We start from the raw sequence: 540,938 nt of genomic DNA, 5'->3' as shown, positions 1-540,938 counted from the left end.
GCTTATTGCTTATTTTTTCGATTACAAGTAGTTCCTGTATATGCATATTTTTCTATTACTGCCTGATTTCTAAGTACGGTACAGGGTTGGTCCTTTAAAATTATTTCTCCATCCATACCCCAGTTAACAGGGATGGAAAGTTTTGCCCAGCTTCACTGCATGAAAATCTTAAGATCACCTCCAACCATTTATTTCCTTTAAGGCACTTTTCCTTTCACTTCCTCCTTAGAGTCGTTCTTGCATAAGGTGACCGCCCAAATAAGGCAGTTCCCTACCATTTTAAGGCAATGCAAGGAAAATATTAAAATGAAATTAATTCAAATCTGTCTAAAACAATGGATGAAATCAGGCATATGACAATGATCCTTTCTCAAAAGAAAAGCTGGTTCATGAATGCTCTAGACCTGAAAATCTGTTTTCACGATTCTTCCAGAACTTCAAATGCTGCATAATCCGAAACAGAACTGAGTATCTTATTTCCATTCTGCCCAGACCGTCTGTCTATTCTGCCCTCTGTGTGCCCTGTTGCCATATCACCAACTTCCTGGTGGAGCAGAGGCAAAGTCAGCCTTCCTCCTTTTCCATATGCCCAAATCCAACTATCAAAGACATTTCCCCTCTGCTGTGTTGATTCATCTGACTTCTTCTTAAATAATAATGATAACCTGATAACCCCCATCTATTCCTTCTTCAGTCCATTCATTTAACTTATGTCTTCGCACCCAGCAAGTTTCATGCACTATGCAAAGAAGTAGAGATCCAACGATAAAGCCATTAAAGGCAATAAGCATTATCTTAAGATGATCGTATTTCTCCCCTGCCCCAAGTCCCTTGAAAGACCTTCTTAACACATAGCATTAAGTTCTGAGTTCTCTAATTCACGTAAAACCCCTTTAGGATTTAAATTCTCTCTGCCTTTCTCTCATAATTTCCCACACCACCACCAGACCTCCTATCTTCAGATGTACTTGATACCAGCACTCTCTTGCCTTCAGGTCTTTGCTGAGGCTGCCTTACTTTTGAATTCTTTTTGCTTATCTCTTCCTGGCAAAATCTTACCCTCAAATTTCAACTACGTCTTCCAAAGAGCCTTCCCAAATCAAATCATGCTATCTAGAATTTCTTTCTCTTCCCTCTGTTCCCATAGCATACTGTTTGTACTTCTAGTCTACTTACTTCCAGATTGTGTGTGTGTGTGTGTGTGTGTGTGTGTGTGAGATACATTCTCCAATATATTGTAAGCTCCAAGAATACAAGGATCTTATCTTTTTCATCTTTGTTTCTTCAGAGATTGGCTCAGTGCTTTGCATGTAGTAAGCTTTGCACTTGGTTGGTGCTCAATAATTTGTTCACTGAACAGATTTGTAGATGAGATTAGACCCTTTTCCAAATCATGGAATTGGCAATATAGAATCACAAAAGAAAGACCTTCACATGCCACATTTGGAACGTGGTAAACTCAGTTTTAAGAAATATGTGAGTTAAAAGGCATACTGGAAAGCAAAGTTACTTGAGCAAGGTAGGTCCTAGGCCTGACGCCTGTTAATTATATAACTTAAAATACGTTATTCTACCCCTTTAAAGTCTCAAGTTCTTCAACTATAAAATAGGATAATTATATATGATCTACTGTACAGATTTATGATGAGGATCAAGAGAGAAAATATAAAGCTCCTAAAAGTAGACATTTCTTTCTTTGAGAATGAAGTGGTGGTACTTAGATGACTAAGTAAAATGAGTATTTCAATAATAAATAGATCTTTGTAAAGCACTTGTCCAGAAGACACTATCCTCAGGTCCAGAACCATTAGGTACGTGGCAGAGAGTAGTGGGTCAAGAAATATGAGTGAATTCTAAACCTACAACTCAGTTTCTTAACTAGTAAACTAAATCAAGAGAAATCCATATGGCTAATCTAGTTAGATGGTTATGTCACTAGAGAATAAACCTTTACATTTAAATGTATTCCAGTTCTGTGTCCACCAAGCAACCACTTGATTTATGACTTAAGCTCAAGTCTGGGAAGACTTGCTCCTGAAAAGGAAGGGTCCTGACTCTAGGTAGCTACATACCTCCAATTGTAAGTGAACTGGATTCTGGCTTACCTACTGGACTTGAGCTTGGTTAATGTAAGTCAGTATCACATGATTGCTGTGTCTTGATAATAGTTCTGGAGAAGTAGATTTGAACCAGAGTGGTGAAGTAAATGGGGTTCTGCTCCAGGCCAGATATTCTTGCTCTGCCATTAACTTGCAGTATAATTTTGGTCAAGTTACTCTTCCCCAGAAGTCTGGTTACTTATAAAATAAAGACATTAAACAGAGGGAGCTCTGATACTCTTTCCACTTCTGTATTGTTGTAGTTCACAAATTACCAAGCAGAGTAACCTCAGCATGGAACTACCCGATTGGGAAGCTCTGTCTGGAATCACAGCAAACCAGCCCCTCAACATGTCTGATCACGGCAGCACTAAGGTCCAAGGAAATGGTATCCACCAACACATGAGAAGTTAGTTTTCTAGAATTTAACATGCAGTGAAGCAGAGCAACACCAAGGGGCAGCTTGGAGTTTTAAGCCCTAAAACCAGGGCTTCTTTCCAGAGGGTGAAGAGTTGACAGTTTAGACAAACACATAACAAAAAAAAAAAAAAATTGACCAATTTAAAGATCAATATGTGTCCTTTTTTTTTCTTATTTTATGATTGCTCTTATGCCTTATTTTTCCAAGTTTTCCGGGAACTACTGATACTTTAGATATAAACTTTTGGATCTGAGATTTCATTTGATTCTATCTACAATATAATAAGTTAGCTTATTACTGTTTTATGGATGTTATTAATAGCAGAAGACAGAAGACTCCTGGAGAGCCGGGCACGGTGGCTCAAACTTGTAATCCCAGCACTTTGGGAGGCTGAGGCAGGTGGATCACGAGGTCAAGAGATTGAGACCATCCTGGCCAACATGGTGAAACCCATGTCTACTAAAAATACAAAAAAATTAGCTGGGCATGGTGGCACATGCCTGTAATCCCAGCTACTCAGGAGGCTGAGGCAGGAGAATTGCCTCAACCCAGGAGGCGGAGGTTATGGTGAGCCGAGATTGCACCATTGCACTCCAAGCCTGGGTAACAAAAGTGAAACTCCGTCACAAAAAAAAAAAAAAAAAAAAAAAAAAAAAAAAAAAAAAAAAAAAAAAGACTCCTGGATCAGATAAAGGACTTTATTACAACACAGCAACCTGAATGAGCATATTTACATAAATTCACCTTGCCCCCAGATCTCATGGGGTGACAGAGAGATCCCAAATTGATGCCTGCACCTGTAATGGGTTGCGTTACAGAGAAAGGCTTAGCTTGAAGACTCTCTGCTTTTTTTTTTTTTTTTTTTTCAGACAGAGTTGCACTCTTGTTGCACAGGCTGGGGTGCAATGGCTCAATCTCGGCTTACTGCAAGCTCCGCCTTCTGTGTTCAAGCAATTCTTCTGCTTCAGCCTCCTGAGCTGGGATTACTAAGCCCAGCTAATTTTTTGTATTTTTAGTAGAGACAGAGTTTCATCATCTAGGCCAGGTTGGTCTCAAACTCCTGACCTCAGGTGATCCACCTGCCGCGGCCTCCCAAAGTGCTAGGATTACAGGCATGAGCCACCACACACAGCAGAATCGTCTACTTTTATAGTAAGCAAAAGCAAGGTTGCTGTTTGTCCCAGATTACCTCAACCCATAAAATGGCTGGCTACAAATCAATTCTGAGCCCAGATAAAGAGTCATCGAGATCTCACATTCTTAGCATGTCCAGCAAGACATGTAGGAACATGAGAAACCATGGAGGAGTGTCTTCCAAAACAAATGTTAGGACTGCTGTCCCTAGTGAATTTTACTTTTAGTGACTTTTATCTCCTCTAAATTCAGAATGACATAAAATATGCACCCTCTTGCCCCTTTGCTTCTTTGTAGCATCAAGTTGTGGGAAGAACATGGGCTTTAGAGTTCGAGAAACTGTTGGAATCCTAGCTTTTCCATTTACTAGCTGTGAACTTGGCTGAGTCATTAACACTCCCTTCCAGAGCCTCAGCTTCCTCATCTGCAAAATAGTAAATATTTCATATGTTGCTGTGAAGACCAGATTAAAAAAAACCGAGGCTGGGCACGGTGGCTCACACCTGTTATCCCAGTACTTTGGGAGGCCAAGGCTGGTGGATCACCTGAGGTCAGGAGTTCGAAACCAGCCTGGCCAATCTGGCAAAACTCCTTCTCTACTGAAAATACAAAAATTAGCCAGGTGTGGTGGTGTGCATCTACAATCCCAGCTACTCAGGAGGTTGAGGCACAAGAATCATTTGAACCCGGGAGGTGGAGGTTGCAGTAAGCCAAGATTGTGCCACTACATTCCAGCCTAGGCAAGATTGAGACTCTATCTCAAAAAAAAAAAAAAAAGTAAAAGAAATGGAAAGAAAATTTTGTAAAAGGCAAACGGCAATCACTAAAAACTGGAAACAATTTGAATCCACCAAAATGCCTTTCATCTGGTGAATGAGTAAGCAAACTATAGTAAATCCACACAATGAATTCAACAAAACAAAGGAATGAACTATTCGTATAGTCAACATCATGGATGTATTGGGAATGCAGTATGTTCACTGAAAGAACCAGACTCAAAAGGCCACATAATACATGGTTCAATTTATAGGACAATCTTGAATAGACAAAGCTGTGGGGACAGGAAATAGATCAGTGATTGCCAGGGAGGAGCTAACTACAAAGGAGAATAGGGAATTTTTTGAAATCATGGAACTGTTCTATATCTTGATTGTGGTGTGGTTATGGGACTGTAGGCATTAATCTACATTCGTAAAACTATTCACTAAAAAAGAGTAAATTTTACTCTATGTAAATTATACCATTATTTTTAAATGACTTTTTAAAAGGGAGGACTATACCAAAATTTGTTCTGTTTCTGCAACTTCTTACACTCTACACACATGCTCTGTGTTATGATTTTTTTTTTCAGTTTTTAAGACCAATGAATGAAATATTTGAGTCAAGATAGAAGAAAATAGCAGCTGAATTGCTACAAGAATGCCTGTGGTAACTTTGCCATAAACACTGCTTACTGGTGCCATATTCCAGAACTATGTTGTAAAGCCCCAAGACATACAGACTACTGACAGAGTTCTATATGCAATCACAGAGGGCCATTGCTCCAAGTGAGGGCATCGGTGGATGATGTTCCCTCCGTGTTTCAGGAGACTATTCTCTATTTAATTCTCTTCTTTTACTACATCAACACCCAAATTACACATTGTAGGGAGAAAATTCAACATACCATGATATAGTCAGTTCCCACTTATCTGCTAATAGAGGAAAATTGCTTTAGATAATATATAGAAATAATCCTGAAATCTCATTTAAGCAATAGTTTCAGCCATGTCATCATTCTACCATTATTTGTCAGAATTCCAAATGCAGTTTATATCTTTTGTCTAATTTTGCCTTTACCTCCTTCCTTGTTCATCTTGTTCATGATTTTTTTGGATGCACCAAGGAGCAATAAAACACTAGACAGGAGTAGATCCATATATAGCCCACAATAGATAAACCCACAAGTACTTAAGAATTTACACTGGTAAGTAGACTTATGAGTTTCAGCACTGCCCTGGACAGATGACTTCATTTCCTCATGAATCTACAATTTCCGCTCCAGTAGAGAAAGTCAGTGCATGATATTCTTTCAGTTACCTTTAAATGCCCACTGCTTAAAGAAAAACATACTCTAGAGATTCTCACAAGCCTGGAATTTTTAAATTTAGTAACCAAGGATGAATTTTCTCTCTTTAACTCTTCATATTGTCTTCACATTCTATGATTGGATATTTGCTAAATGACCACAATGTACTTAGTAATGTGCCAAACATTAAAGCTTTATAATCTAACTTCCGACTTATCAGCTCAGTGCAATTTATTATTGACTTTTTTATCTTTTTTTTTTACCTTTTATATTTATTTTCATTTAGACCCATCAGCAGGAAGCAGCTCAGTGCAATTTATTGGAGCAAGTCTAGGCCAACTTAAGCCCTCACTTTTCCTGTATGACTTTAGGCAAGTTTCCTCATCTGGAAGGATTCAACGACCAATATAGTTCTGAAGTTCTGAGACTAACTCTGTCATATGGGGGGTTCATGAAAGAGGAATAGCCAAGGATTCCAACATAAACCTCAAGAGTTAAAATAAGTCAGAATTGAATAGTATTCTTCAGATTTTCTAAGTACAAAAGAAGTGACTATTACTTCATTATATTTTAGTCTTTTTATTTTATTTAGTCCTTCCTCAATCTTTTTCAAATTGAATCTTTAAAGAAAAGATGCTAGACTATTTGGGGTTCGCATAGACCAGTACACAATAATAGTGGCAGCTTCTAAAAAAAAGTAGTGTCATTTCTTGCAAACAGTGTAGAAAGTATTTGTGTCAGTATATCACTAATACAAACAAAAACAGTTTTGTAGGCAAACTGGAAATACTGTATTATTCATATCTAGAGGGAAAATATTTTGCTTTTTTGTTGATCCAGGTTTTTAACTCTGTTAAAAATGATTATAAGTAAATATATAGAGAGGCACATATGCCATATATATATACACACACACATATGTGCATACATCTGTTGCTGGTGTTAATATTACAGTGAAAAGTGTGACTTTCAAAATAGTTTAGGAATTAGCTCTGATTTTAACAGATGACAGCTAATTTATTGTTTAAATAAATTGGACAATGCCTATAAATATAAATTTAAACTAAAAATCTGCTTCTTTTGGTGCTTCTTAATCATTTCTGCATCCATAAGTAAAATACCAAAATAAGAGTGAAGAGATTCATAATGGTCAAAATGGCTTATTGCAGTTTAATACTAATATTTATTTTGCTTTCTAATTAGTCTGTTTACTATTCTATAACAAAATCCCATAAACGGGGTAGTTTATGAACAACAGAAATTTCTTTCTCACAGATTTAGTGTATGGTGAGGACATTTCCTGATCTTAGATGATGCCTTCTTGCTGCATCCTCCCACGGTGAAAGTGACAAGGGGCCCCTTTTATAAGGGCACTAATCCCATTCATGAGGGCCCCACTCTGTGACCTAATCATCTCTCAGCGGTCCCACCTCCCAATACCATCACCTTGAGGGTTAGGATTTCAACATGTGAATTTTGGGAGAATTTAAACATTCAGAACATAGCACTAATGTAACTTTTATTTCAATACTACTAGAAATATAGTACAGTTAGGAATTTTTTCCGGGCCAGGCACGGTGGCTCACGCCTGTAATCCCAACACTCTGGGAGGCCGAGGCGGGTGGATCACGAGGTCAAGAGATCAAGACCATCCTGGTCAACATGGTGAAACCCCGTCTCTACTAAAAATACTAAAAATTAGCTGGGCATGGTGGCGCATGCCTGTAATCCCAGCTACTCAGGAGGCTGAGGCAGGAGAATTGCCTGAACCCAGGAGGCGGAGGTTGCGGTGAGCTGAGATCGAGCCATTGCACTCCAGCCTGGGTAACAAGAGCTAAACTCCATCTCAAAAAAAAAAAAAAAGAATTTTTTCCTTATATGAACTATTCTCTTCCTACACTCCAGTTTGTTCAAAGGAAAACTGAGACACAATGAAATTTTAAAGAGTTTATTTGAACAAATAGCAATTATTGATTGGGATAATCAATATACCAAATTTCACCTTTGAAAAAGTAAAGGCAGTATTATTATAGAGTCCACTTATTAAAGTCTTTCTTCCTAGCCCATTAGCTATTATGGGCTTATCGTTTGTATTTTGTAGTTGTGTTAGTTGCTTTTTTTTTTTTTTTTTTTTTTCTTTTTTCTTTTTTTTTTTTTTTTTTGAGAAAGAAAAAAAAATAATAAGAGGAAGAATAAAGAAGAGGAAGAAAGAGAAAGAGGAAGAGGGAGAGAGAACGGGGATATTGCTTTATTGCCCGGGCTAGAATGCAATCTAAATATGGGTATGCCTATAATTGTCCTTAATAATGGAGACGTGAAAGAAAATGAGGGAAGAGAATAACAAACAAGGAGCCAACCAACATTTCGTTTAAACTTCTAAGTTGATATGATGTGGTACTGATAGGAGTGTATATTTTGTGTATTTAAAGTGGAGAGTTCTATAAATGTTAATTACGTTTACTTGTTCCAGATCTGAGTTCAAGTCCTGGATATCGTTGTTAATTTTCTGTCTCATCGATCTGTCTAATATTAATGTTGACGTCTCCCACTATTATTGTGTGGGAGTCTAAGTCTCTTTATTAGTCTTGTATGTCTGGGTATTCCTGTATTGGGTGTGTATATATTTAGGATCTTTAGCTCTTCTTGTTGTTGCATTGATCCTTTTATCATTATATAATGTCCTTCTTTGCTTTTGATCTTTGTTGCTTTAACGACTATTTTATCAGAGGAAACAATTGTAACTTCTGCTTTTTATTCATTTATTTTAGCTCTCTGTTCGGTTGGTAAATCTTTCTCCATCCCTTGTTTTGAGTCTTTGTGTATCCTTGAATGTGAGATGGGTCTGGATGCAGCATACTGATGGGTTTTAGTTTTTTATCCAAATTGCCTGTCTGTCTTTGGATTGGGGGATTTAGTCTATTTAAATTTAGAATTAATAATGATATCTGTGAGTTTAATACTGCCATTTAATATTAGCTGGCTATTTTGCCCATTAGTTGATGTAAATTCTTCATTATATTGTGCTCTTTACTTTTTGGTATTTTTTTTTAGAAAGGCTGATACTGTTTGTTCCTTTCTATGTGTAGTGGTTCTTTCAGAAGCTCTTGTAAAGCAGGCCTGGTGGTGATGAAATCTCTGAGTGCTTGCTTGTTCACAAAAAAACTTTATTTCTCCTTCACTTATGAAGCTTAGTTTGGCTGGATGTGAAATTCTTGGTTGAAAGTTCTTTTCTTTAAGGATGTTGAATATTAGTTCCCACTCTCTTCTGGCTTGTAGGGTTTCTTCTGAGAGATCTGCTGTAAGTCTGATAGGCTTCCCTTTGTGGGTAACTTGACCTTTCTCTCTCGCTGCCCTTAGTATTTTCTCCTTCATTTCAACCCTGGTGAATCTGACGATTATGTGCCTTGGAGTTGCTCTTCTTGAGGAACATCTTTGTGGTGTTCTCTGTATTACCTGGAGTTGAATATTATCCTGCCTTACTAGGTTTGGAAATTTTTCCTGAATAATATCCTGAAGCGTCTTTTCCAGCTTGGATTCATTCTCTTCGTCACACTCAGGTACATCTATCAAGCGTAGATTAGGTCTTTTCACGTAGTCCCGTATTTCTTGGAGACTTTGCTCGTTCCTTTTTATCCTTTTTTCTCTAATCTTGTCTTCTTGTTTTATTTCATTGAGTTGGTCTTTGACCTCTGATATCCTTTCTTCTGCTTGGTCAATTCGGCTGTTAAAACTTGTGCATACTTCACGTAGTTCTCGTATTATGTTTTTCAGCTCCATCAATTCACTTATTTTCCTCTCTAAATTGTGTATTCTTGTTAACATTTCGTCAAACCTTTTTTCAAAGTTCTTAGTTTCTTTGGATTGGGTTAGAACAAGTTCTTTTAATTCACAGAAGTTTCTCATTATCCACATTTTGAAGCCTGCTTCTGTAATTGGAACACACTCGTTCTCCATCAAGCCTTGTTTCATTGCTGATGAGGAACTGTGATCCCCTGCTGAGGGAGAGGCGTTCTGATCTTGGGTATTCTCAGCCTTTTTTGGCTGTTTTTTTCCATTCGTTGTAGATTTATCCATCTGTAGTCTTTATAATTACCATCTTTGTAATTGGGTTTCTGAGTGGACGTCCAACTTATTGATTCTCAGCGCCGAAATCTGAGCAACCCACTGTGCCGACTAAATCAGCGGCGTTAAGATTGATGGTGCTTTTCTGACTCTGCACCAAGAACCGATGCTCCGAGGCGCCGGCAAAACTGCCTCGCCAGTCACAAGAGTCGCGCTGGCGACCTGTGTGGCTCCTCCGCTGGGAATCTCCTGGTGCGTGAGCAACAAGAATTCATGTGGAGGTGTGGCGTCCTCTCGTTCTTTGCGCTTTCACTGGGAGCTACAATCCCGAGCTGCTAGTGATCAGCCATCTTGGATCTCTCTCCTAGTTGCTTTTAAGATATCTTTTCATCCTCCAAAATACTCAAAAGATTTGAAAAAGAGTCAACATGTCTGTAAGCATTAATTCCATGGTATCAAAATCCAAAATTAACTCTACAGGCTATACCAATGCATCAATTACCAAAATACTACTTCATTAGACTACATGTAAAAATCCATACATATTCTAAAAGCAAAAACTCACAAACTAACAAAAATTGTATCTTCCAAGTAAAGAATGGTTATGGTGGAGGAGGAAAAGTAATGATTAAAAAGGACCCCCATATAATAAAGAATTGGGGGTTTTAATTTACTGCAAGTTAGTGTGAGTCAATAGGATGATGTTGATCAAGCTACCATGCAAATTTTAGGTTTTATTAATGGAAATGTAATGTCCCAAAAAGATAAATTATTTTTCTTCCTTTGTACTAGACAGACCTTATCTGTAGATATCACACTTGAGTATCATTCTTTACAATGGATATTGAGAATCATCTCCAGAGAAACCTCACAAGTATATTAAAGTTTCTAAAGGTCATGTCAGAAAAAAAAGTATGCTAACTAGAAAGCAAATCTCCCATCCAAGTACTAACCAGGCCCGACCCTGCTTAGCTTCTGAGACCAGATGAAATCAGGCACATTCAATGTGTTATGGCTGTAGACTAGAAAGCAAATCTGAAGAAAAGAAATCCAAGTGTGATTTCTGGGCATCCAAAAACCTGTAACACCATCCTTCTGCACTTTCTCCTCTGCAAAAGAGAAGATACCCCTCCTCCTAAGTTTAATTTCTCCAAGAACTTTACCAGTTTCTCAGGGTCCATGCTGTAGTAGTATCCTCCATCTCTCCTCATCTGCAAACTCTCCCTCTTTTATTGGATTCTTCCAATAAGCATTTAAATGCCTTCAAATCTCCAACTATTGTTCCAAGCTATCCTTTCCACAGCTACGATTCTCAAAAGATTTGTCTCCATGCACAATCTCAATTTCCTAACTTCAGCTCACTCCTCAATCTATTCACCATCACTTCCCCATTACTATCTCCAAAAGGTCTCATTTTTTCATATTGGTGAAAAAGAAATATTGCTCAGGAGAAAAATAATTTTTCTTCCTTTGTATTAGACAGACCCCATCTGTAGATATCACACTTGAGTGTCATACTTTATAATGGATATCAAGAATCTCATCCAGAGAAACATCACAAGTATATTAAAGGAATTCATCATCTGACTTGATGAAAAATAAGATGATGAATTCCTTTAATATACTTCCTCCTTGGAGGAAGCAATATTTGCAATTGTTCACCCCTCCTTCCTGCTTAAAATTTGTTCCATTTTTTTTAAATCAACACTACGCATTCCTGGTTTTCCTCCTTCTCGGTAATCATTACTGGTTTATCCTTCTTGCTTGGCTTTGGAAATGTTTAAGTTTTAAGTGATATGCTGGTAAATCAGTTTTGGGGCACCAGATTAGGTGAAAAGAGGAAGACCTGATTTGAAGCGATTGCCAATTTCTGTGGTGTAAATACTCCTACCATAGTTGATTTCAAACGACCAACATGGTATCACCGAACAGAGTTGAGAATAGAAGAGCCAAATTGGCTCATGGAACGGCGCAAACCAGCTCCAGCTCACCACTAGAGGGCTCTTCTAACACTGCACTCCGTAAGTAATCTCAACCTTGCCCACAGCATCTGTGATCCATACCTAATCCAGACCAGTGGGCTTTCCAGGCACCTCAACCTTCTATCCACACTGAACCTTCCTCCCAAATCTCGGCCTTTAATTTCTTAAGAGATGGGGTTTCACTGACTGTCACCCAGACTGGAGTACAGTGGTGCAATCATAACTACAGCCTCAACCTCAGGCTCAAGCAATTCTCCAAATTTTCCAGACTCTACCTCCCCAAGTGCTGGAATTACAGGCTTGCGACACTGCATCTGGCCATAATGCTTTCTTATGAGCACTTAGTACAATGCCAGACGCGTGGTGTGTGCTTAGTAAATCTATCTTTATCATAGGGGCTTCTTCCATTATAATTTGCATACCCTAAAGCATAACTGCCCAGTTATAACCCAGAAGTATAGCGCAAGCCACACAAGTAATCTTTTCAACTTTCTAGTAGCCACAGTAAGAAAATTAAAAATAAATAGGTAAAATAAATTAAAATAGTATATTTCATTTAACATAATATATGCAAAATATTGTCATTTCCACATATAATCAATATAAAAATATTGAGATACTTTGTTTTTTTGGCATTAGGTCTTCAAAATCCTACATGTGTTCTACATTATAGCAAATCCCAATTTGTACCATCAGCATCTCAAGTGCTCAGTAGCCACATGCAACTATCAGCTACCGTATTATAGGATAATACAGTCCTAGAAAGTTCTAGTAGCTCTTCCACTCCTCTTCCCCAGGTTGTCTAATCTGACCCACACTGACTTCCTATACCTATTGTTCATCCATTGGGTACTATTTCAAGTACTAGAAGTAATTGTTTAGTCCCATTTTTTATTCAATATAGTGGATAATTTCCTTATAAGATTAGTTAAAAGGACAAATTATCAAGGGAGATTGTTAAACCTCTTGGAAATATATAAAAATTCCACAATCGATATATTATGACCTAAGTATGGTGTTCCAAAACAGAATAAATATGAAATTAAATGTATTTCCTTTCTTTCTTTCTTTCTTTTCTTTTCTCTTTCTCTTCCTTCCTTCCTTCCTTTCCTTCTTCCCTTATTTCTTCCTCTCTTTCTTTTTCTTTCTTTCTCTTCCTTCCTTCCTTCCTTCCTTTTCTTCTTCCTTTATTTCTTCCTCTCTTTCTTTCTTTTTCTTTCTTTCTCTCAAGATGGAGTTTCACTCTTGTTGTCCAGGCTGGAGTGCAATGATGCGATCTCTGCTCACTGCAACTCCACCTCCTGGGTTCAAGCAATTCTCCTGCCTCAACCTCCTAGGTAGCTGGGATTACAAGCCCACACCATCATGCCCAGCTAATTTAGTATTTTTAGTAAAGTAGGGGTTTCTCCATGTTGGTCAGGCTGGTCTCCAACTCCCAACCTCAGGTGATCCACACACCTCAGCCTCCCAAAGTGTTGGGATTACAGGTGTGAACCACTGCACCTGGCCAATGTATTTCATTTCTAATGAAATTTTTAATTCCCCATTTTGAAATTTAAAGGCTAGCAGATTGTCTTCTGCTTTGAACACAACCAGGCAGAAATCAGAGTAAACATGTTCATGACAATCAGTTAAAAAACACCACCTTGATTACACCTGATCTTTAGATACTTGGCCTAACCTTCTCCAATAAGGATGCATTTGCACTAAATTAAAACAAACTTTCTTTCCTGAAGGTGGCACTATGAATGTGGAAAGTAATTCACTCTGTTCACTTATTTTATCCAGGATTATGGGACTATTTTATTAGATTTTTAAAAATGCAAATAGGCCAAGCACAGTGGCTCACATGTGTAATCCCAGCACTTTGGGAGGCCAAGGCAGGAGGATGGCTTGAGGCCAGGAGTTCAAGAAGAGCCTGGGCAACAGAGTGTGACATCGCCTCTAAGAAAAATTAAAAGGAAAAAATTAGCCAGGTGCAGTGGCACATGTCTGTAGTCTCGGCTACCTGGGAGGCTGAGGTGAGAGGATCACAACTTTGTCTCAAAAAAAAAAAGAAAAAAACCACATTATGTACATATCAGTTATTCCGATGCCCTTGATGATTTATGTTGCTAGTTTCCTTTCATTTTTATTCTTCTTCCTTCCTTTTTGAGATCAAATATATTGTCTATACTAACTGTGCCCATTGACTTTTTGAACAAGTTTTTATATTAAGGTATTGTTTTCTTTTAAAAAAAAAAAACGTAATTGCTAAAATTTATTGAATACTGTTTTCAACCACAATACTAGGCACTTTAAATACTTTATAGCATTTTTGTACTTCAGTGGCAGAATAAAAACAGGAACTATTTTAAAAGAGTAGTTGAGTCTCACAACTCCAACTGACATGGTTTTTGCTAGGAAAATTTAGTTTATAAACTTGTTTGTCTGCTTTTCTTCTGGGACAGCATATAGGGAGACAAGATATGATGTTCGTCTTTATTAACAGAGACTTGACTAAGAGCTTTTATTTTGTTACCTGCAAGAAGGAGGAGGAGGAGGTGGTAGTGGGGAAGGGAGGAGGAGGAGGAGGGGGAGGCCAGGCTCGGCGGCTCTGGGAGGCCAAACTGGGCGGATCACCTGAGGTCAGGAGTTCAAGACCAGCCTGGCCAACATGGTGAAACCCCCAGCTCTAAATCAACAAAAAGAAGAAAAGGAAAAGAAAGAAATGAAGATCTAATTTGGATATTTTCTCTTTTTTGTTAACAAACACATGCCACCAACCCTCATCAGAATCAGACCTAGTTTAGGAAGGCACAAACCAAGTACAAGATTTTGTCATCAACTGTGGGAAGTTAAGATTCAAACAATCTAAAAGTTTGCAGCGATCGTACCGACCCACAGGCTGAAATCTTACAACATCCCTCAAAAGTAGAGACCACATAATTTGAATACATAAATGTGCATACAAAAGTGTGCTATCATTGTCAACTTTCCTATGGAGATTCTACAACTTTATCACCTAAATGTTGAGTAAAGAGCAACACAAAACAAAATAGAAAACTCGAATCGCATCACTATTATGGAAAACTTACTCAGCAGCTGCACTGCCAAATTGTCAGCTCATCACATTCAAGTGAAACACTTCCAACTGTGCTTACCCAGTAAGCAAACATACCTGTGTAAATACAGAAGCATTTCGCTAACATTTCATACAGTTCCACTTAGCCAGTGGGATGTAATTTCAACACAATTATGTTTACATTTTAGTAATACGATACACAAGGACCTGATTTACTAGAGTAAGACAGTGAGGAAAAGCCCTTAAATTCTTCTTTATGAGAAGAAACAAACAGTAGCATACTAGTAAAATGGATAGAGTCACGTGACTGGCAATTCCTTTAGAAGTTTATAAAAATAGCATGGTGACTACAGGCAGGACTAAACTATCCTGGTCTGCCCTCTCCTCCTTTGAAATGTCATGATTATATTCAACTTTAGCTCAGAAAACATGTATTCCTTAAACGGCACACATGACAGGGGAAATAGATCAATTAGATAACTTCCTCTGGGAGCTCTCAGGCTAGATGGGAAGAGGAGACATATACAATACTGACAGACTGTGAGAGCAATGTCGTGAAAACACAAGGTCCTATAGAATATTCTTTCTCTGTAAATAAATAGAAATGTAGCCATTCGTAAGCTTTCTCTTCTTAAGGTTAAATAATTTCAATTCCTATTTCCCAATGCTTTGTTTACTGTACTTCTCTGAATCCTCAGGTTTCAATATTTATCTTAGATTATAGAACTCAAAACTGTACCACCATTATAAAGGCCCAAAGGCTGAATTTGGGAAGAAGTGCGTTACTTCCTTTAGTTTCCTAGCATTTTATTCACCTTTGAAATAAGTGTAGGAAAAGTTAATGATGAAGTCCATATTTGTTCAATATTCAATCATGACGCATAAACCTAAATTATTTCACATCTATATAATGAAATCAAGTCATTAAAATATTTCCAAAATAAAAATAAAAAATAATTATATAAACTATTAATTAGAAGAAAAAGGAGGCACATAGCAGGTTATAATTCTTATTAAGTATATATTTGTCTGTATATATATATATATATGTGTGTGTGTGTATATATATATATATACACACACACAGAAGAGTCTGGATATTCCCATCAAAGTGGGAGGAATATGGGTGTTTTATGTACATTTTTGCTTGCAGTTGTTGATTTTGTAACAAGGAAAAAAATTAATAAAATACTTCACTTTGTAACATTATCAAAATTAAAGCAAATTTTCGAATCTGGGTTTATGAGCATAAGAGATTTAATCTAATAAATGAAGTATAAATTGGATTTATGAGAGTATTCTTACATTTGTAGGACTTTTTTTTTTTGGAGAGGAAGTCTTGCTCTGTCACCCAAGCTGAAGTACAGTAGTATGATCTCAGCTCACTGCAACCTCCACCTCCCAGGTTCAAGAGATTCTCCTACCTCAGCTTCCCGAGTAGCTGGGACTACAGGCAAGTACAGGTGCACACCACCATGTCCACCTAATTTTTGTATTTTTAGTAGAGACTGGATTTCACTATGTTGGCCAGGCTGGCCTTGAAATCCTCACCCCATGAGTCATTCGAGTTGGCCTCCCAAAGTCCTGGGATTACAGGCATGAGCCACCACACCTGGCCCATTTTTAGGATTTTTATGCTAATTTTAGAAAAAACAACATGTACATGCTAAATCATAGGTTAATCATCACAAAAATCAGAACCTAGTCTATGGAGTAAGAAGGATGGGCCGTCTCCTAAATTATGTGATCGGAGATTTGCCAGTGCTTTCGATTCTACAGACCCTTTTGGTTTCTAAGATTTCTCTTTTAACATGGAAATTTCCTTGGCTGGGTCCCTTTTTAAAGTGTTATTTATTGACAACTTAGCAGAAATTAGGTAAAAGCAAGAATCAAATGGTGATAAACCCTGGGTATGACGGAGTGGAGGAGAGGTAGACTACAGTAACAAACACGAGGAGGGTTTCAAGGGCCAAAAACAAGCTGCTCAAAACCTTCCTGAGGCAAAAGGAATGAAAATTTCCTAAGTACTTGTGTTATCAAGTGAGAAAATGGTGTAAGAGTACTTTAAAAATGTTAGAGCACTCTCCAAATAATAGCTAACATTTATGAAAGTCTACCCATGAATGCTGTGTATGAGCCCATTCACGAATGCAGTTATGCATAAAGCCTATGTACATGTGCCTGTGAATGAAGTAGGTTCTGCCAGTATCTTCATTTTCCAAAGAGGAAACTGAGGCACAGAGAGACAAAATAACATACTCAAATCCCACAGCTAATAGACGGTGGACTTAGCATGAGCACCTCTTAACCACTTGGATATTTTTTATTGAATGCTGCTGTTAACTAGGTTTTCTTGTCGCTTTCCTCAAAGGCACAAGTTTTTTTAAACAGCTTTATTGATATGCAATTCACAAAACATAAAATTCACAATTTTAAAGTGTACATTTCAATGATTTTTAGTATATTCATAGGTATGCAACCACCACCACAATCGACTTCAGAATATTTTGATCACCTCAAAAGGAAACTTCTTACTCTTTACCCTTTCACAGTCACTCTACTTCCTCCCCTCTCCCGATCCCTAGCTAACCACTAATTTATTTTCTGTATCTAAAAGTTTGTCTATTTTACAGTAGTTCACATAAATAAAATTAGGCAATATGTGGTCTTTTGTGACTGACTTCTTTCATTTAGCGTAATGTTTCCAACGTTTATTCATGCTGCAGCCAATACTTCGTTCCTTTTTGTTGCTGAGTAACATTCTACTGCATGGGTATACTACATTTTATTTATCCAACAGCTGATGACAATTTTAGTTGTTTCCACCTTTTGGTTAGTATGAATAATGTTCCTCTGAATATTGTGCAAAGGTTTTTTTGTGGACGTATGTTTTTATTTCTCTCAGCTAGATAAACAGGAGTAAAATGGCTGGTTCCTGTGGTGATTCTGTTCAACCGGTTAAGGAACTGCCAAGCTGTTTTCCAAGGTAGCTCCATCATTTTATCTTCCCACCAGCAGTGGATGAGTACTCTAATTCCCCATATCTTGCCAACACTTGTAATTGTCTCTTTATTATAGCCATTCTAGTAGGTATGAAGTGGTATCTTGTTATGGTTTTGATTTGCATTTTCCCGATATCTAATGATGTTGAGCATCTGCTGTGGTTTAAACATGTCCTCAAAATTCATATGCTGAATACTCAATCCTCAATCAACATTATGGGGAGATGGGGTCTTTTGGGAGTTGTTTAGGGCATGAGGGCTCCACCCTCATGAATGGATTAATGCTGCTTTAAAAAGGGGTTATGGAGGTAGGGGGTGAGCTCTCTCTTTCTCTCTCTTTTCTCTTCTGCCATGTGAGGACACAATGTTCTTCCTCTCTGAAAGGCAGAGAAACAGACTGGCACCTGTGAGCCAGAGACCGAACCTGCTAGCACCTTGATCTTGAACTTCTCCAGCCTCAGAATTGTGAGAGAATAAATTTCTGCTCTTTATAAATTACCCAGTTTATATCCTGTTAACACAGGATAAAATGAATGAAAACAGTATCTTTTTCAAAGACACTACGTTTTGGTTATTTCCAAAACATGGCAAACAAGACTTGAACTGATAATAATATGGGAAAGGGCCAGGCACGGTGGCTCATGCCTGTAATCCCAGCACTTTGGGAGGCCAAGGTGGGCGGATCATGAGGTCAGGAGTTCAAGACCAGCCTGACCAACATGGTGAAACACCCATCTGTACTAAAAATACAAAAATTAGCCGGTTGCGGTGGTGCGCGCCTATAATCCCAGCTACTCAGAAATCTGAGACAGCAAAATCACTTGAATCTGGGAGGCGGAGGTTGCAGTGAGCCAAGATTGCACCACTGCAATCCAGCCTGGGTGACAGAATGAGACTTTGTCTCAAAATAATAATAATAATAATAATAATAATAATATGGGAAAGACCCTAACCTAGGAAAGATCAAGCTCCTGACACTAGGATCCTGGTCTCATTCATCTTGGAGACATTCTCAGCACAAAGCATCATTTGTACACAGTAGTTAGTTATTCCATGTTTGCTGAATTACACCCCTGCTGTTCTTTTGTAAGTCAATTGAACTTTCCTATACGGTTCATTTTATGTAGTACTTAACTTCTGAAATTAGTCCACAAAAGCCTTTTTAACCTATAATATAGCAGAGCCATGGTATTCTTAACACAAGTTTTAAGTCCTATTAACAGAGCAGTGCAGCATAGGAAGAGTGTAGAAGCAGAACTTTTTCCAAACCTCTCCTACTTTGGGCAAAGGGCCAACCCTAGAGGGAAATACTTTAACTTTTTTACTGATGCATAAAATACATAAAGTGCACTAATCTTAAGTGTATAGCCTGGTGAATTTTTCATATGAATACACCTGTGTAATCATCATCCAAATAAAGACATAGAACATTTTCACCACCCCAGAGGGTTTCCTCATTCCCTTTCCCCAGTCACTGCCTCTCACCATAGGTCACGCTACTCTGACCTCAACACCTGGTGAAAACTTTTTATTTATTATTTATCTTTGCCACCCACCCACCTCTGCTTCTGGACCCCTTTCTCTGGTTGTCTTAGGGGATGGCATTGTCATGTTTTTCACAGCTCCGTCCTGACTTGTCCTGTCTCCCAAGTACTTTAGGGACCAAGTGTACTCTCTCCCTTCCCTTTAGTCAAAACTCTCATCCTTTTGGTGATACAGCTTTTCCCAAACAGATTATGAGCTTCTCAGAGCCAGGGGCTCTACTTTCTCTGCCTTTAGGCACAAAGTTGTTTAATGTGCCTATCAAATAAATAAACAAATGCGTATGACCTTGGGTAGGTAGAAGAGGGAGAGCAACCCAGCATATCAAAATTGCACTGAATCCTCAATGCTACACTGTCCTATATTCATCCCAGAAATCACCAAAGAAGCTGCTTATTCATGGGGAGGGCATTCATGTTGAATAAGTGGGACAAAGGAGTCAAATACTGTGGACCGGATGATTATAACTATGAGAAAAATTAAACCAATGGTTATAAAAACAAACAAACAAACAAACAAACAAAAACAGAATAAATCCATCAAAATAGAACAATGGAATATTTGGATGGTAAAACTATAGGCAATTTCTCATTATTTTCTAAAACTGTACTAATTAACAAACACAACTGGTATAATAGGAAAAAAATCATATTGTAAATTAGGCTACTTATTAACCCAAATTACTCTTTGATCAGAGGAAGGTCAGACCACGTATCCAGGTGAAATCAAAACATTTGAGGGAGGGCATAGGAATCAGGCAGAAGACTTCCCTGGCTTGCATCAGCTCTCCTAATCTAATCCTGTTTTTAACAGTTGTTTGTTCAATTCCATTTTTGAATCTGAAAATGACCAAAACGGCCACCCGTTTCTGCACATGAATTCATTTTACAAGTTGAAATGTCCTGAGCTATAGTAATAGTAGAGATGTCCTATACTTTTACTTAAAAGATAAAATTAGGGCCGGGTATGGTGGCTCACGCCTGTAATCCCCACACTTTGGGAGGTTCAAGTGGGTGGATCACATGAGGTCAGGAGTTCAAGACTAGCCTGGCCTACATGGTAACACCTTATCTCTACTAAAAATACAAAAATTAGCTGGGCATGGTGGTGCACGCCTGTAATCCCAGCTACTAGGGAGGCGGAGGCAGGAGAATTGCTTGAACCCAGGAGGCAGAAGTTGTAGTGAACTGAGATCACTCCACTGCACTCCAGGCTTGGTGACACAGCAAGACCGTCTTAAAAAAAAAAAAAAATATATATATATATATATGTATATTTAGAATAAATATATATCTATTTAGAATAAATATATATCTATATTTAGAATAAATATATATCTATATTTAGAATAAATATATATCTATATTTAGAATAAATATATATATATTTAGAATAAATATATATCTATATTTAGAATAAATACGTTAAAATCCATTTTTAATACCTTAGATATTCTCTTTGTATAGAAAGTTAGAGGGATCACTAAAGCAATTTTCAGAATTTTGTACATCAAAAATTGCTTTTACTGAAAACATCCAAAAAACAAATTGCCTCAGTTCTCAATTTCACTTTGCATGCAAAGAAATAGCCTTAGTCTGTTCAATTTTACATTTAACTTTTTATTTCTTAGACAGGGTCTTGCTCTGTTATCCAGGTTAGAGTGCAGGATGCAATCTCAGCTCATTCGAGCCTTGGCCTCCCAGGCTCAGATGATCCTCCCACCTCACTTGCTTCCACCAGTTGTTCTAGCACACAAAAATAAAATTGCCTATTTTGAAAAAATAATAAAGTCTTAAAATAAAACCAAGATAACCACATATTTTCAAACGTCTTTCTACTTACGTACAGTGATCATTAGTTGGCTTTGAAAGAAAAAGAAAATGTTTTCCGGTTTCTAATGACCCTACCCTCTTTTAAATTCATAAGGATTTTCTATGAATTTATCTAAGATCACAGAAGAGGTAAGCCTAGAAGGGCCTAGCCTCCTTTTATCTGTTCAGAGGAAACAAACCCAAAAAAGGAGTTTACTAAAGTACATGATCTCCTAAATAATAAAAAAATAATATTTCAGGTAATGTTGAGCCTGAAAGACCTTGTTTTTCTGAACTAAAGCCAAGGCAATTTATAAAACTTCTTGTCATGCAGCAGCAATAATACACTAGGGACTGTGTTATAGAAGATACGCATAAATATCAATAATCACTTCCAGGTAGAATATAATTAAAGGATTGGGAGGCTGAGGTGGGAGGATCGCCTGAGCCCAGGAGTTCAAGTCTGCAGAGAGTTATGATTGCACCACTGCACTCCAGCCTCGGTGACAGAGCAAGATCCTGCCTCCAAAAAAAAAAAAAAAAAAAAAAAAAAAAAAAAAAAAAAAAAAAATTGACCAATTAATTAAAGGAGGATTACATCACCTAAAAGTCCTACATCATAACAATTTACATAATAGAAAATGAGAACAGAAACAGCCTGCACCATAGATTGTAACTAATGGAGTCTCCGTAGTTGAGATGGAAAGTCTGTATTTTAAAGACTGAACCGGAGAGCAACCGTCCACAGACCAAAAATCCAGCAATTAGCATATCAGTTCAGACACAAATAACTAGTCAAGTTCAAATGATCTATCAGAGAATATGGAAATAGGCCAGGGAATGATACTAACTAAAGTAATGGTTTAAAGAAGAGGATTGATCAAGAGCAGGTGATATTCAGGAAATCTGGTCCAGGGCTTTGTCATCACCCTCACTGGAAATAACTGGTTAAATAACTGCAAATACACACTGAGGCTATTGGTTCTTCTTCATCTGCTGGATTCATGCATCTACTTGTTTGTAAATTACATATGATTTCTTTTACAGAGTGTTATTTTCCAGTCAATCAGCCTTCTTTATAATCTGTCAAGGTAAAAGAATCTCTCCAGATGCTTTTAAGGAGAAGCATTTGAAATGAGTTGACTCAACATATATTCGTAGATACTATCCTGGGCAAGACCTTATGTTCAGCCAAAATCTTCCCACTGTAACTGTACCTCCAGAAATTAATTAACCTAAGCTGACAGACTGTTAGATCTCTTAATAAACCACTAGTTACCTGATTAATTTTAAAAATCACCTGAAAATATTACATAATACAGTAGATTTTATAAACTGGTCGATAAAAATGTGACACCAGTAAATATAATACATTTGTTTGTTTATTTTTTGAGACAGGGTTGCCCTCTGTTGCCAAGGCTGGAGTGCAGTGGCGCAATCATGGCTTACTGCAGCTTTGACATCCCAGACTCAAGCTATCCTCCCACCTCAGGCTCCCAAGTAGCTGGGACCACAGGTACGTGCCACTACACCCAGCTAATTTTAGTATTTTTTGTAGAGAGGGGGCCTCACTGTGTTGCCCAGGCTGGTCTCAAATTCCTGGGCTCAAGTGATCCTCCCACCTTGGCCTCCCAAAGTGCTAGGATTATAGACATGGGTCATTGCACTCAGCAAATGTAATACATTTATTACTAGGATAAGGATGTTATTGTTTATATTACAAAAACTAGTTCACATTTTTACATTTTGACAGTGTGATACTGGTGTTTTATTTTGACATTCTTCTTTGATCTAGCTCCATTTAGTTGATGGCTTTTCAATCTAGCTGTAAGATTTTTACCTAATAAATCTTTCTGGGTGGGGCACGGTGGCTCACACCTAGAATTCCAGCACTTTGGGAGGCCAAGTTGGACAGATCACAAAGTCAGGAGTCGAGACGGGCCTGCCCAACATGGCAAAACCCCATCTCTACTAAAAATATAAAAATTAGCCAGGCGTGGTGGCACCAGCCTGTAATCCCAGCTACTCGGGAGGCTGAGGCAGGAGAATTGCTTGAACCAAGGAGAGGAGGTGTCAGTGAGCCAAGATTGTGCCACTGCACTCCAGCCTGGGCACAAAGCAAGACTCCATCTCGAAAAATACATATATATACATTTCTGTGCCTTCACAGATCTAGTTTTAGGGTACTTTAAATTATTTGTTGAAAAAGATAAAATGTTTCTTGAGTAAATAATTTTCTACACTAAACTCAGATGGAAATGCCATTCTCCTCCTGTTATACATGTAGATTTAGATGTTCAAATTTCTTCATATCACTGTTATATAAAACACTTTTTAAAAATCTAGGCCAGGCTCAGTGGCTTATGGCTGTAATCTTGGAACTTTGGGAGGCTGAGGCAGGCAGATCATTTGAGGTCAGGAGTTAGACACCAGCCTGGCGGATCACTTGAGGTCGGGAGTTCAAGATCAGCCTGGAGGGTCACTTGAGGTCAGGAGTTCGAGACCAGCCTGGTCAACACAGTGAAACGCTGTCTCTACTAAAAATACAAAAATCGGCCAGGTGTGGTGGCATATGCCTGTAATCCCAGCTCCTTAGGAGGCTGAGACTGAAGAATCACTTGAACCCGGGAGGCAGAGGTTGCAGTGAGCCAAGATCAAGATCGTGCCATTGCACTCTAGCCTGAGTGACAAAGCAAGACTCCATGTAAAAAAAAAAAAAAAAAAAAAAAAAAGCTATTTTCACTATTCATTTAACAACTTTGAATTCATTAAAAAATTCCCATAGTAGTAAGTTTAAAACATAGCTCCATTTCTTCAACCTTCCTCTTTACACCAAGCTCCTCTGCCACTGGCACTTTTTTGTCCCTTCTCTCCACAGGCAGAGTAGATAGTCCATTCCTGGTGTTACACCCATTATGGTTAAGCCACTTACTGTGGAGTGTTTACCTTTAAGACTAGGTATCAGCAAAACTTTCCAAATTTAAACGCAAACATGTCTTGCTTTCAATCCAGAGAGAAAAGAACTTAAAGCTAAAGGCTCCCTAAGTACTAACACCTGTAAGTTCTTTATTTGTTGTCAGATTTGTAGTTTCCATTTGCTTTGTGCAATATGGGTGTTCATCTTGCTTCCCAAGTAACATTCTGATTTTACTTTGTAGTTTTTGCTCTTCAGTGGTTTCCTAAGCATTGCAGAAAACCCTAGCTGTAATTTTTCCCCTTCAGTCTAAAGTATGTATAATGCTCATTATTCAAAGACAGGGGAAAGTTTAAACTAGAGATCAAAACCAAGAAACAACTGGAGGGAATATTTTTTCCTAAAAATCTTACAATTTACAAAGAGGTAATTAAATGTAACAAGCCCCAGGGAAGTGGTTTCAAAGCTTAGAATCAATTGCAGAGGCAGCTCATCCACTGATTTGCTTTAAGAACTTAGTGAGGGCTCTTAACCACTTTGTTCCTTCATCTGTAAAACAAGGCTAATGGCACTAGCCTACAGGCTAAACTACTTCCTTATGACTAATAAAAAAAGGATAGAGAATTTTGACATTTTAAGTTCAAGCCAAGTATTAGTCAAAATGAAAGCAAACAAAATGAACATCATTCTGCTTACTTAATAGTGGCATGAAGAAAACACATACCACTTTAGATTTAGAAATAATATTGAACCTTACAGAGCAAGATAATTTTTACTGCTTTAGTTAATCTAAAAAGAAAAGAGTACGGTGGCTCAAGCCTGTAATCCCAGCACTTTGGGAGGCCGAGGCGGGTGGATCACAAGGTCAAGACCAACCTTGGTCAACAAGGTGAAACCCCGTCTCTACTAAAAATACAAAAAATTAGCTGGGCATGGTAGTGCATGCCTGTAATCCCAGCTACTCAGGAGGCTGAGACAGGAGAATTGCCTGAACCCAGGAGGCGGAGGTTGCGGTGAGCCGAGATCGTGCCATTGCACTCCAGCCTGGGTAACAAGAGCGAAACTCCGTCTCAAAAAAAAAAAAAAAAAAGAGTAGATATAGAAAGATGACAAGTACATAGTTAGAAAGCATGAAAATATAAATGTTGTGGGGGATAAGACACAAATTTCCCTTGAAGAATTCCAAATAATTTATGCAGACATTTTGCTCCCCACAAATGCAGGGAGCACATAGTGACTTACTTCCAAAGAGTACAGTATGGGGCTCAGGGAGGAGTATTTTTACAGTGGAAAATCTGACAAATATCAGCCAAGTGATCAATGTCAGCATCAATAATCACAAATCATGTTGATAGAATGTACCCTTGATATGATTGTTTTTGAAAAATATATATAAAATCTCAGTCTAATCATGAGAAAACACATCAGATGAATTTTAACAGGAGGGAATTACTGCAATATACCTGATCAGTACTGTTCAAACTGTCAAGGACAACAACAAAAAAGTGTTAAAAACTCTCAGCCGAGAGGGTCTAAGGAGACATGAAAACTGAATGTAATTGGCATCTCGGGTGAAAACCCAGAATACAAAAGGACATTAGGTAAAAACTGAGGAAATCTGAATAAAGCATGGGCTTCTGTTAATAATGTATTAATACTGTTTCGTTAAGTATACCATACTAATGTAAGAAATGTACTTAGTACATTACTAATGTAATTAATAATATGGGAAACTGTGTGCAGGGGTATATGTGAGAATTCTCTGTGCTTTTTGTCAATTTTTTCATAAATCTAAAACTGCTCTGAAAAATAAACTCTGTTTAAACATATATAAATGTTACATATGTCAATCCAAAATAAATTATGTCAAAATGTCATAGTCCAAATTCTACAGATAATGTCTATCTCTTCAGTTTATTTATGTCTCATTTATGTCTGTATGTAGTTGATACCAAAGTAAAAGAAAATTAAGAAAAGCAAAAGATTATTAAGTTAACCATCTCAGTCAGATGCAGGTTGGGCACTAAACATCTATATGACTGGCTCCTTTTAAAAGTTTTAGGCCAGGTGTGGTGGCTTACACCTGTAATCCCAGAACTTTGGGAGGCTGAGGCAGTTGGATCACAAAGTCAGGAGATTGAGACCATCCTGGCTAACATGGTGAAACCGTGTCTCCACTAAAAATAGTGCCTTTAGTCCCAGCTACTTGGGAGGGTGAGGTAGGAGAATTGCTTGAACCTGGGAGGCGGAGGTTGCAGTGAGCTGAGATTGCACCACTGCACTCTAACCTGGGAAATAGAGTGAGACTCTGTCTCAAAAGAAAAAAAAATTAAAATTTCTGCTCTGTTAAAGATACTGTCTGCAGAATAAAAATACAAGTCACAGATTTGGAGAAAATGTTTAGAAAAGACATATCTGATAAAGAATTGTTATCCAAAATATAGGAAGAACTCTTAAAACTGAACAATATGAAAACAACCCAATTTAAAACTTAGCAGAAGACTTTAACAGACATCTCAGCAAAAAGAAAAAAACAAGGAAACAAAAACACACAGATGGCAAATAAGCCTATAAGAAGATGCTCTATGTCATATGTCATCAGGGAAACACAAATTGAAATAATAATGTGATACAACTGCATACCTTGTAGATTGGCTAAAACCAGAACACTGACAGTACCAAATGCTGGAGATGATGTGGAGCAACAGGAACAACAGGAACACTCATCCATTGCTAGCATGAACGCAAAATTGTAGATCCATTGTGGAAGAGGGCTTGGCACTTTCTTACAAACTGAGTATACTCTTATCATACAATCCAGAAGTCTCATTCCTTCATATACATTCAAAAGAATTGAAAACTTACGTCCACACAGAAACATGCACACAGATATTTATATTAGTTTTATTCAAAATCAAAATTGCCAAACTTGGAAGCAACCGTGATATCCTACAGTGGGTTAATGGATAAACAAGCTGTGATACATCTTAATGGGATACTAGGATATTATTCAGCCCTAAGGAAATGAGCTATCGCGTCATGAAAAGACATGCAGGAAACATAAATGCATATTGCTAAATGAAAGAAGTAGTCTCTATGTATACTGCATGCTGTCTACCTGACATTCTGGAAAGGGCACAATGATGGAGCTAGTAGAAAGGTCAGTGGTTACTAGCGGTTGAGGAGAAAGAAGGCTGGGTAAGTGGAGCACAGAAGATTTGGGGGACAGTGAAAATATTCTATATGATACTATAATGGTGGGCACATGTCATAATACATTTGTCCAAACCCATCAAATGTTCACCACCAAGAGTAAACTCTAAAGTAAACTAAGAACTTCAGGTGATGATGATGTGTCAATAGGGTCATCAACTGTGATAAATGTGCCACTCTGGCAGGGAATGTTGATAATGGGTGAGGCTATGCATGTGTGGGGTCAGGGAATATATGAGAAATTTCTGTACCTTCCACTCAATTTTCCTGTGAACCTAAAATGACTCAAAGTCTATTTTTTAAATTGCAAAATATCTCCAAGCAAAAAGGAATTTGGAAAAAAGGTATAGAAACAATATACAATATGGGGGTGCTTTCCACTCAGAGACGCCTGAGCCATTTCTCATTCTCTTCTCTTCTGCCTATTAAACCTCGGCTCCTAAACTTTTTGTATGGGTCTGTGTCCTAAATTTTCCTGAGGATTTCTAGCCGGGGTTACCCACTGGCGTAATCCCAAGGGTTCTGGACTGACCCCAGCCTCTGACCACCCAATGGGGCGTCAGCAAAAGGATCTCCAACTTTTCTATCATAGTTTCCTCCTTCCTTTTTTTGTCCATGATCATCGAATAAAATTCAGTGCATCCACTGCCAGTCTGCCGGCCCCTCTTTTTCCCTGGGAGACACCTCTATGGAGAGAAAGAGACAGAGAGAGAGAGAGAGAGAGAGAGAGAGAGAGAGAGGTGTTATCTTCCTCTCCTGCCTACTAAACCTCCACTCCTGGCCAGGTGCAGTGGCTCACGCCTATAATCCCAGCACTTTGGGAGGCCGAGGCAGGCAGATCACAAGGTCAGGAGTTCAAGACCATGCTGACTAACCCCGTAAAACCTAGTCTCTACTAAAAATAGCAAAAAATTAGCTGTGTGTGGTGATGCACACTTGTATTCCTAGCTACTCGGGAAGCTGATGCAGGAGAATCGCTTGAACCCTGGAGGCGGAGGTTGCGGTGAGCCAGAATCACCACTGCACTCCAGCCTGGGTGAGAGAGATTCCATCTCAAAAAAAAAAAAAAAAAAAAATCTCTGCTCCTAAGGTCCCTGACTCTTGTAGATTTGTCTTTAGAGGACTTGATACTGTTGGAGTTCCTGACTTTGGGGTAAGTAGAAACTACTGTTGACATTCCCCCAGTGCTTTGAGATCACTGAGGAAGAACTGTTTCACCCAAGTAACAATGCCTTGCCACTCAGTCCTAATCCAAAGATCTTCCTTTTCTTTGTGTTGGGAAAAAGAAGAGGGGCCAGGTACTCCTTTGTTGTTGGAGTTCTTCTGCCCTACACCCTTCCCCACCTGACAAAACGACTGTTCCTTTGCATGTAGTTGCTTCTCTTAGACACATGCAGCTAGCTCTTCGAGGTTCAAAGCTCACTTCCCTGATGATCACTCACCATCTGGAATGCGTCTCCATAGTCCCCGCTCTGAATTACGCTTACCGGCAGTTTTCATCATGTTATCAACTTTTGGATCATCTCCCAGAATTTTGACATTAAAATGACCACAAGTCACTAAACCTCAGTTCTAAGTCAGAATTTTCCCAGGAAAGGGAATTACTAATTGGCTTATCTTGCATTAAGAATCTCCTGGATCCAAAAATCAATGTAATATAATGATAGCATAAAGGACAAAATAACATGATTATCTCAATAGATACAAAGAAAAAAACATTTGGCAAAATCCAACATGCTTTCGTGATTAAAAACAATAAATCAGGGAAAAAAGAATTTCCTTAACCTGATAAAGGGTTTCTATGAGTACCCATTGCTACTCAACATTGCGCTATAGGTATGCACATGGGCAATAAGGCAGAGAGAAGAAAGAAGGAAGAAGGAGGAAGAAGAAGGAGGAGAAGGTGGGGATGAGAAGGAGAAGAAGAAAAAGGAGAAAAAATGGAGGACAAAGAGGAAGAAGAAGAAAGGAGAAAGAGAAGAAGGAGAAGCAGCAGCTATTCAGATTGGAAAGGAATAAGTAAAATTACTTTGTATACAGAAAATCCTAAGGAATTCATTTAAAAAAACTATTAGAATTAATGAACTAATTTAACAAGGTTGAAGGATACAAGATCAATATATAAAAATCGGTTGTATTTCTATGCATGAACAATCTGAAAATGAAACTAAGAACACAATTCCACTTACAATAGCATCAAGAAAAATAAAATGCCTAGATATAAATTCAACAAAAGAAGTGTTAAGACTTCTACACTGAAAACTATACAACAGTGTTGAAAGAAACTAAAGAAAATCTAAATAAAGAGAAAGATATGCCAAATTCACGTATCAGAGGACGGAATATTGTTAAGAAGGCAATATTCCCTGCATTGATCTACAGAGTCAATGCAACTCCTACCAAAATCACAGGTGGCTTTTTTTTTTTTTTTTTTTTTTTTTGCAGAAAATGATAAGCTAATCCTAAAATGTATGTGGCACTATGAAAGACCCAAAATTGCTGAATCAACATTGGAAAAAAAAAGAACAAAGTTGGAGAACTCATACTTCCTAATTTCAAATTTTACTATAAATCTGCAATAATCAAGACAACATGATACTGCTTTAGGGATAGATATGCATATCAATGGAGAATAATTGAGAGTTCAAAAATAAACTCTTAAATTTACATTCTATTGATTTTAAAAATGAGTGTCTGGACAAAATAGTCTTTCCAACAAATAATCCAATGCAAAAAGATCAAGTTGGATATCCCATACTATACACAAAAATTAATTCAAAGTGTAACATAGGCCAGGTGCAGTGGCTCATGCCTGTAATCCCAGCACTTTGAGAGGTCGAGGCGGGTAGATCATTTGAAGCCAAGAGTTCAAGACCAGCCTGGCCAACACGGTGAAACTCTGTCTCTACTAAAAATACAAAAATCAGCCAGGAATGGTGGCAGGTGTCTATAATCCCAGCTACTTGGGAAGCTGAGGCAGGATAATCACTTGAACCCGAGAGACAGAGGTTGCAGTGAGTCAGGATCACACCACTGCACTCTAGCCTGGACGACAAAGTGAGATTTTGTCTCAAAAAAAAAAAAAAAAAAAATGGGGGGGGTAACATAGACCTAAATTAACCAATAAAACTATAACATTCTTAAATGAAAGCATAAGAATAAATATTTATGACTTTAAGTTAGGCAATGATTTCTTAATTATAAGATGAAAGGTACCATTAAAAAAAATAAATAAATTGGACTACATCAACATAAAAACATTTTTGCTGTAAATGATACCATCAAGAAAGTGAAGGACAAACCACAGAAAGGCAGAAAGAACACTTAATCCAACAACGGACAACAACAACAACAACAACAACAACAACAACAACAACAAAAAGATAAATTTAAAAAATTTTAAACAAACACAAAAAAAGAAAAAAGGCAATTCTACAATGAAGAGACAAATAAACTAATTTCTATATGGGCAAAGGATTTGAAAAGACATTTCTCCAAATAAGATCTACAAATGACCGATAAGCACATGAAAAAATATTCAAAACCATTAGTCATTAGGGAAATGGAAATGAAATCACAATAAAATACCACTTCACACCCACTAGCATGGCTATAATCAAAAAGACAGACAGCAACAAATGTTGCCAAGCATGTGGAGAAATTGAAGCGCTCACACACTGCTGGTGAGAATGTAAAATGGTGCAGCTGCTTTAAAAAATAGTTTGGCTCAGCTGGGCATGGTGGTGTGTGCCTGTAATCCCAGCTACTCAAGAGGCTGAGGCAGGAGAATTGCCTGAACCCAAGAGGCGGAGGTTGCAGTGAGCCGAGACCACGCCATTGCACTCCAGCCTGGGTAACAAGAGCGAAACTCCATCTAAAAAAAAAAAAAAAAATAGTTTGGCAGTTCCTTAAAATGTTAAACATAGAGTTACTATGTAATCCAGATAATCCAGTCCTAGGTATGTGAGAGAGGTATTTTGTTTCCAAGAGAAAAATACATGTCTAAATCCTTAACCAGGGGAGAATATGTATATATACACACATATGTTTGTTTGTTGTGTCTATATATATATACATATATGCACACACACAGACCCAAAAAAACTGGTACCAAATGTTCATAGCAGTATTATTCATAATAGTCAAAAAATGGAAACAAACATCCATAAACTGAGGAATTGGTAAATGCAATATGGAATGTCCATAGATGAAATATTATTTGACAATAAAAAGGAATAATGTACTGAAGCATGCTATAACATAAATGAACCTTCAAAACTTCACGGCAAGTGAAAGAAGCTGGCTACAAAAGATCACATATTACATGAGCTCATTTATATAAAATGTCTAGAATAAGGCCGGGCGCAGTAGCTCACGCCTGTAATCTCAGCACTTTGGGAGATCAAGGCAGGCAGATCAGGAGGTCAGGAGATAAAGATCATCCCGGCTAACACAGTGAAACCCTGTCTCTACTAAAAATACAAAAAAATTAGCCGGGCATGGTGGCACGAACCTGTAATCCCAGCTACTTGGGAGGCTGAGGCAAGAGAATTCTTGAACCCAGGAGGTGGAGGTTGCGGTGAGCGGAGATCACACCACTGCACTCCAATCTGGGCGACAGAGACTCTGTCTCAAAAAAAAAAAAAAAAAAAGTCTGGAATAGGCAAATCAATAGAGACAGAAAATAAATAAGTGGTTGCCTAGGGCTAGAGGATGGGGAAGGAGACTGAGAAGTGAATGCTAATGGGTACAGGATTTCTTTCTTGCCTGCCGTTCTTTCTTTCTTTTTTGATAGGGAAGGAGAATGAGAAGTGATTGCTAATGGGTACAGGATTTCTTTCTTCTTTCTCTTTCTTTCTTTTTCCTTTTTCTTTTCTTTCTTTCTTTTTTTTTTTTTTTTGTTTGTTTGTTTGTTTGTTTTGTTTTGTTTTGTTTTGTTTTGATAAGGCCTTACTCTGTCACCCAGCAGCCTGGAGTATAGTGACATGATCATAACTCCCTATGACCACAAACTGGGCTCGATCCTCCCACCTCAGCTTCTCGAATAGCTAGGACTACATCTGGCTAATTTATTTTTTGTTTTTGTAGAAACGGAGTTTCACTATGTTGCCCAGTTTGGTCTCGAACTCCTGGCCTCAAGTGATCCTCCTGCCTCAGCCTCCCAAAGCACCGGGATTACATGCTCACATTATCCCAACCAGCCCAGGTTTTCTTTTAGGGAGGACAAAAAAAAATTCTAAAATAAGATTATGGATAGGGTTGCAAAGCCCTATGCAAATACTAAAAATCCTTGGAGGAAAAAAATTGAATTGTATGCTTTAAATGGGTAAAGTATATAGAATGTGAATTACATTTCAATAAAACTGTTTTAAAAAAGTAATCTGGGGCGGGCGCGTGCGCCCCCGCCACACGTACGCGAGGCGTGGTATAAAGGAGGGCAAGCGACGCACTCTCTCCTAGCTCAGTTCGGTTCGGTGCTTTTGGATCCGTTTCTATCGGTCCTAACAGCTGCTCGTCAGACCCTAGCAGCCAAGATGGTCAAGCAGATCGACAGCAAGGATGCTTTTCAGGAAGCCTTGGATGCTGCAGGTGATAAACCTGTAGTAGTTGAGTTTTCAGCCACGTGGTGTGGGCCTTGCAAAATGATCAAGCCTTTTTTTCATTCCCTCTCTGAAAAATATTCCAATGTGGTATTCCAGTGAAGTAGATGTGGATGACTGTCAGGATGTTGCTTCAGAGTGTGAAGTCAAATGCATGCCAACATTCCAGTTTTTTAAGAAGGGACAAAAGGTGGGTGAATTTTCTGGAGCCAATAAGGAAAAGCTTGAAGCCACCATTAATGAATTAGTCTAATCATGTTTTCTGAAAACGTAACCAGCAGTGGCTATTTAAAACTTGTCCCTTTTTTAATTTACAAAAAACGTAAAGTATAAAGACTATAAATCCAATTGCCATCTGGGTGACAATAAATCATTAATTTTCACACTTAAAAAAAAATTAATCTCCTGGCTGAGAGTGGTAACTCATGCATGTAATCCCAGCACTTTGGCAGGCTGAAGTGGGCAGATCACAAGGTCAGGAGTTCAAGACCAGCCTGGCTAATATGGTGAAACGCTGTCTCTACTAAAAATACAAAAATTAGCCAGGCGTGGTGGCGCACGCCTGTAGTCCCAGCTACTGAAGAGGCTGAGGCAGGAGAATCACTTGAACCCAGGAGGCAGAGACTGCAGTGAGCTGAGATCATGCCATTGCCCTCCAGCCTGGGCAATAGAGGGAGACTCTGTCTCATAAACAATAATAATAATAATAATCTGTCTCAGTCAGCTATTGGTGGTGATGAGAACAATAGGAGGTGGTAAGGCAAAGGAGGGGTGACAAGTCCAAACCAAACAAACACAACCCAGAAATGGGGGAGTCACTGTAAGTTTGGAAGCAACCCCAAGAAGTATCTTCTACATTGAGAACTTTCATTTTAAAGAAATAAATGCAATATAAATCTTGAAACCTTAGGAGCTAGGCATGACCTTATGCAAGTGCTCAAAGCTATTATTATCACCCGCAGAATATGGCATCCGTCTGTATTTGCTTTGAACCATGGCATGGCTTAGAAATAATAGAATTTTCCACATCCTATATCTAAATGCAATTTCTAATTATTACTTGACTGCCCATATAAATCCTAAGTAAATCTGTGGAGTTTCTTTTCCCAGTACAATACAAATAAATGCAAATAACTGTCATGTCTGATTTATCTAGTATTTTATTAACCAGCTAAAGGTAAATATTGAAAATAGTTGTTAGCTACGCAAGTTTGAACAGGTGTTTTCCTAAGGAAGCTTATACATCTTTAAATTTAGGAATGATTGAATCAAAGCAAATTACTACCCTGTCTAACCATGCTGATTTTCTCACTTTTAATAGTACTCATTTTAAATGTTCTGTTTCATGTAAATTTTCATTAAAAATTGTTTCAGTGGCAGTAAAATGAAAACAACTAGATGAAAATAATATACAGAGCCTTGATAAATAAATGAGTGAATATAAGTTCACTCCAGACAAGAATGAGGCACTGAGTGAAGATGACATTCCTTAATATAAGAAAGGAGTTTTCAAAGCAAGACCTGTTAGGTACTTAAGATGGCAATTAAAAAATTATTAAAATTTCCAAATGAGTCAGAAAAAAATATACATCTTTTAAATAATTTTTAATAGGCTGGTGATGACATTATAAGAATGCATTTCAGGCTGGGCATGGTGGCTCATGCTTGTAATCCCAGCCCTTCAGGAGGCCAAGGTGGGTGGATCACTTGAGGTCAGCAGTTCGAGACAAGCCTGGCCAACATGGTGAAACCCCATTTCTACTAAAAACACAAAAAGTATTCGAGCGTGGTGGCAGGTGCCTGTAATCCCAGCTACTCTGGAGGCTGAGGCAGGAGAATCACTAGAACCTGGGAGGCAGAGGTTACAGTGAGCTGAGATCTCACCACTGCACTTCAGCCTAAGCGACAGAGTAAGACTCCATCTTAAAACAAAACAAAACAAAAAGAATGCATTTCTAGGCTGGGCACAGTAGCTCATGCCTGTAATCCCAGCACTTTGGGAGGCTGAGGCAGGCAGATAACCTGAGGTCAGGAGTTTGAGACCAGCCTGACCAACATGGTGAAATCCTGTCTCTACTACAAAAAAAAAAAAAAAAAAAAAAAAAAGGTGCTTTTCTAGGTTTGGTCAGAGTTCAAGACATTGAGATGTGCATAAAATACTCCCTTCCCAGCTCAGTGCACCTTTTCCAAAGGGAAAGTTTTACACAGCATCAAGACCAAGAGACCTCCAAGACCCTGGCATGTTTTCTTCCATAATACAGCCTGAGGTACCTTGAGGCAAGGAATTCCACGAGGAAGTAAGAACTGGATTTACTTCCTTGTTTCTGGTTTTTCTCTCCACAATTGCCTAAGAGTGCAAAACTGTTGTAAATGTCTTCTAGCACTTATAAATAAAGCTACTCTTTGAATTTCCTCCTTCTGACAAGCTCCAGAATAGAGCTGTGGGCAAGGACACCACTATTGTTCTCCAGCTTACCCATGTCCAAACCTTTGACGTTAGACTCAAACCTGTATTTTTAGTTCTTGAGTGATTTTCTCCACTTGGAGGTAAAAGGGAGATATAGCACAAGGGGAAGGAAGTCAGATTCCAGTTGTAAGATTTGACACTGCTGGCTTTGGAATAGAGAGGTCCATGTGCCAAGACCAGAATGATGTCTCTGAGAGTAAAGACAAGCCCTAAGCTTACAACAAGCAAGAAGATGGAGACCTCAGTACTACAACAGCAAGAAACAGGATTCTACCAACCAATGAAGGAGCTTGGAAATGGAGTCTTCCCAGAGCTTCTCAATAAGAGCTCAGCCCACACCTTGATTTCCAAGAAACCCAGAGCAGAGAAACCAGCTGAGTCAACCTAGGCTTCTGATCTACAAAACTGAGATAATACAGCCATCAAAAACGATGAGTTCACGTCCTTTATAGGGACATGGATGAACCTGGAAACCATCATTCTCAGCAAACTGACACAAGAGCAGAAAATCCAACACCGTATATTCTCGCTCATAGGCGGGTGTTGAACAATGAGAACACATGGACACAGGGAGGGGAGCACTACACACTGGGGTCTGTTGGGGGGAAATGGGGGAGGGGCGGGGGGTGGGGAGGTGGGAAGAGATAGCATGGGGAGAAATGACAGATACAGGTGAGGGGACGGAAGGCAGCAAAGCACACTGCCATGTGTGTACCTATGCAACAATCTTGCATGTTCATCACATGTACCCCAAAACCTAAAATGCAATAAAAAAAAAAGAAAAAAAAAAAACTGAGATAATAAATTTGTGTTATTTTATACCAAAAAGTTTATGATAATTTGTTACAGCAGTACTTATAAAGCTGATACAGATAACATGTATTTAGTACCAGATAATGACAGAAAGAATATACACCAAAATGTTCACAGTAGTGTCTTCAGATAGTTTAAAAACAATGTAACAGTTAAAAAAAACAAAACAAAACATTATTACTTTGTTAGTAATAGTGTTTGACCAGACTTTTCTGTTTGAATTATTTTTCCAACGAGCATGTATTGCTTACCTAAAATTTGTATTTCCATTTTTAAAAGTAAAAGATCAAGATGACAATGTATCAAGGAGAATGTAGTTAGGGTGCTCACCATTTCCTACATCTCATTTCCAGGGACTCCAACACTCAAAGACTCTCATCGCATACACAGGCCTCTGGCTCCAGGCTGCAGTACGTGGCTGTGAGTACTTCCTTCCCTCTTGGTCTCCCAGGTCCCCAAGGGAGGCCCAGAACCTACCCTGAGCCTCTCTGAGGATGAAAACCCACCTCACTCCCTGTTGGGGAGGCCAAGCTCTGAGGGAAGTTTCTTGTCTTCTGTACATATTGAGACCACCTAAACCTCTCTGGCAGACACGATTAGTCGAGTAACACAAGCGTGTTTCCCAGTCCCCTTTTCTCTTGCCTGCCTCCTATGGTAATGGCTAAAAAAGTGAGACACTAGATTCCCTGCCTCCCTTGCAGGTAGGGGTAAATATGTAACTCATGAGACTGGGGTGGGTTCACTGGGGGCTTCCTGGGAAAGCATTTTGCTTCCCTAACAAAAGTGACAGAAATAGTGCTCAAAGCTGCTTTCCCCTTTCTTCCTACTTTGAATACAGGAATGAGGTCTGAAGGCACAGCACCAATCTTCTAAATCATGAACCATTAAGCCAGAGGACAAAGGGCTAGCAAGGTGAGGGGATAAAGCAAAAAGATGGAGCCTGGTTCACGGACAGCATCATTAGCAGCTGACTCAAATGTTAGCAACTCGTGTCTCAGTTGCCATTAGACAGGTGTGAAAAATAAGCCCTTGTTGTTCTAAAACGCCAGTAAATACAATTGCCTACATCCATACCTCGACTGTTTGGCACAGAATTGCAGGGTACTGGTGCTCTTTTCTGTGAGATGCGGAGATGAAGGAGGGAAAACAGGGGAGGTGGGAGGAGAAAGAAGTATTTGAGAAAATCGGTTTACATGTGTTTTCCACAGAAAGATGCCCTCACAGCTCTAATTTTGTCATGTCCCATAAAACTCTATACCAAAGCTAAGACATCATCACTTACGACACAGATTTCAGCCCACAGGATGCGCTTCAAGGAGGACACAGTAAGATTAACAAGTCAGATTCAATCATATGGCCTACAGGATCCCCCAAATGATTCTTCTTACATTTTGCTCCAAATAGCTTTTAATTACAATATTTTACCACATTAGTTCTCATGTAGGTAAAAATATCAGAACAAAAGTATCATTAGTTATTATTGCAAACTAACAATATTGTAATTCTTCAACCAAAAATGTTAAGTTTTGTATTTGTTAAGTATTATTATTATTATTATTATTTGAGATGCAGTTTTACTCTGTCGCCCAGGCTGGAGTGCAGTGGTACAATCCTGGCTCACTACAACCTGTGCCTCCTTAGTTCAAGTGATCTCATGCTTCAGTCTTCCAGGTAGCTGAGGTTAGGATGACAGGCACCCTCCACGCCCCTCTGCCCCGGATAATTTTTAAATGTTTTGTAGAGATGGGGTTTCACTATGTTGGCCAGGCTAGTCTTGAACCCCTGATCTCAAGTGATCAGCCTGCCTCAGCTTCCCAAAGTGCTGGGTTTACAGGCGTGAGCCACTGGCCTGGCCTTATTCTTATCTATGACCTTTCAGTGAATGAGAAGAATTAGAACTAGATCCTAATCTCTTTGGCTGCATATAAAGGCCAACTGGATTGGGCTTCCTTAACACATTCCATGAATAATTTTATTCAGATTCTTCACATGTATCTTCACGATCAGTACTTTCATCATCACTGAAGTCCCTATCTGATTTATTTAACATCACTTTCAAAGTACACTATTGTCACTTTCAACTGTTTGAAATAAAGCCCTTTTTCAGATCACCTAAGGTCAGGAGTTAGAGACCAGCCTGGCAAACATGGTGAAACCCTGTCTCTACTAAAAATACAAAAATTAGCCAGGAATAGTAGCGGGCACCTGTAATTCCAACTAGTAGGGAGGCTGAGGCAGGAGAATTTCTTGGACCCAGGAGGTGGAGGTTGCAGTGAACTGAGACAGTGGCATTGCATTTCAGCCTGGGAGACAAGAGCAAAAGTCTGACAAACACACACACACACACACACACACACACGAAATATAGCCCTTTTTGGATCTGGATATCTTTTCAAAACATTAGGTCAGTTGGTTTTTGCTTTAACCTGGTCATTTGTTTGTTTGTTTGACATGAAGTACTGCTCTGACACCCAGGCTGGAGTGCAGTGGCACAATCTCGGCTCACTGCAACCTCCGCCTTCCGGGTTCAAGTGATTCTTGTGCTTCAGCCTCTCCAGTAGCTGGGATTACAGGTGCCCACCACCATGCCCAGCTAATTTTTTGCATTTTTAGTAAAGATGGGATTTCACCATGTTGGCCAGGCTGGCCTCAAGTTTCTGACTCCAGGTGATCCACACACCTCAGCATCCCAAAGTGCTGGGTTACAGGCGTGAGCCACCGTGGCTGGCCTGCTTTAACCTATTAAAAGTAATCTTTAAAAGGCTTCTTTACAACTCTGGGTCTCAAAATGTGGTCCCAGACCCCAGCATCACCTGAGAACTTGTGAGAAATTCACATTCTTAGGCCTGCCTGCAGAATTACTGAATTAGGAAATCTGGGGATAATCCCAGAAAGCTGGGTTTTAATAAGCTCTCCAGGTGATTCTGATACACACAGCAGTTTGAGAGCCATTACTATGCAATAACATCTCACTGTTGCAATTATGAGGCCATATCATTAACAGTAATCTAGTTAAAATGTGTGTACTTTTTTTTTTTTTTTTGTAATGGAGTTTTGCTTTTGTCACCCAGGCTGGAGTGCAAGGGTGCAATCTTGGCTCACTGCAACCTCTGCCTCCTGGGTTCAGGTGATTCTCCTGCCTCAGCCTCTGGAGTAGCTGGGATTACTAGCATGTATCACCACGCCCAGCTAATTTTTGTGTTATTAGTAGAGATGGGTTTTTTACCACGTTGGCCAGGCTGGCCAAAGTGATTAAAATCCCTGGCCTCAGGTGGTTAAATTCCTGACCTCAGGTGATCTACCCGCCTCAGCCTCCCAAAGTGTTGAGATTACAGGTGTCAGCCACCACACCTGGCCACTGTACTTCCTTTTTAAAACTGATTTTACTTTCAGAGAAACTTCTAGAAATACCCCATGTTAGCTAAAACAGTAACTCCTGTCACATCTTGTCTCTATACCCTGCTTTATTTTCTTTAAAATGTGTTAAATATCAGACATCACCTATCTGTTTAGCATCTGCCTTCCCCCACTAGAATACATGCTTCATGAGGCAAGCACTTGGTTTTATTCCTGGTTTTCTTCCCAACAACTAGAACTGTATCTGATCCTATTGGAAATGAAGGAATTATTGAGGTAATTTCAGGATAACACATATTCCTGAACTAAGGTAGACCACATAGGCCCAAAGACTACCTACAATCACACTGAGCTATTTTTATTCACCACACTCTGACACCAAATATTTCGACAGGTTTTCCACATCAACCAGTTCTCCAATTCTCCAGACACAACTGTGTATCCTGTAATTCAATTCAATTCTGACACTACCTGGAGCTAGTGTCAGATTCCACAGGTTTAAGGGCTTAGCCCATAAAACTTCCTTCACTTCAGATGCCAATCAGGCGCCCAGCGTGCCCACACTTCTGACTTGGAAACAAAGTCTAGGGTTTCCATAACACCCCCTTAGATTTAATAATTTGCTAGAATGGCTCACAGAACTCAGGAACTCATTTTCTTACTATTACTTATTACAAAGGACACAACTCATAAATAGCCAAATAGTGGAAATGCACTGGGCAAAGTATGGTGAGGGGGACAGAGCTTCCCTGTCCTCTCTGGACACACCACCCTCCCAGCACCTAGATATCTTTACCAACTTGAAACCTCCCTGAACTTTATCACTTAGGGGACTTTATGGAGGCTTCATTATGTATTGATTAAATACATCATTGGTCATTGGGGTAACTCAATCTCTAGCCCCTCTCCTTTGCCCAGAGGTGAGGGCAAGGAAGCAGGGCTGGAAAGGCTGAGGTCTTTTTTTTTTTTTTTTTTTTTTTCAAATGGAGTCTTGCTCTGTCACCCAGGCTGTTGTACAGTGGCATGATCTTGGCTCACTGCAACTGCCTCCTGGGTTCAAGTGATTCTCCTGCCTCAGCTTCCCAAATAGCCTCAGTGATTCTCCTGTCTCAGCCTCCCGAGTAGCCAGGACTACACTCACCACCATACCCAGCTAATTTCTGTTTTGCTAATTTTTGTCTTTTTAGTAGAGACAGTGTTTTGCCATGTTGGCCAGACTGGTCTCGAACTCATGACCTCAGGTGATCTGCCCACCTTGGCCTCCCAAAGTGCTGGAATGACAGGCGTGAGCCACCACTCCTAGCCATGGCTTGGTCTTTCTAAAGACTAGCCCCATCTTGAAGCTATCTAGGGGCCCTCAGATACCAGACATCTCATTAGCACATACAAGACACTCAGCTGTGTAATGGCTCAAGCCCATAACCCCAGCCACTTGGGAGGCTGAGGCAGGAACAGAGGATTGCTTGAGGCTGGGAGTTCAAGACCACCCTGGGAAACATAGCTACACTATACTCATCACTGGTTAGAGTCCAAGGATTTTAGAAGCCACAAACCAGGAACCAGAGACAAAGACCAAATATATATTCTTCATAATGCCACATGCAGAATTCTCTATCCTTACTCTTTTTCATAGCATGTATATATTGATTTGTTTGGTATTTATGTCTTCCTAAGAGAAAGTAAGATCCACGAAGGCAAGATTTTTGTGTTTTGTTCTTTTGCTATTTTCTTAGTATCTGTATTACTAAGATTCTCAGTAATAATAAATACCTGTTACATGAACAAATGACTCTAATTTGTAAACTCTACTACTGCTAATTTAGTCATTTGCACCATTAGTCCGCAAGATGACTCCCCCAACCCCACCCTCCCACCCCAACCACTGCCTCAGAAGTGAAAGATACTTAAGCAGTTCAAGTTACCAATGGCTAACATGACAATTATAGGGATATAATCTTAAAGGCAGGAAGAAACATAATTTTTAAAACTCTAGTCATAAGAAATACAGAAAAAAACCCTATATATTTTTAAACTTTTTGGTTATTGTAGGTAAAGCATTATAAAAATACTCATAAAGAGGAAAAGACTTGACAAGCGGATTGTTTGAGGGGACAGGTTAAGCGATTGGGGAGAAGTGATTTTTTGTTTTTTCTTATCCCGAACTGTGGTAACTTTATATTTGAGCTGATGAAAAAAAAAATTCTGGACCATCCACTGTACTTTTTAAGAGTCTATTTGTTAGACAAAATATGAGGAAATGTGGTCTGTTTTACCACTTTTTGGTTTCTAAATGGGTATTTAAATACAGATAACAGTACATACATGACAAACTGGAAGAGCAGGTTCTGCCACACTGCCAACTCACCTGTTACCTGATATCTCCTCTCAGACTGGCAGAACCAGCAATGCAGTGTGGTGTAACACAGTTGGAAACGTGCCCAAGCTGAGCCCCCAAGTGCAAGAAGTAGCCCTCATGTTAAGAACTGTGAAGGTCAGGAAAAATCACTACTTGACATATGCCACTCACATCATTTCAGAAACAAGTAGAAAAGAACCCCAGGGGCCCAGCATGGTGGCTCACACCTGTAATCCCAGCACTTTGGGAGGCTGAGGTAGGTGGATCACCTGAGGTCGGGAGTTCAAGAGCAGCTTGACCAACATGGAGAAACCCCATCTCTACTAAAAATACAGCCGGGCGCGGTGGCTCAAGCCTGTAATCCCAGCACTTTGGGAGGCTGAGGCGGGTGGATCACGAGATCGAGAGATCGAGACCATCCTGGTCGACATGGTGAAACCCCGTCTCTACTAAAAATACAAAAAATCAGCTGGGCATGGTGGCGTGTGCCTGTAATCCCAGCTACTCAGGAGGCTGAGGCAGGAGAATTGCCTGAACCCAGGAGGCGGAGGTTGCGGTGAGCCGAGATCGCGCCATTGCACTCCAGCCTGGGTAACAAGAGCAAAACTCGGTCTCAAAAAAAAAAAAAAAAAAAAAAAAAAAAATTAGCTGGGTGTGGTGGTCTGTGGTGGTGCATGCCTGTAATTCCAGCTACTTGGGAGGCTGAGGCAGGAGAATCACTCGAACCTGACAGACAGAGGTTGCAGTGAGCTGAGATTGAACCATTGTACTTCAGCCTGGGCAACAAGAGCAAACCTTGAAAGAGAAAGAGGGGAAAGAAAGAAAGAAAAAGAAAGAGAGAGAGGGAGGGAAAGAAAGAAAGAAAAGAAAAAAGAAAGAAAGAGAGAAAACAAACTTCAGAAACTACAGACAAAAGGGAATAGAAGGAAGTTAAGTCAAAGTGAAGGCACACTGACTTTTTATAGCAAGTTTTTCTTGCAAGTTATATAGATCAAGCCAAGAAATGTAAAATACGACTGTGCACCCCAGTTTTGTCTGTGCTGTGCAAGTAGGTAGTTTTACTTTGATCAAGATTTCCACACTTGATTTCTGGCAAAAAATGGGAACACTTTTTTATGTGGTATATGCTATTTTCTTAAAACAATGTATATTTCTCATTAATAATGTTCGCTTTTTAGGTGGTTATTCAGTTTGCACAAATAGAACTGTACGGATAATGAATATAAACCTTTACCATAAATCTTCTAAATTATGCGAATGATCATTACAAACAAGTGTGTTTAGCATCAATTTTGTTAATAGCCCATCGCCTCTGAGAATCTGCCTTTTCCTAAGACAACTGTTTAGGTTACCTCTCCCAATTTCATATTTTGGCCGCCAAAATAAAAGTTTTCAATAGTAACAAAATTAGCTGTCCTTCTAGGACTGAGGGAAGTTGAGTGATGCATAAAAACATTCACTCAGAAACCAGGCTTCTGGGCCTAGAGTCCTTAAGTGACAAGTGAAAGTGATTGAAATGTTCCAGTGTTTCCCATTGTAGGAAATTACTTAACCTTTTAGAGCCTCCTTTTCCTTCTTATAAAGCTAGGGCATTATATAATTATAGAAGTAGCTATGGTTTCTAAATCCCCCCCGGCTCTAAAAATACATAATTCAAAGCTGCTAAAAATAAATACCTTTAAAATTGGCTGTGACACATGTGACATACGCATATATACACAGTTTCACTGTGACAAGGGGAGGGACTATACAATGTTTTGTGGAAGTTTACAGTGCATCGGTATCAAGATGTTTTTCTTCCCGAAAAATTGTTTCAGGGTGGCATTCAGCCTGAAGGGAGAGTTCTGGGAAACCTTCAGGCACTTTCGTGCAAACACAGGGCAGTGTTTTGGGAGACCACATCACAGCTCAACTGGGGACCCAGCGAAACTTGTAACCCCCGTTGGCTGTTCTGATGGTGAAGGCATTGCCCTGGGGGAAGGCGAGGGTTCGGATGGTGCTGTGGCTGCGGATGGGGGTACTGAAGGAGCCGCCCTCCTCCAGCTCACTGTGGCTCAGGTTCAACGTGCTCCGGCTGCAGTCGGTGCGCAGCCCCCGGAAAGCGCCGTGCAGGTTCCCAGGCCTGCTGTCCATGTTCACGGACTCTGGCTGCAGTCGGGGCCGCTTGGGATCACGGCTGTGCAGGGCTTCATCGCAGCGCTCGGAAATCTCCCTCAGGATGGCATCCACTTCCGCGCAATCCTCCCCCGCGGCGCTGACCAGCTCCTCCAGGCTTCTTTTGGCCTTCGCCTTAAGCAGGAAGGGCTCAGCCGCCGCCTCACAATCCCGGGACTGTGTGATCATCAGCTTCTACGAAAGACGGGGAAGAGCGCCGCCCTGGGGCCTGCCGGACCCGCCGGGGTCGGGGCGCGCGAAAGGTGACCTGGGCGCGCTTTGCACCAGACACCCAGCGGTCCTCTCCTCTCCCGGGTCCCCGCCGGGTCCCAACACTGGGAGCAGAGTCGGGGGCGGGGATGCACTGAACAGTTCAGTTCCGATGTCCTGCAGTTCCCACACGCCCCAGCCCCACTTACATCCAGCACCGAGGCCAGGTGCCGGGTTCGGCTAGCGAGTTCCTTCAGCTGCACATTCCGCTCCTTGAGCGAGGCGATCTCCTCCTGTTTCTGGGTCAGCGTCACGTGCAGCTGCAGGAGGGGACCCAAACATTCAGGGGTAAGCACTGTGCTGGGTCGAGTCTGCGTATCTGGCATGAATCAAACCCAGATCCTGACGTCTCATCAGGAACTGAGGACACGTGGGTATTTACGCTAGTGAAAATAATAATCAATTTCCTTTTTTTTCCCCTTAAAACAAAGCACTTGGACAAAATGTATCTCCATTAATCCTCAGTGTAGCGTGCTGATTAAGAGTACTGACTTGGGCAGGTCTAGGTTCTGTCACTGAAGTTCAACAATCCTATGTCTCGATTTCCTTGTCAAAAGGGGCTAGGAAGAGTATTTAGCTCAATGATTGTGAGAATTGAGAAGAGAAAGCATAAATCGTTAAGTACAGGGCCAGGCACATAGAAAGCCTTCAATAAATATTGGTGTCTCTATACCAAATCTGGCAGGCACTATGCAATATATATATGTAACACAACTGCACTTGTACCTCTAAATCTCCCCAAAATTAAACAATGTTTAAAAATAAATAAAATGGCCTGGTGCAATGGTTAACGCCTGTAATCCCAGCACTTTGGGAGGTCGAGGCAGGCAGATCACCTGAGGTCAGGAGTTCAAGACTAGCCTGGCCAACATGGTGAAACCTTATTTCTACTAAAAATACAAAAATTAGCCAAGTGTGGTAGCACACGCCTGTAATTCCAGCTACTTGGGAGGCTGAGGCACGAGAATCACTTGAGACTGGGAGATGGAGGTTGTAGTGAGCCAAGATTGAGCCGCTGAGCTCCGGCCTGGGCGACAGAGTGAGACTCTGTCTCAAAATAAATAAACAAACAAATCCATCAATCAAAAATTAAATTAATAAAATAAAAATCAGGTGGGGTAGGATTATTCCCACTTAATGAAGCTGGAAAGAGGTGGAGCCACCAGAGCAATGGCAGCTATGCGAACCACCAGCCAGTCTACTGGTTCCGACTCATGGGACCTCATTCTTGCCCTTGCAACCCCCACTGCCACCCTCTATACTCTGTCCCTGCCCCAGGATTCCTGGTCGCCAGGCCAGTGTCCCTACTTGATTGTTCTCAACAAGCGCGTCTCCCAGTGCTCTCTGGTTCTGGTCTGCCACCTCCTTCCAGTACTGCTCAGGCAGGGGCACGTCTGGAGGGTGCAGCGGTGGTGACTGCAAGGCCCGTGGGTCCAGTGGCGGGGAGAGGCAGGGCCCGAATGGTGATATGTCGCAAGGAGAGAAGGGGAAGTCTCCGCTGGCCAGGGTAGGTGACATCATAGAGGATGAATCTGGAGAAGAGCGGGAGCTGGATTTGCAGCCTCAAACTCATGCCCAGCTAGTTACAGCAGCAAAATGCACTCTGGGTGTAGGGTTTATGTAGAGATTTTCTTTTAATTATTAAATTAGGTACCCCTTACTCCTAAACGCCTGATTACCAGGCCCTTCCTGATGGCCTGTACATACACAGCAGGCATCCAAAATATGCCTGTTAAGTTTACAATCAAGAAAACTTCCCTGGGCCTTTAGTCACACAGGCCTTCTATCCTCTGCATGCTCGTCATGCAACCTCCCCAGCCACATCACAGCATAGTGCTCCGTCTCCCAGAACTCACAACGACCCCTGCTATGTTGATCCAACGATTCGACTTATTCACTGGGGGAGAGAAATGTCCTACATATGGAAAAGCCTGACTATTTGATGAGTTGCTGGAGAGTCACTGACAGTTGACTGGGTTTGCCACCGTCAGGACCACGAAATCTGAACTAGTCTGATTTGGGAGTGAGAGACACCTCCGCTGTTATTTAACTGCCAGGAAATTGCACTTGCCTGCAATGAGATCATCCACTGTGTCTCTGAAATCCCGCAGATCGAAGTCCGCTTCCGTTTGGAGGGAATGGTTCTGAAACAAACCAGAGGTGTACACTGGTTAACGAACCTGGCGGGTCCGGAACTCTTCCAAGACCGACAGACCCCGTCCGAGGCTCGGCAGCGGGTCTGCGCGCACTCACGTCGGCAGCCCAGTCTCCTACCCGAAAATTCAAGCCCCCTCGTAGAGAGTGAACCCGACAGACTCACACTGCTGCGGTGGGGAGCGGGACACCGGGGCTGGGGAGGGGGAGCCCCTGCAGGGCGCGGAAACCGAGAGCAGCGGCAGACGTCGGTCCTTCCGCGGGCGGGGCGGGGGCCCAGTGCGGGCTCCGGCAGCCGAGTGGCCCGCCACCCACCAACCCGCCAAGCAGCCGCCTGCGTGCGGCCCGGCGGTTCCCCGTGCACCCGCGAAATTTCAACTCTGATTCATCAGCCACGCGCCACCGAGCCGCCGCTCTAGGAGCAGAACACGGCTTGAACACCGGCTCTTTCCACCCAAGACCTGACAGCTTGCAGGGGCCTCCAGAGCAGTAATTTGAGGCCGCGTTTCCCCGCAAAGGCTCGGCCCCAGCTAACCACCCCACCCCCGCAACCGAGCGGGAAGTAGGCTGTGATTTGCGGGGCCAGAGAAATATGGGAAATGCTTTCTGTTCTGTGCACAGCTGGTGTGGCCTCCATTGCTCTTTTCAGTTTCCCAAAAAGTTGGGATTAGACTTTTCTCATACAGCCAGTGCACCTCCAACATCTTGAACTGTACTCTCGCTGCCTCTTGCAAGGTGTCTGGGTGTGTGAGGGGAAAGGAGACCCCGAGGGGCCGAAGGAGCAGGGACCTTTTTTGTTCCCTTAATTCGTGGACACTTAGAGTTGATTAAAAAAACACTTTTACACAGCCTCTCAGTTCATCCTCACACCAGTGTGGAAGCAGGCGAGGCCTGGAAAGTGATTCCTCTTTGAGGAAGAATCTGAAGCTCAGAGAGCTACCCAGAGTCACTCAGCTCTGAAGTAGTGGAATGGGGTCTCCTGCCTCCATACTTCATTTCTTTCTTTTCTCTCTTTCTTCTTTTCTCCTTCCTTCCTTTCCTTCCTTCCTTCTTTTCTTTCTTTCTTTATCTTTCTTTCTTTGACAGAGTTTCACTCTTGTTGCCCAGGCTGGAGTGCAATGGCGCAATCTCGGCTCACTGCAACCTCCACCTCCCGGGTTCTAGCGATTCTCCTGCTTCAGCCTCCCTAGTAGTTGAGATTACAGGCGCCCGCTACCATGCCCAGCTAATTTTTTGTATTTTTAGTAGAGACGGGGTTTCACTATGTTGGCCGGGCTGGTCTCGAACCCTGACCTCAGGCAATCCACCTGCCTCAGCCTCCCAAAGTGCTGGGATTACAGGAGTGAGCCACTGCACCCAGCTGCTTTTCTCTCTTTTTAGGAAAGCTGGCTTCCACCGAAGACAGCACTGGGAAGGGGACAGGAGTCTCAAGGGCCATGGTATGAGAAGATGCATCCAATAGCCCACCAGAAAGACCTGTCCTACTGAATGCACTGTTGATTCATTCTTTTGTGCTCCTCATACTGTTCTCCCAAAAGAGAGAGTTCTTCTTTACTATTCAAATATTTCTGGGAAGAGGAACTTACTCTGGAACTAACTTCAAAGAATGTATAAGTATCAGTTTTCTTTCTGTTGGGAGGAAAGAGTCAAGTAGGGCGGCCTCTACCACCTCTGTCACTAGTTGAGACTATAAGGGAAAGGAGATGAGAAAGGAAGGGCTGAGGGCCCCACACAAGTCCTGGAGCATGAGTTCTGCCCTGGTTGAAGGGGCTTATTCTTCAAGGACTGGAAGGTCTCCTCCTGAGTAGGGATTTGAGAAAAGTCTCATGGGGAGACTGGAGGCCAATTCAGGAACTGGGGCCCTGGAAATGCTACCTCTTATGCCAATCCAGGCTTTGGCCCATTGTGAACCTCAAACATTTCTAGAGCACTTCCTCTCTCTGTCCACCTTCCCCAGCAGGACAGGAATGGGGGAGATGTGATCTGCGTGTCCCTGGGTTCTCCCTGGGCGTTCCTCCCCAAGGGGCCTCTTTCCTCTGAACCAGCTCTGTCTTCCCTGGAAAAATCCTGGATTTTTTGGGGGTCCACCTGATGTGAGCTCTGTTCTTGAAACTTCGAGGCTGGGTATGGTGGCTCACGCCTGTAATCTCAGCACTTTGAGAGGCTGAGGCTGGCAGATCGTTTGAGCACAGGAGTTCAAGACCAGCCTGGGCAACATGGCAAATCCCCATCTGTACGAAAAATACAAAGAAACAAGAAACTAGCTGGCTGTGGTGGTGTGTGCCTGTAGTCCTGGCTAGTTGGGAGGCTGAGGTGAGAGGATCACCTGAGCCTGGGAGGTCCAGGCTACAGTGAGCCATGATCATGTCACTGTACTCCAGCCTGGGTGACAGAGTGAGACCTTGTCTCAAAAATAGAAAAAGAAAAGAAATGAAACTTTGAATTCTACTGACACAAATAGATAAATCTGGCATTTCTCCAACTACAAGAGCAAGGGAAAAAAATGACTAACAAAGAGCATGATGCCAAATTTAAAATCTATATACTTAAGCAAACATTCAACAAGAGCTGCTTGGGTTTTGTTACTTGCACAATCAACATGTTGGGGTAAGGGAGTAGGTCTCTGGGTCAGCTGGAAGATGCTCAGGCATTATCTTTCCTTATTCGATCATCCAGATCTAAAAACAACAATTAAATGGCCTCGGCAGTGCAATGCCCACTCCCAACTCTTGCCTTAACAATCTCTGCTCTCAGCGGCCACCTACATTGAGTCTCCCTGGGCTCTACCCCAAGGTTCTAAGAGGTCCTTGGAGGAGGACTGAGAAGCTTTGCTCCACTACCATTTCCAGTTCTGGGAGGTGGTCAAGTCTCTGCAGAGTTCTGTACTGGGCCTGTCTGCAGACCCCAGACCTATTGCCAGGAAGCTGGAACTGGCACTCTTCCTGGGAGTTGCATCTGGTTAAGACTCCTGTCCACCTGGGCACTTCACGTCCCACCCATAAGCCCGGCTTCTGGCCTCCCAGACACCAGTGCTGGGAGACTCCTTCCTCTGCTGTCAGCACCGGCAAGTGGTGGAAGTGGGATGGGAGTAAGAAGACAGGTTCTGTGGGAAAGAAAAAAGTCGAGTGCCTTTTTGCCCCATCAAGGCAAGTGACTAGAGCTTTTACGAGGGCTGAACAGGACTTTGAAAAAGTGCCCAACTGCTGAAAGATCATCTCTACAGAGGGGAACATTTTCAGCAAGATTACTTCGAGTCCTTTGTCCTTCTTCCTGCTTCTCCCCACTGTAAATTCTCTTACTCTTTTCCGGTCTTGATAAAGAAGTTATCCATCAACCTCCACTCTTCTTACATACCCACGGAATGATAATGGCCAGGAAGCGGGTGTTGGGAGAACTGACAGGACATGCAACAGGTGCCCAGAGAGCAACTTTGCTCCCACCCACCCGCCTGGTCTCTCAGTGCGCAATCTTGTCACAGATCCGAGGAGTAGATAGGGCGGGGAATAGCAAGGGAGGCCTCCAGGTGAGCCCCACTGTACCAAGTTGGTCAAAACAGCTCCGGTGGATATGTGGCCTTCATAACATGCTAGGAGAGAAGCAGAAGTTCTGATCTGGGAGGCACAGGTGCCTGCACGACGCTTCCCCTCACCAGCTGAACGTGCCTGCGCTCCCAACCCGAGAGGAGCTTTAAGGGAATTAAAACCACCACCCCGAGTAGGGTTTGGGCTGCGTGAAACCGGGAGGCTCCACCAGAGGCGGGAGGTACCTGCGATGCGGCTAGGTCACCACCAGGCGGCGCGTCGGACCCGAGTAGCGAAGAGCAGTCCGCGAGGTCCTGCAGGTCTATGGTGGTGAGGGCTGCGCGGGGAGACCGGGAGACACGCGCCGGGCGGCCCCTGAGCCTCTCCGCCAGGCTCGCTGCTAGGACGTCAAAGCCCGGAGGAGAGAATGTCCTCCGAGCCATGCGCGCCGCACCCTCCCGGCGAGGGAAACCCGAGGGGTAGGCGTGTGCCACGGGGCTCACCTGGCAGCGCAGTGGGCCCGGCGTCTGGGGGATCCTCGTACACGGACACCGGGCTCCCGCCTGTGCATCCCGGGAAGAACTTCCGCGGAGGAGCGAACTGGCCGGGCACACAAACGTTGAACGCGGGTCAGCCCTCGGGGCACGGAGCGCGCAGACCCCGCCCGGCCCGAATCAACCGCCCCACCTTCCTTTCCGGCTTCCCGGTCTTGCAGAGCAGCGCCCGGCCAGGCAGCGCCAGCATCCTGTTGGGGCAGATGCTGTCGAAGGCCCGGCGGCCGGCCGCGCCGCCCCCGCACGCCTGCATCCTGCCTCCTTCCTCCTGCCTCCCAGCGCCGACTGCTCGGAGGCGGCGGTCCGAAGCCGGCCGGAGGTTGGGGCAGGCGCGTGGCTGGGGAGGAGCGGAGTGGCGGCCGAGGAGGTGCGGAGAGAGGGCGGGGGAGGGGAAGGACCGCCGAGCGGGAGGGGTGGCTCGCGCCTGAGCGCCAGAGGTGGCGCCTTCAGCCCGGGACAATCTGCGCGCGGGCGGAGGCGTTAAACCCAACCTGGCAACCCGGCTTCCCCCGGGAGCCGCCAGCGCGGGGCCCGGGCCCGCCAGCGCCCTTTCCGCGAGCGTTGGCGCTGCTGCCTCCCGGCCGCGCCAGGCGGAGACAGAGAGGAGGGGCTGGCGAGCGCCGGTCTCCCTCGCCTTGGGTGCTGTCTTCCCGCTTACCGACAGCGGGAATGGCAAAGTTAACGATTATTTCCTTTTCTTCCCACTCCAGCCACAGGCACAAAATAAACGTGGAATGACACCTGCCAGCGCTAGACTCCGGCCTTTGCGCTCCCTGCAGGATTTAGTAAGGATGTGGAATACCGTCAGGGACGCCCTGGAACAGCCCCCTGATTACAGAAGCCCCTTCCCGCAGACCTGAACAGTGTCCCGGGTCCTGACTCACGGACTTCTACAGGGTCTCTTTTGGCCTGAGGCCAACAGCCCCGGCCCGCTCCCCCAGCCCCGCAATTTTCTCGGCAGTGGCGAGTGAGCACAGCCTTTAAAAGACGGTTCGTTCAGAAAAAGTGACAATACGAACCCTCCTCCACTTTCTGAAAACGCCACAGTGGACAGTCCCGAATCCCCGAAAACCCTGGCCCTGTCCCTCCTAGTGGTTTCAGCGGCACATTGCAACGTTTGGCTGGTCTCTTCGCAGTCGTAGTTGCCATTCCCAACCCGACACCTCTCCAAGGAATGGACATTTTCCTGAGTCCGAGGCATCTCCCAGGGAGGGGCATCCTCAGGTGAAGGGACCTTTCTCAGGACCACTCATATTCATCCAATTTGAAGTCATCTGAACTTGGAATCTTTGTTTACCGACCCCCGCCCCCGTATTTGGGCACCTTGTTTTCCTTTTATACCTAGTAGTAGTGAAAGAGCCTCTTTAACCTGCCATCGTCCTCTTATTTGCACCCAGTATCTGGAGTAAGAAATAAGATCCCCTAACAGCCCAGGAAGGTAACCCAATGGTAGAGCTGGAATAGACTGAGAGACCCTCTGACCCACGTCAGATGCAGAAACTAAAGTGAGGTGAGGTCAACCAGCTAGAGTTGGTGTGGCATGGCTGCTGGTGAGGAGCTCTGGCTTCAGGATCAGAGTGCCCGAGGACCAGGTCGATGAGCCCTGGGTCTTTAGGAGAAAAAAAGTTACACTTGCCTCAATAGAGTTGCTATGAAGATGAGTGAGATTATTTATGTAGAGAAACTGGTGCTTAGTAGGGGTAAATTAGTGATTTTTTGAAAAGCCTTTTCAACTTTATTTCCAGCTTCCCACAGCCTGATCCTAGCTCTGTCTCCTGTTTCTCTGGTTCCTGAGTAGCACAACCACCAGACAGTTCATCTCCATTCCCATCCTCGCTCACTTTCCAGTCTTTAAAATGGGTAGGGATGCTCTTAGCTGAGTTTTGGGGAGATCTCTACACATGCAGGTCATCGCAATATTTCCAGGATAGGCCCATTGTCCAAATATTTGTCAATGAGTTCTAAGTTGTGGTAGAAAAAAAAAAAGGGGCATCGTACATGATCTGTTGTAACAGGAACTGGAATAGCATGATTATATGACTCCTAGTCTGGATGATTCTGGAACCAGTAACCCATAGCAATCTTGGCTGATTAATGGAGCAGATTCTGGCGAAGACAACTCCCTCCAAAGTTACTCTTTTGCCTGGGGGCCAGACCCCAACCCCTTGCAATGAAGCAGAGGGCCTTAATACTTTGTGACTTGAAACAGGTGATATGATCTTCCTCCTCCTTTTTCACCATCACAGAGCATCTTTTACACAAATAGCTTGGGGATCACCACTTCCTTTTTCCAGAGCCAAGGAGGAGGAAGTTCCTAGAGAGCTTAGCCTAGCAATATGTCACAAGAGGCATCCAAGAGGTCTAGAGTAAGGCATCGCTGACTCTGAGAACACTTGAAAGACACTTCGAGAGAAGTGCAAAGAAGTTTCTCTAAATTTCCTATGACTTTGTTTGCTTTTTATTTGTATTTGTCATACATTTTGATTTATTCTAGGTGCAGGGGAACATGCCACATTTTCCCCCAAAAAATTAGGACTTTTTTCAACCATACCAAAAATTTGAAAATACAATGAACAAACCGTATGTTCACCGCCCACCCAAATTGTTACTTTCCCATATTTGTTCTCTGTTGCTTTGCGCCAAGTTTTTCTGCAAAGCTCCTCTCCTCCCATCACTGTGCAGGTTACCACTAGCCTTTATTTCTCAAGGGCTTTCCGTGTGCCAGGACCTGTGCTGGGGGATCAGTAAGGAGTATCTCATTAGAGCTATACTTCCGCCCTACTAAATAGGCGCTATTGCTAGTCCCATTTTTATAGCTGAGACATAGGCATAGATATGTGACTTGCTCAAGGTCACCTGGCAAATTGGATCCAGAGCCCACTTGTTGAATCACTACTTTATACCTCCTCATAACACATAAGCTTAATATCATTTAAGCTTCTCAATCTCATTTAGGCTTACAACAACCTTGGTTTCAATTGTAGAGCTGAGAGAGGATATGAAATTTGCTAGAGGTGACAAGAGTTGAGAGATTTGGTGACTGCATCAGATTCATGACAGTGAGACTGAAGATAATATGACAGCTGTAGAGCTAAAACTCCAGCAAACCTGTCTCATTTCTCAACTCAGTTTTCTCTAAATCTATAAAATGATTCCTGTAACGTGACTGAGGTGTGCACTGTGCTGGCTCTCCAGATATGTTCTCTGTAGGCCCTACTCAATGGGGAGCACTGAGTAAATAACTGTCTGCCACCTATCTCAAGAAGAGCGTTTTGGAGAATTACCAGAAACCTGTACGTTGGGGACATTTAGTAGTGCTGCTAAGAGTGGGACTCTAGACTCAGATCCTGGCTACTCCACTGTTGTTTAATGGCTCTGTGCTCTAGTGTCCTCTGAAAAATGGGATAATAGACTCTGCTTTATAGAGTTGCTGGAAAAATGAAATAAATTCTGAACATAGTACCTAATACGTAGCACTCAATATAGCCATTGTGACTATTATGCCAGTTATCTTGGGCACCATGTGGTAGCATGAACAGTTAAACCATATGATTGCAGGGTAAATGGGTTTGACCTGCAATGGCCATGACCAGTCACAGCCTTGGTTTTCAACATGCTCCAGTTGAACACAGGATTCTCCATGCCTGGATATTGCTTGCTTTCCCCCACCTCTGCTAGTGTGCCTGTGTGGCCCCCAAAGCTTCCCAGCTTCACGTCTGCCTCACTAGCAAGTGCAGTCATTGGACAGCATAGAGGTTCTATTCTGTCTCACACTACACTGCACTCACCGTACCCTTTTGGACTCTGTAGGGCACAGTCCCTAGTCTCTTGACATGAGGGTCACAGGACCCAAGCCATCAGGTGATCCTAACTCCACTAATCTCTGGAATTTAGTATCCAGGACCTCACCTGACCTGGTGTTTCCACAGAGATGCCAACTACAGAGTGGACCCAGAGGGAAGGTAAAATCCCTCAAACAATGCCAACCACCCCATTCCTGAGCTGAATTCACCTTCCCTCCCCACAGACAGACATTTGCAGGATTTAGACAAACCACAACTGTTTATTGGGGAAAGACTCAGCTCCCTCGTGTGCTCGCTGCAAAATAAATAAAATACCAGATGCTACTATCACACACTATTTACAACCTGCAGCTGACCAAGCAGGCCCTGAAGCCTACTCTGTAAACCAATATTACACTCTTCTGAGGCTATGGGAGAGGTCCAGTGACTGGGCCAGGAACTAAAAGGAAACCAAGAGTCTGTTTTATTTCGAGCTCAGGGACAGGCTGCACTTCTCGCAGATCCGAACAGGCAGCATGTGAGTAAGGGAAGTACTGTTTATGGCCACCAGCAGCTGCAGCTTGCCCAGGCAGTCCTGCAGCGCCGCCTCCGGGTGCTCGCCCAGGCGCAAGTCCACCGGACGCGGGACCCGAAGCATGCGGTCGGCCAGCGCCAAGCAGCAGATCGCCAGCAGGGAGGGGGAGTAGCTGGTGAAGGCATAGTCGGCCAGACTCAGCTCGGCCACCCCGCGCGCCAGGGCTTGCGCTTCCAGAGCTTCGGAGACCTCAGCCTGCCCCGCCTCCACACGAGCGTGCGTGAAATGCTCTAGGAAGAAGCTAATGGTGGGCGCACCCAGGCTGAAGTGTAGCTTGTGCAGCACGATGCACTCGAGGTTGCAGAGCTGCTGCCGGGAGAAGGCGCCGCAGCACAGGGCCAGGAGCTGCTTCACGCGCGGCGGGTGCACCTCCACCTGCAACACAGGGCACATTCGACCTACCTTGCGGCTTCCCGGCCCGAGGCCCATCCCAGTCTAAAACCCGGGACTTTCCCCATCCCTTCCAGAGGGACAGCAAGGGCTCCGCCTCTCCATTGCTTCCACCTAAGTGACCTGGGGCGTACTTCCAGCGCAGTTCGTCTAACTACTGTCCAACTAAAGAAAAGCTTGGGAAATTTTGAAGGCTTTTTCGGAGACGAGACTAGAGGTGCCACAAAGAGATGTTTGGGACTGACTACAGCTATTAGTATATTAGACTATTTATCTGGGGGCTGAGTGACAGGATCGTTCGTTTGTGGAGGAATTGAGAAGTTAAGGCTGAAGGATATATGCATATGCAAATATCTGCCAAAATACGTTCGGGAACCCAGCACTAAATTGTGTGTGCGCGCTGGAGAGACGCGTGGCCAGGGAGTGGCGGAGAGTTTGCGTCCCCAGATACCGCGTGGAGGTACCTGTTTGCAAGCGATGAGCAAGGAGGTGACCCCGAGCAGCTGGAAGCAGTCTGCAGCCACCGGCGTGGTGGTGAGGAAGCGGTCCAGAGTGTTCACCGTCAGGCACAGCGACTCGAAGGAGAGGCCGAATTGGCGGTGCACCGGGATCAGCCAGCTGAGCAGCTTACAGCGGGATTCCGCCGTCACCTGCCGGGAGGGAGGGGGAGGCGGGCCCGCTGGGCTTAGGGTGGAGAGGGGCTGCGGAAGGGAAGGGCCAGGAAGAGTCTGGGAGCTTCGCCGGAGAGAGGCAAGATTTCAGAAAGAGAAACGCAATGGAAACCGGGAAACGCGTGGGCAGCGCGGAGCCGGAACGCCGGGCTTAGGACCTGGCGCTGTGCAGAGTGCGTGGTACACATGACCTCGCGCAATGCGCTCAGCAATTCAAAGGGGAGGGGGTCCATTTTGCAGATGAAGAAAGCAGCTTAGAGGGTGTGAAATAACTTGCCCGAGGTCGGTAGGAGTCCAGACTAAACCTGGAAATGAATTCCTCTCACTCTACCGTGCCCCACTAGCCAGATCGAAGACGTGGGGCAAGTCCCTCCAGCCGTCTACGCCCCACTTTTCTTCATCTGTAAAATGAGGTCGGTGACCCGCCCCACCGCGGCCCCTTCTGCTTCGACTGCGGGCGGGAGCCGGGCTGGCGCGGGCCCAGGCGCCCGGAGGGTCAACCCAGCAGGAGAGGAGGCAGCCTGGGACAGGAGGGAGAGCGGCGGCGGGGAGCTGGCTCTACCGGCACCTCACTTGTGGCTGCCGCGCCAGCGCCTCCCGCGGGTGGAAGTGGCTCTCCTGCGCCTTGCGGAAGGCGTAGCAGCTCTGGCCGTAGTCGCGGAAGGTCTGTAGATCTAGCTGGGCCGGAGGCTGGGCCGGGCCGGGCAGGGGGCTACCGCCCCGCGCCGCCGAGGGCGTGTCTGCGCCGTCCGAGCTGGAGCTGGGGGACTCGAACAGGTCGCAAATGCCGGAGTCTCCCGGGAGCGGGCACGGGTTCAGGGGCTGTAGCGGCTGCTTCCTCCGGAGGCGCGGACGCCTGCTCTTCTTCACCGGGGCGCGGAGGTTCTGGTCGTGGTCCCGCCTCCCCCTCCGGGCGGCGGGGCTCGCGGGGCTGGTGGGACAGGGGGTCACCATGGCGCGGCCTCCTGGCCGCTCTGCTACCTCAACGCCCCGGCTGCGGCGGGCAGCAGACGCGACACGGGAAAGCGCGAAGGGGGCTGGGCCCGGCGGCCGGAGCGGCCCTAAGTACCCCGCCGGCTCCTTCTCTCTACCACACCCCCGGCCTCTCACTGGCTGAGCCCAGAGCGGCCCCGGAGCCGCGATTTTCCGGCAGGAGAACCACTCGCCTCAGGGCGCGGGCAGCGCGTCGCCTCCGCGGCCCGCCAGGGGGAGGGGGAGCTGCAGCGCGCGCGGCGCACCCGCCTTTCGCGCCTGCGACCCGCGTTACCCCGGCAACCAGAGCCCGGGTCGCGGCGGGAGCGCGGCGCGCGGAGTGCGAGTGCGGCTGCGGCGGCGGGCCGGGCCGAGCGGCTCCGCCGCGCCGATAAAAGATTCTCCCAGGGGGCATCTCCCTGTCCTTGGCCAGATGGCCTCGACACGTGCGGGCACCTCTAACCCAGGTCGGTAATTTTGTAAAGGTCTGATACTGAGTTCCAAACGGAAGTCGGGCTAGAATTCTGTCAACACAGGAAAAGTTGTCTTCAGTGACCCGAACAAGCGGTAGTGTTGATTCGGTTGCGTTTGTGGGTTTTGTTTCGGTGGGTGCAGGAGCAGCCAGTGCCCTTCCTTCCGCCGGGCTCGGGGAGCGGAGCGTCGGCAGGGCCGTCTGGGCTGCGGAGTAGATGGGCGCTCCACCAGCCAGCCGCGGCGTCCGCCCTTAACACGAAATGGAAAACTGCCGGATGAACCTCAGTCGGCCATCAAGTCTGCAGGCCGTGGAGACTTTCTCCCGCACGTTCCACCCCAAGCCAAGTAAGCTGGGGCTGCAGCGGTTTAAGGACCTTGTTGGAGAGTTGCATTTCTAGTTTGATCGACTTGCTCACAGCATGTTCCGTTTTAGGTCATTAGCTTCTGGCCTTCTGCCCCGCCGGCAGCACAGTCCTTTCTTGGTTGTTCCCTGCTTCCAGCGTCCTCTCCTTCAGGGTGATAAACTCAGGGACATTAAAGCTGGAATGGGGACGCCCAGGCCGACTGGACGTGGCAGTTTTTTCAAAGCGCCTCGGGTTTAGCCCACAGACTGTCGTCCCGGTAGAAGCAGGAGCCCTTCTCTGGCCTGAGTGAATCTTCCTGAGGGTCTCTGACCCTATAGGAGAAGGGGCTCCAGGAGCACAAGTAGCCTCTAATCAACCTCACAGGCACTGCCTTTCAGCAATGGCAGAAAGCCCAGACACCCTCAGCCCCGGTGAGCTTTCCGGAGGCGCTCTAAGAGGCGACGCTACTGGGTGCCAAACCAAGAGCGAGTTCAGCCACCTAACCTCATTCCAGAAGAAAGCTTACAAATCTACCTACTCAAAGTGCAAGTTTCTGTGTCTGAAAATTTAGTACATAGTGGGATGGTGTCTCCTAGAGATGCAGGTGAAAGACAAGGAATGCATTTCGGGTTTTGACCACTGTTACTCCTATTTTCCTTTAACTCTGAGCAAGCTCTCTATTCTCCTGCCCTAAATAATGTCATCTGGGCTGGCTCACGACTGTAATCCCAGCACTTTGGGAGGCTGGAGCAGGTGGGTCACACGAGATCAGCAGTTTGAGACTAGCCTGGCCAACATGGTGAAACCACGTCTCTACTAAAAATACAAAAATCAGCTGGGGGTGATGGCACACACCTGTAATCCCAGCTACTTGGGAGGCTGAGGCAGGAGAATCGCGTGAACCTGGGAGGTGGAGGTTACAGTGAGCCGAGATCATGCCACTGTACTCCAGCCTGGGCAACACAGCAAGACTCTGTCTCAAAAGAAAAATAAACAAATAAAATAAATAAAATCATCTCTAACATGGGAGATGAGTTAAGAAACACTGGGAGTGGTACCAGGCCTTACTGTCTCTCAGTCTATTGTCGGCAATCATTATGGGAGGAGCAGTTGAACCTGTGGAGAGGGCTCAGCTATCAGACTTCTTCCTAGAGAAGCTTTCTGGGTGAGGAGGAAGAAACCAGGAATTCTGAGTTTTTCATATTGGCCTGGGTAGCCAGTGTGGTAAAGTGAAATGAGCATGAAGGCAACTCCTTTTTCTTTCTTTCTTTTTTTAAATCTAATTATGCTTTCATCTATTTTTTTTATCTCTCTTTTTTTTGACAGGAGTCTCAATCTGGGAACAGGCTTAAGTGCAGTGGTGTGATCTTGGCTCATTGCAACTTCTGCCTCCCGGGCTCAAGCGATTCTCCTGCCTCATCCTCCTGAGTAGCTAAGACTACAGGCTCGAGCCACCAAACCCAGTGAATTTTTGTATTTTTTTAGTAGAGACGTGGTGTCACTATGTTGGCCAGGATGGTCTTGATCTCTTCACCTCGTGATCTGCCCCCCTCAGCTTCCGAAAGTACTGGGATTACAGGCCCAGCATTTTTTTTTTAAATCTAATAGTGAAGTCAACTCCTCTAAGAGTCAAAACTGTGGCTCTCTTTTATTGGTTATCTTAGGCAAGACATTTCTCTCTGAGTCTCCATTTCCTCATCTCTTAAATGTGGATATTATTATTTGCCTTGTGGGTCAAGTAAAATAGGTGTGAAAACTCAACATCCTTTTTGGATGTAAAATAATGGTGTCACCTTAAAGCTGTCATTGAGGAGTCAATAGTACCATCACACTGAAGCTATTGTTTGTTTGAGACAGAGTAGTATCTCCCTTTCTCCCAGGCTGGAGTGCAATGGCCGGATCTGGGCTCCCTGCAACCTCTGCCTCCCTGGTTCAAGCGATTCTCCTGCCTCAGGCTCCTGAGTAGCTGGAATTACAGGCATCTGCTATCATGCCCAGCTAATTTTTTGTATTTTTGTAGAGACAGGGTTTCACCATGTTAGGCAGGCTGATCTTGAACTCCTGACCTCAGGTGAGCTGCCTGCCTTGGCCTCAAAAATGCTGCGATTACTGGTGTGAGTCACAGAGCCTAGCTACACTGGAGCTATTCTGAAAAGCAGCGCCATCATTTGGTCCACCTGTGCACATGAGCCTCTTCGCACCATGCTGAAAATGCTTTGCACTCCCAGGAAGTTTGCCTGTAGAGTCAACTCCCAACAGGTGATGCCTGAGCTTTGGTTTGATGGAGTATTCCTCAGTCTTCTGGAATCCCTGCTGTACCAGGTTCTGGGCCTAAAACAAACTGCATGGGCCCTGCCCTCACAGAGGTGCACTCTAGTGGGGAGAATAAAGAACCACTTGTTGCACTTATTTAAATGATTACAGTGTGATAAAGGATTACTGATAGAGGATTTACTGGATTTAGCATTGACAGATAAAACACAGGACACACAGTTAATTCAAATATCAAATAAACAAATGTTTAGCATTGAGTATGTCCCAAATATTGCATGGGACATATTTATAAGAAAAAAACTATTCATTTGTTAGTATATTATTGCAGGGAACATACTTATACTGGAAGATGATTTGTTGTTTATCTGACATCTGGCAGCCCTACTTGTATCCCATAGAAACCCACAGTAGAAGCAATTGGCCTGGCCTGCAAAGTCTTCCCAAAGTAAGTGGTAGTTAAGCTAAGAGAGAAGGAGTTGAGTGGAAAGAAGAGAGGAAAGAGAAAGCATTCCAAGTAGAGTAGCAGGATGTGGGAGGTCTGAAAGCATTATTTCTGGAATGTTATAGGGCCTACTTGATACAGAATGACTAGAACACACGCTCCAGGGGAAGAGATGTAGGATAAATAATAGCTAATATTGATATGAAACTTAGGTGCCAGGAATTTTGTTACGCTGTTCATGTATATTATATTCATTTCATCTTCCCAGTAGCTCTATGAGATCGCTTCTATTTTATTCCCCATTTTATAGAGAGAAAACTGAGGCATAGAGAAGTAATTTTCCCAAAGACACAAAGCTAGTAAATGGCAGAACCAGGATTTAAACTTAGACACCATGCTCCATAATCACCATGCTTCACTAGCAAGATCATGCAGTGCCTTGTAAACTACTTTAAATGCTTAGACTTTACCCAAAGCCACTGAAGAGCCCTGACCAAAGGAAAGAGAGGATTTTTTTTTTTTTTAGATGGAGTTTTGCTTTTGTTGCCCAGGCTGGAGTGTAATGGCGCAATCTTGGCTCACTGCAATCTCCACCTCCCGGGTTCAAGCAATTCTCCTGCCTCAGCCTTCTGAGTAGCTGGGATTACAGGCATGTGCCACCATGCCCGGCTAATTTGTATTTTTAGTAGAGACCAGATTTCTCCATGTTGGTCAGGCTGGTCTCGAACTCCCGCCCTCAGGTGATCCGCCTACCTCAGCCTCCCAAAGTGCTGGGATTACAGGTGTGAACGACAGTTCCTGGCTGAGAGAGAGATTATTTTTTGTTTAAAAAATTACTCTAAGGCTGGGTACCGTGGCTCCTGACTATAATCCCAGCACTTTGGGAGGCCAAGACAGGCAGATTGCTTGTGCTCATGAGTTTGAGACCAGCCTGGGCAGCATGGTGAAACCTTGTCTCTATAAAAATACAAAAATTAACTGGGGATGGTGGCATCTGCCTCTAGTTCCAGCTATTTGGGAGACTCACGTGGGATGGTGGCTTGGGCCTGGGAAGTGGGAGTTGCAGTGAGCCAAGATCATACCACTGTACTCTAGCCTAGGCAATAGAGCCAAACCTTGCCTCAAGAAAAAAAAAAAAAAATCCAAATTACTCTAGCTGATGTGCTATGTGGAAAATAGATTGGAGAGAGCAAGTTTGAAGCCCAGAGGTGCAGTAATTCAGGCAAGAGATGATTGTGGGTAATAAGGATGGAGACAGAAGATTAGATTCTAAAGATTTAGAAAATAGATTACAGAGTGGGCTCCATGTTGAAGGTTAGGCAAATTCAAGAAGCTCTGTGAGTCTGACTATGTATCAGGCAAGTGGGATGGTAGTTAAAACGACGAAACCTCTGTCAGTTTGTTTAAGGTCAAAAAGAAAGTTCCATGTTTCCATTCAATTAAGTCTTTACTGTAAAGATAGAGCTTCATCAGGATGCCAGTACCAAAAGACAGTATTTAAATAATGAACTTAAGTAAATACCAGTGGTTACCTTTTGTTCTTAATTGTCGCTTAGTTAAAACAATATCCTCAAGATTTTGACTGAATTAATTAATGAGAATATTCAATATAAACTTGTACATGGCTCCACCGTGCGTCATGGAATTTGGCAAAACAAACCTTGAAAGGAGCTTTTCTTAGTATAGCATCTCAGTCATAAGCAGTCTTTTAATTCAGGGGATAGTTTTTATGTTTTTTTTCTAACTCTTAATATTGGATAAAACCTCATTTTAATAGATTTAACTTGGATATAAAAGCCTTCTTAAACTTGTCCTCAAAGCTGAGGGCTAGGTTTCATATCTAGGACTCCTGTCTACTGCTTACAAGAAAAGGCATATTTTATCTCCCCTTGATCATCTCTCCTCTATAGATAGAGTAGGAAAGCAAGGAATCTCAGCCTTCACTTCATTAAATGGCCGTCATGACGTTCTTACCTCTTTCCTGTGCCTTCTGACGTTGTAGCAGTGTTTACTTGTAGTCATTTATTAATTTATTCATCAAATATTTTTTGAGTTCCTACTATGTACTAGGCACTTTTCTAGGTGCTGGGAATACCACAGTAAATAAAATAGACCAAAATTCCTGCCCTAGTAAGCTTTATGTTTTAGTTGGAGGAGACAAATAATCAAATAAATGTATGTTTATGTTAGATGGTGAGAAGAACTAAGAAAATAAAGCAGGACATGGGAATGGGAACTTTAGGCCATGGAGTTATAGAAACTTTAAATAGGGAGATCAGGAAAAGCCTCTCTGAGCAATTGACATTTGAGCAAAGACCTGAAGAAGTTGAGAGAGTGAATCATGCTTATTCTGGGGAAAGGGCATTCCAGGCAAAGGGACCAGCATGTTCAAGGGCCCTGAAACAGGAGTGTGCCTGGAGCAGAGTAAGGGGGCAGAGAGTGGGAGATGAAGACAGAGACTGTGACAAGGGGTGCCTAGATTTTTAAAATATATTAATTATTACAATTACTTCATCTATTTCTTTTTAGTTTTAAAAATGTGATTTCTGGGCCAGGCACAATGGCTCATGCCTGTAATCCCAGCACTTTGTGAGGCCAAGGTGGGTGGATCTCTTGAGGCCAGGAGTTTGAGACCAGCCTGCCCAACATGGTGAAACCCTGTCTCTACTAAAAATATAAAAATGAGCCAGGCATGGTGGTACATGCCTGTAACCTCAACCAGGGAGGCTGAGGCATGAGAATTGCTTGTACCAGGAGGTGGAGGTTGGAGTGAGCTGAGATTGTGCCACTGCATGCCAGAGTGGGGGACAGAATGAGAATCTTCCTTAAAAAAATAAAAAGTGATTTCTGGAAAATTTCAATTTACATATGAACAGCCTGGGCAACATAGTAAAATCACATCTCTACTAATTTTTTTTTTTAATGAGGCATGGTAACTCACATCTGTAGTCCCAGCTACTTGGGAGGCTGAAGTGGGAGGATCACTTGAAGCCAGGAGTTTGAGGTTATAGTGAGCTATGATCATGCCACTGCACTCCAAACAAATTTTTTTAAAAATTTACATGTGTGGCTCACATTGTATTTCTGTTACACAACACTATTTTAGAAGGATTAATCAGACTGAGAATACATGTGGGTGACAGGAGAGGGATGCAGGCAAAAACAGAAAACCACTTAAACTGGAAATCACTTAAGAAACTATTAAAATAATTTAGGTGAGAGATGATGGTGCCTTGAACCAGGATAGTAGTGAGGGAATATATTCTCCCACCGGGTCCACGAGGGGGCGTAGTTTTAAGGGCAAGAACTTACCAGGGCCATGCCCCCCTCCCATCTCTCTCCATCTGGGAGATTTAATGGTTTATGTTTAAATTTCACTGGCGCAGGAAGAAACTAAGAGTCAATGGCTCTAGTGGAAGTTCTAAGGAACTCCTTTCATTGGCCCCCGGGGTCTTGGAGAAGGTGGGGGTTCCTCCCAGGTTGAGTCCCTTTCTTCCACACCCCTTCTGACTCCATGTTTGGGTCCCCTTCCACGAACACTCCCTTGGTGGAAGCCATCTTTCTCTCTCTTGGATTTCCCCTCTGGAGCTCCCTTCCACAATCCTTGTGGAAGTTTTCTTTCTTCTTTTTTTTTTTTTTTTTCTCCTTTCTCTATATAAATAAAATCACTTTCTGGAAAAATTGTGTTTGAGGTCTGGTATTTTACGGGCATACAGCGCACCTGCTGTGGTCCCCGCTCTCATTCTTGAGAGGGCAGAGACCAAGAACCTGCAACATTCTCTCTGGGGAACTGTGCCTCCCCAGCACCCCAAAAACCCAGTTATAGTAGGTAGTAGAGATGGTGAGAAGTTATTAGATTCTGGATATGTTTTGAATATAGGCCAACAGAATTTGGTATAAAGATAAATAAGGGTTGGGCACAGTGGCTTACATCTGTAATCCCAGCACTTGGGGAGGCCAAGGTGGGAGGGCTGCTTGAGCCTAAGAGTTCAAGACCTGCCTGAGAGACACTGCCTCTACAACAAATACAAAAATCACAAAATTAGCTGGGCGTGGTAGCTGGTGCCTATAATCCTAGTTACGTGGGAGGCTTGAGCCTAGGAGGTTGAGGCTGCAGTGAGCCATGATCATCCACTGCATTCCAGCCGGGGTAACAGAGTGAGACCCTGTCTCAAAAAAGAGAAGATATAGGGTATGAGAGAAAAGTCAAGGGATGACCCCAGATTTTCTGACTTGAATAATTGAAAATATGAAGTTGTCATTAACTGAGATGGAAAAGATTGAGGGAAGGAAAAGATTTCATGGAGAGGATAAGGAGCTTGAGTGTGTTACACTTGAGACATCTACATCCACTTGGGGATGTAAACAGGTATTCTAATATACAAGTTGAGAGTTCAGGTGTGAGGTCTGGGATGGAGATGTGAATTTGGGTGTTAGCAATGAATAAGGGTAAATAACATAATTGACATTAAACAACGAATTTTGTGTCTCCCTCTATCTCACCACAGTGTTTTTCTAATGTTCCACTTCCCTATCACTGTTGAATGCACTGTTGAAACCCAATTCAATGTAGTTTTAGACAGGACATATAATAAAGTGACATTCCTGCACATCTCTTGATCCCGTGCTCCACCTTCTAGAGATTTTGACTGTCAGAGATATCAGTGCCATGTTTTCCTCTCCTCAGTATTTGTGGTTGGTATGAACAGTTTGGTCCAAGTTAAACGCATTTTTTTCCCTATGAAAAGTCTTTAAAATTAATTTCTGTTTACTAATCTCTCTGGGACCTGGGCCCAATGCACCTCAAATGCACTAGGTAAACCTAAAATACTTTAAAAATGTAAAACCGAATTAAACTCAGGCTTCTACATCAAAAGCCGCTTAACCACGATTTGACCAGTTTGTTTTCAGGTGTGGTTTATAAAATCTGCAAGGCGGTGTTAACATAATGGAACCAGAGGTTTTTAAAATTCCAGTTTGGCACTTCAGCTTGAGACAAAACCCCCACCCTCACTATGTTCCAGCTCTATGATGGGGGCTGAAGTAGGAACAATGCATTTACTGACAGTGCCTTGTTTTAGCAAACAACGTAGGTTACTGCCTAAATTAGAACATTTGCTAGCGCCTTACAATAATGCTTAAACTCAGTTTTGATGTCACTAAAAATGCTAATATTTACTTAAGACTATTTTCTATTAATGTATTTAAGCATCAAAATTGAGACATATTTAAAGTAACTTGAAGTCAGACAAGTTTTGCTGGTATTTAGTACACAAAGGGCAGCATTTCCAGCACATTTTTAAAAAACCCGGACGTTTGACTTACATGTCTAAATGTCCACCTGGGAAAAAGGCTGTCTGTTTGTTACCTGCCTTCCTGGAGTTTTGCCAATCCCCAGTTCATTAAAAGTTCAGTATACACACTCAAGTGCACTGCTTCTCCCCTCATGCATAGATGTGCTTTTTCTCCCAACTCTCCTCAGATTCCCTCCTATCTGTGGCAATCTGCCCAGCACAGACATCACTGTGCAGTAGTTAAGAGCTTTGGCTCTGGAGTTTGACTCCTAGAGTTCAATCCCATCTGCAGTATACTAGCTCTGTGAACCTGGGCAAATTATCCAACTTCTGTTCCTCAGTTTCTAGCTGTTGAAAAAATGGAGTAGTAAGGGTGTCCTATAAGATTGTTATACGATTAATTAAGACATATACATTCATGTACTTTTCAATATGATCAGTTGCTGATATAATTATGGTTTTTTTTCTAGCTAAGGTATAAGGTATGTGTGTTTTTGTCATCCAGGGTGGTTGGAAAATAGTACTTGTTTTTAAGTTTCTTAAACGGTGTGTGTGTGTTTATAGTTGCAAAGAGGCTACTCTTCATATTATAGTTCTACTGGACTTTGAGATCTGAAGCTGGTCTTTGAGTACTGAACTAAAAGTCTAGCCCTCCAAATAAACATCACCTGGTGTAATTTTTGAGAACTTTTACTTCTTTTTCCTTTCTTTTTTTTGAGACAGGGTTATCGGTCTGTTGCCCAGGCTAGAGCAACACCATCAGGGCTCACCACAGCCTCTTCATATGTACCCCCCAACTGGGCTCAAGCAGTCTTCCTGCCTCTGGGGACTATAGGCACATGCCATTATGCCTGGCTAATTTTAGTTTTTTTTTGTTTTGTTTTTTTGGTTTTTTTGTTTTTTTTTTTTTGTAGAGGCTGGGTCTTACCATGTTGCCCAGGCTGGTCTCAAACTCCTGGGCTCAAGTGATCTACTCATCTTAGCCTCCCAAAGTGCTAGGATTACAGGCATGAGCCACTGTGCCCAGCCCAAGAAGTTTTACTTCTGTAAAGGTTAAGTCTCTTCTCTTTGCCATATTCAGATGCAGGGGCGGAAGGTCTCTAGCACATCAAGAACTAAAAGGTAGAAGCACTGCAGCATAATTATGCTTGAAGCCAGCCCAAGTCTCCACTCTGTTATGGTATGGGATACTAAGTGACTTATTTCAGTGGGCCTTCCAAGCATTTTCTCAAACTGTGATGGTAGCCTGATGCTTATTCTACTGGATTCCCTTTAGATGGTATTGTTGCCCATGTAGACATAGGGCTGTCAGGAGCAATGAACCTTCCTGATACTGTGTGTGTAACATTTAGGGTGTTGCAATTTACTTATGATCTGGTCAAGATTTTGTTATACTATCAAACTTGTTTTGAGTATTATGTGGCTTCATTATACCATATACCAGTGTATAGGGAGCAGAATCTTATCTGAAGAATGAGGTTATTTGCTTGGAGAAAAAGTGCTTTCTAGAAAAGAAACCAGAATAGAGGGAAATATGTTGGTAATTTGCAGGAAGGAAATATCCTTCTTGTATTTGCCAGTCTCCTGCACCCCCCTACCCCACCCTGGTATTTGGGTATCCAGGAGATTTGCTCATCATTGTCAATGGTGAGTTTGAAAGTGATATGCTGCAGATTTTGTAATACTCTCAGTATAGGGAAGTATGACACAAAACCAAGAGACTGTAAAAGAAAAAGATTTATCAATTTGATTATGAAAAGTAAAAAAAAAAAGTTGAAACTAGAAAACTACTTTAACTCATATCACAGATATAGGCATAATTTTCTTCACTTAGATCTTAGCCAAAAGGCCAAGAAGCAATTGGCATAATTTTCTTAAAATATAAAAAGCTTTTATAAATCAGTATGAAAAAGACTGACAAGCTAATAAAAAGCAAATATTTTAATAGTTTACAGAAAAATGTCTTATATGAAAAGATGCTGACACTCAGAAAAATCCAAACTTTTATCATAATTGATAAAAATCCAAATGTTTGATAAGATGCTGTAGGTTATCAATATGTTGTTGGTTGTAATGTAAATTACAACCATTTGGAAGACAATTTGGCAAGATCTGTAAACATTTAAAATGCACATAGTCTTTATCTCAGCAGTTCTACTCCTGGATGGTTAGTGTACATCAATGCAAAATGACTTTATACAAATATATTTGTTGCAATATCCGTGTTAGAAGTAAAACACTAATTGTCCTCCATAAGGGACATCCAAAAATAGAATATTATGCAACCATTAAGAAGAATGAGGTCAGCCAGGCACGGTGACTCACGCCTGGAATCGCAGTACTTTGGGAGGTTGAGGTGGGCAGATCACGAGGTCAAGATATCCAAACCATCCTGGCCAACATGGTGAAACCCCGTCTCTACTAAAAATACAAAAATTAGCTGGGCATAGTGGCACGTACCTGTAGTCCCAGCTACTTGGCAGTCTGAGGCAGGGGAATCCTTGAACCCAGGAGGTAGAGGTTGCAATGAGCTGAGATCACACCACTGTACTCCAGCCTGGAGACAGAGAGAGACTCTATCTCAAAAGAAGAAGAAGAAGGGGGAGGGGGAGGCACACGTTCCTGGACTTTTGTTGTTGTTGTTTTTGAGATGGAATCTCACCCTGTAGCCCAGGTTGGAGTGCAGTGGTGTGATCTCAACTCACTGCAACCTCACTGCCTTCTGGCTTCAAATGATTCTTCTGCCTCCAAATGATTCTTCTGCCTCAGGCTTCTAAGTAGCTGGGATTACAGGCGTGCACCACCATAACTGGCTGCTTTTTGTATTTTTAATCAAGATGGGGTTTTGTTATGTTGGCCAGGTTGGTCTCGAACTCCTGACCTCAGGTGATCCACCCGCCTCAGCCTCCCAAAGTGCTGGGATTACAGCCATTTGCCACTGTGCTGGCGGCAGATGTTCAAAATAGAGGATTAAAATAAAGTAAGGTATAAAATAGCATGTTTAATATGTTATCACTTTATAAAAGATATATGTATATATGTGTACATGTACATACACATATGCACACATCCTTATATGTGCATAGAATATCGCTGGACAGATACACAAGTAACTGTTTACATTTGCTGTCTTTGGGGAGAAGATTTGGCAGATTAGGAGACAGAAATAAGAGGAAGAGGGACTTTTTTCTGTGAGCTGTATGGATATGTCATTTGTTTTAAAAATAGCACTATTCATATGCAGCTGGGTGAAAATTAAAGAGCAGGGAGCCTAGGTGAGGCCTTTAAAGTGGTAATAGCTATTATATATGGATATTAGAAAATAGTGGATGGAATAACACAGTGCTTGGGCATCCCAGGAGCAAAACTGTGTAACTTTGTATGTGAGACTGTGGATATAGTTTGGATATTTGTCCCTGCCCAAATACCATGTTGAATTGTAATTCTTAATGATATAGTTGGGGCCTGGTGGGAGATGTTTGGATCATGGGGGCAGATCTTTTGTGGCTTGGGGTGCTTTGTGATAGTGAGTTCTCATGAGATCTGGTCTTTTAAAAGTGTGCGGAACCTCCTCACCTCCCCATCTCTCTCTCTCCCACTCCTTTGCTCCTCCTGTCACCATGCGATGGGCCTGCTCCTCCCCCTTCGCCTTCTGCCATGATTGTAAGCTTCCTGAGGTCCCTCTAGAAGACAAACAGATGCCAGCACCATGCTTCCTGTACAGCCTGCAGAACTATGAGCCGATTAAACCGCATTTCTTTATAAATTATGCTGTCCCAGGTTTTTTTTTTCTAAATAGCAATGCAAGAATAGCTTAATATAAGCTGGTTTTGCTTTTTGTTTTGGAACTTAGATTTTATCAGTGAACAAACATCCCTGCCTTTGTGGAGCTTATATGGGGTGGTAATGCAGGGAAAGACAAACAGTACAGGCTCTGGAGCACTGGGAATGCCAGGTTGTGGTATTGAGGGACTTTGTTAAAGAAACTTATCTTCCTGGGTCCGTGAGGGGCGTGGTTTCAAGTTCTTTGACTGGGTTTCCCCGAGCACTGGCTAGGTAGGGAAAGCCAGGTGGGGCTCCTTTGTCCCAAATATCCCACGGAAAGCTCTGGGAGGGGAGGGCTCTGTAACTCAGGACTGTGGACCAAGTAGCCAATCTGGTATCAAAGTCAAATATCAATCACTCCAGAGGAAGTTTGAAAGAACTCCTCTCATTGGATGAGAACATGAACGGGGAGGGAATAACTCAAGAGTTAAAACTTAAGCTGCTCCTTACCTGAAGGGATAGCCCTCTCTGGATTCCCCTCCCACAACAGCGTGTGATCGGATTCTCTCTGTCTGTCTAATAAATCGCTCTTCCGCAACACTCTTTGGGTCCACAATATTTATTCTAAGGGCAAACTCACCACGCCTCTGTAGCCCCTTTCCCCATTCTTCCTGGTTAGAGAGGTCAACAACCTTTTCGGACCTGGGAGCTGGGTACCTCCCATGGTTACAGTATTAAATGGGCTAGTCAGAAGCAGCTTATTGGAAAGTTAACACGAGCAGAGAGATCCCTTAAGAAGTAGAGTAGTTGGCCATGTGGACATTTGTGGGTATAGTATTCTAGTCAGCAAAACTAGCCAGTGCAAAGGCCCTGAGGCATGGACATTTGGGCCAGTGTGTGGGAGACCAGCAAGGCAGCCAGCGTGGCTGGAGTAGGAGTGAAAACAGTAGCAGATGAGGTCAGAGAGGTAATAGGACAGATCATGTAGGATGCTGTACCATTAACATTTGCTGGGTTCTTTAGCTTATAAAGTTGTGTGTTATATTTTATTGTAGCATTTAATCATTACCTCAACCATATGAGATAGGTACAACTACTGTCCTCATTTTACAGATGAGAGAACAAGTTCAGATTAAGGAGCTTGCTTGAAGATGCAGCTAGTGAGTGGAATATTCGGAATTTAAATCCAAGTGTATGATTCCAGTTTGGACATTCACCCCTGTGCTGTTCTGTATTTATTTATTATTATTATTTTTTGAGATGGAGTTTTGCTCTTGTTACCCAGACTGGAGTGCAATGGCGCGATCTCAGCTCACCGCAACGTCCGCCCCATGGGTTCAAGCAATTCTCTCGCCTCAGCCTCCCAAGTAGCTGGGACTACAGGCACATGCCACCATGCCCAGCTAATTTTTGTATTTTTGGTAGAGACGGGGTTTCACCATGTTGACCAGGATGGTCTCGATCTCTTGACCTCATGATCCACCCACCTCAGCCTCCCAAAGTACTGGGATTATAGGCTTGAGCCACCATGCCCGGCCTGTTCTGTATTTATCAAATGTGAAGGGAGAATTAAGGAAAGGCTTTGAGGCCATTCTCAGGCCACTGCTTTGAAGGAGAGTTTTGCTGAGGGACAGAGACCCCAGAGGGAAGAGAAGCCAGCAGGGTCAGAGCTGGTTGCACTTTCTTGTGACAAATCTGGGAGGCTCTGAGGTATGTTTTAGCAAGACAGGCAGAATCCCCTTGCCCAGGTATGTACCAGCAGGTAAATACTCAGCTAGAATCGGGAATAGAGCAGAAGAAGTAAGGCTTTAAGGCCAAATAAAGCATAAAGCTATCTGGAGTGTGACGACCACAGAGTGCCATCTAATTTCCATGAACCAGTCACCTCTTAGGTGGTGGTCACATAAGGAAGTGACAGTTTACTTCATTTTTCAGGGAGAGCACTGGTGCTGAATAGATGAGTTTAAGTTGGCCAAAGTGTGCAAATTCTTCTATCTGGCAGCCTTGCTGGGAGTGAAGAGAAGGTCTCTGAAAGCAGGCTGGCCTCAGGAGTGAGAGAAGTTTGTGCCTTTGTTCTTGAGCCGTGACTAATAGCCTGCTGAAAAGTACAGCTTATCTTTCCACCTTCCATTCCTGGTACAAACATGTATTTTACATGAAGTAGCAGATCTAAGATAAACCATGAAAGGAAGCTCTTAAAAATAATTCTCCTGTTACTAGAATGTAACTGTACCTGAACACTATAGTTGTCTATCTCTGTTTCCCACAACCAATATTTAATGAGTACCTAAGTACCAGGCATCACTCTAGGTTTGCAGCAGTGGATAAGACTCACAGGACCCCTGCTTGCATAGAGCCAGGAGTGGATAGGCTGAAAGGAAAAAAGTGAGCCATGTCAGACAGGAATACATTCTTAAAATAGATTTAAAAGTGTGGCAGCCTAGAGTGTGAATGGATATCTACTTTAAATTGCATAGCCATGGATGCCTCTTTGAAGAGAGTTCTTGTGTGTTGCTAGTGTTTGCAAGTCAATATGTCAGTCTTTTTTTTTTTTTCAATGTTATGCAAATCTATTCCCTAAGTGAGATTTCTCATAATGTTGCGAATATATTTTCATTTGGGGAGCAACATTTTCTGGTGGGCAGGAATTCTACAAATATTTAGATACTGATAGTTAAGTCCTCTAAAAATAGTTATTTCACGGTAACCTGCAGAAGAATAGGAGTGAGAAGTGGGTTTGCTTACTGTATACAATGAATACCTCCCAGGTAAATGCAAGATAAAGCTCTGTGTTGTTGTTATTGACAATCTTTGTGATGATTTTAAATAATGAGCATCCAGAGATATTCAAGGAGAAAGGACTCATGCCCAATGGGGCATCATATATTAACATAACTGCAGGCTTCTTTGTTATGGACAGAGCAGATCTATCCTGTCTTTTCTTTCTCTACCACACAGAAAACAAAAAGGGCAGCAATTAGTATCTACAGACCATGGCAAGATAAAACCCTGTTCCAAATGTAAAGCAAAGCCTTCCTATTGAAAAGCAACAAAAAGGAAGGCTGAAGGGCACAATGTGTAATATGCCTACTTGGATGTCAAATCATAGGTTACAGATCAAAAGAGAGCAGCTGTTGAGGGCTGCCTAGTCATATGCTGCTTCGCGTTTATAAGAAAAGGCACCAAGTGCCTGCAGTTAACAAAAGCACTTAGTGTATGGCAGATTGGGCTGCTTTGTTGAGAGGTAGGATTTTGTCTCTATGTTTGTTCAGCTACAGAGATTTGAAATAAATGGATGGATGGAGTGGCTAGCTTTTCTTTCTCTGTGGCAGATCTGGATGTTAAATGTATATTCTTCAGGAAAAAATATGTCCCAGTACCTTTGGAGTGACTGAAAAATTCCTAACCTGCATTTCTGTATTATTATATCTGCTGTTTCTGTATCAGCTTACTGGAGTATATGTATGAACCATTTATGGAATGCTATTCTGTTCTGTTAGTCTATATGTCTGTCTTGGTGCTGTACCATACTGTTTTGATTAATGTAGCTTTGTAATATGTTTAAAATCAGGAAATGTGAGGTCACTAGCTTTATTCTTGTTTCTCAAGATTATTTTGGCAGTCTTTTGTGGTTCCATATCCATTTTAGAATTGTTTTTTCTATGTCTGTAGAAAATGCCATTTGGATTTTGATAGGGATTGCATAGAGTCTATAGAGTGCCTCGGGTTGTATAGACAATATTAAGTCTTCTAATTCATGAACATGGGCTATCTTTCTATTTATTTGTGTCTTCTTTAATTTCTTTTGGCAACATTTTGCCAAAGAAATTAAAGTTTTTAATGTATACCTCTCCTTCCTTAAGTTTATTCTCAAGTATTTTACTCTTTTTGATGCTATTATAAATGGGATTGTTTTCTTAATTTCCTTTTTGGATTATTAGTGTATACAAACAACTAATTTTTGTATGTTGGTTTTGTATGCTGCAACTTTGTTGAATGTATTATTTTTTTTATTTTATTTTTTTTTTTGAGACGGAGTTTCACTCTTGTTACCCAGGCTGGAGTGCAATGGTGCGATCTCGGCTCACCACAACCTCCGCCTCTTGGGTTCAAGCAATTCTCCTGCCTCAGCCTCCTGAGTAGCTGGGATTACAGGCACACGCCACCATGCCCAGCTTATTTTTTGTATTTTTAGTAGAGACGGGGTTTCACCATGTTGACCAGGATGGTCTCGATCTCTTGACCTCGTGATCCACCTGCCTCGGCCTCCCAAAGTGCTGGGATTACAGGCTTGAGCCACCGCGCCCAGCCTCTGAATGTATTATTTCTAACAATTTTTTTGTGTGGAATCATTAAAGTTTTCTACATATAAGATCATGTCATCTGTGAACAGAGTTTTACCTCTTCCTTTTAAATTTAGATGCCTTTTTAATTTTTCTTGCCTAATTGCTTTAGCTAGTACTTCCAGTACTAAGTTGAATAGAATGAGAAGAGTGGGTATCCTTGTCTTGGTCCTATTTTACAAAAAAAGCTTTTAGTTTTTCACCAATGAGTATGATATTACCTGAGGGATTTTCATATACTGGTTTTGTTATATTGATGTAATTTCCTTCTCTTCCTAGTTTGCCATTTTTAAATAGGATTGTCTTTTTATTATTGAGTTGTAAGAATTCTTTATATCTTCTGGATGCAAGTCCTGTATCAGGGGTATGATTTGCAAGTATTTTCTCCTGTCTTGTAGGTTGCCTTTTCCCCTCCCATCTCCTCCCCTCCCCTCCACTTCCATTGTCCTGTCCTATCTTGTCTTACTCTGTTGCCCAGGCTGGAGTGCAGTGGTGCAGTCATGGCTTACTGCCATCTCTGCCTCCTGGGTTCAAACGATTCTCATGCCTCGGCCTTCTGAGTAGCTGACACTACAGGTGTGCACCACTATGACTGGCTAATTTTTGTATTTTTAGTAGAGATGGGATTTCGCCATGTTGCCCAGGCTAGTCTTGAACTCCTTACCTCAAGTGATCTCCACCTGCCTCAGCCTCCCAAAGTGCTGGGATTGTCAGAAGCATGTGAACCACAGCAACTCCATCTCGAATAGGAGCTGGGTAAAATGAGGCTGAAACCTACTGGGCTGCATTCCCAGATGGTTAAGGCATTCTAAGTTACGAGTGAAATAGGTGGTTGGCACAAGATAGAGGTCATAAAGATCTTGTTGATAAAAGAGGTTGCAGTAAAAAATCCAGTTTAAATGCACCAAAACAAAGATGGCAATGAAAGGGGCCTCTGGTAGTTCTCACTGCTACACACCCACCAGTGCCATGACAGTTTACAAATGTCATGGCAACATCAGGAAGTTGCCCTAAAAAGGGGAGGCACGAATAATCCACCCCTTCTTTAGCATATCATCCAGAAATAACCATAAAAATGGGCAACCAGCAGCCCTTGGGGCTGCTCTGTCTATGGAGTGCCGCCCTTTTATTCCTTTACTTTCCTAATAAACTTGCTTTCACTTTACTTTGTGGACCTGCCCTAAATTCCTTCTTGTGTGAGATCCAAGAACCCTTTCTTGGAGGTCTAGATCAGGATCCCTTTCCTGTAATAGAATTATAGGCATGAGCCACTTGCCCACCCTCTTTTCACTTTCTTGATAGTGTCCTTTGAAGAACAATTATTTTTATTATATTAATAATTACATTGTCTCCAGCTTTACTGAGGTATAACTGACAAATAAAAATTATATGTAGTCAAGGTGTACAAAGTAATGATATGATCTATGTTTACACTATATAATGATTACCACAATCAGAGTAAAACATTCTTTACCACACATTTAACCTCTTTCATGTATGAGATGAGGCTACTTAAAATCTGCTCTCTCAGCCAATTTCAAGTAAACAATATATTATTAACTGTAGTCACCATGCTGTATACTAGATCCCCAGAACTTATTATTCATTTTGTAACTAAAAGTTTGTACCTTTTGACCAATATTTCCTTATTTCCTCCACCTCCTGGAAACTGTTCAACTCTGCCTGTATGAGTTTGACTTCCTTAGATTCCACATATAATGGGATCCTTCAGTATTGGACAAATAGTTTTAATTTTGATGAAGTACCGCCTTTTTTTCTTTCATTTCTGGTGTTTTTGGTACCACATCTAAGAAATCATTACTTAATCCAAGATCCTAAAGATTTACTACTATATTTTCTTCTAAGAATATTGTAGTTTTAGTTTTTACACTTAACTCTTTTTTGTTTGCTTTTGACGTTGTTCGTTTGAGACGGGGTCTCTCTGTCATCCAGGCTGGAGTGCAGTGGCATGATCTCTGCTCACTGCAACTTCAACTTCCCAGGCTCAAGTGATCTTCCTACCTCAGCCCCCCGAGTGCTTGGTTCTACAGGTGTGTACCACCATACCCTGCTAATTTTTGTATTTTTTTTTTTTTGTAGAGATGGAGTTTTATCATGTTGCCCAGGCTGGTCTCAAACTTCTGGGCTGAAGCAATCCACCTGCCTTGGCCTCCCAAAGTGCGGAGATTACAGGCCTGAGCCACCATGCTCAGGCTACACTTAGCTCTGTAGTACACTTTAATTTCTGTACATAGCATGAGGTAAGGGCCCAAATTCATTTTTTTGCATGTAGCTATCCAGCACCATTTGTTGAAGAGATTATTTCTCCATTGACACCCTTGTTGAAAAGTAGCATCACAGAAACATGGGTTTGTTTCTGGAACTTTCAATTCTATGTACTAATGTTCCTCAATTTACAGTGGGGTTACGCCCTGATAAAGGCATCATCAATTGAAAATACTGTAATAATACTGCATATCGCTAGCCTGGGAAAAGATGAAAACAAAATTTGAAGTACAGTTTCTACTGAATACATTTCACTTTCACACCATTGTGAAGTAAAAAAATTTTAAGCCAAACCATCTTAATTCAGAGACTGTATATGTCTATCCTTATGCCAATGAAATAAACCATAGTAGTTTACACCCCCCAAATACTTTGCTTTTTGAGATGGTGTCTCACTGTCACCCAGACTAGAGTGCAGAGCGGCATGATCTCAGCTCATTGCAATCTCTGCCACACTGGCTCAAGTGGTCCTCCCACCTCAGCCTCCTGAACAGATGGGACTACGGGTGTGCATCACCACACCTGGTTACTTTTTTCTATTTTTGTTGGTGACAGGGTTTTGCCACGTTGCTCAAGCTGGTCTTGAACTCCTGAGTTCAAGTGATCCTCCCACTTCACCCTCGTGAAAGTATTAGAATTACAGGCATGAGCCACCACCCCTGGCTCCCAAATACTTTTTGTCCATATTTCAAGATGGCAATTTGGAGAGGCTGCACACCACAGGGTAATAGCTCTGAAAAACTGTCATTTTGTGGGGGAGATTTGCATCTGTAGAGGAAATCTACATTAGTGAAGTAAACCCCAGATGCAAACAGGCTCTCTCTGAGGCCCCTCCTTATCTGCCTTATCCAGATCTGGGAAAGATTACGTTACAGGAAAAAGAGACTAAAAGTCTGACACTTTTAAAGGTCTGACAAAAAATTTTACATAGGCTACCATCTATTCTTTTCTGAGGGCTGCTACCCTTGAGACTTCATCAATATACAAAATTCAGTCTTTGCTCCCCGGGCCTTCCCTTTCCTCTCCCTCTCATAACCTGTCTTGCCACATTCTAAGCCTCTATTCCTTTGTGCTATACAACCTTCCTCTGGCCCCTCCTCTGAGCCTCCTATTTGGCATAGCTCCCATGTTTATGCACATTAATACATTTTATGCCCTTTTCCCCTATTAATCTCTCTATAGTCCGTTTATTTTAAAGAAATGATTGAACTTTCAGAAGGTGGAGGGAAGAAACTTCCCTTCACCCCTATACCAGCTTAGGTTATTTTATTTTTTATTTTATTTATTTATTTATTTTTGTTTGTTTGTTTGTTTTTGAGACGGAGTTTCGCTCTTGTTACCCAGGCTGGAGTGCAATGGTGCGACCTCGGCTCACCGCAACCTCCGCCTCCTGGGTTCAGGCAATTCTCCTGCCTCAGCCTCCTGAGTAGCTGGGATTACAGGCACGTGCTACCATGCCCAGCTAATTTTTTGTATTTTTAGTAGAGACGGGGTTTCACCATGTTGACCAGGATGGTCTCAATCTCTTGACCTCGTGATCCACCCGCCTCGGCCTCCTAAAGTGCTGGGATTACAGGCTTGAGCCACCGCACCCAGCCTAGGTTATTTTAAAATGATCTTTTGATTTCTTCCCCATTAGCTGAGTGACCTCAGAAATTTCAGCTTCTCAATTTCCTCATTTGTAAATCGAAAATATATTACCATCGTGTTGTGAGGAACCATACAAGAATATAATAAAGCTCTTAGTTCAGTGCTTATCATATAATGCTCAATTTAAAAACTGGAAATATACTTTCCCTTGATAATATTCCCTTTTCTTCCTGCTAATCCTCTCCAATGAAGACTTTTTTTTTTTTTTTTTTTTTTTTTGAGATGGGAGTGTTGCTCTGTCACCCAGGCTGGAGTGCAGTGGCACGATCTCAGCTCACTGTAATCTCCGTCTCCTGGGTTCAAGTGATTCTCCTGCATCAGCCTCCCAAGTAGCTGGGATTACAGGTGCCTGCCAGCACCCCCAGCTAATTTTTGTATTTTTAGTAGAGATGGAGTTTCACCATGTTGACCAGGCTGGTGTTGAACTCCTGACCTCAGGTGATCTGACCCACCCGCTTCGGCCTCCCAAAGTGCTGGGATTACAGGTGTGGGCCACCGCACCCAGCCAACTTTCTGTCTACTTCTAAATGTCTCATGCATAAGAACGGGTTTCATGAAAACGGGCAGGCATATTTATCACCAGGACTCAACAACTTCTTATCTGAAGAGAGTGATTTTCTCATGTGACACTTTATTTTTCGTACCATTGTATGTTAAGTTCCAGGGCACCTACCTCCTTTTCCTAATGACTGCAGCACATGGCCTGGTCCTCTCCATCCTTTTCCTGAATCCACACTGATGAACAAATATGCTGTTCATACTGTCCCGACTTTCAATTCTCCCCACATCCATTTTGCTATCCCTCAGCAGGGGAACTCTTTAGGTTTATTTATTATTGAAATAATTACATCTGAAGATTTTAAATTCTGAAATTCTCTCTCTGACCAGCCTCCCTACCATTCACTTATTCACAATGAATTTGGGATTAGATTCTGACCTCTCCATTTTCCTGGTCCATGTCCTCTGATCTGGACCCATTTGCCTTTAAATAAGCACTTTCAGTCACCCATTGAAATGACACAGTCTATTTCATTCTAAGATCCCATAGTCACTTGAATGCAAAAAAACCCACAAAAGACCAAAAAATCCTATCCACTGTCAACTTTATCAGCTTATCTGAGGCCAGTAAGTAAGCATTGCTGGGGAAAACCAAAAAGCCCTTCCAAGTTGATCCCTATGTTATTCTTTTTTAGTCGTTTGTTGAGCCCTCTCTGATGTTAATATTGCCCTCTTTGCTGGTTATTTCTATTTTTGCCTGCAAATCAGTGAGGGTCTTCAACTTTTTAAGAATATATTCATATTCAACCTATTTTGCTTTCTTTTCCTTTTTCACATCCATAAAGAATACTCTATTGGCTGCCCCACCTTTTCATTTTTGTTCACTCCCTAAAATTATTATTTGTGCCCATGCAGAAAAGAGTTAACATAGCAAGCCAGAGGTCTTTAGAAGAGACTGCTTGTAGAGCTCACCCTTGGCTGGAGCTTGGGAACCTGACTTGTGAAAAGTCCTCTGCTTTTTGGAGGACACTGTTTTGCCTGCTAGGGACACTTAAATACCTGCTTTCCTTCTGGGAGCCTGGAAGTTTGTTATGCCTGGTCTTTGTGCTTGTATGACCTGCCCCTAATAAAAAACCTTGTACTCTTAGTCTGTAGTAGGTTTCCCTGAGCAGAAACTACATAGCACATAGGAAGCCTGTGTATCCATGTGATGTGTCTTTTTCCCTTGCTGACTTCATTGTATATCCTTTCTCTATAAAATCAACTTTAGCCTCTGAGTCTTGCAAGTCCTTCTGGTATATCACTTAATGTGCAGGTGGTTGTGGGACTTCTGAAAGAGTCCTTCCTTTCCACCCTCCATTCAAACTGAGCTCAAAAGGTCGATGTATTCATTAAACCTTAGTAATCTTTCCCTACTCCATAACACCTGTTGACAATATTTATGCTTTAAAAAATCTTCTTCCTTGGCATTCATTAAGATAGCCCTACTCTTGCCCTTCTCATACCTCATTTGGCATTTATTGAATGCCTATATATGCAAGGCATTGTGTTAGGTATGCATCAGTGAGTGAAACAGTCATGGTGCAGCATATGTTCTAGTGAGAGAAGAAAAGCAAATGGTACAAGCTGAGAAAAGCACTGTGTAATAAGTAAAAGGGGATATGCAATTCGGTAGGGTGGCCTGTGCAGAGGGCTTTAAAGCAGGAAAGTCTAGTAAAGAACCAGAAGCAATGTATTATGGCAGGGAACGCCATGTGTAAATGCTTAGAAAAACAACTTGGCTTCTTCTAGGAACTGAAAAGAAGCCTAGGGTGGCTGGAGCACCACGAGACCAAAGTGTGGAGATGAGACTGGAGGGCAGCAAGATCAGTTAGAGAGGTTTGGAGGTCATGTTTAGAACTTTAAATTTTAGGAGCAATGAGAAGCCAAGTGACACAGATACCCTTTAAAAATATCATTCTTTTTGGATTAGAGAGGTATAAAAAGGAGGAGAAAGCCTAGTCAGGAGATTACTACAATGTAGTAATCTACATTGGTGTAGTGAAAGACAGTGGTGACCTAGGTCTGAGTGGGGACTGGGGAGATGGAAGAAGCAAGGGACTTTGAAATACAGAGTTCTGCAAGATTGTAATTTGAATGATCTTCTCACCCCTTTGGTGATTACCTCAACTCCCACATCTTTAAATACATCTCTGTGTGGAAGACTCTAACCCTATGACCTTACCTGAGTCACAGGGTTATGAGTCACTGTTTCACATTTCAAAGGAATAATGATTACATTTCAGAAACCTAAATAGTTCTGGAGCCATAATGCCTCTGTTACTTACAATCAGTGTGATCTCAGACATGTTATTTCACTTCTCAGTTTCCTCATTTGCAAAATACAAATAGTAGGTTAATGCAGTACCTACCTCATAAGTTGTCTATAAATGAGTTAATAGACAACACAATTTGGGGTACTAGCCTCCATTTGTCCCAAGAGGAAATGCCTTCAACACCTAGTCTAGCTCTTTCTCCTGACATACCCATTTCTGTTAATGGCTCTAAAGATTCCAAATCACAGTCACATTTGACTCCTTGTTCTCAATTCCCTTGCCACAATGCAAGTAGAAACCTAAAATTAGAGACTGCTATTAAGTACTGTTTTTACTTCCATCTGCATATAAAAGTTATAGTTTTGTTTGTTCATCAAAAAACATTAAAATCTATACTTGCTATGAGAGCCAAGCAGTTATACTAGGTTCCTATTAAATTCTAATCTTTTGATCTTCAGATGCAATTTTTGCCTTTTAATCTAAAAGGGACTATATCTGAAGTTTATCAACAATCTGTTGATAAATGCAGAGAAATCTCTCTAATAAAAATGGAATTTCAAAAGCAAACAAATAGTAAGCAAAACAAATAGGACCAATGAAAAATATCTAAGCACGCTTTACTATGTCAAAATTACTGACCTTACCAGTTCAACTGTATAGACAAAAAGGGTTCAGGGGCAGGGATATCACAGCTGTAGCTTGAGGAAAACAATGCAAGCTATCCATCCCAAGGCTAACCGGAGTATTAGTTAATTCTGCCTGTCTTCCAGAACTACAGGTTTATGCTTTTTGAAAGTTACTAAAATAATAGGTGGCATCTATTAATAGTGCACTTATTTAGGTTCTGAAATTGAGTATCGAATATTAAATAATTGACTTCTGAAGTTGTTCCTTTTCATGGAAATTTAATGATAATTGGTTTTGGAGATTATTTTCTCTTCTGGGTCTATAGGGTTTAAATTCTGCAGACATCAACAACTGACAGAGGATGAGGCAGCTACATAGAGAATCACAACATTAAGCTACAGATAACCACAGGCACGGGCCTGGCCCTTAAGGCATACAACGATGCACAAAACATGGATGATACCAAAGAATTTATTGTAAATGTAGTGGCAAATACACTGAGAATAATCATCATTAAAAAGGAACTAGAAAATTACACATGTTTAAAGTATGTGCTTTTCCCCCACCACCTTTAAGTTAATGGCTAGTACCAACATTTTTAAGTCATGAAATACTTAATGTGATGGTCCATTTTCAGATAATTTCATGACTCTATCTTCACCTGAATTTTTAAAGTGGTTGACCATGAATTTCAATTTCAGTTATTCTCTGTTTTTATCAATTCCGTAATGATCTGCAGAATCTTGTCATCTGAGTGGAAGAAAAAAAAAATGCCACAAATAAATGCAACATTGTCTAATTTTCCAATGTATACACATGTAAACGAGAGGTATACATCACTAGAAGATTTTTTTTTTACATTAGAATACAGAATTAACAGCAGTAATATTGTCTATAAAATATTTTTTGCCCCACATAGATTTTAATTATTGCTGTAGGTTATGTTATACTTACTTTGACAGAAGTTAACGTTTTGAAAAAAGATAATATTTGTATAGGCTAAAGCCCAAAGAGGTAATATGCTAGGAACTGTTACTTCTTTATAAGGAATTACAAATTTTATTCTATAAAAATTCCTTGAAGGAAGTAAGTTTCTCAGCTTTTTAACTTGGCTGAAATATACGGAAGGCTCTACTGACTCTTCAGCGTTCCTCAGAGTATAGCAGAATTTCCAAAGTATGAGCAAGGAATAAAGAACTGTTACCAGTTTCTCCATGTTTAGTCCAAAGGAAACAAAAAATTCTAACAAGGAAGTGCTCTTGGAGAGGTGTCAATGGGGAAGTGACAGACCTCTCTATACAACAAAGAAATCAAATACCAATTATTTCACAAACAGAGCAACAGGCTGCATTATTTGCTAAAGGGGTTTTGTTAACAACTGCTTCTACTTAATCATTACTCTGAAACTGTGATTTCCTAGGAGCCTCATAACCACTCTTTAGATAGTTGTAATTATCCGGGCTGCAAAACTGAAATTCTACATTTACATTAGATACTCAGAGAATGGGCTGGCTTTCAATGGTTGCAGTGGCATTAGAAACAACAATAACAAAAAAGTTCGAGGGAGGGGAAAAAGAGAAGTCGTCTGTGAAACTGGAACAATGGCAGGTCTAGAAACAATGTTTTTATTTTTTATTTTTTAAGAGATGGGGTCTTAGGCCAGGCACGGTGGCTCACGCCTGCAATCCTAGCACTTTGGGAGGCCGAGGTGGGTGGATCACGAGGTCAGGAGTTCGAGACCAGTCTGGCCAACATAGTGAAACCCCGTCTCTACTAAAAATACAAAAAATTAGCTGGTGTGGTGGTGTGCACCTGCAATCCCAGCTGCTCAGGAGGCTGAGGCAGGAGAATCGCATAAACTTGGGAGGTGGAGGTTGCAGTGAGCTGAGATCACACCACTGCACTCCAGCTGGGGTGACAGTGTGAGATTCCATCTCAGAAAAAAAAAAAAAAGAGAGAGATGGGATTTCACTCTCGCCTAGGCTGGAATGCAGTGGTGTGATCACAGCTTATTGCAGCTCTGAACTCCTGGGCTCAAGTCATCTTCCCATCTCAGCCCTCTGAGTAGCTGGGATTACAGGCGCAAGCCACTATACCTGGCTCTAAGAACCATGATTTTTTTAAATTGAGGAAAACAGAGTAAATAAACTATAAGAGTAAGTTCAGTTACTTCTTTTTCAAATGTTTGGCATTCTATCACAACTTTTCATTATAAATCCAAGAGAGGGCAATAACATATTTCATCCTTCCTCCCAAGTCAAAAGTAAACATTATGCCCAATGGTAAGTTCTGCTCTCTTTTATCGTAAAGGGAAACACTGATATCATTCCAAAAATTCATTTTGCTTAAAAGTTGAGGTTCAATATATACTTTATGAAATGTAATTATTTCTAATGACACAGCTGTAATGCACAAAGCTCCCTCAGAAAAGAGCCCACATGTCTTAATATAATGTTAGGACTTACCTGTTTCCAGCAATATAGGAAAATTAATACATTTTACTGCTTATGCATTCACATTTAGTTATACAAATAAACACAGAGTATGAGGCTTCATGGTAGCAGAACTAGATCAGTAGCTCCCCCAACTTGCCTGACTGTTGAGAATAAACTGGGGATACTCTGTTCAGTACAATCATACTGAAGTCACTGATCAATTCTTTTTTTTTTTTTTTTTTTTTTTTTGAGACGGAGTTTCGCTCTTGTTACCCAGGCTGGAGTGCAATGGTGCGATCTCGGCTCACTGCAACCTCTGCCTCCTGGGTTCAGGCAATTCTCCTGCCTCAGCCTCCTGAGTAGCTGGGATTATAGGCACGCACCACCATGCCCAGCTAATTTTTTTGTATTTTTAGTAGAGACGGGGTTTCACCATGTTGACCAGGTTGGTCTCGATCTCTCGACCTCGTGATCCACCCGCCTCGGCCTCCCAAAGTGCTGGGATTACAGGCTTGAGCCACCGCGCCCGGCCAGTGATCAATTCTTAACATTAAAAGGACAACCAAATTTAAGTGCTCCCTGATGTGATGCAATGGGAAGAATATAGCACCAACTAGAAAGTATTAATTTCCTCAAAACTTGATTCTAATCATACCTCCAAATACAACTACCAGTTTATAGGATATACAGGAAATAGAGTACATGTTAGATCACGAGTATGCAGCTAACCAAACCCTAAATGTGGGACATTCTACCAGAAAAAGAACCCAGTTTATTAAAAATAATTAACTGCATTTAAAAAGGGGATAGTCCTAGAGGGGAAGTGTTACAGAGTAAAAGAATTTAAAAATAATATAGCCACAGGCCTCTCGCACAGAGATCAGTATGTCTAGGGTAGGTCTTTAGACCCTGTATTCTTTGCAACTGCCAGGATGATTTTGATGATTTGGCATGTTTGAGAAACACTGCAGTGGGCAAACTGCAAACTCAGGAGTTCATTTCAGATTTATCTCTTATTTTTTGATATGAAGTCTTGCTCTGTCACCCAGAGTGGAGTATAGATACTTGCCCTAGCCTCCCAAGTAGCTGGGACAACAGGCGCATGCCACCAGGCCTGGCTAATTTTTTTTTTAATTGTTTGTAGAGATGGCGTCTCCCTACGTTACCCAGGTTGGTCTTGAACTCCTGGCCTCAAGTGATCCTCCTGCCTCAGCCTCCCAAAGTGGTGGGCTTACAGGCAGAGTCACCATGCCCAGCTCATTTCAGATTTCTGTTGAAGGAGAATGTATTTATTTTATACAGAGAAACAGCTCTGCATTTGAAAGAAAAACATGGTGGAAAAACCATGCTGAAATAAACCTGACAGAAAGTCCCTAAATCATACACACACATATACAAATACATACATGGGAGTGTGTATATATACATATATTTCTTAGAGATAGAGAAATGTTGTCCAGGCTGGACTTTAACTCCTGGGGCAAGCAATCTTCCCACCTCAGCCTTCCAGGTATAGGCCACCATGCTTGACTTATTAGTTTTTTTTCATAATAGCTATGTCACCAGTTTACTAAAATGTCAATAAGTAGCAAAGTTTATTTTGCTCAGTTTTATTAACCTTTTTTTCTATGAAATGGCTAGAAGTTTAGAAATGAAGTTTAAAAGAGACAGGAATAAACTAAACCTTAGGAGGATAATTAGGTTGTGAATAATCACTAATTGAGGTTGATGGAATTCAGCATAACATAGATGGAATCTTTAAGATTTCAGTATGCTGGCTGGGTGCCGTGACTCACACCTATAATCCTAGCACTTTGGGAGGCTGAGGCCGGTGGATCACGAGGTCAAGAAATCGAGACCATCCTGGCCAATATGGTGAAATCCCATCTCTACTAAAAATACAAAAAATTAGCCGGGCGTGGTGGCACATGCCTGTAATCCCAGCTACCTGAAAGGCTGAGGCAGGAGAATCACTTGAACCCAGGAGGCAGAGGTTGCGGTGAGCTGAGAATGCGCCATTGCATTCCAGCCTGGGCAACAAGAGTAAAACTCTGTCTCAAAAAAAAAAAACAAAACCAAAAACAAAAAAAGATTTCAGTGTGCTTTAGTATATTCCAATGTTACCAAAAAAAAAAAAACAATGATTTGTAGAATATTTCAGATTTTCTCTTAGAAGGTTGTTTTTTTTTTTTGAGGCAGTTTCACTTTTGTGTCCCAGGCTGGAGTGCAATGGCATAATCTCGGCTTACTGTAACCTCTGCTCCCAGGTTCAAGCAATTCTCCTGCCTTAGCCTCCTGAGCAGCTGGGATTACAGGTGCCTGCCATCAGGCCCCAGCTGATTTTTTAAATATATTTAGTAGAGACAGGGTTTCACCATGTTGGCCAGGCTGGTCTTGAACTCCTGACCTCAGGTGATCTGCCTGCCTTGGCCTCCCAAAGTGCTAGTATTATAGGCATGAGCCACCACGCCCGGCCTCTTAGAAAGTTTTTCCATGCATTAATACATAGGTATGTATACCTATGCATGTATGTGTATATGTATGTGAATATATGTACCTATATATGTATGTGTATACTCTTTCACTTACAGTAAAGCAAACACTTACTTTCAAGGGACATCTTTGGATTTTCCAGCTTTTTTCTTAAAACAGAATCAATAAGAACTCTCAGCTGCTTGAAAATGACAGCTATCTTTACAGGGGCCTGTTAAGAGGAGATGAAAAAATGGACAAAATCAATCCAGGGCAGTGTGCATATGTTTAAGTAAATCAAGGTAAGCATATAAACCTTACAGTCTGCCTTAGCACGTCTTGCTTTTAATGGAAAACACAATGGGAAAAATACAAAATTATTTCTGCTAGCTAAGCATGCAAACCTCTCAGTTTCCTTATGAAGTCTGATAATTCTTCCCAAAATAAGGCAACTATTACTCCAATAATTGTTTTCTTCTCTATTTATATCAACTCTGTGGAAGTTAAGACTACAGTTTCCGGGAGGGAAATTTTTTAAACAGCTTTATTGAGACATAACTTACCATAAAAAACTCACTCATTTACACTAATTTCAATAGCTTTTAGTAAATGTATAGAGTTGTGCAACCATCACAATCCAGTTATAAAACATTTCCACCTCCCCAGCTTCTTTGCATAAACTGCATATTATTGTTAGCTGCATTTAAAATTCACCTCTCATTCCTAGACAAACAGCTATCATGGAATAACCTAACAGAATGTAATAAGTTTGCTTCGTTTAAGCTGGTTAATCTTGATGAGAGTACAGAGAGATAGATAAAACTTATTGCCAGAAAGGAGAAGACGGCATCTACAAGCCAAGGAGACAGGCCGCAGATGGAATCAGTCCTGCCAACATCTTGAGCCCAGACTTCTATCCTTCAGAATTTGTTGTTTTAGCTCCCCGCCGCAAAAAAAAAAAAAAAAAAAAAAAAAAAAAAAAAAAAAAACTTACTGCCAGAAATAAGCATGGTTGGTCTAATTTTTCCAGAGAAGAATTCAACAGTATGAATTATAAACTATGAATCTGTTTGGTCTTTTATTCCTTTTTATTCCACAATACAGTGGAATGAGAATAAATTTGGGTATCAAACAGTCCTATATTTGAATCTTGCTCTGTCAATAACAATCCATGTAAATCTTGGGAAAATTATTTAATTTCTCACTGTGTTTGAGTCTTTATTTATATAAAAGAAACTACAGAAATTATCTAACAAGGTTGTTAGGATAGTAATTAGGGAAAAGCCATATAAAGTTACCTACTGAAAATGAGTGAGTTTTTTTATAAAGTTAACTACTGAAGTACCCAACACATAGATAGAAAGCTAGAATTGCTGTTAGTAATAAATAGAATTTGTAATAGCAATATAACTTGATTTTCAAATTTATAGATTTAAAACCACAGAGGCAAGATAAAATAAGGAATTCTTCTACTTTAAGTCATATTTTAGGAAGAAATTATGTGAACTCCAATAAAATTTTAAAAAGTGTACCTCAATGGAACTGGAAGTTGAAAAACTTTAATAATAAAATCAGTTGTACTATGTACCTGAAAATAGATCCAGCCATCAATAGAAAGAAGACGTTCTCGGTGTTGAACTTCTATATCACCACCAAAAAGTAAAACTGGAAAAGGGGTTATTAGGGTAGTTTCTCTCAAATACACTCTGGCATACCTTATCTAGATGGGAAAAAGGGAGGAATAACTTCAAAATACAGAAATAGAAGGAAGTCATTTATCTTTTTCAAGTAAGCATTTTTCTACAATTAGTTTAACACTACATTTTAAGCCAAGAGTTTTTGTAAAGCCATGTTTTCATTTTCTTATGTGTATAATTTATCAATTTTATAATAATTACTGTTACCACCTGTGTATTTATACTATTAAAAGGCATTTTAAATATTATTTCTAAGGCTGAGTTATATACTTTGAACATAAAGGAAACTAGGTACAAGCAATTTTATAATGCTAATGATCTTGAATAATTAATGTTAAAATTATGATTAATTTTCAGTTTCTGGTTCCTAGACCAATATTCAGCTATGGGCACCAACCAGCAATTTCTCATGTTTTGCATTTAAGTTTGATAAATGTTGAGAGTTATTCAAACCAGTGATTGAAATAATGGATCTTTATTACTTTAAAGGTCAAGAAACAAAATGGAGGCACTCTTTGTAAAGGGAGAAGAAATATGTTTCAATTTTTTATGTTCCCTTTTTCTTCTCATACTGCCTTAAAAATGTGTGAATATAAGGTAGGTAACAAAAACCCAAAATATGAAGAGAAAATGCCAACCTAACCTTCACAATATGTTAAAAGATAAGTGGTGGGAGAGGATGTGGAGAAATAGAACACTTTTATACTGTTGGTGGGAGCGTAAATTAGTTCAACCAATGTGGAAGACAGTGTGGTGCTTCCTCAAGGACCTAGAAATAGAAATTCCATTTGACCCAGCAATCCCATTACTGGGTATATTCCCAAAGGATTATAAATCATTCTATTATAAAGACACATGCACACGTATGTTTACTGTGGCACTGTTTACAATAATAGCAAAGACTTGGAACCAACTCAAATGCCCATCAATGAGAGACTAGACAAGGAAAATGTGGCACATATACACCATAGAATACTATGCAGCCATAAAAAAGAATGAGTTCATGTCCCTTGCAGGGACATGGATAAAATAGAAACCATCATTCTGAGGACACTGACACAAGAACAAAAAACCAAACACCTCATGTTCTCACTCATAAGTGGGTGTTGAACAATGAGAACACATGGACACAGGGAGGGGAGCATCACACAATGGGGTCTGTTGGGAGGGTGCCAAGGGAGGGACAGCTAGGGGGGAGGGATAACATGGGGAGAAATGCCAGATGTAGGTGACGGGGGAAGGAGGCAGCAAACCACATTGCCACGGGTGCACCTATGCAACAATCCTGCATGATCTGCACATGTATCCCAGAACCTAAAGTACAATTAAAAAAAAAAAAGAAAATGCAGTGGTCATGCAGCTCCAATTCAAAAGGTTGACTGTTTTCATTGTAATCTATAAATATTTGCTATTAAATAATCTTTGGTGATATTGTGACCAAAACTTGCAAATCATCCACAGTTCTAATACACCATCCAACATCCCTTTATATGGGAACAGCACATACAACTTGTTTTTTATTCCCTTCTGAGACAGCACCTTTTAATGAAATACTCAGGGACTGATACATTATTAAGCAACATCGATTTGCTATTACTGCCTTTACTTCAAGTAAAAGAGATGATAGGCAGAGTAGAAACCTTACTATTTTTTTTTTTTTGAAGAGAAAATAGCATTTTTTATTTGAGAAGCTATGTGCATCTTGATTTCAAATATTAACAAAAATGAATAACTTCAATTTGTGAAGCAAATAAAATACCTGTTAGGGCATCGTAACTTGTTATGAATGACTTCTAGAATAATGTTCTGAATACTGGAATTTAAGCATGAGTACTTTACCTTCTCCTGGTATAAGAGCCATCCATGAGTTTGCAAATCTCGATTTACTGAGGATGGATGTACTTGTGCTTTGCCTTGGGCTGTCTCCACAATGCAGGCCAGTTTTTCTGTAACATCCACTGACTTAGTATAGATTATTTTCCCCACATTGTCATACAGTCCAGCCACCAGTACAGCTTTAAGAAGGGCAATTTCTTGGAAAGAGAGGGTCTGTGAGGCTCTGTTTCCTTCCCAGCTGGTAGAAGTTGTGGAAGATGAAAATCCTGCTGCCTTAACCAACTTTATTAACTCCTGCTTTACATCCTGGATTGGTTTATGTTAAAAACAGAAATAATCAAAGGTGATTAGAGAAATTTCCAAATAACATTGTAATTTATATTACTGCTTCCAATAAAAATTGACAGGATACTAATGATTATTTAGCTAACTATAGCCCAAATTACCTTACGGAAGAAAAAAAAAGATACTGGAAAGTCAAGAACTAAAATCAGCTATTCACTCCACCCTAAGACTTTAGATGTCTTAAAACATAAAAATGTCTAAAATTTGAGCTCAAGAAAAATGTGTCTGAACACATTTTCATTCACAACATCTACTTCCACAGTAGCTCTCCTTTTTCTCTGGAGATTTTTACTCAATGAGGATGGTCAACACAGAAATAATTGACAGAGAAATCTTGATCCTAGACTGCAAAGTACCTTCTTCATTTGTCTCTGGAACTTGAACTACTGGGCTCAAGCAATCTTCCCACCTTGGCTTCCTGCAAAGCTGGGACTACAGGCATGTGTATCATGCTCACTTAATGTTTTTATTTTTGGTAGAGATGGTGTCTCACTATGTTGCCCAGGCTGGTGTCAAACACTTGGCCTGAAGCCAACGTCCTGCTTCTGCCTCTCAAACCACTGAGATTATAGGCATTAGCCACTCTTTTTAATCATTTCTTGAACATATTATGATTATTAAATATTATTTTAAATCACTGTATAATACATACAAGTTACTTGCTGGAAGAAACAAGCAAGTACAATCACAAACATACTAATTCAATAAATGTTTTTTTTTTTTTTTTTGAGACAGAGTTTCACTCTTGTTACCCAGGCTGGAGTGCAATGGCGCGATCTCGGCTCACTGCAACCTCCGCCTCCTGGGTTCAGGCAATTCTCCTGCCTCAACCTCCTGAGTAGCTGGGATTACAGGCATGCGCCACCATGCCCAGCTAATGTTTTGTATTTTTAGTAGAGATGGGGTTTCACCATATTGACCAGGATGGTCTTGATCTCTTGACCTTGTGATCCACCCGCCTCAGCCTCCCAAAGTCCTGGGATTACAGGCTTGAGCCACCGCACCTGGCCAATAAATGTTTATTAAACCCTTACTATGTGTCAAGTATTTTCCTAGGCATTCTTTTTTCCAAAATAAACTTATTATAGTTATCCATGACTCTGAGTGAGAGACCTATGTTAAGAATTACCTCTAGGGTTAACAGTGATGTTCTATTAAGAAAGTTCCTCCGGCAATATGTGATTTCAGAACGATAGCCTCCTTCTTGTCTTGCTTTCTTCCATCTAGATAAATAAAATGTTAATTAATGAATAAAGTTCACCATGTTCTCTTTCCAAACTCTTTTTCTGAGCCAGTAACCAAAGTAAAATTTAATTAAATTATAATTTAAAAAGAAGTGGGATCTTGCTTGTTGTAGCAACCACCAATTATATATAAGAATATTAACATTAACAGATCTGTTAACAGTATTTGAACAGATATTTTCTGTTTAACAGTAAATTACTAAGTTACTTCAAATGTGAGTTAATATACATATGACACCAAATATATTATTCTTAAGTTTTAGGAAGGATTATAAAGCACACGAATCTCTAATGTAATTATACCTTGACAGATGAAATAACTAAAAATAAATTTAAATCTGAGATGCACATTTTAATGAGTCAAAGGTAATATTTTGTAAAGTAAATAACCTCAGGTAATTGGCTTATTGATAACAGCTAGATTATGTGTTTACCCTAGATATGCATTGTAGATCGTCAGGTGGTCTGAATCCGCCACAGCCAAAGCTGATTTTGCAAGATCTGCTTCGTCTTTTCGACCAATTGGTGTGGTAAAAGGAGACTTCTCTGTCATAACTGCAGCTAGTGTTGCCTATCCATAAATGACAAAACAATTTATCATTAAAGAGCTATCCAGTGAAAGTTAACTTATAAAAGAAAGCCAATCATAAAACAATCATACTTTAAGTTGCCCTTTTCAATACTTTTACCATGTTTTACTTTAGCTAACTGTATTTTCATTTTAAATAGTTATTTTTTGTTTCATTTTAAGGAATTTCAAAAATATATCCCTTTACTTTTATGCCCTTTCTGTGAGGTAAGGAGGTAATTATCACCAGAATCAGATTTAAAAAAACTGAACATTTGTATAAATAATTTATAGTCTGTCATACAGTTAGAAGCAATCTTGGAATCATAACTCAGTTATCTTGACTCCAAGACTGCTGAATTTCCACTCTCAGTCTGCAATGATCTTTAAAAATAATCGGGACTACATAACAATCCATTTGTTGTTGTAGGTTTTCAGATAAACTACCATGGGTATTTAATTCTGATAAATATCTATTTTGAATACTAAAGAGAGACTAGAGTAATAAGTCACATTTTCTTCATTCTGTTTTTATTTTTATTTTTGGATTTTTTAGAGACAGGATATTGTTCTGTTGCTTAGGCCGGGGTGCAGTGGCAATCATTAGCTCACTGCCCCTTCCTACTCCTAGGCTCTAGCAATCCTCCTACCTCAGCCTCCTGAATAGCTGGGTCTAAAGGGGTGTACCACCATGGCTGGCTAATTTTTTTATCTTAAATTTTGCAGAATCAAGGTCTCACTAAGTTGCCCAGGCTTCCATTCTGTTTTTAAATAGCCTTTATTGGTAATCCCAGAAAAGGCCATAGCTTGATAAAGTTGCAAAGTTGGAATGGCACAGCAAGCATATGTGCCCAGAGACTCCGAAAGATGCACAGAATTTAATTCTGAGATAATTTGAGAAAAGAGAACTCTGCTAATTATTGGCTCAGAGAGCCCAGAAAAGGGAAGAAAAAAGTTTTTGATTTTACTTTGTTCAAAGTCGGTAGTATTCAAAGCTTCCTAAAAATCATCCACTACATATTCCATTAAATATTTCAAGTGGGTTGAAAACGAAAGTTTAGACAAGCCAAAATCACTCACAAAATAGTACCTACAGTAAACTTAAGTAAATGGATGAACAGATTTTCAAGTATATAAATATAAAAAGTTAAATATTATATTTAAAAATTCTTATCCAACCTGGCCAACATGGAGAAACCCCATCTCTATTAAAAATGCAAAAATTAGCCAGGTGTGGTGGCACGCACCTGTAATACCAGCTACTTGGGAGGCTGAGGCATCAATCCCTTGAACCCAGGAGGTGGAGGTTGCAGTGAGCCTAGATTGCGTCACTGCACTCCAGCCTGGGCAACAGTGCCAGATCCTGTCTCAAAAAAAAAAAAAATTTCTTATCAAGCATTCAGGCCCTCTGGGTTTTAATGTTAGCATAGACATTCTATTTAAAAATTTTTTTTAATTAAAAATTGTTTTTAATTTTTAATTAAACTTGTAATTTCCTAGTCAAAGGATATTTAAAGTAAAGTAGCAGCAGCATTGTTTGATTTACCACTGGGTCAAGGCAGCCAAATATGGCACCAAAAATAAGCATCTTGCCAATCTTGACATTCACAGGTAAAGCTGCAAGGTGTTGGCCCAACGGAGTCAGTTTAGGCTCATTTAGTTCACAGGCTCCAATTCTTCGGAGCAAATTCATTGCATTGCTGATCACTTGGAGCTGAGGAGGATCTAAGGCTTTGGAGAGGAAATCTTCAGGAGAACCAAGATTACATTTCTGCAGATTAAAAAAGTAATAAAATTGGTATGAAATAAAAGAATTAACACTACCCAATGAGATGGTATTGGAACTAGTCTGACTTCAGTAAAATGTGTAAGTAGGGCTATCCTGTTATTTTTCTCACAATGGGGGTCAGAGGAGTGGTGGGGAAGACTGTATGAGTGTATGTGTGTGTTTGGGTGGGGAAGGAATAAGGATTAGGTTTTCCAGTCTACATTTTTAGTTTCTTCATTCCTGATTTTGACAGAGTCAAAAATCTAAGAACTGAAGGATATTATAGGTCTTTCAGTCTAAGAAGACCTTCATCTAGGTCAGGGTTTCTCAGTCTCAGTACTACTGATATTTTGGCCTGAATGATTCTTTGTTTCAGGGAGTTGCCCTGTACACTGTCAGATGTTTAGGCGCATCCCATATCTTTACCTACTAGATACCATTTACCCTCCCTGTCCAACTATGACAACCAAAAATATCTCCTGACATTGCCCAATGTCCCCTGGTAGGCAACAGTGCCCCCAGTTGAGAACTATTAGTCTAGGTTATGAGGCTGTATATTCATCTATAAAGTTTAAGTGTCAGGCAAAATCAAAACACGTGGATTTACTTAGATGGATAAGGGCATGTATTAAGGAAGATTTAAAAAGTTGAAAATCTAAAGCAATATAAGGTAAGTTTACATGTTCATTTTTTTCTTTTCTAGAAAGGGGCAAAGAAAAATCCATCCAAGTTCCCTTGAGATTACCATAATATGAAGGCATAATTCCTCCAAAGGTACACGTAAGATTTCAGGAACAGAATAATCCATAAAGCCTTCAAATCTGAAAAATAAAGTAATACTAAATACCTATTAACAGAAATGTCACAGAGTACAAGCTTATATGTTTTACATTTCCAATGCTATGCCATACCTTTCTCTTGTGTACATTCGGAAGCAGAAGCCATCTCTGACCCGCCCAGCTCTTCCCTGGCGCTGTAAAGCACTGGCTTTACTGACAAACGTCTCAACCAAAGAACTCATCTGACTGCTTTCATGGTACCTGAAGAAATGTTTTAGGAGAGAATATGTAGATAATTGACTTAAGTCAAAATTGGAAAAGCTGAATTTGACTCTTATAATTAAGTTAAACAGGCTTAAAAAGTCCATTAGTGTGGACCAATAGTTCTTAAATTATGCTTCATATTTAAATTATTTAGTAACATTGCATATAAATCTCATACTACAAATTAAAAGTCTGGCAAAAGCTAAACAAATTGTTTAACTTATCCTTTCTCATACTAATCTGATCACAGAATCTTTCTTAAATTTAGAAGAATACTTACACAAGAATTATTTGAAATCTTTTGAGAAGTGTTACTGTGAATATTACAATTCAACATACCTTTCACAATGCAGTTAAACCCTGAAAACATTTTCTCTGAAGGTATAATTCAAAGAATCAAGAATCTACTTTCTATTGACTAGTGACAGTCTCTTGCAAATATTACTATGGTTTCCTAAAACAGGGGATAGTGTATATAGACTACAATAAGCTACTAAAGGTGGTCTGTCCTAGTTATGCAATATAAACATTATTTATATAGTAGTAATCTTTTTGTTGAAGAGTCAGTTACAGTTACCTATTATGTTCCAGTTACTGAACTAGGCACTTTGAGTTATGAAATTTTCATTTTACCCATTTACAAATGAGGAAACTTATGATTAGAGAGCTTATATTACTTGCTCAAGAAATTTAAATTCAGCTCTTACTTCAAAAGCCAAAATGCTTTTTGTTAAATGTTTTACAAATAAAAGAATCTATAAACATTTATGTTCTGAAAATTTTTCTCAGCACTTTTCTAAAAGTAGCAGTATACTGGTATTACTTAAGGGAAAACCCATGACATGAAATTCTGACATTTACTCTCAGATATTTTAAAGTTTCCTATAGTTTCTCTAAGGCTTTTTGCTTTGGACAGAACTAGGACATTTAGGATTTTCCCTGAATGATTTTAGGATTTCTCCCAAGAATTCAAGAGCCCCAAACTCTTTCCAGGTTAGAAATGTTTTGATTTGGGAAATTCAGACTTACTTATTTTCTTTTGTTCTTCCAGTATCAATTACAAATACAACATCTGGAATAGTGATGCCTGTCTCTGCAATATTTGTTGCTAAAACAATCTGAAAATAAATAAAAAGCTTAAAACATTTAGACTACTTTCAGCAATATACCATCATTTAAATTTCTTAAGATAGTTTGAGCTCATGAAATTTAAAAACTGAATTTCAATTTCAGTCACAAAAATTTACATTCTATTTGCTATTATTTTATAATTTTAATTTACCGTAGTTTTGTCAGCTTAGCTTACTAATTCAACTAAATAGAAAATATAAATTTTTATTCCAACAAAAATACCACTCCCCTAATTCTAGTCAATCATCTTAAAAATGACATAAGTAGGGGACCAGGCACAGTGGCTCATGCCTGTAATCCCAGTACTTCGGGAGGCTGAGGTGGGCAGATCACCTGTGGTCAGGAGTTCAAGACCAGCCTGGCCAACATGGCAAAACTAAAACCCTGCCTCCCAAAATCCTATCTCTACTAAAAATACAAAAATCAGCCGGGTATGGTGGCAGATGTATGTAATCCCAGCTATTTGGGAGGCTGGGGCAGAAGAATTGCTGGAACCCAGGAGGCGGAGGTTGCAGTGAGCTGAGATCACACCACTGCACTCCAGCCAGGCCAACAAGAGCAAGAAACTCCATCTCAAAAAAAAAAAAAAAAAGACATAAGTAGAATGGGAAAGTGGACAGAGAATGGAGACAGCTTAGCATAACCCTTCAAAATTATTAGAAAAAAAAAATCATATTAATGTTGTTATCCTGGCTCTGTTAATTATTAGCTTTGTGACCTACCTAATGGTTTATGTACTATAAAAATTATCAGAGAGGATCTGCCTAGAGAACAGTGAGAATACTCTAAGGATTTAAATATCCAGTCTCACATAACGTAAATATTCAAATGCTTGAATTGTAACACTGGGTTCACTTTGATGATGGTAAGCTGCAGAACACTTGGAGTTGGCAATGTGCTATAAGGCACTTAATGTTAACAATTGTCTTTAGTGATAAAAAGTTATACTGCCCTCATGAAATACTCTCAGATAATAACATATAAATTTGCTGTACTAAATTTTACCTTCCTGACTCCTGGAGGAGGAAGTGTGAATGCTGCAGCTTGATCTTGGGTTGAAAGAATAGAATGCAGAGCTATCACTCTATATCTGAAAGTTAAAATCATAGTTCTTAGCAAGAGTTTCTCTTTAGAAGACACTGCAAAGAATAACAAAATTTATTTGCATATAACAAGCAACTTTAAAGATTTTTTATTATGAAAAATTTAAACATATGCAAAAGCTTACAGAATTGTACAATGAAACCCCATATACATGCATCACAGAGAATATAAACAAATTATATGGATAGGATTAAATTTTTTAAAATGTTCTAATGTTGAAGTTTATATGGTTTACTACAGAAGTAATAAACTATATCGGACAGGCGTGGTGGCTCATGCCTGTAATCCCAACACTTTGGGAGGCTAAGGCAGGCAGATCACCTGAGGTCAGAAGTTTGAGACCACCCTGACCAACATGGTGAAACACCCTCTCTACTAAAAAAAATAAAAATAAATAAATATATATATATATATATAAAAATTAGCTGGGCATGGTGGTGGTTGCCTGTAATCCCAGCTACTTGGGAGGCTGAGGCAGGAGAATCACTTGAGCTTGGGAGGCGGAGGTTGCATTGAGGCAAAATTGTGCCAGTGCACTCCAGCCTGGGGGACAGAGCGAGACTCTGTCTCACAAAACAAAAATATATTAAAACATATAGTAAACAGCTGATTAAATATATATGGACATAAACTGCAGGTTTTTTTGGAGTTTTGCATGATTCAGCGGGTTAGCAGAAGAGAGTCACCATCTTACTTTTAACCACAGGATTCCCTCTACTTAATCATATCAAGAAGATGAAGGCGGCCGGACGCGGTGGCTCACGCCTGTAATCCCAGCACTTTGGGAGGCCGAGGTGGGTGGATCATGAGGTCAAGAGATCGAGACCATCCTGGTCAACATGGTGAAACCCCGTCTCTACTAAAAATACAAAAATTATGCCGGGTGTGGTGGCTTAAGCCTGTAATCCCAGCACTTTGGGAGGCCGAGGCGGGTGGATCACAAGGTCGAGTGATCGAGACCAACCTGGTCAACATGGTGAAACCCCGTCTCTACTAAAAATACCAAAAAATTAGCTGGGCATGGTGGCGCGTGCCTGTAATCCCAGCTACTCAGGAGGCTGAGGCAGGAGAATTGCCTGAACCCAGGAGGCGGAGGTTGCGGTGAGCCGAGATCACGCCATTGCACTCCAGCCTGGGTAACAAGAGCGAAACTCCCGTCTCAAAAAAAAAAAAAAAAATACAAAAATTAGCTGGGCATGGTGGCGCGTGCCTCTAATCCCAGCTACTCAGGAGGCTGAGGCAGGAGAACTGCCTGAACCCGGGAGGTGGAGGTTGCGGTGAGTCGAGATCGCGCCATTGCACTCCAGCCTGGGTAACAAGAGCGAAACTCCATCTCAAAAAAAAAAGATGATGAAGGCTACGGGCAGTGGATCACGCCTGTAATCCCAGCACTTTGGGAGGCTGAGGTGAGAAGTTTGCATGAGCCCAAGAGTTTGAGACCAGCCTAGGCAACAGAGGGAGACCCTGTCTCTCTCTACGAAAAAATTTTTTATAATTAGCTGGGCATAGTGGTGCATGCCTGTGGTCTCAGCTGCTCCGATGGCTGAAGTGGGAGGACTGCTTGAGCCCAGGAGCTTGAGGCTGAAGGTGCAATTACACCACTGCACTCCAGCCTGGGCAACAGAGAAAGAATCTGTCTCAAAAATAAAATAAAACAGAACAAATGCAGAATATAGTACCTAAAAATGTTTAGTAGATAATATGTTGTAATGGAAATGTTTAAAGAAAAAAAATCTTACTTCGCCACAGGTAATTTTAACTAAAGGTGAAGACTTTGAAGACTCTGATCAAAGATTTTAACGTACCATATATTTTCCTATTTTAAAACCACCAGGAATATAATGAAAATGTATAGTTACCGTTCAGAATAAAACCTTCTATCATTTGATAGAAGATCATACAACTGCTGAATATGAGCAAGCCCTGGTAAAAAGATCAATACTGCTCCTTCAATATTTCTGAATTGGGGACTTTTATCTGAAATTTAAAAAAAGATATAATATTCAAAATAAGGAGATAAGGAACAGCATATAAAATATTAATAAGACATCTCCAGCTAGTAGAAATATTTTATCAAGTCAAATAGAAATAGAAATTACCTAAATATGCAAGAAGTTCCAAAATGAGATCCAGGTTGATTTTATAAGGATTCATATATAGAATAGCATGCTGAGTACGGCTGCTGTACTTTTGGTAAAATGGATTTAAATCAGCATTTGCTCCAGTCTGAACAGGGATGTATTCCTAAAAGAAATCCAACCAGAGGGAGCTGAATAAAAATATTAAGTATTTTTATAAGACAAAGAAGGAAAAAAGGAGGTATTTTCATTCATTCAAATCTGTATTTTTCTCATTGTCACCATTACTATTTTGTTAAAATATAGGAAGAGTATTATTTTTAATAGTGGTAAGAGTATCAGAAAGTATCATCTTTCTCCTATAATTTAATGTCATCCAGCCCTTAGGTATAGAAAACCTTTTATCTTGGCATATATAAACTAAAAGAATTGTAGAAAAACATATTGTAATCATGTATGCATCAATCTGTGGCAACTAAAAAGCAGTCAGGCCAAGGGAGGCCATAACTTTAATAAGGAGCTTGTACTTGCCTCATTCCTTCTACATTCTACTTTGGCTCCTGAATTCCAATCACATCTTCTGAAATAACTAACTTTTCTAAGGGCTTTTTTTAGTTTGTAATTTTTTACCTCTGGTGTTTTAGGACAAGATTTTAGTTTTTGCTTTCTTGGTCTATCTGCTTAATTAAAAGATAAAGTAACTTTAACTCTGTGTTTTCATCAAATTGAAAACATGCATGAAACACCATGGATATGATGAAAATGCTGGATCTATTACCACTGGCTAAAATGCAAGATAACATTGCTTTTGTGATATTTCTGAAAACACGTAATTGAGACTAACTTCCTAGGAAGAACAATGCCCTAGACAGCTTCACCATCTATCACTATCTACCTATCACTATCTTGCCTCTGCCCTGCTCCTGCCAGGACAAAGGCTAAGAAAACCAATGGCAAGGATCTAGATTTGGGGCTTGCCCTATCCTGACCATCTTTGGTGTTAAGACGAAGTAGGAAAAAATCACTACAAAGATACTCCTCAATAATTGATCACTGTTATGAAATTGTTATAAGAAGTTGCTTCTAACTTGTATGGTCCTTGATTTTGTATGTGTATCTATATGGCCCAGAATAGTATAAGATGACAATCAAAGTATCACAAATCAAAGACTACAGTCTATGAAAAATAAAGATTAAAGAAATGACCTTCAAAATTTGCTCATTCTCAGACATGTTCCTCATCTATGAAATTATACTCAAATTCAGTGTGTTAACCATATGATTTTGAAACTCTTGTGGCAGGTTATGCCCTGGGTTATTATTATCTGTTATCTTTCTGAATAGTTTCTTTTTACCTGATATTTTTTTATTCCCCCTGCCTTGCTTGTAACATTAATGGTTACTTCTTCTTCCTCTTCCAGAAATTTCTGACAGTATTCTGAGTCTTTTTCCAGTACAAAGCCTGTTTCTTCTATTATATCTTCAAGATGAAAAACCTGGATAGAATAAGGCATATAAAAGGGTAAATTCAAATGCATTTCAGTAAATATCATTTTAAAAAGAACAAAGGGATACCACCTTTTGAATGTCACCAAATGCTAATTTAGAATATTATGAAAAAAATTTTTTTAGTATTATTTGGGAATGAAGACTTGGTTGACATAGAGGGATTGTCCCTTACGTCCAAGACAAATTATATTATGAGATGTATCTATATATACATATGAAACAGTTAAGTGTAGACTATATCAGCTGAACTGAAAAGGTAAGAATCAAGACTAGAATATGTAGAAAAGAAGCTTCAAAGACAACCCTAAATTTGAGGGTGGGTGAAAAGGAGTTCCTTACTGCCAGGTAGCCACTCTTTTTTTTTCTCTCTCCCTAGTCACTAGATGACCAGGATGGGTAGCTACTCTTAATCTGAATATAATGATTTTCATGTGAAAATAAAGTTTTATGTACTGTAGCCCTCAGGGCTTGAGTCAAAACCCTCCTTTCTCCTATCCAACCTCAGGCAAGGCAGTAGTAGCCATCTGATTCCTAGGGCTGTGTCTGGATCCTCTGTTGACTCATTGTACCTAGGAATGGTTCTGGGCTAAGACTACAAGGGCCCATCTCCTAGGCAAAGAACCTGGTGGGAACGCAGTTTCCACTTCTACACACATTATAAAGAAAATTTACCTCAACAGGATAACTTCTTCCTGAAATTCTGAGAATGGGGCAATGTGTGAAATATGTAGAAAATTTTTCACTGTCCACAGTGGCACTCATTAGAATCAAGTGTAGATCAGAACGTTTCTGTAAAATTTCTTTCAAGATAATTAGTAGGAAGTCAGACTGGACACTTCTTTCATGAACCTAGTTTTATAAAGGGAATAAAAAAATTCATCATATATTGTATAAATTCTAGTAAGAGGCTTAAACAATCAGACATCCAGATTTACTAAAAGTTATTCAATATTTAAGTACATTCAGTACATATGCAAGGAGGAAGAAGCTATATGTTTTAAATAAAGCAGATCTTCAGAATTGAAAATAAAATCATTCTCTAAAATTGAAGCCACTGAAAATCAGCATATAGTGAACTAGATTCGCTATGACAGCATGACTCTACCCTGGGAGATGGTTTGCAAATCAGATCAGATACAGCTGATAAGGCCGGATGCAACCCTAAATTTGAGGGGTGGGTGAAAAAGGAATTTCTTATTGCCAGTAGCTCATGTCTGTAATCCTAGCACTTTGGGAGACCGAGGCGGGCTGATCACCTAAGGTCAGGAGTTTAAGACCAGCCTGGCCAACATGGTGAAACCCTGTCTTTACTAAAAATACAAAAATTAGCTTGGGGTAGTGGTGTGCACCTGTAATCCCAGCTACCTGGGAGGCTAAGGCAGGAGAGTCACTTGAACGCAGGAGGTGGAGGTTGCAGTGAACCAAAATTGTACCATTGCACTCCAGCCTGGACGAGAGTGAGACTCTCAAAAAAGAGAGAGAGAAAAAAAAGAGCTAATAAGAGTAAGGTATATCCCAAATTTCACTTAGAAGCAAGAGTGACTCCTAAATCTCTGGCACTAATATGAAATTATACTGTCTGTTTTATACTTCTGTATCTTGGGAAGTAAAGAAAATGAATGAATAAATAAAGAAAAAAAGAAAAACTATACTGTCAATATTACAAGACAGATGGTTCATCTACTAGGTAGAAAAAGAGGAATTAACTAGCAGGAATCTGACAGAATCTCTATCACTGTCAGAAAAAAGGGGTTTTACGCTCTTGCAACACATGCATTTTAGGGAAGAGCACAGATGAGGTATACTGTCAGAACTTACAGTATCTGTTGACTGTGCAACAGATATCTATCTCCCAACTTTCTGAACTGTGACTTATTTCTACTTGATTTCATAACAGATTTAGGGTAGCACAAAAGGATAAAGTATATCAAGATAACAAAATAGCCTTTATCATTCATTTGTTTGGAAGGGAGGCAGTGGGGGTTAAGTGTTCAGGCTCTGGAATCAACTGCTTGGGTCCAACTCTTGGCCACTTACAGTGTGACTTAGAGAAAGTCATTTAAATATTCTGGGTCTATTTCTTCTATAAAAGGAGAATACAAATAATACAAACTTCAGAATTGTGACAATCAAATGAGATAATACAAAGCCCTTAGAACAGAGTCTAACAGTAAGTACTCAGCATTGTGCTAGATGCTGGATTTTAAAAAGCAATAGAGTTCTCTTCCTTTAAGAGTTTTGGTGTAGTAAGAAGATATTGTACCCAGCACTTTGGGAGGCCAAGGCGGGTGGATCACGAGGTCAAGAGATCGAGACCATCCTGGTCAACATGGTGAAACCCCGTCTCTACTAGAAATACAAAAAATTAGCTGGGCATGGTGGCACGTGCCTGTAATCCCAGCTACTCAGGAGGCTGAGGCGGGAGAATTGCCTGAACCCAGGACGTGGAGGTTGCGGTAAGCCGAGATCACGCCATTGCACTCCAGCCTGGGTAACAAGAGCAAAACCCCGTCTCAAAAAAAAAAAAAAGAAGATATTGTATAGGATGGTTTGAAATTATATATGAAAGACAGCTAATCCAGTGGTCAAGAAGCCTACTAAGACAAATGCCACTGATGCTGAGGACTGAGGGATGAGTATGAAAAGAAAAAGAGGAGGAAGAAATGGCATAAAAAAACGAGAAAAAAGCATTTATGTCAAGGGACGCAGCGTGTTTAAATACATGGTAGAAAGAAGGATCATACTAACTTTCAGAAACAGGAGAAACAAAAACAATTGACTCGAGCATGGGATGGGAGTTGAGATAAAGCTGTTAAGATACTCAATAAACTGCCCTGTAAGGCCTTGTAAACTGTGTTAAGGAGCTACGACTTTATCCTAGTGAGTTAGGAAGGGCAGTGATTAAAGCATTTTAAGGCAGAAGAATCATGTGGTCTGAGTTTTATTTTGAAAAGGATAATCCTTGCTACAATGTGGAAAATGTAGTGGTGGAGAGCAAAACAAAGCTGGAAGTTTAATTTATTAGAGGCTTTTGTAGTAATTAAAGAGATAATGGTGGCCTCTCCCCAGTAACTCCAATGAATACAGAGAAAAGTAAATGTACTTGAGAAAGGCAAAATAGGACTAGGTGATTGGATTCAGGGGATGTGGGAGAAACAAGGAAAAATCTTAGACGCTCTTTGGTGGTTTGACTAGGTGACTCGGGATCATTCAGAAATTCAGAAGAGAGGAGAAGGGGCAAGTTATAAAAGATTAATAGGGAGGAGAAATGTCGAGTTATGAACTGCTGAGTTTGGAGTTCTCAAGACAAAGTATCTAGAAGGTAGCTAGATATTTAAGTCTGAAGCTCAGGAAAGAAATCTGACGGATGACACAGATCTGGAAAACTTCATCAAATAGATGGTAATTTATACAAATAAGAATTTCTTTGTTTGTTGTTTTGAGACAGGGCCTTGCTCTGTTGCCCAGGCTGGAGTGCAGTGGTGCTATCACAGCTTACTGGAGCCTTGACTTCCAGGCTCAAGCAATCCTCCACCTCAGCCTCGCAAGCAGATGGGACTATAGGTGAGTAGACTGGACTATAGGTAAAAGCCCCCAAACATAGCTTTTTTTTTTTTTTTTTTTGATAGAGGTCTTCCTATATTGCTCAAACTAGTCTCTTGAGCTGTAAATTGCTGGCATTATAGGTGCAAGCCACTGTACCTGGCCAGATTTTTTTTTAAAAGGAAAAAAATAAGGATAGAAAATAAAAAAGAACAAATAAAAGTGCATACTACCAAGTATACTTGGTATAGATGGGCAGAAAATCTGGCTGTAAGCACACTAGCAGCCATCAAGAAAATCTACTCAATTCACATACTGACTACAAACTAAAATCACACAATTCCTAATACTAAGGCCAGAAGGAGCATTGTCCTGTCTTCATAAAGAGGGTCCTGTATAATGTCATAAACTTTGTCCTGACATCTCTTAACAATAAATATTTAACATGATGATGAATTTCACTTCTAGGCTTTTTTTTACTGCTGTAGTGTCTAAGATGTTGATGGTATCACATTGAAGCTCAATTCAGTTAACTGTGTCTACAAATGGCTAATACAAAACCATCAAAGAATACAACTTCCTGAAGTTGGTCTGGTTTTTAGAGTTCATCCTGATCTATATTTACCAAGTAATTTTCTGGTAATAATTTGGGGTTGGACAGAACTTATTGACTGCTATAGATATTTCAACTAATTTAACAGTTAAGCATTTCTCACTATAAATATACTGTAGTTTATTTTAAGAATGGTAATAAGCAAAAGAAAAAAAATAGCATTTTGGTTCATGTTGACCCTTGATGATACTGATTTTAATCTAGGTCTTGGTCATACAAAGCCACAATTGTGACATCTTACCCCTTTTCCCTTGCCACAGGAGCCCATGGGCCAGATAAAGCAGCCATTCAGCCTTTTTCTCTTTGACATCTTAGTGATAAAAGTGAAACCATCCCTATAAACTTTATAAAATTAATCAAGGAAGAAAAACATAAACTAAGCTTGCAGCACACTGAGCATTCATCATTAGGTCTGCTTGTTCTCTGACCTGCTTCTTCATAGTAGTTCACTGACTATTTTCCTAGAATCACACAGACCCTAGATTAAAGTTCCCCTTAGTTGCTCTATAGATAACTTGAATATTATAAAATGCTAAGTTTTTCATTTGAGATATTCCTTCAGGTCCTATGTACCAGTGAAACTACTGACTCAAAGCTAATCTGAAGGACCCCACTGAGGCCAGCTGGTATGAAGGACTCCACAAAGAGGTGACTCCCCAAAGAATGCAGTTTCTACATCCTGATGACTTTATCCTTTTACCCTGACCAATCAATGACCCAAATTTCCAGTCCCTTGCCCTCTAAAATCCCCTTAAAAGCCCCAGGCTTCTCAGGGAGATAGATTGAGGATCTCCTCATCTCTGCTTGGTGCGCGGCAATCATTAAACACTTTCTGTGCTCCAAACTCTGTCTCAGTGCATTAGTCATTTAACTGCACAGCCAGCATACAAACCTGTTGGTTAACAGTACAATGTTCTCTCACATTACGGAATAAACACTCCTTAGATAAAAATTCCTATCATTTATTTATCACCAAAATATTTATTTTAAAATGTCTTTACTTAAACTTATCCAATGAGAGGAAAATAGCTAAATAAATTATGGGTCCACCCCAATCATATATTAATATAAAGCTACTTTTAAAAATCATGTTTTTGTTGACTAATGTGAAAGAATTATCAAATAAATACACATATTAAATATATACATATATAAATATAAATTAAAGGCTAACATTGATTTTTTTCTGGATCATGAAATTATACTTTTTCTTTTCATTTTTCTACCTTTCTATGGTTCTAATAATTTCTAACCAAAAGGGGGGAAAATAACCCAATAAAATAGATAGTCTATTAATCAAAAATCAATGAATGACTCAACCTTCACTATTGCTTTCTGAACTTAGAGAATCAACAGACATTTATAAAAACTTTATATTGGGGGGATTTTTAATTTTGTTTTCTGAATAAAAGGAATGCTATATATCTTATCTGCTCTTGAAAAATTATACACAAGCAAATTTGTTTATATATACTAGGCTACTATGGCATAATTATAATGTCAAACTTTCAGTGTAATTCAATGTAAATGTGCATTCAAATTTGATTCAAGTTATATCTTTGAAAGTGATAATAGTGGTGAAGATTTCTTTTAAGACTTAGAGCAGATTCTTTAACAACTACATGTAATAGTTGAGAGGCAGTATACTGTTAATACAGACTGAAGCTAAATTGCCTGGGTTTGTACCCCTAGCTATGAAATTACTGGCTTATGAAAACTTGAGCAGGCTGTATGACCGCTCTGTACCTCAGTTTAAAATAAGGATATCTGCTTCACTGGGTTACTGGAAGAATTAAATCAATTCACTGCCTATTTGCATGTGTGTGTGTGTGTGTGTGTGTGTGTGTGTGTGTGTGTGCGTATATACATATATTTATATATATATACATATATATCACAAATGGTGAAATCTCGTCTCTACTAAAAATACAAAAATTAGCTGGGTGTGGTGGCATGCGCCTGTAATCCCAGCCACATGGGTGGCTGAGACAGGAGAGTTGCTTGAACCCAGGAAGTGAATGTTGCAGTGAGCCAAGACTATGCCATTTGTGAAATACACACACACACACACACACACACACACACACACACACATTATATATAATCCTTTGAACAGCATTAAGCATACAGCAATTATACAGTATTCATTAAATCAACAGGAGATACATTTGTTACAAGAAATTATTATATGTAAAGTATATAATAATTTAGTAAGAAAGAAAATGTTAGCTAGTATTAGGAGTAATATCTTTTTAATAAAAAAAAAATTTCAAATTTCTGAATACAACTATAGAATCACACACCTCATCTACAATAACATGAGACACATTACTTAGAAGACCATCTTCTTGAAGTTTCCTTAGCAAAACGCCTGTTGTACAATAGAGTAACCTGGTAGATTCACAAGCTCGAGATTCCATCCGGATCTGATATCCACACAAGGAATTCTAAAGGGAGAACATAAGGCCTTGATTAGATTTTCATGAGTAATATGCAAAACAAGCTTCAAAAAGTGAAGCAGATGTGCTGATCTTGCTGCTAAATGAAGCACTGTAAATAATCTAGTATAATTTATTATATTAGTAATTATTAGTTTGTTAATGTATTAGTAGCAAATCTATCTAGTGCAATTTATTATTAAAAGCATTTCCCATGGTCTTCAACTATATAAAGCTATAAAATATATTTTGGCAAATTTGAACAGAAGAACTTTTTTTTTTTTTTTTTTTTGAGATGGAGTTTCACTCTTGTTGCCCAGGCCGGAGTGCAGTGGTGCTATCTTGGCTCACTGCAACCTCTACCTTCTAGGTTTAAGCAGTTCTCCTGTCTCAGCCTCCTATGTGGCTAGGATTACAGGCACATGCCACCACAACTGTCTAGTTTTTACGGTTTTAGTAGAGACGAGATGTCACCATTTTGGCCAGGCTGGTCTTGACCTCCTGACCTCAGGTGATCCCCCTGCCTTGGCCTCCCAAAGTGCTGGGATTAGAGGCTTGAGCCACTGCTCTGGCCCCACAACCTTTTGTTTGAGAAAAAGCTGTTCACCTTCTTTAAATACCATTAATATGATTATGAAAACATTAATAAATGTTGAATTAATTTCTTCCTAAATAATCATGAGGCAAAATATTGAGGTACTCAGGAATGGAATTTTAAGCAGCTTCTATAATTTGGTTTACTTTTAAGACTAGTCAAGTGCAGGAGTGAGAAGGAGGAAAGGGTAGAACAAGGAGTTCGATCTGTAACTGACTGTGAACAATCAACTGAGATAACTCACACCCAGGCTAGAGTGCAGTGGCGTGATTTCGGCTCACAGCAACCTCTGCCTCCCAGGTAATTTGATGCACTTTTCTACCAAGATCTCATCAACCCTGCTGCCATTAAAAAGCAGCTAGTGTAATACTAGTAGTGCCTAGTGGAATTTTAACGTAACATCCCCCATCACATTTTCTTTCTTACTCCCTCAGTCATTCCGTTGTCTTATTTGTGTATATGTCTGTCATTCACTAAGAGCAGAAACTTCCTTTTTTTCCCTCTTCTATTCTATGACAGAAACCCAGACAATTTGCTAAATAGAAAACTTTAAATGAAGGGGTACCCAGTTTAGAGATAAAAATATTATATGCCACCTCTAAAAATAACAATTCAAAGTAAAAATTATCAGAATCATATGAATTTGCAATTTATCATATTTGTTCGAATTAGTTTAATTAATTAAACTAATTCCTATACTTTGCAGTCACTCTGGTTAAGGTTTGGCCAGTTTTGCATATACTTACATGGCAAAATGCATGACAATAGATATTTAAGTATTTTTCTCATTTTTTCTTTTAAATATGAGGTTTGAACATACCAGCAATTTAATCTATACTGTTTTTCCCTTCTGCTCACTGAAAAGAATTAATTAGTGAAAATCATTCAGGAATACATTTCACAGAAAAGGTTGCAAAATCTTGAGATATATTTTAGTGAAATTTGAGTTTGTCTACATTCCTTGGCTGTTCAATTTAGTGTGTAATGTATTTGAATACTCAATTATTATAGTTAATATATTTTTTTCTAAGAGAATTTTAATGACAGAACTACTGATAATCCTTTTCACAGGACAGTGGCATACTATCACATCTATCAAAGAAAATACGAAAAGTGCCTGATATGTGCTACTGATCAACCAGTAACAGTGAAAACTCATATATGGTACAATTCCATTTGGATCACAAAAGCAAAGGTAATGCCACCATTCACTGAGGTGGAGCTGAATGACAGCTTACCCTTCCTCCAGGTCCATTTTCACAGCCCAATTCATCACACACTCTGGTGGCTAAACTCACTGCTGAGATTCTTCGGGGTTGGGTACAGACAATGTTACATTTACTTGCTCCCCACTCATTTAGAAGCAAATCTTCCAGTAGAAAATGTGGTACCTGGGTACTTTTACCACTCCCTGTTTCACCTGCCACAACCACTACCCGGTGCCTTTTAAGAGTTTCAACAATAGAATCCCGATGTTTAAATACAGGTAACCGTTGTCTTTCCTTTAGAAGTCTTTGATACTTGGGTGTGCTTTGCAACTTTCTAAAGAGATTCCTAACAGGTTCCAAATCTTCCACATTTGCTGATTCCAAGGACAGTGCAGAAAAATCCTCATCCGAAACTAAATTTTCCCAAGATTCCTCAGGATCTTCAGAGTTTTCCCTCTTATTTTCAGAATGCTGTTGTTGCTGTTGTTGCTGCTGTTTCAATTTATTTAGAAGTTTGGCAATAAAAAGATCACGTGGTTTATTGGTCTCCATTTTATTTAATTCTTCCCTTTTCTTTTCTGCATCACTCCACTCCAGCCAAACGTCTCGGTAAGTGGGAGGAAGTAACTGATGAACTGACTAAAGGAAAAAGTGGTATGTTATTTTCACTAATTATTCAATATGGAAATTCAACAGATTAGCACTTAAAAGTATAGCTATATTCATCTTAAAATGTAATTTGACTCAAACTATTATTACTTTAATATATGTATGTGTACGATGCAAATTCAAAAATAGGACATCATATTCAGGCTTCTTGACTGACTAGCTGTGTAACCTTGGGCAATGCACTTAACCTCTATGTGTCTCAGCTTCTGCATTTTTAAAATGGGGCTAGTAATTGTACCTCCCTTACAGGCATATTCTGAGGTCAAGTTAGTTAAGACATGTGAGGTGCTTATTCTTGGAACGTGTTAAACTACTGAATAAATGTCTATTATTTATTCCTGCAGTGGCACTACATAAAATATTAATGAACCATAAAGCAGTTCTTTTGAGATTCTGGCAGTTGTATAATGTGACAGATGTCAAAGTATTTTAAATGTACTATACTGGATGGAATCTAAGTTATCTTAATTCTGTGCTATAAAGAACCCACAATTATCTCTCTGACACTGATAGTCTTTTTTTAATCAAACAAATAGTTCATAGTGTCTTACTCTGCAAAATAGTTCATAGTGCCTTATTTTTCAAAGTAAGGGAAATAATGACATTAAGAACTTTTACTGGCAGAAATAGGAAAAGAACTACTGTCCAGAGTTACACTTAATCAGTGTCTAAAATTTTCAATGGTTCTAATTTTTTCTGAATAAACATTTACTGTAAAAAGGAAATTCTGACAATCCAAAAAAAAAAAAAAAAAGAGCATTATGTTCTCTTAAAGAGCTTCCTTCAGTAGCATTTTATTTTAATCTTTCCTGAAACTGCAAATGTATTGTTAATGTAACCTAAAATTGGGAAATGGAAGCAATGTCTATATAATTTTTTTAAGTTGGAGAGACAATATAACATTAAAGGAAAACAAACTTAAAAAATTTTCAGCCTAGGCAATATAGCAAGACCCTGTCTCTATAAAAAATTTTTTTGGATGTGGTAGCATATGCCTGTAGTCCAAGCTACTCAAGAGGCTGAGGCAGGAGGATCACTTGAGGCTGAAGGGAGCTGTGACTCTGCCACTGCACTCCAGCCTGGGCAACATAGCAAGATGCTGTCTCAAACAAAACAAAAATTATCCTTAATTCAACCATGCTAACAACTGCTTTTAGCACAGGTAAATTAGCATAGCTCCAAAAGTCAGATCATCATACCCTCTCTTTCAGACTTCTGGTCTCAGAGGAAAGAAAGATTAAACTGTGTTTAGGGTTGAAAGGAAGCCAAATTAAGAATAATGAGAAATGAGGATTAATCAGAGAAACAGTCAATAAAGAGAAAACTGAATAATTAAATACTGCTCTCTACATGTAGATATAGTTAGGCCTAAAAAATCTTACCTGCCCTTTAACTAAACGATAAAGGGCTAAAGTAGCTCCTAGGTGCTGAGCCTGCATGCCATCCTCTGTTAAGATTGTAGGACACACGACCAGGACATCATCTTCAGACTTGATTACCCTAACCCTACAAAGAAGCAAAAACAATTTTAAAAAATAAAATTGATAAAGTCAGATGAAAAAATTCAGAATTCCATTAACATTAAACTTAAGTTTGTTAATTGTTTAAATATTTCTATGGAAGGCCCATATTAGATAACAGTAATCTATCAGACAATAAACCTGAGATGTAGATTAGAGCGCTTCCTAAATGTCTGCTTAACTCACAGGAAACAAAAAAATTTCCACCTTAAATTTTTCTAAAGTTCACTGAGTTAATTAAAAAAACATACCTACATTTCCAGTATCTACCTACTGGAACTTTTTCAAAGGAAGGATTTGGACTCTTGGGAAGATTCTTCCTGACCCAATCAATCAGAAATTGTTTGGGAGATTTTCCAGTCCAACTTCGAGCAGTATAGTCAAAATTTCTTATATCATGAGGTTCTTTCTTTTTATCTAAAATGGTAAACAAAGATTGGTTCTTTAAAATTGGTCATACAGTAATATACATTCTCTTTTCAGTGATCAAAGTCCTCTCGCTTTGGAAAAGAGCACTTTCAGAAGAGAATAGGGGAAGAAAGGAGAGATAGAAAAGCTTGATTTTCTCTAAGTAACTAAAGGAAATCCTCTTAATGGATAGAACTAGGGAAAATTCTGAATCTTTAAAAATAATTGAGGAACTTATGTATTCTTGTAAAGATACTATCCATGTGATGAACTTAGGACACTACAAATTACAACATTTGGAAGACTACTCTGTAAGTAAAATCATTAAAAAAATAGAAATCGGATGTCATTTCTAGTCTTATCAGCTACCTGCCACCACCATCGGCACCAGCAATACCCTCAGTAGTTTGTTGTTACAGATAAAGTCCAAATTCCTTACTATTCGCTGCCTATCCTTTGCCACTCTTCCCTCTTGTTCATTATGCTACAATCACAATGGCCATCAGTCAGTTCTTCAATGCTCTAAGTATGCCTGTCTCAGAACAGCAGCCATAGCCACATGTGGTTACTTAAATGTAAGTTATTCAGTTCCTTAGTTACATTTCAAATGCTTCATACTCATATTTGGCTAGCAGCTATGACATTAGATAGCAGAGATATCGAACATTTCCATCATTGAAAATACTGTTGAATAGTGCTGCTTTCTTTTTTACCTTTATTTATTTATTTATTTATTTATTTATTTTATTTTTTTTAAGGTGGGGTTTCACCATGATGGCCAGGCTGGTCTTAAACTCCTGACCTCAGGTGATCCACCCACCTCGGCCTCCCAAAGTGCTAGGATTACAGGCATGAGCCACGGCGCCCAGCCTCTTTTTTACCGTTGACTTCCAATGTACCATCTCCTTGGAAGGACTGTTCCACCAACTTGTCACCAGGCTAACACCTAAACATCTGTCAAATCTCAAAGTAAATGTCATTACAGCAAGGTCTTCCCAATCCAAATTAGACCCATTTGTTATCTATATTATTAGAAGCTACTTCCTTTGACAGCACACATCATAATCTGTAATTATGTATTTTACTTGCATATATTTAAAGCTTACCTTTCCTACTATACACTTGAAGTCAAGTCAGAGACTAGGTTTTATTTATTACTTAACACACAACAAATACAGAGGGCGGGTGTGGTGGGTCACTTCTGTAATCCCAACACTCTGGGAGGCCAAGGCGGGTGGATCGCCTGAGGTCAGGAGGTCACCAGCCTAGCCAGCATGATGAAACCCCATCTCTACTAAAAAATACAAAAAATAGCTGGGTGTGGTGGCACACACCTGTAATCCCAGCTACTCAAGAGACTGAAGCAGGAGTATCACTTGAACCTGGGAGGTGGAGGTTGCAGTGAGCCAAGACTGTGCCACTGCTCTCCAGCCTGGGTGACAGAGTGAGACTCTGTCACAAAACCACCCCCACAAAACAGTAAATACTACTCAAGAATGAATAATTTAAAAAACTGACAATTTAGTGTGTGACTAAACTAACTATAATGTAATCTGATAAATACTATACTTGCTATATCAATAATTAACTCAGAAATTTTTTTAAAAAATAATTAACTTAAAAACTTCTACAGTTTTTAGAAGACCATCCAGTCTGGTGATGTGTGGCCAGGCCTGGTGGCTCACACCTGTAATTCCAGCACTTTGGGAGGCTGAGGCAGGCAGATCACCTGCAGTCAGGAGTTTGAGACCAGCCTGGCCAATATGGCAAAACCCTGTCTCTACTAAAAATACAAAGATTAGTTGGGTGTGGTGGCTCGCATCTGTAATCCCAGCTACTGGGGAGCCTGAGGCAGGAGAATTGCTTGAACCCAGGAGGCGGAGGTTGCGGTGAGCCAAGATCATGCTACTGCACTCCAGCCTGGGCAACAACAGCGAGACTCCCTCTCAAAAAAAAAAAAAAAAAAAAAAAAAAGGCCAGGTGCAGTGGCTCATACCTGTAATCCCAGTGGTTTGGGAGGCCAAGGTGGGCAGATTACCTGAGGCCAGGACTTCAAGACCAGCCTGGTCAACATGGTGAAACTCCGTCTCTACTAAAAATACAAAAATTAGCTGGGCATGGTGGTGCACACCTGTAATCCCAACTACTCAGGAGGCTGAGGCAGGAGGATCACTTGAACCTGGGGAGCTGAAGGTTGCAGGGAGCTGAGATTACCCCACTGCACTCCAGCCCTGGCAACAAGAGTAAAACTCCGTCTCAAACAAAACAAAACAAAACAAACCTATAATGCAAATTATAGTATTATGAAAAACAGTATAAATATTATGTGATAAATACTATGCTTGATGGTCTTCTAAAAACTATAATGCAATCTGATAAATACTATATACTATTATACTATAGAATATAATAAATACTATACTGTTTACTATATACTATTACTTTTAAAAATGATTAACTAAAAAACTCCTATAGTTTTTAGAAGACCATCCAATCTGGTCTTCTAAAAACTATAATGCAAATTATAGTATTGTAATTAATAGTATAAATGTTATCTGATAAATACTATAGTCTTTTAAAAACTATGATGCAATCTGATAAATACTGTACTTGCTATATCAATAATTAACTCAAAAAATTTTTAAAAAAATAGTTAACTTGGGAGCACAAAGAAGTACATGATCACTTGTCTGGTGGTATGGAGGGAATTAAGGAGGGCTTAGAGAAGAGGTGCTGTTTGTGTTAAGTCTTGATTGGGAACAGGTTGGCCAAGCAGCGGGTAGCAAAATGAGCAAAGTAATGAAACTATAAAACAGCCAGTGTTTTAGAGTAATGTGGCTGAAGTAATAAGCCAAGGGAATAAGGTAGAAAAGTAGATTGTGGCAGAATGCAAAGGACCCAGAATGCCATGCTAAAAGATTTGGACTTGTTACTGATGTCAGTAGGCTCACAGCTATTAACGGTTTCTGGCAGGAAACGTGCATTTAGATCTGTGTTACAGAAATATAACTCTGGCAGCAGTGTGAGGATGAGACTGAGGCAAGATATTTATTTGTAATAACTAAATGCTGTACATATATGTTATCGTAATCGTTAATACTTTTTCGAGACAGCTTATAAAGTGTAACTTTACTGTCATCTTACGTACTTTGCCAGAATGCAAAGTAACAAATTTTATCATTATATATTCCTTGACATTTTATTATTTATAAATTATACCCTGACCATCTTCCCTTCATTTTACCTTTCTCTTCAGTAGAAGCTGCAGATTTTTCAAATAAATTAAAATTCAATGCACTTTCTCCTTCTGTGGCTACAGGAGGCTTTTTTCTTTCATTTTGTTGATGTGAAATCTTTATGGCTGGGTTAAATACTGGATGGTCTTCTAAAGTTTCCATTTCTGCCCAGAAAAAGATAATGTTTAGTTTCATGGTTTAAAAAAAATTGTATCTTTTATTTATTTACTTTTTTGTCTTTATATACCAGGAGTTTCATGATTTTCATGCCTTATTTTGCAAAATGGTTCAAAAAGTGCATTCTTTCTTTTTCCTTGTAGCTAATTATTTAATAATTTCCTATTAGGAATTTGTGTTACGAGTCAGAGGCAATTTATTAACTTTCACAACATATACAAAAACTTTTAAAATAAATTATTTAATAGGTGTAATACGCCTGGAAAAACAAACATCTTCATTAGAAATAGATACTCCTGGAACTGTATTCACCTTCCTTGAATGACGATGGTATTTTATGGTATAAATCATAGGTTGGCAAACTATGTCTTGTAGGCCAACACTGCCTGTTTTATATGGTTTGCAAGCTAGAATAGTGTTTACATTTTCAAGTGGATATAAGAATATTTGGTGACATGATTCAATTATTTGAAATTTACAGTATCCATAAATAAAGTCTGATTGGAATATAGCCATTCATTTTTGTGTGGTTTATTGCTGCTTTTATGCTATAACAGCAAATTTGAATAGTTGTAACAGAGGCTGTATGGCCCATGAAGTCCACAGTTTTTACTGCTTAGCTTATTATTTAAAAAGTTTGCTAATCCCATGTATAATGTTTGAAAGGGCAGGCATATTAAAAGGAAGCATCATCCATCCCAGTATGGCCAACAAATAGAAGGCAATTACATTTATACATGTAAGTATTTGAAAATGTTTACCTCTTTGAAATTTCCTTATTTTTTCTTGAGCCTCTTTTTGGCCTTGCTTGTTTTTTTCTAGTTTAAAGGTAGCTGCTTGCTCCTTTGCATCCAGCAGTTTTGCTGCAAGATGTAAGTACCTTTCGTTCTGTTCCAAATAAAATAATGAGGAGGGGGGAAAAAAAGAAGAGCACGATTAGTTTATCTATGGTCAACATATTGTATCAAAATCTGTGATATTTTTGCCTTATCCTTTGATCCAGCAAATCTACTTTTAGGAATTTTTCATACAGAAATAAAACAAATGCATAGATTTTCAGGTACATAGATGTCTGGTGAAGCAACAACTGCAAAAGAAAAACTGGAAATCATATATGGCACATCTCTACAGAGAAAACTATTCAGTCATTATAAAATAAAATGAGGTTTGCTTATAGCCATTACTGAAAATGAAAAAAAAGAGAGAAAATAAAATGAGGTTAGCAAAAGAAACGGTGATCCACATGGAAAAATTTCTTTGACCTATTAGTCAATTAAAGCAAACTGCAGAATAAAAAGTATGAGTTCATTTCTATAAAAACTGTTCATAAGTATGCATATTAAAGGATTATTCATACAGTAATAATAATACTCATCTGAAAGTTAACTTCACATAATCTCTATCTTAAGGAAGACAGGAAAAAAATGGCTTCTGAGGAAAATGGATGTCATAACCCTCAAAGACATGATGCAACTCCTGAGCAAAAACTAGGAACTGTTTAAAGTTAAACTCAAATTACTGTTTTTCTCCCTCTTAGGTTAATAAGTGACAGGAGATTAGAAACATAAAACCATGGATTGAAGAATGAAACACAACTTTTAAGAGACGGAAAAAGAGATAATTAAGCAAACATATCTAGCTGAATTCTGGTTCCATTTTTTGTAGAAACAAACATCATTACAGTGTAACAAACAGGAGGGTTAGCTACTGCCTCAAATTCTCCCAAATCATACTTACTCTTTCCATCTTTCCTGTACTTGGCAATGATACCACTATCCCTCCACTTATGCACCTCTTGCCATCTTTGGCACATTTTTCCCCCCATAAAATTTGCCATCTTAACCATGTTTAAGTGTACAGTTTAGTGGTATTAAATACATTCATAATGTTTACAACTATCACCACCATCCATTTCCAGAACCATTTTCATCTGGCAAACGTGAAACTCTATTCCCATTAAATGGTAACTTCCATTCTCCCCTCTCCCACCAGCCCCTGACAACTTCCATTCTACTTTGTCTCTGTGAATTTGACTTAGGGACCTCATATATGTGAAATCATATGGTATCTGTCTTTTTGTGATTGGCATATTTCACTTAGCATAATGGTCTATCCGTGCTGTAGCATACTTCAGAACTTCTTTCTTTTTTAAGGCTGAATACTATTCTATGTGCATGCCACATTTTACCTATCCATTCATCTTACTGGTAGATACTGGATTGCTTCCATGTTTTAGCTATAGTGAATAAAGCTGCTATGAACATAGTATACATATATCTCCTCCAAGACTCTGCTTTCAATTCTTTTGAGTATATACCCAGAAATGGAATTACTGGATCATATGGCAATTTGATTTTTAATTTTTTGAGGAACTACCAAACTATTTCCACAATGGCTGCACCATTTTACATTCCCACTAACAGTACATAGGGTTCTAATTTCTTTATGTCCTTGTCAACATTTATTATTTCCAGTTTTTTTTTTTTTTGACAGTTGACATCCTAATGCAGGTGTCCCCAAACTGCGGCCCACGGGCCGCATGCGGCCCCCTGAAGCCATTTATCTGGCCCCCCGCTGCACTGCTGGAAGGGGCACCTCTTTCACTGGTGGTCAGTGAGAGGAGCACAGTATGTGGCGGCCCTCCAACAGTCTGAGGGACAGTGAACTGGCCCCCTGTGTAAAAAGTTTGGGGACGCCTGTCCTAATGGATGTGAAATGGTATCTTACTGTGGTTTTGATTTGCATTTCCATAACAATTAGTAATATTACGCATTTCTTCATAGACTTACTAGTGATTTGTATATCTTCTCTGAAGAAATGTTCCTTAGCCTTTATATTCAGTAAAGCACCAATTTCTATTGATTCTAGCTTTACAAATGTCTGTCTCCCTTTCCAATTACTGATTTGAGCCTTTATTATATCACACCTGAGCAAGTGCAACAGCTACCATAATGGCCTCCCTACCCTTTCCAAATCACTTTGAACATTATTCAATATTCGAAACTACCTCGAATACTAAGCTTAACCTAAAATGTCAAATCCTTCTTGTCAGTCACCTGCCCCTAAATCTGTGGTGGCTCTTCCCTAAATCTGTAGCGGCTCCCTACTGTCAAAGGAAAAGTATCAAAATCACTTTCTGGATATCAAAATTTTCCAGTCTCCTATCTACCAGTACTCATCTATACATCTTATCTCTATATATACTCATCCATTTTTTTAATACTGAAAGGCTCCTTGTACAATTCCACATCTGTACCCTTGTTCACTCTATTTCACAAATCTGGACCATCTTCCCATCTTTCTTTGCTTGTCTGAACTCTGTGCATCCTTTAGGTCCCATCTTTGCCTGTGTGAACTCTGTGCATCCATAGGCCCTATCTCTTGGACTTAATGACATTAGTCTTGACCTAATGCTATAATTAGAAGAGGCTGCTTCTTTCTCTGAATCTCAAAGTAGACTTGTACTGCCCTAAATGTTTTACTTATATTAGTTTAATACAGAAACATGGTTTAAAAAATCTTGGATATACAGAAGAATATAAAAAAGAATTCTCCATCCCACCCTACCATCTTGGTCCTATCTAATCACCAGGAACAGCTTCTAGTGTCTCTTTCCAGATGTTTTCTTTGCATATGTAAAATGCAAATATGTAGCTATATATATTTTTCCTTTTACACAAATGAATTCATCAGATTACACATGCTGTTCTACAACTTCTACCACTATTTGCCATTTGCCTGTTGACAGACATATGGGCTGTTTGCCTAATATAAATAAAGGTGCTATGAACATTTGTGTACAAGTCTTTGTTTACAGATGTTTTAATTTTTCTTAATACCTAGAAATAAGATTGTTGGGTCACATGTTTAACTTTATGAGAAAGGGCCAGTTTTCCTAAGTGGTTATACCATTTTACACTTCTATTAGCTTTACACTCCCATTAGCAATATGAGGACTCCAGTTGCTCCACATTCTTCCCAACGTTTAGTATCACTGAGCTTTTTTTTTTTTTTTTTTTTTTGAGACGGAGTTTCACTCTTGTTACCCAGGCTGGAGTGCAATGGCACGATCTTGGCTCACCGCAACCTCCGCCTCCTGGGTTCAAGCAATTCTCCTGCTTCAGCTTCCTGAGTAGCTGGGATTACAGGCACACACCACCATGCCCAGCTAATTTTTCGTATTTTTAGTAGAGACGGGGTTTCACCATGTTGACCGGGATGGTCTCGATCTCTTGACCTCGTGATCCACCCGCCTCGGCCTCCCAAAGTGCTGGGATTACAGGCTTGAGCCACTGCGCCCGGCCCACTGAGCTTTTTAGTTTTAGACATTCTGATGGATATACAGCGGTATCTCATTTATGTTTTCATTTCCATTTCTCTAATCTACTTTTGTGAGGTGTCTGCTTTTAAAGGTTCTTTATATAATCATGTACAGAAGTCCTTTGTCAGAAATATGTATTGCAATATTTCCCATACCAATATTTTCCCATACCAAATATTCCCATTGCAATATTTCCCATACTCTTTTGACTTAATAGTATATTTTCTGCCTTATATTTCTATCTTATAATATGATGTCTGTTTTTCTCTCTAGACTGTGAACTTCTGTAAAGGAATGTGCCTTATCTTTTTTATTATCTAAAGGATTTAGCATACTCCTTACTCATAAAAATCATTTAAAAATATCTGATGATTATCTCCTTAAACATGAGAAATGTAATTAAAATCTATTGAGCAGTTAACTTTCTGCTAAGTTTTTACCTAAGTGTTATTTAATCCTCATATCAACCCATTAGAAGCACATTTCCAATTTACAAATGAGCACATTAAGGCTCAGAAAAGTAAATATATCTTGCTTAGGAACATCCAGTTAGAAGCCTAATACAAATTTCTACTCACAGGGTCAAATTTTTCCTCCTCTTCTAAACTTTTAGAATTCTCATTCTTTTCTTCTTCATTTTGTTGTTCAGCATACCGTAAAATCCACTCTTTCATATCTACTTCCATATTATTTTCTTCCTTTTTCGGCTATAAAGAGAAAAAAAATATCTGAAAAACCAAAGTGAGAAAAAGGTATCAAAACTATCTTGTCACTGCTTTTACAATTTCCTCACACTCAAAAACAGTAGACACATAAGCTGTTATTCTTTATTGCTTGGTGAAGGACAAATAAATTGACTTCAACATTAATAAGTTTATGACTGCAGAATCCAAAGAATATGTTTACATAAAGGGGTAAAAAAGAATGCGGGAGAAATGTTAAAAACTAGTGTTATTCCTGAAAAAAATGGTTTTATGAGGAAGATTTTTTTCCATAGATGTTTTATAATATGCAGAGTATTTAAGTGTAACGCCCTAATGAATTACAGTCCCATTATTCACACTCGACTGTAATTTTCTTCCACAGAGACGCTGGGCTTGGTCATGTGACTTGCTTCAGTCATGGAACATTAGCAAGAATGATAAAGCAGTAGCTTGATAAGAATTTGTACATTTTGGCTTATTATCTTAAAATACTCTTGGAAGCCAGATGCTATAAGAACACCTAAGCCACCTAAGACCACTACATTGAGGAAACCCAAGCTAGTCATGTGAAAAAAACATGTAGACAGAGGGATGCCTGGCTAGCCTCCAGCTGAGACATTAGTCAGGCCTCAGGCCACTATATGTGAGGCAACCCAGGCTAATCATGTGGAAAACACTCATAGACAGAGGGATGCCTGGCTGGCCTCCAGCTGACACATTAGTCATGGGAGTAAAGAAGCCACTTTGGATGTTCCAGCCCTGGCAGCTACTTCCTGGAATAGAAGAACCATCTAGCTAAGCCCAGCACAGACTGCAGAATCACAAGAAATAATAGTTGGTTTAAGCCATTACATTTTGGGGTGGTTTGTTATATAATAATAACTAAGATAGTGATAGAAAGGTCTGGAAAACCAATTAGTTATTTGTAAGAAGTAAAAATGTTATAGAAAACTAATATTTATACTCTTTGAACTGTTACATGTGCTCCATTCTGATTTTATAGCACTTCAAATGCTTAATTCTCAAATTACCTTAATCTTAGGGTCTTCTTCATGTTTTTTGGTTTTAGGTTGCAATGGAGGTGAAATAGTGGCTTGTATTTGAGAAGACTGAAATTTCTGCCTGCTTTTAGGTTGTTGCTCTTCAAATTCCTGACTGAATCCTTCAGGCAGTGCATCTTAAAATAAAATAAACTATGTTGAAAATAAACAGGCATATGCTACATAAAACACACAAATATTGGTTAAGCGTACACTTTGTAAACCTTGCCTAGACTTAGAGCACTTAAATTTTCTTCTACTACCTCATCTCCGAAGAGCAGAAATCCTAAGATGAACCTGGTTTTATCTGTCAAACTAGAAGTGGACATACTCATCAGATGATAGCTAGCCCTTTTCTAATTGGCCATTATTTCACCCTCAATGTTATGCTCCTAAATTGTCATAAAAAGATCTTAATCCTTCCCACTCTTTGGCTATCATACCATGTGATAGTATCCTTAGTCGCCACAAGTCATTTGCACTCCAGATTCTTGCCAAAGATTACAATCATGACCCTCTGCTTAAAAAAATACTATATATCCAAGGACAGTCCTAATTTCTAAACCAAAAGCCAGGAGACATAGCTTACTGATAGGTAAACATTGTATTAAGGACATATGAAAATGACAATCAACAACTGAACACAAAACACAAAACAGATTTTCTTGCATAGGCCAAATCTCTAAGGAGATATCTTGAAAAGAACAGAAGGTAAGAACACTTTAAAAGTAAATAATTCTAACAGTGAAAAAATTTAGGCATAAGCCAAAAGGTTGATACAAATACCAAAATGACTTCAAAAGGTTTTAGAAACTGAAATAATTTAATGATATTGTTTACCATCTGAAAGGTTTAAACAGAGCCAATCCAAGGCAGAATGAAGGTCACCTCCATATAAGAGTGTATTGGTCATGGCATCTTCAATGTCCTTAGTCTTAAATGAAAATGCTTGTAAAGCCATGTATAAATCCTATGAAAAGGAAATGTAAAAAAAAGTCACATTTGTCAAAGTACCCTTCCTGTATTACTAATTTTATTATCTCATTCATTTTAAACCAGAAACTTTGACACAAATTATAATTTCAAAACAATCTTTTTTTTCCCCGGTTAAAAATGAAATGTGTTTACTGAACTGAGAATTTAGAAACCAGAGATCTTTCAAAAAGAGAAGTGGGATAAATTATTCATATTCTCACTATCCAAAGATGCTAAATGTAGTACATTTCTTTTCAGTCATTTTTGTAAAAAGAGATTTCATATAACATAGTAACAAAAGCACCTTCCCAAGGTATTAGAAACTCTGCATCATCACTTTGAATAGTTACATAATATTCCACTGGGTAGACATATCCTAATTTAATTTTATATTTTTCTATGGCTGACCACTTGGGATATATATATTTTTTATTACAAGCAGTGCTTCTGTGAACATCTTTACATATAAAGCATTTTAATATATTTTATAAATAATCATTACGCTTGAGCAGAAGTGGGTTCAAATCCAGACCCTGTTTACTAGTAACCTTAGGTTATAACTTAAGTCATCTTTGCAAGCCTCAATTCTTTCACTTGAAAAAAATGGGGCCACATACATCTATCTCATAGGACTGTTGTGTCAGAGAATATGTAAATGAAGTGCCCAGCACAGAGTCTAATATAGTAGGTGCCCAATAATATAATTCTGGAGATATACCTTAATTTTCATGTCACCTTTTTAATGTGTACACTTGTATCTTCTTGATTTAATGTGTGCACAATTCCTTCTCTATTCTTACAGATGGAAATTATCTACATAAAATCTCAATGGAAGTTGTAAACCCCTATTTATCTCACATGAGGAGCTGTCTAAAAATGCTTTACCACAACTAAGGAACTTAACAAAAGTTTGCAAAATACCTGCAATTTCTTGGCAGTAAGTCTTCCAGAAATAATTCCCTTGTCATTATTTTGCTTTTTATGCTCATTGATCACTCCAATAATTCTTTGCTCTAGTTTGTTATTAATTATCACCTGTTGAAGCCAAAAAGGTCATATCATTTAGAAGCTAAATTATTAAAAAATTAGAAGCCAATCATACAGTTTTCTATATTCCTGCCAACCACACCCAAAATTTCAGCTAAAATCAGTAATTATAATTTTTTGGACTATCATTCATTTGACCACATTCCTATCATTTCTATAAGAAAAAATACAGTATGAGAAAAGCAACAAGATAATACATGGCAAGAAAAAATCCTTTTATAAAGCCTCTCAAGGGCAATGTCACAAGACATTGTCCTTGGACCACCCTTGGGTTGTCACAAAGACAGATTCCTAAGCTCTATCCTAAACATAGTGAATCAGAATTCTTGGAGATGGAGCATGGAATCTGCTTTAATGTAAACAGCGCAAGCACACAACCTAAAATGCTACACTAAAAAAGGGGTATAAAAAGTAAAATTGAAAACTGAATATATAGTAATAAAAAGTTACACAAATTCTTTTGGCTTCTAGATTTTGACTTCTACATTTTTCTACTAGCCACTTTATTTTCTGTTCTTTTATTATTTTTAACCTAAGAGTACACAAGCTTCTACTTAAAAAATATCTTCTTCTCTTTATTACTTCTTAACTAAATGCCTACTATAAACTAAGCACAAACATAATTCAGAAATTCAGAGTCTAACCCAGAAAATATATATAAAGAGACAAATTATAACCCAGCATGGCAATTCTTAAAAAAGATACATCAAGTAATAGTAGAACCACCAAGAAAATCCACCTGGTGAATTATAAAGGACTTAATAGACATCACAGAAGTGACAAACGAAAAGGGGAAATGAGGGCACTCTAGACAGGGTACATGAGTAAAAGCTTGAAGTTGTAAAATCACGGATTTAGAAGAACAAATAAGATATTAATGAGATGTCCCATGAACTAAAATATTAAGTAGAGATCAGAGTAATAGGAGAATGAAAAGGTATTCTAAGATAGACCTGAAAAAATGTATATGCCATGCTTAGAAGTTTAGATTTTAACCAGACCTTCCTTCATTTCTTAGTCTCTCAACATATGTGTATGATTTACTTCTTTTTAGTAGAGATTAGCTCTTAGAGTACTATTTACAAAAATTTAAAATACCCCATCTCATTTTCTTACATTTAAGGATATGGGGGAAAATAAATGATGGGGGGAACATTTCCTGAAATGACTCAAAACCTTGGTTACTTACTTTCAAAATAGATTTATCCAGATTTGCAGGACCACCAGAATCATTTGTAGAATTAAAACTATAAATTTTTGGACCTGTAAATAATAGAAACGAATAGACAAGGCAATTTAATGATTAATATCTATTACATTATTTTAAACTCTAAAGAATGCTAAATATTAAATATTTGATTTCAGCTATTTTTCCCCCATACTTCACCAAATAACTCAATCTAGTAGCTAGCAATATCCTCTCTAAATTTTCAACATTTTACCAGTTAACATTCCTCCACGTTAACCAGTTTCTCATAAAATGCAAATCTTTTAGGTTAAATCTATCTTTATCTTCATATCTTTTAATCAGATGCTTTTCTCCTGGCACTTAGCTGAGGCAAGACTTCTCAGAAGATATGACTGTTGGCAGAGAAGATGGGCCATTTTTAAAAGAAAGCACTCCTTCTTAAAGGCGTATGCTAAGTGAAAACGGAGGTGGGAGTTCCTATCATCTTTTCTCCTTGGACTCAAGTCCAGGGTTGAGTATAGTTTCCCAGGGGTGCCCTAACGAATCACCACAAACTTGATGGCTGAATACAACAGAAATGTATTCTCTCACAATACTGGAAGGCAGAAGCCCAAAATCAAGATGTGAGCAGGACCATGCTCTCTCTGAAGGCTCTAGGTAGGAATCTTTCCTTCCCTCTTCCAGCTTCTGGTGGTAGCACAACACCAGTCTCTGCCTCCTCCTTCACACAGCCTTCTTCCCTGTCTCTGTGTCCAAATCTCCCTCTCCTTTCTCTTGACACTAGTTGCTGGATTTAGGGATCACCCTAAATCTAGTATAATTTCATCTCAAGATCCATAGATTTCTAAACAGCTTATTTCCAAATAAGATTGCATTCTGAGGTTCCAAGCGGACATGAATATTTGAGGGGGCACTGCTCACTCAACCCACGATAGTTGCTAAGTCTGTTTCAGTGAACAGAAATGCTATATAGTCTCAGTCCTCTAACAATGAATAACCAGGAAGCAATACATATTATTTTCAAACTTTTGGTCTCATGACCCCTTACTCTCTTAAAAATTACTGAGGATCCAAATAGATTTTCTTTATGTGGGCTATGTCTGTTGATACTTAACATATTATAAATTAAAAGGGAAATTTTAAAATATTCATTAATTCACTAAAAATACGAAATCTGGCCAGATGCAGTGGCTCATGCCTGTAATCCCAGCCCTTTGGGAGGCTGAGGTGGGAGATCGCTTGAGCCCAGGAGTTTGAGACCAGTCTAGGCAACATAGTAAGACTGCCTCTACAAAAGTTATCCAGCTGTGGCAGGCTGCACATGTCTGAAGTCCCAGCTACTTAAGAGGCTGAGGCAGGAAAATTGCTTGAACCCAGGAGTTCAAGGCTGCAGTAGTGGCTGCAGTGAGCTGTGACCGCATCACTGCACTCCAGCCTGGGTGACAAGAGTGAGACCCTGTCAATACTACTACTAATAACAGGCCAGGTACGGAGGCGTATGCCTGTAATCTCAGCACTTTAGGAGGCCGAGGCAGGCAGATGAAATGAGGTCAGGAGTTTGAGACCAGCCTGGCCAACATGGCAAAACCCCATCTCGACTAAAAATACAAAAATTAGCTGGGCATGGTGATACATGCCTGTAATCCCAGCTACTTGGGAAGCTGCAGCAGGAGAATTGCTTGAACTCGGGAGGCGGAGGTTGCGGAAAGCCAAGACCACGCCACTGCACCCCAGCCTGGACGATAGAGGGAGACTCCGTCTCAGAAAAAAACAAACAAAAAAAACCTCAACAAAATAATATTAATAAAAATAAACCTGTTACATTAATATAAATAATGCTTTTGATAAAATGTAACTATATTTTTCAAGACAAAAAAATTTTTCCTTTTTGTAAGTCTCTTTAATGTCTGGTATCTTTTTTTTTTTTTTTTTTGAGACGGAGTTTCGCTCTTGTTACCCAGGCTGCAGTGCAATGGCGCGATCTCGGCTCACCGCAACCTCCGCCTCCTGGGCTCAGGCAATTCTCCTGCCTCAGCCTCCTAAGTATCCGGGATTACAGGCACACGCCACCATGCCCAGCTAGTTTTATTGTATTTTTAGTAGAGACGGGGTTTCACCATGTTGACCAGGATGGTCTCGATCTTTCGACCTCGTGATCCACCCGCCTCGGACTCCCAAAGTGCTGGGATTACAGGCTCGAGCCACCGCGCCCGGCAATGTCTGGTATCTTAGTCTGCTCACACTGCCACAAGAAAATACTACGGAGTGCTGGATGGCTTCACCATCAGAAATTTATTTCTCACAGTTCTGGAGGTTGAAAAGTCTAAGGTTAAGGCACCAGCAAGGTACGTTTCATTCTGAGGCTTCTCCTGGCATGTAGGTGGCCACCATTTGCTCTATGTTCACATGGCTTTTTTTTTTTTTCTGTGCTTACTCAGAGAAACTGAGTGCTCTCAGGTATCTCTAAGGACACTAATCCTGTTAGATCAGGGCCCCATCCCTATGCTTTCATTTAACTTTATGTACTTCCTTAGAGTCCTTACCTCCAAATATAGCCACACTGGGATAAGGGTTTCAACATATGAATTTTTGGAGGACACAAAGATTCAGTTAATAACATCTGGCTTCTGCATTCAGTCTGCTGTAACATGACACATCATGTAGCTGCCGGACAACCTTACTGTATAATCATGAGAAAATGAGCATCAAAAATGGCAAATAACATCTCAGAATTATTACGGAAATAGTTTTCACTTCATGGAGCTCTTGCCAAACAAGTCTCAGGGTTCCTTAGGACCTCTTGAGCACACTTTTGAGAACCACTGCTGTGTAAGAATGATTCCAGGCCAGGTGCAGTGGGTCATGCCTGTAATCCTAGCACTCTGGGAGGCCATCTCTACTAAAAATACAAAATTAGCCAGGCACGGTGGTACAGCTAATCAGGAGGCTGAGACAGGAGAATTGCTTAAACCTGGGAGGCAGAAGGTTACAGCGAGCTGAGATTGTGCCATTGCGCTCCAGCCTGGGCAACAAGAGTGAAACTCCACCTTAAAAAAAAAAAAAAAAAGGAATAATTCCAAAGTATTTTTTTTCTACTTTGAGATTCGTCAACACTAAATTTAAGTGTTCTTATGATTTTAAAGTCAAAGACTTTGGTCTCTGCTGGGTTACATTATGTTCTTCATTTTAAGAGAGTAGTTAATATAATTAGATATTTTTAAAGAACAGAAATTTTGGAGAATAACTACTTGAAATTAACTTGTACATCTCGGCAGTCTGAAAGAGGAACATTTGTGGTTCTCTGAATTACTGCTGTGCTATAGTTATACTGGAGGTACCCGAGACTACCTAGCATATGTAAAAAGATAGTAACAACTCTGGTATTGTATTGTTAGTTTCCTTATCTTCTAGTTTCAGACTTTACCTTAATTCTAGTAATCTCTCTCATAAATTCATGTTAGTGGTCATAAAGGAAAGTATATATTTAGTAGTCTTTAACTATTTCTGGGGGGTCTTCTCAATTATAGTAAGCTTGTGCACAAATTTAGTATGCAGTTTTAGAGATCCCCAAATACATCAAAAGGCCCCGTTACAACCCTTTTAAAAAGTTACAGATAGATGACCCATTCATTACCAAGATTACACTGAGAAACAATTTGAAGTTGATGTGTTAGTGACAAGAGTTAAGACTATAAATTCCTTCCAAAATGCTGTTGGTCCCAGCTGGGGCAACATGGTGAAACCCCGTCTCTACAAAAAATACAAAAAAAATTAGCTGCTGGCCACAGTGGCTCATGCCTGTAATCCTAGCACTTTGCGAGGCTGAGGTGGGCTGATCACCTGAGATCAGGAGTTCAAGACCAGCCTGATCAACATGGAGAAATCTGTCTCTATTAAAAATACGAAATGAGCCGGGTGTGGTGGTGCATGCCTGTAATCCCTGCTATTCTCCTACTGAGGCAGAAGACTTACTTGAACCTGGGAGGCAGAGGTTGCAGCAAGCCAAGATCATGCCATTGCACTCCAGCCTTGGCAACAAGAGTGAAATTCCATCTCAAAAAAAAAAAAAAATTAGCTAGATGTGGTGGCTTGTGCCTGTAATCCCAGCTACTTGGGAGGCTGAGATGGGAGGATTGCTTGGGCCCAGGAGGCGGAGGTTATAGTGAGCCACTGGGCAAGAGTGAGACCGTATGTCAAAAAAAAAAAAGCTGTTTTTTTTTTAATTTACAAATTGAAAAGATTAAATTCTCATTTGTCTCCTCCAAATATTTCACCTAAGTGTTTCAACTGTATAACTTCCTTGAAGTTGGCTTATACTACAAACTTCAGAGGGTAAATAAGGAGCTGAGTTTCTGAAAAATGATCAGACAAATTAAGGAATCCTGCTCAACATTCACTGGGCCACATTCACTTTTTCCAAGTGCATAAGATTTATGACAGCTGCTTTCCCTATTGCTTAGAGACTTTTATGATTTTTGGTTTTGTGTTTCAGATGGTGGAAGTTACTGGAAATCTGACTGGAAGTAAGGATGTTAGTATGCAATATCTCCAAGGCAAAGTATTATGAATTCCAAATTTATCAATGAAAGGTCATGGAACAATGCAATATATGTAGTTGGCTCTCAAAAATATTTGTTACATTAAAGTTGAAGCACAAACTAAGTGATTTCCTCAAAATAACTCAGCTAATTTAAAAAAAATCGCCAGTGCAGTGGCTCACACCTGTAATCCTAGCACTTTGGGAGGCTGAGGCAGGTGGATTACCTGAGGTTGGGAGTTTGAGACCGGCCTGACCAACACAGAGAAACCCTGTCTCTACTAAAATACAAAATTAGCCAGGTGTGGTGGCACATGCCTGTAATTCCAGCTACTTGGGAGGCTAAGGCAGGAGAATCACTTGAACCTGGGAGGTGGAGGTTGCAGTGAGCCAAGATCACACATTTGCACTCCAGTTTGGGGAACAAGAGTGAAACTCCATCTCAAAAATATATATATATATATAAACTAGTATCAGTTTCTTATTGCCCAATTATGCTTTTCTTTCACTACATATTCTTTTTATACTGTATTTTAAAGGAAACAACAATGCTAATGACCCACTATGACTAAGACATTCACTTTGAGTTGTTAGCATTCTGATTCCCTTTTGATCAACAGTGTGTACATCTGCAGAAAGGTTAATCAGGCGAGGGACCCAAACAGGGACCCTGGCAGTAAATAGATCCAGTCCCTGTCCTCATGGGGCTTATATTCTCGAAGAGGAAATAATTAGTAAGCAACTAATTACTCAAATAAGCTATGAAGGGGAAGTGTAGAATGCCAGGAGAATAGATGAGGGTGAATTGATATAATCTGAGCAATTACGGCCTGTGAGGAAGTACACACTGCCAGAGCCACCTGACTAATCATTTTGAAATATAAACCAGCTAAAGTTTCTCCTCTACTTAATACCAACACTGGCCCCCACTTCCCATTGCACTTGCTCTGGTTCCTTCCCAGACCTCCAGCCACATTTTAACACTTCCTTTCTTCACTCCAGCCACACAGAACTATCTTCTTACAACCTGTCAAGCTTGTTTCCACCTTAGGGTCTTTAGGCTTGTTGTTCCCGCTGCTGCAAATACTGTGCGGATCATCTCAGTTTAAATGTTTTCTAAGGGAAACTATTCCTATTCCAAACCAAAATAGACCCCTTCCCCTGTCCTCCATTTAATCTTTACCAAGTCACTATTTTCTGTTCCTCATAGCACTTTTTGTATTTCAGTGACCCTAAAAAAAAATTTTATGATGGCTTCTATAAATTTAGGACATCCATTCTTATTCCCCTCTTAAAACTTTAAGCCTCAACTAGGTTCAAGGATTTTTCAGAATCACAAGCCTCTTGGTTGGAAGAGAAAACTTAAATTACTGAACCTCTTATTTTGGTCTCAGTCATACCATCATAAAGCAGCTTAGCTAATTACAATTAGGCTAAGGAAGTGGCACTTCGAAGGCAAAAGCACAGGAACGGAAAGAAAGAAAGGCAAAGGGGAGGGCAGGGAAAGAAAGATGGGCAAAGGTCTTGCTATTCCTAGAACACTCCAGGCTTGCATTTCAAGGCCTTTCTGTTCCCTCTGCTCAGAAGGCTCTTTACCTAGTCATCTGTGTAACTACTTTACCCACCTCCTTTGCACAAATGTCACCTTCTTATATAATGCCTTCCTTCCCTGATGACCCTATTTAATACTGAACCTCTCTCTCCCTCCTCCCTATTCAGCCTCTTCAAAAATTTTTTGATTAACAGATGAAATGAAAAAAACAAGAGGGGTAAGAATACCCCAAATTGTGCAAGCCATTTAGTGATTTTGTACCTCTGTAATAGAGGACAATTTTGACCAGCTGTGCCATGTACGATTCTTCAAATTGTAAAGATAAGGAGGAACGGAAGTAGAGTAGAACCATTACATCTACATTAAGAACTACACAGAGTACTTTTCCACTTTTTCCTCCAAAATAGGTTTAATATATGTTATATATTAAAAGTAAACCGAAAAGGTACGTACAAATTTAGCAGATAACCTCTAGTTTTTTTCTCTTGATTTCTTGGTCTTAATAATTCCTGTGAACTTTCCTTACCACTTACCCAAGACATTTTCTTCATGACGATATGCACAGCGCTGGAGTAGAAAACTGGGGAGACGTTAATGCACATCATAAAACAGTTCCTAACTCCTGTAACTGTGTAGGATATATAAAATGTGTAATTCTTTACATACTATCAAAAGAATGGTTTAAACAACTATGATACATAAGTTGTGAATAGCAGGAAAAATTCGAAAAGGAGTCGATACCTGAAATGGCTATTTTAAGGTTTTGGTAGATGATGTTAGGGATAGATTGCATTCCATGAAGAAAAAAATGGCAAGAATAAATATGAGGAAGGAGAAAGTCACGAGCGCCATTTGGAGAAATGAAAACACACCAGATTTGTTATAGTTAAATAGAGGAATTAGTAAAAAGGCTAGAAAGAGAGTTTTAGAAGCCAGCTAAATGATGTGGATTTTATTACAAAGTCAGTGAGGATGCCATGGAAGAAGTGGAAAGTGGAAAAAATCTGCTACAACCAAAGCAGATTTCTGGAAGACCTGTCTGATGTTGATATGCAAGACCAACTGGAAGAGGCAAAATAAGCAAAGCTATGGAGTCCATTAAAAGACTGTTGGTATTCCAGGAATTCACGAGTACCTAGACTAGGGTGTAAATCACACAAATGAAAAGGCAAATATCGAAAAACAAAAACAAGGAAGTTGAAGGAAAAGTTAGTTTGGGGAAAGAGGAGTAGTTTAGTACTAGCCCTGCTAAATTTGAGATGCTTGCAAAAAATAGGGTCAAAGGATCCAGGTAAATGTAGAAATTGCAGACTTGAGCTTGGAAGACAGGCCATCTACAAAGGAAAAGACAGAAGTAACGGAAATAGACGAACACTCCTAGAAGGGCTGTAGGAGTGAACTACACTGTCATGGATTGATACCTTGAGAAAGGGTCACATTTTTGGGGCTGGAGGAAGGGAAAGCCAAAGAATACAACAAATGACCACTACAAAGTTCAAATAATTCAGAGGAATGTCAGTAAAAGACATAGGAAAAGTGAAAAAGAGGCTGATCCACAGAGTAAAACTGCCATACTTGTCAAGGAGAAATTCTATGTATTTGTAAGTACAAGCATACTAACTCTGTAGCTACAACAATACAATAAATTGTAGGGCAAAGAACTGTTTCCACCTTCTAGGTAAAGGTCTGGTACCTGCCTACTTTTTTTTTTTTTTTTTTTGAGACAGAGTCTCGCTCCGTCGCCAGGCTGGAGTGCAGTGGCGTGATCTCGGCTCACTGCAACCTCCTCCTCCCAGGTTCAAGCAATTATCCTGCCTCAGCCTCCCAAGTAGCTGGGACTACAGGCGCGCGCCACCACGCCCAGCTAAGTTTTGTATTTTTAGTAGAGACGGGGTTTCACCATGCTGGCCAGGTTGGTCTTGATCTCTTGACCTCGTGATTCGCCCGCCTCAGCCTCCCAAAGTGCTGGGATTACAGGCGTAAGCCACTGCACCCGGCCCACTGCTTACTTTTTAAGTCTCATCTCTTTTCTTTCTTTGGCCATGCTTTATGTTCTATGAATTCCTCAAGAGCCCCAAGCTCTTTCCTGACTCACGATTTTTATACATGATGTTCATTATCTCTGCCTGGAATACTAATTTCTGCCATGCTTCACTCCCTTTTCATCCTCCTGATCTCAGCTTAACTGCTACCTTTCCAGAGATGATACCTGCTCATCCCCAGTAAAAATTAGATTACCCTGTTATACTGTCTTCTCAGGCTTTTCTTTGTGGCACTTATCAATTACAAGGCAATGCATATATGTCTGTCTGGGTTATCTATCAGTTAATGCTCTCTCTGACATTAGACTGGCACGCTCCATGAGGTGATTTCTCTACTTTGCTCATCACAGTCCTCACGTTTTACCAGATACACAGTAAATATTTTCGAATATACACACAAATGCTCAGTAAATATTTCTTTAATATTTCAATAAATACAAGCAAACAACCCGACCAGAACACAACAGAACATAACTATTCATCTTTTGAACTAAACCGTAACAGTGGCCTGCTCATCTGCAGCAGGAATCGGCCATCTACAAGTTCACTTGTCAAACCAATTTGTATAGTAAGCAAAAACGCATGGCTACAGAAACCAGCGCCGACGATTTTACAATAGGTTACACCATGTAACCCGTGTGTAACCACTGTAATATTTATTAAGTACTGATTTTTTCCAGAACGCATGGAAACACTAGATTGTTGCTGAAAATGATATGAAGAACAGACCAAAAATGGGGCTGGCTGGCACCAGGTCAGAACTCCACTCAGCATTCATCTTTGCATTACCCTAGCAGGCTGAGAGGGTGCTCAGGATGGATCCCTGCTGAAACAAGAGCTAACGCAATTGTTTAAAGAGGGGGAAATGTGAGTTCAAAGGGAAATGCCAGGCTGCAAGAGGGCCACTGTCAGAATTTTAGAGGCCCAAAGAGCTTAGACTCATCTAAACCAAAACCACCCGGTGGAGAGCTAGCAGCTCTAGCGTTGGAGATAGAAATTTTGGGCCCGAAGCTCCTCCCGGGTTCTAAGGCCCCTTCTTCAGGACAAGCAGCAAGGTCTCGGGGCAGACAGCCAGGGGCTGGGGGACCCCTCGTACCTTGCTTGACTCGGGGCTCCCTGGCGCTGGCAGCGACGGCGGGGGCCGGCCTGGACACCGGCTTCTTGCTTTGGGCCTCCCCGGCAGTTCCAGCCTCTGCAGATTTAGCTCTGGAAGCAGACACTGCGGCCCGGACCGCCGCGGCCGCCGGAGCCTTATGTTTCTTGTTCTTGCCGCCCATGTTGCAGCTGTGGTAGAAGATCCTTCGCGGCCCAGGGTCCGGCGCTACCACTGCAGTCAGCGGCTGCTCCTTACATTCCCCGGCTCGGGGAAGCCACCCTGCGCTTCGATCCGGGCTTCTCGGCTCCGTCGACCGCTCCCTCGCAATTGGTCTAATTCAGCAGGCTCCGCCTCCTTGAGTCGCCTGCGGGCTGCAGCACGCCGCTCTCGGTCTTTAGCCACTAAGCACTTACCCACTTTAGGTCGGAAAGGAAAGGAAAGCAGAAAACAAGAAACAAAAAACGTCTGTGGAATATTTCGTCGGCCGTGCGACTTTACTACTTTTGTCTCTTGCGGGCCACTGTTGAGCCTTCACGGACGTCACCGTCTGTGTGGTCGCAGGGCATTGTGGGTAGGAGGGAGCGTCACACTCACGGCTCTGAAAGATGGCGGACGCATTCGGAGATGAGCTGTTCAGCGTGTTCGAAGGCGATTCGACCACTACGGAGGGAACCAAAAAAGACAAGGAAAAGGAGAAAGGGAAATGGAAGGGGCCTCCAGGGTCTGCAGACAGGGCAGGGTAAGGAAGATGTTCTAGTTGTTGCTTTTATTTTTTTCCTCCTCGGTGCTTAGGGAAGAAAACACTGCTCTCAGCAAGAGCACGAGAAAGTGAAGTGTACATTGAGTGGCGTTGGGAAGTGAAGGGGTTCCAGAAAAAAGCTGGAGAGGTTGAAATAATGTTGGTTCGGTGAAGCGCGGGTCTTGGCGTTTCCTGGTGTCTGCAGGCAGCGTGAGGGTCTGCTTCCTTCCCTTACGTCGCTGTTACTGATTCCATCCCCTTCTTCGCGATTATCTTCTGGGTTCTGTACCCAGAGCACCAGCACAACACCTGGCACATAGTTGCTAATAAACAAAACGAATGATTAGTTGAGTAAAGGATGGAAAAGTTTAGAAAAAAAATGATTTGAATTGATTTGGAGAGGAAAGGGCAGATAGTAACATGAAAAGGGACATTTAATCTCCAAGATGTAGTTTTCTCTTCCGTAAAATGGAGATAATAGTGCCTACTACTGGTTGTGTTGTGAGGATTAAATGAGATATTCGTGTAAAATGCCTAACGGTGCTTAGCTACCTATCACTAATAAATGCTAGCTCTCGTGAGTTTATTAGAAGAAAAATTATGGACCCTACCCATATGTTCAGACTGATGCATACAGCAACCAGGAAGTGTACAGGACTGTTTAGACATGATGTTCTCAAGGAGTTTTCGGTGTAGGGGAAGAGATAGAACAGGTACATATTAAAAAAAGCTTCATATACCTATAACGCAGTTGAGTTATAGTGATCAATATCAATTCATGATCAATCTATTCCTACATTTTTTTAAAGTAAAATTCAAGTCATCTTTTTTTCTCCCTAAATATTTCAGTATTCATGTCATCCAACAAAACTGACAATAGTATCGTTGAATACTGAATCTACAGTGAGATGTTCCCAGTTGTCTCAAGGGTATTTTTTGATCATTGGTATTTGAATCAGGATTCAGACAAACCCCTACAATGTTTTGGTTGTTATATCCCTTAAGTAACAGCCTCCGTCTTTTTTCCTTCTGCCATTGATTTCTGTTTTGGAGGGGTGAGTGAGGGGAGAAAACAGGTCATCTGTCCTGTGGAGTTTCCCACATCCTGGATTTGCTTTTTTAAGCTGTCATTTAACTTGCTCTTGTATCCTCAAGTACCTTCTGCAAACTGTCCTCATTCCTAGAGCTGCATTTTGTGACATAATAGCCACTATCCTTACATAGCTGTTGAGCACTTAAAATATGATTTTCGGTGAGTGTAAAATGCACACTAGCATTGGAAAAATTAATATGAAAATTGTAAAATATCCCCTTGATTTTAATTTTGATTATAATTGAAATAATATTTTGCATATATTGGGTTCAATGAAAGGTATTCAAATTTATTTACAGTTTCTTTTTACCTTTTAAATGTGTTTATTAGAAAATTTTAAATTACATATGCAGCTTGGAGCTTGTATATGTATGTATATATACTGGACTGCTCTGATCTAGTGGCTTGATTAGATTCAGGTTCAGTTGTTTCAGATAAAAGTACTTCATAGTGTATTTCCTATTTCATTACATCATAATGTCATAATATTCTACTGTTCTCAGATTGACAAGTTGGTGAAAATATTGTTACCTTGATTCCTCAGCAACCTTTCACATGATGGCTTTAGCACCTACCGATAATTACCTAGAACCATTATTTCACTAGTACTTACCAGTGGCGATTTTCTGTTTTTATCATTTCTCTCTGCATTTATTACATGGAATCCACCTATTAAAAAACGCATTGTCTCATCAGCTGTTTCTTTACCTTGAAATACAGTTCATAAAGAAAAGGCAGAATAAATGCTTGATCCTTTATCAGTTTTTAAAGAAATGAGTTGTGCCCTAAGAAAGTTTCAGTGGTGACTAACATGGGTGTATGATTATGTTTAGCTTTTTGGTGAATGAGTGGATTTATATATATTTGATGTTTTACTCTTTTGCACTTATTTTCCTTCCTTCCTTCCTTCCTTCCTGCCCTCTCTTCTTCCTTCTCCCTCCCTCCCTCCCTCCCTCCCTCTTACTGGAGTATAATTGAAGTGCAGTAAACCACCACAATCAAGATAAACATTTCCATCACCCTCAGGAGTCTTTTTGTGACCCTTTTTAATACATCCCAATCTCCACCCTGGCCCCCAGATAATCACTTATCTTTCTGTCACTGTAGATCTTATATTTTCTAGAATTTTGTTTAAATACGATATTTATTCCTTTTATATGGCTTATTTTACTCATTATAGTGCTTCTGAGACTCAGTTGTGATGTGTGTCAGTAGTTTGTTTTTATTGCTGAATAGTATTCCGTTTTATGGATATACCAATTTGTTTATGCCTCCATCTGTTACCGGACATTTGAGTTGTTTCCATTATGTTTTTTGAAACTTGGATTTCCAATCTTAGATCAGTGAGTGCTCTTTAGGTTGGCTCTTTTGTCTTTTTAACAAGACATCATCAGTCTTCGATAGCTTAGGTACTTTCTGGATTTTCTGGACTCACTATACTTTCAGTGCCAGACTTGGAATCAGCCATATCTCTAAGGAGTCTCCAGTTTCTTAGAGTGAAAAATGTTATTTTGTGCCTAGGGTACACGGTGGTACTAGATTTCACTGCTTTTAAGTTTTTACAGTACGAAGAACTAGGAAATCTTTGTTTTTATAAAAAATAGAATTTATATTGACATTTCCAGTACAATTAATATCACAGGGCTTTTATTTAACTTTTTGGATTTTTATATATGTATTGTTTCTGGTTTTTGTTGAAATTTTTCATTTCTAGGCCAGAAACATAGTTCATGCCTGTAATCCCAGCACTTTCGGAGCTTGAGGCAAGTAGATGGCCTGAGCCCAGGAGTTCGGGACCAGCTTGGGCAACATGGTAAGACCTGTCTCTACCAAAAAAAAAAAAAAAAAATTAGCTGGGTCTTGTGGTGTGTGTCTGAAGTCCCTCCTACTCCGAGGAGGCTGAGGTGGGAGGATCACTTTAGCCCTGGGGGGTTGAGGCTGCAGGGAGCTGTGATCATAACACTGTACTGTAGCCTGGCTAACACAAAGAGACATATCTCAAAAAAAGAAAGAAAGAAAGAAAGAAAATTCTCATTCCTCCTGAGAATTACATAATTAAGCTTTTTGTTTAAAAAAATAATTTTGCTTTTAATAAGATATTGAATGCAGTTTGTGGTTCTTTTTTGCCTTTTGCCCTCAGAATATATCATGGTAACAGTGAAAATACTCTGTAATAGTTCTTTTCTCTAAATGTTTATGCTACTAATTTGATATTTATTGTGTTCATTTGTTTCAGTGTACTTAAAGTTTTTAAGAATTGCTGTTTAATTTTTAAGAAGTTGTGCAAAAGATTTTATAGTTCCAAAATCAAAGTTTAAAACAGTACATTGTTGCTTCCATCCTTGCACCTTCTTTATTTCCTCCCTCACCTTTAGTTTTTGCTTTGTCTTACTTCTTTTTCTTTCTTTTCTTTTCTTTTTTTTTTTTTTGAGACGGAGTTTCGCTCTTGTTACCCAGGCTGGAGTGCAATGGCGCGATCTCGGCTCACCGCAACCTCCGCCCCCTGGGTTCAGGCAATTCTCCTGCCTCAGCCTCCTGAGTAGCTGGGATTACAGGCACGCACCGCCATGCCCAGCTAATTTTTTTTTTTTTTTTTTTTGTATTTTCTTTAGTAGAGACGGGGTTTCACCATGTAGACCAGGATGGTCTCGATCTCTTGACCTCGTGATCCACCCACCTCGGCCTCCCAAAGTGCTGGGATTACAGGCTTAAGCCACCGCGCCCGGCCACTTGTTTTTCTTTCTTTCTTTCTTTTTTTTTTTTTTTTTGAGCTGGAGTCTCGCTCTGTCGCCAGGCTGGAGTGCATGCAATGGTGCGATCTTAGCTCACTTCACTGCAACCTCTGCCTCCTGGGTTTAGGTGATTCCCCTGCCTCAGCCTCCCCAATAGCTGGGACTACAGATGTGCGCCCCTGTGCCCAGCTAATTTTTTGTATTTTAGTAGAGACGGGGTGTTCACCCTGTTGGCCAGGCTGGTCTTGATTTCTGGACCTTGTGATGATCCATCCACCTCAGTCTCAAAGTGCTGGGATTACAGGTGTGAGCCACTGCGCCCAGTCGCTTTGTCTCATTTCTTTTTGAAAATATCAAATTGTATGTACATGTGTTTCTATCAGTTTTCCCCATTTTTCACTTTTTGTGCAAAAGGTAGCATTAAAAACGGTTCATCTTTTTTTTACTTAATATTTTGACTAAGCGATCATCTTATGTCAGTATTAGAGATTTTTTTTTTAACAACTGCATAGTTGCAATCCTTTAATTAATGTTCTCTGAGTGGACATGGTATTATTTTCAGTACTTTGCGGTTATAGATGATAGAACAATTTCTGTTTTGTGCAAGTCTGTTTCTTGTTGTTATTTTCCATTTTGTCTTTGGAATAGATTCCTAGAAGTAGAATTACTAGGTCAAAGAGAGTTACTAAGTAGGCATTTTTGCTAGATGTAGTCAAATTCCTCTCCACAGGAGATTGTACCATTTTGTGTTTTCAACAGTGTGGTAGCAATGACAGCCCCCTAGTGATGTCCATGTTCCTATTCCTATAACAATTGAAATTGTTAGGTTACTTGGCAAAGGAGAAAGTTGCAGATGGAGTTAATACTGCTAATCAGTTGACCTTGAGGTGGAGAGAGAATTCTGGATTATCCAGGTGGGCCCAGTGTAATAATAAGGATTCTTAAAAGTGAAAGAACGTAGCTGAAGAGGGAGAACCAGAAAGATAGCAACATTGGAAGGATTCTGGCCGACATTAACGGGTAAGGAAGGGGGTCATAAGCCAGAAAATGTAGATGATCTCTAGAAGTGGAAATGGCAAGGAAATGGATTTTCTCCCAGAGCCTTCATGTAGGAACACAGCCCTGCCAACACATCACCTTAATTTTGGTCTTATAAGACCTATATTGCACTTCTTTCTTACTGACTATAAAATAGTAAATTTGTCCTATTTTAAGCCAACTGTCCCCAACCTTTTTGGCATTAGGGACCAGCTTCATGGAAGACAAATTTTTCACAAACCAGGGGTAGAGGGATGGTTTCGAGATGAAACTCTTCCACCTTAGATCATCAGGCATTAGATTCTCATAAGGAGTGTGCAACCTAGATTCTTTGTATGCACGGTTCAAAATAGGGTTTGAGCTCCCATGAGAATCTAATGCTTTTGCTGATCTGGCTGGACACAGAGCTCAGGCAGTAATGCTTGCTTGCTCACTGCTCACCTCCTGCTATGCAGCCTGGTTCCTAACAGGCTGTGGACTGCGCAGGGGTTGGGGGCCCGCTTTAAGCCACTGGGTTTGTTGTAATTTGTTTTAACAGCAATAAAAAGTTGATACAAACAGTAATGTGTAAGAATACTTTATGGGCTTTTTCACGAAGTGTATTGAACTTGGATTTTTGTCAATGAGATAGATGAGAAATCGTATTTCAATTCGTGTTAATTTATGTTTCTTTCTGTATGAATGAAGCAAAGCATCGTAAGTTCAGAGGCTATTTGATTTTATTTGTGAATTGTTCATGCCCTTTTCATCTTTAAAAAATGAATAGTTGGTCCTTTTCTTAATTTTTAGGACCTCTTTATAGACTAGGGATATTATTCCTGTAATGTAAATTGCAAATATTTTTCTCAATATTTTGTCATTCAGAAAATGTTAATGTAGTCACATTTGCCATTCTTGTTGCTCTTGGATTTTTTTTGTCATGTTTCCTTCAAATACTTATATGGTTTTATTTTTTACAAGTGTATCTGATCCATTTTAGACAAGTGCTTTTCATTGTATTAAACTGACTGCTCAGATATTCTAAAATCATTTTGACAAATATTTGTTGTTACCATTTTTGAGACAGAGACAACAACAACAAAACCCACATTCCATTGCAGCATAGAGCAATAGTTAACCCATTGGGGATTACCATCAGATTAACTTCTTTGCAGTTCTCAGAATAGAACTATTTCTGAATATTTATGTACTTCATATAAATCTCCATCAACTAGGATGGTGGTTGTTCTACTCTCACATTTTAAAAACAGTCTATATTTGTACTTTTGTATAATTGTACAGAGAAATACAAGACTGTGGAGTTGGAGGCAGTGGCTCATGCCTGTAGTCTCAGCTACTAGGGAGTCTGGAGCCACCCTGGGTGATACAACAAAGACCCAACTCAAAAAAAAAAAAAAAAAAAGGAAAAAAACTGTGGAACGAGTACACTATTCTGTTTTATACTCTGGCAGAAATCAAATAAATATAGAAATTACAAAGGAAATATTGCTACTGAACCGACAGAAATAAAAACAACCATCACAAACTATCATGAACACCTATACACATACAAAGTAGAAAACTCACAACAGGTGGATAACTTCTTAGACACATCTTCCCAAGACTGAGCCAGGAAGAAGTTGATTTCCTGAACAGACCAATAGCAAGCTCCAAAATTGAATCAATAATAAATGGCCTACAAACCAAAAAAGGCCCAAGACCTGATGGATTCACAGCAGAATTCTACCAGATGTGCAAAGAAATGCTGGTGGCATTCCTTTAGATACTATTTATAAAAATTGAGGAGGGAAGACTCCTCTCCAACTTATTCTATGAGGCTAGCATCATCTTCATACCAAAAATGGGCAGAGACACAACAGCAACAACACTTTAGGCCATTATCCTTGATGAACATCAACGCAGGAATCCTCAGCAAAATATTTGTAAACCAAATCCAACAGCATATCAAAGAGCTAATCCACCATGATTGAGTAGGCTTCATCCTCAGGATACAAGATTGGTTCAACATACACAAATCAGTAAACATTCATCACGTAAACAGAACTAAAGACAAAAACCACATGACTATCTCAGTAGTTGCAGAAAAGACCTTCAATAAAGTTCAATACCCCTCCATGTTAAAAACTCTTAAAAACCTAGGTATTGAAGGAACATACCTCAAAATAATAAGAACCATTTGTGACAAACCCACAACCAACATACTGAACAGGCAAAAGCTAGAAGTACTCCTCTTGCAAATTGGCACAAGACAAGGCTGCCCCCCTCACCACTTCTATTCAACATAGTATTAGAAGTCCTTGCCAGAGCAGTCAGGCAAAAAAAAGAAATAAAGGGCATCCAAATAGGAAGAGAGGAAGTCAAACTTTCTCTGTTTGCAGACAACATGATTCTGTATCTGGGAAACCCCACAGTCTCAGCCCAGACAGTCCTTCAGCTAACAAACAACTTCAGCAAAGCTACGGGGTACAAAAATAAGTGTACAAATATGAATAACTGGCATTCTTAAACACCACCGACAGTCAAACCAAGAGCCAGATCAGAAAGGCAATCTTATTCATAGTTGCCACACACACACCCCCTAGAAATACAGCTAACCAAGGAGGTGATAGATCTATTGAAGGAGAATTACAAAACACTGTTCAAAGAAATCAGAGAAGACACAAACAAATGGAAAAACACTCCATGCTTATGAATAGGAAGAATCAGTATCATTGAAATGGCTATCATGACTAAAGCAGTTTGCAGATTCAATGCTATTCCTATGAAACTACCAATGACATTTTTTGCAGAACTAGAAAATACTATTTTAAAATTTACATGGAACCAAAAGTAGCCAAGGCAATCCTAAGCAAAAAGAACAAAGTTGGAGGCATCACGTTACCCAACTTGAAGCTATACTACAAGGCTGCAGTAACGAAACGGCATGATACTGGTACAGAAACAGGCACATTGACCAATGGAACAGAACAGAGAGCCAGAAATAAGGCTGCACATGTACAACAATCTGATCTTTAACAAAGCTAACAAAACCAAGCAATGGAGAAAAGACTCCCGATTCAACAAATGGTGCTGGGATAACTGGTTAGCCATATGCAGAAAATTGAAGGTGGACCCCTTTCTTATGCCAGATATAAAAATCAACTCAAGGTGGATTAAAGATAAATATAAAACCCAAAACTATAAAATCCCTGGAAGACAACCTAGGCAGTATCATCCTGGACTTAGAAACGGGCAAAGATTTGATGACAAAGGCACCAAAGGCCATTGCAACAAAAGCAAAAATTGACAAGTGGGACCTGGTTAAACTTACGAGCTTCTGTACAGCAAAAGAAACTTATCAACAGAGTAAACAGGCAACCTACAGAATAGGAGAAAATTTTTTCAAACTCTACAATTAACAAAGGTCTAATATGCAGCATATTTAAGGAACTTAAATTTACAAGAGAAAAATAACCCTACTAAAATGTGGACAAAGAATATGAACAGACATTTCTCAAAAGACATACATGGGGCCAACAAGCATATGAAAAAACACTCAATATCACTAATCTTTAGAGAATTACACATTAAAATCACAATGAGATACCGTCTTAACACCAGTCAGAATGGCTATTACTAAAAAGTAGAAAAATAACAGATGCTGTCAAGGTTCCAGGGAAAGGGGATCACTTATAGATTGTTGGTGAGGTTGTAAATCAGTTCAGCCACTGTGGAAGGCAGTATGGTGATTCATCAAAGAACTAAAAACAGATATACCATTAGACCCAGCAATCCCATTACTGGGTATATACCCAGGGGAATATAAAGCATTCTACCATAAAGACACATGCGTGTGGATGTTCAGTGGAGCACTGTTCACAATAGCAAAGACATGCAATCAACCCAAATGCCCATCAATGACAGATTGGATAAAGAAAATGTAGTACATACACACACACCGTGAAATATTATGCAGCCATGAAAAAGAACAAGATCATATCTTTTGCAGGAATGTGGATGGAGCTGTAGGTTATCATCTTTAGCAAACTAACGCAGGAATGGAAAACCAAATACTACATGTTCTTGCTTCTAAGTGGGAGCTAAAAGATAAGAACTTATGAACACAAAGAAGGAAACAACAGACACTGGGGTCTACTTGGAGGGAGGATGGAAGGAGGGAGAGGAGCAGAAAAGATAACTCTTGGGCACTGGACTTAATACCTAGGTGGTGAAATAGTATGTACAGCAGACACCCATGACGTGTTTACCTGCAGAGCAAACCTTCACATGTACCCCCAAACCTAGAATAAAAGTTAAAAAAAAAAAAAACCCAAATACTTCTGCTTGGCACATGTTCTTCTCTGAGTAAGAGACAGTGGTTGTGCACAACAGTCAGTGCTTAACTTCTGTTACAGGTAGAATTAAATGTCATTTCAGGTAGTGTGAGAACTTAAAAAAAACCTTTTTATTTGACATAATTTCAGACTTAGAGAAAAAAATAAGAATGATACCAAAATTCTTGCACACCTTCATGCAAATATTCTAAATTTTAACATTTTACCATATTTACTTTATCCTCCCTTCCTCCTCTTTCTTTCCATACATGCATATGTATATGTGTATATTTGTGTATATATACTTTTTTCTGAACTGTTAAATTTGCAGATATGTTACCCATTTACCTCTAAGTTCTTAAGTTGCTTAGTGTGTATTTTCTGAAACTAAGAGCATTCTTTTATGTAACCACAGTACAGTTTATAATTATCAAAACTAGGAAATTATGTATTGATACAGTACTGTTATCTACAGACTTATCCAGATTTTGCCAGTGCTTTAATGTCCTTTATAAGAAAATAATTCCATATAGGATTAAATGATTTGGTTGTCATGTCTTTTTTGCCTCATGTAGTGTGTACTAGTCTTTGAATTTCATGACCTTGACATTTTAGAAAGTGTTGCTAGGTGTAGCCAAATTCCTCTGTAGGTTGGAGATTGATTTTTATCCTCTGTAATTACAGGCTGGTTATTCCAGTTTGGCTTTATTGGCCAATAAGTTATCATTAGTTGTTGGCCAACTTTGTTGTTTGGGTCTAATGGCCAATTTAGTGCTCTTTCTTTTTTCTTTTTTTTTTTTTTTTGAGAAAGAAAAAAGAATAATAAGAAAAAGAATAAAGAAGAGGAAGAAAGAGAAAGAGGAAGAGGGAGAGAGAACAAGGGTATTGCTTTATTGCCTGGGCTAGAATGCAGTCTAAATATGGGTATACCTATAATTGTCCTTAATAATGGAGACATAAAAGAAAATGAGGGAAGAGAATAACAAACAAGGAGCCAACCAACATTTCGTTTAAACTTCTAAGGTGATATGATGTGGTACTGATAAGAGTGTATATTTTATGTATTTAAAGTGGAGAGTTCTGTAAATGTTAATTATGTTTCCTTGTTCCAGATCTGAGTTCAAGTCCTGGATATCGTTGTTAATTTTCTGTCTCATTGATCTGTCTAATATTAATGTTGAAGTCTCCCACTATTATTGTGTGGGAGTCTAAGTCTCTTTATTAGTCTTATATGTCTGGATATTCCTATATTGGGTGCATATATATTTAGGATCTTTAGCTCTTCTTGTTTCATTGATCCTTTTATCGTTATATAATGTCCTTCTTTGCTTCTTTTGATCTTCGTTGCCTTAATGACTATTTTATCAAAGGCAAAAATTGTAACTTCTGCTTTTTATTTATTTATTTTAGGTCTCTGTTTGGTTGGTAAATCTTTCTCCATCCCTTGTTTTGAGTCTTTGTGTATCCTTGAATGTGAAATGGGTCTGGATGCAGCATACTGATGGGTTTTAGTTTTTTATCCAAATTGCCGGTCTGTCTTTGGATTGGGGGATTTAGTCAATTTAAATTTAGAATTAATAATGATAAATGTGAGTTTAATACCGCCACTTAATATTAGCTGGCTATTTTGCCCATTCGTTGATGTAAATTCTTCATTATATTGATGCTCTTTACTTTTTGTTATTTTTTAGAAAGGCTGATACTGTTTGTTCCTTTCTATGTGTAGTGGTTCTTTCAGAAGCTCTTGTAAAGCAGGCCTGGTGGTGATGAAATCTCTGAGTGCTTGCTTGTTCACAAAAAACTATTTTTCCTTCACTTATGAAGCTTAGTTTGGCTGGATGTGAAATTCTTGGTTGAAAGCTCTTTTCTTTAAGGATGTTGAATATTGGTCCCCACTCTCTTCTGGCTTGTAGGGTTTCTGCTGAGAGATCTGCTGTAAGTCTGATAGGCTTCCCTTTGTGGGTAACCTGACCTTTCTCTCTGGCTGCCCTTAGTATTTTCTCCTTCATTTCAACCCTGGTGAATCTGACAATTATGTGCCTTGGAGTTGCTCTTCTTGAGGAATATCTTTGTGGTGTTCTCTGTATTACCTGAAGTTGAATATTATCCTGCCTTACCAGGTTGGGAAAATTTTCCTGAATAATATCCTGAAGTGTATTTTCCAGCTTGGATTCATTCTCTTCGTCACACTCAGGTACACTTATCAAGCGTAGATTAGGTCTTTTCACATAATCCTATATTTCTTGGAGACTTTGCTCGTTCCTTTTTATCCTTTTTTCTCTAATCTTGTCTTCTTCTTTTATTTCAATGAGTTGGTCTTTGACCTCTGATATCCTTTCTTCTGCTTGATCAATTCAGCTGTTAAAACTTGTGCATAGTTCACGTAGTTCTTGTATTGTGTTTTTCAGCTCCATCAATTCACTTATTTTCCTCTCTAAATTGTGTATTCTTGTTAACATTTCGTCAAACCTTTTTTCAAAGTTCTTAGTTTCTTTGGATTGGGTTAGAACAAGTTCTTGTAATTCACAGAAGTTTCTTATTATCCACATTTTGAAGCCTGCTTCTGTAATTGGAACACACTCATTCTCCATCAAGCCTTGTTTCATTGCTGATGAGGAACTGTGATCCCCTGCTGAGGGAGAGGCATTCTGATCTTGGGTATTCTCAGCCTTTTTTGGCTGTTTTCTTCCCTTCGTTGTAGATTTATCCATCTGTGGTCTTTATAATTACCATCTTTGTAGTTGGGTTTCTGAGTGGACGTCCAACTTATTGATTCTCAGCGCCGAAATATGAACAACCCACTATGCCGACCAAAACAGCGGCGTTAAGATCGATAGTGCTTTTCTGACTCGCCTCGCCAGTCACAAGAGTCGCGCTGGCGACCTGTGTGGCTCCTCCGCTGGGAATCTCCTGGTGCGTGAGCAACAAGAATTCATGTGAAGGTGTGGCATCCTCTCGTTCTTTGCGCTTTCACTGGGAGCTACAATCCCGAGCTGCTAGTGATCAGCCATCTTGGATCTCTCTCTCTCTTTCTTGTGCTTTATATAGAGCATGCTGCTTTTATGAACTAAGAAGTATAACAGTCTCAGATGATTTCAAGAAATTAAAACCTTATCCTTAAAAAGTAAGCTGGTTATCTGCAAAACTTCATTTCCAGCCTTTCTGGATTACTCAGATGTTTCCATCAAGTGTGTGAAGGTTCCACATGTGACATACATAATAAGCTATGAAAGAAATAAATAACTGGAGTCCCAAAAGTCTGACATGCAATTATTAAAGAATAATATAGCACTTCTGACCAGAAGTGTTCTACTATGAATTTCAGTTTCTCAGTTTTGAGAACTTTGATGTTTCTTTGTTTTATTGACTTTAACCAGCTCCTAATAGAATGTTTTAAATACAGTGGCTTAGTTGTTGCTTACTTACTGAGAGACAGAATACTAGAATGTTACACCTACAAAGGATCTTAGTTATTGTCAAATATCTTTTATTTTACTGAGGCCCAAGGATGTTGATGGCCTGTCCAGAAGAGGTTCACATAAGTAATCAGCAACAAATATGGGTCTAGAATTAACAGCTTTTTCACAAAATTGGGAGTGACAGAATTTGCAAATTTTAGGTTTTGCTGTGTCAAAGAATGGACTTTATTATGAAAAGATTGTTCAAGCATATGGATCAGTATTATTGTGTTTCCCTTTATTAAAAATTCTTTAAATAAAACATAAAAGTGCAGATTGTGGGATGGATTTTTAGAGTCTGTGAACACATCTATGCAGCCACCATTCTGTACAAAAAAATAGAATATTACAGAAACCCACTGTGTCCCTTAAAAAAATGACTGTCCTGATAACAACATGTGTTAGTTTTTTGGTTTGGGACTGTTATGTAAGTGGAATCATTCAAAGTATATTTTTATGTTTGGCTTTGGCTCAACATTGTTTGTACAATTCGTGACTGTAAATGGAGTAGCAGTTCTCAAAGTGTGATTGTTTTGTTAGGGGATCAAAAGGGCAGAGTCACAGTGTTCCAAGAAGTCTTTTAACATACCCTGTCCTTTTTCAACTAGTTTCTGTGTAAGGCTACATTTTTCTTCACATGCTTCGACCAAAAATGTGTCAGAAACAGGTGACGGTCCTGCTCTTTCTGTTAAGCCTGACATGAGAGATTTGCAAAAATATAAAACCTATACCATTCTCATTAAAAGTTTTTTAGAAAAATTTTTTTAACCAAAAATGTTACTCATGTTGCTATATAGTGGTTTTGCTGTTGCCATTTTAAAGTGAATTTTTAGAAAAATTTTTAGTTTTAATATCTAATACTGTAAATATCAGTAGATATAACCACATAAACAAAATTCATTATAGTTTCTCATAACTTTTAAGAATGAGAAAGGATTCTGAAACCAAAAAGTTTGAGCCACTGACCTAGTGTTATCTAATTTACATTTTCATTGTAAGTAATGATGTTGAGCTCCTTTTCATGTGCTTGTTGCCCATATAGATATTCTCTTTTTTAAAGTGCCTGCTAAGTCCTTTGCTCATTTTTTTTATTGTGTTATCTTTTAAAACTTGATTTATAGTCCTCACCCCTAATTTTGTGTCCTGGTTAAGAAGCCCTGAAGATAATTTTCTCATCTTATCTTCTAGATTCTTTGTTGTTTTTGCCTTTTCACAGTTAGATCTAAAATTCACATGGAATTGATTTTTTTATACGATGAAGTAAAGGTCAGGTTGAATTCCCCTATGGATATTCAGTCTACCAAACATCTTTTTTTTTTTTTTTTTGGAGACAAGGTCTCACTCTGGAGTGCAGTGGCGTGATCTTGGCTCACTGCAGCCTCTGCTTTTTTAGTTCAAGCAATTCTTCTGTCTAAGCCTCTGGAGTAGCTGGAACTACAGCCATGCACCATCATACCCAGCTCATTTTTTGTATTTTTAGTGGAAATGCGGGTTCTCCGTGTTGTCCAGGCTGGTTTCGAACTCCAGAACTTCAAGTGATCCACCTGCCTTGGCATCCCAAAATGCTTGGACCCAGTGTGCTCGGCTCCAAACATCGTTTATTGTCACTACTTTTGACCAGCAAATCTAACCACACAAAAAAATTTTCTTCCAAACAGTGTTATGCCTTTAGAGAAAGCATTAAATGTTTGTTATAGGTACTCATGTTAACATCTAATGGTGTTTTAATCTACAGTTTTAAAGAAAATATATGTAATAGTTATATCAATGTGAGTTTTAAAATAATTTTAAGCCTTCAAAGAAAAATGAAATACAAATGCAGTAGTATTCAGTTTTACTAGTTATAAAGTTAAGGTATTCTAGGCTTTAGCCAGTTGTTATTTCTAACATTCATATTTTAAAAACCTTACTTTCTGTTAATGATATGGAGAAGTATTTTATGATGTTGCCCTTAAAGTAAAAGTAGATACTGCAGAATTCATTCTAAACTACTTACTTTTCAGGAAACGTTTTGATGGTAAATTACCATCAGAATCAACTAATAATGGAAATAATAAGAGAGATGCAGATTTCGAAGGTACAGATGAACCCATTTTTGGAAAGAAGCCCAGGATAGAAGAGTCAATAACTGAAGACTTAAGGTAATATTTTCATAGTCCTAAATGTTAGTAACTCATAATTTAGGTGGTTACATGAGATTTTAAAAATTGTTTTCATGTTGATATTTAGATATACATCCATGTTAGAGAAATGAAGATATTCTTTGTATTTTTATACAGTCATGTAAATACAGAACACTTACCTAAGTTTGGGGAATTGGAAAGCAATATAGAAAATACTCATCTTTTAATACTTTAGAATCCAATTTTGAGAAAAAAGCCCTAAAACCTGATTATTTTAAAAAGAAATACATTTTCTTTGTTAATGCCTCAGGAAGAGGATAACTGGAAGAGTGGAATGAAAGGAAAAAATAAAACTGACCCAGTGGAAGTGAGAAGGAACATTAGAGGGAATTAGATTTTCATCGCTGCATGTAGAGTGGCTTCACATCTCCAGACTCCTGCTATGGGTGTCTGTGGCTGGAATCTCTAGTATCTGTCTGATTTTGGAAGCTGGAGCTTTCTAAAAGTTGATACCAGTAGCCTTGGTTGACCTGTTTTCTACTGTGATAATGATCTTTACAACTTTGCTTCTCCCTTCTGTGTGCCATATTCGAACTTGGCACTATTGTTATAGTTAGTAAAATTATTTCCTATAAATGGTGATAGATATGTCCCTGAAATATTTAAGATGCACTGTTTTCCCAAGCTACTATAGTAAGTTACAAAATAATATTTATAGTTTAAAGTCATCGTTACTTGTTGTTTGTAAATTTTGAGTTTGTCCAAAGTAGTAGTATTGACTTAAATATCAAAAGTACAATAACTAAGAGAATAATGAATGTAGCACCAGAAATACATCTATTTTTCTTTAGCTTATCCACAGTTTTGTCTTTTCAGAGTTTAAGCAGAGAACCTAGGTGAGCATAATGTAGGGTTTTGATGAGAATAAGAAACTTTTTTTTTTTTTTTTTGGAGACAGTGTCTCATTCTGTCACCCAGGCTGGAGTACAGTGGTGTGATCATGGCTCATAGCAGCCTCAGGCTCCCCAGGGTCAGGTGATTCTCCTACCTCAACCTTTTGAGTAGCTGGGACTACAGGTGTGTGCCACCACACCCACTAACTTTTGAGTTTTTTGTAGAGTTGAGGTTTTGCCATATTGCCCAAGCTAGTGTTGAACTCCTGGGCTCAAGTGATCCACCCGCCTCAGCCTCCCAAAGTATTGGGATTACTTACAGGAGTGAGCCACTGTGCCTGACCAGGAACACTTCTATAAATAATAGCAACAAATCAATTAGGCTAGTTTATTTTATACTTTCTATTGTGTAATAGTTTATAACCAGCTTATGTTTTGAAGTGGTGACAGTGCTTGGTAGAGGTACTTTTTATTCAAAATAGTTACTGGAACTAAGCTCATATAATTATTTGAATAATCACTTGGCAGTCTATTCTGTATATATGATAAAAGATGTTAACTGGCCATTTTTAATTTTTAGCATATATTTACATAATGTGAAAAAAATTCTATGTATTCTTAATAGCCAAAGTTTTTCCTACTTGGAATACTGATGATTGGACAGTGTTGTTTTCTTTAACAGTGCAGATGGGAGGCTTATGATAAAATTAGAGAAAAGTAATTTATTTTTGTGTAACTTCAAGCAATTTTTTTTTTAAGTTTGGCAGACCTGATGCCTAGAGTCAAGGTACAATCAGTTGAAACTGTTGAAGGGTGTACACATGAGGTAAGCACAAACAGCATACAGAAGGTTAGTGTTATAAATGGGATTTTTCTTTGAACTATATAGTGTGTTACAGCAAACAGTTTAGCCTTGAGGGCCTTGGAAATAGTAAATAGTTTCTATGGGGTACCTAATGAAGAGTTGGGTCTTTGTGTTTAAACTTGGGTTCAGATCCTGCCCTGGCATTTTTTCCTAACGATAATCTTGGGTAAATTTCCTAACCTCTTTGTTTATTAAAAAAAAAACTTTTTTTTTGTTGTTGTTGTTGTTTTTGTTTTTAGTTTTTAAATGGGCAATGAAGGGATCTACCTTGTGGTATGGTTTGAAGATTATATAAGTAAATTAGGTAAAGTACCTAGCACAGAGTAGGTAGATTTTTAGAACATTTAGACTCCTAGAGTCAAGTAACAGTGCTACTTTTGCAGGTTACATGCTATTTCATATCTTGCTCCAGTGACTGATAATTTGCAGTTTCTTTGTTCTGCCACGAGATGGTGGTCAGTGATAGCTTATAGTATTCATTTAGAAGTGAGAATTTATACACATTAGGGACATAATGAAACTATAACAGTGTTTCCTTCTCTTAAACTTTCTATTACAGTATAAACAGAGCAAGTTATTTTTATAGATAATTGGAGAATCTCAGTAAAAATCTATTGAATAAGCAAAGTAATCCAAATTAACAAAAAAGTTTATAATATAGGTTTAGAACCTATTTTTTTAAAAAAAACTTTAGTTTCAGGAGGTACATAGGCAGGTTTTTTTTTTTTTGAGACAGCGTCTTACTGGGTCATCCAGGCCGGAGTCCAGCAGTGCGATCTCCGCTCACTGCAACCTCTGCGTTCCAGGCTCAAGTCATCCTTCTGCCTCAGCCTCCCAAGTAGCTGGAATTAAGGTTTTTTTTGTTTTTTTTGTTTTTGTATTTTTATTAGAGATGGGATTTCACTGTGTTGGCCAGGCTGGTCTCAAACTCCTGACTTCAAGTGATCCACCCATCTCTCCCAAAGTTTTGGGATTACAGGCGTGAGGCACCGCGCCTAGTCATGTGAAGTTTTGTTAGGTGGTTATATTGCATGATGCTGAGGTTTGGGCTTCAACTGAACTTGTCACCCAAATGGTGAACATACTACCCAATAGGTATTAAATAGTTTTTCAATCCTTTCCTACCCCTCTTCCTGCTTCTGGAGTCCTCAGTGTCTGTTGTTCCCATCTTTATGTCCATGTGTACCCTATGTTTAGCTCCAATTAAACATAGCGAGAATATGCTGTGTTTGGTTTTCTGCTTCTGCCTTAAATCATTTACGATGGCCTCTAGCTGCATCCCTGTTACTGTGAAGGACATGATTTCTAGAAATTTATCTTTTGAAATACTTATTTTTCAACTGAAAGTCTTTTATGTTTCTTTAGAAATAGCACATAGTGTCTGATAGGTATGATGTCCATTTGATCATTCATTCAAGATATGTTAGACCCTATTCAGTTGTCTGCGCTTATAAAAGTTGGAAAAACAAACACTGCTGGTTGTGGTGGCTCACGCCTGTAATCCTAGCACTTTAGGAGGCCGAGGTAGGTGGATCATGAAGTCAGGAGTTGGAGACCAGTCTGGCCAACAGGGTGAAACCGCTTCTCTACTAAAAATACAAGAAAAATTAGCTGGGTATGGTGGTGTGCACCTGTAATCCTAGCTACGTGGGAGGCTGAGGCAGGGGAATTGCTCGAACCAGGGAGGTGGAGGTTGCAGTGAGCTGAGATTGCACCACTGCACTCCAGCCTGGACAACAGAGCAAGACTCTGTCTCAAAAAAAACAAACATAAATACAAACCCTGTCCTCAAGAGGTCAAAAGCCCTTTCTGTGCTCCACAGTTATCTTTAAGCCCACCATTCTGTCACTTCTCACTTTCTGAGCAGGGTGACTTTTCCTCTTCACAAGCTTGAGGATATCAAGTTGAAATGTCCTCTGATTATAACCTCCGTCACCAAGCCTGTTTGCACCTGTCACATTCCCCTTCCAAAGTAAGGATGATTGTTCTGCCAGTGTTCTTGGCTGTATCTTATCCTGTCTCCACAAAGACTTTATTAATTTCCTTTTCCCTTAACTATTTCTAGAGTCTCCTTTTTTCTAACTGCCATTCCTTGTCAGCATATGAGCATTAGAAAGTTTCTCTTTTTGTTCTATGTTGTTTTCTATCCACTGTGTTGTTATTCTCTGTTGTAGTCATTTAAACCTTAATAAACACACGGTTTCTTCTGGGAAATAAACATCAGTTTTCAGTTGTTACCCTTAAACAAATGTGAGTAGATGTCATTTTTGAGTTATTTTCCAAACCATCATTTATTATGAAATGCTCAACACATAAGTTCTCAAATAGTTGGTGAGGTTTTTTTGTTTCTTTTTTACTTTTTTATCAGGTTGCACTTCCTGCAGATGAAGATTATTTACCACTTAAACCTCGAGTTGGAAAAGCTGCTAAGGTCTGTACTTTGGATGATACAGTTTATATAGTTTTGTGAGACTCTCTTTTTCTTAAAATTCTTAAGCTGTTTCAAGTGAGATTTTTATATTTCCCAGAACATATGTATGTATGTATTAAGAACAAGCCAACTAAAGACAGATACAGTGAGAACTGAATCAGAAAACAACCATGCTGGAAACTAGCCATGATGTGAAGAAACTTTAAAATATTAAAATTGTGATTCTCAGCCTTTTAAAAGAATGTAATGAAAGTTATTAATTTTCCATATATTATTATTTCTTCAGAAAAAAATACGTAAATACTAGTTTTTGCCTATGGTTTTAGGGTTTTAGCAAGCTTCTAATGAAACCCAAACTCTGCTTTATTAGATGGATTTTGAAGGCCTGATAGACCTTAAAAGGCCAAGAATTTTTTTTGTGTGTGATGAAGTCTTGCTCTGTCACCACGCTGGAGTGAAGTGGCGTGATTTCAGCTCACTGACCTCCACCTCCAGGAAGTGATTCTACTGCCTCAGTGCCCCAGGTACCTGGGATTACAGGCTTGCACCACCACGCCCAGCCAATTTTGTATGTTTAGTAGAGACGGGGTTTCATCATGTTGACCAGGATGATCTTGATCTTCTGACCTTGTGATCCGCCCACCTTGGACTCCCAAAGTGCTGGGATTACAGGTGTGAGCCACCATGCCTTGCCTAAAAGGTCAATAAATTTTTAAGGTTAAATTTTCCAATTAATCTTCCAAGTAATTTTCTGTAAATAAAAAAGGCAATATGGTAGAAGGTGCATAAACTCTTAAAGTCTAATCGATGTAATATTCTGCCTCTTCAGAGTGAACTTAATTGAGAGATGTAACTTTTCAGCCTCAGAGTTTCTCCCTATGAAAGGAAATAGTCCAGGTGCAGTGGCTTATGCCTGTAATCCCAGCACTTTGGGAGGCCGAGGTGGGGAGATCACCAGGTGTCAGGAGTTCAAGACCAGCATGGCTAACATGATGAAACCCTTTAACTACTAAAAATATAAAAATTAGCCGGGCGTAGTTGTGCATTCCTGTAATCCCAGGTACTCAGGAGGCTGAGGCAGGAGAATTGCTTGAACCTGGAAGGCAGAGGTTGCAGTGAGCCAAGATCTTGCCATTGGACTCCAGCCTGGGGGACAAGAGTGAGACTTTGTCTCCAAAAAAAAAAAAAGAGAGAGGAAGGAAATAATAATGTATGGTGGGGGCTGTTGTGAAAATTAGTAATAATATATAGAAAATGTGTTACAAAGTGCCTGGCCACAGAGCTTGTTTCCAATAAGTGGTAGTAATTATCTTGTTACTAATATATACCAATATAATGTAATAATGGAAACGTTAGAAAGCAGAATTCTCTTCTCTGCTGTTTTGGGCAAAAATGTGGTTTACTCTTCCTTATTTTCACTAGTGCATAGTATATTTTCTAAATAGAATAATAAAGGAATACTTTGAGAATGTTTTTGGGGGTAGCCTGCTTGTGTTTTGATTTTAAGTATACTGTGATATGTCTAGATGTTTTTACGCAGATATTAATATTTTGTTTTTATAGGAATACCCATTCATTCTTGATGCTTTTCAAAGAGAAGCCATTCAGTGTGTTGACAATAATCAGTCTGTTCTAGTATCTGCACATACATCAGCAGGAAAAACAGTATGCGCTGAGTGAGTAGCTTTCTTTTTAAAATCACTTTGTTTCTTATTTCACTCTTTAAAACTTTTTGTTTGATTTCTGCAAGTGAAGATGGTTTTACTTGTCCCTTTTGAACAATTTCTTTTTCTTGTCTTATTGAATCTCTACTGCAATGTTTAATTGAAGTGATAAAAGAGGCCTCTTATATTGTTCCTCATATTAGAAGGAAAACATTCAGGCTTTCATCATTAAGCATGATATTACCTGTTGGTTTTTTCATAGATGCTTTTTATTTATCACTTTGAGGAACTTCTGTTCCTACTTTGCAGAGATTTTGTCTGCGTGTATATGTATATGTCTGTGTTTATAAAGTATTTAGATACTGGATTTTGTCAAGTGCTTTTTTGCATCTATTGACGTGATTTTTTTCTTCTGCACAGTCATGACTCACTGCAGCCTTGACCTCCTGGGCTCAGGCGATCCTCCTGCCTCCCTAGTAGGTGGGACTACAAGCATGTACCATCACACCTGGCTAATTTTTTATTTCTTTTTTAGAGACAACTCAGGGTCTCACTGTGTTGCTCAGACTGATGTCAAACTCCTGGGCTCAAGCAGTCCTTCCATCTTGGTCTCCAAAATTGCTGGGATTACAGGCATGAGCTACCACGCCTGGCCATGTTTTTGATATGTTTCTTAAATAATTTCACATGTCTGATAAGCTGTGTTTGATCTTGTTTTCTGTACAGCATCATTTCCCTTCTGTCTGAAGAAATTCCTTTAGCATTTATTATAGTGCAATTCCGCTGATGGGAAAATCTTTTAACTTTTGTATGTCTGAAAATCTTACTTATTTTTGAAAGATATTTTCCTTTGTTACAGAATTGTATTTTAATAATGCCTTTGGACTTGCACTGGCAATGTCTAGTATAACGTTGGATAGTAGTGAGAGTGCCTTATTTCTGATACGAGGAGAAAAATGTTCAGTCTTTCACCATTAAGTATGATGTTAGCTGCTTTTTTGCAGGTTGCTCTTTATGAGAATGAAGTTGTTTCCTTCTGTTCCTAGTAGGGAATAAATGAAAATAAACAAAAATTGAGAATTTTAAATCAAGATGTGTTCTATTTTGTGAAATGATTTGTCCATCTATTGAAGTAATCATGTGATATTTGCTTTTTATTCTCTTAGTGTACTATATTAAATTTTCTGTTATTAAACCAGCCTTGTATTCCTGGAATAAATCTGGTTGTTTATGGCAGATGATCATTTGTATATGTTGCCAATTTCACTTTGCTAGTACAGTTGTCACTTAGTATCCAAGGAAGATTGGTTCCCAGACCCCCTCATATAACAGAATCCACAGATGTTCAAGTTTCTGCAGTAGCCCCTGTGGAACCTTCAGATGAACAATTGTGTCTCTGTATCCGTGGGTTCCTTGTCTTGCAAATACAGTAGTATATTTTCTTTTTTGTTTTGTTTTTTATATTATCTGCTATATTTTTTTTTTGTTTTTTATTTTTATTGTACTTTAGATTCTGGGGTACATGTGTAGATCATGCAGGGTTGTTGCATAGGTACATACATAACCAGGTGGTTTGCTGCCTCCAGTACCCCTTCATCTATATCCAGCATTTCTCCCCACGTTATCCATCCCCACCCTCCCCACCCCCTGCTGTTCCTCCCCTATCCCCCTGCCAACTGACCCCAGTGCATGATGCTCCTCTTCCTGAATCCACGTGTTCTCATTGTTCAACACCCGCCTATGAGTGAGAACATGCGGTGTTTGGTTTTCTGTTTTTGTGTCAGTTTGCTGAGAATGATGGTTTCCAGATTCATCCCAGTCCCTACAAAGGACACAGACTCATCACTTTTTATGGCTGTGTAGTAGTCCATGGTGTGTATGTGCCATATTTTCTTTGTCCAGTCTACCATTGATGGGCATTTGTATTGGTTCCAGGTCTTTGCTATTGTGTACAGTGCCACAGTAAACATATGTGTGCACATGTCTTTATAATAATAGAATGATTTATAATCCTCTGGATATGTACTCAGTAATGGGATCACTGGGTCAAGTGGAATTTCTATTTCTAGATCCTTGAGTAATAACCACACTGTTTTCCACAATGGTTGAACTAATTTACACTCCCACCAACAATGTAAGAGTCTTCCTGTTTCTCCACATCTTCTCCAGCATCTGTTGTCTCCAGATTCCTTAATGATTGCCTTTCTAACTAGCATGAGATGATATGATACCTCAGTGTGGTTTTGATTTGCATTTCTCTAATGACCAGTGATGATGAACTTTTTTTCATATGTTTGTTGGCCTCATATATATCTTTTGAGAAGGGTCTATTCATATCCTTTGCCCACTTTCGAATGGGTCTGTTTTTTTCCTTGTATATCTGTTTTAGTTCTTTGTAGACTTTGGATATTAGCTCTTTGTCAGATGGGTAGATTGCAAACAATTTTTCCCATTCTGTTGGTTGCCAGTTTACTCTAATGATTGTTTCTCTTGCTGTACAGAAGCTCTGGAGTTTAATTAGATTCCATTTGTCTATCTTGGCTTTTGTTACCATTGCTTTTGGTGTTTCAGTCATGAAGTCCTCATCTATGCCTATGTCCTGGATGGTTTTGCCTAGGTTTTCTTCTAGGGCTTTTATGGTGTTAGGTCTTATGTTTAAATCTTTAATCCATCTGGAGTTAATTTTAGTGTAAGGTGACAGGAAGGGGTCCATTTTCTGCTTTCTGCACATGGCTAGTCAGTTTTCCCAACATCATTTATTAAACAGGGAATCCTTTCCCTATTGCTTGTTTTTGTCAGGTTTGTCAAAGATCAGATGGTTGTAGGTGTGCGGTGTTGCTTCCAAGGCCTCTGTTCTGTTCCATTGGTCTGTGTGTCTGTTTTGGTACCAGTACCATGCTGTTTTGATTATGATAGCCTTGTAGTATAGTTTGAAGTTGGGCAGCATGATGCCTCCAGCTTTGTTCTTTTTGCTTAGGATTGTCTTGTCTATGGGGGCTCTCTTTTTTGTTTCCATATGAAGTTTAAGGTATTTTTTTTCCAGTTCTGTGAAGAATGTCATTGGTAGCTTGATGGGGTTAGCATTGAATCTATAAATTGCTTTGGGCAGTATGGTCATTTTCACCATGTTGATTCTTTTTAACCATGAGCATGGAATGTTTTTCCATCTGTTTGTGTCCTCTCTCATTTCGTTGAGCAGTGGTTTGTAGTTCTCCCTGAAGAGATCCTTTATAGCCTTTGTTAGTTGTATTCTTAGGTATTTCATTCTCTTTGTAGCAATTGTAAATGGGAGTTCACTCTTGATTTGGCTCTCTGTTTGTCTGTTATTGGTATATAGGAATGCTTGTGATTTCTGCACATTGATTTTTGTATCCTGAGACTTTGCTGAAGTTGCTTATCAGTTTAAGGAGATTTGGGGCTGAGATGATGGAGTTTTCTAAATATACAGTCATGTCATCTGCAAATAGAGACAGTTTGACTTTCTCCTTTTCTAATTGAATAGTCTTTATTTCTTTTTCTTGCTTGATTGCTCTAGCTAGAACTTCTAATACTTTATTGAATAGGAGTGGTGAGAGAGGGCATCCTTGTCTAGGGCCAGATTTCAAAGGGAATGCTTCCAGTTTTTGCCCATTCAGTATGATACTGGTTGTGGGTTTGTCATAAATAGCTTTTATTATTTTGTGATGTGTTCCGTCAATACCTAGTTTATTGAGAGTTTTTAGCATGAAGGGCTGTTGAATTTTGTCGAAGGCCTTGTCTGCATCTTTTGAGATAATCATGTGGTTTTTGTCTTTGGTTCTGTTTATGTGATGGATTACGGTTATGGACTTGTGTATGTTGAACCAGCCTTGCATCCCCAGGATGAGCCTACTTGATCGTGATAAATAAGCTTTTTGATGTGCTGTTGCACTTGGTTTGCCAGTATTTTATTGAAGACTTTTGCGTTGGTGTACATCATGTATATTCGCCCAAAGTTTTCTTTTTTAGTTGAGTCTCTGCCAGGTTTTGGTATCAGGATGATGCTGGTCTTATAAAATGAGTTAGAAAGGATTCCCTCTTTTTGTATTGTTTGGAATAGTTTCAGAAGGAATGGACCCAGCTCCTCTTTGTACATCTGATAGAATTTGGCTGTGAACCCATCTGGACCTTGGGTTTTTTTGGTTGGTAGGCTATTGATTGCTGCCTCAACTTCATCCCTTGTTATTGATCTATCCAGGGTTTCAACTTCTTCCTGGTTTAAGCTTGGGAGGGTGTAAGTGTCCAGGGATTTATCCATTTCTTCCAGATTTACTGGTTTGTGTGCATAGAGTTGTTTGTAGTAATCTCTGATGGTAGTTTGTGTTTCTGTGGAATCAGTGGTGATATTCCCTTTATCATTTTGCATGTATTTGATTCTTCTCTCTTTTCTGTTAGTCTGGCTAGCCATCTATTTTGTTGATCTTTTCAAAAAACTGGCTCCTGGATTCATTGATTTTTTTTTTTGAAGGGTCTTTTGTGTCTCTGTCTCCTTCAGTTCTGCTCTGATCTTAGTTATTTCTTGTCTTCTGCTAGCTTTTGAGTTTTTTTGATCTTGCTTCTCTGGCTCTTTCAATTTTGATGATAGGGTGTTGATTTTAGATCTTTCCTGGTTTCTCATGTAGGCATTTATTGCTATAAATTTCCCTCTAGACACTGCTTTAAATGTGTCCCAGAGATTCTGGTAAGTTGTGTCTTCGTCCTGGTTGGTTTCGAAGAACATCTTTAGTTCTGCCTTTATTTCATTGTTTATCCAGTCGACACTCAGAAGCTAAGTTTTTCAGTTTCCAAATAGTTTTGCATATATAACTGAGTTTCTTAATTCTGAGTTCTGATTTTGATTGCGCTGTGGTCTGACAGACTGTTCATTATGATTTCCATTCCTTTGCATTTGCTGAGGAGTAATTTGCTTCCAATTATGTGGTCAATTTCAGAGTAAGTGTGATGTGGTGCTGAGAATAATGTATATTCTGTGGATTTGGGGTGGAGCTTTCTGTAAATGTCTGTTAGGTCTACTTGGTCCAGCTCTCCATTCAAGTCCTGGATGTGCTTGTTAATTTTCTGTCTCGTTGATCTGTCTAATATTGACAGTGGAGTGTTGAAGTCTCCCACTATTGTGTGGGAGTCTAAATCTGCTTTTAGGACATTAAGAACTTGCTTTATGTATCTGCATGCTCCTGTATTGGGGGCATATATATTTAGGATACTTAGCTCTTCTTACTGGATTGATCCTTTTACCATTATGTAATGCCCTTCTTTGTCTCTTTTCATCTTTGTTGGTTTGAAGTCCATTTTATCAGAGACTAGGATTGCATCCCTTGCTTTTTTTTGTTCTCCATTTGCTTGGTAAATCTTCCATCTCTTTATTTTGAGTCTATGTGTGTTTTTGCACATGAGATGGGTTTCCTGAATACAGCAAACTAATACGTCTTGACTTTTTATCCAATTTGCCAGTCTGTGTCTTTTGATTGGGGTATTTAGGCCGTTTACATTCAATGTTAATATCGTTATGTGTGAATTTAATCCTGCCATTTTGTTACTGCCTGGTTTTCTTGCCCATTATAGAGACAGGGTTGCATTATGTTGACCACGATGGTCTCAATCTCTTTACCTAGCGATCCACCCGCTTTGGCCTCCCAAAGTTCTGGGATTATAGGCATGAGCCACCACGCCCTGCCCAAGTGTGTGTGTGTGTGTGTGTGTGTGTGTGTGTGTGTATGTGTGTGTGTGTGTGTGTGTGTGTGTATATACATATATATATATATATATATATATATATATATATATATTTTTTTTTTTTTTTTTTTTTTCTTTTTTTTTGGGACAGTCTCGCTCTGTCACCAGCTGCCAGGCTGGAGTACAGTGGCGCAATCTCAGCTCACTGCAACCTTCGCCTCCTGGATTCAAGCAGTTCTCCTGCCTCAGCTTCCTGAGTAGCTGGGACTATAGGCATGCACCACCATGCCCAGCTAATTTTTGTATTTTTTTAGTAGAGATGGTGTTTCACCATGTTGGCCAGGATGGTCTTGGTCTCTTGACCTCGTGATCCACCTGCCTTGGCCTCCCGAAGTGCTGGGATTACCAGTGTGATCCACTGTGCTTTGAGTAGAAATTTCTTGAGGATTTAGATAATTCTTTATGTTTAATATAAGTGTTTATAAATCTATAAAGTTTCCCTCTTAGTACTACTTAAAATGCATCCTATAAACTTTGATAATACTGTGTTTCATTTTCATTTAATTCACTTTTTCATTTCTCTTTTGATTTCCTCATATGTTGTTTACTTTTCAAACGTGATTTTCCATATACTTGGCCATTTGTTGTTTCTAATTTAATTTGTGCTTAGAGAAGATACTTTATGAAATGTCAATAATTTAATATAGTGATTGATATGGTTGGACTCATATTTGTCTTTTGTTGTTTTGTGGGTCTTTTGGTATATTTCTCATGTTTTTTTGATCCTTGGTTTTCCTCCTTTACTGCTTTCTATTTTGTTTAACAAATATCTTTTAGTGTACCAGTTTAATTTCTCTTTTGACTTCTTAGCTTTCTTTATTTGATTTATGTTTTTAGTGGCTGTTCTATTTAGGGCTTACAGTATGCATATTTAACTAAATCACAATCACAATTTCTGTAAATTATTGAAAACTTGCTCTGATATTCTCATTTTTGTACTACTTAATGTCCTATATATTTCAACTGCATATGCTGTAAATCTAGTAATACAGTATTTGTAACACAATATAATCATTGCTTTAAATCATGTTATGTTTCTAAAAATATTAAATGAACATACATAGTCTTGATTGTTCTGTTTTATGGTATGGTTTCCTTTCAGTTTGAAGGTCTTTTAATAAATATTTCTTGCATAGTAGTTTTATTTTGCTTTCATTTTTGAAGTAGATATAGAGTTGCTGGTTGACAGTTTTTTTTTTCTTAACATCATTCTGTTGATAATTGTTTCATTCTACTCCATTGTTTCTGATAAGAAGTAAGCCTTAATTATGTTGTTCTCTTTTATGTGCTGAGTTTTTCTGTTTCAACTCTTCTAAGCCTCTCTTTGCCTTTGTCATTTTCCAGTTTAACTATGATGTTTCTAAGTATAGTTCTTTTTCATTTTTTCCTGATGTGTTAACTGAGCTTCTTGGATCTCTAGATTAATGTCTTTTAAACATATGAAGTGTTTTATTGTTAATTTTTCTATTTTTTTCATACCTTTTTCTAATTTTGGAATTTCCATTGGGATACTTGAGGATGTCTTGCAGATCTCTGAGTGTCTCTTATTTTTCTTCTGTTTCTCTCTTTAGATTTGATAGTTTATCTCAATTTATCTTCATGTTCATGAATAACACTTTTCTCATCACAGATGTGCTTATGAGCCCATCTAGACAGTTTTTCCTTTTGATTGTTAATCTGTAGACTATCTTTTTGTTTGAGACAGAGTCTCACTCTGATGCCCAGGCTGGAGTACAGTGACGTGATTTTGGCTCACTACAACCTCTGCCCCCTGGGTTCAAGCAGTTCTCTTTCCTGAGCCTCCCAAGTAGCTTGGATTACAAATGTACACCATCACATCCGACTAATTTTTGTGTTTACTAGAGACAAGATTGCCCCATATTGGCCAGGCTGGTCTCAAACTCCTGGCCTCATGTGATCCAACCACCTCAGTCTCCCTAAGTGCTGAGATTATAGGTGTGAGCCACTGCACCCGGCCTAATCTGTAGACTTTCCATTTGATTATGTTGTTAATAGTTTTGGTTTCTTTGTTGAGGTAGTCCGTTTCTTATGACTGCTTCTTTTTTCCTACATATGGATCATACTTTGCTGTTTCTTTTTATATCTTGCAATTCTTTCTTGAAAAGTTTAGATAACGTATGTAGCATTTCTATATTTTCTTTTTATGTATCTCTCTCATAATTCATATATGATGTTCGGACAACATCTGATTTTTTAAAAATTGCTTATTTCACTATTTTGGGGGTTGGCTGGGATGAATGTCATTTTTATTTCCCCAGACACATCATAGTAAGGCTGCTAGGTGCAGGAACTGAACTTTAAGGAGGATCTACTATAATGTTAAGTTTAATGCTGATACCATTGTCTATATTTAAAGAAAAACAAACAAAACTGCTCTATTGTGTTCTGTTAATAGCTATAGAAAATCTTTTCCATAATCAGAACCTACTATAATTTTCAGAGTACTGGTTAACTGTTACATGTGGGAAAAGAATACATATTAACTTACTTGTGAAACTTGGGGAAGAAATACTTCATTTTCCAGGGACTGTAAGCACTTTATTGTTTGTGTATGTATAAACTCACAGACAGAGGCTCTAAACTTTTTGAGGCCCATCTTAGAACCAAACATGTTTTCCTTGCAATAAATAGGGTAACTGTTAGTAATCTATTGGTATTAGCAATTTAGTTGCATTAACTCTGAATGAACAGAGTTCATTTATAAGTTATAATTATAATTTATTATAATTAATAGCATAATAGGTATGGTGTTAATGTTCTTCAGAGTCCATTCAAGATAAGTAATTTAGGAAAATTTGAACACAATTTAAATATTAACAGAATTTTGAAAGTCATAATGTAATGGAAAAGTTTTATGATTATTTATTTTCACACTTTTAGGTATGCCATTGCATTGGCTTTAAGGGAAAAACAGCGTGTAATATTTACCAGCCCAATTAAGGCTCTGAGTAACCAGAAATACCGTGAAATGTATGAAGAATTTCAAGATGTTGGTCTGATGACTGGTGATGTTACTATTAATCCTACAGCATCTTGTCTTGTTATGACCACAGAGGTAATTGATATAGTGCCTCATCTGACTTTTCCTTTTGAATTAAATTCAGTTAGAACATGTAATGTTTTATTGGTTGCTCTACTTAAAGTATAATACTTTATTTTCTGATTAGACTTAGGCAAAATGGATAAAATTTATCTTAAAATGTTCTGATTACATTTCAAAATTATTCTTTATTTGCCTCATAGATACATTTTTCTTCAAGTATTTTTAAAGTTTATTACTTTTAGTGACATGAAAATATTTTATTGGTTTTGTATACATAGTTTTAAGGATTTGAAAGTATAGTTTTATAGAAATAGTGGCTCTTCATTTCATGTGATTTTTTTTTTTTTCTATATCTGAGTGTTGATACGAGGAGATGAATTTTTTAAAGAGTACAATATTATGTTTACCTTCTCCCATAATTGCAGTTAAGTTTTGCATATACTTATAATATCTTACATTTTGGACATGACTAGCTATCTTTACTTAGTATTTTTGTACATACTTTAATTATATCTTTGCATTTTCCAAGGATATGGTACAATGGTGAGCATAAATTAGTTTCTGGTTTGGACAACCAGCCAAAGGCATTGCTCACTTTTTATTTTGTTGCCTCATGAAAATTTATTTTCCATTTTCAAACTTTCCTTCATCTGTGGAAGGTTTTCTTTAACTTCAAAAATTAGGATAACAATTGCCAGGAAGTATCCATATTCTTAAGAAAATAAGGCAGAAAAAAATGGGCAAACATTCAGGGATGATCCAGTGTTTTGAATAGAGGATAATTTAGGTTGCAGTTACATATTTTAGAAAGTATGAATCTTGGGACGGTGCCGTGTATATAAAGAAGTTGTGTCATATTCTAGATACATGGACAGTAGGGGTGATAATTCTGTCTGTGGATTGTATCTGTTGAGTAACTGTTTTGAAGCTATTTATTTTTTATGAGAAAAAGAATATACAATATAATATATACAATAATAAATATTACTTTAATTTTGTTAAATAGTAATTTCTCTAACCCCTTAAAATTATTTTAATATTTTCATTTAATAATATTCACAACTCCTTGTTGGAAAAAACAACTTTTGTTTAACTGTTAGTTGCTATGAGAATATCCAACTAAATAAATCTTTTATTTTTTCTTTAGATTTTGAGAAGTATGCTGTACAGAGGTTCTGAAGTTATGCGAGAAGTTGCTTGGGTTATATTTGATGAAATTCATTATATGAGAGATTCAGGTATGTTCAGAGTTGAAATATATATCATATATTTCCCTTCAGAATGACATTAGGAATTTTGAAAAAGTTATTGTTAAATTTCACCTCTAGTTTTTGTGTAGGTAGAGTTCTAATAAGCTGTTAATTCTTTATTTTTTATTTGTTTTTATTTTTGAAACAGAGTTTCACTCTGTTGCCCAGGTTGGAGTGCAGTACTGGGATCATGGTTCGCTGCAGTCTTGATCTCCTACCTCAGCTCCCCACATAGCTGGGACAACAGGCATGCGCCACCACACCTGGCTAATTTTTATTTATTAGTAGAGATGGCATCTCACAATGTTGTGCAGCAGGTTTTGAACTCCTGGACTCAGGTGATCCTCCCATCTTGGCCTCCCAAAGTACTGGGATTACAGGCATGAGCCACCGCCCAGCCTTGCTTTCAAGTACAGCTCCTTAAATAGTAACTTTTGCTGGGTGAGAAATGCAAATTCAAACAAAGCAAAAGGAATTAAAGCTGACGTGCTTCTTAACAGAGAGCTTACCAGTAGATCTAAAGTTACAGAATTTCTAAAATTCTGGCTTTCAAAGTTAACTTTCCTAAGTTTTATTTAGTTTAGTAACTATGAAATACATGTTTATGGTAAAAAAAATAAATAAAAAGTGAGGATTATGAAATGAAAATGAACAAAAAGGAAAACTTACAAAAGTCCCTTAGGCTGTTACATTATCGTAATGAAAAAGTAAGTATGCTTGGAATTTTTAGGGTGCTGGCAGGCTAACATTAACAAACATATTGAAAGTTAAATGTTTATATGTACACAAAGTAAGATTTGGTTTTTATTTAAACTTACTAAATCAGCCTGTATTTATGGAGAAAGTAATATAATTTAAGAAATCATTTACCCTTTGAATATTTCACCCTTTTCGAATTTATGAAATTGAGCTCTTAACAGAGTTATTTTGGTTTTAGAATCAGAAATTCTTTGTTGATTTGTTTTTTTTAGGAGGGAAGCTGTCAAACTGATTTTTCTGGCTTTTTCCATTTTAATAAAAATGACTTAGTTTTATCATTCATGAAGTCTTTCTTTCATCTCCAAAAGAACATGAGGGTAATTTGAGTGAACAAAGCCATCTGGAATAGTAATAGTATGTTCTAAATTTGTTGACAACTTTCTACAAGTCAGTAACCACTACTTTTCAATGTGAAATAGAAATAATGTTCCACTGCCTTGTCATTGAGGCTCTTAGGTTATTTGGAAAGATTCACCCTGGAATTACTCTTTGTAGGCTATTTCAGAGTACATTGTATTTATAGGAGTTAGTCTACTAATTTTCTACTGGATAGATTAATGGTGAGAAGTAGTTTTCAGTAAGGTTCTGTGGCTTAAAGTATTCTTGGGTAAAGTCTGCATTTCTAACAACAAAGCTTCAGAGAATATAATTTTAGATACTATCGCAGAGTGACACTGTAGTCCAAGGTGTATATTAATTTTTTTCAGAACGTGGTGTAGTATGGGAAGAAACTATTATTTTGCTTCCTGATAACGTCCACTATGTCTTTCTTTCGGCTACTATTCCAAATGCCCGACAGTTTGCTGAATGGATTTGCCATTTACATAAACAGGTATTTTTTCCTCCTTTTTTGATGTCTTCAATATTCAAAATGTTACAGATCGGCCTTGCTCTACTCTCCCTGTGCTTTTTTCCTGATGTTGTCCAAAATAAACATTTTAATGTTAAACTACTTCTGAAATCAAGCAACTTATCAAAATTAACCGACTGGCTTTTTAGAAATGTTGATTTCTGAGCCCCATCTCAAACCCACTATATCTAAATCTCAGGGAACAGCGCTCCAATTTTCAAAATTTCCCAGGTTGATCCTGATGATCTGCCAGGTTTAGAAACTACTGCATTTGCTCAGTTATCCATGAGTGCACAGAATTTCCCCTAATGTCTTAGTGCCAGGAAAAGCTAGACATCTCTTGAGCATTTGATTTGATTTTTCTCATGTAAATACAAACTTTTTACTGACTGTTTCTGTTTTGCCCTTCTAGTCTGATTTTGGCATCTGTATAGGCTTGTAACAGGCATTTGAATTTATTCTTGCTTTCGTTTTTCTGCCGTTAATTTTCCTTTGCAGTGATATTCTCATGAACTTACCTGTTTATAAGCTCTCTGATAATGTTTTTGTGACATTGCCGCATATCGCTTCTGTAGGATGGAAACCCAGCGGATCTTGAGAAGCTAGATCAACCTACTGCTTCAGGTTTTGAAAAGCCTGGGTGGGGCAGGAAAGTTCCATTTTAACCCACGAATCCTTTTTATCACCATACTCCTCCTCCATAGAAAAATAAACATCTTTCAGTAATTATAGCATCCCAGGGCTAGGTTTGGGTAATTGATGCTCAGATCATATATTTGGCCATGGTTAGGGGATGAGTAAGTTGGGAAGATAGTAGTATAATTTCATAAACCTAAATTTTCCACATTTTTCTCGTCCTTGGCTTTTAGTGAATTTTTTTGAAGTGTTTTCTTTTTGAAATGTTGAATTTATTACTTTATTTTCTTAAGATCTTTTAGGTTGGAGTAAGATACAGTTTTATTTTGCAGAAACAAAATTTTGTATGTTTAATTATTTATTTATTTCTTTTTACAGCCTTGTCATGTAATTTACACAGATTATCGGCCCACTCCATTGCAACACTACATTTTTCCAGCAGGGGGAGATGGTCTGCATCTTGTGGTTGATGAAAATGTAAGAGAGAATTGTCATTTTAAAATCTGTAATGTCATGGTTTATTGTTAATACCTTTTTAAAAAAAAATTTGAATTAGAGAAGAATGTCAGACATCCATTTGTTTGTCTTAGTTTCAATCAGTCAATCTTGATTTTTTGTGTGTGTTTGTTATTTGAGGCTTGTGTTTTTCTTTTGCATGAATCAGATTTCCCTCCTTTCCCACTATTTAAAAATGCCTAGAGAAGAGGGGCTCTGGACATGTTTCAGATATCTTGTATTTTGCTTTTCTCCATTTTTTTTGCTACTTCTTTTTCACCTTTTAATAGCTCTTACCACAGATCATGTTTGAACCATATTAGTGGCTTTCATTATTACACCAAATTATTTTTACTTGAGGAATCCTATGTACGAAAAATGTTTGAATTATGATTAAGTATTAGTGAAGTTACACAGAAAAAAATTTGTGATTCCAGGGTGACTTCAGAGAAGATAATTTTAATACTGCAATGCAAGTGCTTCGAGATGCAGGTGATTTGGCCAAAGGAGACCAGAAAGGGCGGAAAGGAGGAACAAAAGGTAATTTGGAACTTTGTTTTGAAAGAATTTTACATGTAAATTGTATATTCAGATTACTCTGACATTTTTTGTCTTAGTTTTTTTCTCAACAAGTTATGTAAAGATCTAGATGGTATATGATAAAATTGGATAAATATTAATTTTTTTGTATGACATTAAGTATAATTTACATACTATAGAATTCACCCACCTAAAGTATATAATTCAGTAGTCTTTAGTATGCTTACAGAGTTGTGCAGCCATCACCACTGTCTAGTTCCAAAACATTTTCGTGAACCCAAAAAATTCTGTACACATTAACAGTTATTCTCCGTTTTCCCCCAACCTTTCCCTTCTCACGCTCCAGACGTAGCTAATTACTAGCCTGTTTTTCATCTCTATGGCTTTGCCTTGTTTCTACATTTCATATGTTTGGAGTGACTGGCTTCTTTGACTTAATGTAATGTTTTCAAGGTTTGTTCATTTTATTATTTTATTTTATTTTATTTTATTTTATTGAGAACTGAGTCTCACTGTGTCACCTAGGCTGCAGTGCAATGGTACAATCTTGGCTCACTGTAACCTCCACCTCCTGAGTTCAAGTGATTCTCCTGCCTCAGCCTCCCAAGTGGCTGGGAATATAGGCCTGCCTACCACCACACCTGGATAATTTTTTTTTTTTTTTAGTGGAGATGGGGTTTCACCATGTTGGCCAGGCAGGTCTAGAACTCCTTACCTGAAATGATCTGCCCACCTTGGCCTCCCAAGTAATGGGATTATAGGTGTGAGCCACTACGCCTGGCTGGTTCGTTCATTTTATGCTATATGTACTCATTCCTTTTCATGGTTAAATAACATTCCGTTGTATAGATACACCACATTTTGTTTCTCCATTCATCATTGATTGGATGGACTTTTGGGTTGTTTCCAGTTTTAGACTGTTAGGAATGCTGCTATAAACATTGATGCATTTACTATTTAATACAAGCTTTTGTGTGAACAGGTGTTTTCTTCTGGATATATACCTAGGAGTGGCATTGCTGGGCCATATGGAAAGTCTATGTTTAGCCTTTTGAGGAACTGCCAAAGTATTTTCCAAAGTGGCTATACCATTTTACATTCCCATCAGGAATGTGTGAGGGTTCTGTTTTCTCTATATCCTTTGTATCACCATATTCTTCTTGCATAGAAACAGAGGCATCTTTCTGTAATTACAGCATCTCTGGGCTAGATAATGGGTAATTGAAACGCAGATTGTGTATTTTGCCCTGATTTCCTGATTGGAACGATGGTAGTATAATTTGATAGACCAAATTTTTTCACGTATAATTTTTCCACAATACTTAGTATTATATGTGTCTGGTTATAATCATCCTATCAGATGTGAAGTGATATATTAATGTCATTTCAATTTACATTTCCCTGGTGGCTAATGATGTTGAACATTTTTTCATGTGCCTATTGGCCATTTGCATATCCCTTCTCTATTTTAAAATTAAGTTATTTTATTTTTGTTGTTGAATTATGATAGTTCTTTACATATTCTGGATATTGGACCCTTTTCAGATAGATTTTTTGCAAATATCTCCCCCCATTCTGTTTGGGGTTGTCTTTTTACTTTATTGATGGTGTCCATGAAATCACAGAATTTTTTTCACTTTGATGAAGTCCAGTTCATGGATTTTTTTTTTCTTATGTTAGTTATGCTTTTGTTGTCATATATCTAAGAATTCTTTGTCTAACCCAAGATCATGAAGATTTATTTCTATATTTTCTTTTAAAAATGTTACAGTTTTAGCTTTTAAATTTAGATCTGTGATCTATTTTGAGTTAATTTTGGTATGTTGTTTACTCTTTTTGCAGGACCATCAAATGTGTTCAAAATTGTGAAGATGATTATGGAAAGAAATTTCCAACCTGTGATTATTTTCAGTTTTAGCAAGAAAGATTGTGAAGCCTACGCACTTCAAATGACCAAATTAGATTTCAACACAGGTACTACATCATTTTGGTATCATTTTAATGTTATGTGAAAATGAGTGTAAAATATATTTCTAGTAATATTTTTATCTGTTATATATTACTAGGATATGCCATTCACCTTACACTAACAGCAGTACTCAGTACATTTGTAAAAGCTTTAAAGGCCCTTGACTTACACTTTTTTTTCTTTCTTCACCTTTTATTGAAAGATATGAGTACCTTGTTCTTAAAATTTGGAGAACCCTATGAAAAATATTAGAATCATGCTTTCTTATACTTTGTTACTGTAAGCTTCTCAGTTATTGTGGTTATCTATTTGACCACTTACAGGTAGATCTCATAGCTTTGTTAGACTACCTTCTATATAGAAAATACCATGCTTCGTTCTCACTGAAGTCTAAACCAGGAAGACCTTCTAGCAAATTGGTAAATTATTTCTATACATTAATTGCAAAAGTAATTCACTTAAAGTCACACAGTTAATATAGTAGCACAACCTGGCTGTCTTAGTCTGTTTCGTGTTTCTGTGACAGAATAGCTGAGACCAGGTGTATTAGTCCGTTTTTCTCCTGCTGATAAAGACATACCCAAGACTGTGCAATGTACAAAGAAAAGAGGTTTAATGGACTCACACAGTTACACTTGGCTGGGGATACCTCACAATCATGGTGGAAGGCAAGGAGGAGCAAGTCACATCTTACACTGTGTGGCGGAAGACAAAGAGAGAGAGCTTGTGCAGGAAAACTCCCATTTTTAAAAGCATCAGATCTTGTGAGAGTTAGTTATGACTATCACGAGAACAACACAGGAAAGACCTGCCCCCGTGATTCAGTCATCTCCTACCACTTCCCTCCCACAACACATGGGAATCATGGGAGCTACAAGATGAGTTTTGGGTGGGAACACAGAGCCAAACCATATCACTAGGTAATTTATGAAAGGCAGAAATTTATTTCTTATAGTTCGAGAAGCTGGAAATCCAAGGTGAGGGAACCACCACATCTAGTGAGAACCTTTTTTGTCATGGAATCCCATGGGTGAAGACAGTAAGGCAAGAGAGCATGAAAGAGCAAAGAGTGGGAGAAGGGGGCCGAACTCATCTTTTTATCAGGAACCCATACCAGTGATAGCTAACCCACTTCTTTGATAAAGGTATTAATCCATTCATGAGGGCTCTGTCTTTTAAAGGCCCTACCTCTCAATACTGCTGTGTTGTGGATTAAGGGGTCAGCACATTAACTTTACAGGGACACATTCAAACCACACCACTGGCCAAGAACTGCAGTGTGCTGAATACCAACCCGATTGTCTTTCAACTCTTGCTTTTTACATATGTAATTCAGTACAGTGAAAAGTAAATAATACCTTAAGTCATCCAAATTTAAATTTCAGTTGTATTGTTTTCTTTATCAAGGCAGATTTTGTTCATTTTATCTGTGCATTTTAAAGCTAATTCCTACTTTTCCATGAGTAAAAGTAAAAATGACAGGTAGACAACATAGTCTCCTAAAGCCAATAATATTTTGGTTTTTTGTGATGGAATTGTTCTGCTCATAAATGTTTTCTCTTACCTACCAGTGCCAAATAAACTTAAAAGTTGCAGGGTTGCATACTGATTAATGTAACAGATATTTATTCAATTTAACAAATATTTATTCAGTACCTATTATTTGATAGACACTGTACAAGAAGGCAGTGCAGTGGTTAAGAAAGAGCATGGGCTCTGGAATTGTTATTCTCACAGTTAATAGAAGTGCTAATTATTAAAAACTAGCTTCACTTTACTTAGTAGTAAATGTAGATAATAATAGTTCCTGTGTCCTGTAATTGTTAGACTTAAATGTTGTATATAAAGCAGCAGTTGTGGTTATTGTTATTATTTTTGTAAGATTTTATTTATTATTTTTGTAAGATATTATTTTTGTAAGATTTTTTTCATGATTAGGTCTACTAGATATGTTTTGAAAGGCAGAGATTATATTGATTATGTAGTAATTTTTATCTACTTTCTCCTTGACCATCTTAAATGCCAGCTCTTTACTTTTGCTCTTTAAAGACATTTTTCCCTCCCGAGACAGGGTATTGCCGGGACTGGAGTGTAGTGGCGCAATCATGGCTCACTGCAGCCTCAACCTCCTGGCTCACTGCAGCCTCAACCTCCTGGGCTCAGGTGGTCCTCCTGTCTCAGCCTCTCAAGTAGCTGGGACTACAGCTGTGCACCACAATGCCTGGCTAATTTTTTTGTATTTTTTGTAGAGACAGGGCTTTGCCATGTTGCTCAGGCTGTTCTCAAACTCCTGGCCTCAAGCCAGCCACCTGCCATGGTCTCTCTACGTGCTGGGATTATAAATTTGAGCCACCACGCCTGGCCTTTAGACTCTTATTCTTTGTAGTGTGTGAAGTTTGGTATCACTGACTCATTTTGATATTTCTGTAACCTTGAATTTTCTCCTAGATGAAGAAAAGAAGATGGTGGAAGAAGTATTCAGTAATGCAATTGATTGCTTATCCGATGAAGATAAAAAACTCCCTCAGGTGAGTTTTCAGTTTTCAGTAGTTGCATATATTCACTTTACATTGCTTGGTTATCACACTTTTCACACACTGCAGCATATATGTTGTGATATGCACTTAAATGATACTTTGACTTGTACTTTAAACTTCAAAAAGGCAATAGGAAGAAAGATTGCTTCCTAAAGGAACTTTTCTCTGAGAGCTAGCGTGGCATGAAAATTACTGCTAGTATTCTCAATATTATAGAATTTTTAATGCTAGTTTTAAGTCATTAACTTTTTTAATTCATAAGGCTACCACATAAAATAAGAGAGAACGCTTAATTAAAATCATGCTTTTAGTGCGGAATTTAACACACCTACTTTAGGCTTTAATCTGTTGTATTTTTGCTTTGACTGTTGAAATTGCATGAGAATTCTAAAATATTCTGATGCTTATGTGCCACTACCAGAAATCCTAATTTAGTTGGACTGATGTATATCCTGACATCAGAGTCTTTTAAAGGCTTCTCAGGTGATTCTCCCCTGCATCCAAAGCTGAGAAATACTGCTTTAGAGTGGTATGAAAGTTTTGTTAGGTGAAGGGAGATCATACTCTGCTTTACAGATGAATGCTTTGATTTTTAAGGGATTTTCCATAAGACTGTGGTAACATGTTTCTTGCTATTTTAAAAGGATTTGTAATGTATAAACTTTTTTATAGTTTTCCTTCATGACTGAATTATTAGTATCTAAGGACCGAGCCATGACTTTATACATCTTTGTTATCATTTCTAATAGTATTTAATGACATTTGATAGATTGTTAGAGAATTCTTCAATAATTGATTTATTTTTATATTAAGTACATATTCATGCCAAATCTGGGTTATAGTGATTCATTTTTTGGGAGTTTTAGTTGCCAGTATCTTTTCTACAGGCAAAAACTCTTCCCCCATAACATATACTTTTTTTTGAGACAATGAAGTGGTGCCGGAAAACTTAAGGCAGCAAAGCATTTGTAAAGTATATTTACAATACGCCTTTCGTATGAACTAGGCTAGAATTATATTGAATTTAATAATCTGTGAGAATAGAGGTTTGAGTTTTGCTCTATTCTGGAAAGACTTTATTAAGTTTTTTTTTTAGAGAGAAAGCATTCTTTACTCATTTATTTTTCTTGATTAACATTTTAAAATTCCTTTTCTCATATCATAAAATCAATGTTATTCCAAAATCACAGGTAGAACATGTACTTCCTCTTTTGAAGAGGGGGATTGGTATTCACCATGGTGGTTTACTTCCTATTTTGAAAGAAACTATAGAAATTCTCTTTTCTGAAGGATTGATAAAGGTATGGTTTTATTTCTATTTTTATACCCCAAAATTGTATTGTATGAAGAGTTTGAAAATTATAGAGAACATTGTTTATAGACGGGTGTGTGTGTTTTTAACAAGGCTTAATGGAATGACTTAAATATAATAATGAACTTGATTTTGAACATGTAATAATTTTAGCATAACATCATATATAAAAATCAAGTTCGTTTAATTTATTAAACATCAAGTTTATTAATAAATGAACTTGATTTTTATATATGATGTAAAATTAAAACTTGGAGTATAGGTAAAAAAAATCATTTGTTTTCTTTCTTAAAGGATGTAGTGGTAACACTATTGGATAACACAGTGTTGCAGAAGGTTTATTTAATTACTAAACCTGGGGTTGATTTGATAAGTAAACTTCTTTCTACATGCAGAATAAAAGGATTAGTTTAGAGAAGACAAGGAAATTGCTGGTTAGACTTAGGAAAGAGAGTTTTTAGAATATTGTAATTTAAAACAAAGAGCATTGATTTAATTTTTTAAAATGATACTGACATCTCTGCCGAGAAAGGGGATATTAAAAATGAGAAACAATATTAAAAATGTAATCATATGTTTATATATCACTCATACTTTTTTTTTTTTTTTTTTTTTTTTGAGGCATAGTCTTGCTTCATCACCCAGGCTGGAGTGCAGTGGCTCCTCTGCCTCCTGGGTTCAAGCAATTATTCTCCTGCCTCAGCCTCCCAAGTAGCTGGGACTACAGGATTTTATTTATTTTTATTTTTTAGTAGAGTTGGAGATTTCACCATGTTGGCCAGGCTAGTCTTGAACTCCTGACCTTAAGTGATCCTCCCACCTCAGCCTCCCGAAGTGCTAGGATTACTATAGTCTATGATGCCCAGCCTCATACATTATTTTATGTTTACAAATTATTAAAATTTTAAAAATCATATGTGAGGTTTATCATGAGAATCTCAGCAATAAGTAGTATATTTAAGATAAATGTACTTAAAGAACATATGTATTTGAAGTCATTTAGATTAAGAATTAGTCAATATTTATATCTAGATCCTGGTATGTTCCTTCTAGATTGTGTATTTTGCTGAGCCCCACATTTTTTTTAAAGAATCTTTTAAAAAATATACAAGCAATACTTGTTCATTGTAAAATTCAAATAGAGTAATTGTATGTAAAGTAAAAAATGAAAGATCATCCCATCACTTACCAGAAATATCTACTAATATATGTACAAACAATGCATTAGTCATTTTGTGAACAACAAAAAAAGTTATACTGCCTGCGTTATATAATTTCATCATGTCTGATCCTTCATTCTTTTTAATGGATGAATAATATTCTATAAAAATGATGAACTAACATATTTTACTTCTAACAATGAGAATTTAGTACTTCAGTGACTACCTATACGTATATTGTTTTGTGCCTAAACCACTGTTTTTGTTGGTCTTAGAAGTTAATATAACGAATCACTGATTCTAGTCTTCCTTAAGAAATCACCTAATACTGAAGTGGTCCTCAAAATCACTACATCATCAGTTGCAAAGGCCAGGAAATTTGTCTGTGTTTAGAAAAATATTCTATAGCCTAAAGCTTTGTTTGTAAGACCAGTGTGTATTCTCTCTAGTTGCCACTCTTAGAATTGAAGAAAGTATGTTTTCCCTGAATTAGCAAATTTCTGGGCTATGAGGGACATTAAATGTTAATTAATAATTTTATATATAAAATACAAAATATGTTTGAGAATAGCATATTGGTTTTTTTTTTGTAGGGTCTCATTAATAAATAATTTTAAAGATGAATAATACATTTACTTAAAAATTATAAAACTAGCTTAAAATACATGTTTAATTATAGAATTACTTATTTACTTAGGCCTTATTTGCCACGGAGACCTTTGCTATGGGAATTAACATGCCAGCTAGAACTGTTTTATTTACAAATGCCCGCAAATTTGATGGGAAGGATTTCCGATGGGTAAGTAAAGCAATTCATATATCGAAATAATTGTTATCTTTGCTATACCACAGATAACTGGCTTACGTAGTCTTTGAGATTTTTTTTTTTTTTTTTTTGAGTCAGAGTCTCACTCTGTCACCCCGGCTGGAATGCAATGGCATGATCTTGGATTACTGCAACCTCCCCCTCCTGGATTCAAGTGATTTTCCTGCCTCAGCCTCCCAAGTAGCTGGGACTACAGGCTCATGCCGCCATACCCAGCCAATTTTTTTTGTATTTTTAGTAGAGATGGGGTTTCACCATGCTAGCCGGGATGGTCTCGATCTCCTGACCTCGTGATCCACCTGCCTCAGCCTCCAAAGTGCTGGGATTACAGGCGTGAGCCACCACTCCTGGCCATCTTTGAGATTTTAAGTTCCATCTACTTAAGAACTTGAATCTGAGCTAATACAAGTTGATCAAGGTTAAACCTTGCATCCTGGCCATTTGCGGTGGCTTATTCCTATAATTATAGCACTTTGGAAGGCCAAGCGGGGAGGATGATTTAAGATCAGGAGTTTGAGACTAGCCTGGGCAACATAGCAAGACCCCATCTCTACAAAAAATGCAAAAACCATCTGGGAGTGGTGATGTGCACCTGTAGTCCCAGCTATTTGAGAAGCTGAGGTGGGAGGATCGCTTGAGCCCCGAAAGTCAAGGCTTCAGTGAGCCGTGATTGCACCACTGTACTCCAGCCTTGAGGATAGAGTGAGACCCTCTCTCTAAATAAGTTAATTAATTGAACAAACCTCCATTTTCTTAAATTTTTATCCTAACTACTTCACTCCCACCTCGCCTCCACAAAAAAAAGAGATTCCTTTAAGTGAAGGAGTTTGATAATAGCAAGTTAAGTGTGCAAGTGATTTATGAATGCTTTAAGTCATTTTAAATATGCCTAGAGTTTTCATTTCTTAACTTTTAAGGTATTTAAAGCACCACTACTACAGTAGATGTAGTTGTATCTATTTTGCCCTTCACATTTAAAAAAGAAGTTTTAACCGGTTTGCACACATGTCTTTTCCAAAGCAGAAGGAGAGAGAAAGTTGGGAGCATAGATCAAACAGTGAACTGGGGTAAAAAGCAAATCCTTAATCCCAAGGCAAGTACCCCATTCAGTAAGCAATTAACCAAACTTAAAATATGAATTTAGAACTCTGGTAGATAAGTGAGATGCTGAAGTAGAAACAGCAAAAAGACAATCCAGACTTGTTTCCATTGATAGATATGCAATAAATGTTATGCTTATGCTGTAAACACTCTGAGAAGTATGTACAGCATAAAAAGTAAGTCAGTTGTAAATAAGGGGGTCAAAGGAATGCTTTATAGAAAGGCAATCCTTAAAATAAGTAACAACAGCAGATGAGAATTTGCTAAGCAGGGAGTAGAACACTGGCACAGGTGAAAACAAAGTGATGGAACAAAGATTTCTGGATTGAATTTACATAGCCTGGCTTTGGGGAATTTGTAAGTAGTCCTTTTTTTAACCTTTTATCTTTGAAATGGGTGATTCTCTCCTCTTGGAGAAGTTTCTGAAAGTAGTTACAAATCATCAAAATGCTGAAAAGTATACTTGCTAAAACTGTAAATAAAGGCAAAACATTTTTCATGATATATTTTATTTTAACATGTTGGATGCTATACAAAAGAAAAATGTACATTGTGCAGAAAATTTTACATAACTTTTTTTTTTTTTTTTTTTTTTTTTTTGCGGAGTCTTGCTCTGTCGCCAGCCTGGAGTACACTGGCGCAGTCTCTGCTCACTGCCACCTTTGCCTGCTGGGTTCAAGCGATTACCCTGCCTCAGCCTCCTGAGTAGCTGGGACTACAGGTGCGCACCAGCACACCTGGCTAATTTTTGTATTTTATTAAAGACAGGGTTTCACTGTGTTGGCCAGGATGATCTCAATCTCCTGACGTCATGATCTGCCTGCCTCAGCCTCCCAAAGTGCTGGGATTACAGGCATGAGCCATCATGCCTGGCCTACATAACCTTTAAAAGTTTTCTGTAACTCGGCTTTTTTAAGTTGAACAAGGGCCAGTTATTCAAATACGATTTTTAATTGTAAACCAATTAAAGTTTTTTACGTATTTTATACTTTAAACTATTGTACAGTTTTTAGTATTTCACAATCTATTTGTTTAAAATTACTTAATTCTGTGGATAAAATTGATGCCATAAGAATATAAGTAACCAAGTCTTTTGTGACTTTATTTGTTCTTTGGCATCCGTTGTCCTTTGTAGGTGGTACGTGGATCTTGGGGTAACGGTAAATGAGTAACTGGACTTAAAACAGACTTCTCTCCATGCTTCAAGATCGTAATTATGAAATTTTAAAATTATGGTATGTCACAATATAATGACGCCCTGGGCCCTATTGAGATTTTATTTGACTGCCTTTTTTTTTTTTTTTTTTTTTTTGAGGTGGAGTTTCGCTCTTGTTACCCAGGCTGGAGTGCAATGGCGCGATCTCGGCTCACCGCAACCTCCGCCTCCTGGGTTCAGGCAATTCTCCTGCCTCAGCTTCCTGAGTAGCTGGGATTACAGGCATGTGCTACCATGCCCAGCTAATTTTTTTTTTGTATTTTTAGTAGAGATGGGGTTTCACCATGTTGACCAGGACGGTCTCGATCTCTTGACCTTGTGATCCACCCGCCTCGGCCTCCCAAAGTGCTGGGATTACAGGCTTGAGCCACCGCGCCCGGCTTGACTGCCTTTTTGAAACATTCTTTTTTGATTTTTATAGGGGTTGGGTTTTTTCATAGTTGTCTTTTCTGATGTCTTTCTTGCTCCCAGGTTGGCAGGTCTGCTTTCGATGCTAGGTAGCATCTTCTTGTAGCATAATTGTTCTCCCCTCTTCTTTTGGAACATGGGCAGCCTTCCCTGAGGAGGGTAGTCTGTTTATTAAATACAGAGGATATATTTATAATCTCAGTACACAGAATAAATAACTACACATTCTCCATACACAGTCCATGACATGAATGCCCAGGTGGGACTGTGAAAGGCTCAAATCTCTAAGCCCTCTCTGTTCTACCCTCAGGATGAGGGACAACCCTGGGCTTCAGGCCCCCAGCGATACTTGGGGAATCTGAGGCCATGGGGCTTACCTTTCCACTGCATCCTCCCTAGGGGGCAGTGAGGATGGAATGGGGGTATGTATAAGGCACGGTTGGCTTGGTAGAGTGGTCTCTTTGGTTTCCCACTAGATGTGGCACATGCAGAAACAAGAGGGCCTGGCCCAAGGCTGCCCCTTAGGAGAAGCTGCGTGGAGTTGCTGAGTGGAAGCCAAACCCTCTATGCTAGCAGGGACCCTGCAGTCTGGCTAAGGTTGGGCCCTAGTCCTTTTACAACCCACTGAAGGCAGCTGTGGAGAGAGGGAGCTTGGGTTCCAGCCTGCTTTGTGGTGGGGGAAGGTGCCATGAGAGATTTGAGCATGATTTCTAGTGGAAAGCAGTCACCCAACCCCACCCATCTTCCACAGGGGCTCCTTCTAGTCGGACTCATCGGGGTCCAGACTGGAACGATAATGCCATGAAAGGAAGCAGGCACAGGGTGGATAGGGCAAGGGCAGCTATGAGAAGGCAAGTGCCCCAGCCACCCAGGATTCAGAGACATTTCACACAATGTGGTTAAGTTTCCGGGAGAGATGCTTAGAAGCTCAAGAGAAGGAGAGAGTTAAGCAGCCTGGGGCCCTCCCTAATGCAGCAGCTCTTTTTTTTCCTGCTTCCTTGTGGAGGACAGTGGGTATACACAAGGGGTGTGTGTGACGGATGTGCAGTGATCACTCCCAGGCTGTCCATACCTATGTCAGGTGCCAGATAGCACCTTCATGCCATTGTAGAAGAGCAGCAGAGACTGATGGGAAAGGTCTATGGACCATATCAAAGGACTGAACCAGGACTGATAATGGAATCCTAAACCCCCTGCCCTCTGCTTTGGCCCTCAAAGGCCCCATTCTCCAGGTAGCAGCAGTGGGACTCCCTTTAACCTCCCACAGTTGGGATAGAGGCACCTGGGGAATGGAATGGTTATCCAAGAGGGAAGGGGAGGTAATGGTGGGCTCTGCAAAGAAGGCACTGAGGGTGGTAGGCTGGTGGGCCAAGGACCCTCTCATAATCAGAGATTGTTTGGAGCCTGGGGCAACCCTGCCACCAGCATGGCCACACCATCTAGAAGAGTTAAGGTCCATGCCATGGCCCTACCACCAGAAGTCTTGCGAATCCTTGGGCCAGGAGATGTCTTTGCGGGGCAGCACCATGAAGGAAGAAAGGTCTTGGATGGGAGGTAGGGGGCTCTTTGAATCTAGCCAGTGGCTAAGGGTCCAGTCAAGGCGTAAGCTTTGTGTTTACTTGGGCCTCCCACTGGATCATAATCTTAAGGATCAAGATGCCTTGGAATGCAGAGAGTCAGAGAGGAAGGCTCTGTGGAGAGATGGGTGTTGCTTCTAGAAGTGACTGTCCCAAAGGGTCCTGAGGCTGTAGTACACTTTTAAGCCAGCACTGCAGGACCCTTTGTTGGGGAAGAGTCAAAGGGTTAGGGAGACAGTGAAGGCCAGGTTCTGTCCTTCCCCTAACTCCTATCAGAGCAGTTTCCCACCAAAATGGGTATCAGTGCCAGGCCAGATTGCTCGTTCAGGGAGTCACAGAAAAGGGCATAGACAGCCCCTTGTGCCACATCTGCTCTGTCGCATGGGCCCAGCCCATGGTGAGGAGCAGGGCTGCTGAAGGCACGGAGAAGGAAGTGGGATCAGACATCTTCACCTTTAGCTTGCTGTATAGACCCATTTCCAGAGAGGGTAACAGGCCTAGATGGCACAGCAGTGAACAACCAGGCTGAGATCTTACCATTGTCTGTATTACAGCCAGGTGGATCAGCCACCGTACTGTTGCTGGTAGCGCAGATTTGAGTTTCTGCAGCTCACGCTCTTGCATGTGACTCAGCTTGTGTCCTGTCGAGTGGCTTTAACGTGAACCAGACATATTTGGTGCTCTGGCAGTGTGAGGAGGCACACTGAGGAGTTTTTGGGAGATGAAGTGGTACAGATTCTTCAGGGATGAAGAGGCTGCCATGCTTACCACCACAGGTGTCTCAGGGCCTGCAGCAGTCAGTGAAATCCTTAGCCAGTTTGGACATACTGGGTAGCCAGGGCTCCTCTGAGTAACTGTACTTGCCTCTGAGGTGTTACTGTTATCCCCAAAGGGCATAGTGCTACTCAGCAGGATGTAGACGATGATGCCTGGCACCCATACATGCACTGGATGGTGTAGGGCTTGCAGGCCAGAACCTCTGGGGCAGGGTACTCTGGCTTGCCACAGGTGGTCTTCATCAGGCATTTGTAGTTGCTGCTGTTCTTGCGGGCACTGACCAGATTGAAGTCAGTGATGATGATCTTGGAATCAGTGCCTGGGTGTTGGTAGAGCAGAGTCTCAGGCTTGAGGTCCAGTGCATGCAGATACCGAATGATCTAGCAGCATCTGCAGCATTCATGTGGCATCATGCTCAGTGAAGGAACCCTTGGTGATGATGTGGTTGAATAACTCCATGCTAGCAGGGACCAGTTGTATCAACATCTGTACTTGCTCCTGCATCCCAAACACGTCCACCAGCTGGATGATGTTGGCGTGATGCACCTGGTGCAGCACACAGCTTAGACTCCCACACCACCTAGTCCTCCTGGTACTTGGTGTCAATTATCTTGATGGCATATGCTGCCAAGTGGCTCAGTGCTCCATCATACTACTTGGCTGAATCTTCTTTGGCCAATTGGGGTCTTCATGTCGTACTTAACTGTTAATATATTGGTTGAACTTGGCCCTGTATTTATTCACCCTGGCTATGTGGTCATGAGGAAGGCTCTGTGTGGCCAGTATTAGGGGCACTGTGCATATTGACTGGCTGCTGGAAACCTATCTGCCTCTGTGATTAATAACTGTACCTTCTTCTCTTTTGTTTTGTTTTTTTGAGACAGAATCTCGCTCTGTCACCCAGGCTGTAGTGTGGTTACACGATCTTGGCTTACTGCAACTTTCACCTCCTGGGTTCAAGTGATTCTCCTGCCTCAGCCTCCAGAGTAGCTGGGACTATAGGCTTGTGCCACCATGCCCAGCTAAATTTTGTATTTTTAGTAGAGATGGGGTTACACCATATTGACCATGCTGGTCTTGAACTCCTGATCTCGTGATCCACCTGCCTCGGCCTCCCAAAGTACTGGGATTACAGGCATGAGCCACAGTGCCCGGTCTAGCTGTACTTTCTTCTTGCCCAGATCCAGCTGGACATTGTTGGATGGCTTGGGAAGGACCTTGCTTTTCTCAAAGCCCATCATGGACATAAGGGCATCCTCTCTGGTGAGGCTGGTGGGACCTGCTCTGTAGGCAGTGTCCCTGAAGCATTTCACAGGCAGCGGGCTTTCAGTGTCTCAGCAGCTCTGCCCATGTCTGAGCTGGGACTGCCACCAGCATTCTTAGGCATCAGCATGACCTATAGTAATTTTTAACTCTTTTTGTGTTACAATTTTTTATAAAGAATCTAGATCCTTTCCACAGGAGAAAAATATACATGCACTTATAGAGAAACTTTGCCCAGTGTTGAAGTGGTTCAGTGGTGCCCTGAAAGCCGATATGTAGGAAGCTTATTAACCTTCCCCTATTAGGTTGTTCTTAGTGACAAATGGACTCTACCAAACTCCAAGCATACATACCAAGAAAATAGAGAATTTTGCTTTTTCAAAAAACATGAATTATAATCATCTAATTTTGCAGATTCAGAAAGTTAATTATGATCAAGTCAGAATTGATGTTTGGTTGAATTTGGGTCATTGTTTGCCTTCTTAGATTTTGCTGTTTTCCAGAATATCTAGCTCAAAGGTATTTTTTTAATGCCAGTGAATTAGCCAATATTTCCCAGTAGCTGTCATATATTTGAAAGCATAATTAACAGTAATTGGCTTACTGTGAAAAGCCAACATTTTTAAAAGCCTAATTTGTAGGCTTTAAATTTAGATTAAAAGCATCCAAAATGATAGTAAGTCTAAAATTTAGTTTTGTTATGTCAGTGTGATGTAATAATGTAACATTATTCTCATGTGTTTTGCATTTTTGTGCTTTGACTTTAACTCTTCTAAAACTTAATGTTATTTTTAATGGTGTTTCCTTTCTTAGTGTTTATCGCTTGTACTTAAAAATTTAACAGTAAGAGAAATTTTGAGAATAAGTTTTTTAACCAGTTTTTTCCCTAAACTCTGAATTTTAACTATGTTCGTTCAGATTTCTTCTGGTGAATACATTCAGATGTCTGGTCGTGCTGGAAGGAGAGGAATGGATGATAGAGGAATTGTAATTCTTATGGTAGATGAAAAGATGAGCCCAACAATTGGAAAACAATTACTTAAGGTAACTGCATTAAAATTCTATGCCTTTACCAAGAATTCCAGAAATATACTTCAGGAGCCATTTCATTTTACCTCCTGAAATGAGGTGAATGAATTTTACCTCCTGAAATGAGGTAGGTAAAATGAGTTAATATACTGAAACTACCTAGGCTTGGGAAGATAGAAGGTTGTAACTGCTCAAATACTAATATCTTGTATCCTACTTCACCTAATAGGTAGAGAGCAACTCATGTAATGGACAGGGTGTGAAGATCTCCGGAGAGGGCAGAAACGTTTACTTTGTCCTTCTATTGCACAGGTTGATCTTTACCTGTCCAAACAGGAAATAGGGCACATGATTGATATCAAGTGTTTTGGGCAGGCAATGAGCTTCCTCTACCTTTGCAAGCCCAGATAGCTTACTAAGTTAATTCAGCAGTCTACCTTCACAGTTTATTGATTATAAATATCCCAATTATAAAGGACAGATTTTAAACTTTATTGTAGATTAGACTTTTATTTTGCTTGCTTAGTATTTTTGCTTTGGATGGTCTAGGATTTTATTTTTGTTTTGAAGGAACAGACTCAAGGAATTTTGGCCTGGTTGCTTTTTTCTTCTTATCCATATAGAGAAAAGTGTTGGTAAGATAGGAAACTTTAACTAAAAACACAAAATTAGGCCAGGCATGTGGCTTACTCCCATAATCCCAGCACTCTGCGAGGCCGAGGCAGGTGGATCACCTGAGGTCGGGACTGCAAGACCAGCCTGGCCAACATGGTGAAGTCCCATCTCTACTAAAAATACAAAAAATTTGTTGGGTGTGGTGGTGCGTGCCTGTGATCCCAACTACTCAGGAGGCTGAGGCAGAAGAATTGCTTGAACCCAGGAGGCAGAGGCAGGAGAATCACCTGAACCGGGAGGCAGAGGTTGTAGTGAGCCGAGATCACGCCATTGCACTCCAACCTGGGCAACAAGAGCGAAACTCCATCTCAAGAAAAAAAAAAACCCACAAAATTAATTGCCAGCTCATTAGCTACTTAAAATGAGCAACTTCAGGCTGGGTGCAGTGGCTCTCACCTGTAATCCCAGCACTTTGGGAGGCCAAGACAGGTGGATCACTAGGTCAAGAGACCATAACCATTCTGGCCAACATGGTGAAACCCCCCTCTTTACTAAATATGCAAAAAATTAGCTGGGCATGGTGTCGCACTGCTATAGTCCCAGCTGCTGGGGAGACTGAGGCAGGAGAAATGCTTGAACCCAAGAGGTGGAGGTCGCAGTGAGCTGAGATCGCATCACTATACTCTAGCCTGGTGACAGAACGAGACTCTATCTCAAAAATAAAATAAAATAAGCTACTTCAAAACATGTTAAGACACACTTAGGTCAACATCTATGAAACAGACTGTGTGTCTTAACCTCTTAGACTTGGAAACTTTGTGGAGAATTTGAGATACAGTCATAATGAAGCTTGGTATGCTGAAGCAAAATAGATAAAGGTATGTATATCTTCATATATTTTTACATGCATGAAGACAAAGCTTGTTTGTACATATTCATAGTAATCATATGGTGTCTTATTTTCAATTTTAGAGATCAACACTTGGAAAACTCTTTAGTTCTTCATGAAAGGAAAATTAAACAAGACTGAAAATTTGTATTTTTATTTTCTTTAATTGTGCCAGATATAGCACATGCTGTTTTTCTTTCCTTGTACTCTGTGTATGGAAAGAACATAATCAGGTTGCCAGATTGTAGGAGGTAATATTTTAATGACAGCATCTGGTTCCTTTAATACAGAGTTTTCATTCCATTTACTTGACATTTCTGGATTTGTTACCTTGTAAGTGTAAAGTTTTATCACCTTTCATTGCGTTTTTTAAATTAACTTTTCTAGTAGACTTATTGAGCTATAATTCACGTACCATGCAAGTTACTCATTTCTGTGGTTTTTAATTTATTCATAGAGTTTTGTCACCATCACCACAATCAATTTTAGAACATTTCATCAATCCAAAAAGAAACCCCATACCTATTAACAGTCACTCTTCTTCACAAGACCACCCACATCCCAAGCCCTAGACAACAACTAATTTATTTTCTGTCTCTGTGGATTTTTCTGTTGTGAACTTTTCATATAAACAGACTCATATAATGTGTACCCTTTTGTATCTGGCCTTTTTTTCAGTTAGCCTGATGTTTTCAAGCTTTATCCATGTTGCAACATCTATCAGTACTTCATTTCTTTTCATTGCTGAATAATATTTCATTGTATGGATATGCCACACTTTATCATCACTGGATGGACATTTGGATTGTTTCCATGTTTTGGCTGTTGTGAATAATGCTGCTATGAACTTTTTTTTTTTTTTTTTTTTTACAAGGTTTTACATGAATATGTGTTTTCTTTTCTCCTTACTGTATCCCTAGGAATGGAATTGCTGGGTCATAGAGTAATTCTATGTATAACCTTTTCAGGAACTGCCAGATTGTTTTCTTTAGCATTTGCAACATTTTACATTCCCACCAGCAGTATATGAGGCTTCTAATTTCTTTACATTCTAGCTAGCACTTGTTAGCTGTCCTTTTGGTTAATAGCCATCCTCGAGGGTATGAAGGGGAACATTTATTTCACTTTGAGTATTACGCAGTTTGACTGATTGAAAAGCTATAGTACCTGTTTGTGTATCTGTGTTTCTAAGCATATTTCTTTTATTAAGACTGACATAGAACAACTTTCCTCTAGGATTTTTTCCAGGTAGTTGTACTATCATTAAAGAATTTATAGGTAACTTATTCAATATTTGTAACAACTAGTACTTACTGAATGTTCAGTAAGTCTCAAATATTAATTACGATAATTACTGTTATGATCCCCATTATATATATATATATTTTTTATTTTTTTGAGGTGGAGTTTTGCTCTTGTTGCCTAGGTTGGAGTGCAATGGCACAATCTCGGCTCACTGCAACCTCTGCTTCCCAGGTTTAAGCAATTCTCCTGCCTCAGCCTCCTGAGTAGCTGGGATTACAGGCATATGCCACCATGTTCAGCTAATTTTTTGTATTTTAGCAGAAATGGGGTTTCTCCATGTTGGTCAGCCTGGTCTTGAACTCCCGACCTCATGTGATCAATCTGCCCGCCTCAGCCCCCCAGCGTTGGCATTACAAGCGTGAGCCATCGAGCCCGGCTATTATCTCCATTTTATAAATAAGGCATGCAGAGGTTAAAAAAATTGTCTAGAGCTATGTTGTTCTTAAATGGAAAATCCTGCTTTTGAACTCAGGCAGTCCGACTTCAGAGTTTATGCTTTTAACTACTATATGGCACTGCTTCTCGATACCTCTTGCAAATAGATTTTTCAACTATTGGTTTAAACATAATTTGACATGAGACAGCAGTTTGTTCTTTGATGTACTTAAAAGTATATAGGCTAAAAAATAGTCACATCAGGTATATTTTGTTTTCTTATAAGCAAAAATAAGTGATCATTCTTAAGTAATTTCAAAACTTTAATAGAAATACTGAGTACCTAAAGTCATTTTCTCAAAAATTAAAATATGTAGCTTCTTCATAGTCACCTTATATGCAGACATAGTAGGTTTACTTTGTACACTAGTATAATTCAAGTCTATTTGTCATAGTCATTTTTCCTATTGTTGATGTTAGAAATACGGCAAAATACGTGTGTTTGTTGCCTGTTGGAGCTTTCAGAATCTCAGTATATTCACACACACACACACACATATTTATATATTTGAGCATGTCAATTTAATTATTGTGAATTTGAAATACTTTAATAATTTTTCCCTTTATTTTTATGGCTTGAGGAATTTTTTAACTTACTCACTGCTGCCTCCACCTACATGGGTCCAAGCGATTCCCCTGCTTCAGCCTCTAGTAGTTGGCATTATAGGTGCCTGCCGCCACGCCCAGCTAATTTTTGTTTTTGTTTTTGTTTTTAGTAGAGATAGAGTTTCACCGTGTTGGCCAGGCTGGTCTCGAAGTCCTGACCTCAGGTGATCTGCCTGCCTCAGCCCCCCGAAGTGCTGGGATTACAGGCATGAGCCATGCTCTGCTTGTTTTTTTGGAGACAGGATCTTGCTCTGTTGCCCATGGTGGAGTGCAGTGGTGTAATCTTAGCTCACCGAAGCCTTGACCTCCTGGGCTCAAGTGATCCTCCCACCGCAGCCTTCTGTGACTGCAGGCATGTGCCACCACACCTGGCTAATTTTTTTTAAATCATTTTTTGTAAAGACAAGGCTTCGCCATGTTGCTAAGGCTTGTCTTGAACTTCCAGGCTCAAGTGATCTGCCCCCTTGACCTCCCAGAGTGCTGGGATTACAGGCATGAGCCATTACAGTGCTGGCCAGCTTGACTTATTTTTAAAGGAGCAATAGAGAAACCTATTCATGTTTTCCAATCCTCCTATTGTTGAAGTATCTGCTATTAGCTCAAACAGAATTTGACATAAGGCAGCAGTTCCATTGATACATTTTTTATTACTTGATATTAGCTTAAAAAATCCATTTTCATAATGTTTGTTCAAATGAAAAGTTGAGTAAATGGGAAAGTGTGTATTATTAAACAGCCTTTCAGAAAATCTGATGAGTGCATCTTTTATTTGTTAGCAGTTAAGTAGTATTACATTTTTTCAGTATAACCAGAAGAAATACCTGTTACAATATAGTACCCATGTTTTCCAAAGAATGTAAAAATTTCACAGTTTTTTGAGTAAATGTTGTTATTGGTTTTATCAAAATCATTTCTGTAATTTCTGAAATGATGAAATAAACGTACTGGTTACTTAATAAAGTGCTTATTTTAATAGTGTGATAGTTCTAGTCAGTAATGTGTTCTTTTCAACAATGAATCAAATTTTCCTGAATTAAAGGAAAATTAATTTTTACCTTACTGGTTATTTAAATTGTTTGTAAATTTGAGAAGCACATACCTTTTCTCTTAAAGTTCTGTAACTGTACATAAGATAACTACGTACAGGCCTTTTCTGAAGTGGGAAGATTCACATTTATGTGTTTCTCCTTCCACCTTTATGGTTCATAATGCAAAAATACTTAGCCTGTTAATTTTTCAGAACTACTTGCCGAAATGAACCATGTATTCTAAAATGTAGGAGATCATTATGTTAGTATTTATAAAATACTACAAAAACTGTTCTAGATAATTGGTATGTTTGGCTCTCTCAATCTTAATATCTTTTCAGTAAGCAAATTGGCAAAAAGGAATTTTTCAAAGTTTGCCTGGAATCCTTCAAAGTTTACAGAATATCTTTATTTATCATTGGTTACTTGTCTCGTTCCAGTTAAATTTTAGGTAATCCTCTTATTAGGCTGCTTCTTGATACATACAAAAAGAGTACTTTATGAACACTTAAGAGTTTCTGTATTTTTAGTAATATGAGTGATGCTTATGATTTCAATGATTTATATCCTTATCATTGAAATGATAAGGATATAAAATAAGTTCCAATATGACTTACCCTCCATGAGAACTTTAGACTTAGATAGATTTTAGCTTGTGCTTATTTAGTCTTGGCAAGTCCCTGCACCTCCTTAAACCTCTGTTTCTTGTTTAAAATGGAGACAGAAAATTGTTATGAATTGAAGGTTCAGTATTTAAAGTATTTAGTACAGTGATTGGCATATGATAAGCCCTCAGTAAATGATGATCATTTCTAAACTTAAGGAATATATTTAACATATCTACGTAGAACAGAAAGTGTACAGGAAGCAGTATATGGCCCAGTGCTGTAATATAACTTCTGATAATTCTAGTTCAGGGAAATTTGAGATGATTCTGGACTAGATGGTGGTTGTTTAAGGCTTTGTGAAGGAATGTAGGTGGGGCAAGCTCCAAAGGATTGGAATCAAGAGTGGGAGTTACATTTTTATTTTCATGGCTGAAAGGAAGGAATGGTATTTCAGGAAACAGGAGGGGCTTTAGAATCAAAAATTAGCATGTGTTTGGAGTTCTTGGTTTTGCTAAAACAAAAGATTTGTGTGGATACTTATAGATGTGAGAGAAGTTTATTAACTTGATTGCTAAATTGGGTATTCAGTTCTGAGCCTCAGTATTTTCCACTTTTACCCTTACCTTTAGCAAATAATAGAGTTTACAACATGTCCCATATACTTATGTGTGTGTGTGTTTGAGAAATAAAATTTTCTTAAAACAACACACTTCTACTGTGATGTATTGTTATTTTCCATTCTGTTTCATTGAGGGGAAAATAAAATGAAATTTGGTATAAACTACAAAACTTGTTTCAGAATACCTACAGGGACTTTAAGTAATCATATATTATTGCCGAGTAGGGTGGTATTTCACAGTGAAAGCATGTTTGGGAAGAGTCATCTGGCAGCAGCAAGTCAAACAAATTAGGAGGGAAATTGAAATGAGAACAGTTAGGATGGTAGCTTTATTAATCTAGGTTTTAACGTCCTGGTTCTCATAATCTAGGTTTGATTTGATGAACCTTTGGACCAGAGTGCTGGCAGTGGTAAAGAAATAAAAGGACTAAGACATACTGAGTAAATGATCTGCAATAATTGATTAAAAAGGGAGAGAGAACACAGAAGAAACAAACTCCTAAGCTGGAATTTAAATGAGTAACTCATTAACCATTAATCAATGTGAAAGAGAAAGTTGGTCAGAAATGAGGAAGAGCAAGAGAGAGAAATTTCATTTTTTTAGATAATGTAGTGATATTATTTATCATCCAAATTTGGACATTGTCAGAGTTAAAGAGGGCGCTATTAGTAATTACACCGGTACAGGAGGTGTGAGTTGGGGCTATGCTGGACTTACTTGGATAGAATCTCAAAAAACCATGTTGAGTTTCAGGTGACTGAGAATTTACATGGGTGTTTGTATAGCAGTTGAGAATATAGAAGCAGAGCATGGGGTTAGAAATAAACATTTCTTATATTGAAACCCCAGATTTCTTAATGGACATAATCATAGAAGAGAAGACAGAAAAGTCTACAAATGGTTTGCAAAATTTTAAAGTAGCTGAAGTTCTTTAATCCCTCTTTTCTCCCAAGAATCTGATTTTCATGCTAACTTCACCACTCTTCTTGGCCCTATTTTTAAGAAATGTGGATAAAGATCAAGGTTTTAGGGACTTACTAACTATTCCCCTAAAGTGTGTGACTTTTGAGTTTTCAGAAATTAAGGAATTCCATTACTTGTGACTCAGAAGAAAAGTTTCCCCTTTTTCTGCATAAAATCATGTCTTTATACATTTAAAATTCTGGATTCCATAAGGTTGTCCTGTGGACTTCAATTTAAGAACCCCTGAGTACTCTAAGAGTATTTGTGTATTTTGCTATGCCATTTAGAATTACGTGGCCTACGTAACGATACTACATTCTAGATTTTTCTAAATGTATCTTCCAAGAATTCATTCTCTTATTTAAATAACTATGTAACCATTTTCATACTTGTGAAGTATTTTTATTAAAAAATACTTCTGAAGAGACGCTACTGAAAGAGAAGCTTATGTGTGAAGGAACTATTTTAGACATAAACCTTGTGAGTTTAGGTTGCATTATTCTACAATAAAGTTCTACAGTAGAACTTATATTTTACAATAAAATATTTTATACTGTCTAGTCATTATTCTAGCTCTCTACTAACAGCTAGAGTTAGGAGGACAAAAAAGAATTAACAAAGTGTAGATAAAGAATAGGGCTGGGCGTGCTCACGCCCATAATCTCAGCACTTTGGGAAGCTGAGGCAGGTGGATGACCTGAGGTCAGGAGTTCGAGACCAGCCTGACCAACATGGAGAAACCCCGTCTCTACTTGAAATACAAAAAATTAGCGAGGCTTGGTGGTACATGCCTGTAATTCCAGCTACTTGGAAGGCTGAGGCAGGAGATTCACTTGAACCTGGAAACTGGAGGTTGCGCTGAGCCAAGATTTTACCATTGCACTTCAGCCAGGGCAGTAAGAGCGAAACTCCATCTCAGAAAAAAAAAAAAAAAAAAGTCTGTCTGTAATCCAAGAATTTTGAGAGGCTGAGGTTGGAGGATTGAGCTAACCCAGGAGTTCAAGACCAGTCTGGGTAACACAGTGAGACTGCCATCTCTACAAAGTAATAAAAAATTAGTCAAATGTGGTGGTACATGCCTGTAATCACGGCTACTCAAGCCCAAGATTTCAAGGCTGCAATGCGCGGCCTGTGGGGGAACCAAAAAAGTGCAATGCTCTCGTGTGCTCAGAGGACAGAGAGTTAAACATTTGGCAAACAGTATTTTAAATACTGTCATACTGATTTTTTTTCCCCTCACTTTCTCAAAGACCAGTGATTTTATTTTGTATTGGTCAACTGTAGGAAAGAACTAATACGTTTCTGTAGTATTTCTTAATGTAGACTGTGTTATTAAGCATTATAGTAGGTTAAAGGTACTTGTGTAAATTTATTCAGAAAACTACAAAATTGACTAAGTTTTTTCTCTCTTAGGGCTCCGCTGATCCTCTAAATAGTGCTTTCCATTTGACCTACAACATGGTTTTGAACTTACTGCGTGTAGAAGAAATTAATCCGGAGTACATGTTGGAAAAATCCTTCTACCAGTTTCAGCATTACAGAGCAATTCCAGGAGTAGTAGAGAGTAAGTATAAAATACCATTACAGCTTAGTATAGCTAGGAGATTAACTAGCAGAATAGCTGCATTATTGGCTGCTTTGGGTGCATTATTGGCTGGGTTTTTTTTGGTAAGGTAAATTTTGGTTTGTACATAATGGACTGCACAACTGTAGTTGGTCATTGTAACTGAATAGAACATTTCAAAATGAAGGAAAGAAAACCCTGGCAGGCAACTTTTCTGTAGTTGGCTCAAATTTAGTATAATTCTTGTCTTATGCATATATATCATATAACTCATGATCCTGAACAATGAAATAACACAAAGCCTGGTATATTAAAACTTGACCTGTAAGAAGCACTTGTTTATTAGTCTTGTCTTTTCACCATTTCTCATTATAAAATAGTGCCCTGGTATAAACCTGTGAATGTTTAGGGAAAAATGAAAAATAATGCTTTAATTTGGATTAGAGTTTAGATTTTTTTTGGAATTTTCAGTTCTTAAGATAATGCTTACTAAAGCACAAATAGTAAATGTTCTATGATAACTATGTTCAGGTGGAACTGTACATTGATTCTTACTTAAGAGGGTAGTATGGCTGATGATTATAGGAGCTGATTAAAAGCTAAAATGGAGGCAACGATTTAAACTACTGATTTTCACTTGAATGTGAAAAAAATAAACCATTGGTTTGGATAAATCTTATAAAAAATTGTGCATAGTCATTGAAAAAAGGAAGAAGAAAATGTGGCAAAAGATACAGAGGAAAGTTAAAATCATTTGTAATCTCACACAGAAATAGCTACCCAACCACTGTTAATACTTCGTAGTTTTTCTGTTTTGTTTTATAAATAAGTATGCTTTTTAAAGGCAAAATCAGATATGAAGTTTTTGTAATAATGATAATTATACTGGTAATGATAATGCTTATAATTAATATCATTTGTTAAATATTTACCTGTGCCTAGCCTTGTATTAAATGCTTTGCATTTACTAGCTCATTGATTCAGGCTTTTAAAGTTTTAATTTTGGCCGGGTGTGATGGCTCATACCTGTAATCCTAGCACTGAGAGGCCGAGGCGGACAGATCACTTGAGGTCAGGAGTTTGAAACCAGCCTGGCCAACATGGTGAAACCCCATCTCTACTAAAAATACAAAATAAATTAGCCAGGCATGTGGCGGGCACCTATAATCCCAGCTACTTGGGAGGCTGAGGCAGGAAAATTGCTTGAACCTGGGAGGCGGGGGTTGCAGTGAGCCAGGATTGTGCCACTGCACTCCAGCCTGGGTGAGAGAGTAAGACTTCATCTGAAAAAAAAAAAAAAATTTAATTTCAAAAAAGCATGATTTTAAATAACTGACTATTTCTATTTTATAACTGTATCAGGATTTATTTAACGAGACAAATTTGGGATTTCTATCATTAGCATATAGGACAATTCCACTCTTATATTACTTTATTTTAGATGGGGTCTTGCTCTGTCACCAGGCTGGAATGCATCACAACTCACTGCAGCCTCGACCTCCCATGCTCAGTTGATCCCCATGGCTTAGCTGGAACTACAGGCCTGTGCCTCCATGCCTGGCTAATTTTTGTATTTTCTGTAGATACAGGGTTTCACCATTAATAAAGTGATGAGAATAGATGTAATAACCCTTCTAATTAAAAAAAAAAATCAAAGATGACAGTTTTTTAAAATGTGAGCTGAATGGTCTTAACACTCACCTTTAGTAAACTTCCATAAGCTAATTTTTTAATATTTTTTAAAAAACCTTATAACGGCCGGGCGCGGTGGCTCAAGCCTGTAATCCCAGCACTTTGGGAGGCCGAGGTGGGTGGATCACGAGGTCAAGAGATCGAGACCATCCTGGTCAACATGGTGAAACCCCGTCTCTACTAAAAATACAAAAAATTAGCTGGGCATGGTGGCATGTGCCTGTAATCCCAGCTACTCAGGAGGCTGAGGCAGGAGAATTGCCTGAACCCAGGAGGCGGAGGTTGCGATGAGCCGAGATCGCGCCATTGCACTCCAGCCTGGGTAACAAGAGCGAAACTCTGTCTCAAAAAAAAAAAAAAAAAAAAAAACCTTATAACATGACAAATGTATAATTTCAAATCATGTTGCATTTTATTAATTTCTCATAAAAGTAGTTAATAATGCCCCTCGTGTTTGGCTGATAAACTATGGTCTCAGCAAAGAGAAAAGTATGATTCTAGTCTCAGAGAACTGCATTTTTAAAAGAGCTATAAATCTCCCACTGAAAATTACATTAGTAATAAAAAAGACTAACAAGGTTTAAATACACTTTGGATTTGGGATTGAATTAAAGAAGCGTTAAAATCAGATTAAATAGGAAGGAAATTTATTAATTCTACCTCATATCATGGAAATTTCAGATGCTGTCATTAAAAAAAAGGTAAGATTACAAGCTAGTTTCATACTTAAAAGGAAATAAACTTTAAAGTATTTCTAAGCAATTAGCACAAAGTCATGCATGAGTAGGAAAATTATACATACAGCACAACCAGCAGTTAGACTGGTTTGGAGACTGAATAACCAAGTGAAACAGAAGTGTATATTGGTGCACCTATCTTTGTTTTTGTTTTTGTGTTTGCTTTTTACATTCTGACAATCAGTAAATTCCCTTTTAAAACTATCTATGGTACAGTAGAGGATAGAGGGGAAACTCCCAAGTATTATACTATGTTTTTTTAAGCCTATTTTTTAAGACTTCTGGCTGGGCCCAGAGATCGTTCAGTATGACTTAGAGCAAGATTCTACTACTCACTCAATGAATGTAAACATTCCACCATTTCTCTGAGAAATTAAAAAGAAAACCTTTTACTTGAGGATTGGGAACCCCTTTAAATTTTCAGGCCAAGGAAGTCATTTAAAAAGTAACAGAAGTCAAGTCTTCATTACCCCAACCTTGGAACTAAATAGTTAACTTTGAAACCACTTGCTATGTGCACTCTAGTCTGATGCCAAGTGGCAGCAATGTATAGCCAGTCACTAACTATCGTTATTTCTGTTAACCAATGAGAATTCTTGACACCTTTTGTAATCTAGCCCCTCCTTTGATTCATCCCTTTTTCTTTGGAAACTTGAGCCCCTCTGTCTCCAGAGTACTCCCCGAACTTAGAAGTGTGTCTCTGGCTGCAGTCCTCAACCTTGACCCACATAAACTGTTAATTTTGCCTCGATTTCTTCCATTTAGGTAGACATTTCCATCCCATGTTCTCTGTCTCCTCAGGCTCCAGCTTTTGTGTTTTGTTTTTTCAGTGTGGTTCTAACTTACCTTATAAAAGGATTTTAAGTAACATGATCTTTGCTCATCGGTGTTGCCTCTGTATACTTGTATCTACTTGAAATCGAATTATCCCTGCACTTCTCTACCTCTGGTTTTAAAGGGGCAAGCTCTGTTTTTCTAACCTTCCGAAACCAGTAAGTGAAAATACTATCAAAAGTATAACATACTTTTTAATGGAAAAGGTAGGAATGTGGGTCATGAAAGAGAAATAAGGGAACTGAAACACTTCTAGTACAGTTTGCAGAGCTGAGAGTTGTGATCAAACAGAGCATGTAGTGTAAGAGAATACATCCTAAGTGGAGTTCATTCCTACTTTCACTCATTACTTGGAGAAATATGTCTTTTGTTGCATATACTACTAGTGCCTTTTCAAGGCTCTGATACTATTTTTACCACCTTAAAATATACCAAAATTAAAATGTGGACTATTGTCTTTTCAAGTGTAGAATTGATAGAATGTTTGTAAGATTATAACAGATGGCTCACATATATGAGATGTTTTTTCATTTTGATTTATCAAATCAACAGTATATTTTTCAGTGAGCCATGAAAGTAGAAGTCCTTGGATTTTACTCTGCCCTTACTGAAAAGAAAAATGCATATTTAATTTTAGATTTTTTGTTTAGTTTCATTAATAATGCTAGAGGTAATAGGAAGAGCTGTGCAGGTAGATGAGGGTTTGAATCAAGGCTACCTGGGCCTTAGTTTGTTTATGAAGTTGGTATAATAACCAGTTCATCCAAGTTGTAAGAATTAAATGAGATAATCTATGTTAAATGGTCAGTGTGTGTTTAATGTAAAAACTAATAGTATTGCCATAGAGCAGTAAAGCAATCTATGCTTTTTCTTGTAAAATTTGATCGGTTCTGAGCGTGGCATTCACTTCCCGGTCACTCACAGGTTTAGCTATTGTATACACTATTATACACTACATTATATGCTATAAATATGTCTTCGTGACCACCATCTCCCATCTTCCTCAAAAGGAAGAAATTGGTTACAAACTGTCATAAGAGTTTATGGGCATATTTTACATGGTATCTTCTGAAATTCTGAGGCTTTCCTATGGCAGTGACCATGAGGTCTTCTCATTTGCACTGCAATTAAACCAGCTTCTTATACTGAAGTTCCTCAGTTACCTGATTGGGGTGGAAGAGGTGCTATCCTTAAATTAAGTTAATTTGCTTCATAGTCGCAGTCTCACAAGCAAGTTGCCTCATTAATTTATGTCTTTGTTTTCTAATTTGTTACATGTATATTATCAATTTTGAAAGACATAAATGAAAACTTTTTTTTTAACGTGAGAAAAGATTAGAGAAACTGATTTTTGCTTGTTTAATTTGTAGGAAAAAAAAAACAGACTGCACCTAAAGTTAATAACTTTCTAGAGTGGCCATAGTTAGAATCTTAGATACAAAATAAATGTGACTTCTTAAAATATCTTTCAAACTTTTCACTCATTAGTTAAATAGTCTGACCACAGAGTAATTTGCAGTGATATAAAAAAATATCTTCCTGGATGCTTTCCTATTATCCTGCATAGACATTCTCTTATATCATTTTCTTTTTTCTTTCTTTCTTTTTTTTTTTTATGCTTACATGACTAGCAGATATCATTTTCTTAAATTCCTCCTGTCAGTGCTGCCTTTAGTGTACCCCTGGTTCCCACAAATATAATGTTATATGTAACTTTGGGCAGGGCAGCAATATCAACATTTTGGGGTACAGTCTTCATTTTCATATAACTCTTAATGATGTTAGTCTGTCAAATATTCTTTTATAGGGTTTAATTTTTTTTCCTGATAATGTTTACTGCCATAATAATTGTTATGCATAGCATTCTAGTCTTTAATGACTGAAATACAGCTCCTGTAAGCAGTAATGCAGTTCATTTAAAAATGACCAGGTTGGGGAGGCCGAGGCGGGTGGATCACGAGGTCGAGAGATCGAGACCATCCTGGTCAACATGGTGAAACCCCGTCTCTACTAAAAATACAAAAAATTAGCTGGGCATGGTGGCACGTGCCTGTAATCCCAGCTACTCAGGAGGCTGAGGCAGGAGAATTGCCTGATCCCAGGAGGCGGAGGTTGCGGTGAGCCGAGATCGCACCATTGCACTCCAGCCTGGGTAACAAGAGCGAAACTCCGTCTAAAAAAAAAAAAATGACCAGGTTGATGCAGTATGCCCAAGATAGTACAAAAGACTAAAACTTAGAGCTCTAGGAACAGTTGGTCAAAAGGTTGATGATAATAACAAACATAATAATAATAATACAGTAGCAATATCCTTTCTGTTTACTATGAGCCATACTGTTAGCTAAGTATATTCTGTGTCTTTCGGCAGTCCCTAGTAAAGCTTTGTGGGGGTATGTGTACTATTGTTATGCTCATTTCCTAGAGTAAGAAACTGAAGCATGCAGATTATGTAAAGCAGTTTGATACAGATCAGTGGAGTAGAATTGTGAGTCCAGAAATAAACTTTTACATCTATTGTCAATTGATTTTTCAACAAATAGTGCTGCGATAACAGGTTTGCAACATGCATAATAAAGTTGCACCCTTACTTCACGCCATATACAAAAATTAACTCAAAATAAAGTTCTTAATGTAAGAGCTAAAAATTTAAAACTCTTAGAAAAAAACACAGTTGTGAATTTACATAATTTTGGATTTGGCAGTGATTTCTTACCTATGACACCAAAAGCATGAACAACAAAAGAAAAAAATAAACTGGATTTTACCAATATTTAAAACTGTGACGGGTATGTATTTGTCTATGGTTTTTGGCATATAATTTTTTATATCCTTTGTTATATATAGTCTTGTGAAAATGTTGGGGCACTTTAGGCCTTAGAAATAGGCCTTAGAAATTAGATTTTTTTAAACCTAGTTTTTAAGATTTTTTTAAGGCAAGGTTTTTTTTTCCCCTTTTTCTTTTTTGGTCTTTTTGTCTTCGATCTGTTCATAAAAATATTTGTTTGACTTATAGGTCATAAGGCCATCATTTTAAAGGGGATTCTATCTTCTATCTTGGATGAAGAAATGTTATATAGAGAGGCTCAAAATTTTTAAGTAAATGGGCTTTGTTGGGTTTTTTTTTTACTCTATTAGTATTCGATTATGTATCGTTTTTGTTTAATTATATAGTTGTGAATTATGTCCATCTAATTAAAAGTTTCTTTAAGAAGTCCAGGAGGACAGGATTTGAGGAACTTTTGCATAGCTAGATATGAAGAGATTCATAGGAAGGTAAACAAAAATTTATCTGTGTGTTGAGGAAGATGATGCACCCCATCTCTATGGGGACAAAGGCTTTTGTGTTTGGGACCTTTTTAGACTTTGTCTTACATATTTTTTTCGTCTATTAAAAAAAATTTTTTTTGTGATAAACTGAAAATGTGTTTTTTTGTTTTTTAGTTTTGTGAGTTACTCACACACACAAAAATAATCAGACCTAAAGAGGAAGTTGTAGAACTTTCAGTTTGTTAAAATTTTTGGAGGCCCTAACTGTTGACTAGTGGGTAGACTTGTGACTAGTGTCTAAAATTTTGGAGACCTTAGCTTGTGACTAGTTGGGGTAGAGTTAGGGGCAGTCTTGGGGACTGAACTCTCAACCTGTGAGATCTGATGCTATCTCCAAGTGGATAATGTCAAAATTAAATTAGGGGACACCCAGCTGGTATCCACTGTTTGGTGTGTCGGGAGAAAAAAATGTCCTCACACATTGAGTCACAGAAGGCTTCTGTATTAGTTACTGTTATGTGGCATAAAAAAATACAAAAAATACTGGGCAGGTGGCTCACGCCTATAATGCCCGCACTTTGGGAGACTGAGGCAGGTGGATCACTTGAGGCCAGGAGTTCAGACCAGCCTGGCCAACATGGCGAAACCCCATCTCTACAAAAAATACAAAAAAATTATCCACAAGTGGTGGCACACACCTGTAATTCCAGTTACTTGGAAGGCTGAGGCAGGAGAATTGCATGAACCCAAGAGGCAGAGGTTGTAGTGAGTTGAGATTGTGCCACTGAACTCTAGCCTGGGCAACAATAGCGCAAAACAGTCTCAAAAAAAAAAGATAAAATAACACTTTTTTTTGTTTTGTTTTGTTTTGTTTTGTTTCGTTTTGTTTTTTTGAAGACAGGGTCTCACTCTGTTGTCCAGACTGTAGTGCATTGGCACAGTCATAGCTCACTCACTGTAGTCTCAACCTCCCAGGCTCAAGGAATCCTCCAACGTCAGCCTCCCAAGTAGCTAGGACTAGAGGTATGCACCATCACACCAACCTGATTTTTTTTTATTTTTGTAGAGATGGGATCTCACTGTCTTTCTGAGGCTGGTCTTGAATTCCTGAGTACAAGCTGTCCTCCTCCTGCCTCAGCCCCTCAAAGTTGCTGGGATTATGTGTGTGAGCCACTGTGCCTAGCTGAAAAAACACTTTTAAGTGTTTCTTAGAACACATTACCTCAAAAGAACACCTTTTTTTCCTTCTTTACCTGATAGAATGGTCCTGAGACCAGGGCTACAACTACAAATGCTAAAAAAGATAATTCCTAAACAGAAAACTGTAATTATATTTTAACCTTTTTATCAGAATTTCTAAGAGCCTGATAGGGTGAATTGTACCTTCATCCCATCTGACGAAGTAGACTAAAAATCAGTACAACTATTTGCCTAATTGTAAAAATGGCACTAGTTCTACACCTGTATAACATTACAACATCTAAGTAGAGATACAATATGGAGAAGGTATGTGCTAGGCTACTCTTGCTACCTAAAATCTAGACCAATGTTGTGGCCAATTCTAATGTCCTTTCCATAGATTTAAAAATAAGAAAAAGGATATTTAAAAGCTAGAGATTGTATAGGCCAGGTGCGGTAGCTCATGCCTGTAATTCTAGCACTTTGATAGGCCAAGGCAGGTGGATCACTTGAAGTCAGGAGTTCAAGACCAGCCTGGCCAACATGGTGAAACCCTGTCTCTACTAAAAATACAAGAACTAACTGGACATGGTGGCACATGCCTGTAGTTCCAGCTACTTGAGAGGCTGAGGCAGGAGAATTGCTTAAACTTGGGAGAGGCAGAGGTTACAATCATCCAAGACCAAGACTGTCACAAACAAACAAGGCTATAGATTTTTTAAATGGCATTACACATTTTAAAAATCAGTATTAGTTAATACCTCAGAAGAAGCTCAAAAAAAAAATTATCTCCAAGTTCAATTATACCAAATGCCTAAAAATATAAAATATATTTGCCCAGATCACTCCTACTTTTAAAATCAGACAAGATCAAATAAAAGCCTACAAATCTGCATGGCCTGTCTCTATGTCTCTAAACACATAGAGACATATTCATACCATTTGATGGTAGACTGAACTAATATATGACTAAATACAATTCTAATAATATGCCAATATCTTTGAAATTATATATCCTGTTAATATGAGATCCCTATTAAAAAATTAGGGTGTGGCCTGTGATTTATTGATGAATTTGTTTTTGTCCTTGGTTTCTGATTTATAACTTCCATAGCCCTTGTTAGTCTTTTGTTATAATGTTGGGTCAGAAGCGGATCCCAAAAGATAGAATCGCTCTCTGACCTTCTGCTGCCCTCCTTTCATCTGCTGCTTTTTCTTCCCAAGGTAGCAATTGTCTCTAGTCTTTCTGTTTTGGAGACAGACATAAAAAAATTCTCTAATCTACCTTGTCTGATTTTAGGTCACAAGACACCCATTTCAAAAGACGTCCTGCCTCATTCCTTGGAGGAAGAAATGCTCTACAGACAGGGAAAAAAAAAAATCTTAATGGACAGATCTTGCTGGTTTTCCCACTCCGTCTGTTCATGTTAGACTGTAACCAATCACATTTCTACGCAGTTGTCAATCATGTCTATCCAATAAAGCCTCCATAAAAGGCACAGAGGACAGGGTTTGGGGAGGTTTTGGATGGCTAAACACATAGAGACTTACAGGAAGGTAGAAGGTAAACAAAACTGCAACTACTTCTGCACCGACATAATAGGAAAAAAACCTATGTCTTGGGTATAATTTAAATGAGATGTATAACTTTGATTTTGTACATGTGTTCTATTTACAGAGGTAAAGAACTCAGAAGAACAGTATAATAAAATAGTAATTCCCAATGAAGAAAGTGTAGTTATCTATTATAAGATTAGACAACAGCTTGCCAAATTGGGTAAAGAAATTGAAGAATATATTCACAAACCAAAATACTGCTTACCTTTTCTACAACCAGGTCGTTTGGTAAAGGTATGTCATTGTTCATAAAATACTTGAATATTTCAATATTTTAAAATGTTTTTGTTAAAGATAGTAATTTATTTTTTATCTTAATAAAATGCTTCCTGCTACAATAGTTGATCTATAGTAATCATATTATTTTACCTGTTTCACATAGCACTAGCTTAGGAGCTTATGCAAAAGCTTTTTAATCACCACTGGTTTTTATTCTGGAGATTGTAAATTAAAGTACCTAGTTTTGGAATTAACATATAAAGTATTTCTAGTTATGAAATGCTAACTAAAAAGAAGGCAATTTTAAGTTCTGGATGAATTTATTAGATACAAAAAATTTATATCCTTGGAACACACTGTCTTTTTCAGCATTCATTTGCCAACTGAAAGATTCCTGTTATTGCTGTTCTAGGGGGCCTAAGAAATTTGACATTGATTTTTTTTTTTCCGCCCTGCAGGGTTAATAATTTAGCAGTGCTCTTTCAAAAGATACTTTATCAGAAAATTCAGAAAGCTTTATTAGCCTAGAATGTAGGTGTAAACAACTGAAATTGCCTTGTAGATATACATTTGATTCTTGCTTAATTGCTTTTCTTTCTTTTTAGGTAAAGAATGAAGGAGATGACTTTGGCTGGGGAGTAGTGGTGAATTTCTCAAAAAAGTCAAATGTTAAGGTAAACTGTTGTCTTTAGATTAGAATTGTATATCAATTTTTAGTGAAATGTTTTTTCAGGCTTATGAAATCATTCTAAGAAGAAATAGTACTACCTGAAGAGAAGCAGTAATAAATTCTGTCAAAGAAATTAATTTTGGGAATACACCTGGCTAATTTTTGTATTTTTAGTGGAGTTGGGGTTTTGCCATGTTGGCCAGGCTGGTCTCAAACTCTTAACCTCAGGTGATCCATCTTTACATCCCAAAGTACTGGGATTACAGGTGTGAGGCACTGTACCCAGTCAGTCCATTATATTTCCTATGTATCACCTCAGCCATGAGAAAACTATTAAATGGTGGTGGTGCTTTCCTTCTACTCACAAATCCCCCTGAGGTTAACTGGAAAGAGTATCCTTTATTTAAGCCCCTCCAAAAGCTATTAAATTCTCTTTTTGTGTGGAGTTGGAAGTGTAACTGAATGCTGATACAGCGCTTTCGTGGACATTTATGTAACCCAAGATAGAAAAGCTAGCATGCCTTTGCCAATTTACTTATTCTACAGATTTTCTATAAGAGAATTTTGCTTGGGCAGAATATTTTTACCTGTACTGAAGTGCTACAGATTCCTTTCACTCTAGGTTTTACATTTTTGTTTCTTTTTTTTCTTTTCTTTTTTTTTTTTTTAACAGTTTTATGGAGATGATATTCACATACTGTTTAATTTACCCAGTTAGGGTGTATGACTCAGTGACTTTTAGTATATTTGCAGGTATGTGCAACCATCAGTCACCAGAGTCAATTTGTTGTAGAACATTTTTATCATCTCAAAAAGAAATTTGTGTCATTCACTTGTCCTTCCATATCGCCCAGAAATAGAAGAAACTTCCTTCTGTTGCTGGTGTGATGAGTATTTTTTTCATGAAAGATAGCAAATACTTCTTATTGAGATGATCATGTGATTTTTGCTTTTCTATTTTGTATTCTGATATGATATATTACATTAACTGATTTTCAGATGTTAACATGACAGGATTTCTGAGGTAAATCCCACTTTGTCATGATACATTGTTCTATGTATTGGGATTCAGTTGGTAGTATGTTGTTAAGGATTTTTTATGCCAGTATTCATAGGAAATATTGAGGATTTTTCATGCCAGTATTTATAAAGTAAATGTTGGTCTTTAGTTTTGTTGGTGACATCTTTGTTTGGGTTTAGTATTAGGCTAATGTAGGCCTCATAGAATGAGTGAGAAGGTGCTCCTTTTTTCTTCCAGTTTTTGGAAGAGTTTGAAAAACGGGTATTAAATTTTTGTTTTTTTCCCTCAATATCTTCATGACATTCAAAACTTTTTAAATGTTTGGTAGAACTTGGCAATGAGGCCACTTCGGTCTGGGCCCTTCTTTATGGGCAGTTTACTAAGAGGTTAGTCAGTCAGTCTCTACTTGGTCGCAGGTTCTTCAGATTGTCTGTAATTCATTAGTATGCAGTTACTCAGTATTGTTTTGTAATCCTTTTTATTTTTGTATGGTCATTAGTAATATCTCTTTCATATCTGAGCTAGTAGTTTAAATCCTTTGGGTAAAGTTTGTCAATTTTGTTAATCTTCTCAATGAGGTTTTGGGTTTTACTGATTTTTTTCCCTCTGTTTTTCTGTCTCTACTTCATTAGTTTATGCCCTATCTTTTTAATTTTCTTTCTTCTGGCTATAGGTAGAAGATTAGGTTATTAACTTGAGGTACCTCTTCTTTTTAAATAGAGCTTTTACAATTATAAATTTCCCTCTACAGATGCTTCAGGTGTATTCCATGAATTTTAGTATATTTTATCATTTTTATTAATCTCAAAATTATTTTCGAATTTCCCTTTTGATTTTTTCTTTAATCCATTTGTTATTTAGGAGAGTGTTAATTTTCACATATTTGTTAATTTCCCAAATTTTTGTCTTTTCTATTTCTAATTTTATTTTTGTTAAGAATGTACTTGGAATTGTTTCAGTAGTTTTGAGTTGTTCTAAGTTTGTTGAATGGCCTGTCATGGTCCATCCTGCAGAATGTTCCATGTGTGGTTGAGAAGAATTTGTATTCTGCTGCTTTAAGGTGGGGTGTTTTATAGATATTCTTTAGGTCTAGTTGGTTTAGAACTTTTTTTAGAGTGTTGTTCATGTCTTCGACTTCTTTCTTTGCGTTCTGTCTGATTGTTCTATGTATCATTGAAAATAGAGTATTGAAATCTTGTAACTATTGCTGTATTGTCTATTTTTCTTTTCTGTCAGTTTTTGCTGCATGTGTTTTCAAGCTGTGGTAAAGTGTATTTTGTTTTATATCAGCATAGCAATTTGAGCTCTCTTTCGATTATTCTTTGCGTAATATTTTTTCCCACTTCGAAATTTTCAGTCTTGTTTATATCAGTAAATTTAAAGTGTGTGTCCTGTACACAGCATACACAGTAGTTAGATTTTGTTTTTTCAATCCAGTCTGAAAATCTGTGCCTATTTTTGGATTGCTTAATCCGTTCATATTTAGTTTCATTACTGATATAGTTGGATTTGTGTCCACCATTTTAATTTTTGTTTCCTGTGTCTTGTGTCTTTCTCTTCTTTTACTGCTTTCTTTTGCGTGTCGTGAATTTTTTCTAATGTGGCATTTTAATTTTTAAATGATTTTCTATACATACACATTTATGTATATGTGTGTATGTATATATGTATATAGCGAGAGAGAGAGATTTCCTTTTTGTTTGCTGGGGCTTTCCATATACATATTATTAGAATAAGCTTTAGATTTACACTGACTTCATTCTAATGTGATACAGAGATGTTATTTCTGTATAGCTTGATTCCATTTTCTCTCTTTTTATGGTATTATTGTTATGCATATTACATCTATAAATGTTACAAATCCTGCAATACATTATTATGATTAATACTTTATGTGCCTTTTATTACTTTTATTTTTTTCATTAATTTTTTTTTTTTTTTTTGAGTCAGATTCTCACTCTTTCGCCTAGGCAGGCTGGAGTGCAGTGGTGCAATCTCAGCTCAGTGCAACCTCATTCTCCTGCCTCGGCCTCCCAAATAGCTGGGATTACAGGCTCACTTCACCATGCCCAGTTAATTTTTTGTATTTTTAGTAGAGACGGGGTTTCACCGTGTTGGCCAGACTGGTCTCAAACTCCTAACCTCAGGTGATCTGACTGCCTCGGCCTCCCACAGTGCTAGATTACAGGCGTGAGCCACCATGTCTGGCCACTTTTTATTACTTTTAAAGCTTATAGAAGAAAGGAAAGCAAGTGTGTATATATAACTTTTGTTATATTAACCTTCTTATTTATCATTTTTGGTTCTATTTGTTCTTATGGATTCAAGTTATTACCTAGAGTTACTCCCTTAGCCTTATACAGTTTTGCTCCCACCTACCTCCATTGTGCTGTTACTGCCAAGATACTGTATTTTGATATGTTACAGGCTCAATAATGCAATGTATATCTACTGTTTTATACAACTGCTTTTTAAATCATTGAAGAAAGATATTTATTTCTATCTTTTTTTTTTTTTTTTTTTTTTTTTTTTGAGACGGAGTTTCGCTCTTGTTACCCAGGCTGGAGTGCAATGGCGCGATCTCGGCTCACTGCAACCTCCACCTCCTGGGCTCAGGCAATTCTCCTGCCTCAGCCTCCTGAGTAGCTGGGATTACAGGCACACGCCACCATGCCCAGCTAATTTTTTGTATTTTTTTTAGTAGAGACGGGGTTTCACCATGTTGACCAGGATGGTCTCGATCTTATGATCCACCCGCCTCGGCCTCCCAAAGTGCTGGGATTACAGGCTTGAGCCACCGTGCCCGGCCTCTATTTCTATCTTTTATAATTGCATAATTACCTTTACCATTGTTCTTTTTTTTTTTTTAAATGTCGTTTCAAATAAATATCTAGTATTACTTGGTTTTAGCCTGCATAACTTCTTTTTATGTTTCTTGTAAGGTGGGTCTGCTAGAAAAAGATTTTCTCGGTTTTAATCTGTCTAAGAATGTCTTTTTTTTCTTTGCTTTCATTTTTGAAAGTTAACTCTGCTGGATATAGGATTCTTGGTTAACAGTTGTTTGTTTTTTTCTTTCAATATGCCAACTCATTGCATTCTGGCCTCCATTGTTCTGCTGAGAAGTTTTTGCTGTTAATCTTCTTGAAGTTCCCCTGTAGGGGATGAATCCTTTTTTCGCTTTCAAGATTTTATCTTTGTGATTTGGCTTTCTGCATTTTTATTATGATAAATATATCTGTATAGAAAGTGACTGAACTTCTTTGCCTTTATCTTACTTGGATTTTATTCAATTTTCTGGCTATGTAGTTGAATTTTTTTTTCCAGTAAATTTGTAGTTTTCAGCCACTATTTCTGTTTTTGATTCATTATTTTTAGAGATAGGGTCTTACTCTGTCACCCAGGTTAGAGTGCAGTGGTGCAATCATGGCTCACTGCAGCCTCAAGCTCTTGGGCTCAAGCAGTCCTCCCACCTCAGCCTCCTGAGTAGCTGGGACTGCAGGTGTGCACCACCATTCCTGGCTAACTTTAAATAATTTCTGTAGAGACCAGGTCTCATTATATTGCCCAGGCTGGTTTCAAACTCCTAGGCTCAAGAAATCCTCCTGCCTTAGTCTCTCAAAGTGCTGGGATTACAGGTGTGAACCACTGTGCCCAGGCCATTATTTCTTTGAATATTTTTCTGCTCCTTTCTCTGAATCCCTCCTCTGGAACTCCCATTATGGGTATGTTGCACTTAATGGTGTCCTATATTTCTCTGAGGCTTGGTTCATTTTTGTTTGTTCTTGCTGTGTTCTTTGGATCGCATAATCTTTGTCAATAGTCTGTCTTCAAATTCACTGGTGATATTAATCTGCCAGTTCAGATCTACTGTTGGGCCCCTCCTCACTTCAGTAAACACACTTTTGAACTCTAAAATTTGCTTTTGCTTTCTTTTTACAGTTTCTACTTCTTCATTGATACATTCTATTTGATGCAACATCATTATTGTACCTTCTTTTACTTCATTAATTATGATTTCCCTTGACTCTTTGAATATATTTATAGTGGCAACTTTTAAGTCTGTTTAGCGTAACATCTGGTCACTATCATAGGCCGTTTCTGTTGCCTGCGTCTTTTTCTTGTTCTATGGGTCATAACTTTCCTGTTTCTTCACATGTCTCTTTTTGGATAATATATTGTAGTAACTCTAGGTATTCCCTCCCTGCCCTGACCTCTTGCAGGCTATTGTTGTTATTTGCTTGTTTATTTCTTTAGTGTTGAGCTGGACTATTTGATTGAAGTGTGTTCTGTCTACCTCTTACCCCATATAATATTTAACCTTTTAGTTTGTTTCTGGGGTAGAGTTGGAGGTCACAGCTGTGGCTATGCCCACAGTCACCCTGAGATGACAGTGGTTTGGACAAAGTCTCTTTGACTCTACCTTTCTCTGGGCAAACTCAACTATAAAGCTCTATTAGCAGGAGGGCTCCATCCATTATCATTTTTAAAACCAGGTTCTCTTCTGCTAACTATCTGCTCTACAATTTAGCTTGTATCTCCAATGAATATAGATCTACCAATTGTATTTCACCACAGCCTCTGCTAGGTTTCTGAAAGTTATCTTAGGCTTGAATTTCCTTGGCTCTGTTACAAAGGAAAACTGGTCCTTTGGGAAGATACTAAGAGTTGTCTGTTTTAAGGCGTATTTCTTCCCCCAAGCAAAATCTCTGAGTCAAAATTCTAAAGCTGGGGGTAGGGACAGTGCCCTCTTTTCTCTGAGTGACGTTCCCGATTTAGGAGTCATGGGATAGGTGGAAGGTGGGGGTGGTAGCCTTAGGTCTTTTCATCTTGCCTCTCTCAACGTGGACCCATTGCCTTATAAACCAGGGGAAGGGCTGTTGGGTTCCTTTTTCTCAGCAGCACCACACCAAGACAGAACCTGTGGCCAACCAGTAGAGGCTAGGTAGCCTCTACCTTTCAGCCTCACTTGCAGAGGACTTAGCAGCAGCAACAAGTAGGTAGGATGAAGATGAGAAATGTTGACATCCTGCCCCTCCTAAAAGATAGCTGTACCCAACCAAGAGCTGCAGGGATACTGGGCCCTTCTGTATTTTTGGCTTTACCAGTTTGGTGTTTCTGTTTCAGTGAACTGGAAGAGTGAGGGAGGGAACAGTCTTTGTTCAGATATCAAAGACTTTACTGAATTTTAGATTTTTAAAATTAGATCTTCATTTAATATATTCCCTTAGGACTGTTTCCAGAAACTTTAAATGGTTGGTTTTTCATAATTTTTTCCAGTTGCTGGGGAGCAGGCTTGTGGATCACACTGTCAGAGTATGCATACACCACACACACACACACACACACACACACACACACTCACACACACGCATGCACACACAAATTTTTTAAAAATTATTTGCTTCTTTTGATTCTAAATTTACCTTTCAAGGTAGAACCAGTTGATGAGAGTTATTGTAGGCAAAGATATGAGGACTAGAGAGGAACACATTCGTTTTTTTTCTGTTTCTGTTGACGGTGAAACTAATTTTTTCATTAAGCTACTTGAATTTGTTCACTACAAATGTGAAGTACATTTTCATTAATTTTGAGATCTAGGTCAGAATATGGATCCAGAGATTTTTGTGGCCAATAGAACTTGCCAGAGGCAGAGGGAGTATACACACTCATGAAGAAAACTGTTTGAAGCATTTTAAATAAATAAAAATGTAATTGTTAACATAATTTTACTTTGCTTATTTCTTTGCATTCTACAAGCTTGGGATTACCAAATTATGTTTTAATTAGTTAATTTCCGTTTATAGCAAGAAATTAGCCACAGTTTAAAAGGAATAAAGAGAAGCTAGGAAAAAGAAGTTCAGTTGTACTGTTAAGAAGTAAAAATTAGGAATTATAAACAAAAATCTAAATAAGATAATAGAACACTTAACTAGTTTTTCTTATCTGAAAGTTAACATTGATCCATCTTTACTGAGTGCAGAACTGGAGTAAGTTAGCTGAGAAAAAATTTATAATTTTAGGAAATACTTTTAACAGCACATTTTCATTTAATGTTACAATTAAGAAGGCTTGTTGTGTTTCCACAGTAACACTTGAGAATATTTCCATAATGGCATAAGTTGGTTTTAGTAGCTCTGCAAAAATAGATGATTATGTATAATATACTTGAGTTATAGTAGTCACTTCTGTGGTTGTTGTCTTAGAGAGAATATTAAATTTATAAATAAAATCTGCAAAATTGGAACCAAGCCCAACAACAGAGTTCTAGGTTATATAGAAACATTAAAGATGGCTCATATGCCTGTGGTTTTTTGGTCCAGATAGTCACATCTTCCCTAACACTTGAGAGCTAATTTGTCTGTCAAATTGTTCAGAGAGGTTTTTTTCCTCCTCTGTAAAGCTAATATGATAATCATTGAGTCTTATAATAATTGGCTCTTTAGGAAGACTTGATAGTTGATCATAGCTATTTGTTTAGCTCATTGTTTGTAAAACTCATTTCATAATGACTGAACATCATCTTTACAGATAAAAATACTCTAAGCAAAATACTATCTCCATCTTTGCTTTGTGTTTAAACTGAGGAATGTTTTGCAACTTCTTTTAAAATAACCACATTTTAAACTGAGAAAAAAGTGTTTCTTTTGTGTTGGAAAAATAGTGCTTATCTTTTCTTTGAGGAAATTTGAACTCAGTGATTTAGAATAATTGTAATTTCTTTTTTCTTCAGCATTTGGAAATATGTTTTATTCTTGTTAAACAGTTGGTAGTTTATTGCAGAAATAGATTGTAGAAATGGATTCCTTTTGATTTATTAACAGATACTCATTTTTTTAGTAGGAACTGTCCTGGGTAGAGGCCATGTAGTCAAGTTTTTGCCCTGTAACTTTCTTTTTATGTATTTTATGCAAAACAGGTTATTTAAATATTTTATTTAAAGATAAGAAATTCTGTACTGAAAAAAATTTTCTGTTATTGCTTGAAAGATACTACTCAAACACACATTATCGTAATGCAGAAGTGTGATTAGATCTAAGTGATCTTGAGAATCATAGTTTTATTAGAGAATATTAAAGACGAAAAGACAATAAAAATCGGAACCACATTATAAAATGCTTGCATAATAAACAATAAGATAATCTATTCTCAATCTGTCTTTTATGGTATTTAGAGTGACTAGAAGATACAAACTAATTATCTGACGCTGAAAATTTTAGTTTCTTAACATTAATTATTAGAAAAAAGTAGTCACACTTGACTGTGCTTGTACTATTAAATTAGAATTTATAAATATAAAATTATTTCTGGGTTTCCTCATCTAGTTGAACATGTTGAATCCAGAGAGACAGTTTTCATTTTATAAAATATGTGTTACACAGTTTGTATCGGTCACAATGCTAAATGTTGAGAAAATAGTTCCTGTACAAATGGAACTTAAAATTTATGGGCCAGTTTCTTAAAGAATGAATGAACATCTTTTGTTTTAATTTTTAGCCTAACTCTGGTGAACTGGATCCTTTGTATGTAGTGGAAGTACTTCTGCGCTGTAGCAAAGAGAGCTTGAAAAATTCAGCTACCGAAGCTGCAAAACCAGCTAAACCTGATGAGAAAGGAGAGATGCAGGTTTGTACATAACTTTGTGTCTTCAGATTTCAGGTATTCTTTAACTATTTATAATCACCAAAGTTCTTCAATGTGATTATAACTGAACATACTATTATGATTTCTAAATTAGACGTTTTCAGGTTAGTAAAGCCATCTAACTTATCAGTAGGATAATCAGTGAGATTTGTTTTATTTTTCTTTTATCAAATTTCAACAAGGTAATCATGATAAAGTGGAAGAAAAAGAATTGTCATTGAAATTTTCCACAAAGCTGGATTTTACCAGGGCTAAAAAGATTTTTCATTATCGTTGCTTGTGACTGAGTGATTTTATAGTTCGAATTCCCATGGAAATATAGGCAGTCCTGATTTAGGATTTTTTTGACTTTGCAGTAGTGCAAAAGTGATAATCATTTAGTATTATAGAACATTAATACATTAATGAGAGATTTAACATTTATTATAAAATAAGCGGCTTTGTTTTAGATGATTCTGCACAAATGTAAGCCAATGTAAGTGTTCTTAGCACATTTAAAGTAAACTATACCAAGTTATGTTTGGTAGATTAGGTGTTCCTGCTATTAAATACATTTTTGACCTAATGATATTTTCAGCTTACAGCTAGTTTATCAGGACATAATCCAGTTTTAAGGAGGAGCTATCTGTAATGATTGAAGCATGATTTTACTAATGAAAAATTTCTACCCAAGTTTCATTAGTTAAAATCATTTAATTTACATGTGCTTTTAATTAAATATAAAACGTAGCATATTGGATAGGTCTTTTGAGAAATGTCATTGTAATTGTATTTGTTATAATATGGTTGGTTTGTAGAAAATAAAATCTGCCACTGTAGTATCATAGACTGTTTCTTTGGATCGATAAATTATTGTGGGTTTTGGAGTTGGTAGTATTTTAAAAAGACAATTCATTGTAACATTTGTAAATGACAATTTAAATGTAAATTCTGAATATTACCTAAACTTTGGTCTCTTTTTCTCAGTCTTCTAATTTGTTCACTTCCAGAATTCCACCACCAAGTGAAATTTTTGTGTGTTTTTTTTCCCCTAACATTTATTTTACTGACTGACTGTCTAACTATAAATGAGGCTAAAACTCCCACCATCAGGCACATATTCATTGTCCTCAAAGGGCCCTTAGGAGTTACTGCAAGTTGGAATAGCAAATGTGTTCCACACATCTCAACATTCTCCCTTTCTCATGGCAGGCATTGCTTGTAAGTCACAGCACTCTCACACTGAAAGCTTAGATTTTTCCAAGAAAATTATATAGACCACCATGAAACCAAGGCAAACTGAGGGCCTTTCCTCTGCTCCTGTAGCATTTTTTATTATGTGTATTTCACTGTATGCTGCTAAGGAAATTGGCAAGGGGTGGAGGATTGTTAACATGAATTTTACATATAGTCTGTGACTTTAAGGGGATGCAGCTTAATAAGGAAACATTTTGTGCTTCAAAACTGCTCAAGGCAGGTAATTAGTAAAACAAAAGCTTTTAAAGGAAGTAGTAAGATTTTAACAAACTTGTAGGAACGTGAGTACTTTTATAGGCAAGAATTGTTTTCCCAGCAAAGGAAGCGGCATGTACAGAGAGCATGAAACACCTTCTTTAGAAATAACTTTACGTTTTTCTGTTCTTTGTGGTTGATGACAAAGAACATAAAACAATGTATAGAGAGAAGGACTATAGTTTAAGAAACAGTACTTTATATATACAATTATATATTCTATGTAAGTATATGTTATATAAATACATAATATTGTTTGCCTTATAGATTGTCTTGAAAGGAATTCTAGACATAGAGAAATAGTTCCATGGGCAGTTTATAAGGAAACATTAGCTCTTAACTGCATTGATTTTGTAGCATTATTCAGGTAGCTTAAAAGCAGGCTTCCACTGATCACATTTGCCCTCTCTGACTTTGAGTGGATGTAATGCCAAATTTCACTGTTTATCAGAGTTTTTAGACTACTGACTACTTTCTTTTTTTTTTTTTTTTTTTTTTTTTGAGATGGAGTCTTGCTCTGTTGCCTGGCTGGAGTACAGTGGCGCAATCTCGGCTCACTGCAGCCTCCGCCTCCTGGGTTCAAGTGATTCTTCTGCCTCAGCCTCCTGAGTAGCTGATATTATAGGCACATGCCACCACACCCAGCTAAATTTTGTATTTTTAGTAGAAACGGGTTTCACCATGTTGGCCAGGATGGTCTCAATCTTCTGACCTCGTGATCTACCTGCTTCGGCCTCCCTAAGTGCTGGGATTACAGGCATTGAGCCACCACTCCCAGCCTGGAAGATAACTTTCTAAAGTGACTTTTCCTTGTACCTGTAAAATATTCTTGAACTTAGTTTGCTAAAAAAGGCTGAGAAAGAGAGAGAGTGAGTGAGAGTGTGTGTGTGTGTGTGTGTGTGTGTGTGTGTGTGTGTGTGTGTGTAGAGCGAGCAAGAGCACTCCAGCTCTGCATTACATTGATGAACAGAGGTGAACAGTTTAGATAGTGCATTCTAAAGATTGCTTGCAGTTTTTACACTGTTGCTTTGCCAGCCATGTGTCTGCCCCTTATCACAGCCACATCATGATAGTTAAATGAGACTCAATGTCAGGGAGTGAAGACTTTAATCACGGGGGCTAGATATGGGAGATCTGTTTTGTCTTTCTGTGCAAGGAACTCAATAGAATCATTCCCCATTAGATTAAAACATCTATAAAAGGACATGGAATAGAAGATTACAGATCACAACCATACACTTATAAAAGCTTCTTGAGGATTAAAATACCAGAAGTTGTCATGGAATAATATTTGCAGTTTTGGCAGGTTTCAAGTTTACATTGAAGGTATACTATAATACAAATTGAAATCAGATTTTTTGAGTAGCAAACTTTGAATGTATTTTAAGTTGCTGATTTAAATTCTTTGTTAAGTCAAATTTCTTGACTTCCTCAGGATAGTTTTTGTTAATTTCTATTTTTTTCTCTGTGTAGATCATACTTTATTAATTTCTTTACATGTCTCATAATTTTTCATTGAAAATTGGACATTTTAAATAATGTAGTGAGATGGATTAAGGATCCTTCCTTTAGAGTGCACCTCACTTATACCTAAAAAATAAACAAAGCTGGATGTGGTGGCTCATGCTTATAATCCCAGCATTTTGGGGCACTGAGGTGGGAGGATTGCTGTAGCCCAGGAGTTCTAGACCAACCTGGGCAACGTAGTGAGACCCTCTCTATACAAAAAAACAACAACAATAACAATTAGCCTGCCATGGTGATAGCATATGCCTGTAATCCCAGCTGTTGTGGAGGCTGAGGTAGGAGGATCGTTTTGAGTCCAGGAGGTTAGGGCTGCAGTGAGCTGTGACCATGCCACTGCACTCCAGCCTGAGAAATAGAGCAAGACCCTCTCTCAAAAAATCAATCTCTTTGTCTAAAAACAATAGTAGAGTTGAGCTTGTTTCCCTATAAAAACTAAAAATAACGTCTTCACATATGTCCCTAAATTATTTTTCAAAAACTCATACACCAAGCAGACATACTGGCACATAAACCTCAAAGAGGAACAGAAGACTAAAACTGTGACCACTGTTCTTTGTTCTAAATGTCTTCCTGAGGGGCCAAAAAGAGATCATGTTCGCAAGCCAGAACGAACATTCTTTACTACTAATCCCAAACGTTTAGACAAAACTTCTCCTTAACCAATTGCAAATTTAAAAATCTTTAAAGCCAGCTAATAACCTGTGGGCCGCTGCTTTGAGATGTCCTGCCTTTTTAAGTCAAACAGGTATATAACCTCCATATATTAATTTATGACTGCTGTAACCTCTGCCTCCCTGCCCTTAGAAACTCTTATCTGTAAGCCATCTGGAAGGTTGGGACTTAAAAAGTACCTAATCCCCCTTGTTTAGCACCCTACAAATAAACATCTTCCTTTCTCCCACTGCAAACCTCAATATAGACATCTGATCTTACTGTACCAGGCAAGCAGACCCCAGTTTGGTTTTATAACAGCAGCAACTCTGTAAATCACAGTTTTCTTGCTCCCCCAGAGTTTATTCTTGCTGTTTGTTGTTGGTTTGTTTTGTGATTTCTGAATTAATTCTTTTAAGTCTGTATTTATATAATTGTGTGTGTCCACCAAGTCTCTGCTTGGTTAATTTAATGGTCAGCTAATAATTATGCAGAGACCTCCTTAAATGCCTCAATCATTAAGTTTCCCTGTCTGACCAGGTGTGGTGGCTCATGCATGTAATCCTAGTACTTCAGGAGGCTGAGGTGGGTAGACAACTTGAGGATCAGGAGTTCAAGACCAGTGTGGCCAGCATGGCCACAACCCATCTGTACTTAAAAAAAAGAAAAAAAAAAGTGTAGCTGGCATGATGGCATGCGCCTGTAGCTTCAGATGTTCAGGAGGTTGAGGCAGGAGAATTACTTGAACCCAGGAGGTGGAGGTTGCAGTGAGCCAAGATTCCACCACTTCAAACAAAAAAAGTTCCTCAGTCTTTTCTTAAAGGCTTTGTATGCATATTGCAGCAAGCTATCAACCCTCAGCTAGGCAGTTAACAACATTACCTTAGCCACTTTCTGGGTGTACAATTCATGGTCAGGGAGAAGTGAGAGCTTAGGGTCTTTTCATGTCTTTGTTGAGTATGCACACAGCCCTCTACGGTCTTTGTTGAGTATGCACACAGCCCTCTACGTGGCCTTCTAGATTTCCAGAAAAGTGTGGGACCTTTTCTAATTGTCCATGGACATCTTACTCCCCAACTTTTAAGCTTTCCAGTTAACCTGTTGTTTGCCCAGCTGTCATTCACAACTTCAGGCAGCTGTGGTGTTAAGTAGTTGCTTCTTACTATTTTTGACAAACACCTCCAGGAAATAGGCTTGCACTGGTAAGCTCTGAATCAGGTTAAATAAAAAAACAGCCTTGTGAATGGAGTCTTCCAGGGAACCACCAGACTGGAATAATGACAATTCTGTGGGAATAGGTCTTTGAAGAGGTTCCAACCCTGTTCTCTTTCCTCCAGTAGCTCCCATACTGCTTTTTAATATGTACAGGTATCTGCAAATTTTCTTCAAAACAGAATAACACTATTTCGTGAAGATAAGATTTAGTGAGCAAGTTGTTTTTTGAACCAGCTGAATTTTAATCAAGTCATGGCAGACACAGTTATTTAAATCAATGTTATTGATTAATTCCTGATTAAAACCTGTATTTGTGTCAGTAAAAATGGTGGAGTAATTACCTCCAAAAATCCTCTTCTCCATAAAAGCAATGCCAATACTGAGAAAACTTGTCAGAATCAACTTCTTCAGAATTCTGGAAATTAACTAAAGGCTTGCAGGAATCCATGGAGCATTTATTCAAGAAAAATGGCAACTTTTGGTAAGATAGCAAGCTTTGTGGCAGCTTTAACTTAACCCACTCCACATCTCCCACTACTTGGCTCCCGAGCAGCCTGAAAACCAAAGACCTGCAAATCCCACTGAAAACCAGTCTTCCTTCTGAATCTCGTCTTCACAAAATAGTGCTATTCTGTTTCGAAGGAAATTTGCAGATACCTGTGCATATTGAATTCAACTACAAGTATATTAAAATATTCTTTCTAAAGCCAATTGAATTATTTTCAGTTTTTCTACCTTTTTGGATTATGTACATTACCTTAGTGCATAAAAATTGTGCATTTTTCACTCTAGATTTCAGCTACTTGGTATCGATAATTTTTCATGTCCTGAGTCTTTTCTGCCCAAACAGTGCATCAACTGCTGGTTCACAAATCAGTGACCCAAAACCCAGTGCAACTTACAGAATGTTGTCTCTAAAATGAATTAGACTAGCAGTCCCTAATCTTTTTGGCACAAGGAACTGGTTTTGTGGAAGATAATTTTTTCTTGGGCCAATGTGGGACAGAGGTGGTTTGGGGATGAAACTGTCCCACCTTAGATCATCACGCCTTCAGTTCTCATAAAGACCAGGCAACCTAGATCCCTTGCATACGTGTGTTTGCCCTCCGGTGAAAATCCAGTGCTGCTGCTGATCTGACCAGGAGGGGGAGCTCAAACGGTAATGCTCGCTCACCCACCATTCTTGCTGCATGGCCCGGTTCCTAACAGGCGACAGACTGGTACCTTCCTGGGGCTTTAGGACCCCTGAATTAGACAGTTTGGAAATAAAAATAAAAATGATAGTAAAGGGCCAGGCATGGTGGCTCATGCCTGTAATCCCAGCACTTTGGGAGGCAGAGGCAGGCAGATCACCTGAGGTCAGGAGTTTAAGACCAGCCTGTCCAGCATGGTGTAACCCCATCTCTCCTAAAAATACAGAAATTAGCCGGGTATGGGGGCAGGTGCCTGTAATCCCAGCTACTCCAGAGGCTGAGGCAGGAGAATTGCTTGAACCCAGGAGATGGAGGTTGCAGTGAGCTGAGATTGCACCATTGTACTCCAGCCTGGGCGATGGAGCAAGACTGTATCTCAAAAAAAAAAAAAAAAAAAAAAGCAGAAGATCATAACCATATGAAAATAAAATAATCCATGAATCTAGAGAGACGTATAAAGGAAATGGCCAGGCATGGTAGCTCACACCTTTAATTCCAGCACTGTGGAAGGCTGAGGTGGGCAGATCACTTGATGTCAGGAGTTCAAGACCGGCCCAACCAGCATGGTGAAGCCCCCATCTCTACTAAAAATACAAACATTAATTTGGCATGGTGGCATGCACCTGTAGTCTTCACTACTCAGGAGGCTGAGGCAGGAGAATTGCTTGAATCCAGGAGGTAGAGGTTGCGGTGAGCTGAGATTGTGCCATTGCACTTCAGCCTGGGCAACAGAGCAAGACTCCATCTCATAAAATAGAATAAAATAATAAAATAAAATAGGTGTTAGAAAAGACACCATTAGGCAACTACCACAAATAATAATTGACTTTGGCAAGAATCATCCATGGATGCTAAAACTAGTGAACTGAAAATTTAATGAAGAAAGGATATTTACAAAGACTCTAAAGGCTCTCCCTAGAAATTTTTTAATTGTAGAGGGGAAAATAGTAAGTAATACTGTAGTAAAGAATCCTGCAGATAGCATCTTAATTGAATGATCAAAGTGATCAACATTATCTCTAATAATGTTGACCAGTAGATTGAGTAGAATAGAACATTACCAAAAATGCATAACCTGAATCTTAACTATTCCTCCTGACCAGAGAAACCCAAACTGAGGCTCATTATATAAAATAACTTACATTATTAAAAAAAATCAAGGTCTTCAGAGACACAGAAAAACTGGGGAGCTGTTCCAGATTAAAGAAGAAAGAAATGTATCAACTAAAATCAGTGCATGATCCTAGTTTGGTTTATGGGAGTGGCAGTGGGGAAGGTAGAGTGGTAAAAAAGACATTATTGCAAAAGAGGATGAAATCTTAATATGGACTACAGATTAGATGGTATCATTGTCTCAACGTTAGATGTCCCTCCTTTAGTACTTGCACTTTATGTTTGTAGAAAGACAACGATGAAGCAAGTGGGCAAGATAAAATTAGTGAATTGAAGTAAGGGTATGTAGGATTTATTTCATTTTTACAACTTTTCTGTAAATTTGGAATCTATGAAAATGTCAGTACCATAAAAGAGCAAGAAAGGTGAGGTATATTTTTAGTTTAAAGAAGACTAATGAGACATGACCACTAAATGCAGTCTGTGATCCTTGGCTGGACTCTGAATCCAAAAGTATAATGATAATAGTAATTATAATTATAAAGTTCGTTAGTCACTGGGGAAATCTGAATAGGGATTGTATGTAATATTTCGTTAGATCTTAAAATATTGAAGCTTTGCAGGAGAATGTGCTTGTTCTTAACAGATTTACATGTATTTACTGGTCAAATGAAGTGATTGTTTTCTGCAAGTTAATTTCAAATGATTTAAAAAGGAAGAGTAGGAAAAGGCAGGCAGGAAAAAAGGAAAAACACTCCACCGCAAAAACTTGAAAGAGTAAAAGTGCTGTTAATGGTTTGGCATTAGATAATTTGTGCAGGGTCACATGACTAGCTGAAGACAGAATTCAGATGTTCAACCACTGTACCATTTTTGTTTAGTAAAGCACTATGAATATATTTGTTAGCAAGGCAGTGAAAATTGTGTTTTTATCCATGATCAGTGTAAAAGTCGCTGTGGGAGACAGATTTGGACCTGTGGAAACATTAACTTTGCCTCAGTTTATGGAGGCTCTCTCTGAATTCAAGAGCAATTGAAAAGAAGCAAAATTTGATGACAAGGAGCATTTTGACAAGAGAAAGCATGGAAGAAAGTTTGCAGATAGGTGTTGGTCAAGATTATGTCTGATGGAATATGCTGCTTTCTCGATTTGAAGTACTTTTTCTCTTTTCTTCATTCCTGCCCTTCCAGAACTTACATGAATCTTTCTTGACCTCCTAAACCTGTTAAACAAAAGTCTTTCATTCTTAGTACTATAGTACATTTATGTATCAATATTTTAAAACTGCCAAATATCAGAGAACATAAAAATAAATAAACTGTGATTCTATAATGAAGGGATCTCATTTTTATGTACCATTTATTTACCTGTTATTTAGAGGTTTGAACTAGTTTTTACTTTTTAAATACAGTAGTCTCTACTAAGATAAAAGGTTCATTGTGGGAGATTGCACCACAGTGATTATTATGTACGTGTTACATGTTGTAAATGCAACTTCCTTTTAAGGATCCAAGTTTAGAAAATACTAGAATATGAAAATGTACAATTTTAACTGTAATACTGTTTAACTTTTTGGTCATAGGTTGTCCCAGTTTTGGTGCATCTCCTGTCTGCTATCAGCAGTGTTAGACTTTACATTCCTAAAGATCTTCGGCCAGTGGACAATAGACAGAGTGTTTTAAAATCAATACAGGTATGCATTAATTTTACAAATTAAATATAAATTTTATGTAAATGCAGACAGTGTTTATAAAGAGGCAACTGAAATGCTTTTAAATATATTGCTTTCTTTTAGAATACCTATAAATACTACCAATAGTGGCAATTATTTTTTATTAAAATAATGGCAGCAGATCTTCATGTGGATGTGTCCTCTCTTTGCATCTACCAACAAAGTGATTTAGTAAAAGAGGACTCACAAGGAAAACCATTTTGCTTTATTCATTACAGCTGAAAATAACTATAGACTATAAGTTTTATGTATAAAATTATGTACTGATAGAACTTTTAAAAATTTTTGAATATAGTTAATACATCCACGAAATTGTTTTATTTTCAATAGGGAAAATTAAAATTTTGTAGTAAATTAAATTTTCTAGTAGAAGAAAGGTGCAGTGGCTCATGCCTGCAATCCCAACTCTTTGGGATGCCACAGTGCAAGGATCAACAGAGGCCAGGAATTTGAAAACAGACTGGGCAACATAGTTAGACCCCATCTCTACAAAAATTTAAAAATAATTTAAAAAGAAATGAGTAGGACTAGTGGTATGCACCTATAATCCCAGCTACTCAGGAGGCCAAGGCAGGAGGTTCACTTGACCCAGGAGTTCCACGTTATAGTAAGCTGTGTTCGCACCACTGCACTCTAGCATGTGCAACAGAGTGAGACCTTGTCTCTTTAAGGGGGAAAAGAAAAGTGATTTTAACAAAGTTATTTAGTTAATAATTTGAAGAGCATTTACTGTGCAGTGAAGGCTGTGTTCTAAAATCTGAGAAAGCAAAGATAAGTAGGATGCTTTCAGTGTGGAGTAGGAATTTTTAAGCTGTGTTCCAATGGTGGGCTTCCTGAAATGAATGATTCACTTGACAGTTTTAAAAAATTTTTGTGTAGATGTGGATATCTTTTCCAAAACAATCACTCCTAAAAAGTTTTTATCACTGTTGGTCTGGTAGCAAATAAATATATCTTATAAGGTCTTTGAAGCATCAAGTCCCACTGAAATTATTTTTTCTAGTATTTTCAAAATGGCACTGTTTTGAGCAGAAATACACATTAACCATTATTAATTTACCATTAAGTAATGACATTATTTTGAAAAAAAAAAAAAAAAACTAATTGTTTTGTGCTTTTGGCTTAGATCAGTTCTCATTTTGCTAAAGTTAAAATTGAAATTAATTTTTGTCTGTTGGCAAATTTCAGGCTTGTCTGTATTTGTCTTAAACATCCCTGTGCTATATCTGGTGTTGATGTATTTCAGCTTTCACATTAATTTCACAATAACCTGAGTCTCAGTTTTGCATCATGATTTAACAAAGTTAGACTGTTTTTTTCTTTCTTGGTCCTTCGTAGTCTTTTACATCAGTCACCACATAGTGAGAAACCACAGGAGGAAGAATCAGGGAAATTGGCCTGCCAACAGAATCCTTCACATAATGAACAGAGATTTTCCTTTTGCTACATTAATTAATTATACTTTTTTAAACTACAGAACTACAATTTTAGAGTTTTCTCTGTTCTGGAACTTCACACCTGTGACTCCATTTCTTTATATAATTGGCCAAGTTGATGTGTAAGATTCTGTGATTTTTGTGCTGACACTAGCCCCCCTTTAAATCAGGGCAGACATATATCCTGAAAATGTACTATATGCACTTAACCAGAGATCTCAGTCTTTTGAAAGAGCTTGCATTATTTGCTCATTTAAGACAACAACGTGCAAGTGTCTTTGAACCCTTTACATTTGTTGTCTACTTTTAATGTGTTTGTCCTCCCCAACTCCCAGTTCCTAACTAGCCAAAGTTTATCTTTACGGCTTATCCAAGACCCTACTTTCCCAGTAGGTTACCAGCCTACAGTGAGCTATTCCTTCGCTATATGAATATGTTTATTGCACTTAACCATTAATCATGTTTTTTTTAAGCTAAAGGTGTCAGGACCTTTTAAAAAGTCTATACTTTCCAAGTCAGTAGTGCCTTCCTTAGGAATCAACATCAAGGAAATAATCCGAAAACAGTTTTAATATAGATGTTCAATAGAAGATTACTTGTGATGGCAAGAAGTTACAACAGTGTAAATATACAATAACAAATTTATCAATAAGTTGTGCCACATTCAGGACTGTGATCAAACGATGACTTGTAGATTTATTAGTAAATCATAATACATCTGTAAATCATAGTATAGCATTGAAAAGGAGTTTTCAAAAACAAATGCTATGGAAAAATGCCCTACAATTTAAATGGGGAAAAGATAAAATTATATATGTAGTATGCTTTTTATTTTTATGCTCATGTGCATGGAATAAAAGGAAATACTGATTTGGTTTGGTCTTACTAATTTTGACTATAAGATGAAAATGAATTTTACGTATTTTGTTTTAGGAAGTTCAGAAACGTTTTCCTGATGGCGTCCCCTTATTAGATCCTATTGATGATATGGGCATTCATGATCAAGGGCTGAAAAAAGTCATTCAGAAAGTAGAAGCTTTTGAGCATCGAATGTATTCTCATCCACTTCACAATGATCCAAATTTGGAAACTGTGTATACACTTTGTGAAAAAAAAGCACAGGTATGGCAGAAACTTGGTTTTTATAGTAGAATTCCATATGTTTCACTGAATTAATATGTGTTTCTCATTTTCTTATCCTGTTGACTTGATCAGCTAAAACAGGAAAATGTCTAGCTATCTTTTAAATATCAGCTCTGAACCTGTTAGCTCTCATCAGCAATACAATATAAAGTTCATTTTGCTATAGTTTGGTATTTCACATAGGATGTTCTGTTACTTTTTTTCTTCCTTTTAAAAATTGAGATATAATTTACACAGCATAGCACCCTTTTAAAATGTCCAATTTACTGGTTTTTACTGTATTCACACATACTTGGAACTATCGCCACTATCTGACTTCAGAACATTCTTCTCACCCTCTGAAGGAATTTTATACCCATTAGCAGCCCCTCTGTTTCTCCCGTCTTCTAGCCTCTGGCAATCACAAATCTACTTTCTATCTGTATGGTTTTGCCTATTCTGAATATTTCTTATATAAATAGAATCATATGATATGTGACATTTGTGTCTGCCTTCTTTCACTTAGCATGCCTTCAAGGTTTATGCATATTATAGCATAAATCAATACTTCATTCCTTTTATGGCTAATGGTCTATTTATATAAAGTATATCCCCAGTGTTTGTTGGATAAATACGTGAGTAGAAACTCCTTTAATAGAGTGATGTGTTCAGTTCATAGTTTTAAAGCACTTTCCCTTTCTGGCTTTTTGTGAACTTACATACTATGGTGCTGAAGCATATAGACAGTATTGGCTGCATGCTCAGTGAACACATCCATGCTCTGACCCACCTTGAAGTGCTGCTAGGCAGGAAGCTTGCCAGGTACTTCTCAAGATGAGGAAACTGGGACACGACAAGCTTTTGTTACTTACACAAATAGCCAGTTGTGATTCTGGCCTGTTCATCTTTTACCAGGACCATTGCAGCAGCTCTCTCCCTGCTGTCAGTCCCTCCATGGCCACTAGGGTCAGCCTTATGTTTTCACAACATGAGAACAGGTAGACTTGAGTGTGGCTGAATGATGACTCGAAAGCATCTTTGGAGGTGGCTTGAAGGCATTATCTGAGCTGCTCAAATATACAGAAAAAGACCTTCTTGTCTGGCTGAAGGGACTGGCTAAATAAAGTGGTTATGGAGATTCTGCAGTAACATGTAAGAAAGCTCATGCATGAGCATTACATGAAAAAAGGATCTGAAATTGATGTGCACTGTGATTATTATTTAGCAAAAATATAAACATACACCAGAAAACACTAAAAGGAAAACTTTAAGTGGTGTGTTGGAGCAATGAGATTATAGTGTTCTTTTTTTTCTTTTCCTGCCCCCTCCCTACCATTTTCTATAATGTGCTTATATGTATATATCTGCTTATATATATGTGCTTATATACATATAAGCACATTATATTATGTCTGTGTGTATATAATTTTTTTTAATGGAAAAAAATACAAGTTGGGCAAAGTGACTAACACCTGTAATCCCAACACTTTGGGACACCAAGGCAGAAAGATTACTTGAGCCCAGGAGTTTGAGACCAGCCTGGGCAACGTGACGAGACCCCCATCACTGCAAAACAATTTTTAAAATTAGGCATGGTAGTGTGCACCTGAAGTCCCAGGTACTCAGGAGGCTGAGGTAGGAAGATCACTTAAGCCAAGGAGGCTGAGCCTATAGTGAGCCATGGTTGCACCACTGTACTCCAGCCTGGGTGACAGAGTGAGACTCCCATCTCTTTAAAAAAAGAAAAAGAAAGAAAAGTGTACTTGTACAGTCCAGACAATCTTTTCCCCAATATTTTTGATCCACAGTTGGTTGAATACGCAGATGTGGAACCCGCAGATATGGAGGGCCGACTGTGTATCTGTGTTCCTTTATAAATGTAAAGGAAAAGATCTTTTACAGCATTGTCTGATACAAGCCACCTTTAAATTTTTTAGTAGCCACATTTAAAAAAAGAAGAAACCAATGGAATTAACTTTAGTAGTATTTTTATTTAACCCATTATATCTAAAAGGTTTCAGCATTTTTATATTCAAAATACAAACATTACTCAAAAAAATCCTAAATATTGGACTCTGTTCTACTACCTGTAAGCTTTGTAAGTCTCACAGTAATTAGCATGATGCTTTGCTCTGCTCACATAGACATCCTCAGTCACGTCAGTCAAAGAAACCCTAAACAAACAACGATTTGTTCTTGTTTTGGATATGCCTGATAAGTCGTGCTAGGTAGCGAAGCATTCGTTGTCTAAGTTGGAAAGCATTGCTTCCTGTGACAGGGTATTTGACAACACATCTGTTCATAGCAATATAAATAACCACTAAGAGCTTGCATCTAGGGTCTGATAGCTTGGGTTTGAACCCCATCGTTATCACTCAGTAGCTCTGTTCATAGCAATATAAATAATTGAAAAGAGCTTAGATTCTAGAGTCTGATAGCCTGGATTTGAACCTCAACTTTTTTGTTTTGTTTTGTTTATTTAAAGACGGGATTTTACCATGTTGGTGAGACTGGTCTTGAACTCCCGACTTCAGGTGATCCACCTGCCTGGTGGCCTGCAAAGTGCTTGGATTACAGGCTTGAGCCACCTCGCCCAGCCTGAACTTCATCTTTATCACTCAGTAGCTCTGTATTCTTGACCAGTTTATTTAGTAATCTCTCTGTGCCTCAGTTTTCTCATCTATAAAATGCAGATTTAATATTAGTTCACTACCTTTTAGGATTGCTATAAGAATGTAATAATGTAAAGCACTAGAAATAGAGTACATAGGTAATCTCTGAGTACATATGCTGATCACCTTCATAATTTTTCCTCCTTAGTTGAAATTTAATCAACGGTCTACAAAATTCTGTTGTCTTTGGATTTCATCTTAACAAAACTTTTCTGTCAGTGTTCTTCTGAACCAACCCTTCAGGAGACCATCATTTTTTGTTCTTACGCTGCTGTATGCTTGTCATAGTTGGAAAATATGTAATTACTGATTAACTAAATTTTAAACTCATCTACTCTAAAGGATGACCTCAAGATGATACATTTTCATTTTAAGTTTTCACATCTGTTTTGAATAAAAGCCTGTTGTCTTTGCTAAAACCATTTCCAGCTTAGGCAAAGTTATGATGTAACTTTTAAGGGCAAAAGGAAGGAAGAGTTTTCAGGACATTATGGGGGAAATGTAGACGGTCAAGAGAAAAGATTTCTGTACCCTTATTGTTCTTCCTCTATTCTCTAAGCTACCCCTTGATGCCTAAGGATGAAAAGCTGGAGCTGCTGGGATTGGTACTTTGGGGGCATGATTAATTGTCTAGTGAATCCTGTCTTGGGAGAGCCCATCCTAATTTCACCACTGAATTTTTCTACTCTTACAGCCTACCTTGTCTAACTCTCAATATCCAACTCACTCTCCTCTTTCTAGCCTTCTGCTTACCTACCTGCATTTAAGCAAGAGCCATGGTCTCTTCTCTGTCTTCTTAAGCTTTTTATACTTTCTTCCTGCTCTGCCTCAAATTTTTCAAATGGAGATTTTTGTATTGTCCATGTACTTGATATTTTAGGTAGTATTTATCATGACTCTTTTGTAATATTCTGGGAATGTATCTAAGAAGCTCCACTTTCCCCAGTCTCCCCAGCACTGAAGCTTTATCCCAGCAGTATACTTTAAGGTGTTCTTAAAAAATATTTTTTGTTTGATTTCATGAATAAATCTCATTGTACATTGTTCACTTTATTATTGAACTTTGTTTATACTTTTATATGCTTTAGATTGCAATAGATATTAAATCTGCAAAGCGAGAACTGAAGAAAGCAAGAACTGTCCTACAAATGGATGAACTCAAATGTCGCAAACGTGTTTTAAGAAGGTTGGGATTTGCTACTTCTTCTGATGTAATAGAGATGAAAGGACGAGTGGCTTGTGAGATAAGCAGGTAAAATCTGGTATTCTTCTAGAAAGTTGATTTTTTTTTTAATTTTTAACTTTAATTTTTGTTTATTTTTTTGATATGGAGTTTCACTGTGTGGCTTAGGCTGGAGTACACTGGTGCGATCTCAGCTCACTACAGCCTCCACCTTGCAGGTTTAAGTGATTTGAAAATGACCGTTATCTTTAGGAAAAAAGAGCTTTCTTAAAAATATAGTTTTTCCTGTACCTTCTACAGTACAATTTTGAACATGAAATTGAGAAATTAGAAAAATCTCTTAGATCTTAATAATTAACACAAGCACTTCTAGCATTTGGATATATTTCCTTTGACCTTTCTTAAGGCCTTGTGGGATTTTTACATAATCTTAGCTTATATGTAATTTTGAATACGTTAAAAAATTTTAACACTTTCCCACCTTGAAACTTATCCTAGTAACCATTATCTTCTTGCATGCATAGCAAATTTTAATTAAATTTTGGGCTAATAGGATTTTACAACAGAACTTATTATAAGCCACAGATTAAAACTGGTTATATTATTTTCTGTTTCAGTAATCTTTTGCCACATTACAAATGACCTCAAAACTAAACTATTTAAAACACCAGCAGTTACTTTATTCTCTTGTTTTTATGAATCAGAAATTCAGGAAGAGCTTATTTGGATAGTTCTGGCTCAGTGTCCCCTGGGATTGCCATCAAACAGGTGGTTTAGCTGGAATAGTAGGAGTCTGGAGTGGCTGGGGAATGTTAGGACCGCGCTCTCTCTCTCTCTCTCTCTCTCTCTCTGTTAGAGTTTCTCCATGTGGTCTCTCCACGTGAGCTAGTTTGGGCTTCTTCACAGTATGGCAGCCCTAGGATGCTTACATGGTGGCTGAAGGCTCCTTTGTGAGTGTTCTAGCTGGCTAAGGTTGCCTTTTTGGACCTAGCTTTACCTTTTATAACCTAGCTTGCTAATCATACAACATCATTTCCACCACATGCTCTTGATTACAGGTGAGTTGTAAACCCTCCCAGATTCAAGTGGGGGATAATTAGATTCTACCTCTTAATGGGGAAGTGGCTATTGTCCAATATGGCTTTCTGTAATGATGGTATTGTTCTATAATTACACTGTTCAGTATAGTAGCCACTGTTTACCATTTGATAAGTGCTTAGACTGAGGAACCGAACTTTATAATGTATATCATTTTAATTTAAATTGAAATTTCCACGTGTGCACATGACAGTCTTTGTATGTCAGTGCAGCTCTAGAAGAACTTGTGGTATAGGAGATGCTGTTGTGGCCATCTTTATAAAATACAGTTTATGATACTAAATTGTATAAAAATATACTAAATATGTGTTAGTTATTTCCCACCATGAGAAATGTCTCCTGCCTTAGCAGCCAGCTTGCCTGTGTCCTCCTTAACTAGAAAGTCATAAGCTGGTAGCTCAAGCAGTATCCAGTCTGAAGACTTGTTTTGTCCATATAGTGATGATCATCATTCTCAGTGACTATATAAAAGACATTTTTGAAACAGTTTTTTATGTACACAGGATGCCCAGGACCAGAGAATTACAGGCTTTGTGAATGATTTCAGACTTCCTTGGTAAAAATGTATTTGTATTGTTCATCTGTCCAAATGTTATAGACTCAGGTGTCTGCACAGAACCAGGAGAAGACTGAGGGGACAAGGACAACTCTCAGCAACCAAAAGCGGGAAGTGACTACTCAGCCCTAGTTAGTTATCATCACAGGATAATGTGCTATTGGATTTTAATTAATAACATACCCAGAATTAAATCTAGACTGCCATACTAGTCTGCTGACTCATATGCTAATGTTATTGGGCTTATTTCCTTCTGATAATTACCTATTGTTTTAGAATTAATATAAAAATTAATTTTCTTTAGCTATCTAAAGGAAATTAGATTTTGTGTTGGAAGAATGGAAACTGATTTTATTCCAAGATATATTTTTCATTTATAGTGATAACAATATTATATCAAGGTTTGTTAACTTTCCCCCAAATTTGCAAAAACTGAGGTGTCATCCTACACCCCTCTCATCTGTCTTTGAGTTTCCTCTACCTCCATACCTTTTTAAACACTTCCACTGGCTAAGATGTATCCCTCATTATTTTTTTCCTTGATTACTGCAGTTGCCCTCCTGATTATTCATTGCCTCCCTTCTTGAGTTTTCAGTCTAAAGTAAAAATCTGGTATATTGTTCCTTTTTTTATTCTTGTGATGGGGTCTCTCTGTTGCCCAGGCTGGAATGCAATGGCATAGTCTCAGCTCACTGCAGCCTCAACTTCCCAGATTCAAGGGATCCTCCTGCCTCAGCCTTATAGCCCCAAGTAGCTGGGACTATAAGTATGTGCCACCAAGCCTGGCTAATTTATATTTTAAGTTTCTGCAGAGGCGGGGTCTTGCAATATTGCCCAGGTTGGTCTTGAACTCCTGTGATTAAGTGATCTGCCCACCCTAGCCACCCAAAGTGCTGGGTTTACAGGTGTGAGCCACTTCACCCACCATCCGGCCCCTTTGTGCCATTCTATTTGGTAACAGTCTCTCAGTGATTCCTTATTGCTTTTAGAATAGATTTTATAATTTAGTATATTCTTACTCTCCCTCTCCAGACTGTCTATTGCCACATCCCACACATGCTTTTCCTTTTGCTTCATATGACCTTTCTTTCACCCCACCTTATATCCTATGATTCTTGCATTTTTTTTTTCAAAGAACTTCTGAAACTTGCTCTGAACTTCTTCAATCTGATTTTAGGCTCCTCACTTTTTTTTTTTTTTTTTTTTTCATAACCACTTATATAAATCTAGAGCGTCTAGAGCGCTCCATTAGATAACTGTCCGGTGATTATCAGCTTACTTGTCTGCCTCCCACATTAGACTGTAGCTTCTTGAAATAGTCTTTTTTCATTTGTATTATTGTTCTCTTTGCTTGACTTAACCACCACTAGAGACCCAGATTTAGATTTTGACTTTCATTTATAAATAGTTTTAATTATTGGTAAAGATTTTAATAGTTCATGGCTTTATTCTTCTTTAAAGACCTTCCAAAAAATAAAGGCAAAGTTTACTTTTTTATTAATACAGTACAGTTATTGTATGGGTCAATTGAACCCTGATTATAGACTGCTAGAAATATCATCTGTGTAGTGTTTCTTTTTTAGCTTGAATTGAACACAGTTGCAAATTCAGAATTTTCATTTTTCACCCAAGGAGAAAAATAAATGAAGGTATTTTGCAATTACTCAAATCAGAAGATGAAAACAAAGGGACAAAAAGCACTCTAGGCAAAGTGATAACGGTGAGATTGTTTATATAAGCAAAGTCTCAGACCCTAGGTAAATTCTCAGACATAATAACTGGTGCATGAACAATATTTTTCTTTTTTTGAGACAGGGTCTACCTCTGTCTCCCCAGCTAGAATGCAGTGGCAAGATCATGGCTCACCGTAGTCTTGACCTCCTGGGCTGAAGTGATCCTTCCACCTCAGCCTCTTGAGTAGCTGGGACTGCAGGCGTGTGCTTCCACGCTCAGCTAATTTTTGTATTTTTTTGTAGAGACAGGCTTTTGCTGTGTTGCCTAGGCTAGTCTTGAACTCTTGGGCTCAAGTGATCCACCTGTTTCAGCCTCCCAAAGTGCTGGGATTACAGTCATGAGCCACTGCGCTCAACTGAACAATATTATTTCTAGAGACACTGTCTGTCTGTCTGTCTGTCTCTCTCACTCATATATATGAGAAAGAGATTCTTACTTATTTTGTCATTCAACAGAAAGGACCTAGTTATGTAATGTCTGTGATAAGAACCTAGGCCATCTCATTTTGCTAAAAGGACTGGTAACAGTAGTCTTTCATCTTTCATGATTTGTGCAACAAAGTTTCCTTATATGGTTCACAAGTGGTAAGATATACAGTTGTGTATATAAAGAAATTGAAAAGAAACAGATTATGAAGAAATTTAAAAACCTGTTGAGTTGATTATTCTAATCTTTATAATAATAAATATGTTGTCCTTATAAGTCTGAATATGAACAGTTATGGAGCAAAGAAGATGAACTTCCTCTCCTCAACAAAATCAAGTTGTCAGTTTAAAAAAATATATTTTGTTGGTGTAAAAGAGGAATCAAAAGTGATAAGCTAGAACTTAAAAGAGATATAAATCTGGAGTTGTGTACATTTTGACAGTGCAAGTGCAGGAAGAAACAGAAGTAGTGATGAGCTAGGACCTGCCTATTAGAAGTGTACTTGAAATCTAGAATTGTATTTCCTAGGTGAATATTTTTCAGATTTGCGGATGACAATTGATGTGTAGCAGTTTGTTGCATTCAAAGGCCCTTGCCAATCTTGGTTATATACACTTTCAGCCTTTGGAAAATATGAATTAAAATGTGAGTCTTTTGGCCAGGTGTGATGTCTGGCACCTGCAATCCCAGCATTTGGGGAGACCAAGGCGGGAGGACTGCTTGAGCTCAGGAGTTCCAGACCAGCCTGGACAGCATAGCAAGACCCCATCCCTACTATAATATAAACACTTTAAAAAATTAAAACATAAAAATAAAAAATGTGGGTCTTCTATGAGTACATTCTAATTAAGATTAGGAAATTGTTTTTCATTATCTTTATTCTATATATTATTTGTAAAACAACTGAAATGTAATTAAAAGAGTCCTTTGGCCCTAGAAAATAAATGACAGTGATGACTTTTTTCCTGGCATACAAAGTTAAGAAATTGTTCTTATTTCAATGAATGTGTGCATTTTGATATTTGGAATCTTGATGTGAAATTCCCATTTTACTTTGATTATATACTTTATTGGTAATTATAAAGATCTGCTGTGTCCTTAAATAAATCATTGCCATTCCTCATTGATTAATTCTTAAGGTCAAATAATATGTTTTATCAAAAATGACATGTAAAGGGCATGTGTGTGTGCATATGTGTCTTTATGTTCCGACATTTTAAATTTATTCTTTTGTTTTGGCATTGCAGTGCTGATGAGCTCCTTCTAACTGAGATGATGTTTAATGGCCTTTTCAATGACCTTTCTGCAGAACAGGCAACAGCATTATTAAGCTGCTTTGTGTTTCAAGAGAATGTGAGTTAATTGATTGAGCACATCTTATTTATTAATTCACATCATGTAGTTAATAGTGTTATGGGTATACTGATTTTCAAGTATATTTACATATTATACAGGAATGTTAATTGGAAGTCAAAGCAATTTTAACACAAATGTACTAAGAAAATTAAATGATTAAATATGTATTATTAGAATAAAGTAAGACTTGTCAACAATCATTAATTAGATTTTGTTTTAAATTTGTTCTGTAATCTAATTAATTCATTGAACATTTGACCCAGTCCTTGACAGTCCTAGAAATAAAAAGATAAGTGAGAAGAAAACTAGGAAAGTCTGATAAAAATGAAAGGGGGAGCTGGGCGTGGTGGTGGCTCACGCCTGTAATCCCAGCACTTTGGGAGGCCGAGGCGGGTGGATCACGAGGTCAAGAGATCGAGACCATCCTGGTCAACATGGTGAAACCCCGTCTCTACTAAAAATACAAAACATTAGCTGGGCATGGTGGCGCGTGCCTGTAATCCCAGCTACTCAGGAGGCTGAGGCAGGAGAATTGCCTGAACCCAGGAGGCGGAGGTTGCGGTGAGCCGAGATGGCGCCATTGCACTCCAGCCTGGGTAACAAGAGCGAAACTCGGTCTCAAAAAAAAAAGAAAGAAAGGGGGGAGTGAGGTTGAATTAACTGTCCTCCCCAATATTGGAGAAGTTAACAACAAAGCTGTCTGTCCTGCTAGGAACTAAAATGTTAGTTTTCATGGGCAAGGTTTGAGGTAGTGACCATAAGATCCTTATTGGTTTGGCAGTAATTTTTTTCATATGAGTAATTAGTTCACTTTCAACAGTTGTTAAGAAATCAGAAAATGAAGTGCTGGATGGAACACATAAGAACATTAATTATCCTTGTACTATATTCCAAAAACCAGTATGATTCATTTTTAAAAGTAAGATGTATTATTTTATATTTCAAATTTAAGACTTTATTTATTGTAGATGAAGTGGATAGAATGAGAATAAGACAAGGATATCTGTCTTCTAAAAATAATTTAATATTCTAAATTTTTGGAGGACTTTTTACTCTATATTCTTAGTTTAACTTTCAAGTCAATTGTATAGGACAAATTGTTGGGGTTTTTTGTTTTTGTTGTTCTACCATTGATCTGTTTACCTGTTAACGGTTTTCTTATTTATGAATCAGATCAAATATATTACTTCTTAAAGTAGGTAGGTACTTTTTTTCAGTACCTGATTACTTATTAGAATCACAGCTGTAGTGTCGATGATAACAAGTAGGACAATAACCAAAAACAGCTTATACTTTCTTGAGATTGCCTACCATGCACTTATAAAATATGCACGCAAAAGGAATGCATACTTTACAAAATAATTGTGTTTGTTTTTCCTTAGGCTTAAATTTTTATTATATAAATTTCCAAGATAAAAATAATTAAGAACATTTGTCAAACTTACTTTGGTTTGGAAGTTTCAGAGATTTAGGTTTGTAAATGATTTGGGGATAGGTGGTTTTCTACCCATGTCAAATTTTGTCTTACTGTTCATTATTTGCATTGTTGTTGTTGTTTTATACTGTGTCATTTAATAGCTCCTTCTTCTGAGAGGCCAGTTATGTTACCTCTTCAAAGGAGTTGTTTAAGCCAAACCACAGCTCTTAAATCTTGGGGCAAGATGTCAGTATATGCAGTTAAGATGTAGTCAATGAAACCACACTTTGTTATATGCAGTGTCATCGATTCTTGTGGTGGTGCCTTTCAGCATTGAGATAGAAGATTGTACTAATCATCATGTGGATTTTTCTTGATCCTTTGAACAATGTTTTCTGCCAAAAAGAATGTCTTCTAGTAAATATAGTAAAATACTTGTTATAAATAAGATGAAATTTGCCTGATATAATAACTTCTATGATGTGTTATAAAACTATACCTCAACATTTAAAAAATAATATTTAAAAGGTTACATAAATCTTTATAATATAAACATCAAGTGCATACAAAAATTTATTAAGCACCCAATGTGGGCAGTGTACAGATCTAAGCAACAGAGATGTAGCAGAAATGTTTGTTTCCTGATATTTACATGCTAGTGGATGAAGATAAAGAAATACAGTACACACGCATTTTATCAAATGGGGGGTTGAAGGTTTTTGGAGAAAAGTGAGAAGAGTCAGTGATCACTAGGGGAAGGGGGTTACTATTTTAAATAAGATGATTAGAAAAGGAAAATGAAGTGAAACTTACCTTGAGAACTGCAGGAGAGATGAGGGAACAAACTGTATACATACCTCGTGGGAGAACATTGTTAAAATCACAATTAACCTCCTTATATGAGGACAGGTGCCTTCTACCTAAGTGACCAGCAGAGAAGAAGGTGATAACTGTTGACCATGAATAGACACAATATCAAAGACATTTCGTAGTCTTGGATTCTTGATTAAATGGAGATGTTAAGATCATTCTGGCTATTTTGCTTTTTCACCATTTATCAGTAATTTTTGGTTTTAGCAGCAGTAATATGGAATCTGGTTCTTAATTTATTATATATATATGCATGATGCAAATCAAAATCAAGTCCTATATAAATTCTGGTGCTTAAAATAAAGGCAGATACATTGCAACTAACCTATCATTGCTTTTAAAAAAATTTAGCTGTAATTACTTTAAACCATGTCTCACACATACATATATACCATTCTTATAGTAATTTTATTTTTGTACAGTAACTACCTTTGTCAAAAATTTCTTCACAAATAATGTCTGTTATTCTCATCACAAGCCTTTTCATTTTGAGGATCTGGCTTTGTTTTTCTTTGACAGGGTAAAAAACCAATACATAGAATTTAAGCAGCTTGTCCAAGTTAATTTGGCTACTTAATGATAGACCTGAAACTCCATCATCTCATTCAGAAATTGACAGACTTTCAACTGTAGGAAAGCAATACTATGAATACTGAAACTCAGATTAAACTTGTAGCTGTCTTATACTTTGTTAGAGTATCTGGGTAAAATTAAAATTGGGAACATTATTTTTAACATACTTTATTCTAAATTTTCAGTTGCTAAATTTTCAGTTTCTACAGATTGAAAGTTGCCCAGAAGCTAAAACTGTTTCAAAGTTAACCTGTGATAAAACCCTTTAATGTTGATGTAACTAAACTACCATGTATGTTTACAATATTTGCCCTCCCTGAGTTCCATATATAATCACAAAAAGTAGCTAGTTAGCACACTTTGCATATTTAGCAGTGTAATATTTTCCTCTGAAATGTAGTAACAGAATATTATAATTTAGGATGACAGGAAAAGGGATTTTGCCTGTGTAAACTGAATTCATTAGAAACTGTAAGTGCTAATGACTAAGGTCATATAATTTGATAATAGTAAATATCTTAAAAGCTTTGTTTAATTTGTTAAAACAGGTAGTGTGAAAAACCAAGAACTTTAAACATGGGTTTTTATATCTTATTTTCCTTTTCTTTTATAGTCTAGTGAGATGCCCAAATTAACAGAACAATTAGCAGGACCACTTCGTCAAATGCAGGTAAGTTTTTTTTTGTTTTTTTGTTTTTTTTTTTTGAACTACATAGTTTATGAATAGTAGATTGTAAAATAAACGTTTTGATAATCTAGTCATAGTAGTTTACCATTTCACACAGATAACTTCTGTAAGAATTAAACTTGTCACTTAATGTCTGTCCTGTAATTTAATGTTACTCTGATAACATCTCTTGTGATTTTTGCTTTAGTGATTAAATAGTGTTTCTTTCCCATTATTGTAATGAACTGTATAGCATTGTTGTGAATGCAGATTAAAAACTTCATAATGTAAATAGGCTATGCTGACAGCTCAGTGCTTGTGTCATTTTCTTTCTCAGTACTAAGAATGGTATCTTGATGGACTAGGATTTAGTTTATTTCTAATTTTTTGCACATTTTTTCATTTTGGTTTATCACCAAGTTTTGTTGTTTTTTGTTGTTGTTGTTTTGTTTTGTTTTGAGACAGAGTCTTGTTCTCTCACCCAGGCCTGGAGTGCAGTGGCGTGATTTGGGCTCACTGCAACCTCCATCTCCCGGGTTCAAGCAATTCTCCTGCCTCAGCCTCCTGAGTAGCAGGGATTACAGGCACGTATCACCACACTCAGCTAATTTTTGCATTTTTAGTACAAAACTTAGCTAATTTTTGTTTTACATGTTGGCCAGGCTGCTCTCAAACTCCTGAGCTCAAGTGATTCGCCCACCTCAGCCTCCCAAAGTGCTGGAATTACAGGCGTGAGCCACTGTGCCCAGCCTGTAACAAAGTTTTAAAATCTGTTTTGTCATAAGAAATTGTTTGTCTCTGAGTTCTCAAAACCACAGTAGTTTATAGTAATACATTTTTGTCTTTTATTATTTTCATCGGATAAGCCGATTTTATCTGCCTTTTCAACATTAGACAAAGGCAGGGAAAGATGAGCTAAGGAATTACAAGAGAGAAACAAAAAATGTGTCATAAAAAGGCCCCGTCAGAACAACAGACACTGAGGCCTACTTGAGGGAGGAGGAAGGGAGGAAGGAGAGGTTGAAGGAGAAAAAAGAAAAAAAACTGTGGCATATTATGCTTAGTACTCAGGTGGTAAATAATATATACACCAAACCCCTGAATCACAAGTTTACATAGATAACAAACCTATACATGTACCCCTGACCCTAAATAAAAGTTAAAATGTTTTTAATAAATCAAAAAATTTTGATTAAAATAAAAAGGCCTGTTCAGTGGAACATGTAACATGCCTTAAAATCACTAAGAAATTTAAATTTCCAGAACCAGCAAAGTCTTCATAGGCCTAGAGTTTTTGACCTTTTAGATTGCCAAGAATAGAAGAATGAAGTTTCTAACTTAGAGGAAAACAATATGAAGATTTATGCATTTTAAAGCATTGCTGGGGAAAGATGTATTTTTGCCATAGGATTTGTGTTTCTCTAAATCTGTTTTGTTACTGTATTTTGTTAATGAAATAATTAGAGATTAGTTAAATGCTGCTCTTGAATAATTTTAATGAGGAGTTTTGTCTCTTTATAGAAATGGTATCACTGCTGGAAAACATGCTCTTGATACATTTTTCTTAGTTAACTACATCAACATAATAGGAAAGACTGGCTATTTGATTCAATGGAACAGGCACTGTGCCTTCTTAGGAGCAAGTGGAATGTCCACACTGCAGACATAATACCTAGGAAGAAAAAGGGACCTCCTGGAATACTGGCTTTGGAAACCTAAAGAAAAAAGTGATATGGGAGATCATAAGTAAGGAATTTTAAGTCTGTCTTTTATCTTTAAAGGAATGTGCTAAAAGAATTGCAAAAGTTTCTGCAGAAGCCAAATTGGAAATTGACGAGGAAACTTATCTAAGCTCATTTAAACCTCACTTAATGGATGTAGTATATACCTGGGCAACTGGAGCTACATTTGCCCATATCTGCAAAATGACAGATGTCTTTGAAGGTATGTTTAACTTTTACATACATATATTTACAATATAAGAAATACAGTTAGGATGGTAGTGTTTTAACTAAACAAGAATAATATGTATTTTTAATGTTTGGTAATTAAATGAAATCTCCCTATTATGTAGATAAAATATTTTCCAAAAATTCTTTGTATTATTTAATAAGCATAATCTGTTCATTAGGAAGTCCTTTAGAAACTATTTTAAACTGCATAATTCTGTGCAGTTTTAATTCTGTGAGTCTCTACAATTGAAAACAGATGACCCTAGTAAGTCACATTTCTATGGGTATTTTTCCTTTTCAATCTTATTCTCCTGGTGAGCTATCTGATTACACTAAAATTAATAGCAGAGCTGAAAATTATCAGTCATTGCATATGTAATAACTGACTTGGCTTTAGTCAGACTGTTATTGCAGCATGAATCAGATTAAATTTAATGAGCAGAATTTTAAGAGACTGAAGAATAATTGTTACTCAACTGAAGATAAATTTTAAATGAAAAAAACTAAGGCAAAAGAAATATAAGGAGTAATTATGAGGAAATTATAAGAAGCAAAAAAATAAGTAGACTGTTGGCAGGCACGGTGGCTCACACCTGTAATCTCAGCACTTTGGGAGGCCGAGGCAGGCGGATTGCCTGAGCTCAGGAGTTTGAGACCAGCCTGGGCAACACGATGAAACCCTGTCTCTACTAAACTACAAAAAAAAAAAAAAAAAAAAAAAAAATGCCTTCCTGTAGTCGCAGCTCTCAGGAAGCTCAGGCAGAAGAACTGCTTGAACTCAGGAGGTGGAGGTTGCAGTGAACTGAGATCATGCCACTGCATTTTAGCCTGGGCAACAGAGTGAGACTCCATCTCAGCGGGGGAGGGGGAGGGAATAGAAGACTGTTTAGAGAAAACCATATTTAGAAATGCTGCATTCAGTAGGAAAAGATTGGCTTGTATAGGTGTTGCCAGTTGTATTTATTGAATGAGATAATTTACGTTGAACTTTCTTAAAAATGAAAATAAATGAGTTTGCCCTGTATAGAGGTAAGAATATTTAAAATACTGCTACTATTGCTTATAGGTTTAGTTTGAGAAAAATTACAAGTTTAACAAAGCCAATATTCCTTTCAACTGATATTATTAAAGAAGTAATAGAATACTGATTTTATGAGTCAGTTATTTTTTTGATGCTTAGGTTAAACTTCTCTGCAACAGAATATTAAAAATTTAAACTAAGGGCCTTTACTACATTGAATTTTACGTGTTTTAAGGTTTTTAATGTTAAAGTTTATAGTACATTATTTTTAAATTATAGTGTGGTATCTTACATCTTTTTTCTAAAGTTTATAAACTGCTAAGCCTCCTCTAAATGATCATACAGTCCCAACTCATTCTTTGAATACTGTATTCTGTTACTGAGAAAATCATTATTCATTAAATAAGTACTATATGCTGAACACTGTGCTGAGAGCTCTGTATAATTTATATGTAATCACCAGATAGCAATTCAGGGTAGATACTATCTCCACTTTCACAAGGAGACTATGGTAAACAGTTTGACCAAGGTGATATGACGGCACCGTGATTTAAACTCTGGTCTCTGTGACTACATGTAACTTTGCGTAGGCACCATAACACCTTATCCTTAAATTTTAGATCACCTGAAAATTTCTTAAATCCTACACTAAACTATATCATCAACATCCGCAGAAAATTCATGCTTGGAATAATACTGAACAGGTCTCTAATAGTTGATGATGCATAGTAACAGCTGAGTCAGTGAGAAGAGGGATGATGTACTCATGAAAATTGCTTAACGTAGGAGCCCAGGTTGGTGTATGACAATTGTGTGTTTCAGCAGCGCTAGGGCGATCACATAGAGCACCACGAGTCTTCAGTCTGACATCTTTTTGAAACGTAAGGATGAAACTAATAACTGTTCTATGCCTAAATATTTTCAAGACTTAATACAATACTCCTATTTATGTAATATCTGCTTCTCTGAAAAGTCAAAACACACTGACATAAAACAGTACGTGGTACATAGCAGAGAGTAGCTTTTTTTTAAAGAAAAATGAAAAGCAGGGGGCAGTATACCTGGCCTGTCATATGAGTATATTTTTTAAAAATCTAGGAATTCATATAAAGTTGTCTTTATGGATTATTTTTCTGTTCTTTTTACCTGAGTGGAAGTTATCACAGTATGGAAGATAAGTCCTAAACTGCCAAATTAAAGATGGTTTGTAGTTCATACTAGATGCCACCTATGAGTTGACTTTTTCCATGGCATACTAGCATTCCTGAAGTCTATTCTGTCCTCTTTCAATTCCTCAGGGGCTATTTCTACATCAGAGATTGCTTGAAATCGAAGTTTGAAAATTTTAGAAATTCCATTTTTTGCTCTAACTTGAAATTGGATCTAACATCAGCATAATTTTTATGTTTTTATTGCGTGTGAGCCAGTAGATAATGTAAATCTTTCTAAAAATTGGGATTGAGATATACTGTGGATTCACTCTTAAAACTATTTTTTGATATAAGTAGCAAAAAATCAGAACCTTCATTTTCTTAGGATAGTATTTCTCTGTTTTATTTTTACAGTGTTACATAGTGCTTCCATTTCAAGAATAACCGTTTTCTCTGCATCTCATTATTGTACATGGTTGGTTTTTATTTTTTTTGCAACAGGGTATGGCTCTGTCAGCCAAGCTGGAGTGCAGTGGTGTGATCTCGGCTCACTGCACCCTCCACCTCCCAGGCTTACATGATCCTCCCACGTCAGCCTCTGGAGTAGCTGGGACCACAGGCATGCACCACCATGCCCAGCTAATTTTTGTATTATTTGTAGAGAGGGGGTTTTACCATGAAGCCTAGGCTGGTCTCAAACTCCTGGGCTCAAACAGTCCACCTGCTTTGGCCTCCCAAGGTGTTGAGGTTACAGGCATGAGCCACTGCACCCGGCCTATGCATGTTTTCTGATTGAAAAAATACTGTAATCAGAGCTGTAGCACACAGTGTGTCTGTTTTTATAGGCAGACAGTAATTGCATTCGAACTTTCAAATGGGCTGTGCACAAACCATGTTTGTTCCTAATAAAATTCTTAATTTTCTTTTTATATGAAAATAAAAGTGGTCATTTCACATCCTGAGCCTCAGAAGTGGTTTTAAGTATTCTTCAAACATTAACTGAGGCTAGCTAACACTGTAATGATTAAAACCATGTGTTTGGGGATGTCTAACACAAAAGAAAAGTTTATATTGTGATTCAGGTTGAGGAATTTTGAAGACATATTAAGTATTTATTCTGTTGGCACTCTGAAAAAAAATGACAGAATGTGGCTGTTTTTTAATTTTCATTAAACTAAATTTGAATGACAATTTTAAACAAAATATTTGTATGGGTTGATGCCTAGGGTTTTAGTCAAGTAATCCGGAGGCTGCTGTTACTATTTATTATTTATTTCTGACTCTGCATAAACAATATTGTACTCTTAACTATGAAGGATGACAAATGGTTTGTTTTCCACTGAGCAAGTGTCATTAGGAAAGCTTCTATGATGAATCATCTCTTGCAACTATTTACTATCCCTCTGTCTACCATATGCTTTTTTCTTATGTTATTTCAGTCCTGCTCCCTCTGTATACCACGTTTTGAAAGCAAATGCTGTGAAGTGCATTCCTTAAGTGTCCCCAACCAGACACATTTTCGCATGCCTTTCAAGTAGCTGTTACCCTTTCTTAGCATTGTCAGTGTCATGAGTGATTTTTCAGTGCATTTGTCTTTTAAAAGTATTCTTGCTAATAATAATAGTAACAATTTATTAATAATTGTTTCTGCGTTTACATTTTGGCACAGTTTTAGTACCTGATGCTTATTCTTTTGATGAATAATTGTGAGTCCCTAGTGGTAATCAGGAATCATGCTAGTTACAGCGTGAGCAGCAGTCTCTGCTGTCAAGAAAGGGTTCAGCCTAAGCTGGAGTTTAGTGGTAGGTAGTTGCAAGATACGTGTGTGATTCTAACCTCATGCCAAGCTACACTGGAGTATTAAATTAGGGTCAGAGTGTGAACTGTGAGAAGCTGCTTTAGGGTATGCCAGAAAGCTGAAGGCAGAAATGCTGTTTGGGAAAATCTGCTGCTTTCGGTCCTTAATGAGAATAATGGCTGTTTTGTTCATCAACCAGGTAAGTAAGGCCGATGTTTATTAAAATGCTCTTAAATAAAAGCATATAGTCCCAAGTGTCCATCAATAGATGAATAAATTGTGGTATATATTAGGTTGGTGCAAAAGTAATTGTGGCTTTTGCCATTTTAAATGTCAAGGTGTTCCATTTTAATAAAGATTAAACGGAACAGCTTTCAGTTATAAAAAAAAGAAAAGACATACTGACTCATACTACAATATGGACAAACCTTGAATACATTAAGCTAAGTTGAAAGACGGCAGATACAAAGGCCACGTAGTGTATAATTTCACTTACATGAAATGTCCAGAATAGGCAAATTTGTAGAGACAAAGCATATTAGTGGTTGCCATGGGCTGGAGAGACAGGAGGACATGTAACTGCTTCATGGGAACAGGGTTTTGTTGGGGGTGGTAAAAATCCTCTAAAATTAGATAATGGTGATGGTTACATAAGTCTCAGTATACTGAAAACCACTCAGTTGTACACTTATTTAAAATAATTTTATGGTATGTGAATTATATCTCCATGTGAGTTCTTCCAGAATGTAGTAAACCTGAATTTTTTAAAAGGGCAGTAATTGAATTGTATATTTTAACATGGTTAAAAAGGTGGATTTTATGTTTTATATTTTACCACTATTTGAAAAAAAATTTTTCAAGGACAACAACTAGAAAGAATTTGATTTCTCTTTCTACTCTGACAGGACCAAAAGAAAAGATTTGTAACCAGTAGGTTAATGTGGTTTTGGTTTGGTTTGGTTTTGGTCAGCTTCATTTAGCCTATAATGGGTCATGGCTTTGAAGCTTTTGTCTAGCACCTAGTCAGGCTGATGAGGCAGGATGATTTCTAAAGCTGGGCATAAGGAGAGCCCTTGGATTAGAGAGAACTGTAGCAGGTAGGAGAGATGCTGTATCATTCACTACTTAACCCTTCATCTTCATTAATCCCTGGAGTAGCTTCTGTGCTTCAGGCAGCTGTGGACAGTTTGTGCACACACCCAGTGATTTGTTGATGAGACTGTGGGCAACCACCACAGCCATCGTATTTGCAGCCTTGTGCCTGCTGGCCTCATTTTCTTGTTATCTTTTTACCTGAAACTGTGTCAAAACTAAATTTTCCAGAAATTGAATCAAAATGTTGACAAAATGTCTCGACAGTGCTCTCTGGCCTGGATGTGCATTTACTTGCCTTAGTTTATTCTTTATCTTAGTAATTTACTTCATATGGTTTGGTCTCTGATAGCTTTTGCAGATTCTGGGTAACAGGAGTTACTAAAATTTGTGAAATAATATCACATTCTGTTTCTTGGTACACATTTTAAGTCAGTCAAAACAGTGTTTGAGAGAATGTCTGGCTCGTTAATGCCCTACATAGCAGAAGACTTTGTACAGGATTTCATTTCAATCCTAAATGACCTGTGAGAATCTGGTCTCAGGTAAAAATCTAGTTATATTTTAACCCACTACCTAATTTTTCTTTGGATATTATTGTTTGCTTAACATTTAATATCTGATTGCATAGATAATATGATACTACCCTCTCTATCCCAAGTCCTTGACACCCAGAACTTTCTGCAGTTGGAGTTCCTGTTTCATTGAAAGGCAGTATTGGAGCCAGCATTCCTAGCAGCTAAGAATAGAAATAACAAATTAATAATTATTAATCTAATAATAGTGTAAACATTGAGTTCGTTGTTCTACAGATTGCATTTTGAGAACTGGTATTCCTAATATATTTATTTCATGCATTAAAAATGAAGTCACAAGCGTTTTAGATTTAGGTAGGTAGCACTTAGAGAAAGGATATCGCAATCTCTGCCCCTCTTTGCATAAGCCGAGCAAAAGTGAAACTACGTTTATAGCTTCAGCTTTGATACAAACACTTCTCTGAGTCTAGACCCATGGGAAAAGGCATCTTTCCTTGTGCTCCTTGAGAACACTCTGTGTAAAGAACGTACTAATGAAAGAAGCTAAGGTCAAGAAGAATGAACGAGTCCACCTTTAAAATGGCAAATTTTATCCTGTTACTCTCCTACTAAAAGCAATCTGTTGTATTCTATGAGATGGTATGGCTTGTGTCCAGATGCCTCACTAGGCCACGCTCAGGGTCCTTGAATAGCTGTGGTTTGCCAGGCTAGCCTGCATTGTCGTGGTGGTTCTTCCCTTGTTGCTGCCTGGGAGATACTGCCTCGTTCTTACAGACACAGATTGTGTCATCTTTGCAGCCTCCTAGGAGTTGCTCCCTCCTCCTAGGGCATTTTGTTTTCCTACCTAATACCAATCGTCAGCACATTAGTAATAAACAGCTCTTTCTCTACTATTAGTCAGAGATGGGAGTTAAGCCTTTCATCTCTGCAGCCTTCCCCAGTACCTGACAGGTTTGCTACCTGATTTACTTCATGGGAAGTCCCTCAAAGTACCGTTAATTATCCTGTGTTCTCCTGCCTTGCCTCTCAACAAAAATTCTGCAGTTCCTGATTATTTCCATTTTACAAGTGTTTTGTTCCTTTTCTATCCAGGCAGCATAATTCGTTGTATGAGGCGCCTGGAAGAATTGCTTCGACAAATGTGTCAAGCAGCAAAAGCCATTGGAAACACTGAGCTGGAAAATAAATTTGCAGAAGGTCAGTACCAAATGCATAAGCTGTTTCTAATTTAGGCAAATTTTGTGACACAAATCTTGAGCCCTGGACCACAATGTAGGAGGACATTTTGAGATGTTCTTCACTGTATTTTCATAGACAGCCATCTACTAGTGAATCTATAAAATTTAGTGTGTTGGGGGGGGGTTGTTGAGATTTTATATATACATCCATTTATATGTATTGATTGTACACTTACTGCATGCCAGGCGTTAAGCACTAGGGGATATAGTGAACAAGAAGATACCACTGCCTTCATAGAGTTTACATTCTAGTGTGGGGAGATAGACAAGAAGTCAACAGTTAAACTTACAAGATGGTGATAAGTCTATTAGGTAAAAAAGCAGAAAAGACAATAGAATTCGCAGATGGGTGAGATGGTCTAGTGCCTCCACAGGGAGGGTGGCAGTTAAGCCCCTTGGTATATGCTTGATATACTTGAACAACAGCAAGAGGCCAGTTTGGCTGGAGCAGAATGAGCAGTGAGTAGAGTAGTAGGAATTGAAGTGAGAAAGGAAAGGATTTCATAGCTCCCAGCCCCAGACTTCTCAACTCTGCAGTGATTGGAGGTGTGGAGCTTGGGAGTAACCTGCCCTGACTTGGACTTTACAAGGTAATTCTTGCTCTTACATCAGGGCAAGTCTGTAGTGTAGCACAATAGAAGCTGTAAGACCAGATCAAGAAAGGATGGCTAAACCAAGGGGTTGTAATGGGGGGGGAGGGGCATAACCATGCCCGTAAATAGTTTTGTCATTTCTACGGAATCCTGACCAAGAAAAAGGACTAAGTTAAAGCATCAAAAAGTAGTAACCACATTGTAGCTGAGTCAGTCAATGCTGGTGATTTCTGCCAACCACTTAAGCGTCCTAAGAAGAGGTCTGCAAATCTGGCTGTATTTCCGTATCGTTGATAAAAGCAAGCCTGTTTAATAACTCAGAGTTACTAAACTCAGTGTAGGTGTCAAAGTTTTAAAAATAATTTGTAAATAAAATATCTATTTGTCCTGCCTTGGCCCAGAATTAAGTTCACATGGGAGCTGAAAAACAATACAGTGTCTTCTGATACAGGTTGAAAATCCAAGTCTTTGGGTTTACCTTTCTTTAGACAGTTTAGTCCTTCCTAGAATGTGTCTTTTTAAGCAGTTCTGGACATCTCCTTCCCGGCCATCCCCCATAAAGTAGTTCAGAGTCAGAAGAACAGGGGTCTGGCTTCGGTGTTTTCCACCTTACAGAGGTGGCTGCAAATTCCTCTAGGTGTTCAGCAAGTTATTTGACTTTCCGGGCTGCTCTCTTACCAGTTGAATCAGGGTTGGTATGCTGTCTTTAAAACTTCAGTAGAGAAAAGTTAGGTGTTTTGTGGTCTTGAAAGTTTAAACCTTATTTTCTTCTCTCTTAGGAATCACCAAAATCAAGAGAGATATTGTGTTTGCTGCCAGCCTCTACTTGTAGAGTCAGCTGAAGAAATGTGAGAGTTTAAATTATATTATTCACCACCTGTTTGATTATAGTTGACTACAAATGCCTGCAAATGTGGATTTGGTTCTCCCACCTCAAGACAGTTGTCCTCAAACATTTTAATATGTATTATATTTAAATCAAACATCATTCATAGAAAGCATATTACATACACATTTATACATAAGCATTACATTTTTTTAATAAAAATGTATACAGGTGGGGCATTGTTTTGGTGAAAGGCTTGGAATTTTTTAAATGAATTTAGAGCTATTCAGTAACCACTGTGTTAAAGGTAACTATGTACACACAAAGTGGGCATCCAGGAGGCATAGCAGCAGCAGCAGCAGTCCTTTAAAGGCTTGTACACTGGGAAGAAAGACGCATCCTCTTGCCTTGTGGCAATCATTTTTCTTTAGAAAACAGGCCAGCTTCACTTGGGCACCCGGCTGCCCGTTAAGGCTGGTGATTGTTCCGATAGTGATTCCCTGTTGGTGTTTCGTGCAGAGTTGTATGAGAGTCCTCCTCTTTTCTTTCTTTAAAGGAAGTTCTTTCTTTGAAGAAATCCGATACATATACAGCCTACAGAGCAAAATATTTAATGGTATAATTTAGATTAAGTTAAAAACTATATACAAAGTTGTGATCAACAGCATCCTAAGATAAATACAGACAAAAAGATATAATTTGAGGTGTACAGGTTAAGCATATAAAAAATTAGAGGCTAACTCGGATTTTTTAAAGGAGATTATTCCAAATTAAGAGTTGCTTTATGTCCTACAGCAAATAGCTTCATTTTGCCAATAGTTAATAAAAGAGTTATTTCTGCATGTGAATTAATTTTTTCAACTCTTACCCCACCCCCCAAACCCACCAAAAAAAAAAAAACTTTCAGCCAGGGCCTTTTACAATAAAAAATACTCGGATTTTATAAAAATACTAAGTTTTACAAAGAGTAACCTGGTTTTTACCAGCTGTGGATCCTCAAGTGACTTTTAATAACCTTGGGATTCTTGCCCACTGTGCAGTTTTCTCAGTGGGAATTTTTTTTCTATTATCTAAATGTTTAGCAATATCAAGATGTAGGCTGTTGACCTGTATACTTACAACTAATATTGCAACCAGAGCTCCTTGAATGAGTCCAGTCAACACATCACTCCAGTGGTGTTTGTAATCAGAAACTCGAGAAAGGCCCACATAAATGGATACAGCAACAAGACCAAATTGCAGTGTGGGACGTAAGAGTCTTGCCCAGTCTCCCTTCATCCTGGCTTGAAGATAAAGCTAACAGAGAAGAAAGAATAAAGAAAATAGTTTATTTAACATAACAATGCCTAACTGTCTATATTAAGAAAGGGTTGGCATTTAAAACAATTATCAAAATATTATTATTTAGGGAATAGGACTTCTAGGCAAACATTCATGTATGTATTGCTGCCTAAATGTTATTCCTTTGAAAGAAACAAAACTATTGCCCTACTAACGTGTTTAAAAGAATCTACTGCCAGTCTAGTTATACCACCTTTCAAAAACTGTATAAACAAGTGTTTGCCGTTGATGGCTTTCTAAACAGGATTTCAGGGACAGTTCCTCTCCTTGCAGTCTGGGTTACAATTCTGATAATCAAGGCCAGTACTGCCATTGGTTGGTTGTTTACCTTAAAGAAATGAGGTCTTGTTCTGTTGCCCAGACTGGAGTGCAGTGGTGTAGCCATAGCTCACTGCAGCCTCAAACTCCTGGGCTCAAGCAGTCCTTCCATCTCCGCTTCCCAAGTAGCTGGGAGTATAGGTACATGCCACTGAGTCCAGCTAATTGTTTTTATGTTTTGTAGAGCTGGGGGTCTCACTATGTTGCCTAGGCTGGCCTCAGCTTTTCATCTCAAGCAACCCACCTGCATTGGCCTCCCAAAGTGCTGGGATTACAGACATGTGCCACCATGCCTGACTGACCCAGTATTGCCATTAGTTCTGAGTCTTGGGATAGTGCTAGTATTCTGGGCACAGGTTGCCCTTGCTTTGGGCCTGTCTAGGGACTATCTGATTAATTCACCAACGAGAGCTCTCCTACCCTCAGACTGTTTTAACAGTGCAACTGAGACTAAATAATCTATTTGCAAGTAATACAGGTTGTAGTTTAGTTATGGCCCAGCAAAGAAATGTATTCATTCAGTAGTACCTGTACCCCCTTTAAGTTCTATGACTTTTCTATATACTAATCAGACCTAAGAAATTCCACTTTCTTGTGTCAGTCTGTCTTTGACTTTGAGTGCATCCTTAAAATTTTTATTTAGAAAGGATTCTTTTTAGGGATTCCACTCTCATTTAAAAAAAAGAGGGGCCGAGCACTGGTGGCTCACGCCTGTAATCCCAACACTGGGAGACCGAGGTGGACAGATCACCTGAGGTCAGGAGTTTGACAGCAGCCTGGCCAACATGGCAAAACCCATCTCTACTGAAAGTACAAAAATTGGCTGGGTGTGGTGGTACATGCCTATAATCCCAGGTACTTGGGAGGCTAAGGCAGGAAAAATTTCTTGAACTCAGGAGGCAGAGGTTGCAGTGATCCGAGATCGTGCTACTGCCTTCCAGCCTGGGAGACAGTGAGACTTACTCTCTCACAAAAAAAAAAAAAAAAAAAAAAAAAAAAAAAAAAAAAGCCAGACAGCTACCTAATTTCTATCCAATAACAATATAATTTTTAACATTTTCTTTTAAAATTCTCTTCAGTGACTCATAGACTTAATTAAATGCAGTCTTCAGAAAACAATACACATAGCTCTCCCCATGGACACTGCCTATTTAAAATAGATGACACAAATCCATTCCCAGCTCTCTGGGCACTGCCATTGGTGTTCAGTTTCAACCGCTGGCAAAGACCCAGGGCATACCTAATTTTATCACGTATTTAGTATAAACATCTAGTTCTAAAAGAGCATACCAGCTGTTTAACTGAATCTGACTCATCAGCTAGTTTAAGTACCACTGGCTTTCTGCAGAATCCTTACTTTTGTTTGTTTGTTCAAGCTGTGAAAAAAGTAAGTAGTAAGAACCTTGTCTCAAGATTCACCTTATTATTTCTACCTTAATTGGAAACTATTCATTTTAAGGAGAAAAGTTCCTTGATTGCAGCAGAAGCCAAGGTTTAGAGACTACTGTCAAAAAGTTCAGTTGTCCCCATTTGGTTATTTTGCTACCTTTTCATACAGAAGTTAAATGCATAGCTTATTCAGACTATAAAATTATATACCTAGGAATTACAAATACTTATGAATATAGACATCTTAGGGAATACTGTACCCAACTATGCTAGAGACAAAACAAGAAACTCTAAAATGGACTTAAGCTAGTCCCATGCTACTTCCAACCTGAAGGAAACTCAGAGATACAGATAGGACTTCAAGGCCTTTCCTAAGATTCTAAAATCCCTGTAGCAATATGCTCATTCTAAAGAACCCTGGCTTTCACTGTAGGTAGCCTGCAAACTCATATTGAGTATTGTTTTCTCCAGATTTCTTCCCCAACATGCCAGTGAACAGAATTAACATTTACTTACATGATCAGTAATCAACTAAGCTCTAACACTTTTAAGTGAAGCCTTTCCCCCTATAAATAGCTGGTTTTCTCCTCGCACATCTAGCCAAGAATAATGGTTTCACCCATCAGTGAAACTGTGACCATGGACGCCCAAATTATTTCACCGTGAGAGAATTCTCGATTCCCCAGCTGTGGTTCTGAACCTAACCCTGTAGTCTAGCCCTTGGCTTCTCTAGTGACAAACGGGCACAGCCTGAGTGTGCTTCCTATGTGTTCATACTGTGTTTCCCTGGGCCAGGGTACTCAGTGTAGCTCTGTGAAAACTTCCATTTCTGAAGAGCCCAAGGAAGTGGACACCCTGAATTTCTCAGACCTTGGTCACCTTGAGTTCCACAGTTGACATGCCCAGAAATCCCCCTCCCATCTTGCCGGCAAAACTTTCTTACATGAGTAGGTTCAACAAAGCTAAAAGGTGATGTCTTTCTGGTGGCTCTACTTTGATTCTGAGCAAAACAAGCACTTGACATGATTTCCTTTAAAAGAAAGTCCATTCCTTTAGCTTTCCCTAGCTGCCACAGAGAAGTTGAATGTCTGAAGCTTCTCAGTACAGTACTGTTCTGTTAGATACAGGGACACAGCTAGTGCTTCAGTACCAAGGTTAATAGTAAAAAGGCTCTTACAGTTTCCTTCCTTTGCAGATTCCACTCTTCTCTCCTCCCCATACATGCCATTTGCCAACCTTAACTATTACATCCCTTCTAGGTAAGGCATTCAGTTACTTCTCTTTTAAGAGTTTGAACTTACAGAGCTCTGTATCCAACAGTGTGTGGTACCAGACAGGCTCAGCGGCAACATTACTTATGAATTCTCCTTCTGGGTGGAATTGCCCATTCACAGATACAGCTGTAAGAGTCAGTCCAATTTGGACCACACAGCGCCTCGTCTCCCTGCATACCCACATCTCCCTGCACTGACTAGATGACTTAACACCAGGCATCACCCAGAGATCTGCTAGGTAGGCTATATTTTGACTCTGGAATTTATACCAGAAGTATGAAGGAGTTACCTAATTTCAAAAGTAGTAGGAAAGGTGCCTGATGAGTATAGAATAGGTTATTTGCAAACTAAAGTTAGTTAGGAGGAAGCAAAAGCTGTGGTCAAGGACAGCAAGCCATTTAGTCGAAAACAATGGAGTGGGTTTCAAGATGGCTGACTAAAGGCATCTGGTACTTGCTTTCTCCTTGACGAACCACCAAAACAGCAGTAATCACACGTGGAATAGATCACCTGGGAGAGACTGCTGGCATTTAACACCAAAATGCCAGGAAACACCTGAGGCACGTAAGGAGCGGAATGCACAGCAGGGTGCTTGGCAGGGATTGGTTGGGGAGGCTCCCCCATGCAGGAAAAGGGTAAGTGACTCCCAACAGTCCACATCCACATTCCCATTGTGAAGTCCTGGCATCCCAACAAAGGGAGAAACGCTCAACCCACACAAACAGGGAGCGTGGGGACTGCATGATGGCACTGCTCCAGAAAAGGAGCTTGTCCCCCAGAGTCCTAAGCAGCTATAGCAGGGCACCATTTTGAGGGCCCAACCCCCCAGCAGACAGTATCCTTCCCTAAGGCCCAACAGCCCTTACATATCCACATCTCTGAAGCCCCATTAACATCCCCCATCAAAATATTATGCAAGCCACTGGCAGTGAGCCAGCAGAGCCACTGTGCATTGTCAAGCCTGATTACAGGCTACCCTACCCGCAGATGCCATCTGGGGCCAAAGTGCATGCTTCCAGCCCACCTGTTTATGGCTGTTGCCATGGAAAACCACCCCTGCTTACGACAGCCAGGGCCTACACACACCACTGAGGGACCTATCCAGCCTGGCTCCACCTACCGCTGTGCCCAGGCACTGGAGGGTGTACTTATCATTGACATCTGAGCACACTTCCCAGGGGCCTGAGGAAGGGACCACCCACATGCACCACCTGTGGGCATGGGGACTAGCCACCGAGCCCATCATGGTCAACACCAGCGCAAACCACTTGGGAATCAGAGGGTTGTCCTGCCACTGCCTGCACCACACGTGACCTGCTGTCTGTGGGCAGCAAGCCCAAGGACCTGCCCACCATGCTACTGCTGGCACCAGGCAAGCTGCCTGTTGGCCCAAGAATCAGCCCACCAGGACCTTCTAATGTCAGTGCTACCATACACTGCCCCAGGGCCCAAGGACAGGCATGCTCAGCCTGCTGCTGCCTCTTGGTGCTCAAGGATGGGCCCACCTGATGTTCCCATCTCCAGCAAACGCTTCATTGCAGCAACTAACAACTGCACTGAGGAAATCACACACAACTGATTCTGCACAGCAAAAGAAACAATGGCAACCAACAAAATGGGAAAAAATGTTTACAATTTACCCATCTGACAAAAGACTTATATCCAGAGTCTACGAGAAACAAAAACAGATTTACAAGAAAAAAACAAACCCATTCAAAAGTGGGTAAAGGATATGAACAGACACTTTTCAAAAGACATATATGAAGCCAACAAACATACAAAAAAATGCTCATCATCACTGGTCATTAGAGAAATGCAAATCAAAACTACACTGAGATACCATCTCACCCCAGTTAGAATGGCAATCATTAAAAAATGTGGAAACAACAGATGCTGGAGAGGGTGTGGAGAAATAAGAACACTTTTATGTTGTTGGTGGGAGTGTAAATTAGTTGAACCATTGTGGAAGACAGTGTGGCGATTCCTCGGGGATCTAGAAACAGAAATACCAATTGACCCAGCAATCCCATTACTGGGTTTATATCCAAAGGATTATAAATCATTCTATTAAAAAGACACATGCACACGAATGTTCTTTGCAGCACTGTATACAGTAGCAAAAATTTGGAACCAACCCAAATGCCTATCGATGATAGACTGGATGGGGAAAATGTGGCACATATACACCATGGAATACTATGCAGCCATAAAAAAAAACGATGAGTTCATGTCCTTTGAAGGGACATGGATGAACCTGGGACCCAGCAAACTGACACAAGAACAGAAAATCAAACACTGCATGTTCTCACTCACAGGCGGGTGTTGAATAATGAGAACACATGGACACAGGGAGGGGAGCATCACACACTGAGGTCTGTGGGGGAGGACTAGGGGAGGGACAGTGGGGGTAGGGAGTTCGGGAGGGATAATACGGGGAGAAATGCCAGATATAGGTGATGGGGATGGAGGCAGCAAACCACATTGCCATGTATGTACCTATGCAACAATCCTGCATGTTCTTCACATGTACCCCAGAACCTAAAGTGCTATATATATATATATATATATATATATATATATATATATCTGTACACACACACACACACACACACACACACACACACACACACACACATATATATATGTAAAAATCATACCGAGACGACACTACACTACTGCATGCATCTGGAATCAAAGCCAAAGTGATGTGCCCAATCAACACCACAGATACATCTTCAGGAAAATATCCTCCCCTATGAAGGCAAATTTAAAAAAGTGGGAGAAGTGACTGTTACACCCGATGTACAGATTATCAAAATATAGATATAAGAAACATGAAGAAGGGACACTTCCAAAGGAACATGGTAATTTTCTAGCAACAGATTCCAGTGAAGAAATTTGTGAAATCTCAGAAAAAGAATTCAGTAATTAAAAAAAAAAAAACTGAAGCTCAGTGAGATACAAGAAAACACAGAAATCTAATAAAAAGAAATCAGAGAAACCATTTATAATATAAATGAGAAACTTACCAAAGACAGATTTAAAAAAAAAAAAATTTGAAACTGAAGAATGTACTGAATGAAATACAAACTAGATCCAAAAGTTTCAACAGTAGACAGTATCAGCAGAAGAATTTTAGAACTGAAAATCAGGTCTTTCGAAGCCAGATAGACAAAAATAAGGAAGAATGTGCAACTGCTATGGGACATATGTGACATTATGAAGTGATCAAATATTCAAATTTTTGGTGTCTCAGAAAACAGAAAATAAAAGGGATAGGAAACCTATTTAATGAAATAATACCTGAAAACTTCCCAAGTCTAGCAAGAAACTTAGACACCCAGATACAGGAAGCTTAGCCCCAAATAGATGCAATTCAAAAATTCATGGTACTTTACAGTCAAACTGTCAAAATTCAAAGAATAAAACAGCCAGAGACAAGTATCTAGTCATTTAGAAGGGGAACGCCTATCAGACTAACAGTGAGTTTCTCAGCAGCCAGCTTACAGGCTAGGAGAAGGCGGGATGATGTATGGAATAAGCTAAAGAAAAAATAAACCCTGCCAGCCAAAGACTGTTCCCAGATCATGATGGAATAAAACTAAAAATCAATAATGAGGAACTTGCGAAACTGTACAAATATGTGAAAATTAAACAACATGCTCCTGAATGACCACTAGGTCAGGGAAGAAAGGAGGAAATAAAAACATTTCTTGGAAAAAAAAAATGAAAATAGAGGCAGGACATACCAAAACCCAAGGGATATAACCAAAGCAATGCTAGGAGGTAAATCAATACCAATAAATGCCTACATCAAAAATCTAGAGGCTGGGCACAGTGGCTCACGCCTGTAATCCCAGCACTTTGGGAGGCTGAGGTGGGTGGATCACCTGAGGTCAGGAGTTCGAGACCAGCCTTGCCAACATGGTGAAACCTCATCTCTACTAAATACAAAAAGTTAGCTGGGTGTGGTGGTGCATGCCTGGAGTTCCAGCTATTTGGGAGGCTGAGGCAGGAGAACGCTTGAACCCAGGAGGCAGAGGTTGCAGTGAGCCAACATCGCTCCACTGCACTCCAGCCTGGGAAATGAGCGAAACTCTGTCTCAAAAAAAAAAAAAATATCTAGAAAGATTTCAAGTAAATAATTTAACAATGCACCTCAAGGTAATAGAAAAGAACAAATCCGAAATTGGTAGAAGGAAGGAAATACTAAAGAGCAGAGCAGAACTAAACAAAATGAACTTTTACAAGTACAAAGGATCAACAAAAATGTTGCTTTTATGAAAAGATAAAATTGACAAGAAAAAAAGAAGACCCAAATAAATTCAGAAATGTAAAAGAAGACATTACAACTGATAACACAGAACTACAAAAGAACATCTGAGACTATCTCCAACCATCTACTTGGAAATAGGGTCTCACTGTCACCCAGTCTGGGGCACAGTGGCATGATCATCACTCACTGCAACCTCAGCTTCTTGGGTTCAAGTGATCCTCCCATCTCAGCCTCCTGAATAGCTGGGAATACAGGAGTGTGCCAGAGTGTCTGGCTGATTTTGTTGTTGTTTGGTAGAGACAGCCTGTTGCTGTGTTGCCCACTGGTCTTGAACTCCTGGCCTCAAAGGATCTCCCCTCTCAACCTCTCAAAACTCCTGGGATTACCGGCCTGAGCTACCATGCCTGACTGTCAGAGACTATTATTAACCATTGTGCACTAACAAACTGGAAAGCCTAGAGTAAATGGATAAATTCCTGGATACACAGTCTTCCAAGATTGAATCAGGAAGAAAGAGAAAACCTGAACAGACCAATAATGAGTAATGAGATTGAATCAGTAATAAAATGTCTCCCAACAAAGGAAAGTCGAGGACCAAATGGCTTTATTACTGAATTCTACCAAACTTACAAAGAACGAACACCTATTATCCTATTCTAAAAAATTGAAAAGAAGGGAATTGTACCTCATTTAATGAGGGAAGCATTACCCTGATTAAAAAAACAGACAAGGATGCAACATAAGAAAGCTATAAGCCAATGTCTCTGATAAACACAGATGCAAAAATCATCAACCAAATGCTAGCCAGCCTAATACAACAGCACATCAAAAAGATATTATGCCACGATCAAGTGGGATTTATCTCAGGGATTCAAGGAGGTTTCAACATAGGCAAATCAATAAACATGATATTATATTCAAATATGAAAATGTGATAAAACTTTAACATCCCTTCATGATATATATATAAAAAAACTTAACAAAAGCTAGGCGTGAAGGGGACATATCTCAACATGATAAATGTTATATATAACACACAACTAATACCATGCTGAATGGGGAAAAGCTGAAAGCCTTTCCTCCAAGAACTGGAATAAGACTTAAGGATGCTACTTTGACCCCTCTTATTCACCATTGCAGTGAAGACCTAACCCTGAGCAATGAGGCAAGAAAAAGTAGTAAAGGGCCCAGGTATGGTGGCTCAAGTGGTCCCAGCTACTTGAGAGGCTGAGGTGGGAGGATCGCTTGAGCCCAGGAGGATGAGGTTGTGGTATCCCCTGCAAGGCAATGGTATTAGGAAAATAGGGCCTTTTGTGGGTGATTAGGTCATAAGGGGTTAACCCTCATGCACTAATAAGAGACCCAGGAGAGCTCCCTTGCCCTTTCCACTGTGTGAGGACATTCTGCAGCCTGGAAGAAGGCCCCACCATGACCCAGCCATGCTGGTATCCTAATCTGAGATTTCCAGCTTCCAGACTGATAAATAAACTTGTTTTTTATAAACCACCCAGTCTTCTACAACTGGTTACAGCAGCCAAAACTAAGACAGGAAGGATATAACCATTTTTGGTTGACATTTCTGAAACAGTTAACTTCCATTAAAGGATCTAACTAGAATATCTCACCTTTAAAATACTTGTTGAATGAGATATTTTTTGAAGCTGTTTTATTTTGATTTTGCCTTTCCTTGACTAACCTTGTTAACACTTCTTAACTGTAAAATGTCATTATTGTCTCATAGCCTCTTAATATTCTATTGTTAATAAATTAAGAGGGTTTTTCTCCATTTTAAACTAGAGTCAAGGGGTCAGCTTGCAAGTTAAAAGTTTTCACATTTTTAAGGAGCTTTTTTTTCCCCCCCAAAAAAAACAGTATGTGATCTACAAAGCCTAAATATTTATTATCTGACCTTTTACTGAAGGAAACTGCCTAATAGACTAATAACAGCAGGTCCTACACAAAGAAATATACTTTGGTCTACTTATTTTGAAACAGTGCTTTTATGACCAGCCAGGCAAACCAAACTGATTGCTCCACCTACATTTGATGACACATTTGGCCAGCAGAACACTGGAAAGCAGGCCTCAGCTTAGTCTTCTTTGGGCTTTAATTTCACCATTCTTAGGATTCACGGAGGCTCTAAATTTAGATCGTGAATACCACCTCAAAATCAGGCAGGATTCGTGTAGTCTCTGGGCCATGAGTTGTTCATCATTTGCCTAATGTTCAGCAATAATCAAGTTTGGAAAACATGAAATATCAACAATGCTAGGTAGTATACAGTGAATGTTAAATGAGGGATTATATGAATCTTAAGGAATGTGGATAGTATGAAAGTCTGAGTGGGTTTAGATAGGTGGGCAGCACTGTCTAAACACAAGGCAGAGGGCAAGGCTCAGATCAGAGGCGTTTTATGGCAGGGAGGAGAGTCTGGCTAAAGCACAGATAGAGGAATTTCATAACAGGCAGTGATATAAACAAGCTGGGGTTACAGCCTCAATAGAATGGTCTCAGGAAAAGTATTTTAGCACTCCTCACTGTATTGAAAGAAAATACAGACTCAAACCATGGCTGTTCTCCTGAATAATCAAATAAATGTGGAATCTCTGGCATTCAGCCAAGTTCATGGGGCGTCACTAAGCATATACACTGGCTATGTGCAAAGCAGCCCTGCCCTGAGCTCCCACAGGCCTGGGAAGTTTTCACTGATGCTGACTCTCTCTTGGCACTGTTAAGTGTGCAGGGCTGCACTGTCTGCCAGTGAAGAACAATGGTCAGGGTGTTTTAAGAGACATTTTTAACTAGAAGTTAATTTCTGGGTGTCAGGAATCGACAGGGAAGTTTAGGTTATCAAAGACTATCCTCGGAGAGGATTTAAATGACTACATCTCCACCCAAATCTGGGACTGACTCATGATGCCAAGATGCCCAGAGAAACAAGATGAGTCATTGCCCAAGGAATTTGGGGGAGGGGCTTAGAAGTTAAATGTTGTACATTAATGTGAAAAGCAAGGAGACATCTGTGTATTCAGGGCTGAAATCAAAGCTGGGGCCTACATCCACATCAAGCAAGTATTTCCACTGCCTAGTCAGTAAAATGAAGTGTATAGTTGCTTTGACCTGCTTTCTTCTCCAGAAAGGTCTATAACAAATCTATTTATCTAGGCTTCTTCTTTTCTTCTAGGCCATTATAACTTTCCATCTGTTAAATCAAACTAAAATCTGGCCTGAAAACCCCCTATTCACATATTTGAGTTCTTCCTTAAGTACAGCCTAACTTGGTAGGTAAGCAAACTGCAAGCCTGACTTAGGAATGTGCTTCTGCAACAATAGCTGAGTCTCAGCCAGTCCCAGCAGCCATATTTCAGCCACTCACAGCCATTCAAACCACACTCAAATAAGGCTCAAAAGCCGAGCTGTAACCAATCCAGCAGTTTCTGCACCTCACTTCATTTTCTGGACTCACTTTCCTTTTTTCTGTCCACAAATTCTCCCTGACCACTTAGAAGTGCTGGAGTCATTCAGAGTCTGCTGTGATTCTGAGGGCTGCCCAATTTAAGAGTCATTTCTTTCTTCCTCAATGAAACCCTTAAATTTGTTTAAAGCTGTTCTTTTGACACGTCTAAATGGTTCATACTGATCCAATTACCATACTATGGCTGACATCATTTTCCCGAGTTGATATCCCTCATACGTGGCTGCATGTCCACAGAGCAGGCTTGCCATGGAGGCCCTCTAAACATCAATGTCATCCCCTCTATGGTAATTTTAATCTCTCACAAAACAGCCCTCAGTACAAGTTTCTATTTGACCAATTACACACATGTAACGAGTGTTTTGAGAAGGGTCAAGGAAGAAGAGCAGAAAATGATAAAATACGGAATGTTCTATCTGAGAATTTTCTTTAAAATTACAAACAGTGGGTCAAAGTTATGTGTCAGTCACTTCCAGAATGTCATTTTACTTCCAGAGATCTGCATCAGCTAACCTTTAAAATAAATGGACTAGGGTTCAGACCAAGTCACCAATCAGTACAGCATGGGATCCTGATTATCAAGAGACCCGAGAGCTCACAGAACTCAGCAGCCCTCCCAAGGTGCCCATTCCTTCACTTGTCAAATAGTAGCAATCCTCCCTTATCTCTTCATGGAAACTTTTAGTCAAAAATAAAAGTAGTATAAACTGCAAATCATCATCAAGATCAATCAAAACTCAGATTCCTAGGTCTCTCATAAAGAGGGACTTGGGCACTGACACACACAGGCGAGCAAATAACAAACCACAAAAGCTAGTGAGACAAAAGTGACACTTAGTGAGGTAGTGAGGTATAGCCCAGGGCATACAAAGCATGTCCACACATTCAAACGCCCTTCAGTGTAGTCACAGGCCCACGCTGTGAGAAGAGCTCTCAGGACAGTAACGGCTCTAGCTATTGCCCGGCCTTCCGGGTCTGCCCTAGTCCTTGTGACCTAATTAAAAAGAAAAAAAAAAATGTTGTCTCCCTTAAGAAAGAATGCTGATTTTTTTTTCTAATAAGATAAATGAACAGAAGATGTCAGAATAGTATTTGCTGCTACCTTCAGATAAGTCACATTTTCTATGCCGCGTCTGCAGAAACATTTGAGTGTGTGTCTTAAAAAGGAAGCCCTAAATTCTGCTGAATCATACTCTGTGCTTTCTCACTAAATTTAATTCATGTAAAATGAACACTCTGAAAATTAGCTGTTGCAATGGTTTAAAGTTGTGAATTTGAATTTTATATAACACATCTTCAATTGATATATTCTTTTAATGTTTGGAATTTGGTTTTTCAAATAAAAACAAGATTCTAGTAAAACATTGTCAATTTTCTCTGAGACTAAATTAACTCCCATTAGTTTTCCCTTAATGCATACCATGCACTTTAAGTCTAAGCATTAAATTATCATACAGCACTTAACGTGATCAAAGGGAAAACCTCAGGAAATCACAGAATACAACTGTATACACCCAAATATACATTGTTTTATTAATAATACTTTACATGTAAAGAGAGAACATTATAAAAAAATTAAAATAAAATAAAATTGACCTTTAAAAAACCTAAAGCCTGGTTCTTGCATTAGAACCACATCACTTGAATGTGTCCTGAAGCCTGGTTCTTGCATTTTTGAGTTACTCTCAAAAAACTACATACTCATCTCTAGCTTAAGATGCAAAATGTGGGTGGCAATCTTCTTAAGTCCTCACTGCCAGCTTGGTATGATGCAAGGGCAAATTGCCATGCTGCTGCTCTGCAGGCTGGCATCAGAATTAGACCTGGAAGTTGTATAGATGAGAGGCTCCAGAAGTGGCAAACGCCTTTCCCAGAAGTTGAAAAACCCTTCTGGTCCCTTGCAGAGCAGTCTGGGAATGTTTTAGAAAATGAAAGGAAAACAAAATCTGCTCAAATAGGAACAAGGACAGCTAATGAACAAAACTCGACTCCTCATCACAGCAGAGCCCAGGAGGAAAGCAGCTCTGCTGCTGTTCACCCACACTGAGCAGATAGGGGAGTGGCTCCCAGTTAGGGAGGAGGTTAACAAGCAACAGCAGCCCCTTGACCCAGTCCTTCAGATTAGTGACCCGCTGTGATTACACAGAAGCTGTGTGTTCCAGAAAACCACTTCAGGAAACGTCCCAAAGTAAGGGCACACATCAACTAATTCTTAGCATGAAACTTACAGATTTGCAGAATATCTGCTTTACCTTTTGCCACTGGCTAATTAGGACAGGAGAGGACACTGATGCTGAGCACATTAATTCCACGCAGCACAGAAGCTAACCATCAAAATACACAAAGTACTTACTGCCACAAACAGCATGCAGTACATGGAGAACGAAGAGTGGCCTGAGTAGAAGGACAACCTAGAAGAAGAAGACAAATGTTACTTTTTTCTCTTACGAGCCAAAAGTATTCTTGATTTCATAAATCTGCTCCTTAGCTTCAGAATGCACACAACTGCCTCCCTCCATCTTGAGAAATTAGAAGGGTGGAGCAGGAGGACAATTAGGACAGGATCATTAAAGAGTGCAAGAAGGATTCATTTTATTGAAACTTTCAGGATGGGTAATGTGTCATGAGAATAAACTTGCCAAGTGTTTCTAAGATGTTACAAGAATGATACTTGACAAGTCATAACTGGCACAAATGGCCTTGACTTTTACATGTGCACTTATGTGACCATTATTTAAGTTTTATTTTCCACTTGCAGGGTTAGTCCTTGAGTAATGTAATACCTCCTTGGGAACACTCAGAAGTCGATTGCTTTTTTCCATCCATATTAATATTTTAGTGTTTTAAATGGGCACACATCTTGCCTCACATTTCCCACCAGATTCAGTGCTTTTGTTTCTTTCAGTATTAGTGTCTATAAACATCTGAGTATCATCTTCCTCACCTAAAAATGACAGAATGCTTACAAAATTTTATAGCACTTCTGAGAAAAGAAAAATAGAGCTCACTAACATTCAAGATCTAAGTTTTGCTTATCCAGAATTAGCCACTGATGCAGAAGAGACAAGCACATCAAGCACAGTAAAAGTAAGCCACAAAAAGATGGTCATGCAAATAACTAGAATATATCTCCTGACTGCTTTTCCCTACATAAGAATAAAAACAAAAACAAGAGGGACAGGCTCTTAAGTAATTTACTTATTACACTCTGCCTTGTTCAAATGGAATTTAAGGGAGAGGTTGGTTCCCTGGATTCAGACAGGAGAAAAACCACCTAACACACATATCAGAAAGTCATGCGTGTATGTTCGGCAGCTGCCAGCGGGTGCAAAAGTAAGGATTACTTAAGTGTATACACTGATGATGATTCTACCAAGAATTTTGATTGCCTTTTTCTAAATCAGATATATGCCTAAGAAAGCAAATTCTCTTAATTTCCTGTGCCAAGCAGGAATTATGTAATTAAACCCAATAATTATTCTGGGTTTAGTCTATGTAAAGGGAGAAAAATAAATCACTTTTTAGCCTAGCTATATGACCGTACAGAATGGATCAATACAAACAGTAATTTTAAATCAGATAATTAGAGCAGAGTGCTGCATATTTTATAGTTTCAATGTTTTATTGAAGAGCCTACAAGTTAATAAAAGCCAATTTCAAGGATTGTCAGACCCCATCAAGCCAACATAACCATGATCCCAGAAATATTCTCAAAGCCAAGCAAGTGAGGTTTCACTAAATCCTTTACACTGTGCTACAAAATCATAAACTGCAAACTAATGTAATAGTTTTAAACAGCTCTGAATCATCCATAGGGTGATTTCATTCATTGGTTTCCATTTTTTACACTGAATACAAAAACAGATACTTTATTCAGTATAGAATTTGTGAAGAAGTCTGGCTATGACTTTGACAGTGATTAAAAACAAAGAGGTAATTCTATTCAATTTCAGCATCTACGTCTGTATCTACAGTAATTTACACAACAGATCATGGTAATATGAACTTCTATTTCTATTAAAAAGCAAACAGAATAAAGCACAAAAAAATGGAAATTCTAATTATTCATATTCCATATAAATCTAACTCTTTATTGGAGTCTCTAGGAGATACAGCTCTTAAGTATATCTTATTATGACCAGAATGCACAAATCGACTGTATATCTGTATGGGTGGTTTAATAAAACCCAAGGAGTAGCCCAAATGCTTTTTCTGGGGCAGGAGGCGGTGGGGGGAGAATGGAATCTCACTCTGTTGCCCAGGCTGGAGTGCAGTAGCACATTCTTGGCTCACTGCACCCTCCACCTCCTAGGTTCATGCAATTCTTCTGCCTCCGCCTCCCAAATAGCAGGGATTACAGGTGTGTACCTCCAAGCCCAGCTAATTTTTGTATTTTTAGTAGAGACGGGGTTTCACCATGTTGGCCAGGCTGGTCTTGAACTCCTGACCTCATGCGATCCATCAGCCTTGTCCTCCCAAAGTGCCGGGAATACAGGTGTGAGCCATGTATTCCCATGCCTGGCCTCAAATGCAGTTTGTTTTCATCCCAGTGACCTCACTGAAATGTTTTAAGACTATAGCCCTGGCTATACAATTTAACCAATTTAAGTTGTTAAATTTAAATTGTTAAATCTGCCCTTACAATTTAACCAATTCTAGATTTTAACCAATCCTATACTACAATCTCACTTCATTATAGCCTCTCTGATGAAGGCAGGTACGATACAGTAATAATGTGAGCCAGCTTTCCAACCAAATCTCAGGAAAATCTCAGGAAGAAAATTTACAGAGCAAAATGTATTTTGAAATGCTGCTGTTTTCACTGACTCTGAGGTGTAGTCTACAATAAACAAGCTTCAGTTAGTAAGCAAACTTGTTTTGACTACGGAACTCACTGTGAATGGGGTTGTTTATTTTTTGAGATGGAGTCACACTCTGTCGTCCAGGCTAGAGTGCAGTGGTGCGGTCTTAGCTCACTGTAACCTCTGTTTCCTGGGTTCAAGTGATTATCCTGTCTAAGCCTCCTGAGTGGCTACACTAGGCCCGGCTAATTTTTATGTTTTTAGTAGAGATGGGGTTTTGCCATGTTGGCCAGGCTGGTCTCGAACTCCTGGATCTTAGGTGATCTGCCCACCTTGGCCTCCCAAAGTGCTGGGATTACAGGTGTGAGCCACTGCACCTGGCCTAGGATTCTATTTCAAATGGCAATTTTATGATTTTTTTCCCTCACATTTGTCAGCCAGATCACCCCTTTCTCAGAGCCAGTTAAACTTGGTCTGAACCCCAATATCATGGCCTTAAGAGCATTCACAGCAAACTACCTGCACCCTCTTGCCCCCATGCCTGTCAATTCTCTCCTCAACTGAGCGTTCTTATATCTCTTTGCTCCAACATCCACATCCATGTTCGGCCTCATAAATTGCAAAGAAACAATCAAATCCAATCTTTATCAACATCAAAAGCAATCAACTCCTATAAAGCATTTCTTAATTTTGTATTTTGGGGCTCAGAAGGAGGTTAAATCACAACCCAGCTGATCACCTCTCCGCTGTCTTCTCACCATCTGACTTTCTTCCTTTCCTCCTCCCTACTTTCCAAAGTTAAAAAGCACAAAACAGTTACACCTTTAGCTGTTCTAGTATGAAGTATCTTTATTTTGCATTCATTCTTTTTTTAATTGAGACAGAGTTTCACCCAGGTTGGAGTGCACAGGCACGATCTCAACTCACTGCAACCTCCTCCTCCTAGGTTTCTCCTACCTAGCCTCCTGAGTGGCAGGAATTACAGGCGTGTGCCACCATGCCTGGCTAATTTTTGTGTTTTTAGTAGAGATGGGTTTTCAACATGTTGGCCTGGATGGCCTCGAACTCCTGACCTCAAGTGACCTGCCTGACTCGGCCTCCCAAAGTGCTGGGATTTACAGGCATGAGCCCCCGTGCCCAGCCTGCATTCATTCTTGACTGATGGTTTTCCTGAGTACAGAATTCTAAATTGATGACTTTTTCTCTCATCGCTTTGAAGCTATCATTGCACTATCTTCTTGCTTCTGCTTTTGCTGTTAAAATACAAGCCATCCGTCAGCCAGTTCCTTTTGGGTTATCTGTCTTTTCTCTAACTGCGTCCTCTCCTCCTGCCGCCTATCAATATTCCAGTTTTACTGTCATGTATCTAGTACTAGGATTTCTTTTTCTTGATCTAGTTTAGTATTCCTTGGCTTCTCCTGTCTGAGGACTCGCCACTTGGTAAAAGTCCTCAGCCATTGCTTTGCATACTGGCCATCCTCCATCCTAGGAGCTTTCTGTGGGAGGCTAATTCAACATGTAAGACCTTTGTTTTCTATTCCTCCAGATCTCTTAACCTTTCTTCTCTATTTTTAATCTCAGTCTCTTTAGGTGTAGCTTTCGTTTTGCCATCCCTTTCACTGTATCTAATCTGCTTAATCAATATGTTATGCTGTAAATTTTAAATTACCACATATGTATCATTTATAGACCCCTTTGGTTCTGTTCCAGACCTGCTTGGCCAACTTCGCTTCTTTTCATCCCATATCATGTTTTCTCTCTGCTCTTATTTTAGTCTACACCTGGTAATTCTAATATCTGTAATCTCTGAGAGTTTATGTAATTTGTTGTATTTGCTGACTGTCACTTAGGGTAGCTTGTTTCCTCGTAAGTTCATTTATATTAGAATGAGGTCATGTCCTTGGGACTCTATCTGAGGGGAATCTTTGAGCCTTGGTTTGAGGAGAGTTCCTCCGGAGAAGACATATGTTTACCTGTGCTGGGTTCACTACCAATACACTTTAAACCTCAAGCTTTTTTTCCCCCTCTTTTCCTTCCTAAGCCAAACAGTATGAATTCTGGCTCCAGACCAGTGTGAGTGTGGTCCTGTGTTTAAGAATTCTTTTTAATAGCTCCCATGGGGAGGATGCTGTCACTGTCTGGGAGTCCTTACGTTATCCACATGTCTCTTATGACCTCTCCTCTGGCCTCAGCCTTTAGCTCTGTGCCCCATGTTCACTGCCTATCAAAACTCAGGGTCTATGCCACCAGGAACCAGCAGATACTTTCAATGTCCACAATGGATCTACAGCACTGACACAGGCCTCAGAAAAATTCCTTTACTCTCCCACCAGCAACTATTTACTAAAAACATGTATATGTGTTCACAAATGTGTGTGTAATGTATCATCTAGCATATGTTTAGCTAAACTATTATCAGTAGGCACTTAATCCTCCATGTTGCCATAAATAGAAGCAGGCTTTTTTTTTAAAAGAATTATTCAAACTAATGAAATGCTATCTAAAATCAATCACTTTACTAAGAGACACAATAGTTCAGCAACAGCAGTTTGTTTTTAATTATACAATGACTAATGTTCAAAAATGTTTCAAATTATTACTATACCACCATTTCCCCCAGGTATGCCAAAATTGGTTCTGCTATGAATTAGAATTTCCTCTTTTTCCCCTAAAAATCATCCTGAAATTGATTCCTAAAGCACTGTAAGGCAGAAAGATTGTTGAAAGACTTATAATTGTTGCAAGTTACTGATGTTCAGTACTTAATACACAGTGTTCAAGTACTTAATACACAGTGTTTCCACTTTTCACAAAAACTCTCACGTGCTCACATAGAGACAATGATTCTCAGACAGGTTCAGTAACTTGCTCAAAAAGTCGCATCTCTTTGGGGCTCAAATCTGAGTCTTCCCAAATCTTTCTGTGCCATGATTTCACTCTTGTCAGTGGCAGACAGACCCAGGAGGAACTTTAATCCTGGCATCTACAGGCAGAGGAGTTTCATCATAAAGTAGTTCACATGTGGCAAAATGTATGAAGTAAATATATGAAGAAGAAATTAGACTTAATCCATGAATAAATACATGTTGCCAATGTGAAAATAATCTTTGTCTTCTTTAGAGACAGGGTCTCGCTCTGTCACTCAGGCTACAGCGCAGTAAATAATTATTTTTTTTTTTTTTTTTTTTTTTTTTTGAGACGGAGTTTCGCTCTTGTTACCCAGGCTGGAGTGCAATGGCACTATCTCGGCTCACCGCAACCTCCACTTCCTGGATTCAAGCAATTCTCCTGCCTCAGCCTCCTGAGTAGCTGGGATTACAGGCACGTGCCACCATGCCCAGCTAATTTTTTGTATTTTTAGTAGAGACGGGGTTTCACCATGTTGACCAGGATGGTCTCGATCTCTCGACCTCGTGATCCACCCGCCTCAGCCTCCCAAAGTGCTGGGATTACAGGCTTGAGCCACCGCGCCCGGCAGTAAATAATTATTTTAAGTGAATACTAATTTGTCTTTTTTGTACACTCTAAAGGCAAAAGGAAAGGAAATCAAACTGTAACAAGAGGCATTTTCTTCAAATGTTATTTCCTGATTTTAAAGTTTATATAACAGCAGATTAACCTGAAGCATAGCATAAGTTCCCCTCTGTGATAATCTTTAAACGGACTGATCTTGTAAAAAAGTTAGTATGTCCTACACCAATGCTACAAATGGATATATGAGCAATGACCTCTTAATGAACATAATTTATTTCGGAAAGATTTTTACAGTTGATAACTGCTAAATGCTTTAGCAATGAGATACCGTATTATTGTCTACAAGAATCTCACATCTAAGGTACTTGAGGAATCAAGTACGTGATGAATGAGAAAACAGGCACTCTCATATTGCACACTTTCTGGAGGATGGTTTGGTAATATCTATCAACATGTCAAACACATATTATTTGACCCAGTAATTCCACTTTGAGGTATGTCTCCTACAGAAATGCAAACATGTACCGCAACACTGCCAGAAACTCAAGGACCCAAGGAAGATTCTAGCTTTTTTTTGAGATGGAGTCTTGGTCTGTCACCCAGGCTGGAGTGCAGTGGTGTGATCTCAGCTCACTGCAACCTCTGCCTCCTGGGTTCAAGCAATTCTCCTCCCTCAGCCTCCCAAATAGCTAGGATTACAGGCATGCACTACCCCCAGCTAATTTTTGCATTTTTAGTAGAGATGGCGTTTCACCATGTTGGCCAGGCTGGTCAAACTCCTGACCACAGGTGATACACCTGCCTCAGCCTCTCAGAGTGCTGGGATTCCAGGTGTGAGCCTCCATGTCCTGCCGATTCTAGCACTATTCTGAATACAGTTATCTCATGGTATCTGTGAGGGACTGGTTCCTGGACCTTCCAAGGATACCAAAATCCACAGATGCTCAAGTCCCTGATGTAAAATGACACAGTATTTGCATATAACCTTCACACATTATCCCATATACTTTAAAACATCTCTAGATTATCTAGAATACCTAATACAATGTAAATGCAATGTAAATAATTGTCCTACTGTATTGTTTAGGGAATAATGGCAAGAAAAAAGTCTGTATACATTCAGTACAGATCAATTTTTTTCACAAATATTTTCAATCCACAGTTAGTTGAATCCACAGATATGAAGGACTGACTATATAACATATTAACTAAAATGAATAGCTCTATGTGAACTGATACAAGCTGTGTCTCCAAGACTTTTTTTTTTTTTTTTTTTCTGAGACGGAGTCTCGCTCTATCACCCAGGCTGGAGTGCAGTGGCGCAATCTTGGCTCACTGCAACCTCCACCTCCAGGGTTCACCTGATTCTTCTGCCTCAGCCTCCTAAGTAGCTGGGACTACAGGTACCTACCACCACACCCAGCTAATTTTTTTTTTTTTTAAGTAGAAATGGGGTTTCACCATCTTAGCCAGGATGGTTCAAGACATATTTTTAGAAGTTATTTATTTAAGCCACACAAACTATACAATTTCACATTCAATATAAAAATACATAGAAAAATGACTGAAAGGAAATACAAACTATTAACAGCAGCTCTGGGGAAGGGTATCAAAATGGGGGTTAAACTAAACTTTCACATAACACAGTGATAATACTGGAATCACAACTTGTTATAATAGGGATAACATATATGTGAAAGTATTTTAAGGCAATGGTTGTCAAAATATGACATGCTGCCTGGTGCAGTGGCTCACATCTGTAATATCAGTACTTTGGGAGGCCGAGGTAGGCAGGTGAAGAGTTCAAGAGATCGAGACCATCCTGGCCAACACTAAAGGTGGTGTGCCCCTTTAGTCCCAGCTACTCAGGAGGCTGAGGCAGGAGAATCGCTTGAACTCAGGAGGCGGACGTTGCAGTGAGCCAAGATTGTGCCATTGCACTGCAGCCTGGGCAACAGAGCAAGACTCCATCTCAAAAAAAAAAAAAAATGACATGCCTACTACAGATTTCTTACAAACCTCTTCCCCACCAGATACACACATACAGTCTACATCCCTCTTCCTAATAGTTTCTCCAAGAGTTTCTTGGCTAAAAGTACCACTACTCTGGGTATAAACGCAGCTCCCTACTTAAAAACTCATGCCCAGACCCAGCAGTGACTCAGGCCCTGTTCTCACATCTTGCAGTTAAAATGTTTTAACATATATATGTATTTTTAAATATCACGTTTCCCATAAAAATATACAATATACATATAATTTAAAAGGAAGTCAAACTACAACATGGGGCATGTTCTTCAAATGTTTGATACCTTGAAATTCAGTATATTAACTCTGCCATTTTTGTAAATAACAGAGCTAATAAATATATTTAAATCCTGAATGTTTAGAAAGAGGTGGCTTTTTAAAGAAATCATATTTCTAGAAAGGTCTAGAACCACAAGAACCAAAGGGTACCTCACCCAAAGGGTACAAAGATGAAGGTAATAAATAGAAAAGGAATATAAAATGGTCCCCGCCAAAATTAAGTAAAATGTAATACAATAAAAAATTTTATAAACACATCTTCTTTCCTTGAACCACCTAGAAAATGATTTCATTTGCAGCAAAAATTATTTCATTTGCAGCAAAAATCCTGTCATATACTCCCTGAATTATTTTTACAATTATTTTAATATATTTCCATTTAAAACTACTCTATTATATAGGGTCAATTTTAACCAAGCCACATTACACAGAGACACATACCTATCTGAAATAAGACAGAATAACAATTCTATCTTAGTAATTAATTCCTCAAATATCACTCCACAGCCACTAATATCTGTGAATAACATGCCAAATGACTAATATCTACAGATATTAGGTCATGATGCTTAAAGGAGAGAAATCAGCAGGAACATAGACAATGAAAAAAGAGGGAGAAAATAGGCAGGGCATGGTGGTTCACATCTGTAATCACAGGACTTTGGAGGCCGAGGTGGGTGGATCACAAGGTCAGGAGATCAAGACCATCCTGGCCAACATGGTGAAACCCACTCTCTACTAAAAATACAAAAATTAGCCAAGGTGCCTGTAATCCCAGCTCTTCTGGAGACTGAGGCAGGAAAATTGCTTGAACATGGAAGGTGGAGGTTGCAGTGAGCTGAGATCACGCCACTCCACTCCAGTCTGGTAACAGAGTGAGATTCCATCTCAAAAAATAAAAATAAAAAAGAGGCGGAAAATGTAGGACACAGTAGGTATGTGTGTAGGATATTTCAAACTCATTTTATGTGTCTCTTTTGTTTACTGAAAAATGTTGCAAAAGGCAAATCCAGAAAATAGGAGTTTGCTGAGAATCTTTAAGATAAAGGAAAGCAGAACTGGGTATATCTTGAAAATAACATGACTGGGGAAGAAATGCTTCCAAACTCTCAGCAGGAAAACTTGGTGACTACTGTAACAGATGAGGACAAAGGCTGCTGACAAAAAGGGTAAAACACATGCAAGTACTAACCAGGGGAAGGAAATATACGTTTATAATGTAAGTTAATAGCCAGTTTTCTTGGTTATTAAGGAAAATTCCTGACCTAATACAAAAATACTCCAAACCACCAAAGCCACTTTACCTAACAGTAAAATGATAATAATATAAGTTAATATTAATAATATTAATAATTTAGAATACTATAAGTTAATAACCAGTTTCCTTGGTTATTAAGGAAAATTCATGACCTGTTACAAAAATACTCCAAACCACCAAAGCCACTTGACCTAACAGTAAAACAACAGTTAAAAAGGAAACAAGTGACAAGCAGTAGATGAAATAGAGGACACACTGTGTGCTGTTCCTTTGCAGGCAACTGTAGTACCTCGTCCACCACCCATCCCCTTTGTAAAATCGCTGAATGAGAAGTCTCCGTGCTAAAAGGTAAACTCTTTCAGAATAATACAGAAGGAAGAGACAGTTTTAATTCGCTTTCTAAAGTGTGCATTGTTATTGTTTTAAGGGTAGGATTGCTAACTAGAAACAAGGTCCTGAGACTTCTATTTTAAGCCCTCACCCCAGAAGACAACACCAAGACCTCCTGGCGGGAGGCTCCACTTAATGACTCTCCTGCAGATAATGAAATCACCACTCTCGGTGACTAGGGTCAAGAAAGGTAAGCCTTAGCTGGGTGGAGTAGTTCACACCTATAATCCAAGAGCTTAGGGAGACCAAGGTGGGAGGATCACTTGAGCCCAGGAGTTTGAGATCAGCCTGGGCAACATAGTGAGACCCAGTCTCCACCAAAAAAAAAAAAAGTGTTTTAATTCGCCAGGTGCGATACTAAAAAAAGAAAGAAAGATAAGGCTCAGAACATCAATAAAAGTGTCTTTAGTATTATGCCAATACAGAAATTTAGATTTTAGCACACACCACCAATGGCCAGAGGAGGCAAAAGGCCACACAGATATAAAATTATTAGAGCCCAACAGGAGAGGCTGCCAGACAGGTCACTCCTGTTCCTTTCAGATTAAGACCAGATGATGTCACTACAGCTCTTGTTACCAGGAGGACTAACAGTGCCACAATAATTCACTTACAGAAATCTTTTCTACCCAATAGACAAAAGCAGAAAAGTCACATTTCGTTCAGTATCCCAAACCCTTCAGCTGTTAGAGAAAAGAAACCAATAGCAATTCTTTCTCCAGTTCTTCCTGAAAAAAAAACAAAAAACAAAAAAACAAGAAACCGATAGCAATTCTTATCATATAACAATTAGGTGCCCATTTTAGTATATTTAGATTTAGGAGTGTAAAGCTGAATATCTTTTACAAGTATAGGGAAAAAAAACATGAGCATGTTACTCTCCTGCTTCCAGTCCTTCACTAGAACATACTGTTGAGCAAAGAGTAAACATACCCTTTCTAAGCCCCAACACCTCCTGAACCATCATTTGCTAACAAAGTACATGATATAGTTTGGAAGTACATCCCCTCTAAATCTCATGTTGAAATATAATCCCAGTGTTGGAGGTGGGGCCTAGCGGGAGGTATTAGATCACTGGAATGGATCTCTCATGAGTGGTTTAGTGCCATCCCCCTGGTGATGAGTGAGTTCTCATTCAGTTAGTTCACATGAAATCTGGTTGTTTAAAAGAGTCTGGGACCTTCTCCTTCCCTGTGACTCTCAAGCCATGTGATATGCCTGCTTCCCCCTTCACCTTCAACCATGACTGTAAGCTTCCTGAGGCCCTCACTAGAAGCCAAACAGATGTTGGTGCCATGCTTAACACAGCCTACAAAACCATAAGCCAAAATAAACCTCATTTATTAATTACCCAGTCTCAGATATTCCTTTATAGCAATGCTAAACAGCCTAACACACTACTTTCAGTTCCCAACATATCTGTTTCATCTTTATTCAACACCTCTGCCTGGAATGAGCGCCACACCTCTCTTTGGTGTGAATTACTTAAGAGTCAATTCAGCCCATTTCCTCCAAGAAACCTTTCCTAAAAATCTAGACTGAATTTATAGATCACCCTTTCTCTGAGGAGCACTCAATTAATATATCAATCATAGCCCAACCTGTTACGTTAAAATCTGTTACTGAGCCTTCTTTCCCAATTACATCAAAAGCTGAGCAGGCTGGGTGCAATAAGGTTTTTTAAATAGGATTGATGGCATATTTTTAGTTGCATAAGATACGTTAATTATTTTTAAAAATCAGAAGGTACACCAAAACAAAAGAAAAATTACTGGCAAACTCCCATCCTCCCTGATTGAGGCCACGTCTTAATTCATGTTGTACCCCTAACACCCCACAGCATTATCAAACATAGAGTAGGTATTCAATGTGGTTGTTTTTTTTTTTTTTCATTTTTGCTAAAGTAGAATCTGAACTATTCAGTAATAAATAAAGTTTTATTTAATTATCCAAGAAAATCCTTACACTTTTCAAATTTAAATGTCATAAACAAATTTACCTTTCTCCCCCACCCACATGCATCAAGAATAACAGTTTAAATAGCTTCACAAGAAGTATACTTCAACAATTTATGTTTTGACAGTTATAAAAATACATTAAGTAAAACTAAGGAATATACTATCATGTAATTAAATGCTGTATGCCAGTAAATTACATCAAGCCACCTAAGTTACCTAATTTAGATACCTTACTGTCTGATGTCTTTTGCTCTTTCAGTGGTTAGAAATTTGGACTTCCTCATCAAAACTAAGGAGCATTAGGAAGTCCAGTTTAACTTCCTTCTCTTGTCATTCTCTCATCACAAATCTTGGGCAAAGTAGATTAGATTGAACAAGCAGAACTTAATGCATCTTCCCCAACACATCTGGCAAGTATTTGAATAATGTGTGTAAAATGCCTGAAATTCCTTTTTCTATTATGATCAAAGGCAGACAGATTAACTGAGTAATATTCATAATGATTAAGTAACAGATGATTCCTGCTATAAATTTTTAAAAATCCAACTCTTAGGCAGGGCACTGTGGCTCCCGCCTGTAATGCTAGCAGTTTGGGAGGCCGAGTTCGGTGGATCATCTGAGTTCAGGAGTTCCAGACTAACCTGTACGACATGGTGAAACCCCATCTCTACTAAAAATACAAAAATTAGCCAGGTGCAGTGGCACACGCCTGTAATCCCAGCTTCTCAGGAGGCTGAGGCAGGAGAATGGATTGAACCTGAGAGGTGGAGGATGCAATGAGCCGAGATCCTGCCACTGCACTCCACCCCAGCCAACAGTGCAAGATGTGTCTCAAAAAAAAAAAAAATTCAAATCTTAAAAACATGCTCGAAACAAAAGTAAGTAGCACAATAACGAACCACAAACGATAGGAAGAAAGGTCTCAGGGGCTGTCTGAATTCTATTTCCCCCTGCCTATGTGAAGATTTTCTCAATTTTTAAAGGAGTATTTTTGTTCTTCCATAAACCAAAAGTTTTCCAAATTGCCCATCCTTACATGCAAAAGTTTCTAAACATGGCTGGGCGCGGTGGCTCATGCCTATTGTAATCCCAGCATTTTGGGAGGCCGAGGCAGGTGGATCACGAGGTCAAGAGATCAAGACCATCCTGGTCAACATGGTGAAACCCCGTCTCTACTAAAAATACAAAAAATTAGCTGGGCATGGTGGCGCGTGCCTGTAATTCCAGCCACTCAGGAGGCTGAGGCAGGAGAATTGCCTGAACCCGGGAGGCGGAGGTTGCGGTGAGCCGAGATGGCACCATTGCACTCCAGCCTGGGTAACAAGAGCAAAACTCCGTCTCAAAAAAAATTTAAAAAATAAATAAATAAATTAATTAAAAAAAAAAAAGGTTTCTAAGCATTACCCCAGAAGCAAAACATTGCTTCTGAGTTGCAACAGATTAAGAAAAAATAATGATTAACATAATACAAACATAAAAGCCAATTCTATAAACATCTCCCTCCTATATCTCCCAAGTTTATTATATAAATGGACAGTACTATTATTAGATAATATTATCTAATGTCTCTGCAAACCTCATTCTCCCAAAAGAGTGGCATTAGAAATTCTGTTATCAACAAAGGCTTTTTCTGTCTGTCTGCTTAATAGAGAATGACATCATAGGAAATCAAGATCCAGACAGGTCAGTAGGTTACTGGTCAGTAAATTAGCTGGTCTAGGTGAAGCTGGTGCCATTTTGGTACAGCAAATTTCTGTACTACTCAGGAGCTATTACTGGTTTTCTTACTCACATATTCCCTGGAAACTAAGTAGCAATGCTTTTTGTTTTTTCTTTTTTGTTTTGTTTTATTTTATTTTTATTTATTTACTTTTTTCCTACAAGTCTAAATTGTCAGGTACTGACATTCAGAACAGGGGAGCTGAAAAGAGGTATTGGCCTTTAAGTCACCTTCCTGTTAAATACAATAATACAAGAAAAACATAAACCCTTGTATCCTGAAGTAGATGTCATCCAAGGTCATGTTTTCATAATCCAGGTAATCTAAAGTAGTAGTTCTCAAGCTGTGGTGCCAAGATCAACAGCAGCATCTGAAACTTGTCAGAAGAAATACAGATTCTGAGGCCCCATGCTAAATCTTCTCAATAAAGCACTTGGAGTTGTGGCCCAGCAATCTGTTTTAAAAAGCCCTCCAGATGACTCTAATGAACTATTAAAGTTTAAGTCCCATGGCTCTAAAGAGAAACTTGGCCTGGGAAGGGAGCTACAACTACCTGAGCTCATTAGCCTTTTTTTAATCCCAAAAAATCCTAGTGGAATGGTATTCTTATTGGCATTAGCAATGGCAGTCCGAAATAACTGGATGTTCTACAATTGCAACTATAGCCCCTTTTTAATTTATAGTAAATTCTCACATATTAATTTTAAATTATGAATAGAAACTCTCTAGATATTAAAATTAGTAACTATTCTATTAAAGTCCACTTATGTTCTTAGTTCTATGTTTTGGACCTAATTGTCAAAATTGAAGTCCAGGAAAAGGCTTGTAATACCAGTAATAGCAGACAGAACACAAAAGTGTGTTACATGCAGGAAAGAGAGGACAGCAGGGAGAAAAAGAGAGTCAATGGGAAAAAATCAAAACCAAAAACCAAAATTGTAGGAGGATATTCTCATCCTTACATGTAACTCTGACTCATTTATACAGTCAACAAAAATGACTCATTTCAGTTGCTTATATTCCTTTCTCCCCAATGTCAAGCATTATAATTTTATAATTAAAAGCTTATATGGTGGCAGGCTGTAGAGATAAGTAAGTTAAAAGAGCAGATTACACTATAATCTAAAATACTATGGGTGATATTTAGACTGGATATTTTTGCATTTTTAGCTTTCTGACTTTTAAAATTCAAGAGAAAAATATACTCCACAGTGGAACAGCAATGCATAGCCACAGTTATGTACCAATATTATACAGCTCTGAAACTGGCAACAACTGACTCATTCTGGAAAGACTGATGGAAATCACATTTTTCTAGGAAAATACAAAGTCTTTCTAAAACTTAATTTCTACATTTGATTTTCCTTGCTCCTTGCTTCAGAACCCCAAAACTTACTAAGGGAGCTTATCATTTAAAGCTATAAATAAGCCAGGCACAGTGGCTGACGCCTGTAATCCCAAAACTTTGGGAGGCCAAGGCAGGCACATCATGAGGTCAGAAGTTCAAGACCAGCCTGGCCAACATGGTGAAACTCCTTCTCTACTAAAAACACAAAAATTAGCTGGGCATGGTGGTGCATGCCTGTAATCCTAGCTACTCAGCAGAAGAGTTGCTTGAACCCAGGAGGCAGAAGTTGCCGTGAGCGGAGATTACACCACTGTACCCCATGCTGGGCAACAGAGCGAGACTCCATCTCAGGGTGGGGGGAAGCTATAAATAATAATTACTTTTAGTGTATATAGCTCTGCAATTTCAATTATCCAAATATTCATTCTGCTTTTAAAGAGGGTGCTTTTCCAACCCTCACACAAGACTGTAAGCGGACACTTGCATGTGGATGGCTGTAGAAACTTCAAAGGCTAAGCTTAGGTCAAAAGTGCAATCAGAGTAACAGTACATGGCAGCCAATTTATATATACCAGGAAGAGACAGTGAGAGAGTATGACATATATACACCACAAAACAATTCTTTTTATACCATTTTAAATCAGTAATATATTTCACATTTTGTCAAAATGCCTTGTGCAAGAAACAAAAATATTATCAATAAGAAATATAAGAAAATTTTGAGCTAAACAAGATTTGTAGAACTGAACCAGAGAAATAATATATATATGAAGAATTTGTGTCTTTTAAGAATCATTTACAATGACATTTTCTGGACTTTAGGTATACTCTTATCACCACAATGACTTCCTTAAATTTGATGGCTGAGAGAAAAGACTAGAGTTTTCCTGCCTATTTTATTAATGCGTTGGTTGATCCAAGAGAGATATTAGAGACAGGCACAGCATTTGGTGGAAAAGTACAAAACAGAGAACCAACGCCCTGAGACTGAAGTCCCGCTTCCATTTTATTAAGTTTCTAGAATCAAAAACGCAGTGCTAATCCTTACCGTGCTTCAAGTTCTTTATTCATAAAAGTGGGACATTATTGTCCATGCCTATGTTACAATGCTAAAAGGATGAAAATGAGTAACAAATGGTTACTCAGAATGCAAAAGTTTGGGTATTTATGCCAGAAAATAAGGAGATGATTAACTCCCAGGTTAATCTATGATCACTGAAAATAAACACCTTTCTTCATTTGGTTCTCAATAAATAATAAATACATGTATGCTTCTTTTCCCTGTAGCTTGGTTATGTATTAAACTTAAAAAAAAAATGAAGGGTTTAAAAATGTATCTGACTGGGAGGCCGAGGTGGGCAGATCACAAGGTCAGGAGTTCACGACCAGCCTGACCAATATGGTGAAACCCCGTCTCTACTAAAAATACAAAAATTAGCCAGGCATGGTGGATTAAAAATAATAAGCAAGATATAACTATATATTGTCTCTAAAAGATATGCTTAAAATTCAAAGATTCAAACAAGCTGAAAATTTTACTTATAGAAAAATATATAATCCAAACAATAAGCATAAGAGAACTAGGGCGACTATATATTAATATCAGGCCAAATAGAATTTAAAACAAAGAATATTTCTAAACACAAAGAAATACATAGATACAGAAAAAGGAGCAATACAGCAGGAAAAAAAACACAACATTTATAAATGTTACATATTCAATACCATAGCCACAAAATAAATAAAACAAAGTTTACAGAAATGAAAGGACAAAAAGACAATTCAACAATTAGAGATTTCAAGTTGCCCCCAAAATAACTGATTAAACATGTTGGTTAAAAAAAATCAGTAAGATATAAAAGATTTGTGTAACACTATCAATCAACTTGACCAAATTGATTTCTACAGAACACTTCATCCAAAAAAAACAGCAGAATATACATACTCTTCAAGTGCACATGGAATGTTCTCCAGAACAGACTATTATGTGAAAAATGTGGGGACAAGGTGGGGTGGGATTCAACAAATTTGAAAGAATTCTAATCATATAAAGCATGTTCTCTAACCATAATGAAATTAAATTAGAAATCAGTGACAGAAAGATAAATGAAAAATCCCCTAGTGAGCTATAGATCAAAGAGGAAGACGCAAGGGAAATTAGAAAGTTATTGTTAATCCTTGAACAAAACAGGTTTGAACTGTGCAGACCCACTTATGTGCAGATTCTCTTCAATAACAGCTACAATGAGCATGCCTGCCTTTCCTGCCTCCCCTCTATCTCTGTCACCCCTGAGACAAGACTAACCTCTCCTCTTCCTCCTCCTCCTCAGCCTACTCAGTGAAGAAAATGAGGATAAAGACCTTTAGGATGCTCCATTTCCACTTAATGAATGGTAGCTACATATTTTCTCTTCATTATGGTTTTCTTATTTTTTTCTCTACTGTACTTCATTTTAAGAACAGAGTATATAATAAATATGACATACAAAATATGCATTAATAGACTGTTTATGTTACTGAGGCTTCCAATGGACAGTAGGCTATTTGTAGTTAAGTTATGGGGGAGTCAAAAGTTATATGTGAAGTTTTGACTGCACAGGCGGTCAGCGCCCAGTCCCTGCATTGTTTAAGGATCAAATATATTTTCAGTTAAAGGACCCAATAGATCAAAATTTGTGACACAACTAATGATCTAAGCATCTACTTTATGAAACTAGAAAAAGAAAAGCAAATAAAACTAAAAGCAGAAAGTAAATAAAAATAAAAGCATAAATGAAATTGAACACAAAAAATAGATAAATATCAATGAAATCAAAAGAAATCCTTGAAACTAATCAAAAGGTTAATAAAAATTGATAAGCTTCTATCCAGATCAGTCAAGAAAAAAAGAGATAAGACACAAATTATCAATAGTAAGATTTTAAGAGGGGCTATCTCTGCACTTCCTACAAACAATAAAAAGATAGTATGATGAACAACTTGATGAACACGATGAACAACTTGATGCCAATAAATCTGACAACTTACATGGACAATTCCCTTAAAAGACAAACACCAAAGCTCATACAAGAAAACACAGATAACCTGAAGAGTTCTACATCAATTTAAAAACTTTAAATCATATTTAAAACATTCCCAAAAAGATTAGTCAAGCCTGAGGGCATGCACCTGTAGTCCCAGCTATATAGGAACCTCAGGCAGAAGGATCACTTCAGCCCAGGAGTTCAAGGCTACCATAAGCTATGACTGGGCCATGGCACTCCAGCCTGGGCAACAGAACAAGACTCCATCTCTAATTAACTAATTAAATAAATAAATGAATAAATAAACATTTTTTTAAAAATTTAAAAATAGGCCAGGAGCAGTGGTTCATGCCTATAGTCCCAGCACTTTGGGAGCCCAAGGTAGGCAGATCACTTGAGACCTGGAGTTTGAGACCAGCCTGGGCAACATGGTGAAACCCTTTCTCTACAAAAAATACAACAACGACAACAACAAAAATTAGTCAAGCACTGTGGCACACAACCTGTAGTCTCAGCTACTCGGGAGGCTAATGTGGGAAGATCACTTGAGTCTGGGAGGTCAAGGTTTCAATGAGCTGAGATCATGTCACTGCACTCCAGCCTATGTGACAGAGTGAGACCCTGTCTCAGTTTAAAAAAATAAAATTAAACTTAAAAATAAAACCTTCCCACAAAGAAAATTCTAGGCCCAAATGGCTTCACTGATGAATTCTACAAACATTTAATACCAAACTTTTGACACCAATGCTAGACAAAAACTTTACAAGGAAACTACAGACCAATAACTCACAAACATAGACATAAAAATCCTTAACAAAAGATTAGCAAACCAAATCCAATTAATATAAAAAGTCTAATACTCCATGACCAAGTAAATATAACCCAGGGATAAAAAGTTGCTTTAATATTCAAAAAACTAACATAAAATACTATATTATAGAATAAAGAAAAAAAAAAACAATATAGCCATCTTACCACAGAAAAAGCATGTCACAAAATCCAATACCCATTCATGATAAAAATCTAACAAAAAGCATCTACAAAAAACACACAGGTAATATATTTATGAAAGGCCAAGTGCTTCTTTCCTAAAGTCAGAAAGAAGACAATCTGCTCTCACCACTTCATTCAACCTTGTATTGGAGGTCTTAATCAGTGAAATAAGGGAAGAAAAAGAAATCAAAGGCAATATAGAAGGGAAAAGTAGTACAGCTCTCTTTATTCACACACAACATGAATGGGAAAACAGAAAAACTTCAGGAATCAATAAAATTACTCCAACTAATACATTAGTTAAATTAGCAATATTGCAGGATACATGATTAATAATACCAATTGGAAATTGATTTTTAAAAAAACTCTTCACAATGGCAATAAGTTAGTGATATACTTTACAAAATGTATGCAAGACTCAGACTCTGAAAACTAAAAAATACTGGCATGAAAAACTAAAGAAAACCTAAGTAAATGGAGAGATATATTCATGGATTGGAAGGCTCAGTATTAAGATGGCAATCCTTCAAAAATGATCTATATATTTGAAGCAATCTCAATAAAAATTCTGCCCTTTCAGAGAAAACATAAAGAACTTACAATAAATAAAGCAAGCTTTAACAAGAAAGACAAAGTTAAGAGCTTCCCATTATACCTCATTTGAAAACCTATTACAAAGTTGCAGTAAGGTGTTCACATAAGGAGAGGCATATAGAGCAATGAAATAGATTAAGTGTCCAGAAATAGACCCACATTTATATGGTCAATTCATTTTCAACAAAAGTGCCAACATAATTCAATGTTAAAATTGTTTTTTTGTCAATAAATAATATTGGAACAACCAGATAGTGGAGAAAAAGTAGACATTGACCCTCTTACTTACATTATACACAAAAAATAATTCAAATGGATCACAATACTAAACAAAGAACATAAATCATAAAACTTATTTTTAAAAAATAAGAAAAAAAATTTGGAACCTTCAGGCAAGCAAAGATTTCTTAGGACACAGAAAGCACAAACCATAAAAAAATAAAAATAAATTAGATTCCATCAAATTTAAAACTTCTAAGCTTCAAAAACCACCATTAAGAAAATAAAGCAGCCATAAAAAAGAATGAGTTCATGTATTTTGTAGGGACATGGATGAAGCTGGAAGCCATCATTCTCAGCAAACTAACACAGGAACAGAAAACCAAACACTGCATGTTCTATTTACAAGTGGGAGGTGAACATGATAACAACACATGGACAGAGGGAAGGGAACATCATACACATAGGGGTCTGTCAGGGGGTCGCGGGAAAGGGGAGGGAGAGCATTTGAACAAATACCTAATGCATTCAGGGCTTAAAACCTAGATGATGGGTTGACAGGTGCAGCAAACCACCACGGCACACATACACCTATGTAACAAACCTGCACATTCTGCACATGTATCCTAGAACTTACAGTAAAATAAAAAGAAAAAAAGCAAACAAAATAAAAAGTTAGGCCAGGCAAAGTGGCTCACGCCTATAATCACACTTTGGGAGTCCGAGGCAGGCAGTTCACATGAGGTCAGGAGTTCAAGATCAGCTTGGCCAACCTGGTGAAACCCGTCTCTACTAAAAATACAAAAATTAGCTGGGAATGGTGGCACACACCTGTAATCCCAGCTACTCCAGAGGCTGAGGCACGATGTTGCAGTGAGCTAAGATTGTGCCACTGCACTCCAGCCTGGGCAACAAAGTGAGACTTGGTCTCAAAAAAAAAGGAAAAAAGTTGATTGGGTATGGTGTCTCATGCTTATAATCCCAGCATTTTGACTGTGAAAGGCCGAGGCAAGAGGATCACTTGAGCACAAGAGTTCAAAAACAGCCTGGGCAACAAAGTGAGACCCTGTCTCTAAAATAAATTAAAATTAAATAAATAAGAAAATGAATAGTAAGCCACAGATTGAGAGAAAATATTTTCAAAACATATATCTAACAAAGGACTTTTATTCAGAATATATAAAGAACTCTTACAACTCACACAAGCAAGCCATTTTTTTTAAATGGGTAAAAGAGTTAACATTTCAAAAATGACAATATCTGAATGGACAAGAAATATATGAAAAGATGTTCAGCAACACTGGTCATTAAGGAAATAAAAATTAAAACCTCACTGAGATATCATAACAAAAACCTCTAGAATGGCTGAAATAACAAAGACTGGCTATTAATAAATAATGGCAAGGAGATAGTTAACTGGGACTCTCATACATTGCTGGAGAGAATGCAAAATGGTACAACCACTGTGTAAAAAACCAGCAGCTTCTTAGAATGGTAACTACACACATGCTATATAGTACAGCACTTTTACTTCTAGATTATTTGTTCAAGAGAAATGTACTGGTACACAAATGTTCAGAATAGCTTTTTTTTTTTTTTTTTTTTTTTTTGAGACAGAGTCTGTCACCCAGGCTGGCATGATTTGGGCTAACTGCAACTTCCACTTCTCAGGTTCAAGCAATTCTTGTGCCTCAGCTTTCAGCCTCCCACGTAACTGGAATTACAGGAGTGCACCACCACACCTGGCTAATTTCTGTATTTTTAGTAGAGATGGGGTTTCACCATGTTGGCCAGGTTGGTCTTGAAATCCTGACCTCAAGTGATCCACCCTGCCTTGGCCTCCCAAAGTGCCGGCATTACAGGTGTGATCCACCGCACCTGGCCAGAACAGCTTTATTTTTAATAGCCAAAACTTGGAGACAACTCAAATATCCATCAATATTTGCATGAATGAATAAGTAAACTGTGTTATATCCATACAGTCTAATATCCCTCAGGGGGAGAAAAAGGAACATGGATGAACTGCAAAACCAGTATGTTAAGTGTAAGAAGGCAGACACAACAGAGTACTCATTGTAAGATTCCTTTTATATAATATTCTAGAAAATATAAAACTCTAAGGACAAACTTGATCCTGGGGTTGGATCAACATGGGAGTGTGAATTGACTGTAAACACACAGGGACAAGCTTTTCAAATATCTGAAAACTTAATTGTCATGGTAAATAACTTTACACATATAATTTATTCACTTGTACACTTAAAATGGGCAAATTTTATGTGATCTGAATTACACCTTAATAAAGCTATTTAAAAGAGTAGTTCAACTAGTATCTATTTTATTTTTTCCTTTGTAATTTAAATCCTACAAGTGTTTTTTTGGTTTTGTTTTGTTTTTTGATGGAATTGCACCCTGTCGCCCAGGCTCTGCTCACTGCAACCTCCGGCTCCTGGGTTCAAGTGATTCTCCCGCCTCAGCCTTCCGAGTAGTTGGGATTACAGGTGTGTGGCCATCATGCCCGGCTACTTTTTGTATTTTTAGTAGAGACTCGGTTTCACCATGTTGGGCAGGCTGCTCTTGAACTTCTGACCTCAAGTGATCAGCCCGCCTCCGCCTCCCAAAGTGCTGGGATTACAGGCATGAGCCACCACACCAGCCGTAATCCCATAGCTGGTTTTATCATTGCATTCATAAATATGTATGATTGGTTTTTTGTTTGTTTGCTTTTTTGAGACAGAGTCTCACTCTGTCACGCAGGCTGGAGTGCAGTGGCACGATCTTGGCTCACTGCAGCCTCTGCCTCCTGGTTCAAGCAATTCTCCTGCCTCAGCCTCCCGAGTAGCTGAGATTACAGGTGCATGCCACCATGCCCAACTAATTTTTGTATTTTCAGTAGAGATGGGGTTTCACCATGTTGGCCAGATGGTCTTGATCTCCTGATCTCCCAAAGTGCTGGGATTACCGACATGAGCCACCATGCCTGGCTGTATGGTATTTTTTAAAGGCTAGATGGTTAAGTTATAGATGGAAGAAGAAATCATGATAATTTTATTCTATTAGATTGGGTGTCTAATCTTTTGTCTTCCCTGGGCCATACTGGAAGAAGAATAATTATCTTCAGCCACACATAAAATATATTAACAATAGCTGATAATAAACAAACAAAAAAATCACAATGTTTTAAGAAAGTTTATAAATTTGTTTTGGGCTGCATTCAAAGCCATCCTGGGCCACATGTGGGCTGCAGGTTGGATAAGCTTGTATCAGATTTTGTTTCACATGGTATGTTTTTACTCAGCTATTTGTTCTTCTTTGTAATTTGTTCTGAATTTCAGTCTCACTTTCAAAAAGCTTTCTCTTCTCCACCTAAGCCATTTGTTCATCCCCTCTGTTCCTACTCCTCCACTGAACACTCCGGAATTCCGGCTCTACTGTTAAAGTCCTCTATCTTTTCCTGTGTCTCCAAACTCATCCCTGAAGGCTCACTGCACCTCCTAGTCATCCAGTTAAAGAGCCTTTCCCTAGGACACTGCTGGGCCCTGCAGGGAATTAGATCTCCACAGCCCACACACCTTAAGGTTCCAGTATTGACCTTGGTGTCTTCATCATTCCTCAAAGCCATTTCTGGACCATTCTTTCTCTAGCCCTCTTATAAAAATGCCTGTTCACCTGAGCTCAAATCAACAATATCACCTTCTACCATCTATTTCTCAACTGTCTATTTCTTCAGTCACTTTCCCCTCCTTCATTAAGACTTTACACCCACATCAGTCCTCCTCACCACCTCAAAGCTTGCCATTTAACAGCTTGATCTTCCTGTTCTTTGACCTCATTATCAACAAGCAAGTTCTCTTCCATTCTCATCATTTGTTTAATGTAGATCTTCCCTGCTAGACTAAGGTCCATGAAGATGGGACCAGAGATGTCTTCTTCACTGCTAAATCCCTAGCAAATAGCATAGTATATACTCTAGTTAAATAAGATTTTTTTATCCCCACTAAGTACAAAAAATTGAAGCTACTAGCAGGCCTATGTTGCTTCCAAGAAAACCAACAAAAACAATGAAGTATTTGGAAATCATATCTTAAAAAAATCAAACAAACTATTTGTAATCAAAGAAAGTATCTGTACATTGAACAACTAAAGGAAATTAAACTTAATATGTAAAAAGATAAGGCTGACAATTCTGAAACTTGAGATGAGGAATTGCCTCTGCTACTAATTAGTGGCTTTACTTAGTCTTCTTGGGCCTCTATTTTTTCCTCATCTATACATTTAAAAAGTTGTGTCTTCTGAGCTCCAAACATTCTATTTCATTCATGTCTAATAGTGCCCCAGCATGCAGAAAGGAGCCCAGTAAGGGTGTTATAAGATGGCAACCTGATGACCTAGATCTGTAACAATCTGAATCAAGTTACCTTATTTAAAAAGATCTAAAAATAATAATAATAACCTAAGAATACTAAGATCTAGCAGAGCTTCATAAATAATGGTGGGACTAGATCAGGGTTCAGCAAACTATGACCCTTGGGGCAGCCACTGCTTTTGTAAAGTTTATTGGAGCATAGCCACATTATTTGTTTAAGTATTGTCTATGGCTCCTTTCTTGCCATTAACAGCAGAGTTCCACAGTTATGAAGAGAAGAACATGTGGCCCACAGGGCCTAAAATATTTACTATTGGATGGACGTGGTGGCTCATGCCTGTAATCCCAGCACTTTGGAGAGGCCAAGGTGGGAGGATCACTTGAGCCCAGGAGTCTGACATCAGCCTGGGCAACATAGTGAGACCCAGTCTCTATAAAATAATATTAATAATATAAAAATGTTAAAATATATATTTACTATCTGACATCTTAAAGTTTGCTGACTCTGGGCTAAATGATCTGTAAGGTTCATTTAACATTTTTTTACACTGGTGATGAAAAGAAGAGCTGCAGTAAAATGCTCTTAAATGGAAAACAGCAATAAAAAATGAAAAAGGCATGAGGAGAAAGAACAATTCGAACAAGATCAAAATTCACTTCCCAGTGATAACAGTAACTTCTCTTTTCAAGCTAGTGCATGGCTTATCTTCCAGTCACTGAAACCTTCTATTTCAAGAATATACAAGATAAAACAAGTATTAGAGACTTCATACTCACCTGCCTTCCTTAACTTTTTCTGCATTCCCTCGACATACGTAGTTTTCAATGTAACCATCACTGCAGTTGATTTTTGACCAATCTGGGTCACAAACATCCAAGAAGTGAGGCCGCAGTCTGCCTATTGAATACTTGGCAATGTCAGTCAGGGACTGACTAGCAGCTGCACCAAATAAAAAGGTTCCAATGGCTTTGTAAATAGTGGCTATGTAGTTATTCCTGATAAAGGAATTTGAGTGCAAAAGGTTACAGTAAACAGACAGGGTTTCTCCAAGAATCATCTGAAAAAGAAACAGAAAAATAATATGTTAAAATAGCAAGCAGGCACTTTAAACAAAACAAAACATAGGGAGAAAAAAGAAAATGGTAACTCACAAAAAGATCTTTGTTTTAAAAACAGTCCCAGCCCTTTTTTTCTTTACAATGGAGAGTCAACTTAGGATATCCAATTCTAAGCCACAAAAAAGTGTGTCAGATCAATGGTGGACATTACTTACAAAGCCACGGCTGAGCCAAAATCATATCACAGCTTACCTAAAATAGCAAGATCTTTTTTCTTGTATTCAAATAAACAGAGCTTTAAAAAGTAGACAGTGGGACAGACGCAGTGGCTCATGCCTGTAAACCCAGCACTTTGGGAGGCTGAGGTGGGTGGATCACGAAGTCAAGAGATTGAGACCAACCTGGCCAACATGGTGAAACCCCGTCTCTACTAAAAATACAAAAATTAGCTGGGCATGGTGGTACACGCCTGTAGTCCCAGCAACTTGGGAGGCTGAGGCAGGAGAATCAATTGAACCCGGAAGGAGGAGGTTGCAGTAAGCCAAGATCACAACACTGCACTCCAGCCTGGTGACAGAGTGAGACTCTGTCTCAAAAAAAAAAAAGGAGACAGTGATATATCCCGGAGGACAAAAACTATGGCTTGTCCAAAAAAACAAACTTCCAGCAGGGCATTACCATGCCCTGTAATCCCATGTTCATGCCTGTAATCCCAGCACTTTAGGAGGCCGAGGCAGTGGATCACCCAAGGTCAGGAGTTCAAGACCAGCCTGGTCAACATGGTGAAACCCTGTGTCTACTAAAAATACAAAAAATCAGCTGGGCATGGTGTCAGGTGCCTGTATTCCAGCTACTTGGAAGGCTTAGGCAGGAGAATGGCTTGAACCTGGGAGGCAAAGGTTGTAGACAGCTGAGATCACACCATTGCACTCCGGCCTGGGCAACAATAAATAAATAAATACTTCTCCAGTCAGAAACTCTTATATATTAAGTACTTTTATCTGACAAGACTCTTCATTTTTCTCAAACATTCCTTTGAATCAAAGACATCCATCATATTAAAAGGGTAAAACCATTTCAGGGAGGATTGCTAGAGGATACAGAGGGCAGAGATTTAGCTAACAGGACCTACCAGTCCTGCCTTCCAAGTGACCTCTGCTGGGGGCCCAAGGGGTGGGGGACAGGACTCTTAGTCACTAATTTAAAAGTATAAAAATGCTTTACAAATTAACAAACCAATATCCTGAGAATTCAAATAATACTGAATGGCAACATTATAAATAGTAACATTGGCTATTTAAAAAAAAAAAAAAAAAAAAAAAAAAACAGTAAGACTCTAGCTACCTGAAACCAAAATAAACATTTAAGGCCAGGCACTGTGGCTCACACCTGTAATCCCAGAACTTTGGGAGGCTTAAGCGGGTGAATCACCTGAAGTCAGGAGTTCGAGACCAGCCTGGCCAATATGGTGGAACCCCGTCTCTACTAAAAATACAGAACAATTAGCCAGGCGTGGGGTAGGTGCCTATAATCCCCAGCTACTTGGGAAACTGAGGCAGGAGAATCACTTGAATCCGGGAGGTGGAAGTTGCAGTGAGCCAAGATGGCGCCACTGCAGTCCAGCCTGATGAGATACAGCGATACTCCGTCTCAAAAACAAATAAATAAAAATAAAAACAAACAAAAAAACCACTTAAACATACAGCAGTCTAAACAGTGGGTTTGCTAATCTGGGCAGAGAGAATATAAGTAGCAAAACTTGACTTGAGATATATTATTAGTTTCTCTGCTCACCTTAAATTTACATAAACAATTTTATAAAGCATTCAAACATTTCCATTTAATGAGGATCAACTGTCTTCAGGGTAAGTCTTACCGTAAGTAAAATAAATGGTTGCTTCCTGAAAGGAATTTCAAGAATCTGATACCTAAAATGCTTTCCTTATCTGGCTCAATGCCTCCTAGAGTTCCATAATTAGAATGTTATAACTTTGACAATGAGAATATGAACTCTACAAGGTAAGGAGGACTTCCACCACCACCACCACCCCACCTTTTTTTTTTTTTTTTTTGAGACTGAGTCTCACTCTGTCATCCAGTCTGGAGTACAGTGGCATGATCTCTGCTCACCACAATCTTTGCCTCCTGGGTTCAAGCAATTCTCCTGCCTTAGCCTCCTGAGTAGCTGGGACTACAGATTGCACCACCATGCCTGGCTCATGTTTTTGTATTTTTAGTGAGACGGGGTTTCACCATATTGGTCAGATTGGTCTTGAACTCCTGACCTCATGATCTACCCACTTCGGCCTCCCAAAGTGCTGGGATTGCAGGCGAGAGCCACTGCACCCAGTAGAGGATTTCTTAATTGTTGAACAGAAACCTCGTATCACCAGAGCGACCTAAACAAAGTAGGGGGTCAATAAATTTTAATGAAAGCTGCTGCCTCGGGTAAACAGCAAACGTCCTTAAACATGTTAAGCCCCATAAAAATACAATTCTAATTATAGTCCTTAATGTGAATAAACTAATGAGATTCTTTTCTGAGAACAGGTCACAGAGAAGAAAACTGTATGTACTTCTAGAAATGCCATTCCTGCACAATTTGCTTAGGGTTATCCCTGACTGCCAAGAGAAGCCTTGTATTTCAGTATACATTACCTCCTCGGGCCAATAAGGGATCCCAGTAATTCCTCACAGATTAGTAGCCAGAAAGAACTTCTCTAACATTTCATTTTAAAATTCATTTTTGATCCTTGAAAGCATACCAAGTATATTAATCAGCTACAGTTTTAAGCATTTGAAACTTCTACGTCTCAGGTATCAGCTGTTCTTAGGCACTCAACTATTTTCCAGAAACAGGTATTACATTTTGTGAGTCTTCCTAGTCATAATCATCATAGTTTGTGGCCACTAAAATCCTGGCTGTTGCCCGTGATGACAGAAAATGAGTTTGCTAGGAATATTCAGAATACTGGGCAGAGACTAAAAGCTGGTCTTCAGAAGTAGCCTAAGCTGAAACTCAACCATTAATACCAGGAAGGCAGGGGTATCTCTAAAGCTAGCAAATGCTAGGTCAACTTACATCCCTGAGAAGAGCAGACAATAGAGAAGTTCTAAATAAATTCTTCTGAATTAAATGCAAAGATGCATCTGCCCATCGGATCCACACGAGATAGCCGTGTTCTTTTGTTTCATTTTAATACCTTCTTCTGACTTTTGAGCCATTCATGCCAATTCTTAACCTTTCATGAAGTCTTACACCTAAGCCAAATGTGGCCTAATCCTAAAACTGAGATGAATTATAATGTGTTTTTAACCTAGATTCTAAGGATATGATAAATTATTGAAGAACTAAAAATAATGTTTGGAGGAGTAAAACAATCCTTAAGAAGTTCAAAGCTAATAATTATCTAAATCAGAGGGATGCAACCTTTTTAAACCTATCTCCCATAGTATTCTCCTACCATCCTCTTTAAATCTCCATCAACCAAGGTAATTGTATACGTTTCTACACTGTACCTATGATTTTCTGTCTTTCATTCAGGGCCCACCTCCCCAAAAGAATAGTCTAAAACTAATGGCACATCTCCACCTCTTCTACTCCCTCCTAAATACTGCTAACCACCTCCATTTCCTTTATTCTACTGATTTTTTTCTCAAAAGTCAAAATTCTCTCATCAGATCAAACAAATCTTTATCAACTCTCACTTACTTTAACTTCTCAGTGTATTTGATTTCACTGACCATTTCCTCTTTATTGAAATTGTCCCATGTCTTCTGAGAAACTATAATAATCCTTGTTCTCTACCTGCCAGGCTCTCTCAGTTACTCATTTATTAATGAATCATTTGCAAGTTACGTCAAAGCCCTCACGTGCAGTCTTAATTATAGTGATTTTTTAAATAAATAATTTACTTTCTAGTAAATAAAGTTAAATGTATTCAAGTCTAACCATGCGTTGCCTGAAAGAGGCTGAGTTAATGATAAAATGGAATTATTTTAAACTAGCACAAACGGCTCGGCATGGTGGCTTACACCTATAATCCCAGCATTTTGGGAGGTTGAGGCAGGAGGGTTGCTTGAGCCCAGGAACTTGAGACACAAGCCTGTGCAACACAGAGAGATCCTATCTGTGAAAACAAAAAAAATTAATTTGCTGTGGTGGTGCACGCCTGTGGTCCCAGCTCCTTAAGTGGCTGAAGCAGGAGGATCACGTAAGCCCAGGAGGTTGAGGCTGCATTGAGCTGTGATCACACCACTGCACTCATGCCTGGGTGACAGAGAAAGACTCTGTCAATCAATTAATCAAAACATACCTACATACACACATAAAACCACTGCCCTAAGCAGTGTTTGTTTTCAATGATAATGTAGAGATGAAAACAGTACCTTTAAACAGTCTGTTCTTTTTAAAACAGTCTGTACTCATCTATTAATTGACTTACTATTTTATTCCATGCAAAGATAACTTTCTCACAGGTTATGCTGAAATAGTAAAGAATAGGCCACGCACAGTGGCTCATGCCTGTAATTCCAGCACTTTGGGAGGCCGAGGCAGGCAAATCACAATGTCAGGAGATAGAGACCATCCTGGCCAAAATGGTGAAACCCCATCTCTACTAAAAATACAAAAATTAGCCAGGTGTGGTGGCGATCACCTGTAGTCCCAGTTACTTGGGAGGCTGAGGAAGGAGAATCGTTTGAACCCAGGACTCAGAGGTTGCAGTGAGCCAAGATCGCGCCACTGTATTCCAGCCTGGGCAACACAGGGAGACTCTGTCTCAAAGGCAAAAAAAAAAAAAAAAAGGCCGGGTGCGGTGGCTCACACCTGTAATCCCAGCACTTTGGGAGGCCAAGGCGGGCGGATCACGAGGTCAAGAGATCAAGACCATCCTGGCCAACACGGTGAAACCCCGTCTCTACTAAAAATACAAAAAAAAATTAGCCAGGTGTGGTGGGATGTGCCTGTGGTCCCAGCTACTCGGGAGGCTGAGGCAGAAGAATCGCTTGAACCCAGGAGGTGGAGGTTGCAGTGAGCGGAGATTGCACCACTGCACTCCAGCCTAGTGACAGAGCAAGACTCTGTCTCAAAAAGAAAAGAAATAGTAAAGAATTCCAAGTTAATGAAATATAATTCATGAGTTTTTGCTAAGCATTTTGTGAGGCACTGTGTATACTGTGCACATCACAAGGCCTGCCCAGCAATCAGTGCCCTGTTATACTGCAGCCCTCCAGGCTAGAGCACATTCCTGTAGTTCTGCTTGCATGGCATCTTCTTTACTAAGACAAAAAATAAAAAGGCAGAATTGAAAGACAAGTCTATTTCTAGCACTATATATTTGAATATTTGAATCCTGTCTGAAATTGGTAATTGCAACTAAATGTCTTACTAAAAATGTTATAAATAATTGCTTGGTAATCCCTCAGAAACATGTACTTTAAAAAAAAAAGACCCTCTTCCCTCCTTAATGGGAAAATTATAGACTTTGTTGTCTTTCTTTTAGCAGTATAAATTCAGTGTAAAGATTTGTCTAGATTAAAAGAATACCTGACTTCTTAAAACTTTCCCATACTTCAGGAGAGTCACCAACATCACTGCATAATTACTCCACAGTTTCCTTCATACAAACATAGTTTCATTCAGGCACCCAGGACATGCTGTGTTCCATGCCAGGTGGTAAGGACACTAAGATGAACAAGATATCATCTCTGCCTTCAAGGAGCTCACAGTCTTGTAAAACAAATATCTGTATAGCAAATGTTTTATTTTACTAATTATGCATCACAAATTACAAGTTAACTTTCATTGCTAATAAGGTATTATGATCATTCTTGATTAGGATATTTCTAAATTAAGTTTTTCTCTTTTCAAAATAAACTCCCAAAATAAAATGATATATTTGTTGTCATCTTTGGCCTATCTCCTGGATACAACTATATATTTTTTTCAATTTTTTTAAAAGGACACACACACAACTCTCTCTCTCTCTCTCTCTCTGTGTGTGTGTGTGTGTGTGTGTATGTGTGTACATGATCTTTTTTTTTTTTTTTGAGAGAGGGTCTCCCTCTGTTGCCCAAGCTGAGGGCATCCTCTCGTTTCAGGCTTCTGAGTAGCTGGGACTACAGGTTCCTGCCCACCTGCAAGGCTTCTTTTTTTTTTTTTTTTTTTTTGGTATAGGCAAGGGTCTTGCTATGCTGCCCAGTTGGTCTCATACTTCTGAGCTCAAGTGTTCCTCCTGACTTGGCCTCCCAAAATGCTGGGATTACAGGCGTGAGCCACCACATACATACAGCATATTTTCTGCTTTTTTTCTTTTCTTTTCTTTTCTTTTTTTTAAAACAGAGTCTCACTCTGCCACCCAGGCTAAAGTATAGAGGTGCGATCTCAGCTCACTGCAACCTCCGCCTCCTGGGTTCAAGTGATTCTCCTGCCTCAGCCTCCCAAGCTGGGATTATAGGTGTGCGCCACCATACCTGTAATCAGCTAATTTTTGCATTATTAGGAAAGACAGGTTTCACCATGTTGGCCAGGCTCATCTCTAACTCCTGACCTCAGGTGATCCGTCCACTTCAGCCTCCCAAAGTGCTAGGATTACAGGCATGAGCCACCGTGCCCAGCCTTCTGCTTTTAAGTAACATAAATCTTGTTTCTAAAGTTACAGTTATGGTCAGCAGAGCCAGGCAGTAGAAGCATGCTGGACCCACAAAATTACAAGTTTCAGAGCACAAACTGTTAAGTCATAGAATTTGAGTCGAGATTACAAAAATAATCTAGTCCAGTCAATAATCTTATCCTTAGACACATTCTTTAAGCATTTCCACCTGAAATACTGAAAAACAAGTTATTTAGTTTAAGACTCAGTCTTGCTTTCAGTACCAGTAAAAATTCTTTCATATTCACTACTAATCATATATAGAACTACAGTTTTCTCTCCTGTGTATGATATTATCTAGAAGTTATTTAAAGTAAGCATGCATTAAAATAAAGTTTTAACATTAGTTAGCAATTTTTCTTTTCTATAACTCAGTACAGAGGGAAAGTCAAAACAGTAGGTACATACACAAAGATACAATAAATTATAAAATGATATCCCATGTATAAAGTATGCTAGAAACATATTGCTATAACATTCAACTATCAATCACACAATTTTTAAAACAGCAAATTAGAGCTCTAACAATCACAGTGACATGGAAAAGATTAGCACAAAATCTATACATATGCAGTGAGGTTCATTTCGTTAAGATGGGATATTGCAGTGTTGTCTGGGCTGGAGTAGAGTGGCTATTCACAGATGTGATCATCACATACTGTAGTCTCCAACTCCTAGACTCAAGTGATCCTAGAGACTCAGCCTCTTGAGTAGCTGGGACTACAGGCACATCACTGTGCCTGGCTCTTCTAATTACACATTGTTATTTTTTTGACTCCACTTAAAATAGCTGAGATTATCTTAATCAAATAAACCATCAATTGAAAGTTTAAAAAGCATACATTATTTTTGGAGAGTTACACATTTATGCATTAACAGAGTAACAGAAAATTAAGCCAAGTGCCCGAAAGTCATAAACTTGGAAAAGTGGATTTAACTTACAACGATAATACTGAATGGAATGATTATTCCACCTAATAACGCATAAGGTATGGTGTCTTCTTTGTAAGGGTACTTGATGGACTCATCATTACAGAATACTCCTCGTTGAAAGGGGGTATGCCTTGAAGTAAGAATTGCAAAAGGCAATCCAGCTAGCAAAAGGGAATAAATGAAAATATCATTAAAAAAGAAGTATCAAAACTAATTAATGGCAATAATTATCCCAGAGACTTTGTTTAAAAATGCATTTGCCATGAAAATAAATGAGAGCACATGTAAAAAAGGAAATGCAGCAATGCATGCAACAGAAGTTAGAAAGATTCCAGTTTAAGATAAAGATGTTTTGTCTATGGCAAACAAAGCATTCAAGTCCTCTATTAACCAATTTAACAATGAGTATTTTTCCTTTGTTTCTGTCCAAACACACACTGGATTTTGGAAAAATCTCTTCTCACGCTCTTCTTCTCATTTAATCACCAGGTTTTTAACACTACTTCAAAACCAATTTTCCTGGGCTTTGCTTCCAAAAAGAAAACATTTTAGCATTCCATATTTGGGCAGGTCATTGTCACTGGCTAAGCTATCAGAGTATCTAAATAAAACTTTATCCCCTCATTTCTGTATTGTCTATAGCAGGCTGAAAGCTGCTATAAAAAGAAGTCTAAACTTAAAGTTTCTGTCTTTTTTTTTTTTTTTTCCTTTGAGACAAGGTCTCATTCTGTTACCCAGGTTAGAATGCAATGGCACAATCATAGCTAAGTGCAGCCTCGATCTCCTGGGCTCAAGCTATCCTGCCTCAGCTTCTCAAGCAGCTAGGACCACAGGCACACACCACCATTCTAAGCTTGTTTTGGTTTTGTCTTTGTTTTTAAATTTTTTAGTAGAGATGAGGTCTAGCTATGTTGCCCAAGCTGGTCTTGAACTCCTGAGCTCAACTGATCCTCCGGCCTTAGCCTCCCAAAATGCTGGGATTACAGACGTGAGCCACTGCACCCAGCCCTGAGCTAAGTTTCTTAAGGAAAGATGACAATAGAGTCAAGTACAAAGGCACGTGACAGAGAGCTCTGTTTTTATCATTAGTGTTTTCTGTAAAAAATCATGTCTTATACTCACCTCCTAAAATGGCAAATTTTTGCCTAAATGTGAACTTCAAGCATTCAATTCTCCTTCACTTCACTGAACTTGTCCTACTGATTAATACTACAGCATACTGACTAGTAGTGCTCTGTAAGAGATGCAGGTTAGCAGAAACCCTCCACATGAGGTCTGCTTTAAGACTGACCCAAGTCTGAAAGGCTCTCTTCCTAAGTGATCATGTCCCTGCAGTAATACCATAACCACTAAGCTAACACAGTCACTGTAGAAGTGTTACCTCTCCATGAAGCACCAAGACTTGATGACCATTTGCAGTTCTCATTAATTCCACTAAGGCCATAAAAGCTAAATGACAACCAAGCCTCTGCTACTCTGCCTAAGTGTACTTACCAAAAACATCAAATCTGTTCAATCTATGATAAGAGCTAAAAAGGAGAAGCACATGAAATCACATTTCTTTCATTCTTAGCTCTTTTATTTATCTGCCCATTTTTCATTTAGACACTGAATAAATGAACCAAAGTTTAGTTCTCTGTATTAGTCAATTTGCCAATAGTTGTCAACCCTTTAAAAGTCTTTAAGATGCTACAAGGTTCCCAAAGCTATACTTCTGGTAAATGCTATGCCTTAAAAGGAAAAAAAAAAAAAAACTAAACTAGAGCTGACTTTACTTACACTGGCTCTCATATCCCAATTCAAACTATCCTCTGATTCACCAAATAGTTTTCATTCATAGGAATGGGGTAAAATGGCCACATTTTCAATACACATACCAAGGTTACAGTATAACTTCAAAAGAATTTGCAGAGCTGTGATTTCATTATTACCTGCCCCATACATTAACTAAACACTTAGCCTTCAATCAATAACCATACTCTGATGCAATGAGCAAATTTATTTTGTACATACAAAGAACCACTATTTCTTTTTCTTTTCTTTCTTTCTTCCTTTCTTTAATTCTTTCTTCTTTTCTCCCTTTCTCTCTTTTTTTTGTAGATGGTGCCTTGCTCTGTTGCTCTGGTGCCTAGGCTGGGGTGCAGTGGCACAATCTCGGCTCACTGCACCCTCCACTTCCAGGGTTCAAGCAATTATCCTTCCTCAGCCTCCTGATTAGCTAGGATTATAGGCACCCACCACCATGCCCAGCTAATTTTTGTATTTTTAGTAGAGAAGGTTTCCACCATGTTGGCCAGGCTGGTCTCAAACTCCTGACCTCAAGTAATCTGCCTGGCTCAGCCTCCCAAAGTGCTGAGATTACCTGCATGAGGCGTGGCGCCCAGCCAAAAAACCACGACCTCTATAATCCAATTTAATCTACACAAAATAATGGAAACTTTTACTGCCTACAAAGCATATTTCTGAATTGGCTGCATTTTTCAATAAGCATTTCTTTCTTTTGGAATAGTATATTTAGAATAGAAATTAAATTCAGATAAAATAGAATTAGTGTCCAAAACTCACTACGCTGTATGTCCTTTTCTCAGAGAAAACAAGCCCAAATATAGAGGCCCAAATTTTTATTAGAAATGCTATTAACATATATGTCCATTAGATCCGACTTTCAAGATGGCCGCCTAAGAACAGCTCAGGACTTCAGCTCCCAGTGAAAGTGCAGAGGGTGAGTGGACGCCGCATTTACAGACGAACTCTTATTGCCCACAGACCAGGAGATACCCAGGCAGAGGGGTCGCCAGCGTCGCAGTCCCAGCCGGTGCGGCTGTTTTGGCCCCCGCGGGGCTGATTCCGCCCGCGCGGCTGCTGTGACCACGCCCTGTTGCTGCGGTTCTCCGTACAAAAGCCACTGGTCTGGGAGCCCTCTTAGCTGGCGAGCAGAGCCCTGAGACGGCAGAGTTGCCCATTCATCTGAAATAGCGAGTCAGGCCAGGAGACTCCTAGGCAAAAAATCCGCCAGGAGCCGGCGCCGCGGTTCGAGCCGACTCCGTGAGTCCCAGCACGGGAGATCCCGGCGCCTTTTCAACAAGCGACCAGAACGCGGGGTCGTTCAACTTAAAAGAAAAGACTCTGAGTCAGGGAGCCAGGTGATCAGGCTCGGTTGGTCCCACCCCTCCACCCCCAACAACAACGAAAACAAAAACAGTAATTGGAAACCCTCTGGGTTGAGCCCTTCAAACCGAGCACAGCTGAACCGGGACGGTCCGGCTCCGTGGGGGAGGGGCTTCCGCCATTACTGAGACTCTCCACCTCTGCGGAGGCAGGCTGCCGTTGCCGAGGCAACCCGCCGTTGCCGAGGCAACCTGCCACAACAGAGAGAGTCCGCCATAACAGAGGCGGGGCCACCATTGCCCAGACAGTTCTAACTACGCCCATATAAAAAGGACTACAGGGAAGAGCTCAGGGCAGCTGGGCGGGTCCGACCTGAAAAAAAAAAAATCAAAAAAGGCAGTAGTGCAACGGAAACTCATAAAGCTCCAACTCCCTGGGACAGAGACAGACAACAGGTGGATAAACCCACAAAAATGGGTAGAAACCAGCGTAAAAAGGATGAAAACTCCCGAAACCAGAACACCTCTCCTCCTAAAAGTGATCACAACTCCTCACCAGCAAGGGAACCAGACCGGATGGAGAAGGAGGGTGATGAAATGACAGAATCAGACTTCAGAAGATGGGTAGTAAGAAACTACAATGAGCTAAAAGAACATGTTCTAACCCATCGCAAAGAAAATAGGAACCTTGAAAAAAGATTGGACGAACTGCTGACGAGAATGGACAGCATAGAGAGGAGAATAAGTGAATTGATGGAGCTGAAAAACGCAACACGAGAACTTCGTGAAGCATGCACAAGCTTCAACAGCTGAATTGACCAAGCAGAAGAAAGGATATCAGAGGTCGAAGACCAACTCAATGAAATAAAAAGAGAAGGCAAGAACAGAGAAAAAAGCGCAAAAAGGAATGAACAAAATCTTCAAGAAATGTGGGACTATGTGAAAAGACCTAATCTACGTCTGATAGGTGTACCTGAATGTGATGAAGAGAATGAATCCAAGCTGGAAAATACTCTTCAGGATATTATCCAGGAAAACTTCCCCAACCTAGCAAGGCAGACCAATATTCAAATCCAGGAAATACAGAGAACACCACAGAGATATTCCTCAAGAAGAGCAACCCCAAGGCACATAATCGTCAGATTCACCAGGGTTGAAATGAAAGAGAAAATTCTAAGGGCAGCCAGAGAGAAAGGTCGGGTTACCCACAAAGGGAAGCCCATTAGACTCACAGCAGATCTCTCAGCAGAAACCCTACAAGCCAGAAGAGACTGGGGGCCAATATTCAACATCCTTAAAGAAAAGAACTTTCAACCCAGAATCTCCTATCCAGCCAAACTCAGCTTCATAAGTGAAGGAAAAATAAAATCCTTTGTGAACAAGCAAGCACTCAGAGATTTCATCACCACCAAACCTGCTCTACAAGAACTCCTGAAAGAGGCTCTACACATATAAAGGAACAACCAGTACCAGCCACTCCAAAAACACACCAAATGGTAAAAAAGCAGCAACACAATCAAGAATCTGCATCAACTAACCAACAAAACAGCCAGGTAGCATCAAAATGACAGCATCAAATTCACACATAACAATACTATCCCTAAATGTCAATGGACTAAATGCCCCAATCAAAAGACACAGACTGGCAAATTGGATAAAAAGCCAAAACCCATCAGTGTGCTGTATCCAGGAAACCCATCTTACATGCAAGGATACACAAAGGCTCAAAATAAAGGGATGGAGGAAGATCTACCAAGCAAACGGAGAGCAAAAAAAGGCAGGAGTTGCAATTCTCATCTCTGATAAAATAGACTTTAAAGCAACAAAGATCAAAAGAGACAAAGAAGGACATTACATAATGGTAAAAGGATCACTGCAACAAGAAGAGCTAACGATCCTAAATATATATGCACCCAATACAGGAGCACCCAGATACATAAGGCAAGTTCTTAATGACTTACAAAGAGACTTAGACTCCCACACAATAATAGTGGGAGACTTTAACACCCCATTGTCAATATTAGACAGATCAACCAGACAGAAAATCAACAAGGATATCCAGGACCTGAACACAGACCTGGAACGAGCAAACCTAATAGACATTTACAGAACTCTCCACCCCAAATCCACAGAATATACATTCTTCTCAGCACCACATCACACCTACTCTAAAATTGACCACATAATTGGCAATAAATCACTCCTCAGCAAATGCAAAAGAACAGAAATCATAACAAACAGTCTCTCAGACCACAGTGCAATCGAGTTAGAACTCAGAATGCAGAAACTAACTCAGAACCGCACAGCTTCATGGAAACTGAACAACTTGCTCTTGAATGTTGACTGGATAAACAATGAAATGAAGGCAGAAATAAAGATGTTCTTCGAAACCAATGAGAACGAAGACACAACATACCAGAATCTCTGGGACACATTTAAAGCAGTCTCTAGAGGAAAATATATAGCAATGAGTGCCCACATGAGAAGAAAGGAGAGATCGAAAATTGACACCCTATCATCAAAATTGAAAGAGCTAGAGGAACAAGATCAAAAAAACTCAAAACCTAGCAGAAGACAGGAAATAACTAAGATCAGAGCAGAACTGAAGGAAATAGAGACACAAAAAACTCTTCAAAAAATCAATAAATCCAGGAGCTGGTTTTTTGAAAAGATCAACAAAATAGACAGACCACTAGCCAGATTAATAAAAAAGAAAAGAGAGAATAACCAAATTGATGCAATAAAAAACGATAAAGGGGATATCACCACAGATTCCACAGAAATCCAAACCATCATCAGAGATTATTACAAACAACTCTATGCACATAAACTAGTAAACCTGGAAGAAATGGATAAATTCCTGGACACCTGCAACCTCCCAAGCCTAAACCTGGAAGAAGCCGAAACACTGAATAGACCAATAACATGGTCTGAAGTCGAGGCAGCAATAAAGAGCCTACCACCCAAAAAAAGCCCAGGTCCAGATGGGTTCACAGCTGAATTCTACCAGACATACAAGGAGGAGCTGATACTATTCCTTCTGAAACTATTCCAGACAATCCAAAAAGAGGGAATCCTTCCCAAATCATTTTACGAGACAAACATCATCCTGATACCAAAACCCGGCAGAGACTCAACAAGAAAAGAAAATTTCAGACCAATATCCATGATGAACATAGATGCAAAAATCTTCAATAAAATACTGGCAAACCGATTGCAACAGCATATCAAAAAGCTCATCCACCATGATCAAGTAGGATTCATCCCGGGGATGCAAGGCTGGTTCAACATACGCAAGTCCATAAACGTAATTCACCACATAAACAGAACCAAAGACAAAAACCACATGATTATCTCGATTGATGCAGAGAAGGCTTTTGACAAAATTCAACAACCCTTTATGCTAAAAACCCTCAATAAACTAGGTATTGACGGAACGTATCTCAAAACAATAAAAGCTATTTACGACAAACCAACAGCCAATATCATACTGAATGGGCAAAAACTGGAAGCATTCCCTTTGAAATCTGGCACTAGACAAGGATGCCCTCTCTCACCACTCCTATTCAATATAGTACTGGAAGTTCTAGCCAGAGCAATCAGACAAGAAAAAGAAATAAAGGGTATCCAAATTGGAAAGGAGGAAATCAAATTGTCTCTATTTGCAGATGACATGATTGTATATCTGGAAGACCCCATCATCTCAGCCCAAAATCTCCTGAAACTGATAAACAACTTCAGCAAAGTCTCAGGATACAAAATCAACGTGCAAAAATCACAAGCATTCCTATACACCACTAATAGACTTCAAGAGAGCCAAATCAAGAACGAACTGCCATTCACAATTGCTACAAAGAGAATAAAGTACCTAGGAATACAACTAACAAGGAACGTAAAGGACCTCTTCAAGGAGAACTACAAGCCATTGCTCAACGAAATAAGAGAGGATACAAACAGATGGAGAAACATTCCATGTTCATGGTTAGGAAGAATCAACATCGTGAAAATGGCCATACTGCCCAAAGTAATTTACAGATTCAACGCTATTCCCATCAAGCTACCAATGACCTTCTTCACAGAACTGGAAAAAAACACCTTAAACTTCATATGGAACCAAAAGAGAGCCCGCATAGCCAAGTCAATTCTAAGCAAAAAGAACAAAGCGGGAGGCATCACACTACCGGACTTCAAACTATACTACAAGGCTACAGTAATCAAAACAGCATGGTACTGGTACCAAAACAGAGATATAGACCAATGGAACAGAACAGAGGCCTCACAGGAAATACAACATACCCACAACCATCTGATCTTCGACAAACCTGACAAAAACAAGCAATGGGGAAAGGACTCCCTGTTTAATAAATGGTATTGGGAAAACTGGCTAGCCATGTGCAGAAAGCAGAAACAGGACCCCTTCCTGACACCTTACACCAAAATTAACTCCAGATGGATTAAAGACTTAAACATCAGACCTAATACCATAAAAACCTTAGAAGAAAATCTAGGCAAAACCATTCAGGACATAGGTGTAGGCAAGGACTTCATGACCAAAACGCCAAAAGCAATGGCAACAAAAGCCAAAATAGACAAATGGGACCTAATCAAACTCCACAGCTTCTGCACGGCAAAAGAAACAGTCAGTAGAGTGAATCGGCAACCAACAGAATGGGAAAAAATTTTTGCAGTCTACCCATCTGACAAGGGGCTGATATCCAGAATTTACAAAGAACTAAAGCAGATCTACAAGAAAAAAACACACAAGCCCATTCAAAAATGGGCAAAGGATATGAACAGATACTTTACAAAAGAAGACATACAGGAGGCCAACAAACATATGAAAAAATGCTCATCATCACTGGTCATCAGAGAAATGCAAATCAAAACCACATTGAGATACCATCTCACACCAGTTAGAATGGCGATCATTAAAAAATCGGGAAACAACAGATGCTGGAGAGGATGTGGAGAAATAGGAACACTTTTACACTGTTGGTGGGAATGTAAATTAATTCAACCATTGTGGAAGACAGTGTGGCGATTCCTCAAGGACCTAAAAATAGAAATCCCATTTGACCCAGCAATCCCATTACTGGGTATATATCCAAAGGATTATAAATCATTCTACTACAAGGACACGTGCACACGAATGTTCATTGCAGCACTGTTTACAATAGCAAAGACCTGGAACCAACCCAAATGCCCAACGATGATAGACTGGATAGGGAAAATGTGGTACATATACACCATGGAATATTATGCAGCCATCAAAAACGATGAGTTCACGTCCTTTATAGGGACATGGATGAACCTGGAAACCATCATTCTCAGCAAACTGACACAAGAGCAGAAAATCAAACACCGTATATTCTCGCTCATAGGCGGGTGTTGAACAATGAGAACACATGGACACAGGGAGGGGAGCACTACACACTGGGGTCTGTTGGGGGGAAATGGGGGAGGGGCGGGGGGTGGGGAGGTGGGAAGAGATAGCATGGGGAGAAATGACAGATACAGGTGAGGGGACGGAAGGCAGCAAAGCACACTGCCATGTGTGTACCTATGCAACAATCTTGCATGTTCATCACATGTACCCCAAAACCTAAAATGCAATTAAAAAAAAAAAAAAAAAAAAAAACATATATGTCCATTAATATTAAGCGTTTTTTTTTCCTCTGACCATAAAACCATGTTAGAAATTATTCTTAGATTTAGAAAAAAAGTTTGTGGGTATTTTTTAGGAAGTCGGGGAACAAAATAAAACCATATACAAAGGATAACACCCCATTTTTAAAAATTAAAATATTCATGTAGACAAATACTAAGTAAATGTACTGTGCAAGGAATTCTGCTAGGTGCTAGTAGGAATACAAATTGAATAAGGCACAGTACATAACTATAGACAGAATAAATTGTGGTACAAAGAACTCTGAGTGTTCAAAAGAAAAGAAGAGTTGGTGATGCCTCTGAGTGGTAATATTTGATAAGCCAGCAGTTATGAGAGTCTGCATCTCAGCAGAAGGGGTCTAGGACCAAGACAGAGATTTGGAAATATAGGACCACAGAGGTGCAAAACACTGTACAGGATGTATATAAACAGAAAAGAAGTGAAGGGTGAAGCACACAGCAACAGCAAAGGAAGAACATGAGCGGTGGAAGAAGATCCACTAAGGTAGGCTTGGGTGGGCTGAGGGCAGGTCAGAAGAAAGTGACATCACCGTGGCCACATCAGAAAGAGAGGACATTCAGGAGGTGGAGATTCACCCACAATGCCCAATATGGCAACCAATGGGTTTTCAATTGACAGTAAAAGAGGTTTTAATAAGAAAGGGTAACACCAGACTGCAGGTTTTAATAAGGAAATATAAGAAAATATGCATGAATCTACCACAAATGCACACTATTCTGAGAGGAGGCTACCATCACCACAGGCCTTAGAAATATGCATGAATCTACCACAAATGAGCACTATTCAAGAGAAGAGGCTGCTATCACTAAAGACCTTAGAAACATTTTAAAATTGATAATAATAGCCAGTATTTGTCATATCTCATATAAGCCCATGAGATGTACTAAATCAATGCCATTACCCAATGCCATTTCATCTTGACTATCTATCTAAACCTAAATACAGACCCCTGAAAGCGGATGAAGAGAAAGACCAAACCAAGGGTTGTTCACTGACCCGCTTAAGGCTCAAAAAGATCAGCTCTTTCAGATTCCTGTTCTGGAAATATGGAGATTGTAACAAAAACTGAGTAAGTTCAAGGTGGCATGTAGCATTGGGCCATTTACAGGGAAAACTGGCTGAAGGAGAAGCTGAGAACGAAGTAGGTCTACAGAGGAGGAAGTGGTGACTAGCCTGGCCCCTGAAAGGGCAAAATGGGAAGGTAGCTCTGGTTCTCCATTCCCAAAAGGCCTCAGTGATCTTGCTGTTTGGGGTTACTAGAGTGCCTTGTATCCTTTTCAACAAAGCACAGTTTTACTTAATCCAGTTAGAAAGAATTTCTACTCCTTGAAAATCTTGCTGTTTGGGGTTACTAGAGTGCCTTGTATCCTTTTCAACAAAGCCCAGTTTTACTTAATCCAGTTAGAAAGAATTTCTACTCCTTGAAACCAAGAGAGACCGAGCAAAAACAATTATAATTTAACAATTCCCCCTACTTTGACAACATCTAGGTTATTTTTAATTTTTTGATTACCCTTTATGATGCTATAGTAAACATTTCCTAATACAAATTCTTGTTTGCATTTCTAATTATTTCCTTAATATACATTTTTATGTGGAATTAAGATATAAACATTAAGTTCCTTGATAAGCTATCCCAAAGGGGTTAGTGCACACCACTAACTTACATCACCAGACACAGTGTACAAAAGTGTAGATAAATGCAAATATTTAAATAGATACCTGATATTATCTTTGACATTTCCTCAAGATTTCAAGGCAAAAATGAAAGAGTTCCCTTTCTTCATTTATCAGTTCAAGTCAAAAATCCTTTTCCTTTTACCCGAAAGATTACATCTCTAAAACCCTTTCATCATTTCTCAAATGACTACACATGTCAAACACTGTTTCTCTTATTACTTGAGCTGTCAGAATTCATTTTTACTCTTCCCCTTTTCTTTAATTGAGCTATAATTTACATACATAAAATTCACCCAGTCTAAGTATATATATGTAATTCAATGGCTTTGGTAAATTTATATAGCTATGCAATATCACCACGATCTAGTTTTAGAACATTTTAATTCCCCCTAAATTCCCTTGAGCCCATTTGCATTCAATTGCTGCTTCCACTAACAAACCCAGGCAACCACTCATCTGCTTTCTGTCTCTACATAAATTTGCCTTTTCTAGACATTTCAAATAAATGGAATTACACAATATGTAGTATTTTGTATGTAGCTTTTATCACTTAGTATGTTTTTGAGGTTCATCTGTGTTACAACATGCATTTTTTTCCTTTTTTACTAATTAATAGCAATCAATTGTATGTATATACACATTCAGTTTATCCACTCACCAGTTAATGGACACTTAGGTTGTTTACAATTTTGTGCTATTGTAACTAATACTATGAACATTCATAGGCAAGTATTTTTGAAAATATGTTTCCATTTCTAATGGGTAGATACCTACAAGTGGGATTGCTAGGTCATATGGTAAGTTGATGCTTAAATTTTTCAGAAATTGCCAAACTGTTTTCCAAAGAGATACACCCTTTTTTTACATTCCCACATTCCACTTTTTGATACATTCACTAGTCAGTTCGCCCGTGACTCAGACTCTGCATAGTAAGCTCATACTCAGCCATAAATAAACACAACTTTCTATCTTTTACCAGGGAATATTTATAATGGTTCAAGACAGAGCATGTGACACAGTAATTTATTGCTTCCACAAACCAAATACCACAAGAACACTTCGCATCCTTTACTAGAGACAGGATAGGACAGCATACGAATATGGTCACGCCACATCTTCTTCAACTTACTCTTGCGCAAATGCTCAGGATCTTGGAACCATAATACCAATGTTAACAAACTCTTTTAGTTAGAAATATTGGTGGTGGGGTATCCAGCAAAACTGAGAAACTGGTTAAAAACTATTTTACATGAGAAGGAAACTCTTCTAATATTAGGGAAAATTATAAAATTGCCTTCACAAAATAATCTTTTAAAGTTCACCTACATAGCACCATGGATATACTGTTCCTTTTTGTTGCTGAACAGTATTCCATTGCACTAATCTAAAATATAGCAGATGCTATCTCCAAAGGGAGATATATATAATACATATATAATATATATACATTATATATATATACACATGTGTATGTGTAGATCCACTCAGGTTCAGAGACAACCAATCACTTCTAAAAAGCCTAGTCAGCTACACAGTCTGCTGAGCCACAGGACAAGGAATTAAGTTTCATTTATTGCGAATTCTCAAAATATAGTTATTTTGATCTTTTTTTTCTTTTGGTACTTTCTTAGAAACAGACAAAACTAAACTCACAAACATAACATAACAGTTAAGTTTCCAAAATACTATGTAAAAATGGGTATATAGTTTAGGCATTTAAATTTCAAGTATATAAAAATGAAAATAGAAAAAATTCTAATGGGTTTTTAAAAAATAAAAATAGCCTTCCTTATTTGAAAAACAATGTTCAAGGAAGGCTAAAAAACAAAAAATATAGAAGATAAAATGAAAATAACTCATATACTAACAATACCACTATTCAGAGAGAACCATTACTATTATTTTCCCTCTACTCTCAATATATTACAAAAATCTTTCCATGTCAATAAATATCATGAAAAATTATGAAATAACTATAATATTTAATCACTAGAATAAATCATAAAACAGTCCCATACAGCTGAACTTATTTATTTCCAATTTTCTGCTATAAAAAGTGCTGTAATCAACAGTCTTGTGACTAATTCTCTACATGAAACTTACATTTCTACGATAAATTGCTTCCAGTATAATTTCTAGGTCAAACAATATACCCTTTTTGATGCCAATTTATATCCCTGCCAGATTTGTGTACGAGAACACCTGTTTTCTATGCTTGATAAGCTGGGAAAGTTCTCACCTTTCCTAATATTGACAGGCCAAACTCTTCTCAGTGTTGTTTTAATATGAACTTCGATTTCTCAAGACTTAACAGTCTTAAGAAATGTTAAATATTAAATAAAGCATTTCTTTATATTTCTTGGCAATTTTCTTCTATCAACAGCTTTCTATTTATGCCCTTTCCCATTTTTCTTTGAGGTAGTCATCTGTTTTTCACTAATTAAAAAAATATATAAAGAGGCTGGGTGCGGTGGTTTACACCTGTAATCCCAGTACTTTGGGAGGCCGAGGTGGGTGGATTGCTTGAGGTCAGGAGTTCAAGATCAGCCTGGCCAACACAGTGAAACCCCATCTCTACTAAAGAATACAAAAAATTAGCTGGGTGTGGCAGTGCACACCTGTAGTCTCAGCTCTTTGGGAGGCTGAAGCAGAAGAATAACTTGAACCCAGGAGGCGGAGGTTGCAGTGAGCCGAGATTAGACCACCACACTCCAGCCTGGGTAACAGAGCGAGACTCCATCTAAAACATAAAATCAAATATATAAAGTGATTAAGACTTTTTCACAAACATCTATGTACATTCTGAGTTTAGGTCACCATAAATAATACAGTAACTCTTTAGAAAGAGTTTTATAAGTTGGTCACAAGTACTGGCTATACTGTTATTTTAGGCTAAATTTTTTTTTTTTTTTTTTTGAGACGGAGTTTCGCTCTTGTTACCCAGGCTGGAGTGCAATGGTGCGATCTCGGCTCACTGCAACCTCCGCCTCCTGGGTTCAGGTAATTCTCCTGCCTCAGCCTCCTGAGTAGCTGGGATTACAGGCACGCGCCACCATGCCCAGCTGATTTTTTGTATATTTAGTAGAGACGGGGTTTCACCATGTTGACCGGGATGGTCTCGATCTCTTGACCTCGTGATCCACCTGCCTCGGCCTCCCAAAGTGCTGGGATTACAGGCTTGAGCCACCACGCCCGGCCCTAGGCTAAATATTTTTGATAAAAGGTTATGCCATACGGTAATCATGACTTAAGAAAAGCAGCTACTTACAGTCAATACGCAAGTCAATATAAAATAGCCTATTAAACACACATAAGTTTTCTATCCCAAAACTATATATTTTTAAATCTATACAAAATATACTTATTCATTGCCACATATGGATTTGAGATTTAATACTAACTTTATTGTCACTATCATTACTCTGAAAGTTTGCATACAAAAAATCTTACCTTTTCCTAGAAATAAAAGAATTTATACAAGTAAATGTACAATGAATTACCAAGGGAGAAGGTAGACAGACCTACACAAAACCAAAAATGATGAGAAAAAAGTCTGGTATGAAATCTAATATAAATCATTAAAACACAAAGACAGGCCGGGCGCGGTGGCTCAAGCTTGTAATCCCAGCACTTTGGGAGGCCGAGGCGGGTGGATCACGAGGTCGAGAGATCGAGACCATCCTGGTCAACATGGTGAAACCTCGTCTCTACTAAAAATACAAAAAAATTAGCTGGGCATGGTGGCTCGTGCCTGTAATCCCAGCTACTCAGGAGGCTGAGGCAGGAGAATTGCCTGAACCCAGGAGGTGGAGGTTGCGGTGAGCCGAGATCGCGCCATTGCACTCCAGCCTGGGTAACAAGAGTGAAACTCCGTCTCAAAAAAAAAAAAAAAAAAAAAAAAAAAACACAAAGACAAAAACAAAGTGTTAAGCCAAATAATGCAGAAATCTATAGTTTTCTGAATGTGGTACCTTTTTGGACAGCTAAAGAAGAAACAGTCAAGAATATATTTTTAAAAAAGATTATGAACCTTGCACTGTAAAAATAAATCACCACTTTATATATTTTCTATCATCCCAAATAATCTGTTCAAATTATAAAGCATATGTATATTAGTTATACTAAGCATAAATAATTCACTTTATAGAAATTATGTTCTATGTATAACAACAGATATTATACCAAACTATTAAAACAAATCTACCCTAAGAATTTGCAAGAATCCCTCCTTGCATATTCAAGCACATTTAAGGCCCAGAAAATGGCCAAATATTAATTCTTTAATTAAAAATAAATTGGCATCAGGTTGGGCGTGGTGGCTCATGCCTATAATCCCAGCACTCTGGGAGGCGAGACGGGTGAATCACCTGAGGTCAGGATTTCAACATCAGCCTAACCAACATGGTGAAACCCCATCTCCAATAAAAATACAAAAAAACTGGCCAGGCACAGTGCTCATGCCTGTATCCCAGAACTTTGGGAGGCAAAGGCAGGTGAATCCTGAGGTCAGGAGATCAAGACTATCCTGGCCAACATGGTGAAACTCTGTCTCTACTAAAAATACAAAAAATAGCCAGGTGTGGTGGCACAAACCCGTAATCCTAACTACTCAGGAGGCTGAGGCAGAAGAATCGCTTGAACCCGAGAGGTGGAGGTTGCAGTAAGCCGAGATCGCACCATTGCACTCCAACCTGGTGACAGAGCAAGACTCCATCTCAAAAAATAAACAAAAAAATACAAAAAATTAGCCGAGCATGGTGGTGTGTGCCTATAGTCCCAGCTACTCTAGAGACTGAGGCAAGAGAATTGCTTGAACCCAGGAGGTAGAGGTTGCAGTTGCAGTGAGCCAAGATCATGCAACTGCACTTCAGCCTGGGCAACACGGCAAGACTCTGTCTCAAAAAACAAACAAATAAATAAATAATTGGCATTAAAATATTTTTCCAGGTTGATTCTAACAGCAAACTCACAGGAATTAATACCCAAGAACTCAAGGATTCATACCAGGTCTTTTTCCACTCCTTAAAAAAAAATTTAGCCCTACTGCTCTTTATTTAAGCTGCTTGATATTATAACACTATAACTCGAAAATATTTGTTATAAAGATAAGTTAAAAAAAAACAAGGCAGAAAACTAAACCTGTGGTGTGCTCATAATGATTTAAAAACTGTCAAACTAGGTTGGGCATGGTGGTTTACGCCTATAATCCCAGAACTCTGGGAGGCCAAGGCAGGTGGATCACCTGAGGTCAGGAGTGTGAGACCAGCCTGGCCAAAATGGTGAAGCCCCATCTCTACTAAAAATACAGAAATTAGCCAGGCATGATGGTACGTGCCTGTAGTCCCAACTACTCGGGAGGTCGAGGCAGGAGAATTGATTGAACCTGGGAGGTGGAGGTTGCAGTGAGTCAAAATTGTGCCACTGCACTCCAGCCTGGGCAACAGAGCAAGATTCCATCTAAAAAACAAACAAAAAAACTGTCAAACTAAAGGAAGCATCAAAATGCTACCAGTAGTTGTCTTCAGTTAGAACTAAGGGTTGTTCATTTTCCCTTTCTACTTTATAATAATTTTTTTAATTAATAAAAAGATTATGGGCCAAGCGCATGTTGCCAGGTGGCCAACATAGCAAAACTCCATCGCCACTAAAAATACAAAAATTAGCTGGGTATGGTGACAGGCACCTGTAATTCCAGCTACTTGAGGCTGAGGTGGGAGAATCGCTTGAACCCAAGCTGAGGCGGGTGGATTCCTTAAGGTCAGGAGTTCAAGACCAGCCTGGCCAACATGGCAAAACCCCATCTCTGCATAAAAATTAGCTGGGTGTGGCAGTGCACACCTGTAGTCCCAGCTACTTGGGAGGCTGAGGCAGCAGAATCACTTGAACCCAGGAAGTAGAGGTTGCAGTGAGCCAAGATTGCACCATTGCATTTTAGCCTGAGCGACAAGAGCAAAACTCACTCTCTCAAAAAAAAAAAAAAAAATTACATGTTATTTTTACAATTAAAATAATTTATTCACTCTCAAGCAACTATCTCCGCAACTACAGGGGCAGTTAAAAAAAAAAAAAACTTTATCTGGTAATAGTTGCTCAAAATCATGGTTACCACAACTACTTAGTACTTCATATAAGTACAGTAACACCATCTATTGTCATCTAAGTGGCAGTACTTCCCTGCACACTATTTCTCATTAGCTGAATGGCTGAAATTTAAGTTACCAGTTACGGTGGGATTTATTTCTTAGAAAATGAAGTATCTCCTTAAACTAAATGCTAGATTTTTCTATTCTTTTACTCCCATAAAAGTAGCTATAATCAAATTAGAATTGTAAGAATATATTAATACTTATATATCTTAGAATATAATAAAAATCCTGGATCCCTTCACCTTCAAAATACTGAGCTGAAGACCATTAAAAAAATATCTACCAGACAAAAAGAATGAACTCAGATATATAAACTGGAAAAACAAACAACTAGGTTATTATTCTTAGTCGATTTGGGGGCAAAATAGAGAGAGAAAAGCCAGCCAGTCCTAACGCAGAACAAGGCTGCTTAGTTTACTAAGACTACAGTTTTGTAAGTCATAAATCTAGGAAGGCCATCTGACAAAAGACAGGTGGCCAGAGGAGAAATAAGGTGTGATATGCTACACTGCCAAGACACTCTAAGAGGGAAATCTTCACCCTCCTCCTTCCCTTTTATTTCCAAGTCACATAAAATGACAATGGCAAGATTAAGGAATGAGAGCCAAGGGTAAAGAAAGTAGGCACAATATCCCAAGTGGCAATCTTAACCTAGTTTGTGAATCTTAATCTAGAATGAAAGTTTTTACTTAAAACAGTGAAACCCAATAGTATCCTACAAACTGATAAGCTGTCTGAAGTACAGTACACAGTAAGAAACAGTGACTTTGCTTTTTGGGCTTTTTTTTTTTTTTTTTTTTTGAGACAGAGTTTTGTTGCCCAGGCTGGAGTGCAATGGTGCGAACTTGGCTCACCACAACCTCCACCACCCAGGTTCAAACAACTCTCCTGCCTTGGCCTCCCTAAATGCTGGGATTATAGGCACAAGCCAATAACATGCCAAAATATGCCCAGCCAATAGTGACATATTTTAATGTAGTCCGATAATTTTATTTTGCATATATATTTGTGGTCTTTCTGCTGAGTTTGTTTTCTCAAATTTAATATGCGAAAGTTTTCCTTTTCCATGGCCTCAATTTCCACTTAATAGCATGATAAAGCAAGCATAATCTTAATTTCGGCTCTGCCATACAATAGCTTACTGGGCTTTAACAAGTGTCTGGGCCTAAATTTCTTCAGTTGTTTACTGAGATGAATTGGTCCAAATGACTGAAAAAGACTCCCTATTCAAAAACAATCATTCGATAATTCTTCAGTATGGCATCAAGTTATCCTGGGTAACATCCACCTTTAACTGGAGAAACACTGTCCCTGAACTAAAACAGTGGGTGTATTCCTCAAGCAATCATTCACTATATCAACATTGGTGAAGACAGTACTACGGATTTACCCCCATCCCAACTCCATCACTTCATCCAACCTCCAGCACAACAAACCCATCACTACCTACTTATTAATTTACTTACAGAGGAAATGGGCAAGCCAACCCCCACTAGGATGAGGACAGTGGATGTGACGGTACTGTCATGGTACGGATAGTTGATGCTGTTGTCTTTACAGAAAAAGCCTCTCTGAAATGGATATATTTGGCCCAATTTTAGAACAGCCATAGGCATGGAAGCTGTTGGGGAAGGGAAAAAAAGACACACATGATTAAATTCAATTCACTTCATTACGAAGTAAAGTCTACTGAATGGGATGCAAATGCTAACCATATTTTGCCCTCTCTGGAGATGGATCTCCATTACACCCAAGAGCAAAGATTAAGGAAATCATGCAGCATCATTTGCTTGTCCATATCAGCCCCACCTTTTTCCAAGTATAAATACTCTTACTTGTACTGACCTCCGATTTAAAAATAATCTATAAAACAGACTTCCACATTTTTTTTTTTTTTTGAGACAGAGTCTTGCTCTGTGGCCAAGGCTGGAGTACAGTGGCACAATCCCAGCTCACTACAACCTCTGCCTCCCGGGTTCAAGCAGTTCTCCTGCCTCAGCCTCCCAAGTAGCTGGGACTACAGGCATGTGCCATACACCTAGCTAACTTTTTGATTTTGTTTTTGTTTTTTAATTAGTGACAGCGTTTCACCATGTTAACCAGAATGGTCTTGAGCTCCTGACCTTGTGATCTGCCCGCCTCAGCCTCCCAAAGTGCTGGGATTACAGGCATAAGCCACCACACTCGGCCCAATTCATTTTTAACTGAATTGCTTAAAATTCAACTGTGCTTAAGAAAAAAGGCAAAATTCCATAAATAAATTCAGCAATTAATATCATAACAGCCAAATGTAATCCAAGAGAAGAAACACATAAAATTTGCTTCACACTGGAATTTTTAAATTTTTTTCTACATTAGAATTTAAACTAATAGGGTTAGAAAACAATAGAAACCAACCAGGCACAGTGGCTCATGCCTGTAATCCCAGCACTTTGGGAGGCCAAGGCAGGCAGATCACCTGATGTCAGGAGTTCAAGACCAGCCTGGCCAATATGGTGAAACCCCATCTCTACTAAATATACAAAAACTAGCCAGGTGTGGTGGTGCACTCCTGTAGTCCCAACTACTGGGGAGGCTGAAGCAGGAGAATCATTTGAACTTGGGAAGCAGACATTGCAGTGAGTTGAGATTGCGCCACTGCACTCCAGCCTGGGCGCCAGAGCAAGACTCCATCTCAGGGGGGAAAAAAAAGAAGAAAGAAAGAAAACTATAGAAACTCTAAGTATATATTCAGTAATAAAAATAGAAAGCTTTTTGCTTTCTAAAGACAAACACTGGGTTTTATTAGCCCTGGCAATGCTCTAAGACCATTTTTAACAAGTTATACAGAAATAATTTTCAGCTGAAATTCTGTACCTAAATAAAATGACCCTGAAAGACCAAAGTTAAATCATTTAAATTAGTGGCTTCTTAAGATGTTCAAATTTACCATGTTTTTAGGCTTTGTTTTATACAATGCAAACATTCAAGAATCTACTCACTCACTATATCCACAATACTAAGCCATGCTTAGGGAAGACAAATTAGTATAAAACAAATACTAAAATTCAAGAACCTAAACTGTATATGTAGAAAAAGAATGTATACCCAGTAAATTGTTTAAAAAGAAATCCCAAGGTAGATTTTTTGGGGGAAATGATGAAACTGTTCTGTATCCTGACTGAGATGGTAATTCCACAACTCTTTTATTGCATATAAAGTTAAGAAGGAATACCATAAAAGGCAGAAATATGCCATAAAAATAGAAATATAATTACTAAAATGGCATAGAAGTACCTATAGGAATTCAGAGGTCAACACAAACTGAAGGAGTTAGAAAAGACTATTAAAAAAGAGGCAACTGAATTGAACTTGAAATGACAAGTAAAACACAGGCAATAGGGAGGAGCACAGTGAGACCTTTTAGCGCGGCAGAGGGAGGTAGGGAAGCATCAACAAGAGCAAAGTGAGCAAGACGTTTTCAAGGTACATACATTTTGTAGCCAACATGTATTGCATGCTTGCACATGCTGGGAGCTAGGCTACACAGATTAACTCAATCTTACCGCTTCTCGACCTTTTGGCTAAGATCAAGTGATTAACTCAATCTGTGAGGTACTTATTATCGCTACTTGCTTTTTTCATACAATGTTGTTAAAGCTTAGAGAAATGAGGAACATTGCTGAAACTAGAAAGTGGTGGAACCAGGATTCTAACACAAGCTATCTCTTTCTAGAGTCAGGGAATATATGACTTCGCATGGAGACAAGTGATCTGGCTAAGTTAACAGGTTAGAATTGTAGCAAAGAAGATATGATTGGGAGAAGGGGAACCTGTCCTTTAAAAACCTCACTCAGGGCCGGGCGCGGTGGCTCACGCCTGTAATCCCAGCACTTTGGGAGGCCGAGGCGGGTGGATCATGAGGTCAAGATATCGAGACTATCCTGGTCAACATGGTGAAACCCCGTCTCTACTAAAAATACAAAAAATTAGCTGGGCATGGTGGCATGTGCCTGTAATCCCAGCTACTCTGGAGGCTGAGGCAAGAGAACTGCCTGAACCCAGGAGGTGGAGGTTGTGGTGAGCCGAGATCACGCCATTGCACTCCAGCCTGGGTACCAAGAGCGAAACTCCGTCTCAAAAAAAAAAAAAAAAAAAAAGTAAAAATCTCACTCAGTATAATAAATGCCATGTTCATGATAAAAACTCAAAGTAGGCTGAGTATGGTGGGCCAGACCTATAATCCCAGCATGCCGAAAGGCTGAGGCAGGAGGACCCCTTGAGTTCAGGAGTTCAAGACCAGGCTAGACAACATATTGAGACTCATCTCTACAAAAAAAATTTTTAACTGTCTGGGTGTGGTGGCATGTGCCTCCTGAGTAGTCCCAGCTACTCAGGAGGCTGAAGCAGGAGGAACTCTTGAGCCCAACAGATAAAGGCTTCAGTTAAGCCATGTCATACCACTGTACCCTAGCCTGGGTAACAGAGCAAGATCGTGTCTCAAAATAAAAAAAAAAAAAGAAAGAAAGAAAGAAAGAAAGAAAAAACAGAAAGTTAATGGAACCTATTATTTGCTATAGATTATCTCTGAATTCTGCAATTCTGTGGTTTTTAATGGGAATAACAGTGCTTGAGATTTTTGTGTTTATTAAAAGATTATGGGAGCCAGGCATACTAATACCTGTAATCCCAGTGACTCAAGAGGCCAAGGTGGGAGGATCACTTGAGGCCAGAAGTTCAAGACCATTCTGGACAACACAGCAAGACCTTGTCTCTAAAAAATATTTTTAAAAATTAGCTGAGTGGCCAGGTGTGGTGGCTCAAGGCTGTAATCCCAGCACTTTGGGAGGCAGAGGCAGGCAGATCATAAGGTCAGGAGATCAAGACCATCCTGGCTAACACAGTGAAACCCTGTCTCTACTAAAGATACAAAAAATTAGCCAGGCATGGTGGCACACACCTGTAGTCCCAGCTACTCAGGAGGCTGACGCAGAAGAATCACTTGAACCCAGGGGGCAGAGGTTGCAGTGAGCCAAGACTGCACCGCTGCATTCCAGCCTGGTCAACAGAGCAAGACTCCATCTCAAAAAAAAAAAAAAATAGCTGGGCATAGTGGTACACACCTATAGTCCCAGATAATTAAGAAGCTGAGGCAGAAGGATCAATTGAGCCTGATAATTCGAAGCTACAGTGAGCCATGATTATGCCACTGTATTCCAACATGGGTGACAGAGCAAGACTCCTAACTCCAAAATAAGAGAAAGGATTATGGGTTTAAAACACTTGGAAAGGATGTAAGCTTGTAGGAAATAAAATATCACTGTCCTCTTTTGCTCAGGGTCAGCAACATGGTAAAATGAGGGATTTTAGAAATTAACTTCCAGGAAAAAAACAAAAAGTGAAAGAGCAAGAAGAAAGGCAAGTATTTACAGTTTTGAAGTAAACTACCAATTAGGTGGTAAGTGTAGATAGTGGAAATAGTATAGGATGCACAGAAGAATGTTTTGAATACAGAAATGATACAAATGAGGACTGACAACAAATGCTGAGGCAGACCTGAATTTGGCACTTCAGGGTTTGGACATAAAGAATGAAAGTTCCATTGACAGAAATGAGAAGTTGCTGGGGGAGCTCATTTATGGTAGAAGAATATTAGTTTAATATTGAGAATATTACCTTTGGGACAACCTGGCGTCTCCCTAAATGCTCAGCCTCATCTCCCACTGTTTTTTAAAGGTTCCAGTCACACTGCACCACCTGCTGCTGCCAAAGCATACTATGCTTTCAAAATCCTAGGTTTCACAGGGATTTGAAATGCTCAGCCTTCTACTGGGGATAGTTGTTCTCTCAGTTTTCCTTCAAGTCCAAGCCAGGCATCCCCTTCTTATGTCCTATGGCACCATGTACATATGTCTATCACACTGTACTTTAACTTGTTTTTTATGTGTGTGTCAGCAACTCTGAGGGCAAAGGCTACCTTTATCATTTTTGTATCCTTTGTAACAGGAACACAGTTAGATCTGAACAAAAATTTATTAAATGGCTAAATGAATAAAATTCAGGGTAAAGATGAGAACTTAAGCTAGGAACTTAAGCTAGGAAAATGAAACAGTTCTCATAGAAGGAAAATCAAGACTAAAGGAGACAAAGCAATCAGCTAAGGGCTAATATCCATAGGGAAATCATGAAAGAGGCTACAGGAAGAGAGGAAGAAAGGATGCTCACAGGCTCCAAGGGGCAGGGGTTATGTCTGTCTTGTTCAGCAACACAGTCTGGCCATTTTTTAAACAAAAGAATGGATGAACAATAGAGAAGTAGGACAATGTTGTGATACAAAAACCAAAGCTCAGAGTCTCTAGTACATGGTAAATCTAGTATGTCAAATGCCAAGACACCAAGGAGCATGAGAACTGACTAAAGACTGAGGTCCTTACTGAGAATATACTGTACCATCTCTACTAATACAACAATCGTATCTTTATAAAGTAACTTCAGTATTGAGCATTATTCAATATTGGGTTGTCACTGTCTAAGCATCCCTTTCTTCAAGTTAAATATGTCAAAATTATGTTCCCTATTGCTAATATGTATTACACACACACATAGAGGCAGGTCCATCCCTCCAGAGTAAACAGATACCTCTATTCCAAGAAGCAATGGAGTAGTCTTTATCTGCTATTGAGACTGTTTTTTTTGGGGGTTTTTTGTTGGTTTGTTTTGAGACAGAGTCTCATTCTGTCTCCAGGCTAAAGTAGTGCAGAGGTACAATCTTGGCTCACTGCAACCTCTGGCTCCCAGGTTCAAGTGCTTCTCCGACCTCAGCCTCCTGATCAGTTGGGACCACAGGCACATCCACTAAACCTGGCTAATTTCTGTAGTTTTAGTAAAGACAGGGTTTCACCATACTGGCCAGGCTGGTCTTGAACTCCTGGACTCAAGTGATCCACCTGCCTTGGCCTTCCAAAGCACTGGGATTACAGGCATGAGCCACTGCATCCAGCTGAGATTATTTTTAATTTTAATTTTTTAGAGTAGTGATGAGAGTTCTATGTTCAAGTTAGTGTTCTAGGAAGATTCTTCTCCTAATAAACACTTTTTTTAGGACAGATATATTGTGTCCTTAATATCTAAAGGACATAGATACTGTTTTGACCCTTATCATAGTTCTAGGATATTTTTCTCTTAATTAAAATTTCCTTAAGAGGGGTCACTTTTAAACTTATGTAATAATTTTGCAATGAACTTTCATCTGTTACAATAGATTCACAATAGTTCATTTATGCGTGTTATTACCAGAAAACAAAGTGTTTTAATTTTCTTACATACGTCTTTCTTACATAATTCACTTTCTACCCTTCTTCACTCAGCACAATGCCCCACAAAGCTGACTTACAGACTGCATCTATGGGCTGTGTCACCCTCTCTCTCCAGTTAGGTTTGGCCAGTGGAGGGGCTGGGATGGCACAGGCAGAAGTCAAAGAACAAAAAGAGTATGGGAAAGCCTCCCCTCCTGCAGAGCTACTGGGTACTAGGGGTGTAGCAGTGAAGGAGAGGCACTGGCAGGAGTCAGAGCACAGAGAATATAGAACAGGGCATTTATTTCCCTGGCTCCCTTCCTGCAAGATCACTGTGGATATTAATCCTCTAACTGGAACTATAGCTGCTGTCAGGCAGCCTTCTACACACAGCTCTCTTTCCGGGGTAGCACTCCTTCTCTTTGCCCCTCAGGTCTAAGGGGCAATATTCCCATCCTCTCTGTTGCTAGCCCAGGATACTACAATATCTCATTGATTTTTTGTTTGTTTGTTTTTTGAGACGGAGTTTCACTCTTGTTACCCAGGCTGGAGTGCAATGGCACGATCTCGGCTCACCGCAATCTCCGCCTCCTGGGTTCAAGCAATTCTCCTGCCTCAGCCTCCTGAGTAGCTGGGATTACAGGCACGTGCCACCATGCCCAGCTGATTTTTAGTATTTTTAGTAGAGACGGGGTTTCACCATGTTGACCAGGATGGTCTCGATCTCTTGACCTCGTGATCCACCCGCCTCAGCCTCCCAAAGTGCTGGGATTACAGGCTTGAGCCACCGCGCCTGGCCTCATTGATTTTTTAAACTCTGCCCACCTATTTGTGAATAGTTCCTTCATTTAATCCTCTTCGAATGGACCAGCTAGAATATGCCATCTGTTTCCTATCAAGGTCATGAATGACAGTGCCACATACATATTCTGATCTTGCTAAACACAACTGTTAGGTATGTATATCTGCTCTTAGTTCACTACTTCTATGATAATGTTGAGGAAAATAGACACATGAATACCTGGATAGATGTAAACAGATGTTCCCATATTATCCTCAATTCAGTGATAACTGAAATCTCTCCCATTTTATTAAATATATGTCACATATACTTCCTCAAATATATGCTATGATAAAATATTCCAATGGAATACATCTAAAATGCATTTTACAAAGAGAAAGACTAAATTAGATCAATGTTAATCTCTAATATGTAGAAGGTAACAAAAAAGAAGTGCTAAATTTACTTTTTGAAAAGAATGAAATAAAAATCAAAGTTATTAAAGTGACTACCCTGATTCCTGTACCCACTCCCTTGCCCAATTTTCTCTAAAAATCTCATTTCAGACATTTAAGTGAATATTATGCTACATAACAGGGAAATTCAGATGTCCATCCCCTTATTCATTCAAACATTTCCATCGTCATAATATGGCAGCTGCAATGCCAGGAAAGAAGAAAGGAAGAAAGACTAAAAGAGGGGAAGAATGAAAAAGATCTCAAAGAAAAAATTTTTTAAGAGACTGGGTCTTACTCTGTCAGCCAGGGTGGAGTCCAGTGGGCATGATCACAGCTCACTGTAACCTCAAACTCTTGGGCTCAAATGATCCTCTCACCTAAGCCTCCCAAGCAGCCGTGACTATAGGCATGTGCCACCATTCCTGGCTAATTCTTTTTTTTGAAGGGACAGAATCTTACTGTGTTTCCCAGGCTGATCTCAAACTCCTGGACTCAAGCAATCCTCCGGCCTTGGCCTCCCAAACTGCTGGGATTACACGTATAAACTACCATGCCCAGCTACCAGAGAATTTTCAATAAAAGAGGGAAATCAGTACTACAAGAAAATAACACAGCTGTAACTGCAAGCATGACTGACACTTAGGTTTGGGCAACACAGCCATCAGGATCCCAGCAGGAAACAGATAGCACCCTCAAACTGGGTAATTTAAGGAGAGTTTAAGAAAAGGACTATTTACAAAGTATGAAAGGTGTGGGCATAGTCAAAAGATAGTGCAACCTCCTGAAGCTGCTATCAGCTACAGACTTGAAAGGACAAAGAGGACCCCATGACAGGAGCCATGGCCTCTGGGAGAGCCAACATGACATGATTTTGCAGGAGGAAGCCAGGAGAGTAAACCACCAACTCTACTCTCCTCTTGCCCATGCTATCCATTGTCCAAAACCAACTAGAAGCCAAAGAGCAAAGTCAGCCTCCTGAGATTGAGGGGAGGGAAGGCAATAACAGAAAGCAGGTTCACAGGGGCAATGGAAGATAAGCAGAACCAGGAGGGAAGAGAAGGTAAAGTCAGTTGGAGTCTCAGTGGGAACTGAAACTCAAAAATGAGTAACTCAAGAGGGATTAATAAAGGGGTTATTTATAGAGTCTATATTAAGGATACTGGGTTTATTCTGTGGGTAACAAGGAGACACAATTCTAATCTGTGCTCTTTAGAAAAGGCTGTGAAAAGAGCCATGTAAAGAAAAAAACAGTGTGAAGACACAAGAGAGGGCAAGGCCACAGGCAAGAGATTCTAATGTATATAAGAGATGTTAAGGGCCTGAAACAAAGAAATAACAGTGGGAAGAGGAAAAAGAGGTAGATTCTAAAGATGTTTACAAAGTTGTTCCTACAGAACTGTGGATCATGTCCTTGTGTACCTATAGATGTGTGTGTATCTAAAACACATAGACCTAAACACAACCCTTCAACCTTTGTTGTATCTGCAAAATATAATTTCCATTTTTCCCTTTCCCTAATTACTAATAACATGCTCTGCACAATCTTGCCTACAGTAAGCATTTCAAAGAATATTTATGGAAGGAATGAATAAATAAGTGAGGAAAGCTTCTGAAGCGTATAAACAATCATCTTATATAACCATAAACTTAGATCCTGAAAAAGCTGTATGTGATTTGTCACACCAAAAGGCTCAAGTTCAAATAAACAAACCAAGAAGAGAAAAAAAAAACAAACAAAACTGAACAATCTGAAGTCCAAGAACATGCTAGGGAAGCACTTTCAATTCTATACTCCAGCAACTCTTTCTCAAGCTGTTTTCCATTGGGAACACAAACTAACAAAGATAAACAAACTGAATATACCTATGTTACCCTCTCAAAGAAATTTATAAATCACAAACTACTGGAATCTTGACAATTTGTGTACTCTCCAGCATTACCGCCAGAAAAAGCTTCAAATACAGCAACTGTAGAAGCACTTCTCTCAGCAGCAGCCCTCACTCTGCTCAATGAGAAAAGGTGAGGCCCAAACTGCATCCTCTTTAATGATCCACCCAAAACAGAGGTCCACATATTCTCTACAGGGCAGTAGAAGAGTAAGATTTCCAAAGGAGATGCTGAAGAGTAAAAAGCAATACACTTCAAAATAGGACTTTACAAATAATTAACAACAGCTCCAGATCCATCCTTTTCTCTTCTCTAGAACCACTAGAAACCCTCAGATCTGAAATTGTATCACAGATCACACACCTACATATCCCACTCCATGATACACATGTTGAACTTCCTATGTCCATATCCATCCTCTACATCCTCAGAGTTAGCAGAGGAGTTAGACATCTGTGACTTTGTTCCAAGATTCCCATGTAAAAAGTTTTCACATAAAGTTTACAGTATACAACATACTATGCATTCTAAGTAAAAAGGATAAATTATAATGTGGTCTCTTATTTGCCAGTAAAAAATATTTGCTCTTACTGGAAGCACCTAAAATAATCGGGCAGCCTACCTCACAAGACTCTTAAACAGCAATCCTACTAGTCTCAGAGCAATTTATAAACCTAAATGAGAAAACACAAACATGCTCAAGAGAAAGGTTTGCTTTATAACTAAAAGATTCATAATATGGTTGTTCATGGATGTGAACAACTCTATGAGTCCTCAGACTGTGAGTCTTTAGAGTTTCACTCAAATAAATAAATAAATAGTTAATAATCTTACATGGCCCTTCTCATATATGTCCAAGAAGAATGGACATATTGATTGAGCACCTATTATAAGTCACCACCATGCTAAGGTACTTGGATATATATCTGAAATATAAATATATTCATATCCTACCATAAAAGAATATATTTACATTTCAGATATCCTACCATAAAATATGGTGGAATATATTTACATTTCACATATATATTTATATCTCAGATATAATAAATATAAGAATATATTTTCAGATATCCTGCCATAAAATATGGAAAAATTAAAAAATTAAAAACAAAAAAAAATCAATGAGTATAGATCATAAAACCAGGCAAACAATATGTAAAAACATTATATATGGTATAATTTCATTTCTCTAAAATTATTTACATTTATATATAAATAAACATTGGAAAGTCTGGAAAAATATATAACCAACTTCTAAGTAGTTATCTTCAGAGATGGTACTTTCTTTAAGTCGGTCAAATTTAACAGTGGGAAGTTATATACCAGAGATGGTACCAATACAAATTAAATCAGGAAGAAAACTTATTTTCTACTTATATACTTCCATGTTAGAATATTTTATAATAAAACAAAAGACCAAAATCACTACATTTGAATTTTTATTCTGTGGGTAACAAAGAGACACACAATCCAATCTGTATTCTAACCGAGGGACTGTGAAAAGATCTGTGTAAAATAAAAAACAGTGTGAAGACAAAAGTGAGGGCAAGGCGAGAGGCAAGAAATATCAAGGTATAGAGAGATGTTAAGGGCCTGAAACAAAGAAACAATAGTGGGAACAGGAAAAAGAGGTAGATTCTAAAGATGTTTAGGAAGTGTTTAGAATGCTTTATCACAATGAAAACATTTTTTGTTTCCTGAAATTATGCCTATTACTTATCTGAAATCATCCGTATTATCCTTTTCCTGAAATTATTCACACAATTCAGTTGAAAAAGTCCTACCAATTGTAAAGAAATTGAAAACAGAGCAAAGGTAAAGTCTATTTTCTTATTCTGTTAGCCTTTATGCCTGATTGATAGGTTCTGGGAGAAGTAGGCCTATAGTAGAATAATTACTTTGAGAATTTTCTTTCTCTTGCAACTTTAGAGATCTATGATGACTTCCTTAAAAATGTATGAAACAAAGCTATTATTATTATTATTTTTATTTTTTTTTTTTTTTTGAGACAGTGTTTCACTTATGTTGCCCAGGCTGGAGTGCAATGGTGTGATTTTGGCTCACTGCAACCTCCACCTCCTGGGTTCGAGCAATTCTCCTGCCTCAGCCTCCTGTGTAGTTGGGATAACAGGTGAGCACCACCACACCCGGCTAGTTTTGTTTTAGTAGAGACGGTGTTTCACCATGTTGGCCAGACTGGTTTCGAACTCCTGACCTCAGGTGATCAACCCTCCTCAGCCTCCTAAAGTGCTGAGATTACAGTCATGAGCCACCATGCCCAGCCACTAACTTTTAAATTAGAAATTTGTTATAACACTTTGGGCCTTTGCAGACATGCTAATAGAGAGAGGAGAAATAACCTTGCGACTCAAGAGTTCAGCAGAAGGGAATGAATACAAGTCATAATAGTGCTTTATTTTAGTCACCACTTCTTGAAAAATCTTGTAAAATAATGGCACTCAGGCAGATCATTATAAAAGAGTGAAACTGTCTTTTTAATTACGTAAAGAGCAAAAGAATCGGCCAGGTGTGATGGCTCATGCCTTTAATCCCAGGTATGGGAGGCCGAGGTGGGCAGATCACGAGGTCAAGAGATTGAGACCATCCTGGCCAACATGGTGAAACCTGGTCTCTACTAAAAACAGAAAAATTAGCTGGGCGTGCTGGTGAGCGCCTATAGTCCCAGCTACTCAGGAAGCTGAGGCAGAATAATTGCTTGAACCCAGGAGGCGAAGCTGCAGTGAGCCAAGAGGGCGCCACTGCACTCCAGCCTGGCGCCTGGCAATGGAACAAGACTCTGTCTCAAAAAAAAAAAAAAAAGAGCAAAAGAATATTACTCCAATAAGCCTTTAAGTTTTTTACTTTGAAATATCAAAATTAATTACATATTAATATAAACCAGCTAAAGTCTGATGGAAGAAAAAGGAAAAAAAATAAATGATTTTATTTAGGGCAGTGCTAGCCAATAAAATTTTCAGTGATGAAATGTCCAGTACAATGTGCTGTCCAATGCAGTAGCCACTAGTCACATGAGGCTACTAAGCTCTTGATATATGGCTAGTGTGACTGAAGGACTGAACTTGTATTAAATTTTAATTAATTTAATTTCAAATTGCAACATGCAGCTAATGGATCTCATACTGGATAATGCAGATTTAGGAGGTTAAAAATAAACTGACAGAGCATTAAATTTCCAAAACATATCAACACAAGGTACTAATTAATTTTGATTCCAGAATCATAAGAGGGAATAATTATAAAGTACTTGAGTAAACGTAGGTTTTATTGTGAGCAAATGCTCAGAAAAATAACTCCCTTGTGTGCATATGTTTAGCTGCTTCCTCTGAAGAACCTATCAGTGCTGCATCCTTCAAATTTTAGAATCCTAAGCTGGCTTCTCTTTTAAGGCAATGAAGCCTTCCTACCAGTCAAGTATGTCTGAGTACCCTCCTACTTCTCTCACCAACCTTGGGTCTTCCGTATTCTTTTGTCATGGGTAAAACCTTTCACCTCTAACCCAACAATGTCTTCCTGTTTTCTGGCTGTCCAAAGCTCCCCTTTACAGTATCCTTTCTCCATTGCAGCTACCAACTGCTTCCTCCTCTTACTCCCAGAATGGTTCCTACTCTCAGATGAGGCCAAAATGCTTGGCATAGCTGCATAAAAATTATACTCATCAAAGGCATTTATGTTTTTGTAATTCATACCAAGTATTACAATATTTATGCTTATAAAATATCACATTTGGTAGTTTTAAGTTGCACTTCAGTAAAAGCCAAATCCTGTTCTTACTATATTGCCTGGACATCTGGCTCTAATGTGAGGAATTATAAGAAACACCAAATCTCACTCAAGTGGGAAGTAGTCATTACTATTACAGCAGGAAAAAACAAATTACTTCCTGTTAAGTTTCTCAATTTGTCTCAACTAATGAAGTCTGAAGTAGCGGTTCTTTGCTGGTCGAAGTAGTTCCTGCCTGTAATCTCAGCACTTTGGGAGACTGCGGATCACCTGAGGTCAGAAACTCAAGACCAACCTGGCCAACATGGCGAAACCCTGTCTCTACTAAAAAATACAAAAATTAGCCTGGTGTGGTGGCATGCACCTGTAATCCCAGCTACTCAGGAGGCTGAAGCAAGAGAATCACTTGAACCAGGGAGGTAGAGGTTGCAGTGAGCAGAGGTTGAATCACTGCATTCCAGCCTGGGCAACAGGGCAAGACTCCGTCTCAAAAGAAAGAAAAGGAAGGGGGAAAGGGGGAAGAAGGGGAGGAAGGAAGGGAGGGAGGGAGGAAGTAAAGAGTGGTTCTTAATTTCTTGGGGATTATGGACCTCTTTAGGACTCTAATGGCCAGGTGCAGTGGCTCACACCTATTATTTTGGGAGGCCAAGGTGGGCGGATTGCCTGAGGTCAGGAGTTTGAGACCAGCCTGGCTAACATAGTGAAACCCTATCCCTACTAAAAATACAAAAATTAGCTAGGCGTGGTGGCACATCCCTGTAGTGCCAAGTACTTGGGAGGCTGAGGCAGGAAACTGCTTGAACCCAGCAGATGGAGACTGCAGTGAGCTGAGATCACGCCACTGCACTCCAGCCTGGGAGACAGAGAAAGACTCTGTCTCCAAAAAAAAAAAAAAAAAAAGACTCTAATGAAACTATGGAAGCTTTCCTCAAAAACACAAAAATTTTTTTGCCATAATGGACAACATGCACCTGCATGCATACACACACACACACACACACTCACTCACTAAAGGTCATCTAAGGATACTTCTATCATTAAAGTGTAATAAATAAAATCTAAAATAACTAGTATGTTGAAGCCCACAGACTATTCAGCAGAATATGACTTCGAAGAATGCTAGAATTAACTTGATATTTCTACTTTTTCCCCTTTCTTTTTTTTTTTTTGAGACAGTATCTCACTCTGTCACCCAGTGCAGTGGCACCATCGTGGCTCACCACAGCCCCAATCTCTGAAGCTCAGGTAATCCTCCCACCATAGCCTTCTGAGTAGCTCGAACTATAGGTGCACACCACCATGCCCAGCTAATGTTTGTGTTTTATGTAGAGACAGGATTTTGCCATGTTGCCCAGGCTGTTCTCAAACTCCTGGTCTCAAGTGATGCACCTGCCTCAACCCTCCCAAAGTGCTGGAATTACAGGCATGAGCCATCATATCTAAATTCTAGAGGAGGGCTAAATTTCCTTCTCTCCATTCCCTTCTCCCAATCTTACCCTCTTCCTATCAAACGCTTATATTCCCTATACTTCATCTCAATTGGCTATAATGCAGAACTAAAGTCATTTTTAGTATTATTCACACTTATTGGCAATTTTATATTTCCCATTCTCATTTCAAAAGTAGAAGTTAGGCCAGTCGTAGTGGCTGATGCCTGTAATCCCAACACTTTGGAAGGCCGAGGCAGGAAGATCACTTGGGGCCAGGAGTTAGAGACCAGCCTGAACAACATACGGAGAGTCCCATCTCTACATACACACAAAAATAAACAAATAGTAGAAGTTTATTTCCTTAAGGAAAAGTGAAAACATTTATTGAGTATCTACTATTTGCCAGGTATTTGCCTCTATATTATCTCTAATCTTAACAATCTGTAACGGAGAAAAAAAAATACAGTCTCCTCAAAATATCTATGTTTGAAAACTTAAGTCAATGAGTCATAATAGGTCAAGAAAGTCAAAAGGTAAATAACAAAATAGTTAAAAGTGAACAACGAAAATACTACAAGTCAAATCTTAAAGGACACAGCTGAAATACCACACATGAAAAATTAAACCCTTAAATTCCTATATTAGAAATTAATGAAACTGGCTGGGTGCGATGGCTCACAACCCAGTACTTTGGGAGGCTGAGGTGGGTGGATCACTTGAAGTCAGGAGTTCAAGACAAACTTGGCCATCATGGTGAAACCCCATCTCTACTAAAAATACAAAAATTAGCCAGTCATGATGGCATGTGCCTGTACTCCCAGCTACTACTGAAGCTGAGGCAGGAGAATCACTTGAACCCAAGAGGCAGAGCCAGGCACAGTGACTCATGCCTATAATACCAGCAGTTTGGGAGGCCGAGGCAGGCATATCACTTGAGGTCAGGAGTTCGAGACCAGCCCGGCCAACATGGGGAAACCCCATCTCTACTAAAAATATAAAAATTAGTTTGGGCGTGGTGGTATGCACCTGTAGTCCCAGCTACTTGGGAGGCTAAGGCAGGAGAATTGCTTGAACCCGGGAGGCAGAGGTTGCAGTAAGCCAAGATTGCACCACTGCACTCCAGCATGGGAAACAGAGGGAGACTCTGTCTCAAAAACAAACAAACAAAAAACACCATTATTTTTAAAAGCTCAAGAAACTAAAATCAATATAGAACAGAAATTAAAGAAATACAAAATAAAGGAAAAGACTGATCAACAAAACCAAATGTCTTTTTTTAAACAGGTTAATGAAATGGTCAGTCCTGCTTTAGCTTAAGAATATAAAAGAAGACACAAATACAGCAAATTACTTTTTTTAAAAGGCACAAATTAAATTTCATCAAACTCAGAGACACTCAGTAACTCACCCAAGTGCACAGCACTTGAGTGTATACTAAGGCAGCTAAACAGTATTACACAGTTGGTAAGCAGGGAAACCAAAATTTTAACAAAATACAACAACAACAACAAAAAAGCTGTAACTTTCTGTATAATGTGTGTACCGAAAGCTGTAACACCTACCATGCTGTCATGGCATAATGTGGGGTTTAAGTAAAAAGTAGCTACTATTATTAACATTTTTGAAAAGTGCTCTTTTATTTTCATCACATTATACAGCCTTTCTTTTAGGAAAAAAGTCTAACTTCCAGGGTCTCAGTTTCCTCATGTATAAATGAGAAAGAAGAACATTATCTCTTAGGCCCCTTTTAGTTCAGGATCTATGGGTCTAAACTGATCTGTATATAGATTTTCTGTATACTGATCTGTATATGATTTTCTTCTGTTAGACTGGAGTGTGGGTAAAGTTATTCTATATGATACACAGAATAAATCTTACCCTAGTAGAATTTGACTAAGTAGCCATCCTCCTGCAAACTGTGGAAGAGAAAGGTTGAAACCTCAGTAACATTTATGAGAAAAATAAACAGGGAGTGAATTGCTTCTAGGAGCTGATTTTTTTTTACCAAAAAGGTAATAAATAAAACTAATACGTAAGAAACACATTCCATTCCCCCCCAAAATTCCAGCATCTGTAAATTTAACCATGTTTGTGCATTTTTCCACATGTATATTTGGATCTGACAAGTAAGTCTACAGTTACTTCCATGAAGTTTGCTTCCATGAACCCTTTCATTTTCTCTTTCTGGTAGTCAAAGGTTAGAAGTAAATAAAATTTTTTTGGCTCTTTACTACTTTGTTACCTGAGCAGTTTTCAGAAAGTTTATTTATTCCAAACGTAAGGAATGTTCTTTGTGTCCAATTCAGTTTAGACAAAACAGATTCTGGGGAGAAAAATATGCAATATATTTCTTGCTTTCTTTGGAAACAGGTGTTGCAAATTCTTTCCAGAATCACGTGAAAAATTCTCCTACTAATCAAGTTGTGTACTATTTCTGAACAGAAAAGGTTCTCTTCCCATTCTTTACAAAACATAATTAGATGTCCAAGAGTAAAGAAAGTCATTCAAAATTTTACTAACTTAATAAGCGAAACTACAAAGTTTGCCAGGTAAGAGAGCTTGTTTCCTCTGTAGGCTGATTATCATTCCTGATCATTTAGCAAATGTTTTATGTCTAGCACACACCAAGGCATTCATATATGGTACTCAGAAAAGAATACAGACTTAAGATGAATATCAGGAATTATCAGTTATAAAGGAAATACGTGAAGCCATGAGACTTTAAGATCACTCGGAAAAAGTGGCATGATCCATAACCTTGGAAAGAAAACAGAAAATCAACAGCCATCTAAGAAGAAATGAACTATCTGGAAAGTAGGATGAAGAGTATGAAAGAGAGCAAGGAAAATGAAGGAGCACTTTTCAAAAACGTTAATAATAGTAGCTACTTTTTACTTAACCCCCACCTTATGCCATGACAGCACACTGGGTGTTACAGCTTTCTAATCCTTCAGTAAGTTTAAAAGGTAAATATTATTATTGTATTATTTTGAAAATGAGGAAACCTGCCTAAAGCCACTTAGGTTGCAGAATTGGGATTCAAACCCAATTGAGTCAATGAGACTGAGAGCCCTCTGGGTTCACCTGGTCACAGTGAACCCAGTAAGCTGTCGGTCTCAATGAGCAGTAAAAGAACAAAGTGCAGATAAAATGTCACTGATGATTTTTTTAATCCACCTATCTGCACACTGATCACTGATAGTTTTTTTGTTTTTTGTTTTTTGTTTTTTGTTTTTTGTTTTTGAGACAGTCTCACTCTGTTGCCCAGGCTGGAATGCAGTCCACAATCTCAACTCACTGCAACCTCCGCCTCCCAGGTTCAAGCAATTCTCATGGCCTCAGCCTCCGGAATAGTTGGAATTACAGGCATGCCACCACACCCAGCTAATTTTTGTATTTTTATTAGAGATGGGGTTTCACCATGTTAGCTAGGCTGGTCTCAAACTCCTGGCCTCAAGCAATCCGCCTGCCTCAGCCTCCCAAAGTCCTGGGATTACAGGTGTGAGCCACCGTGTCAGGTCTAATAATTCTTGACAGAAGGCCATGTCCAGTTTGCATGACCTCCCCAAAGAGGACTCAGGGCTTGCTATCCTATACAGCTATAAAAATCAATGATGAAGTTTATTTCTTCCCCTTATCCATTCCCTTTGGACCTGATGGAAACAGTATGGCGAAGGGGAAGAAAGTGAGATAAGATACTGTGGATACCTCTATGTGTCTGGCACCATACTGAGTATTTATTTGCATTGAATCCTCATAATTCTAAAACACATGCTCCAAGAAGGCACAGACATTTTTGTTTTGTTCACCAATATATTCCAAGTACTTAAGTCACTGCCTAGAAAAGGAAGGCCTTGAACAAATATTTGATGAATGAACAGTCATCCTGTAAAACAGGTATTATTATCCCTGTTTTAAAGATCAGGGAGTGGCTCAGAGAGGACAAGTAACTTAATTAAAATCATACATTTAACAAGCAGGGTGAAATTAAAAATATTTAACAACTCATACTTATACCAGCATTGGCCATTCAGAACAGACACTAGCTAGTGCTAGACGAGCTGGGTTCCACTTCAAGCTTTTAGTTGGGGGATCATGGGGAGGTCCATAGGAGGGACCAAGACAATGAGGGGTCATAGGCAGGGGAAGGGAAGATCCAGGTGTACAATGGTTGTCAGCCTCAATAGTTAAGTGGTGCACTGAGGATTCCAATCTGTACTTATTTGACTCTAAAACCTTCTAAATAAAGTGAGTACTATTTATAAGAGTTTAGAGTCAGATAAGTGAGGAGAGCAGAGAACAACTAGAGCTTTTAATAGAGTAGATAAAACTAGTCAAAACAACTACAATGGGAAATGGAATTAGAAGTGAATTAAAAATTGGTAACTGAGGCCAGGCACAATGACTCACACCTGTAATCCCAGCACTTTGTGAGGCCAAGGCAGGTGGATCACCTGAGGTCAGGAGTTCAAGACCAGCCTGACAAATATGGAGAAACCTCGTCTCTACTAAAAATACAAAAATTATTTAGGCATGGTGATGCAAGCCTGTGATCCAAGCTACTAGAGAGGCTGAAGCAAGAGAATCACTTGAACCAGGAGGCAAACGTTGCAGTGAGCCATGACTGTGCCACTGAATTCCAGCCTGGGCAACAAGAACAAAACTCCATCTCAAAAAAATAAAATAAAATAAAAAGATAACAACTCAATCTGCTGTTAGACAACTAAAAAAAACAGGATGATCTCACTAAAGTAAGGTGGGGGGAATGAGTAACGAAGAGAAATAAAAATGAATGGGCAAAGCAAAACTACAACATGAAGGCTTTCAATTTCAGGTAAACAATTTGTGTATGTTTAAATAAGTAATGAAAAATCAATACTGGTTCTTGAGCAAGAAAGGGCTTGATGAAAGCTGTGCTTCAGGACAATGAATTTGTGAAAGGTATTGGTAGGGAAGGGGCAGAGCCTGGTGGCAGGTGAGAGGGATCAGTGGTAGAGAGCACTGTAAAGTATATTTGAGTGTGATTCACAGAGGTGTTATGAAAAGTGTTAACAGGCAAGAGTGCAAAGAACAGTGCACCCTCAACTTTTAGAGGCACCTACATTCTGGTCACTTAGCTTACAGTCACCATTTCTCTGTGGCTGACATGGTTTTATTATAAAAAGTACTTCATTATCTTTTTTTTATTATTTTAAAATTAGGAGAAAAAGCACTTGGGATATAGGATATAAGTGACACTTGCCAAAGATAGTTTTTACATTTGTGGTTTTGACTCAATAATCACCTATAATATATCCTCAACCTTGGAGTAGCTTAGATCATTAAGACACTTAAAATAAATTTGTGTATATATTTAATGAGCTTTTAAAAAATCAAGAACAATTAGAGCAGGTTACTTCACTATGGACTCTCAGATTTCTGCACAAATAAAAAACAAGTTAACCTATTTATTTAAACACTAACAAAAACAAAAAAGCAAACCTTCTCACCTGTCATTCACTTCCCAAAAAGGCACAACAAAACAGTGCCAACTGGCCAAGAATTCCTTCCACATTAATTTCTTCCACTCCCTCACAGTAACAGCTGTTCCCTTTCTTTCTCAAGATGGCAAAGGTCACAATCAGTTGTAAACTGTCCATGTGATTATTATATGCCAAAAGCAAGGAGATAATTGAGGTAAAGGGTACTGGGAGAGACAGCTGATATTTTTCAATTTTACTTTTTCCTGGCCACTAATCAGGAAACTATTTAGGGCTTCCTTGGTATTTGAAGCTATAACTTAATATTATTTCTCCACCAAAAAAAATTCTGTTTACATGGAACTCGGGTTAGGGATGATATAAGCACATTTAGAAAGGGACAAAAACCTACAGCAAAACTGTACAGTAACATTTACATCACAGAAGTTGGCATAATCAAAAATGCATTATGCTATGTGAAAAAGATTAGACTCAAATGGCTATATACTGTAAGCTTTATGATTCCATTTACATGACATATAGGATAAAGAACACATCACTGTTTGCCAGAAGTCAAGGCTGGTGGGAGGCACTGACTACAAAGGAGAAGAATGAGGGAACTCGGAGAGGTTACAGACCAATTCTGTATCTTGACTCTATCTGGTTACATGACTAAATTCCATATTGTCTGAATTCACAGGACTGTACACTCAATTAGTAAATCTTACTGTACATAAATTTTTAAAATACAACAATTAAATGTTAGCTTAAGCTTCATCTCACCTACTCCTCATACCTATTTCAAACCTCTCAACATGCTCTATACAATAACCCCACCCACTCCACCTAGCTAACACCTACTTGCCACTCTAGCTTCTGTTCAGCTACTGGCAGAACCAATCCTTTGGTGTGCCAGGGTGGAGTACTGGAGAGAGTTAGGTAGTCAAATATATCTGGCAGGGTTTATTTCCGGCATTCTCCCAGTTACTACTTGTGGGAGCTTGGGCAAACTACTTACCTAAGCTCACTTTCCTCATCTGGTAAGTAAGAATAAATACTACTTATGTACCTCCAAGAACTGCTGCAAACTAAGAGCTTAGTAATGTGCCTTAGAGCCTGGCATATTAAGAGAATTAATAAATGCTTACTCCCTGATCTTTCTCCTCTGCCTACTGCCTTCACAACACCTGCTCTCCTTCTGAGCTCCTATGGACCTTACACATATATAAACCTATCACAACACTTAATTTATTATTGAAATTCTTTATCTCTGCAAATAAAATGTGTCATATTCATTGCCTAATAGTCAGTATACTGTTTGAAGAATAATCTGTTCACCTGATCTGATCTTGTTGTTAAAGGAATTACTGGAAAAGAAGAAGCAGCAGGTTGAAAAGGACAGTGTACAGTGAAAGAGTCTGAGATGGACAACCCAAGGTTTTCCAAAGTTTCCGCAAGGATGTTGTACACAGCATAATGGCACAACAATTGCAAATAACCTAAAGATCCAAAAATGGGGGCAAAGTGACTTATACCAAATACATGCAATGAAATACCATATAACCATTAAAATTTTAGAGAAGATTATATTTAAAATTACTATATATATATGTAAATATATGCAGTAATATCCCAACTTGATTTTTTTTTTAAGCATGAGTTTTTTTTAAAAAAATGTGGGTATATGGACATTAAAAAGTACTGGAAAGATAAGCAACCAAAATGTTAAAAGGGGTCATCTTTGGATGATGGTGAGAAGATTACTAATGATATTTATTTTATTTTCTGGGCTTTTTAGCCTTTAACAATTTAATACATGTTAATTTTAGAAAATTAGGAGGCCAGGTGCAGTAGCTCACACCTGTAATCCCAGCACTTTGAGAGGCCGAGGTGGGTGGATCTCCTGAGGTCAGGAGTTCGATATCAGCTTGGCCAACATGGTGAAACCCCTACTCTAATAAAAATACAAAACATTAGCTGAGTGTGTGGCAGGCACCTGTAATCCCAGCTACTCGGGAGGCTGAGGCAGGAGAATCACTTGAATCAGGGAGGCGGAAGTGACGGTGAGCAGAGATCGTGCCACTGCACTCCAGCCTAGGCAACAAGAGCAAAACTCCATCTCAAAAAAATTAAGAAAAAAAGAAAATTCAAGAATCAGAATATTTTTAAAGAAAGAAAGCGGCCTGGCGCGGTGGCTCAAGCCTGTAATCCCAGCACTTTGGGAGGCTGAGGCAGGTGGATCACGAGGTCAAGAGATCGAGACCATCCTGGTCAACATGGTGAAACCCCGTCTCTACTAAAAATACAAAAAAAAAATTAGCTGGGCGTGGTGGTGCATGCCTGTAATCCCAGCTACTCAGGAGGCTGAGGCAGGAGAATTGCCTGAACCCAGGAGGCGGAGGTTGCAATGAGCCGAGATCGCGCCATTGCACTCCAGCCTGGGTAACAAGAGAGAAACTCCGTCTCAAAAAAAAAGAAAGAAAGAAAGAAAGAAAGAAAGAAAGCTGGCTGGGTGAGGTGGTTTATACCTGCAATCCCAGCACTTGGGGAGAATGGGGTGGGTAGATCACCTGGGATCAGGAGTTCAAGACCAGCCTGACCAACATGGTAAAATCCCATCTCTACTAAAAATACAAAAATTAGCCAGGTGTGGAGGCAGGCACCTGTAATCCCAGGTATTTGGGAGGCTGAGGCAGGAGAATCACTTGAACGCAGGAGGTAGAGGTTGCAGTGAGGTGAAATCATGCTATTACACTCCAGCCTGGGCAACAGAGTGAGACTCTCTTAAAAAAAGAAGAGAAAAAAATCTAACATAGAACTTATAAATAACAGTATTCCATACCATCAAACATTCAAATATCTAAAAATTGGAGTTAAAAAGTGGATTGTGCCAAATCTATACAATGAAATACATTTCCAAAGTCAAAAGAGTAAAATAAATTATAAACTACACACACACACACACACACACACACACACACACACACACCCCTTTGGGGAAAGAAACAAGGTATGGGGAGCTCCTCTAATGGAAAAGTAATTTTTAACTTGGAAAATTTGTAACAGATGTATAAGAACACCTCATCAAATATTAACAATACTGTATTTTAGTGGTCTTCAAAGGCTTGTCAAAAACCAGTAAATTTCAGAAGACAAGGCAGGATAGTGAATCAAGGAGAAGGCTCCCCTTTGAAGCACAGTTTCTACAGAGTTTATTTAGTTTTCAAAGAACCTGTGACCTGCAGAGTTTTGTCCAGGTATTATTTAAGCTTGTAAAACAAGGCATCCTATATTCAGGTGAGAACACATGGTTAAGTTTCTTCTCTCTTTGAATCAACAATGAGATTTCCAGTCTTAGCAATTCCACCCACAAAATTCCCTTAACCAGTGAAGTCTCCCTTATTAGTAAGTGGGAAATAATTCCTCCTTTTCTATAGTAAGGCCCAGATTCCAAAGAATAACAAGTATATGTTTACTACTATATTGACTTTTTTTTTTTTTTGAGACAGTCTTGCTCTGTGGCCCATGCTAGAGAGTACAGTAGCACAATCTCAGCTCACTGCAACCTCTGCCTTCAGGGTTCAAGCGATTCTCCTGTCAGCCTCCTGAATAGCCGAGGCCTACAGGTGGGCACCACCACAACAGCTAATTTTTTATTTTTCATTTTTAATAGAGACAGGATTTTATCATGTTAGCCAGGCTGGTTTCAAACTCCTGACCTCAGGTGATCTGCCTGCCTCAGCCTCCCAAAGTGCTCGGATTACAGGCATGAGCCACTGTGCCCGGCCTCTATTAACTCTTGAATAAAGCTGGCAAATATTAATGCTCTTATAAAAACAGGGTAATCAATTTCTGTAAAGATTCATACACAGACTAGGAGTGGTGGCTAATGCCTGTAATCCTAGCACTTTGTGAGGCAGAGGTGAGAGCATCTACTGAGCCCAGCCTGGATAACACAGTGAGACCAGGACTCTACAAAAATTTTAAAAATTAGCCAAGCACGGCAGTGCACATCTGTGGTTCCAGCTACTCAGGAGGCTGAGATGTGAGGATTGCTTGAGCACAGGAGATCAAGCCTACAGTGAGCCATGTTTGGGCCACTGGACTCCAGCCTGGGAGACAGAGGTTGTGTAGGGTGGTGACTGAGAGCACTTTTTTTTTTTTTTTTGAGACGGAGTTTCGCTCGTTACCCAGGCTGGAGTGCAATGGCGCAATCTCGGCTCACCGCAACCTCCGCCTCCTGGGTTCAAGCAATTCTCCTGCCTCAGCCTCCTGAGTAGCTGGGATTACAGGCACGTGTCACCATGCCCAGCTAATTTTTTTGTATCTTTAGTAGAGACGGGGTTTCACCATGTTGACCAGGATGGTCTCGATCTCTTGACCTCGTGATCCACCTACCTCGGCCTCCCAAAGTGCTGGGATTACAGGCTTGAGCCACCGCGCCCGGCCGAGAGCACATTTTAACACCTTTAAGGAGACTGCTTTAGCAATCAAACTTACAGAAATCAGACTGACTTAATTTCAATCATTTTAGTATAAAATTAGTTATCTCAGTGTTTAAAATATATGTAGAAAAAAAATTTGAGAATTAAAAATACAAACAAAATTTTAAATAGACAGGGACAATGGCTCATGCCTATAATCCCAGCACTTTGGGATTAAAGGCATGGTAGACCAAGGCAGGCAGATCACTTGAGCCCAGGAGCATAACACCAGCCTAGATAACATAACAAAACCCCATCTTTACAAAAAAAAAAAAAAAAAAAAAAAAGGTACAAAAATTAGCCAGGTGCGGTGGCATGCACCTGTAATCCCAGCTACTCAGGAGGCTGAGGTGGGAGAATCAATTGAGCCCTGGAGGTCAAGGCTGCAGTAAGCTGTGATCACACCACTGTACTCCAGCCTGGAAAACAGAGTGAGGAAGACCTTGTCTCAAAACAAAACAAAAAAAGAAATTAAACAACCAAATAAAATCCAAACCTGACACCTCAACTGCTTTTGAAAGTTCATATCCTCCCACCATAAAAAAATTTTAAATCTTAAAAGAATTTATGTGGGTCCATCATGTCTAGTTTGAAGTTATGCCAAATGGCAAGGGTCCAGAAACAAAAATAAAGTCATACTAAGGTGTGTCTCAGAAGGAAAACATAAAAACTCTTACTTTGGCAGGAAGTTACCAAATTGGCATATCTAAATTAGTAAGCTTTGTTTAAAACACACACACTTTTTTTTAAAGGCACACAAATATAAGGCATACATGCCAAAAAAGTCTGTCAAAATACTTATTTGTTATGATTATTACAGTAGCAAATCATGTTTCCATTTCCCCCAAAAATTATGCTTGTATCATTCAAGTTATTTTACACAGAAGATAAACCAAAGAAGGAAGGATTCCCACAAATTATTCCTTTGAGGCTAAGAGCAAACTTAAACAATGCTGAAACTACACAATTAACAACTGTTACCATAAGAAGAAAGAAAAGAGGACAGGTAGGCATCAGCTTACTGAGTGCCTACTAAGTACCTGCTACTTTATTTACATAGATTCTCATGTAATCCTAACAAATCCGTGAAGTAGACAGTATTCACTCCATGATACAAATAAAGAAACTGAAGCTCTTTAGGACTAAATAATCAACTGTGCAACCTAACACAAGGAAAGAGCAAAGCAGGATTATGAAATTTTGAATATCCGGCTCCAAATTCCAGACTCTTTCCAACTGTTGGTGATAGTTGAAAAACAATGTATCAACTTCTCAGCAATTAGGGTTCTGTAAGGGCAGTCAACTATTCCTATACCATTGTTCTAAAAATGACATTTTTCCTTCTGGAAAGATTATTCCCCCATCTGGCACATCATAGGAAACCATGAAAAACTGATCCCAGACTATTCATGTTTCAACTGATATCCCTAACAGATCTTCCTCCCATCCTCCTCAGAGATGGTCCTGTTAGCCTGTGCTTGTTATTTTCTAAAGGAGGTTCATGTTGCACATGTATTCACTCAGCCAATATTTGAGTGTCTTCTTCCTTAAGCTACCACATTCTCCCCTTTCTCAATTCAACTTTTTCAAAGAATAATCTATACCCAGGAACTTCCATTTCTTTCAGCTTCCAACTCATTACTGAAATGGCTTTACATAAGGTTATAAATGGTCTCCGTGTAACTAAACCCAATGGACACTTTCCAGGCTTTATCTTGCTTGACCCTTCAAAAGAACGTAAATCATAACCACTCTTTCCACTTGGATTTCCAGAAACACTCTCCTGGTTTTTAAAGTAGTGCTTCTCAGTCTTGGTGGTCTTTATTTCCTCCAACCAATCTGAAATGTCAGTGTTTGTCAAAGATCAGTACTACGTCTTCTTCCCTTTTCACTTCATACCTTTTTCCTGAAATTTCATCAATTCTCATGGCTTCTAACACCACAAATATGCCAATGATTCTCAAGTCTGACCATTCCTCTGAGCCCTAGAACCACTTATCCAAATGAGGACTTGATACTTCCAGTTAAATATTTCAAAAGGATCTTAAACATTACATGACCCAAACCGAACTATCTCCTCCCCATTCCCCTTCCTATCAAACCAGGTTCTTACCTAGTACTCTCCAGCGCAGTAATTGGCAGGAACCAACATATGTTCAATTATACAAACCAGAAACTATCCTCAACATTTCTCTCTCTCCTATGCTCCACCTTCAACATGTCACCAAGACAGGTATCCTTTACTTCCCAAATACCACTGAAATGTATCTACTTTTCTCCATTTCCACCATCAGTCACCACCACCTCTTTAGTCTCACTACCTGCCTCACTTGGACTGTTAAAGCAGCTTCCTAACTGATCATTCTAAATCCATTATTTCTTAGCTCTAATCTATGATTCTACCCTGCCCCCAAAGTAATCATTTTTAAAAGCTACCCAATTCTCCTTTTTTTAGACGCCTTATTATAAACTATCATAGCACCCATACTTCTCCTTTATGATACTTACTGGTTCATTTTTAATATTTATTTGCATGATTGGTTGTATCTCTATTACCTAAAACAGTGCTTGGCACACAGTATATGAGCAACAGATACTTGTGGAGTAAACAAATGTCTACTGTGTAACGGTCAGTGGGCCACAAGCCAAAGAGAACATACAAATGAAGACACAGCCCTTTTCAGATAAAGAAACTGAAATTGTGAACTCATGTGAGTTACCCAAGCAATTGGTGACAGAACTGAGGCTCAAACTCAGACCTGTATGTTTGCAGTGTCCATACTCAACCTTTATGCATCCCATGAACACAAAACAATTCTGCAAAATATCTATATAATAGTAAAAATAAATGGAAATTTGTTTCATATCTTCATACAAAATCTTCTGTTCAACTGCAAGGTAAGAATCATCCTAGCATTCTAAGCTCTTTAAAATGGTACAACACTCTGTTCCTCTGTTCTTTGGGTAATCATAGCTTACATAAATATAATGGTAGACCACTCAAATAGTACTCATTTACATTCTTTATTGCACAAAATATTAATATGTCTATCTCTTACAATTCACTATAAGTCAGATAATTCACTAAAACATGATTATGACTACTCTTATATCAACTATAACACTTCTGCTACAGTTCTATTTGACAGTTCAAAATTTCAAACTTCTCTGCTTTTACAACAACTTTAATTTACAAAATATTCAACCAAATTACACTACGTATCTTCCAAATCAAATATTTATTTTTTTACTTTTTTCAAGACCCGTCTCACTCTGTCATCCAGGCTAGAGTGCAGTGTCGCAATCACAACTCATTGCAGCCTCAACATTCCCAGGTGCAGGTGATCCACCTCAAACCCCCAAGTTAGCTGGGACTACAGGTCTGCACCACCAAGCCCAGTTAATTTGTTTTGTTTTTTGGGTAGAAACAAGGTTTCACCATGTTGCCCATGCTGGTCTTGAATTCCTGGGCTCAAGCGACCTGCCCACCTCTGCCTCCCAAAGTGATGGGAATACCAGTGTGAGTTACAACGCTAGGCCCAATGTTTCATTCTTAATAACGAAACATATGAAGATATGAAATAAGAGCTACCACCACAACTTCTTCAAGTGAGTTGCTCTTTTTTCTAGCAAATCTTGAATATGGACCTAATTAATTGACCAACCTAAAGAGCAAATTCCCTACTTCAGGCAATGTAAACCACTATCAATGTGATTCTAGACTTAATCCAACTTAAAATCTCTACCACGATCTCTTTATTGTACTGCAATCTCTGACCTTCCAAAGCATGTCCTCATGATTAATCCTCTTTCCTCTCAAAAACGCCTCATTCTTTTCCAAGGTACTCTTAAAACGCAAAAACAGATCTACTGGCAATATTTACTTTTTTCTTTTCTTTTCTTTTCTTTTTTTTTTCTGAGACATTGTTTCCCTGTAGTTGCCCAGGCTGGAGTGCAGTGGCACTATCTCTACTCACCACAACCTCTACCTCCCAGGTTCAAGTAATTCTCCTGCCTCAGCCTCCCAAGTAGCTAGGATTACAGGCATGCACCACCATGCCCAGCTAACTTTGTATTTTTAATAGACACGGGGGTTTCACCATGCTGGTCAGGCTGGTCTTGAATTCCTGACCTCAGGTGATCTGCTTGCCTCAGCCTCCCAAAGTGCTGGGATTACAGGCATGAACCACATCTGGCCTTTTCTCATTTTATAATTTTCCTTTTCCTACTCTCATCTTTGTCTCCTTTCTTATCAGAAGAAACATATGTAACCAAAGCCGGGCAGGAGGCCTATACTACTTTGTGTCAGGGCTCATTTTCCTATATTACCACTTTCTAAATACTTCGGTCTTCAACTTTTTCCTATTTTCTGCTGACAGTAACACTCACCCCATTCTTAGCCAGGCTAACTTTATAACTGATCTCCCACAAGTCCACTGCAGTGGCTCAAAATAGCCCGTTATACACCATGTGCTCTTTGTCTTCCTACCCTGAGTCCACTGTTGTCAACTGCTGCAAGATGACTCTCCTTAAAAGTGAGGTTCATTTACCACTATGATCCTGAGAGATAAACAAGGAACACATTATTCGCATTATAATTTACATATCAGTAAATGAAGCAGCCATGGGATCTTGTCCATGAGATCACAGAGAACAGGAGAGGCAAGACCAGAATCTGACTTCCAAACCAACTGTTTTTACTACTAGATTACACTTTGAACTCTTTAAATAAAGGGTTCAAACTAATTGCCACTCACTAAAAAATTATCTACAATGTCAAATCCTAGAGAAGGCGGGGGTGGGGGGGAGATCCATGAAAAAAACTTCACAGAGGGTAATTACTGGTTTTCAGATTTGGTTAATAATTAGACTATATTCAATGGCAACACTGAGAATTTCATTCATACTGCGGGACATGAAGTAAATTTTAATATAGATATTCACACTAGCCATAAAGTTGAGCATTATCCATAACCTGCCTAACAAGTTTTGATAACATCACAATTTAAGAAACCTTTTCTCCAAGTGGCTACTGGGTTAGACAGAGACAATAGTTGGAAAGGAGCACATTTAAAACTCCTTTCTCTTATTCACGCTCTTTGAAAAATAATAAAATACAACAAATGTCACTTCCCTCTGCTACACTGCATAACTATGCTAGTGATATTTTCCAGATAAAATCAAGATGTTCTCTTAAAAGTGTGTTTTTAAAAATATTTTAAGAAAAAAATGGCCGGGCACGGTGGCTCACACCTGTAATCCCAGCACTTTGGGAGGCCAACGTGGGTGGATCACCTGAAGTCACGAGTTCAAGACCGGCCTGGCCAACATGGTGAAACCCCATCTCTACTAAAAACACAAAAAATTAGCTGGGTGTGCTGGCGGGCACCTGTAATCCCAGCTACTCAGGAGGCTGAGGCAGGAGTATCACTTAAACCAGGGAGCCAGAGGTTGCAGTGAGCCAAGGTTGCAGTGAGCCGAGATCACACCATTGCACTTCAACCTAGACAACAAGAGTGAAACTCCATCTAAAAAAAAAAAAGTATAAAAGTATGAATTTTAATTACATTTAGTCATCTATTTAACAAGCTACCTTTCTGAAGAAGACAGTTACCTAAAATTATGACAATCCCAGAACACTATAAATGGCTGTAATCATTACATATATCTTCTTAAACCCTACAGAAAGAATAAAGGATAAATTATTCATCAAAAGAAGTTATGATGAGAAGTGGTAATGTTTAGCTCATTTAACCTGTACTTTAAGTTAGTTCTTCACAAATTTATAGTCAAAAAATAAAATCTTCATGTTTTAGAAGCTGAGGACTAAGAGAAGTTATTACTATTCAAACCATGCTCTCACCTCACACAATTCTTTATTTACTCAATTTCTAGTTTGCTGTTCTCTCCAACCATGAACTTCATTTAGGTACCTTGCCTATAAGCTGTGGGAATACTGTTCACCTAGACGCACAGTCAGAAGATCTGAGGTATGTGATTCCAGAAAGAAATAAGTTAGAAGTAATTAAAACCTTTCCCACCATGATCTGGGCACTAGGAACTGACATACAAACCAGGTTTTGACTTCAATGCTGTTTAAACGGCAGCTAGGACAAATTAAACAACAACAACAAAAAAGTCGGCCAGGTGCAGGGGCTCACGCCTGTAATCCCAACACTTTAGGAGGACGAGGCAAGTGGATCACAAGGTCAGGTGTTTGAGACCAGCCTGGCCAACATAGTGAAACTCCATCTCTACTAAAAATACAAAAACTAGCTGGGCATGATGGTGCACACCTGTAGTCCCAGCTACTCAGGAGGTTGAGGCAGGAGAATCCTGGGAAGCAGAGGCTGTGGTGAGCCAAGATCATGCTACTGCACTCCAGTCTGGGCAACAGAGCGAGACTCCATCTCAAAAAAAAAAAAAAAAAAAAGTCGCCAACAGATGAAATCACATTTAAATAGCAGACTGTGTCCGTGGTACCAAATTGGTTTATTAGCTTAATAATAACAACAACAGCAAAAACATTTGCGTGCCTACTGCAGGCCAGGACTCTGCCAAATACTTCATATACATTATCTCATGCATTATCTCATTTAATTTTATAGCACCATGAGGAAGGCACTATTAGCATCAACTCTTTCCTCATTAGATGAGGAAACTTTATATCATAAAGAGTTGAGGTGACCTGTCCAACGTCACACAAATTAGTAACAGATGGAGCTAGACTTTAAACCCTGGAAGAATGGCTGACTCAAGTATATTTCCTACTCATTCATATAACAAATATTTGAATGGCTATCATGTGCCACACACTTCCTAAGTACCCATGTTAGAGTGTTTTCACCTATTAATGTGGATAGATTCATATCCTTGTGAACTATCTACAGAAATTATTTCAGAATTTGGCAGTAGCCAAAAGTAACATGCCCAAAAGTTTACATTATCTCTGCTGTCTAGCAACAGCAATGGTTTCAGGAGAAACTGTTTTGAAATAAAGATTGACTTTAGGTGGAGTACAATGGTTCACACCTGTAATCCCAGCACTTTGGAAGTCCAGGAGTTCACTTGAGTCACTTGAGTCCAGGAAACCTAGACCTAGCTGGGCAACAAAGTGAGACCTCATCTCTACAGAAAATCAAAAATTAACTGGGGCCAGGCACAGTGGCTCACTCCTGTAATCTCAGCACCTGGGAAGCCAAGGTGGGCAAATCACTTGAGTTCAGGAGTCTGAGACCAGCCTGACCAACATGGTGAAACCCTGTCTCTACTAAAAATAAAAAAATTAGCCAGGCATGGTGGCGTACACCTATAATCCCAGCTACTAGGGAGGCTGAGGCAGAAGGATCACTTGAACCCAGGAGGCAGAGGATGCAGTGAGCCGAGACTGCACCACTGTACTCCAGCCTGGGTGACAGAGCGAGACTCTGTCTCAAAAAAAAAAAAAAAAAAAAAAAACACAAAATTTCAGCCAGGCATGGTGGTACACACCTGCAGTCCCAGATACTCGTGGAGGCTAAGGTGGGAAAATCACTTATGTCTGGTAGGTCAAGGCTGCAGTGAGCTGTGATCATGCCACTGCACTCAACCTGGGCAAAAGAGTGAGACCCTATCTCCCCCCCCAAAAAAAAAAAAAGACTTGATTAAAATACCTGCGTATCTCGCCTTCCCAGGCTTTGTGTACCTCTTGAGGATGGTGACCCTGTCTCACTCATTCTTAATAATTTCAGTGCTAACAGGCACTTGAAAACATCATACAGTTTTATCATTATTTCCTATGAGTCTGTCTACTACCATAAGTAATAAGCTATTAAAAATCCATGGGTTATATTTTTCCCTTGATCAAAAAATGGATACCTATTTTTGGTATCTCCAGTGATAAGTAGGGCATAAAATGAGGCTAATACTATGTACCTCAGAGTTCTGTGATGATTACATGAGTTCATGTGAAACATTTACCAAAGGCATATATTAGGTAGTCAATAAATAATGCTTTCTTCTCTTCTCATTTACCTCTCTAGCACCAAACAGCAAACCCATCTCTCCTACTACTGACGCAAATCAACCAAAAGGCAAGGCAAAACCTGGTTTAACAAGCTGTCAATTAACTGAAGGGCTCATCCGCTACACATTTCCTATACGTCATTTTCCTGGACACCCCACCCTGAAAAAGACTCAGGAGACATTTCCAAGTAGTGACAACTGAGGACTAAATCACGAGGTTCTAACTATATCTGCTAGAATGCATTACCAATGCATTCTACTTTGTAACTCTGAACTCCATACATGATTCATTTGAAATAAAGGGAAAGATAAAGGTTTTCCTTTCCTGTGAAAACCTGAAAGGAATGCCTATAACAACAATGCTATTTGAAGAAAAAAGTCTATGAGTATATTACTGAATAGGGAAAGTTAGTTACATCCTCCAGTATGATACAAACTCATTGCTAATGCTTAATAGTTATTGAAAATCTGAGATGTGAAATATTAAAGTGCCTCTTCTTTTTGTTTTTATAGATACAGGGTCTCGCTCTGTTGCCCAGGCTGAAGTGTAGTGATACAATCACAGCTCACTGCAAACTGCAACTTTTGACCTCAAACAATCCTCCTGCCTCAGCCTCCCAATGTGCTTGGATTACAGGTATAAGCCACTGCACCTGACTTTAAAGTGCCTCTTTTAGACAGCAGACACACTCAAGGTGGTATGCAGAAACTGACTCTGAAACTACATCATAATAATCAAACATAAAACTAAGATAGTTATAAAATATTTAAGCCACCAAAAATAATCATTGTTTTTATAGCCAATGAATTCCCACAATCTTGCCTTTCTCACCTTCTCCATTTTTTTTTACTTTGAATTTTTGCAGATACATTGTAAATTGTATATATGGGGTACATGGGATATTTTGATAGAGGCATACAATTTATAATCATTACATCAGGGTAAATAGGGTATATATCACCTCAAGCATTTATTCTTTGTATTACAAAGAATTCAATTATACTTAGTTATTTTTAAAGGTACAGTTGAATTATTATTAACCATCATCACTCTGCTGTGCTATCAAATACTAGATCTTACTCATTCTACCTATTTTTTGTACTCATTAGCCATCCCTACTTCACTCTCTCCATTTATTACAACCTTTCCAAAATACAGACTAGTTAATCTGCATTCAAAAGTTATAATCCTCAAAAATGCATTTCCTAATTCCTGACTATACCATTGTTAGCTGGGTTGCCTTGGGTGAGTTTCCCAATTTCCCCAGTGCTCACTTCCGTCATCTACAGAATGCAGATGACCAAACTCTGGAGAGAGTTGTTGAAAGACTGCACAGGCTGCACAAAACCTAGAGAGCACTACATAAATGTCAGTTATTATTTTTATCCGTTCTGACATTCAGAAATAAAAGTTACAGGTTGGGCGCAGTGGCTCACACCTGTAATCCCAGCATTTGGGAGGCCAAGGCTGGTGGATCACGAGGTCAGGAGTTCAAGACCAGGCTGGCCAAGATGGTGAAACCCTGTCTCTACTAAAAATACAAAAATTATCTGGGCATGGTGGTAGGCACCTGCAATCCCAGCTACTCAGGAGGCTGAGGTTGAGAATTGCTTGAACCCAGGAAGCAGAATTTTGCAAGGCCGCAGTGAGCCAATATCGCACCACCACACTCCAGCCTGGGTGAAGAGCGAGACTTCACCTCAAAAAAAAAAAAAAAAAGTACAAAATTCACTATTAAAAATACCATTGATACATACCATATTCCAGCCACACTGGCCTCTTTTCTGTGGCAAAATGCCCTTTTCTCCTTTTGCCCTCAACACCTGTTCCTCCCTATGCTTGGAATTTTTCTCCAGCTCCTTCATGGCCAACTCATTTTGTTCCTTAAATCTCAAGTCCAATACCTCTCAATTCAAATATTCCCTCTTCAGAGAGCCTTCATTGAGATTGCAGTCCCCAAAAGTCTAACTTTCTTATAATCTTGCTTTAATTCTGTCATAGCTTTTACAAACACCTGTAATTGTCTTATATTACTGGTATGGCAATATTATCTTTTTTACACTGGTATTTCCAGCTCCTAGCATTGTATTAAAGCAAATAATTTGTGCTTAATAAACAAAAAATGATGCAATGTCAAATACTTTAAAACAACATTGTGCTCACACAACATTAAAAACAATTTCAGTTTAACATATGTCAAAATGTTTTAAAAACAGAGTTTAGATGCAGAGTTTAGTCCAATCTTTTGGCTTCTCTGAAGCACACTAGAATAATAATTGTCTTGGGCCACACATAAAACACACTAACACTAACGATAGCTGATAAGCTTTAAAAACACTGCAAAAAAACATCTCATAATATTTTAAGAAAGTTTATGAATTTGTGTTGGGCCCTATTCAAAGCCATCCTAGGCTGCATGCAGCCTGTGGGCCATGGGTTGGACAAGCTTGGTTTAGAGAGAGAGAGGATATAGAGAGGTATTACACAACAGTTTTTCCTTGCTGCCTGTTTAATTGCAAAGAGCAATTCAAATAATAGAATTTATACAAATGAGGATGTACAATTAAGGTCATTCATAAGTTTTAGGAATACTGGGCTGGGCACAGTGGCTCACGCCTTTAATCACAGCGCTTTGGGAGGCCAAGACCGGTGAATTACCTAAGGTTGAGTTTCAGACCAGCCTGGTCAACATGTTGAAACCCCGTCTCTACTAAAAATACAAAAATTAGCCCAGCTACTTAGGAGGCTAAGGCAGGAAAATCGCTTGAACCTAGGAGGCAGAGGTCACAGTGAGCCGAGATCACACCATTGCACTCCAGCCTGGACAACAAAAGCAAACTCCGTCTCAAAAAAAAAAAAGCTTTAGGAATATTAACTCTACTTTTTTATAAGTGCAGTAATCATCCCCAAGACCTCGGCAATAAAAAGGTGACTAGAGTGTAGCTAACTCCACTTTCTGGAGTAAGCTGAAATTCAGGACTTACCACTGTATAAAATAACAGTTTTTCCATTTGTTTAATTACACTCTACCACAGACCTATACAGATCAATTTTCACCATGGCTGGAATTACCACTACTTAGAAATCATGCATGTGGCTTTCACAGATGACTAATAAAACACTAAGTTTCAAAAGCATTCCATGAGTACTCATGAGAAGCATTTTAAAGTTTGTGTTTTTGTCCCTAATACAAAACTAGTTGATGTTATTCCTACTAATTATTATATTACAGGTGGTAGGATTATAGAGGATTATTTTACTTAACTAACGTACATAGTGTATATTAAGTGCAAGGCACTTTACATATTGACTCATTTAAGATAACCATAGGTACTTTCATTATACAGTTAAGAACAGAGGCACAAAGACGAAACTTACCCAAGGTCACACAGCTGAAGGGAAGAGCTAAAATTTGAATCCATAGTCCACTACCAGACTATGCTGCCTAACATTTAAAGAAAAACATAACTAGTTTTTCATAGTTTATAAAGAATAAGTCAATCCCAATTTTACCATTTTTGTTTGTTTAAAAAATTAGAGATGGGATCTCACTATGTGGCCCAGACTGGTCTCAAACTCCAGGGGGCTCAAGAGATCCTCCCACCTCAGCCTCCAAAGTACTAGTACTACATGCATAGCCACCATACCTGGCCCCCAATTTTAGACTAGCTTCAGTTGAGCAAAAAGTAACCTGCCCGAACCATTTGCACATTAAACCTAAACAGCAAGAAGACCGAAGAGAAGATGAGCAGAAGGGAGGGAAGTAGGGTGGGGAGGAAAGAGTGACAATAAAAAGGAAGATAAAAGAAGAAAAAAGGATAGAAAGATAAGAATGCTGCTTGTAGCCACCATTCATGATCTCTGGATAGCAAATGCTTTTTTTGAAAAGAAGAAAAGAGACAAGACAGTATCTCTATAACTCCCTAATTAGCTGATTGTACAGACTGTATATTTCCATTTCAAATGTTGAATTAAGGCACCTAAATTAGGAGGAAGTAGATAATTAACATTCCAAATTTTTTTCCATAAAAACTGAAACGTTAATCAGTTCACTGAAAATCTGGGTGTTTAGTGACTTTTGCCACCAACTTCTCTTTAAAAAAAAAAAATGGCATACATTGACAATTTTAACTTCAATTTCTTAACCAAAAGAATCAGAATGATTCCCCAAACTAAGTAACACATCGGAAAGTTTGGTAGAGCTCCGCCAAAAATGACTAAATGAGAAAGAGATTAACAAAGATCCATAGCACATTCTTGAGTTTCCAAAGGATGTAATTCAAAGTGAATATAAAAGAAGAATTTACATTTCATAAAATCTATGAGGGGAAAGTTTTCTGAACATTTCTATACTCTATTCCAAGTAAGGTAAATTTAAGTTAAAACTCAACTGAATAAAACCAACTAGAGCCAAATAGTAGCAATTTTCTCCAGGCCTCTGCTTTTGTTCCAAACTACCCAATTAAAGAAAGAAAAAGCCTTGCAACAGGATTCTAGACTGACCCAAGAATATGCCAATTTGACAAATTTTTGTTCATTTTTTGAGATTCCTTCCCTCTCTCTGTGGCTAGAATAATAGAGAAAAAAACAGAAAAACAAAACCCACAAACTTTCATCAGAAGCAAAAGAAGTTCAGAAGTCTAACAGAATTTAAACAGAAGAAACAGCAAGTGGTCAGGACAGGTACTATGTCTTGTTTACTTATTTTTATCTTCAGTGCCTAACACACTGTCCGGCACCTATAATACAGTTAACAAATGTGTACTGAATATGAGTGAGTGAACAAATAAATGTTAGGAGAAAAGGGAAGGCACAAAATGCTGGAGACTATTAGCAAGTGGGAATCTTCCCAAAATACTTGCTTTTTCCCCCTTTGATGAAGGGACCCAGACTGAGGTTTAACAAAGAGACCACTCCTTAGACATATCCTTAAGGGGTAAAATGATGTCAGCATTCTGGTGATAACAAATGGCATCAGTATTTGAGATAATTACTGGGGTAAAACAAGCAACAGGGACCCCACAACCACCTAGCATTGGTGGCAAATGTCTTTGCCGCCAGATTTTACTCTACACCCATTGACTTTGATTTGACATAATGATGATACCTCATTTGGTGCATGCTGAGAAAACCATAACCCTCTCCATCCCAAGAAAGCCAGCATGGCAGCCCATGGGCTCCTGTCTGCAGTTGCCATTAAGGACAACTGTAATTGGTGTCTAATGCAGAAAGGGCAGCTACCTCAAATCTGTTTTAGATATAAATAAGCATTATCAGTAGGATCCTGGCAAGAAAAACAGCATACTCGAATGAAGCGTTCAAGAAAATTTAATAAAGGAACCATTTCAAAAGGTACAGGCAGAGTTTAGGGAAAACAGCAAGAGGTGGTGGGGTACCTCTAGGTTAGCAACATCAGGAAGCCATTATCATCTCCAAGTCTAAAGTGGGTAGGGAAGGGTTATCAGAATCCAGAAAGATCTGTAACTATAGATGGCTGGCAGAGAAGGCCATTATTGAATACGAGTTATTAACTACTCACAGAACAGCTTTGGCAACAGGAACTAGCTCTTAGGGAGATCCTTTCTGATGTCTCTCCCACTGGGCAAAGCTAACCTGAAACCTAAAAGGAAGGGCTCAGTTGATGTAGCCCATAGAATTCATTTCCCAGAGCCACAGAGCAGAGTGGAGAAAAGATTTGGAAGGGAAAATGGAACATACACAGCACAGAAAGATATTCTAAATGATTGTTAAACAGCAAAACACAGGTATATAGAAAGAAAGTTTTGTCAGTTCCATCTAAATCTTCTAGATATTGTGGGACCACCCACAAGTAAGTCATAAACATTGGTACTTACTTGGGTTCCTACTGCCCTATATCAAGTTGGAAAAGGAAAAAAAAAAAAAAAAAAAAAGCAGCAGCAGCAGCAGCTATAAGTAATTCCAGGTAACTCTGACCTTTCTGCATCTCTAAGAGTAAACAGACAAGTCATTTATCTGCAATGCAGCAGATCTAAGACAAGGCCCTTCTCTTTGCTCAAAGGGAACATATTCCAAACCTCCATTATCGTACTTATCATGATGTATTATAACCTCTTGTTTATTTATTACTCATTGACTCTGAGCCCTTGAGGGCAGGGATTATCTTATTTATCTTTGCATCCTTAGAACCTAACACGGTACTGGGCACGAAGCTGGCCTTCAATCAATAGGCACTGAATAAATTAATGAACTCAGTGTCCCATTAATGGGCAACCTAATGCCATAGTGGCTAAAATCTGAAATGACCCTTAGCAATTAAACACTAATAAGTTGTATTCAGGCCATGGTTTAACACACTGGGCTAAAACATAGCCCGTCTCATACCAGACCACCACCATTCTCTGTAGAGATTTTCTCATGCACTCAGACAACGTATAAAACCTGTTATATAGTCACAGAACCAGTCATAAAATGAGCCAGAGAAAGACTATGTTCCATTTCAGAAAGGAATCAAATACACATTATGTCTCAAAATTCTCATTCTTTTTCCAGGGATTTACCAGATCCACTTGACAAACCAACACACATTACTTCTCAAAATTCTCATTCTTTTTCCAAGGATTTATCAGATCCACTTAGGGAACTAATAATTTGAACATGTATATAGAGGAAGTCGTGTTTCATACTGATAAAGATGGCATAGGGACAGACATACACATATACACACACACACACACACACACACACACACACACGGCATGTTTTAATTATCACTTCAACACACATCACTCTCAGTAAAATTATGAAGTAGTTGTATAACAGGTTCATGTAACACCATCATTTTAAAATGGCTATACTATATGATGTTGGGGTGGTCATTAACAGAATCTGGAATGTACTCACATTATAATTATGAACCACTTTCACATAACCCTGTATTTATGAAGTGCTTAATCATCTTTTTGTTCTAACAGTCAATTCTTACCTGTAGATTCTACACAGAAAAAGGAAAACATTAATGACAAGTTGAAAACTCTCTTCAAGTACCATGATTTTAGGTTACCAATCTCCTGCTGTCAGTAAAATGAATAAAAGTCAAATTTAATACAGCAGACCCCACCAGAAAGGTATATTTGCTATGCAACATGTGTCTTCCAAAAGTAAGTATGAAAAAGTTTTGTATCTCCTGCATCACTGTTCTCCTTCACTGCTGTTTGTAATGGACAGTTGATGTTGTTAAATGCAATGTAATCTTACATATCTAATTTTTAAAAGTCAGTAAAATAGGTAACTTTCTACTTAGGAAGCGGGAATTCTGAGTTCATCTTGATAATACATTGAATTACTTTAAAAGAAATGCCAGTAATACAAAAACATAATGTTGGAAATAGATCAAATGCCTTTTTCTAAAACAAGTAAATCCTCCAAGCAAGCTTTCTCCAAAACCACCAAAGACTTTTTAAATTGTAAACACAATTTTATCTTTTTGAGAGCCATCATATTCCTCCAACTGTCAAGTCAATGTAGCAATAAAATTACTTTACCTTTATAGGATAATCATGTGATGTCTGTATCATGTTAAAACTACAGGCTACAACAACGCATAATTTATAAAATTGTACTGCATGTCAGTTCCTCCGCAGGATTTTTTTTTAAATTGCAGATCTACCATATAGCTTTGTGTTTAATACTATTAGCTTCAGCAACCTCAGAGCAGTATTATGTTTCACCCATCCTAATCAGTGTTTGGCCCATAGAAAAAACATTATGTTGTTTTACAAATTAATCAAACTTCCACAGTAGGAAGAGGGGAAAATGATATATAATTCTGATAACGCACAACGTGTGGCAATGATAGGATAATATTCAATATTTTAGAAATACCTTGATTTTTTTCTGATTGCACATTTTCCTCTCCTTTCACTAAAATATAAACAAAGTTTAACAAAGTTCCAATGACACCAAGTTAAAATATATTTTTAATGTAACATTTCTATGAAAGGTAACTTCTTTTGTTGCAAATAAATTTGAATATGTTTAACTATTAATATGCCCCGACAACTGAAAGGACTGTGTTTTTATAAAGACAGTGTTCCAAAATTGTGTTCCTCTTTCCCAAACTTAATTCCTAAAACTCACTGTGGACCTAAACAGAAAGTGTCTTGGGAAACAATAAAGATGCTTCATAATAATAGATAAAATGACCCAGCACTGTGGCTCATGCCTGTAATCCCAGCACTTCGGGTGGCTGAGGCAGGCAGATCACCTGAGGTCAGGAGTTCAAGACCAGCCTGGCCAACATGGAGAAATCCTGTCTCTACTAAAAATACAAAACTTAAGCAGGCATGGTGTCAGGTGCCTGTAATCCCAGCTACTAGAGAGGCTGCAGCAGGAGAATCAATCACTTGAACCCAGGAGGCAGAGTTGCAGTGAGCTGAGATTGTGCCACTGCACTCCAGCCTGGGTGACAAAGGAGACTATAAAAAAAATAAATAAATAAATAACAAAATGGAATTTTTCCTTACAACAACAAAACCAGGTAACAGAATTTATAAGAATTCCACAAGACTGCTGGTGCCTAAATGGTCCAGTTGGAAACTGGAACTACTGGAGTAAAACCAAGGGAATCGCCTATCACTGAGAAACCATTATGCAGATCTCCATCTAAGAGGCTAAAGTCACAGATCTCCCACCCTGAGAACTTGCCAATACTACTACTATTCTGATTACTTCAACATGAGTAGGACTACCCAAACTTCCAGCAGTTCTTGCTTTGTTTTTGATTTTTCCATCACATGTAAATAGGTCACAGCATAACTGCCTTATACAGTATATAAAAGGTTAAAACCACTCCTTCCAACGCCCACCCTTTATCCAAATGATTCCAATTCTTTCTCTTCCAAAGAAAGGAATAACTGGCAACCAGAAGCCTCAGAACTGAACTCTTCCAGTCAGGAAGACAACGTGAAATCTGCTGCAGCCAAAGGATGTCTAGTGCTCCTTGTGGGGCTGTCACAAGAGATGGAAAGCTACACCATGGCCAAAGTCTGTGCAGAGAAAAAAACAGTAGGTTCTGGGTTACCGCACCCTCCCCCACCACCAGAGCTTCTTTAGACTTGCCGTGCTCACCCCTGTTTGCAACCTGACAATTTACAACCTGGCAATGCCTTCTAATTAGGACCGTTCAAGCCTTTTACAGCCGAAAAATTAAACTGCTTCTCACGATAAATCAGGCACTGGCGCCTGCTACTGAGGATCCCCTGTGCATCAAACCTCCAGTTTCGTACTGTGATGGGCCAGTGACCAGGCTTCTCTACAGTAGAGAGGGGAGGAGCCCACCCTGCTCTCCTAAGAGTGGAACTGGAAACAGAGGACAGGAGCAAGCCATGGAGCGCAGAGGCGTGAACAGCATCCAAGCAGGACTGGGCTCAGCGCACCGGCGGGCGACAGACAGCGGCGGGCACGCGGGAGCTGGGGTGCAGGCTGCAAAGCGGGGTCCCTCGGCTGCAGAAGCCGCCCTCCGTGTACCGCCCTGCAGCGGCGCACGCGTCAGGCAACACACCCCCGCCGCCAGTCGCGGCTCTGCGCAAATGCCCTCCCGGGACAGCCGTCCGTGCCCAGGCGCACACGCCCCTCGGGCCGGCGGCGCGTACGTACCCAGCAACACGCAGAGCACATCGAGGGCCACGTACGGCAGCCGCGTCTTGTCAAACATGGTCTCTGCCCTGGCTGCCCGGCGCGGGCGGAGGACTGCGCTGCGGGACGGCGGCCGAGGCCCTCGATTCTTGAGCCCGGGCCCGGGGCTGGCGACGGCCCCGAGCTACAGCTCCTCCCAGCCGGAGGAGGAGAGCAGCCGAGGGCGGGCTGAGACCGGGCGACGCTCCCACCGCCAGCAATGGCGCCCGGGGCCCTCCCCTCACAGCCCCCGCAAACACTCGGTTAGTGCCGAGGCGCTCGTGTGCCAGCCGCGGCAGCTCTGTCGCCTCAGGACCTCCTCGGCCGGCCCCGGCCTGCCCCGGCTGCTCCCAGTCCGGATCCCGGCGCCCTCTCCCACAGGCGGGGCGTCGGGACTCGCGCTTTAAGGATGGACACCGGTAGGGAGGAGGAACGCGGGGTCTGGCCCCTCCCGCCGGGCAGCGCAGGACCGGCCCGCGCGCGGCCTCGCGGTCGTGGGGAGCGCAGCAGGGGCGGGGCCGTGGAAACCCCAGGCCGCGCGAGCAGCCAATCAGCGCCGCCGGCCTCGCCCCTCCCGACCTGCGGCAGCCGCCCACAAGTGCGGCTCACGGCGGCCGGGCAGGGCCTGGGGGCGGCTCCCGTTCCGATCCGTGGGGCTTCGCTCTGGACCGCAGTTCCTCGGGTGGTCTCCGATTTCGGCCTCTGTACCCCCATTAAGCATTGCTGCTTTCAGAGAGCTAGGCCCCCTGCTCACGATCTTAGAGCGCCGGCTGCCTGCCAGTCCCCACCCCTTCCATGGGAATCAAGTAATAAAAAGAGGTCAGGTTATTACCACTGAGTTTAAGCGGGGGGAAAAGAGGTCAGAGTAGGCTGGAATAGAGACGCTCTCCTTTAGTTCTGTACCTCTGAGCCCCTTCTCAACTAGGCCTCAACCTTGACCACCCTGTGTCCTGGCTGTGCCCAGGTATTGGCAAGAATCGTGCTAAGTCATACATCCTGGATATCTGATCACCCTTGAACTCTTGATATTTAATATAGGATTCGATTCCCTATATTCCACCTTTGCTGCAGAAGCCCTTGACCTGCCTTTAGCCACAATCCCCCTACCCTTGATGTCTCCTCTTAGTAATTTTCCATCCACCGTCACCTCCCTCACAGACACGGTCCTTGTTCCTTGCCTATAAATCCCTTGCTGTCTTTGCTATATTCTGAGTTGAGCTCAATTTCTCTCTCCTGTTTCAATCGTGGTGACCCTTATTGCAGTGATCTTGAATAAATTATTCATTGTGTTTAACAAGTGTCAGAATAATTTTCTTTAACCAGCACTCCCCCTGCCCCATTCCCAGGAGGACCCTAGCCCAGATTTAGTAATCTCAGTTTCCTAATCTATAAAATGGGGATGTTGATAATCCCTGCCCAGTGTTCCAGTCTGGAAGAAGTGAAGCCCAGAAAAGATTAGATGAAAGTGACTTTAGCTAGAGTTAAACCCTCTACAGATGTTAATGATTGGTATATTTTCTCCTTATTCAGACAAAGATGTGAAACACAAATCACAAAATGTACCTACCACTTCTTAGACATTTCTTGCGAAGCACTCACTAAACCAATGGAAAGATAACATTAAACACAGGGAGTCTGAAGATACAGCCCCAAGTAAGCTCTCACAAACAAAAAATACATTTGAAGAAAGATGTTTTTCTTTAAAACTAATGTGAATGTTCTATTTTGCCTCTTGTTTAAATAGCTGTAAAAGCTTTAAGCAATTTACACCTGAGAAAGATGTGTCACTGTTTATCATGTGGCTTTATTTACTTCCAGAGTTACAAGGGCCTCAGATTGCAAGTCACAATAAACTGAAAGTACTTATGTCTGAGTATTAGGTATTTATTCAAAAAACATTTGTTGAGCACCTATGGTGTTACAGTCTAGGCTTAGTATCTTAAATAGCTTTTGAAATAACATTTACTTTTTAAAATTTTTTTATTTTTACTTTTTGTGGGTACATAATAGGTGTATATATTTATGGGCTACATGAGATGTTTTGATACAGGTATGCAACGTGTCATAATTACATCATAGAAAATGAGGTATCCATCCTCTCAGGCATTTGTCCTTTGTATTACAAACAATCCAATTATACTTTTTAGTTATTTTAAAATGTACAATTTAATCATTGACTATAGTGACCTGTTGTACTATCAAATATTAGATCTTATTAATTCTTTGTATTTTAAAGCAATGAACATTTACTCTTAAAGTGTGTTTTCAAAAATAAGCATTCAAAAAAAACCTTACTGATTAGTAATTTTTTGTTTATTCATGAATTCATTAATCCAACATTTATTGAGCCCCTAATGGATACCTGGTACACAGCTGTGGAGAAGCTAAAACAAACAAGAGAATGTCTCTGCCCTCAAGGGTTAGCCTGAGGCCCAGTTAGAAAGCATGTGATTAAATGAACACTGTGATAGAAGTGTGTTGTAAGTATACAGGTGGTACACAGAGTAGGGATTTTACCTGGGAGCAATACAAATACAAAAATTCTAACAGGTGGTGCGCACCTGTAATCCCAGCTAGTCGGGAGACTGAGGCAGGAGAATGGCTTGAACCCAAGAGGTGGAGGTTGCAGTGATCGGAGAATCGCACCGTTGCATTCCAGCCTGGGCGACAGGGAGACTCCACCTCAAAAGGAAAAAAAAAAAAAAGCAATTAATAAGCCCTCATTTTTGGAAAGAATGACTAAAAAATATCATTTTGTTTTGGAGTGGGGATGTTTCATTCCTTTTGGGGGGAATTTTTTTTGTTTGTTTAGTTTGTTGTCATAAATGGATTCTGGTGTGATCATTGGAATTGAGAATGAGGTAAATAGCTTTGAAATGGTAGTGAAAATATTAATTTTTTTTTTAAAGACAGTTTCACCATCTTGGCCAAGCTGGTCTCAAACTCCTGACCTCATGATCCACCTGGCTTGGCCTCCCAAAGTGCTAGAATTACAGGTGTGAGCCACCACACCTGGCAATAACAATTTTTTAAAAAGGAAACACTAATTAAACAATAACATCGGATAGGCGCCGTGGCTCTTGCCTGTAATCACAGCACTTCGGGAGGCCGAGGCGGGCGGATCACGAGATCAGGAGATCGAGACCATCCTAGCTAACATGGTGAACTCCTGTCTTTACTAAAAATACAAAAATTAGCTGGGCATAGTGGTGGACGCCTGTAATCTCAGCTACTTCGGGGCTGAGGCAAGAGAATCACTTGAACCTGGGTGGTGGAGGTTGCAGTGAGCTGGGATTGCGCCACTGCACTCCAGCCTGGTGACAGAGCGGGACTCCATCTCAAAAAAAAAAAAAAAAATGGAGAGAGATCCAAGATGGCTGATCACTAACAGCTCGGGATTGTAGCTCCCACTGAAAGCGCAAAGAATGAGAGGACGCCACACCTTCACATGAATTCTTGTTGCTCACGCACCAGGAGATTCCCAGCGGAGGAGCCCCACGGGTCGCCAGCGCGACTCTTGTGACCGGCGAGGCGGTTTTGCCAGCGCCTTGGAGCGACGGTTCTTGGTGCAGAGTCGGAAAAGCACCATTAATCTTAACGCCGCTGATTTGGTCGGTGCAGTGGGTTGCTCAGATTTCGGCGCTGAGAATCAGTAAGTTGGACGTCCACTCAGAAACCTAATTACAAAGACGGTGAATTCAAAGACCACAGATGGATAAATTTATAACGAAGGGAGGAAAACGGCCAAAAAAGGCTGAGAATGCCCAAGATCAGAACGCCTCTCCCTCAGCGGGGGATCACAGTTCCTCATCAGCAACGGAACAAGGCTTGATGGAGAACGAGTGTGTTCCAATTACAGAAGCAGGCTTCAAAATGTGGATAATGAGAAACTTCTGTGAATTAAAAGAACTTGTTTTAACCCAATCTAAAGCAACTAAGAACTTTGAAAAAAGATTTGACGAAATGTTAACAAGAATACACAATTTAGAGAGGAATATAAGTGAATTGATGGAGCTGAAAAACACAATAGGAGAACTTCGTGAAGTATGCACAAGTTTTAACAGCCGAATTGATCAAGCAGAAGAAAGGATATCAGAGGTCGAAGACCAACTCAATGAAATAAAACAAGAAGACAAGATTAGAGAAAATAGGATAAAAAGGAACGAGCAAAGTCTCCAAGAAATATGGGACTATGTGAAAAGACCTAATCTACGCTTGATCGGTGTACCTGAATGTGATGAAGAGAATGAATCCAAGCTGGAAAATACGCTTCAGGACATTATTCAGGAAAATTTTCCCAGCCTAGTAATGCAGGATAATATTCAACTCCAGGTAATACAGAGAACACCACAGAGATATTCCTCAAGAAGAGCAACTCCAAGGTACATAATCGTCAGATTCACCAGGGTTGAAATGAAGGAGAAAATACTAAGGGCAGCCAGAGAGAAAGGTCAGGTTACCCATAAAGGGAAGCCCATCAGACTCACAGCAGATCTCTCAGCAGAAACCCTACAAGCCAGAAGATAGTGGGGGCCAATATTCAACATCCTTAAAGAAAAGAACTTTCAACCCAGAATTTCACATCTAGCCAAACTAAGCTTCACATGTGAAGGAAAAATAAAGTTTTTTGTGAATAAGCAAGCACTCAGAGATTTCATCACCACCAGGCCTGCTTTACAAGAGCTTCTGAAAGAATCACTACACATATGAAAGGAACAAACAGTATCAGCCTTTCTAAAAAAATTATCAAAAAGAGCATCAATATAATGAAGAATTTACATCAACTAATGGACAAAATAGTCAGCTAATGGCAGTATTAAACTCACATATATTATTATTAATTCTAAATTTAAATTGACTAAATCCCCCAATCCAAAGACAGGCAATTTGAATAAAAAACTAAAACCCATCAGTATGCTGCATCCAGATCCATCTCACATTCGAGGATACACAAAGACTCCAAACAAGGGATGGAGAAAGATTTACCAACCAAACAGAGAGCTAAAATAAATAAATAAAAAGCAGAAGTTACAATTAAGCAACAAAGATCAAAAGAAGCAAAGAAGGACATTATATAATGATAAAAGGATCAATGCAACAACAAGAAGAGCTAAAGATCCTAAATATATACGCACCCAATACAGGAATACGCAGACATACAAGACTTATAAAGAGACTTAGACTCCCACATAATAATAGTGGGAGACTTCAACATTAATATTAGACAGATCAATGAGACAGAAAATTAACAACGATATTCAGGACTTGAACTCAGATCTGGAACAAGTAAATGTAATTAACATTTATAGAACTCTGCACTTTAAATATACAAAATATACACTCTTATCAGTACCACATCATATCAACTTAGAAGTTTAAAAGAAATCTTGGTTGGCTCCTTGTTTGCTATTCTCTTCCCTCATTTTCTTTCATGTCTCCATTATTAAGGACAATTATAGGCATACCCATATTTAGACTGCATTCTAGCCCGGGCAATAAAGCAATACCCCCATCCTCTCTCCTTCTTCCTCTTTCTCTTTCTTCCTCTTCTTTATTCTTTAAAAAAAAAAAAAAAAGTAACACTATTAATACCCCCAGAGGAGGTAGGTAGCTATGAGTATGTTGTCCCTGGACTGAACATGAAGCCTCAGAGGCTAGAGGACTGACTCCATGTCTCTGGAGTTTGTGCAGCCCAGAAAAAAAATGAAAGAAAGGAAAAGGAAAAGGGAAAGGAAAGGAAAGGAGGAAGGGAAAGGAAAGGAAGAAAGAGAGTGAGGGAGAAAGGGAGAGAGTGAGGAAGAAAGGGAGAAAGGGAAGAAGGGAGGGAGGGAGGGAGAAAGACGCCTCAGAGGCTTGCATAAATGCTTAACAAAGTTTGCCCTTCGGCCTATATTTTTCTCCATGTAATATAGGCATCAAACAAAAGCAAAGTAGGGTGAAGCTTCAGAAGACAGTCCTAGCTGGGGGAGGTGGCTCGTGCCTGTAGTACAAGCACTTTGGGAGGCCAAGGCAGGTGGATCATGAGGTCAGGAGTTCAAGACCAGCCTGGCCAAGATGGTGAAACCCCGTCTCTACTAAAAACACAAGAATTAGCCAGGCGTGGTGGTGGGCGCCTGTAATCCCAGCTACTTGGGAGGCTGAGGCAGAGAGTTGCTTGAACCCTGAAGGCAGAGGTTGCAGTGAGCTGAGATCGCACAACTGCACTCCAGCCTGGGTGATAGACCGAGACTCCATCTGAAAAAAAAAAAAAAGAACAGTCCTAAAGCTCTCTGAAGAAGAAAGAAGCTCATTTCCTCTCTTCTGTCATTATTAAACTTCTTGAAAAGGAGTCTGCAATCTACATGCCGAATTTTCACTTTCTCTTTCGATACCTCTGCATGCTGAATTCTGTCCCCACTCCTCTACTTGCACTGCTCTTAAACACAGTATCAGTAAATCTCCGTCTCTCCATTCTAACAGCATTTACTGTCTCAGCAACATATTTATTTCAAAAATTGTCTGCAAAGTAATAAGACTCAATTCCCTTAGGATATTTTTGTTTCCATGTGCTTATGTCCTTTCCCCCAAATGGACTGAAGCAATTACAGTTTCTATTATACTCAAATAGCACTGTAAAACTAAAATGACTAAAAATGTAAACATCTGGTTCCCCAGTACATATGCTCCAGAAAGAAAATTTCACAGTGTGGTGTATTTTAATCTTGTTTACACTTTTGTCAAAGTCATTTGCTTCATACCTTATTAAAGTTTTTATCATATAATATTTGTTACATAAATATATAACATATAAATAAGTTATGAAAAGGCCGGGCATGGTGGCTAACACTTGTAATCCCAGCACTTTGGGAGGCCAATGTGGATAGATCATTTGAGGTCAGGAGTTCGAGACCAGCCTGACCAACATGGTGAAATCCCACCTCTACTAAAAATACAAAAAAATTAGCCAGGCATGGTGGTACATACCTATAGTACCAGCTACTTGGGAGGCTGAGGCAGGAGAATCACTTGAACCTGGGAGACAGGAGTTGCAGTGAGCTGAAATCACACCACCTGTACTCCAGCCTGGGCGACAGAGGGAGACTCCATCTCAAAATTAAATAAATGAGTAAAAATAAGTTATGAGGCATAATAAAATGGGCCACTATGAATCTATGATTCTATTCAACTAAACACCTGGATCATTGCCGTCTTTAAATGCACCTGAATTTTGTGTTTACCTTTTTTTAGCTTTGCTTTTTCCCTATCGTTTAACTACATGTGTATGTATCTCTAAAAATATGTAGTGTTTAGCTTGCTTGTTTTTTTAGCTTTTAAAAATATTACACCAAAGATTTAATCTTCTGCCCTTGACTTTTTTTTCGTTCAATTGTATTTCTTACATTCATTCATGTTGCTGCATTAGTAGGTCTGTCATATGAGTACATCACGTTATTCATTCTTCTGACAATAATTATCTGGGTTTTCATGTATGCAAATAATGCTGCTGCAGGCATTTGTGTACATGTCTCTTGTGTGGAATTACTAGCTGCGTTATGTAGTGTGGTAGTGTGTCCACATTCAACTTCATGAGATAATCTCAGATTGTATTACTAAATGGTTATACCGTTTCATCCACACCCCCACTAGTGGTGGATACAACTCCAGATTCTCATCAATGCAATATTCTGAGACTTAGCTTTTGCTAGTTTAGTGGGAATAATGTGTATCTCAATGTAGTCTTAATTTACATTCCCCTGGTCACTAATGAGGTTGGATGTCTTTCCTGAAATGTATTTACCAAAAATGTTTCCTCTTCTATTAACTGCCCGTTCACATCTTTTGCCATTTTTCTATTGTGTTATTTATCTTATTCTTAATTGTGGAAGTTCTTCATATATTCTTCATAATAATTCTTCGTGTGGTACATTTTTTCTCTGAGTATGTGGCTTGTCATTTCACTTCATTAGCAGCTGTGTGATAGAGTTCTTGTTCGTGTAATGTAAACAGATACCTACTGGCAGGTTTCTTTGTTTTTGCTTTCCTGACTACAGGAAAAGACTGACTTCCCTTCCCTTCCTTTCTACCTCCTTTGAACATGAACCTGATGTCTAGAGCTACAGCAGCCATCTTTTGATTATGAGGGAAAGACCAAGAAAAGCAACGTCACTGGTCTTTTTTTTTTTTTTTTTGCATTTTTTTTATGAGAAGGAATTTGGTTTAAGTCATTGGTCTTTACAATGTTGAGCTCTACTAAAAATAACCACCAGCCACTGGTTGCCTCCAGATTTCTTCTTATGTGAGGAAAAAAAATGTGTTTAAGCCTAAAATATTCACAACAAATACAAAGCTCAAGAAAACTTTGATTGGTATTTCTGAGAAATTTCATGTCATTGTTCTAAGAAAACCTTTTACTTAAACTAACTTAATTGAATTTCTGGTCCTTGAAACATCAAAGCCCGGAATAAAACAATTTGAGTCCATAGAAAAGGGTGCTGAGGAATAAATTTTGAAGACTGAGCAATGGTTTAAGCGTAGAGGAGGCAAAACAAATGGCTTTTCTGAAGTCTTTATGAGTAGGAAAGGCTGTGAAACGAAGAACTCACATTGGGAATTAGTGGAAGATAAGATTGGTTCTAGAAGGTAGGTTGTAACCATTTGTAACTAAACAGTACAACTGGGGTAAAGAAAAATCACTGAAAATAGGTAGAGAAATGCTAACAACAGTCATTTAAAATAAGTACTCTGGTAGTGAAAAGAAGTCATAGTCTCTGCAGAGGACTCTGAATAAAGATGAGTAAACTTTATCTTGCAAACCAAATTATCTAGATTCTGGTCCTTTTTCATATGTATCTCCATTGTATGTCCTATCTTTCCTAAAGGTGTTTATGGCTTCCGGTCCTTTTTCAGCTTTGCTACAGAGTATTAAGGGGAAAGTCTTCTGTTAACACTTGAGCCAATTCCCAAGTGTGAGGAGTTTAGTTACAATCTTTCGTGAAAAACCATAAAAAGGAGATGAGGGTGTGTCTAGGATCTGATTTGGGTCCTGTGGATGGGCAACCAAGCTCTGGAATGATACTCCCCTTCTGCCAATCTCTCCTTCAGGGTCAGGGTTGGAGGGCCTGGATTCTATGTTGTGTTTTAGAAAGACAGTGTTTTCTTTTTTCTTTTGTTTTTTTTTTTTTTTTTTTTTTTTTTTTTAAGACAGTGTTTTCTTATTAAGTTTCTAGTAATGAGCAAATTTAAAAAAATACGTGCAGTTGCCTAGCAAATGTCTGACATATGCTGACACACAAGGTATGTTTTTTCAAAAACAAAGATTTCTGTTGATCCAAACCTGTTGTTTCTGCTTCCCTACCACCCACTCAACCCACTACCTACCGTGGTTCCCTAGAAACAGTGTTGGTTTGTCGTGACTTGTTCTTTTTTTGTTGTTGTTTTTGACAGGAAGGAGAATTTATTGGTGAGTATTAAGAGGGGGCCGCACAGTGGAAGCCCTCATGAGTGCAGGGCCCGCCATTTGTCCAGAGGGCCACGACTGGGGATGTACTTGGCCCCACAGCCATCTGGGATGAGGGGCTTCTCAGCCACCATGTCTTCAGATTCACCGGCACTGAACTTGGTGAAGCCCCACTTCTTGGAGATGTGGATCTTCTGGAGGCCAGGGAACCGGACCTTGGCCCTGTGCAGGCCCTCAATCACATGCTCCTTGTTCCGCAGCTTGGTGCCAATGGGCATGATAACTTGGCCAGTGCGAACCCCAGCCACAGTGCCCTGGGGCTTTCCAAAGGTACCTTGAATGCCTGTTTGGAGCCCGTCAGCCCCAGCACAAGACAACATCTTGTCTATGTGGATGACGTGAAAGGGGTGGAGCCTCACTTGGATACGAAAGACATCTTTTTTTTTTTTTAGATGGAATCTCACCCTGTCATGCAGGCTGGAGTGCAGTGACTTGATCTCAGCTCATTGCAACCTCTACCTCCTGGGTTCAAACCATTCTCCTGCCTCAGCCTCCCAAGTAGCTGAGACTTCCGGCACCCGCCTCCGCGCCCGGCTAATTTTTGTGTTTTTAGGAAAGACGGGGTTTCACCATATTGGTCTGGCTGGTCTGGAACTCCTGACCTTGTGATCTGTCTGCCTTGGCCTCCCAAAGTGCTGGGATTACAAACATGAACCATTGTACCCGGCCCACAAATATCTCTTCAACAATCTCCTTAAAAATATGTCACCAGAAATATGTAAATTAATGACCTATAAAATATCTATAATCTTAAAGCTATATCACATGTATTCTTTTTTTTTTTTAAATCTTGGACAGGCTGGGTACAGTGGCATATACCTGTAGCCCCAGCTACTCAGGAGGCTGAGGTGGGAGGATCACTTGAGCCCAGGAGTTCAAGTCCAGCCTAGACAAAGAGTGAGACCCTGTCTCTTAAAAAATAAAAATTGATTGGGTACAGTGGTTCATGCCTGTAATCTCAGCACTTTTGGAGGTCGAAGCAAGTGGCTTGCTTGAGTCCAGGTGTTCAAGACCAGCACTGACAACACTGCAAGACCCTTTTCCACAAAATTAAAAAAAAAAAATAGCTGGGCACAGTGGCACAAGGCCTGTAGTCCCAGCTACTCAGGGGACCGAGGTGGAAGGATCACTTGAGCCTAGGAGATAAGGCTGCAGTGAGACATGAAAGCGCCACTGCACTCCAGCCTGGGCGACAGAGTGAGACTCCGTCTCAGATGAAAATTAAACATTGAGATTCAAATCTTAGGTAGGATTGCTATGCCGTTACTGGCCTCCGGTCAGAATACACCTGCTCTACCTGTTTTAGAAATATAGTAAAATGTGCCTTTCCTTAATCTTGCGATTCCTCTTCTGCTCAGGACCCCATTTGTGCTCTTCTGACACTGCACTCGCTCTCTCCTAGCACTCATCCTTGGATTGATCTTCGTGGTTAATGGACCTTAAGTGAAGGGAGCGGGCCTTCCTAGTTCCTAGAGTATACTTGGCAAAATGAGGGCACGTGCAGTTAAAAAACAAAAAAGCTGGAATAAATGAATGAGAAAAAGAAAAGTAGAGCAAGAGTTCAGGAAAGAGGCAAGCTGTGCCCCCCATCCCCCAATTGACACACATCTCCTTTTTCTTGTTGTTATTAGCTTTTTCCCCCTCACACGTACTTAAGCTTATCTAGGGTTAGAAATGGGGAGTGGGGTGGCCAGGCATGGTGGCTCACGCTTGGCAAAATGAGGGCACGTGCAGTTAAAAAACAAAAAAGCTGGAATAAATGAATGAGAAAAAGAAAAGTAGAGCAAGAGTTCAGGAAAGAGGCAAGCTGTGCCCCCCATCCCCCAATTGACACACATCTCCTTTTTCTTGTTGTTAGTAGCTTTTTCCCCCTCACACATACTTAAGCTTATCTAGGGTTAGAAATGGGGAGTGGGGTGGCCAGGCATGGTGGCTCACGCTTGTAATCCCAGCATTTTGGGAGGCTGGGGCAGGCGGATCACCTGAGGTCAGGAGTTTGATATCAGCCTGCCCAACATGGCGAAACGCTGTCTCTACAAAAAAATACAAAAAATTAGGCGGGTGTTGTGGTGTGCACCTGTAATCCCAGCTACTCGGGAGGTTGAAGCAGGAAAATTGCTTGGACCCAGGAGGCAGAGGTTGCAGTGAGCCAAGAATGCGCCACTGCACTCCAGCCTGGGTGACAAGAGTGAAACTCCATCTCAAAAAAAAAAAAGGAAGAAGAAGTAGAGAATGGGGTTAATTCTCCTACATTATTTTTACAGATCATCAGCACCCCTTTATAAGTACTTTTTTGTGTCCTCAATAAAGTGAACTTTTCAAAGTGAGCCTTTCTCCTTCTAAGTAACTGTTTTAAGGAATAATCCTGATGGAACACCACAGGAATTTTCTAGGGCCTCTACACTTTTCTCCTTTATCAAGATCAGAGTCAGAAATACATTTCTGGGAGCCTCCTAACTCTCAGAACCACTTTCCCTGTCAGAGTTTCTCACACAACAAACTTCATTTAACTTTCCTTTGGACTCTTAAAACTCTGCCTCAAAAAGTCTGTGACAATGATGCTCAAATTCTGCATATCAGAATCATCTTGGGTATCAGTTAAGCACAATCACTCAGCCCCATTCCAGAGATTCTGATTCAGAAGCTAGGCTGGAATCCAAACATTGTTTGATAATTATGTTTAACAAATTCCCCCAGGAGATTCTGATACGCATCAGAATTTGAGAATCTCAGGTAGAGTCAGCCCACATTTTCACTCTCTTTGAAGAAAGTAATTACTTTCTTCGGAGTAATTACTACACATTAGGTACAGCACAACATAGTAATTAAACACCTGGGTTCAGGAATCCAGCTCCTGAATACTCCACTGAATACCCTTGGACAAATTGCTTAGAACTTTCTGTACCCCAGTTTTCTTATTTATTGATTGATTTTCTTTTTGAGATGGAGTCTCCCTCTGTCACTCAGGCTGGAGTGCAATGGCATGATCTCAGCTCACTGCAACCTCCACCTCCCAGGTTAAAGCGATTCTCCTGCCTCAGCCTCCCCATTAGCCGGGATTACAGGCGTGCCCCACTACACCCAGCTAATTTTTGTAATTCTAGTAGAGATAGAGTTTCACCATGTTGGCCAGGCTTATCTCAAACTCCTGGCTTTGAGTGATCCGCCTGTTATTTGTAAAATGAGAATGATAATAACAGCACCTACCTCATAGGTTTGTTGTGAAGATTAAATGAGCTAATATGTCATAATCACTCAGCACAATGTCAAGGCATATAGTAGGTGGTCAATAGATATTGGACATTATTATTTAAAGATTCCTGTCACTTCCTTATGAGAACCAGGCTCATGTGTGTGTCCTGTGAACTTTGAGCCTAAGGGTAGGGTGCAGAGACCCTGAAAATCCTTTGCAATTGCATATAAATTACGTGTTTCTGCATTTTGCTGTGAACTGGCTCTATAGGCCTTCTGTGAGTCTCAAACAGGGTCTCTGACACCTGTACTGAGTTCTACAGCTTTGCTCCCAAACATGTGCCCTGGGCTAGCAGTGTCTGCATTAACAGAGACTAATTCTAAGAGAAATTCAGACTCTCGGATTCCATTCCAAATCTACTAAATCTAAAACTGCATTTTATTTTATGTTTTTATAAGTAGAAAAAAACAAACTTTATTTCCATCAAATGGAAACGTATGAACCTTCAAGCAAGATAATCAAAATAATAATAAAATTAACAGGATATCATATACAGATCAGACTAGAGGTTTAGATACTTTAAAACACATACACAAAAATTAAGAGGACCAAAAACTGTCCCACTGAGGAAAAGCACTCTGACTCATCATACACACACAACTTCTGGGAAACTTGAGCTGACATTTCACAGGACAGTAAACTCAAGAGACAGGTTGTCATTGGGTTATAGAACTGATCTGAGCTGGAGAGGGATCACAGCGAAATGTCATGGTAACTCCACAATTTCTCTAGAGAGCTGTTCATCTAAAAAAAAAGATTATAGGGCCCTGTGTGCTGGCTCACGCCTGTAATCCCAGCACTTTGGGAGGCCAAGGCAGGGGGGATCACAAGGTCAGGAGATTGAGACCCTCAAACATGGTGAAACTCCGTCTCTAGTGAACAACACAAAAATTACTCGAGAGTGGTGGCACGCACATGTAGTCTCAGCTATTCAGGAGGCTGAGGCAGGAGAATCACTGGAACCCAGGAGGCGGAGGCTGCAGTGAGCTGAGATCGTGCCACTGCACTCCAGCCTGGAACACAGAGCGAGACTTCATCTCAAAAAAAAAAAAAAAATCCCCAAAAAACACAAAAAGCAAGAATATATAAAAATCAATAGTACAAATTCTTATAAAACTAGAAAAGCCTTCTAAGCCCTGATATCCTTGGAGCTTACATAAAGGCTGTTTTCATTTTTCTTCCCTTGACTCTTCTCTAAATTAAATACAAAATAGTTTATTTAGGACATTTCTGACTATATAGCCAAAGCTTTAAAATGAAGACAAGAATAATTTTATAAAATAAACACTTATCAACCCTAGGTGGAATCTTCAAGGTGGTCTGCTCCATTGAAAAGCTTTAAGCAGTAGGGCGAGGCGGCTCATGCCAGTAATCCCAGTACTTTGGGAGGCCAAGGTGGGTAGATTATCTGAGGTCAGGAGTTCGAGACCAGTCTGACAAAAATGGTGAAACCCCATGTCTATTAAAACACAAAAATTAGCCAGGTGTAGTGTGGCAGGTGCCTGTAATCTCAGCTGCTTGGGAGGCTGAGGCAGGAGAATTGCTTGAACCCGGGAGGCAGAGGTTGCAGTGAGCCAAGATCACACCACCGCATTCCAGCCTGGGCAATAAGAGTGAGACTCCATCTCAAAAAAAAAAAAAAGATTTAAACAGGGAGGCTTTTATTTAAAGAATGATACTGTGCTTCTGGGAATAACCTAATTATTACCAGAGGAAGGGATTTCATATCTATGCCACACAAAAAGCCTTCGCCCTTTAGAAGTGTTTTTACTGAAGCTCTCTCACAGGTACCACATACACACACTCACAAAATGATCAAATTGGGGAATTCCCTGAAACATACAGATAATGGCATTTATTCTGGCAAGAACTGTGCAAATTGTCACAAGAAAGATAAGGGATAGCAATACGAATGATTATTTTTCAACAGATGCAGGAAGCGGAATTTTTTTCTTAGCTGAAATACAGCTTCTCAACATCTGGGGCTTACACACCATTCATTTGGAAAATAGACTGCTTCAGTTACATGCAGAAATAAATGGTAACTTGTTATCAGACCACATTTCCATATTAAAAGAAGTCTCTGTTACCAGGTCCTCTTTTTAAAGATGCCAAATAGACCAAGGAGTTACTAAAAATGAAAGGAGATAGTGAGAAAACAAGTCATATTACGAACAGGACTTCACCTTATGAATTGCCTCTCCAGCAAAATCAACTGCAGAAAGGAAAGATTGTTAAATGAAAGGTAATAAATGGAATTCTCAGGTGGACACAAATACCTCCTGAAATCCTGCGGCAGAGAAGAGATGAGGAACGCCCTCTGCAGATACAGTGTCTGACTACCAGTGTGACTCCCTCAGTACCCATTTCCTGTGTCTGTCCCTAAGCACCAAAAGCAAAGATTACAGGCTGAAGCAAATACATTGTTTTATCTGTTAATGAGAACAGGGAGCTCAAACTAGGGAAAGATACAAAAAAAGGCCTCTTGAATTTCCTGATAAACCCCTACGGGTACGTGAAAACATGTTTAAAAAACAGGATTATTTCCATTTATACTGCAACGAGGCAAGTTGATTGAGATTATTACATAGGTAATTGATGAGGATTTGATTAGCCAATGCATGTAATGTGCCTAATATGGAGTAAACAAACAGTAACTACTGCCTATACCTTAACACGTTTGGAAATACGAGGGATTTATTATTTGAGCAAAGACCTCCAGCAGGCTTATATTCTTTGGACAAAAAGAGCTAATGTCAAATACTGAACTCAGTTTCCAGTGAACTAAATTTTATAAAAGCACTATTTATGGGTTTGTGCAGGCATCTTTCTAAAGTTATCCTGCCTCAACATCTTAAATAGCAGAAAAAAACCACAGCAGCACCTCCCTCCAAGAATCCTTCCTCATTCATGGCTATTCTTACCTTTCTCCTTCCCTACCAAAGAGAGGAGTACACCTTGAGTAAAAATGGAGCTCATCTGAGCTTGGCTGCCAGAGGGCAGCAGGGGAGTGGTCCCTGAGGAAGGACAAGACGGGAAGTGAATCTCCCCTGGTTACTTCCTCGACTGTTGCACGACAAGTAGATGGTGGACTAAGGTTGGATTTGGCATTCAGAATCGTGTTAATGTGTAATGGAATAGAGAGACAGTAATGCAAAAGTCAGGAGTTAACTTTTGTTTGATGTTCCATTATTGCTTGTTTACCTACCAGCAATTCGAGAAGGATTATTTTATCAAGACCTTGTTTAGAGTGGGAGTGGAGGGTGATTTGTTTTGATCTCAGGAAAGAAAAGTGAGCAGGGCCTGGATAGCTCCAAGGAGCTCAAAAGCCTATGTGTGAGCACCATGGCTAGGGATGGCTCAAAGGGTAAAGGCCATTTCAGGGGCACTACCCAGTGGACACTGAAAGGGTAGATAAGGAACATGAGCTAGCCTCCTTCACAGATTAGCCTGGACCCAAGTCCAGCCTACTTTGACAAACTTTTATTCTATTCATAAAGGATGTCTTAGGCAGGAAGACTAAGACTCTCCCTAGTAGCTTCCTTTGCTTAAACAAAGGAAAAAGAAGAAAACAAAGGAATGTCATAAAAAGGTGAATGTCATCACTTTGGTGAGCTCTACTATTTTTATTCTTTCTTTCTTTCTTTCTTTCTTTTTTTTTTTTTTTTAAGAAACAGGGTCTTGCTGTGTCATCCAGGCTGGGGCACGGAGGTGCAATCATAGTTCACTGGAACCTTGAACTCCTAGAATCAAGCAATCTTCCTGCCTTAGTCTCCTGAGTAACTGGGACCACAAGTGTACACCAGCGTGCCTGGCTAATTTTTTATTTTGCTGTAGAGATGGAGTCCTGTGATGTTGCCCAGGCTGGTCTTGAACTTCTGGCCTTTGACAATCTTCTCTTCATGGCTTCCCAAAACTCTGGGACTACAGGCATGGACTAGCTCCACCAAACCTAGACTAGCTCTGTTATTCTTGATGTGAGGCCAGAAGCAGAACCAAGGAGACTCAAGACCCTTGGTTACTTGGATCTGAGTAGCTATTAATAACATCCCGGAACAAGCTCAGTCTTCTGAGTCAGGAAAACCTGGGCTGGAGTCCCAGCTACACTGGTCACCAGCAGCAGAAGCCTGGGCAAGATGCTTCACATCTGTGGAACCCCTGTCTTCTTTGTTTATCAACATTAAATCATGGCTATTTCATAGGATGCTAGAAAAATTGAGATGTTAATAAAGGTCCTAAAACTGCACATTTCACTCAGTAGGTTTTCCAAAAACAGTACCTGTCTTAAGTCTGCATTAGTATTGGAGGATATTAAACACAGCAGCATTTCCAAGGTCTAAGTAAGTAAGAAGCCAGTTAGGATAAGGGAAGCAAACTGAATTAAGAGCTGAGTAGAATGACAGAATGTGAGGTCAGGTTGGAATCTTAGAAACCATTTAAACCAACTTCTTTGCTTAACGGTGAAAGAACGGTCATGTGTGGCAGTAGAAGGAAAACCAGGAAAAGATGTCCTTTTAATTTTACTTTTTTCAAAACGTCTTCAAGATAACTTTAATTTTTATGAAATAATTTAAAGGAAAAGTAGCGGGTTTGTTGAAGAAAACCAGAAATATATTTTTTAAGGTCATTGACCGCGAAACTATTACTTTGTTTCAAAGATCATGGAAAACGTATTTATCTCTTTTTGGTCTTACCTAAACCAGTGTGGACCCTTAACTGCTGGACAGTCTCAGCAAACACACACACTGTTGAGACTTACTGAGTGACTCAGTGTTGGCTAGAATTGTCTGTGGGCTGGAAGGAAAGAGGGAAGGAAGGATGGATGGAGGAGTGACATACGGCAACAGGGATCAGGCCATTTCCCACACCTCTCCCAAACTCCAAAGGCAATGATTGCATTGGAGGGTCAGCTAAACACAAAGGAAAGTGAAGAAAGAAGTTTGAATATTTTTCTGTTTCCAAAAAAGCAGACTTTCCGCTTTTGAGCGTTCTACAGAATAATTTTAATGCTCTATGTTTCCTACTTTGTGGAAATTTTCTCTATGGCACGACTACTCTAAATCATGCAAATTTCCTCATATCAGACTTATTTTTCTCTATAACTGGTTCCTCAGCAAGCCTGAGCTTTATCTATATATCGGATATGCACCCCATCTCCACAAACCGCCATTCAATTGCAACTCTAAATCCTAAAGTGCTCAGAGTCAATATAATGCACTGACAATTCATAGATCTGATGGAGCAATTTCATTGCATAAACCTAAAAAGTAAACCATCTCATACGTTTGAGAGGATGGGGAAGAGACTGGTCTATATTTCCACTAAGGTAGCCAAAAAAAAATTAACATGAAGGGACAAGGGGAGAGGAACTGGCAAGAGTTCGGGCAGTACTTTGAAGGAAGATGTACTCATTATCATACAGATTATACATGGCAGCGGATTGACTGAGGATTCACTGGGACATCTTCAGAAAGGAAGTAATGTGTTTCAACACCACTGTAGTGTTCAAATAGACTTCTTTTCTTCTCACTAGTAGGAAAAGTTAGGAGGCACTCCTAGGAATAATAAAGGACGCTAGCTGGGGACAGTCATGATGCATGAAGAAGGGACACATATTTTTGAGGCAGCAGAAATAAACATCATTGTCCTTCCCAGAGGACAGTAAGAATTATTCAAGGTAGGCCGGGCGCGGTGGCTCAAGCCTGTAATCCCAGCACTTTGGGAGGCCGAGGCGGGTGGATCACGAGGTCGAGAGATCAAGACCAACCTGGTCAACATGGTGAAACCCCGTCTCTACTAAAAATACAAAAAATTAGCTGGGCATGGTGGTGCGTGCCTGTAGTCCCAGCTACTCAGGAGGCTGAGGCAGGAGAATTGCCTGAACCCAGGAGGCGGAGGTTGCGGTGAGCCGAGATCGCGCCATTGCACTCCAGCCTGGGTAACAAGAGCGAAACTCCGTCTCAGAAAAAAAAAAAAAAGAATTATTCAAGGTAACCACCAAGTCTGGAAACCAGGCAGGTCTTTTAACAAATGGTTTATTGATATTAGGTTGTAATGAATGACAAAATATTAGTATTTAATTCTAGACTTTATGGCCACTCCATAAGATGAATCTTGGGAACAGAAAAAAATAAATAAATAAAGATTTGTTTTCCCGTAATCGTAAAGCTGTTATACTCAGTCCAGGCACAGCTAGTACAACCATCTGCTCAATCCCACAGGCTCCGTTCTCTTTGCCACCTATATATAATATGTTTGAGTCACTCACAGGAGTGAAACACTGTCAGCATCAACAGTTAGCAGCATTTTCAAATTACATTTTATTGTCCTGACTAGAAACCTTAACTATTCAATTAGTCCAATAATTCCAAATGGTCTTATTACTTGTATATATAAGATACGATCTTACGACATTTATGTAGCTAAATACTTATACTTCCCATTTTTTTTAGGATTCCCAAAAGAATTATAGGGGTTTAATTTTGTTCATGATAAAAGAAAAGAACAGTGTCAATCCACGAGAGTCAGACCAGCAGTTTAATAAGTTCCTCTTCAGAGACAAGATCTTCTTCATAGCTCAGTTCTGGTGCGTAAAGAGATTCAATACAACCCCCTCACTCTCAGTTCTTAAAAGAATTTGAGAGGGATAAGAACAATAACAACCTGCTTTGTTTAATAGTCTAAGAGTGAAAACAGATGTCAAAAAATATATACAATCTAAAAAAAAAATAGAAGCCAGATGCTTTCATCCCAGGATGTCTGAAAAGGAGAGACTCTATAGAGCACAGATGCAGAAAAGGAGTTACTCCCACCCGAAAAAAAATGAACTGTGGACACAGTCACACAAGACCAGAGAAACAACCACCGAGAGTAAGTAGCTTCAATTTCACTGTCACCAGGAGGGCACACAGCAGACAACCTGGGACAAAATCTGGGCTAGAGCCCTTAGTGGACTCAGGCTTCCAGGTGCTGTGGTTCAATAGTCCTTGTGGAGATGGGAGAACCAGAAACCATCACCGTCATGTGTAAAAAAGGGATGCCACAGCAACAACACAGCTGTCAAAAGTCAGCTGGAGCTGAAGTTACACCCCATTTGAAATCCGCACTGTACTTGCTCTCCTGTGAAGGGCTTGAGAGTGCAGAGACACGTTAAATGTGTAGGTGACCTTCCTTTTGAAAGGCAAAGCAGGGCCTCTTTGTGAACTCTTTCTACTCATTTGTTTTCCTATTAGTTCACCATTTCAACTAGAAAAGATGCTGCAAGCTACCTCAGCTAGCTTCTAATTTGGACACAGCACCAATATTACACACACAATTGAATGAATGACCGCATCTTCCTGGTTCCTCCATTGGGCAGGGTTAATACGCTTCTTTGGATTGAATAGGTGTAATCTTGTTTGAGAAAAGTGTGTAAACATAGGGCCAGATTTTGTTCGTCTCCGTCCCAGAAAATTGGTGGAGAAGTCCTCGGCTCCTGTATAATCCAGTGGCTGGCTTTGCCACATCCTTGTACTGTCTTAGCCTGGCAGCAACTGCTTCAGGTTTATCATCCTCCTGCTGGACTAATGGTTCACCAGTGACGTCATCAATCCCACCTACATGAGGTGGATTGAAGTCCAGGTTTTATGCCCTTCTGCTAGGAGGGTGAATGCAATGGCAGCTGAGATGATTTTTAAGTGTTTCAAATGGAATGTTCAAACTGATCACTAAATCCACTTCACAGATTCTGTCCAGGGCTTTGGCTTGTCCTAATGTCCTAGGAAAACCATCAAGGAGTCAGTGCTGGCCACGCCTATTCTCCAACTCGGACATCATTAGGCATGTGATCACATGGTCTGGAACCAAAAGACTTTTCTCTATACACCACTTTGCCATCTCACCAACTTCGGTGTAGGGCTTGAGGTTCTACGGCAAGAAGTGGCCGTTGGAGAGATGCTGGAGGGCAAAGTTCTGGGCGATCCTCTGGCACACGGTGCCCTTGCCAGAGCCGGGGGGCCGAGGATAACGGCGCTCAGGAGTTGGGAAGCCACTGCCTTCGCGAGGAGGGGGCGGTCAAATGCGCAGCCCGGGAGGGAACCCGGGAATTTTGTTTTTCCTCTCCCCTACCTCTGGCACCCTCTGCTTGCACTTTTGCTGCTGTTGTTGTTCTTTTGTTTTGAGACGGAGTTTTACTTTTGTTGCCCAGGCTGGAGTGCAACAACATGATCTCGGCTCACTGCAACCTCCACCTCCCGGGTTCGAGTGATTCTCCTGCCTCAGCCTCCCGAGTAGCTGGGACTACAGGCACCCACCACCAGGCCTGGCTATTTTTTGTATTTTTAGTAGACACGGGGTTTCACCATGTTGGCCAGGCTGATCTCTAACTCCTGACCTCAAGTGATCTGCCAGCCTCGGCCTTCCAAACTACTGGGATTGCAGGCATGAGCCACCGCGCCCGGCCCTAAAACGGCATTTTAAACAAGATCCCAGGTGATTCCTATGCACATTAACTCTGGAGAAGCACTCATCTAGAAATGTCCCAAATCTCCCTAATGAGAATAATCACCCAGATGCTTGTTAAGTATGTAGATTATCCAGCATATTTCTTAGACTTTCTGATTCATTAAATCTGGTACAGTAATTTGAAAAATTACTCTGGGTTAGTCTCATACAACAGGTCCTTGAAGAACCTCACTTCATTATAATGTTGATGAGAAAAAAAAATGGACACCCAGCTGGGGCCACTGCCTGTGTGGAGTTTGCATGTTCTTCCCATATATGCCAGCGTTTTCTCTGGGTGCTCCAGTTTCCTCCCATATCAAAATTGTCCACATGAGGGGAAGGGGCATGCCTCTACATGGTCGCAGTCTGAGAGAGTTTGGGTGTGTGTTTGAATGTGCCCTGTGATGGGATGACATTCTGTCAAGGGCTGGTTCCTGCCTTGCACCCTGAACTGACAAGACAGGCAGTAACCCTGAACTGATCAGAAATGATCAGAACTTGACTCTTCTTTATATCCATTAACCTATGGTAAAATTGGTTTTGCTGTATGTCACTTTGCTTAAAGTCACAGTTTCCAAGAACCTACTGGTGACATTGAGGACTTTGTATCTGGGGAACACTACTCTCAAAAATAATCAGTCTATAGCTGACAGAGCCTTCCGTGGCAGCCTCTTCCTACTTTGCATACAAATTTGTAATTTTCTTACAGTGCTAGTCATTCCCTATCTATATTATAGTCATGATACAGTAGACTCCAGTATTCTCCATGTAGGATAAAAAACTCAGTGAAAGCAAGAATTATTTTTCAGTCATTTGTGTGCCCAAAAGAATGTAAAACAGTGTCTTACCCTTAGTAGGGTAAGATGATTCAATTGATGACATTGATTAAAAGGATGTGTTGCTGTTTAGTAGTCCAGACAGCTGGGAAACATGAAGCCTGGAAAAATTATGACTTATTTAAAGAAGGAAGAACAAGAAATAAATTATGTACCAACTCTGTGCCAGAAACCCTGTTAAGCCTCTTACATCCATTCTCTTCAATGAAGAATAGATTGGCTATGTTAATCAACTTGCTTGCTCAAGATGACATAGCAAAGTAGTTAGCAAAGCTAGGATTCAAAACCTGGTCTATCTGGCCCTATCATACCAGGGTATCAGAAATAGGAGGCAGAAATAACTGAGCAGAGAGTGAATTATGAAAGCAAGCAAAGCAGATATCAAGCATGATTTTTTTAAAAAGAAACAAACAAACAAAAAAAGCATGCCATGTGTCAGGTAACCAAGAGCTGGAGGCAGAAGTGTTTAGAAGCTACAGGCTGACAATGGCCAGAAAGTGACAATCTAGGACCATTTCATGGAAGAGAATCTAATATTTAAAAAAACGAGTGTGGGTTTAAGAACCTCAAAAGACCTACCTCTTGGCTAACAGAAATGTACATATCCTCCTTTATTTGCCTCAACAACCTTCACCCTCCAAACTGAGGTTTGCTGTTATAGATGTGGCAAATACAAGAGCATTCAGTGAGCCAGGCTTTCTTGAGTAGGTAAAATTTTTAATCCAACAGACTATCAAGATGAAACAGGACCACAGGCTGCTCTTCCTGGTGGGGAGCCCCATCATCTGCTGGACTCTGCTTCACTAATTGGCCCTCTACTGCCTTGTGTTTCCAAATGGTGGGTAAGGTAAAGACAGGCCAGTGCTACCTTGGCCTGAGAGAATGCCCAGCCATCTCTCAGTGGTTTTCTTTTTCTCTTTACTGCTTTCTCTTCCATTTGGCTAGTGAGGTTATGCTATAGAGTCCATATCTGTGTTCCTCCAAAATTCAGATGTTGAAACCCTAATCTCCATTGTGATGGTGTTAGGAGGCAAGACCTTTCTTTGGGAGGTGATTAGGTGATGAGGGTAAAGCCTTCATGAATGGGGTTAGTGCCCTTATGGAAGAGACCCCAGAGTCCCCTTGCTCCTGCCATGAGAGGACTTAGCAAGAAGATGACAATCTATGACCCAGAAAATGAACTCTCACCAGATACCAAAACCGCTGGCACCTTAATCTTGGACTTCCCAGCCTCCAGTACAGTGAATAATAAATATCTGTTATTTATAAGCCATCCAGTTTATCACCTTTAGTTTTAGCAGCCCAAAGGGACTAAAAGAGGTAAGATGGAGTCCTAAGAACAGGTGTTCTCATTCATTTAGCAAACCAATTGGGAATCACTGGCAAAAGTTTCACTCCCAGGCTTTAAGACTCTGCTAGTCTGGAAGTCTTAGTATCCAATGGAGGGATACTTCCACCTAGAAACTTCTTCCGTTGAATTGAAACCTAAAACTTCTCCAGATCACTTTGGGCTTGCTCTGCCATGAAAGCAACAGACATGGGAAGATACCGCAGTTGACAGTCCTTGGTAGCTATAAAGGCAATGGAAACAAAATGAGCTTATAGGAAGGAAATAATAAATATCAGCTATGTCTAGCTACAGAAATAAGAGCCACTGCCTTCATCTGTACTTAGTAGTTGTTAAAGTCATTGTCAGTGTATAAATGTTGTGTTTTTCTTCCCCTTCCCCAGGTATTTTACACATCCTATATACACAATCCTATATACACAAGTGGCTAAACACAAGTGGTTACATTTCACAAGTCTGAATAGCAGGATGATGAGAAATAACAGCAGAACCAGAGGAAAAATAGACAGCAGCTTCATTCTGAGCCTGAGATGCAGCTTGTGACTTTTGGATGCCATACCAGGGCTTGCCTTTGGTCGTAACCCTGTTAGGGGAAACAAGAGTATGCTCATTAGGCATGTAATAGTTGGCTTATGTTAGAATGGGTCCGATAGTTTTCTTTCATGATCAGGAAAGGATAGACTGTTTCACACAGTCATAAAGCCTTTCATAGTACTTGTTAGTTCCACTGTTCCCTTACTGCCTGTTTAGGAAAAAAAAAAAAAAAAAAAAAAAAAAAAAAGTACCCATAAGCTTGGAAAGGAAATGAATTTGGCTACTCCCATGGCCACAGATGATAAGGTCACTATACCCACTGGCGACTCTCCACAGCAGATGGTGACTGATCAATAAAAAAAGATCCACCCTGTTCAGAGAATTTAAAGAGTTAAAAAAAAAAAAAAAAAAAAAAAAAAACAGAAATAAAGACTGCATAGACAACGGAAGAAGGGAGGAGAGAGTTATTAGCACCTAGGCTGCCTCAAATCCCAAATGCTTTCCATTTCCAATCCATATGAATTCCTGCAATCAATTCCTTTGTATTTTTTTTTTAAGATAGAGTCTTGCTCCTGTCACCCAGGCTGGATTGTAGTGGTGCAATCTCAGCTCACTGCAACCCCTGCCTCCCAGGTTCAAGCAATTCTCCCTACCTCAGCCTCTCGAGTAGCTGGGATTACAGGTGCCCACCACCATACCTGACAAATGTTTGTATTTTTTAGTAGAGATGGGATTTTGTCCTGTTGCCCAGGCTGGTCTTGAACTCCTGACCTCAGGTGATCTGCCCACCTCGGCCTCCCAAAGTGCTGAGATTACAGGTATGAGCCACCGCACCCGGCCAATCCCTTCGTATTTTCAAGCAATTGTGAATCTGTATACCTAGCTATGAAAGAGACCTAACATAATGCTGCTAAATACCTAGGTCATTTTTTAAATGCAACATTTGATGCATATGAAAGAACATTTCTAACGTGTACATTGTAAAGCATAACAAAATAAACACAGAAGGAGCCACCGCTCAACATAAGATCTGAAGCATCTCCAACTCTGCTGTAAGTACTTGAGTGCTCCTCTCTAATCCCACACCTCCAGCCTGCTCCATTTTCCACTCCCACCAACCCAGGGGTGACCACTATTCTGAAATTTGTCTTTTTCATTGCCTTTCATTTAAAAGAAAATTGTGGCTTTACAACAATTTATTCCTAGTCAATATTTGACATGTTTTGAGCTTTATGAAAACAATACCATATCATATACACTCATAAGTGAGGATTTGCTTTTTCACTCGTCATTGTTTCTAATGCTTATTCATGTTGTTGTCTATTGCTATAGATAAATCATTTTCACTGGTAGATAAATTTCTGGTTATGTAAATATGCCACCCTTTACTCTATACAGGTTTATTATACAGGTTCCAGAATTCCTGTATAGGGTGTAGATGTAGGTTAAGAAATCTATTCACCTATCAATAGGCATCTGGATGGTTTTCAGGGTATTTTGCATTTTGAGAAATGTACCCACGAACATTTGTACCTATATACCTATGCACATTCTTGTACATGTTTCATGGTACACTTAGGCAGAAGTATCTCCAGAGCACTTAATAGGAGTAGAATTGCTAGGTATTATGGTAATCTGAATATAGGCCCCCCAGATATGTCCACATTCTAATGCTCAAACCTGTCACTATTATATAGAAAAAAAGTCTGTGAAGATGTGACCAAGTGAAGATCCTGGGATAGGAAAATTATCTGGGTGGTCCCTAATTGCAATCACAACTGTCCTTATAAATGGGAGGCAGAGGGAGATTTGACTCCAAACACAAGAGCAGGAAGCAAAGTGCCCTGCCAGCACAGCACATTAATTTCAGCCCAGTGAAACTGATTTAGGATTTCTAGACTCTAGAACTGTGAGTGAATAAATGTCTCTTGTTTCAAGTCACCAAATCTGTGGTTTTTTGTTACAGCAGCCATAGGAATATGGAATGCATATGTTTACTTTACAAAATAATCCCAAACAAATTACAACCAAAATTGGCAAGTATTCACAATTAATGACGCATCAATGCTCTGTATCAAATAAATAGTTCGAATGGTGGTCCCAGAATTCCTGTATAGGTAGGTGTAGGTTAGGAAACTTGTATTGAAGCTGTGTTTTCATAACATTTAAAAAAAAACCCTTAGGGGAAAATCATCAAAGGTTTCTATCAGAGAATGTGGGTGGAGAGAGTAGGTCAGCATTGGTTGGCACACTCACAAGTCAGTACTTTCCAGGCTTGCTAATTAAACAGCTGAGTTCTCTACTTGGTTTTATTATGCTCTTGTTGGAGACCTCAAAGAGATCATCTTGTTGGCCCCCAGTCAAGGAGGTATACTCACATCTCAGATGCATTAATGGATTTTTAGTATCACTGGCATGCCAAAATACTTACTGGAACAATTTCCTTATTTATGAAGGTATTTTTGTTGTTAAATCAAGAGCAGGTTTATAGAGGAGTATTGCCCTGGCCTCTGCACGTTGCAGGAACAGCACTTATTTTCATGAAAGCATCCCCAAGGACAGTTGAACTGGGGCTGAACTGAAGATGAACCCTTTGTGCCCTTTTCTCTTTGCATATCTGATTTATTTAATACAGTTCATAACTCTCAATCTTGTGGAGCTTCTTGCATTATACGATCATTGCTGCTGCTACTGACAGTGGCAACTCATGAGAGATGAAAGCATGAGATTTTCTTAAAATGTTGCCTTTCCAACTAAAAATCAGGAGAAGAAAGGTGTATCAGTGTTCTATTGCTGCTACAAAGAATTACCACCAACTTGGTGTTTCAAAAACAATACAAATTGTCTGTCTGGGCATGCTGGCTCACACCTGAAATCCAAACACTCTAGGAGGCCAAGGTGGAAGGATCACTTGAGCTTAGGAGTTCAAGAGCAGCCTGGGCAACATAGGGAGACACTATATATACAAATAATAATAATTTTTAAAATTAGCCAAGCATTATGGCATGTACCTGTGGTTCCATCTACTCAGGAAACTGAAACAGGAGGATTGCCTGAGTGCAGAAGGTTGAGGCTGCCATGATCTTGCCACTGTACTTCAGCTTGTGTGACACAGTGAGATCTTGCCCCACCCTGCCCCCAAAATACAAATTCATTATCTTACAGTTCTATAAATCAGACATCCCATATTTTTTTCACTGTGTTAAAATCAAGGCATTGGCAGGATTGGCTTCCTTTTAGGAGGATCTAGAGGAAAATCTGTTTCTTTGCCTTCTCTAGCTTCAAAGGCTGCCCTAAATCCATGGCTCATGATTCTCTCCTCCATCTTCAAAGCCAGCAACGTGGCCTTTCTCTGACCATAGTTCCATAGTCACATCTCCCTTCTACCACATGGGGAGAGGTTCTCCAATTTTAAGGATGCATGTGATTTTGGATAGGACTCACCCAGATATCCCAGCATACTCCCCTTCTCAAGGCACTTAATTTAATCACATCTGCAAAATCCCTTTCCCTACAGAGTAACATATTCACAGGTTCTAGTAATCTAGACATGGATGTCTTTGGGAGGGTATTATTCTGCTAACCACAGGTTTGTTTAAAGAGGGAAATACAGTGACAAATTTGATGCTTACTTAGCTGCTGATGTTATAGACATATAAGCCATATAAATTTAAACATACGTGTTGTTTATAAAGCCCATTAGAAGATTGTAAAGCACAATAAATAAATTAATTTTATATGTACTTCAAGTTACTAATGGAATTATACACTATGTACTTAATGTTGATGGAATATCTTTAATTTCTTTTTCTTTTAGAGACAGGGTCTTGTTCTGTCATCCAGGCTGGAATGCAGTGGCTCAATCATAGCTCACCATAACCTCAAACTCCTGGGATAAGTGATCCTCCTGCCTCAGCCTCCCAACATGCTGGGAATAAGGTGTGAGCCACTAGGCTCAGCTGAAATGTCTAACTGTCAATGGAATTACATAATATTACTTCTTTTTTCTTCTTCTTCTTCTCCTTTTTTTTTTTTTTTTTTTTTTTTGAGACGGAGTTTCACTTTTGTTGCCCAGGCTGGAGTGCAATCACACAATCTCAGCTCACCGCAACCTCCTCCTCCTGGGTTCAAGCGATTATCCTGCCTCAGCCTCCCAAGTAGCTGGGATTACAGGCATGCACCACCGTGCCCAGCTAATTTTTTGTATTTTGAGTAGAGACGGGGTTTCTCCATGTTGATCAGGCTTGTCTCAAACTCCTGATCTCAGGTGATCCACCCACCTCGGCCTCCCAAAGTGCTAGTATTGCAGGCATGAGCCACTGTACCCAGCCTTTTTCTTACGTATTTCTAGGAGGTCTTAATATATTCTGGGATATACTAGCCACAGCAAACAAGCAAGAGAAACAAATAAAAGGCATCCAAATAGGAAAATAAGTATCAGTAGCATTTCTCTTTTTCTTTATTTTTCTTTTCTTTTCCTTCCTTCCTTCCCTCCCTCCCTCCCTCCTTCCTTTCTTTCTTTTCAAGGTCTCACTCTGTTACCCAGGCTGGAGCACAGTGATATGATCCTGGCTCACTGCAGCCTCTGCCTCCCAGGCTCAAGTGATCTGCCTGTCTCAGCCTTCTGAGTAGCTGGGACTACAGACATGCACCACCATGCCTGGCAAATTTTTAATTTTTTTGTGTGTGGAGATGGGATCTTACTATGTTGCCCAGGCTGCTCTCCAACTCCTGGACTCAAGAAATCCTTCTGCCTCAGCCTTCCAAAATGCTGGGATTACAGGCATGAATCACTGTGCCTGGCCTAGCATTTCTACATAGCAACAATGTTCAAGCTGAGAGCCAAATCAAGAATGCAATCGCATTTACAATAGCCACAAAAAGAACAACATATCTAGGAATACATCTCACCAAAAAGGCAAAAGATCTCTACAAGGAGAATTACAAAACACTGCTGAAGTAAATTATAGATGACACAACAAATGGAAAAACACTCAATGCACATAAATGGGATGAATCAATATTGTTAAAACGACCATACTGCCCAAAGCAATCTATGCTATTCTTATCAAACTACCAACATCATTTTTCATAGAATTAGAAAAAAAACGATTTTAAAATTCATACGGAACCAAAAAAGAGACGAAGTAGCCAAAGCAATCCTAGGCAAAAAGAACTAAGTCAAGAAGGTATCACACTGCCAGATGTCAAATTATAAGGCTACAGTAATCAAAACAGCATGGTACTGGTACAAAAACAGGCATATAGACCAATGGAACAGAATAGAGAACACAGAAATAAATCTGTACACCTACAGGCACCTGATCTTTGACAAAGTAGACAAAAATAAGCAATGGGGAAAGGACTCTCTATTCAATAAATGGTGCTGGGATAGCTGTCTAGCCATAAGCAGAAAAATAAAACTAGACCCCTATCTTACACCATATACAAAAATTAACTTAAGGTGGATTAAAGAGTTAAATGTAAGACCTCAAACTGTAAGAATCCTAGAAGAAAATCTAGGAAACACTGCTCGACATCAGCTTGAGAAAGAATCTGTGACTAAGTCCTCAAAAGCAATTGCAACAAAACCAAAAATTGACAAACGGGACCTAATTAAACTAAAGAGCTTCTGCATAGCAAAAGAAAATATCAACAGTGTAAATAGGCAACCTACAGAATGAGAGAAAATATTTGCAAACTATGCATCTGACAAAAGTCTAATATTCAGAATCTATAGATCCAGAACTCAATTCAACAAGCAAAACAATCCCAGGGCAAGATGGCCAAATAGGAACAGCTCCAGTCTGCAGCTCCCAGCAAGATCAACACAGAAGGAGGATGATTTCTGCATCTCCAACTGAGGTACCTGGCTCATCTCATTGGGACTGGTTAGACAGTGCGTGCAGCCCACAGAAGGTGAGCTGAAGCAGGGTGGGGCATTGCCTCACCTGGGAAGTGGAAGGGGTTGGGGAACTCCCTCCCCTAGCCAAGGGGAGCCATGAGAGACTGTGCTATGAGGAATGGTGCACTCAGGCCCAGATACTGTGCTTTTCCCACAGTCTTCACAACTCACAGACCAAAAGATTCCCTCAGGTGCCTATACTACCAGGGCCCTGGGTTTCAAGCACAAAACTGGGCAGCCATTTGGGCAGATACTGAGCTAGCTGCCAGAGTTTATTTTCATACCCCAGTGGCACCTGGAATGCCAGCCAGGCAGAACCATTCACTCCCCTGGAAAGGGGGCTGAAGTCAGGGAGCAAGTGGTCTAGCTCAGTGGATCCAACCCCATGGAGCCCAGCAAGCTAAGAGCCACTGGCTTGAAATTCTCCCTGCCAGCACAGCAGTCTGAAGTTGGCCTGGGATGCTCGAGCTTGGGGGGAGGGGCATCTGCCATGACTGAGGCTCTAGTAGGCGGTTTTCCCCTCACAGTGTAAACAAAGCCTCCAGGAAGTTTGAACTGGGGGAGCCCACCTGAGATCCACAAAGCTGCTATAGCCAGACTGCCTCTCAAGATTCCTCCTGTCTGATCTGGGCATCTCTGAAAGAAAGGCAGCATTCTCAGTTGGGGGCTTATAGATGGAACTCCCATCTTCCTGGGACAGAGCACCTGGGGGAAAGGGTGGCTGTGGGTGCAGCTTCAGCAGACTTAAACATTCCTGCTTCCTGGCTCTGAAGAGAGCAGAGGCTCTCCCAGCACAGTGTCCAGGCTCTTCTAAGGGACAGACTGCCTCCCCAAGTGGGTCCCTAACCCTGTGCCTCCTAACTGGGAGACACTTCCCAGCAAGGGTTGAGAGTCGCCTCACACAGGAGAGCTCTGGCTGGCATCTGGCAGGTTGCCCTCCGGGACAAAGCTTCCAGAAGAAGGAACAGGCAGTAATCTTTGCTGTTCTGCAGCCTCCGCTGGTGATACCTAGGCAAACAGGTTCTGGAGTGAACTTACAGCAAACTCCAGCAGACCTGCAGCAGAGGGGCCTGACTGTTACAAGAAAAACTAACAAAAGAAAGAAATAGCATCAACGTCAACAAAAAGGATGTTAACATAGAAACCTCATCTGAAGGTCACCAACATCAAAGACCAAAGTTAGATAAAGACACGAAGATGAAGAGAAACCGATGCAAAAAGGCTGAAAATTCCCCAAACCAGAACACCTCTTCTCCTCCAAAAGATCATTACTCCTCACCAGCAAGGGAACAAAACTGGACAGAGAATGAGTTTGACGAATTGATAGAAGTAGGCTTCACAGGGCCAGGCGTGGTGGCTCAGCCTGTAATCCCAGCACTTTGGGAGGCCGAGGCGGGTGGATCATGAGGTCAAGAGATCGAGACCATCCTGGTCAACATGGTGAAACCCCATCTCTACTAAAAATACAACACATTAGCTGGGCATGGTGGTGCATGCCTGTAATCCCAGCTACTCAGGAGGCTGAGGCAGGAGAATTGCCTGAACCCAGGAGGCAGAGGTTGCGGTGAGCCGAGATGGCGCCATTGCACTTCAGCCTGGGTAACAAGAGCGAAACTCTGTCTGAAAGAAAGAAGTAGGCTTCAGAAGGTGGGTAATAACAAAATCCTCCAAGCCAAAGAAGCATGTTCTAACCCAATGCAAGGAAGCTAAGAACCTTGAAAAAAGGTTAGAGGAATTACTAACTAGAATAACCAGTTTATAGAGGAACATAAATGACATGATGGAGGTGAAAAACAGCATAAGAACTTCATGAAGCATACACAACTATCAATAGCCAAATCGATCAAGCAGAAGAAAGGATATCAGAGATTGAAGATCAACTTAATGAAATAAAATGTAAAGACAAGATTAGAGAAAAAAGAATGAAAAGGAATGGACAAATCCTCCAGGATATATGGGACTATATGAAAAGACCAAATCTATGTTTGATTGGTGTACCTAAAGTGATGGGAGAATGGACCAAGCTGGAAAACACTCTTCAGGATATTATTCAGTAGAACTTCCCTAACCTAGAAAGACAGGACAACATTCAAATTCAGGAAATAAAGAGAATACCACAAAGATAATCCTCAAGAAGAGCAACCCCAAGACACATAATCACCCAATTCAACAAGGTTGAAATGAAGGAAAAAATGTTAAGGGCAGCCAGAGAGAAAGGTCAGGTTACCCACAAAGGGAAACCCAGCAGACTAACAGCAGATCTCTCTGCAGAAACTAGAAGGGAGTGGGGGCCAATATTCAACATTCTTAAAGAAAAAAATGTTCAACCCAGAATTTCATATCCAGCCAAACTAAGCTTCATAAATGAAGGAGAAATAAAATCTTTTACAGACAAGCAAATGCTGTTAAAGGACAAACATCACCACCAGGCCTGAAGGAAATATGAAAAGGAAAAACCAGTACCAGCCACTACAAAAACATATCAAAATGTAAAGACCATCAACACTATGAAGAAACTGCATCAACTAACAGGCAAAATAACCAGGTAGCATCATAATGACAGGATCAAATTCATACATAACAATAATAACCATAAATGTAAATGAGCCCAATGCCCCAATCAAATGACACAGATGGGCATATTGGATAAAGAGTCAAGACCCATCAGTATGCTGTATTCAGGAGACACATCTCATGTGCAAAGACATGCTTAGACTCAAAATAAAGGGATAGAGAAATATATACCAAGCAAATGGAAAGCAAAAAGAAGTAGGTGTTGCAAACCTAGTCTCTGATAAAACAGACTTTAAACCAATAAAGATAAAAAAAGACAAAGAAGGGCATTATATAATGGTAAAGGAATCAATGAAACAAGAAGAGCTAACTATCCTAAATACATCTGCACCCAATACAAGAACACCCAGATTCATAAACCAAGTTCTTAGAGATCTACAAAGAGACTTAGAGTCCCAAACAATAATAGTGGGATACTTTTTTTTTTTAGACGAGTTTTCACTCTTGTTGCCTAGACTGGACTGCAATGGAGTGATCTCAGCTTACCACAACCTCTGTCTCCCTGGGCCAAGCGATTCTCTTGCCTCAGCCTCCCAAGTAATTGGGATTACAGGCATGCATCACCACGCCTGGCTAATTTTGTATTTTTAGTAGAAATGGGGTTTCTCCATGTTGGTCAGGCTGATCTTGAACTCCCAACCTCAGGTGATCCACCCACCTCAGCTTCCCAAAGTGCTGGGATTACAGGCATGAGTCACCATGCCTAGCCATAGTGGGAGACTTTAACACCCCACTGTCAATATTAGACAAATCAATAAGACAGAAAATTGACAAGGATATTCAGGACTTGAACTCAGCACTGGACCAAGCAGACCTAATAGACATCTACAGAATTCTCCATCCCAAATCAACAAAATATACATTCTTCTCAGCACCACATTGCACTTATTCTAAAATTGACCACATAATTGGAAATAAAACACTCCTCAGCAAATGCAAAAGAATGGAAATCATGGCAAACTCTCAGACCACAGTGCAATCAAATTAGAACTCAGGATTAAGAAACTCACTCAAAATCACACGATTACATGGAAACTGAACAACTTGCTCCTGAATGACTACTGGGTGAATAACAAAATAAAGGCAGAAATAAATAAGTTCTTTGAAACCAATGAGAACAAAGATACAATGTACCAGAATCTCTGGGATACAGCAAAAGCAGTGATTAGAGGGAAATTTATAGCACTAAATGCCCACAAGAGAAAGCAGGAAAGATCTAAAATTGACACCCTAACATCACAATTAAAAGAACTAGAGAAGCAAGAACAAACAAATTCAAAAGCTAGCAGAAGGCAAGAAACAAATAAGATCAGAGCAGAACTGAAGGAGCTAGAGACAGAAAAAACCTTTCAAAAAAATCAATGAATCCGGGAGCTGTTTTCTTTTGAAAAGATCAACAAAATAGGTAGACCACTAGCCAGACTAATAAAGAAGGAAAGAGAGAAGAATCAAACACAATAAAAAATGATAGCCGGGCGCGGTGGCTCAAGCCTGTAATCCCAGCACTTTGGGAGGCTGAGGCAGGTGGATCACGAGGTCGAGAGATCGAGACCATCCTGGGCAACATGGTGAAACCCCGTCTCTACTAAAAATACAAAAAAAGTAGCTGGGCATGGTGGTGCATGCCTGTAATCCCAGCTACTTAGGAGGCTGAGGCAGGAGAATTGCCTGAGCCCAGGAGGCGGAGGTTGCGGTGAGCCAAGATCGCGCCATTGCACTCCAGCCTGGGTAACAAGAGCGAAACTCCATCTCAAAAAAAAAAAGATAAAGAGAGATCACCACTGATCCCTCCAAAACACAAAGTGCCATCAGAGTATATTATAAACACCTCTACACAAATAAACTAGAAAATCTAGAAGAAATGAATAAATTCCTGAACACATATACCCTCCCAAGACTAAACCAGGAGGAAATCAAATCCCTGAATAGACCAATAACAAGTTCTGAAACTGAGGCAGTAATTAATATCCTACCAACCAAAAAAAAAAAAAAAAAAATCCCAGGACCAGACAGATTCACAGCCAAATTCTACCAGAGGCACAAAGAGGAGCTGGTACCGTTCCTTCTGAAACTATTCCAAACAATAGAAAAAGAGGGACTCCTTCCCAACTCATTTTATGAGGCCAGCATCATGCTGATACCAAAACTTTGCAGAAACACTACTAAAAAGAAATTTTCAGGCAAATATCCCTGATGAACATTGGTGCGAAAAGCCTCAATAAAACATTGGCAAACCAAATCCAGCAGCACATCCAAAAGTTTATCCATCACGATCAAGTTGGCTTCATTTCTGGGATGTAAGGTTGGTTCAACATATGCAAATCAACAAACGTAATCCATTACATAAATAGAATGAATGACAAAACCACACAATTATATCAGTAGAAGCAGAAAAGGTCTTTGACAAAAGTCAACATCCCTTCATGCTCAAAGCTCTCAATAAACTAGGTATTGATGGAATGTATCTCAAAATAACGTGAGCTGTGTATAACAAACCCACAGCCAATATCATACTGAATGGGCAAAAACTGGAAGTATTCCCTTTGAAAACCACCACAAGACAAGGATGCCCTCTCTCACCACTCCTATTTAACATAGTATTGGAAGTTCTGGCCAGGGCAATCAGGCAAGAGAAAGAATAAAGGGTATTCAAATAGGAAAAGAGGAAGTCAAATTGTCTCTGCAGATGACAGGATTGTATATTTAGAAAACCCCATTGTCTCAGCCCCAAATCTCCTTAAGCTGATAAGCAACTTCAGCAAAGTCTGAGGATACAAAAATCAATGTAGAAAAATCACGAGCATTCCTATACACCAATAATAGACAAACAGAGAACCAAATCATGAGTGAACTCCCATTCACAATTGCTACAAAGAGAATAAAATACCTAGGAATACAACTCACAAGGGATGTGAAGAACCTCTTCAAGGGAACTACAAATCACTGCTCAAGGAAATAAGAGAGGACACAGACAAATGGAAAAACATTTCCTGCTGAAGAATCAATAGAGTGAAAATGGCCATACTGCCTAAAGTAATTTATAGATTCAATGCTATCTCCATCAAGCTACCAGTGACTTTCTTCACAGAATTAGAAAAAAACTACTTTAAATTTCATATGGAACCAAAAAAGAGTCAGTATAGCCAAGATAATCCTCAGCAAAAATAACAAAGCTGGAGGCATCATGCTACCTGACTTCAAATTATATCGCAAGGCTACAGTAACCAAAACAGCATGGTACTGGTACCAAATCAAATATATAGACTGACGGAACAGAACGAAGGCCTCAGAAGTGATGCCACACATCTACAACCATCTGATCATTGACAAACGTGACAAAAACAAGCAATGGGAAAGGATTTCCCATTTAATAAATGGTGTTGGGAAAACTGGCTAGCCATATACAGAAAGCTGAAACTGGATCCCTTCCTTTAACCTAATACAAAAATTAACTCAAGATGGGCTAAAGCCTTAAACATAAGACCTAAAACCATAAAAACCCTAGAAGAAAACCTAGGTAATACCATTTAGGACATAGGTATGGGCAACAACTTCATGATGAAAACACCAAAAGCAATGGCAACATAAGCTAAAATTGACAAACGGGATCTAATTAAACTAAAGAGCTTCTAAACAGCAAAAGAAACTATCATCAGAGTGAACATACAATCTACAGAATGGAAGAAAATTTTTGAACTCTATCCATCTGACAAAAGGCTAATATTCAGAATCTACAAGAAACTTAAACAAACTTACAAGAAAAAAACAACCCCATCAAAAAGTGAGTGAAGGATAACAACAGACATTTCTCAAAAGAAGACATTTATTCGGCCAACAAACATATGAAAAAAAGCTCATCATCACTGGCCGTTTGAGAAATGCAAATCAGAACCACAATGAGATACCATCTCACCCCAATTAGAATGGCGATCATTAAAAAGTCAGGAAACAACAGATGCTGGAGAGGATGTGGAGAAATAGGGATGCTTTTACACTGTTGGTGGGAGTGTAAATTAGTTCAACCATTGTGAAAGACAGTGTGGCGATTCCTCAAGGATCTAGAAACAGAAATATCATTTGACCCAGCAATCCCGTTACTGGGTATGTACCCAAAAGATTAGAAATCATTCTACTATGAAGACACATGCACACATATGTTTATTGCAGCATTATTCACAATAGCAAAGACTTGAAACCAACCCAAATGCCCATCAATGATAGACTGGATAAAGAAAGTGTGGCACATATACACCATGGAAAACTATGCAACCACGAAAAAGGAGTTCATATCCTTTGTGGAGACATGGATGAGGCTGGAAACCATCATTCTCAGCAAACTAACACAGGAACAGAACATCAAACTAACACAGGAACAGAACATCAAACACCACACATTCTCACTCATAAGTGGGAGTTGAACAATGAGAACACATGGACACAGGGAGGGGAGCATCACACACCAGGGCCTGTCAGGGAGTGTGGGGCTAGGGGAGAGCTAGCATTAGGAGAAATACCTCATGTAGATGACAGGTTGATGGAGGCAGCGAACCACCATGGCACATGTATACCTATGCAACAAACCTGCACATTCTGCACGTGTATCCCAGAACTTAAAGAATAATAGTAATAATAAAAGAATACTCAGAGAAGTTCCAGATTCTATTTATATATAGGCTAATAGAATATATATATTTATATATATAACTTCTATTTTCCAATGAGTTGTTGCTAGTGTATAGGTATGCTATTGATTTTCTCTATTTAATGTATATTAAATTTTCATTTTTCTGGGCTTTCTAAGTTTTCTAATTATAACATGCATAAAAATGGGAGAAAAATCCCATTAAAAAGTGGTCAAAATATATTTCTCAAAAGAAGACATACAAGTGTCCAACCAACATATGAAAAGAATGCCCAACGTTAGTAAGTATTAGAGAGATGCAAATCAAAACCACAGTGAGATACCATCTCACACCAGTCAGAATGGCTACTATTAAAATATCAGAAAACAACAGATGCTGGTGAGGCTACAGAGAAAAGGGAACCCTTATCTACTGTTGATGGGAGTGTAAATTAGTTTAGCCGCTGTGGAAAGCAGTTTGGAGATTTCTTAAAGAACTTAAAATGGAACTACCATTTGATCCAGCAATGTCATCACTGGGTATGTATCCAAAAGCAAATAAATTGTTCTACCAAAAAGACATATACACTCGGCCGGGCACAGTGGCTCACACCCGTAAGGCTCCCAGCTCTTTGGGAAGCTGAGGTGGGTGGATCACATGAGGTCAGGACTTCGAGACCAGCCTGGCCAATATGATGAAACCTGTCTCTACTAAAAATACAAAATTAGCTGGGTGTGGTGGCACGTGCCTGTAAACCCAGCTACTCAGGAGGCTGAGGTAGAAGAATCACTTGAACCTGGGGAGATGGAGGTTGCAGTGAGCTAAGATTGTGCCATTGCACTCCAGCCTGGACAAAAAGAGTGAAATTCTGTATAAAAACAAAAAGAAAAACAAAAACAAAACACATATATACTCATATGCTCATCACAGCACTATTCATGATAGCAAAGACATGGAATCAACCTAGGTGCCCGTCAACAGTGGATTGGATAAAGAAAATGTGGCACATATACACCATGGAATAAATACCATGCAACCATACAAAGAATGAAATCATGTTCTTTGCAGATATGTGGATGAAGCTGGAAGCCATTATTCTAAATGAATTAATGCAGGAACAGAAAACAAATACCGTATGTTCTCACTTTTAAGTGAGAATTAAACATTGGATAAACATGGGCATTAAAATGGTGACAGTAGCCAGACCCAGTGACTTATGCCTATAACCACAACACTTTGGGAGGCCAAGGTGAGAGGATCACTTGAGCCTAGGAGTTCAAGACCACCCTGGGCAACATGGCAAAACCCTGTCTCCACAAAAAATATAAAAATTACCTGGGCATGGTGGTGTGCACCTGTGGGCCCAGCTACTCTGGAGGCTGAGATGGGAGGCTTGCCTGAGCACAGGAGGTAGAGGATGCAGTGAGCCGTGATTGTGCCACTGGACTCTAGCACAGGGGCAGAGCAAGACCCTGTCTCAAAAATTTTAAAAATTAAATTAAAATTAAAACAAAATCAACTCATTAATATCAATGCATTTTGCTGTTTTGCCTTAATTGTTCTCATGGTCAACTAAGCTTCTACTTCCCTAGAAATAATAACATTTTACTACAAAACTATGGTAGAAATCTAATGTAACCATTATCTGATATTACTTATTAACATGTATTTGTTGCAAAAGTAAGCTATGGCCTAATATTCATTGCCAGGTAGATAACAACAAATCCTTAGTTCGTAGGTCTCGTTTTCTAGTTTTAAAAAACCCTGACTCGATTCCAAGGAGATATTGCTCAGTTCAAAAACAATTTCTGGGAGCCGAAAAATAATCTTTTATCCCTTTTTCATGCCAGAAGCATTCCCAGAATATGCAAAAAAAAAAAAAAAAAAAAAAATCTCTTTTAAATTCTTTCCCTAAATCTGATCAGATGGTTTCCTTTGCCAGCTACAAGCATCTAATCAATAAATATTTATTAGGCAGCTACTGTGTGCTACAAACTCCAGTATTATGGCTTACAAAAGACATTATATGCCTGCGACCTTTTTTGGAAACCACAGATAAGCCTATGGTGAGACACCAAGCTTCATCACACAGGAGAATCCTCAGTTACACACCCAAGGCCCCCACCCCATTACTGGCACCCGCCCTGCCTTGCTCCTGCCAGTTCCACCTACCCCAGGATTGACTCAAGAACTGGTTCTGAACCCTAGCTAACCCTGTGGCTGGGGCCCCGCATCAGCCAACATACAATGGAGAAAACAGACACTTCTGAGTATTTAGAATAGAGAGAATTTAATGAGGGGAATTGGTGACATGGATCACAGAGTAGCTGAGAAGCCAATAGGTGATGTTAAAGCATCCCAGATATTGGCACTAACAGGAAGGCATTTCCATATCTAGGCTGGAGGAACGGAGAAAGAAGATGTTGTGATTAGATCCCAGGAGCTGTGGTCAGCTAGTGGAAGCAAGAACCGTCCTGGGCCTATCTGATGAAAGACGGAACCATGAAGAAGACACAATTGCAGCCAGAGGAGTCTAACATAGAGAAAAGGGAGAAATACCGTGGCTTCTCCCTTCTGCTCTCCAAACTCAGGTCAGTATCTCTCACTGGCCAATCCCAGCTGGAAGTCAGCCTATAAAGGGCCCTAGGAAACACCCTGCAGGAGTCAGGCCACCCCTGACTCCAAAAGAATTTATACTCCAAAAGAATTGGAGAATAAATCTAAGATCAAGCAACCCAGGACTGGTACAGCACTGGTATGACGCTTCTCAGATGCCACGTGCTTACCTGTTTTCTGTCTTTCTGGCAGCTGAGCTCTTCATAGGTGCCTACCAAAATTCCCTGTTATCTCCTGCAGGAACTCCTTATTGCCACCTTCTTGCCTGAGTGCACACTGGAATCACCTGGAGACCATTTGAAAAAGCACAGATTCTGCCGGACGCGGTGGCTCACGCCTATAATCCCAGCACTTTGGGAGGCCGAGGCGGGTGGATCACGAGATCAAGAGATCAAGACCATCCTGATCAACATGATGAAACCCCGTCTCTACTAAAAATACAAAAAAAAAAAATTATCCGGGCATGGTGGTGCATGCCTGTAATCCCAGCTACTCAGGAGGCTGAGGCAGGAGAATTGCCTGAACCCAGGAGGTGGAGGTTGCGGTGAGCCGAGATCTCGCCATTGCACTCCAGCCCAGGTAACAACAGTGAAACTCCGTCTCCCAAAAAAAAAAAAAAAAAAAAATCACAGATTCCTGGGCTTCTCTCCAGACACTGAAAGGGAGTCTTTGGGGAGGAAGTAGAGAAATCTGTATTTTTAACATCTCAAAGTGATTCTGTCGTAGGTGGTCTTTGGACTCATTTTTTAAAGCAAACTCATTTTTAAAGCTCAAACATGGAGCTACTCTAGTTCCAAATTTCTGAATCTCCCAAGTCTTCTTTCATCCTACCAGAATGAAACCTGCTATCCCTGACTGGATTATAGAATGAGGGTGGTCTCCACAAAGACACACACCATTTAATATATAAAAATAGATGGAACTTTATATTTACATTATTGCTAAAATCCACCTGATGGATTAATTTTGGTATCATTTTTACTGACTGCATAATGTCTAATGATATTTGTGAATATACTATACCATTTTTCTGGTTTAAATTGAGTTAAGCTTGGCGTTAACAAAGACTCTCAGATCGCTGCAGTGGCTCACACCTGTAATATCAGCACTTTGGGAGGCTGAGGTGGGAGGATTACTTGAGGCCAGGAATCTGAGCCCAGCTTGGGCAACATAACCCCATCTCTACAAAAAAATTAAAATTACAATTAAGATTTTAAAAACACTTACTGTGACCGGCTGTGGTGGCTCATGCCTTGTTATCCTATCACTTTGGGAGGCTGAGGCAGGTGGACGGCTTGAGTCCAGGAGTTTGAGACCAGCCTGGGAAACATAGTGAAACCCCATCTCCACTAAAAATAGAAAAATTAGCTGGGTGTGGTGGCATGCGCCGATAGTCACAGCTACCTGGGGGGCTAAGGTGGGAGGATCACTTGAATCACAGCTCCCAAGGCAGCAGGGAGCTGTGATTGAGTCACTGCACTGCAGCCTGGATGACAGAGGGAGACTCTGTCTCATTGAAAAAAAACAAAACAAAAAAACAGCCAGGCGTGGTGGCTCACACCTGTAATCCCAGCACTTTGGGAGGCCAAGGCAGGAGGATCACCTGAGGTCAGGAGTTTGTGACCAGACTGGCCAACAGGGTGAAACCTCATCTCTACTAAAAATACAAAAACTAGCGGGGTGTGGTGGCAGGTGCCTGTAATCCTAGCTAGTTGGGAGACTGAGGTGAGATAATTGCTTGAACCTGGGAGGCAGAGGTTGCAGTGAGCAGAGATTGCGCCATTGCACTCCAGCCTGGGCAACAAGAGTGAAACTCGGTTTCATTATAAATAAATAAAACAAAAACAAAAACAACAAAAAAAGACTTACTCTATGATCTGTTTTCTTTCTTTCACCTTTTCTTTCCTTCTTTCTTTTACCTTTTCTTTCCCTCCCTCCTTCCCTCTCTCTCTTTCTCTTTCTTTTTCTTTCTTTCACAGAGTCTCCCTCTGCAACATGGGTATGATACTCTCAAGACGGTTGGCCAGTTGCAGCAAGATGCAGCTCCCAGTCAGCCATGCGACGAGGAGGATAAACAACCCAAACTCTGCAGTGTACTGTGTCGATGACCAAGTGCCTATTTCCCAGCCTCATCAGAAGAGAGATAAACTGATGACCCTGCCACTGCAGCTTCTTCATCATCCAGCACTTCATTTTAGTTCAGTGCTTTAAACATTCTTCAGGACCCATATGCTTTCAGCTGTGTACATTAATGGTGCGTGCCCATGTACAACCATTCTGTTTTTCACTTTCAGTTCAATATTCAATAAACTACATGAGATATTTAACACTTCATTGAAAAGTAGGCTTTGTGTTAGATGAGTTTGCCTATAGGCTAATATAAGTGTTCTGAGCACATTTAAGGTAGGTCAGGATAAGCTATGATGTTCAGTGGGTTAGATGTGTTAAATACATTTTTGACATACAATATTTTTAATTTATGATTTCTTGGAACATAACCCTATCATAAATCAAGGAGCATCTCTACTAGGGAAAAGACAGGACTGAAGAAATGGGGCTCTGAGCCCTGATCTGGCTTGGAGCAAAGCAAATTTTTCTTTAGTGTTTTACATATTAGGTTTCTACATACAATTTTATTTGAATAAAGGGTTCCACTTATTCATTTTTTACAATCCTGGATTCTGGGCAATGCCTTACATAGAACAAATTAATAAAAACTTCTGTAAGTCAGACACAGTGGCTCACACCTATAATCCCAGCACTTTGGGAAGCTGAAGTGGGCAGATCACCTGAGATCAGGAGTTTGGGACCAGCCTGATCAACATATAAAACCCTATCTCTACAAAATATAAAATTAGCCGGGTATGGTGGCACATGCCTGTAATCCACCTACTCAGGATGCTGAGGCAGGAGAACCACTTGAACCCAGAAGGCGGAGGTTGCAGTGACCCGAGATTGCACCACGGCTCTCCAGCCTGGGCAACAAGACTGAAACTCCGTCTCAAACAACAACAACAACAACAACAACAACAACAACAACAACAACAACCAAACAAACAAAAAACAACCTTCCAAAATTGTAGGATCTAATGTGTTTGATGTTTCTAGGAAGTAGATTCTTTCTTAGTTGTTGTTTTGTTTTGTTTTGTTTTTTGAGGCATGGTCTCACTCTGTCATCCAGGCTGGAGTGCAATGGCATAATCATGGCTCACTGCAGCGTCAATCTCCTGGGCTCAAGCAATCCTCCTACCTCAGCCTCCCAAATAGCTGGGACTACAAGCATGTGCCACCACACCAGGCAATTTTTAAAAAATTATTTCTAGTAGGACAGGGTTTTGCTATGTTACCCAGGCTTGTTTTGAACTCCTGGGCTCAAATATCCTCCTGCCTAGGCCTCCTAAAGTGCTACGATTACAGGCTGAGCCACTGCACCCAGATAGAAGCAGATTCTTTTTTTTTTTTTTTTCTTGTCTTTGAGATGTAGTCTCACTCCATTGCCCACGCTGAGGGGCAGTGGCGTGGTCTCAGCTCACTGTAACCTCCGACTCTCAGGCTCAAGCGATTCTCAAGCCTCAGCCTCCTGAGTAGCTGGGATTACAGGTGTGTACCACCACACCCAGCTATTTTTTTTTTGCTCTTGTTGCCTTGGCTGGAGTGCAATGGCACAATCTTGGCTCACTGCCACTTCTGCTTCCTGGATTCAAGCAATTCTTGTGCCTCAGCCTCCTGAGTTGCTGGGATTACAAGTATGTGCCACCATGCCTGGCTAATCTTTATATTTTTAGTAGAGATGGGGTTTCACCATGTTGGCCAAGCTCGTCTGGAACTCCTGACCTCAAGTGACCTGCCCACCTCAGTCTCCCAAAGTGCTGGAATTACAGGCATGGGCCACTGTACCTGGCCTAATTTTTGTATTTTTTAGTTGAGATGGGGTTTCTCCTTGTTGGCCAGGCTGGTCTCCAACTTCTGGCCTCAAGTGATCCCATGCCTGGGCCTCCCAAGGTGCTGGGATTCTGTAATCCCAGCTGAGCCACCACGCCCGGCCCAGAAGTGGATTCTTGATCAAGGTGTGATTTAATGCAGCTTGGAGACGTGTCTAAACAGGCTCATTAATCTGCATTTTAACTATAGGTTTTTTTGATGATGATGGTCTTACAGCTGTCATCAGACATCTCTCCAGAAACAGTGTATGCATAAACAAAGGGATGAGAAACTAGGTCAGCAAACACTGTGATCAGAAAACACTGGTTTCCCCATCTGCTAATGAAACATTTTAGTCAGAAACCGCCTCTTGGTCTGATATGACTTTTGTTTGTTTGTTTGTTTGTTTTGTTTTGTTTTGTTTTGAGATGCAGTTTTGCTCTCGTTACCCAGGCTGGAGTGCAATGGCGCGATCTCGGCTCACCGCAACCTCCGCCTCCCGGGTTCAGGCAATTCTCCTGCCTCAACCTCCTGAGTAGCTGGGATTACAGTCATGCGCCACCATGCCCAGCTAATTTTTCGTATTTTTAGTAGAGACAGGGTTTCACCATGTTGACCAGGATGGTCTCGATCTCTTGACCTCATGATCCACCCGCCTCGGCCTCCCAAAGTGCTGGGATTACAGGTGTGAGCCACCGCGCCCGGCCAGATATGACTGTTTTTTAAAAAATATTTTTCACTGAAATATACAGTGTAAGTGATTTGATTTGCTATCAAGAAACAATTTTTCATCTTTGAAATATTGGTTTATTTCCTTAGTAAAATTATGGAATATGATTCTTTCATCTACTTTTAACTTTTTGACCTTTTTTCTATCTTTACAAATATTTTACAATATTTAAAGTCACTTAGATATTTCTTTGTCTCCAGCAAGACACATTTTATAGCCATACTGAGTCTCACTCAGGATGTGTTTAAAGGCACTAGTGTTAACACAGCCACTAGCTTTAGCGGTTAAAAACAGTGAGGGGGAAATGTCTCATGTATACTGTTTGCAGGATTAGTAAAGCTCTAATGACTTGATTAGTCCTATTCATGTGACTTAGAAGCATTAATTTACTTGATGGGATATTATGCAGCTATTAAAATGATACTTACAAAGTTAAAGTAATATCATGAAATGATATATTTAGTTGAAATGGAGGACACAATTGCATATGATATACTTATGATAATTTTCTTTAAATCTTTTTAAGAGACAGTGTCTTGCTCTGTCACACAGGCTGGAGTATAGTGGCACGATCCCAGCTCACTAACCTTGAACCCCTGGGCTCAAGCCATCCTCCTGCCTCTCAGTCTCTCAAGTAGCTGGGACCACAGGCATGCTCCACCATGCTTGACTAATTTTTTATAGAGACAGGGTCTTTCTGTGATGTTGCCTGGCTGATCTCAAATTCTTAGCCTCAAGTGATCCTCCCACCTTGGCCTCCCAAAAGTGCTGGAATTACAGGCATGAGTATAATTATATTTAAACATGCATACACAATATCCTTTGATTGAACAATTCTACTTCCCAAACAGGTATGCAAAGATACATATGCAAGGATGCCCATTGCATTGTTTATAATAGCAAAAAATTAGAAACAACAAATCTTCACCAGTAAGAATTAGATGAAAAAGTATGGTATACCCATGCAATGAAATACTATGTAGTCATTTTACAAATGAAGTAGATAGGTTGGGCATGGTGGCTCACACCTGTAATCCCGGCACTTTGGGAGGCCAAGGTGGGTGAATCAGTTTAGGTCAGGAGTTTGAGACCAGGCTCGTCAACATAGTGAAATCCCATCTCTACCAAAAAATTCAGGTATGGTGACACACGCCTGTAGTCACAGCTACTTGGGAGGCTGGGATGAGAGAATTGCTCAAACTCAGGAGCCGAAGGTTGTCATGAGCCAAGATCATGACACTGCACCCCTGCCAGGGTGACAAAGGGAGACTCTATTGTCTAAAAACAAAACAAAACAAAAACAAAAACAAATGGGGTAGATATACATATCCGGACTTTGAAAGATGTCTGAACATTTTGTTATGCAGGAAAAAAGACAAATTACAGAGTAGAATGTAGAGTGTAAGCCATTTGGTTAAAAAAAAAAAGCCAAATTAGTATATATAATAAAATATAATAGATACATATTAGATACTGTATGTCAAGGTTATAAATATATATATATATCATATATATATACATATATATCAAGCTTTTCACAGTAGTTAGCTGTAGCACTGGGATTAATTTCTCCTTTATTCATTTCTGTATGTAAATTGCTTATAGTAAGCAAGCCAATTTATAATACCTTGTAATTTAATACTTTTTTTTGGTGAGATGGAGTCTTGGTCTGTCACCCAGGGTGGAGAGCAGTGGCGCAATCTCGGCTCACTGCAACCTCTGCCTCTTGGGGTCAAGCAATTCTCCTGCCTCAGCCTCCTGAGTAGCTGGGATTACTTTATCCACTCATTGATTGATGGGCATTTGGGTTGGTTCCACAGTTCTGCAATTGCGAAGTGCTGCTATCACTATAAGTGCAAGTATCTTTTTCTTTTCTTTTTTCTTCCCCGAGATGGAGTCTTGCTCTGTCACCCAGAGCTGGAGTGCAATGGTGTGATCTCGGCTCACTGCAACCTCTGCCTCCCAGGTTCAAACAATTTTTTTGCCTCACCCTCCCAAGTAGCTGGGATAACAATCATGCACCACCACGCCCAGCTGATTTTTTTAGTAGAGACAGAGTTTCATCATGTTGGCCAGGCTGGTCTCGAACTCCTGACCTTGTGATCTGCCTGCCTCGGCCTCCCAAAGTTCTGGGATTACAAGCATTAGTCACATTGCCCAGGCTTTCTTTTTTTTTTTTTTTTTCCTGAGACTAAGTCTTGCTCTGTCACCCAGGCTGGAGTGCAGTAGTGAGATCTCAGCTCACTGCAATCTCTGCCTCCTCAGTTCAAGCAATTCTCCTGCCTCAGCCTCCCTAGTAGCTGAGACTACAGACGCCCGCCACCATGCCCAGCTAATTTTTGTATTTTTAGTAGAGACTGGGTTTCACCATGTTGGCCAGCCTGATCTCAAACTCCTGACCTCAAGTGATCTGCCTGCCTCGGCCTCCCAAAGTGCTAGGATTCCAGGCATGAGCTACCACACCTAACTGCAAGATCTTTTTTGTATAATTCCTTCTTTTCCTCTGGGTAGATACCCAGTAGTGGGATTGCTGGATCAAATGGTAGTTCTATGAAGTCCATTTTAAACAGGCAATACATCTGGCAGGTTTCCAGAGCATTAGCGTCTTGCAGCAATGAGTCTATCAACCCTGTGACGTCAGCTTATTTCTCAGAAGACCTCACAGCTTAGTTTTTCTCAGAAATGTCAGCCAACCAATGCAAAGATGTGGACATCAGCTCCTAGCCTCAGAGAGTCCTTTTCTGGTAAACTCTCTTGCGGACAGATTTTAATGTGCCAAGAAAACTTCTGCAATGGTCTTCTGTTGCCCTGGAATTTGAATTCCGTAGATCATAATCCATAAATGGTAAATGCCCTCAAGAGGCCTCTGCCAGGAGCCCTGTTTTCTTGGCACCTACAGCCCTTGCTGATTTTCCACCTCTCTAACAAAGGAGGGATAACGAGAGGGAAGAACAAAGCGCCGTCAAGCCAAAATCCTGAATCAACAACAGAGACCCCAGCAGGTGGGATTCCACGCAAGACCAAAAAGACGACCAGATTTATCGCATTCGAGACGCCAAATAGCCCCATCATTTTGCAAGGAGCTTGCTAATGGAAACCGTTTCATCGATGAAAAATCATCAAATTGTTTCAGTTCTTTGCGGGGTAAAACTCATGTTTGTAATTGGTACACCCTAAGTCTTTGTGGCAAGAGTTGCCAAATACATAAATAAAGTCATTTCATGACATAAAATCTTTTCAAATGCCAAAATTAGGAAAGGAAAGAAAAATTTGTTCAAATGCCACAGAGACAAAAATGTGTTTTTCTGGGACAAAGGAAAATGAATGATTTAAGTTCATGGCAATTTTTAGTCTCATTTGTGCACACATAAAAATAATCGTTTTTTAAAAATTCTGTTCAGCACTTGGGTACAAGTACATGTTGTACCCAGGAAGTTCAAATGTCGATTATCTTTATTAATACCCTTGTTTTCTTTGCTTGCTCATTGCCAAATAAAACAAGTTAAGCACAAACTGCTGCAGTAAAATGACCAGGAGCACAAGTGTCCTAGATAGAAAAGGCCTGGTCAGCGTTTCTATTTCCTATAAGGAAGGCGTCTTCACTTGCAAAGATGGGCTCTTGAAGAAAGTTAACACAATATATTGCAGTGACAACCTTCCCATTTCACAGGCAAAAGGATGTCCCACATTTCCTAGACTATGATGGAAACAGGGACAAACACTCCTAAGGTGGTTACCTGCTCAGCAGGCAAAATAAAAAGAGGCCCTGAGGGTTGCTAAAAAATTAAATGTTAATTTGCCATCGAAAGTAAGTATAAAAAACACAATTACTTTTGCACCAACCTAATACTGTCTCAGAGACTGTGTTTTTTCTCTGGAAATACAACCTCTATGCAGGGTCAGGTGTGGTTTTGTGTTGTTTTCTCTGGGGTTTTTTTTGCACAGAGTCCTCCTATCTTTGTAGACAATTCTCAGTCAGTTTTGAGACAGGAGACTGGAGTGGGGATGCTTTAGTCCCAGAGGTATGCAGTTTTCAGCGAAAGTGGCTAAAGGAATGTCCCAACCAGACATTTCTGCCAATGAGGCAAGCTAAGGGATTCTTACTAATTTTTTGGAATTTCACTGAGCTGTGGAAGGAAGAAATGAATATGGTTTCCTTTTTTTCTTTCCTTTTTTTAAAAAAACCTGGAACAGGAGCAGGATTGTAGCTGTCACAAGCTGACTAAATATTTTTTTGCAGCACCAAAGCCTTTAAAATCCTTGGAGCACTTGTGAGAACTAATGTTTATGTTGGGACCTTTACATTAGTTGAGGGGTGTGTGTGTGTGTGTGTGTGTGTGTGTGCAGGCAAGTTCTAAGTGCACGGTGCAAACCATCTGCCCGGCGGCTCCACATCTGAGGAGGGTGGCAAGAGCAAATCATTCTCTCCATGGTCTGGAATAACTTAACCCTGCAGAGAAATAGACTTCAGTTCAACAGTCGGAAAATGGAAGAATCAGAATGAGGTTTGCAGCCAGTCCAAGAATGCCCTTGACATTCAAACCACGCACCCTAGTCTCCCTGACTACCAGACCCATAATTCTACTCTCTCTACCCTGCCTGTGCAAGTTCTGTGCAGTGTCAGAATTCAGACTGTAGGACTCAAAACCCTGTGAGATTTTATTTCTTGGAGATAAGACTACGACCCAGTTACAGAGGGCTGATTTCAATTCCTCCCTTAAGAGAGACCACTAAATTAAAAATACACTGAACAAAAGAGACTGTGTGGCTTGGAAAATTCACTTTTATCAGATTTATACCGGGGTAACTTAGCATTTATCCAGTAATTGGTTCCCAAGTTAAAACAGTTTGGAAATAAATTTACGAATCAGTTCCCTGGAATGTTCACCAGGTACTCTTTTGCACTTGTAAAATATTAGCTTTTAAAAGGGTTGTTGAGCCAGTTTACATGTGAGTCTACCCTTAGGAAATCTCAGTGTGACTGTGAAGGTCATTACCATGGCTAGAAGAATGACAAGAGATTTTCCTCCTGTAGTGTATGTTAGGTTGTGTCATTCATGTGGGAAATACGGTAGGTTATCATTTTTAAAGTATAATTTTTAGAAAATAAAAAGCACGGCCCTTAACACAAATATTTAAGTGAGCACATGTCAAATATTTATTTACCTTGTTAATTGGGGAGCCATCAAAAGGTGAAACTGGTTCACAGGAGAATTCAAGAAACTGAGTATCTGTAGTTTATGAAAGAAATAATAAAGAAATAAGATTACTAAATTAGATTTTATTTTTTGAATATATATATATATATATATACTTGGAGATGCAGTCCTGCTCTGTCACCCAGGCTGGAGTACAGTGGCAGGATCTTGGCTCACTGCAACCTCTGCCTCCCAGGCGCAAGCAATTCTCCTGCCTCAGCCTCCCAAGTAGCTGGGACTACAGGTGCCTGCTGCCACATCCAGCTAATTTTTTGTATTTTAGTAGAGATGGGATTTCACCGTGTTCCCCAGGCTGCTCTTGAACTCCTGAGCTCAGGCAATTTGCCCACCTCGGCCTCCCAAAGTGCTAGGATTACAGGCAGGAGCCACTGCGATTGGCCTAAATTAGATTTGTAAAAATCATGATAGATATGCAAAATGGTACAGTCACTTTAGAAGACAGTTTGGCAGTGTGTGTGTGTGTGTGTGTGTGTGTGTGTGTGTGTGTGTTTGTGTGTGTGTGTGTGTTTGAGATGGAGTCTTGCTCTGTTGCCCAGGATGGAATACAGTGGTGCAATCTCAGTTCACTGCAACCTCCATCTCCCAAGTTCAAGGGGTTCTCCTGCCTCAGCTTCCCTAGTAACTGGGACCACAGTTGTGCACCACCACACCCAGCTAATTTTTGTATATTTAGTAGAAACGGGGTTTCACCATGTTGGCCAAGCTGGTCTCTGCCTGCCTTGGCCTCCTGAAGTGCTAGAAATACCGGCATGAGCCACCATGTCCCACCAGCAATTTCCTATAGAGCTAAACCTACTCCTACCATACAATCCAGCAGTCCTTGGTATTTACCCAAATGAGTTGAGAACTTCTGTCCACACAAAAACCTGCATGTCAAAGTTTATAGCAGCTTTATTTATAGGTGCCAAAAGCTGGCAGCAACAAAGAAGTCCCTCAATAGTTGAATGAGTGAACAAACTGTGATATTGGCCATTTAGTGGAGTATTATTTAGCATTAAAAAGAAACGAGCTATCAATCCACAGAGACACATGAAGGAATCTTGAATGCATATTGCTGAGTAAAAGAAGCCAATCTACAAAGGCTACATATTGTTAATTTAACTATATGACATCCTGAAAAAGGCAAAACTGTAGTGACAATAAAAGGTCAGGGATTACCAGGAGTTCAGGGGAGGGATGAATAGGGGAAGCAGAGAAGATTTTAGGAGAGTGAAATATTCTGTATGGCAGCGTAATGGTGGATGCATAACATTATGTATTGGTTAAAAAACCTGTAAAACTGTGTAACACAAAGAATGAACCCTAACGTAAACTATGGAATTTAGTTAATAATAATGTACCAATACTGGTTTATCAATTATAACACATGTCCCACACTAATGCAAGATGTTAAAACAGTAATAGGAGAAAGTGTGAAGGTAAGGGTGGAGGAAGAGAGGATATATGGGAACTGTCTGTACGTCTGCTCATTTGTGAGCAAATCAAAAACTTGTAAAAAGGAAAGGTCTGTTAATGAAAAAAAAAAAAAAACAAAAACTTGTTCAATGTCCTGTAAGGTAAAAAAAACTATACACTTTGGAATTCCTTTTTTTTTTTTTTTTTTTGGATACAGGGTCTCTGTCTGTTTTGCACGACAGAGTGCAGTGGTGAGATCACAGTGGTTCACTGTAGCCTCAACCTCCCGGGCTCAAATGATCCTCCCACCTCCCACCTCAGCCTACTGAGTAGCTGGGACTACAGACACACACCACTAGGCCTGGCTAGATTTTTTGTAGGGATAGGATTTTACCATGTTGCCTAGGCTGGTCTCGAACTCCCGGGCTTAAACCAGGAGTTCCCAAACTGCGGCCCCCTGAGGCCGTTTATCCGGCCCCCCGCCACACTTCAGGAAGGGGCACCTCTTTCCTTGGTGGTCAGTGAGAGGAGCACAGTATGTGGCGGCCCTCCAACGGTCTGAGGGACAGTGAACTGGCCCCCTGCGTAAAAAGTTTGGGGATGCCTGGCTTAAACCATTGACCCACCTCTGCCTCCTAAAGTGCTGGGATTACAGGCGTGAGCCACTGTGCCTGGCCTGGAATTCCCTTCTCTATTCAACAGATGTTATTTACAGCTCTACTCTAGAAAAATCATTTTTGTGTACAAAGGTGCATCTTTGGTTTACCTTTATTAAATAATAGATAAATGCACCAAAATAAATAAATGGACAAAGGTATTTATTTATTCTTATAAAGATAAGTTATTATTGCTAATAAATAGCGATTATAGAGAATAATATATAAGTAGGACTTTTAGACAATGCCAATAAGACATTGAATGTTTGGACACGCACCTGTCCTTTTGCCTTATTTATACGTTTCAAGTATTTTTTCTTATCTGCTAGAAAAATACAGGTTCTATTTGCTAGAGTGAACATTTTTGACATACTTTTGGTCAATCTTGCAAATAAATTTCTAAATGATAAGCTATCTGTTTGTATTTTTGATATACTTTTGGTCAATCTTGCAAATAAATTTCTAAATGATAAGCTATCTGTTTGTATCAGTCAGAGCCCAATTAGGAGACAGAAACCATATTGATTGTTTTAACATAAAGCATTTAATATAAATAATTATACCAAGTATTGGGAAATGGGAAAGGCAAGAAGAGAACATTAAGATATCACAGAAGTAGTAACTTCAGGAAGTGCTTCTTACCCTTAGGTCTGGAGGAATGAAGGAAAGAGGCTGGATTGTTAAATGTATAATCTCAAGGCAGGGCTGAAAGATCTAAGATGCTGCTTGCAACACCTCAGGAACTCAGGAGGGAGACAGCTCTCTGAAAAGAAAGTGTGACTGGCTGGTGCTAGTATCACTGAGGAGGTGCAATGGGCTGGGTTTGCGGAATCTGCACAACCTGCAAACCAGAATCAACTACTGCTACTAGAAGGAACTGCCACTGCTGGGGTGAAGAGCTATTTCCTATTGGCAGGAGCTGTTAGGGAGCAAGCTGGCAAAGGAGTTTTGTGATTTGAGTTAAAGAGCAGTGAAGAGAAGGGTGAATGCAAGGCTGAAAAGAAACGGCCTAACAACCAGCACACTGCTCCAAATGGAACACGTGTATTTAATGTTTGCTGTCAGGGAAAAGTGTAGGCTTTGGGGTCAGACAGTCCTGGTTTTGTATCTTAGTTGGAATGTCTATTAGTGTGTTACTCTGAGTAAATATTACATTGTATTTCATTTCTGTAAGGGTCAGTTTCCTCATGTGAATATAGGAATAGGCCGGGTGTGGTGGCTCACACTTGTAATCCCAGCACTTTGGGAGCCGAGGTGGGTGGATTGCTTGAGACCATGAGTTCGAAACCAGCCTGCCAACATGGCACAACCTTGTCTCTACTATAAATACAAAACTCAGCTAGGTGTGGTGGTGCACACCTGTATTCCCAGCTACTCGGGAGGCTGAGGCAGGAGAATTGCTTGATCCTGAGAGGTGGAGGTTGCAGTGAGTGGAGATTGTGCCACTTCACTCCAGCTTGGGGAACAGAGCAAGACTCTGTCTCAAAAAAAAAAAAAATAGGGAGAAGAATACCTTTTTCGGCCAGGCGCCATGGCTCACGCCTGTAGTCCCAGCACTTTGGGAAGCCGAGGCGGGTGGATCACGAGGTCAAGAGATTGAGACTATCCTGGTCAACATGGTGAAACCCCGTCTCTACTAAAAATACAAAAAAAGTTAGCTGGGCATGGTGGCGTGTGCCTGTAATCCCAGCCACTCAGGAGGCTGAGGCAGGAGAATTGCCTGAACTCAGGAGGCGGATGTTGCAGTGAGCTGAGATCGCGCCATTGCACTCCAGCCTGGGTAACGAGAGCAAAACTCCGTCTCAAAAAAAAAAAAAGAATACCTACTTCACAGGGCTTTTGTGAGCTTTAAATAAGATAATGTATATAAATTACCTATCATGGTGGTAGAGCCTGGATCCAAACCCAGGCAATGATGCTTCAGACCATGCTTTCATCACTATAATCTGACTGTCCAACCTGCATTGAGAACTGATAGGTCAAAATAGTCAAAATACAATACAGAGGCTGGGCACAGTGGCTCATGCCTATTATCCCAGCACCTTGAGAGGCCGAGATGGGTTGATTGCTTGAGGTCAGGAGTTCGAGACGAATCTGGCCAACATGGCGAAAATCCATTTCTACTTTAAAAATACAAATAATCAGCCTGGCATGGTGGCACGCACCATGCTACTCAGAAGTCCCAGCTACTCAGAAGGCTGAGACAGGAGAATTCCTTGAACCTGGGAGGTAGGGGTTGCAGTGAGCCAAGATCACATCACTGTACTCCAGCCTGGCTGACAGAGTGAGACTCCGTCTAAAAAAAAAAAAGAAAAAAAAATAGTTTGGGGGTGTGGGAGGGGTGTGTGTCTTTTTCCAAAAAGGCAACACAAGGAATCCTTGTGGTGATAGAACCATTCTGTATTTTGACTATAGGGTAAACAAAACTACATATACAGGTGATAACACTGTATAAATACACACACACACACACACACACACACACACCCCAGTACAATAAGAATTGGGGAAATCTGAATGAGACCACTGATTGTATCAATATCAACATTCTGATTGTGATATTATACTACAGTTATAGAAAACAGTAACATTTCTACAAACAAAAATATCCCTCCTGAACAATAGAAAACGTAATGAATCCAACATTTTGAAAGATTTGGGAAACTATCCCAAAGCATAAAAGCAAATCTTGAAGCAACACAAATTTTTTTTAATGGGGTCTCACTCTGTCACCCATGCTGGAGGGCAGCAGTGTGGCCACGGCTCACAACTCACTGAAGCCTTTACTTGCAGGGCTCAAGTGATTGGTCTACCTCAGCTTCCTGAGTAGATGGGACTACAGGCACATGCCACCATGCCTGGCTAATTTTTGTATTTTTTGCAGAGATAGGCTCTCACTATGTTGCCCAGGCTGGTCTCAACCTCCCAAAGTTTGGTTTTACAGGCATGAGCCACTCATGAGCATGAGCCACCATGCCCAGCCACAACATAAACTGTTTAGTCTCTGTCCATTTAATCCTATTTACTGAAAGTGAAACATAAGTGTGCAGCGAACATAATAACCATCCACTATGGAAACTGCAATGAAAGTGAAGCGTAGTCAAATGGGCTCCAAATTACCAAAAGAGATCCTTTTGGCCCAAAGCATCTTGATGTGTACCTAGAATCTCCACTTCAGCTTGTGGAGATTTGGACACAGCCAGCAAATTAATTTTTCATCATCATTAGGAGTGTCGAGATGAAGTGTCATTTCAAAGAATTTAGTTGGTTCATAGACAAGAAACTTTTATAAAAGTACATGTCAAACAGATCTTGCTCAACAGCTGAAGTATCAGATGAAATCCAGCTGGTTTCCTCAGTCTTATCTTTTCATTCTGTGGGTTTGTTCTTATGCAAGTTCTGGGGCATTTATTTGGTTTTGGATATCTTCCTGCTGTGTGACTGTGGTTGAGATAATGAGTTGCTTGAATCACTTGCCTATTCTCTCTCTCTTTTTTTTTTTTTTTTTTAAAAAAAAAAGAAGATAGGGGTCTCGCTGTGTTGCCCAGGCTGGTCTTGAACTCCTGAGCTCAAGTGATCCTCCCGCCTGGGCCTCCCAAAGTCACATGCCCATTCGCTAAGAGTATTCCATTATTATTATTATTATTATTATTATTTTGGATACTTGTGTCCCATGTGAGTGTATTCCATTTTTAAAGACATTTCTGAATGAATTTCTTTGCCTATACCAGTCTTACTGGCTCAAGAAGTGATTGAGAAGAGTAGTAAAAACACAGGTCAGGTTTTTATTGCCAGAATAAAAACAGAAAATTATCCTGAGGCTTCATTACTCATCTCTATTGTGGCAGATGCTGACGCTGCATCTGCTTGTTCTTGGAACATTTCTCTCACTACTCAAACTATGCTTCCATTAGAAGCCAGAAGAGAGGAAGGAATAGAGAAAAGCTTTTTTTCTATGGTGGCTCCATATCATGGTTCAATCTCATTTGATAGTCAACTGCAAATTTATGATAAATCATAATATATGATGCCACATGATTCTATCATTGAAATATATTCAATCTTCAGATAAAAGATGACTGTTACAAAGGGATTTTTTTAAAAACTCTTTATTGGATTTACTGAATTAGCAACTTGTTTTGCACCCTAAACAATGGCAGTACTATTGCTGCGCTCTGAACAGAGTGGGTGTTCCACAAATTCTTGTTAATTATCTGTAATAAGAAGTCACAGGAAAAAATTTTTTTTAAAACCCACACATGGAACTATCGCAGTTGGAATTTGATGAAGACATTTGGCTTTTTAAGAAAAAAAAAAAAAAAAAAAAAAAAAAACTCTCTTTTTGAAACTGTTTCTATTATTGCTTTTATTTTAATTAAAAACCTTTTGTCTGTATGGCCACAGCTATGAATATATCTCAGAACTTTCCAAAATACCTTACAGTTGTGGCATGAGGTCAAACCACTGAAAAGGACAATGGAGTGGATTGATGAACAGAGGAGAAAATTGCATGCATGTCTGGACTTCTTCCTTTCAGGCTCCTACGAGCTCTGCTGAGAAGAGGCTGCCAATGGTGTACAAAGGTCTGCCCTTGGCTGCAAATAACTATGCTATTCTGAGGACATCAAGGCCTCTATAAGGCAATGAAACCAGTGGATTTGTGAGTTGAACTCGGTTGTGAAAGAATTTCAGATTCCTGCAATGACGTTTCTAGTGGATTGTGCTAAGTCAGAATGAAATCAGAATTAGATCAATGCTTTTCTGAAGGCTGAGAGTGGGCAGAAAGCAGAATTCACGATGCCACTCTCTGGTCTGAACTCCATAGAGAAAGGTTAGTTTGGCCCTGATCCCAGCATGCACAGTTCTCTCTGTGCTTCTAGTCAGCTGTGTTACCAGTGTCAGTTGTTACAATGGGTAGAAAGCAGGCAGAAATCTGTTCATACCCATCACTCCTGGAAAACCAGTTGTAAGCCCAGCAGATGTTTTTATAGACAAAAGACAGAATAGTAACTAGCGATCAGAAAATTAAGGCAATTTTATCTCAAATTAGTCTTTCTTCTGCCATTGTGATCATAGTATTCTGGGCCAGGCCCAGATATAAAAGTTGGTTGGGGCTATTGCTGTGGTTGCTTCTCAGGAGGAAATTGTTTTCTGAATCAGCATGTTTCTTATGTTCCTATTTTTCTAATGGTACCATCACTTTCCTATTATCCAGCCTTGAAACTTCAGAGACTCACTCTGAATGCTTCTATTACTCACATATAATTAGCCAGTACAGTCAACCTATTGCTTTTTTCCCCTCACAGTATCTTTTGCATCTGTACCTGTCCATTTTCATTTCCATTACAATGCTCTCACAGCTAATACAGCACTTGCCTTTTAGCACTCCAGTTATTTCCCTCTGAAAATTTATCTGCTTAACTCCATTCATCATGCCATTCCTAGGCTCAAAAGCTTTCAGTAGGGCTGGGCGCCTTGGCTCACATTTGTAATCCCAGCACTTTGGGAGGCCAAGGCGGGTGGATCACTTGAGGTCAGGAGGTCAAGACCAGCCTGGGAAAATGGTGAAGCCCTGTCTCTACTAAAAATACAAAAATTAGACAGGCATGGTGGCACATGCCTGTAATCCTATAATCCCAGCTACTCGGGAGGCCAAGGCAGGAAAATCACTTGAACCCAGGAGGTGGAGGTTGCAGTGAGCCGAGATCGCAGCACTGCACTCCAGCCTGGGAGACAGAGCAAGACTGTCAAAAAAAAAAAAAAAAAAAAAAAGTTTTCAGTGGCATGTTCCTATATGCTATTATATAAAGGACTAAATTCAACCAAACATCCACCAGCTATGAAAATCTGGCCTGGAGTTGCACTTTCCATCTTATCTCCCTAACTTCCCGAATCTTCCCTATCTTCCCAAATTAGTCTGTCCACTGACCCTAAAATATTTGACTCATTTCTACTTTCCTTTGCCTTTTCAAGGCTGTGGCACCTGCCTTGGATGCCCTCCCTTGCCAGTACTTAGTCATGCACCCTGGTGTTCTCAGGTCACTTCTCTGTATATAGCTCTTGCCTCCCCAGCCAAGTATCCTACTCAGTACTGGGCCAGTTCTGCAATCTGTGTTCTTAGCTTCAAGTAACTTCTTTCATATATACATATATTTTAAAGCTGCATTATTTGAATTTTTGGCATAAAATTATGGAATCCAGGCTATGGTGAGTTACTGACTGTCATCCACTTGTCTATACATTCTGGAATCTAGTGGGTTCTATATGATAAATGGCTTCTGCACACTAAAAGATTTGACCCTAGGTGAAAATACCAAAATATAGAGTAGTATTGCTGAAAGGAATTTAAGAGACTGTCTCCTACCCGGCAATTCAAAGATGAGTTCACAGACCAGCAGCATTGTATCACCTGGGAGTCTGTTAGAAATGTCACATCTTGGGCCCGCCCCTGACCTGCTGATCAGACTCTATTATTGCAAGATGTCTAATGATTTACGTGCACAGGTAAGCCTGAGAAGCACTAAGACAATCCCACCAAGATCTAGAGGGACTACATGACATGGTAAAAAGAAGGAGTTAAATGAAAAGGACTTAAGGACTGAAATGAAAATATTCTGAAGTATGCACCAGAAGTAGTGTGTTTCATGACATTTACCAGCTGGTGATTCTGGAAAAAAAATTACTTAACCATCCTGGACCTTGTTTTCTTTCTTTTCTTTCTTCTTTTCTGAGACAGGGTCTGACTCTGTTGCCCAGGCTAGAGTGCAGTGGCATGATCTCAGCTCACTGTACCCTCTGCCTCCCGGGCTCAAGCCATTTCCTGCCTCAGCCTCCCAAGTAGCTGCGATTACAATCGCAGGCCACTATGCTCGGCTAACTTTGTGTATTTTTGTAGAGATGGGGTTTTGCTATGTTGCCCAGGCTGGTCTCAAATTTAAGCTCAAGCAATCTGCCTGCCTTGGCTTCCCAAAGTGCTGGAATTACAGGTGTCAGCCACTGCACCCGGCCTTATCATTATTATTGTTATTATTATTATTTTGAGACAGGATCTTGCTCTGTCACTGAGGCTGTAGTGCAGTGGCATGACCAGAGCTTGACCTCCTGGTCTCAAGAGATCCTCCTCACCTCAGCCTCCCGAGTAGCTGGCACTACAGGTGTGTGCCATCATGCCTGGCTAGTTTTTAATTTTTTTTGTAGAGATGGGATTTTGCTATGTTGCCAGGAGTATTTCTAATCTTTCAAATGGGAATGATATCTTCCTGTTGTTTCATGGGGTAGTTGCAAGGTTCAAAACAAATAAGCCAGGAAACAAACAAACGTGAAAATGATTTAAAGGCCAGGCACAGTGGTCATGCCTGTAATCCCAGCACTTTGGGATGCTGAGATGGGCAGATCACCTGAAGTCAGGAGTTCAAGACCAGCCTGACCAACATGATGAAATCCTGTCTCTACTAAAAATACAAAAAAATCGGCTGGGCGTGGTGGTGTGCACCTGTAATCCCAGTTACTTGGGAGGCTCAGGCAGGAGAATTGCTTGAACCCAGGAGGCAGCCATGTCTGTGAGCCAAGATCACGCCACTGCACTGTAGCCTGGGTGACAGAGACAGACTCCATCTCAAAAAAAAAAAAAAAAAGATTTAAAAATAATTTCAAGCTTACATATATTTAAAAATCATTATTATTGGTGTTTTTTAAAACTTGCTTTTCTCAGCATCAGGTAGCTGGTTTGTGGCAGAGCAGGAGCCTCCACACAGCTCTTCTGCCTTCTAGTCCAGGCCACAAGTGAGACTCCCAACACCACAGACTCAGAAGACCATTGGCACTGTGAGAAGCAGCTGGAACAATTGTTTGATAAAGGAATTTGACAATATGTCCCAAGAGTCATTAAACGTGTTAATATCCTAATGACCCAGTAATTTCTCTACTAGGAATCACTCTCTGTTTTGTTTGTTTATTTTTCTCCCCTGAGATGGAGTCTTGCTCTGTTGCCCAGGCTGGAGTGCTGTGGCAATCTCAGCTCACTGCAACCTCTGCTTCCGGGTTCGAGTGATTCTCCTGCCTCAGCCTTCTGAGTAGGTAGGACTACAGGTGTGTGTCACCGTGCCTGGCTAATTTTTGTGTTCTTTGTAGAGACAGGGTTTTGCCATGTTGGCCAGGCTGGTCTTGAACTTCTGACCTCGTGATCTGCCCGCCTCAGCCTCCCAAAGTGTTGGGATTGCAGGTGTAAGCCACCGCACCTGGTCCTAGGAATCTACCTTAATAAAATAGGCCAGGTGCAGTGGCTCACGCCTGTAATCCCAGCACTTTGGGAGGACAAGGTAGGGGATCATCTGAGGTTAGGAGTTTGAGACCAGCCTGGCCAACATGATGAAATCCCATCTCTACTAAGAATACAAAAATGAGCTGGGTGTGGTGGTGCATGCTATTGTCCAAGCTACTCAGGAGGCTGAGGCAGGAGAACAGCTTGAACCCAGGAGGTGGAGGCTGCAGTGAGACGAGATTGGGCCACCACACTCCAGCTTGGGCGACAGAATGAGACTTAATCAAAAAAAAAGAAAGAAAGAGAGAGAGGAAGAAAGAAAGAGAAAGAAAGTGCAAAGAAACTGAAATACAGATGGAGAATTTTAAGTGATTATATTCTTTGCAGATTTAGTTAGAAAAAAACCTGCAAACAATCTGAACGTCCAACAATAGGGAATGGTTGAATAAATTGTAAGACGTTCATAGGATAGTACATTATGCAGCTATTAAGGTTTTTGTTTAAAACAAATTTTTAAGGACTTGAGAAAATATTTGAGGGCTGGGCAAGGTGGCTCATGCATGTAATTCCTGCACTTTGGGAGGCTGAGGCAGGCAGATCTCTTACGCTCAGGATTCCAAGACCAGTCTGGGTAGCATGGTAAGACTTGGCCTCTACAAAAAATACAAAAATTATCTGGACATGCTGGCACCGGCCTGTAGTCTCAACTGCTTGGGAGGATGAGGCAGGAGGATCGCTGGAGCCCAGGAGGCAGAGGCTGCAGTGAGCCTAGATTGCACTACTGCATGCAACATGGGTGACAGAGAAAGCCCTTGTCCTAAAGAAATATCAATCAATCAATCAATCAATCAATCAATCAATCAACCTAGCTATCTAGCTATAGATATCAATATCTATTGATATATATTTGATATGTTAAGTCAAAAAGGAGGTAGATCATAACACTATATATTAAATATGATCTCTGCTATGTTAAAAAAAAGTATGTGGCAAAAAGACTACAAGGACCCATAGGAAAATCTGGAGTGCTTGTCTCTGAGCAGTGACATTTTTGGTTTTGCCTTTCATTTTAAAAAATTATGCTGATTACTTTTGATCAGTGTACACAGGAATGCCTAAAATGAATTAAGAAAAGTAATTGTCACTCTAAATGCACACAACAAAGTGAAGTCGTATTTGTTGGTTAGTAGCTGTGGTTACTTTTAAAATAATGTCTTGGTTCCCTCCCCCACCCACTCCTGCTGCTTCCTCTCTCATTTTGAATAGGAATTGCATACCTAAGATTAAAATAAATGTTTTTAGTCCCAACATAACAGTTAGGTACACAATATAGTAAATCTTCCTTCTACCCGCTCCCTTAGATCGATTTCTGATATCCCAGAAGCAACCATTGATAACGGTTTCTTCTGTTCCTTTCCAGTGTATGCATTTCTCCTAAAAAGTAATACACTAAAGGTTCTTCTACATCTTTTTCTTTTTAAAAAAATTTTGGCCAGGCATGGTGGCTCATGCCTGTAATCCAAGCACTTTGGAGGCCAAGGCGGGCAGATCACCTGAGGTCGGGAGTTCAAGACCAGCCTGACCAACATGGTGAAACCCCATCTTTATTAAAAAAATAAATAAATAAAAATAAAAATAAAAACTTTTTATTAAAAAAAAGTTTAAACCTTCAGAAAAATTACAAAAATAGTAAAATGAGCTCTCATAGGCCTTTACCTAGATTCAACTCTTAACATTATGCCACAATTGTGTTCTCTTTTTTATATTTATACATATATTTTATTTTTATTATTGTTATTACTATTATTATTACTGAATCATTCCAGAGTGAGTTGTGGACATTTTTATCCCTAAATACTTGTTAGTATATTGCCTAACAACAAGGACATTCTTTTACATAACCATGATACAATGATCAGATTCAGGAAATCTGGCATTGATACAATACTGTTATCTAATACACAGTTTGAAATAAAAAATTTTTCCAGTTGTCTCAATATTATCCTTTGTGGCAATTTTTTTTTCTACACCAAGCTCCAATCTACTACCACCCACTGCATTTGACTGTCATGAGACTTTAGTCAATTTCACCATGATACATTATTTATCTCACCTTTGTCTTTCATGATGATTGTCAAAGAGTACAGGCCAGTTGTTTTTCATGCACCCTAATCTTTTATTCAATAACCAATCTTGAAGAGCATTTCGAGCAGTTCATAAATCATCTCATTTCTTTTTTAACAGCCACATAGCATTCCACCAAATGGATAAGGCATAGTTTACCTAACCAATATCATATTGATGAACTTTTAAATTGTTTCCAATCTTTCCCTGCTACATACAATATGCAATGTGTAAATTTCTTTGTGTACATATGCAAAGAGGTATATACGTATCTGATAAATTTCCTACAGTGAAGTGGTTGTGTCAGAGTATAAATATTTTGCTTTTCTCTTTTTTTTTTTTTTGAGACCGAGTCTCCCTCTGTCTCCCAGGCTGGAGTAGCAGTGGTATGATCTTGGCTCACTGCAACCTCTGCTCCCTGGGTTCAAGCAATTCTCCTGCCTCAGCCTCACAAGTAGCTGGGATTACAGGTGTGCGCCACCATGACCAGCTTACTTTTGTATTTTTAAGAGATGGGATTTTGCTGTGTTGGCCAGGCTGATCTCAAATTCCTGGCCTCAAGTGATCTGCTTGCCTGAATGTTTTGCATTTTGATGGATTCTGCAAAAACATAATTTCAAAGAGGATGTACCATTTTACACTTCCACCAAAAATGCACAGGATTATGTATTGTCTTACATCTAACCTAACGCTTCATATGATTAAATCATTCGATATTTGATAATGTGCATGTGAAAAGCATACTTTAAATTTGTTTCTTCACATTGTGAGGTTGAAAATATTTTTATATATTCAAAGTGCATTTGCCTTTCCTTTTCTGTTGAGTTGTCGTTTGTTATTATTTTTGACCATGCTTCAAACTCAGAGTCCCATGTCAGGGCTCCCAAGAAACAGTGCTTTTCTAGAAAGCTGTATGGGAAGCAGTTTTTCTTTACCAAATAAATCCCAGCTACACAGCTTCAGGCTCTGAGTACTTGGGAATCCTATTGTCCATTCTTAGCAAATGCTTAGCTTATCAGAGTTCATCTTTAATAAGTATCACTTCCACTGACGGACTGGATGCATCCTAGGCCTTTCATCATTGGTTTTCTGCTTTACATATTCACTAGAGTCCAGATGATACCAGTGAACCTACTGGGAAGCCATAGATGTCACCCAAGATTGGTCTAGGTCTAAGTTGTTGATGAGGTTAGACAGTAACATCTACAATGGTTGGAGCTCCTCACAGGGCAAAGTGGTCTACTAATTTTGCTGTCTGTCTCCAGGCTCTATCCCTAACATTTGTGGAACGCAGGGCAAGAAGACACATAAAGGCCCACATATCATGTGTCTAAATATTTAAAAGTTATAAATCAAACCAATATAGCTATAAATGGCATATATAATCCTTTTACCGTTTCAAATATACCTTCATAATGACCTGGAGGGCTGGCTTCAAATTTGGCATTTTCAGAGTTTTACTCTGGAATGTGGCATCATGGGAGAAAAGCAGCCTCTGGCCTGTTCTCCATTCTCTTCCCTCCCCTGAACACCCTGGGTCTCACTTCCAGGGACTCTTGGACACACGTGGATACCCTAGTCATTCATACCCCCATGCATAAATCCCCCTTGGCCAGCTCTTGGGCTTGGAAAGTGTACCCTAGAGGCACAGTTGACCCACTGGAGGTGAGACTTCAGCAAAACGTCTGTGCAAGAAGCAGGTGCAGGAGGCTGTTTTAGTGCCAAGATACTTGGAGCACCATCTAGAAGGGAGTGAGCTCAGCTCTTTGGATTCCTGGCCTCTGGGGGAAGACCATGGCTAGAGGATGACCACAGCTGGACCCTGTATAGTGTCTGGCCCGGGAAAGGTCTGTCTTGATCCAGTCCACCTATCTGTCCACCTAGTGATTAGCACACAATGTGCTGCTGAAGCACTCCCTGTGACTTTTCTTTTGTATTTTCTTTAAATATTTTTAAAAGACAGTGTCTCTCTCTGTTGTCCAGGATGGACTGTAGTGGTGCAATCATAGCTCACTCTAACCTCGAATTCCTGGGCTCAAGCGATGCTCCTGCCTCGTCCTTCCAAAGTTCTGAGATTACAGGCATGAGACACTATGCTTGGCTTCTTTGAACAAGTTTTGGACAACTTGTTGATTTTTCTTGATGGCAACTTGCTACAAGGATGTTGTCATCTTCAGACAATCCTGGAAAGATATGGAAAACTATTTCTGTAGCACATATTTTCATAGAGAACAATATTTTTCTTATTCAAAGTGAAATTTTTGTGATTATCTAAGTCACATCTGTTAATACAAGCTCATTGTAAAAAATCCAGACATTACTTAAAGGTATAAATAAGAATGCAAACAACATTTATAATCTCACCATTTAGGAGGAACTACAATTTATATTTTGGTATATATCCTTCTAAATTTTTCCACAGATACACACACACACACACACACACACACACACACACACAATTTGCTTTTTATACAAAAATCAGATGATTCTATCTATGCAGTTTTGTCATCTGCTTTTCATTTTAGTAAGATATAATGGATAGTTTTCCAGTGTAATAAATGGAAAATTTATAGAAATATATGATGATGTATAGAAATACATCTGTACATCATTGGTTTTTTTCTTGTTGTTGTTTTTTGAGACAGAGTTTTGCTCTTATTGCCCAGGCTAGAGTGCAATGCCGCCATCTCAGCTCACTGCAACTTCCATCTCCTGGGTTCAAGTGATTCTCCTGCCTCAGCCTTCCAAGTAGCTGGTATTACAGGCATTGTTCCACCACCCCCAGCTAAATTTTTTTTTTTTTTGTATCTTTAGTAGAGACGGGGTTTCGCCATGTTGGCCAGGCTGGTCTTGAACTCCTGATCTCAGGTGATCCACCTGCCTTGGCTTCCCTAAGTACTGGGAATACAGGCATGAGCCACTGCGCCTGGCCTATACATCATCATTCTTAATAGCTATAGAATTTTCTACCATATTTATTTGTTCATTTATTCAATAAATATTCACATCAGACCAAGTACTAAGCTAGATTCTGAGGAGGTAGTCATAGGTAAGCAAGTCTTTGCAAATACAAATTTACCATAATTCACTAATTAACTCCCTATAGTTTTCACTATTATAAAAAGATCTATGATGAATATGTGTACTTACGTTTTTGTGTTCTTGCCTGAATATAGCCTTTGAATAAATTCCTAGAAGTGTTAATTACTTGATCGAAAGTAAATATATTTTAAATATTTTTGATATAAATGCAGATCATCTTTCAGAAAAGTTGTTCCAATTGATGTTCCCATCAAAAGTGCCTATTGGTTGGGCATGGTGGCTCACACCTGTAATCCCAGCACTTTGGGAGGCTAAGGTGGGTGGGTGACTTGAGGTCAAGATTTCGAGGCCAGCCTGTCCAACATGTTGAAACCCCATCTTTACTTAAAAAAAATACAAAAATTAGCCAGGCTGGTGGCGTGCGCCTGTAGTGCCAGCTACATGGGAAGCTGAAGCAGAAGAATTGCTTGAACCTGGGAGGCGGAGGTTGCAGTGAGCCAAGATCGCACCAGTGCATTCCAGCCTGGGTGACAGAGCAATACTCTGTCTCAAAAAAAAAGAAAGAAAAAGTGCCTATTGCTCCTTAGTCCCTCCAACATTGGATATTAGTAAGGTTTTAAATCTTTGTCAATCTGATAGGCAAAAAGTAGAAGTAAATGTTCTCTCTCTCTCTCCCTCATAAACTGCCAGCTCACATCCTTTGCCCTGGATGTTCTTTTATTTCTGACTGATTTGTATAAAGAAATTATTGTGTGTTTTACAACTGCTTCTCAATTTTTGTCTTTGGATTTGGTTTGTGGTATTTTTAAGCCATACTTAAAGTTCATTTTTTTCTACATAGAACAAGTTCTGTGTGACTTCTTCATAGCTTTTAATGATGACTGATGATGAATGAAACTGTGGGGTTGAAAGCACTTGAAGCAATCAGAATACAGGGATTTTTTGGTAACAACATTGAAGTCAGCTTGCATATCTTCTGTTGCATTCCAGGCAGGGTGAGAACTCAGACCTTGGACTGGTTTCTGCTGGGTGGAAAATGCAAGCTGAGTCGTTTAAAGAAAGGAGTGGAAAATAGGTAACAGTCAGAGTGACTGTAACAGGCCTGGTGGGGAAGGTGGCGTGGAGAGAAAGAGATGTGGTGGCTGTGGTAAGGAGTGGAAATTTGAGGAAAGAAAGAGGTTTAAAGATAATTTTTGGGAAGTTTTTCAGTATGATAGCGGGTTCTCACAAAACCTGCACTGAAAACCACATTATACGTCACACTTTGAAGTTCGACTTGGACATATTTTTGATGCAAAAGTGGGAGACAGGTCCCAAGGCAGGGGCTGGTGAATGCAGGGCCAGCCCAAGGCAGCTGACGATGTGTAGGGCCCACTGTGGCTGCACTGAGGCTGACTCCCCAGCATTCATTCCACCGCTAGACAATGAATCCGAGCCACTCAGGGTAACTCCTCCTTTCTTGCCAGGGATCAGTTCAGAAACTTGTGCCAATGAGATGTCCGGGGAGGCTTACTAGAAGCTTTCAGAAAAGAGAAGTGTCTTTCTTGCTGAAAGAGAATGGGAAAGCATGTTGTCCCAGGTCATGTGGCCTCAAGGGGAACTTGTCTACAAAGAAGCTGAATGGGAGGATAGCAGAGAGACAGTGGTGGCGGGTGTGTGTGTGTCAGGGTGGGGTCAGAGGCTAGAGAGAGACAGAGAGAGAGAGAGAGAGAGACAGACAGACAGACAGAGAGAGAAGCTGCCTGCCTTGGCCTCCCAAGTGTTGGGATCTGCTGATTTTTAAGAGGGTCTGATGGCTGGGGAGAGAGAACTCAAGACAGACTGAACCAGAAAAGCTTGTTAAGGTGGGAGGCCCAGTTCTGAATACACTGAACTGTGCCCCCACAACCATGAACTCAGGACTGAATCCCAGAAAAGAAAGGCCTCTGTGTAAAATCTGAAAGCATTATTTTCATTAAAAACTCTTTTTTTCTTTTTTATTTTTTTGAGGCAGAGTCTCACTCTGTTGCCCAGGCTGGAATGCAGTGGCGTGATCTCAGCTCATACGACCTCTGCCACCTGGGTTCAAGTGATTCTCCTGCCTCAGCCTCTGAGTAGCTGGGACTATACGCATGCGCCACCATGCCCAGCTAATTTTTCTATTTTTTCTTAGTAGAGACTGGGTTTCGCCATGTTGGCCAGGCTGGTCTCAGACTCCTGCCCTCAGGTGATTTGCCCACCTTGGCCTCCCAAAGTGCTGGAATTACAGGCATCAGCCACCTCGCCTGGCCCTATTAACTCTAACCTTGGACGCAAGGGAAGACTGCATCAGTAATTGCTCAGGTACATTACACAAAATATACATTACACAAAAGAGCGAGAGGCTTTCTCTCACTTGGGTCACAAACTCCATGACCTTTGGAATATTCATCTCCATATTGGTACACAACATGTCCCCATGTTTCAGGGGTGGTCGCAGTGACAATGGGCCTGTAAAGGGGGTTGATTGAGGACACTAGATATAGCCTTGAAACATCTTCATTAGCTGGGTGGCTGGTGAGGCCTGGGAAGCTGACATCACTGAAGGAGGGACCAAGTGAAGAAGACAGTGGTAGAAGCCCATGGTGGTCCTGAACTTTTTTTTTTTTTTTGAAATGGACTCTCACTCTGACGCCAGGCTGGAGTGCAGTGGTGCGATCTCAGCTCACTGCAACCTTCACCTCATGGGTTCAAGCAATTCAAGCCATGTTGGCCAGGCTTGTCTCAAACTCCTGCCCCCAGGTGATCTGCCCACCTTGGCTTCCCAAAGTACTGGGATTACAGGCGTGAGCCACCGCACCACGCCTTCAGATGAGATGCTCCCTCTCCCAAGTGGAACACTGATGGGTACTCCAAGTGATGATAAGAGCAGGAGACATTACCAGTAGCACTCTGGATGGTGTGGACTATGGAAATACAGTCTAACTGGTAATGAAATAAAATGAAAAATAAGTAACTGAGGAATGAGCCAAACAAATTTAAATTGAGTGACTAAATACACATTGTTCATTTGGGGATGAATGGTTGCCTTATAAAATAAAAATTTTTTCCATCTCAAGAGTCATTGTTATTGTGATGAAATAAAGCTGTTTAATAGCCTTTCCCACCATTGGTTGCCCTGTTATTCTCACATTTGGGAACTTTCCATTGCTTTAGAGATTAACTTTCCCACGGTTTTTTATCCCATGATGTTTGCGGTTATAGATGAAAATGTAACTAGCAGTCAATGGCAGGAAAAGTAAGTGAATGACGTAGTGTGTAACAGTAAAAAAATATGAACTTGGAAGCAAGTTCAACTGAATCCAAGATGTTGCATTCACAGAAAGCCAGTGCAACAGAACCTGTAAGAAGGGCTACGCCCTGGGGTTCTTCTGTCACATAATGGAGGAGAGGGACGCATTCATGAACTCTGCCTTTTCTACATCATGAAGATGAGACCATGTAATCACACTTTTATTTTTATTTATTTATTTATTTTTGATCACACTTTTATTTTTGTATTAGGATGAAATATGTTAAGTTCAGGCCAATACTGGTTTTTGAAGATATCATGAGTTATTCATTTCCCATCAAAGGACCTTTCCAGAAAGAAATAAAACATCTCATATGATAAAGGCCCTGGTATGCACTGAAGCATAAAAATAGCTCAAGTGGGCATGGTGGCTCACTCCTGTAATCCCAGCGCTTTGGGAGGCTGAGGCAGGTGGATCACCTGAGGTCAGGAGCTCAAGACCAGTCTGGCCAACAAGGTGAAACCCTGTCTCTACTAAAAATATAAAAATTAGCCGAGCGTGGTGGCACATGCTTGTAATCCCAGCTACTCAGGAGGCTGAGGCAGGAGAATCGCTTGAACCGGGAGGCAAGGTTGCAATGAACTGAGATCATGCCACTGCACTCCAGCCTGGGTGACAGAGTGAGACTCCATCTAAAAACAAACGAACAAACAAACAAACAAAAAACTTGCTTAGTGTCTCACACCTATAATCCCAGCACTTTGGGAGGCTGAGGCGGTCAGATCACCTGAGGTCAGGAGTTCAAGACCAGCCTGGCCAAAATGGCAAAACCCTCTTTCTATTAAAAATGCAAAAATCAGCCAGGCATGGTGGCACGCCTATAATCACAAGTACTCAGGAGGCTGAGGCAGGAGACTTACTTGAACCCGGGAGACAGAGGTTGTAGTGAGCCGAGATTGTGCCATTGCATTGCCGCCTGGGCGACAGGGAGACTCCATCTCAAAAAAAAAAAAGCATAAGAGAAGGCATTATCCGTGAAGATACCATAGTCCTTCTGCATGTGGGGAGGAAAGATGGAAGCAATGGTTCTCAAACCTGGATTCTGTGAGAGCCCTAATAATACTTTGAAAGTATCCTAGGTGAATCAAGGACTAGAGACCACCACAGATAAATAAATAAATAAATAAATAAAAAGAAAATATCCTGGGCTACTGGGAAGGACCACATAGGTCTGTGGTCTCCCTTCCCCCTACACAAAAATCAGACAAGCCAGGTTTTGATCTCTTTTGTATATTGCTTCTTTTTTTTTTTTTTTTTTGTGAGATGAAGTCTCACTCTGCTGCCCAGACTAGAGTAGAGTGGCATTATCTCGACCACTGCAATCTCTGTCTCCCAGATTCAAGTGATTCTTGTGTCTCAGCCTCCTGAGTAGCTGAGATTACAAGTACACGCCACCACACCTGGCTAATTTTTTGTATTTTTAGTAGAGATGGGGTTTTACTGTGTTGGCTAGGATGGTTCCAAGCTCCTGACCTCAGGTGATCCACCCGCCTCGGCCTCCCAAAGTGCTGGGATTACACAGGTGTGAACCATCATGCCTGGCCTGTATATTGATTCTTTCCTAAAATGTATATTTGAACATAGGGATTTGCTGCTTTAAAAAATGGAGAAAGATTGACATGGAAAACCACCGGGGCTTTCTTTGAATCCCCTTCTTCACATATGATGTTTTCTTAGGAGGAGCTATCTCCAGGATGAATCCTGCATATTAATCACAGTTGTAGCAAACTCAGTTGCTGTTTTCCTTATGTACACCAGAAATTCATCTACTCCTGGCTCCCAACACATGATCTTGGCAACATTTATCATGGCTGCTTTGTTGCCGAGCCACATGGTGGAAACCAAGCAGAGCTGAGTTTGACTGGATCCATCCCACCAGCCCCTGGCTGACCTCCTGCACTGTCCATCCCAATGTACAGGCAGAATGCTCAGGAGCCCTGGAGAGGAGAAGGCTAAGCTGCCGGCCTGCCCAGAATTTGGAAAGCTCTGCTCAGCACAGCTGAGATTAAAAAGAGAACCAGGAAGGAGAAATCAGCAATTTCTTTAAGGGCCAGAAAACCTGGGAAAATGCCAAGAGATGACAGAGCCAGGGAGCTTGGGAGCTTAGTCACTTTAGCACTCAGCTCTATGACCTTTGGAAACTACATGTCACACTATTGAGTCCCAAACCAGCTTTGATAGATTTTGTTTTGGCATCTTTGTCCTAAGGCGTTTTAAGACACTGTAGAGAGGTTGTTTAATATTTTCCACACATCATAATGGCATAAAACCAGGAGAGGAACGAGGACAGCTAGGAAGAATTGCAAATAGAAACTAAGAGGCAGAAAAGATGGAAAAATATGTAAATTACAGTGACATCTGTGGGTTTATCAGTATATCAATCTGTCAATGCAGAATGTAGCCAGTTAAGAGCAAATAGAACCCCGTAAGATTCCTGCCTCCTGAGGAGTCCCCATCTCCACCTTGGGCTTTTGGGTTCCTTGGGCAACAGGCAGACGTGTCAGTTCCTGCTGGCTTGTATTGTCTGGCCTCTTGATCACTCAGCATTCAGGACTTTCTCAAGTCCTGAACCTCCAAAGGCCACATGTGGCATTACTGGGAGTTATTTGCTTGTTTGTGGATCTGAAATTTACCTGCTTTCCCCACACGTGGTCCCCAGATGGTGGGGCTGGCTCGAGGCTTCCAGGTGCACACTAAGCTGCAGCTTCCCTGTGTTCCTGTCTGTTTGCCTGCCTGGATTTTTGCCTGGTTCATGACTTTTTACTGGGACTAGTCCCTGGCCCCGAAGTTGTGTGGGGCTGCCATGCTGTCGCCTGGCTCATGCCATTTTTTTCCATCTTACTGCCTGTTTACCCACCACTGGACAATGCTAGAGTTCTAAATTTATTATTTTGAAAAATTACAAGCCTGCAGCAAAGTCAAGAAAACAGTACAATGAATAGCCACATACCTTTCATTTAGATTTACTAATTTTTAGCATTTTGCCACATTTTTCTTTCTCCTTCAGCACACACACACATACACACACCCTCATAACTGTCCCCATAATATCTGTAATGGCTATATTTTTCCAATCCCACATCTAAATAGGGATCATGCATTACATTTAGTCATCATGTCTCTTTAGTTTTCTTTAATGTAGAACAGTTCTCTTGCTATTTTTTTTTTTTTTTTTTTTTTGAGACAGTCTCCCTCTGTTGCCCAGGCTGGAGTATAATGGCATGATCTCAGCTCACTGTAACCTTCACTTCCCAGGTTCAAGCGATTCTCCTGCCTCAGCCTCCTCAGTAGCTGGGGTTAGCCAGGTGCACCACTACACCTGGCTAATTTTTTGTATTTTTAGTAGAGACAGGGTTTCACCATGTTGGCCAGGCTGGTCTTGAACTGCTGGCCTCAAGTGATCCACTTGCCTCAACCTCTTAAAGTGCTGGAATTGCAGATGTGAGCCACTGCACCTGGCCCAGTTCCCTTGCTTTTAAAAAAATGTTTCTTGGCCAGGCATGGTGGCTCACACCTGTAATCCCAGCTCTTTGGTAGGTCAAGGAGGGCAGATCACCTGAGGTCAGGAGTTAGAGACCAGTCTGGCAACATGGCGAAACCCCGTCTCTACTAAAAATATAAAAATTAGCCAGGCATGGTGGCACATGCCCATAATCCTAGCTACTCAGGAGGCTGAGGCAGATGAATCACTTGAATCCAGGAGGCAGAGGTTGCATGAGCCAAGATCGTACCACTGCACTCCAGCTTGGGTGACAGAGCGAGATTCCATCTCAAAAAAAAAAAAAAATCTTTCTTGACATCAACATTTCGAAGAGTTCAAAATGTTATGTTTTCTCAGGGGGAACTATCTCCAGGCCAACTGGGTTTTTTGGACCTCTGATGATCTCATCACCATTAGATTCAGGTGAAGCATTGTGGGCAGGAATCCTCTATAGGTGTGGCTGCCTCTTAAGGACAGGCTATGCCCAATGCCCACTTGCCTTTCTCCGCATGGCACGGTAACTGTCCCGTTTCTCTCCCCAGGCTGGCAGAAAGCAAAGGAGCCAGGGTAGCTGAGGAACTTGTGTTGAGCAGACCTGGGCTCCCAGGGTACCTGGCAGGGTTGCTGGGATTATGGGCATGTTGCAACCTGCCCAGTTGTCAGACACCTCTCTGATGACTACCCCTTGCCCTGTGGCCCCATTTTCATTTGTTGCACATGAGTTCTCACATATGCTTGGCTCTTCCCTTCCAATTGTATCATAGTCCAGTGGTGGTCAGGCTTAGAGTGGATCCAAGAGGAAACACACAGAGCAGAGATTCCACAGAAGACATGTCTTAGAGGCTCCTCAGGCCCAAAGGCCCGAGTGTATGACCCTTGCCATGCAGACGGAGCTTCCAGACCCAAGTGGACACTTCAGGCTGTTGTTCTGGGCTTCAGGAAGAGAAACAGGAACAGGAAGGTCTAGGAGAAATATAGGACTGGACGTCTGGTTGAGTACAGGATGTGGCAGACATCTATGGTCTGTGTTAGCAAGGAAGTCAGGTTCTTCCTTGAAAAGGAAGCATGGGTACTACAAGTTCAAAAACCCAAAATGAAAACCCAAGTTCAGAAGCCCTCATGCGTCAGAGGAGACAATGGGCCAGGAGTTCCGCTGAGGCAGGAAAAGCCTTTCCTGTTATTCGATGCATCCCTATGGCTGAGTCCTGTGCTTGGTAGGTGGGAGACATCCAACCATTGCTTCTGAACGAATTAATGGCTAGATGAATAAATCAATGGATGTGATTTCTAAAGGGCCAGGTTTAGTATCCAAGAGTTCTATTTAATTGGGAGGATTCAAGAGTTAGTATCTCAGAGTATAGACAGGGAGAGTGTAGACAGCAAAACAGCATTTGGAAGTACACATATTCCCAACTGAGGAGTGAGCTGAACAGCAGTGAGTTGCGGCATGTATTACATATAATTCAGTCTCAACCCACCGACTGCAGACTTTTCCTTCATGATGAGATTATGGTCTCCTGGTCTTCCGTATGCAGAGACTTTTTGCTCAGCTACAGTGTAGCCAGGCACATGCCTGTCCCATCAGGCACACGTGCAGCCTCCAAGAAGCTGGGAGGGGGCCACAAGAAAAGCTTTTTTCCCTCCCCTGCAGTGCTACACAAGAGAGAAAGAAAAAAGTAAGACATGGACTCTCATGTACTCTCCAGGCTTGTCAAAAGCCACAAAGCAGCATCCAAGTCTCGCTCGTTAATATCATAAAAGCTGGGTGGAAAAGTTCAAAGTCAGAATGGAGAAAATGGATGGAAAGAAAGCTCAAGAAGCTCCTTAAAAGCAGCTTGAACATAAAGGTTTGGCGCATTCTTAAGACCAGGAAGATGGTCAGGGTTAGTGCTTGAGCTGTAGTCTGACTGCATTCAGCGTCTGGAGTGCTGGCGGTTTCCAGCAAGATCTACTAGACTGATAAAGAGGCTCTGCAAGATCTCTAACTGGATATGAGCACCAGGCAGGGCCAAGAACAGATGTGTCAGGTGATTGAGAAGGAACGTATTTTTAGGTTGAGAAGAGTACAATGGTATTACCATCTCCACATTTAGAAGGGATTTTAAAAAGGCACAAAGAAAGGAAGTGGGCTGTTCCTGGGCCTCCTGTAACTACAGTCCAGCCCTGCTTCCTTCCTTATATAGATTTCCTTTTGCACACATACTCTTAGTTTAGGTTTCTAAAACCAATGGTTTTTATTTATAGGTAAGAAAACCCCAATTTTTCTAAATTCTCACCAAAGATGATGCTGGCCAGCCCCTAATTCGTGTTATCACCATGCCTGGGGCCTCTCCTTCCTACCTTCCTGTCTGAGTTCCTTGAAGAAACTGGGCGAACTTCTCAGTTCAATCAACTTTTGTAAGTTTCTTTTCTAATTTTTTTTTTTTTTTTTTTTTTTTTTTTTTTTTTGCCAACGTGTCAGTACATCTGAGCCCTCCTGATCCCTGTTGGCTGCACAGACAGCTCTAGTTCTGTCCTTCCTTTCCTGGGGAACTGCTGTCAGCCGGGCTGGATTACAGCCGGGCAGCCGTTCCGTTGCTAATGAATTGGCAGTGAGAACAAAACACTGCAGCCCTCCTGGAACTATTTTGTCATCTATAGTTGAAGCACATAAAACCTCGGGACTTGGAAAAGAACAAATGTCATTTGCTTATTTGCTTCAGGATGTCAGGACCCCCAGTTCACCACGCCCTGAGTGTTTGTCCGATTACAGCACTCAGGCAAGTGACAAAAGGTTAAAGGAAAACTCCACCCTCTCAGCATTTCTCTATTCATTTCCCACCCTCCAGGACTGGTTGGCAGGCTCGCGGAAGGAAAATTCTTATATTTATAACCCCGGGGATAGCAGGGCCAGGCTTGGCAGCTTCAAAAGGGCTGAGCAAATCTTGGAACACTGGGATTCAAAGAGCCCTGGAGGAGCAATATAGCCAACGTTCCCCTCTAAAGATGAAGAAACCAAAGCCAGAGAGGTTGCCCGGTGTTATGGCTAAACTATGTCTCCCCAAAATTCATATACTGAAGTCCAATATCCAGTGCCTCAGGACGTAACCTTATTTGGAGATAGGTCTTCATAGAGGTTAAAATGAGATGATTGGGGTGGGCCCTAATCCAACATGACTGCTGTCTTTATAAGAAGGGGAAACATGGCCACAGAGACACACAGGCAGGGAGAGCATCATATGAACATGAAGACAGCCATCTACAAGCCAAAGAGAGAGGGTGCTGCTGCTTTTTTTTCTTAGATGGAGTTTCCCTCTTGTTGTCGAGTTCTGGAGTGTAATGGCCCAATCTTTGCTCATGGCAATATCCGCCTCCCAGGTTCAAGCAATTCTCATGCCTCAGCCTTCCTAGTAGCTGGGATTACACATGCCCGCCAGCATGCCCAGCTAATGTTTTGTATTTTTAGTAGAGACAGGGTTTCACTATGTTGGCCAGGCTGGTCTCAAACTCCTGACCTCAGGCAATCCATCCGCCTCAGCCTCCCAAAGTACTGAGATTACAGGCCTGAGCCATCCTGCCCGGCTCAGAGAAAGGCTTTTAAGTTGAGAAGAATGCTATCGTATAACTATCTATCTATCTATCTATTTATTTATGTTTGAGATGGAGTCTCGCTCCATCACCCAGGCTGGAGTGCAGTGGCAACATCTCGGCTCACTGCAACCACCACCTTATGGGTTACAGCGATTCTTCAGCCTCAGCCTCCTTAATAGCTGGGATTGCAGACTCTTGACACCATGCCTGGCTAATTTTTTTTTATTTTTAGTAGAGACAAGATTTCACCATGTTGGCAAGGCTGGTCTTGAACTCTAGACCTCAAGTGATCCGCCCACCTTGGCCTCCCAAAGTGCTGGGATTACAGGCATGAGCCACCACACCAGGCACCATCTCCATATTTAGAGATGATTTTAAAAGGCACAAAGAAAGGAAGATCTTTCCATCACATCCCTCAGAGGGAACCAACCTTACCAACACCTTGATTTTGGACTTCTAGCCTCCAGAACTATGAGACAATGCATTTGTGTTTAACCTACTTTATGCATTTTGTTACAGCAGTCCTAGCAAACGAATACACCTGGAAACTCAGTTCTCAAAGGGCTGAGCTGGGTCTCCTGACTCCCTGTCCTGTGCTCCTTCTGGTCTCACTGCCCCCTAGACTAGAGATGTACTATGCAATGAGTTTTACAGAAAATAAGGGTGTTTGCAGGAGAGACAATTTGTCTGAACATCTCTGATCATCCATGCTGGAACCTGTGTTTGTAAATAGAGACCCACAGTTTCCTCTTTCAGTATCTCTTTCAATATCTCTTTTTGTGAGAACTTTCTCAGCTTAGTCACTTTCACCTTCCAGTATATCCAAAGTTGTGTTCCTTACTTTTCATTTTATTTTATTTTTGAAACAGAGTCTCACTCTGTAGCCCAGTATGGAGTGCAGTGGCGTGATCTCAGGTCACGGCAATTTCTGCCTTCCATGTTCAAACAATTCTCCTGCCTCAGCCTCCCAAGTAGCTTGGGACTACAGGTATGTGCCACAACACCCAGCTAATTTTCGTAGTTTTAGTAGAGATGGTCTTCGAGCCAGGCTGGTCTCAAACTCCTGACCTCAAGTGATCCACACGCCTCAGCCTCCCAAAGTGCTGGAATTACAGGTGTGAGCCACTACACCCAACCTCTTATTTGTTATTAATAGTGTCTTAAAATCATAAATGGTGGGCTTGAATTTCATTTCTATACAGAACAATGGATAGAATGGCACTTTATTATTGGAGGGACGTATTTGAGGAATGGTATGCTATGAATACTTTGCAATAACTTCACAATAGAGTGAAATTCTGACCTCAAAGAAGTTGAAAAAACACCATCAACAACAAAAACAGCCTTTACTATTTTTGTTTGTTTTCAGTAGAGGCGGGATCTCACTCTGTTGCCCAAGCTGGTTGCAAACTCCTGCTCTCAGGTGATTCTCCTCAAAGTGCTAGGAAAACAGGCATGAGCCACTGTGTCCGGACAAAAACAACCTGTGCTATTAAGCCAGACTTTCTTCCAAAGTAAGGTCCCCCCAAAGAGGACAATAGAAGACCAGGTGACTTGTGTGAGACTCGAGTAAATTCTATGCTTCCTTCTGTCTGGAAGCTGAGGGAGGGCAGGCACAATAAAGCATTCTCACGTCTGGTGCAAACTTTGGGATTTCCTGGAGAAAGCCTGATGGACCAGTGAAGAGCCAGGGACAGGCACTGGGCATGAGGAGATTAGCCAGCTGGCCGCAGAAGAACACTGTGAGAAGTCTGTGCCTCTGCTTCCACCCAAGGGATGGTAGTTGTGCTGGTCTATGCTGCCAAAGACTGATCACACACTGGCTTTACCACGTGGCCGGCTTGTATAAATCCTTGTATTGTAGGATGTGTTCATGTGATTTGTGATCAGCGGCTCCCAGAGATTAGGATTTCATGACTACCCCTCCACCCCACAAAAGGGGACAGTGAAAAATGATTGACAGCTTTTAATTCTGCTAAATAAGAATATTGTTAAAAATTGTATCTTCTGGCTGCGCACAGAGGTTCCCACCTGTAATTTCAGCACTTTGGGAGGCTGAAGCAGGAAGATTGCTTGAGCCCAGGACTTGGAGACCAGCCCGGGTAACATAGGGAGTGCCCATCTCTACAAAAAATTAAAAATTAGCTGGGCATGGTGATGCATACTTGTGGTCTCTGCTACTTGGGAGGCTGAAGTGGGAGGATCACTGAGCCCAGGAAGTCAAAGCTGCAGTGAGCCCTGATTTCACCACTGCACTCTGGCCTGGGCAGCAGAGCAAGACCCTGTCTCAAAAAAAAAAAAAAATTCTTCTAATAATGGCATTTCCTAAAAATATGGAAATTTTAACAATTTTTAAAAATAGAATACCTAAGAGCAATGACAACCTTTCCATCAAATGACATCTGTCAATCCTAAAGGGGCTTTTTTTTTTTTTTTTTTTTTTGAGACAAGGTCTCCGTCGCCCAGTCTGGAGTGCAGTGACATGTGATCTTGGCTCACTGTAACCTACGTCCCCTGGGGTTCAAGCGATTCTCCTGCCTCAGCCTCCCGAGTAGCTGGGAATACAGGTGCCTGCCACCATGCCCAGCTAATTTTTGTATTTTTAGTAGAGATGGGATTTCACCATCTTGGCCAGGCTGGTCTTGAACTCCTCATCTCGTGATCCACCTACCTCAGCCTCCCAAAGTTCTGGGATTCCAGGCGTGAGCCACCACTCCCAGCCCCCCAGCCCTGTTTTGTTTGTTTGTTTTTTTTAAAGGACATATAGTATTTATAATGTTTTTTCCAAATGGAAAAAATCACAATGTAACCTTTTACTTATCATTGCTGCCTCTGGTGCAGTTCCTGGTGCTTGAGCCTGCCCCCTGTCCTTGAGATCCCAGGCTCTCATGGGGCAGTGGCGAAGTTGGCGAGTCCTCTTAGCAATCTCAGCATACTCACTGCTTCGGCGAGGAGGAGTCCAATAGGGTAGGGGTTCCCTACCTGAGATTCATCCTTTCCCTTTTGTAGCTCCCTTGCGTGACATGGTAAAAGCCTTATAAAACTGCATACCTTGGCTTTTTGTTGAAACTGCTCTCTATAACCCCTAATGTGACAGGCAAGCAGTCTAAACCCACAACATTTTGGCCCCTGCAACTTGTAATAAGTAATTAAGGTCTGTGAGTTCCACCCTACCCAGACAATGTATAAACTAATGACCACTTAAGTAACAATCGGAATGTTGAAAGTCCCCTGGCCCTTGGAATGTCCGGAGCCCCTCACTCTCATCTCCACCCAGAAGGTGATTGACAGAATCCCCTGGCCCTCAGAATGTCTGAAACCCCTCACCCCCACCCCCCTGCCCCTCACCCTCACCCCCATGGTGGTTTTATGGTATAAAAGGTCTTAACACCCTCCTTTTGGGGCCACGGTTTGAGAAGACCCGAGTCCTCCGTGGCTGCCAGCAATAAAGACCCCACAATTTGGCATACTTTTGTCTTGGTGTTGACTTCTATGCTCGCTCCACTACAACACTGTGTCCACACAAACAGATCCCCCTCCACACTCCACCCCCAAAAGTCTTTGTATTCCTTTGCAGAGTGAAGAATTAAAATTCTTTCCTTTCTAATTTTAAATTTTTATGGGTACATAGTGGGTGTATCTGTTTATGGCCTACATGAGATAGTTTGATACAGACATGCAATATGTAATCATCACATCAGGATAAATGGGGTATCCATCTCCTTAAGCATTTATCCTTCCTGTTAGAAACAATCCAATTATACTCTTTTAGTTATTTTTAAATGCACAATAAATTATTTTGGACTGTAGTCATCCTGTTATGCTAGTGTTACAGGAAAGGGGTCCTGATCCAGACGCCGAGAAAAGGTTCTTGGATCTCGTGCAAGAAAGAATTCAGGGCGAGTCCATAAAGTAAAAGCAAGTTTATCAGGAAAGTAAGGGAATAAAAGAAAGGCTACTCCAGAGACAGGGCAGCCCCACAGGCTGCTGGTTGACCATTTTTGTGGTTATTTCTTGATAATATGCTAATCAAGGAGTGGATTGTTCATGCTTCCCCCTTTTAGACTCTAGAGGGTGAGTTCCTGACATTGCTGAGCATTTGTAAACTATCATGGTGCTGGTGGGAGGCTAGCAGTGAGGACGACCAGAGGTCACTCTCATTGTCTTTCCTGCAACCTGTTTTATCAGCGAGATCTTTAAGACCTGTATCTTGTGCCCACCTCCGATCTCATCCTGTGACTTAGCTTTCCTAACCACCTGGGAATGCAGCCCAGTAGGTCTCAGTCTCATTTCATCCAGCTCCTATTCAAGAGGGAGTTCCTCTAGTTCACATGCCTCTGACACCAGCAAACACTAATTCTTACTCATTCTTTCTATTTTTTGTACCCCTTAGTCATCCCATTTCTCCGTGTAAGATTCTTTATTACTTACAGGTAGCTTCTTAGAATGCTTGTTAGCTAGTACAGTACCAGTTCTTCAAAGCGATATGTCATCCTACACTAAAAAGGTGATTTCTTTCTTGTCTTAGGTTGGGTTCTCCCAGAGATGGATTTTGAGACAAGGATTAGAATATAAGAAGGTTATGGGGAAGGGGATCCCAATAGGGGAATGGGGACCTGAGATAGGGAAGTTGCATTAATTAGAGAGCATGTGTTAATGAGCTGACTACCCTCCAGGGTAACTGAAAACCCCCGGAAAACTGCAAAGAGTACCCGTTGGAGTTATACCACTGGGGTGTTGTACCATAATTCCTCTCTGTTGGTTGAGTTCTTCCCCTGAAGGCATGGATTACCCAACATTTTCTATCTGTCCTATGCACAATGAATCATGTGAGCTCTTGAGCAAGTCTTTTGTCAGAGTCAAGCCTACCTACCTTTTGACAGAAGCCACCTCATGTCAATATAACAGCCAGTGCCTATCGGATAAGGATGTGGCACCCCAGGTCTCTGCTGTACTTCCCTTCTGCAACCTCTGAACTCTTGATTTGAAATTGTATCACCGACTCTGCCCTTCCATAGAAAGTAGGAAGACCTATGACTCACCTCGGCCTTTTAATGGAAAAAGGAAGAGACCTCTTCCCCAAAAAGCTACATTCTACTTTTCCATGGGTGGCCAGACAACCTCCAGCAATCCCCGTCTTACACTGATGGGCTAGATCACTGATATTTACATCATATCAATAACCCTCATACATTCACGACAGAAATCTCTCACTAATCTGTACTGTGGGAGGTATACTAACAGTGACCTAAACCAGAGACGGCAAACTTATTTCACCTGTGTGCCAGCTCTCATCAAATCAGTAGTGGCTGCCCAAAGCACTATGTTGAGTCTGAGGCTCAGGGAGAAAGAGTAGGTTGATTATGGATTAGGTCAGCTAAGTATTAATTCCAACCCATAAGGGGTGCAGAAAAAAGAAATCACTGGAAAACTCCAAAACTCCAAATGTGAGATGGAGAAAACTATATATTCAAATTCCTTTCAGGAACTTACTATAAAAGCATACATGTGATTGGAAGGAATATGTTGATAAGATCCTTGGAGAATGTGGGTGAGGGAAACAATCAAACCTCCAACCCGCAGCACGTTCTGGTCATGCTCTAGTCACATCTTGGATATATCTGTTGGGGGTGGGGGTGGCATTCCAACTTCTATTATCAACAAGGAAGGTAAAAATTAGTCAGGTAAAATTACATTTAAAAGCCTCTAAAAATGCCCATAGATCACCAGTATCCACCCTAAGAAGCTTAAAAGCCGAATAGTTAAATCTCCAAATGCGTGTATGATGCAACTTTACTATAACAATGGATAGTCCCTAACTAACCTGATTGGGTGGACACAGCGGGCAGGTCTGGCCACCCGATGGCTTTTATTTTGCAGAGTGGATTATGCAAAATTCACCGGAGGCTGCTTTTAGCTACCTTCCTTATTTTTCTCACACCTAGTGCTTCATTTCTCCTCTGTGTTACATACTGAATAAAAACCCAAAGTTTTACCCACCTCACGTAATACACAAGAGTAAATTTCAGATAGATTATTGAGCTAAGTGAAAGATCACAGTTACTTAAAAGACTTAAGTCAAAAGATTCATGATGCCCAGTATTGTTAAGGATATGCAGCCACAGGTACAATCTCATAGGAAGACTATTTCAATAAAATTTTGACTTCTCTTCTGATATTTGTCTTATAAAAATACACATTGAACTCTGATACCTATATAAGGTTATTTATTGTGGTGTTATTTATAATACTGAAAAATTAGAAATAACCAAAATATTCATTGAAGAAATATGCCTAAAAAATAAGGCACATCTTTACAGAATGTTATGCAGCTTTATAAAAGAATACAATAAAAATCAGCCATGGTGGCGTGCACTTGTGGTCTCAATTACTAGGGAGGCCAAGGCAGGAGGATCACTTGATGTTGGAAATAGATGCTCTGTGCCGCAAAGAAAAATTAGCACTGAGACAAAGGATCTTTCAGCAACGCAATTTTTACTTCCTGGACTGCAGGAAGGGTACCCTAGCTAGCCATCGTGCCACAAGAGTACAATGAACAAAGGAAAGCAGACAAATTGGGGTCATCCTTACTGCTGTGTCTGATCTCTGTTGGCTGGAGCCAGACCTCACAATCTAAACTAAAACCCGATTGGCTAACAACTTAAAACTTTTCTGAACAGGTAAAAGCAATGAAGAGCTGGGACACACCTGTGAGCACGTCCAGCACAGATATCTTAGTGAAAATACAAGGACATAGAATGCACTACATGCCTGTAAGCATGGCATGTCTAACAGCTACATAGGATAGGGCTTAACAAAGTTTTTAGCACACTTATTCTTTAGCAAGAAAGGAAACTTTAAAAGGGAACTTTTTTACTTCCCACACTTGAGACCAGGAGTTCAAGGCTGTAGTATGCTATGACTGGACCTGTCAATAGCCACTGCAGCAGCCCGGGCAACACAGTGAGACCCCATCTCTAACATCATCATTAGCATAATAGTAATGAGGTAAATTTGTATGTATTGACATAGAAATAGCTCCAAGATATATCGCAACTTATTTGAATTTAGTTTCTTCATCTGTAAGATGTAAAAGATCTCTAAGATTTCTTTTAGCTTCATCCTCTGAAATGTATGTCATAGAACCCAAGAAGTTTATACTCTTAAAAAATAAGAGTTGTGGGGGGTAAACGCGGGATGAAAACTACATGTTGGGTACAATATATGCTACCTAGGTATCAGGTACACTAGCATCTCAGCATTCACCACTATACAATTCATCCATGTAACCAAAAACCACTTGTACCCCAAAAGCTACTGAAATAAAACAAATTATCTTTTTTCATCTTTTTCCTTGGGAAAATTTGAAGTTCACAATACCAGTGCACTCCCTCTCTACCTTTTCTCCTTCATCAAAGTTAAATCTACTTTCTTTCTCAATTCAAATGATCAAAGCATCTTGGAATCTAAAATGAGTCAAGGAAACTCTGAAGGGAAATATGTTTCAACAGCTTTACTGAGAAAAAAAAGAAATAGCTGAATGCATGAGTTTTAAAGACAATAAACTTCAGAGCCAACAATTAAATGGATTGATCCCTAAATCTTCTCTAAAATGTTGATGAAATTATCAACAATTATCTGCTCAGCCAGAAGAGGGTTGTGCTTCTAAGAAGGAGAAGCGGCCTAAAATGAGGTTTTCATAGTTCAGACTGGAGTGTCCTGAAGAAAAGCAGTTCCAATAATTAGAGGGGATTCTAAACTTACATGTGTCAAAAAATCCAGTCTCCTAGGAACCAAAGAACTGGAAAGAATTTCATTTTAAACAGAAAAGATAACCAAAGGAAGCAGAAGTTTCATTTCCATTTTGACAAAATTTCCATAACCACTTGGGAACCCAGGGTTCCTTGTTGTGGGAGTAGGAAATTTGCTTCAACTTTCTGGGTCCCCAGCTTCCCTTCCCTATGTGGAAGGCAGGTATGGAACTTTTGACTCATCTTGCAGGCTCACTTGGAAGAAAGGTGACTATTAGAAAAGGCTTCTGAAAGCAGAAGAGCACACATCAATCACAGACAGAAAACCAGGGTGTAAAGCATAATGATAAATTGTCTACTGTCACAGAAAGCCCCGGGTCTGATACAGGCAATCATTTTGGATCTTAGTTACAGTCGGAGAAGCTCATTAGAGTCTGGAGTTACTTCATACACTGAGCTGGAAATTTCAAAGGAAACTTCCAAATCCACTAGCTGCTTTGCTCTTCACTGGATTTTAACTGGATCATTTACTTTTAAAAATCAAGCTGAACTTAGCACTGCCTGAGCCAAACTTTGCCTCTATCTCTGAGCAACTCTAGCTGCTGTCAATGCAGCTGTGTGTGAACAGGAGAAGAGAATATGATCCATTGTCCTACCAGATGCAAATCATGGTCCTAATTCAACAAAAAAGCATCTGTCCTCCGCGTAGGAAAAATAGCAAGAGACTCTGAAGCCAGACTAATGATTTGTGACATGGCACTGTGCTCTTGCAGAAATTCACATTGCAGTTTGTGATCAGCAAGCCAAAAAAAATCTAAAACTGACATGATTTGCAATGTTATGTTTTGAGGCCCGTACTAGTGATAAATTCTATCAGAATCTGCTCAGAGAGAAGAAAATGATAGTTTTTTGAAAGAGAAGGAAAAGATTTTGAAACAGCAAGTTTTTACTTGCAGTACACGGCTCTATATAAAGTCAATGCTTTATTCCATCACTCTCTCAGTACCTCTGGGAAGCCAATACCCAGGAAAAAGCAGTATCAATAATATAGCTAATTTCATAATTATCTGTTGTCACTGAGGATCTTGTGGTGGAAGGCATGGGTGACTTGATGACATGTAGAAAACATTCTTCAAATGGATAAAATGGATTTGACTTCTATCTACAGGTCGTAGAATACTACTTTAATATGAGTCTATTGTGGTTTTAAATTCTTTGTACTCCTACCCTTCTCCCATTGGTTTAGAGGCACTGAGGGCTTTTGTTATACACCGCTCCCCAGGTAGGGTCTAAATAGCTAAACTGCAGATGAAGAAACTGAGTCAATGTCTAACTTTGAGTTTTAAAAACTTGGCTTTGAACATCTGGGAAGTAGTGTGTCCAGCTCACTGTGCCCCAGTCAGAAATGAGTACTATAATTAATTTTTTGTCTTTGTTAATAATATAGTTATTCTCTAGCTGTTAGCCATTCATACTGTCTCTTTTGTGAATTGTCTGTTTCATGTTCTTTTCTTATTTTTGTACTGGACTATCTTAGGTGCCCCCAGTTCCACATAGATCTATCATATATATGTAGCAAATATTTTCCTAGTTTGACCTCTTTTAATTTAGTCTGTGATTTTTTTATGATCTACAGAGTTTAGCAGTTTTACATAATCAAATCTGCAGCTTTTTCCATGTGATTTCCTCCATGGCTCTTAAACTTGGGAGAGTTTTTACCATTAAGAGAAAAACGTCAGCTGAAAAAAATTCAAGAGAGTTTAATTGAGTGATGAACGGTCTGTGAATCGGGCAGCGTTCTCGAGCCAGAGTAGGCTCAGAGACTCCAGCACAGCCACGTGGTGGAAGATTTCTGGACAGAAAAAGGAAAGTGAAGTACAGAAAACGGAAGTGAGGTACAGAAACAGCCCAGATTGTACAGCTCGGTGGTTTGCCTTCCTTGAACAGGGTTTGGACAGTTGGCCACATTTGATTGGCCAATACTCAGTGATTGGCACAAGAGTAGACTACAGTCTGTTTAACCTTCCATTTAGGTAATAATTTATGATGGACAGAGAAATCTTTAGGCCAAACTTAAAATATGTAAGGGGGCAGCTTTAGGCTAAACTTGATTTAACATTATATGTAAAGACTTGAGAGAAATTCATGTATAAATTCATCTATTTTGTTTGCAGTTTGATTTTTTTTACACTGAACTCTTTTTTCTTATCAGAAATCTTATTCTTTTCATCAACAAATATTTCCTGAGTGCCCTTTTGTGTCTGACAAGATGTAGCTGTTAGTAAGAAAATAGTAACCAAAATGCTTAGAGTAGGAGAGTTGATATGAGCAAGTGACCACAGGTGATTTTCATGCAGCTGGGGAGTGCTGGCACAAGGTGTACTGACTGCTCTCAGTGCAGTATTAAAGCCTAAGTGAAATCAGGCAGGGTTGCGAACCACCGGAACCACTCCAGATCTTAACTTTGTTCCCAGAGAATCCCTTTAAGTTGATAAACTAAAACAGTTTCTGCAGCAGGCTAAATCTGATTAGCCGTGGAGCATTATTCATGCTCCAGCTATGAGGCAAAAAGTCATCAGGAGCAAAGGAACCAGGTTCCTTCTTTTTAAAAGACTTAGAAAAACAACAAAATAGACCTTTACCAAGATTTCAAATCAGGATTCAGAGTAGCAGGGCTGTCTGAGATGAGTTAGGCTTGGGAGGTGCTGGGCCCAGTGGACAGGGACGAGGCCTGCTTCTGTTTGGTGTTGTGTTTGAGCAATGATTGGACCCCAAGATCCATGCAAGCACTGCATTCCAGGTTTGAGGGCTGGCTGGTCCATCCACGCCATCCCAGTCCCGCCTCACCCATTGGTGCTTCAGAGATGCTGTCTGCTACTCCTGTCATCACATGCCATGCTTCTCAATAACACAGCATGCGCAGCATCGCCCTTGAACATTCATACGCCTTAGGGAATTACTGGATGACTGACAGGAAAGGGAGAAGAAATTCCAGCCTGCCATGATGGTTTGTAAGCTGATAGGTGTGATGGCCAATTTTATGTCAATTTACCTAGGCTATGGTGCCAAGATATTTGGCTAACCCTATCTGGGCACTGCTATGAAGGTTTTGTTTGTTTGTTTTTTGAGACAGAGTCTTGCTCCGTCACCCAGGCTGGAGTGCAATGGTGCAATCTTGACTCACTGCAACCTCTGTCTCCTGGGTTCAAGTGATTCTCCTGCCTCGGTCTTCTGAGTAGCTGGGATTACAGGCGCATACCACTACACCTGGCTAATTTTTGTATTTTTAGTAGAGACGGTGTTTCGCCACGTTGGTCAGGCTGGTCTCGAACTCCTGACCTCATAATCTACCCACCTCAGCCTCCCAAAATGCAGGGATTATAGCCGCCGAGCCCAGGGCTGTTTGTGTGTGTGTATTAGATAAAATTAACATTTAAATCAGTAGACTGAGTAAACCAGATTACTCTCCATGAATGGGTGGGCCTCATCCAATCAGTGAAGTCCTTAAGGAAAAGACTGAGGTCCCCCAAGAAAGATAATTCTGCCTGCAGGATGCCTTTGTACTCCAGCGCAACGTAAACTCTTCCCCAGATCTCAGGCTGCCAGCCGACCCTGCAAATTCTGGACTTGCTAGCCTCTACAATTGCATGAATCAATTCCTTAAAGAAAATCTCCACCCTCCCTGTATATACACACATATACATATAAGCATATCTCATCTTATTGTGCTTTGATTTATTGTACTTCACAGATTTGCATTTTTTACAAATTGAGGGCTTGTGGCAACCTTGCACCAAGCAAGTCTCTTGGCTCCATTTTTCCAACAGCATGTGTTTACTTTGTGTCTGTGACACATTTTGATAATTCCTGCAATATATCAAACTTTTAAATTGTTGTCATTATCTGTGGTGGTGATCTATGATCAGTGATCTTTGACATTACTGTTGTAATTGTTATGGATGCCATGAACTGTGCCCATATAAGATAATGAACTTAAATCTATAAATGTTGTATTTCACTGCTGTACCCACTGGCTGTTCCCCCATCTCTCCCCTCTCCTCGGGCCTCCCTATTCCTTGAGACACAACAACACTGAAATTAGGCCAATTAATAATCCTACACTGGCTTCTAAGTGTTCAAGTGAAAGGAAGAATTGCACATCTTTCACTTTAAATCAAAAGCTAGAAATGATCAAGTTTGGTGAGGAAGGCTTATCTAAACCCAAGATAAGCCAAAAGCTGGTCTCTGCCAAGTTGTGTTAGCCAATTTGTCAATGCAAAGAAAAAGTTCTTGAAGGAAATTCAAAGTGCTACTCCAGTAAACACACTGCTGATAAGAAATCTAAACAGACTTACTGCTGATATTTAGGAAGTTTCTGTTGTCTCGATAGAAGATTCAACCAGCCGCAACATTCCTTTAAGCCAAAGCCAGATCCACAACAAGACCCTAACTCTCTTCAATTCTTTTTTTTTTTTGAGACAGTCTCGCTCTGTCGCCCAGGCTGGAGTGTAGTGGTGCAATCTGGGCTCACTACAACCTCCACCTCCAGTGCTCAGGTGATTCTTCTGCCTCAGCACGTGCCACTACAGGCACGTGCCACTCCTGACCTCGTGATCCACCCGCCTCGGCCTCCGAAAGTGCTGGTATTACAGGAGTGAGCCACTGCGTCCGGCCAACCCTCATCAATTCTACGCAGGCTGAGAGAGGGGAGGAAACTACTGCAGAAAAGTTTGAAGTTAGCAGAGGTTGGTTCGTGAGATTTAGGGGAACAAGGCATTTCCGTAACTTGAAAGTACAAGACAAAGCAGCGAGCTCTGATGTAGAAGCTGCACCAAGCTATCCGGAATGTCTAACTGAGATTATTGACAAAGTTGGCTACACAAAACAGCAGATTTTCAATGTAGTAGAGAGGAGAAGTCATTGCTTGGCTTCAAATCTTCAAAGGAAAGACTGACTCTTACTAGGGGCTAATGCAGCTGGTGACTTGCAGTTGAAGCCAATGCTCATAATGGATCTGAGAATCCTAGGGCCCCTAAGAATTACACTAAATTGGCCGGGCATGGTGGCTCACACCTGTAATCCCAGCACTTTGGGACACCAAGGCAGGTGGATCACCTGAGGTCGGGAGTTTGAGACTAGCCTGGCCAACATGGTGAAACCCTGTCTCTACTAAAAATACAAAAACTAGCTGAGCATGGTGGTGGGCCCCTGTAATTCCAGCTACTCAGGAGGCTGAGGCAGGAGAATTGCTCGAACCTGCAAGGTGGAGGTTGCAGTGAGCCGAGATTGTTCCATTGTACTCCAGCCCGGGCAATGAGAGAGAGACTCCTTCTCAAAAAAAAAAAAAAAAAAAAAAAAAAGAAAAGAAACTAAATCAGGCTGGGTGCAGTGGCTCACACCTGTAATCCCAGCACTTTGGGAAGCTAAGTAAGTGGATCACTTGAGGTCAGGAATTTGAGACCAGCCTGGCCAACGTGTGAAACCCCATCTTTACTAAAAATACAAAAACTAGCTGAGTGTGGCAGCATAGGCTGTAATCCCAGCTACTTGGGAGGACGAGGCACAAGAATTGCTTGAACCCGGGAGGCGGAGGTTGCAGTGAGCTGAGATGGTGCCACTGCACTCTAGCCTGGGTAACAGAATGAGACTCTGTCTCAAAAAAAAAAGGAAGAGGAATTATGCTAAATCTGGAAATAAACACTGGGCATTCCAAAAGGAGGGAAGGTGGGGAGGTGAGGAAGAGGTGAAGATTGAAAAATTACCCACTGGGTACCATGTTCACTATTTGGGTGATGGATACACTAGAAGCCCAAACCTATCATTATTCAATATACCCATATATAACAAACCTGTACACAAATCCTGTGAATCTATAATAATACATACATAAATTTAAAAGATTTATGCTAAGTCTACTCTGCCTGTACTCTATAAACGGAACAACGAAGCTTAGATGACAACACATCTGTTTACAGCATGGTTTACTGAATATTTTAAGCACACAGTTAAGATCTACTGCTCAGAAAAAAATTTCTTTCAAAATATTACTGCTCATTGACCAGTAATGACTGTCACTTGGGTGACTTAGTGCTCATGTACTTAGTCATCCAAGAGCTCGGATAAAGATGTACAAGGATATTAATGTTTTCATGCCTTCGAACACAACATCCATTGTGCACCCCATAGATCAAGGAGTGATTTCAACTTTCAAGTCGTATTATTTAAGAAATACATTGCTTAAGGCAATAGCTGCTGTAGACAGTGATTCTTCTAATGAATCTGGGCAAAGTCCACTTAAAATATTCTGGAAAGAATTCACTATTCTACATGCCTTTAAGAACCATTCATGATTCATGGGGGAGGAGGTCATTCACTTGAAAACCACTACTGATCTGATCGTACAAGGAAGACAAGATTTCTTTCCCCAAACCACTGTCAAAGTTCCCTTAAGCTGGAAAGCCCCTCAAGAGAAGTGGTCTGGCCAATTCTAACAATGATTTCTGAATCATTAAATTCTCAGAAACATAATGACATAATCCTAACACTGAGTATTGGTACAGTGTATCAACTTAGAAAAGTGCTTTTACATACAGTATGTTCTAAATTATGAACAACTGGGAGATACTTTAGAGAGGTATTGTCATTATTATAACTACCCCTCTTTTGCAAAAGAAGAAACTGAGAATCAAGAAGTTACTTGATGTGTCATATATCCAGTCTAATCAGCCAGGCTATGACAAATCAAGGATGAGAAACGAGTTCTTCTTGTATGCCTCTTCTAGCACTTTTTCTTACCACTCAAACATATCTGGCCAGGTAAGCAAACTGCTAGGAGACTAGAATGCCGATTCAGCATCCTGACAAGGATTTTATTGTCAGTGAGATGAGAAGGGAAGTCAGGGCAGTAAGGCTAGCCGGAGACGAGGTTGAGACTGCAACTTGGTGAGTCACCCTCATTTTTCAATAAAATAAACTCAAGGCTTTTTTTAAATCTTTTCTTCTTTTTTAATTTGTCAAAATGAGTCTAATTCAAATGAACCCTACTTTGGGAAGCAATTCTTAATCACCTTGTCAAAATTTATCACTACCTTCTCTGTGTATTAATTCACATTTTTTTTTCTGGTTTTTTTTTTTTTTTTTGAGACAGGATCTCACTCTGTCACCCAGGCTGGAGTGCAGTGGCACGATCTTGGCTCTCTGTAACCTCAGCCTCCTGAGCACCTGGGATCACAGGCAGGCCACCAGGCCGAAATACTTTTTGTATATTTTTTTTTTGGTAGAGATGGGGTTTTTTACCATGTTGGCCAAGTTGGTCTCAAACTCCTGACCTCAAGTGATCTGCCTACCTTGACCTCCCCAGGTGCAGGGATTACAGGCATAAGCCACTGCACCCTGCTCATTGACATCTTTTATTATAAGACTAATCATATAATGACATGTATCTGTCTCCCTAAGCAGCCTGAGAACTCCTAAGGGCAAGGACTGCAGCTTTTCCTGTGCACTCATTCGATCAGCTGAGGTTTATTGCAAGCATCTCTTTCTGTTGCAACTTACTAAACCCTGTGGATATAAAGATGATGTTCCTAATCTATTTGGGGAAACATACATAAGCCAGTAGTTACAATCCAATGTGATAAGTGCATGTATGAAGTTCTGGAGATCACAGAAAAGGAAACATCAAAACTATCTGGGATAAGATAGTTAAGTAGTTAAGAAGGGGGATTTTCGGGCCGGGCACGGTGGCTCAAGCCTGTAATCCCAGCACTTTGGGAGGCCGAGGCGGGTGGATCACGAGGTCGAGAGATCAAGACCATCCTGGTCAACATGGTGAAACCCCGTCTCTACTAAAAATACAAAAAACTAGCTGGGCGTGGTGGCGCGTGCCTGTAATCCCAGCTACTTAGGAGGCTGAGGCAGGAGAATTGCCTGAACCCAGGAGGCGGAGGTTGCGGTGAGCCGAGATCGCGCCATTGCACTCCAGCCTGGGTAACAAGAGCGAAACTCCGTCTCAAAAAAAAAAAAAAAAAGAAGGGGGATTTTCAAGCAACGTCCTGAAAGATATGGTGGAAAAAGAACATGTCAGGCCCAGGGCATATCTTACATACAAATAGATGCAATAAAGGAACAGGGCCAGTCAAGAAATAACAAGTAGTTCTGTGTGAACTGGCATGGAGTTGAACAAGCACAAAGATTGCAATAAAAATGGTCTTGGATACCAAGATAAAGAATTTACACTTTATTCTCTAGTTTGGTCCTTCCAAACCTGCGGGCCACAGACTTGTTTCAAAAGGTTTTGTAGTGTAGACTAAATAAATAAGCCTGAAATGTGTGTGTAATTGTTTAAATGTCCATAGACACTGTAATAATATATTCAAAGCTATGTGTAACTAAAAGTAGCTTTTTGTCATCATTTTTATCAATCAGTAAACACTAAAAGTACAACTACTATTGTGTGAAGGTACAAAGGATTTTTGTAATTAATGTCAAAAGGAGCCCTTATAATTAGTTTTAAGTGATGAGATTTTCTTAAGAAAAACACTTTTATTGCCTTTTTCCCATAAGACATGATACATTTTACTTTAAAACTTTAGAAAATAAACAAGACAATAAAAAAGAAATATCCAATAGTTCTAGCACTCAGAAATACTAATGTTCATATTTGTTAAACTTACAGCCCTTTTTCTATGCACACATATATAAACAAACATTTTAAATTTACACATATTTAACTCTAATCTCTTTACTCATACTTGTAAACATCTTTTTGACATTACATATATACATTTGCATCACCATTTAAGATAGCTAAGCAGTATTCTAAGAGATGAACATTTCCTAATTTACCTCCTACTGTTGGATGTTTAGGTTGTTTCTAATTTTTCCATTGCAAATTTAAGTAAATGAACATCCGTGTGTGTGTTTCTACATTTCTCCAATTATTTCATTAGGATATATATATAAAACATACATATATATCTATTTTTAGACAGTCTCGCTTTGTCACCGAGGCTGAGTGCAGTGGCATGATCTCGGCTCACTGCGACCTCCGCCTCCCAGGTTCATGCAATTCTCCTGCCTCAACCTCGTCAGTAGCTGGGACTACAGGTGCCTGCCACCAGGCCCACCTAGTTTTTGTATTTTTAGTAGAGATGGGGTTTTATCATATTGGCCAGGCTGGTCTTGAACTTCTGACCTCAGGTCATCCACCCATTTTGGCCTCCCAAAATGCTGGGATTATGGGCATGAGCTACCACACCCAGTCTCATTAGGATATTACACTGGAAATGAATCAAGGCACATGAGCATTTTGAGGCTTTAATATACATTGCTAAATTACCTTCGGAAAGTCTGTACCCACATTGACAGCTACCACTTGCGTATGAATGTCCATGTTCCACACCTTTGTCAGGTGTGGAATATTACTATTAGTAATAGTAGTAGTATTTGGCAAGTAGCAAAAAAATTAACATTCTTCTTAATAATGAGGTTGAACTTTTTTCTTTCACAGCTTTGAGAGATAATTTACATTAAATTATCATAAAATGAAGCCTTAATTTACCATAAATTATCATAAAATTCAGTCAATGTAAGTGTACAATTTAGTGATTTTAGAAAATACAGAATCTGCAACCATCATCACAACCTGCTTTTAGAACATTTCTGTCGCCCCAGAAAGTTCCCCTATGCCCATTTAATGTCTGCTTCTATCCCTGGTCCTAGGATACCACTGTTGTGCTTTCTGTTTCTATAAACTTGCCCTTTCTAGACATTTCATATACATAGAACCAAACAATATGTAGTCTTTTGCATCTGGCTTATTTCACTTTGTTAAGGCCCTTGCCCACTTTAATTTTCTTTCTTTTTTTTTTTTTTAGGCAGGGTCTTGCTCTGTTGCCTAGGCTAGAGTGCAGTGATAGAATCATAACTCTCTGCAACCTCAAATGCCTAGGCTCAAGCACTCCTCCCACCTTGGCCAGGATCCTGAGTAGGTGGGACTACAGACACATGCCACCATCCCTAGAAAATTGTTTAATTTTTAGAAGAGATGAGGTCTCAATATGTTGCCTAAACTGGTCTTGAACTCCTGGGCTCAAGTGATCCTCCTGCTTTGGCCTGCCAAAGTATTAGGATTACAGTTGTGAACCACCATGTCCAGCCCTGTGCCTATTTTTCTACTGGGGCACTGAAGGATTTTACAGAGAAGGGCATAATCAATTTCATATTAATTAAAGATAATTCTGGCAGCACTAGAAAAGATGGCTCTATCTTTGTATTTCCAACCTTAGGACAATGAGTAGAAGTTTACTGCATTGGTTTGTGCTTTAATCTGTCTGCAATATAGATTATATATAATTATGTAATATGGCACTGAGTAGTAATAAAATTATTTATTTGAATCAAGTCTTAGTTTCCTCTCCTCAAGGAGTGTCATAAATTCCTAATTTAATTTCTAAAAAATCTTAACATTAATCCTTTAAAGTTGAGGCTGGGTGTGGTGGTTCATACCTGTAATCCTAGCACTTTGGGAGGCCGAGGCAGCCAGATCACCTAAGGTTGGAAGTTCAAGACCAGCCTAACATGGAGAAGTCCCGTCTCTACTAAAAAATATAATATTAGCCGGGTATGGTGGCACATGCTGTAATCCCAGCTACTCAGGAGACTGAGGCAGGAGAATCACTTAAACCTAGAGAAAGAGGTTGTGGTAAACTGAGATTGTGCCACTGCACTCCAGCCTGGGCAACAAGAGTGAAACTTGGTCTCAATAAATAAATAAATTAATTAAGTTGATATTACTTTAGTGCAGTAGAATTAGATCCTTTCTGGAACAAGTTGGGGTAGAAAGAAATGTTGCCTTACTCTAACGTTGCTCTTCATTTCTTGTTTTCTGCATCAAGAGCCCTTAAAAGATTCCTCATCCTTAAAACAGACTAATACCAGCAAATCTTTGAAAGTTAAACAGTTCTTTAAATTCTTTATTATTGCTGAAAGTATCTTTTAAAGGACCCATGCCCAGGTAAAAACTTTCCAGTCTAAAAAAGAAAAATGTCCTACTTTGATCCCAAATTAACCATTACTGAATTTGTATCCCATGCTATTTTGCTAAATCCAATTTAACTGTTCCAGGAATAGAAGCTTAGGTTTGGTAAAAGCTCCAGTTCTTAAAGGTAGTGGAGAAACTCAAAGCTTGACATAATCAAACAAGGTGAGTGAAACGTTTCCTCATTATTCCTCCTTCTAACATTCCTTCCCACTGCCCCTGCGCAGTGGTTTGTGGATGGTTTATCTAAAGCTAAACAAGCTGCTTTCAGGGTTCCTTACTGGCATGGGCTACTTTCTTTTTTTCTGAGACAGAGTCCCACTCTGTTGCCCAGGCTAGAGTGCAGTGGCATGATCTCAACTCAATGCAACCCCCACCTCCTGGGTTCAAGTGATTCTCTTGCCTCAGCCTCCTGAATAGCTGGGATTACAAGCACCTGCCACCATGCCCGGCTAATTTTTGTATTTTCAGTAGAGACGGGGTTTTGCCATGTTGTCTAGGCTGGTCTTGAACTCCTGACCTTGTGATCAGCCTGCCTCAGCCTCCCAAAGTGCTGGGATTACAGGCATGAGCCATGGAAACCGGCCGGGCTCCTTTCTAATTCGGGGCTCCTAATATTGTGTATTTCTTTAAAGAGATAACTCCAAACTGTATATGCCTCAGGCCGCACAAAACATGAATCTGCCCCTTTCACCAAAGATCTTTCTCACCTATCTTACAGGGTCTCAATAGGTAGGTTCTTGACTTAGTGGGTTGACTGTAACTATATTTCTACAAGTCTTCTTTTCCATGATTTATCTTAGATATCTTTTTAGAAAAATCTGTTTTGCAAATAATAAAGTAACAACATAAATGATTCACTTAGAATCCCCCATAAAGGGTCATTCATATTCATATTCATTCTGTGACCACATAATGTGATTATCATTAATCTGGTTTTTTTTTTTTTTTTTTTGTCATCATTTTTTTTTGCTCTCAGGCTGGAGTGTAGTGGTGTGATCACAGCTCATTGCAGCCTTGAACTCCTGGGCTCAAGCAATCCTCCTACTTTCACCTCCCAAGTAGCTAGGACTACAGGCACTTGTGCCACCATGCCTGATCAACTTTCTTTTATTATTTTTGTTTTTTTAGAGACAGTGTCTCACTATACTGCACAGGCTGGTCTCAAACTCCTGGCCTCAAGCGATCCTCCCACCTCAGCCTCCAGACTACCCGGGATTACAAGTACAAGCTACTGGACCCAGCTCTAACTTTTTTGAAGCATTTTTATTTGGATAAAAATAATCAACTTTACAGAGACCTACTTATGGCAATGTTGTCCTATACTCGTCTCTTCAAAACATGTGTGTGGCTACATCACAGCATTCAGTTGACAGGCAGCAGGAAAGGGCAATAGCCTGGCATTTTGGTGACACCTGGAAGGATGACCCGGCTGTTGATGCTTAGAGGCAGGTGAAGTATATTAAAGTGTCAGAGCTGCATCTGGCTGGTTCACCACTGTATGCTTAGCGCTTAGCATAAGGTCTGGCATCCCGTCAGGACTTAATTATTGAATAAATGGCTACCATTGAACCTGCTGACCCCAATTTTATTTTGTAATGGTTTTGGGGCTATGGAACAACATCCTAGATAATAGAATTACCTTATTATTTCCCACAAAGAATCCTGACTAGTTAATTGATTAAACAAGTGTATATTGCGTGCCTACTATGACCGAACATAATAGGATCACTTGGGATAGAGAGAGAGCCAAAGGAAGAAAAATCTGGAGTGTGAGAAATTTCCCATCCCCATCCTAGGCCTGTACTTTATGGCCTTAGATAAATAAGAATGGCTAGGGCAGTGGCTCACACCTGTAATCCCAGCACTTTTTGAGGCTGAGTGGGGCTGGTGACTTGAGGTGAGTGAGGAGTTTGAGAGAGACCAGCTTGGCCAACATGGCAAAACTCCATCTCTACTGAAAACACAAAAATTAGCTGGGCGTGGTGGCTGGTGCCTATAATCCCAGCTACTTGGGAGGCTGAGGCAGGAGAATTGCTTGAATCTGGGAGGTGGAAGTTTCAGTGAGCCGAGATCGCACCACTGCACTCCAGCTTGGGTGACAGAGCGAGACTCTGTTTCAAAGAAAAAAAAAAAAAAGAATGGAGAAGTTGAAAAAGACATAGCTTTATTTTATTTTTGCAGAAGAGCTGGAAAATAAAGAAAAATAACACTGGGGAAAAAGTAGTATTGTTTAGAAAAGGCAGAAAATTAGAGCTCCCTATTAGCTTAAGTGACTCTGGAGGATTAGGACATCAAGCTCTTCTATCTCTATCTTAACATTAATGGGCAATATTCTTAGGTCACAACAGTATATTGTCCTGAAGAGATAGTCATTTTAGGTTTCAATTAACATGATATAATGCATGTCTTTCTCTAGGACCAGAACACTTGGGGGCACTCCTTAGGGCCTGCTGTGAGGTTCAGGCGCAAAGTCACTTGAGAAGTTTGACCCTGCGAAAGATGGAACCCAGCTTCTTCCTGACCTGGGGCCAGTGCTACCAGGCAATAACATTTCCCAGCAAAACTCAATTAAACAAAATCCCAGAGTTGTTTTCCTTCAAATTATCTTTGATTTAATTTCTTCTTTTATATAAAAGACAACAAATTACATTTCAGAGAATAATGTTTAGGTTATAAGGTTCCCATCAGAGCTATTTCACAATATGTGTTTACATAATCTGAAGTGAAGGCGGCAGTCGACTGTAAAACCGGCCAGCCAGACCAGTTTGTGTGCATGTGGGGCTTAATTTCACTTTGGGTCACAAACTAATGTAACATTCTATTGTTTAGGTGTCAACTAGATTTGGATTTTGTTTTGGACATTTGAATGGGGATGAAATTGAGTTTAAAACAAAACAAAAAACACCACCACCAGATTGTAAAAGCAATTAGGTCAGTGCTTGGTAAAGAAAACATATAACATCAATATTTTTTGCTCTTATCGATGAGTTCAAACATTTGATATTTTAAATATTGATATTTAAATAAGTCAAATCTTTGGTGAGAAAAATTTTTGCATTTTTCTGTTTGTACCAATGTGTTACTGATTATTTGCCCCATCACTCCATTGTGCTTTGCTGTCCAAGATTTACAGAAGTGAATAATGCAGTGTGTTCAAAATGCGGAGAGAATAAGTAGCATACAGAAGTATTAAACTCGCCATAGAAAACTTATCTTAGAGAAAATTTACCAAACTAAAAGCAAATACACTTAACCTACATGATAGCGTTTGCTGGTGAAGGTACCAAATGTTAAATTTTGGGCAGTTATTAGGAGGAACCTGAAAAGTGGCTCCTTGCTGCGTGACCACTAGGCTTCTTTTTATCAATCCTCCTTGAGGCTCCCAACTGAAAGGGATCTGTTTCTGTAATAGTCCTCAGCATAAATGCCTTCCATCATAGTTAATTTTGTACACAGTTCCTTTATGAGATTAAAAGTTGATTTCAGATATGAATGAGGTTTTATACGGCTTTATCTCCTCCAAAGCAGTGGACAGAAAACTCTTTTACTTCTATAGTAGCTGGATTGCACTTGCAGAATGTACTTAATATAAAGTATTTCCCTTTAACATAGTGCCAATAAATTTATTCCTCATGCCAAAGCATTTTTTTGGGTGTGATGATAAAATTGATTTTGGATGATCACCCACAGGTGTCAAACATAATTTTCCTTGTCCTTTCTAGCTATTAGCAAATGACATATTCATATACAGGCTTTCTAAGGAAGACCCCTCTAAATAATCCATATTTTATTTTATAATAGCCTCAGCTGTGTGTTAAGCTAAATTCAAAAGTTAAGCATGAGAGCAAAAAGTGAAAGAAATTTAATTAGAAAATCCAAAGAGATGACAGCAGACAAAGAAGGTCTAAAATTAGTTGTAATGTGATATGAATGACTTCATATCTCATCATTCTAATGTGTGGGCCAGGACATACACACTTACAAAGAGTTTTTCTGACCAAACCAAATAACAGGCCAAAAGAGTTGATCTCATGAAAATAAACTTAAGAAGGCAAAATCATTCAGCGAAAGTCTAATATAAGATTTTAGAAGTTCTAAATTATCGTCTTATTTTCTTTAATTAAAAAAAAATTTTTTTTAGACAAGATAATCTTACTGTTTCTCAGGCTAAAGTGTAGTGGCACAATCATGGCTCACTGCATCCTTGATCTCCTGTGTTCAAGCAATCCTCTCATCTCAGCCTCCTGGGTAGCTGGGACTACAGCTTCGTGACACTGTGTCCAGCTAATTTTTTTTAAATTTATTTTTTGTAGAGATAGGGTCTCACTATGTTGTCCTGGCTGGTCTTGAACTCTTGGGCTCAAGTGGTCCTCCCACCTCAGTCTCCCAAGTGCTGGGATCACAGGCACAAACCACTGTGCTCACATCGTCTTTTTTTTTTTTTTTTTTGAGAAGGAATCTTGCTCTGTCACCCAAGCTGGAGTGGAATGGCGCGATCTTGGCTCACTGCAACCTCTGCCTCCCGGGTTCAGGCGATTCTCCTGCCTCAGCCTACCAAGCAGCTGGGATTACAGGTGAGCACCACCATGCCTGGCTAATTTTTGTATTTTGAGTAGAGATGGGGTTTCACTATGTTGGCCAGGCTGGTCTTGAACTCCTGACCACCTCAGGCGATGTGCCCACCTTGGCCTCCCAAAGTACTGGGATTACAGCATGAGCCACCACACTTGGCCTCATGTAAAACTTTAAAAGAAAACAAAAGCAAAGATCCACAGTCTTTTAGTTTACTAAATACCACATTCATTGTTATATTCACTTAGTTCATTAAATGGACAAAAATACATCAAATGATTTTTTTCATGTATTAAAACATTCAAGTACATTATTGAAAAGAGGCAATGAAAACTCTGTCTCAGCCTCTCAAAGAACTGGATGACAGGCATGAGCCACAGTGCCAAGCCCTGTTTCCAAAGACAAGGATAACTGGGGGTAAGCTGGGATTAAGCCTAGATCTTTCACAGAGCTGTCTATGTCTCTTTTGAATCCTGTGTCTCTTAACTGAATAAGATTCTGAAGTCATAAAGATTCAGGGGTTCTCAAGCACAGAGCCACTTTCTCCATTCATTATAGTCCTTTTCTTTCTTTTTCTTTTCTTTTTTTTTTTTTTAACCTTGATACAAACCATCAGTCTTACTCAGATTTTCCCAGCTGTACCATGTGTGTGTGTGTGTAGTTCTCATTATACTCCTGTTCTAAGAGAAATCAACACAGTGATCTGACTCCTACTGCAGAATTTTCCAATTAACTCCTATCAGCAATTTATGTGAACAAAACTTTTGAGACTACTTCCAACAATGTAACTATGTTCAAAAAGTTATTATTAATAGCTGTAAATTAAGGTTTGTACTGATGAAATAACATCTGAGCTTGACAATATTTCAGTGGAAAAGAAAAAAAAAAGATAGGTGAAGCAAATGCAGCCAAGTTTTATAATTACTAAATCTAGGGGATGGGCACATGGGGTTCACCATATTACTCTACTTTTGTGTGGGCTTCAGAATTTTCATAATGAGACATTTTATTAACACAAAAGAGTTTTAGGAAATACAGTTCATCATTAATATAGTTCTATGGCTTTATGAATAGAATAGAAAGCTTTGCTGAAAGAAATTAAAGCTGATCTTGAATCTGGGCTCCTTACCAGGTTTACAAAAACCATTTTTCTTTTTCAAAGGAAGGAAATAACATGAATGCATACACTATCCTGAGAGGTGAACATACAATATGTTTTTAAACTTTAGCTTAAAATTAGAGAAATCTAATTTTTTCAGAAAAGAAACATTACCATGTTGTGTCCTGAGCTGGACACAGAGGCTTTATTACTTGAAAAATGTGAATTTGGATTCTTGTTAGTTCAGAAGACAAAAGTGAAGAGTGTCAATTCCAAGGATGCAGATTCCTTAATCCTTTTCTCAGATTTAAGGAGCTGTTCTTACAAAGATTTAACCCGTACTATCAGATGCACATGAACCAGCGCAACTCAGTCTTGAACAGGAGCTGAGTAAAATGAGGCTGACCTACTGGGCTGCATTCCCAGATAATTAAGGCATTCTAAGTCACAGGATGAGACAGGCAATCTGCACAAAACACAGATCACAAAGATCTTGCTGATAAAACAGGCTGCAGTCAAGAAGCTGGCTAAAACCCACCAAAACCTAGATGGCAATGAGAGTGACCTCTGGTCGTCCTCACTGCTACCCTCCCACCGGTGCCATGACAGTTTACAAATGCCATGGTAAGGTCAGGAAGTTAGCCTCTATGGTCTCAAAGGGGAGGCATGAATAATCCACCCCTTGATGAGCATATCATCAAGAAATAACCATAAAAATGGACAACAAGCCGCCCTTGGGGCTGCTCTGTCTATGGAGTAGCTATTCTTTCATTCCTTTACTTTCCTAATAAACTTGCTTTTACTTTGCTCTGTGGACTCGCCTTGAATTCTTTCTTGTGCAAGATCCAAGAACCCTCTCTTGGGGTCTGGGTCAGGACCCCTTTCTGGTAACAGTGCTGCCAGTTACAGAAGTAAGCCAACAGAGGTCTCTTTCCGGAGGTCACACCTCAAACAAAATGAATCCTTTCCTGTGGTATAGAAACCACGCCCACCCCCAGAGGACACAGGATACGGTGGGCTGAGGTCTCTTCCTTCCTGGCCCTTTCTCTGTTCACCTTCTCCCCCATGGGCCTCTCAGGCTCCTCTCTGCCACGCTTTCCCCACTGGGTCTGTCATGACAGTCTATGCTGGGATCTCAGGGATCCGAAAAGTGAAAGCAACCCCGGAGTCTATGGGGACAATCATTCTTGTTCCTATGCAGAATCTGGCTTGGGGAACTGTAATTTTGATCTAAGTCACTGTTACTGGATTAGAAATAAAAGAGGAGTCAGACGGCAACAAATTCACCTATTTTATTTTGTATACATTTCATGATCATGGGGACTACATTGACATTGCTTTTGTCTCACTTTTTCTTCAAATAAACATTAAAGACTCAGTTAAGAATGTACTCTATTTACACTGATGCCATGAAAACGTCTTTTAAAAAATGAGGTATTTGACTTACTGTCCCAAATAGTAGAGGTTTGGGCAAACTGCAGAAATGGTCTAGTAAGTAAGAAAATGAAAGTGAATACACTGAAACATAAAACAGAAGAAAGATTTGGCAATATGCTGCTGTGACACCCTGAGAATCTTTATTGTAGGCAAAATAAATCCACCACTTTTTATCTCTAAAAGCAAAACCCAGCATGATTTCTTCCTAGGGCATACATTGCTATTCAGAAAAGATCACAGAATGAAGAGGGGAGTTAATATGAGAAAGTCAAGACACAAAGATCATTCTTTTTGCCCCTCTCCCCACCACAATACAAAAATACTTATTAATGGGTCACTATTTCCCTTGCTTTCAAATTATCTTAGAAAACATTTAGAATTACACAACAGCAGCATTTACAAGTGCATTTATATAGAACTGTTGTCAAGGCTCAAAATACCATGAAAGCTCTTGAGAAAACAAACAGTTGAGGTATTTCACATAAAAAACTGAACAATCAGGTTAGCCACACCCAAAATGATGATGAAAACGTGAAAGATTAATTTAGGCCACGTCAGACGCTCTTCTTGGTGGAGGGAAATTATATAGATGAGAGATGGATAAATGAATACAAAGGCCAGGCCACATGCTGCTCCCGAGTATCTGCAAAATAAAAGCTTTTGGGGTTAATGTTCATCTTTTACTTTGCTTTTTCTGATTTACAGCTAAGGTCAACATAGCACAATTTAAATCTTCCTCAATCTGATATCTCAACAAGTTATTTTTGATTCATTTGTTGTTGACATAAAGCATTTGGGTTTAAAACTTACTTTACATGCTAAGTTAATATAAAATATGATTTCCTGCTCATCTTTATAGCATCTGCTTGACAAAGAGTTTTTATTCATCCCTCAAATCTCTGTAGTTCTCTGTGTTTAAGTGATTGTGCCTACTTCCTCAGAAACATCTGGAGCTAGGCATCCTATCTTTGATCTTTTATAAACTAATTACTCATTCTGAGTTTTTGAGGGACCGTTAGCATCTGTTTAAGTATGAGAACAGACAGATAAATGCTACCATGGCATTCAGCATGATTATCAAAGATAATAACAAAAATACTTAGACATGAGACTGTGACAGAGAAATATGCACTTTCTTCTCCTTTTCTCTATACTTGGCTTTTCTTGAGGAACAGTTTAATAGGAACTTGTAAGCCCATTATATTCAATAAGCATCAGGTTTTCAATCTCCCCCTCTTGTTCCTTGTTACCTAGGTAACATTTAGGTAAGTATGTTAAAAAAAACAACAACAATGACTCATTCCTGCTGTCTATAGTAAGAGAAATCAGATCATTCTAAATCCCTATTTCCCATGAGAATTTGAGGTACAACTTTATTCCTACTCTATTCATCCTGTCATGTTTTTAGAAAAAGGATATTAAAGAAAACCATCTTGGATCTAAACTCTTACTTAAACTCTTACTTTTTGACTACAACTGATACTGAAATATATTTTTGAGTAGAAATTGATTAAGGAACTTAGAATGGATTAAGGAAGCTTTGACAAATAAAGGATCTCCCAGGTACTCCCCAAAAGTTATACATATATTAAAATAACGTTTTATTTTGGATAGAGAGAGGAAATAAAGTGGAAGATGATGAGAAAAAGAAAAAGAAAATGATGCCTGAGGCTAAGGGATAATTGGGCTTCTAGAGTGAGTTCTTCACCAGAACAAACAGAAATGGAAGATAATGAACATCTTAACTGACACCAAGAGGCTGCATTTGAATATTAGTAGTTTTAAATACTCATAGGAATTTAATACAATTCAATTAAAATGACAACAACAACAACAATGAGAAAAGCCTAAAAATAAAGACCAATATATGTAAGGGCACCATTCCCTTACAAGGCAGTACCTTATGATCCCGCCTATGTTTGGGTAGAAACAGGCCATGATCACTCCAGCTCCCACAATAATTAGATTAAGAATCAGCACGTGGAAAATGCTAGAAGTTGAGGAGAGAGTTTGGAGGAAAGAAAAAATATAAAAATAGGCAAATTTAACCACTAGTATGAGAATACAGATCATTCTTAACATTAAAATCAAAATGTCTTAAGCTCAATAAAATCACAGCAAAAATAGAAGGCAACAGTAGTCCCCAATTTTGGTAACAAGAAACTGAAATCAGCTCTTTTGTGCAATTATACTGGTTAAATTTTGTAGAGGCACACTGGTAGTGTGCATCAGAATTTACATTCTTTGATCTATGATTCCATTTGGAGTATCTTGAGAAATAATCCAAACAATGAAAATACTATGAATATGAAGATATTTACGGAAAAAGAGAAGCATCCTGGACATAGTAAGGCAACAATTTACTTGATAGAATATGTTAAAAATCATTTAAAATAACATCATTATTACCTTGTCAGGTAAAATACCACCTAGGCAATTCAGAAAAAAAGCCAGCTAGATTTTCATTACACAAGAAAACTCCAAAAACATTTGAAAACAGTATTAGAAGGATATACACAGAGAAGGCAATAGTGATTCTGTTACAATTTGGGGTTTTGGATAATATTCTCTCTTTTCTATATTTAACAAACTTTTCATAAAGTGTTTAAATTACTTTTACATTAAAAAACACTATGTTAAGGGAAAGACAAAATGGGTAGGTTTTTATTTTTCAGATTTAACCACTTAAAGCTACTCACTACCATGAGCAGAATATTGACTAAATACTTTTAACTAGATATTAACAATTCAAGGTTTAGAAATCAAGTTTGGACACAAACAAAAATAATGTAGATGAAAATTTGATGCTGAAGAAATAACTCCATTTTCCCTGAGAATGATTCTCAAAAGCCAAATGTACATTTCAAAGCAACCCTTTGGGCCCAAGTTATCAGAGGTTAATTAATCCCAGATACAAATTACAGACAGAATTAAAAACAAAGAAAAGTATTTATACAAATAAGTGGTTAGTCATATGCTCTGATGAATTAGAAAGATAATACGCTTACAGATCTTACTGTTTACCCAGAAACTTCTACCTTAAAATTGCACCAGAGCATTTGGGTTGGTTCCAAGTCTTTGCTACTGTAAACAGTGCCACAATGAACATACATGAGCATGTGTGTTTATAATGAATGATTTATAATCCTTTGGGTATATACCCAGTAATGGGATTGCTGGGTCAGGGCAACCCGAATGTCCATCAATGATAGACTGAATAAAGAAAATGTGGCACATACACACCATGGAATATTATGCAGCCATAAAAAAGGATGAGTTCACATCCTTTGCAAGGTCATGGATGAAAGGGAAAACCATCATTCTCAGCAAACTGACACAAGAACAAAAAACCAAACACTGCATGTTCTCACTCATAAGTGGGTGTTGAACAATGAGAACACATTGACACGGGGAGGGAAACATCACACACCAGGGCCTGTTGGGGGATGTGGGGCCTAGGGGAGGGATAGCAAGGGGTGGGGGTATTGGAGAGGGCTAACATTAGGAGAAATACCTAATGTAGATGACAGGGGGATGGATGCAGCAAACCACCAAGGCATGTATATACCTATGTAACAATCCTGCACGATCTGCATATGTACCCCAGAACTTAAAGTATAATAATTTTAAAAAATTGCTTCAGAGCTTTGAGGTATTGGCTGGGCCTTTGTTATTTTCATATTGTAAAAGGAAACAACTTTGTATACATAGATGGAGGCAGTTGCACCCATCTATATTTTCTAAAATTTTAATTAATTATTATTATTTTTCTAAGAGACAGGGTCTTGCTCTGTCATCCAGGCTGCAGTGCAGCGGTACAATCGTGGCTCACTGAAGCCTTGAAGTTCTGGGCTCAAACCATACTCCTGCCTCAGCCTCCTGAGTAGCCGGGACTACAGGCATGCATCACCATGCCCAGCTAACACCCATGTTTTCCATACTGTATCCTTTACTGCCAAACACTCTCCAAAGAATAAAAAACATCCTTGATAAAGGAGTAAAACATTAATTTTGCTACATCTCATGCTTTGAACACGTATCTCTGAAATATTTTGTGTGACCAAATAGGAAGGTCATAATAAAGCACATCTGCTGTGCACTGCAGTACAGTACACCGGAAGTCTTGAGGAAAAATACTTGTGTGGCTGAGATGGAAGGCAACCTAGCTGATTTACCTACCAAATGCTATTTTTAATTGAACTGCAGTCAAACTGTGGTCATTCAAACTCAGGTGTTTGACAGACATTTTCCTGAAAACAAATGCTATGAGCTTGTCACTTCAAGGAAAACAACTAGCAGTATTTGCTGCCAAAGATAAAATTAAAGCTTTCAAATACAAACTAGAATTCTGGAAAACATGTATTTGCTACTCTGAGCTCAAGTTTCCCCCTGTTTAAAGGCTCTTATGATAAAATTGGTGATACTATTAATGAAAGTGGGTTTTGATATTGTAAAATGAAGTGTGTCAAAATTTGGAAGACCCACAGAACTCAGTGAACCAGTATTTTCCAAATGATCAAACAGATGTTACAAAATCATGCATGCCTAAAAGATCCAAAGTGCAAGATAGGCCAACTGGTTTTCATGTAAACAAGTTTCAGATTCCACACCGCAACTCCTAGGAAGTTACTACTTGTCAAGTTTTGGCATAGTATCAAAGAAGAATATCCATAATTATATGAAAAGGCTATTCAAAGTTCTGTTTCTTGGCTGGTGTGGTTGCTCACACCTGTAATCCCAGCACTATGGGAGGCTGAGGTGGGCAGATCACAAGGTCAGGAATTTGAGACCAGCCTGGCCAACATAATGAAACCCCGTTTCTACTAAAAAAAAAAAAAAAAAAAAAAAAAATTATTAGCTGGGTGTGGTAATGCATGCCTGTAGTCCCAGCTACTCTGGGGACTGAGGCAGGAGAATCACTTGAACATGGGAGGCAGAGGTTGCAGTGAGCGGAGATCATGTCACTGCACTCTAGCCTGGGTGACAGAGTGAGACACTGTCTTAAAAAAAAAAAGTACTCTTTTTCCAACTATCTACGTGAGGCTGGATTTTCTTGACAAATCTAAATGAAAACAGCATATTATAACACGGAATGCAGAAATAGAGAGAAGAATCCAATTGTCTACTAGTAAAGTAGACATTAAATAGAGGTTTGCAAATGTAAATTAAAAATTTTTTTAAAGTAGTTATTTTTATTTTTAATTTTGGTGGGTACATAGTAGGTGTATATATTTATGGGGTACATGAGATGTTTTCATGCAGGCATGTGATACATAATAATCACATCCTGGAGACTGGGGTGTCCATTCCCTGAAAGTGGCTATTTTTTATAAAAATGTTATATATGTTAACAAGTAATAGTTTTATTATTGATTTTAAAAAAATTAAAAATACTTTAAATTCTGTTTTTTAATATTTAAATACTGATAGCTATACCTGCATAAACAAAAGATCCTGGAGTCCTCAATACATTTTTAAGAGTATAAAGAGGTCCTGAGACCAAAAATTATGCTCCAAAGTATGCACACTCTATAGAGTGCTTATAACTGTAAGATAAATGAAAATGACAGTGTGTTCTTGGTGGTAAGGGAAGAACTGTAATGTGAACACAAAAGGGAAATCTCTGACTTTTTCCAAGAAGAAAAAATATTCTTGTAAAGATAGCCACAATTCTGCAAAATAATGGCAGAAAACAGAAATAGTGTATTTGCTTAGCATTTTTCATCTGAGTTCACTGTATTTAGTTTCTTTGGTGAATTATAAATACAGCAGAGTAGAAACACAACCAGAGGCTTATACTTACTGAGCTCCAATCTTCAGCATGATAACATTAGAACTGTAGCTGCTGCTGTACTTGTCAGTCCTTGAGACCTGGTAACTCTTGACTTTTGCTTTGTTTTGAAACCAACATATTTATGGCTAAAATTATTTACTGAAGAAGCAGACTACATCAGTTCATTTTAAACTAGAACTGATTAAGACCACTTGTTTAGTTGGTTACCGTAAATGCAATTTTTTCCAAATTTATTCAAAAGTTATCTTTATTTAAAATAACTTATTCCTAATAAAATTAGACTAGGTTCTTTTCACTAGGATGAACCTATAATAAAACTTAATATGAGTAGGAGTTAACCAAGGGTCCACAAGAAGGCTGCAGGGAAACTGAAGTGACATATAGAAATTTCTCTTGGATGAGGTTAACCAGCTTTGAACAGATTTTCAAAAGAACTCACAATTCCTTCCTCCCCAATAAGAACTTAAAAATTATAGCAGTAATTTAAACTTGTTATATGTCAAATAAAAATTATATATCTGATCTTCAATTCTAAACAGTTGGTCATTTATGTAAAACTGCATAAATGTTAACGAATGTCTAAATAAGCATTGTTGGACTCAGAAAACCACACCCAAAAATGAAAGCCTCAGAAACAAAAGTTTTGCTCTGACTTTCTGAATCTCAGTCCCATTCTCCCCAAGTGAGCTTAGAAACTAGAATTCCCCTTCCCCAAGGTGAAACATAGAAACTTTTCCCTCAAGCTGGCCATAAAATCTACTCTAATTTCCCTCTATTTCTGTGTAAAAACTAGCCATAAAGAAATGATCTGACCTGTCTTGTCTGACTGCAGGTCATAAGATTCCCATTCCAGAGAGGGTTCTGCCCCAGGCTCAGATGAAGAAAAAACATCTAGACAGAGGGGCCTTGCTGGGTTTCCCCTCTCAGTCTATTAGCATTAGACATGGCTGTCCACGTAAACCTAACCATGAAAATGAATAATTTCCCCTGTATTTTGGGGTCTTCATTCTAAAGGCTCCCATGTAACGTAAAACCACATTCAAATACATTTATATGCCTTTTCTCCTCTTTTTTTTTTTTCTTTTTCTTTTGGAGAGAGGGTCTCACTATATTACCCAGAGCAATGGCATGATCTTGGCTCACTGCAGCCTCAGTCTCCTGGGTTCAAGTGATCCTCCTCCTCCCATCTCAGCCTCCTAAGTAACTGGGACTACAAGCATGCCCCACCATGCTCAGCTAATTTTTGAAAACTTTGTAGAAATGGAGTTTCACTATGTTGTCCAGGTTGGTCTTGAACTCCTGGGCTTAAGCAATCCTCCTGCCTTGGCCTCTGAAAGTGCTAGGATTGCAGGCATGAGCCACTGAGCCTGGCCCTTTTTGCCTATTAATCTGCCTTTTGTCAGTCATTTTCAGTAAACCTTCAGAGGGCAATAGGCAAGTTTTCCCTGGGCCCTGATAGTGATATTTAATGATTTCAATGACCAATAATTAAAAGTGTTGCCTCTCATTAGCCAGACATTGCCAACATATGTACTATACACTATAAACTTCTTGGCAATGTGTAAATCAATAGCAATTAAATAATAAGATAAATATAAATGATATCAGAGCTAATTAAATAAACTGGAAGGAATAAACTTTAAATCATTCTAGACAAGGGAGTGGCTTCTATTTTTAAAGCTCTTCAGGGAAGAGGACACCAATGATCTATCTTTAGTCACCACATTCATCAGGCATTTTTATAGCAAAAGGATCAGTCAACACTTAAACTGACCTGCTCGCACAGTCATTTGTTGCTTGGCACATCTTGCTGGTCAAGAGAAGAGCCCTTACCTAGGATAAATGTCACCGAAGATATGGCCCAAAAGCTGGACACGAGCCAGGTAGCCTAAGAGTGGGTATACAGTCATCATCTGGAACAGCAGGAATATCCTTGCAATGAAGGACAGGGTGTCACTGCTAGGGAAGTTGTCTAAAAAATTCTAATCCAAGAAAGATAATGAGGTCATGTTACACATCAAATTCAGTACACACACATTCATAACATGGAATGTCTTCTGTTTATTTTGAACACAGGCACAGGTGCTACTCCAATTGCGGTTTGTGGACTAGTGCCCATCGACAACTACTTAAGTATTTTTTCAATGAGGTAAGTATAAAAATTGAAATTGTTTAGAAACTTTTACAGAAACCCGACATTGCCACAATTTTATTCTATTTTACAAAAGTATCAGTCTGCAATATGACATTAAGGCAACAACAAAGACAATTTTGTCCATCACCACAAATGGAGAAAGCACTGCTCTATGTGGTTCAAGCAGAACACCAAAGTCTGTTTGAAAGATTTAAAGAGCTAATTTAATTCAATGTTATTTTACCCTCTCTGGCTCTCTTGCTTTCCTCCTCTAAAGCACTGCAAGCACTTTGAAGTAAAGATGACAAAATAAGGTGAGAGTCCGTCTATCACCTACCACATCATTGTTTAGTCTATCACTAAATTGAAAAGGATTTATCTCTACTTCCTTTCATGACCCTTTTCTCCATTTTGGTTTATTAATCTTAAATTTATTAATCATTTGGTATCTTAAAGTTAATTACTCAGAATTTTAATTTTTCCTTTCAAATAAAAATACCACAAATATTCCTATTCCCAAGGGAGTAGGCTTTGTATGAATTTGTTCATATCGGGGAAATTTTCAGCAAACATTTAGTTGCCATAGAACTTCTGGAGTCAAGGAAATCAAGGGAATAAGAACATTTCCAAGCTGCCGTAATAGTAGTAATTCAAACTTATTTCTCCTTTAAAGATGAGAACACTATTAACATGGTTCTGCTGAAATAACCATTATAATTCAGCTGTAATAAATCACATTGTATGTTCCATTGCACTCTATTAGAGGAATTTCTACTGACCAGAAAGTCACTTGTGAAATGTTGTTTTTTTATGAGAAATTCTTCAGTCACATATAACTAAAGACTATACTACTGCTAAGTTTTTGATGGGTTAAATCGAAGAAAATATTAGTTATGGCAATCTTTTACTAGAAGATTTTTTTCTTTTACTCTGTCTCTCTCTTCTTTTTTCTTTTTAACCCTCCGGTAATTCATAGAACATCTCTCTCTCTTTTTTTAACAGCCAAATACTCTTTTTTTGTTTTGTTGCCTGTCACTCAGTATAAGAATGAGAGTCTGATTAATCCTTAGGGTCTGATAAACTAAGACTCTAGTTCAGGCGTCCCCAAACTTTTTACACAGGGGGCCAGTTCACTGTCCCTCAGACCGTTGGAGGACCGCCACGTACTGTGCTCCTCTCACTGACCACCAGTGAAAGAGGGGCCCCTTCCTGAAGTGCAGCGGGGGGCTGGATAAATGGCCTCAGGGGGCCGCATGCAGCCTGTGGGTGGGCTGTAGTTTGGGGATGCCTGCTCTAGTTTATCCGAGGGCATTTCCGATGTTGGTTTTGGAAAATAGGGAGTGCAATGTGTTCTCTGTGGAGGTTTTATAACTACATGAGAACTACCTTTAATAGTTCCCCACAAAAAGAGAAATATATGTACATAATAGAAGTCATTTATTTGAGTACCACAAGATGCCTGGCATGCAGTACATTATCTCAGAGTCCAACTAAAAATCGAATGGGGTACTTATTATACTATTTAATGGAAAAGAAAAAGAAAGCTTAGAAAGAAAAGGGAAGGTGCCTAAGTTTGCATACTTGGAGTACATAGCAGAGACGGTATTAAAACCCCAGGTCTATCTGATGTTGTATCTTGCCACTGTATCACCCTGCCTACTATAAATACATGAAGGTATATACAATTACATAGAGAGAGTACACAGGGCCTTACCTGCTCAATACAATCTTTGGATAATGGAGGTGAAGGAAATGAAGCAAAAACCAGGACTCCAATATAGAGATAAGTTAACGTCACCAGCATGTAAGCAATGCACAGGTCCCTCACCTGTAAATACAGAGCAAAAGTCCCATAATATTGAAGACCTTGCAGTAAGTCTACCTGAAGAGGCTAAGAAGATTAACAAATAAATACAAAAATTGTCTTTTTACCTTATGTATGTGTGTATACATTCCTAGATATTCAATCTATTCACAGAAAGTAGTTAAAAAAAAATCCACATACTTTACAATTAGTCTGCCAATTTTTTTTTTTAAAAGTAGTCTGAAGTATGTAGACTAAGCTACCTGTTGGCAGACTTAGAAGTTAACATAAACAGTGGTTTAACATGACTGAAATTCTGAATTAATTTCAAAAGGTGATTTAGTTACCAAATTATAAAATATTTAACTACAATAATAAAGCTGAGGAACAACAAGAAAGTAAGCATGAGCCACTTCAGTATGGTCTGCAACATTTTAAAATTCTTCCTTTGGTAAATTAACTTACATAATTAAAACATGCCTAGTCCACAGCAAAGAACATATTATAATATATTTAATAAATAAAGCTAGTTAAAGAACAGACAACAAGCAGTATTAAAGACAAGCTTAATAAACCTAAACAGTAAACAAAAGGAAATCAAAAGGCAGCTGTCCGAACAGCTGCACAATGTTACTGGAATCAGCAAACAAATACAGAACATTAAATAAAGTGGACTGCTTTCTTCTACTGCAGTTCCCACCCTCCCAACCTCCCATCTCCATGCAAAGTAAAAAGCTCCAAGATATTTAATGTAGCCAGCTGTCCAATCCAAACAGAACAGACTCCCCAGCTCAAAAATCTGGTCTTCATCATCACTAAAGTATTAGCCAAACAATTCATCACAACTAAATTATGGCAACAAGCCTATTTATTTTTCACTTTAAACAAAAATAACTTTGAAAGCTAAGGAAACAAATTAAAAAAAATAAACTTAAAAACATTTGATAGCACAATAAGAAAACTGGACATTTGGTATTAGAAAACATTTCTGACTTTTTGGATTACTTTCTTCCTTAAATGGGCTAAAGTAGTAGAGTTTTATAAATTTGAATGTTGATAAATGCAGTTAAAAAGTAAGTGACAAGTTTTGAGAAATCTTAAGGTCAGGTCTAAATTGACAATCAGCTTGAAAGTAAATCAGGGATTTAAAATCCCAAATTAGATGGTGGATAAGCCCATGGAGCTAAAGCCTTATGCAGATTGGTTCCAGCCCTCTCAAAATGCTTCTAATGGTTTAGGAATGAGGAAGAGGATGACCAAACCTCCAGGGGGGTTTTCAAAATCATTCCTCTTTAGTTCATGAAGCTGTAGGTCTGACGGGAAGCCAGACTTCAGTCACCCCTAGGGTTGCCTCAGGATCTTGTGTGGGATGAACAGCAATGAACCAAGCCAAATAAACTTTTTCATCAAAGAGCAGTAGTTTCCCATTATGTTGTCTGAACGTCATTCTACACTCAACCTACTCAATGCCACTCAAGAACAGAGGTAGCCTTGTAAAAAAATCTTGGGAGGCATAGCAGCTGTGCCTGAGACAGCTGTGTGCGGGATAGCCACCATTCCACAGACAGTTTTCAGTTTATCTACTACCTGATCACCACATTATCTTGGTCTAACTTCTTGCAAAGAAGCATACTTTGGGGGAAATCTGATGAAGATGCAAAGGCTATGGTGCAGGGCTTCCCATAAGAGTTTTCCCTTCTTCTTCTCTGTTCTCATTGCACTATATACATATCTCAAATACAGCAACTATTCCACTGTACTGATAGTCATTAACTTTTATTATAAAAGTAATCCACATGCATGATATAAAGAATTTCAAGTGGAAATAAAATGTCCCTTGACATTCCTAAAATAGCCAAGGTTAATAGTTTCGTATCATGTTGGCTTTTAAATTTTTCTCTAAATGTGTCTGTACCACAAGACTCAGGGATTCTGGGGACAGGGACCATGTCTTTTTCTTCTTTATTATCCTCAATATCCAGGACCACACCAGGTACATAGGAGGAACTTGGTAAATGTAGATAAAAGAATAATAGCCACATTAGCTTTATTAAGTGCTTGTAGGTGCCAGGCTCTGTTGCTAAGCCCATTACAAATGTCATTTCATTTAATCCACATTGCAACCTTATAACATAGATACTGTCATTTTCTTCATTTTACAGATGTACACTAAGTCCAGCAAGGTTACAAAACTCGTTTGTGGCTGCAAAGTGAGTATCTGAAACCAGTATTCAAATCAAGATCTTTCTAGTTCCAAATTGCAGGTCTTTTGCTACTATGATGGAGAGCTGATCAGTCCCCAATGCAGTTGTGTCGTAGTTAATAAATAATAATAACAGTAAAAGAGGTAACAAGTTATGAGTAACAAACGATACAACAAAACACTTACAGAGATCCTTCCATTTTGAGATACTAAAATCGGAAAAGTTCTATTTCATGTTACTCCAACATACATTCAGTAAAAGTGGCTCAGGAGTTCCATGTCTATTTTCGTCTAAATAATGAACAGAAATGATGCTTTTATTATAAAAGCAGCTGAGGTTTAGCATGATGCTGGGAAACACACCCCTTATGAATAGTATACACATATACTTTGTGTATACTATTCTCTGGCTTTGCTATTCTCTGGCTCAAATGCAAGCTATTACTGTATTAGGTCTAAAGATATGGCCTCTTGAAAGCCCGTTTAATGACACAGGACAGAAAAAAAAAGCTATTCTTTAGAAAATAATGCTCAAGTAAAAAATGTATTTTAAAAGAGACACATGTGGTAAAATAAACTGGTAATTATGTCAAGAAGCCTATACTTTAAATAAGGTAACTGATTTTGCCTTGTGAATAAGAAATGGCTGGCAGGGTTGACGGTAGAAAAGTAAAGAAAGGTAGAATGCCAAGTCAGAATGAAAACTGGATCTACAACAGGCCCAAAAGTGGGTCTGGGAGCACATTCTGTTCGTCAGACTTGGTTTATTATTTGTTCCACGTACCGTTCATAGTGAAAATACTAACCAGTGGAGCATTTACTAACAAAAATGACAGAAACTGACCACACAGACTGACCCCAAACATTTACATAACTTCTCCTGGTATACAGCCAAGTAAACCACAGATTCATATGAAGAAGGAAAAAGTAAATAAAAAAATCAAGATATAAGGCATTCCAAATAGTTTTAAAAAACAAAGCAGGGTAATACAACTAAACACAGACAGACAAAACAAAACTCAATAAAATAAGCACTTAGAGGTTCTGATTCAAATACAACGAGGAAGTATCAAGAGGTCAATCCACACAACAACCAGTAGGTTTATAGGGATGACATATTTTGGTGATAAGAAACTAGTTGGATGGTCTTCTGCTCCCTAACGCCCCTTTTTGGTAAGATATGGCAAAAGAATAAAAATGATATCCCATTTATACATCTAACAAATTAGGTTTAGTGCAAAAAAAACTGTATGAAATGAAGTTGAACTTGGAAAACCTGGAAAATTTGATCACTACACCTATTTAGGATTTTGTTTCTTTCTTTTCAAATATCTTTAGCTCCAAGTCCAACTATAGTTTATACAGAAGAGGAGATCTTTTCTATTTTTCTTTTCTACTTTCAAACCTTTGTTTACTGAGCTTGGAATGATCCAGTATCCACGTTATGAATTCAGTCCCTGGCAAGCTTTACATTTTCTGACTTTAATCTCAATATAATATTATGCAATGATATTAACAGGACTTCTGTAAGTCAAAGTACTTACTGAAACCTGGTGAAAGGTATAATCATTAAATAAATCAAATGACAAAGTTTTTCTCAGAATATTGTACCCATTTAGCTTGATTTTTGCTACTATATAAGCCAATTTCAGTATAATCAAAAGAAGAGTGACCGGGCGCGGTGGCTCAAGCCTGTAATCCCAGCACTTTGGGAGGCCGAGGCGGGTGGCTCACGAGGTCAAGAGATCGAGACCATCCCGGTCAACATGGTGAAACCCCGTCTCTACTAAAAATACAAAAAAATTAGCTGGGCATGGTGGCACGTGCCTGTAATCCCAGCTACTCAGGAGGCTGAGGCAGGAGAATTGCCTGAACCCAGGAGGCGGAGGTTGCGGTGAGCCGAGATCGTGCCATTGCACTCCAGCCTGGGTAACAAGAGTGAAACTCCGTCTCAAAAAAAAAAAAAAAAAAAAAAGAAGAGTGCATATATTTACATGTAGTTGAAGGGTTTAGAATGTTGCTGGCGCATAGTGTTTCATAAATGTTAGCTTTACCCTTAGTAATTATTATTTTAAGAAGTTAATATGAAAAGTACAACTAAATTTTTGAAAGCTAGACCATCACTTCATACCCCAATTTCAATTAAGACAGAAAAAAAAAATCACCCATTTGAACCTTTGTGGTTTTTCTTTTTTTCTTCTTCTTTTTTTTTTTTTTCAGATGGAGTCTCGCTCTGTCACCCAGGCTCGAGGGCAGTGGTGTGATCTCAGCTCATTGCAACCTCTGCCTCCCAGGTTCAAGTGATTCTCCTGTCTCAGCCTCCTGAGTAGCTGAGATTGCAGAGGCCCAACACCATGCTTGGCTAATTTTTCTATTTTTAGTAGAGATGGGGTTTTGTCCTGCTGGCCAGGCTGGTCTGGAACTCCTGACCTCAGGTGATCCAACCACCTCAGCCTCCAAAAGTGCTGGGATTACAGGCCTGAGCCATCACTTCTAGCCATTTAAACCTTTGCTTTTAAGCCTTTGTTTTAAAAATATTTTCTACAAGTGACAAAAGGTGAATCAAATTGTATTAGCTGAACCCAATATAATAGTTCTACAAAGCCCTAGTCCCAATACTAAGTGGAAATAACTCATTTTATGGTATTTACACATGAAATACAGATTTCGAGGCCCACTGAGTGTTCTACTAAGCAAGGCAAAGACATGCCTTCAGTCCTTGGGAGACCATAAATTAAGAACACCCATCTCAATCTAGCACTGAGCTTCTTACAATGGGACATATACACCTCCAGATAAACTGGTGTCACTTTCCAAAAAAGCAATTCAATTTGAGAATATTGGGGAGCAAAAAGTTAAGCACAGACAGTCCTCACTTTGCAGGGTAGTATGAGACTATAAAAATTACTACGCAACCTGAAACAGTGCAATGTGATCACAGCAATCAATGGGAAAATGATAATTGTTCTATGATCTTTAATAATTGTCGAAACATTAAATATTCTCACTGTCAGTTACAAATCTATGGGGAAATTTTAAAAAGTAAAACATTTTTTAAAGCACATTACAATATCAGGAATATTGAGAATTAAAGTATTTTTTTTTTTTTTGGTAAAAACTTACCAAGAATGGTCTGAACTATGTTTGCCTCCTTCTTCTCATTGTATAACTTAACAATATGGAGCAGGCATCTTTTCCATGCCTTGGTGAACTGTCGTACTCCTTTATCCTAACTGCACCGGCTTCTAACATTTCCTCTTCTGTGCTTTCAATGTTATGAAACATCACTGAGAATTCGATTAATGTGAAGTTTTCCGACCATGTCATTTCCTCTGGGATAGCTTCATTCTTGTAATCATAACCACTTTCCAAATGCATGTTGATAAGCTCACCTTCCTTAAGTTTCTCTGGCTACGTATGTAGAGTCTCTGGTATGACAACAGTGTCAACAATTTTCACAACTGGCTATTTCTTTCATAACTCTATAGAGTTCAATTCAAATTTCACTTCTAGCATTATTGTTTTGTTTCACTGTGGCACCTTTGTTTGACAATTCCCTGTTCAAGTATCCATTTTTACAAAATATGTCAGTTTATCACTGGGAGACAAGGAGGTAATACAACTAACTATCTGCTTTGCAGACTATACAGTGAAAAACACACACAGTGACCAGTCACTAACAGACTTTGAAAGAAGTTATGTGATTGGTTATTAATCATCATGTGCACTTGTTATTTATGCAGTGCTTTGTGAAGTGAGGGCTAGCAACTACTACTTTACAAGTACTAATAGTTCAAATCTTCTGGTAACTGAGATTTGAAACAAATGTTGTTAGGAGGAACTGATGTAATTTAACTAAGCCAGATTAATGAAATTGGTGCATGAAAGAACCATGCAACATGAGAACTGCCTGTAACTTAACTCATTATTTTCAGACTGTTTTCGAGTAAGACAAACTAATTATGAGCATGATAAAAATATGTGTGAATGTTTAAGATAAAACATGAGACTTCAGTAAGATTGTGTTTGTCTTCCCCAGATTCCCAGGTATACAAGGGTGTTCTGTTATTAGGGAGACTTCAGTGGTAAAGTTGGAGAAATGCAGCCTTATGGATAGGATCATCCAATATGTGAAAATTCTACTTAATAAAATGAGTTTCTAGGGTACTTGGCTAACTGGGCTTACAAGAACCGGCTGTAAATAACAGGAGTAAGAGGGGTGAAAATACTAAAAATTTCCAGTCCCTATTGTATGTTAGATCATGTTAACATCACAATCCTGTTTAGGTAGCTATCATTTTTACATATGACAAAAATGAAATTTGAGGTAAGATCACCAAGATAAGAAATAGGAAAAATCCAGATTTATTCAAGTCCAACTCCATTTACAGGTAACATGCTGCATATATGGTTACTAAAGATGAAGACCGAAGAGCTTAATTTACATTTTTGCCCTAGAGAGCTTACTCCCTCTACTTAGAAAGGCTTTTGCCTTCTTAATGACTGCCAAACACTACCCCTTACTCAAAGCCTTCTCAGAGTCTCCAGGCACAGCAAATCCTTCCTTCTTTTGCATTTCAGTAACAACTGTATAGACCTCTATTAGAACTTCATTATGACTTTTGTTTACAAGGTCAGAAGCTGTTAAATTGAGCTCAAAATCTGCAGACAAGTAACTGGTTAACTTCTGCTTGCTTTGGGTTCAGTTTGCTTTACTTTTCCTGTTATCTAAGGTAGAAGGATAGGTTTCTGAGATCTTCATTTTTAGTGTGGACGTTTACAGCTATACATTTCGCTGTAAGCACTGCATTAAAAAATCTCAAAGTATTTTCTAATTTTTCTTGCTATTCTTCTTTGACTCATTGGTTATTTAAGAGTATGCTGTTCAATTTCCACATATTTATGACTTTCGCAAATTTCTTTCTGTTACTGATTTGTATCTTCACTCCATTATGGTTAGAGAACATACTTTGTATGACTTAAATCCTTTCATTTATTGAGAATTGTTTTATGAAACAGCATATGGTCTATCTTGGAAAATGTTCTTATGTATTGAAAAAGAATGTGCATTCCGCAGTTGAGAGACGACTTTTATAACTATATATTAGATTAAGTAGGTTGACTGTGTTTTTCATGCTTTCTGTATCCTTACTTATTTTCATCTAGTTGTTCTATCAATTTCTTGAAGGAAGGTGATAAAATGTCCAATTATAATTGTGGATTTGTCTACTTCCCTTTTTAGTTAGGCAATTGTTAATTTATTTGGAAGCTCTGTCACTGGGTGCATATACATTTAGGATTATTATGTCTTCTTGATGAATTATTCCCTACAGATCATTATGTAAGGCTCCTCTTTATCTTTGGCAATACTCCTAGTTCTAAAGTTGACTTTGTCTGATATTATGGCCACTCCAGCTTTCTTATGTTTAATACTTGCATGGCATTTTTTTATGTTTAACATAACTTCCTCGTTGACAATATATAGTTAGGCTTTGTTTTTTTAAACAAGTCTGAAAATCTCTTTTATTTATTTATTTATTTGAGACAGCATCTTGCTCTGTTGCCTAGGCTGGAGTGCAGTGGCATAATCTCTGCTCACTGGAACCTCCACCCCTTGGGTTCAAGCGATTCTCCCACCTCAGCCTCCCACTGAGTAGCTGGGATTATAGGTGTGTGCCACCATGCCTGGCTAATTTTTGTATTTTTAGTAGAGATGGGGTTTCACCATAATGGTCAGGCTGGTCTCAAACACCTGGCCTCAACTGAGTCCCGTCCTGCCCTCCCCGCCACGCCCCCTCAGCCTCCCAAAGTGCTGGGATTACACCCAGCCTCTTTTAATTGCAGTGTCTGGACCATTTATATTTAATGTAATTAGCAGTACAACTGGGTTTAAATCTACTATGTTGCTATTTGTTTTCTATTTGTCACGTCTATTCTTTGGTCCCTTTTCCACGCCTTCTTTTGGATCAGTTGCGTTTTTTTGTTTTCTTGTTTTTTTTTTTTTTAAGATGGGGTTTCGCTCTGTTGACCAGACTAGGGGCAGTGGCAGGAACACAGTTCACCGCAGCCTTGGCTTCCTGGGCTTAAGTAATCCTGCTGCCTCAGCCTTCCAAGTAGCTGGGACTACAGGCATGTGCTACCAGACCTGGCTAATTTTTTTTTTTTTTCAGAGACAGGGTCTCACCATGTTGTTCAGGCTGGTCTCAAACTCCTGGGTTCAAGTGATCTTCCTACCTTGGCCTCCCAAAGTGCTGGGATTACAGGCCTGAGCCACCACACCCAGGGTATCTTAAAAAGATTTTACCACCATTATTGGCTTATTAGCTCTATCTCTATTTTTTCAGTGGTTGCTCACTGGCAAACTATGGCTCATGGGCCAAATCTTGTCTGATGTCTGTTTTTGTAAACAGTTTCATTGAAACAATGCCACCACCCATGTGTTTACTTATTATCTATGGCTGCTTTCATAACATAACAGCAGAGTTGGGTAGGTATAGCTGGCTGGGTGTGGTGGTTCATGACTGTAATCCCAGCACTTTGGGAGGCTGAATCATGAGGTCAGGAGATCGAGACCATCCTGGCCAACATGGTGAAACCCCATCTCTAAAAAATAAAATGAAATAAAATAAAAATTAAAAATAAAACCATATATCCTACAAAGCCTGAAATATTTATCATCTGAACCTTGACAGAAAAAAATTGGTGACCACTGCTCTATGGTTTAAGTTTAAAAAATTAAGATCTTGTAACAAAATTGCTTAATTGTACTCCAAATATAAAGTGCCTCAAATACTGACTTAAAAAGTTTATCCTCAGGAGATACAAAAGTAAATTCCTCAGATAATTACTCACATTGTTTTCTTGTTTCTTGTTGTTCTTCAAGAGTGTGATGATACAATTATGAATAAAAAAAGCAAGGGTAAGCACTCCAGTCAGCTGTGGAAACTGAAGTCTTATCTCTAGGAGAAAAATGAAAACAAAAACATTAAAACGGACAATTAGAAAATGAATATTAGTAACCAAAAGTTGATTAGTAAAAATCAGTTGTCACTGTTTTGTCCAGGGAATAGGAATATTAAAATGTCTTTTTTTTTTTTTTTTTTTGCATTTTAGGTTTTGGGGTACATGTGATGAACATGCAAGATTGTTGCATAGGTACACACATGGCAGTGTGGTTTGCTGCCTTCCGTCCCCTCACCTGTATCTGTCATTTCTCTCCATGCTATCTCTTCCCACCTCCCCACCCCCCCGTCCCTCCCCCATTTCTCCCCAACGGACCCCAGTGTGTAGTGCTCCCCTCCCTGTGTCCATGTGTTCTCATTGTTCAACACCCGCCTATGAGTGAGAATATACGGTGTTTGATTTTCTGCTCTTGTATCAGTTTGCTGAGAATGATGGTTTCCAGGTTCATCCATGTCCCTACAAAGGATGTGAACTCATCGTTTTTGATGGCTGCGTAATATTCCATGGTGTATATGTACCACATTTTCCCTATCCAGTATATCATTGTTGGGCATTTGGGTTGGTTCCAGGTCTTTGCTATTGTAAACAGTGCTGCAATGAACATTCGTGTGCACGTGTCCTTGTAGTAGAATGATTTATAATCCTTTGGATATATACCCAGTAATGGGATTGCTGGGTCAAATGGGATTTCTATTTTTAGGTCCTTGAGGAATCGCCACACTGTCTTCCACAATGGTTGAATTAATTTACATTCCCACCAACAGTGTAAAAGTGTTCCTATTTCTCCACATCCTCTTCAGCATCTGTTGTTTCCCGATTTTTTAATGATCGCCATTCTAACTGGTGTGAGATGGTATCTCAATGTGGTTTTGATTTGCATTTCTCTGATGACCAGTGATGATGAGCATTTTTTCATATGTTTGTTGGCCTCCTGTATGTCTTCTTTTGTAAAGTATCTGTTCATATCCTTCGCCCATTTTTGAATGGGCTTGTTTGTTTTTTTCTTGTAGATCTGCTTTAGTTCTTTGTAAATTCTGGATATCAGCCCCTCGTCAGATGGGTAGGCTGCAAAAATTTTTTCCCATTCTGTTGGTTGCCGATTCACTCTACTGACTGTTTCTTTTGACGTGCAGAAGCTGTGGAGTTTGATTAGGTCCCATTTGTCTATTCTGGCTTTCGTTGCCATTGCTTTTGGCGTTTTGGTCATGAAGTCCTTGCCTACACCTATGTCCTGAATGGTTTTGCCTAGATTTTCTTCTAAGGTTTTTATGGTATTAGGTCTGATGTTTAAGTCTTTAATCCATCTGGAGTTAATTTTGGTGTAAGGTGTCAGGAAGGGGTCCTGTTTCTGCTTTCTGCACATGGCTAGCCAGTTTTCCCAACACCATTTATTAAACAGGGAATCCTTTCCCCATTGCTTGTTTTTGTCAGGTTTGTCGAAGATCAGATGGTTGTGGGTATGTTGTATTTCCTCTGAGGCCTCTGTTCTGTTCCATTGGTCTATATCTCTGTTTTGGTACCAGTACCATGCTGTTTTGATTACTGTAGCCTTGTAGTATAGTTTAAAGTCCGGTAGTGTGATGCCTCCTGCTTTGTTCTTTTTGCTTAGAATTGACTTGGCTATGTGGGCTCTCTTTTGGTTCCGTATGAAGTTTAAGGTGTTTTTTTCCAGTTCTGTGAAGAAGGTCATTGGTAGCTTGATGGGAATAGCGTTGAATCTGTAAATTACTTTGGGCAGTATAGCCATTTTCACGATGTTGATTCTTCCTAACCATGAACATGGAATGTTTCTCCATCTGTTTGTATCCTCTCTTATTTCGTTGAGCAATGGCTTGTAGTTCTCCTTGAAGAGGTCCTTTACGTTCCTTGTTAGTTGTATTCCTAGGTACTTTATTCTCTTTGTAGCAATTGTGAATGGCAGTTCGATCTTGATTTGGCTCTCTTGAAGTCTATTACTGGTGTATAGGAATGCTTGTGATTTTTGCACGTTGATTTTGTATCCTGAGACTTTGCTGAAGTTGTTTATCAGTTTCAGGAGACTTTGGGCTGAGATGATGGGGTCTTCCAGATATACAATCATGTCATCTGCAAATAGAGACAATTTGATTTCCTCCTTTCCAATTTGGATACCCTTTATTTCTTTTTCTTGCCTGATTGCTCTGGCTAGAACTTCCAGTACTATATTGAATAGGAATGGTGAGAGGGGGCATCCTTGTCTAGTGCCAGATTTCAAAGGGAATGCTTCCAGTTTTTGCCCATTCAGTTTGATATTGGCTGTTGGTTTGTCGTAAATAGCTTTTATTGTTTTGAGATACGTTCCGTCAATACCTAGTTTATTGAGGGTTTTTAGCATAAAGGGTTGTTGAATTTTCTCGAAAGCCTTCTCTGCATCAATTGAGATAATCATGTGGTTTTTGTCTTTGGTTCTGTTTATGTGGTGAATTACGTTTATGGACTTGCGTATGTTGAACCAGCCTTGCATCCCCGGGATGAATCCTACTTAATCATGGTGGATGAGCTTTTTGATATGCTGTTGCAATCGGTTTGCCAGTATTTTATTCAAGATTTTTGCATCTATGTTCATCATGGATATTGGCCTGAAATTTTCTTTTCTTGTTGAGTCTCTGCCGGGTTTTGGTATCAGGATGATGTTTGTCTCGTAAAATGATTTGGGAAGGATTCCCTCTTTTTGGATTGTCTGGAATAGTTTCAGAAGGAATGGTATCAGCTCCTCTTTGTATGTCTGGTAGAATTCAGCTGTGAACCCGTCTGGACCTGGGCTTTTTTTGGGTGGTAGGCTCTTTATTGCTGCCTCGACTTCAGACCATGTTATTGGTCTATTCAGGGTTTCGGCTTCTTCCAGGTTTAGGCTTGGGAGGATGCAGGTGTCCAGGAATTTATCCATTTCTTCCAGGTTTACTAGTTTATGTGCATAGAGTTGTTTGTAATAATCTCTGATGATGGTTTGGATTTCTGTGGAATCTGTGGTGATATCCCCTTTATCGTTTTTTATTGCATCAATTTGGTTATTCTCTCTTTTCTTTTTTATTAATCTGGCTAGTGGTCTGTCTATTTTGTTGATCTTTTCAAAAAACCAGCTCCTGGATTTATTGATTTTTTGAAGAGTTTTTTGTGTCTCTATTTCCTTCAGTTCTGCTCTGATCTTAGTTATTTCCTGACTTCTGCTAGGTTTTGAGTTTTTTTGATCTTGCTCCTCTAGCTCTTTCAATTTTGATGATAGGGTGTCAATTTTAGATCTCTCCTTTCTTCTCATGTGGGCACTCATTGCTATATATTTTCCTCTAGAGACTGCTTTAAATGTGTCCCAGAGATTCTGGTATGTTGTGTCTTCATTCTCATTGGTTTCGAAGAACATCTTTATTTCTGCCTTCATTTCATTGTTTATCCAGTCAACATTCAAGAGCAAGTTGTTCAGTTTCCATGAAGCTGTGCGGTTCTGAGTTAGTTTCTGCATTCTGAGTTCTAACCCAATTGCACTGTGGTCTGAGAGACTGTTTGTTATGATTTCTGTTCTTTTGCATTTGCTGAGGAGTGATTTATTGCCAATTATGTGGTCAATTTTAGAGTAGGTGTGATGTGGTGCTGAGAAGAATGTGTATTCTGTGGATTTGGGGTGGAGAGTTCTGTAAATGTCTATTAGGTTTGCTTGTTCCAGGTCTGTATTCAGGTCCTGGATATCCTTGTTGATTTTCTGTCTGGTTGATCTGTCTAATATTGACAATGGGGTGTTAAAGTCTCCCACTATTATTGTGTGGGAGTCTAAGTCTCTTTGTAAGTCATTAAGAACTTGCCTTATGTATCTGGGTGCTCCTGTATTGGGTGCGTATATATTTAGGATCGTTAGCTCTTCTTGTTGCAGTGATCCTTTTACCATTATGTAATGTCCTTCTTTGTCTCCTTTGATCTTTGTTGCTTTAAAGTCTATTTTGTCAGAGATGAGAATTGCAACTCCTGCCTTTTTTTGCTCTCCATTTGCTTGGTAGATCTTCCTCCATCCCTTTACTTTGAGCCTTTGTGTATCCTTGCATGTAAGATGGGTTTCCTGGATACAGCACACTGATGGGTTTTGGCTTTTTATCCAATTTACCAGTCTGTGTCTTTTGATTGGGGCATTTAGTCCATTGTCATTTAGGGATAGTATTGTTATGTGTGAATTTGATGCTGTCATTTTGATGCTACCTGGCTGTTTTGTTGGTTAGTTGATGTAGATTCTTGATTGTGTTGATGCTCTTTTACCATTTGGTGTGTTTTTGGAGTGGCTGGTACTGGATGTTCCTTTATATGTGTAGAGCCTCTTTCAGGAGTTCTTGTAGAGCCGGTTTGGTGGTGATGAAATCTCTGAGTGCTTGCTTGTTCACAAAGGATTTTATTTTTCCTTCACTTATGAAGCTTAGTTTGGCTGGATAGGAGATTCTGGGTTGAAAGTTCTTTTCTTTAAGGATGTTGAATATTTGCCCCCAATCTCTTCTGGCTTGTAGGGTTTCTGCTGAGAGATCTTCTGTGAGTCTAATGGGCTTCCCTTTGTGGGTAACCCGACCTTTCTCTCTGGCTGCCCTTAGCATTTTCTCTTTCATTTCAACCCTGGTGAATCTGACGATTATGTGCCTTGGGGTTGCTCTTCTTGAGGAATATCTTTGTGGTGTTCCCTGTATTTCCTGGATTTGAATATTGGTCTGCCTTGCTAGGTTGGGGAAGTTTTCCTGGATAATATCCTGAAGAGTATTTTCCAGCTTGGATTCATTCTCTTCATCACATTCAGGTACACCTATCAGACGTAGATTAGGTCTTTTCACATAGTCCCACATTTCTTGAAGATTTTGTTCATTCCTTTTTGCGCTTTTTTCTCTGTTCTTGCCTTCTCTTTTTATTTCATTGAGTTGATCTTCGACCTCTGATATCCTTTCTTCTGCTTGGTCAATTCGGCTGTTGAAGCTTGTGCATGCTTCACGAAGTTCTCGTGTTGCGTTTTTCAGCTCCATCAATTCACTTATACTCCTCTCTATGCTGTCCATTCTCGTCAGCAGTTCGTCCAATCTTTTTTCAAGGTTCCTATTTTCTTTGCGTTCGGTTAGAACATGTTCTTTTAGCTCATTGTAGTTTCTTACTACCCACCTTCTGAAGTCTGATTCTGTCATTTCATCACCCTCCTTCTCCATCCGGTCTGGTTCCCTTGCTGGTGAGGAGTTGTGATCCCTTTTAGGAGGAGAGGTGTTCTGGTTTCAGGAGTTTTCATCCTTTTTGCGCTGCTTTCTTCCCATTTTTGTGGGTTTATCCACCTGTTGTCTGTCTCTGTCCCAGGGAGTTGGAGCTTTATGAGTTTCCGTTGCACTACTGCCTTTTTTGATTTTTCTTTCAGGTCTCACCCGCCCAGCTAGCAGCATGCCTAGACACTGCCTGCCCACAGGGGCTTTGCTGAGCTGCTGTGGGCTCCGCCCAGCTGCCCTGAGCTCTTCCCTGTAGTCCTTTTTATATGGGGGTAGTTAGAACTGTCTCGGCAATGGTGGCCCCACCTCTGTTATGGCGGACTCTCTCTGTTGTGGCAGGTTGCCTCGGCAACGGCAGCCTGCCTCCGCAGCGGTGGAGAGTCTCAGTAATGGCGGAAACCCCTCCCCCACGGAGCCGGACCGTCCTGGTTCAGCTGTGCTTGGTTTGAAGGGCTCAACCCAGAGGGTTTCCAATTACTGTTTTTGTTTTCGTTGTTGTTGGGGGTGGAGGGGTGGGACCAACCGAGCCTGATCACCTGGCTCCCTGACTCAAAGAGTCTTTTCTTTTAAGTTGAAGGACCCCGCGTTCCGGTCGCTTGTTGAAAAGGTGCCGGGATCTTCCGTGCTGCGACTCACGGAGTCGGCTCGAACTGCGGCGCCGGCTCCTGGCGGATTTTGTGCCTAGGAATCTCCTGGCCTGACTCGCTATTTCAGATGAATGGGCAAATCTGCTGTCTCAGGGCTCTGCTCACCAGCTAAGAGGGCTCCCAGACCAGTGGCTTTTGTATGGAGAACCGCAGCAACAGGGAGGGGTCACAGCAGCCGCGCGGGCGGAATCAGCCCCGCGGGGGCCAAAACAGCGGCACCGGCTGGGAATGCGATGCTGGCGACCCCTCTGCCTGGGTATCTCCTGGTCTGTGGGCAATAAGAGTTCGTCTGGAAATGCGGCGTCCACTCACCCTCTGCACTTTCACTGGGAGCTGAAGTCCTGAGCTGTTCTTAGGCGGCCATCTTTCCAGCATTCCCAAAATGTCTTTACAAAGTTCCTCAAGGCTACCATTATACTTGGGCAAAGCACTCAAAAGGGGGAAAAAGTATACTCTGGCTGGGTTCAGTGGCTTATGCCTATATCATAGCACTTTGGGAGGCTAAGGTGGGCAGATCACCTGAGGTCAGGAGTTTGAGACCACCAGCCTGGCCAACATGGCAAAACCTTGCCTCTACTAAAAACACAAAAATTAGCTGAGTGTGGTGTCAAGTACCTGAAATCCCAGCTACTTGGGAGGCTGAGGCAGGAGAATCACTCGAACCTGGGAGGCAGAGGTTGTAATGAGCCAAGACTGCACACTGCACTCCAGCCTGGGCAACAGAGCAAGACTCCACCATGAACCAAAAAAAAAAAGTATACTCTGTGCAGGCACTTTATATCAATTACTCCTATTTGAGGTCATACAACTGGTATGGGGAAGGGCAGGATTCAAATTTAGGGTCTGTCTGTCTTTAAAGTCCTTCATTTTTTTAATACTTGAATTTGCCAGAAAAGTACCTCTAAAAAAGGAAATACGAAAGGGAAATATGCCAGTGTCACTCTTCACTGACAAATCTAAAAAGCATTATTTTAAAATATTAGAAATAAATGTCCACCTACAGGGAATTCATTAAATTGAAATAAAGTTGTACAGTGGTATACGGTAACTAAAAATTATGTTGTAGAGGCAGTTTCTTTTTTTTCCCCTATGATTGAAATAGCATACATACTGTGATTTTACTTTTAGTTTTATTGTTTTATTTTTTTTGAGACAGGGTCTCACTCTGTCACCCAGGCTGGAATGCAGTGGCACAAACATGGCTGACTACAGCCCCGACTTTCTGGACTCCAGTGATATTTCTACCTCAGCTTCCCTGGTAGCTAGGATTACAGGTGCATGCCACCACACACAGCCAAGCTTAAAAAAAACATTTTTGGAGAGACAGGGTCTTGCCATGTTGTCCAGGCTGGTCTTGATTTCCTGGGCTCAAGTAATCCTCTCACCACAGCCTTCCAAAGTGCCAGGATTACAAGCATGAGCCACTGTCCCCGGCCTACTTTTATTTTTCAAATATGTGTGTGTGTATATAGATGTGTATATGCAAAGAAAAAAGACTGGAGGGGTATCCATAAAAATATAAATAGTGGTTATGTCAGGTTATGTAATTTATTTTAAATTAACCGCTTACCTATAATCGCTAAATGTTCCGCAATAAACACATAAGTGAGAATAAAATAACATTGCAAAAGCACTGCCAATTTCTGTTTTGAGGACTGCTAATAGAAGGAAAAATTGATTTTATGTAGAATAAAACCATGATTTACTTGAAAATACTGCTGGTCTAGGCAAACCCATTTCAGGGGATTCCTTAGTGTAAAAAGTAGAAATGTATAAAAAGTCCACTGACTCTGCTATATTATTTCAGGAAACAAAGAGAAAACAAGAATCAAGCACTAGCTCTAAAATAAAATAAATAAATCAAAATAAAATAAGATCTATTAGTTTTCAGTATGCTCTTTTCAATTTAGCTGAATTTCCTGTCTCTCAGATTTCTATTACTTAGTTAAGATACCATGCAAAGCAATTTGTTAGCTAATCCTTTTCTATCTTTTCTAATTAAGCAAGTAAGACCACTGTTAGGTTTCTAACTTGTTACATTACAGTGGGTAAACAGCTTTTTCCCCACTAACTAACAAAAGCTATCTTTTTGAGAAAATTTCTTGAAAACCTGAGATTCTTTTTAACAGCACTATTGAAATATAATTCATTTCACCCTCTTAAAGTATATAACTAAATAGTTTTTAATTGAATAGTATATTCACAGAGTTGTACGACCATAACCACAACACTTCATTCCTTTTTTCTTGTTGATTAATATCCCATTGTACAAATATACCACATTTTGGCCAGGCACGGTGGCTCATACCCGTAATCCTAGCACTTTAGAGGAAGCTGAGGCAGACAGATCACCTGAGGTCAGGAGTTTGAGACCAGCCTGGCCAACATGGTGAAACCTACTAAAAATATAAAATTAGCCAGGCATGGTGGTGCACACCTGTAATCCCAGCTACTTGGAAGGCTGAGGCAGGAGAATCACTTGAACCTGTAAGGTAGAGGTGGCAGTGAGTCGAGATTGTGCCACTGCACTCCAGCCTGGGTGACAAAGTGAGACTCTGTCTCAAAAAAAAGAAAGATATACCACATTTTATTTATCCATTCATTAGTGATAGACACTGGGCTGTTTCCACTTTCAGGCTATTATGAATGCTGCTGCTATAAACATGCATATACAAGTTTTTGAGTGGAAAATACACTTGTTAAAAGACCACACACATTAACACCATGATTGTTGCATAATGTATTAAACTATAGATTCTTCACAAAATGGTTTGAAAGAAGCTCCAAACTTCTGATCATTTTCAAACTGCTTACTTTATTCCTTTGAAAAGGCATATCAAGAAAGAATGTAAGCAGGAAGAAGATAATTGCATTACATATATCTGAGAAAGGATTCTTATCTGGAAAGTATAAAGAACTCCTATAAATCAATAAGAAAAAAACCAGACAGTTAAATAGAAAAATAGAAGAATCACTTCACAAAAGATGAAATCCAAATGGCCAGCGAACACATGAAAAGTTGCTAACTCGATAGCACGGGGAGAAATGCCCGATATAGGTGATAGGGAGGAAGGCAGCGAATCACACTGCCGTGTGTACCTATGCAACAATCCTGCATGTTCCTCACATGCATCCCAAAATCTAAAATGCAATTAAAAAAAAAAAAAGTTGCTAACTCCATTGACCATTACAGAAATGCAGATTAAAACCACATTGTATGTTCCCAACAAAAAGAGGTGATGAATATCCCAATTACCCTGATTTGAACACTATACACTGCATAGAGGTATTAAAATATCACGTGTACCCCCCAAAATATGTACAACTATTATGTCAATTAAAATTTGTAATTAAAAAACATAAAACCTCTGGAATACACAAGATCCTTTAGGGTGTCAAAAGAAAAAAAACAAACATAAAACCACAATGTAATACTACACTATATATCCATCAGAAAGGCTAGATGAAAAACAGAAAATTCAAGTATCAGTGCACTATAACTTATATAAACTTCAGTTTTCAAGTAAAAATGACAAAGGGCCCTGTTTACCACTAACTGCAAGAAACTCAAAATAATATCAATTATAGTCCTGTTTTTAACTTAATAGCACTTATAAAACTGCTCAGCATAAAAACATCATTACTTGTTTTAAAATAGCAAATAACAATGGTTAACTTAAGATCACAGTATTATAATTTATTATTTTGCCAAAACAGCTTACCTGGTACAAAAAATTCTGTTGGTATAAACCAATGAAATTCCAAATGAAATCCCAAGCGAACAGCCTTAAAGGTGACAAGGAAAATCAAATAAAGAACAGATACTGTGCCTGTGAGGAAAAAATTCAGAAACCATTTATTATCTTTGTGTGTTTTACAGATTATTTTAGAATCAGGCATTGTGTCAATAGTCTCGGCAAAGTGTGGGAAATTGCTATCTGCATTGATTATCTCCACTAACACCCAGCTGGGATCTAAAGACTAGAAACAAGCTACAGGAGTTACCAGACAAAACAACAACAAAACCCCTATGTAGTATGCCTAAGAAGAACAGATGGGCTGGGTGCAGTGGCTCACACCTGTAATCTCAGCACTCTGGGAGGCCGAGGCAGTTGTTATTTACTGACCCAGAAAAACACTTCCTGGCAGCTCTTCTCCAACATTCCAATAAACCCCACCTCCATATGCCGCGATCTCCTCACGTCCCCACCGACCAGGCCCGGTGCGTGTCCCCCAGTCCCACGGGAGCACGGCCAGCATCTGCTTTGTCCACCCTGGTCGTAGGGCAGCAGGAGAGGCCGGAGCCACGGGACGGGACAGCCGGGGCCAGGGCCGCCCCCCAGGCCAGGGTAGGAGCTGTGGCAGGCACCCTCCCCGCCCCCAGCCCAGGCTCCCAGATCGCTCCCGGGTCACCAGGACACCCCACCTCCAGGCGGCACTTCACACCAGTCCTGAGGCCCAACGCCCAGCCGTCTCCCAGGGTCACCGTGCACCCGTCACTCGGGACACGGCAGTCAGCACAAGAAAGATGTGTTCTTTAAGCTAACCCAGGCCGGGCACAGCGGCTCACGCCGGTAATCCCTGTGCTTCGGGAGGCCGAGGCGGGAGGATCGCTTGAGCCCAGGAGCTGGAGACCAGCCTGGGTGACACAGCAAGACCCTGTCCACGACACGTTCTAAAATTTGCCTAGGGGGTGGAGCACACCTGTCATCCCAGCTACCCCAGAAGCTGAGGCAGGAGGATGGCTTGAGCCCTGAAGGTGGAGGCTGCAGTGAGCTGTGATCACTCCGCTGTGCTCCAGCCCAGGCCGCCCAGCCAGACCCTGACTCAAAACCAATAAATAAAAAAGCACACCTGAAAAAAAAAAAAAAAAAAAAAAAAAAAAAAAAAAAAACTTGAGGTCAGGAGTTTGAGACCAGCCTGGCCAACATGGAGAAAGCTCATCTCTACTAAAAATACAAAAATTGGCCAGGCACGGTGGAATGTGCCTGTAATCCCACCTACTCTGGAGGCTGAGACAGGAGAATCACTTGAACTCAGGAGGCAGAGGTTGCAGTGAGCCAAGATTACACCACTGCACCCTAGCCTAGGCAACAGAACGAGACTCCATCTCAAAGGAAAAAAAAAAAGAAGAAAAGAAGAACAGATGAAGGTAGCTCATACATTGCTGAATGCAAAACTGCTTGATTTACTTATGAGTTGAGTTTAAGCAGAAGATACAAGGAGAAAGTCCATTATAAAATTGCAGGGTTACGTAGGATAGAAAAAACAACATGAAACTAACTTTTATTCATTGAACTGGAAGTGTTAGAGACAGTCTGTCACAATATTTAATGTGAGATGGTAAGAATGTAAAGTAAGAAAAGCAGTGAATGTGAATCAAAAGCTTATTTGAGAAAGAGGAGAAGCCAAATAATACATGAACTATCCTGATCTACTATCTAGATGAGGTTTTGATTTAGCAAGTAGTAGCACTACTTGCTAGATGGAGATTCCAGACTCCATTCTCAGGTATTATATACATGGTAAAGTGGGCATTCAGAATTTTTAGTATTGTAGAAGGTAGAAGATTATTCCTTTTAAGAAATTAAGTCTAGTCATTCCGGAGTAGAGTCAGGAAACTTAGGAAGGCCTTAAATGCTAATTCCTCTAATGAAGCTATGGTTTTAAGAGAGAGGGAAAGTACCAAGGAAAAGAACTAAAGCAGAACATCCTTAAGGAGCTGGAGAATGAGCAATCAACCTGGTTGGAAGTCTGATGATTGTTGTGCCCAATTGAGCAAATCCTTCTGTAAGTTTATATTCTTTTGAAAGATCTGTTTCATAGAAAAAGTTGGCAAGCAAATCAGGAAACCACGAATGAGTGATATAAGCTCTACTGTGGGTCTGGAGATTAGCTGATACAGAAAGGATGAAAACAAGAGGCCAGAGCTTATATAACCACAACTCTTTATCTTCTGTGTCTACGGCAGCTTACAGTGAATCCTGTTGTGAGGCAGACAGGCAAAGAGAAATATCTTTACCTTTTCCTTTGGTCTTCTGGAAACCTAGAAGCCACTTCCTTGCTCCTTGATAGGATGAGTAATCTATTTATTTTATACTCTAGGCCAGGCGTCCCCAAACTTTTTACACAGGGGGCCAGTTCACTGTCCCTCAGACCGTTGGAGGGCCGCCACATACTGTGTGTGCTCCTCTCACTGACCACCAATGAAAGAGGTGCCCCTTCCTGAACTGCGGTGGGGGGGCTGGATAAATGGCCTCAGGGGGCCGCATGCAGCCCGCGGGCCGTAGTTTGGGGACGCCTGCTAGGCTGCCTGCCAGAGATCATCACATCCACAGGGAGAAGGTAAAATCGTATGGTTTAAGTGGAGTTATCAATTCTTTATGAAGGATATCCTTGCTTTTGCCAAGATCTGAACTTTCACTGGGGCTTCCTTTTGCCATCTTAAGTGGGGTAAAAACATTCATTTAGTGGTTTCTGAAAAGCAGGGCTCACAGACAGAGGTCTGTTCCTTGAACAAGGCAATAGTCTTCTAAGAAAAAAAAGCACTGAGGAAGAGAGCAAAAGCAGAATGAACCTAAGAAGCCTGAGATAGAGAGTCATCTCCCAGGTTCAAAGTCAGGTGATAATTCTGCATAATACTCTTAGAGACTGTAGGAAAAAACATTCCATAACCTTCCTTATAAGTTCTGTTTCCAACCCTTAGAATTGAGAATTCCTACAATATCCAATTTGGATCTCTCCTTCTGAAACTTTCGTCTATTTAATCTAGTTGTATCCTCAGAGGAAATGAGAAAGAATTGTTCGGTAAGTTTAGAATGAGAAACCAAGTAATTCATGTTATTAAAAAAAAAAAAAATCAAACCCAAAATGGTCATCTACACTACACTTTTCTCCATGCCAAATTCCACAAAAAAATACAAAAATCATGTTATCATAAGAAGGAATAAATTGCTGGGCATGGTGGCTCACGCCTGTAATCCCAGCATTTTGGGAGGCTGAGGCAGGTGGATCCCTGAGGTCAGGAGTTTGAGACCAGCCTGGACAATATGGTGAAAACTCACCTCTACTAAAAACTACAAAATTAGCTGGTCATGGTGGTGCACACCTGTAATTCCAGCTACCTGGGAGGCTGAGGTGAGGTGAGATCATGTCATTGCACTCCAGCCTGGCAAAAAGAGCAAAACTCGGAAAGCAAAGGAAAAAGCAAAGGAAAAAGGAAAAGAAAAAGGAAAGGAAAGGAAGGAAGGAAGAATGGAAGGACAAACAAATTAAACACAAATGAATAGGCCTGGAAGGAAACTCCCCACTCAGACCGTATTTCCCTAGACTCCACCACATATTCTATTACACAAAGTCTCCATAATCAGTGCTACTACTTACCTAAGATATTAAATTTTGAAAAAAATGAAGGAGATTTGAAATTGAGCAGTGGAAGGAGAAGCCCCACAAGATACAAGGGCACTGTCCTGGACTTATCCCACCACTTTTCAAATTGTTGGGCTCCTGTGTCATTGGCATAGAAAATCATAGAGCTGTTGTCAGGATGGCCTCCACTCCCGGCACTTGGACAAATCACTGCAATAGGAAAGCACCAGATTAGAGAAGACCACAAAACAACAACAACAACACAAAATGACTGCCCCTAGAGATAGACACTTGTTCTACCAAACTTCAACTTTTCCTAGAAGCCTAAATATCTCCTTTCTGGAAAAAATAGAGGGTTAATTTTAGGAATATTAGGAAACCTTCACCTAAAAATAAATAAGGGTGAGCGAATCTTTAAAATTTCTGATACTATCTTTATTTTTATTTATTTATTTTTTGAGACAGAGTCACCCAGGCTGTAGTGCAGTGGCATGATTTTGGCTCACTGCAACCTCCACCTCCTGTGTTCAAGCAAGTCTCTTGTCTCAGCTTCCTTAGTAGCTGGAAATACAGGCGCACATCACCATGCCCAGCTATTTTTTGTATGTTTAGTAGAGACAGGATTTAGCCATGTTGGTCACGCTGGTTTTGAACTCCTGACCTCAGGTGATCCACCCACCTTGGACTCCCAAAGTGCTGGGATTATGCATGAGTTACCGTGCCCAGTCCTAAGATATTATCTTTAAACTCTACCAGAAACTACAAAAATATCCCACCAAATATCCCTTGGTTCCATTGCTAGAGAGAAAATATTGGGCTGGATGGTGTTAGGTCTTATTTATACAATAGTATAAAAAATATCATTTAGGGTGACTGTTTATTACATTAATAACCCATACAGGCCAGGCGCGGTGGCTCACGCCTGTAATCCCAGCACTTTGGGAGGCCGAGGTGGGTGGATCACGAGGTCAACAGATTGAGACCATCATGGTCAACGTGGTGAAACCCCATCTCTACTAAAAATACAAAAATTACCTGGGCATGGTGGCGCGTGCCTGTAGTCCCAGCTACTCAGGAGGCTGAGGCAGGAGAATTGCCTGAACCCAGGAGGCAGAGGTTGCGGTGAGCCAAGATCGCGCCATTGCACTCCAGCCTGGGTAACAACAGCGAAACTCCGTCTCAAAAAAAACAAAACAAAACAAAACAAAACAAAACAACCATACAAAGGCCAAAGAACAGGTTTCTTTTTAACAACAAACAAAATCTATGGGTTTGGACTAAAAAGCAAACATCATTGAAACGGCTGCCACAGTATTATAATCACTGATAAAAATGCAAGAATCTTGAATCCCAACAATCCAAAATAATTCTGGAAGTTAATCACATTTGATAAAAGCCTAAGAGTCCAGATGGTATCCAGACAACTGCGAAGTCAGTAAAATGTATGTTTCTTTTCTTTTCTTTTTTTTTTGTTTTAAGACGGATCTCACTCTGTTGCCCAGGCTGGAGTGCGATGGCATGATCTCAGCTCACTCCAACCTCCACCTCCTGGGTGAAGCGATTCTGCTACCTTAGCCTCCCGAGTAGCTGGAATTACAGGCGCATCCCACCATGCCTGGCTAATTTTTGGATTTTTGGTAGAGGTGGGGTTTCACCATGTTGGCCAGGCTGGTCTTGAACTCCTGACCTCATGATCCACCTGCCCTGGCCTCCCAAAGTGCTGTGATTACAGGCATGAGCTGCTGCACCCAGCCTAAATGTGTTTCTTAAATACTGATCTATCAGTGGCAACTTCTTTGGTTAACAGGCAGAATACCAGCCATTCTCATTGTTTCTAATGTCACAATAGAGCTTTTGCTAATAATCAGCTCTTTGTAAGAATTTTCTTTCTCCTTAGTCAACGTTTTAGTGTGCTTTTTTCTTCTATGCTCTGGACAGAAATTTTCCTGTGCTAATTATAGTGGTTAAAAGCACAGGTTACGATAGCCAGGCTATGGCAGCTGGGCACAGTGGCTCATGCCTTTAATCCCAGCACTTTGGGAGGCTGAGGCAGGAGGATCACTGAGGCCAGGAGTTTGAGACTAGCCTAGAAAACATGGCAACCCTGTCTCTACAAGAATAGCAAAATTTTGCTGGATGGGGTGTATAACTATAGTCCTAGTTACTTGGGAGGTGGAGGTGGGAGGATTGCTGAAACCCAGAAGTACCAGGTTGCAGTGAGCTGTGATTATGCCACTGTAGGCCAGTTTAGACAACAGAAAGAGAGCTTGTCTCCAAAAAATAAGAAAGAAGGAAGAAAAAAAAAAAAGAGCACAGGCTGTGGAAGGTAATTGAAAAATGAATCTCAACTCTGCCACTTAATAGTAAGGTGTCCTTCGATGAAATTAACTACTATGTGCCCTGGTTTCTTCATCTGGAAAATGGAGTTGACAGTATCTACCATTTAGGGTAGCTGTAAAACATTTAATAGAATGCCTACAAACAGGTATTCAATGAATGTTAGCTGTAATTTTTTTTTTTTTTGAGACCGGGTCTCTGTCACCCAGGCTGGAGGGCAGTGGCATAACTATGGCATACTGTAGCCTTAACCACTCAGGCTCAAGCGATCCTCCTGCCTCAGTGTTCTGAGTAGCACAGACTACAGACACATGCCACTATGTCCAGTTAATTAAAACTTTTTTTTATAGATGGGGTCTTGCTATGTTGCCCAGGCTGATCTCAAACTCCTAGGCCAGGTATCCCCAAACTTTTTACACAAGGGGCCAGTTCACTGTCCCTCAGACCGTTGGAAGGCCGCCACATACTGTGCTCCTCTCACTGACCACCAATGAAAGAGGTGCCCCTTCCTAAAGTGCGGCGGGGGGCCGGATAAATGGCCTCAGGGGGCCGCATTTGGCCCACGGGCCGTAGTTTGCAGATGCCAGTCCTAGGCTCAAGCAATCCTCCTGCCTTGGCCTCCCAAAGTATTAGAATTAAAAGTGTGAGGCACCATGCCCAGCAGCTAAAATTTTTTACATTAACTGAAATGGATTGTTTCATACTCTCACTATTTACTGCACTGTTCAAAATAAACATTAGCAGAGAAATAAAGAAGTGGGGGATATAAGATATCACTATACAAAGTAATCTGACTTTGCTGATAGTGTTCTCTAAATCGTCAACATGACTGTGATATTAATATTTATTACCTTAGTGATGAACTGACTCCCTACTGGAGGAGAAATACTATTAAATTTAGATATTAGTAAACCAGTTTCATCAATTAGTATCAGAATAGGTATAGCAAAATAATTTTCTCTTTAAATACAAGGATGTTATTTGGTTCTTTGAAAATTCTGAGGGATAGGGCACAAGATATTTTAGTATTATAATTCAAAGGTATATGGGTGTGTTCACAGGAATAAAAGCTAGTACTTCACTCACTCATTTTCTAGCATTAACAAAAGATAGGTTTAATTAGGGGCAAAGTAAGACACTGAGTAGCAAACACTAGGATGTATACTTCATGAGAGGACAAACTTTCATCTGTTCATTATTATGTCCCCAGAGCCTAGAACAGTTCCTGACACATAGCAGGCTTAATAAATGTATTTAATGAATTATCCCTTTTTTTTTTTGAGGCGGAGTTTCACTCTTGTTGCCCAGGCTGGAGTGCAATGGTGCAATCTTGGCTCATTGCAACCTCCTTCTCCCAGGTTCAAGCGATTCTCCTGCCTCAACGTCCCGAGTAGCTGTGATTATAAGCATGCGCCACCATGCCCGGCTAATTTTGTATTTTTAGTAGAGATGGGGTTTCTCCATGTTGGTCAGGCTGGTCTCCAACTCCCGACCTTGGGTGATCTGCCCGTCTTGGCCTCCCGAAGTGCTGGGATTACAGGCGAGAGCCACTTCGCCTGGCCAAATGAATTATCCTCTTAGTGATCAATGTGCACCTCCATCAACATGACATCAATTTAGTATCCCTGAAATCTAAATACATACAGCTATAGGTAATGTTCAAGTTTAACAGCATGACTGCTACCAAGGTTATATTATCAGTATTTATATTCACTTTCTCTGTAACTGCCATACTGGATTAAACCCATTGGCCGTAGGGTTTTTTTTTTTGTTTTTTTTTTTTGTTTGTTTGTTTTTTTTAAATAAATAAAAACGTCTAAGAAATTAATTTCTTTTGGAGCCAAAGCTTCCATTTATTTTTCGTTACTAATGAAATATATATTTAGTTACTAACCTCTGTTTATTACTAGAAAATTAATCATTTTACAGGTTACCAAATTGTATAGCGTATATGTTAGTAACTAAAACAATACATCTCCAAAACTAAGTTAACAAACTGAGAACTATGCTTCTAGACCTCTGATATAATTAATAGTGATACAGGTTCTTGAAAATATTGATTATTCACAGGCAAATATGGATACTGTAGATAAAATTGTGAGTTGTATAATATGAACTAAATGTTGCCTAGCTCACATTAATACAACCTCTCGCCTGGCTTACATTAACACAGCCTTTTGGAGGGTTTTTTTAAAAACTCACTAATTACCAACAATTTAGTAGCAGCTCAGTAAACATAATAATTTTCTGCTAATCATTTACCTAAAATAAGGCCACATGTTCTACCTTAAATCCTTTGGGAGCAAGGTGGAGAGTAAAGAAACAAACAACATCCCAAACTACTTACCAGCGTTGCTATTATTGGTACTCAGTACAGTGTCTGTGTCATTAATGTGATTAATAAAATCTAAAAATGAAGGAAAAAATATAGTTTAACGCTGAAGGAAAGTACTAAATCTATTATCCTTTAAGGCTTTTTAGTTATAAGAATCTTTTAATATCTGTGTAGTAATCTAGTCCACAGAACGAAGACTACTTCACTGTTAATATAGCTTCACCTTTTACAGTTTTCTTCACATATAGAAATGATAATTTAATGGCTTCACAGTGCCATTGTGGAAAATTTAAAAAAAAAATCTATCCACAACACTGAATTAATATAGTTTAAAGCTCCAGAATAAAGATATGTACTTTTTTTTCTTATACTCACACTAAAGTTACATCTCACATAGAATACAGTTCTAATGTGTGCAAAAAGGGGAAACCAACACTCATACACAGCTAATCTTACCTAGAAAATCACTTAAAGTTTTTTTACAAAGTATAATACATACTTTTATAGATCCAAGGCTATATACGAATTGTTATACACATAAGAACCACTAACCACTGAGTTAAACTAAAGGAAGTAACAAAGAATAAAGCACATGCAGATGGCTGAGCATTCATATCATTCTACAGTGAAGGAGAGATTAGGCAGAGAATATGCTTACCTGCTAGCCTGAGGGGGTTTACTTTATTCTGTTTGATATTAACCTTCTATAACCTTAGTAACCATTAATAAAATTATTTGTTGTGAAACTTGAATAAGATGGTAAAAGGTGCTGGGTTAGGTTTTAAGTCATGAAAGTAAGTTAAATATTTACTCATCTTCTCTGAATGTTTCCCAAGATAAAAGAAACAGTGTAGTACTCTGGGATTTTACAATATCTCCAATGATTTAAGATTGAAATTTGTGAATCTTCATATAATTTCTTGATGGCAAAGACTTACAATAAGCCTAGTAAAATCTTGACACAAAGCATACTGGGTAAAATAGCTCCAAATTTATTTCCACTAGAAACCTCAGAATGTGACCTTATTTAAAAATAGAGTCTTTGTAGACATAACCAAGTTAAGAGGAGGTCATAATGGATTAGGGTGGGCCCTAAAGCCAATGACTAATGTCTTTCATTTTATTATATTTTTATTTTAGTTATTATTTTTTTTGAGACAGTCTTGCTCTTGCTCAGGCTGGAGTACAGTGGCATGATTTCAGCTCACTGCAACCTCTACCTCCCGGGTTCAAGCAATTCTCCTGCCTCAGCCTCCCAAGTAACTGGGATTACAGGCGACCGCCAGCACGCCTGGCTAATTTTTCTATGTTTAGTAGAGATGGAGTTTCACCATGTTGGCCAGGCTGGTCTCGAACTCCTGACCTCAGGTGATCCACCCGTCTCAGCCTCCCAGAGTGCTGAGATTACAGGCGTGAACCACCATGCCCAGCCCAATGATTGATGTCTTTATAGGAAGAGGGAAATTTGGACACAGACATACAGAGGTAAGAGGGCCATGTGAAGATGGAGGGAGAAACTGGAGTGACGTACCTACTTGCCAAGGAAGGTCAAGGACCACCATCAACCAGCAAAGGTTAGGAAGAGACAAAGAAGGATTCTTCCCTAGATCCTTAGAAGGGAGCAGGGCTCCACTGACCCTTTGATATCACACCTCTAGTCTCCATAGTTATGAAAAAAGAAATCTGTGTTATTGTAAACACATTTATGGTAATTTGTTACTGCACCCTTAGGAAACTAATACACCAAGGCTCAAGGACAGCATGAAAAAGGAAAACCATAGGCCAGTATTTGTTAGGAAAAGACAAAAAAAAATCTAAACAGATATTAGCTCCTACCCCTCCAAAAAAGCAAACTCAATCCAGTAAGGTATTTGAAAAATGCATGTCATGACTAATGAACTTATTTAAGTTTATCCCACAATACAAGGATGGTTTAAATTTTACAAAACATATTCATTTAATTCATCATATTGATAGAGGAGAAAATTTAATCAAGATCTCTTGTCTCTTAATATCTTTTGATTATCTCAAGAGATTCAACCACTTTAATGAAAATGCTTAAGAAAACATTAAAGACATAGTTGGGAATGTCTTTAAACTATTAAAGCTTACAACTAATATCCCACAACAAACATAATATTTGTGAAACATTAGAAAGATTTCCTTACTAACAGTATAAGAATATCTACAAGCACTGCTTCAATGGAACTTCACACTTAAAAAACCATCCATATATACATATAGATACACATTTATACATATGTGTCTGTGTGTCTGTATAAGTATACACGTATATAAATATAAATGTATGTATACTTATATGAACTATTAAAAAAAACCAGAAAGCTTTTTTTTCCTGACATGGAGTCTCACTCTTGTCGCCCAGGCTGGAGTGCAGTGAGTGATCTTGGCTCACTTGCAACCTCTGTCTCTTAGGTTCAAGCAATTCTCCTGCCTCAGCCTCCTGAGTAGCAGGGATTACAGGTACCCACCACCACACCCAGCTAATTTTTGTACTTTTAGTAGACACAGGGTTTCACCATGTTGGCCAAGCTGGTCTCAAACTCCTGACCTCAGGTGATCCGCCTGCCTTGGTCTCCCAAAGTGCTGGGATCACAGGTGTGAGCCACCACACCTGGACAGGAAGCTTTTTAAATTCACAAATGATATGATTATTTAAATAGAAAACACAAAGTGCATCTACAAAATTTTTAAAATCAGTGAGTTCAGCAAGTTTGCTAGATTCAAGATAAACATTCAAGAGGCAGAACAGGGGGCTCATGCCTGTAATCCCAGCACTTTGGGAGGCTGAGGTGAGTGGATTGCCTCAGCTCAGGAGTTTAAGACCAGCCTGGGCAACATGATGAAACCCATCTCTAAAAAAAATACAAAAATTAGCCAGATATGGCGGTAGTTGCCTGTAGTCCCAGCTACTCGGGAGGCTGAGGTGAGAGGATCACCTGAGCCTGGAGAGGTTGAGGCTGCAGTGAGCCGTGATCATACCACTGCACCCCAGAGCCTGGGTGAAAGAGTGAGACCCTGTCTCAAAAAAACATTCAAAATGTAATTAGGTTATTTTTATAATAGCAACAAATAATGTGAATGTATAATCAAAAATATATCATTACTTTCTGGGAAGATGAAATGTTCTATTTCTTGAAGGAGGTGTGGGTTATATAGATGTATGTATATTTCAAAATAGTGTGATTAAGACGTATAGTTCAATGAATAAATTCTATCTAAAAAAGAGAACGATACATATACTAATATTGAACTGGGGTGGGGAGTGGGTGTAGCATGGATTATGTCTTCTCAATGGATGTGATGCTACTCTCAAGAGGGACAAAATTCATTCTTAGAAGGTAAAAGAAACTCTTTTTTACAGCTAAAGCATATGTATACATATAGTTCATAAGGAGATTTACAATATATCTTTGGTATTAAAATTTCATAAGAGGGGTGATCAGAAAAAAAATCTAAAAAGTCTCCTTGAAGGGATAATAATGAAAAAATGGTTGAAAAGCACTACTATAGATGATTTTAAAAAGACAGAATGTTGATAACTGTTAAAACTAAGTAAGGGGAAATTATACTATTCTGTTTACTTTGTACTTAAAATTTTTTATAATAAAAACTGCAGATTTGTATATTAAAACTATGGTTATATAAAAAATGCTAAGATCCAGAGGAAAAAGTCCAAAAAAATAAAAGATGCTGATCAAGAAAATCTTTAAGAATATTTTTTAAAGACCTAAGTAAACCAGAGATTATGCCATGCCAAAGTCATGAATAGGAAGGCTCAGTATCTAAATGATATCAGTTCTCTCCACATCAATAAATCCAATGCAATGTCAACTGAATTCTAACTCAATACTTGACCATATCAATTACTGTACTGTGTGTATCCCAACTGATGAAATCAATGCAATTCCAATCAAATTCTGATTGGAATTTTGTGGAACTTGATAAGTTGATTCTAAAATGTATATGGAACAGTTATAAACCATAATGGAGAAAAACAGTAATTTTACAATAAAATAAAAAACTTTTGAATAACATAGAGCTACCATATAAAAAGAGAAGACAAGCCACTAATTAGAAGATATTTGCCAACACAATAGTGGATAAAAGGTTACTGCACTTTACAAAGTTCCTACAGGTAAGAAAAGGACCAAGAATCTGATAGAAAAATTGGCAAAAGAGGCCAGGCATGGTGGCTTATGCCTGTAATTCCAGCACTTGGGGAGGCTGAGGCAGGTGGATCACGAGGTCAGGAGATTGAGGCCATCCTGGCCAACATGGTGACACCCTGTCTCTACTAAAAACACACAAATTAGCTGGTCATGGTAGTGTGTGCCTGTAATCCCAGCTGTTCAGTAGGCTGAGGCAGGACTATCACTTGAACCAGGGAGCTAGAAGATGCAGTGAGCAGAGATTGAGATGAAGTCTTGCTCAGCCTAGCAACAGAGCAAGACTCCATCTCAAAAAAAAAAAAAAAGAAGAAAAAGAAAAATGGGCAAAATATATGAATAAGCTATTTAATGGTCAATACAATTAAGAAAAATGATTAATGCTACTCCTTATGAGGAGAAATGCAAACTAAAACCACATCCTGATGGCAAAATTTAAGTCTGATAATACTGAGTGTGAGTGAGGATGTGGAACAAGGGGACCTTTCATAAACTTGGTACAAGCATGATAAAGAACAATTCTGAAATTTCAATTAAGGTTGAAAATGTGAATATCTTAAATTCCAGAAGGGTGTCTATAAGGTCAGAGACAGAAATAAGGATGTTTAATAGACTTGCTTGTAATAGTACAATAAGTGAAAATAAATTAAATGTTTATCAACGAGAACAGATTAAAAAAAGTTGTATATTCATATTACCAAATACTATAGGCAATTATAATGAACTTTGTATATTAATAGAGATGATGAAAGACAGAAAGAAAGTTGCAAAAGCATTTGTGTAGATTAAAAACATGAGGCCGGGTGCGGTGGCTCACACCTGTAATCCCAACACTTTGGGAGGCTGAGGCGGGTGGATCACGAGGTCAGGAGATCGAGACCATCCTGGCCAACATGGTGAAACCCCGTCTCTATTGAAAATACAAGAATTAGCTGGGTGTGGTGGCACAAACCTGTGATCCCAGCTACTTAGGAGGCTGAGGCAGGAGAATCGCTTGAACCAGGGAGGTGGAGATTGAGCCGAGATCGCATCACTGCACTCAAGCCTGACGACAGAGCAAGACTCCGTCTCAAAAAAACAAAAACAAAAACAAAAAAACATGCAAATCAATAGCTCATATATTCATGCAGTAAAAGTCCAAAAAGTGTATGGGATTGATAAACACCAAATTCAGAAAAGAAGGAAAATGAGATTGAGAAGGATTATGCATGGGCCTTCCACTCTATCCAAATTTTCTTTTTATATGAATATAGAACTAACTAGTATAGTGGCTTGTGCCTATAATTTTTTTTTTTTTGAGATGGTGTCTCAATCTTTGTCCAGGCTGGAGTGCAGTGGTGTGATCTCTGTCACTGCAACCTCTGCCTCCCAGGTTCAAGTGATTCTCGTACCTCAGCCACCTGAGTAGCTAGGATTATAGGTGAATGCCTTTAGTAGAGACGGGGTTTTACCATGTTGGCTAAGCTGGTCTCGAGCTCCTGAGCTCAACTGATCCACTCGCCTTGACCTCCCAAAGCGCTGGAATTACAGGCATGAGCCACCGCACCCAGCCTGTGCCTATAATTCAAACTACTTAGGAGGCTGAGGTGGGAGGATCACTTGAGGCCAGGAGGCAGAAACTAGCCTGGGCAACATATTGATACCCTGTCTCTACTGAAAAAAAAAAAAAAAAAGAGATCTAATAAAAATATGATAAAATGTTAAGACATGAAAACTTATTAGTGAATATACTGGTATTTATATTAGCTTCTGCATTTTTTTTGTAGTTTGAAATATTTTGTAACTTTTTAAACAATAAAGATGCTAGGGACTGGGTATGGTGGCTCACGCCTGTAATTCCAGCACTTTGGGAAGCCAAGGCGGGAGGATCACTTCAAGTCAGGAGCTTGAGACCAGTCTGGCCAACATGGCGATTATGTTAGAAATTATTTTGAAATTTTGTTTTCATATAAATCCAGATTTTAAATATATGTTTTATTTAAAGCTGCTAAACATACACCAAACTTTAGGTTTGGTAAAAACTTCAGTAAAACCTTTATAGGGAAAAAGGTTTGGTATCTTATACAATAAACTTCCAGCTCAGTACAGTGGCAGGAGCCTGTAACCAGGAGGCTGCGGTGGGAGGATCACTTCAGCCCAGGAGTTTGAGACCAGCCAGGGCAAAATAGCAAGGCCCTGTCTCAAAAAAAAAAAAACAAAACAAATTCATTAATTAAAAAAATGAACTTCCTCTATCCAATCTAAACAAGTATTTTGACTGATTTCTAAGACTCTCTTCAGAATTTATGATATGTAAATATCAATAATATATTTATCATATAAATTCCATTATTCTTTGACTTTCTAATCTTATATCCTAATGTGTTGAAAATAAGTGGCTAAAATTTGTTTCCGCTAGAGCCTACATATCAAGTTCTTCAGTGAAAAAATACTTAAAACATCTATTGAATTATAGATATATTTTATATTAACTAAAGATTTTGGAGTTATATTCATTCGAAAATTAATGTTTGGAAATGAACAAACATTATATTTGAGATCACAACCATAGAAAGCAAACTGAATAAAACATATTTTCCAGAATTACATATATTACTTCTTATTTTATTTACTCAAGTCCTAGAATTTAAGGCTAGAACTAACATTACAGTGGGAATTGCATTTGAAAGTACTGTATTAAAAGCATATGATATAGATACTTACTAAAAATAAACTTTCCAGTATTAAAAAGAAAATTTGACATAAGCACCCAATAAACTATCATTGCTCCAATGAGAGACACCAAGGAGAAAAGGAGACTCGACCACTGCCCAAAGGAGCCAAAATAATGTCTGCAGACATCTGGATATTCCCAGGTAGTGGTATCCAATGAAGCTAGATAAAATAAGAGAAAGAATAAAACTAAATGTTGATCATATATTCCATATTCATAATTTATATTCCCCAAATAAACTCAAAATATTTAGTGAAAGATTATGGGTATTCTACTACTAGACATTAGAATATATTATGAGATAATAAAATTAAAACATTATAGAACCATAAAAAAAGAAATGTAGATTAAAAAAATAGTACAGGTAACCTGAGAAACAGATTATAGCATTGTAACATTTTATAAGTAATAAAAGCAAGTGATAAACTAAGGTTAAACAAATGCATCAGTAAGGGGCAGAAAACATTACTTAATATTTGGCATATTCAGATAACAACATAGGGGAAAGTTTCTGGAGTCACACTTTCTACCACATGCCAATATAAATTTCAGAAAACTAAGTCGAATAGGCCAGGCACGGTGGCTCATGCCTGTAATCTCAGCACGTTGGGATACCAAGGCAGGCAGATCACTTGAGGTCAGGAGTTTGAGACCAGCCTGGCCAACATGGTGAAACCTTGTCTCTACCAAAAAATACAAAAAAATTAGTTGGGCACAGTGGCACATGCCTGTAGTCTTTTGAATCTGGGAGGCAGAAGTTGCGGTGAGCTGAGATGACACCACTGCACTCCAGCCTGGATGACAGAGTGAGACTCTCTCTCAAAACAAAAACAAAAACAAAAACAGAACAAAGTTAAAAAACAAAAAAGTTAGAAAACAGAATGTAGAAATAGAACATGAAAGGTTATCCTCTTCTAGCAAGTGAAGAAACAAATTACAATGGAAAAGACAAACAGGGCTAGGCATGGTGGCTCAGGTCTGTAATCCCGGCACTTTGCCGGGCTGAGGTGGGCAGATTGCTTGAGCCTAGGATTTGGAGACGAGCCTGGGCAACATGGCGAAATCCCATCTTTACAAAAATATTCAAAAATTAGCGAAATCCCATCTTTACAAAAATATTCAAAAATTAGCTGGGCGTCGTGGTGCGTACCTGCAGTCCCAGCTACTTGGGAGCCTGAGGTGGGAGGGTCCCCTGAGCCCAGGAGGTTGCAGCGGCAGTGACCCATGATCCCACCACTGCACTAAAAAGGAAGTAATTTAAAAGAATACAGAAAGCATATATAAAATATTTTTAGAAGAATATTCTTTAGAGTACCAAAAATAAGCAACAACTTTAATATACAACATAGGGCAATGACTAAGCAAATACAATATAGCTGCCACATGCAACTGCATACAATCATTAAGAGACAAAAACAGTGATTGTAGAAACATAAAATGTACTAAAAAATAGGTGATAAAGTAGAAGACAACTAAAATACAATATGAATAACTTTATAAAATACGTATTTAGACATTCCTTTCATTTAGAGTAGAAATTTACATAAGAAAACAAAAAACTAGAAAACATTTGCCTTTCTATGATAGAGTTATTGTATTAATATAAACTTTTTATTTTACATTTCAATGTTCAAGGAAGAATATAGATAAGTATAACCTATGAAAGAGTATTTCAATTGTCATCAAAGGATAATTTTATAATCCCATGCTTTGAACTACTTTGAGGTAATTGTTATGTTTGATGAATATAGAAAAACTGAAGTTCTGCTATCTTTGAAGCAAAATGTGGCAGCTAGTACATGGCAGAAAGCAGTGATAAGTCTGAAAAATTGAGGACAATAGAATATGATAATCCATGTCTAGATAAAGAATGTGAAAACAACATAACTATCAAGAATAACTGTTTTGGCTGGGCGTTGGTGGCTCATGCCTGTAATCCCAGCACTTTGGGAGGATAAGGCAGGCAGACCAACTTGAGGTCAGGAGTTCAAGATAAGCTTCGCCAACATGGCAAAACACCATCTCTACAAAAAAATACCAAAATTATCCAGGTGAGTGGTGTGCTCTTGCAATCCCAGCTACTCGGGAAGCTGAGGCATGAGAATCATTTGAACCCAGGAGGAGGTTGCAGTGAGCTGAGTGACTCTTAGCATTTCTAATAAAATTATCTTTTGGCTGATAATAATAATTCTAAGTTTTTTCTAGTTTTTATATTATTTAGGGGTTTTTTTTTGCTGCGTTTGATAATATCTCCAAAAAACTAATTATGAACATTTCTATGTTTTCTTGACTTTAATGAAAACTGCTTTAGCATTTCATAATTTTAGAATGGTGCTGGTACTTGTTTGGGAATAAATAGACTTTGTTATTTTTAAGTAGTGCTTTTCACTTAAGAGTCTTAATCGGAAACAGGTGCTGAATTTATTAAGTGCCCTTTTTATATCTATTGATGTAATTATGAATTTTCCTTTGTTAATGTAGTGAATTACGTTGAATTTCTTAAAAATGAAACATCCTTGCATTACTGGAATAAACTTTATCTTAGACACAGGATATTCTTTTGATACACTGTTGGATCCTGTATGATAATGTTTTACAAATAAATTTTACATCTATATTTTCTTTCTTTTTGGTAATGTCAGGCTTTGTGTTAGGCATGTGTGGACTTTGCAAAATGAATTGGTGGAAGTTCTTCTTTTTCTTCTTTTTATTTTATTTTATTTGAGACAGAGTTTCACTCCGTCACCCAGACTGAAGTCTAGTGGCACAATCTTGGCTCACTGCAACCTCCACTTCCTGTGTTCAAACAATTCTCATGCCTCAGTTTCTCGAGTACTTCTTTTTAAATAGTGTGGGACAGTTGAATAACATGGGAGTTAACAGTTCGCCTATAATTCCAGCATTTTGGGAGGCTGAGGTGAGCATATCACTTGAGCCACGGAGTTCGAGACCAACCTGAGCAACATGATGAAACCCTATCTCTATGAAAAATACAAAAAAAATTAACTGGGCATGATGGCGTGCACCTGTGCACCTGCAGTGGGAGAATCACCTGAGCCTGGGAAGTTGAGGCGGCACTGAGCCATGATAGCATTCCAGCCTGGGTAACAGAGTGAGACCCTGTCTCAAAAAAAAAGAAAAAGAAAAAAAAGAGAAAAGAAAAGAAAAAACAGTTACTGAGAGAACTCGGTGGGGGCTCTGCTCCCATTTTAAAAGAGATGCTGAATTAGATAATACATGAACTTACTGTATATGTTTAAAGAAGTCTTCCAAGTTCAGCCACAATTTGCCTTAGAAACTAGAGGCTAAGATAATCTCCTCTTACCATGTAGAAACCAGAATGAATCTTCTCTCAAGACTTTTTAATTCCATTATTTTTTTAAAAGATGGAATATTGCTATGTTGCCAAGGCTAGCCTCAAACTCCTGGACTAGAGCTATCTTCCCACCTAAGCCTCCTGAGTTGCTGGGACTGTAGGCACACACCACCAGGTCTGGTTTCTCAAGACTTTCAAATAAATACTCGCCCAGTGACTAACACTAGATCTGGTTAACATAAAGAAGGGAGCTGCTTAGTAGGCACAGAAAAAACCTGGAGGCAAAGCCTGGTCTGTTGATTCATACTTGCTAAGATTTAATGAAATAATGCATGTTTGTTTAGGTCCTAAACTACTTTAAAACAACCTAAAAAAGATTTTTCCCTAATCCAGAATTTGTAGAGATGAGTAGAGGTAAGGTGTTCACACAACTTCAAATATTCATTACTATAGAGTTGCTTACATTTTCATATTTTTCTAGTTATAATTTCTACTTTTAAGAAATTCTAAGATTTAGGTCTTTTGATATGAATAGGTCAAAACAAGTCACCATTAAATGTTAGAAAGCATAGAATTCTCAGCTTAGTTCTGGCAATGACATTATTTTATAAATATGAGTTTCTAAATGATTCTTATGAAGAAACTAGCACCAAAGTGAATAAACTCTGCAAATTACCCCTAGCTTCTCTGAATTTCAAAGGCAGCCACCAATATATTAACAAATTAATTCAGCTGACAACAATGAATTAGAGAAAGAAATCGTTAGGTACAAAGTAGACAGTTGACATATATGTGGCATATACACACTAGTCATCTGCCTCAAAGGGTAATGCTTAATAATACCCATCATCTATTGTCACTGTGTCAAATTCTTACATATCATAGTCCGTGATTTCACTACTCTGTAGCAGCAATAAAGTGTTAAAAGGCCCATCAGGATGATGACACACATTCCAGTAGTAAATCCAGCCTGTTTAAAAATAAAAGTATAAAAGCATGTAAGCATAAATTCATATGCAATTATTTTACCCTAATCATGATAAAAACTTGACAACTCATGAAAAACTAAATATAACCATCTTTTTTAAATGAATTTCATGTAGATTTATTAAAACCTCTGTTATAAAACTTGCAATATAAACAGAGAAACATTTAGGCAAAAAGTGTGCTGAAAAATTATATTACCTGTTTTATGCCCCAAGGAATACTTAGTATAGATGTTCCCATCATGGTATTCCAAATCATAAAACTGAAAACACAGAGTAATAGCAGTAAAAAAATGGAGTTTGGCTTTTCAAACATTTTAATTGAGACAAAAATTAAAATAATCACTAATTTTCATTCATATACAGTTTAAGTCATGTTCCAAAAAGCCATTTCACTCACATGGTTACTAAACTGGTGTTTTTACCGTATCCTTCAGTGTAACTTTGAAGTTTATAAGCAGAGCCCAATGGACTATACACATAGCACTCTTCTGGAGCTGGAACTACATGGTCTGGGGCAATCTGGTAAAAAAAGAAACACAGAGAAATGTCAGAACCAGGAAATGCAAAATAGGATATTTTCTACACATCAGACCACCTGACTCTAGATACATTTTAAATATCATAAATAAGTACTATGCATTCCTGATCAATGAATTAAAAAATTCTTTTTCAAACATGGAAAATCTAACTAAAGCAAGAATTTAAAAATCCAAAATAATTTTCGGATTTTCAGAAAATGAGTGTGGATGTATACACACATCCATTAAGAATGGTTATATCACTGTTAATTTTACATTACTGTTTGTACACTCTGACTTGCTAGACTTATCTCAGTGTCAGTTAACAAAAGGCATTCATCTTTGGTACATGCTGACTCTACTTCCAGGCAAACGATATACATTCAGGTATAAACTTGCTCAGCTGGGAACTTGGAGATTTGCTTCCAGGAGCCCAGAGCATCTGGAAGGTCTGAACTAGATCCAGAGATACTGGATTACCTCTACTCCTCCAAGGGCTTAAGTAATTCCATTATGGAACTAAGACTTTACCACAACTACTGATGTCAAGGCCTAGGGGGAAAAAAGCAAAAAAAATTGGGAAAAAAATTTACCCCATCCAGAACATTTTGGAAATCTCTACTTTGGTCATATAAGAGGAGATGTTAATATTTATTTCACGTGACTATTGTTTAAGGCTTAAATGAGATCACTACATTCCACTGATGCCCAATCACTGTTCCTTATTAAATGTTAATGAATGTTGGTTCCCTTCTGTCTTTTTATTAATAATACTAATTTCAAAATCCTATTTTCTCCCAGAATGTTCTGATTTTCAGTTAAACTTGCAAGTTTCTGAATATCTCATCTGTGGTAGTTTTTACAAACTATCAAATTACTTACATATTTTTTATCCTAAAATAGTGATAGAAATTTTTAGAAGATCAAGGGTCAACAAACTCTGGCCCATAGGCCAAATCTGGCTTCAACCTGATTAAAAGAATAATGCTAAATAAGAAACTATTATATTTATTTATGTACATATTTCAGTTTCCCCCCACCTTTTTTTTTTAAGAAATGGGGTCACACTCTCTTGCTCAAGCTGGAATACAGTGGCACAATCACAGCTCACTGCATTCTCAAGGGATCCATCCTGGGTTCAAGGGATCCTCCTATCTCAGCCTCCCAAGTAGCTGGAATTATAGGTTTGAGCCATCACGCTCAGCTAATTAAAAAAAATTGTTTATTTATAGAGACAGGGTTTCACCATCTTGCCCAGACTGGTCTTGAACTCCTGGGCTTAAGTGATCCTCTCTGCTTGGCCTCCCAAAATGCTGAGATTATAGGTATGAGTTGCTGTGCTCAGCCAGTTTCCCATTCTTGCAGAAAATTTCTAAAAAACATTTCTCTTATAGGTTCAAAGTTAAAAATTGACCACAATAAGCAGAACCTGTTATTATTTGCTATTAGTCAATGGCCTAACCTGCCACTTCAAAAGTAATTTATCCTCCTCAGAGATTTGGGGAATGGAGAACAGCAGAATTTAATCCAAAACAATCTCCAGGTTGTTGTCAACACAGAAAGATTGTTTCAAATTAAAATAAGAATGACCTAGCCTGAGATGTAGGATGTGTACTAATTATGTCTTTGACTTTGCATGAAATACAGTCAGACTTTCCTTGAAATACAGTCAGAAAAAAGTTCAATCACTGGGAGATGCCCTGGCTTGTACTGTTCAGTGTTCATTTCAACTGAATTTTAAATGATAAGTAATTCTTTGTCTCTTACCAGTGCCTTGTCTGCAGGAGTGGTGAGCCGGCTATAGTAATGAATTCTCTTGTTCATGGCAGAGGCATGGTCGCTAACCCTCTGAATGACATGATTCACATTGACGATGTTTGTGGGCTCTATATAGAAAGGCCTAGAGAAGGGAATACACACTTGACAAAAAGTGTTCAGCCAAAAATTCTGGAAGTCAGCCTTTGAAGAAAATAACTTTTTGTCCTCCATTCTTATGGGATGCACTAAGGCAAGGCATTCATTTCTCACTTTTGGTGCAAAAAGAAAACGTCACAAAAGAAGTATTATCCTATTCACAGAATAAAGCTTTTGTCTCTTAACACTTTGACTTTAAGCAACTTAGCAACAGAGAAGACGTAACAGAAAGAACTTAAAACAGTTATTAAAAAGAAATATAGCAGCTATCAGTTTCCAACAAGGAAACTTAAGACAGCTTTGAATAGTCTCTCAAAAAAACTTTTGGCACTAAATCAGAGAAATTATGGACTAAAATGTCCCTCTCCTGAGGGGTCTGTACTCCTTCCTTATGGGCCAAAGTTACTTCCTATGATAAACAGAATTCTTATTCCTTGGTTCATGTATTAAGGATTAGTGACCTCAACCATCAGATCCCTTATGAGACTTATCCAAATCAGTATCAAATGGAACATCAGGACAATAGAGATACTTTGCGTCATTCTACTTTTTGTGATAACATACCCTATTATTTATATATTTGCTTCCTTTCCACGACTGTGTCCTAATCAACTGCAGATTTTGGTCTTCAATCATCCTTTTCAGTCATCAACCTCTTCAGTTTCTTTCTGAAACTCCCTCATTTTCTTCTTAAGTTTCCAGTAACACATTATCAAAAATACAAAGACCAGGCAGAGTTGTATGAAAAGACTGTATTCCTCTGCTGATTCTTAAACCCCTTGGAGTTATAAGTGACACTATGCCCCAAACTGTATATAATTTGCCATTTTAGGCACAGATCCAAACAAAGAAGAAAAAAAAAATCCAGATTTATCATCAGTTTCACCTATCTCCTCTATATTTATGGTTCTGAAAGAAACTTAAAATATATTAATGTATGGTAATCATTTCTGGAGACACTGTTAATCTAATCTAATCCTCCCCTTTTTTTTTGAGACGGAGCATTGCTCTGTTGCTCAGGCTGGAGTGCAGTGGCACGATCTCGGCTCACCTCCCAGGCGCAACCTCCACCTCCCAGGTTCAAGGGATTTTCTGGCCTCAGCCTCCCGAGTAGCACCACCACACTTGGCTAATTCTTGTATTTTTAGTAGAGACGAGATTTTCCATGTTGGCCAGGCTGGTCTCCAACTCCTGACCTCAGGTGATCCTGCCTACCTTGGCCTCCCAAAGTGCTAGGATTACAGGCATAAGCCAACGCACCCAGCCATTAACCTAATCTTGTGGGAAGTACTTGAAAAACCAAGTGACTGAACATTTCTGCTATTTTTCTTACAAATTCTGTGATATTCGATAAACGGTAGCAGAGATGTTAAACAATTTTATCTCTGTAGCTACCATACAGAATCCTTGAATCTTTTATCATTTGTTATCTGCTGCAACACCTAACTACGCTGGGTACTACATAGGCCAACACGATGAATATGTAAATAGAGCACTTATAGAGCAAATACTTGGATATAGGGATTCATATGACATATCACATATACTAGTGCTGTGGTTTGAATGTGTTCCCCAAAGTTTATGTGTTGGAAGAAAATCTGCAATGCAACAGTACCAACAGTGGGACCTTCAAGAGGCGATTAGGTGATTACGGCTCTGAGGTTCACAAATAGATTAATGACATTATCTTGGGAATGGGTTAATATCATAGGAGTGGGTTCCTGGTAAAAGAATGAGTTCAGTGTGAAGAGTAGAGTATGTGGAAAAAAAAAAAAAAAAAAAAAGAATGAGTTCAGTTCCCTTCCTTTCCCCCACCCTCTCTCATGTACTCTTTCGCCCTTCCACCATGCAGTAATAAGCAAGAAATCCCTTCCTAGATGTGGGCCGTTCGACTTCCCAGTCTCCAGAACTGTAAGTAATCAATCTCTCTTCTTTTAAAATTATCCGGTCTCAGGTATTCTGTTACAGCACTATAAAATGAACTAAGACACTAAGTATATTATTGTTAAGTGAATTAAGTGATATCAATACATTTCAAGAGGATATAATAAAAATGAACAGGTCAGAAGTTGAAAAAGCAATCCCTACTTGTAAATTTGGTAGTCTACTATAACTACCAATGATCCCAAAGCATTATAATGTCCCCTATAATTTACATCTGTACTATGACACTCAGTGGTACTAAAAAGCAACATAAAAATATACCTAGCAGATGGCTTAATTATACCTGGGATCACACTCTATAGCACATTTTCTTCTTGCTTTGCAAGAATTATGCCTTCCAACATTCAAGAAAGAATCACAACTTGAATGCCAACATAAGGCAAAGACTGAAGCTAGTCATAGATTACCAAAAGAGACTAGTAAGTATGATTCTGAAAGAAAGAGATGTGGGTGTTCAGCATGTAGCCTTTTACTTTAGAAATTCAGTGGTATTAGTTCCAACCACTAAGTTGGTTTGAGTCCTGCTTGCTGAAAAGCAGTCAGGAAGTGCTAAATTTCTTGGCTCCTGGTTTCTTACAGAAGTGTTAACTGTACCAGTTTAGTTGGCTTGACTACTCTGAGGGCAGAATGACTCTGAAAGTTTTTCTTTTCCAACAGTTTTCATCGAGATGCTGAGTGCCTGTTCAAATAAATATTCTGGAATCTTTTCAAAACAGATTCTCTTCAAAAAATATACAACTCAGCATATTTCATTGAATTATTAGAAACATATGCTTAAAGCTTCATTTGAGAGAGAAAAAATATAAATTATATTTTTAATTGAACTTTAGTTGGGTCTGAAAACACCTTTAAAATTAAACAATACTATACATAGAACAAGATTCAGAATAAGAATTTTGAAACTTGGGTTTTCTTTTTTGAACAGTTTCACATGACTGCTCCCTATCAATGTTACTTCTCATTTGAAATGTAGTTCAGCTGTGCCACACTGAAAATAAAGAAGTTATATTTGTCTTACTTTATAAATATTTATGGTCATGCCACAGAAAAAATGCTTTTAATATTAAGCAAAATTTATAAAATATTTTAAAATGTGAGTCAAACCTCATATTTTCATTTAATACACTTATAAACAGAGAAACCTTATTTCTATCTAACACTTTTTCTAGGTTCCACTCCTTCAATTCCTTAAAAATTTTTTGGCTCATACGTCTGTCTCCACCCTACTGACCAGTTATGCTTCTCTGAAATTTAATGAAATGCCATCACTCTTAAGAAGGTCTGTACCTCAAATGAGGTGCAAAACCAGGTACAACTGAATTCAGTATTTAGGGATATACAGACAATAAAACTATTATAAAGCATAGGGAAATTATTATACAAAAGTCAAGATAGTGGTCATCCCTAGGAAGGATAGGTGATGTGTTTGGTGAAGGACACATGGGGAACTTTTTTTTTTTTTTTTTTGAGACGGAGTTTCACTCTTTTTACCCAGGCTGGAGTGCAATGGTGCGATCTCGGCTCACTGCAACCTCCGCCCCCTGGGTTCAGGCAATTCTGCCTCAGCCTCCCGAGTAGCTGGGATTACAGGCACTCACCACCATGCCCAGCTAATTTTTGTATTTTTAGTAGAGACGGAGTTTCACTATGTTGACCAGGATGGTCTCGATCTCTTGACCTCGTGATCCACCCACCTCGGCCTCCCAAAGTGCTGGGATTATAGGCGTGAGCCACTGCGCCCGGCCCACATGGGGAACTTTTAAGATGCTGCTGTCTTGACCTTATGCTGCTTGGATGGGTGTTGGCTCCTTCCCTCCCTTCCTCCCTCTCTCCTTCCCTTCCTTCTTTCCTTCTTTCTCTCTTCCTCTCTCTCTCTTCTCTCTCTCTCTTTTTCTTTTCTTTCTTTCTTTTTTGAGACAGGGTTTTACTCTATCGCCTAGGCTGGAGTGCAGTGACACGAACATGGCTTACTGCAGCCTCAACTACCTGGGCTCAAGTGAATTTTCCTGCCTCAGCCTCAGCCTACCAAGTTGTTGGGACCACAGGCGCACACACCACCATGCCTAGCTAATTACAAATTTTTTTTTGTAGACACAGGGTCTTGCCATATTGCCCAGGCTGGTCTCAAGCTTCTGGCTCAAGCAATCCTCTTGTCTCGACCTCCCAACATGTTGCAATTACAGGTGTGAGTCACCATACCTGGCCTATAAATATTTCTATAGTGTACATATACAATGTACTTTTTTGTACCTGGGATATATAAAAGACAAGCCTTTAAAAATAGATTTTAAGTGGACACATCCTTTCAAAATTTAGTAGCGAGATTGAGATAGACTCAAAAATCTTTGTATCATACAGAAATATATTGGTTATATTGTGACAAACTTAAATGAGTTACCTATTTTTCTTCTACAAGATACAACTGCTCCAGATTTGATAAATTCTTCTATGATGACACATAGCTATCAATAGTATGCTACATAGGTACACAAAAGACGTTAAAAACAACCCCCCCAAAACATACTTATCTCCCTTCAAGATAAAGATGGTATTTTAATAGTCTGAGAGAGTAGTTGCTTTTTAAAGAAACATGTTACACAAAGAACATTCTGATGGTGGATGTTTAGAAATGTTTCCATTGTTAGATGGTTTTGTTGCTGAACATGTCTGTTACCAACAAAAACTCATATCTATCTGTAATTTCATACACATGGAATCAAAATTTTCTAAGATTTAAAAACTTCCAAATGAAGAATTTAAATGATCTTTGAACATGTCATTAAACATGACAGAAAAATCAAAGTAATAATTATAATTCTAAAGCAAATTGCACGAGTATCTTGGTATTTACTTCCTATAATGCAAGTATTAATACTAATATTTTAATTGAAAAGTGTGCAGAGGTATAACAATGTTTAGAAATCATAAAATTAAATACTCAAAATATTTCAAATGTGGACATTTACAAACATTATAAAGTATCAAATAAAATATTTATAAAAACAAGCATTAAAAAATAAAGTTATAATTCTAACATAAAGTACTCAAAATGACTGTATGCAATGCTTTTTTATCCTTTGTATCCTTCTACCCAGTGTGCCTTTCAAAATGACAACTCTCAAGTAATCCATTCAGAAAGACCTCAGGACCTTCCTAAAGTGTTTAATACTCTTCCAGTGGAGCTTTCAGACTAGCTAGGCAGCTCCTCCACTCTGGCCAGAAGCTACTGAATTATAGATCTTTGTTTGTTTGTTTTGAGATAGGGTCTCACTTTGTTGCCCAGGCTAGAGTACAGTGGTGTGCTGATAGCTCGTGGCAGGCTTAAACTCCTGGGCTCAAGAGATCCTCTTGCCTCAGCCTCCACAGAGGCTGGGACTACAGGTATGCACCACCATACCCAGCTAATTAAAAAATAATTTTTTTTTTTTCGGTAGAGATGGCCTCTTTGTACGTTGCCCAGGCTGGTCTCAACTGATCCTCCTGCCTCGGCTTCCCAAAATGCTGGAATTACAGGTGTGAGCCATCATGCCTGGCCAACGATGGTTCTATCAACTCTTCTCCTTCCCCCAGCAGAGAGACTTGCCACCTTCCACGGGGTCCCTCTAAATCAATATTATTTTTTCTTGTGTGTGTGTGTGTGTGTGTGTGTGTGTGTGTGTGTGTACTGTGTTGGGAGGGAGGGTAGTGGCTGGAATAACTGGGTGGTAAAGTAGAGCTAGGAGTGTCAGAAATGAAGGGGAAGGCAGAAAAGAAGAAAAGAGGAGAGGAGAGCTTGGGGGCAGACTAGAAAGAAAACCACAAAGGTGGACAAGGTTACTGGTTGTTTCAGGGTTTTTTTGTTTCGTTCTTTTGTTTTTGTTTTGTTTTTGAGACAGAGTCTTGCTCTGTCTTGCCCAGGCTAGAGTACAGTAGCCCTATCGTGGCTCACTGCAGCCTCCACCTCCCAGGTTCAAACGATTCTCCTGTCTTAGCCTCCGGAGTAGCTGGGACTACAGACGTGCTCCACCACACCAGCTAATTTTTGTATTTTTAGTAGAGACGGGGCTTCACCATGTTGGCCAGGCTGGTCTGGAGTTCCTAACTTCAGGTAATCCACTCGCCTTGGCTTCCCAAAGTGCTGGGACTACAGGTGTGAGCCACTGTGCCCAGCCAGTTACTGGTTGTGTCTAAATTAACAGTATTGAATCAATGAAAACTTCTGAGCTTAAAAATAGCATGGAATACTAAATATACAAACTAGCACAGCAATCACTAAATGTAAGAATTGAGTGATATTATAGAGGATAAAAATTCATCATGCAAATTTCAACAAAAAACATCACATGTAATTGTTGGATGAGACAGAAATTAACTTTTTTTCTTTTCAGTTTTTCTGGGAAAGGGTCTTGCTCTGTCACCCAGGTTGGAGTACAGTGGCAGTGTGATCATTGGCTCAATGTAACCTTGAACTCTGGAATCAAGTGATCCTCCTGCCTCAGCCTCCTGAGTAGCTAAAACTACAGGCGTGTACCACCATGCCTAATTATTATTATTTTTTATAGAGATGAAGTCTTGCTGTGTTGCCCAGGTTGGTCTTAACTCCTGGCCTCAAGTGATCCTCCTCCTTGGCCTCTCAGAATGCTGAGATTACAGTCATGAGCTACTGTGCTGGCCTGGAATAAACTTTAAATCAGTTTAAATTACCGTGTGATAAAGGATTAAATAATAAAAACTATTAAATTATTGATATTAAAGTGAAAACAAAAAATTGGCTATACTGCTAATAAATAAAATTTAAAGTTAATTTTATCAAGATTGATTATATCTCATAATTTAAAAATTTCCATTGTGTATATTTTAGAGTATATAATATGTAAGTATAGAAATATATGTGCATGATTTGCAAATGAATATGTGCATGTACACACACATATGCAGTCTCATTTTTTTTAAAGATTTTTTTTTAACCAACTGGCATGGTGAAAAAGCTTTTGAAAGAAGTAAATGTTAATAAACACCTGGTTGATGATTATGAGTTCCCTGTTTTAGAATTCCAAACTATTACTTCGTTGAAAGTAAACACCTTCATCAATAACATGTAGACAAAGAACTTGACCTGAAAATTAATTCTCACGATGATATATTTTATTACGGGCCCATGTATTTTAGTACAGATTCTGCTGAGAATAAATTTCAAAATTCTTTTTAATGCAATTTATGTTCTTAAATTTTGGTTTTAAAAAATCCATTAATTTAAAAACAATTTTACTGTGCTGAGAATCTCTTACTATGATGTCTACAAAATAATCAGTGAAAGAAATGCAAGATTTTGAGGCTTTTAAAATAGCACCAGCACTGGAATAAGGCTTAAGGAATTATATAAACAACAGAAACATTTTAACCAAGTTAAGATGTTTCCATTTTTCTCTAGGTTGATGTAAACCGTAACACCACCACCACCACCGCAACCACTCCATTCCATCTTCTATCTAGAAAGAGCAGTTCCAAATGGGAAACGGTGAGTGACATTCCACAGAGGAAAATTAGGAATGTGGAAAAAATTCCCAAGAGGGCAAGTTTTCCAAGCAGCTTCTCCTTTTACCTACTTTATAAGCATGCCAAAATAAATCACAAATTGTCTCAATCTATTTAAGTGTAATAAGTTAGGAGTACTATTAACTTAATATTTTTGAAATAAAGAGCATGTCATAATTATAAATAAAGAGTAGGCTTCAGCCTGTAATCCCATGCCAGTTATTACCCTCCTTCTTACACAAATCCACCAAAACAATTTCTGGAAAAGAAATAAAATTTCCAGTTTCATAACCCAATAATTCCCTATGGGAGAAAAAAAAAGTGGAGAATAAGAAAAATGCCAGGCTAGCATTTTAACTAAAATTTCCTATCCTTAAAAACTGGAAAGACAATGAAAGAAGAAGGTAAAGATTTCAGTATATAGAGATACATCTTATTTTTAATACTGTACATACACGTGATTCAAATAAAACACATCCACTCTTTAAACAGATCACCAAAGAAAAAGAGCCTCTTGTTCCTTTCCCATATCTTAATCTTAGTTTGAGTGTGTTCCCTCCAAAATTCAGGCATTGCCAATGTGATGATATTAAGAGCTGGGGCCTTTAGGAGGTGATTAGGCCATGACAGTTCCTCCCTCATTAAGGCCCTTACAAAAGAGATTTCACATAGCATTTAGCTAGCTTGTTCTTCAGCTCTTCTGTCATGGATGACACAGCAACAAGGCCCGTGTCAGATCAAACACCAGTGCCTTGATCTAAGACTTTCCAGCTTCCAGAACTGGGAGAAATAAAGTTCAGTTTTTTATAAATTACCTAGTGTCGAGTATTCCTTACAACACCACCAAATGGACGAAGACACTTAAGGCAGGGATTCTACACATCAAGCCTTAGAAATCCTCATCATGGCTCTCAAGAAAGGCAGACAGAGAAATTCTGCTTTACCACTGGAAAGACACTATCAACAAATGGTTTACACAAACCAGTCATTCAGAAGATGATGGCTGTATTTTCAATCCAAATGGCAAATACTGTAGTAGTCTAATCAGAATCCACTGCTAGTTGCATTCTGCAGACCAATCTCAAAATAACAGAACAGATTGATAAAGGCAAGAGCTCAAAGTGAAACCTGCCCTGCCAACTGGCTCCTATCAACGAATTTTTACACATAGGAAAGTTTTATAAACTAAATATAAGAGGTATTTCAGGAAAAAAAGACAAAAGTATATGCTGAAATAAAAACTTTCACACATTGCTAGTAGAAGTTGGTACAATCTTTCTAGAAAGCAATTTGCTATATGTATTAAGAATCTTAATTGTGTTCATGCTCTTCATTTTAATAGTTATACCTTTGAGACTATTAGAAAGAAATCAAAATATGGTATAAAAATTATGTAGAAAGCTGCTAATCACAGCCTCAACTGTAAACATCTTAATATTAAAATGTTGTTAAATTATATATATATTTAAATTTAAGATGATATATAGAAAGAATTCCTAATATGGAAAAATGCTTGTAATATAAATTTCTTCTTTCAGCATTTCAGTGAGTCTTAAGGACAGTTTTTACCGTAAAACTTTTTACTACTATTTGAAAGCCAGTACTTTCCCCTTCTCTATCATTCTTAGCTTCAATCTTTACCCCTACAGTTTATGGCAGTTAAAATCTTTGGATGATCTTGCCTAAGGACTGCAGGTTTGCTTCAGGGTTTAGGAGAGGCTAGAGACAGTTTTGCTTCTTGTCCAAAGAGCCATTTTGATCAGAACATTTGCATTAGAATTGTGGGGGGGAGACTGAAATTAAGGTGAATGGGCCTGACATTTTTTTTTTAACTTCCCCAGAAACAAGACAAGAGGTATGGGTGTCATAGCAGTACAAAGTACAAGTCCCTATGGTTGCTGACATTAGAGTCCTTTGGTGCAGACCAGGGGTCGGTAGACTATGGCCTGATAAAACAAATGCCTATGTCCTGTTTTCGTGAATGTACTTTTTCATAAATAAAATTTTTACTGAAACACAGTCAGGCCCGTGCACTTATGTTTTGTCTGTGCTTATTTCCACTTCACAATGGCAAATGAGTCCATATACCCACAAAGCCTAAAGTATTTACTAACGTGTCCTTTATAGAAAAAAATTTGCCAACTCCTGTTCTAGACCATCTTAAGGCCCCCTTAAGGACTTAGAGCGGGAAGAGAGTCTTCCACTCTCCTCTTTGTCGGGCGAAGGAGATGACTGAGGGAGGAGCCTATAGGCCCTCAACAGATCTTTATCAGGGAGCATCTGAATATGTTTTTCTTTTAGAAATATTTATAACCAGATGTCCCTAGGCCTCATTCAGCTTAATGCCTTGCAAAATCTACCTCCCACATTTAAAAACAGAAGCCAAACCAAAAAAACCTCAACCTCAGCCAAAACAACTACAATAAATGTTGTTGCACAGAGTAGTAGCGCCTGCACAGAAACCTTCCCAAGGCACCTGGTCATGAAGGTTGAATATGGGCTCATTCCACTCCTGGTGCAGCCAGAACCTATAGCACAGTCACTAACAGGAGTATGATCCACAGGACTCTTGATAATGCTAGTACACGATGGGTTCAATTAGTATTTTTCCTTTTTTGGTGGGGGATGGAGTCTTGCTCTGTCGCCCAGGCTGGAGTGCACTGGCACAATCTCAGCTCACTGCAACCTCTGCCTCCCAGGTTCAAGCAATTCTCTGCCTCAGCCTCCTGAGTAGCTGGGATTACAGGTGCCTGCCACCACACTGACTAATTTTTGTATTTTTAGTAGAGACAGGGTTTCATCATCTTGGCCAGGCTGGTCTTGAACTCCTGATCTGATGATCCACCTGCCTCTGCCTCCCAAAGTGCTGGGATTGCAGGCATGAGCCACTGTGCCTGGCCTCAATTAATATTTTTCCTAATGAAAAGTGAGTTCTAAATATATACATACATAGGCTGGGTGTGGTGGCTCACACTTGTGATCCCATCATGAAGACTGATTGAGGCCGGGAGTTCAAGACCACCATGGGCAACACAACAAGGCCTTTTTTCCACAGAAAATAGAAAAATTAGCCAGTCATGGTGACATGCACCTGTAGTCTCAGCAGGGAGGCTGAGGCAGGAGGATTGCTTGAGCCCAGAAGTTCAAAGTTATAAAGTGCTATAATCGTGCTACTGCACTCCAGCACAGACAATAGAATGAGACCCTGCCTCAAAAACAAACAAATATGTGTGTGTGTGTGTGTGTGTGTGTGTGTGTGTACACATAAAATCAAATATTTATCACCCCTTATTTTTTGCTATGTATCTATCTCCCTGGCTGGAGGGTGGAGCTGTGTTTGAGTGAAGTGTCTGGCACACAGAAGGAACATAATGAATGTTTGCTAACAAAAGAATAAAGGAAGGAAGGAAGGAAGGCAGAGGAGGAAAAAGGGGAAGGAGGGAAGGAAGAAAGATGGCAGGCAAGTGGGGAAGAAGAGAAAGAGGGAGGGAAGCAGGCAGGCAGGCAGGCAGCTAGGGAATAACTTGCGAAGTAACAATGACATATAACATAAATTTAAAAGAAAAAGCAGCACAATTAATTACATATACTATGTGATCTCATCTAAAAACATCATAGAAAAGAAGGCTAGGAGTAAATACAACAAATATACCAACAGGTGTTTTTGTTTGTTTTGGAGATGAGGTGTCATGATATTGCTGAGGTTGGAGTGCAGTTGCTATTCACAGGCATGATCATAGAGCTCTGTGGCCTCAAACTCCTCGGCTCAAGGAATCCTCCTGCCTTAGCCTCCTGAGCAGCTGAGACTGCCAAGGTGATTTAAACAAAGTTTTAAGAAAATGAGTTTTTCATTTTGTATATACTTTTTTATCCTAAGTTATAGGAATGCTATATTTTCAGGATAACTTTGTTCTCTTTAGGAATGTAGCACATTGTCTACATTTAAGATAATCAAGAAGTTATTGAAAAAAATAAAATCACCCATCAGAAATTACTACTGTTAACACTTTAGTGCATTTCCTAGACACATACATGTGCACACATGTATGAAATTAGTTTCATTTGCTTTCAAACTTTTCATAAAGTGGAAACCTACAATATATATATATTTTTTGCCTGGCTTCTTTTGCCAACATTATCTTTATGACATTCACCCTCATTCTGTATGTAGCTACAGTTTGTTCATGTTCATAGCTGTATAACATCCCATTATATAAAAACACAACAATTTACTTATCCATTCCTGTTGATGAGTATCTGGGTTTCTTTGGAGCTCTTACGAAGAAATTCTAATTTATATTCTCTTACATGTCCCTTGGTGCAATGTGTACACATTTTTCTGATTGTGAACTCAGTGTATACTCAATGGTAGCAGATAATTAGAAACCTGTTTCCAAAATGACTACTTACACTTACTCTAGTACTGTATCAGCATTTCCACTGTTCCACATTCTAATCAACATTCATTATTATCATTGATTTCTTAATTTGGGTATTGTAATTACAGAATTTCTATTTGATTCTTTAAAAAAAAAAGCAAAACATTTTACACAATTTTTTTTATATTTTTAGTCAGTGCCAAATTTTCAGTCTTATTTTAATTTCCTTTAACATGTTAAAGGCAGTTCTTTAAAAGTCTGTTCCTGATAACTCCATTATCTGGATCACCTGTGAGTCTCTTTCTACTGTGTATTGAGTCTCTTAATTTCCAATCATCTTGCCCTGGCTTCTCTTATGCTTGGCTAGTTTTTAGCAAGTTCCTGACATTGTATATTAAAAAACTATATAAATAACTTGAAACCTAAAATATTTTCTTTAGTAACAGTGTATGTCAGCTTTGGGAAGTCAGTTTGAGACAGGGGCAATCCTAGATCACCTTAATCCAGTTTGGGGGACTGAGATGAGTTAAAGTTGGGCTTCAGTTCTTGAAAGAAGGACGTTCTATTTGAAATTCACTCACATTTCTAGGCTGTAGCCCTTTGGACTTCCAACCTAAACTTTATGTGAGGTCTCTCTTACTGGGCCCTGAATTCCAAATTTTCTTCCTCTAGCCCTGTAAGGCTGGCAAAGGCTTGGTTTTAAGTCTCTCAGCTAATAAACTGGAATCGGCAGATATTCTTGAGGAAATGCTGGGCTCTCCTTTCTGGCTTTGTCTTCTCCCTGATTTAAATCTCAATATTCTACACTGTCTTATTAGTTGTCCTATGTCTTCAAGCATATTTTAAAAAACATTTTGTTAGCTTTTCTAGTTATTCCCAACAACTTGGTCAGCCCAAATTCCTTAATCTGTCATTCACAGACTGATAACTATATAGCCATCACCATAATCCATTTTAGAACATTCTCAGACCTCATTTTCCCCTTTCTCCAGCCCCTGGCAACCATTAATCTACTTTCTGTTTCCATGGCTTTACCAAATCTAGAAAGTTTGTATAAATGGAGTCATGCAGAGAGAGATCCAAGATGGCCGATTATGAGCAGCTCAGGATTGCAGCTCCCAGTGAAAGCACAGAGGGTGAGTAGACACCACATTTCCAGATGGATTTTTGTTGCTCACAGACCAGGAGATACCCAGGCAGAGGAGCCCTACGGGTCGCCAGCACGACTCTTTTGGCCAGTGCGGCTGTTTTGCTGGTGCCCCAGCTCAGCGATTCTCTGCACAAAATACACAGGACTGGGTGCCCTTTTGGCTGGTGATTGGAGCTCTGGGAAGACAGAGTCACCCATTCAGCTGATTGAAAATGGGGCTGAAACAGGGAGCCAGACCAGGCGATTCCTGGGCAAAAAAACCCACGAATCTCAGCGCCGCTGCGTGCAGTGGGTCGCTGCACGGGAAATCACACAGATCCTGGCACCTTTTCAACGGGTGACTGGAACACCTGGGAGAGAGTCGACCATTTAACAACAACAACAACAACAACAACAGCAGCAACAAAAGAAGGGGCTCTGAGACAGGGAGCCAGGTGATCAGGCTCGGCTAGTCCCAACCCCACAAAAAAATAGCAACTGGAAATAGCAAATGGAAACGCTGTGAGTTGACAGTTTCACAGCAAGCACAGCTGAACCCGGGAAGGTTCAACTCTGTGGGAGAGGGGCATCCGCCATTACCCAGGCACTCCACCACTATGGAGGTAGGCTGCCTCCTTGCTGGGCAGGGCAGCCCTGAAAAAAAAAAAAAAAAAAGGCAGCAACACAACAGCAACTCATAAATAAAGCCCTAACTCCCCAGGACTGAGAACCTGGGGAAAAAAGGGAATTTATGAGTTCTGCTGCAGCAGACTTAAACGTACCTGCCCAGCAGCTCTGAATGAACAGAGCTCACAGCTCAGCACTTGAGCACCTATAAAGGACAGACTGTCTCCTGAAGGAGCTACCTGACCCCCGTATACCCAAAGAATCACCTCATAAAGCAGAGCTTAGACTGACATTTGGTGGGTATCCTTCTGGGACAAAGATAGCAGAAGAAGAAACTGGTAGCAACCCTTACAGTTCTGCAGCTGCTGCAGGTGATCCCCAGGCAAGCAGGGCCTGGAGTGGACCTCAGCAGTCCTACAGCAGAGGGGCCAGACTGTTAGAAGGAAAACTAAGAAACAGAAATAACTTTATCATCAACAAACTGGACGTCCACTCAGAGACCCAATCTGAAAGTCAGCAATTACAAAGATGACAGGTGGATAAATCCACAAAGATGGGAAGAAACCAGCGCAAAAAAAAATGAAAACACCTGAAACCAGAATGCCTCTCCTCCTGCAAGGGATTACAACTCCTCACCAGCAAGGGACCAAGGCCTGATAGAGAATGAGTGTGATGAATTGACAGAATCAGGCTTCAGAAGGTAGATAACAAGAAACTTCTGTGAGCTAAAAGAACATGTTCTAACCCAATGCAAAGAAACTAAGAACCTTGAAAAAATATTTGACGAAATACTAACGAGAATAGACAATTCAGGGAATATAAGTGAATTGATGGAGCTGAAAAACACAACACGAGAACTTCACGAAGTATGCACAAGTTTTAACAGTTGAATTGACCAAGCGGAAGAAAGGATATCAGAGGTTGAAGATCAACTCAATGAAACAAAATGAGAAGGCAAGATTAGAGAAAAAAGGGTAAAAAGGGATGAACAAAGTCTCCAAGAAATATGAAACTATGTGAAAAGACCTAATCTGCGTTTGATAGGTATACCTGAATGTGACGAAGAGAATGAATCCAAACTGGAAAATACTCTTCAGGATATTATCCAGGAAAACTTCCCCAACCTAGTAAGGCAGGCCAATATTCAAGTCCAGGTAATACAGAGAACACCACTAAGATATTCCTCAAGAAGAGCAACCCCAAGGCACATAATTGTCAGATTCACCAGGATTGAAATGAAGGAGAAAATGCTAAGGGCAGCCAGAGAGAAAGGTCAGATTACCCACAAAGGGAAGCCCATCAGACTCACAGCAGATTTCTCAGCAGAAACCCTACAAGCTGGAAGAGCGTGGGGGCCAATATTCAACATCCTTAAAGAAAAAAACTTTCAACCCAGAATTTCATATCTAGCCAAACTAATTTTCATAAGCGAAGGAAAAATAAAATCCTTTGTGAACAAGCAAGTACTCAGATTTCATTACCACTAGGCCTGCTTTACAACAGGTCCTGAAAGAAGCACTACACATAGAAAGGAACAACCAGTATCAGCCACTCCAAAAATATACCAAAAGGTAAAGAGCATCAACTTAATGAAGAATCAGCACCAACTAACGGGCAAAACAGCCAGCTAGCATTAAATGGCAGTATCAAATTCACACATATCAATATTAACCCTAAATATAAATGGACTAAATGCCCCAATCAAAAGACATAGACAGGCAAATTGGATAAAAAGCCAAAACCCATCGATGTGCTGTATCCAGGAAACCCATCTCACATGCAAGGATACACAAAGGCTCAAAATAAAGGGATGGAGGAAGATTTACCAACCAAATGGAAAGCAAAAAAAAGCAGGAGTTGTAATTCTCGTCTCTGATAAAATAGACTTTAAAGCAACAAAGATCAAAAGAGACAAAGAAGGACATTACATAATGGTAAAAGGATTAATGCAACAAGAAGAGCTAATGATCCTAAATATATATGCACCCAATACAGGAGCACCCAGATAGATAAGGCAAGTTCTTAATGACTTACAAAGAAACTTAGATTCCCACACAATAATAGTGGGAGACTTTAACACCCCGTTTTCAATATTAGACAGATCAGCGAGACAGAAAATTAACAAGGATATCCAGGACTTGAACTAAGACCTGGAACAAGCAAACCTAATAGACATTTACAGAACTCTCCACCCCAAATCCACAGAATATACATTCTTCTCAGCACCGCATCACACCTACTCTATAAGTGACCACATAATTGGAAGTAAATCACTCCTCAGCAAATGCATAGCATTTCACAGGTTTAAGTGAAATATTGGTTGACTGCTTGTTTGTTATATTCCTCCCTTATTCCTTCCTGCTTCCATTGTCAAGCACAATTATTGGCATAAAAGAGGTTTTCAATGCCCATTTTTAGACTGCACTCCAGCTTGGGCAATGCAGCAAGACTCCCAATCTCTCTCCCTCTTTCTCTTCCTCTTTCTCTCTCTCTCTTTCTTTTCTTTGTTTCTTTCTTTCTTTCCTTCCTTAAAAAAAAAAAGAAAAAATAAAGTGGAATCATACAATATGTAGTATTTTTTGTGTGGCTTCTTTCATACAGCATAATGTCTTCAAGGTTGATAAGTATTGTTGTTCATCAGTTGATGGACATTTGAGTTGTTTGTAAGTATTTGTGTAGACATATGTTTTTAATTCTCTGGATACCCACAAGTAGAATTGCTAGGTCATATGATAGCTCTGTATTTAACATTTTGAGGAACTATCAAACTGTTTTCAAAAACGTCTGTACCATTTTTTGTTTTTTGTTTTTTTAACTTTTAAGTTCAGGGGTACATTTGCAGGATGTGACAGTTCATTATATAGACAAACATGTATCATGGGGGTTTGTTGTACAGATTATTTCATCACCCAGGCTTTAAGCCTAGTATCCATTAGTTATTTTTCCTGATCCTCTCCCTCCTCCCACTAAGCCCCAGTGTATGTTGTTCCCCTCTATGTGTCCATGTGTTCTCAATATTTAGCTCCCACTTATAAGTGAGTACATGTGGAATTTGCTTTTCTGTTCCTCTGTCAGTTTGCTAAGGATAACGGCCTCCAGCTCCATCCATGTCCCTGCAAAGGACATGATCTCATTCTTTTTTATGGCTGCATAGCATTCCATGGTGTATATGTATTACATTTTCTTTATCCAGTCTATCATTGATGGGCCTTTTGGTTGATTCTATGTCTTTGCTATTGTAAATACTGTTGCAATGAACATACATGTGCATGTATCTTTATAACAGAACTATTTATACTCCTTTGGGTATATACCAAGTAATGGGATTGCTGGGTTGAATGGTACTGCTGTCTTAAGGAATTGCCACACTATCTTCCATAATGGTTCAACTAATTTACACTCCCACCAACAGTGTAAAAGCATTTCTTTTCCTCCACAACCTCATCAGCATCTGTTACCTTTTAACTTTTTAATAATAACCATTCTGATGGGTGTGAGATGGCATCTCATTATGGTTTTGCCTACTTTTTAATGGGGTTGTTAGTTTTTTCTTATAAATTTGTTTAAATTCCTTATAGATGCTGGATATTACCTTTGTCAGATACATAGTTTGCAAAAATTTTCCTCCACTCTGTAGGCTGTCTGTTTACTCTATTGATAGTTTCTTTTGCTGTACAAAAGCTCTTTAGTTTAATTATATCCCAATTGTCAATTTTTGCTTTTTTGGAATTTTTTTGGCAACTTCATCATGAAATTTTTGCCTGTGCCTATGTCCTGAAAGGTACTGCCTAGGTTGTCTTCCAGGGTTTTTATAGTTTTAGGTTTTACATTTAAGTCTTTAGTCTGTCTTGAGTTAGTTAATTTTTGTATATGGTTAAGGAAAGGGTCTAGTTTCAGTTTTCTGCAAATGGCTACCCAGTTATCCCAGCACAATTTATTCAATAGGGAATATTTCCCCATTGCTTGTTTTTGTCAGGTTTGTTGAAGATAGTTATAGGTGTATGGTCTTATTTCTGGGTTCTCTATCCTGTTCCACTGGTCCGTGTGTCTGTTCCTGTACCAGTCCCATGCTGTTTTGGTTACTGCACTCCTGTAGTATGATCTGAAGTTGGATATCATGATGTCTCCAGCTTTGTTCTTTTTGCTTAGGATTGCCTTGGCTATTTGGGCTCTTTTTTGTTTCCGTATGTATTTTTGAAAGTTTTTTTCTAGTTCGGTGAAGAATGTCAATAACAGTTTAATGGGAATAACATTGAATCTATAAATTGCTTTGGGCAGTATGGCCACTTTAATGATATTGATTCTTCTTATCTATGAGCATGGAATGCTTTTCTATGTGTTTGTGTCATCTCTGATTTGAGCAGTGGTTTGTAGTTCTCTTACAGAGATCTTTCACTTCCCTTGTTAGCTGTATTCCTAGATATTTTCTTTTTCTGTGGCAATTGTGAATGGGAGTTCATTTGAGATTTGGCTCTCAACTTGACTGTTGCTGGTGTATAGTAATGCTAGCAATTTTTGCACATTGATTTTGTATCCTGAGGCTTTGCTGAAGTTGTTTATCAGCTTAAGAAGCTTTTGGGCTGAGACATTAGGGTTTTCTAGATATAGAATCATGTCATCTGCAAACAGGGATAATTTGACTTCCTCTCTTCCTGTTTGAATGACCTTTATTTCTTTCTCTTGCCTGATTGCTCTGGCCAGAACTTCCAATACTACGTTGAATAGGAGTAGCGAGGGAGGGCATCCTTGTTTTTGTATGATGTTTCAATCCCACCAGCAATGTTACGAATGAGGGCATGACCTCTTTAAATAATTATTTTTAATATCCCATTTACTAGCCTTAATAAAATAGAAAATATATAACTACTGAGAAACAAAATTTTTTTTAATAAAAATAACTCTTACTATAATATAAAAGAGAAACAAAATGAAAGTAACATAATAAAGTTGTATTTTAATATGTAAATTCCCAGGCATAGCTACACTCAAAGACATAATAAAGAAGATCAATGCTTGCTTCTACTTGAAATTAATAAGACAATTTAAGAGAAGTAAAATTAGAAGCCATTCTGTATATGAAGTATAGATAAATTAAAAAGCAGAAGTTTTGATAGACATAAATAAAAACTAGTATTATTTTAAAAAGCTAGTGTTAGAATAAGTAATTATCAGGTCAGATCTTTATACACTAAACAAAGATAAAAATAACCTTAGTTAAAGTAGTGATAATATGCCAAGATAAACTATAAACTACTGAAGTAGAAAAAATAAGGAAGCATGATGTTCTTGCAAATGAACCAGGCCTTTTTATAAGTATAGCACCAAAACAATTCTCAATATTATTTTATAGAAAACCTGTCTCCTAACTTAAAATGTTGAGGCATTCATTTATCTTCTAATACTTAATAGAATAGAGAACAGACTGAAAGAAGAAATACTAAAATTAGAAGGCATAAAAAAGTTATGTAATAGATTTTTGGGGACAATTTCAGAATAAGACTTAAAAAAAAAAAAAAAAACCAGGCAAGCCAAAGATGCATCATCTCAATGTGTGATTTTTACATCAATTCCTTATCATTTGCCTATAGTCAGCAATTGAGCTATAAGACGACTCTTGTATTTCATGTGTCTTGATTAATTCAATAATATTTGGTTTTAAGTCAGTTTGTTAAAAGAAGTTTCAAATCTTGTTATATACTTGCAATTGGTTTCACTGCTTTTATAGTATGATTATGCTATTGCACTTAAAACCTTTTGACTAAATACATACTTGGATGTGTTACAATATTGAGCAGACAGAAAACAATGCTAGCCAAACCCTTCATACGGTTTCCTCCAAAAAACCCACTTTTAATTTGGCCCTAAAGAGTACCACTCAAACCCAAAGAGGCTCCCTCCTTCTTCAGGCTTCTCTAATACAGTCCTCAACTTACAGCAGTTCAACTTACGAGTTTTTGACGTTATGATGGGTTTATCTGGGTATTAAATGCACTTTCAACTTAGGATATTTTTGGCTTATGATGGATTTATCAGGAACACCTCAAAATAAGTGGAGGAGCATCATAATGATAATGAGAGGGAAAAAAGAGGATAAAGCAAAACCAGCTTCCAGGCAAGTAAACAAATAGCATAATCAATTACAACAGATTGATCTAGGAAAGAAAGAAGCCGCTCAGGCAAGCAGTTACAGATACAAGAGGGCAATTAAGCAAACAAAAGTACCTGGATAGGGAGGAAGAAAGAAAAATACATAAAAACAACGAATTTGAAAGAATAAAGGGATTCTAATGGGATTAAAAATAAGATTCCAGACTAACAAAGTTTGTATTTAGATTTTTTTGTTTTTGTAGAGATTCGCTAAGTTTTGCATAGGTCTCGCTATGTTGCCCAGGCTGGTCTCAAACTCCTGGCCTCAAGCAATGCACCTGCCTCAGCCTCCCAAAGTGCTGGGATTACAGGTGTAAGCCACTGTGCCTTGCCTGTATTTAGATTTAAGGCATCTCTGACTCAAGGGCCAGGATTGTACTCTTCAAGCTTTTAGCAAAGAGACAGTTCCTTTGAGGAAAAATAGCAGTGAAAAGTTGGAGAGAAGAGAGGTAGGCCCAAGTATGAGAGAATGGAGGGGGAAGAGGATGGAGAAGGGTATAAAAGTAATGTAACTAGCAAGCTGGCCATCAGCACTAGTCACTGATGAATGATCAAGGTCGTAGTCCATCTATTTAACACTGATGCCAAGTTCTTCAAAACATAATTTATTTTTCAGCTCTAGAAACTAGCCCTCCTGGGAAAACTACTTTTCTGTCTTTCATTGAACATCGGTATAATCCCAACTATGAAACGACCAAGCCTCAATCACTTCCAGTCACTGTTCCTGGGCCAGGATCTCCTGTTACCTATTAATAGGTAAACTCTTCACTTTGCCTTAGTAAATATCCTTTTACCAGATGCACTAGATTCCCCAAAGGAACTGTCTTTTTGTTAAGTGCTAAGAGGACAATCTGGGACATGGAGTTAGAGATGCCTTAAATCTAAACATAAACTTTGTTAGACTGGGATCTTATTTCCAGTCCCATCAGAATCCTTTGATTCTCTCAAATTCTTTGTCCTTATATATTTTTCTTTTTTCTTCTCTCCTAAGACCTCAAGGACCAAAAAGAGTCAATTTAGGCTGCTCTTCAGTGACAGTGTTAGTGACAGGTGAAACAGAAAGACCAATTTACAGATGTGCACACTAGAAGTCCTTCTAAAAAAGAGTGCGACTGCCTACCTAGGTTGTTTGAAGGGCAGGAGGAATGCTGCCTATACCTTACTGGCTTATCAAGAGCACCTGAAATGTTCTCAGTCAGAAAAATCTTGAAACTTTAGGTCAGGATTTCATATTTACCGGATTCTCCATGTTAAACTGAAAATAGTCATAGAAACATAATAGACTAGGTCTCTGATACATCCAATTGTTTTCCATTATAATACAAAGCTGACAAAAACTGAAAATAGTCATAGAAACATAATAGACTAGGTCTCTGATACATCCAATTGTTTTCCATTATAATACAAAGCTGACAACAGAGCCCCGGCAGGAATAGGACAGATAAGTACTGCTGAATAAGGAGCAGAAGAAAAATCTGTTTTACAAAGAATTGCCTAATGGGTTATGTATGAGTAAATTCCTGCCCTGGGTAATACTGTGGATACAGAGAAGGATATGAAATCCCTACGGCCTGGAGAAAATGGAAGAAGAGGAAACAGAGATAGAGAAAGACTGAAAAAGAAGAGAAACTCAAAAACAACTATTTCACAATCTGTTGGAAGGCTAGCTGGATGGTCAACTTCCCCACGGCATAGTCCAAGAGGAGCAGCAATCCTGAATATGCAGTGATATGAAGCAATACTGAGTATCAGGTTCTATCTTTGGCTATCAGAAAGTCTCAGAAAAACAGGAAAATAATCTCTTAGACCAATACTTGCTAATGGAATGTTGTGCATATGTCAAGATAGGAGACTTTTAAACCTTTCTGTCCTTCCACTCATATTGCTTATTCCACCCAAACCAGGTGGAAAATGAGTGGGGGAGGAGAGATATGCAGAATAAAAAGTAGGCCTGCATAGTTTGAAAAAGCCCCTCAGATGATTTGACATATGTTGTTCCCCTATAATGACAAGCTCCTTCCTCCACATAAGTTTAATTAGGCCCCAGTTCCACGAAAATGATAAGCAGATCCATCATACTTTCAGTCCAAAGCTAAAATTATGTGATTTTTATGGCCACCTAGTGGAAGAGATAGAAAACCACAAGCTAAACTGAGAATAAGTACGTAATCTAAAAGTATTAAATGTTGTTTTCCATACTCTGACAGCCAAAGACAGTTTCTCAAAGTATGGTAATATGTAAGATGATTCTAAGTAGCACGAGGATAAATGCATTTAAGCTAGTTGGGTTTAATGCAACATTAGAAAAAAGCATAAACAACACTTCAAATCCACCATTTTATAAATATGTGTTAAGGCTAAATTAACCCTAATTTAAAAAAGTAAATAGATTTTTAAAGAAACATTCACTTATATTATACAGGTACTATTAAAGATATTACTAAAGTCATAAGGTAACTCTAAAATAACTGCAGTTTTGGAAATAGTTGTCCTAATCTGGTTCTTCAAATGGAAGATAATTTTCCCTCAGTATAGATGAGTTTTATTTATGTATATAAAGTGAAGTAATCCATATTTTAACAGAAACAACCATGTTTTAAGGTACTCACATTTTTTCTCATCAAACAGTTTGTTTACCTAAACAGAAATTATTCCACAATCAAATTAGCATTCAGAATGGCTAAGTCTCTATACTTGCCTTTCTTAAAACATGCTTACCTAGGTAGTTATGCCATGATTGTAAATAGCTGATACCCTCTCATTTAGACAAGTTTCATTATAGAAAATATATTGCCATTTAATCTACCCAGTTAAACAAATTTACAGAGAACTGTTTGAACTCCTGCCAACTTACTGTAATGGAATGCACTTCAATGACCTATGTTCTGCTGTCACAGTGGTCAATTCTTTATCATAGAATTTAGAAGTTTCAAGAAAACCCTGAGCATTCAAGTCAGCATTCATTAGTGCTTAAATTTACGGATATTGGAATATGTAAGTGAGAATCGAAAGACTTATTTCGTTATCTTTTCTGATGGTCTCTATAAATGACAATAATAAAATTCTCATTTCCACCTCTAGTTGCAAGAAAGACTAAAAACTTAAGTATGTGGAAATGAAAATAGGATTATCAAGATTAGCTTAAACCAACCATCTTTTATCTCTTGGATGAAGACTGATTGTGACTCTTTAAAAAATTAGGATTCTGTTGACATTAAGGAATAGTTAGGGTTACTGAATGATTGTTGGGTGTCTACCTAACAGTATCTGCCACAGCATCCTTTCTAAAGCACTCAGTTTCCCTCTGAGGGAGCAACCATCTTATAGTTTCCTATTTACTACCCCAAACTTCATTTATACATATTATATTATATTTATCTATTTTTTACCCAAATGGCAGCATACTATACATACTGCTCTGTACTTCAATTTTTCACTTAACAAAATAAGTTCAAGACTTGTTCCATTTTGATATGTAATAAAGCCACTTCCTTCTTTTTAATAGAGGAAAAATATTCCATTGTACAAATGTTCCACAACTTATTTATCCAGTCCTATAAGAAAAGAAATTTTGATTGCTTTTAATCTTTACTATTATAAAAATACTGCATTACAAAACCTTGTACACATATCATTTTTGACAATGTGAATTAATGCTTAGAAGTGAAATTACCGATCCATACAAACTGTGGAATAGGCTATTGGCATTCTGTGGGAAAAATCACATTAAATTTATGGATTAAAATTTGAAGACTATGACATCTTTAGAGTCTTTGCAATGAGAGCAGAATATTTCTCGTTTTATTCTTTTTATTACATCACATTTTACTGATTCTAATATAAACATTTAAACACTTCTAAGTAAGGTTGAATCTCATAATCTAGAAGACTTTATAATCACTTCGAGGGCCAGGCATGGTGACTCATGCCTGTAATCTCAACACTGAGAGGCCAAGGCAGGAGGTCTGCTTGAGCCCAGGAGTTCAAGACCAGCCTAGGCAATAAAGTTAGATGCCATCTCTACCAAAAATAAATTTTAAAAATTAGCCAGGTGCAGTGGTGTGCGCCTATAGTCCCAGCTACTTGGGAGGCTGAGGTGGATGAATTGCTTGAGCCAAGGAGTTCAAGACCAGCCCTGGTAACACAGCAAGATCGCTTCTCTACAAAATAAAATTTTTTTAAAAAAATTATCTGGGCACAGTGGCATTCACCTGTAGTCCCAGCTACTCAGGAGGCTGAAGTGGGAGGATCACCTGAGCCCAGGAGATCAAGGCTGCAGCGAGCCATGATTGTACTACCACAATCCAGTGCGGGCTACAGAGCAAGACCCTGTCTCTAAAAAAAAAAAAAAAATCACTGTCGGCAAGTGACAATATGATAGTAGTTATTCCTGGTGGCATGACAGGTAACTGCCATCCCTGGCCATGTCATATAAACCATCTAAGGACCATTTGAGGAAGGCAGATGAGTTACGTTGTTGTTAGAAATCCTTTGGCGACATCTTCTGGTAGGATCAGGAAAGTGCAAGCACCAAAACTTAAGTGTCGCTGACCTGGAAGAAAATTTTTTCTTTTTCTTTTTCTTTTCTTTTCTTTTTTTCTTTTTTGAGACAGAATCTCGCTTTGTCACCCAGGCTGGAGTGCAGTGGCGTGATCTAGGCTGACTGCAGCCTCCACCACCCGGGATCAAGTGATTCTCCTGCCTCAGCCTCCTGAGTAGCTGGGATTACAGGTGCATGCCAACATGCCTGGCTTATTTTGTATTTTTAGTAGAGATCAGTTTCACTAAGTTGGTCAGGCTCGTCTTGAACTCCTGACCTCATGATTTACCCACCTCAGCCTCCCAGAGTGTTGGGATTACAGGCATGAGCCACTGCACCCGGCAGAAAATCGTTTCAAGAAATGTTACAGCATCAGGGTTCTTAATGGCACTGAGGACAATTCTGTGTGTGGGGGGGGGTGGGCGGCGGTGGAGTGGGGAACAACCTATTTTGATGACTCCGAATCAAAAAATAATTCAGAAGAATCATATTCTAAATGTTAGGTGTCAGTAATTCTTGACTGACATACTTTGTTTCTATTTTCAGTTTTATAATTGCACAAGAAATATAGGATAAAATATCACACGAGTTCAAGAGTTCTTTCTTTCTTTTCTTTTTTTTTTCTTTCTTTCTTTCTTTTTTTTTTTTTTTGAGACAGAGTCTTGCTCTGTCACCCAGGGGTAGAGTGCACTGGTGCAACCTTAGAATACAAATAAAAACTCTAAGTCCCAGATTATTTCATCAGAGGTATGGGCAGCAGTTTTTCTTAGTGTTAAAATTTTTTTTAATGCAAGTTATAATCAGTAGCATCTCAGATTTGATGAAATACTCTAAATCTTATTTTATGTCAGAAGCATTTTAGTTTCTCTCATTTTACACATTCATGTTAAGACCATTTCTATGTATTTATTTTTTCTTCCATTACATTTTCTCATTGGAAGTCTTTTTATTTTTGCCTGTTTTGTAAGCAACTACTTTATTGAATTCTCTTACTATTTATATTTTGTGTGTGGATTCTTTTGTGTTTTACAGGTATACGATGAAATAAAATTTAAACTCAAAGTATTTTAAACTATCTGCTGACATTTTAACTCAATGAAAGTTAAGATTTTCTATTACTTTTACTCGTCTATCTCAAGTACCTAGCATATTACCTTGTAGAAAGCAGGTAATCAATACATATTCATTAAATGAATTCTATTAATGTATCTTACTTTGTAATGTTACCCCAACCCTTCCCCCAAAAGAGATTATGAGTTTAGTGTAAAGAAGATCAAATATAAACCAGTAGGACTCAAAGTCCTGCTGACAATCATTTAAGGACAACAAACAGTAAGTCAAAAATAACCTAGCATATAAGGAAATAAAATACTATGAGTGAGAACCAGAAGAAACAAAAGCAGAAACAGACCCACAAGAACTTCAACTATAAAAATAACCAGAATAAAAATATAAAACAATAATGCTTTCTATGTTTAAATAAACAACAAAACAGTATTCCTATTTACTTTCCCCCACATATACACACAAATCCTGTAAGAAACTGGATATTTTATAATCAAATCTATATATGTGTGGTTATAATTAGATGTATTTTAATCATTAAAGACCCTAATTTGAAATAAGTGTTTTATTTCAAATGCTTACCTTTTGGATCTTAGATCTGATGACTCAAACTGGATATTCATAGGTCCAGGATCTCTTTCATGATCTACCTCAGAGATGAGAAGATGCCTAGAATCACTATTCATATTTGCCATTTTTCTCACACTCTAAGCACTGAAGAAGTTAGTCCTACACAAAGAAGATAAATAATTAATTTAAAAATATTTTATTATCCACAACTAATAAATATTCATGAATAAGAAATTGGAAAAATATGGGAATTTGCTGAAGATATCTTTTTTTTTTTTTTTTTTTTTGAGACAAGAGTCTTACTCTGTCACCAGGCTGGAATGCAGTGGCGAAATCTTGGCTCACTGCAACCTCTGCCTCCCGGGTTCCAGCAATTCTCCTGTCTCAGCCACCCAAGTAGCTAGGACTACAGGCATATGCCACCACACCCAGCTAATTTTTGCATTTTTAGTAGAGACAGAGTTTCACCATGTTGGCCGAGATGGTCTTGATCTCTTGACCTTGTGATCCACCTGCCTCGGCCTCCCAAAGTACTGGGATTACAGGCTTGAGCCACTGTGCCCAGCTGCTGAAGATACCTTAATGAGGTATATGCCTGAAATATTTATCAGAAACTTGCTAACTTAAAATGGAGTTATTTCTTATTTTTTGGCTTACTAAAAAATAAGTGAGGCAATTCATTTCCAGTAATAAAACAGATTGGGCTATCTGGACTCATTTTTCTGGCAGACAAACTAAAAATACTGAATAAAATATTTTTAAAATCTTTGAAAAGCATCAAACATAGTGAGGAATATCAGGCCACTGGTAGGTGAAAGAACTATGAGAGGTAAATGACAAGGAAACCGCTGCTGTCTGGAGGGTATTTGCTGCACCAGAGGAATTCAGGCTGAGGTTTTCAAAGACTTGTGTAGTATTCCACGAACAGAAGTCAAAGCCCAGTGCCCATCCAAAGTTAAGAAATGATTATAATAAGAAATCATCCCTTTTCCCTACCTCCCCACCATAATACAGCTATAACTATAAAGACCTTTGCTATCAGAGTACGGTTTAACAAGAAGTAAAAATGGCTTATTCCCTTACAAGGGACTATGAAGAAGTGTAGACCATAGAGTGTGAGCCGCTATGGCCTCTGGTCCATTTTAAAACTACAAAGAAGCCTTCTTAAAATGGACCAGAAGCCATAGTGGCTCACACCAGTAATCCCAGCATTTTGAGAGGCTGAGGCAGATTGTTTGAGGCTGTGAGTTTGAGACTAGCCTGGGCAAAACAGCACAACCTCATCTCCACTAAAAAACAAACAAAACTAGCTGGGCATGGCGGCACATGCCTGTAGTCTCAGCAACTTCGGAGGCTGAGGCAGAAGTGGGAGGATTGCTTAAGCCCAGGATTTGGAGGCTACAGTGAGCTATGATTGTACCATCGCACTCCAGCTACCTGGGTGACAGAGTGAGATCCTGTCTCAAAACAAACAAGCAAAACCAAACAAACAAACAAACAAAAAAACCAAATTGGCTGGGCACAGTGGCTCCCGCCTGTAATCCCAGCACTTTGGGAAGCCAAGGTGGGTAGATCACTTGAGGTCAGGAATTGAAGACCAGCCTGGCCAACAAGGTGAAACCCTGTCTCTACTAAAAATACAGAAAAACAGCTGGGCATGTTGGGGTGCTCCTGTAATCCCAGTTACTTGGCAGGATTAGGCAGGAGAATACCTTGAACCCAGGAGGTCAAGGTTGCAGTGTGCTTGAGATCGCGCCACTGCACTCCAGCCTGGGTGACAGAGCAAGACTCCATCTCAAAAAATAAAAATAAAAAAAACCACCCAAAACTACTGACCACAGCATGTGTGTGTATACACTTTTTTGTTGCCATAAACTGATAATTTATTACCATAAACTGCACCTCATGAGAATTTGCAAGAAACACTTAAAGCTATGAATATAATTTAAGATTAACCTGCTTGGTAGCACTTCCAGGTAACTGATAGAAGCAAATGTGAATCATTCCTGTGAAGACACACCTTCGTTGCAGGCCTCAAAGAAGTCCTGCTAACAATCATTTAAGGAGAACAAATAGTAGGTCAAAAATAACCTAGCATATAAGGAAATAAAGTACTATGAGTGGGAACCAGAAGAAACAAAAGCAGAAACAGACCCACAAGAACTTCAACTATAAAAATCACCAGAATAAAAAAAAAAAAAAAAAATATATATATATATATATATATATATATAAAAATGCTTCCTATGATTAAATAAACAAAAAAAGTAGAAATTTTCAAAAAATGACTTAGTATGTTTAAATAAGGACCAGAATGAATTTTTAGGAAAAAAAAAATTCAAGAGCCAAAATTCAACACTCAGTGAATGAGTCTAAAAGTTGAAGAGAAAATTAATGAAGTAGAAGATAAGTCAGAAAAAACTACCTAGAATATGGCAGAGAGAGAAAAATAAAGGCAGAAAATGTAGAAGGTAATTAAGAAACATGGAGGATAGAATAAGAAGGTCTAACAAGCATATAATTGGAGAATCAGAAAGAAGAAGACAGAAATAAAATCTGTAGAGATAATTGTTGACCGTTAAAGATACCAATCTACAGATTCGTGAAGTTAAAAGAATGAGAATTGATAAACATTATAGCATTTGAAAAAAAGAATTAAGGCCAGGCATGGTGGCTCACGCCTGTAATTCCAACACTTTGGGAGACCAAGGTGGGGAGATCACTTGATGTCAGGAGTCTGAGACCCACCTGGCCAACATGGTGAAATCCCGTCTCTATTAAAAAAAAACAAAAATTAGCCAGGATGGTGGTGGTTGCCTGTAATTCCAGTTTCTTGGGAGGCTGGTAAGAGAATCACTTGAACCAGGGAGGCAGAGGTTGCAGTAAGCCAAGATTGCGCCACTGCACTTCCAGCCTGGTTGTCACAGAGTGAGATCCTATCTCGAACAAACAAAACAAAAACAAAATAGAACAAAACAAAAACAAAAAAAGAACTAAAATGCCAGACCAAATAAAAAAAAAAAAAGTCAGATGAAGGTCTTTGGAATCAAAACGTCCAAAGGCCCTTATGTTGTCCAGATCAACGTTACACATTGATGTTATTTTAAGGTAACTATTAACATAATAGAAAGCAGTGTCTAACTTAAATTTAGTAGAGGGGAAAGAAGAAGGATAAAAAATAACTGAACTAAAGGAAGGCAAAAGAGGAGAAAAAGAAAATATAAAATAGGTGGGGAAAAATAGAAAGCCTAAGATAAATAAGATCCTCTTACCCTTTCTTCAGCCCGTGCTAATCATGACATCTTCTACCACTATACAGAAGCTGTTCTTACTGGATCACTAAAGACCTCCACATTGGTAACTCCAAGGGTTATTTCTCAGTCCTTAACTTACTTGACCTATCGGAAGTATCTGCCAAAAGGGATCACTTTTTTCCTTGATAAACTGGATTCACTAGACCTCCAGGTTTTTTCCCAACCTCACTGGTCCCTCCTCCTTTTCTGTCTCCTTTGCTGCCTTATCATCTCTCAGATCTCTTTACAGTTGCAGAGTTCTAAGGTTCAGTCTTGATCTACCTTCAATCTCTTGGTAATTTTATGCAGTCTTATGGTTTTACTTCCATGGCTTGTGTTGTCCAATACAGTAGCCAGTAGTTATATGTGGCTACTTATACTTAAATTAACTAAAATAAAAAAATTCAGTACCTCAGTCATACTAGCTGCATTTGAAGTGCTCAAAATCCACATGTGGCTAGTGGCTACCCCTTAGACAGTATAGATATAAAACATTTTTCCATCATTGTAGAAAGTTCTATTGATTTAGGCAATAACAACTTCCACATTTAATATCTCTAGCCTAAACTTCTCTTTTGAATTTCAGACTTGCATATTCAACTGCCTACTCAACATCTTTAGCTGGATGTAACAGACAATTCAAACCTAACATGTCCAAAACCGAATTTCTAATTTCCTTCCCCTGAAACTACCCCACCTATTGTTTTCCTGATTTTAGTTGATAAAATCTGTCTTGCTACTTGCTTAGGCCAAAATTCTTGGAATCACTTATGACTCCTTTTTCCCACGGTCTACATTCAACCCATTGGGAAATCTTACTGGCTTTTCCTTCAAATACATCCAGAATCTGATCACTATCATTTCTTACCAAGACTACCACAATAGCATTCTAATGGTGCTTCCTGCTTCTATCCTTATCCCTCTACAGTCTACTCTACACAGCATGTCAAGAGTTGTAGAAAAGAGTAAAAAGGAATTTGGCCTTACTCAATTGGTTGTTAGAATTGAAGGGAGTGCTACTGACACCCAGTGGGTAGAGGTCAGGGATGCTGATGAAATAAGATTTTAACATGTAAAAGCAACTGATATAGCTTCATTACTTACCCTGTAAGTTACTATTATTATCCTCAGTTTATAGATAAGGATACACAGCAGAAAATTAACTGATCACAAAGTAAGTGGCAGAGGTGAAATTCAAACTGAGGCAGTCTAAATCCAGAGCCTGTACTCTTCACCACTATGCTGTGCTGTCTTTCCTGTTCTTTGCCATTTCTTTCTCCCTCCCCCGTATCTTTCACCTTCTTCTGTTTCTTGTTACTGCCCAGACTACTTCACAAGTACAGTTTTATTGTTGCCATATTTGTTTAATGGACTCATATGTCCACTTTTCTTAATATTCTAAATGTAACATTTATAAAACAGTAGAAAGAAAATAAAGTTTTTGAATCAGAAATCCTGTATCTAACACTTACTACCTGTGTAATTTAGCACTAACCATTTAATCTCCATGAGACTATCTCTGCATCTTCAAAATTAAAAAAAATAATAATGTTTGAGGTTTAAATGAGATTATGCATATTACATTTAGTATTAATTTTTTTTTTTTTTTTTTTTTGAGATAGGTTCTCACTCTGTTGCCCAGGCTGGAGTCCAGTAGCATGATCATGGCTTACTCACTGCAGCCTCCAACTTCTTGGGCTCCAGTGATCCTCCTACCTCAGCCTCCCAAGTAGCTAGGACTACAGGTATGCACCACCATGCCTGAGACAGGGTCTCACTCTGTTACTCAGGCAGGAGTGCAGTGGTGCGATCTGGGCTGGCTGCATCATCCTCCCCACAGGCTCAAGCTATCCTCCCACATCAGTCTCCCAAGTAGCTGGGACCCCAGGTGTGTGCCACTGTGTTACCCAGCCTGGCCCCAAGTAATCTTCTTGCCTCAGCCTCCCAAAGTCCCAAGTGCTGGGATTATAGGCATGACCACCGTGCCCAGCCTTAAAGCTTTTCTGAATGTCTTGCTAAGTAGAAGTATAATGAATGAGGTTGAGAGGTGAATTAGAGTTCCATAGCAAATGTTGCATAGACGATATTGCAGAATAGTTTATCAATGATTAACTAAAATGCTAAATACTCCTACAGCATTAATTTGTCAGATATAACATTGACATAATTTGGTAGGGGCTAAATATACAAGATGACATAAACAGACATAGTCCAGCCTGGCCAACACTGGTGAAACCCTGTCTCTACTAAAAACACAAAAATTAGCCAGGCGTCGTAGCACGTGCCTGTAGTCCCAGCTACTCAGGAGGCTAAGGCAGGAGAATTGCTTGAACCCAGGAAGCAGACGCTGCAGAGCAAGACTCTGTCTCAAAAAAAAAAAACAAAACCCAAAAAACAAAAACAAAAAACCCAAGCATATTCACTTTTAGCATCTCATTCAATCTCTAAGTTTTAAAACAAAGTCGCAGATGCAAGACTACTAAATCAAACCTAAGTCATTAAATGAGTCTCTAATTGTTTAAGATTGGTTTTAGTATGGAGTCCTGCTATAATTTAAATGTTTGTATCCCCACCAAAATTCATATGTTGAAACTTGATTGCCAATGTTATGGTATTAAGAGGTAGACCCTTTTGGAGGTAATTATCAGGGCAAAACCCTTATGAATGGTGTTAGTAACCTTATGAAAACATTGAAGGGAACTAGCTAGACTCTTTTTGTCTTTCCATCCCTTCCCCCTTGTGAAGACACAGCAACAAGGCACCATCTTGGAAGCAGAGGCCAGGTCCTCACCAAATATCAAATCTGCAAGTGGCTTGATCTTGGACTTCCCAGCCTCCAAACCTGCTAGAAATTAATTTATATTGTTTTTAAATTACCTAGCCTCAATTATTTCATTAGAGCAGCACCAAGACACTAAGATAAGTCCCAACAGGGAATCAACAGCTTAGATGATTGCTTGGTACTTTCAACTTTTATTTAAAATGTTGATGACTGAGCCAGGCCTGTAATCTCAGCTACTCGAGAGGCTGAGGTGAGAGAACTGCACGAGCCCAGGACAGCAAGCTACGATGGCACCACTGGATTCCAGCCCGGGTGACAGAGTGAGACTCTGTCTCTAAAAGAACAAAAAATGTTAGTTAGGAAAAAAAGAAAAGCACTTCTGTCCATAAAAAAAGGACATAGAGAACAACCAAAGAAAACTAGTATGACATTATTATAAAAAGGTATTGACTGTGAGTATTGGTGTATCTCAGAGAATATCAGCCCTTTCGATACTAGGCTTAGAAACTTCTTTTTGCAATTCTTTGCAAAAGCAAATCTGTAGTCTCTATGCCAAGACGCTAGCATCAATCTGCAATAGAATACACTAGCTTGTACCAAAATAAATGTGACTATGGACCCACATACAACCATATACATGCTCTGAGAGACTAAAAATGAGTATTACTGAATACTTTTGTGTATGTTACAGAGTTTCAGATACTACATTTATACTCAGTGTACTAGGCTAGGGAGTGACATATAGTTTTTGTGGCTACTCAACTCTACTTGTTAGCATGAAAGGCAACATATAAATGAGTGTGCATGGCTGTGTTCCAATAGAAGTCTATAAAAAAAAATCTGTCAGCAGGCCAAATTTGGTCATAGTTTACCCAACTCTGTAGTATACCAATATAAAAGCAAATGGAACCACACCATAAAAAAGGCACCCTGGTGGAAGCAGTTATGCTATGTACATATGTTTTCTTCTGTATTAGTCTGTAGTAGCTATAAACTCCAATAACAAATTTATCTAAATCACTTCCTGATGAATCATTTACTGGTTAGCCAATAGGAGCAACAATACTCCAATTCTGATGTGACAGTTGGAACGTGCTTCCAATCTGATCAATAAATGCTTCCAACGGCGCTAAATTTGACAGTGCTGGAGGAGAATGTGGTCTCACAAAGAAATTACCAGTCAAAGCAATGCTATGGTACCAAAGAATCTCTCCTTCTATACTTGTAACACTAAATGCTCTCAAGTTATATTTAAGTAAGAAAGAATCCTAGCAAAGGACAGAAATTTAACTATGTTATAAAATGCTGGCCTGGTGGACATTTTTAACCTCTCATTGATTTTTTTTTTTTTTTTGGTGTTTTACTCTTATGACCATATATACTTTTTAAAAAACACCATACAGGCCCATTGTGGTGGCTCATGCCTGTAATCCCAATGCTTTGAGAGGCTGAAGCAGGAGGACTGCTTGAACCCAGGAGTTCAAGTTTACAGTGAGCTATCATAGTGTCACTGCACTCCAGCCTGAGTGTCAGAGCAAAACTCTGCCCCCAACCCCAAAAAGAAAAAACAATACTAAACCGTACTATTTTAATTTGTAGTTAAGGTTGGTATTTCATCCTCCTATGCTGAGTTTACCCTTTATTGTAAATATTTAGGGTATTACAAAATCACAATTAAAAGCATATTATTTTATGTATCTGAAATATATAGTATTTAAGATTGTGATTAAAAAGCTAAAGCTAACTGTTCTCAGAGGTCTAAAGGGCGTAAGTTAGGGAAAGAAAGGTAAATTTTATTTTCTTAGAGACAAAAAACCTATAGGTGACAACTTTTTTTTTTTTTTTTTTTTTTTTTTTGAGATAGGGTCTGGCTCTGTGGCTCAGGCTGGAGTGCAGTGAGTGGTGCGATCTCGGCTCACTGCAGTCTCCGCTTCCCAAGCTCAAGCGATTCTCCTGCTTCAGCCTCCCAAGTAGCTGGGATCACAGACGAGAGGCAGCTACCACGCCCGGCTGATTTTTGTATTTTTAGTAGAAACGGAGTTTCACCGTGTTAACCAGGCTGGTCGCGAACTCCTGACCCCAAATGACCCACCCACTTCGGCTTCCCAAAGTGTTGGGATTACAGGCGTTAGCCACCGCAACTGGCCAACCTTGTATCTTAACACCAAGTTTGTAGTTGTTTATGAGGCAGAGAGATTTTTAAGTTAGGACATGAGTTATTTTTGATCTATTGAAACGTTTCTAAAAAGCCTTTCTCCTCAGCAGCTGCATGCTATTCTACATATGTCCGATCTTTGTCATGTGTTAAAGTATTAAAAAGAAAACAAGGAGCTGGGCGCTGTGGCTCATGCCTGTAATTCCAGCACTTTAGGAGGCCAAAGCGAGCAGATCACTTGAGGTCAGGAATTCAAGACCAGCCTGGCCAACATAGTGAAACCCCATCTCTCCTAAAAATGCAAAAATCAGCGGGGTGTGGTGGCAGGCACCTGTAATTCCAGCTACTTTGGAGGCTGAGGCACGAGAATCGCTTGAACCCGGGAGGCGGAGGTTGCAGTGAGCCAAGATCGCGCCTCCAGCCTGGGCGATAGAGAGAGACTCCAAAGAAAGAAAAAGAAAAGAAAAGAAAAGAAAACCAGGTGGAGGTACAACTTACAGTGTGCTGATCTACAGAGCTAGGCAATAGATAAGACACTGCCTGGGAATCATGACAATCAGGTCTAGTCAAGTTTGCCATTAAATGGTTACCTGGTGTTGAGCGGGGTTTCTCTAACTCGATGGACCTGTTTCCTTCTCTGTAAAATGAGGAGAATGCGCTTGACTAGCTGCTCTTAAACCCCTCTTCCAGGTCTACTATTCTAAGGTGAAAAGACGTCAAGCTACCCACTTACCAATACGCTCACTCTCACAACTGAGTCATGTAAAAAGCGTGGTGAGGGCTTACCAGCCATGGCCCTCACTCCATCTGTGGTCCTAGCTCAAGGCCCAAAGGGGGTTCCTCCCTCATGTTCTCCCTTTAGATCTCCTCAACTCGGGATGGAGAAGGTTGCCCAGCCGCGATCGCACCACCTCATTCCAGCCCAAGCGATGGAGTGAGACCCTGTCTCAAACAAGAGAGAGACAGAAGGGTGCTCCCATTCCTGCAAGTCCCCCAGTTCTCCTGCTCCCTCCTTTCTCTCACCCGAGGGTCAGGGTGTTCATCTACACTAACCCTACCTTTTCCCTAAGGCTCTAGCTGACACTGACTCCCATAGACACTTGGATTTCCTCAGATCTCGAGGGGCTCCTGACCTTCGCACAGAGCCCCTGAGGAGCGCGCGCCGTCCCCCCGAAGCGGCCTCCCCAGCTCCCGGCTTTGGCCTCCCCGATCACTACAAGAAACTACGGTTCCGACGCGCTGCACTGAAGAACTACGGCAGGTGGCAACCAGCTTCGCCGCAAGCTCAACCCTTCCAGCAGCCTTCCCTCGGATATCTTACCACCTCCCCGAGGGGTGAGTTTGCTAGACCTGGGAGCGTGATCTACCTGAGCAGGCCGAGCTTTCAATCTCGGAGAAATAGGCGAGAAGACAAGGACTCCCTTTTCCAAATCCTCGCAATTTGCGACCGCGGGGTTCCCAGTCCAAACAGGAAGCGGCAACTGCCTGGGCCGCGGGGACCGGCGGGGGTTGGAGTTCTGAGAGCGCCAAGCAGGCGGTTGCTGTCAAAGCTTTCGGCGCCGCAGACTACAACTCCCAGAGGGCTCTGCGACGGCCAGCACGCCCATCACCGCAGGGCCCAGCCCCAGGGCTTCAGGAGGCGGGGCAGCCCGGGCGCCCAGGTGGGCAAGCGTAGTCGGAACTGCAGTCGCGGGTTTGCTCCAGTCCCTTGTCCCCCTGGAGGCCGTGAGGGATATTAGAAGGAATACGATCTCTTGCCATCCTTACAGCCCCGGAGGCCACGTGAGAAAACGCTGATGCGGCACCTCCATCAAGGGCTCACCCTTTTTTGGGCTTTCCTGGCGGGTGTTCTATGATCAAGTTACATGCTTGGACCCTTACCAAAGGGAAGCTGGTGTGAAAAAATTGTTGAGTTGGCATGCTCCCTCCGTCGTCTAGATATTTCTGTGTGTTTTTAAAAAATGTGTTTGCAAATGAGTTTCTAGGCTAAAGAGGGGCTTTAGAAGGATTTTAGAGGCCCAACCCCGATACTCAGCAATTTTCCCCAAAGCCTCCCCAAGTAAACATGCAATCTAAGTAAAATTAATGTGTTTGTTATCAGTTAAAGGTCAGTTCCTGAAAACCATATGGCAACCCTAAGCTCTTTTGCTAAGGAAGCCAGTGGCTCTTTTGTTTCTTTTCCTTTTAATTAAATCAGAAAAAAACCGTGTCTGTAATGCCACAAAAAAACTCAAATTTAGGCCGACTCCATGGCTTATGCCTGTAATCTCAGCATTTTGGGAGGCTGAGGTGGGAGAATCGCTTGAGGCCAGGATTTGGAGACCAACCTGGGCAATATAGGGAGACCCCCATCTCTACAAAAGAATTTAAAAAATTAGTTGGGCAGGTTGGCACCTGCTTGTAGTCAAGCTTACTTGCGAGGCGGAGGCAGGAGGATCATTTGAGCCAAGTGAGCTATGATGGTGCCACTGCACCGCAGCCTGGGTGACGGAGTGAGACCCTGCCTCCAAAACAAATGAAACAAAGCAAAAAACCTAAACTGAAGAATTCAAATGTAGGCCAGGCGCGGTGGCTCATGCCTGTAATCACAACACTTTGGGAGGCCGATGTGGGTGGATCGCAAGGTCAGGAGTTCAAGACCAGCCTGACCAACATGGTGAAACCCTGTCTCTACTAAAAATACAAAACTTAGCTGGGCGTGGTGGCACAGGCTTGTCATCCCAGCTACTCAGGAGGTTGAGGCAGGAGAATCACTTGAACCTGGGAGGTGGAGGTTGCAGTGAGCTGCGATTGTGCCACTGCATTCCAGCCTGGGTGACAGAGCAAGACTTAGTCTCAAAATAAAATAAAATAAAATAAAATTTACATTTAACAACTAGCTAACATTGAATGCCAAGAATTTTACATGTATATCTTTTTAAATCTTTATCACAGCTCTAGAAATGTATATTTTTCCTGTCTTACAGATAAGGAAATAGTCCCAGAGAACTTGTACAAGGCCAAAAAACTACAAAATGGCCGAAGATCTGGAATTCAAACCAAGATCTTATCCCAAAGCC

General features: G+C 39.3%; 6 protein-coding genes and 2 pseudogenes across 11 annotated transcripts; 2 read left to right on the top strand and 6 right to left on the bottom strand.

The window, feature by feature from the left end:
* Positions 1-32,796: 32,796 nt before the first annotated feature.
* On the top strand, positions 32,797-33,309 carry LOC101035028 (thioredoxin pseudogene; annotated as a pseudogene).
* A 10,319-nt stretch (positions 33,310-43,628) lies between these two features.
* Positions 43,629-50,811, bottom strand: MCIDAS (multiciliate differentiation and DNA synthesis associated cell cycle protein). Its single transcript, XM_003925854.4, has 7 exons — positions 50,692-50,811; positions 50,508-50,604; positions 50,250-50,341; positions 46,401-46,473; positions 45,638-45,861; positions 44,479-44,589; positions 43,629-44,254 (listed from the first exon to the last, which is right to left on the bottom strand). The coding sequence occupies exons 1-7, from the start codon at positions 50,809-50,811 to the stop codon at positions 43,814-43,816; spliced, it is 1,158 nt and encodes a 385-aa protein (XP_003925903.2). The 3' UTR covers positions 43,629-43,813.
* Positions 50,812-54,601: 3,790 nt separating this feature from the next.
* CCNO (cyclin O) lies at positions 54,602-57,034 on the bottom strand. Its single transcript, XM_003925853.3, has 3 exons — positions 56,570-57,034; positions 55,790-55,975; positions 54,602-55,310 (listed from the first exon to the last, which is right to left on the bottom strand). Exons 1-3 carry the CDS (start codon positions 56,948-56,950, stop codon positions 54,825-54,827), a joined length of 1,053 nt encoding a protein of 350 aa, XP_003925902.1. The 5' UTR covers positions 56,951-57,034; the 3' UTR covers positions 54,602-54,824.
* Positions 57,035-75,979: 18,945 nt separating this feature from the next.
* Positions 75,980-133,796, bottom strand: DHX29 (DExH-box helicase 29). Of its 2 annotated transcripts, XM_074385856.1 has the most exons (28): positions 133,421-133,490; positions 127,165-127,240; positions 124,194-124,267; positions 122,879-122,992; positions 121,823-121,952; positions 120,974-121,119; positions 119,817-119,945; positions 115,679-115,805; positions 114,749-114,904; positions 111,348-111,513; positions 110,959-111,082; positions 108,938-109,546; positions 106,970-107,113; positions 101,183-101,359; positions 100,357-100,497; positions 99,023-99,167; positions 98,783-98,900; positions 96,825-96,909; positions 95,718-95,806; positions 94,557-94,685; positions 94,391-94,466; positions 93,424-93,648; positions 91,744-91,880; positions 91,195-91,288; positions 89,724-90,026; positions 87,776-87,907; positions 86,323-86,419; positions 75,980-82,030 (listed from the first exon to the last, which is right to left on the bottom strand). In XM_074385856.1, the coding sequence occupies exons 2-28, from the start codon at positions 127,202-127,204 to the stop codon at positions 81,978-81,980; spliced, it is 3,960 nt and encodes a 1,319-aa protein (XP_074241957.1). In that variant the 5' UTR covers positions 127,205-127,240; positions 133,421-133,490; the 3' UTR covers positions 75,980-81,977. The 2 variants fall into 2 exon arrangements, with proteins under 2 accessions (XP_074241957.1, XP_003925901.2); XM_003925852.4 differs by lacking the exon at positions 127,165-127,240 and having other exon boundaries at positions 133,421-133,796.
* A 136-nt stretch (positions 133,797-133,932) lies between these two features.
* On the top strand, positions 133,933-245,281 carry MTREX (Mtr4 exosome RNA helicase). 2 transcript variants are annotated; one of them, XM_003925848.4, is made up of 27 exons: positions 133,933-134,159; positions 148,797-148,934; positions 150,569-150,635; positions 153,043-153,105; positions 154,669-154,781; positions 163,422-163,596; positions 164,732-164,822; positions 166,301-166,425; positions 167,458-167,556; positions 168,012-168,114; positions 169,957-170,088; positions 172,532-172,611; positions 173,811-173,921; positions 175,790-175,891; positions 183,179-183,304; positions 191,772-191,922; positions 201,310-201,482; positions 202,073-202,141; positions 210,653-210,781; positions 219,573-219,683; positions 222,092-222,280; positions 226,041-226,204; positions 231,197-231,302; positions 234,779-234,835; positions 236,614-236,776; positions 243,475-243,579; positions 244,993-245,281. In XM_003925848.4, the coding sequence occupies exons 1-27, from the start codon at positions 134,026-134,028 to the stop codon at positions 245,043-245,045; spliced, it is 3,129 nt and encodes a 1,042-aa protein (XP_003925897.1). In that variant the 5' UTR covers positions 133,933-134,025; the 3' UTR covers positions 245,046-245,281. The 2 variants fall into 2 exon arrangements, with proteins under 2 accessions (XP_003925897.1, XP_074241971.1); XM_074385870.1 differs by lacking the exon at positions 133,933-134,159 and adding an exon at positions 136,963-137,065.
* Positions 245,165-352,498, bottom strand: PLPP1 (phospholipid phosphatase 1). Of its 2 annotated transcripts, none has more exons than XM_003925850.4 (6): positions 351,990-352,490; positions 292,219-292,370; positions 284,342-284,622; positions 259,466-259,523; positions 246,159-246,335; positions 245,165-245,633 (listed from the first exon to the last, which is right to left on the bottom strand). In XM_003925850.4, exons 1-6 carry the CDS (start codon positions 352,045-352,047, stop codon positions 245,508-245,510), a joined length of 852 nt encoding a protein of 283 aa, XP_003925899.1. In that variant the 5' UTR covers positions 352,048-352,490; the 3' UTR covers positions 245,165-245,507. The 2 variants fall into 2 exon arrangements, with proteins under 2 accessions (XP_003925899.1, XP_003925900.1); XM_003925851.4 differs by lacking the exon at positions 292,219-292,370 and adding an exon at positions 310,298-310,452 and having other exon boundaries at positions 245,228-245,633; positions 351,990-352,498.
* A 19,617-nt stretch (positions 352,499-372,115) lies between these two features.
* LOC101034394 (adenylate kinase 4, mitochondrial pseudogene) lies at positions 372,116-372,631 on the bottom strand (annotated as a pseudogene).
* A 74,469-nt stretch (positions 372,632-447,100) lies between these two features.
* Positions 447,101-539,359, bottom strand: SLC38A9 (solute carrier family 38 member 9). Of its 3 annotated transcripts, XM_074385844.1 has the most exons (16): positions 539,247-539,359; positions 538,470-538,516; positions 529,662-529,808; positions 503,588-503,720; positions 501,700-501,821; positions 501,499-501,562; positions 501,190-501,283; positions 496,988-497,158; positions 490,107-490,166; positions 485,438-485,632; positions 481,777-481,884; positions 472,072-472,178; positions 462,927-463,040; positions 460,912-461,060; positions 455,185-455,274; positions 447,101-453,927 (listed from the first exon to the last, which is right to left on the bottom strand). In XM_074385844.1, exons 3-16 carry the CDS (start codon positions 529,772-529,774, stop codon positions 453,762-453,764), a joined length of 1,686 nt encoding a protein of 561 aa, XP_074241945.1. In that variant the 5' UTR covers positions 529,775-529,808; positions 538,470-538,516; positions 539,247-539,359; the 3' UTR covers positions 447,101-453,761. The 3 variants fall into 3 exon arrangements, with proteins under 3 accessions (XP_074241945.1, XP_039326802.1, XP_074241952.1); XM_039470868.2 differs by lacking the exon at positions 538,470-538,516; XM_074385851.1 differs by lacking the exons at positions 538,470-538,516; positions 539,247-539,359 and adding an exon at positions 538,666-539,238.
* Between the last annotated feature and the right edge of the window lie 1,579 nt (positions 539,360-540,938).

This window comes from Saimiri boliviensis, chromosome 1 (assembly GCF_048565385.1).
Source record: "Saimiri boliviensis isolate mSaiBol1 chromosome 1, mSaiBol1.pri, whole genome shotgun sequence".
NCBI classification, from domain to species: domain Eukaryota; kingdom Metazoa; phylum Chordata; class Mammalia; order Primates; family Cebidae; genus Saimiri; species Saimiri boliviensis.
Note: the sequence above shows the minus strand (reverse complement) of the source record. Positions and strands in the feature narration are given on the sequence as shown.

Excerpts from the sequence above, each read along its gene's own strand:
- MCIDAS (XM_003925854.4), bottom strand. The coding sequence starts at position 50,811 with ATGCAGGCGTGCGGGGGCGGCGCGGCCGGCCGCCGGGCCTTCGACAGC. Across the intron at positions 50,342-50,507 it reads CGGGCCCACTGCGCTGCCAG|CCCTCACCACCATAGACCTG; the intron begins GTGAGCCCCGTG and ends CTCCCCGCGCAG. Across the intron at positions 46,474-50,249 it reads GTGACCTAGCCGCATCGCAG|AACCATTCCCTCCAAACGGA; the intron begins GTACCTCCCGCC and ends GGTTTGTTTCAG.
- CCNO (XM_003925853.3), bottom strand. The coding sequence starts at position 56,950 with ATGGTGACCCCCTGTCCCACCAGCCCCGCGAGCCCCGCCGCCCGGAGG. Across the intron at positions 55,976-56,569 it reads CGCTGGCGCGGCAGCCACAA|GTGACGGCGGAATCCCGCTG; the intron begins GTGAGGTGCCGG and ends CCCTCCCGGCAG. Across the intron at positions 55,311-55,789 it reads TGCTCATCGCTTGCAAACAG|GTGGAGGTGCACCCGCCGCG; the intron begins GTACCTCCACGC and ends CCTGTGTTGCAG.
- DHX29 (XM_003925852.4), bottom strand. The coding sequence starts at position 133,601 with ATGGGCGGCAAGAACAAGAAACATAAGGCTCCGGCGGCCGCGGCGGTC. Across the intron at positions 119,946-120,973 it reads AAGAAGACCCTAAGATTAAG|CCGAAAAAGGAAGAAAATAA; the intron begins GTAATTTGAGAA and ends TTCTCTTTATAG. Across the intron at positions 86,420-87,775 it reads ATGGCTGGATCTATTTTCAG|GCCCCTGTAAAGATAGCTGT; the intron begins GTACATAGTACA and ends TCCTCTTAACAG.
- MTREX (XM_003925848.4), top strand. The coding sequence starts at position 134,026 with ATGGCGGACGCATTCGGAGATGAGCTGTTCAGCGTGTTCGAAGGCGAT. Across the intron at positions 183,305-191,771 it reads TTGGAAAACAATTACTTAAG|GGCTCCGCTGATCCTCTAAA; the intron begins GTAACTGCATTA and ends TTTCTCTCTTAG. Across the intron at positions 222,281-226,040 it reads TTTGTGAAAAAAAAGCACAG|ATTGCAATAGATATTAAATC; the intron begins GTATGGCAGAAA and ends TATATGCTTTAG.
- PLPP1 (XM_003925851.4), bottom strand. The coding sequence starts at position 352,047 with ATGTTTGACAAGACGCGGCTGCCGTACGTGGCCCTCGATGTGCTCTGC. Across the intron at positions 310,453-351,989 it reads TGTGCTCTGCGTGTTGCTGG|CTTCCATGCCTATGGCTGTT; the intron begins GTACGTACGCGC and ends CTTCCCCAACAG. Across the intron at positions 259,524-284,341 it reads GAAAAAGTTAAGGAAGGCAG|GTTGTCCTTCTACTCAGGCC; the intron begins GTGAGTATGAAG and ends TTCTTCTTCTAG.
- SLC38A9 (XM_074385844.1), bottom strand. The coding sequence starts at position 529,774 with ATGGCAAATATGAATAGTGATTCTAGGCATCTTCTCATCTCTGAGGTA. Across the intron at positions 501,822-503,587 it reads CTCCTGCAGACAAGGCACTG|ATTGCCCCAGACCATGTAGT; the intron begins GTAAGAGACAAA and ends TTTTTTTACCAG. Across the intron at positions 501,284-501,498 it reads TTCCTTGGGGCATAAAACAG|GCTGGATTTACTACTGGAAT; the intron begins GTAATATAATTT and ends ATTTTTAAACAG.